Here is a 525,937-nt window from a genome sequence, read left to right as displayed (position 1 = left end):
AAGCCAGAGGGAAGGAAGGCAAAGAAGTCTCCTCCGGAGCTGTTCCACACTTCCAAATCCAACTGAGAAATCTATCCAAGTTTGCTTAGGATACTCTCCCTCTTCAAGATCAAGGTCTCCTCAAGCCAAAGGTCACCAAGAAACCTTGTTCAGCTGACTGTCCCTGTGTGATCCAAGGACTGACAGTCGGCCTGCCTTCGTGGCATGCAAAATAACGATGTCATAACACAACTTGGCCTCCGTGACCACAGCGAAAGGCGAAGCACCAGTGTTTCCTGTCCGTTTCTCAGAGGAGCTGTTTTTCCCAGGGTGGGAGATGCCAGGCAGTGGCATTTGGCCCTCCCCCATCCCTGCCCCCAGTCGTCTTCTCTCCCTGTCACATCTACTGTGGAATGCAGCAGTTAGAACTTAACGATAGAGTAGAATAGATGAAGGCTGCCACTCTAACTGCTCTGTGCCCTTTGACACCACAGTCTAGAATCAGCTATCACGCCACAAATACATAAGACTCGCTTTGGATTGCATAGGTTTTGAGTGTATCCTCCTGGCTTCCTGTGTTGGGAACTTGGCCCCTAGGGTGGACCCTAGGGTGGTGAGGGCCCTCAAAGAGGACTGGTGGGAAGATGTTGGGTCAAAAGGGAAGCTCCCTGGTAAAGGACTAATGTAGCTGTGTGGGTGGGGCCTCAGCTCTCACAAGTGGGTTGTGAGCCCCATCTCTACCTTCCTGTTTGTTGATGCAATGTTTCCCTCACCAACGTTGTATTAGGTATTTTCCATGGCTGGGATGTGTAAGTAGGTGGGGAAACTAAACTGAATGCTGGGAGAAAGAAGGCGGAGTCAGGGAGATGCCATGTAGTCACCCAAGAAACAAGATGCGAGGTAACAAACCACGAGCCTTGTGGTAAAATATAAAATAATAGAAATGGGTTAATTTAAGATATAAGAGCTAGCTAGGAATATGCCTGAGCCATTGGCAAAAGCAGCTTCTTTATTAACCAAGGGTAATAAAACATATTCATAGCATACAGAGGGGAATCCCACAGCAGTGATTTAATACCATAGCTAAGGCTATGAATTTGATAGGGCAAGGATGAGAGACAGGAAAGGGTTGGAAGGAGGAAAAGGAAGGGGGAAAATTATATTGTATTATATCATATTATATGGACAAAATTAGCGTGACCAAGGTGACTTACAGAAGGAAGAGTTTATTTGGGTTTCCAGCCCTAGAAAAGTAAGAGTCCATGAGGCAGGGAGGCCGAAGCAGAAATCTGAGGGCTCACATCTTGAACCCTCAAACAGGAAACAGAATGAACAAACTCAAAACGGCATGAGTCTTCAAACTCTCAAGTCTCCAGTGACATTCCTCCTCCAACAAGGCCATACCTCCTACTCATCTCCAAATAGTACCACCCCCTAGAAACAAAGTATTCAACTGCCCAAGGCTATGGGGAACATTTATCATTTGATCCATCATATATATATATATATATATATATATATATATATATATATATATTTACTTCTGCTGCACATCCTGAGGGCTTCACAAAAGCTGAGCTGAAACCAACACCACACTCTTTGGAACTGTGTGTAGCCCGAGAGCTGGGCCCTGCACTTTCCAAGACCCTTCCCAGCTAGGTAATATCTTCTTCTTTGCCCTTCACTGGTCCTGTAATGGCCACCACCACATCATCCCCGAAGAGGCATAAGTGACCCATGAGAGAAGGCCACAGGTGAGATCACCTGCAGGTGGTACTCAGGTAAATTCAGGAGGAGGAGGAGGTTATTCATGCTAGGTAATAGCAATTAGGTCAGCATTCTCTGAGCATTCGTTCATTCTGGAATTACAAGTTTGGCAAGCTTGTGAAGAATTGTTGCCTGGGGCCTGGTAGAAAAGAAGCCACAGAGAAGAGGTTGGGAGGGAAGCCAGACCTAAGGCAAGATCCCTGGGAAAGAGGTTGCCAGGAACAGATAGACAGTTTGGGTTCAGAAGGTCAGGGCTAACAGGTAGCTATGGTAACAGAACCTGGAGTCCCCATCCCCATTCCTCTAGAATCAGGGCAAGGCAAGCAGACAGGGGAGAGCTTCAGGATAAGGAAATTGTGGGCTAGGCCAGGGTACAGTGTGCTCCTAGGGAGGAGAAGGTGCTGCTAAGAGCAGGAGTCGGTGCCGCTGTCCTTGCTCCTGTCTGGGCCTGGTAGGCCTGAAAGTTTTCACCTGATTCTCCACGTGGTCCCTCACCCTTCCCAGTGGACTTTGCCTCAGAACTATGTCTCAGACAACCTTCTCTGTCCATCTCTCCCCCTCACTCTGCTTGGGTGTTGTTCTCGCCACCAGCTGTTCTGAGCTCACTCATTTGGAATGGATCCTTGGCCTGCCTTAACTGGAGGGAAGCTGCAGGGACGCAGGGACTTTTGTGTGGCGTTCTTCACTGATGTGCCCCCAACCAGGAGACAAATGCCTAGCATGTAGTAAGTACTCAATAAACACGATCAAAGGGTCGGAGATGTAGCTTAGTTGGTAGAGTGATCACTTGGCAAGTAGAAAGCCTTGGGTTCAGTTCTGGCCTCTGTGTAAAGGTAGGCTTCGTAACACACCCCTATGATCTCAACACTCGGGGGGTGAGGCAGGAGGATCATCCTCAGCTACTAATGCATGGTGTTTGAGGTCAGCCTAGGGTATGTGAAATTCTGTCTCAGAGAAAGAGAGAAAGAGAGAGAGAGAGAGAGAGAGAGAGCGCAAAGGATCAGAAGGAAGGCGGTGGGCTGACACTATGCAGACACCACAGGCTCAAATCTCCTGAGGATATATCCACGGGCATGCATACCCACCAACTGAAGCAGACATTCTGAGTTTAAGGGCAAGATGGAAATCCAAAAGGAAGCAATAAGACTTAAACATGATAACAGAGAGCAATTGTAGTGATATTTTATTGATTTAACTAATAAGCTTGCCTAAAGACCAGAGAAGCAGAGCGGCCAGTCACTAGAGAGTTCTTCTTTTAAAGAAAACATAAAGGAATTTTAACATCCAAACAATCAGGATAAAGAATACTGGCTCCATGACCCACCAAGAGCCACTCAGGCTCTATACAGTACCAGAGAGTAAAATTTGAATGCATATTGCAAAGAAGTTCAGTTTAAAAACCTTAATTTCCTAACCTGATACTTACACCAGGATGATGTTTTTAGGTTGAAAATGACTTAAGTGACTGAACACTGAAATTTAAACGACCGCCAGCCATGTCCCTAGAACATCACTAGGAATGCGTCACTACCACCTTCTCAACAGCAAAGCAACGTGCACTTTAAGGTCTGTGCAGTGAGAACATGCTGCTAACAAAAGTCCCCGGTGCTGAGTCAGAAGAAGAGAGAAACTACACTTTGCACAAAATAAATTACTTGTGTCCTGTGCTCTATGAGTTGCAAAGGAAGTAAAATTCTTTAACAGAGAAAAGTACTGAGGGTACTAAAATAGAAACAAAAGGCTGAAGAAAAGAAAAAAAAAACCTAAAAGAGAAAAGAAAAAGAAAAATTAGCCAAAATAGCTTCCTAATGTGTGTGGCTTTTTTTTAATTAAAATGTTTTTTAATATTTTGTTTAAGCTGCTTTTATTGCCTGTCCTGATCTGTAGAAGTTTACAAAGAAATAAATTTTTCAAGCATTTAAAAAATGTATTCATCTTCCATAAAGCAAATTTCAATGTATTAGTACCTAAAAATACACAGTGACTTAATGAGACATCAGCACAACCACTTAGAATTGTGCTCCAGAGAAGCACACATTTCGATCAGTCTTTCTGGGCTCTGCTTTCCAAGAGGACTGGCTTAGAGAACAGGTTAGAGTCAAGTGCTCCTCTCTGGAAGATGCAGGCCCGGACACGCTTCCAATTCCACAGGCCTATGTAAAATGAAGGGAGCTCTCTGCAGGTCTCAAAACCCACAATTCACAGGGGCTCCTTCCTCTTTGATGTCAAGGAGGAGGTATGGTCATCACTGAAACCAAACCAAACCGAGAGACTCTGAAATGAACTAGAAATCCCAAGGCTAGAACATTGCCATCAAAGAGCAAACCTCAAAAATAATGCCAGAGCTCCTGGAGATCAGGGACCAAAGAACCCAGTCAAGCCTGTGCGAGGAGCCTCTTCTTTGACGGCTGTTTAAGGAGGTGGGATTTTAAGGGTTTGTTTGTTTGTTTGTTTGTTCATATTTTGGCCTCTGAATATTTTAAAAATATGTTTTGCCTGGCTGGTCCTTCAGGCTAATCTTGGAGTTCTTCCTGAATCCCAAGCCTGACAGAGGAATAGTCTACAGTTTCACAGCTACCATTTGTACGCATTAGAGTGGATTTACTGCTTAAGTAAATCTAAATAGAAAAATTAATATATTCCTTTAGGGCTGGAGAGATGGCTCAGAGGTTAAGAGCATTGCCTGCTCTTCCAAAGGTCCTGAGTTCAATTCCCAGCAACCACATGGTGGCTCACAACCATCTGTAATGGGGTCTGGTACCCTCTTCTGGCCTGCAGGCATATACACAGACAGAATATTGTATACATAATAAATAAATAAATATAAAAAATATATTCCTTTACATACAAGTTTGTGTCTCAAAATTCTTGAAAAACAAGAACAGATGAGTTTGTATCAAAGACCATCAAAGTTAAGTATGTGATATTCACATGTAAACCCCGTCTTACCTCAACTCTTCATGACACCTTTAGGAAGGGAATGACATACAAAGCTTGCTAACTTGCGGAACTATCTTAGGAAACCACACATGTAAACATGGATGTTGACACATGAGGCTGATGTGGGGAGGACTCAGCACACTGCAGAGTCTCCTTAGTCATGAGTTGTTGTTTTTATAGTTCCTGGTAGATGGCAAGGTTTATCACAGAAGATAAAAATCCCTTTAAACAAATCCATGGGGGCTTCTTGAAGCCCCTTCTCATATAAAAACAAGATGAATGTCATTTCAGTCCATCTGAGAAAAGTTTTCAATCTAAGTGGACATCATTTTTTTTTCATTTAAGAATATTTTACAGAATTTTCATAAGGCAGGACAAATTTGTGAAAAATGCAGATACAAAATGATATAAACTAATAATCTACATCTAAAAATTCCAAAGGGTAACAGTGGAGATGATATAGGTCACATAATGCCTACCCTTTAAAACTAGCACGGACCCGTGCATACACTGAAAGTTCTAAAGAACTTCTAGACTTTGCACAAGTGTGGCTTTTCTTTTTATATCTATATTGCATGTTTTAAATCCTATCAGGAATGCAAACTAAAACTGCACGCTACCTTAGTGGAAAAACTTCAACACTGTGCGATTTTCTGCCTCTTAATTCTTAAAGAGTGGCAGCAATCCCCGCATTTGTCTTTGAAAGTTCCTCAGGGAACTTTATCAAAAAAGACAATGAAGGCAAAAACTGGCAGACATCCACCATCTTGTTCCTTTTGAAAACAACGTGGATGAAAAGTAATTTAGTGATAAAAGACGAAATCTTTTAAATAAATACATTGTTATCTGGCATCTGTACGGACTGATCTGGTAAATCTTTAGGTAAACAGCAGCGTTCCTGCCCTCCCTGTGGCGTCAAGCCCCTGGCTTCCATCCTGTGGTCTGCTTTCCCTGGGTCTCATACCCTGCCACTTGATACCCAGCCAGCTGGTTAGGAAGCAGCCATTCTGTCCTTGAGAATGTCCTTGAGAATTCTGTAGTTGCGTCCCATCCATGGTGCAGAAGACTGGGCCTGAATCCCTGCTGGCCCGCGGCTGGCCATGCATCCCATGGGCAGGTACTTACCATTAGGCGCATACTGGCCAGTCTGTTGCGCATTTCCGTACCACCGGCCCCACTGGCCATATGCTGGTGGATATCCAATTTGATTTTACTGCAGTTGCATGGGATATATCATATCATATCATGGAATTTATCATATCTTTGCCCCAATAGCATTTCACCACATGCCTGTCAATGGTAGCACCATTAGCAGAAACAATTGCATGTACTGCACTTTCATGGGAATTGAACCAAACAAATGAATATCCTTTATCGGGGAAGACTCCAATTTCCACTATTTGTCCAAACGGAGAAAAAGTCCGATGCATTAGCTGCTCTGTCAGTCCCGACGTCACCCCTCCACAGTACACAGCGCAATTGCTGGGGCGAGACTGACTTACAACCTCATCATACGACAGCTGTTTGGTGTTCGACTCATATGAACTCTTTGGAGCTGGAGGCTTTCCGGTTGCCCAGTTAGTTCTGATTTGTCTTCCACCAAGCCACTGGCTACCCATCTGCTGAATGGCATTTTCTGCCTCCCATTGGTTGAAAAAGGAGACAAAGCCATATTGCTTAGACTTCCCTGTAGCCATGTCTTTTACCATGCGGGCATCTGACGTTCTCCCAAATGGTGTGAGAGCTGTTTTGATGTCTTCAGTTGCGATTTCTGGACTGAGATCACCAACAAACACATGGAAGTGATTGCTTGTTTCTTTCTTTTGATCGCTGGGGGTTGTTGCCCGATTCACTTCAACATCCTTTTCAGTTATCTTCCGCCCATCCTTAGCAGCCAGCGCTGCAGCTGCATGCCGATGCTCATGGAACTCCACAAAACAGTATGGGTCGTTTCCACTGTATCCATAATCATTTTGCCGTTTTTACAAGGTCTAATCTGGCTAAAGAGCAGGAGGATGAGAGCTTCAGTCACATCTCCGGAAAGGTTACCGATGTATAGAGTCTTGGGCATCTCGTCCTCCATGGCTGCTCTGGTCGCAGGAGCACCTCAGAGTCCAGCTCCCTGCCCTTCACTACCTCCCAAATCATTGGGGCAGCTATGGTTGAGGAAGAGTGGGCCTCCTTGCTTGGCTGGAGGTTTCCTTCGGCTGCAACTACACCCACTAGAGAGTTCTTTTACCTCTACCAACGCTCAGACTGAAGGGACCATCCTTTCCTCAGACTGCATCTCCAGACTGCATCTGTCTCCACCGAACCTCAGACTGCACTGAGCTCCTGTCTCCTCCCGCCTTATATTCCTCTCTCTGCCCAGCCCTACGCTCCTGTCTCTACCTCCCTAGTGCTGGAATTAGAGGCGTGGGATCCCAAGTGCCGGAATCACCTTTGTGTAAGCTCTGTTTCTCTTTTAGACACATTCAATCTTGTATAGCCCAGGGTGGCCTTGAACTCACAGAGATCCCTCCGTCTCTGTCTTCTGAGTCCTGGGATTAAAGGTGTGTGCCACCACTGCCTGGCCTCTAGTGGCTTAGCTCTGCACTCTGATCTTCAGGCAAACTTTATTTGTTAAAACACAAACAAAATATCACTACAAGCAGTTACTTCTAACCTTTGACCTTACACTGCTAGTAGCCTTGTAATCCAGTTGTCAGGGCCAGGGAATTTCTCAGCCGTCCGGGGAGGGGTGGGGTGGCCCATCTGAAGCTGGGGCGGTGGGCAGCTGCAGGAAGGCTGGGGCTGAGAAGGTTCATGGAGGCCGTCAGGTCCAGGGCATAAGTATCAAGGGCTGTAATGCATTTGGCTGGCTTTTAATTGTGTCATTATTTGACTTATAAAAAAATACATATAATCCAAAACCCACACCATGAAACAGTAAGATGCAAACCAGCAGGGTGAGGCTCCTGATTATCCCAGTGCCGACTGTCTCTAGATTTGGCATCTGCCACACTGCACTGCAGTTGGTCGTAAGTCATCTTTCTGCTGCTTTTGGTGAGTGTATTGTGTGCTCTACACATGGCGTGGTTGGGTGCTTGGTTTCTGAGCTCTGTAAAACTTGCATGCTGTACAATTCGTTTTTCTACTCACCAGGAGTTCCTGAGCTCTTCTGAGTTTCACACACAACAGCCCCCCCCCCCCTTAGGGTGTTGCATGAATCCACGGGACATCGGCAGCTTGATCAAAGCCTCCAGAGCCCAGGGTGGCCTCTGTGAACAAGACTGTTGTTCAGGAAAGATACACCCATGTTGATTTTCAGAGCAGGGTTTTCAAGGATACATGAACATAGCTCGGTGTCCCTTCCCCTTGCAGTATCCTGGGGCCCCTGCCTTTACCCTCCAATTGTCACCCGTGACTTCTGGAGCCCAGAGCCCACCACAGGGACAGACTAGCTGGAAAACTGCTTGGCGACAACACATCAGGTACCAGAGCTGCTGGCCTCCTAAGTCACCATCCGCTGCCCTGTGCCTCGGATAGTTAGGTGAAGGAAGCTGGCTGGTTGCTCAGGGCAGGTCCAAAGTGAGGAAATCAAGCTGGGGGTGCTTTTAGCTTTGAACTCTAGAAACACACTGGATGCTCCAGGGTGCTGTGCCACTAGCAAGGAAACATTTGAACACATCAGCTTCCATCTAAAATGTAGGACACCCTCCAGTTTCTGGCTAGACCAGATCTGAATTTTACCTCTCAGCTTCATTCATGCTAACCTCACACTGAGTGTGGACACCATAGCCATCAGGAGGCTATCTGTTCAAGACTATGGATGGCACATGCCTATGATGCCAACACTCAACAGGCAAAGACTGCAGGATCACAAGTCCATGGCCAGCCTGGGCTGTTCAGTGAGATCCTAGTTTAGAAAAAAAAAAAAAAAAACCCAAGAAAAAGAGATCACCGTGTAACAGCTTTCTGTTCCTGTATCTGGCGCCTCCCTTACCCTCGCTTAGAAGAGTGGAGTGGAAATAAAGTTCACACTTACATGTGTAAATGAACCCAAAGACCAGAAACCACTCAAATACAAGGGAGCCTACACCGCCAGGCTCCTAAGAGGGACACCAGGCTGTTCCATGAGCCTCCTAGCCAATAGGTGCAGGGCTGCTGCTTCCCTACGTGGGGTGGTCTCATTTACATGATGCAGTTGGGGTGATTCAGGCAAATGATGCTGAGAGTGTAGCTCAGTGAAGGTGCAGGTGTGTATGCTCGTGTGCACAGGGCCCTGGCTTCAGTCCCCAGTCGGTGTGTATGTGCAAACACAGATATACACAGATGCCGTTCATTTCACATCCAGACTTTTAAAGGGGAACCAGGAACCAAGGAGACACATCGGTTTTGAAATTTTTACCCTGATCATTTTACCACTAATAGAAGTTAGTGACGAACAGCGAGGTTCACTCACAGAGTGGGTAGAGTGAGAAGTTGAGGCTCGAACCCAAGTTATTAGGAAAGATGACAGTACCAGCAGTCACCCACATCCCGGCAGTCACGCGCCCAGCACCGGAGACCTGCACCCTGACGGGCTAAACGGAATTACTCGACTCCTCAGGATTTTCCCGCTATGGGATCCATTGTTAAAGGATGCTCAGGTTTGCAAACCTGCCTAGGAACTCCACAGTCTGCATTTAGGCAGTTGGACACGTCCAATGGGATGGAGAGGAGAGGCGGCAACAACCAGTGAGAGGCCTTCCTGATGAGGTCATGGATTCCTTCGGCTTTTTCATTGGTAGCTTTTGAGATGCAAGTGCTGAGGGCGGGGACAGCGCCGGAGCCTACAGCGCTTTCTCCGTCTCAGCATGAACTGAGTATTCCTGAGGAGTCTTAGTTGTCCAGAAGAGAAAATGCCCCAGGAAAAGGGGGAGGGGGGGGGAGGCCATTCCCACCAGAGACCGAGTTTCCTTATTTAATTTGGTACAATTGGAGGATTTTTTTTTTTTGCGTTTATTTTGCGTTTTAATCCAGTCACACAGGCTTTAACTGTTTGAAGACACCATGTCTGGTCACTCTGCCCTCCCTGTGGTGACCTCCTCCCCATCTTGAGAACACCCGACACCAGCTTTGTTTTTGTAGTTGTTTGTAGCCAGGACAACAACCCAAATGACCTGGCCCGTCGTGGGGCAGGGCAGACAGCAGACGTGAGGCCCAGGTCTCTGCCTCCCCAGGGAACTCACTCATGACCTTGGGTCAGAGGCTCTGGACTTTCCCCCACAGCAGGACAGCAAAAACCTGGGGCCTCACTGCTTTTAATAAATCATTTTCCTTTCAAAGCACTGCCCAGAATAGCCTGTGGTCACCAGAGGCTGACAGCCCTTTCTATTTTAGGACATGATTTCCTGACGGCAGTGAGAGTGGATGGTGGATCTCCGTGGCTGAAGGGCTCGGCAGGCATTACATGGTTCTCCCCACCAAAATGTCCTTTAAAAAAAGTGTATGCCTTCATTTTATAGGACAACTGATTCACTGTCCTAGAGAATGCAGACAAGGGAAAGATGCACGAGGAGAGCCCCAGCCAGCTCTCTCTCTTGAAATACAGAGAAAATACAACCTAAACACAGGGTGCTGAGAGACTGAGGTAGCCCAGCCACCAGGGCACTTGTGCTGGCCAAGGAAGAAGGGTGTCAGAAGGGGAGAGGCTTTTGTCACGCTTTTAGCCTCCTGGGACCTTGACGACGCTCCCAGGTGGTGAGGAAGACCCCCTCTCTTTAGAAGCTTTAAGTGGCAGGCACCTGCCATGCTGGACAACCTGGTGGCAGCCTCAGGTGCACATTCTGCCCTGGAGACTCCTGGGCCAGAGCTGTTTTGGAAGTCTTATGGGCAGGGCAATGGAGTTCAGCAGAGAGGCAGTGCTCTCTCAGACAGTCCAGCTCCAAGAGATATCCTGGCCACACAACTGCTTAGCCTGGGCTCTTACAGAGCTGGTGGGCCTCCCGTGATTTGTTCCTGCTTATCTGGCTTGGGCTTGAAGGAAGAGGCTTCCTGCAGGAGCAACAGGCCCTCGCTGGGCAAGAAATGGCATCAAGCAAGAGAAGTTTGCAGGGGAATAGAGCAATGGAGGAAGAGTCTCCAAAGTTTTACTTCAGATGAAGTCCTGAGGCTGCAGGGGGGAGTGAGTCAAAGCCAGGTCATGTGGGGGCATCCGGCAGCTCCTCTGGAGAGTCACACAGGGTCATGGGAACAGCAAAGGCTAGGGTGAGAAGTCTTCCTGCCAGTCGGATGTCTTCCCTTTCGCTGCTTTCCTGGTGTTTTAAGATGCATGGGCTGGTCTCCTCAGCGGAAAACGGTCAAGTGTAGGGACAAGTCGGGCAGCTCCTACAGCTGAATCCAGAAGCCTTGCCAGCTATCACCTCAAGCACTATTTCAGCTAGGGTAAAACTCTGTCCACACTGCCAGGTAAGGCTTTAAAATGCCCATCCCTGATCCCACACAGCTTTCCAGGTCGTGCCTTCGACGGGTGCAGCTCCCAGCTCTGCCTTCTGAGACAGCTTGGAGACTCAGGAGGACACTGGTGCCCGAGCACACCCTTCCCATTTGGGAAGCTCTGGGGCTGTACCGCAGTCCCAGGGGCAGGGACACGAGTCTCTTGGAAACAGGGTTTGAGGTATCAACGGGTACGTGGAGATAGAGAAGCTGAAAGAGCCAAGGGAAGGCAAGGGAGGGACAGCCCCAGACGGTCATCCCTGCTCTCCTCTTAGGCCTCCTGTCCGCAGTGCCAAGAGCTAAGAGCCATCACTTTTCTCTGTAGACAAGACAAACCCCCACACTCAGTTTCCTCAGGCTTGCCTGGGGTGGGGAGCGGAAAGGAGATAAATGGCTCTCGGGGTCTGAGCTGCTAGCCAGGCACCATGGCTCTGTGAGAGCCATGGACAAGCTGGGGACATGTGCCCACAGCCAGCATTTAAGAAGCACAATCAGAGAGAAGATCAAGTGAAGCTGAGGCCCTAACTATCCTCAGCTCTTACCAACCTGGGTCCACAACCAGCACCTGTGTCCTCTGTGCCTCTCTATGGCACCTTCTCATTCCCTCAGGCCTGGTAGGCTGGGAACTCCTGGGTACCACTGGCCATGCCCAGCAGCCAGGGACAGACTCTTAGCCTGTACCTGGGAGGCCCAATCAGCCCACTCACTGGGCTTGCCTGTGAGCTACTCATTGGCCTCCGCCCAGGCTTCTCTCCACAAGGAAGGAGAAGTTAGCTTTGCTAGTTTTCCCCTTTCATCCTTTTCCTCAGGTTCCGTGCTTTTATTACAGTAAGTGCCCGCCATCCTCCTGAAGGAAGTGTGTCTGGATACTGAGTCTGGGTCACTTCCTATTTTCCGCACCGCCTGACAAGCGTTTAGCACGCCATCCCGGTTTTGAATAAAGGGGCACTCACTGTGGGGACTGTCATGCCGAGAGGCCACCTACCCCTCACAACATCCAGGTGTGTGTTAGAGTTTTGAAAAAAAGGTTCTCGAAATGTAGGATTCCCAGCACAAGTTCCTGACATAGGTGCACAATTCAACAACTGTTCTTGGTCACAAATCAAGCTCAGAGTGCTTTAGTCGGCCTCAGAAGTCAACCCTATACTCGGTCACTCCCCGTTACTCCCTGGCCCCAAGAGCCTCGGCTTTTCTATCTCTAAGGATTACTTATTCTAACCATGCCACATAAACGGCATCATACACCACATGGGCATTTGAAGCTGCCTGCCTTCACTTAGTGTTCTCAAGGTTCCTTGGCATGGCTGCTGTGCACATTGTGTGCGCTGTCTGACTCCACATTTCCCCTTCACTCTGGCACTCGCTCAAGAGAAGAATTCCAAGGTGCATTTGTTGCTTGGATAAAGTAGCATGTCCAAAAGCAACTGGAGGGAGAAAGGGTTTATTCTGACTTACGGTTCCAGAGGGACAGAGTCCATCATGGGGGAGAACATAGCATGATCACAGAAGCATGACGCTGGCATGACGCTGGCATGATGCTGTCATGACATGGCAATTTCATTGGTGCACAGGGAGCAGAGAAAATTACCAGAAAGTGGGGCAACGTTATAAACCTTCAAAGTCCATGTCCAGTGACAACTTCCTCTTGGAAAGGTTGCACCTTCTAAAGGCCCCATAACTTGGTTTTTAACCTGCTGAAGAATTGCCAGCCTGTCTTCCAAACTGCTGCACCATTTTATATCCTCATCAGCAAGGTGTGAGAGCTGCAGTGTCCTCCTCTGTAAAGAAAACATGAGCTCTTCCCCTCCTACTCTGAAACCCTCAAAATCGACAGGACACTTTTTGACTTGAAAATGGGAACCCTACCAACTAGCAAACAGGCAACTAATTCTGCGGCGCCTCCCAGTGCATCTCAGCTCTGACACCATCTGCCTGATAAAAGGATCAGTCCCCACGCGTTGGAAGTTCAGTTCCCAAGACTGACACCCTTCACCCCAAGCTCCCAACTTCAGATGCCAAACTGAAGGCCCCCAGATTGTTTGGCCTGCACTTCTAGCCAACTGTAAATCAGGGTACCACGACCCCTTTCTTGATTTTGATTAATTTTCTAAGCAGCCCACAGAACTCAAGGAGACATGTCTTCTGGTTTATTAGAAAAAACATTACCCGGAACTCAGATGAGGAGGCGCACCAGGTGAGATGTGTGGGGCTTTCGTGACTTCTTGGGTGGGTTCTCCTTCAGGAACCTTCATGGTCAGCTATCTCAAGGCTCTGGAAACAGCAGCCCTTTGGGAGTGGCAGCTACCAGACCAATTAGTTTACAAAAAGTTATTTATCACTGGGAAGTGTTCAAGAATTTTAGTACTTTGCCAAGAAACTGGAATGAAAATCAAATACGCATTTTCCTAACATTACACTCCTGTCCTCTGTGGCTGTGGTGTTTATTCTAGTTATCCTGTGTATGATGTGGTATTCCACTGAGGCCTGGATTTTCATCTTCTTGGTGATAAGTGAGTGGTATCTAGCCTATCTGTTGGCCATTTGTCTTTGTATACATCTGACTTGGCTTATCTTTTTTTTCTTTAACTGAATTGTGAGCCTCAATGGGAAACATAAAGAACTGCCCCGACCATGGTGGAGTGGAGGGAGGTCAACTTTTCCTGGCCAACAGCTCTCACTTAACTGAAGCTTGAGAGACTCTGGGCTAGTACTAATCCACATAAGTTGCTTGGGGAGGAATTAAAATAATAAATGCTTACTGATTCAGCAAGTTCGGGTGTTATTTGTGCTACAGCAAATCACTAATCTGGCCCATTCCACCAACCTGTGCTGTTTCCCAAATGGTCTAGGTAATGTGTCATTAGTTCTTGAGGGACTGAGAGAAGCTGGCCTGGGGAGGGATGAGGTGGTGAACTCCAGACCACAAAGGTGAAGGCTAAGTGGCTACAGGAGGAGAGGTAGAGGGTGGTTTGAGGAAGACTTGGTGAGGAGGAAGCTTAGGGTCCCAGGGAACCAGCTACTGAAAAGTGCTGAAGAAGACCCAGCTAAGTGTCCCTTAGCAGTCTGCTTGGGGCTTTTCCTTCTAAACCCACTGCCTGCATGATATGAGCAGAAGGGATAGGTGGGTGGATGGATGGATGGATGGATGGATGAGGCCTTTTGAAAGTACAGAGAGGCAGTGTGATTCCGAACTGTCACCCTTTCTCCACAAACAACGCTAGTTCAAACACACAGTAACTCAAGCCTTATTTGATCTAAAAGCACTGCTATGCACCTTGCATTTCTTTAAGAATCTGAATTAAACAGAAAACTAATTACAAAGAGAAGCCCTGTCTCAAAAAAACCAAAGAAGAAAAAAAACCCTAAAACCCCAAAACCATAAACCCCACTTCCCCAAAGAAAATCCTCAAAATCCTCAATATCAGGTGTTTGAACACTGACAGATTTATTGTTTTGTTAAAGCTAGAACAAATACATCTTTATACACACAAAAGCTGGTAAAAACAAACAAACAAAAAGGAAGCCCTTACTGGTGTGTTAAAATGAAACCCGTGTGAGGCTTTCCCACCAGCTCCCCTAAACAAGCACACAGCACATGCCTACAATACATTTAGGCTTTGATTTATATGTTGTTGTTGTTTTTAACTGACTCACCACTAGACCTGAATGGATGAAACCCAGCCTATCTTGACAACAGTGAAAAGTTAGTGACAGAATTCTGAAAATTCTACATGATTAGCTTTGACTATAATATTTCTTAGCTCAGAACGGTTCACCTTTAATCAAAAGCAATATCAATTATCAATATAAGCAAGCATTCAGACAACACTAAACAACTATGCGCACACTGACAGTAACAACGGGAACGTGTTCCATTCAGCCCTCCTCAGTGATCCCACAAGGAAAATGCTCCATAATGCATGGAGCTTCTAGAATCAATCAATTTAAAAAAAAAAACTGCCATAAAATATAGAAAATTCAGGAAAACATGTTAAGAAATGCTGCCGCTTATTAAATGCAGGTGGTGTTAAACAGAAAAGTCTAGTAAAAACAATAGAGGAGGCAAGAATTCACACAACCAAGCTGATCCTTAAGTGGGAATGAGTGACTCTTCTTTCCACGGCAAGGATGTGCTTCTTCCCCAAGCCACAGAAGAGGAGAGAGAGTTGCCTGTGGAGCAACTGATGGTCAAAAGTTGGCCTCTGGACCAGCTTTCGGGGAGTCAAAGACCTGTTCTAGTTACAGTCCAAACTGATTCTTCTGCTGAAACAAGAACAAATAATGTACTCCAAAAGCAAGCCTCACTTACGCCCTTTGCAGATTCCTGTACAGTGTCAGGGTGCTTTTGTTTCTTTTTAAAGCAAAGTGGGGGTAGGGTGAGAGAAGAGGGGAGAGAAAGGCGGGCAGGCAAAGAGCCTTATCATGTCAGGCAGAAAATGGCGAAGATCAGTGAAAGAAAAAAACGCAAAGTGATTCTGTCCACTGCCCAGCAAGGTGAGAGGAGGAGGCTCAGTCTGCCAATTCCTAAACTCCTGTTTAGGAATGATGAATTAGCCCCTGCTTATCAGAAAGCAACAGAGCCAGCAAACAAAAAGGCTAAAGAGACTCCCAGCACCCTCAACACTAGCCCTTTGAAACCCAGGACAGTTTTGGCTTGAGATGAACCTGCATTCACATGGCTGAAAATAAACTTCAAAAAGGCCTACTGAAGAGTACGGGTCTGTGCCTCATAACTATACCCCTCCTGGCTGCAAACGCTTCTGCCTAACAGACCTCCATGGACTGCCAGGTCACTGCAGATCAGACTGTATAGAAAACTGTGTAAAATGGTTTACAGTGGTGACATTCAGATAATTCCTGCTAACGGCTTCATAAAGCACAGTAAATAAGGTGACAATCTGAACGCAGCTCAGACGAAGCACTGCTTCTCTTAGCTGGGAGAGGAAGGAATACCACTGTGTGTGTGTGTGTGTGTGTGTGTGTGTGTGTGTGTGTGTGTAAAACAAAGACAATAGATAGTTAAAGTGATTTACTTGATGCATAACCAACGTTTTATAATTTCTCCCAAATGGAACAGAGTGGACAGCCCATATCTGAGCAAGAGGATTAACACAGAGACTCACAGTATATTAGAAACTGAGTCTCCCCGACTACACTCCTTAGAAGGAAACACCTCCTGAGAACATTTTAATACTGTTGGCCCCGGGAAGGGATCTATCTGGTCCCCTGTGCCCTCTCCAGGCACTAACCAACTCAACTCTGTTTTCTTAGGATCAGCGCCCCTACCTTCAGGTCCTTCTGGCCCTACTTCCTGAATTAACCTGCAACCATCTTGTTGCCCCAGCAGGACACAAGTTGAATGAAGGCTATTAAAAAAAAAAGAGCCGGGCGGTGGTGGCGCAAGCCTTTAATCCCAGCACTCGGGAGGCAGAGGCAGGCGGATCTCAGTGAGTTCGAGACCAGCCTGGTCTACAAGAGCTAGTTCCAGGACAGGCTCCAAAACCACAGAGAAACCCTGTCTCGAAAAAACCAAAAAAAAAAAAAAAAAAAAAAAAGACACCCCAGCTCCTTGCTATTATAAATGGTACACAAAAGAAAAGCCAAAACTAGAAATTATTTTCAAAGAATTAAAGAAACTAAGGGGAAAAAAACTAATCGAAGGAAGAAATCATGGAAAAGGCCTAGAAAACACGGCATGGCTATGCCGTTAAAGGAAGGGGACATTCACTGTTTGCGTCTTTTAAAATAAGATGAATGGGTCCACATTTTAGGATCCTCTGGAGCAAAAGGTATACGTCAGAGTGTGGGAGCAGTTCAACCTTGTCCAAAGATTTTTAGGAAGAGGTCACATGGGCACCTCTCTGTGAGGTCACCAGGGAGAAACCCTGCTTCCTGAAGGAAACTGTACTGGCGCACAGCCAACTGAAATGACAAGCCATTCTACAAATTAGCAGAGCGAGATGATGTATTTAATACTTTAAATTCATGCTCAGACCTACAATACCTACTACAATCTTTACTACTGTATTTGATAACAACAAATATCAAAGACTGGCCGATTTTACTTGTGGCACAAATTCAGACTTGGTGTCAGTGCTAGTCACTATACATCACGTTTCTAAAACTGACCTGCTGTAGAACAAGTCTCCACTTTAAAATCCAGCTCTTTGTTCTGCCCACCTTTGGGGTGAATGCACCTTAGAGATGCCTTTTTCTTCCTGAACTGGTCCTAAGGGAGGATGCTCAGGTACAATTATCTCCATTTTGCAGATGAAGCAATAGAGGCATAAAATAGCTGGGTGATTCAAAGCCACCACGTTTGTCAGTCCGCACAAAACTGTCTCCTTGCATCCTTTCCACAAAACTACATTTTCCTTTAAAAGTGGAAAATTTATCTTAAAAGACTCCTAAAATCAAATCACTAGTTTTCAAAATCAAGAGGGCACAGAAAAGCAGATATTTACATATTAGTCTAATGACAAGAAGCCCACCATGAAGAAAGGCTTCCAAAGTTCTAAGCTCCCCTGAAGAACAGAGGTTGGAGCCAAATGCTGTTGGGACAGTTCATGCCTACAGTGGCAACAGAAGAATGCTGGTCCCCATTGCCACCCGAGAGGTATGCCTGCAACTGTATTTTCTCCATGCTAAAATATTTATTTTTAAGCAAAAACATTTCATGGAGCCTCTGCTGGGAAGAGGCTATGAAGTCTTCAAAGAAGTCACCAAGGAGGGAGATCAAGAACTTGGGCAGAAAGCAGTGAAGACACCTGCCATTTACACAAAGAGCAAGTCCTCTTAGAAGAAATAGAATTTGCTATGGCATTTTGATTGCCCTATCTTCCAACATGAACTTTGAGTGTTGCTTACAAGATAAATCAAACCCTAAAACCTAGCAAGGAGTAGATGAACCCAACAAGAAATTCCCATCAACAATGACGTGATTATGGAAAAAGCAAGCATTTGCGGTGTCTAAATGAAATAATCAAGTAATTCCTTACTTCAGCCTGAAAACATAAAACTCAAACCAAAGTGCTTCCTACTATGTATATTTCATATACTCAACGTTTAATGATGCTGTCCCTCTCAAATCCCGCCTTTGATGCTAAATGTACATAAGCCCGGAGAGTTATCTCCCATTGCAGCCCATGAGGTCTTCAGGAAACCAATGTGCTGTTGCTAGAGTTAACCGTTGGTACCTGTACCTCTCGTGGGAAAGAACGGGGATTTCTCGGGCCTTTTGTGCTCGTCTATCATTTTCACAGACAGTGCTTCTGTAAGAGGGGGTCCCTGGAAGGGTAGATGGCCAGCTGCATGCTGCTAAAGCCCCCCAAATGTGTTTACACACACATGCATGCACACACACACTCACACATGTGCACGTGCATAATACTGATGTATTACTTAACTAGAAAATATTGGTCCTCCAAACAGATGAAGTAATAATGCAGCTGAATTTTAAATAATTACAGTTATTAAAGGAGCCTCATTTAAAGCACGGATTTTGTATTTCACATGTAATTTGAACTATTTCCACTAATGCCACCAGACTGGGAGATAACCATATTTAAAACACAACTTTCTATAACAGCCACTGTACTCTAACACTGAAAAAAAAAACCCAACACAGAAGCATTTTTTTTTAAAAAAGCCTACACAAGGAAGACTGAATATTGTCTATAGTAACCAATGTTCATATTTTAGGTTTCATATCATATATGTTGCACAAATTAAAATTTTTGTTAGAATTATAAAACATTTAAGTTTTTCACTGACTGTATTCATCATTAGACAAAAGTCTTGTGGATTTTTCTGAAGAGTTTGACTATTCTGACTTTAAAAATCAAACATCAGAACTGAACCTGGTGGCAAACACCGAGAACTTGAGGGGTGGAGGTAGGATGATCAAGAGTTTAAGGTCACCTGTGGTTACACTGTGAGTCTGAGACCAAAAAACTATGGAGTCCTTCTGTATATGTGTTGCTTTTATTGGCTAATGAATAAAGCTGTTTCGGCCAGTGGCTTAGCAGAATAGAGCTAGGTGGGAAAACTAAGCTGAATGCTGGGAGAAAGAAGGCGGAGTCAATGAGAAGCCATGTAGCCGCCCACAGGAGACAGGCCTCTGGAAACTTGCCAGTAAGCCACAGCCACGAGGCGATACACAGATAGATGGAGATGGGCTAGTTTAGGATATAAGAGCTAGCTAGAAATGTGCTTAAGCTATTGGCCAAATAGTATGGCAAATACTATGGTTTCTGAGTGATTATTTTGAGTCAGAGTGGTCAGGAAACATACTAGTGGCCTCTGCCAACATTTGGCACCCAATGTGGGGAAAGGAACAAACAGCCTCCCCAACAGATTAGCATGCCAATGTGTGCCAGTTAAATCCACATAAAACCTGAGAAAGCTTGGAAAGGAATTCTAGACACACACAAAAACAAAGTTTAGCTGTGTTTTTTTCTTTTTTGGGGGGAAGGGCTCTGTTTGCTGACAGCGAGCAGAAGCATCACAGTTCCTTTAAGAGAGATCTTCCTGATTCAGCTGCAACAAATAAAAAAAACCACATGGTTCCACAACTACAGCTTTCTGGTTTGTGCTGTCAGCACAAACACTGGCTCTTTCAGGAGGCCACACACTTAAACGGGGTCTGTGAGAAGTGTGTTACAAACTGCTTAATGGTGACACAAACCCACTGTGACCCTGGATCTGAGGTGCAAAGAATGACTCTCAGAGGCAGTGAACATGCCTCGGCCATGTTGGACTGGGTGGAGCAAGCAGGCAGGACTGTGGAGTTGGTTCTAGCCAGGCCCGCTTAGTATTTTTTTAAAAAAGCGCTTCTGGTCAAAAAATAATTACAGATATGCAATAAAGACAGATTCATACAGATATAGACCTTTAAATGGGTCACAGTGTTGGATAAATGTACATAGGTTTGGGAGACAGAAGAAAAAGAATATAGACAATTATAAAAGAAAGTAAATGGTTTTAAAAAATAAAACAAAGTCTTTAAAAAGACAGAGTACAGCCACAGATTAAAGGGGTAAAGAGAGATAAGCTATGTAAAGATGGAATATAGACAGAGAATCTGGATTATGTATATTATTGTGTTTTCTTTGAATTTTTTAAGTACAGAGAGACATTTCATTGTATGGGCTGCTAAGCTTAACTGACATATATATATAAATATATAAACAGTATCTTGACTTCAAAACTTGAGTAAGAATATGTTGCTTTGGAAAACAGGTTCTACTTTTGTTTCTACAGAGGATGAGAACCTGTGGATTCCTTCCAGACTAATGTGGTTTGACCAAACAAGACCCCCTGAAACAATGGCCCAGACAGTCCAACATTCATCACAGCTTCAGGACTGCTGGCTGAGATGGACCTACCACACAGGATATCCCATGATAGGCCTAATTAACAGCGCCCCCAATCAGCAGGAAGTTGTCTAGACAACAAGCACAAATTCCCTACATGACTGTTTATAAATGTTTGTTTATATTTAAATGGGGATATGCTATAAATATGACTACTTTGCATTTATATGGATCTTGGTCTACTGATACAAATTTGAGATCAATTTTGTTATATGTATATTTCTGCTTTTGATTAAGGTATTGTGTTTGTGCAGTCCATTAAAAATGTAATGCATAATTAAGAAACATAGATTAATAGTCATTTATAATAGTCAAACTTGTAGATCAAGTTAGTTAGGTTTTTTAGATATACAGAGATATATTTCAGATGGATAGTTATTCTTCAAACCTTTCCAAGACTAACAGAATATGACATTTAAAATGTTTTAAGAACTTAGGACTTTTCTTAACAATGAGACACATTTGTTTCTGGTAGCACCAATTTGCTTTAAGAGGAAGATGAGCACTGAAGAGGCTCCTCATTGAGTTTGCTAGCCATTCGGGCAAGAAGCTGCTCTTGCCTGAACTGCTCGACTGGACTTGCAGGACCCATAGAAAAATGACTGCTGAAGTTGCCTAAAGAAGGTGAGATGGTTCTTTGGGGTTCCTGCTTCATGAAAGCGTCTGCCAGACATTGTACAGGCCTAGTAACAAAAGTTACTGACAACTGCCAATATCGGTGAAACTGTCTTTGTAATTTCCGGCTTCATGGAAAAATCTTCCAGATACTATGGGCCTGTAGGGTGAAGATGGGTTCACCAATATTGCAGAGGAACTTTGGGTGACTGTCCAGGCAGCAAGATGTCTCTGTCAATTCTAAAGTTTTGGAAGTTGCTTACAATTCACTTCCTGTTTACTTAGGTAATATATCCTTCTGGAGTCTTTGATGGAGTTGAAGAATAGATAATTATAATTATAGTTTCTTTAGTTATGATAAAAGATAAAGTAGATATAAGTGTAATTATTATTTGATACCTGTTTTGTTAAATGCAATTTACTATGTTAAAGTTAAAACCTTCCTTTTTATTTAAATAGAAAAGGGGAAATGGTGTTGGAAGTTCTTGTTTATATGTGTTGCTTCTACTGGTTAATGAATACAGAAGCTGCTTTTGGCCAATGACTTAACAGAATATAGCCAGACTGGAAAAGATATATAAAAGAGAGCAGGCAGAGTCAGTGAGAGGCCATGTATTCGCCTGCAGGAGACAGACGCCTCTGCTGGAGCCCACCAGAACCTTGTTGGTAAGCCACAGTCATGTGGGATACACAGATTAATAAAAATGGGTTAATTTCAGAAATAAGCTTAAGCTATTGGCAAAACAGTATTGCAATTAATACAGATTTCTGTGTTATTTTTTCAGTTGTCTGGGCAGTTGGGAAAGGAACGAATAGCCTTCTCCAACAAGACTGGGCTATACATGATCTTGCCTGAAAATCAAAACAAAAAACCAGGACCAAAATAAGAAACAAACATATAAAAAAATAAGCAAGAGGCCAATATCTGACTCAGAAGTAAGAACACGGACAGTGTTCTAGAATATTCTGACAGGAGACTTAAAGTGGATCGGAGGAAGCTATAAACTGACTTACTAGAAATAAGTTTTTATCACCCGCTCTAGTCTTGTTTTTAAAAAGATAAAGAACTAGATTTTAAGACAGTATAATTATCCATGTTCTTACATTGGGTGTATTTTATTCTAAAAGTATTAAAAAAAACATTTCAATAATTTCTATTGCAAATAATTTCAAAACATTTTTCATTCAAAAATTTAAGAAATTAATTTTACTGTATGACAATATATATTCTTCACATTAAGATTTTTATGAAAAACAATCTGCAGTTTGAAAACAATATATTTTTCTACAAAAAGAATTCTGAAATTTTTAAAGCCTAATTTATTTCTGCAAAACAGTTCATCTTTGCCTCCTCCAGGAACCAAAGTGATGTCTCAATTAGTGATGGGAACACCTCTGAGTCCAGTCTTATATTGATAAAACTTTTAGGATTTGTGAATATAAATTACCCAAGATAAAGACATTTTAGGGCTGGAGGTGTGGTTTTGAAGTAGGAACTTGTCTTAGTCATGAAGACCTGGGTTTGGTCCCTTACCTCCAGCACTGTTTAAAAAAAAAAAAAAGATAAATGGAGTTATGAAGGATGAGATCACAAATGGTTTCATTTATTTTAAAGCTGGGCAGTGGTGGCCCATGCCTTTAATCCCAGCACTTGGGAGGCAGAGGCAGGCGGATCTCTGTGAGTTCGAGGCCAGCCTGGTCTACAATGCATGTTCCAGGACAGTCAGGGCTACACAGAGAAGCCCTGTAGTATTTTGGTTGCTTGGAAGACAATGACTACAAATGGCTTGTGAGGAAGATTGTGACACTTGAACCTGCTTCTGAGAGTATCAGTAAACACAGACTCAGAGAGTTCAGGAAGAACTCACCAAACAGGAAGCGAGCTGAAAGGAGACTCCAGCGCTCCCATCAGAACAATGAGAATGCAGGATTAACCATTAGAGCAGGAAGCTGGACGTGGTCACAGATAAACACAGCACGGTGGCCTGTGAAGCACTGGGGGAAACACCCCACAGGAGCCTCTGCTCCCTCTAGTGAGGCTAGAATGTTGGTGTCATCTGTCCCCAGCTGTAATAGCCATCATGTTAAGGAGGGCTGGGGTGATATTCTTCACTCAGGTGTTTGGGCAATTTCTCAAGTGACTAGAGGGTGGGTTTTGTTGTTGTTTTGCAGAATTTTAAAAATTAAGATGAAAGTTAGACACCTCGAGTTTACAGTTATTTGGGAGGTGGAAGTGGGGGGCTCTCTGGAGCTCAGGCATTAGAGGCCACTCTGGACAACACAGAGAGAAGCCCATCTCCCCCCAACAATTGTTTTAAATGCATCACTCAGGAATTTTAGTGTACTAACAACTATTACAGCTACCCAGTTCCAGATTACCCCGTAACTGCCTATCACTAAGCAGGCTGTCACCCCCACTCCCCACTCCCAGCAGCCCGTGAAAAGCACAGATCTTCCAACATCTATGGTTCTTCTTCTGTGTCTTTAATATAAATGAAACTGTGCAGTATATGGACATTTGTGTTTAGTTTCTTCCACTTTAAATGGTAGTTTCTATCACTTTCAAAGAGCCACCATCCCAAGCACCAAACCCAGGGTGCTCAGGGCTGTTGCTTGGCCCTTGGGATGCATCAATGTAACCCAGTAATAGAATCCTTCTAGCATGTACAAAGACCCAGAACCACACAAAAACTATCTTTTGACTCTGTGTTTGGAGCAAAGATAATATATTTTTAGATGAAGTTGGTTTTTCTTTCCATTTCTCCCCCCCCCCCCCCCCCCCGGGCTTATCTTTCTCTCTCTGTTGTTTGCAACAGGGTCTCATTTATAGCCAGACTTGCCTCAAACTCACTAAGTAGATGAGGAAACTATTATTTAAATTTTTTTTAAAGATTTATTTATGTTTATGAGAATTTTATGCATTATGAATGTGCCAGGTACTCTCCGAGGTCAGAGAGGATTAGAGTCCCTGGACCCAGATTTACAGATGGCTGTGAGCTACCATGTTGGTGCTGGGAATTGAACCTAGGTGCTCTGTTAGAGCAAGAGCTCTGGCCTGCTTAGCTATCTTTCTATCCCCTACAGGAGGGAACCCATCTCATTCCTGCCTTCACCTCCCAGGTGCTCAGATTACAAGTGCAAACACTCCAGAGTGGATGCAGTTCTGAGGAGAGAAAGAATAACAAAGGCCACTAAATACTCCATTGAGTGCAGTATTTAGTAGTGACATATGCCCAGAATGCATTTTCTCTTGAAAATTGACATTGACATTTAAGCTATTCTGGAAGACCGAGAACATCAAATCACTTTTTAGTACCTCAATACATTTAATGAGTGCTTAGTCACCTGTGAAATGTTTTTCAAAAACTGAAGCTAAAAGAGGAAACCACAGTGTATTAATGATCAGATCTCATGTTAACACCTACAAAAAAGGAACTCCTTCCAGAGATTCATTTATTCTCCATCTGTTCCTATGGGTTTTGTTATGTTTTTTCTTGTTTTTAAATAGTGTGTGTGTGTGTGTGTGTGTGTGTGTGTGTGTGTGTGTGCGCGCGCGCGCGCGCGCGCAAGCACACACACACAAGCCTAGGCTAACTGGGCATTTTCCTCTATTGCTCATTCAACCTACTTTGGAGACAGGGTCTGTAAATAAGCCTGAAGCTCACCATTTTGCTCAGTCAGGTCCCAGCATCAGCCTGTCTCCCCCTAACCCCCACCCCAGCTCTGGGATTACAGATGACATCTCTGGGTGCTAGGGATCTGAACTCTGGTTGTCACTTCCTTATGGAGCAGCTTTCCAGCCTCTTGCTTTGCTTTTGATGTAGGTCTCACTGCGCAGCCCAGGGTGGCCTTGAACTCTCAATTACGCTGTCTCAGCATCCAGAATGCTGATCCCAGGTGTGTGTTGTGACACTTTCTAGAATTTTAGCTCAAACTGTTTAATAATTAATCTTCAAAATCAGCTTTTCATGTGTTTATATTGTCTGTTGGAAGTCTCAAATACATGTAATTAAGTGTTTTTCATCTTCAACGGGTAGTTTATGAATCTGATGGACTGGGCTAGTCTTTATGTAATTTTTTTTCAGGCACTGGGAATTGAACCCAGGGTCCCACTAGGCAAACAATCTAGACTAAGATATAACTCCAGCCCATATAATTAAATAATATTAAAATTTTTCACGTAAGATAACAAAGTGTGATCACCACAAAAGTCCCAGGTTCTCCCTGTCACACCTGTTTCAGAACAGTCAGTGATAATTACTACAAGGATCAATTAGCAACAGATGAACAGATAAAGAAAACACACACACACACACACACACACACACACACACAATGGTGCATTGTTCAGATTGGTCAGCCATAAAGAAATTGAGTCATTCACAGGAAAATGAAGGGAACGGGAGAATATCATGTCAAACAAAGTAAGCTGGTCACAGAGGAGAAAGTATTCCATGTTTCCTCTCATATGTGGGGACGATGACCTGAAAGTAGGGAGGGAAGACCACTACTATCAGGGAGGGGATCCAGGAGGGGACAGTAGGGAGGGCGGATATTGACTAAAGCACAAGATACTAGTGTATGGAACCGTCAGTTTACGTAATTAACATACAGAAAGAAAGTCAGAAACCATTGATCCTGTCTACAAAAGGAAGACCAAAAAGACAACTCATCTTTTCTATCACATTGCCAGTATCAAGAACAACAATACCTGATCTGAAGCAGGGCACAAAACCGTTTACTGAAGATCTGTAATGTGAGAGGAACTTGGAGTTCTCTCACAGCTCAGTAATGACTGAAAATGATTACCATTGGCCACAGTTGGAGTAGCTTGTACCTGAAATTGAAAACCATAAAAGATACACACACACACACACACACACACACACACACACACACCATCAATAACAGACAAACACAGGCTTAGCGCACAAGCAACACACGCTGAGGTGGGCACCACTGTCACTCTGGCTCCTAGGAAGGCACTGTAAACAGTTAAAAAGCAGTAATGCACTTAGTTCAAGAGACAAAAGTTGGAGCTTGGGCTAGGATTTGACAGCAAAGTCCCAGAGAGGAGACTACCCCAAGAAAGTAAATAAGGTGTTAATTACTATGGTATCTCCTGGAGGTGTCTGTCAGTTCTAAACTCACATGCACAAGGCCAGGCTCCAGGACACCCAGCAGAGGCAGCAAATAGAAGCTAAGAGGCACACCTTTCAACCCAGCACTTGGGAGGCCTGGACAGGAGGATCTCTGTGAGTACAGGACCAGCCTGGTATACAAAGCGCAAGTCAGGACAGCCAGAACTGTTACACTGTGAGGAGAGAGAGGGGAGAGGGGAGAGGGGACAGGAGACAGGAGGAGAGAGGAGAGAGCCAGAAATTCAGGATCACCATGGTAAAGTGGCCCCAGTAAACACCCCAGATTTTCAGTTGGAAACCCACAGTTGCTAATTGCTAGGAGTAACATCAAAATTTAATATGTAAGCTCCAATTCAGCCTAGCATCAATCTTTGATGCAATCATACTGGTCTGTCTGCATTTCCTATGATACCCAGAAGAAAACATAACCCTCATGGGAGAAGATCACACAACCCTGAGCCCCTATGATCTTTAAAACACAATGTAAGGCATCTGATAAACTCACAAGGCAAGTCAAAAATAAGACAAAGAAAATGGGAACAGAAACAACATGCAGTAATTCACTTTGTTTTTTCAGAGTTCTGAAATAATTTCAATTAATATGCTCAAGAATATAAAAAAGAAGATTGGGAATTCACTAGGGATTTGGATATATGGAAGAGTCAATGAGTATTTTAGAGCTTGACATATAAATGAAATTTCAAATTTAATAGACATGATGTCGTATGCCCTTCAGTATGTTGTGAATGTTTTATTACCATTGGTTAATAAAGAAGCTAGTTTGGCCAATAGTCAGGCAAAATAGAGCTAGGCAGGAAATCCAAGCAAAGATACAGGGAAAAAGGAGGAGGAATCTGGTAGATGCCAGCAGCTGCCGGATAAACAAGATGTGAAGTAAGAAGCCATGAACCTCATGATAAAATATAGAATAGAAATGGATTAGTTAAAGTTGTAAGAGCTAGTTAATAATAAGCCTGAGCTAAAAGACCAAACAGTTTGTTTGTTATTAATATTAAGACTCTGGGTGGTTATTTTAAAAGCCGCTACAGGACCAGGCATGACAATAAAACCTCCAGTTATAGACATAGGAGAAGACAGACCAAGTAAACTAGAGGACAGGTTGTTAAAATTTATATAGGTTCAATTACAGGGAGAAATAAAGATAGAAAACAGAAGAGATGGGGAGATAACAAGGAACATGGTGAAGAGGCTTTGGGGAATCCTATAAAGGAAGATGAGAGAATGGGCATGGAACAATGATTTGAAATATAGCTGAATAGGAGCTTTCAATAAGGAAAGTCACCAATCAACAGATCCTGTATGCTTAGTTTTCTTTTAACAGTAAGACCACACAGACACATCTCCATTCAAGCTTTTGAAAACCAAAGACAGGAAATCTTAAAGGTGATCAAAGAACAGAGGGTGATGGTAATACCTACAATTCCATCACTGGAGTTGCTGAGTCAGAAGGATGTCGAGTTAGAGGCCAGCCTAGTCTACACAGTGTGACCCTGTCTCAACTGCCCCCTCCCGTGTGACTACAGCAAAAGGTATCTTACCTTCAAAGTAAGACTTACAGCTAACTTTGCCACAGAATTTAAGGAATGGAATGGCGTTTCTAAAGTAGCATACTTAGGATTTCATGCGCAGGGGAAGTATCCTTCACAATTAAAGGCAACATTTTAAGTGCTTGATTCATCCTGATAAGCACACATTTTATCCCAACAAAGCTGCTAGAAAAAAATGAAAGCAAAATAAATATTAAAATTCAAAAACCCAGCGAAGTCACTGGTGGCAGATCTGGCATTAAAAGCAGCAGCATGTGTCACAAGGTGAAGCTGTAGCCAAGGACAGACCACAGGTGACAGTGGTCCTGTAAGATGATCTAATGTAGTGACGTCACAGCTGTGTTCTCTGTAAAGGACAGACCACAGGTGATAGTGGTCCTGTAAGATGATGTAATGTAGTGACGTCACAGCCGTCTTCTCCGTAAAAAATGCTGATTCTGCACAATTTAGCTACATTTCACAGATTACAAACTCATTCTTAAATAAATTTTATTTTTATTTTTAATTATGTGTCTCTGCGTAGGTATGTGCACGTAAAAGCAAGTAACACGAGGTAAGATAATCTCAGGTGGAAATAAGGAAGAGTAAAATGGAATGGAAATCATCAGACAGTATAAAATCAAATGTCAATAAAATATATACTTCAAAAATATGTAATGCAAAATCTTGTCTTATTCAAAAGAAGAGGGCAAAAGGTAAATACGAGTCAAGTGGGGAAAGGCCAACTGGAAAACAAACTGTTAGTACAGTATACTTAAAAGCAGAGACCAGTCATCGATTAACTTAACAGTTTATACACACTTCAATTTGGAGCCACTCTTCCACAAAAGAAACAAACAAAAAACAAAACAAAACAAACTCAAAATTCTTTTCATTGAGGTGCATGTTGGGATGCATTACTATATACAAACTCGTAACTTGCAAACGGAAAAACAACGCAATAACAAACACACATACCAAGTGTGGGGACACCAGTGTAAATGGCGATGGAGAGGAATGGGATCCATTTGATCTAAGGCTTGACTGGTCCTTTACTTCTAATATCCACACAGAACATAAGAAACATCACTTTTCCCCCTTCCCTTTCCCCATTTACCTTTTGTTGAGATGGATTCTTAGCCTTTCATAAAGTTGTAGAGAACAGCTTTATGAATCACAGTTTAAATTATTCTCACCGAGTCTTCAGTCCCACCTCTATGGGTGTGCACCACCCCTAAGAGTACTATGCCAACAGCACATGGAATTCCAGCCTTAGAAATTCCTCTATATGTGTCTGTGGTTTCCTCTTCTTTAAAAAACATCATGCCAGTAAGGCTTTTATAGACGTTTCTCCAAACCTTGGTACTAAAGGGTTCATGTTTCATGTGCCACAGCATCATCTGTTTCCCTTCTCACTCACTGTCTTAGGGCTTCTATTGTTTTGAAGAGACACCATGACCACAGCAACTCTTATAATGGGAAACATTTAATTGGGGCTTGCTTACAGTTTCAGAGTTCAATCCATTATCATCATGGGAGCGTGTTGGCGTGCAGACATGGTGCTAGAGAAGTAGCTGAGAGTCCCGCGTCTTGCAGGCAACAGGAAATGATCTCTCACACTGGGTGTAGCTTGAGCATAGGAGACCTCATAGCCCACTCCCACAGTGACACACTTCCTCCAACAAGGCCATTCCTCCTAGCAGTGCCACTCCCTATGAGTTGATGGGGGTCAATCACATTCAAACTACCACACTCACCAAGAGATGAGCATTGGTGTATACCGAATTAGTCCTTTTAGCCAGCAGGACAGGAGGAGAACACAAAGGGCACTGTGAAGAGTGAACAAATGCTCACCGCAGCCAGGGGCATTTATTTAATGAGGACATCTGTCATATTCATTTCAGCGGGCAGATTTCATTTATACAAACATCCTTGTAACAGGAAAAAAAAATCAGTGAAGGTAAGACGTCATGTGCCTTAACTTTATTGGACTGTAAAGCAAAGCAAACAAAATAAGTGATAATTTCCAAATCTGTTTATAAGAAGAAATGTCAGAAAAATAAAGCCACAGTATTCTTTTTAAAAATTTGCTTACATTTCTTTTTTTAAACCATAGGACTTCAAAGATTAAAAAAAAAAACCTATTAATGTAAAAAGGGACAAGAATAAAACTGAATTTTCAAAATAGGCAAGTTTTTATAAGCACATAAAGATGAAAAGTGCCATGCAGTCCAAGAGGATGAAATAAACACCACAATGCCGGGCGCTGCCCCAGATTCCTGTGGGCTGACAATCAGACAACACAAGAAATACCCCTGTGCATCTTCAAAATTGAAAGCCAAATACTCAGCCGAGCAACACTCTAACGAGGAAAATATTACATGCCCTTCCGCCTATCCCAGAAGAAAGGCATGAGGGAAATTAAGCCTGGTGAAACGCTACCAAGAATCCTGTCTTTTAATGTAAGTCTCCTAATACAAAATGCTTGCCGTGGTTAGAAATGATGAAGTCAAGGGTACTCACCCCAAGGGAGTAAAAAGACACACAATGGGGGTTGTGTTAGGTTCTTACTCCTTTTCAGCCCAGTCTTGGGGGAAAACCTGGTACCTGTTTATGTCAGAAATTCACCAAATAGGATGAACAGCAAGCCAGAGGTAGGGGAAGAATCACTCGGAACAGAAATGTGCTAGTCTCTATAGATTAAACAGGGCTACAGGACTGGATGCATAAAAAAAAAAAAAGGCTCAACAGAAATACCTTGAAAGCCCCAAAGCAAGTGACACTGACAATGAGGACAGAAGTGGGGTTCATCACACGTTATGCTACTGTCTCTTTGAAAACACACCCCTTCTCCTCATTGAAACAAGGTCTCACTAAGCAGCCCAGGCAGTCTCCTAACCTTGCCTTGGCCTTGTGAGTGCTGCGATCACAGGTATGTGGCGTCATGCTTGTCAAAAAAGTAACTACTCTTAAGGAAAACATTCTCTCCAAAGACTGTCACAACTGTGGGTGAAGTTACTTACTAAGATGTGAATAAGACTTGTGTTGCAGCTGGGTTCAGTGGCGCACGCCTTTTATCCTAGCACTCAGGAAGCAGAGGCAGGTGGATCGCTGTGATTTTGAGGCCAGCCTGGTCCACAGAGAGAGTTCCAGGACAGCCAAGGCTACACACAGAGAAACCAAAAAGCTACGTAGAAACCCTGTCTCAAAAAATCAAAAAAAAAAAATTAACTTAGTAGACCAAGGAATATTAGAAGTGTTAATCACACAAACACCCCAATTGTGCTGTTCTTGCTGGTCCCTGGGAAAACAACTCAAATATCAAAAGCTCTAAGGCATACAGAGCTAATAATAAGAAATCTCCAACATTTTAAAGCAGCTTGTTCTTAATAAATCTAACAAAAATAGACATCTGAAATAGAATAAAAGTGGCCTAGCGGTAGTGGAACATGTCTTTAATCCCAGCACTCAGGAAACAGAGGCAGGCGGGTCTCTGAGCTAGAGGCTAGCCTGGGTTACATAGTGAGTTCCAGGAGAGCCAGTGCTACACAAAGAAACCTTGTCTCTAAAAACCAAAAAAAAAAAAAAGAAAGAAAGAAAGAAAGAAAAGTGAACAAGTAGACAATAAATTATATGCTTTCATAAAATACTTGAGTTCATATTTAGATAAATGATTTCCTTTATTATAAAAAAAGAACAAATCACTCACTGTTATCCTAGTAGGATTCTTTAAAATAATCACCTTACATTTAAAATACAGCCATTTGCATAATTACTTAATTAGCAATAACCTCAAAAGAAAAAGGCAGTTTTCATGCACAAATGAGCCTGCACCATCAAGACAGATAAATATGCTGGAATTCACTCCAATAGTTTAATGGTTTCTGTAGTGGCCTGGAATAACCGATGGATTTCATGTGAGCTAACTTAGTTCATTCAGCAACAGGATCTGGCATAGTCACCAAAACCTGACCACTTTAGTTTTGTTCCCCATCACATCCCTTTCCTTATCATCCCTGCCTTTCAATGTAGACATATGTGTCACAAAATGTTTGACTCGGGATATGCAGTGGCATAAATTACACACAATGTAACCGATAAAGAAGGGTCAGATGGTTTGGCTCTACCCCCAAGACTATTGTCATAAGGGGAACTTAAAGCAGGCATTTATTTTGTTTGATCTACTTCTATTTTCTCCAACAATGAAGTCATCTCACTTAACGTGTTGTGCCCTGGAGCTAGGGCTCCTGCATGCTGTGGTGAGCTGTCTGACAAGGATGCTGGGAATGGGATTCACATCCTTCTACGAGCAGTGTCTGCTCTTAGCTGCTGAGCCATCTCTCCAGACCTTCACTTAATCGTTTTGCAAGCAGCATTTTTATTGTTTACTTCTGATACGACCAAATGAAAGTTTTATGATTCTCAAAGGACAACTTGCTATCCACTAACAAAGAATCTGCAAGGGATCGTTAGGAGCTGTCTTTCAGGGGCTTATAAATTGGGTGTCGGTGGCAGCATCTTATTGAAGGCCTGGGTTGTGAGTTTCCTGAGGATTTTTTCTAGATGGTTTAGTTAGGCTCAACAGTTTGCAGAGAGCCTTACCCTTTCTTCTTATTCTACCTGACTTTTGCCCATATCAGTGTCTATCAAATCCTCCAGAAGACACAAGGTGATGAGATGAAAAGTCCATCTACTTCCAATATTCACAATAAATTAATCAATCATGAGGAGGGCTGAACCACTTTTCTGGATTACTTTTTGTTGGAAACACAGTCTTCTCAATTTGTACTCTGCAACTCATATTTTCTACCAGGACACATATTTACAAATGACTTCAAGAACTAACTTATACATTTCCAAATACAATCCACATATATCCAGTGTAAAAATAAGTGGACATATTCTTATTAAAAGTCTGTGCCCAAGGGCATCACATTTTGTGAAACAGCTATATTTTATTAACAATTCACAGTTTCCTATCATTACTAGAAATGACTGAAAGCTAGGAGTATAAAATTTTTATTGACTCAATGAGAATTATATAGCCATCTGGCCAGTCAGAGTATCAAAAAATATCCCCAGTAACTAATGTGAACAAAAAGTGAACAGGATAATATAATTTTTGAAAATATTTTAATATTTGCCATTTTGTTGCCTATACTATTAATATATACATTGATTTAGTAATAAATATACTACCATTACACAGAATTCAGTGTTTTCAGTACTCATCACTGGTTGAAATTAATGCTGCTATCACCTTAAGAGAGAAATAGGTATCGTGTCCAAATTCCAAACTAATGCTGATGAGCTCTCACTACAAACTGTAAAGTAGACATGTGGCAGTATCTTTCTAAGCATGATTCTTGTAAACACAGCAAAGATCATTTTTCTCAGTCCTGACATTCCATGTAATGGCTTTAAAGAAAAAAAATACAAATCTTGTAATTTCTTTTTTGCATAGGGAATTAACTAGTTTGTATTAACTGTAAAATGCAGCAGTCTTTCAATGAAATGTCTTCATGACATAGCACTTGGCATCTGTATCAATTCAGAACTTCTGAGCAGTAAAAGTGCTCTGCATAAGTTTATAAAACGCTTTGTGGATCTAAAATTTAACAGAAACATTTCAAAACAAGTATAGGTATGGTTCTAAAATATTATGTACATAATATATGACTACAGGAGAAAATGCCTCACTGTAGCGCAACACAGTGTACAGATGTGAAGCACAGTGTTGAGTATAATTTCCCTTTACTTCTCCTCATGTTGGTGCATAAGTGGCTAATGAGTCATTATACAACAAGTCCCTTTCCACTTGCTGCATAGGAAGCAGAAGAGGGATGTGAGGACAAATTAAAGTAGATAATGAAAAGAATGGCAAAGTACAGTACATATGCTTTAAACAGTGCACCTTATAAGACAGACTGCAATACTCATACTATTTTATAAAGTGCTATATTACATAAAACCAAGAGACATGTACCTTAATTCTGGCAACAGCCATTAAAACAAACTGCCAGGAAAAAGTAGTGCAAAATTAAAAACAAACATAGCTTAGCATGCAGCTCAGATGGTCCCAAGTGCAGAACATAGGACCTTAGGTTCTTAAATATTTTTTCACTTTTTAGAAAAAGATTAATAGTAGCAGGTTATCAGCATATATGACCATAAAATAAAAACAATAAGTTAAAATTCTCTTTTAAGAAACAAGCCACACATAAAATTCATTATAGCATCTTTTTCGAAAACAGACCCTTTCTCTGTTTTCAGAGAAAAATCACTACCCAAAGGGTGCAAGTCTCTTAAAAACCTTGGCCACCAGGCATAGAAGAAGTCATCAAGTCTTCTTGACAGATGTGTGAAAATCTGTGACTTATCTAACCAGTCACTAAAATTACAGAAACCTTTGCTGTTTCAAGAAGAATCTTGAACTGGCATCATGCTAGTCGGCTAAAAAGTATCACGTGTCCTCTATTCACAGTAATGCTGTCTGTCCAGTGCTTTTGGATAAGGATAACCAAACAGGTTTCCCCGGAAAAAAAATTCATCAAGAGGCAAATTCCAATGAGAACAATGGGAGACATCTTTTTAAAGCACAGAACATACCTCAGGCACATGCTGAGGGAACTAAGGTGCAAGGGTCAGTCAGGACAGCCTTCCGTTCCCAGGGCACTCAGTCCGAGAACTGGAAGAGGGTGTCTGGGTTACTGCTGTCTGTGGGGTTGCCGGGCTGCAGCGTCTTGGTGGGTGTTGTTTTGCCATGGGAGGATGATGAGCGGGAGCTCTCACTGGAGCTGCTGCGCGTCTCTGTGCTGGTGCTTGTCCTCTTCATCTTCCTCCTCTTAGCCAAAGGGGCCTTGTCCACATTCTGAAGGCAAAACCCTTCTCTCTTGTATTTGTTAAAGGCCTGGGGAGAAAAGGAGTCATGAGGCTAACAGCACTACAGACTGTCTAGCAGACAGCTTTTCTGGCGACCACAAGCTGCTCTTGGAACAGGAACAGAGCTGGGAAAACTTTTCATCCAGTCCTTAAGACCAGGACAAAGTTCTCCAGAGCTGGGTGTGGAGCAGGGTCTCATCCATGACAGACCGGTAACATGGCACCAGGTAACTGTGTAACCTGTACCAGCTCAGCTGTCCCAGAGTCATGATTACTTCTCACTGTTCCTTGTTATTTAAAATATTTTATTTTATATGACCAGGTGTTTGCCTGCATGTATGTCTGTGCCTGTAGAAACCAGAAGAGGGCACTGGGTCCCCTGGAACTGGAATTACACAATACTATGAGCTGTCATATGAGCGCTGGAAATTTAACCAGGTCTACTGCAAGAGCAGGCAGCGCTATTAATTACTCCTTATTACTGAGTCATCTCTGCAGCCTGTTTATGTTAATTAGAGACAGGCTATCAAGTAGACCAGGCTGTATGAACAGACTTATATGAAGCTGAGGATGACTTGGGGCTGATTCTTCTGTCTCTACCTCCCAGGTACTGTGATTACAGGTGTGTGCCACCACACTCTATCCTGAATTTCCTTAACATTTCCTAAAGAGAAGTGCTACAGTGACACCTGATGACCTCACACCTTACACCGCTGAGAACGGGATTCCTGCAGCCATTCTCTCCATTCATTTATCACCTTTCAAATCCTATTCTGCAGTGACTCTTTCTCCCCAGGTAATCCCTCCAGATTCTTTTACACCTCTTTCAACTCATCTTGCACTAATAACTGAACTTTTCAGTGCATCTGTTTGGGACAAAGTTAGTAATGTACCATCTCAGTCTTTCAAGATTACAATCTATATTCAGCACGTCTCATCTACTTCATGCCCTTCCTAAATTAAGAGTACATAATTATTTTAAATGTATTAGTGGATATTGTTTCCAAAGCTACCCAGTAAGACCACATGATTAGGAGCCCTCTCTAAACTGTCCACGAGCACAGAACAGGGTCTTACATGAAAGGTTGCTTTCACACAGGTGTGCACAGCAGCTCCTGACGATCCCAGGATGTCTGGAGTCATCAGAGGATTGGAGGACAGCTGACTGCCATCCTGAAGCCATTCATTGAATCTCAAGCCAGACATTTTCAGCCTTTTATTTGGATCAACTGTAAGAAGTCCTACAGGAATAAGGCATTTTAATTTTATAATTTTCCACTTTAAACATAGTTTTAACAATCAGTATCATATAAAAGGTCAATTATGTTCTTGTGACACGATGGTTTCAATAAACCTTTACCTCCTACAAATGTATATACCTTTGCCTGCTAGAGGACACTGAATTTTAAGAAAAGGTCACAAGAACCTATGTCTATGAGGCTGTATGTAAGCTACCTGGCTTTCCAACCAGGAGAAAACCACCCCTCAAAAGATTCTACTGTGACTCAGTAAGCCCAATATAAACCAAACACTCCCTAGCCATTTTCTAGGATACAGGATGTGGTATGGCACTGGAGACTTAGGGACAGACACTCAAAAAGGAGAGAGCAAGAGACACAGAGACAAAGACAGCTACTCTAATCTGAGGGGACTAGTGCAGTAGCAATGCATAAGACACGAGCTAAACACAGGGCATGTGTTAGCCTACAGGTTTCTAGGAAATAAGCCCCACATGATGAGAAGGAGGAGCTAGACTGAGAGGGGCTGCAATGATTAAGAAGGCCATGTGTGAAGCTTGACCTATTGGAGGAATTCAAGAATTCAACAATGGCAGAGATAGGGTGATGAGGAAGTAGAGGCAGGCCAAGCCAGGACCTGAAAGTCTAGTTTTGAAGGCCAAGCTAAGGAGTGGATGCAAAGCTAATAGAGAGTCTTCAAATGATCCCTCCACCCTGCCCCAAGGAAAGGTATGATGATTGTGTCTTTCTGTTGGTACAGAAGTGGTGGGAAAGCTATGTGGGCTGGGTTGACAGGATGCTGTACGGCCACTGGCAGAGAAATGATGACAGTAGCCTATGGGCAGAAAGGTGGGAACCAGGCAACATATAGAGTTGTAGCACTAAGTGGCTGGAGGCAGGCAGTCAGGGTAACAACAAGGTTTCTGTTTCTGTTGTCTGGCTCAGGGCAGTGCCATCATTCAAAAGAAAACAGATAGAAGTAGAGTGTGTTTGTGGGGAAAGCACAGAAGAAAAAAGACAAGGTTTGTTTTGACTCTGTTAGGTTGGGATGCCACCGGGAGCCAATTTCTCATACTGGAAACGGGGATGAGCTTATAAAGGGAAAGTTCCAGAAAAGAGAAAACAAGCCACTTGGCAAGATTTTGAAAACACTCGTGGGTTTCTGGAATAATTAACATAGACTTGTGTACTGGGCATGATTCTATGTAGTTACTACATGGGATACAGATACCAGATTTCTTGAGTGTCTTACCTTGAATCAAATCTTTAGCCTCTTGGGACACATTCTTCCATGCTTCTCCTTCAAAGGAGAAGTCTCCCTTTTTAATTTTCTTCATGATTTCTACCGCACTGGTACAGGTTAAACTTCTGTCATGAGACTGGAATGGTACCTGTCCTGACAGCATTGTATACTGCCGTGGAAAAAGAAGGTAAAATATCAGGATGACTGCAAAAAGCACTGTCAAGCCATGCCAATAAGCTAATACAATGAGCTAGCTCCAAGAACATAATTTATCGGATACTCCAATAAGCATTACTGAACCTGAAAGACTGTCTTCTATCGTCAGAATAACCCACACACTTCAAAGACCTGTAAAATGAAGTGGCACGGTTTTTCTGACATCAAAATTGAAAATTATCTTTATAACTACATCAGCCCCCATAAGTGGGAGACGATATCTCATGATTTTTGTTTAACATCTAGTCTTCAAACTTCATTAAGAACAATTTTCTGTCTTAAATTGCAAGCAGTATAGCAAAAACCAAAGATATAACTGTATACATATGTGATTATACACACATATATGTGAGTCTTTTTTCAATGTATATCTTCCATGTGTACGCACACATGAACAGAGAGCATGCACACAGGGGATCATAAAAAGCAAATGCAACAAAATCTTAGACATTCACAGTATTCTCTTATATTCTTTTTTTATAATATTTTTTAGATTTATTTATTTATTATGTATTCAGTGTTCTGAATGCATTTATCTCTGCAGGCCAGAAGAGGGCACTAAGTCTCATTACAGATGGTTGTGAGCCACCATGTGGTTGCTGGGAATTGAACTCAGGACCTTTGGAAGAGCAGGCAAAGCTCTTAACCACTGAGCCATCTCTCCAGCCCTCTCTTATATTCTTTAATTAAAAAATAAGAGTAAAGATTTGGGAGCAAAGAAAAACATCAAACAAGAATAAAACCTTTGGATAAAATGTTTCACATGGAATCATATGCTACTTCATAGGCATGCTATCCACTGGCCCATTGTTTTATGAATACTGTCTTATGGATGGAAAGTTTTATCTCCCCTAAATTTAGACGCTGAATGCCCAACATGACTTTTTTTGAGAAAAAAACTTTTTTGGAGGCAATGAGTATGAAAGAAGTTAAGCGTGAAGGTCCTGATCCTTAGGAGAATGAACACCAGAGAGTTCTGCCTATGTAAGCATGTGCTATGGAAAGGTTAAGGAGGAGAGAGTCAGCAGGGAGCCAGTTGTAACCCAGTGGGAGGGTCCGCATCAGACAATAATCGAAACACTGTGGTCTTGGATTCTCCAGCTTCGAAATGATAAAAAAGTCTCTGTTGTTTCATCCAGCTTGCAGTATTATGAGACAGGAGTACAAACAGATTTACGCTGTGCAAGTTATACTTTAACTAAGGTCCTGTGCATTTCAGACAATGACTGTGTATTCTTGGTGTATACTAGATTATAATAAAATCACATAGGATCCTTTCCTTGGAATAATTTATTTGATTCAATAAAGGTAATATAATTTATTTTCATTTTAAAACATTCCTATTTATTAAATGCAAGATGAAAGAGGGGCATCTAATTCCAAGGTAAACCAGAACTCCAAATAAATTTCGTGCTTGCAAGCTTACTGCAGGATAAGTTAGGAGCTATATGTCTGAGACACATTCATTTATATAAAACATTAGAAAACTTTTTTGAATCATTTAATGCAGCTAGTGATTTTGTTCATTTTCTTCTGTAACTGTTTTTTTTTTGTACCTACAAAAGGCAAGAATTTAACAAACCACAATCTGATACTGTTTGTCACTCCTAAAAAAATTATCAGTCATTCTTTGTAGTATTCAATATCCAATGACATCCATATTTTCCTCATTGTATTATATACATGAGGATATACTGTAACTATAGCTATATCAATTATATTTAGAATGCAAATTTAACGAACAATTTAAATTAGTTTTTTCTGGAATCAGGACTCGAGTAAAACACAAATACTCTTCCTTAAGGGTCTCTAATGTATGGGTTTACACGTTACCTCCTTTTGTTGAGATAGCATTTCACACTGTAGCCTAGGTTGGCCTGGAACCTGAAAGTCCTGCTACCTCAGCCTCCTGAGTGCTGGGATTAGGGCATGAGCCACCACGCCTGGTCTCATAACATTTTTTTCCTTGTAAATTGTTTACTGAAAAACTTGTTACTCTGTACAACAGCAGTGCCCACAGTCTGTATACTATGACTATGCTCTATGACACCATTAACCTGATTTTTATTCTGTTTTTCTTAAACATTTCACCATTCGATCTAACAGGCAAGGGATTTCCGCCCTTGTCTTTCCAGATGGGAAATATATATGAAATAATTAGGAAATATATATGAAATAATTAGGAGCTTGACTACATTTCTTTGCCAGTCTGAGGCTCTGAAAACCTTAAAAGAGCTTGATGGTCACAATAGGCTTAAAGTACCATCTTCTTTATAATGAAAAAGAAAGTATGAAACATAAAGGTTTTTTTTTTTACATTTTTAAGGACATTGCTATTAATGAAAATGTCAACAATGTAAGTCCTTAAAACTCTCCAACCAAAGTTGCTGTTTACTTTTACCAAAATTTCTTATCCCTAAATAAGCAAGTTTAATTTAAAGCGATGAATGATAAACTGCTCAGATGAAAGCCATATAAGGCTTAAAAATAAAGAGCCAGTGTGCTGGGACAAGTGGCTAGCCACTGGGAGAAAACAAACCGATACCAAAATAAATCCCAGATGGAGCACAGACTGAAGCCCAAAACTAAGACAGTGATTCTAGAGGAAGTTTAGAAGAGTATTTTTGTAATCCTGAGTGAGGGCAGGGGTAGTGACAATTGACATCAAAGCCACACACCACGAAGAAAAGACTGACATATTTTACCACATGGAAATTAAAAACAAAACAATTCTCTACTTGAAACTTCCCTAAAAATAAAAACAAAATCCTATTTGCTATAAACAAAAGATATGCCAGAGAAACATTTCCAGTGACTGATGGCAGGCAAGGGTTAAAAAGCTCCATTAGAGTTTTATTTTATTTCTCAGTAACAAAAAGCTGCCTAGCAAAAAACAGGCAAGCTCATACACAGCAACTCATGACATAAAAACATGAATGTCTACTTGTATGAAAAGATGCTCAGACTGGATACTCATCAAAGAAATGCCTGCAAACTTAAGAACAGTGGGGTACAGCTGAAGGTTAAAACAGAGGACATCCAATGTGCTCACAGGCAGCTGATGATGAGTACTGGAAAGCCTGACAGAAGAAAATCTAGGCATCTATGCTAAAATAAAAATATGTATGCTTGCCGGGCGGTGGTGGTGCACATCTTTAATCCCAGCACTCAGGAGGAAGAGGCAAGCGGATCTCTCTGAGTTCGAGGCCAGCCTGGTCTACAAGAGCTAGTTTCAGGACAGCTAGGGCCGTTACATAGAGAAATCCTGTCTCGAAAAAACAAAACAACAACAATAAAATGTATACCCTCCTGGGAATTCTAAGGAAACTGTGAAACAAGTACAATTGTATATATGAAAAAGATTCATTCTTACAGCCTATAATTAGTGAAAAAAAAGAGGAGGAAATACTAATCGTTCATTGCCAAAGAAATGGTTCAATAAATTTCGGAGATTCAAATTACAGATATAACTCATTTGGTTTAAAAATATAAACAGCCACCCTTCATGTATACACATGTGTAGACAAAGGCACATTTAAAAACCCACATCCAGGGCTGGAGAGATGGCTCAGTGGTTAAGAGCACCTCCTGCTCTTCCAAAGGTCCTGAGTTCAATTCCTAGCAACCACATGGTGGCTCACAACCATCTGTATTGAGATCTGGTGCCCTCTTCTGGCCTGCAGGCAGAGCACTGAGAATAATGTATACATAATAAATAAATAAATCTTTAAAAAACAAAAAAACAAACAAAAAAACCCCACATCCATTTAGCAAGGGAAGGGAGAGAAGCTCCCATGGCAACGTCTTTGACTGGCGAGATGTGATTTTCTGCTATATTTTTCTGTAGTGTCTGGAAGTTCCTCCCTAACATGCTCATATGAAGACCAAGTAAAGCTATTTTGAGGTAAACATATGTGGAGGTTTCTCTAGTTTCTCATCATGCACATTTTGTAAAGAGCATGCTCCTCATATTACTATAAGGTATATCTATTAAATTTGGCAATTTATCCTAAACAATTTTGTTTACTTACATTTTTAGTGTAAGAATTTCGAGACTATGTGTTTTTATTAAGGAATCACTATTTTCACATTATATCTAACATAGTATATGTCTATGTAAACACAACACTGCTGCTTTAAAAACAACAATGTATAATTTATATGAACCACAGCAACTGAAATCTTCCAAAATAACTCAATTTTATGCTTTTTTTTCTCTATTATAGGCTTTAAGAAGTTGAAATATACCTCTGTGGGACCTCCACTGGTTATACAGAAAACAAGCCAGCACATTCAGGCTTTTCATGAACTTAAGAAAAACACCAGCGGGGGCTAAGGCCACCAAAGCACTGACTAGGCTTAGTGGCTGTTAGGACAAACTCACCAAGATGACGCCCAAACTCCACAAGTCACAGGATTCATCATAGCCATTGTGCGTCAGGAGCTCTGGTGCCGCATAGTGAAGGGTGAAGCACGGGGTCTTGAGGGGCTGGTTGTCAGGTGGCTTGAGGCGTGCAAACCCAAAGTCAATTACTTTAATTTCTAGATTGTCGTTTTCATCAGTGAACAATAAATTCTGTAAGATGCCAAAACTCTGGTTAGATTCTCATTGAAATGGCAGGAGATCTGCTAATCTATCTATGGAACACTGTCTGACTCAAGTAGTCTCATGGGACTCTGGGAGCTGATGTCACACCACTGACCTCTTCTTTATACTGTTTTGTATCACTTCAGTTTTTAATGTCAGATACTTTTCAACTATATCATTTCAACTATTTGATTATACTGTGAACCCTGAGACCGTGTTAATAAAATCAACCTTGGATGAGGAGGCAGAGCCAGGACTAGGTGACAATAATTAGTCACAGAGAGTACGGAGAAGCCAGGAAGATAGAGAAATTCACAGGAAGGAGTAGGGAGGGACTTGGAGTTTCACGATCTTTTTTTGATTTAGGACAGTTGAAGAGACACTCTCTTGAGTCTTTGGCCAAAATGGAAAGTTAGCAAGTTGCTTCTCAGGCCTCTCTGAGCTAGCAGATTTTCACCCCTACACCTGACTCACAAGTCTTTATTGGTAAACAGAATGATGGACTTGATTAAAAACTACATTAGGCAGGAGCGGTGCTGGCAAGACAGTAAGTTCCACCAGGCTGCAGGCAGCAGGGCACTAACAGAGACGAGCGGGGCCACAGAAGGTAGCTAAAGTATCAGTAGACTTAGTGCAGCAGCTAAGCTGACTGAAAAACAACACACTGTGCTTCTTCTCAAGTCTCCATTGTCTCCCTTGTCTCCACTTCCCGTCTGAGTTTGTCTTCAGTTTCCTCTAGCACCCCGCATTTCACTGCAGTCTGACTCCTGTACACTTACGCAATCCTCACTTACAGATGCTGCCCTAACCATCCTACCAAACTGAAGTTCCAGTTACTCCTATTTTCTCCCATCATGGTTTACTTTTCTTTTATGGTACTTACCATTTCTATATCTTTAGCTGAATGTCTGGTCCCTCTCAGACCATAATTATGTAAAAGCGAGAACTCTGTCTACTTCATTAATGACGCTGTCCCTAGGGCCTGGTATAGGTAAACCCAAGTATAACTCAAAAAATATAAAAAGTATAACTATAAAAATTAGGCTGCCTTTTTAAAACAGTCTGCAGGTTTGGGATGGCCCTATGCTGAGGAAACCTTTCAACACCATTCTCCAACAGGCCGTGTCTGTCAGATCTGGGGACTTCTCACAATATGCTTTTCACCACTATCACATTTATGTGGTGATCTGTGACCATGGTCTTCAGGAATTAAAGATTAAATTTATTTATTCACTTTTTTTATGTAGATCAATGTTTTGCTTACAGGAGTGTCTGTGCCTGCTGCCTTTAGAAGCTACAAAAAGGGGTTAGCTCCTCTGAAACTATAATTACAGAAGGCTGTGAGTCACCATGTGGGTGCTGGGAATTGAACCTGGATGATCGACAAGTGCTCTTAACCACTGAGCCATCTCTCTAGTCCCAGTGACTAGTAATCTTTGCTATTACTATTACTGCTGTCTCTGCTTTGGGGACCATGAATTGCATGCATGATGGTGAATTAATCAATAAACATGTATTGACACTATCACTGGACAGATGTCTCCCATTTTTCTTCCTTCCCCAGGCCAATCTATTCCCTGAGACAGAATATTGAAATTAAGTCAATCACGAGCCCTGTAAAGTGGCAGACAGTGGAGATCAAAGACAAGGTATCTTGTGCTTCTACTGTCTGTCTTTTCTACTTGCCCTCCTCAATGAATTTTATCACTTCTTTTAAAATAAGGGATATGTGACTCTTCCTTTCATTTGGCCACTTGGATGGATCTGCTCTGATTCATCCAAGAATTATGATCTATAATAGCTCTAACCTTCAGTGTATGTCTTAAATAGCATGACTATTTGATATAGGGGCTGCCTAATGGGTACTGTGTTAGCATACATTTGTTTGTTGCAGCTCTTCAGCAGAGCTCCTTGTGACCCACTCATTGTTAACGATCATCAGTATTTTGAAATAGGTCTTTTTTCTGAGCTGTTGGTCTTCACAGTGAACCTAAACCATGTTGTAAGCACAAAGCACTGTCATCCAGACTGTTGGCCCACTTAAGCACCCAGGCAGAGAAGATTTACTTCTATAAACCTTAGGAACGAAATCTGCTAACTAACTTTAAAACTTTCTTTTACAGCTATCTCACCTCTCTCAGTCTTTACGGAATTTATGAGTTAAAGCCTTGCTTCTGGGTTAGCTAAGGAATGCTGTGGTGGGTTTGATCTATTCAGATTTTCTCCATGTGAACAAGAAGGCCTTTTAGCTTTTTATCATTTATGTATTCACTGGAATCATACTAACTTCCTTCAATAATTTTGACTTTGTATTCTGATTATTTTGTTTTTAGACAGTATTATGCTCTTAGTGATTAAAGGATTCCAGTTCTGGAAAATCATTTTCTTTCTTACTTATCTAGCTGAAGTAAAGATGGGATGAAACCGGACTTTCTGAACGTGGCGGACAATGAAGGCTGATGAGAAGCCAAGGACAATGGCACTAGGTTTCGATCCTAATACATGAACTGGCTTTGTGGGAGTCTAGCCTGTTTGGATGCTCACCTTCCTGGTCCTGGATAGAAGTGGGAGGACCTTGGACTTCCCACAGGGCAGGGAAGCTGGTCTGCTCTTCATTCTCGAGAGGGAGGGGGAATGAAGTGGGGGGAAGGGGGAGAGGGGGAGGGGAGTGGGAGAAGGGGGCTATGTGTGCGAGGAGGGGGAGGGAAATGGGAATTTTTTTTTTGCAACAACTAAAAAAATAAAATAAAATAAACAACAACAACAAAAAGAACATTTCATAATGTTTCAATGATTAAAATAAAAAAGATGGTTAGGTAGGTTGAAACCACTGCCTAATCAAGACCTGCAGTGATAGCAACAGTTGATATTCCAGCACAGATGAGGGAACTCTCACAAAGCCCCAGTCCTAGACAAGGAGCTACGGTCAATTAGTGGCTGCTGAGAAAGGGAAAAGCAGTCTTCTCCAGGGATGACACCCCGATAAATTATTCAATCTCGGTCAGAGAGTGAGTGAGGGGGGCATGGCAGCTGGAGTGGGAAGAAGAATGGAAATGATGTAAATACAGTACTCACTTATGAAATTCTAAAAAAAGAAAAAACTTAAAGTTAATATTAAAAAGAGACAATGAAGTAGCAGTGCTGTGGGAGCACATTCTGCTCCTTCACAGCCTTTAAGATACCAGCCTACTCGGGCGTGGTCTCTTAGAGTTTAAAAAGCAGTGGGAACCTTGCGCCCTCTCTCTTGCTTCTGCCTCCTGTTCTAGCTGCTGGACTCTGTTCCTGTTTGTACTCAGAGGACTGTTGTTTACGATGGTGATCTGCAAGTTTTCCCCTTAAATAAATAACCCTTTTATTATCCTAATTCTGAACTGGTGTGAGATTGTTTTACGGCATCATAGAAGGAAAAGTAAAGAAATAAAAAAAAAATTGAACAGTTTTCTTAAATTTTCTATCATACAATACCCATACCTCAATTTTTGACAATGGAAGTCATAGCTCACAGGTGTTTTCTTGGAGATAGGTATCTGTCCTTCAGCAGTCATACCTAGGGTTCTCTGCAGTGCCAGGCAGTGTACTACACATCTTTGGAGAAGCACATTTGGCTTCTCCTCCACAGGGCCTTCCAAGACCCTGGAAATGACAACTTTATTCCACTAAGGCTAGTGAAGAACTTCTTTAGTCTTAATTCTTGGAGGAAATGAGGGGGAGACACATTCACTTTAAGCTGATGACTTCAATCCATTCATCATATTAGAGAACACGTACACTTAGAGCACACTGCTCACTTCCTACCTCTTCTTCTAAGGTAGGAAGTGCAGTGTCACACAGTTCTACATGGGGGGTGTACATGGTCAGGAATGGTAGGGAGTAACAATCGATTCACTCCTATCCACATTTCAATTTCTGCCTGAAAATACTGCCATATAGAGAACTTTTCTTAATCTTTTAAGAAGATCATATGAAGATTACAAAGCAGACTAAGAATGTCAGCCAGCTTCTAAATTTGTCTGATTTACACCTAGAACTTAAGAGATATGTCTATGCAGAAAAAGAATGCCATTTAACCATCTACCAAAAATAGTCAGACCTAAAATGCTGCATAGGAAAGGAATTAAACTTTTAGTTTGGAAATAATATACTCTGCCATTTAAAAGTCAAAGTGAGAGCTATGGTTAGGAAAATGTTAGTTCAAAGGTACATCATCACTTTCCTAAAACCTAGCTTAAGAATAAAATGGTGGTGGAACATGCTGTATAATCCAACAATTTTGCTTCATTTCAAGCTACAGAAGTATCTTTTTTATCAGGAAAGTAGGAAGACAAATTTGAATTCTGCTGCAGAGGACATGTGCCTCATTTGAGACTCATGAGCTGACAGATGGCCAGTTATCAAAGAATAAAACATGTGAAAATGAGTTCTATACAGTCATGGAACAGATCTTTTCCATTAAAAAACTACATGCTTGTTCCTTGTCTATCAGGCAAACATTTAAGTGGTGTGCTTTCACATTTAAAAATAGACAGCTAATCTCCAAGGCACAGAGCACCATGTTTTCAGTGGGTGTTACGTAGGAGAGTGAGAACTATGATGAAGGAGCAGAGGGGGAGCTATCATAGTTGCAAGTTTGTAAGACACAAGTCACTTCTGATTAATTACTAGCAATAGGAATAAAAGTAATATAAAGTACAGAAATTTAACACCTGTAAAGGAATAAACCAATTGTAACCAGCCTTCTGTATCCCTGAGGATCATAACTGTGGGTTTAACCAACTATGGATTAAAAACTGAAAAAACAAACTAACAAACAACCCCTCCAAAACCTGCAAAACAACTGTCTAGAAATACACTTTTTTCTTGTCATACTCCCTAAAATATAGAGTATAACTATTTATATAGCATTTATAGCATATTAGATACTGTAAGTAATATAAAGAGAGGATATAATGTCCAGAAAAGGATACATGTAGGCTATGTGAAAATAATGTACATTTTTATGTAAGATACTGCATCTCTGGATTTCAGAAGCAGTCCTTCACAGACACAGAGGGATAACTGTGTATTTGAATGTATATATTTCCATTCTTAAAACATCTTTTAATAATTTAAGACAAAGTTGCTTTTACAGAACTATTCTGGTTTAATAAAAAAAGAACATCAAACTCTTTAATATTTTAAATAGACTTGAAAATATTTTATAATCACATGGGAACTTTATAATAATGTGATTATAATCTATAATTATGTAAAATAGATTTAAGTACATAATAATGTGAACTTTATAATCACATTATTAAAAATAATGTTCTACTTTAGATCAGAAATTTGTATAATTTCTCATACGGTGAAGGTTGCTTAACTGGCTTTAAAAAGTCAATGGCTTTTGTTTTTCAAGTTTTATACTACTTGTTTTTAAAAAGGGAGAAAATTTCATATTTTTGATACCAAAAAGGGATCATTCTGAGTTAAAACCTTCTTCATTAATTAACCTTCTGAAAGAAATATAAAAAGCTGTTGCTCTTCACTGCTCTTCAGGTCTATAAATACCACAGTATGTGAGTGTACAGAAAGAAGCACATATAGAGAGGACAGCTTTATTAATTCTTGTGTGTAATTATGTAGAATAGATTTACGCACATTATTGTTTAGGAGCTATCAGTTTGATTTAAAAATGTGAAAAATAAGGTTTCAAAATACATCATCAAGCGAACAAACTCCCCAAGATGGAATACATATATAAGGGCTATTATTTTTTGCTACAAAATTTTCCATTGCTATTTTTAGTATACAACTGTTGCATGAAGTATCTTTCCCATAAAAGGCTCTCACACTTACAAATATAACTTCAAGATGATCAGCTGGCAAGAGGGAAAAAAAGAGGACACATTTATTTTAAACTGGCACAGAAGAGAAAGAGGGAAAAAAAAACCCTAAGAAACCTCTTCCAGTGTTTACTTACTGGCACAAGAGAAAGAGAACCATCCGAAAGCCTGACAACTACCTGAGGGCTAGCTAATAATGACTACAGGTCAGATTGTAAGAGAGCACACTGCCACACCTCAGGCTTCAGATCTCTGTGCACTACTCCAACGTCATGCATGTGGCTCACAGCTGAGACAAGCTTCCGCATGATGTAGCTGGCTTCAGTCTCACTGAAGTGCTTCTTCTTCTTGATGCGCTCGAACAGTTCTCCCCCATTCAGAAGTTCCATCACGAGAAATGTATGAAGCTAGAAAGAAGAAAGAATAATATGTAGCCTACTGAAAAGGTGTAGACATGTATTGTCGTATAGAGTATTTACTGATTAGCAAATTTAAATAATCCCTTGCTTAAACAACCAACAATAATCCCTGCATTTAGAAGAAAGAGCTAAAGGATAATGTAGCTTTTTAGAATTCAATTCTGGCAATGAAAAAGTTTCAAGAATTTCAGCAAAATCTTCAAAATCTTTTCCTTTATTTCATTTCCTTTCATTTGAACTCAGTGCTAATATTCTCCCTTGAGTTTTTATATTTTCATTTAAAAATATGAACTGAGCTGACAATAATCTGATAATCTACGGGAAATGATCCAGAGGATTACCAACTAGTGCAACTGCCGACACTCATCTAGCTGAAAGCTTACTTTGTTTGATAATTTGATTAATTACAAGATTCTTGTACTATTCACTGCAAGTATCCATAACTCATTGTGTATATTTCTTTTAAAACAATTGTTTTTGACTCTACTGGCATTATCTTGATTCAATACTTTGTTTCATATTTATTATGCTTTGCATTATTTCTATGAATAAAATGTACAGGGACTATCAAAAACAATCTTCAGGATGTAGTTTTACCTTTATAAACTCTAGGACCTTTCCTTATCAATAAAATGTGGGTAATAAGAAAGCTACAGGTGGTATCTTGAATAATGGCCCTCCAGATAGCCATGTCCTAATCTCCAAACCTGTGTTTTGTTTTTTTTTTTTATCTTAGAGGGCAAAAGGAACTTTGTAGTCATAATTAATAGTCTTTGTGGCTTTTGTTTTATGTTTTTGAGACAGGGTCTCACTATGTAGACTGGGCAGGCCTTGAACTTAAGATCTGTTTGTCTCTGTTTCTGAGTGCTGGGATTGTGTGCCACCAAGCCCAGTCCATGATTAAGATTCATTTTTCTTAAAAGTTTGCATGTACATAAATGAGTGTTTTGTTTGCAAATGTGTCTGCACACCAGAAGAGGGCACTGGATCCCATGGGACTACATGGGTTTTGAGGATTAAACCTAGGGCCTCTGGAAGAGCAGCCACTGTTCTTAGACACTGAGCCATCTCTCCAGTCTCTATGATTAAGATTCCTGAGATGGGATGATTGCCCTGAATTATTCACCAGCATCTAAGGTATGGGATTAATCTATGGAAGCAAGAGATTGGAATACTTCATAGAAGGGCAACAACCCAAAGAAAACAAGTGGCCTCCAGAAACTAGAAGTACACAAGTTGTCTCTCAGAGTCTCCAGAAGGAGCTAGCTCTGTCTACTCTATGACTGCAAATCAGCAAGACTAATTTTGGATTTATTGTCTCCATTCATTGTCTAACCAGTGAATATATTAAGTTTGTGGCAATCTGTTATAACAGCAATTAGGAACACACAGGGTATGTAAAACAGATCATGGCACACAAAATGATCACCATTACTGTAGAGCCAAAGTCTGAAGACCCACCTTTAATCAACATCATTATTAGTTTAAAAATAGGACTGTATAGATATGAGGATCAACTGTGTCATTATCATAGGAAAAACTAAACACATATTTCAAAAAATGCATAGCATAATAATTATTATATTTATACTACTACATGCAACATTATATCTTAAGAAAATTTCTATTTTAGTGTCTCTTGAATTTTTAAAAATTGCCAACAATCAACTTAGAACATAAGTTTAAAAACTAGGAATGTAATTCTTGAGATAAGACATTAATCAGAAGAGTCAAGATCCAATGTTTGGGCTGAGATACAGTGAGGGTCACAGACACAAAACTACAGGTGTGAGCGTCTAACGTCATCCATCAGTTTCTTGATTGAGAGGTTAATATTCTCTGTATTTGCATTAACAGGACACTGTCTTTTACTGTGCACCTTGAATGGACAGGGGACTTAATGTTCCCATGAGAATCTGAGTAGGCAGTGGAGCAGCAAGGAGAGCATTCTCAGAGTTCAAAAGCATCTCTTCTCATGAGAACAAGAGGAAGAAGATCTTACCCATTTAGATGTTTATTTCTTCACATAAAAAGGCTGGGTTTTGCCTCCTCTAAGATAGCAGAGCAAAGTAATTAAAAGTTTGTTGGGCTCTGAAGTTGTAAGGGTGGGGCTCAGATACCAGCTTCACCATCAACACACTGTAAAACTGTCACTGACCTTCTGAGTTTTGTTCTCTGAGTTCACAGTGCTAAGGCAAGGACAAAGATGATACATGTAGAGTTTATGGTACAGTGCTTGGACCACACACTGCATAACTGGCAGCAAAATGGAATTTATGATGTATTCCTGCTTCCACCTGATATCACCATGGTGAGTCACTCTTAGTACTCAGAAACAAGTCCCAGCTATTCTAGTCAACAATGTCCTAGCAACACAATGGTAAGTGCCCAAAACAGGTTCTCCCTACTGGATTTTCACTGATTGTGATCCTGGCATAAGTCTCATGACCTTTATAAATCTCAGATCCTTTGATGTTAAAATTAGAGCAAAACATATTTGGGACTAGTTTTGGCATTTGTGCCTTAATGCTGACCTGAGAAGGCTGGGATGTCTGTCCTGTGTCAGAGAAAAAAATACTGAAACGGAACAATTTCAGGCATGGGAGGTGGCAATGGGGCAACTGAGAGGTGCTCCAGACCATTCACAGTGATCTCCGCCTATGGCCAAGTGACAGGTTTTTGTGTGAGACTTCTGTTGGAAAGCAGAACTAAGGGTAGAAGAGATCATAGAAGGACCTATCCTGGAGGCTGAGCACTTGTTGCCACCTGGAACAAGATGCAAGGGAGCATCTTTGCCTTTCTGTTTCCTTGTGTCCTTTAGCTTACACCAACTGGGCTTAAGAGTCCATTTGATGCTAGACGTGAAAAGAATACTGAAGGCTTACAATCACCAGTGTTGAATATGCACGGGTTAAGTGATGGTGGGTGGCAGCTGCACTCACAATAAGCACACTGCAATCTGTGACAGTGGCACACTGAGCTCTTGCCCCTCTGGCATCCACCATGTCAGTAGGGCAACAATGGTTAGAGGAAAGTTGAAGTGAAAGGAAGAACTGAGGCAGAGGTGAGCAGCGTGTGCTGGTTTCTCTTCCCTTCCTACTGCAGGTCCCTGATCCTCACCCAGCAGCACAAATAAAACTGGTGAGAAACTGAACCGTGTACATGAATTAGTACATGTGCATGGACTGAAATACCTGATCATGAAAAACTTCATGTAGCTTCACGATATTGGGGTGCCCTTCACAGAGTTTCAGAGCTGTTATTTCTTTCTGAGTATTGGCTTCCATCCTGCAAAACCAGACAGTTAACATCTACATGTCTCTCCCAGCAGACTTTGATGCCAGTGGCCCCATCCCTAACTGTTTACAGTGCATACAGACTACCTTTGTCAGAGTAATGAATCATACCACCCACCAGGAAAGTCAAACTTTACTTTTTAAAGAAAAACTTCCCTCTGAGTCAGAAAGAACTAGTTATACAAAGCAATGGATTCTCTTCTTGCCTGACAATTTGGTAACATTATGCAATCATGAAGATTTAATCCATTGCCAGAACAGCTAGCTGACTTGTTCTCTTCTCAAAGCTACCAGGAGGCTAAACAATTTTGGAGAAAATTATTTCAAATATTCAACTAGTCTGTAAGTTTGATTAAATATATCATCACTACAAGAAAATTTTGCCATGAAAACAACAGATTGTGATTTATATCCACAACCGATTGATTACTTGAAAATCCTAATGCTAGAAGTATCAGGGGCCGGCTAGTAAGGTAAATGTTAAGGCTGTGTGTAAAAGGTTTTACAATATACAGCTGACTTCCTTCTCCATAATCTTAACGTACAGAATTCCCTGAGTGGTATAAATACTTTAGAACCACTAGGACTGGTCATACCTTTTGCTGATTATTTTGACAGCAAATGCTTGATTACTTTTTTTGTGTACACACTTTCGACAAATCGAAAAACTTCCTTCTCCCAAAGGTTTGTCCTTCAGATCTAGGTCATAGTGTTGATAGAATGGTGAGTCCTATTAAGAAATCAACACCATTTAATTTAATAAAAGATTAGTACGCAAAGGATATGTAAAGCTGTAAATTAGCATGTAATTATTAACAAACTTTAATGTAATATATTTAATCATTAAAATCCATTTAGTATACTTATATATTCATGTATATATCTGTTGAAGATGCACTGTCCTCTATCGCTGTCAAAAGGAGCTCATACAAGCTGATGTCTATGATCCTCTAGGGAAAACACTGCTAGTTCACTTATCCATCTTCTAAAACTACCCTTTAGTTCAACGATGATCTATTACATTTACTGGACTTAAGAACATCAGTTAGTATTTAAACATTCACACAAACCACAAATACAGAGCCAAGGCAACCACACCTATATACCTTCATCATTGCACTCCTGGCAACGTTTGTTACTCCAGGACGTTCAGCTCCCATATGGAACTGAAGAGGATCTATGACAGCTGCATTACGCTTGAAAAGGATCGATGGAGCAACAAAGGAATAGCCCTAAAAAGAGAAGGAACAATAAAGAACAAAAATTTGTACTTTCACAGTTAGGCATAGTCTAGATTGTGATTTCTTCTTCTCATAAAAAAAATGGTCAGATGAGGATAATTTTACTTTCATTCAAAATACAGCATTAACTCAACAGAAAAATGCTTTTCAGAAGGAGATAATGCCATCTTCTGGTAGAATTAGATCAATTCAAAAATAAAGGTAGAAAGACTTCCTCTCTATTTTACCCCCAAATCTGACGCAAGCCTGTAATTAAAAGTGTATGCTGCTTTTTCAGAGGACCTGAGTTCAGATCCCAGCACCCATGTCAGATAACTTGGAACTTTAGCTCTGGGGATCCAACAATCTCCTATGGCCTCTGTAGGCACTTGCACCCACCCACATACCTAAAAACAAATCTTTAAAACAAAGATGAAAACAACCTGGGGAGAAATGGCTTATTTTAGCACACAGTTATAATCCATCACTGCCGGGAAGCCACAGAGACAAGAGCTACCTACAGACTGCTGGCCACATCGCACTCAAGAGTCAAGAAGCAGAGAACAATGGATGCTTGTGATCAACATCACTTTTTCTTTCTCATCCAGGACAGGACCCATCCCTGGTCTTTCCAAATTCAGGGCTTATCTTCCCATTTCAGTTTACACAATTAAGAAAATCTCTGAGGGAGGGAGGGAAGGAGGGAGGGAGGGAGGGAGGGAGGGAGGGAGGGAGGGAGGGACGAGGAGGGGAGAGGAGAAAACCTCTCATGGGCACGCTCAGACACCAACTTAATCTCACCAATCCCTTCTTTAGACTCCTCAGTGGCCCCAGATTCTGTCAAACTGACTGTAAACATCAGCCGTCACACCTGCTGCTGTACTTTACTCACATTGTTTGCTCCTCCAGACCAGTTATTGGCTTCCCTTAGCCGTCCTCATCTTTCCCTGTTGCTCTATACAAAGAAGCCTCCTACAAACCCAGTCTTTAACAATATGGTTTAATACTAAATATTTTATAAGAATAGAGTAAAAACTAAAATGTCATCATAATTTCCATATAAGTCTCAACAAAAATGAATTCTCAAGTATAAAATGAATATTTACTCTTAAAAAACAAACACAGGCTAGGTTTTGGTATACACATTTGATGGCAGCAATGGGGAGGCAGAAGCAAGTTCAAGCCTGTTCTATATAGTGACCCCCGGAACAGCCAGGGTTACATATCAAGACCCTGTCTCAAAAAACAAACAAACAAACAAAAAATAAAAAATCCCATTAAAACAAATAAAAAACAAAACAGTGAAATTCCACCTTCTCCTGTCTCACAAACAAAACAACCCCCCCCCACAGCAAAGAAGCTCCCAAAATAAACCCAAGAAAACTAATAAATCTGCTATGTAGCAAACTGTAAGCTTCATGGTAGAACCTCAACATATCTCTGCATTTAATTCTGAAACAATCACAGAACCCTGATTGTAAGACACCAACAAAACCCCTTTACTAGGAAAACTGACTTTCTCTGAAGCACACCTGGCACACTGGCACATTACCTGAAACAGCCTCTCTGAGCTCTGAGGCAGGGCTGCAGGAGAATAGGTAGGGTCCATTTCTGTGAACTCTTCAGCAAAGTTACTCACATCTAACTCATCCCGGATCACTGGTTTAAATGGAGCAGGCACTTTTTTGGCAGCTAAGTCATCCCAATTTATTTTCTAAAGCAGAGAAAGAAGATTGTGATAGAGCAGAAATCAAAAAAGTCAAAACACATTATGATCAACAAACATGATTAAGTTTTTTTTTTTTTTTATTGACAGGGTCTTCAGCTCTGGCACACTTGGGACTCTATGTCAGTGGTTCCTACCCTCCCTAATGCTGTGACTCTTTAAGATAGTTCCTCATGTTGTGGTGACCCCAAACCATAAAATTATTTTTGCTACTACTTTACAACTTTAATTTTGCTATTGTTATAAATCGTACTATAAATATTTGTGTTTTCTGATAGTCTTAGGTGACTCAGGTCAAAGGTTAGGGGTCAAGCTGAGACCCGCAGTAGGCCATGTGGACCATGTGTAGACTATGCTGGCCTTGAACTCAGAGACTGACTGCCTCTTTCTCCAAAATTCTGGGATTAAAGGAGTGTGTCACCAAACCTGGCTAAGACTTTAGTTACTAGTAAGTGGGATTAAAAGCAAGAGTGCATATTTCAAACTGAGGGTTAAAATATTATTTTTCCAAGCAGGATCCCATTTTCAGACTGTAGCATCTGAAAGGAGCCTGCTGCTTTCCCACCTCAGGAACCTCAGTGTCCTCTAGAGGGCACCAAGACACTCTGGTTCACCCTGGATCTCCCTCATAGATAAAAGAAAAAAATTACTTTTGTCCTGAGCTTTGAAAGAAAAGTATTAAGCCAAAATGAAAACAAACAAAGAAACAAACCAACAAGTCCCTCAAGCTGTAAACTACTTCTATAAAGGGCTTCGATACTTTCTGTAAAGGTGATACTAACTCCTATTTTCTAGGGGCTCACTGATCTCTCCCCCTTCCACTGGCTTTCCCTTGGGTTACCTGGACAGATTACAAAGTAAGAGTGCTTTGAGTCAATTGTTTGCTTATACTTGAGGTTTAAATAACACTGCCACAGTAGCTCTTTTCTCACTCAACCCCAATCAATATTTAGATACTGCCTCTTGTCTCCCCTCCAAACACACTATCTGAGTAACTGACATGTTTTGTATTATTCAAATTCAACCCTCTGTTGTTTATTTATGCTCCTTCTGTCAACTAAAATATCCTTAGATAGTAGTCACTGAATCAAATCTTAAGGATTAGAATAGTATCTATCCATGTTCCAGCTAGTGCTCATTCCTCTATGTGTCTGTAATGACTTTTTTATGGTTACAATAAACATCTATTTAATGTGAGGCATCTGTAGAGCAAATAATTCTTAAATTGTGATTCAGGTTGAAACAACTTCATAAAAATATGCTGAGATGGGGCACATCCATGGATCTCAACTAAAGATCACTTTTTTGCCCATTCTTCTTTCCCTTTTCTTTCCCGAATGACCTCTTTCAGATAGGGTTTGAGGTAGAATTCGCCTTCCTCATACTTTATCCACTGCTCCTTAGGCAAAGATCAGTCACCTCATGCTCAGGTCCAGGGCTCTCTTAATTCGAAACATCCTGTCATTACAAAGACCCTCAGGAAGCCTTCTATGGCTTCCTCTACATCTTCAGTTTCAGACTGTATCATCTCACATTAAACCCAGTTCGTTGAATCCTGCGGCATTATAATACCATTTTCAAAAACCATCCAGCCATGTGTACAGCAAGTCTGGCCGCTACAATGACCTGAGATTCAATGACTTGTATTATAGGCATACAGTTTGTGCTTTACTTGCTGAACAAACATTAAGGAAAATTCTAGGGCAGGTGAAATGGCTCAGTAAAGTACAGGTGTTTGTTGCCAAACATGACAGTCTGACTTTGAAAGAACTCACTCTCAGGAGTTGTCTTCCCCACCCCCACTAAAACTTTTAAAAGAATCTTTAAAAACAACAAACTTGTAGAATAAAGGGGAAATTTAAAGGAACATGTTGTTACCAAAAGAATATTCAATATGTAGAAAATTGAATGCTATTATTATTCTTCCTACTTCTACACCATTATACAGAAAAGATCATTTAGATCTTTGTAAGTAGATTTCTGACCTACCCCTATCATTTAAAAATGAAAGAAATTACATAAATCAAAATTCTTATTCCAAGCTATCAAGCAAAAAAATACACCCATATTCGAAAGACACACTGCAACATTCACAAGTACAGGGAACAATAAAAAAAAAGGTTTTAGAAAAAGACAATGGAGGTATTCTGTTTCAATTTTACTTGTTAATTTTTTTAAATTAATTATTTATTTATTATGTATACAATATTCTGTCTGTGTGTACGTCTGCAGGCCAGAAGAGGTCACCAGACCTCATTACAGATGGTTGTGAGCCACCATGTGGTTGCTGGGAATTGAACTCAGGACCTTTGGAAGGGCAGGCAATGCTCTTAACCGCTGAGCCATCTCTCCAGCCCCTTACTTGTTAATTTTAAGCCAAAATATGAACAAGATATAACCTTTGTTCAAAAAGTGCTATTTCTCAACCAATGCACATCACTTTTTGATTTTATTCTAAATGTGTTTGTCTCTGTTACTAAACTTAATATATTTTACAGTAATATTTAAAAAAATGGTTGGATAGAATAAAATACTCTGTTTGCAGAAAGAAATAAAGAGATCTTATTTTTTGCAGGGTAGTGGTAGAGCACACCTTTAATCCTAACACTCAGGAGACAGAGGCAGGTGGATCTCTATGAATTCAACGCCAGCCTAGTCTACAGAGTAAGTTGCTGGACTGGCTCCAAAGCTACACACAGAGAAACATTGTCTCCAAAAATCAAAGAATAAAAAAAACCAAAACAACAACAAAAAACACCAGAGCGAGAGACAGAGAGACTGAGATCTCATTTTCAATGATGATATCACCTCCACTCCTTTCACAAAGGACAAAACCTACGCCCTCATGCATGCCAGGCAAGTGTTCTACCACGGAGCTACACCCAGCCTTGCTTATTTTATATTTAAAAAACAATAAATAGCACTGTGAAAGCTTACTTGAAATAATTGTTTCTTCTTTGCTTACTATACTTTATTCATCTGTTCTGGTGATAATAATATAAAAGTTTACAGAATAAAAACACACAATGTGGATGAATCCTCCAGAGCATTAAATGTTAAGGTCAAGCCTGTTGACATGTAACGTCATGTAGAAGGTATATATTCAGAATTTTAGAAATGAGACTATGCCGCCCCAGGTTTCACCATTTAGACTGAAATTACTAAGAAGCACCCCCACCCCATTATTTGTTATTTGGAATAAACTGAGCAAATGAAATTGGCAGGCACCCTAGTGCTCTGTGGAACAGTGTCACTTGGCTTTTTCAGAAGAAAAGCATTTTACAGAGAAAAGAAAGCAAATGGAAACTTATGCCACAGACACTGACTGAGACACCAGCAGGCTCAGAGTATTCTAACATTGTTCCTGGAAACAGAAGAGGCACTGGAATTGGTGAGCGAAAGCTGAACCCGGTATAACAGCTCATGAACTCCTACAAGAGATACACATACCCTCAGTCCATGAGCAAACCCCAGAGTCACCTACAGAAACCATTACCTAGAATTCGACCAGCTGTGTCCAACCCGCAGGCCACACCCAAGCCTCAAAGACCATGAATGCTGCCTAACACAACATTATAAACCTGAGAAAAACATGAGAGTTTAGGGGCAATATTTTTTTTTCCCATTTATTTATTGAGAAAAGGAGAAAAAAAAAAACAAGTTTCCACCTCCTCCCAGCCTCCCATTTCCCTCCCCCTCCTCCCACACTTCTCCCCCTCCTCCCACCCTTCTCCCCCTCCCCCCACTCCTCTCCCCCTCCCTCTCCAGTCCAAAGAGCAGTCAGGGTTCCCTGCCCTGTGGTAAGTCCTAGGTCCTCTAGGGGCAATATTTTTTGGCAACTCAATTGCTCCATTTTCAAGCATGAGTTCTGTTGCTGATAGCATCCTGTCTCAGTGTCAGAGGTTAGACATGGCTATCAAATGTATTGCTATCACGATCATCTTCACTTCTAATGCTTCCCATCTACAGAAGTAGAATTCTGGTCCTTCCTAAATGGTATCTGTTATAAGAATTGGGGGACTAAAGTATAGGTGAAAGAAGGAAGTGACAACAAGAGGGATTAAGTACACTCATCTTCTAAATTTTACCTCAAAGAAGAGATGTTCTTTGATTTCCTCCGCATCCCGGGGGCCACATCCCAATCGCTTCTTGGGATCTTTCATCAAAAGACGCTGAAGCAGGTCTTTAGCTAGAGCACTCATTTCCTGAGGATATGGAGGCTCACTTTTTAAGATTCTCCTGTGGACAGATAAAATTTAGTGTTAGAACAACCAGAGACTGAAGTTACAGCAGTAGATATTTTAGTGAAAACAAGTATGGTGAAACATTTTGAAACTGAACCATATATTAAAGATGAGTGGCCAGGGACATGGCTCAGAAGATAAGAGCACTTGATGCCAGGCCTGAGCACTTGAGTTCAGTCTCTAGATCCACAAACTGTTCCTTAATCTCCATATGCAGGGCAGGGCACATGTGTACCACCTCCCCACCACCTAACAAACAAACAAACAAACAAATCAATCAATCAATCAAATAAAGGGATGAGCAGGAATTAAAAGAAATCACTGGATTATTCTTCAGTATAAGTCAATCTTGATAAGAAACTATTATCTCAAGTATTTCACTAGTGAAAATTCAAAAGAGGGAACTTTGGGCTAGACTACACCTCCCATGTACAATGAGAAGGATCCTTTGACTAAAGTCTTTCAACAACTCTTAATAACTTAAGGTGAATTAACTCAAGAAAGAACTATAGTCTCCCCTCCCCTCACTTCTTCCCAGTGGAGTAGCAATCCAGGACAGAAGAGAGAGCTGCGTGACTATGGGTTCAGTGTCACTGTCTGCAACTACAGCTTGGTTCTCGGGGAGAGCATCCACTTCCCCACATGCTATCACAACACAGACAAGCCCACGAGGAGTGGGGTCACAAACAGTGAAAAATGTGTTTACCATTTTAAACATTGTCATATTAAACAACAACAATCCAAAACAATCCAAGTGCATGATTTCACCTCAGTAATTTAATGATAAAAATAATGAAATCAGTGAAATAGAGAATCTTAACACAGTACACATGGTGATAAGGTTCATTATTTTGGTTTACAACAAGATTTCTGTATTGTACAAGTTAATAACTATTACAGGATTGGGGATATACTTCATTGGAAATCCCTCGACTCGTATGAGTTACTAGGTTTAACATCCAGTACCACAAACCTAAACCTAAATATAACAAACAAAAACAAAACATCAAACAACAATAAAAACAGGGAGAAAAAACCCTAAAACATAAATGTATGAAAACATAGTCAAACCATGGACTTCCAGGCCAGATGGAGAATAAAAGTTGGCTCTTTTCCTTACTGGCTGTTTGACCCTGAGGTAACTAATGAATTCCTTTGTTCCCTGGTTTTCTCACCTATAAAATGCGAGTAACAACAGTATCTACCTAAAATGAGTATCACGAATTAAGACTTGCATAGTTACCAAGGCAGTACATGGTATAGAGCAAATGCTTAATAAGTGTGAACTACTGTTATAGTCTCTCATTTAATGTAACCATAAAGCAGACAGAGAAGCTATATCAGCTAACCACTGAGAATCATGAAATGATACTGGAGCCAGGCGGTGGTGGCGCACGCCTTTAATCCCAGCACTTGGGAGGCAGAGGCAGGCGGATCTCTGTGAGTTCGAGACCAGCCTGGTCTACAAGAGCTAGTTCCAGGACAAGCTCCAAAACCACAGAGAAACCCTGTCTCGGCAAAAAAAAAAAAAAAAAAAAAGATACTGGAACTACAATTTTTGGAAGAAAATTATAGCCATGATGTTAGTATCAAAGCTAATTATATTTCTAAACTCTATTCTGGGAGCCAAAGAGAAGACTGGTACAAGAAGAAAAATAAGCCATTTCGCTCTTGCTATCTAACCGTCTGTTACTGCTCAATGACTACAGGGTTTTCAACTCCAGCAGAAGCAGACAAAGCAGACCACTCCTTAGAGTGGGCCCAGGCATACCTGAGAAACCAGAAACCCTTTCTCAGAGAAAACCAAACACAGCCTTTCCCATTTCTATATGTTTGCTGTACTTTTTGGGGGAAAGAACTACTTGTGTAAAGGACTAGGGTACAAACAAGCATACTGTTGGTGGCATTGCCTACTGTTGCATCCTGATGGAGAAATATGCATATGGCTGATGTCATCTTGGGATCCAACTCCATACCATCCACTACTTAAGCTTTATCATGGTTGCAATATCTGCTGGAAGTCTATCTACTATGTATCCTGCACAGGGAAGACTATCACCTAGTCTAAAAAACACACAGAGCACAAGTACGCACCTTGGTGGGCATGTCAAGAGGAGGAACATCTGAAAACAAGAGATGGCACTATTGTGAAGCTCAGCCTGCAAACAGGCTCACAGACAGTGGCCAAGATTGGACGCTTGTCTCCGGCATGCATGAACTCTCAAGGGTGCGCAGGAGAGCAGGCTCACATACAGAGAACTGACAGGTGCTGGGAAGTAGGGAGAACAACAGGAAGAAACAGCTAAAATCTGAAAAAATTTCTGCTGGAAAATGGTGACAAAGTGTGGAGATGCACAGGAGTAAATCCCAAGTCACAATATGACCAAAATCAGGGGTCAAATCAGCAGATGGAGATACGTACTCCTCTTCGGCTTAGGAGCAGGAGGGAGGAAGCATAAAGGAGCCTGGGAATGAAGGTGGTGAGGTACTACTTCATTTGGTGTGGAGGAGGTACCACTTCATGAGGTGGAGAACGTCAGAAGCCTATTCCTGTGGCAAAGGAGCAGGGCTAGGATGGGTTCTCGGTTGGTGAAGAGTGGTGAGGAAAAGGGTCTATTCAGCCTTTACTCTGCGGGAACATAACTCAGGTTTACCTTTCTCTTACAGTGTCCTTGAGTCTAGTGGGTAAAGTAAAACAATTTAAAAGGAAGGATTTATTTTATCTCAGTTTCAATCTTCAGTTGGCTTGGCTTTGTTACTGTTGACATCAGGTAATGCTAATACATTCATGGTGGTGGGGAACATGGAGTGGAACAAAGATGTCCATTTCATGAGGGCTGGCAAGCAGACAGGAAGAAGAGGTCAGGACAAGATACAAATTTCAAAGGCTACACATCTCTTGGAAGCTGCTAAGTAGATATAGGAAGAAGGTCCAGGACAAGACACAACTTCAATGGCCTACTTCCTCCAACTAGGCCCACTTCCTAATATTTCCAGTCTCCCAAAACAGAACCAACCACCAACAGAGGTCAAGCTTTCAACCCATGAGCTGTGGGGAGACACTTCCTATTAAAACCATGACACATAGATTGTGTTTTCATTCAACCTTACAATTTTTCCATTTCATGACAAATGGTGTTGGCTCTCATGGTCTGGTTTCCTCATGTTGCTAGAATCTCAGAATTACTCATAAGACATCCTGAGTTAAAATGATTTCAATAAATCTCATTCTCATCTTTTCTAATACTAAAAAGGGGTGGGTAAGCTATTATGGGGTATTCACTCAACAGTATATTACAGCTACTGCAAACTTATGCTTACAAAGAGTTGGCGACTGGAGAATGCTTATGACAAAATTTAAGCAAAAACTGTGAAATATAGAATTTCTTGTCTGAATAAAATACCATACCAATGAAAAAGTCTAAAATAGTATCTATGAAAATATTTTGTTTAAGGAAGGGCTCTAAGCTCCCGCCCTTAGCTGAGGAATTACTGACAGTTGATGGCTTCTGGGGAGAAAAAGTCAGTTTCCTGTAAGGGTGTAGCTCTGGTAGGTCACTATGTTCGAGTGGACTGCTCAACACCCATGAGTATTTGGACAGCACAAATGGGACTTCATGGGTCCCATTTGAAAAGTGAGGGGGTCGGGCAGTGGTGGCACACACCTTTAATCCCAGCATTAGGGAGGCAGAGGCAGGCCGATCTTTGTGAATTCGAGACCAGCCTGGTCTACAAGAGCTAGTTCCAGGACAGGCTCCAAAGCTACAGAGAAACCCTGTCTCGAAAAACTTTCTGCACACTGTGAATTCGTATCACTCTCACTGGTTAAGAAAAAGTCAACAGGCTGGTAGCTGAGCAGGAAGTTAAGTGGAAAAGCCAAACTAAGAATGATAGGAAGAAGGGCGGAGTCAGCGGAGTCACCAGATAGACACAGAGGGAGTAGAAATGAATGTGCCATGCTAACAAAGGTACCACCATGTGGGAGAGGGCAAATAAGGAATATGGGTTAACTTAAAATGTAAGAGCTAGTTAGTAATAAGCCTGAACTACTGGCCAAGGATTTACAATTAATATAAGCCTCTGAGTGATAATTTGGAAGTGGCTCCTGTATAGTAGTAGCTCAAGGAGAAATTAGGGGGAAGAATGAGAGGTGAATATGATGAAAACACTTTGTATGAAATTCTCAAAAAATGAAACTATAATATTAAAAAAGAAAAGATAGATAAACAAACAAACAAATTCTACTTGTCCCAGGCAGTGGTGGCACACATGCTTTTAATTCTACCACTTGGGAGGCAGAAGCAGGAGGATCTCTGAGTTTAAGGCCAGCCTGGCCTACAGAGTGAGTTCTAGGATAGCCAGAGCTACACAGAGAAACCTTGGCTCAAAAAAAAAAAAAATCCTGTTTGCCTCTGGGGCAGTATTTGTTTCTGAAACAGGGTCTCATCTCATGTAGCTCATGAGAGTCAAGAACTGGTTATGTAGCTAATGATAACCTTGAGCTCTTGATTCTCCTGTTTCCATGTGTAAAGTATTGAGATTACAGCTGTGTGCACTATGCCTGTTATTACTGACAGTTTCTCTTGTGCATGTTTTAAACTATTATAAACATTACTTTTAGAATAGAAGTAAGATGAACTTCATTTCAGAGTCACCGAGAAGAGAACAGAGTGTGGCAAGGGAATCTTGCAAGGGTGCCACTGCACATAGTTATCACCATCTACAAGGCATTCTCTTTCTCCTCCAATGTAACTCCATTATGACTACTTCCCTGACAACCTGGTCCCCAAAGAACCATACCTCTTCTGTACTTCAGAGTGCCTTACCACTCACACATTTATCAAAAAAATGTGAATTTGGATGTATTTCTCCCATGCCTTCCTACACATAGTTTACTTAGGACATGGACTAGGCCTTTCCTTCTTTTTTTTTTTTTTTTTTGCTTTCTCCTTAGGAAAATTAATTAATTATTTTTCTATTGTTTGTAAGCCATAATTCGACAGTCTTCTATCAGAAAGGAGCATCTACTAGACCAGGAAAGAAAACAGCAGCATGGAAATAAGCATTCTCAGAGAGACAGTGTGAAGTAACTTCCCCATCACCATGTACTTGATCCCAGCCCAATCTCAAAGCAGCTGGGTAGGTCCTTGGGCCAAATAGACCCGTTTTTTTTAAAGTTATTATTTATTTATTTATTTATTTATTTATTTATTATTTATTTATCTGTACACCAGCAGTTGCCATCACCTACTTGTCAGGGTTGAGAGTTTACCCATTATAATGTGGGTAAATTTCCTCTCAGCTTAGATGATCGCATGTAGTGTACCGGGGCTATGGCAACAATTCTATGAGAGTACATTCCTTCCTCTAGACATGGGACTGACTGCAAAGGGGACAGAACATTCCAGGCTATCACTTCACTTTGGGTGTTATGAAGTCCTCACTTGGTCCTTATAGCTTGTTCCTCCTTTAGCCAAAGCAATTTACTCACTGGGAGCAAAGATTCTTTGGCAGCTTTGTCTGCTTTTGAAGAATCTTTGCCTACCCTCAGTTATCCAGTAGTTTCTGCGTGCGTTATAAATACAGTTATGAACTTTAATAATGTTTCATCTTCTAGGAAGCCATCCGAGTACATATATAATCATCCCCAAAGACTACACTGCCTAGTAACAATATAGGCACCTTAGTCAAAGCTCATTCTAGAATGTTCACATGATACACTTTCAGCCCATATTCCCGTCACTAAGTGATGTGCTGCTGTGTACGTCTCCTCTTTCATATAGTTACCTTATTTTCCTCTTGCATGCCATACACTTCCTGTGTCTCTAATCCTATTCCTGGAAAGCCTTTGACACGTGCCCACTCCTGCCACCCCTTCTGGTGGTCAAGGAGAGAATCCTTGTTTCTCACAGGCAGAAGAAACAAAGACATATGCACACCTGACTGAAATATGTTGGAAAAAAAAGGCCCTGCCTACCTCAACTTGTAGAATCTTGTCTAAAAGTGGCAAGTATCACCTAATGTTTACCGCCCTTCCTCTGTGTGCAGGGCTTTGTTAGCACATCAAGATGCTGTGCCTCCTCTCACAGGCAGTCAGATCACTGGTGGGTTTGCCTTATCAGATGTGCTTGAAGGCATCTTCAATTGCATTGGAAAAGCTTTGAGTAAAAACTAGGTTCTCACTGCCTTTCCTATGGCTTTTATTGGCGAAACACTTCTTAAACCTCTTCCTTCCTATACGTTTCGACAGATCAGCCAAAGCTCTTGAAGCTCCTAGTTCCTATCCACTCTTTTACTGCTATCAGAATACCATTTCCTGCACGGGCTACAAGATGGTGATAGTAGAGGGTGCAGAACCCAGGCCCTGGGGTTCTTTGGGACCAAGTGGTATCACATGACAATAAAAACAAAAGTAACATTTGGAGCCCCCAGAAGAATATAATTAAAAGATTTTAAAATGATGGTTAAATGGACAAAATTCAGAGTTCAAATGTAAGACCCTCATTTGAAAGGACAGTTTAGGCGGCTATGGAGAAGCATAAGACCATGAGAAAAAGCAGGTCACACCCAATATCTGGGGAGCATGAATACAGAAGGCTAATTCTTCCCTCTATGAATCTTTCCATAATGTAGGAGGCTGGTTTTTTATACTTCGGAATGATGGCTTATGGTGGTAGTGGAGCGGTAAATGGGGTGACAAAGTGTTGCCACTGGGGTAACATCATGAACATGGCAAAAGGCTATACCTTAGGTGAATGAGAACCTAAGGGGCTCCCTCATCCCCCCCTAGGGGGGACAGAAACAATAACTGGATGGACGGTATTTCTAAGGGACCTCATCCAAAGCTAGTTGGAGTATCCTGAGGCTTTATTCGGAGGTTCAATTGCCCACACCACATACACCGAAGGAATAAGTCAGAGCAATGAATCACAGTGTGATTCATCCTCATTCCTGTATCTGTGTGCTGTGCAGGTGAAGCAACAGTGAGAAGACAAAGAAAGGTAATGGAGGGAGGAAGACAACAGCCCGGACAAAATGTGTGCTAGGAGAAGGGTCATTTTAAATACTCTGCTCCCCTCATTGAACCCTTCTGCTCCTGGGATTTAGTATAAAGCTACTACAACTGTGCCATGCAGAATAATGTACAGACGAAGAACAATGGTGGGAAATGTTAAGATACTTGGGGTAATGAACACCACACTCTGGGAAGCAAAAACACTGAAAATACTTATAATGAAGAAGAAAACACCAATCAAAGAACTTATACAATAAGCTAATAAAGAATTTTATCATAAAGACTTGAGAGCATAGGAAAGCCAAACTCTTCTCTCTCTCTCCCTTCTCCCCTCCCCTCCCTCCCTCCCTCCCTCCCTCTCTCTCTCCCTCTCTTCCTCTCCCTCTCCCTCCCTCCCTCTCTCTCTGATGCTGTATAGCCTGGTTGGCCTGGAACTCACTTTCTAGACTAGGCTACCCTTGAACACAGAGAAATTGGCTTGTCTTTGCCTTCTAAGTGTTGAGACTAAAGGTTTGTACCACCATGTGCAGCTATGTATCTATTCTTAAACAACAAAGACACCCAGTATACAATAATTATATGTAATTATTTTGCACACAATTCCCCCCAAATAAGTTATCTATAACAAACAAACTTTCAAGACTCAAATGAATTCAAGATGATAAATGACAAATCAGTCTGGAGACAATAGAATTACTGGCTTGTTTTTAAGTCAGAAAGATAGAGCAGGTCATACAAAATCACTACATTAAAATGATTCTCTAAAGAAAAAAGTTCCAGGAAGGACAACAATAAATTAATCACTCAAATAGGAGTAGATAATCTTTCTCAAAAAGTACAAAAGAAAGGCTTATTTTTAATGTTGATGGCCCTTAGAGGTCACAGTTTTGTATTCACAGACCCGTAGGTGTGCAGTGGACTAAAGGCCTTTCCTGATGAGCTTGCACATTCTTAGATGGGTTAAGCTGCCATGTTGGGCTAGCCTTCATAATAACGGGATGAAGACAATCCTAAGCCATCAGTAAACAAGGAACTAAGCCTCCACACTAGCAGTCTACAAGGAACTGAATCTTAACACAACCACGTAAGTGTGGATACAGATCTTTCCCTAGTTGAGCCTTGGGACAATTACAGTCCGGCCAAGACTCTTGACTACAGTCTTCAAGTAGAAGATGCAGATAAGATGTGTCCTAATTTTTTGAGCCACAGAAACTATAAAATATGTATTATTTTAGTCCACTTAGTTTTGAGGCAGTTTGTTAGTTAATGGGTAAGGGAATACTAACAGAGACAGACAATAAGTATTTCAAGCTTTGTAATCTATAGGGTCTTATGATCACTAGTCAACTCTGCTGCTACTGCAAAAAGCTGCAAGAGAAAATATACTATAGTACAAGCATGTCTGCTTTAATAAAATTTTACTGATGGACACAAATTTAAATTTTGCATCATGAATTTTACTTTCAAGCAATGCAAAAAAACATTCTTAGTTCCTAATTCCCTACCTCTCCCCAACAAAAACAAACTGTAGAAACAAAACAAATAGGCAAGCAGAATAAACCTTGCCTGCAGAGTGCAGTTGGCTGACTGTTACTAAACAGCACTAACTGGAGCTCTTCTTGTACAGCCATCTCTTGGTTTTAGTTCCAGAACGCAGGGATACAAAAATCTGAAGATGCCAAGTTCTTTATATAAAACGATGTGGACATGGTGCGTGCATAGCACCCATGTACATTCTCCCATATACTTAAAACTGCTCCAAGTTATTTCTGATACCTGATACAATATAAATGGCTGTGTGAACAGCTATTACATTGTATTGTTTAGGGGAAAACTATAAGAAAGATCTGAACTTGTTCACTACTGATGTATCAATTCTAGATCTAACTACACATAAATGAACGAGATCTGGAGTGGGCAATGCTCAAGAAATGAGAACTAGAGACTGAGGACTTGTGAAGGGCCCGAGGCTGAAGCAGAAACTATGTATTACTTGTGTTCATGGAGGTTCAGCATGGTACTCTGTAGCATTAAACTCAATTTTTGCTTTTTGGCACTTCTAAAATACATTTTATTCTATATCTTGATCTACTGTTAGTACAAGAATGTGGAACCTGCAGATATTAAGAACTGCCTAGACTTTTGATAAAACATAGCCCTAGACTTAAAGACCTATAACAATGTAATGTAATATTAATATAGCATACTTTCCTGAGAAAAAAATGAAACAGTAAATAAACATCTCAAAGCAAATGTATTACTCCACTTCAAAGGCAGAGAAAAGTAGACAAAGAAAAGAAAATTGTCAAGAGATGATGGGACAGCAAGAGATAAACATTTACATCTTGGTTCTCAGGTAAGAAGATATTCATTTATCATATTTTTCAAAACTTCAGTACTGTAAGATCAGATAAAAGAACTCTCTTGATGGGACAGTAGCTTCCTGTTCTGCAGTAAAGATATGTTCAAAAAGATAAAGTTCTACACAGAGAGAAAGCTAGTGAGAAGACACATAAGAAAAAAAAGTCCATGATACATACATACATACATATATATATGTATATATACATATACATATATACATGGATAAAGATAAGAAACAGGTGTACAAAAAGCTAAACAGAAATCTTCCAAGTATAAATTAACAAGTTAACATCTGTCTAAAATGGTACCAAGATAAGAGGAATCTGAAGTAATTTCTTATGAATAGTCAACAGAATTGAAATGGTTTACCCTATAAAAAACTGTCTTCAAATACCTGCAGCAATGTTGTTGGCAGTGGTTGGGACTCTGGGCCAGGTGATTCTTAGATTCTAATTCAAAGATTTGAAATAAAGACTCACACAGATCACAAAGGCAGCAAGGAAACCATATTCTAAGCCAAGTTATACAACAGGTCAGAACACAGAACAGGGGAGCAGCAGGCTACAAGAGTGAAGATACACAAGAGCCCTGATTACTGTTTGGGGATTTCTTTTTAAAATAGTTTTGTCTTTATTTTCTATATTGACCACAGTTTCCCTTCCTTTCTCTCCTCTTGCTCCTTCCCCGACTCCCATCTACACCCCCCTCCATCCACTCACTCCTCCTCTGTCTCCATTCACAAAGGAGCAGGCTTCCCATGGGCTTGAACAGAGTATGGCACATCAAATTGAGGTAGGACTGTGCCCCTCCCCTGTACAAAGGCTGGGCAAGGAAATCCAGCAGGGGGAACAGGTTCCCAGCTTAGCACCAGGGACTTACTGTTAGGAGCATTACAAACAGATTTCTGTGATGGTGTTCAAGAGAAGTATGGTTACTAAGGATGCCATTAGTTCTCTGTTTTGGTTGATAGAGTAGGCTGCATAAATAATTCCACTGTGTATGTACTTTCCTATTATGTATCTAATTTTAATGAAATGCACACTCAACTATGTAGACATAAAATAGTAAATAGGGGATTATTTCTAAAAGTTCACCTGAGGACACAATTTTGTTTTATTGAGCATTCACCCCAACTAGTTCAGGCTGGATTGGTGTTGTATCTACTGGAATTACATCTGAAGAGAAATTAAGTTTTAGCAGTCAAGTGGGGGAGAAATGTACTCTATTGTTCAGAGAGGACAAGTAAGGGTCTTAGGTTGTCAAGTGCACTATTAAAAGAGGAGTGTATATCCAAGTCCCAGGTTTCTAAACTATTCCCTATGTTTGCCTGCTTCAATGTTTAGAAAGAGTCAGCAGAATTCCTCTACATTCTTGAGAGCACGGGATCAGAATTAACAGGAAAGATAAGTTTGGCGTGTTTAAGAGGGAAAACAGACATAATTAAACCAGATCAATATGGGATACAGCATCCATGAAAATTCCTACCTACCAGTCCTTTCAATGACAGCATGGGACAAGTAAGAGACTGTACCCACACCCAAGAAGAGAGTTTAACTTCCAGAAGAAAGATGGACTCTTAGGTTTTCTTCTCATTTGAGGTTTTTACTATGAAATTTGATAAATTAACCAAATATTTTTATTGACTATTTATAGACAGCAATAGCAAGCAAATAACATGAATAACACATTATTTGTATCAAATAAAAGTACAGGTAGTAGTAGGGCTAAGTTCTTAAAGATCATAAAAATTAATGAACAGAAGAAGGGCTTGGTGGCATATGCCTTTAACCCTGGCACTCACTAGGCAGAGAGGCAGGTAGATCTCCATGAATTGGAGGCCAGCATGGTCTACGTAGTAAATTCCAGGTTAGCCAAGGCTACATAGTGAGACCCTGATGTGGGTTCCCCTCTGTATGCTGTGAATGCCATTAGTTAATAAAGAAGCTGCTTTGGGCCTATTGCAGCACAGAATAGAGCAAGGCAGAATTCCAAGCAAATAGATGTAGAGAGAGAGAAGACGGAGCCAATGAGATGCCATGGAGCTGCCGCAGGAGACAGACAACCAGGAGCCTCATGGTAAAAATATAAAATAGAAATGAGTTAATTTAAGATGTAAGAGCTAACTAGAAATATACTTAAGCTATTGGGCAAACAGTATTGCAATTAATAGAGTTTCTATGTAATTATTTCGGGTCTGGACGGCTGGGAAACAAAAGAGCAGCTTCAGCTAACAAGACCCTACCTCAAAACAAAATTCTTACATAAAGAATGCAAGAATTCAAGTCAGGCGGTGGAGACCTTTAATCCCAGCACTCAGGAGACAGAGGCAGGTGGATCTCTGAGTTCTAGGCCAGCCTGGTCTACAAGAGCTAGTTCAAGGACAGGCTCTAAAGCTACAAAGAAACCCTGTCTCGAAAAAAAACAACAACAACAAAACAAAAACAAAAAACAAAAAAGAATGCAAGTATTCAAAGAAAAAAGGTCTCTACCAACTAAAACATTCAGAGGTAAGATAATGAATAACACACTTATCTCAATGATACATTTAAAAGAACAAACTATGAGGGATTTATATCAGTAAAGATAATACGAATGATTATCCTAAAAGGAAAAGATGGAGTAGGGCAATTCAGTCATCAAAAGCCACTAAATGAGTACATTAACACCAAGTTTTAAGCAAAATTAATTAACCTGACAAAGATAACTGATTAAAAGGAAGAAATTCTATTTTAATTCTTGAACATTCATTTGTTCTAATTTAAAGTTTTCAGACAGATGATTTCATGACCTCTCACTTGCTAAAACCAAAATGTTAAATGGTTGAAGGTAAGGAAACAAAATCAATTTAAGAGTGAATGCCATTTGAAGAATTTCTGCTATCATAAGCAATATACTTCTCCCTACAGGCAGACAGAACTAGAAAGGGAAAGGAAATCATGACCTAAAATCATCACCTCATGATGATGGCCAAGATTTCCTAGAATTTTGAGGCATTTTTTCCAAAAATTAATCTATTAGTTTTTTTAGATGGGGTATCAAAGTTCTGCCTAGGCTGGCTTCAAAGCTGTAACTATTGAGACTCCATGACCAGCTGGATTATGGATATGGATCACTACACCCCACCTGAGGAATTTTCAAATGGTCAAAAATCCATTTAGAATTAAAATTTAAAAACAGTATTTAGAATTTTTGTAATAGGTATAATTTTAGGTAATTTTTTAAAAAATTCCTTCTCAAAAAAAAATTCCTTCTCATTTAACTTAGGTATTACGTTGGAATACTGAAGTTTTTTACTTCTGAGTCTGTCCTGGAAAAGGTACATCTTATTATTTTACTTTATTGACGTACAATGGATACACAATAAATTCATGCAAAGTTAAGTGGATGAAGCCTGCCTTGTATATGTATCTCTGAAACTGGCAAGATAATTAAGAAACCCATCCCCTTCCTAAATTTCTCATGTTCTTTTGTGAATTTTTCTTTCTCTTCTCCCTTGCCAGTCCCACACCAAGCAACATTCTGCTTTTTGTTAATACAGATGAGCTGACATTTTCCAGAACTGGAATCATACAGTAAAAACTCTATATTGTCTGGCTTCTTTCACTCAATACCATTATTTTTAGATTTATCCAACTTCTTGTTTGAATTAATACAATGTACACTTGTACTGCTAAGTAGCTCTTTATTTGCATGGACACACCATAATTTGTTTAACTGCTTGTTGACAGATACTTGGGTTATTTCCAGTTTGGGATCACTTGCTGCTGTGAAACAACCTTCTTGTACATGGTAAAGATTTACCCCTCGAATTGGTTTAATAAAATGCAGATTGGCCAGCAGCCAGGTAGGATGTATAGGTGGGGAAACCAAACTAAGGATGACAGGAAGGAGATGGGCAGAGTCAGGAGATACTGGTCAGATGCAGAGAGAGCAAAATAGGCATGCCGTAATAAGAAAATATACTGCCATGTGGCGGGGCATAAATAAAGAATATGGGTTAGCTTAATATGTAAGAGCTAGTTTATAATGAGCCTGAGCCATTGGTTGAGCATTTACAAGTAATATTAAGCCTCTGTGTAGTAATTTGAAAAGTGGCTGCCAGGTATTTGGGACTAAGTGGCTCCAAGACAGAAAACATATGCCTACAACTTACTGTACAAATTTTTGTAAGGGTATGTTTCGTTTTCCCTTGTAAACACCTAGGACTAGAATGGATGGCTCATGTAGATGTTTTGCTTTCTAAAGAAACCGCACATTTTCTGACATTGTACTATTGATACTATATTATTAAGTTCCCCTGCTCATACTCCCTTACATTTCCTCCATATTCTTACCAACATCTAGCATGGCCACTGTCTTTATTCATAACCACTTGAGCAACTATGGGAGTATTTCACCGTGGTTTGAACCTGCATGACACTGCTCACCTTTTCACATTTATTTGCCATTCACTGATCATTTTCAGTGAAATGTCTATTCAATATTTTTGCCTATTGTATAATGAGGTTGGTTGATTTCTTAAGTTTTTAGTTTTTTTATATGTTTCTATACCAGACCTTTGTTAGATATAGGATGAAATTTTTATACCAGTGACTTAGTATATTCATTTTCTTAATGTTTTGAAGAACAAAAGTATTTAATCTTGAAACAGTCTAATTTATAAATGACTTCTTTATTGACTGTTCTACTTAAGACATTTTTTAGCTTACCAAAGGCCACAGTGAATTTTAGAAAATTAATTATGTGGAGGGGGACACAAGCTCCACAGCACATATGGAAGTCAGAGATAACTTTATGGAGTATGCTTCTACCTTTATGTGGGTTTGGGGATTGAACTCAGGTCACTAGGCTTGGACAGCAAGCATCTTTATCTGTTGAGACATTTTCCAGTCCCACAGATTTTAAAAAATGTTTTTTTCCAGGAGTTTTATAGTTATAATGTTCTTATTTAGACATACTGTTTCTTCCGAATGGGTTTTTCTATACAGTAGTATTTATTGAAGTCTTTCTCATCTGAGTAGTCAGTGGTTCTAGCATCATTTATTGAAAAGCTCCACGCAAAATGACAGGTCTCTTTGAACCTCTGTCAAAAGTCTGCTACCTGTACATATAGTTTTATTTCTGGGCTCTATTCTGTTTCACTTATCTTCTTTTCTTTTCCCTCCTTCCCTTCCTCCCTTCCTTTCTCTCTCCTTTCTTTTTTCACCTTTTAGAGACTAGGTCTAGCTGTGTAGCTGGAGCTGCTCTAGCACTTGTGAAGTTAACCAGGCTAGCCTTGAATTTTTAGCAATCCTCTTGTTTATACCTTCTGAGTACTGGGATTGCATACATGCAAATTATTCAGGATTCATCTGTTTGTTTTCACACCAAAACCAAAGTGTGCAATAATTACAGCTTATGATATATCTTGAAATCAACTTTGTTCTTCTTCAAAGGTAATCTAACTAGTCTAGGTCCTCTTCATTTCTACCTGAGTTTTAGATCAGACTGCCAATTTCTATGTACTAAAAAAAAACAGCCTATTGGAATTGTAGTTGTATTGAATCCACAGATCCATTTGTAGGAAAATAATTATACTACAAATAAGTAACTATAAAATAATAAATGTGTTATTGTGTACATTTTTGAAAAACAGTAATTCTGCAAGTCTCTGGGTTCCCATCTCGCATTTCAGACACTTCAGTCAGCAAACTAGCTGTCTAGGTTTCCCTAGATTATCAGTTCCATTTCTTCAACGTCACATGGGCTGTCCTTCCCTGTGTTGCACCATCTTCACTGAAGTGGACTCAGTATTTATTTCTGTCAAATCTGTCCTTAATGTTAGAAGATTCAAGGAAAAATAGGACAAAAACATAACACTGCAACTGTGATACTTATTAAGAATGAACAGAGAGTAACACCCAGAAGCCTACAAGAGGCGAATTTTATGACATTTGTTAAGTCTTACCTAGATATCTCAGCCTGGGAATTCTTTTCTCCATCAACAGTGAAAGGAGACGCTCCCGTTAGTAGTTCATACATTAGAACACCTAAACTCCACCAGTCAACTGCCTATAAAACAATAATAATTTCATTTTGTAGAATCAGCAAATAAAATGTGTCACAAGAAAAGAAGACCAAAATAAAGTTACATACTTAAGAATATTTCACCAAAAACATTTTCATAAGAGACATTTGGCAGAAAAAAAAACTATAAATTACTCAGAACTAAAGGTGTTTTAATGATTTCCTAAATCAGTTAGTTTTACCACTGTTAATTTAAAACAATTTAACTTAAAATTTATTTCCTTAAAGTTTAGGTAGGTGGAATACTGAATTTATGGCCTGGGGGAAAAAAGGTGCCAACCAGCATTTTATAAAGCATTCATGCTCAAAGAACAAGATAGAATTCTTTAAACTCAAAGCAAAAATGTAAAATCTTTCACAAGGGTGTTACTTTTTAAACAGTTCCCTAAAAATCAATTTCTCTTACAAAAATCAATGGGATGTTTAAAATAATGGAAAATACAATGTACTCTAAACTCGAAATCCATTTATAAATACAATTATTTGAACAAAAATATTTAAGAGACAATATTTTTGGCTAGTTATATTATGGATCCTAGCCATGCAGAAATTCTATAAAGAAGGTTTTCTTATTTGAAAATTAAAGCTTTAGTACTTATTTTTCAAAATCTAAGTTATAAATTCCGACTGAATTGCACAATAGCTTTAAATTATACCATAAAGCAAACTAAACAAGCATTTCAACTCCTGAATTCATATAAGCAGTTTTAATGCCAGTTGAGTCTGCCCTCAGAATGTTCTGTATTGGGCACGAAACCATGCTCTTTGGCTAATACAACCTGAGATCAGATTCTAGTCACTGGCCAGTAGCCACTGCCATTCAGCCTTGGGGAATGGGATTGCTAGACATCAGACAGGTCATCAGAAAGGAGACCACGCATTCACCCCAGATACTGGATCGTGTATGTGTGGTGTCTTGAAAGAGGATGAAGGAGAGGAGAACAATAAGGACAAGCCAGCCAGAATTCATTTGGAGAATGCTATTGTTAAATCGAAAGTGAGAGGAAAGTATTACCCTTTAATACAGGATAGAAAAATGACTTCTATAGACTTTATAATGACTTAGAACTGACAGCTTCTTTATTATCTTCATTGGCACTTTCTTGTATGGGGAAGAGAAGAAGGGAAAAAATTTAAAAAAAGGAAAAAATCAAGCTCTTTAGAGAGTTAGGAAAACATACTGTATTTTGACTGCAGAATTTTCCTTTTAAGGTTATGTGCTATTTCTGTTGGAGAATAATCAACAAAGTTATCAATATCTTTGTAAAGTTGACAGCAGAAACTGGGAATAAAATATGAGTGGTTTTCTTTTTCAATTGTCTCTCACTATCTCGGTAGAAAGACTTATTAACCAAAGGTGGCAAACACAACCACCATCCATTTCTGTCTGTTTCCTGAGAACTTAACCATGCTAATAAAACTCTGCCAAAATCTTTCTCCATGATGCAGAAAGGAGCCACCTACACAGCTTAGGTATTCAGTCACACTTCTGTGTTACACTTGGTTTTAATGCAGAGAACGAATGAAGGTAATAAGTATCAGAGTGTTTAAAGACTGTACTGGAACTTATTAACTGGGATTCACTCTTACTGTACAATTTACGGAAACACACAAAATAGTATCAAAAGTAGAACATACCTTGTCATGTCCTGAATCACCCCCTCTGACAATATCTGGTGCCATGTATTCAATAGTTCCACAAAAAGAATAGGCTCTTTCAGTCTTGAACAAACAAACAAAAAGGGGATTTGATTTCAAGCTAGCGTGGCAAGTAACGCATGTCACTGGTTGAATTACAGCAGCAGTAGCAGTAGCAGAGGTATAATCCGCCCAACAGACCCTATGTATCACGGCAAACCTCTGCCTACTCAAGAGGGTAGACACCTGAGACAGATTTCTCATGCCTGAAACACCTCTGTCAGGTATCAACCCACTCACAAATGAACCCGTTTAATGTTTCCTTCTATTATTGTTCTTAGTGCATGCATATGACTAGTTTATTTAACTGTTCTTTCTTAGAAATGGAAACAGTCCTAGTAGGGTAACATGAACTAACATTTAGTAAATGAAGGCTTTTATTTCCAAATATGCAAAATTGGGAAAAATACCAGAAAACTTTGAGGAAGGTCAAAGGCCAATGAGTATAGTAACTGAAAACCTCTTCCCCCCAACACTGGCACTGTTAATGGCTTATTTAATGATGAACAAAAAGTGTTTTGGGAAAACAGTGGTCTCTTAATGACAGCTGTTGATTTTCTTAAATAAAACTTTTTAAAAAATTTAAAAATGCTAATATATCAATCTCAAAGTTAGCTTTAAAAACTTTTAAAAAATTCATAATTACCAATAGATCATCCCAATGTAATAAAAGAGAAAGTTAATATTAAGACGCACTAAGGAAAAAAATCTTTATATATATGTATATATATCACACATATATACAGCTATATCTTAAGAGAGCTTTATTTTAATGGTGGCATTAAAATATTTCACAAATGCCAAGTGTGGTGGTACAGACACATATATAATCTCAGCATTTAGGAGGCTGGTTCAGCCTTGTCACCTATGACTTCCAGGCCAGCCAGAGTTATATAGTGAGACACTGTCTTAAAACAAAATAAATCTATTTTTATAAAACTTTCTTAGATGAAAGATCTCTGATTTATATTTTATTTCTCCATCAACAAGGTTTCAAGAAAAATAAGCACTCCTTTTATTTATCAATTTTTAAATGTGACGAATGCATATTATTGTAGCTGTGACACAGAAGTGATAGAAGGCTCCTGTTTTATTGGTTTGAGGTTAAACAAATCCACAGAAACAATGCTTTCAACACCGAATTACACTACTCATCATAATATACATACACAAAAATAAAGTTAATATGGTTTATGATGATTCACTCCATTCCTTCTATATTCTAGGGACATTGAAATACTATTTCCCCTAGGAACTAAAAGAAGTAACTTAGGTAAGGGACAATAAGAAATTTTGTTGTTAGTTGGCAGAACTGTGCTTTTGAATGACAATGTATATCATGTAACACATCTCTCTGCTTCATCATTTCAGGACCAAATTCTAATACAGAGGCAACTACCAAAAAGATTAGCATTAAATAAAATTAATTTCACCTAAATTTGTGAATAATAGGCCATAACTTTAAATATTTCATCATTCAGAAAAATATGCATTAAGATGTATTTATCAGATTATTAAAATGCTTCAAAATTCATTTCTAAAAAGCTCCTTAAAACGAAACTTGTTTTAACTTAATATAATATTTATTATGCTATAACCCTTTTTAAACATAAAGCAAAAAATACTGCATAGCCAACCTCTAGAAATACATAAAAATTAAATTATTTGATAGCTCCTTTAAAAATTTTTATTTTTTGTGTATTAGTCTTTGCTTTCATGTATGTTTATAAACCACATTCATGCCTTGAGCCTCTGGAAACCAGATGAGGGCACTGAGCATCCAACCTAGGTCCTCTACAAGAGCAGCTACTGCTCTGAACCATAGACACATCTCTTCAACTTCATTTGGTATTATTTTAAAAGATAACATTAAGATATCTCTAAAACACTAAATGCCAAATCAAGTTTGAGAAGTACGAAAAAAATTCTCCAAACTTAATGAGTAAAGATTTGATGAGTTTAGAAGTATTGCTTCTCTTGATTTTTGCTTAGAAAACTAGTCTTGTAGGCAAATCTAATAAAACTTTTATCTCCATTTATAGGTGGCTTTGCCTCACATATTTTGAAACTATGCTGATTTCCTTCCCAGTGTGAGACAACAAAAATCAATTTTTAATAAAAAGTTCAATGGGGCTGGTGATTTAGTAAATATGGCAATTGCCAGCAAGCCCGATGACCTGAGTCTGATAACCAGAATCCATACAGTGGAGAGAACTGATTCCTCTAAGCTGTCCCCTGATCTCCAGTTGCATGTCAGTCCAGACATGTATACATGCAAATCAATTTTCAAATTAAAGGTCTTGAAAATCTGTATTTTCTTCTCTAAAACACTAGATACTTGTAACTTTGATTTTTAAAAGTATATGAAATATATATATTGGTTAATACTGGAACGATGTGGTAATCACTAGCAACCATATTTTATTTTTAAAATCTTTTTTACTAGAAATACAATTACAGCACTTTCCATTCTCCTTTTCCTCCTTTCAGCTCCTCCCAGATACCCACTCAAACCGCTCATGTTTCCCTATTTTCAAATTGGAAACTTCTTTATTATCATTTTGTATGTATGTATGTATACAAACATATACAAATACAATCTAGTGAGCCCACTGTTGTTGTTTGTGTGCATACGGTTTCAGAGTTGACCACCTAAATTGGACAAACAATAAAGGGGCTCATTCCTACAAGAGGCTATACTACATTCTAAGTCATGTTTTAGTTTACCTGAAAGCAATAACTATATATTTTTTCTTTATTGTTGAAAAATCAACTTCTAAATAATTCATGCATCACCGAAAGACAAAATGACTATGAGTTTTAAAATAATAACAATTACAGAAATCAGAACTTGAGAGAGTAGCTAACAGTTCTTTCTATAAACTATTATTTGTTATTAAAAAAACCAATTATTAGTGAGATAAATATAAAATTCCAAACTTTGGAAAACACACACACACACACAAACACACTTTAAAGAGAATAAAAGGAACAAAAGAATTAATTAAAGAAGTGGCAAACTTTGGGGACTGCATAGAACATATCTTACAGAAGACTAAGGGCAAACAGGTGGCAAGACAGATTGTAAGTTGTTAATGTTGGTAATTTAAAAGGACACTACAGAAGTATAACAGAAATTAGAAACACACAGAAATTCTATGAACAAATGGAGGCCAAAGAATTTTAGACAATGTTATTTTATATAAAATTACAATTTACCCAAACTAGATCACAAGTAACTAAAGTCTAAATATACCTATGTGTTTATATAAGTCTTTGAGCTGCTTGTCATGAAAATAGGAAACAAAAACATGGGCCAACCTAGTTGTGGAAATGCATTCATTCAAACTTAGAGAAGTTTGTAAATTTCTGTATATAAAAAAATCTGTAAAACTATTGCAAATGCATTTTTTGAATCAAAACCTTGATATAAAAATCAGAAAAATGCAGTATCACTAAAGGAAATTATTCATCAACTTAAATAATAACATTTCTAACAAATATTAATACAAAAAGCCAATGAGTAAAGAAATTCTTGAAACATGAAGTTTGTTCTAGAGTGAAACATGCTCTACCATGGAAAAACAAGCCTTCCAAGAACTAATAATAAAGTCTATCTACCAAAAACATATATATTGGGCCTAAAGAGATGGCGAGAGGTTAACAGCACTGGGCTATTCTTGCAGAGTACCTGGGTTTGGTTCCCAGCACCCACATGGTGGCTCACAACCACCTGGAATTCCCATTCCAAGGGATCTGACTCTGCTGGCTTCTGTGGACATCACACACACACACACACACACACACACACACACACACACACAAACACACACATATTATTCCCAAACACACAGAAACTAAAAGGTATGAAAACAAAAAAAGAAACAAACCATTGCTACTTATAAATTGTGACTCTTTCGTGTATGTGTGTGTTCATGTGGAGGCCACAGGCCAACTTCTGATGTCAATCTCAGTAACTATGGTGACTTTTATATAATTTTTACTTTTTGAGATTATAGCAGAATTATATCATTTCCTGTTCTCTTTCCTCCCTCAATCCCTCTCATGCACACCTCTATTTCAAATTCATGGACTTTTAAAACTGTAGTTATATGTATATATGTTTGTCTCTCCCTCTCTCCTCCTGAATACATAAATACAACCTGCTCAGTCCGTATAGTGATACTTGTATCCATCTGGTATTGGTGTGCTCTTCTCTGGAGAACCCCTCCCCCAGCATTCCTTAGTTCACTGTCTAGAAGGGAGCTGTCCCCCTTTACATTAGCATTTCTACTAGTGGTGTACTTGTTTAGAACATGTTTAGGCTACCACGATTTTTTGATGCAGAGTCTCTCAAGGGGACCCAGAGCTCACCTATTAGGGTAGCCTGGATAGTCGGTGAGTTCCAGGGATCCTCTTATCTCTGCCTCCCCAGCACTGGGATTACAGTACATGCCAGCACACTCATCTTATGTAAATGCTGGGGACTGAACTCAGGTCCTCATGTTAGCACAGTATATATTTTACCATCTGAGCTATCTTTTCAGCTCCAATTTATTCTTTTAATATGGTAATCTACATAAAATACTTCAGTGAATCTATAATGTATGGAATTGTGCAATGTTATGTACAAGATTAATAATGTTCCCATGTTTCAGGCTGATCCCTGAAGCTCATGGCCAGCCAGCCTAGAAGAATTGAAGAGTTCCAGAGTCAGTGACAGGTTCTGTGACAAAAAAGGTAGAGTACTAGAGAAAGACACCTGACATCAACATCTGGCCTCTATACACACATGCATACACATGAACACGTACCTGTATGCACATGTGCACACCTGCACCTCCCCCAACATGTACCCACATACAAATTCAACTCAGAATATACCACTCACGCACATCTTAAAAACATGAGATAATAGTGTGCACTGTTTATGGGCACACACAAAGGAAAGCTAGTTACAAACACAAGCTAAATTCAATCCACCACCACTCTTCACATGAACTTATACAGCTGTAGGCTGCACAAAAATATACATGCAGGTTGATCAATATCATCTGAAATTCATTATCATTAACCTTAACTAGACCTCCAAATGCTGAGCAACAAAGTCAGTTATTTTTCAAATCCACTTATTTTACCAAGTTCAGTATCTCCATTCCTTTCCTTATTCTCAGTGAGAAAATAAAAGCAATCACACAGACCTTCCACAAGCTACCTTTAAGCCTCCACGCCTTCTTATGCCCAATAATTCATCATCTTCCTGAATGACCAACCCTTCTCTGGCTAAGATTCACACTGCCTTGTGCACTTGTTGATATCCATCTCAAAGAGTGTTCTAAGCCCTTTTTTCCTCCCTTTATCATTAGTATATTTATTCCCTCTTTGTTTTCAGGGATATTCTAACTGGCCTATGACATGTGTTATATCTCCTCTCTTGCTCTCTCAGACAGGATCTCATTTTGTAGCCAAGGCTGCCTTCAAACTCACTATATAACTCAGGCTGGCCAAGAACAAATGATTCTCCCTGACTGTACCCTCCACACCCAGTTAATTTCTCCCATCTTAAAGTATGGCACCCCAGTCTCTCTCAAATCTACCTCATCCTCTGCTGTGCTCTCCTCCCTTCCCTACTTTCTTCTCCATAAGTACCTGAGTTGTGCACATGTGTGATTGTAAGTCTATTCCCGTTCTCTCCTAACTAAGATTTTGATTGAGCTAGTGTTCAACCTTCAGTTCTCATCTTACTTGGCTTTAATACAACTGACAGCTAATCATTTCTGTATTGAGACAATTTCTCCCTTGGCTTTAAAGAACTGTCTCTTTTCTTCCCAGTTTCTTTTTCATGCTCTTTTGTTGTTCCCTCTCCTTTGTCTTATTCTCTTAGTATTGAAATAACTGAGTCAGATTTATCTTTTATTCTTTTCAATCTTTACTTACTCTGTTGATGTTCTTATCTGTGTTCAAGATTTGAAAAACATCACTTATATACAAAATTGGAAATTATCAAATTTATGTACATAAAGGAGATTTCTCTCTCAAATCTCAGACTGATAACAGTGAGTAGACACTTGCTTTTATGTCTCATAGATCATTCAAATTCAGCTTACCGAACTGAACTGGTTCAACCAACCCAAGTCCTGTAACCTCACTCTTTCAGCTGCTCCAGCAAAACACCTTAGAGCCATCCTAGATTCTTCAGGTTCTCTCATATCCTACATCTAACTCTTAAAAATTTCCATTAGTCTTATTGTCAAAATATACTCCAAATCTACTTCTGTATATATAGTATATATATATACACACACACTATATATAGCAAATATCTGCAATATACACATATATACACAAACGTATATATTTTCAAAATATACTACAAATCTACTTCTGTATATACATACACACATGTATATACATATGTGTTTATACACACACACACACACACACACACAAATGTATATATTGTCAAAATACACTCCAAATCTACACCACTACCTGTGGCTCAAGGCAACATCATCTTTTGCTAAGACTACTGCAGAGCTTCCTTAACTCAATTCCTGTCCCACTCTGGGTTACTATCCATGCCAAGCAGAATCATATTCTAAAACAGCTCCATTTATGTCGTGCTACTCAGACTCACTAGTGGCTACTGGTCTGTACAGAGAAGCCATGGTACTTACATGCCCTTTCCATGTAACCGTTCCATATACTTACATGTCCTCACCCCACTACTCTAATCATCACTTGTTCCATACAACCCACCTCTTTCCTAGAAAAAACTTCCCAAGCTACCTACAGGGCCGGCTCTCACTTTCTTCACACCTGTCTCCTCACATGTTAATTTCTTGGTAAAGCACCTCCAGGTCAACCTAGTTATTCCCCGATCCGTCCATCCCTTTCCTACTGAATTTGATTCCTTGCAACCTATTAATATACTACATACATATTTGACTTACACATATTACTGTCTGCTGCCCAGTTTAGAGGAGAAACCTTTGTCTCTTTGGCTCACTATCAGATCTCCACATCTTGACTGAACATGGCAGACACTGATTCAGTATGTCCTAAATATGCAGAAAAAAATGGAAGTGTTCTTAACTAAAAATGTGAGTTTTTATGAGCTCATATGGTATTACATTATTTTGCTCTCTGACTTTCATATGCATTCCAAGCCATGGACGTGCATACATATATACACACACAATGTAAAAAAAACCATACTATTATTCTGCTAAATGGACAAAGCAACAAAATGACTCCTAATGACTTGATACTACACTCATCAATGAATCCCTCACTCAACCCTCATCACAGAAACTTCATACAGTAGATGTCAATTCACACATGGACCCACAACTTGTCAACATGCAGAGAATAAGAGCCTTTGGAGTGCTTGACTGTAGTGGGATGTCTATACTACACTTTTCCCCTCAAGGCTCTATGTGAGGGGTGGGGCAGAAAGAATGTAAGAACGTCAGGAGCATGATGGTATACATCTTTAATTTTAGTACTCAGGAGGCAGATGCAGGCAGATCTCTATGAATTCAAGGCTAGCCTGGTATGCAAGTCCCAGGCCAGCCAACCTCCCCTCCTCATGTCCTGGCAAAAAAAAAAAAAATTATAGGAGCCAGAGGGGATAGGAATGGATCATTTCAAAGAAACTGCTTTTTTTTTTCATACACAACAGGGCAGATGCACATTTGAACTCTGACTGTGACAGTATGCATAAGATCTGCAAAAGCTCAAGCCAGATAGAATCCTAGAATGGAGGAGGGAGAAGGGCACAAGGTCTTTCTCTATCAAGGAGCTACTGTATTAACTGATGCTGGAAAAAATATATATTGCCTTTAATGGTGTGACAGCTGGTATATTATCAGAGCAGGTCCCATACCCAGAATTAGTCAGCCAACACCAATTGGACTCCATAAGTTTAAGAGTTGGGGAGAAAAAAAGGATAAAGAAAAAGAGAAAGAGAACATGAAGTTGGGAGATAAGGAAGGATCTGTGTGAAGTTGTGGGAAGGGAAAAACTATGATAAACAGTAAAACTGCCAAAATTTAATAAAAACAATGTTTTAAATCAAAGAAATTTACAAAAAACAAATAGTAATAACCAATTTTCAATCTTATTATCCAAAGGGTAAATTCTCCTAAAGTCCCCTTGTGCAGCAGTTTTCAACTTGTGGGTCTCAACACTTTGGCAAACCTCTAGCTTCAAAAAAGTTTACATTATGATTCATAACCGTAGCAAATTTAGTTATGAAGTAGCAATGAAAATAATTTTATGATTAGGGGTCACCACAATTGAGAAACTGTATTAAAGGGTCACAGCATTGGGAAGGTTGAGCACCACTGCCGTAGTAAGTCCCTGACGCTCAATATAGTTTTAAATAATGTTCCTTTGCTCCTCAGAAAATAAAAGAGACAATTCTACACTTATAGATGCACCTTATTCATTTCTGCTGTGACCAGTGGCTCTCTAGTGTACACATCATAGGAATGCTTCCTGTCATCCCAAGGCAGTGACCAGCCTACTCTCATGGACACCTGCTTGACCTCTAATAGCTATTCATCAGAATAAAAACCAAAATAGGAGAGAAAATAGATAAAACTGACAGTTAAATATTTTTTAAGTTAAAAAAACATGATCTAAACAAATGGAATATTCAATACTTAGACGTTTCTAGGAAAATGCTAATTCAAAAGTTTTCCCTGCTTGCTGTTGTGTTGTTTATATTGAACTGGACTTAAAGAAAAAAGAAAAGACAGAAACACTATCCTTAATAAGCTTCAGAACCAGTAATGTTTGCCATAAGAAAAAGTAAGACGGGCACACCATTAATCCCAGTGCTCAGGAGGCAGAGGCAGGCGGATCTCTAGTTCGAGGCCAGCTTCGTCTACAGAACTAGTTCCAGGACAGTTAGGGCTGTTACACAGAAAAACTTTGGAGAGAGAGACAGAGAGAGAGACAGAGAGAGAGACAGAGAGACAGAGAAAAGGAAAAAAAGGAACTGTCAAACCATCTTGTCCCTGCCTCTAAAGGAGCCCCAAAAATCTGCTCTGATGTCTAGAAAGAGAAACTTCACAAATGACTATAGTTAAATATTATTAACACTATTTTTCTTATATTTATTTGTGTGTGTATATGTGTGTGCAGGTCAGAGGACAATTCTGTTGAGTTAGTTCTCCCCTTCTACTATAGGTAATTCACAAACCAAACTCAAGTGGTCAGGCTTGGCAGCAAGTGCCTTTACTTACTGAACTATCTTGCTGGCCCAATTTTAATGTTTTTTAAGTTAAGGACAAATTGAGACCACAGATGAATACTTTGAATTTTAATCCTCTTCCTTTTCCAGCACCTCCAGCCCAATGCTTACCTAAAGAGTAATTATCCACAGTCACTTATTGTGACAAATGAATGACAGGAGTAATTAAGAGAGCCCCAGTAGGCTTTCCAGGAGCATATGCAAATGAAACCAATCATAAATACATGCCACTACAAACCGATCAAGACAGGAGAGAGATGGAGGTAATCACAAACTACCATAGAGGGTTATTGTATGATTCTTAATGCAAAAATGTTTGCATCAATCCTGACTCTTATACAGTATGGTGGTTTGAATAAGAACGTCTCCCACAGGCTCTTGTATTTTAACATTTGGTCTCCAGTTGGTGATGCTGTTTGAGGGGGTTTAGTAAGAAGGACCTTGTTGGTAGAAGTATGTCACCGGGGGCGAGCTTTGAGCTATTTAAAACCTAGCTCTACTTCCAGTTTGCTTTCCCTGCTTCATGCTTTCAGTTAAGGATTTGAACTCTCAGCTTCCTGCTCCAGCTGCCATGTCTGCTGCGACTATGCCTCTCACCCCGATGGACTCACCTTTTAGGAACTGGAGGTCAAAATAAACCATTTTTCTTATAACTTGCTTTCAATAAGGGTGTTTGATCACAGCGATAGAGAAGTGACTAATGCACCCTAGCTATCTTGAGATATATACATTATAATAGCCAAAACCAGAAAATGTATTCTTAAGGAGGCACTTACTAAAGATGTAATTTTCTTAAGAACATAAAGGAAGAATAACAAGATTCTTGTGTATACTTTAACTTTGCTCATAATAACCTGAGGTTTGAATAGTACACCTCACAAACTAAAATTAATATATACAATGTTTTATATTTCAAAATATACCTGCATGAGAAAGCTTATTATATTGGTATGGCAATCCTATAAGTAGCTAAGATAACTATTATGTTACAGATGAAGAAATTAGGATTCAGAAGGGTTAAGAACTAAGTGGCTTTTTATTATTAACATTATATTGCTAAAAAGATCCCATCTTCAACACAATATAATAAATCACTGCATCTAAACTTATCAAAGGTTCAAATGCTCATTATTTTTAAAAGTCATGCTCTATGGGTCTTTTCCTTTTAAGTATATATACCACAGCAATGAGCTGTAACTTAGATATCTCACTTTTAAGTGTTGAAGACTTATTTTTCTTGATTAAAGCATATAATTTTGTCTACCTTGAAATTCTTGATTGTTATGAAAAAATTTTAAACACAGTATTTATATAGAGAGGAACAACACATGAACATATTTCAACATTACTGTTTATGAATAAAAAGACAATTTTGTCAAAGTAATTCATTATCTTTATTTTACACTATTTTTATTAAGTTTCTTATTCCACATTAAAATTAGATATACAATACATAGCAGACTGTCTGCCTGACTCAACAAACATTTCTTTTTTAAAAGAGATTTATTGGTTTTTAATTTCATATGTATGGGTGCTTTACCTGTTTGTATGTATACACCCTGTGTGGTTCTTGGTGCCCATGGAAGCCACCGGATCCCCAGGGCTGGAGATATGGACACTTGTGAGCTACCATGTGGGTGCTGTAGAAATAAGTCAGATCTTTTGGAAGAGGAGAAAAAGCTCCTGACTCACCTCTCCAGCCCTCAACAAACATTTTTGTTGTTGTTGTTGTTTCCTGCCTCTGTCTCCTGAGTGCTGGGATTAAAGAAATGCGCCATCACTGCTCAGCCCAACAAACATTTCTTTTTTTTTTTTTGTTTTGTTTTGTTTTGTTTTTCGAGACAGGGTTTCTCTGTAGCTTTGGTGCCGGTCCCGGAACTAGCTCTTGTAGACCAGGCTGGCCTCGAACTCACAGAGATCCGCCTGCCTCTGCCTCCCGAGTGCTGGGATTAAAGGCGTGCGCCACCACTGCCCGGCTCAACAAACATTTCTTAACTATCAAAGCTACTTTGTGGAAGACCACATCCTCTTCTGCAGGGACTTTCTTTTGCTTTTGGAATCTCAAGGGATTTACTGATTTTATAGCTGAGAAAAAGAACATACCAATAAAAGTATCAAACTGTACAAAGTATTATCATAGAATATGTTTAAAGTTAATAAAATAAAATAGATTCTGTATATAATTCAGATTAGCAATCTTTACCTAGAAATAATCATGCAGATATTTAACAAATATTTAAATATATGTTCACAATTTGTTATGATCACCATCCTGTTTCTAGGGTTCATTTTAATTTTTATCATTTAGGAGGTACTTGATATAATTTGAAAATAAAGAGACAATTATGCTATGACCAGAACATACCAAATATACAAAAAAAGTAAGTTGCTAAAATTAAATTTGAATATAGGTGACAGTTGTATGGCTGTGGCAGTCTGTGGGCCACTGACATTGGGACGAGGATTTATCCCTACTGCTTGAACTGGCTTTTTGGAGCCTATACTCTTTGGAGGGCCTTGTTCAGCCTCGATATGGGGAGGGCCTTGTTCAGCCTCGATATGGGGAGGGCCTTGGTCTGCCTCAAAGTGATGTGCTATATACTTTGTTGACTCCCCATGGGAAGCCTTATTCTGTCTGAGGAGTGGACGGTGCTGGAAACAAAATGGCCATTAGTTCAAGTTTTAAGAGACTCCAGAAAAGAGAATTCTTATCTGACCCCTGAGAGTAAAAGCTGAAGTCTAGCCTGACAGTATGGCCTTTAAGGCAAAGAGAAAGAATGAGTTAAAAGAACCCAAGAGTGTAATGTTCTGTCAAAATGCAGTTGGCTATAGTTAGTGAAAAAATTAGCTTATCAATGACTTAGTTTTCTGCTTTATCCTGAACTCTAACATTTTTGAACCTAAATAACCAATTGGTGGCATTCTCTTAGGGGGTGGTGTTTGACCTATCCAGCAAAAAAACAGGAACTTTCTTCTCTCATAAGAGAAGAACTGGCTGCTTCAGTCACGCAGGACATCTGTTGATCTATGATTACTCTATCCAAGATTCATTAATTCTTATCAGCTTTGATTTGTGTTGTTTTGGCTTAGTTTGTTTTGGGCCCCAACAGTTCACTATTCTCTAGGGACCTGGTCTGTTTTCTCCTTTTTCTAAATCACCAGCCACAAGTGCCTATTCAGCAAGTGATTCTTTTCAGCTTTGTATTTAGCCTAGTATCGAGCACACTGAAGGCCCTCAACAAGCACAGACCAAATGAATGAGCAAATGGATGTGAGCATCCATGGAGGGGAAAGTAATCAATGGTCTGTTAGGGGACAGCCCACATACTACATACCAGACTGTTTGGCGTCTGGTGAGATACTTTAAACATGTTACTTCAAAAAAACCATTGTATTGAAATATATCAAAATAACCACAAAATTGAGACACTATCAAGCATGCTTCTGTGGCACAGACTGAGCATATCATGTTACAGGTTCCTCTGTAGAGAGAGGTTATCTGTGGAGGTTTACTTTCAACTCCCTCAAATGACAGCATCTGTCAACTTTCTAAAAGGTTTATTTACTTTCTAACATGTGTATGAGTGTTCTACCTGCATATATGTAGGAAAATCACATGTATCCATGTTGGTGCCTGTCTGAGGTCAGAAAAGAGTATCAGATTCCCTAGCACTGGAGTTACAGAAGGTTGTGATGACATTACAACATGACATTACAGAGAGAGTTTAAGTATAATTCTCAGAGATATTTTAAGTAATTTTGTGTAGGAAGTGAAGTTTATACACATGGGCCCACCAGAAAGCCAGAGTTAGCACTCCTTCATCCACCACATGGACAACCTGTGGTTGTTTGACATCACTTCCATACACTCCAGGTTCTAAGTTTACATACAACCACTAAGAAGTCATTCTCTTATACTTATTCACAAGTATGTATTTAGTACTAAATATACAGCATTCCCATAATGCATAAAAAAACCATGCTGTTAACTAAGCTGCACAATGGCCTGTCCAGAACTCTTAGGTTGGTTACTAGGAGGTCCAACAGTTACAAGACACTATTTTACTTAAGATATGGTGAGAAGATATACCATCAACAGTTGATCCATGTCTATACCTCTGTTTGCCATGCTAGCATGCTATTCAAGCAAGCATTTTTCAAATTTACTCTTCATTGATCTAGGATTTTTCTCTGCTCATAAAGCTGAATTTTAAAAAGCTACTTTGGGGAAAAGTATGTGCTATAGCATTGTTTTAGATAAAAACTTCAGGACGATGAACAGAACAGCTGTCAAAGAATCAAAACCAAGAAGTTTCCATCCAGTACAGCTATCCTAAAATACTCATCAGATGCAGGGGGAAAAAATGAACCCAAGAATCAAGAAAGAGGTCTCTGGTGATCCAGCTTTCTTGCTAGTGCAGTAACAGACTGGCAAGAAATTTATCCCCCAAAACAGCAAATACATAACCTTCTCCTACTAGAAGCTTACAATCTGTGCAACATACCACCATCCCAGATTGATTCTGTGTGGGGCAATTTTAATTCCCTTGGGAGCTATATCGTTGGCTGTCTGCACAGTGATTTTCTGGGCAATGTTAAAGGGTTACATTTCATCAGTATTACAGACTTATTCAAGTATCAGCTTTTCCTCAGAGATGATCTTGAAAAATATGAGATAGATTTTTTTCTGCTGCTTTATGATAAGCAGCTATTATATTATCTATCTATCTACCTACCTACCTATCTACCTATCATATACCATCCATCTGTCCACACTATGGATCCATCATAGGTCCTTGCACACATTAAACAAGCACTCTTATTACAGAGCTGTATCTTTAATTCCTTTCAGCATTTACTTTGAAACAAGGCCCAACAGTAAGTTGCCTAGTCTGCTCTTGAAGTCACTTTGTTGTTCAGGCAGGCCTTGAACCCAAGATTCTCTTGCTTCAGCCTCCCAAGGAGATGGGTTTATAAACCTGAGCCACCAGACCTGGCTATAACTATGAATCTTTTAAAACTTAAAACTCTGTCTTCTGACAAGTTCAGAATTCATTGAATGTTCAGACTTATTTTCAATTTTAGTTCATCACAATACAATGCTGTTTGCTTGATTATCACACCATGAAGTGTCTTGAGTCCACTGTGACAGAGCAGAGATACTTGTTCAATATTTTTTATATTTTTATTTATCTTGTGTGTGTATACATATGCACACATGAATGTGGGTGTGCACATGAGTCAGAGGACAACTTAAGGAAATCAATTCCCTCCTTTCACTATGTGAGTCCTGGCGATCAAACTCAGGTGGTCAGGCCTGGTAGCTGGTGCCTTTATTCATAAGGCACTTTGATAGACCATTTTTCTATTTTCTGTTAACTTCTATTTATTACTTTAAATCTTAATAGTTACAGCTGGGTGATGATGGTACATGACTTTAATCCCAGCACTCAGGAGGCAGAGGCAGGTGGCTCTCTGTGAGTTTGAGGCCAGCTTGGTCTACAAGAGCTAGTTCCAGGGCAGGCTCCAAAGCTACAAACAAACAAACAAAAAACTACCCCCCACCACCCAAACACAAAAAGAAAAAGACAAAGAAAAAATCCTAACAGGTCCTCCTTCTGTTTCCTTAGGTTTGATACAATGGTCATTCCTACACAATACTCTTCAATGAGCCATTCACAAGAGCACTGCTGTGCAACTCTCCAGTAGCCTGCATTTTTGTGCTAGAAATAAATATAAATGCTTCCTCTTATTCTTATAGTGTTACCACATGAGGATCTGCAGCTCCTCTGGGATTTCCAATATACCTTTACATCACACAACAGAGAATAAATCAAAATTAAAATAAAATAAAGTGGGCAATGTATACAGGCTTTGGGCTGCACATGGAGAGTGGACCATTGAGAACCTGTTCTTGTGCATCAAGCTGCCATCTGTCTGATCTTACTACCTTCTGTGGGTCAGGGGTCTGTACTGGGGATCTGTGCGTTAATGTAAAAGATGTATCACAACTGACAGTCTCCTGTTCCTTAGGGACAATGAATAAACTATGTTCTGTGTCCGTGTTTTGACTGTGGCACATCACAGGAAGGCAAGTACGGCATTTTCCATTTGTAATATTATGTTGGCACTCAAAATTTTTGGTTAGGGTTGCTTGACCTATACTTAATCTGGAACACAATACTGATGTGTTTTATTCAGTCAAGTCCTATATTACAAAACTCTTTTTTTGTTGTTATTTTTGTTTTTCAAGACAGTGTTTCTCTGTTTAACAGCCTGGCTGTCCTGCAACTTGCTTTGTAGACCACATTGGTCTCAAACTCACAGAGATCAGTCTACCTCTGCCTCCAGAGTGCTGGGATTAAAGGCGAGCACCACCACCAGCCAGCTATAAAACTCTTACTATGACTCTATGTTCTAAATCAATAATTTTCTGGACAGAAACAAAATTGGCCCCCAAACTAACTGTTCTTTTGAATAATTAGTACTTGAAAATACAACTTTATCATAACTTCTACATAAAAATAATACTTGATTATAATTAGTAGACATATAGCTTTAAATGCAATTGGAGGCACCTGTGATATTAAACAATCCCTAACTAACACTGTAACTGTAGGACCTTTTGTTCATATCTACAGTCAGCATAACAATGTCTTAGTTCATTCTGAGCAAAGCCCAGCAAGATTATAAAGCGTTAGATCTGGTAGGTACTGTCACCCTTCCCAGTGAACTCTAAGGGTCTTAAGTTGGTAATTACAATGTAAACTAAATCTGTTTCACTTTGGTTTCTTTTTGTTCATCACTCAAGCCATTCTCCTAATGGGTAAAAAGGGTTATTTTAAATATTAGTTATACCTGACACATTTTATGGAGAAGGGTACAATGTCGAAGTGAAGAAGACTGATATACAGAGAGGTTTACTATAATTTTAATAGGATGGTTCTATGGTAATATTAAAATAAAAATCTCAACAGTCCATCAATTATTACCTTGACCAAATCTGCACAGACTTCTGTAACCCACACAGTACTACTGTTCTATTAAATGTTTATTGGCAAATAACTTTTCATCCTTGTTTTCATTCTGTTATTATTAATTTCAAGTTAAAATATAATACTCACTTCATCAGCCACAAACTCCTTACTCAGACCAAAATCTGTCAGCACCACATGGCCGTTAGAATCAAGTAGAATATTTTCAAGCTTAATATCACGGTATATAATCCCCAACTGTAAAAACAAAACAAAATAATTTTAAGACAATTTCCAAATCAATTAAAACAGCATTTATCTACCTTTGAGGAGATTCCTCTTCAGGATTCTGAGGCTCTTAGAAACTCCTGGGGCTCAAGTGCTAGCTTTCCCAAAACTCTCTGAATGTATCTTAGTTCTGTGTAACAAGGGTCTAGCCCTGGAACCAGCTTCTTTGGGATCTCCCTGTTGACTATTAACTCTTTCTGTCTCTATTCCTTTTTTTTTTTTTGATTTTTTGAAACAGGGTTTCTCTGTAGCTTTGGAGCCTGTCCTCGAACTAGCTCCTGTAGACCAGGCTGGCCTCGAACTCACAGAGATCCGCCTGCCTCTGCCTCCCGAGTGCTAGGATTAAAGGCGTGCGCCACCACCGCCCGGCTGTCTCTATTCTCCTTAATGAACACCAATTCCAAATTATCTTCATGGTCTTTCTTGACCAGTTCTTGCCCACAACTCTGCAATGGCTTCAGCAAACCTTCCTAAGGAGCCATCATATCCTATGTTGATCATTTCTGTTTTCAAACTATGTATTTATCTGCAAATTACTAATGTTTTCTAGGTATTTACCCTTTGCCTTAATATATTTACACTGTTCGCTGTTTTAGATTTTATGCACTTATCTAGTATCCTGTATGATGCAATATGTCAGACAAGCAATTAATAAAGGCTTTTAAAATAACAAGTTTTTAAACATAAAGGTTAAAGAGCACAGGTTAATTTTGATGTTTAGTTCTAATTTAGCAAAGCAAATCATTAAATAACATATGCCATGCATTGATTTACAACAAGGTATGATCTGGAAGTAAGCTGTTAGAATATTTTGACTGTCCAAGCATCATGGAGTGCACATCAAGGGGCATAGTGAAAAATATGTGTATCCTATTCCTCCTGAGGCCACATGAACAAACAGATGTGGGCAAACCAAGTAAAAATGACCAGGGCAAACATGAGACATACGAAGCTGCTGCTTCGTGAAACAGAGTAGAGTGGTTTATAGGAAACCCTCTAAAATGATGATTGGAATAGATATTAAATATTTAAACCAGAAGAATGTTTGGCTTTTGACCATTATCAGGTTTTACTATGTCATACATAATGATATGTGGTCCATTATTACATGAGTGGTAGCTCAGCCAGCTTATTTACACCAGCAACACATGAGCAGGTACAAAGTACAGCATTCTGATAACTACATAACCACCAAGTGACAGGAATTTTTTTTTTAGCTCCATTGCAATCTTATGGGATCACTGTCAAATACAGCCCATCACTGAGTGAACTGTTACACCATTCAAGACTGTATGCCTCTCTATTTTGTTTTTCTTGTAAGCAGTACAGTAAAACATGTCAACTACACACTATAAATCTAAGAGGTGTCTGCCACTTCAATATTTTCAGTTATATCAGCATGGATTAAGAGCTTTGATACTTTAAAAAATTGTTTTCTTCAACATCCAATATAGGAAAAAGCAGATTTCTAGTAATCTCTCAAGACAAAAGTTATATCGCCCTCAAAAACAAAACAAACAGTAGGTAATTCTCCTATGAAAGCTTCAGTGGTTTTCAAGAAAGATAGAAGGAAAACACTTAAGAGCGTGTACCAGAGGTCTGATTTGAAGTATTATGTTTACCTAGCAACCTGCAGCACTCTGCATCTAAACAACCTCCTTGGAAAAGATTTTTAGAGACAAACTGTTTACTATCCAATTTACTTCATTACTTCCAAATAAATCTGTACTTTTATCTCTTCTTACAAGAATTAGTACTAGTGCTGGGTGGTGGTGGCACACACCTTTAATCCCAGCACTCAGGAGGCAGAGGCAGGCACAGCTCTGTGAATCTAAGGCCAACCTGGTAGAACAAAATGAACAGAATTGAATTATTATATAAATTATAGACTGTTTTCTAGCTTACCCATTTGGCTTTGTGTTTTGCTTTTACTTTAGAGTTTATAGTCAATTTTACTGTCATTTTTGTATTTTAAAACATTATATCTAATTATGTTTCAAAGGTCTTGTAGCTTATTCTGAACAGTAACATTTTTGATATAAAGATGTTTAAGCCAAATCTTATCACACAAAAGAAAGCATAGGCATGAAGCTTGTCAGCACAGTGCAGATTCCATCGAAAGCAGCACAAATGGCTGTACACTGGCCCCGCTCTCCCTCCCACTTGCCGGTCTCTTCTCTTCCTGCCTCCCAGACATCTTCATTTACTCTTTGCTTGTGACAGGATCTCACTATGTAAAACCAGGCTGCTCTCTCATCACAACCTGACCCCTACAGCTTACAGGTGCTGGTATTTTCTAAAGATTCTAATGTCACCCCCACCTGTCAATACAGGTGCTTCTGTCAGGACTTGTCTCTGTCCTGGGCTGGACCTGCTGTTTCTTGACTCCTGCCTTATTTTCCTGTATCTTCCAGATTTTTTTCTCAATCTTTCTCATCTACCATCTATATCTTTGACTCAATTTCTTATCAAAACTCTCTGCCCTTTGAAGATGTCTTCCTTGCCATTTTCCTTCAATTCTCCCCTCTTTTTTTCTGTGTTGTATATGTACACTTTAATCTGTTTGTAATAAGTGAAGGGAGGGCTGACAAACATAACAAAGAGTGGCTTCATATCTGAACTTTTGGAATTTAGTGACTCAAATCACTTTTGTTCCTTTATGAGCTTGCATACCTTTGAGATAAATTACTTTAGCATTTTCTACTTCTGAAGAAAACCATACACACTGAGACACAACATAGAAACTGTCCACTTCTCCAATAACTTAAATAAGTTACCCAAAATTTCATGAATCAAGGTTAAGGATATATGTAATAATATAAGTTTAAACTGATTTGTACAGAATTGCAACATGATCATAGATACAATGTTTAGGTAAAGGTTTCAGTATCTGAGTTCATGTCACTTGGAGGCAATGAGCAGGAACAGAGCAGGGCAGGTGCAGAAGAAAGTTAACACAGGAGGGAGGGAAATAACCCTGAACCAATAGCAAAATCAGGAAGTCTGAGGACATGGATGGATTGTGCCATGGAGCAAGTCACAACTAAGAAAACACATTTTTACAACTTAGGGCTTCATTTTAACAACCAACAGCTTTTATTCTCATATTTTATAATAAGCAAAGTACGGGGGTTTCTTCATGAAGACCATCAAAAACAAAAAAGCTCAGGTTAGAATTTATTTTATTTCATTTATTGAGTTGGGGCCCGACCTCACTTTGTAACTCAGTTAGGCCTTCAATTCATGATCTTCCTGCCTCAGCCTCCCAAGAGCTGGGATTATAGGCATGCTGCACTAGGTCCAGCAAAAAGCAAACATTTTCAGAAAGAAGCTATGAAAATGAGAACACAGTAACATTCATAATTCCCAAGACAACCTGTGAAAACATCAACTTGCTTAGCTCCCTCAACACCTCAGTTAACAGACTGTTCAAACAAAAACAAACTCCAAAGATGAAGCACCTTACCTTGTGCAGGTGTTCCAGGGCAAGCACGATTTCTCCAACATAGATCTGCACTTCGTGCTCTGTAAAACGCTCTCTTTGAGAAAGATGAGTAAAAAGTTCTCCACCATTTATATAATCTAAAAATGAAATATATTTTTTTCTTTCTTTGACTTGCATTCATAAATGAAAGGAAATAACTCCTTTTAATCACTTTGGGTTAACCATGAATTTATTTTTGCAGAACTCTCAGAAATGACAGTTTCATAAAAAGCATTATTAGTTTCATATTTTCATACAATTTCCTAACACAATGATCACCCGAAACCAATCAAATTGATGTGCAACGAGTACCACCATTAAAACTATGACACAAAATTCACACAAACTTAAGAATACTTTTCCAAAGACCTCTGCCACCAGTGTGTAACTTATTGTAGAGTATCAAACATCAGCCATATGTTGACCAACAATTTCCAATCCCACACAAACCCCAAACAAAACACACGCAAAATCCTATCTTGCCATATGCAATGGTTGTCAATTGCTAAGAGCTATAAATAGATTCTCTATATTCCAGAATTATCTGGGCACACTTTAAAAGATGTATTGCTAGGCAGCATGTAGCATTCTTATGGCTCCATAAAGCATGGAATAAAAAAGAATATGGAGGAAAAGCAATACAACATGGCTGAAGGAAGTATTCAAAATCCAAAGATCACATTTTTCTTCAATTTGCCCCATTATCACAAGTGAGGTAATGAAAGAGGAGACAAAAAGGCTGAATAAAAAGGGGGACTGACTATTTTGGGGGAAGGAAATACTAATCATATGTATTAAGATATTACTTGAAGACCTAACTATGGATGAATTTAGATAATAAAGATTAAAATCATGAAGTGTTTAAAACTGTACAGACAATAACTTTTTCAAAAAAATTAAACTCTAGTTTCATTGGAGGCTATCCACAAAGAACATTTCCTTTCCGAGGTTTCTGTATTTGCCAAGGGTTTTTAATTTATCTGAACACAAAGCTAATTATTTAAAAGGCATAAAAAAATACAACATTCCTATAAATGAACAATGGATTTTTTGTTTTAAGTAGTTACTGACATATGTCTAAATTTACATAGTCACAGCTCAGAAATACACACCTATATATGAATGGTCAAATTCCCACAGTCTCAAATGTGCAATTCAATCACTTCATCTCTACGTCCAACCTCAGCAGAGCCAACCTCTTCCTCATGTTATCAGCACAGTACCCATATAATTTTCTTGCTGTATTCCTAATGCTAGTTGTACTCCCTTTTCTGCTACACTGCATTTTTAAGCATCAAGACCAATATAGTCATCACACTACACCCACTACAAATGCCTGTATGCAGCACTCAATACATTCTGACATCTTTCTCTGTATCATGAACTTGCCCCATTGTTATCTTGTTGTCTCCTCAATGATGGTTCCCCTCTCCAAAAACAATCATTAAATCCCCAAAGACAGTCTAGCACAAAACAAAAACAAAACGAAAAACCTCCAATCTATTTCTTCTCAGAGACAATGTGACACATCTGGACGAAGGTGAGCTTTGTAACTGAGAGACTCAAACTAGACAATAGTTCTACTGTTGTAAACAACTAAGTTTCTGATCTCCAATTCTTTATCTATTAAACTGAAACAACTATTTGTGAATTACTGTTGCTTGGGATATAAGAAGTGCTTTTCCATTGCTGGAAAGACTCAAGAAAAAGAAAATATAAATCCAAGAAGACAAGGTTAATATATCAAGTTACCTATTTTCCTACTTCTGAGATAAATGGCTTGGACATTAATAACAATCAGTATTTTATAGGTATATGCATGTTACATAGTTTATAGGCAATTCTACCCAGTTGCCCAGGCTTTCACAGTGGTGAAGCAGAAATTGAGGCAGCGCAAGAAATGTAATGGAAGTTACAGTAAGTTCTGTTGTGGATGTTTGGATCACACTCTGACACTGCCGAGACTGCCCAATAAAGTTACACCCTGAATCAGGGGCAAAGCCAGCGACCAGCTGACAAGAAGAAGCTAGCCATTTGAACAGAGAAGTTGCACAGGAAGACAAGGGCAGGGACTAGAGTTTGAGCTCTCTTGGTTCTGGGAGGAGGGAAGAGACTTGTCTCTTGTGGTGTCTCTGGCCAAAAATCTAGGTCAAATAGCTGTTATTCAGCCTCTCTGAACTAGCAGGTTTTCACCCCAGCCTTTGACTTCTGGGTCTTATTTATAAATAGAACAACAGAGACTTAATTTAAACCTACTCATCACATCAGCAGCAGGTGGGGGTGGGGGACACAAGCCTTGCCAGACTGTGGCCTGAGTGGTCAGTGGGGCACTGACTGAGGGGCTGTAGGGCAGAAGCCAATAATTAAAAGTATCAGTAGATACACAGATAGCTGCAAACCTGGCAGAAAAAATCAAAGTGCTGTAATCAAAAGCGGACACAGTAGAAGTTAGTGAGACTCTAGAGGCCAACCAATAGCCATCCTTAGTCTTCATTCTGTCTGGCATGTAGCAGAACATCTCATCATAGTTTTAGTTGTAATTTTCTGGATATGTAGTACTATTTTGCATGTTTAAAAGACTCACTAAACATTTCTACATTTTCTGCTGTGGGGTACACATTAGTTTTCACTCTCACTGCCTGTTATTTGAGATACAATTAATACACCATGAATTCACCCACTTCAATACAAAATTCAATGATTTTGTTTATTCAGATTTGTGAAGTCTCTAATCAATTTAATTCCCCCAAGTACCAGAAATTCCAATTTATTTACCTTTGGTTGCTTGTGCTTTTGATGCCATATGTAAGATATTATTATAGAAGTCAATGCCACAAAAAAAAAAAGCCAATGTTTTTGTCTGAGACTTTTACAGTTTTAGGTCTGACCTTCAGTCTTTGATCCATTTAGTTTAGAGTTAACTTTTGTTTATGTTGTGAGGCATGGCCCAAATTCATATTTTAGCATATAGCTATGCAGTTGTTAGAAAGTCATTAGTTGAAAAACTATTCATTATTGTCACTCTTGCTGAAAAACCAGTTGATTGTAAATGTGATCATTTCTGGACTCTTGGTTCTATTTTATTGACCACATCAATTATACGTCTACACTGAAGTCACATTTTTACAATCAGAATAGTATTGTAGAATTTTTTTATTAAAGTCTTATTATTGACCAGACTGGTTTTCAACTCTTGGGCCAAGCACCCCTTTTCCTGCCTCTCAAGTAGTTGGTGCACATGTGTGAACCTGACTTACAATACATTTTGAAATCAAGAAGTGAGTCTTCGATCTTTATTCTTTTTTCAAAACTATTGCAGTTCTCCCCTTTAAGTTTCCACCTGAATGTTGAGGAGACCTTGCTAATTCTACAGGCATGACTGAAGTTTTGAGAAGGAATGTATACTAAATCTGATATCCAATCTAGGTATATTGCCACCCCTAACATTTCATGAAGATGCTATATTTTTCCATTTCCTCGGGTCACTTTCATCCTTTCAACAATGTGTTGCTTTATACTTCTTTTACTGTCAAACATTTTATTCTTTTTAGTCTAAGCTAAATGGAATTATTTTCTTAATTTACTTTCCAGATGTTCACTGCAAGAACATCAAAACTTAGTTGTATGTTGTTCTTATATCCTGCAATTTTGCTTAACCTGATTATCAATTCTAATAGTGTTTAATGAACTCCTTAGGGCTTTATAAGATCATGTCCTCTTAAAAGTTTTCTTCCTACTTTGCAATCTATAGACCTTTTGTGATCTTTCCCATCCTACAGTGTTAATAAAATTGTAAACATGGATATTCAGTTCATGTTCCTGATTTTAGCATTTTGTCTTTCATTACTAAGTATTATGTTCACTGTGGGGTTCTGTTTTGTTCTTCATATATGCTTTTAACTGGTTGAAAAGTTCACTTCCTTGACTGTTTTAGTGGATGCTTTTCATCACAAATGAATGTTGAGTTTTAGTCAATGCTTTCTCTGTGTTTATTTAGAAGATCACATAATATTTTATTCTACTGGTTCAGTATGTTGATTCTAGGTCTTTAAGACAATCTTGTACTCCTAGGATTAATCCTACTTGGCCATGCTATATAATCCTTCTTACTTATTCCTGGATTCAATTTGGTATAATTTTGTTGAGGAATTTTGCACTTTATTCACAAGAGATGTTAGTTTTAGTTTTCTTATGATGTTTTTGTCTGGTTTGTACACCAAGATAATACTGACCTCAGAGGGCATGTTGGGAAGTGTTTTCTATTTTTTGAACAAATTTGTGAAAATTTTGTTATTAATTCTTCTTTAAAAGTTTGGTTATATTCACCAGCAAAGACACCTGGGCCTTGAGTTCTCTTCAAGTATGCCTCTATTTCCCTGAGATCATCACCAGTAATAACAACAGAAATCTGTTTCTTCTTGAGTCGATTTCAGTACTTCATATCATTCAAGGAATTATTTTCTTCTCGCTCATTTATTTTTTTTTAAACCCACAGGTTGTCATTAAATAGTCTGGGCTAACCTCAACCTTACAATCCCACTGCCTCACAACTTAAGTGCTGGGATTATACCCATGGCCACGATGCCCGGTTATGCGCTTAGGAAATTTTAACACCCAGTTAATAGTATGTTGTTCATAGTATTCTCTTGTGATTCATTTTAATTCAAAAGCCATATCTTCTATATCACTCCAGGTTTTATAGATTTATGCCTTTTTTTAAGGCTTATCGATTTGTTGTTCTTTTCAAAGAGCATTTTTGCTTTCACTGATTTTTCTGTTGTTGGCATGATATTTTTATCATGTTTTCTAATATTTTTTATTTCCCTCTCTTCTATTTGCTTTGAATTAGTTTTCTCTTTTTGCTGCAATGGCTATTTGGGAGAAAGTTTGTGTATGAACTGAACTTGTACACTTTTGTCTTTGTTATTATTCCATAAGCAACACAATATAATACTTTACATTGTGTAAGATATTATGAGCAATATAGTAAAGATTTAACATATTCAGGAGAACATATACAAGTTATATACGGTACTACAAACCACTTGTAAAGGAGACAAGCATTTACTGGCTCTTGTCTGCAGGTAGTGTTTATGTCCTCCAATCCCCTACTCCCATGGATACTGAGGAGCAACTGTATGTTCCACATCTAAAATGTTGCTATGGTTATCGCCTTATATTTCTGTCTCTGAAAGTACATATTTATAGTTTGTTATATCAGTCTTCCTAGTTATTTTTTTTATTTTCTGATTTTGTGAACTGACTTCAACTCCCTGATGTCCACCCTGGCAAGATTTGTTTTGTTTTGTTTAAGAGTCTTACCTGGCAGCTGAGGCTGTCCTCAAACTCATTGTGATTCTCCTGCCTCAGACTCCTAGCTGTTGGAATTTCAGGCATAAGCTACACTTGGCTTTATTTTTTTTATGTTTTGTTTTTCCTTATTTAATCACCTGGCCTGGCTATTAGTCAAGTCTATCTGATTTGTAATATAAGACCTTCAATGTTGCTCCTCAGAGAACAGGGTCCTATAATTTGCACAAATTTCCCTCATTGGCTAGGTTCTCTACCTCTGCTAGTATTACAAACAGTTGCTAGGCTCCACTAATTGCTATCTGATTGCTCAATTGTTTCCAATAATATTCTGGGGCACTAATTGTCCCATAGTCTGATCTAATAAATTCAGGCTCTTAAATGAGTAGTTTGAGGACAGTATTTGAGATCTATTCTTAACCCATGTCTTACTTTGGGGTCCTTATTGCTCTAAAAAGACACTATGACCACAGTAAACTCTTCTAAAGGAAACATTTAATTGTGGTGGCTTGCTTACAGTTCAGAGGTTCAGTCCATGTTGCAGGGAGCATGGCAGCCTGCAGGCCGATGAGATGTGGTGCTGGAGCTGAGAGTGCTTACATCTTGAGTCAGAGGTAACAGGAACTCAGAGGCAACAGGAAGTAAACTTTCACACTAAATGAAGCTTGAGAAAAAAACCTAAAAGCCCATCCCCACAATGACACACTTCCAACAGAAGGTGTGGCCTAGTTTAAAGGTGTGCCTTCCACCTCAAGGTCTGGATTAAAAGTGTGTGTCAGTCAGTCTTCTCTAACAAGGCCACACCTCCTAATAGTGCCACTCCCTATGAGTTTATGGGGGTCAAATACTTTCAAACTACTACTACACCCAGGAGGACTTTTAAGTTGCCTACATCCAAAAATTTGCTTATTTTGCAAATTATTTTGCATACTCCTCACAATCTCTACAGTACCTAAAACTTTCAAATACAGTTAGTTCTGTTGGTGAGTGCTTGAGATTTCTCTATTCTTATGAACTAAACAAAAAGCAAAATTAAAAAACAAAACCAAAAACACCTCAAGTTCCATGTCCTAGAGCTGATAGTGAGGACAGTAGCCAGATTCAATTGAAGTGCCCCTGCTTAGCTGGCAGGGTGCTGAGTAAAGGCAGCAATCTCTGGCTTCTCAGCCTCCCTCTAACAGGATGGAACCCTTATCCTACAAGCAAAGCAGAACCGGGATGACCAGAGCTCTGCACTCAGCCTCCCAAGCCAGCAAGGAGCTTGCATCCTAGCAATAAGAGCTGGGTGGAAGAAAGGAATCCTCAGCTTCTCAGGTACTTTAATGACTTCTTTTTAGAGAAATGGAAGGGGTTTTTGTTGAGATCAGACTGCTCTAAGTTATTCCTTATTGTTAAAACTTTTAAAAGATTGCCTTGTCCTTAGAGACTCCATTTTACAAGTATCACTTGACTACATTCTAAGTGAAAACACAAAAGAAGACTCCGCACCTTACTGGGCACCTAAACAAGGAAATGGCTCAGTTGGCAAATGTAAAAAGACAGGCAAAGCAGTGCATTCCTGTAACTCCATAACTGGGAGTGGGTTGGGACTGTGGAGACAGCCAGTAACCAGCTTAGATAAAAAATAAAGCAGAGAAACAATTGAGGAAAACACCCAAGGTTGAACTTTGGCTTCCACCTGCATACACACTTGAACCTGCATTTAAATGTCCACTAACTTGTACATACACACAGACACACGCAATTTGTTTGTTTGTTTGTTTGTTTGTTTATTTATTGATGCAGAACTTCTCTGTTTAACAGTCCTGGATGTTCTGGAACTCCCTCTTCGACCAAGCTGACCTCAAACTCACAGAGATCTGTCTGTCTCTGCCTCTCAAGTGCTGAGATTACAGACGTGTGCCACTGTAGGCCCAAATTTCTACATGGTTTGACAGTCAAGTTCCCGGGCCATGGTTAGTATCTGGAGCAGTCACGTACCCTTCCAGACAGGCTGTGCAGGATATGCTGCTTCTTTGCTTTGTAATTATGTAGATCGCCTGAGAAAAGGTGTCAATTCCAAGCTAGCAACAGAGCTGCGGACTTGACTGTAGTCCTGCTATCCCACAAACAGAATGTTAATGAACTTCCACCTCAGTTTACCTTGGGGGATAAAAGGTGTTTGGATAATAAACGTGAGTGATCTTCAGGATTTGAATGAACCCTGAGACTCCCTTACGATATTGCTGTGTGAACTGTGTCTCAATTATTCCCGTGCCTCCATGCTGGTTCAGAGAGGGAAAAATAGTTTATGTTGGGGCATCGGACCCTGACACAGGTGTGCCGCCACCACCCAGCTGGCACATGCAAGTTTAAAAAGAAGTATATTATCTCTCTTGTATTACCTTCAAGACACAAAATTAATTTATTCCTAAAAGTTGAACAAGTAAAATCCAATAAACCTATCAAAGTAAAACAGGCCTGTATGAGCACATGGCATATTTTTTTAAAATCACACCAGGAAAACTAGGCCTGAGAGCTTACTGAGCATACCAGACAGTGAAAGGGGTCCCACAATGCTCACAACTGAACCACATAAAGAGGAGCTGTCAATAACCCTCACATCCCGTCATCTGACCAGTCACTATACACATCAAGGGACCGAATTCCCAAGTTTGCCTAGGGAGTTAGCTGGGCTCTGTCCCTACCGCTGACTGGGCCTACTCCAAGGCCTAGTCTAGATCCTGGTTCTAGAACGTCCAGGATCCCATACTTTGCCTGGGCAACTCCTCTTTACCCTGAGGCTCCTCAATAGCTAGACTTTGAAGCTAAGATGCCAATAAATCTCCTGGCGGATTCTTACTATCTTATATACCACCTGTGGTGAGTCTCAGTGCCATCTATATCTGCTTCCCAATTTCTCAGGAAGCCATTCTTCAACTTCGCTACAATTTCTTTAATTGTTATATTATTATTATATGATTGTTATATAGGTTGATTAATTGTGATATGTAATATATGGCCTAAAAGTTAACTTGAGATTCTAATATAAGAACCTGGTTTTGCCTCAGCTTGCTATCTAGGGAAATCAGAGCTTCTAAGCAAACTGCAAAAAAAAACCCAACATAACATGTGAATTTATAGTTATTCAATAAATTCTGACACTGTGGGAAGGTATCAACATGCCCATCTATGCTTCTGACATAGTGGGTGCAGTTTTTCTAGTTTGTTTTGTATTTGTATAGGAACTGTAAAGTCTATTTTTCCATCTCTACAAACACACACACACACACACACACACACACACTGTTTGGGGTTTTGATCCAGACAACTTTGTACCCATAGTTCAATTTGGTAAGAACTATAATTTTAACAATACTAAATTTCCAACCATAAACATGGTATATTTCTGTTATAAATAGCAATGCATTTATAACATTCTAATCCACAGAGTAAATTTATTACCCAAGTATATCATATTTTCAAAAACTATCCTCTGAAAAGTTCACTTTAGAGTTGTTTGGCACTTATAGAAATACAACCACACCTTGTTTTTTATACTTTAAATCAACCATGAGCTCACAGAAGACTTGTAAGTGTAGCAGATAGAACTCTTTCTGCAAAACAGCTATGTCACCACACAACTAAACTGATGCTTCATCATCAACATAATCACTTATGAATAAAAAATTTACCTAAATTTATCATTACCATCTACCCTCAATCCTGAATCTGTTATTTAATTTGTTCCCCAAGTATCTTCTAGATATGTGACTAGATCCAACTTGAAATGTATTTTCTCAAATATGCAAACAAATCCACAATCTTTCCTAGACTTCCATAACCTTGGCACTTTAGGTTACATGCGTGTCAATTTGTAGGCCATGTGACAATGGGAACTGGCCTTACATCATCATACTCAGAAGTGTATCTTTAGGAGAGTCTTTTTTTGTGGCATCTTCTCAGTTGGTGCATTATTTCAACTCATCCTACTATCAATGATTTTTCTTTGATCATTTGAATAAGGTGGTTTTCTTTGAGTTGTCTACCATAAGAAAAAGTGAGCCCACACTGCATCTTTATAATTAAAGATTATAATCTTTTGGAGAGGTAGTTTGAAAGTATGCAGCTATTTAGCCCTCATTAAACATTCAGTTATTTAGCTTTATCTGAATAAATTCAGGGTTTCTTATTTTACCTAAAAGGCAAGAATGTACCATTGTTAGTTACCAAACTGTAGATCCAGAAAGCCATTGTGGGATATTTGTTTACACTGCATTAAAATGTATCTACGTTTTGCCTCACCTGCCTGAGGCACATGATTGGTTTAATAGAGAACTGAAAGGCCAATAGCTAGGCAGGAGAGAATAGGTGGAACTTCTGGACAGAGGAAGGAACAGTTAGAATCTATTACAGCAAGAGACACCAACAAGACACAGTGGGAGTCAGACGTACAGAATGGAGAGATAAAAAAAGCCACATGGCAAAATGTGGATCAATAGAAGCATTAATTTAAATTATAAGAGGCAGTGAGGAACAAAATAAGTGTCTGTGTTCTTTGGGGGCACTGGCGGCCCAAAAGAAACCTTGCTACAGAAAATATAGGACAAGACTAGATCCAGAGAAATACAGGGGAAGGCTTTATAGGAACATCAGCTTGAGTCATATGGGAGACACAGCACTAACCAAGAGCAAGTCAGGCCAGTGGCTGAAAAAGGGTGGTTAATATAGGACAAGTTCTTGGCAAAGTTCCCAGGTATTTCATGCAAAATCCAGGTACTTCATGCAAACAGGGACTGTCCAGTCCTGAATGGTTAGTACTTAAGTTTAGTTTAGATAGTTTATTAGTTACCTTTAACATGGAAGGCCAGTTTTCAGGAGGCTTGCCCTTGTTTGTAGCTGTGTTAGTGGGATAAGTTTTAACTATTCTATTTTTAATTCTAGGGACATTATTGAGTCTTGGGTTTCCATATATGTAACTGTTTGGCTTTGCTGTGAAAACACAAAATAAGTATAAGAACTGTGAAGTCCTTTCTCAACATCTAATAATTTTGCCCTTTTTTGGGTAGCCCTTGAATGCTTTACTGCCATAATTAATTCTGTTTTTTTCTTTTCTTTTCTTTTCTTCTCTCTCTCTCTCTCTCTCTCTCTCTCTCTCTCTCTCTCTCTCTCTCTCTCTTTGAGACAGGGTCTCAATATGTAGCCCTAGCTATCCTGGAATACACTATGTAGATCATGATACCTTTGAACTCATACAGATCTGCCTATGTGCATTCTGAGTGCTGAGATAATAGTCATGAGACACAAAGCCTGACCTATAGTTATGTATATCCTCTACCCCATCTCCCTCCCTCCCTCTCTGTGTGTGGTCTGTGTCTGTGTGTGTACACATTGAGTGCAAGTGCCTATGGAAGCCAGAAGCTCCTCAGGAAGTGAGTTACAGGAGTTGTAATGTACTCAACATGGTTTCTGGAGTAAGATTCAGCACTCGGGAGGCAGAGGCAGGCGGATCTCTGTGAGTTCGAGACCAGCCTGGTCTACAAGAGCTAGTTCCAGGACAGGCTCCAAAACCACAGAGAAACCCTGTCTCGAAAAAACCAAAAAAAAAAAAAAAAAAAAAAAAAAAAAAAGAAGATTCAGGTTCTCTGCAAGAGTAGTACATGCTTGTAACTGTTTAGCAATCTCTCCAGCCATGGATGTAATTAGTACTGCTAAAGCATGCCCCTTCTAGAATTCTGATTAACATTTTGTTGTGTTTACCAAGTCTATTCATCTTGGGAGTAATCAACTCCAAACCCTTTGTCCCCTGAGTCAAGGAGCTACTGGAATCTCCATTCAGTATCTTAGGCTTCCAGGTACTGCTTAAGTAGCTGGGCAACTTACAACTCTCTTCTGCATACTCATTTATTCCTTTGTTTGTAAGATTCTCCTCTTCCATAATCAATAGCCACTCTATTGGCCTCAAATCCCCATTTCTAACTTGTGGTGATATTTTCTTTGTGCTATCAAAAATAAAACTTGCTTGAAGATCAGAGTGCAGAGTAAGCCACACTAGTTAGCCGTAGAGGCCATGCAGTGGTGGCACACACCTTTGAGCCCAGCACTAGGGAGGAGGAGACAGGAGTGATATGGCTGGGTGGAGAGAGGAAGATAAGGCAGGATAAGACATAAACTCAGAGCATTCAGTCTGAGAATTCATGGAGATAGGATCTTGCCTGCTTTGGTCTGAGGATTTTGTTGAGTTAAGAACTACTGGCTGGCTGCTCTCCTTCTCTGATCTTTCAGCTTTTACCCCCTAATATCTGACTCTGATTTTTATTAATAAGACCAACCTCTTGGATTGTGTTTAGAGGGAGATACTTTATTTTTAGAAAGAAAGGATGAATGTAGTAGTAAAAATATATACGTCTTTGATATCATATAATAAAAAATATTAGCTGCAACTTTTATCAATTGTAATCCAAATCCCTTTTTAAAAATCCATTTTTAAAATTTTTTCCTATATATGTATCCACAGCATGCATGTGAGGTGAGAGACAACTCCTGGGTCCGGATACTATATTGTCTCTAACACTCACACAGGACCATGTTTTCTCGAGCATTTGGTCACTCCACTCTAGCTAGCTTCACCAAGTTTGGCAAAGCTATTCCACAGTTTAACTATAATTACAATTGGGCTGGTGGGCTTCAGAACTTAAGAACAGTAATAGGGAACATGGTGTTTTTCTAATTCAGTGAGCTGACTATCAAGGATGTACTGAAACTGAGGTTCTGGGGTCATTACACCTCTTTGTTCATCAGGAGAAAAAATGGCTCAGGTAAAATTAGAGCAAATCCACCAGGCAGCAAACCAATAAACCATATAGAAAAGGGCGTTGGTGATATTTCTATACTAGGTTGAATTGTGTGGTTTTAATTCTCTCAAAGGAGAGCACTGACCTGAGTACAATGTTAAATATCTGTACTTCAGCACTCAGTAGGTAGAGGCAGAAGCAGCTTGAGGTCAAGACCAGACTATATAACTTACTCAAGGTAAGTTTGAGGTATAAAGATATAAAGCCTCATCTCATAACAATAAGAAAAAGAAAGAACATCAGAACCAGGTACTGCAAGCAAATGCTGAGCCAGAGCCACACCACTGGCTTCAAAATAGTCAGTGATATCATGAGTAGTCAAATCCTCACTGACATCAGAGGCTGAGGTTCTCGGCACTTTAGCTCAAGAAAGCCTACCTCGACTCTGGGTAGAGTCCTGCATTTCCTGAGCTGGTATTATTCAATTTCCCACTGAAGAGGCAGTACCAAGCCTGAACTGAGGAGTGCATCTGAGTGAAACTGCTGCTAGAAATACACATGTCCATCTGCCGGGTGGATGCTTACCCAAGCCAGGTCATCTGCCCTGAGTAACTTCCCAATAGATTATGGATCCATCTGATTTTTAGAAATTTCTTCATAAGTCTCTATTGGCTTCTGGCACAAGCTGCAAGCCTGAGTTGTTTATTTTTTGTTTCGTCTGTTTTGTTTAAGCCAAAGCTGGTTTTAGTTTCTTATTAAATGAACACTGTCAGGAATAGCATGTGACTTCTTAGTTTTTATTCACAATTCTTCAGCTTTTACCTCTATGATTATCAATTTATACTATAATCAATAACAAAATAAAATCACAACATGGAATGAGTAGCACTGTCAGTACATACTCTTGGCTACTGATGCCTGCACAAAAGTAGCAACTTACTTCCTAATCCGGGATAGCACTTTTGAAAGGAACTCAGTCAGTCTGGTGTCTAGCTCTGGTGTGTAGTCTCAGTCTAGGCTAGCCTAAACACAACTCACTGCTTCTGAGGCTAGCCTAAGAATAGCAACTACAGACACTGAACACTTATTTTGTACTAGTTCTATTCAGAAAGGAAAAAATCTGATCTGTATGATACTATAAAGTAGGTACTATTAAAATAATACTATAGTATTAGATAAAATATAGTGGTTGTCAGAGATAAGGAAACTTGGAAGTTAAACTGCCCCGAGTCATACATCTGATTAGGTAAAGAATAAGGGTGATGAGGCCGAGCAGCAGGACCCCTCTAGACACACTGTTTTATATGCTTCCTGGGCGAATTTCCTTTCCACCTTCTCTGCTCTGCTATTTCTTCCCTTCTCAGAATGTTGGCCTGGCTAATTACTGTCAGAAAAACCACCTGAAGATCAACTATTCTATCTTCTAATATCTAAATAATTTAGTTCATGTAATCCTACATATCTTGGTCATATAACTTCACTATATTATATGCTTGTCCCAGTTAAATTTTTGAGACTTATCTGAAGTCAAAGATCCCTAGAGCAGGCATTCTATGGGGATTATATGCAGGATTTAAAAAAAGAGCTATAGTAAATACTGAGTTTAAATCTTTTCTATGAAGTCTTGGCTGACCTGGTACTTGCTATGTGGCTCAGGGTACCCGTGAATTCCTAACAGTCACCCTAAGTCAGCTTCCCAAGTGCTAAGACTACAGGTATGTGGGCCACCATTCTCAGTTTAAATCTTTTTTTTCTTTCTAATGCTGTATGAAACTACAATATTCAGTGGCAGACTTTTAGCTTGGATAATTCAAGGGCAGCAACTTGTGTCTTACAACAGTGAAAACAGAGCTGTGTGTTCTTGGAGAAAAAAACAAATAGGACTTGACTTTGCCTGCAAGAATATTTGCAGCCTTGCAAACCTCTTTAACTCTTCCTGAAACTATCATTTTAATCCACCTGCCTGTTCAAACAGAGGTGAAATGGGTAACAGAAAGGTGCTACATTCTCAGTTCTTACCAGAGATTAGAATCTCATATTGTTTAAAAGCAAGTACAATCAAATGTTCAGTTGTGAGAAATATTGTGTAATCCATCAAAATAATATATCATATCTATAATATATACATCTTTCTTGTTATGCTACTGTGACTTCGGGACAAAGTCAGACAGCAGGAAGCTACAAACATGAGAAACATGGTTTTAGAAAATTTGCACCCTATTTACAGGTCTACAGTATGAGGCCTGAGGGGTACTCTCAAACTGTTCCTGTCTTTAGAAGGCTGAGAAAACAATCCATTACTCCATCATAAATAAGAAACTATTAAAGTTTCTCCTAGGATATAATGCCTCAATTATGACCTTATAAAAACAAAATGAATCAAGCAACCAAAAACAAAAGTTCAGATTTCTACAACTTCAAACTTACCAAAACTGTGTAACAGTAACAAGAATCCCATGAACCAACTATGAAAACCCAGCACACATTTTGTTCATTTGCTGTGGAACTCTCTTCTCTGCTCTTACACGTGTGCACATCTTTCCTGAACCAGCTGAAAACACTGTTCTCTACTTCTAAAACTTCCCAGAGGCATTCTCTCACATAACCACATGATAAAAATACCATTACCATATCTGGACTTCCTTACTGTGTCATTTGCCTAATGTTCTTTGTGGTGACTTTATTCCACTCTAAAATCCAGTTCAAGAACACACTGCACTAGAGCTTATGTAACATATATATGGAAGCTTCTGCCTTTGTTTTCTTGTCCCTGACTGTTTAAGAGGAAACATCCTTTGGTGTGGGCCAGTCCTCAATGTGTGATGTTCTGCCATGATCAGACAAAAGTATAAATACCTAGAACAAATATTAGCAGATGATGTTATCTTCCTAGGCCACATGGGAGGATGGATTCGTTTTCCCAACTAATTTTGATCATGTCATTAATTTAGAATCATCAAAGTACTGATTTCCAGGTTTCTCCACTATAAAGTTACTATGTTTTCCCTTGTAATCAACTGGCAAACTATGAAGAAATGAGCTGAGATTATGCAAAACTATACTGCTTCTCACTAAACTATCACCCACTCTCTTTAGTGTGGAGTGTTGATTTTATAACTCCCTCTCTCCTTCTCTTTGTCAGATTATTCCACAAGGGAGAGCTTTGCTTCTGCCCCCATTACACTCTTCTTTATACCACAACAAGATGTTCTTGTTCCATTTTGTACTTTTCTCGACTTTATTTTGATACAGCTACATTGACGATCATTATCTGTCAGGGATGGCACTAAGCATTTTTCAGACATCATTTCATTTAAGTCAAACAACTCCAGGAAAAGTGGGACAGCAGAGGGCTGGGGAAATCAAGTATTGCATCTGGCACACTCAGCTAGGAAATGCTGAAATAGTTTTCAAAGAGAGAAATGTTTAAGCAGGAAATGTATGTTTATAGAGGAGCCAGTGAATAGTTTAGCTCAATTACAGCACAGGTAGCAAAGCAGAACAGAGGAGACTGAGTGGAAGAGGAGAAAGGCTGGACAGATTAGCTGAAAGCCTGACTAAAGAGTTGAGTATGTCATAGTTAATCTTGATTGTCAATTTGATTGGACTGAGAGATGCCTAGATTACACTAAAGCATACCTCTAGGTAAGTCTATGCAGGCATTTCCAAAGTGCACTAGATCATGAGAAATCTAATTATTAATAGTCCAATAATTCACTGATGAATTCAAAGTCTGAAAAAAACTATGGGAAGGCGGTACAAGGTGGAGCCTGGTTAGATGAAATGTATTGCTGTGGTCATGTCTTTGACAGGTGTATCTTGGCTGTGGCCCCTTCTTGTTACTGTTCTCTGCTTCCTGGATACTAAAAGTGAAGAGTACTTTTCTACCACGCCCTTCCACCATGATGTTAAGCCTCACTACAGGCCGAGATGCAATGAAGTTAGAAATAACAGACTGAAAAAAAAAAAAAGAAATAACAGACTGGATGTAGGAGCTGAAACAAAACTGTCCTCCTTATAAACCTAGTTGTCACAGACAAAAACCAAAATCTAATTAATATGTATAACACCCATTTCAAGTAAAGTAAAAGCAATGGAGTGACCCAAACATGACAATATGACAAAAAAACTTATTAAGGAATAAATAAGAATGGTAAACTGGGAAAGATAAAGGAAAGTAACAGGTCGTTTTTCACAGTCAGCTATTAAAATAAAGCTGCCTCTTCTGATACATGAACGTAACAAAGGAGCTGAGCACACAGATGCCACATTATTTCTTCAGATGCCAGCCAGTTAGCTCAAGACACCTTTCTCTATTACAACAATGATACACCAATTCTTTCATGGCTGCTGGCAAAGACTTATGAACTAATATATAAAAATATCCAGCATGGTGCCCAGTGGCAAGTAAATAGTAAAACATCTAGAAGTGAGTATAAAAATATTTGTTATGCCGGCGGTGGTGGTGAATGTCTTTAATCCTAGTACTAGTAGTACTCAGGAGGCAGAGGCAGGCAGATCTCTATGAGTTTGAGGCAGCCTGGTCTACATACTGACTTCCAGAACAGCTAGGGCTGTTACACAGAGAAACCCTGTCTTGAAAAACAAAAACAAAACAAAACAAAAACAACCAACAAAAATATTTGTCACAAGCTGGGCGGTGGTGGTGCATGCCTTTAATCCCAGCACTCGCGAGGCAGAGGCAAGTGGATCTCTGTGAGTTCGAGGCCAGCCTGGTCTACAAGAGCTAGTTCCAGGACAGGCTCCAAAGATACAGAGAAACCCTGTCTCGAAAAAACAAAAACCAAACAAACAAAAATATTAGTCACATTCCTATCAAACCTTTTTCTCCTTTGTGATTCTGGTAAAACAAATCTAAGATTTTCTGGCCTACAGAAAACCTACAATTATATTGACATTCTCATTATTGTAATAGTTAAGAGTAAGAGAATATTGACAAAAATGTCTTCAAGATATATTTTATCCAGTTGGGCAGGTATTATTCAGTAGGTCAGAATCTGAAAAATGGATTGCTGAGTCACAATATATTTACATATTGAATTTGGTAAATACTATCAGTTTTAATTAAAAAAAAGCACAAGCTAGGGTTGATATGATGGTCAGTGGCTAAGAGCACAGCTGCCAAGTTCAGAGTCTAGTTCCCACTTCAGGCATCACGATGTTATCAACTACCTAAAACTCCAGCTCCCAAGGGTCTGAACTCCTCATCTGCACTTTCTGGGTACTGCATCCACATGCACAAATCCACACATACATCGACATAATTAAAAATAAAACCACTTTTTCTTAAAGGTAGAAGCCATTTATATTCAACATCAATGTGTTCTATAAAAGTTGTAATTCCTGCTATTATCAGTATCTTAATTTCTTTTCCTATTGCCATGATAAAAATACTTTGGCAAAATCAACTTTAAGAGGACAGGATTTATTCTGGTTCATAGTTCAACGGTACAGTCTATAGTGGGGAAGTCAAGGTGTGGGAACTTGAAGTACCTGGTTACATGCTGCTGCTCAGCTCACTTTCTACATTTGTGCAGTTTAGGAGTCTGTCCATTAAATGGTGCTACCCACAGTGGGTGTGTCTTCCCATATCAGTATAATCAATATAATTCCCCACAGGCATGTCTGGAGGCCCATCTTCCAAGAGATTCTATCAAGCAGACAATTAACACTAACCATCCCAATCTATATCCTTACTCACAGTCAATCTATGAGGCAGTTCCCAGATACAAATAATCTTAAATAAAGGAGAGTGAAGAAAATTTGAGTTTGTAGCAACTAGATCTGATTTATTTCCAGTGAAGTCAGATAAGCCATTACAGACAGAAAGAAGATGATGAAGCTTTAGGTAGAAGAGATTCTGTGAAGGTTCATAGAAGAGAAATTATCAAGAGTCTTAGCCAAAGATAAACAATCAATCTGGCACGATTGTTGTAATATTGGCCTGAATGTTTTGGGGGAAACACACCATGACCTTCTGGTTGGATTTAAGACCTGCTCCACAGAATGAAGTCTTGACTAGTACTATAAATCCAGCCATGAACCCATGGTATGGATACCACAGGTCCAAGGGAGAACCTACTATTACTATTTTGCTAAGTAAACATTGTACCAAACTGCCTTCTAAATACTTATCTTCGCACTCTTGTTTTTATAGTGGACACAGTTAAAATATTAGGATTCACATTTAGTTCAAGTGCAGAGAAAGTGACTATGGAGTGCTCAGTTGTTGAAAGGACAAGTACGCATACATACAAACATACCCCCAAGATGAAGGGAACATAATAGAAGGGCAAAAAAAGCCATATTGGGGAAGTCTGATGCAAAACCATGTCTTCTGAACATGACAGACCTATGTACTCATGGGTTCACTTTAGCTACAGCTACCTGTACAAGATTAGGATCATCAAAACTTCATCACACATATGGGTAAGAGCTTATGAGGCCACACCCCTCCCCAAGGGATTACTGAGTTAATGGTGGCTGGGAAAATGAGCACCACTCTCTTTGGTCATATAAAGTTGCCTAGTAAATGACCTTCCAACCAGGCTCACGCAGAAGCCCCATTTAAATTCATTGCATCACATACATTAAAAGACACAAAAGTAGGAAGGAGGCTTATTGGGAAAAAGAAAGGTTTCAGTGAAAGAAGCTGGGGAGAATAAGGAAGGTAATATGCGGAGGTGAGAATAATTAAAATTCATTATATACAAGTATGAAAACTGTCAAATTAAAAAACCTTAAAACAAATAAGTAACCATAGTCTACAGGGTAATTCTGAAGAACAGCAAACATAAATCAAACTTTTCAAGTGTGTATTAAACAGATAACAGTCACTGCAAACAAAGTTACTTGCTATAAATAAAAAACATAGTATTTTTTTAGGTTAAAATGACACAATCAAAATTTTGTCTTTGAAGCATAAACTATTTATTAATTTGGTACATTTCAAAACAAAAAGGTCAAATTCAGTTGTATCTGTAACAATTTTTTCTCCTAGCACTCTTTTTAAAAATATGGAATACTTGAAGAATTTGCCTATCATTGTTGCGCAGAGGCCATGCTAATCTCAGTAGCGTTCCAATTTTAGTGTATGTGCTGCCAAATCGAGCACTCTCCTGGCACTCTTAGTATTTCTAGCAAGCCCTTGTATTTGAGCAAAGAGGCTAACTCCCTCGTTGAAAGGGAAAAGGCATGTTCCTTTTGGGGGGAGCACACTTACAGGCTTTCATAACCTTTGTACACACCACTTAATGTTGAACCCAGAAATCTCCCCACCGTTCTCTAATTCATTTGCTCTTATTAGCCAGTGGAGAAATGCAATGGGGTTTAAAGTTCTGCTGAGAACTACAGAATTGCCTCACTGCATCTTCCTACTGAGGATGCAGGGGAAGAACCACAGGTGGAGCCAGAGAGCTGCTTCAGAGATGTCCTGTTCTCAGCTTCCACAAGCCTACTTGACAGCTGACACCAACAACCTCCTGCTTTCAAGGAAAGACTATTCTGCTTTCACTCTCCAGTCACACACACTACCCTTCCTGTTTCAAGTTTCGTGTGTCCCCTCATACAATGTCTTCTTACAGTTCATCAGTCACCACAGAAAGCGTTCTCAGTCTTGAGAATTAGTTGTATTAACTTAAAAGGAGGAACGTCTGGCAGCAGTTCCTGTCTGTTCTGTGACATTAGTGACTACAATGTACAATGAACCATTGTTACCATCATCAATCATCAACACCTTTGCAATTTCTGAGATGAAACTAAAACTCAAAAGTGAACTCTAATGTCTTAAACATCCAACTCCTATTGAAAAGATAACACACGAGGAAAGAACTGCCTACAAGACTGATGTAGCATTTATTAAGAATGTTCCTCGGCATCACCCTTGTAAATACACTTGTAATTTGCTTCTTTAATGTATGATGAGTCCTGATGATTAATCTGACTGATTATTAAAGCCAAAGATCAGCTGACTTTTCAGACACTACTAAAAGAGAAACTGTTTTGTTCAGATTATTTCCCACATAAAATTCCAACTTCTGTTGAAATAATGAGTTCTAAAAAAGAAAAGAATAGATGAAGATGTTTTTATATTTCTTGTATCAACATAGGTAGAGAAAAAGTTATAAAGGAGTAAGCTGTCCATGTTGTAAGATTTGTAAAAGCTGCAAGAAATACAAAGGGGAAAACTCCACCGTGTGTGTGTGTGTGTGTGTGTGTGTGGTTGTGTGTGTGATACAGTTAAGATAAACGAGCTAAAGAGCCATTAATGTTATAGAGTAACATTTTAAACACAAATGTGATTTAATGGGGTTAGAGAGATGACTCAGTCAGTAACTGCCTTGCTATTATGGGAAGACTTGAGTTTAATCCCCAGAACTCACATAAAAAGCCAGATATGGAGGCACATACCTGTAATCCTAGAGCTGGGGAGACCAAGACAAAAGAATCCCCACGGGGCCTTTTGAATCCCTAGTCTTGCCTAATTGATGAAATAGATCCAGGTTCAGTGAAAGACCCTGTCTCAAAATATAAGGTGGAGATAGATTGTGGACAGTACCTAATGTCAACAACCTCTGGCTTCCACATGTGTGTGCAAGTATGTACACGTACACACACACACACACTTTCAAGAGCAAGGGCTATCAAATAATAACTCAGAGGGCAAATCTAGTTCACTACCAATCCTATAAGTAAAATTTTTATTGGAACTGTACTATGCCTATTTGTTTACTACAATCTATGGTCAAAGATACCGAAAATCCTGCAAAGCTTAAAATAGTTACCATCTGGCCCTTTACTGGTCAGAAAAAGTACTGCCTACTGATTTAGAGAATGGCAGATAGAATATAAACAAATGAGAGATAATTATAATTAAAGCTTATTGTGGGAAGCAATCATACACACTCAATTCTGTTAGAAATGCTAGTCTATTTCATAACTAAATACAAACGTCACAGATAGCATCTGGTAAGATACTATCATTATAATGATCTTATTTGGAGAAGCCTGTGCCAACCAAGCAAATTTTATCCCCTTGGAGTAAGCCATGTCAAGCACTCTGCAGTGAGCCATGATTTGATGTTAGCCTAGATTTGAATCTCTAAAACATCCTGAAAAACATCAGGGATGGCTATAAATCTCCTTGAGTTAAATGTTCAGGAAAAGAAGAGAGACAGAAAAGTCACAGACACCAACATGTCTTAGGGCAGGCTGAGAAGGAACAAGGCAGTAAGATCTCAAGGTATAAAATTACTGTAAAAAAGTAGAGTCCTTCAGCTATAAGATACAGCAGGTGCTGTTTACGATAGCAATGATGGCAAGTTCAATATTAATCCAAGACACACAAGTAGAAAGAAAATGTTTAACCACTCTTGAAGATCTTAGATGCAGATTCCTACAGGCAAGGACAGTCCATCTTCTTGAACAGGACTAACCAGTGTCACAAAAATGTCAGTGTGCTCAAAGTTAATTTTTTAATTTAAAGAAATGACAATAAAACCCACTAACAAGACTTTCTTCGCCTAGAACAAAACAATTTTACTATAAAGCTCATGTTGAAAATGACAGGAAATAGCCTTCCATAAAGTTCTAAATATCAGCAATAAAAAGCAAGGGTTATTGGAGAACTGACATTACTGAATACTAGAATGCATTGTACTGCTAAAGGAATTCCAGTATGGTGCTCTGGCATTATTCAATAAGCCAAACAGGAGAGAAGGTTAAGAAACATATCCAAACACATATGAGACAGTCATGGATGAAAAAGGTTGCAGCACAAGTCAGGGAAAAGAATGAGCTTTTCTCTTAGTAATGTAGAAAAACTGAGTGGCCATCTAAAAAAGCTAGACCCTTACTTCTTGTCCTACTCAAACAAAAACTCTACTTGGATCAAAGTTCTCCACACAAAAACAAGAACCATGTAAATACTAAAGAAAAAAGAAACCAGTAAATTCCTTTATATACTTAAGAGAACAGAAAGTCTTTCAATTATGACTCAAAATTGAGGGCCATAAGAATAATTTTAAAAATAAATTCTACTATATATAAAATTTGTTTGATAAAAGTATTGTAAACAAAGTTAAAAAATGAAAAATGTGGAAATACTTATCACAAATGGATAATCTTTCTAAGAGATCCTAGAAACAGAAAAAATGAGCAAAGAGTACAAATAAGCAATTCTCAGAACTATACAAACTGAGAACATGTCATGTGGCTCTTCAAGAATATAAAAAGATGCCAGCCTCAGGAGGGAAAATTTTAAAACGTTTATCCTACAATGACACACTCCTCCTCATTTAAAAGATGTACAAAAATCCAGAAATTTGGTGATGCACTCTGTAAAGAAATACACACAAGCATGCAATGGAAGAACATCTGACACAATCACAGATGGTTAAAATATAGATTCTGCTCAAATGATTTTTCTATGAAACTTGAAAACAATCTATGTATAAGTTCAATCCTGAAAGAGCAACATAAGACAAAACTACAGACAACAACTTGAGAATCCAGTCATAAGGAACTGCAAGAACACAATGCAGACATTTAAAAGACCAAGGAAAATCTTTATGAATTGATATGAAGCTGACGTAACTTTTTTGTTATATTAATGATGTTTCAGTATGCTAATCATATAGTTTCAAAATAACACACAGAACAACTTACTTTTAAGGGGAAAATATCACATTATAATGAAGCACTCATATAGTTATCTACTAATCCAATTCCAGCACTCTGAATTAGTAACAACCAGACAACAGATTTCTCTTAATGCTTTACAATATAAACATTCCTACTATATAGTCCAGCCCCAAATGTCTAACTTCAATCTATTTAGCCTTTCTATCTAACTTCATAAACACTGAAATTCAGTAGAAGTGAAAATAATCTAAAAGACATAGGCAAGGACGCTTTTCTGGACTGGACAAGCCCTTTGTAATTTGTCATGTCTGAACACAGACTTGTTTGTCAGATGACCACACACTCTTTGCAGTATACAAATCTAGGCTGAGCATGTGTTGGCAGAAGACTACCCGAGTTCCTAGATGAGCTCTGCATTCATTCCACTCTCAGCAACATTCATATGCTACTCTCAGGCTGCCAGTACGAAGAAGCTGTCTTGTACTAAAGGTTGGGAAGCCACATTGGAGAGAAACAAGTTGGCCTACTGAACAATGGCACCAATTGTCAGATACGAAACTCTACCATGGATCTTCTGAACAGGCTAGCTCTTCTACTACATACCATGTAAATGAGAACAGCCTAAAACAACAGAGAAATGTCCTTCCCAGCTACCCAAAATCTTAGGAAAATATGTCATTGTTTAGCTACTCTATTCTAGGTGGTTTGTTGGACAGCTATAGATAAATTAAACAACTGAATATTGAGTAAAATGAAAACATATTAGTTAGGAAATGTATTATTCACTGTTCTATTTCTGTGAGGAAACATCATAACCAAGGCAACTTTTACAAAAGAAGAATTTAATTGGGGGCTTGCATACAGTTTTATAAGTTTAGTTCATCATCATCATCAAGGCAGGGAGTATGGAAAGCATATAGGCAGGCACTGGAGCAGTAACTGAGAGTGCTACATCCTGATCCAAAGAGAGAGAGAGAGAAAGACAGAGAAAGAGACAGAGAGACACACACACAGAGAAACAGAGAGACAAGACATAGAGACTGATAGAGAATGGCCTAACTATTGGCTTCCATAGCTATCTCCTACGTTAGCCCAAACCTACATACTCTTGAAAACTAAAGTACAAATCGGAGCCCACTTGGCCATCAAGTTCCTTGCATTTTCTTGGATGCACATCGAATAATAGTGGAGTATGGAATAGAGGTATACAAATTTCTCTACGCCAGGGGTCTCACTTCCAAAGCAAGATGTTAACAGAAATGCCACCACAAAGAGATGAATGAGAGACAAAACAATTTCTTTTAAGTCCATACTATGTTGCCTCAAGACCTAAAGAAAAATGTTCTCATAGAAAGTATGACAATGGACACTTACCTAAGATGAGATGAAGTTTAGTCTCTGTCTGGAAAGCATAGTGCAATGTCACCAAAAATGGTGACTGTCTAATGTGCTCCAGAACTTGCCGTTCTGTCCTTGTGTGCTCTGTAGTTTTAGCCTTTTGAACTATTGTTGCCTTTTTCAAAACTTTCATGGCATACAGCTTTCCAGCATCATGACCGCTTATTTTGCGAACTAGAAATACTTTCCCATAAGCTGAAAAAGAAAAGAAAAAAAATTTCCATAAGCTGGAAAAAAAGAATTAAAATGCTACATTGGCAGAGTGGTAATTTATAAAAATAAAATTAATGTACCCAGCCAACACACACACAAACACTCTTTCAAGGGAAAAGCATGCTCAGTGCTATTTCAAATAGCTCTTTGATAATTTCTTCAGCCTTTTACCAAAGATATTTCTAGGTCTAACTCCCAGTATTTACATATTTAGCCACTGCTGATGAAGTTCTGCTTTGACTCTAAATGTTATTCTCTTCTCAATATTTTTAGGTCTGAGAAACTAACTGTTACTATGGTCAGCTAACCACAGTCTAATTCAGGAACAAGTAGGACATTTTCAACATCAGATAATACCTTGAAGTATATAGTTGCTACTGGATTTCACTCTTCATTTTCTTCCTTCCTTCCTTTTTGATTTATTTGTTTATTTTTAAGACAGGCTCTCAGTACGTGCCCCAGCCTGGCCTTGACCTTATGTCCTTCTATCTCAGTTTCCTAATGTCTGGGATTCCAGATGATTATCATTATTTCCAGTCTCCAAGAGTTGTTTTTCTTTTCCTTTTCCATCTTCATGTGTATGCTTGTTTGCATGTATGTGAACATGCTTGTTCACATGCATATGGAGGTCAGAAATTGATGTCAGGAATCATCTTTGATTGCTCTTCCACCTTAATCATTTAGGTAGTCTCTCAATAAAATTCAGAATTCACCAATACCACTAGTTTTGCTAGCCAGTTTGCTCTTGGAATCCTCTGTCCACCTTTCAATCTTGCTGGAATTACAGGCAGGTCACAAAGCCAAGCAGGCATTTATATGGGTTCTGGAGCTCCAAACTCTGGCCCTCACACTTGTGTTAGAAGCACTTTAACCACACTGAGCCATCTCTCCAGTGCTCCAACGCAGCTCTTAGTAAGAATCTAATACGCACAAATAAATTAAGTACTTCAAGCATTCCACTACATTTATTCTTTTAGAACCAAAGCAACATAAACAGACATTGTATAAAACAAAAGAGATCTTTACAATGAACAAACATTAAAATAAATAGAATATAGACGGAAACCCCTTAAATCTCTAGACCATAATAATTTACGGCTCCCTGGGTCATTCTCATCATGTTTCATAAGTGAAGTTTGTAGGAGGCACAATCCTGTATGTGATGCTGCTCCAAGTTGAAGAATTAGAGCTTTGTGGGAAGAACAGCTTCCCTGAATTTATTTCCCGAAGGAGGATAGGGGGATGGAAGGAAGAGGGGGCAGGAAAAGAGGAGGTGGAGAAGAGGAGGAGGGAGAAAGAAGGAAAGGAGGAAAAAGGGGAGAGAGAGGGCTGTGAAATTCAAATGAGTCTTGGAATGGTAATGCTCAAATCTATTTCGGAATTAAATGCTTTACTCAGATCACTATGAGTTGGGCTCAGTTTTGATCCAGGTCACAGCTACTATTACCTTGCTCACAGCTCCCTATATTTAACCCAGAATTCGATTATCAGTCATCTACTAAAGTAAGAAAGCTTTACGGAAAAAGCTCTCCACTCTGTGATTCAGTTCTGTTCTTTAAGAACTAGATCAGTACCGACACTTGATATGCCACAGACCAATGCTAGATTAGACTAATCCTGAGGGAACTATTCCAACACTTGAGATGGAATAGCCCATGCCAGGCTCTCAGCTAAATACACCCTCTACATATGGATTCACTTTTCACTTAATCCTCACCAGTGAAGTGGGTACTTTCAGTAGTTCTATTTCAGAGATAAGGAAATGATTTCAGAGAAACTAAGGAACTGACCAGAAGACTTGATCTAGAGAAAAGATAAATAAATGAACAAGTGTGTGCTTCAAGCGAGCCCTGTACCCATCTACTGCCTGACTGGCAAAGTAGTCCTCCCTCCTCAGGAACATGGATCATGGGTCCCAGAAAAAAGGGCTCTACTCTATGGCTTCTCCCTTGCTCCCTCACTCCCTTTCCCTTTCTGAGAAGTTCCCAACATAATTATGACATTTTCAAGGGGGGGGGGGGGGGAAGCAGTGGCAGCACCGTCCTGATTCAAATGTAAGTAGTGACTCCCAGGATCACTCCACCTATAAATAAATAAAAAAAACAATTCCTCCTGAATGCTAGAAACCTGATTTTCTAGATTATAATAAGCCAATGGTATAGTGTTTAACATACCTTGGAAGACAGAAAAGCTTCGAAAAAAGTTTGTGTTATATTTAAGTATGTGTGATAATTACAGGTTGAGCTCTCAGAAAGGCTGAAGTGAATCAAGAAAGAAAATTACAACTTTCAGGAGCTAACAAATCAACCTAAAGAATGAAACTGGAACAGCATATTTTGTACAGCAGCAATGAAACCAAGATAGAAACCATTCTAATGATACGTACTTTATCTTCCAACAGAGGAAGCCACTACACAAACTGGGGAGGAAGTAAAGTCCTATTCAGCCAGTCTTGGTGTTTCCATGCTCCTTACAATATACACAGTACCTACCCCAACTTACAGTCTTCCAGATGCCAAGCTCTAGAATGCTATGGTCCTAGAAGTTATGAAATCTACCTAGTATATGAAATGTAAGGATCATTTCTGTATCACCACAACACTGGAAAGAGCTTCTTCCAAGCACACTGTAATCGTCTGTGACAAAAGAGTATGGATCCTGTGACAGGTACATTGTATAAGCAACTAAAATCAGGTACTTTAGACAAATTAACTTTTTCATTTCTTAAAACACCTCCATAAGAGGGGCTGGATGGTCATCTCAAATGACAGAAGAGGAAACTCAATACAGAAAAATTGCTCACTCAGTTATGATCACATTTACCCACTTGGCTCAACTTCTAGGTGCACACTCTTAGCTCTGCTTCTGCTGATCTCCTTAAATGAGTGATCATACAGGAAATAAATAAGAAACCAGCTGTTAAACAGAAGCCACAATACAAGTAAGGCAATCTAACAGTGCAATGAACCCAGTGTAATTACTGCTGAGAAAAAAATTTGCAAGGCAGCCCACTATTTCATTAATGATCAGCTCTAAACGTAGAAAATGTTCTTCATGTTGAGTAGAAACAGCTTTGTTCTAAATATTATTTGCTGAACCTTCTATACCATGTGTGTGTGTGTGTGTGTGTGTGTGTGTGTGTGTTTCTGTCTTGCCTGACCGCAGCTGTTCAGTCCCAAAGAAACAGACAGAGGCAGTGTATAAATTATAAACTGTTAGGCCTAATAGCTCAATAGCTCAATCTTACAACTTAAATTAACCCATAATTCGTATCTATGTTTAGTATGTAGCTTGGCACCTTTGCTTCCTCTGAGTATGGCTGGTCACTGACTCTTCCCAGAATTCTCTTAGTCTGGTTACCCACCTATACTTCCTGCCTGACTACTGGCCAATCAGAATTTTATTAAATCTATGTGAGTGACAAATCTTTACAGTGTACAAGAGCATTACTCTGCAGCATTTCCCCTTTTCTCTTTTCAAAACAAGCTCTCTGAATCTAATCAAAAATTTTTAACTTTTCTTTTCTGACCATTTTCCATAACAACTTGTAACCAACACTCTAAACAAAGACAAACATCCATAATCCAGTTTTTTGGGTATGTGAGCATAGTTTTCTAGGCTACGTCCTGCTGACCAGGGGCACTGATAATCTTATGGGGACCCCAAAAAAATTTAGGATTATGGTCAAGTCCTGACTGGAGTAATCTGTGAGGCCGGGTCATCTGAGCCAGCAGTCTTGAGGCTATTCTGGATGCAGAACTCAGCAGAAACTACGACAGAGGTGCTCTGAAACATTGAATCATCTGGGCCATCCATTCCCACTAAAGATTTTTCAGGAGGGGGTCTTTCTTAATCAAACCTTATTTATTTTAACCCAGAATAAATCCACAGCCTCTCATTTGCTGTGGAATCAAAAGTAAAACCTATTCTCCAAAGTAACATATCTTTTGACTTAAATTTTGAAGTCAAGGAATTTTCAAACTATATAGGTTGGATTAATCCAGCAGCATTTATAATCAAATGTCCTTTAGCTGCTGTTACTCCTTTCTCAGCAGTCAAACAATTCCAAAACACATTAACATATAATATCCAGAATCTCTGTGTATTTTCCATATTTATGTGGCTTTTATTTCTTATTCTATTTCTTTTTTTTAAGACTTTTTCTATCCTTTTTCTTTTCTCTCTCAAGCCTATGCATATTTTTAAGCACACTGTAAACTGTTTAGAGGTTTTTCTTTGTCTTTTTTTTTTTAAGTCTGAATCTATACGGTCTCTCTCTCTCTCTCTCTTCCTCTCTCTCTCTCTCTCTCTTCCTCTCTCTCTCTCTCTCTCTCTCTCTCTCCCTATGTAACCACATGAGTGTTTAATCTGCTAAGCAGCATGGGCTAGGACTAAAGTGGCAGCTTTGGCAGCTGGCTCTGCCCATTCCTTGGCTTCCTGAGAGTCTAGCTTCATGGCAGAAGTATTGGTGGGAACCACATTTATTGCTACAACTCTGTGGAGTTTCTAGGTTCCTGCCACCACAAAGAAGCATGCTGCTGACTGCTCATAAACACCATTTAAGTGTTTGGTGGCAGAGCCTCTTAAAACAGCCACCATGTGGTTTTCGCTGCTAATACTGAGTCAGGAAACCTTTCTTAAAGGAGCTGCACCTACTTCCCACCAGCAAACAGCTGGAGTAAAGATAGTTACCAAGAAGTTGTACTTGATTTTATTCCTGTCTCTATAGAATCCTTTTTATTTTTAAAGCTTCCTCAGGCATTATATGTAAGTTCTTGCCAAATGTGTAGGTTCCATTTGCAAAGGGAATTTTCTGTCTCACCTGGTCCCACAGCCATTCAGTCCCAAAGAAACACACAAAGGTTTATGTTAATTATAAACTCTTTGGCCTATTGCTCAGGCTTATTATTAACTAGCTCTTACAACTTAAATTAACCCATAATTCTTATCTATGTTTAGCCACATGGTTTAGTACTTTTTAATCAGTAAAGCATTCTCACCTTGCTTTCTCTTTGTTTGGCTGGTGACTGACTCCCTGCCTTTCCTCTTCCCAGAATTCTCTTAGTCTGGTTGTCCCGCCTATACTTCCTGCCTTGCTACTGGCCAATCAGCGTTTTATTAAACTAACATGAGTGACAAATCTGTAGAGTGTACAAGAGTATTATTCCAAAGCATATAAAAAAGAATGTTACTCTTTTTTAAGATAGCTTTTCAAAATATTTGAAAGCAAAGCATTCAATCTCCTTACTCTTTAAGCCAAACTTAAAGTAATATGATCTTGAAACCTTACCATTAGAAGTGTTCACTGATGTGTTCTGTTCTTTGTAAATACTGTTTCATTGATCCCTTTCCTGTATCTTTTTTTCAGAGCTGTCTCTTATGAAGACAAGCACAAACTAGCAAAATATGACAATGTATACTGGTCAAATAACATGAAATCATCATCATCGCCACATGTATTTGCTACTTTCCTTGCTGTTGCGAAAAAAAAAAAGCCCAACAAAAGCAACTCCAGTAGGCGCTCACTGTGGCTGGCTCACAAACTGAGTGCACAGTTCCTCGTGATGGTGAAGATATGACAACAAGAGCATGAGGTAGCTGGGACTGGAGCTTATGGAATGGCAACATCACATCTTATAACCCACATTTTAGTTTGAACAAAAATAACAAATGACTTTTCTATTATTGAGATAAAATATCACGGTCAAAACAATTATAAAAGAGTTTATTTGGCTTAGAGTTCCAAAGGGCTGAGTCTGCCATGGTGGGAAAATATGACAGCAGCAAAAAGAGGGCATGAGTTCTGCAGTTTAAGCAGAAGCTGAAGGCTCACTTCATGAACTGTAAACAAGAGGCAGAGTGAACTAGAAATGGTACAGTTCTTAAACTCTCAAAGCCTTCCACCAGTGACACACTTCTTCCAGCAAAGCACACCTATTAAACCTACTCAAATAGTATCACCAACTAGGGACCACATATTTAAATGCCTGAGACTATGGGAAAATTTTATCACTCAAATCACACACCAAGAAAGAAAACACATTCAAAATGTATTTGAAGCATTGGGAAATTTTAAATTTTTGATTATATTACAATTTAATTTATAAAATTTGAATATATTAAAATGTTCAAGTAGGGTCTGGTGAATTGTCTCAGCAGGTAAGAGCATTTGCTGCACAAGCATGAGGACCTGAATTCAAATCCCCAGAACCTATGGCCAGGTACTGTGAGAAGAAGAAACAGAAGAACCACCAGAGACTGGTGTCTTCTGTAATGCAGGTTCACTGAAAGGCCTTATCTCCAAGGAATAAAGCAGAAAGGGATAGAGCAAAATATTCATCATTCTCCTGTAGTTTCTGTAAGCACACAAGGGAAGGGTACATGCACCAAGACACACAGGTGCATACACCACACATAGATACATAAATGTAAAATAGACAAATAAATGTTCAATTAGTCTTTAATTTTAAATTTCAATTAAATTTGTTTAAAAATATTCTTATAATTCACCTATAGATGTATCAATTCTCAAAGCATTATAGTTTAAATATAAAATGCCCTACATAGGTTCACGTGGGCCACTGATGGCTCTACTTGTGGTAGAAACTTTAGGAGGCAGGGAATAGCTGAAGAGGTCTGGAGGTTATATTAGCTCCCTGTTCATTCCTCATTCCTTACTTCAAGTCTGCTATGAGCTAAATGGCCTCTGTCACCTGCTCCCTCAAACATGATGTATTACTGCCCTCACAGTACCCCAAAAAAGCAATGAAGCCAAGGATTAGGGAATCAACAAAACCAAAAAAACCTCTGAAACTGTAAGTCAAATAAACAAGTACTTTCTTTATATGTTCTTAGAGATATTTTAATCGTTAAATAATAATGAAATAATCAAATGTAATTAGAGACATAAACATTTTTGTTCACAAGCATTATTTTGGTTAAAGGTCACCGGTCAGAAAGCGTCTGGCTTATGTCCTTTCTTATGCTGCTGAACCTGAGCATGTTATTCTCATTGGGATTCCAATGCTACACAACCACCCTGAGACCCCTGTTCCTGTCACTCAAAATTTTTCTAATGCTCTTTAAAACTCTACATTATAGAAACATCCTATTATTTAAGTTCAAAACAAACTACTTTTTTTTTTTAAACAACAGAAATTCCGAGTGACTTTCACTAAGAATTCCCAAGCCTGGCATTCTTTTTCTAAGTGGGCCCGCATGATCAACACTTGTGCTTATGCTTCCTTGATACTTCACTCATGTTTCCCACTGTCATGGATACCTGCTGCACTACAGATTTATAGTTTTTGTATATGTTGTTCTGTAGTACACTATCATTAAATAGTACATAAATCACAGAAATTGAATATGAGAAAAATGAGGCTGATTATTCTGAACAGGTTAAAGAAATACATTAAAAAGAAACTTCTAAAATATTAGATGTGCGAAAGGCCAAGAAAAAACTAAATTCAAGATGCCTCATACTTCAAATATGTCTAGTTCTCACTCCACAGAATCTAAAACTGTAACTTTTAACTTTTAGATGAAAGCATTACAAGTGTGACTTTTAGCAGTTCTCAAAATCATGCCTACAGCTAAACTTTGGCAACGAATGTTTATGGATACATTTTAAGTGAAAAAAAAAAGTGTTCCAATAAATATATAAAAAGTATCCTTCTTTTATGATTCCTGCTTTCTTTGACTCACCAAAAGTCTCAGTTGTATCAGACAAGAGATTGTCTACTGACTAAAGGATCACACTATTGCTGAAATGTAATCCTTTCCTCTCCTTGGTTATTATTAGAATCTTTTCAACAGGGTCAGGCACATCAATTTTTTCAAGTTACTTTCATCCATAACCTGATAAACACATCTTTTGTGCTGTCATCTAACTTAAAAAAAAAAAAACCTTTGTATTCAAAACACTTTATTCCTCACTGACATCAAAATTCAGAGCATCTGATGTGAGATGCTGTGAATGTTTTATTACCATTAGTTAATTAAAAAAAAAACCTTATTTGTCCCATATCCAGGCAGAATAGAGCTAGGTGGGGAAATCCAAGCAAAGATACAGGAAAAAAGAAGGCGGAGTTTGAGAGATGACAGTAGCCACAGGAGAAGCAAGATGTGGATAAAAAGCCACGAGCCTCATGGTAAAACTGGAATAATAAAAATGGGTTAATTTAAATTATAATAAGCCTGAGCTAATTGGCCAAACAGTCTGTAATTAATTTTAAGCCTCAGAGTGGTTATTCAGGAACTGGCAGGCAGGAGAGAAACTCGTTATAAATGATGCAAACTTGAGGCATGGACATCCACATAAAGTGTAAAATGCTTTTTTTTTTTTAAAAAAAAAGGGATTCCAGACACACAAAAACAAGAGTCAAAATGGCTTTTTGGTAGCCACATTTGTTCAGATAGTCTCTGTTTGCTGGCATTGAACAGAGGGTAGCTCTTTTAAGAGATAGCTTCCTGATCCGTGCTGGCGACACTGACAAGAGGTCCTGCTACAGAGCACTTGGGGTTTGTGGGTATCATGTTACAAACTGCCTGATGGTGGCATGGACCCACTGCATCCCTAGAGTGGGGATGGTGAACACAGCTCCCAGACCTGGCAGTGAATGTACCTCTGCCATGTTGGAAAGCTGAATGGGGCGGAGTCAACAGCCAAAGTCTTGGCTTTGGTCCATTTAGTATTTAAAAACAAACAAACATATATTGCTTTGGAAAAGAGGTTCTGCTTTTGTTTCCATAGGAGATGGGAAGTTGTGGCTTCCTTCCAAGTTAATATGGTTGGATCAAGCAAGACCCCCTGAGAGGCCTCTGATAGCAGTGATGGCTCAGGTGATCCAACATCCAGAACAGCTTCCAGGCTACTGGCTGAGATGGACCAACCACACAAAATACCCCAGTTAGGACTTGATCATAATTCTAAGTTTTCTCAGGATCCCCATAAGATTACCAGCACCCCTAATCAGCAGAAAGTAGTATAGAAAACTATGCCCAAATTCCCAAAACATTATTTATCAATCTTTATTTTCATTTAAGAGGGGTTGGTTATAAATGCTTAATTGTCATAGTCAATCTCTTTCTAAAGAAGAAAAGGGAATATGTTATAGAAACAACGAGGGAAAAGCTAAATATTTATGATAAAAAGGAGTAGTTTATTAAATCTTTCATATAAAAACTGTTAATCTCAAAATACTTTATATTGGTATGAATTTTGGTTTATTGATACAAATTTAAGGTAAACTTTATTATACTATATGTATATTTCTACTCTTGTTTAAGGTATTATGCTTATGAAGCTCATTCAAATGTATAGTTAAAAAATACAAATCAACAGTCATCTATAATAGTCAAACTTATAGTCATGTTAGATTTTCTAGAAATGCAGATATAGTTCAGATGTATAGGTAATCTTCAAACACTTCAAAGACCTACAGAATATGGCACTTAAAATGTTTCAAGAACTTAGACTTTTCTCAGGAGTAAGACACATCTGCTCCTGACAGCACCAATTACTTCAAGAGGAGGAAGGACATCAAAGAAGCACCATATGGAGTTTGCTTTCAATGTGGCAAGGCTAGCCATTTGGGCAACAACTGCTCTTGCCTGAACTGCTTATTTGTATGCTATATAAACTGGACATTCGGGACCCACAGGAAAATAACCTCTAAACTTTGTCAAAACAAGGTAGAAGGATCATTCAGCATACCTGCTTCACATAAACTTTCAGGCATTCTCAGGACACAGAGGAAAGTGACTGACAAAGTGCCAATATAGACAAGACAGTCTTTCAAATTTCCTGCTTCATTAAAAAAGGCCTGACAGATACTAAGGGCCTGTAGGCTGAAGATGGATACCCAACATTATAGAAAAACTCTGAGTAGTACTCTAATATGTATATATTCCATACGTTCTTCATCCATTCTTCCATTGAAGGGCATCTAGGTTGTTTCCAGGTTCTGGTTATTACAAATAATGTTGCTATGAACATAGTTGAACAAATGCTTTTGTAATATGATAGGGCATCTCTTGGGTATACTCCCAAGAGTGTATTGCTGGGTCCTGGAGTAGGTTGATCCCGAATTTCCTGAGAAACCGACACACTGATTTCCAAAGTGGTTGCACCAGTTTGCATTCCCACCAGCAATGGATGAGTATACCCCTTACTCCACAACCTCTCCAGCAAAGGAGTAAGATGGTATCTCAAAGTTGTTTTGATTTGCATTTCCCTGATTGCTAAGGAGGTTGAGCATGACCTTAAGTGTCTTTTGGCCATTTGAACTTCTTCTGTTGAGAATTCTCTATTCAGATCAATGCCCCATTTTTTAACTGGGTTAATTAGCATTTTAAAGTCTAGTTTATTGAATTCTTTATATATTTTGAAAATCAGACCTTTGTCTGTTGCGAGGTTGGTGAAGATCTTCTCCCAGTCAGTAGGTTTTGATCCTACTGCATGTACTGACTTTGTGGTAGCCTAGCCTTTTGGATGTTCACCTTCCTAGACCTGGATGGAGTGGGGAGGACCTTGGACTTCCCACAGGGCAGGGAACCCTGACTGCTCTTCGGACTGGAGAGGGAGGGGAAGAGGAGTGGGGGGAGGAGAGAGAAGTGGGTGGAGGGGGAGGGAAATAGGAGGCGGGGAGGAGGCAGAAATTTTTTCAATAAAAAATATATCAAAAAATAAAAAGAAAAAAAAACTCTGAGTAACTATCTAGGCAGCCAAATATCTCTGTCATTCCTAGAGTTTTGGAAGGTGCTTACAATGCACTTCCTGGTTACTTAGGTAATATTATATCCTTCTGGGATCATTGATGGAGTTAAAGACTAGACAGTTATAATTATAGCTTTCCTTAGCTATAATAAAAGATAAATTAGACATGAAACTTTAGACTCACAAAGATTAGATAATATTTTCTTTAATTTTGCCAAAGATAAACAGACTAAATATTATAACTATAATTCTAGCTTGATACCTGTTTTATTATATGTAATTTTACAATGTTAAAGTTAAAACCTTCTTTTTTAACTAGACAGAAAAGGGAAGATGATGTGGCATGCCCTTCTGTATACTGTGAATATGTTTTATTAGCATTGGTTAATAAAGAAGCTGATTTGGCCAATAGTCAGACAGAATAGAGCCAGATGGGAAATCCAAGCAAAGATACATGAAAAAAGAAGGTGGAATCAGGGAGACACCAGCAACCACAGAAAAAGAAAGATTTGAGGTAACAAACCATTGAGTCTGGTGGTAAATGCAGAATAAGAGAATTGACTTAATTGAAGTTGTAAGAGCTAGTTAATAATAAGCCTGAGCTAATAGGCAAAACAGTTTGCAATTAATATTAAGTCTCAAAGTGGTTATACAGGAACTGGCAGGCAAAAGAGAAACCTCCAGTTACAAGCATCTTTAACAGAACCTCAGAAGTTTTGTTATATGTAATTTTACAATGTTAAAGTTATCAAATAACTTTATTATTATGTAGCTGTATCAATAAACCAAAATTCATACCAATATAAAGTATTTTGAGATTAACAGTTTTTATATGAAAGTAGATTTAATAAAGCACTCCTTTTTATCATAAATATTTAGCTTTTCCCTCATAATTCTAAGTTTTCTCAGGATCCCCATAAGATTACCAGCTCCCCAATCAGCAAAAAGCTTATCCTCTTGCTTGCCACCTTCCTTGACGCTTGTCTTATTTCTGCAGACCTTGGTTCAGTCATCCTTTTCTGACTTCTTAGAAAAGCATACCTCTTTTTATTTTACACTCTCATAACCTAATGCATTCCTTTCATGAAAAGATCATAAATGTATCTTTACATTTAATTATATGATTATTTCATAGACTTTCCACTATTCAATGATTAAACAAAATCCCAGATGAGGTATAACTTTACTTACTCATTTTTCATTAGCAAATAGCTCTAGAACTCACATATCATAAAAATTCAATGCTAAAATCCCCATCAAAATTCCAACACAATTTTTTAAAGATCTTGAAAGAACAATACTCAACTTCATATGGATAAACAAAAGCCCAGAATAGCTAAAAGCAATCCTATACAATAAAAGAATTTCTGGAGGTATCACCATCATTGATTTCAAGCTGTACTACAAAGCTGTAGTAATAAAAATTCTACGGTATTGACATAAAAAGACATGCTAATTAATGGAATCAATTGGAAGACCCAGAAATAAATACACACACCTATGGATCCTTGATTTTTGATTTAAAAAAAAAAGCCAGAATTATGGAAAAAAAGGAAGCATAACAAATGGTGCTGGGTTAACTGGATATTGGCTTGCAGGAAAATGCAAATAGATACATATCTATCACCTTGAACTCAAGTACAAGTGCATCAAAGACCTCAACATAAAACCAGATATACTGAACCTGATAGAAAGAAAGTGAGGAATAGCCTTCAATACAATGGCATAGGAGATAGCTTCCTGAACAGAACATCAATAGGACAGGCAATAAGATCAACAATTAATAAATAGGACTTTATGAAACTGAAAACTTCTGTAAGACAAAGGTCACTGTCAATAAGACAAAAACACACATCTGACAGAGGGCTAATATTATATTTATATATATAATATAGTACATATATTTTATATATATATATATATCCTCATGAAACTCGACATCAACAAATTTAAATAATCCCACTTAAAAATGGAGTACAGATCTAAATGCAGAATTCTCAATAGGAATCACAAATGGCCAAGAAACACTTAAAGAAATGTTCAACATCCTTAGCCATCAAATAAATGCAAATCAAAATGACTTTGAGATTCCATCTTATACCTGTCAGAATGGCTAAGATCAAAAACACAAGTGACAGTTCATGCTGGTGAGAAATACGGAGCAAGGGGAATACTCTTCCACTGTTGGTGGAAGTGCAAATTTATACAGTCAATTTGGAAATCAATATTGCAATTTCTCAGAAAATAGGAACTTCGTAGACCTTAAGACCCAGCTATTTCACTCCTAGGCATATATCTAAAGGGTGTGCCATCCTACTACAAGGATACTTGCTCAACTATGTTCATAGCAGCTGTATTCATAATAGTCAGAAACTGGAAACAACCTAGAAATGGAGAAAGAAAATATGATAGATTTACATAATGGAATATTACTCAGCTGTTAAAAACAATGACATCATGAAATTTGAAAGTAAATGTTTGGAACTTGAAACAAAAAATCTTTCAGAGTGAGGTAACCCAGACCCAGAAAGATAAACATGGTATGTACTCACTTGTAAGTGGATATTAGCTGTAAAGAAAAAGATAATCACGCTACAGTCTACAGTTCCAGAGAGGCTAAATAACAAGGAGGACTTAAGGGGAATGCAAGGATCTCCCTGGGAGGGAAAAATAAAATATATTTTGTTGGTGGACTGAGGCTGGCTTGAGTTGGAAACAGGAGGGATCAACTGAACAGGATTGAGGAATATTGGGAGAAATACCTGGAATTGGGGGGCATTTTGGGGGCGAGGAGGAAATCCAACGTGATAGAAACTCCATGGAATCAATGATAGTAACCCTAGCAAAGACCCCTAGTAATGGAAACATCGAACCTAAACTGGCCATCTTCTATAGCCAGCCTCAAGTGGACGGATTAAGACACCAATGCAGCCAGCCTTGGACCTAGTTTGTCCTGCCTGCAGTATTCTGGGACCAGAGTCTAGCAGAATCCTCATCAAAGAAACCAGAGTTTCATCCAGCAACCAATGGGAGCAGACGCAGAGCCCCACAGCCAAACATTAGGCAGAGCTTGGGGAGTCCTGTGGAGGAAGGGAAGGAAGGATCCAAGAGACCAGACAGGTCAGAGACATCAAGAGAACATGGCTCATAGAATCAATTGACAGAGATTGGGGGACTGCAGAGATCAGGAAGCCTGTAGGGGTCTGACCAAGTCCTCTGCATATATGTAATGGCTGAGTAGATCGGTGTTCTTGTGAGATTTTTAACAGTGGGAGTGGGGGCAGCCACTGACTCTTTTGCCTGTTTGTGGAACCCTTTTTCCCCAGCCTCGTTGTGATGGTATATGCCTGATCTTATTGTAACATACATATTATGCAGTGTTTGGTTGATATCTCTGGGAGATCTATTCTTTTCTGAGGGGAAGTGGAAGGGCCATGGATCTGGGGAAGAGGAGAAATGGGTGGAGAGACCAGGGGAGAGCAGAGGGAAGGGAAACTGCAGTTAAGATGTAATATATGAGAGGAGAAAAAAAAATCCAAAGCCAAGTACATGAAAAGAAAAAATAAATAAGTAAACAAATAGACAAGAAAACAGCAGGGAAAGGTGTCTAGAGTATTGCTGAAGTGTCTGTTGTTGACTTTGACTTAGTTGAAAGTGAACTTTAATAGAAAATTTTGTGATTTAGAACTAGCATGGAGTAATAGCTGGGCATTTTAGGAAGGACAATGGACTGTCATAAAGCAATCCCTTATAATTCTGGTGTTAAATCTGAGTTTCTGCTACATTATATAGTAAAAGTGACCTCAGGAAACCTCGTTGCTAGCATTTTAGTACAGAAAAATCTTAACATAGTGACATCTATATATAGCTTCTACTTATACTCTGCCACAACTATGTGGCATGCCCAGAGGTCATCTTGCAGCAGAATCTAGATTATCAAGTAGAAAATTGAATCTAGATTATCAAGTAGAAGATTCATGATGATCATCACACCTGCTGAACCTCAATCCCTAGAGACGGTAGCAGACTGGGGCTAAAAAAGAAGAATGATTCTTGAACTCCAACTTTCAAATATAATCCTTAAAAATCAGGATCCTTACTGGGTAGCTTCATCCCTGTTGAATCTGCACAGTAAGTAACACAAGGGCAGCAGCACGTTAGAGCCCTTGTAAAACCACTGCCACTGAAAAGAATTCCTAGAGAAGTGGCTTCACTTCAGTGTGACTGCGGCAAACAATCTGTGCCAAAAAAAAAAAAAAAAAAGCTGAGTTCAACTAAAACAAATTGGAAATAATTTTGTATTTCTAACAACGCACAGGAAAAATCCAGTAAGACCTTAGATCTACAAAAACCCTGACTGTCCATCCTAGAAAACTCTCTTAGTTACTCTGCAGCACCACACCAGTAGCAGTAGTTTTAATAACTAGACACCCACCAAGATGCCCAACACGTAAGGGTATTTTGCCACCAACCCTGTTGACCAGGGTTCAATCCTTTGGGCCCACACGGCAGAAAAGAAAAGTGATTCCTTCAAATTGTCTCTAACTTAGACATTGCATGCCATGGCTTGTGCCATGGTACAAGCACAAGCATGCATGCATGCAACTACCCACCCACCCCAACACACAAATAAAAATAATAAAAATTTAGAGACTTTATTAATATGAGATTTAATCTATAGCTTTATTGTTTTTCTTATATTTATTTTTTGAGAGTTGCATGTGCATGTCTTGAGGTGTGGAGGTCAGGGGATGATTTGCACCAGTCAGTCAGTTCTCCTTCCACCATGTGGGTCCTGAAGACAGAACTCAGGCTTGACTGCAACTGCCTTTATTTACTAGTCATCTTTCCATCACTTCCTGTCACACTTTTATTATAATTATTATTTTTACTTTTATGTATATGCAGGCATGTCTGCACATCATGTATGTGTCTGATGTTCATGGAGGTCAGAAGAGTAGTCAGTGGTCATAATGCTAAACCATCTCTCCAGCCCCTGTTATTTTTTAATATACATAGTATATTAAATAATATATATTAAAATATCTTTCTGCCAAAGATGCCATTCTCATTATTTAATGCACATGATATAGAAGCCATTTGATAATGTCAGTCCTTCTTAAAGTCTGTCCATGTTTTTATAGACTCTGGGCAATGTATCAGTAGTGGGTGAGATATCAGTAAAATAGGTCTTTTAGTATTGAGAAATGAAGTAAGATCAAGCATACTAAAAGCATTTAATGAAACATGCTTCCTCTTCTCATATATATATATATATATATATATATATATATATATATATATATTGAATATAAGTAAGTATCTGAGCACAAGGGAGAAAAGTGGGAAGGAAAGGCAGTGTAGAGTGAGGAACAGACTACATGAGTTTGAAGCCTAGATTTTCAACTTACTGTAATGTTGGAAAAATATTTAACATATATGTCTCAGTTTCCACTAGGGTCAGAAACAATTCTCCTACTATGCAGTCTGGGGATTAACTTAACTAGAAGAAGACCTAGTGGATAAAAACATTGTGTTAAGTATTAGTGAAAAAGTATGCATATCTTTGTGTTTATATGCATATGCCAAAATAATATTGAGCAGTGTTCTGGGATAATCTTTTTGTATACTGTGAAGATGTGTCTGTTTTACTTCATCTGCATAAGGCACCTTCTGTTTGGTTTAATAAGAAGCTGAATGGCTAATAGCTAGCTAGACAGGAGAGGAATGGCAGGACTTCCGGGTAGAAACAGGAACCCTGGGAAGAATCTGAGGCAAGGGATTCTCCAGACAGCCCGAGAAAATAGGACATACAGTACTGAGGAGAGGTGATGATCCACATGGCAGAATGTAGATTAGTATAAACAGGTTAATTTGAGTTTTAAGGGCTAGCTGGGAACAAACCTAAGCTAAGGCCAAGCTTTCATACTTAATAAGAAGTCTCCAAGTCATTATTTGGGAGATGGTGAACCAAAGAAAGTATGGCTACAGAGCTGCAACACAAAAATATACCTACTTTTTTGCTATAAAGTGACAATAATAAAAAAATTGAAAGCCCCTTCAAGTCCCCAAAGCAACACAGAGTATTGCTGTTTAGTTCAGATGGGTGTCCTCCATAACTAAATGCTAAGACCCTCTGCTGAAGACACCATATGCTTTAGTCATAGGACATAAAGAACTCATGCTGGAATTGTACTGGAAGCTTCTTCCCCACTGTCTAGCCCTCTGAAGAGTCAGAGAGTACCATTCTGAGGAGTTATCAACACTATTATTCAGCTGTGGACCCCGCATGCTAACAACACTGATCTTCCAGGAAAGAACAGTGGCAAGTCTGTTACAGAGGGATAGCCAAACACTTTCTGACTGGGTTTGAGGCCTGCTCCACACATCTAGTACTATAAACCTGACCAAAAGCCCAGAGCTGGGGAGGTCACAGGCCCTAATGTAGAAGCTCTTGTTACTGTTTTGCTAAATGGACATCAAACTGTCCTCTAAATATTTATGTTTATGACCATGTGCTGTTTTTTGTTTTTGTTTTTTTTTTGTGGTCAGAGAAGTTTTTAGATTTTTTTAACAGTGGATAGTAAATACTGCACAGACCATGTAAATACTGCACAGCTGATGTGCTGAAAGTAAGTGACTGCTGAATATTCGGTTACAGTAAGTATTGATATTACCCCCTCTTAAGACTCAGGGGCATCATGGAAGAGAACGAACAGAAGAACAGGAGTACTGTTGAATGCAGAATTTCTGGTATCACAGGGCCTTCGCACTCTTGAACTCATGGCAGACGTGAACATCTGAACAGGCCCTGTACAAGACTGAACCAAACAATATAGAGAAGGGAGGTATTCATGAGGATCTATAGGCAGCTAATGGTTACTACAGGAGGTGACATATTTTCTGCAGTTGATGAAGCCATTAATAAGGTGCTATTTCTTGTGCTTTGTACCAAATAACTTGAAAATTCAGAGTATTGGCACAACTGAAAAAAAAAGAGAGAGAAACAGAAAAATCAAAACCCAACATGTTTTATTCTGATTTTTAATAAGATCCTCTGGGAATCAATTCCATGGATAAGCTTTTCCAAGTTTAAGTTAGAAAAAAATTATCCATATATTTGATTCCCAAAGGATCTTATTAAAAGAAAAAGTTCCCAATGAGAAGCAAAAAAAAAAAATCAAGAACAGCATATTTATAAATAATGTTCACATATTCTTAATTGTCAAGATATCTTAATTGCTATAGTTGATGGACATTTATAAAGGATCCAGATATGAACCAAGAGCCCCCCCACCCCTGGCACAGTTGCTGTGATTTCTAATGACTCACTCTAAACATCAGCCACCCCATTGTTTATTACATAACCCCCATTTTCCATTTCACCTCCATCTAATCAGCTTGCAGTTAGCAAATAACATGGGGGAAAAAAGAAAGCCTGCTTCTTCTTTCCTATCCAGAACTACCCATGAGTTATGAAAGTAGTCAACAGATTAGTAACAGACTATAAGAAACTCAAGAAATAAATCAACCCTCTGAATAAAAATTTATAAGTGTTACATAAATTTAAATATAGAATTGTTTTAAGAATGAAAAGGACAGAACTTGGGCAGATCTTATAGAGCAGGCCTACAACAAAGATATTCTGGAGGATTCCAAGTTCAGGGTCAACTTAGGTTAGAAACTAAATTCAAGGTCAGCTTGTAGGATTTAGGAGATCTGTCTCAAAACAGGCAGTTAAAAGAGGGCTGGTGGTGTAGTTCGGGGGTGTAGGTGCCACCTGCATGCTCAAGGCCTGAGGTTCAACCTACAATAAAAGAAGAAAACAGCAGATCTTCCATGTTCACACATTTAACAATGCTACACTTAAGCTATTTGATGAACAGAATTTTTCTATTCAGCACATATAAAGATTAAATTTATATATAAAAATTAATTTATGAGAAAAGAGTTTTCACTTTTACTTTCCCCCCATAAAAACCTTACATGACACACAAAGACATATGATGAAATTCTATTATTCTAAGTGGGGCTGAAAAAATTATCTTTTTAAAAAGGTAATAAAACTGAAAGACTAGTGGTAAAATTCTGAATAAAAATTGAAAAGTGTCCACCCACTCCATTTAGTCATTAAAACTTTGATTTTGAATTCAGAAATGTCTACAGTGACATTTCATAGTTATCCCGTCTTCTCTTTAAAGCTGCACTGTCACCGATAAGAAAGAAAAGCAGCATCTGCGGCTAACAATAGATGCATGAAGGCAGAGTGAGGAGCATGAAATGGAGATGGATAGAGAAGTACAACATGACAATGACACCACTTCCTCACCGGGAGGGCTGTCAGCAGAGCCTGTGAACAAACACACAAAGGCAAGGGAGATGACAAGTCAAAGGATCAGATGTGTTGAAAGAAAGCTCAAAGTTTGGTTTTTCCAATACTACACACAGTTTTCACAGATGTGGAATGGCTTCTGATTTCCCTTCCTTACACTGCCCTGGCATTAGTGTCCTCAGAAAATCAACTGGAGGAAATAACCTTCTTTTGTCTTCCAAGTTTTACAAACCTAGAATTACCTTTAAGATTTGGTAATTACTTGTTCTTAAAACTGTATCAAGCATTTTTGTAGTGGGAAGATTTTTACCTATTGACGCCTTTAATGTTATAGGACGATATTTTTTAGTCTCGTTTTCTTATGTAAGTTTTTGATGCAAGTTTGTTTAAGACAGGTTTAACTATTAGCTCTGGCTATCACGGAACTGACTATGTAGATCAGAGTGGTCTCACGCTCACAGAGACCCACCTGCCTCTGCCTCCAGAGTGCTAGGATTAAAGACATGCGCCACTACACCCAGCAGTTTAGTAATTTATACACTGAAGATTTATGTGCATTTTATAGTATGTACCTCAGAACATGAGTTTCTATCACCTCTGAAATCATATGTAATTTTGTCCAATATTCCAGTTGTCTTAGTTTAATTACACAAATGAGACATAAGTAATGTGGAATGTATTTTGTTAACTTTCAATTATTTTTGTATCTCAGAAACTCTCCTGGCATCATTTTTCTTCCCCCTAATATCTCATTCTTTAAAGTTTTCTATTGAGGAACTATTGGTGGAAAACATGCTCAAGGTTTGTATGTTCAAAATGTCTATTTTGGGCCTAGAAGATAGCTAAGTGTGTAAAGTGTTTGCCATCACAAGCAATGAGGATCCGAGTCTAATCCCCTATGTATGTAAAAAAGCAAAGTGTGGTTACACTCACTCATCACATCAGTGCTGGGAAGGCAAGCAGGAGGACCTCTGGGGCTTGCTAGCCAGCCAGCCCAGCATCATTAGAGAATCCCAGGCCAGTGAGAGATCTCATCTCAAAACACAATGTGGATTCCAGCTAAGGAACTACACCAGGGTTAGCTCTGGTTTCCACATGTAGAAACACACATATACATACATGCTCATGTGCACACATGCATATGTAATCTACTTTGTCCTCACTCCTGGAAAACAGTTTTGCTAGGGATACAACTCTATAATGATAGCCATTTCTCTGTACAATTTACAGAGTACTGTCCTACTCTTTCCATGGTTGCTATTGAAGACAATAATTATGATTGAGTTAAAATAACCATTTATGTTAAACGTATCTCTCTGGCTGCTTTGGGGTATCCGTGTCCTTATGCTCAACCAGCTTCTCTCATTTGTTTCCATAAGACTTCGTTGTCTGCTGATTTGCTATGTTTCCTAATTCTCAGAATTCATGTTTTATCAACCTTCAAAATACTCAGCTGTCATCTCTTTGAAAAGGTTTCTCCTCATTCTGTTATCTCCTTCTGTAACTCATCGTTAGGCAACTGTTACATCTTCTTTGTTGAATCTCACTTTTTATATATGTTAATTTCCCTTATCATGTATTGCATCAGGCTTTCTTTTAGGACACTAACCAGCTCCCAAATTATGACATGGAGACTTACTATTAGTTATGAATGCTTGGTCTCATATTTTACTTGTCCCACTAGCTCTTAATTTAATTAGCTTAATTTCTCTTCATCTACGTTTTGCCTCAGGAATTTTTCCCTTTCTTTCATTCTGTATGCCTACATTTTTGCTTCCTTCATGTTTGTCTGACTGGCTGCTGCCTGCCTGGATGAACCCAAGCATCCCCCTTTTTTTCTCCCTCATTCTTCCTTCCTTCTCGTTGAGCCTAGATTCCTCCTCCTACCTACTTTCTCTGCCCACCAGCCCTGCCTAGGCCTCTACTGCCTTACATTGGGCGTTCACCTTTTTATTAGACCAATCAGGTGCCTTAATCTAGCCTCCTACTCACTAATTTTCTTTATCCCACATACTAGTGAAAATCCATAGTTCTCAGAATTTGAGTAATTATTTTCCCATTTATAATAGGTAGTACTGGTTATTCAATTAGTAGTGTGTTGATCTGTACCATAAGTAGTCCTTTAAATTTTTCTTTTTAACTTTTATTTGCATGTGTACATGTGTATACAGAGACCAGAAAAGCGTATAAATCCCCAGGACCTGGAAGTATATATAGTTGGGAGAAACCTACTCTAAGTGCTAGGAACCAAACTCAAGTCCACTGAAAGAGCAGCAAGAACTCTCTCCAGCCCCATGGAGAGAAGGGGGAGAAAGAAAGAGAAAGAGAGAAAGAAGGAGAGAAAGAAACAAAGAAGGGGAAGGAGAGAAGGGAAGAAGAAAAAAACTGCATAGTAGTTTTTCTTAGCATGTCTTGTTCGTTCACTCATTCATTCATTCTCCTCTATTTTCTCTTTTTGAGACAGTCTAAGCTGACCCTGAAATCATAATCTTCCTCTCTTCACCTCCTAAGATTATAGGCATGTGCCAAACCCAAATAGCATGTTTTGTGAGTTTTTTTTAAGACTTATTTTTGTGTGTGAGTGTTCTGCCTGCACGTACTTAATGTATGTGTACCATATGTATGCCTTGTACCCAAGGAAACCAGAAGAGAGCATCTCTGGAACTGTAAATGAATGGAATGTTGAAAACTGACCCTGGGTCCTCTAAAAGAGTAGCAAGTGTTCTTAACTGCTGAGCCATCTCTCCAACCCTACATCTTGTTCTTAATACTAAGATTAAAGAAAAAAATCCCTGAGGTGTTAATCTAAAGATAAAGTTCCAGATCAACTGAGGAATAAATTTTGTTTTCATTGACTATTTATTTGTTCATTTGTCTTTTGAGACAGGGTACTATCTCTATAGCCCTGGTTGTCCTGGAATTCATTTGTAGACCAGGCTTGCCTCAAACTCAGATTGCCTGATTCTGCTTCCCAAGTGCTAAAATTAAGTGTATACCACCATACCCTGCCTGAAAAAAAAATAAGCTTTAGTATTATACCGTTGTTTTATAGAAACCAGTTAAAGATAATGTACTGTATATTTCAATTTTATTCACATCCTTACTACATAGAAAGTCAGTGAAATGATGAGTATGTTAGACAATTATCTTGAATAAATCTCTGTACAACATATAAATAAGTCAAAACATTAATTCTACTCTATAAATATACACAATTATTTTCTGTAACGACGTAAACAAATGCAGACAGATTGTAAAAATATATATATCTATAGCTTTAATGTAGAAATAGACTTACAGAACCACCTTTCCCGCGGAGACCAGGAAAGCAGAAGCGACCGCTGGGAGCACGCTTGCCAAATTTATAGGTAGACATTAGCCCGAGGCGAACACGCCCCCCAAGGGGCGGAACCTATCCCTACATCTCCCCTTTTTGTCTAAATAAGACAGAACCAAACCAAATGCAACTATATACAATAACAACAAATAATAAATATAACAAACAATATTGAGAACAAAAGCTTTGCTAAACATTCTATCTCAAGGAGTCCAAATAATGTAGAGAGTAACTACAATTATATAATCTTCAACTCCGTCAAAGATCTGAGAAGGGAATAAACACTACTCAACAAACGAGATATATCCAAAATGTTCAACAATTGACAGAGACAACTGACTACCGGGGCAATCACCCAAAGTCTCGTTTGCAATGTTGAGTCAACCAATTTTGGCTAAGGCCTAACATAACTGACATACCATTATTAAAGGCAAGGAACTTTTCAAAACTATCTTACCCTGTCTTGGCAGGATATGACAGTACTGTTTTATCCATTGATGCATGCTCTGTATCTCTGTCAGTGGTTGAGGTATGGGCATTTCTTTGCCCAAAGGCCAGTTCTGCCAAATAGAAAGGCTCCAGATGGAGTGTCTTTGGTGCTCAACATTCTCTCAGGAATAGAGCGGTGTTGCCAGGAGCAATTGTGTCTCACTATCACGAAACTCTGAGTTAGATTAAAGGCCATTTTCTACAGCTCTTTGAAGAGGTCGAAAATTATCTATCTATACTGAGTATAATCTCTATATATCTAAAGAACCTGATTAGTCTAATTATAAATGACAAACTTAGATGACTATTTATCTATATAATTCTCAATATCTATCTAACTTAAAGACTAAGACAATAAACAACTGTGTAACAAATGAGGATAATGACCTCCAAATATAAACACTGTACAAAAATACATTGCAATATGGTAAATATATATCAATACACAAACATTATATAAGTTTCTTAAACAGAGGTAGAAATGTACACTGCAATATGGTAAATATATACAATATATATTTATCAATACAATATATGTCAATACATAAAAATGTTTTAAACAGAGATAGAAACATGCATGCATACAATAGTCAATATAATTTAACTTTGTATCAATATACAAGAATCGATACCAATATATTTGTCTAAAAGCAGTAACTCACAATTATAAATCTATTATCCCATCATTTCCTCTTTTTTTTTCAAAATGATCCCTGAGCTTATAAAATTCCTCCCCCAACCTCCCAACCCCTAAATGATGTCCCTAAACCCAGAGGTAAATTTTACTGGGAGAGGGGACGTCGTCCTCTAGAATTACTTCCAGCTGTCATGGGGGCAATGTTCTTTCTGGGGGATCCTGTGAAAGTAAAATGATGGTTAAATTTCAAGATCAATGTCTTTTAAAATTGCAAATAGTCTCTGAGTATTTTGTAGAGGTCTGGCCAGAATGTTGTATAAGATGTGCACCATTTCAGCTAACCAAGTTGGGATCGTCTTGTGCAGCTGGTATCCAAAACAGGTCTTGTAGTAGCGATATCAGTATCATGATGTCATATCAACCAGGTAGAGTTGTTGTTGTGGGGCCCCATCTTCTTCCTGGAAACTTCAAATGTCACTTCAGGAAAAACTCATTGTTCATTGTGAAAAACTTAAACATTAATCATATAGACATATATAGACATACATATATATATTCAATGAAAGGCATGATAGATATATTCAATGAAAAGTATGATAGATATGAAGAAAAGCAAAGATGCTTTCTAAACTCATATTTCTTTCTGTCCCATATCATGGCTCTTGACATGAGACAGAAACTCCAGAAACTCTGGGTTTTTCTCTTACTAACAGGCTTGGAATTGGAGAGGGACTGAGCCAGAGTCCAACTTCAAAACCAGCTCTATATATTTATAAAGAAATGTTTAATAAGACATATATATATAAATTAATACTTACAAAATGTGTCCATCCATCAGTAATTCAATATTCAGGGTCCCTCAATTTCTTTGAAGATGAGTATTTTCCTGTGGAGATAAGAAAAGAACCCTGCCTCCAACCTATCTGTATTTCTTAACATCAGTATGTTCGCCATCCTTATGAAAGAATTGTTATTTATCTTTTCCAAGTGGCTTCTCTTCTTCAAACCGAACCTTTATTAATTTTGATGGTATCTACAATTTTTCCTCACCTGTGGAGATAAGAGCAAAACCCCTTCCCCAACATAGCACATCTCCTGGCTTCCATTGTGAGGTCAGCACATCCTTGAAATAAACTGGTTGATTTAGTTCAGTAGACTTTTCCATTATCCAATGTCTTTCTGCAGCCGTTGTTCCCTTCTCATTAGCGTTGAGAAAATTCAAGGTTAACAAAGCATTATGTAGCCTATTTCTGGGGGTGTTTTCCACCCCTTTCTGTTTGTTCAAAATATCCTTTATAGTTCGATTTGATCTTTCTATGACTGCTTGACCTGTAGGATTGTATGGTATACCTGTAACATGCTTGATATTGTAATAATCAAAAAACCGTTTCATTTTCCTAGAGACATAAGCAGGACCATTATCCGTCTTTATTTGTGTAGGTATACCCATGATAGCCATGACTTCTAATAAATGAGTGATTACTGAATCAGCTTTTTCTGAACTTAAAGCAGTTGCCCACTGAAAGCCTGAATAAGTGTCAATGGTGTGATGAACATATTTTAATTTGCCAAATTCTGCAAAGTGGAACACATCCATCTGCCAGATTTCATTCCTATGGGTGGCCTTTGGATTAGCCCCTGCAGGCAGTGGCGTTTGGTTATAGAAAGAGCAAGTAGGGCATTTCTTTACAATCTCAGCTTGTTGCCATGTAATTGAAAATTCTTTCTTCAAACCTTTGCTATTAACATGATGTTTGTTATGAAATTCAGAGGCTTGTAGCACACTGCCAAACAATAATTAATCAATTTCTGCATTACCTTGTGCTAGAGGACCTGGCAGACCCGTATGGGATCGGATGTGTGTTATGTACACAGGGCAAAGCCTGTTCCTGATCAAATCTTGAACCTGGAAAAACAATGAGGTTAGTTCTGTATCATCAGGAATAAATTCGGCAGTTTCAATATGTAAAATAACTCTTTCTGCGTATTGTGAATCTGTAACTATATTAATAGGTTCTTTAAAATCCCTTAGCACCATAAGAATGGCATATAATTCCGCCTTCTGGACAGAATTATACGGACTTTGTTCCACCTTACCCAAGTCTTCTGATTTGTAACCTGCCTTCCCTGATTTATTGGCATCAGTATAGAATGTACGGGCTCCAGTTATTGGAGCATCACGGACGATTCGAGGAAGAATCCAAGAAGTTCTCTTTATGAAGTTAAGCCTCTTGCTTTTTGGATAGTTGTTATTAATGTCTCCCAAAAAATTAGCACAAGCTCTTTGCCATGGTTCATTATCTTCCCATAATTTCTTTAGTTCATCAGCAGTGAAAGGCACTATAATTTCTGCTATATATGCCTGCTAGTTGACGAAGTCTCAGCTTGCCTTTTATAATTAACTCAGAGACTTTCTCCACATACGTTTTCAGTTTCTTACTTAGTTTATGTGGTAAAAAGATCCATTCCAAAATAATATCATCTCTCTGCATTAAAATTCCTGTAGGAGAAATTTTTGATGGTAGTATGACGAGAATACAATCAAGCTCTGGATTCACCCTGTCCACATGTGCCTGTTGTAATTTTTCCTCAATCATTGTCAGTTCCTTTTCTGCTTCAGCTGTTAATTCTCTGGGACTGTTTAAATCTTTATCACCATCCAAGGTTTTGTTCAAATGAATTATTAGATCAGGTGTTATTCCAATAGCTGGTCGTAGACTGGAAATGTCTCCTAACAGTCTTTGAAAGTCATTAAGAGTCCGTAGGCGATCTCTCCTAATTTGTGCTTTTTGTGTCTTAATTTTTTGCAAACCTATTTTATAACCTAAATAATTAACAGAATCTCCCTTCTGAATCTTTTCAGGAGCGATTTGCAATCCCCATTTAGGTAAAAGTATCTTTATTTCTTCAAACAGTCTGTTCAAGGTATCCATGTTTGAATTGGGTAACAAGATGTCGTCCATGTAATGGTATACTATAGATTTGGGAAATTTCTTGCGTATTATTTGCAATGGTTGGTTCCAAAATATTGGCACAGGGAGGGGCTATTTAACATACCCTGGGGGAGAACGGTCCAGTTGTACCTCCTCAAAGGTTGAGAATTGTTATAAGTAGGCACTGTGAAGGCAAATTTTTCTCTATCTTCTTTTTGCAAAGGTATAGTGAAAAAACAATCCTTTAAATCAACAACTATGAGAGGCCATCCTTTTGGTAATAAAGAGGGCAAAGGAATTCCAGATTGCAGAGGGCCCATAGGTTGAATAACCTTGTTGATGGCCCTGAGATCTGTCACCATTCTCCATTTACCTGATTTTTTCTTAACCACAAATACAGGAGAATTCCAAGGGCTGGTAGATTCTTCTATATGTCCAGCATCTAATTGTTCTTGTACCAGCTGTTCTAAAGCCTGTAACTTTTCCTCAGCTAAAGGCCATTGCTTTGTCCATATTGGTTTCTTAGTCAACCATTTTAGAGGCAAGGCTGTTGGTATCTCTGAAGGGACATCAATTGCTTGTTCTTGGACAGCCCGAATGGCCGGTTTTCTCCGTTTGTAATATCTTTTAATATTATTCTCAGAAATATAGGCTCTAGAAGTAGCAGGAATGTTAATTTTGGTATTCCATTGTTGTAATAGGTCACGACCCCATAAATTCATTGCGATATTGGCTACATATGGCCTTAATTTTCCTATTTGTCCCTCTGGCCCTATACATTCAACCCATCTCGTGCTCTGCCTTACTCGAGATAGGGTTCCAATTCCCAGGAGCTGAACATTTACATTCTGAAGAGGCCAACACAGATGCCAAGATTCTGGGGTAATGATACTTACATCAGCACCTGTGTCCAGCAGGCCAGTAATAAAAATGCCATTTACACACACTCTCAGTTTAGGTCTTTGATCATTTATAGAAGTTTGCCAAAACACACGTAACTTATCTTTCTGTTCATTATTGCTTGTAACAGTAGGCATGGGGCTTCCTAATTGTCCTGATGAAGCACATTCTCTGCAGAAACTGGAAATGACTGAACCATGTTTGCCATGGCGGCCTGTGAGGCCCCCCCTCTCATGTTTCCCGACTGTATCAGGTTGCCTTGTCTATCTCTTGTAGACCTGCATTCATTCGTCCAATGTCTGCCTTTTCCACATCTTCTACATTAACCTGAAGGCTGAGTCCTCCTATTTTTGTTATTTCTAGAAGATGCATTATTATTATTATTATTATTATTATTATTATTATTATTATTTCTGAAAATCCGTTGTCTACAATTCCTTTTCATATGACCCATTTTGCCACAATTGAAACATTTGGTATTCTGGTGTCTCCTTTTACCATTGGAAATTGCTTCTTCTACCCATGCTTCAGTGCCATAATCAAATGTATCAACACTGAGTGTATGCAAGACCCATTCTTCCAAGGGCGCTGATCTGAGCTTTAAAGGGTCCAAAATCCTTTTGCATTCCACATTTGCATTTTCATAAGCCAAAGACTCAGTCATTATACGTCTTGCTTCTGGGTCAGATATCCCTATTTGTACAGCCTTAGTTAATCTTTGTAAAAAGTCACTAAAGGGTTCTCTCTGACCCTGTTTAACTCTATCAAATGATTCCATTCTCTGTCCTGGGTCTTGTACCCTGTCCCAAGCCCTTAAGGCTGCTGTAGCACACATGGAGAGTGTGTTTTCATCCAAATTAGCTTGTTCCTGAGGGTCAGAAAAGAGCCCTTCACCTAGAATTTTATCTAGGGAAATGTCAATTCCCTTCGCTTTTTCCTGCTGTTCTAAAAGTCTAGCCTCTTGCCTGAATAAGCATTTCCATTTCAATTGCGGTCCACTCTCAAGTACCGCAGAGCTCAGCTGGAGCCAGTCCGAGGGGGTTGCTCTGCTTGTTGTGGCCCAAGGTCTTAGCATCTCTTTAACAAAAGAGACTTGCATCCCAAAAGTCATGACAGCCTGTTTTATTTCCTTGAGATCATTCATACGGACAGGCTCCCATGTATCCTCCTTGATGACCCTAAGGTTTCTGGAACCAATCACCTTCTCTGTTGTTATTACTGGAAAGGCAGGTAGAGCTGTAGGTAGAGCTTTGTGGAAATTGTCCCGGAGAGATTTACCCATAGATGTAGTTAAAATTTGCCTTTCTACCCTTTGCTCTTCTTCATCAGAATTTAGAAATTCCTCAATCTTTTCAATTCTATTCACCATTGCCTTCTGCAATGTCTGAATCTCCTGTCCAGAATTATGTTCCAAAGCCTTCATTGAGGATCCTAAAGTATGAAGTTTGTCCGTTAGAGATAACATCTCATCTTTGGACATAATTTTTATGGCATAAACCGTGCCTTCTTGTATTGACAATCTTTCCGCCAATCTGTCATAAGCTTTAGACAAAATCCGATTGTCACATTCAGCAGTTTTGATTCTCTCAGTTAATGTTTCATTTCCTACAGAAAGGGACTGAATCTTATGGTCCAAATCAGCTGTTCCCTCTTCCATTGTAAAGAATTTCACCTTAATATCAGCCACTAATGTTTCAGTTCCTACAGAAAGGGACTGAAGCTTACGATTCAAATCAGCTGTTCCCTCTTCCATAGTAATGAATTTCTCCTTAATATCAGCCACTAATGTTTCAGTTCCTACAGAAAGGGACTGAAGCTTATGATCCAGATCAGCTGTTCCCTCTTCCATAGTAATGAATTTCTCCTTAACATCAGCCTGGAGAACTTCAAACTGATTCTCAATTGTTTTTAAGCGTTCAATCTCTGCCTTAAGAATCCTGGATTCGTCTCGTAAAGACTTTATCGTATTTCTATTATCAAACCATTTAGTGCCAATGAAAACTACGAATCCCAGAAGGATCCTTAGATGTGGGGTGATAGACACCTCTTGTAAAATCTCCCACATGGTACAGTTAAAAAAACTGTTAAATTCTTGAATACTAATGTGTTCAGACATTTTATTTATAAAAGAAAAATTTTTTACCTGCAATGATCGGTTCCTGCCAGTGGTAGTCTCTGTGTTTTTGGAGCCTGTCCTAGAACTAGCTCTTATAGACCAGGCTGGCCTTGAACTCACAGAGATCCGCCTGTCTCTGCCTCCCAAGTGCTGAGATTAAAGGCGTGCACCACTACCGCCTGGCTGGTCTCGAACTCACAGAGATCTGCCTGCCTTTGCCTCCCAAGTGCTGGTATCAAAGGCTTGCGCCACCACTGCCCGGCCAAGTCACTTTGTATCAGACCAAATCTGCTGCTGTGGCAGCTTTTGTTGCAAAACTGCAGGTATTTGAGCTTCTGCTAATTCAGGCAGTGGGGTTCCGCTGCAAACTTAGCCAAGGCAGGCAGAATGAGCCTGTTTGGCCGAGTATGTCTCGGACTCGGCACTGGGGAGGGTGCTGTGTTAGCTAGCGGGCTAACCGCTTGAGTAGGAGGCAAAATAGCCCACGTTGGACGCCAAAATGTAACGGCATAAACAAATGCAGACAGATTGTAAAAATATATATATCTATAGCTTTAATGTAGAAATAGACTTACAGAACCACCTTTCCTGGGGAGACCAGGAAAGCAGAAGCGACCGCTGGGAGCATGCTCGCCAAATTTATATAGGCAGACATTAACCCGAGGCGAACACGCCCCCCAAGGGGCGGGACCTATCCCTACAATTTTCCAACTGAAATAAGTTACTAAAATAAACATAAGCATTTACATATTTCAAATCTAAAATAAATAATCTGTATCTGTGCTTCTTTGCTGTTTCCATTCTTCCAGACCTACAGCCTTGCTCTTAAATGTTTGCAATGTTTATAATACAGTCTTAACTTGTATAATTGTCTTTAATACTTCCTTTAAAATCTAAGTAAAGGCTTGGGAAGTAACTGTCTGGGCTTTGGAAGTAACTGTTTGAAAAGTGCAAGCAGGTTTCAAAGTCCGAGTTCAAATCCTCAAACAAAATGTAAAATGTAAAATCTGGGTGCAGCAGCACTCATCTGTAACCTCAATGCTGGGAGGCAGAGATGGGGGATGGGGGCTCACGGTGAGAGAGACTAGCTGAACTGTTAAGTTCCCAGGCTTCGTGAGAGACAGACAGACAGAAAGAAAGAGGAAAGAAAAGATGAGAAAGAATGCCCAAGGAAGTCACTGATGCCAACTTCTGGCCTCCACATATAAGCACATATATACCTATTTATTTGTACACACACACAAACACACACACACACACACTGCCCTACACAGGAATAAGTTTATTCCTACTAAGAGGATTAATGTTTGTTTTATCTAGAAACCGCCAGTATAAGCTAAACTTCTGTTTGATATTAATTATTACATAGTACATACCACTGAAGTTGCAAACCTATTGATACCCAGCTAATGGCTGAGCAAGCTTGAAAGACTTGCATTTCTTTTGTGCCCCCCCTCCCCCTTAAGAAAATGCTGAGCCAGAAAGTTTCTTCTCCACCCCTCTGCAGGCTGGATTTTTCTTCTTTTCATGAGCAATCTATACCTCTTCTGTGCTTTACATGTAATCTGCCATACCAAGAATGCAAACTAAAAATTTTAAAACTAGATCACAGGCCAACGGTGGTGGCTTACACCTTTAATCCCAGCACTTGAGAGGCAGAGGCAGGCGGATCTCTGAGAGTTTGAGACTAGCCTGGTTTATAACAGCTAGTTCCAGGACAGCTAGGACTGTTAACAAAGAGAAATCCTGTCTCAAAAAAAAAAAAAACAAAACAAAACAAAAACAAAACCAAAAAACAAAAACAACAACAACAAAAATAAAAACCCAACTCACTTTTACTGTAGACTATCCAGCAAAACTTGTGTCTTTAAGGAGCTTATCTCCTTCTCTACATTCTTGCTCCCATTTACTCTTTTGAAGCTAAGGATTTTCCTTATCCTTGACAGTTAACATATGCAGTCAGTGGCAGACCTAGTTTTTAAACTATATTTTATCTAGCACTTTGGGAATTTAATAATGAAAGGGGTTTTCAGGACATCTCAGCTGTCAATCTAACCTAAAAGAGAAAATAAAGTATCTTTCATTTCTACTCCTGTAACTGGAACATTCTGTCATATAAAACTGCCAGATCAAGGAATGGAACTAGTTTTACAATTCTTGTTACATGCTATATAATGCATATGAAAACTAATTAATATTTCATATTCATAGGATGTTTTAGAAAGTTCAATAGATGTCAGAAGTCATCTCTTACCCAGTGGTAAAAGATGGTAAGATTTAAGTATCATGTAGCTTTATCTATACCTAGACTAAAACATGATCTGAGTATGAAGGTTTTCCTGTAATTTACTTTTTGGAACAACTGGTATATCTCTATTGAAAAGGTAAAATGAATGAAAATTGAATTTATGAAAGCTGAAATGTAAAGACTTTCTTTTGGCCACTTATACTGCTAACTTCTGCTTTTAATAAAGAGCATAATAAAAGCTAACATTTCTAAAACTTTAATATGGAAAATATCTAAATTCGTTGCAAGAACATAATCTCTAAAATACAGACATGGCAAATGTTGTAAGTTTACTAAAAAGTAGTCTGCTTTCAAATATTCAAGGATCACGACAAAGGTTCTGTAATATGAAATGCTTTCAAATATTCAAGGATAACGACAGAAGTCCTGTAATATGAAATAAATACACTCATATTCATTCAATAGGCATTTACTGAGAAGTTACTATGTACACATTACTCTTGATAAATTAACCAGAGAAAATTTCAGAGGTGAATGGGCTGCTATGTGGCCCAGGGGTTCCTTCTTGAACCCAGCAACATTCCTGAGAGGCTACCCAGTTGCCCATGGTGCTCCTGCACCTTCATCAATCCTGATGCAATGATCAAAGTAAACTACAAATGGTCGTCTGCAACAGAGGCAAAGGAAGGTTTATGAAAAGAAATTTTAGCTGGCACTGCCACAGTTCAGTGAATTAAGACAAGTTGAAAACTCACCTTTTTTTTTTTTGCCTTTTTATAGGTGAGTTGAGTCCATTTACATTAAGGAAGATTACTGACCAGTGATTCCTATCTGTTAATTTAGTTTTCATTGTTGGTGATGTTAATTTGTGCGTTTTGCCCTTCTTTGAGATTTGCTGCTATGAGACCATCAACTGTCTGTGTTTTTCTTGGTGCAGCCAACTTCCTTGGGTTGGAGTTTTCCTTCTAGTATTTTGTGTAGGGCTGGGTTTGTGGCTAGGTATTGGTGAAATCTAGTTTTGTCATGGAATATCTTGTTTTTTCCTCCTATGGTAATTGAAAGTTTTGCTGGGTATAGTAGTCTGGCCTGGTATCCATGGTCTCTTAATGTCTGCATATGCTTGAACACGACCTTCTGGCCTTCATTGTCTCCAATGAGAAGTCAGGTGTAATTCTGATAGGTCTACCTTTATATGTTACTTGGCCTTTTTCCTTTGCAGCTCTTAATAGTCTTTCTTTACTCTGTATATTTAGTGTTTTGATTATTATGTGGCAAGAGGACTTTTTTTTTTTGATCCAGTCTATTTGGTGTTCTGTAAGCTTCTTGTATCTTCACAGGCATATCTTTCTTTAGGTTGGGAAAGTTTTCTTCTGTGATTTTGTTGAATATATTTTATGTGCTTTGAGTTCAACTTCTACTTCTTCTATACCTATTATTATTAGATTTGGCCTTTTCATGGTGTCCCATATTTCCTGGATATTTTGGGTTAAGCTTCTGTTAGATTTTATGTTTTCTTTAACTGGTGAGTCTATTTCCTCTATTGTATCTTCAGCACTTGAGATTCTCTCTTCCATCTGGATATCAACATGTAGAAGAATGAAAATAGGTGCATATCTATTGCCACGCACAAAACTCACGTTCAAATGGATCAAACACCTCAACATAAAGCCAACCACACTGAACCTCATAGAAAAAAAGTGGGAAGTACATCTGAACACATTGGCACAGGAGACCACTTCCTAAATATAACCCTAGTAGCACAAACACTGAGAGAAAACATTAACAAATGGGAACTCCTGAAACTGAGAAGCTTCTGTAAATCAAAGGACATGGTCAACAAGACAAAATGGCAGGCTACAGAATGGGAAAAGATCTTCACTAACCCCACATCGGACAGAGGGCTAATCTCCAAAATATACAAAGAACTCAAGAAATTGGTCATCAGAACAATAATTCAGTAAAAAAAAAATGGGGTACACACCTGAACTCTCAACAGAGGAAATCTTAAAAGGCTGAAAGACACTTAAGGAAATGTTCAACATCCCTAGTTGTCAGAGAAATGCAAATCAAAACAACTCTGAGATTCCATCTTACACCTGTAAGAATGGCCAAGATCAAAAACACGAATGACAACTTATGCTGGAGAGGATGTGGGCTAAAGGGAACACTCCTGCATTGCTGGTAGGAATGCAAGCTGGTACAGTCCCTTCGGATAGAAGTATGGCAATTTCTCAGAAAATCAGGAAACAACCTTCCTCAAGACCCAGCAATACCACTTTTGGGTATATACCCAAAGGATGCTCAATGTACAAGGACATGTGCTCAACTATGTTCATAGCAGCATTGTTTATCATAGCCAGAATCTAGAAACAATCTAAATGCTCCTCCACCGAAGAATGGATAAGAAAAATGTGGTACATTTATACAATGGAGTACTACACCACAGAAAAAAATAATGACAACTTGAGATTTGCAGGCAAATGGATGGAGCTAGAAAACATCATTTTGAGTGAGGTAACCCAGACACAGAAAGATAATTATTACATGTAATCACTCATAAGTGGCTTTTAGACATAAAGCAAAGAAAACCAGCCCACAAATCACAACCCCAGAGAACCCAGACAACAAAGAGGATCATAAGAGAGACATACATGGATCTAATCTACATGGGAAGTAGAAAAAGACAAGATCTCCTGAGTAAATTGGGAACATAGGGACCATGGGAGAGGGTAGAAGGGGAGGTAAGAGGAAGGAAGGCGAGCAGAGAAAAATGTATAGCTCAATAAAATCAATAAAAAATTAAAGAAAAAAAAGAATTATTTGCAGATGATGTTTGCTTGTAAACTAGTCTGTTTGAAGTAGTGTTAATGAACTATGAAGTCAACTAAATTTATCTGAAACTGAAATCTGTGTCTGTAAAAGTTATAATGCAGTGTGTCCTGTATCAAGCATGATGTGGAGTACTTTGTTTCATTCTTTAAATTATAGTTTAATTCTTTAAACTTGTAGTTTGCTATAAGTTTAAAAGTTATAAAGAATTAATTATCTTGTAGTTTACATAAGAAAAAATAGTTCTCATTGTATTGTTCTAGTAGTCTTCAAAGCTTTACTTCAGATATTCTCCTTACATTGTTCTAACTGTTCCGTGTGTGTGTTAGCATGTTATTTAGTGTGCTTTGGAGGCTGATCCCTAATCTCTTGGACATCTAAGGCTTATGAATTATGTGTAAGATGCCTGATTAGATGGTACGATGGTATGAATGGGCAATGTCCCCCCATTGGTCCCCGGATGATGATACTGTTTTAGAAGGTTATGGGACCTTTAGGTTGTTAATGCCTAGCTGAAAGAAGTGAGTCCCTGGGGGGATGGATCCTGAGGATTGTAGTCTCACCTAGTATCTGGCAAAGCACTCCTCCCTACTTCCTGATCCACAGAAATGTGAGCAAGCTGCTTCTTGCTTCTGATCCCGTGAATACCATTATGTCTTCACACTACAAAACTATTAGGAAAAATAAACCTTCCTTTCCCAAGAAAGGTCTGCCTGTCAGAGCAACAATGAAAGTATGAATACAAATGGTGAGCAGGGACTGAGACAGCTTTTATGGAACAATGTCATTTTCTTGTGATCAGTTCATTCGGTTCATTCAGCTTGATAATCAAAATACAATACTCAGTTTAAAATCAAATAGCATTCACTTTCATGTTTCCCAAATGGAAATCTACTACTTTAGTTATTAGTTTTAAACATATGAAGTTATGTAAAACTCTTCAACCTTAGAGTACTTATAAAGTTGTAGTTAATGAATGCAAAGAGGTTAGAGAACTAGCAGTGTTAGATCAATGCAGTCTCAGTATTTTAATATGGATATTTTTTTTTCATTTCCAGTAAAGAAGAATAAATTTTTGTTCTTTAAAGATGGGAAATAAGCCAGGTCGTGTACAGCTTTAATCTCAGTTCTAAGGAGGTAAATGGATCGCTATGAATTTGAGGCTAACCTGGTCTACATGGCAAATTCTAGTCCAGCAAAGGCTACATAGCAAAAAAAAAAGAAAAAGAAAAAAGCAAATAATGGTGATGATGATGAGATAGGAAATGATAGTTAAGAGAAAAGTTCTACTTTAAAATCTTTGTATTATGTATTATATAGTGGACTTCATTCATTTATGAACTATCTTAGCTTTTCTGCCAATAAAATAAAGACAATGATGAGGGGGAAGGTATTTATCCAATGGCTATTTTTCTGAAATAGCAATAAATTCTAATCAGAAAAATGTGCCAAGAGTACTGAATTTCTGCAATTTTGTGTTGTCCCAGCATTGGTCTGTGTCTTACATTTAAAGAAGGTCATACTGGGTTTATCCTGGAATGCCAAGAACAACACAATGTAGGGTTCCAAGTGTCAGCAAATGAGCAGATAAACATAAACTACACACATGCAGACAAAGGCCACAGACATCCAAGAGTTAAAACAAGCTTCCCACATGAGGGTCTCCTAGGTTGTGAGTCACACAAGTAGGCGTTAGGCTATGCACCAGGTGCTGCACCGTTCTGTGACAATAATGTTTGGCTTCCGTTCATCCCTGTTTGGGAGTGTTCCTAGCTGCTCTAGTGGTAGAACCTGGTTTAGCTGAGAAGCTCTTAAAAACACCAAGATGCTACAAACTCTCCAAACAGCATGGATGAAAGTGAGATTTTTAGCTGTAGTATTTTTCTGTCTCAGATTTCATACTGACACACAATTGTTAAACCCAACCCATGACAGACAAACAAGACCACTGTCATATCAAAGACAGTTTAGAACTGGAGACAATTTAGGCTAGGATTGATAAAACCTTTATAAAAAACATTTAAAATTATGCACGACTTTTTGTAAACCATCTGAAAATGGAAAATAAATACACCAATACAATTTAATCACTTGGCCAGATAACAGAAACTATTAATGGATTTTGTTCTCAGGAAGTGAAACAGAGTCACTATTCAAACTGGGGATTTGTTCCTAAGGAATATACCCAAGAAATAAAAACTTAGGTTGACATGAAACACCATGTACATCTGTCACAGCACTCAAGTTTACACTTCACAGATGAAAACTGGCAACAACTGCAATGTTCACTGTCCTAGTTTCACTTCATTTGCTTAGACAAAAATACATAACAAAAAGCAACTTGGGGTTTATTTCACTTTACAGTTACAATCTATCACTGTGAAGAAGTCAAGGCAGCAACGACTAACAGCTAGTCCCACCATGTCCACAGTCAAAAGCAGAGAGTATGAATGCATGTTTCTGCTTGCTTGTTTCTATTTCTCCACTTTTACAGCAGTCCAGGAACCCCTGCTAGAGAATGGTGCTATACACACTAGGCCCAGTCTTCCCACAATAACTAACTTAAGACAATCTCCCAAGAGATGTGCCCACCGGTGAACCTGATGCAGATAATACAGTGTTGAAACCCTCCTCCTAAGAGTTTATAGTTACTAAGTGGACAGGTAAACCCTCCTCCTGAGAGTTTATAGTTACTGAGTGGACAGGTAAACCCTCCTCCTAAGAGTTTTAGTTACTAAGTGGACAGGTAAACCCTCCTCCTAAGAGTTTATAGTTACTAAGTGGACAGGTAAACCCTCCTCCTAAGAGTTTATAGTTACTAAGTGGACAGGTAAACCCTTCTCCTAAGAGTTTATAGTTACTAAGTGGACAGGTAAACCCTCCTCCTGAGAGTTTATAGTTACTAAGTGGACAGGTAAACCCTCCTCCTGAGAGTTTATAGTTACTAAGTGGACAGGTAAACCCTCCTCCTGAGAGTTTATAGTTACTAAGTGGACAGGTAAACCCTTCTCCTAAGAGTTTATAGTTACTAAGTGGACAGGTAAACCCTCCTCCTAAGAGTTTATAGTTACTAAGTGGACAGGTAAACCCTCGTAAGAGTTTATAGTTACTAAGTAGACAGGTAAACCCTCCTCCTGAGAGTTTATAGTTACTAAGTGGACAGGTAAACCCTCCTCCTGAGAGTTTATAGTTACTAAGTGGACAGGTAAACCCTTCTCCTGAGAGTTTATAGTTACTAAGTGGACAGGTAAACCCTCCTCCTGAGAGTTTATAGTTACTGAGTGGACAGGTAAACCCTCCTCCTGAGAGTTTATAGTTACTGAGTGGACAGGTAAACCCTCCTCCTGAGAGTTTATAGTTACTGAGTGGACAGGTAAACCCTCCTCCTGAGAGTTTATAGTTACTGAGTGGACAGGTAAACCCTCCTCCTGAGAGTTTATAGTTACTGAGTGGACAGGTAAACCCTCCTCCTGAGAGTTTATAGTTACTGAGTGGACAGGTAAACCCTCCTCCTGAGAGTTTATAGTTACTGAGTGGACAGGTAAACCCTCCTCCTGAGAGTTTATAGTTACTGAGTGGACAGGTAAACCCTCCTCCTGAGAGTTTATGGTTACTGAGTGGACAGGTAAACCCTCCTCCTGAGAGTTTATGGTTACTGAGTGGACAGGTAAACCCTCCTCCTGAGAGTTTATGGTTACTGAGTGGACAGGTAAACCCTCCTCCTGAGAGTTTATGGTTACTGAGTGGACAGGTAAACCCTCCTCCTGAGAGTTTATGGTTACTGAGTGGACAGGTAAACCCTCCTCCTGAGAGTTTATGGTTACTGAGTGGACAGGTAAACCCTCCTCCTGAGAGTTTATGGTTACTGAGTGGACAGGTAAACCCTCCTCCTGAGAGTTTATAGTTACTGAGTGGACAGGTAAACCCTCCTCCTAAGAGTTTATAGTTACTAAGTGGACAGGTAAACCCTCGTAAGAGTTTATAGTTACTAAGTGGACAGGTAAACCCTCCTCCTAAGAGTTTATAGTTACTAAGTGGACAGGTAAACCCTCCTCCTGAGAGTTTATAGTTACTAAGTGGACAGGTAAACCCTCGTAAGAGTTTATAGTTACTAAGTGGACAGGTCAACCCAACTATCACAGTCATCAGTCGTCAACTGATGAATGGATGAACGAAACGCAGTACACGAAGAATTATTTGGTCATAAAGGGAAAGAAGAGCTAATATGTGCTACAACATATTTTAACCCAGAGAACATTATACTATATGAAAGAAGCCAGTCACCAAAATCCACATAATGTCCAGTTAGTGGTTTTTGGGGGCAGAGAGGACTGTAAGCCTGCCAAGTAACAGCAAAAGGATTTCAAGTTTCTTCTTGAGGTTAAAACAAAAAGGTCTAAAGTTGATTGTGGTCATGGCTGCACAACTTTAAATACACTCAAAGCATTGACTGTGTATTTTAAATGGGTAAACTATATGGTACGTGCATTGTATCTCAATTAAGCAGACACTAAAAAGAAAGAAGTTATGTAAATGTAACACATAAAGTGAGGAGAACTTGACCTGAAAAGCTTTTGACAATATTGTTGCAAACCACATCTTTAAGGGAACCACAGATCTGGACTTGTTTTTCCCTTTTAGTAGATAAATACTATCTTTGAAACAGGAAACAAAGGTAGGGATAACCAACATTATTTTTCTATTTTGAAAGCATTCTTTCTTGTGGATTAGGTAAAGTGGGGCTAGTTTAGTACCTTAAAAGTATACTTCTATACATAACCTAAAGGTGGGCAAGCACTGGAAAATATTCAAGTTGACAACCACACTAAGACTCTTTCTGGCATCACAGCCTTAATTGGTAGGAATACACCATCAGGCTTGTTCACTGGTACCTATCAAAGTTGGCTCTACACTGTATGCTAAATAACTCAGGTTGGCTACAAAACAAACCCTCTATGGCATGATCCAGAGCACCAAAACTCACTACTAAATGACCTAAAGATAATTTGTACATGGACACACGTGTGAGGCTAGGGCAAAGGGAGCGATTACAGAAACCCAGATTTCCCTACTGTTGGTAAGCTGGCAATTGCTACGTCCTACCAGATCTGAAAAATCTAAAAAGGCAGATGCTCCTTAAACTGTGAAGCTAAACTTTACTGAGAAAGATGGTCTGTCCTGTGAAACTCCTTCCATGAAAACGCCCATGGCCTGCTAAGGAGAGAAACGAGTTCAGAGCTTCTTCAATAGGACTTGAGATAGGAGAATGAGAACAGCCAGTTCTTGCAGCTGTTGTAACTACAGAGCAGGACATTCCAGGGCCAGGACAGGTACAATAGGACAAGACTAGCTACAAGATTGGCAGGGCCCAATGCAAGCATATGTGGCTTTGTTTGTGAATGACCTTGAGAAGAGTGACAGCAAAGCATACTGTACATAGGCTCTTCTGAGTGTAGGGATCTTAAGAACTGCACAGATGCCCATGCATGTAAGACCAGCCTGATTTCTGAACAACAGGAGTCGAGATAGAGAATTATCAAAGATATAGGAAAGAATAAAGCCAAAAAGAAAAAGAAAAAAAAAGATTACCCAGAGACTATCATGTTACCATTTGGGGATACACCCCAGATGCTTTTTCCATGCTAATACATGTAGACATTTATTAACATAATTGTTTCTATTGTATAATTATGTAGTGTATATGCTCTATACCTTTTTTAAAAAAAATATGACTTGGAAACGCTTTCTAAAATGTTAATGAATACAGATTATTTCAATCTTACATAGATGATAGGACATAAATAGAACTATGCTTCAATTAGCCAGATTCTTAAGTGTTGGGTTAATGACAGATCCTGACTTGTTCATTATTACAGTGATGTGCTTTGAATTACAACAGCCTTAAGAGAAAACTAAATAAATCAATCAATTTAAATCATTTCATAAGGTGCTTGGCATATAACAAGCTCTTTATATGCTAGTAACTTCTAAAAGCCAATACCGTGCCAAAGTAAAGACATACTGATTTACATTCCCAACATTAGATTTAAAAAGGCTTTTGTTATTGGCTTGTTTGTTGGGTAAGGTCTTGCTTTATAGCACAGGCTAGCCTTGAACTTTTGTTCGTGCTGCCCCATCTCAAGTGCTGGGACTGAGACATGATGTAGGAGTGTCTTCTATCTACCTGTTGCTTTCATTGATTAATTAATAAAGAAACTGCTTGGCCTGATAGGTCAGAACATAGGTGGGTGGAGTAGACAGAACAGAATGCTGGGAAGAAGGCAATGAGGCAGACGCTATAGCTCTCCTCTCCAAGATGGACGCAGGTTAAGATCCTTCCTGGTAAGCCACCACCTCGTGGTGCTACACAGATTATTAGAAATGGGTTAATCAAGATGTGAGAATTATCCAGTAAGAGGCTGAAGCTAATGGGCCAGGCAGTGTTTAAATGAATACCGTTTCCATGTAATTATTTCGGGTAAAGCTAGCCAGCGGCCGGGAACCAGGTGGTGAGAAGTGGCCTGCGGCTCCATCAACAAAGACAGACAAAAGAGATTCTTTAGTTTTCTGTCTGTCTGTCTGTCTTTCAGCTGGATTCCTCATGCTGTTAAAACTGTCAATGACTCTGTGAGTTCGAGGCCAGCCTGGTCTACAAGAGATAGTTCCAGGACAGGAACCAAAAGCTACGGAGAAACCCTGTCTCGAAAATAAAAAAAAAAGTAAAAAAACAAACAAACAAAAAAAAAACTGTCAATGACTTCTGCATGAAGGTTATCAATGCTATGTCACAGAATAGCAAGTACTTTTTGTTTAAAGGGGGATTAAACCTGAGATTTACCTCCAGTTCCTAGGACCTTCAGCAGCTCAAAATTTTCAATTCCCACCTTCTCTGCATGTCCTGTTAAGTTGGCTAAAGAGAAAGAAAAAAAGAAAGAAAAAATTAAAGGGGTTGGCAACAGGAGGGCTCTGTGGGGGCTTTGGGGGTATCAGCAAAGTTTTATTTCTTAACCTGGGGTGTTCCTATATAATTATTTGTATAGTTATATTTTTATATCCTAATTATAATAAAGCTTTTCATAAAAATTTAGTGATTAGATAATATTTTTACCAAAGGTTAAATCAACATAAAGTCTAGGAAGAAAACAAAAGTTATAATACACAGGTAGATTTGCAGTAACAAGGGATAGATTTACAAATATTAATTTCTGTAACAAATACAATGTGCCTAACTACCATACTAGATTCGGGGCTGTGCTCTAGTTCCATCTGTGCCACTAAACATGTAGCAAGAGTTAGTGTACACTAGCCATGTGCACACACTGTCTCAGTTCCCCATCAGAGTGAGAGCAAAGATTTAGAGAACTAAGATCCCTGTCAGCTCTAAAATTCTAGGGGTGTGTGTAAATAGACAAATTCTTTGAAACCTATTCTGTCCTAAATCAAAAAAAAAAAAAAAGCATGTTATACTGAGCATTTTCACAGTATTCTCCACTGGGCTCTGGTCCTACCCTATTCCATATGAAAAGGCTGTCTAGAGAAAAGTGAGGAACAGGGAACTCTGGTGGAAAAAACTGAAAATTGATGGCTTTAGCAAAATTAAATGGCTTTTTTCCCCACAGGACCTCACAGATTCTGTACTATAAATCTTCAAGGCTGAGATATTGCATTTTTAAAATTTATTTAACAAATTCCTCTTACTAATAATGCCAATAAATATTATGTGAACTAGCTTTCTATAGAAGCTGTCAAGAAATGTTTGATTCAACTACTAGTTGTACCACTTAAATGCTGTGTACCCTTGAACAAACTACTTCTCTGTGTGTTAGCTCCCAATAATGTAAGATAGTGATAATTAACAATAACTCTACACCCACAATATACTGGTGTCTACAATCTATTGAAAGCATTAGAATGGCAAGATGAACTGATGGCTAAATATAATTAGCTATATAGTAAAACAAATACAGCAACTATAGAATCTAAACAGTAAGTGTAAGAGTGTTCAACATACAAATCTTTCAAAATGTCTGTAAAATAACAAAAGCCTCAAGATTGAAAGAGTTAAATTTTATACAGTAAATTTATACAGCAATTGGTGTAAGCAAGTTAAGTGTTTAAAAATAAATTAAAAGTTTGAGACCATAGTTATAAGAAAATTAGGCTCAAATAAGAAATCTTAGAGCTACAAGTTTGAGGCAGTATTTTGTTGAATATTCTAAATTAAATTTTTAATTATTTTAATCTAAAAAACTTTAAGGGACCAGTAAGTCTTCAGCAGGTAATGGGCCCAACCAGTTCATCATGACTAAGGTTTTTGTTTGGGGTATGTGGTGATTTGAATTAATATGGCCCCCATAGAGTCATACATTTGCATGCTCAGCCCCCAGGTGATGAACTGTTTGGAAAAGATTATAAGGTGCAGACTTGCTGAAGGAAATCTGCAGTTAGGGGTGGGCTCTAAGATTTTAAAAGTCCACACCAGGCCTAAAGCCTCTCTCTCTGCCTGCTGCCTGTGGGATCAGGACATAAAGCTCTCAGCTACTGTTCCAACACCATGCCTACCTGCTTCCTGATATAATGATAATGGACTAACCCTCTAAAACTATAAGTAAGGCTCCATTTAACTACGTTCTTTCATAAGAGTTGCCTTGGCCATGGTGTCTCTTCACAACAATAGAACACTGACTAAGACAAGGAACAGGACTAACAAAAGCAAACAATAAATATTGACTTACATAGATTGTGAAACAAATACATACTCAAACATGGGAGTCTAAATAGTTCTCACTTCTGAGCTATTGTTTTGTCAGTACAATTAAAGCCTTTGAACATGAAGATCTAAAAATAAACTGCATTTTTCTTAATTGTTAGCCTAAACAACAAGAGCTCAAACTTCCAAATCAAAAAAATTACATTATTAGACTAAGACTTAAAATATTTACAGATTTTATTTTACCTTAAAGGTGAAGTAAACATTACCAACTATATAACTGTCTTCTACATTTATGAGACAGTCAGAAGACTAATAAAGTCCAAATCATATTGCTCAGAAGATATGAGCCTCAGGCTTGGGACCAAGGTACTAGAGCGCTAAAGCAGTTAGAACTGTCCATTGTCTTTTTTTCCCAGTATACCACAAAGGAGGTGGTACTTTATTGTGGTTGTGAGAGACAGCAGCCTTTGTTCCTTCTCCAATTCCAATTATGCCTCCACTAGACTCCCTTTCTAGTTCTTCCCACAGGTAAGAAGGCTTAGAAACCCATGCATGAACCCAAAATTCTGAAAGAAAACTCAAAATTACATTTTTTCAAAACATGAATAGGTAGGGGGCACATTAGTAGAAGCTGGTAGAGTTACTACATTCAAATGACCAACTCCTACACAAGACGTTCTTTTAAAAAAATACATTTATTAGTTATTTTTTGTAATATGTGTGTGTTCTGAGACACATGTGACAATCAGAGTACATTTTCTGGCAGTCAGTGTAGGGTAAAAGGGCCAGCCAAAGAAACACCCTAGCCCTGAAACACGAACCACTGAAATAAACTTTAGCCCTAAACCCAGAACAAAAGGAACACACCTTGACCCTGGGACCAGAGCCAAAGAAAGAAATATGTCCTGGCCCCGAAACTAGAGCCAAAAGGTTAAAAAGTGCCAATGAAAGAGATACAAGTTTGGCCCTGAAACCAGAGCTGCCCTTAACCAACTAAACCAACCAATCCCTGAGCAGGAAAACTAACCAATCGCTGTGCAGAAAATCTTCTCCCTGGGAAAACTCTGCCCCTAAGGAGTCCTATATAAGCCCCATTGGCCTGTTCAGTTGTCAGCTGTCCTTTCCCACCCTGGCAGAGGCAGCCACTCTCCTGGACTCCTCCTTCCCAAGTAAATCTCTTTCTTAAAAGTGTTTTGGGTGACGATCTTTTGCTGGCCTGGAACAGAATCTTTGCTGAAAGGTTCCCTTTGTGTGTGTGTGGGGGGGGGGGGGGGGATGAGCTTAAAAGATAACAACTTGAGCAGAACTTCGCTGAGAGGCTCCCTCAAGGGTGCTGAGCAGAAAAAGTAAGAACTCTTCACCTCGAGCCAGAAGAGATTGCTGTATTTCTAAAGGGGGTTCCCTTTTAACAGGGTGAAGCAGAAGTAACATCCTGGGCTGAAGCTTAGGAGAAATGGATACTTCTACTGGTAGCCCCCTTTAAGGGGGGCTGGACAGAGTACAGCTCAGCTGTTAAGAGCTCTCTCTCTCAGAGAGGAGCAGGATTGCCATACCCTGTGGGAGACCATCCCCGACTGCACCCTAGCTGCAGGTATAGCCTTGCTTCCCAACAAGTCAGGATACCTTTCCCCTCAGAGCTGTAACACTCACAGTCAGGTCTCTCCTATCATGTGGGTCCCAGTGACCAAACTCAGATTGGGAGTCTCTGCAGAAAGCACCTTTACTTCTTGATCTATCTCATCTGCACTTTTGAATTTTGGTCTGACTTCTTAGGGAAAACAGAATATTCTCTTGCTCTTCTCCTTCAATGTACACAGTAGTTAACAAAGTAGATGTGGCTATCTTGATGCTGTATTTTGGTCATTTTGTTTGTCTGACAACAGAGGGTAACAGGATGAATATATTCACAATACACTATGTACATCTATAAAATGGTCAAAAATTATATAAAAATTTAATTTAATTTTTAAAAAGAGACAGGAAAGAAACTGTTTCCTTTCTTTCTCTGCTATCTACCATATGGGAGAGCACTCATTGGGGTCTGAAGCTGATGATGTCTGATTCTGGGCATTTCAGCCTCCAGAACAGAGTCAGGACTGTTTACTGAGTTTTCTTTCTTTGAGAGTAGTTTTTGGTTTTAGATAAAGTCTCACTCAGTAGCAGAGGCTGGCCAGAAACTATGTAATTCAGGCTAGCTTCAAATTTGCAGCAGTTCTGCTTGGGCCTCTCAGGTTCTGAGTCTAAGTGTGAGCCACCACTCTCAACTTGTATGTTGGTTTCACCACTCAGATGATGATGGCATTTTTAATACAAGAGTCTGAATAAGACAAGTGGAGTCCACTAACTAATCTGCTCTCCCTTCTAAATTCTAAGTCACAAGCCTAAACACAATGGTCCTTAGATTAAGATTAGATGGAGTTGGTCGGAAAGGAGAAAGCCTCACTTGGGCTGTAAGCCTAAATTTCCTACAGAGATTATATAATAGCTCTGTACTGACATGCTGGAAGTACACATAGCTATTACTAAGGTGGCACTCTGATTCCCAGGAGTTAACTGCTGTTCTGCACAGACAAGTCCTTTGTGGCTCCTGAAAGTTAAAAGAGCAGGCCGGAAGATCAAAGTTTGGGCATTTATGCTTCTAACAGCAAAATAATACCAAACCACAACATGAGCCTAAACCCTGAAAGAGTTAACCCCTTCCCCCACAAAAACCACCTATGAGAACTCTTCACAATTAAAGCAAAACAGCAGTCTGAGCTGTTCAGATGTTCAGAGCTGGCATCTATCTTGGTGCCCACATGAGGTGAGCAGTTAAATGCTAATAATTCTGGATTAAAATACTATCTCATATCTTTCTAAGGTGTCCTATAAGCCTTAGTTTCTATTGCTAATTAACTAAATCAGAGGCAGAAGAATCTATGGGAGTTCAAAACCAGCCTGGTTCACAAAAATGAATTCCAGTCCAGTTGGGGATACTCAATAAGACCCTGTCTAAAAATAAATAGATAATTAAAAATTTTTGTTTAAAATTCCTACAGTATAGCCTGATCACAGTTTCCCCTCTTCCATCTTCCAGATCTCGCCCCCATCAATGTCTGGCTTGAAACTGTGTTGTGTGTCCTGTGCATGCTGCCACAGTCTCTGTGAGTTCCTATGTGTGTCAGTCTTACTGGCTCCATTTCCTTGGTGTCTTCCATCCCCTCTGGTTCTTACATTCTTTCTGCCTCCTCTTCCACATAATTCCCTGCCAGTTACAGATTCTTTCTGCAGCAATACATCGCTAAACTTAATCTAAATTATTATTCAGTAAAAGGCAAGAGTAAACAATTTTAATGCTTGCACAAAATAAGTCTAAGCAAATTCTTTTCTCAATACGATATGCTGAAAACTCCTTCACTTCTTGATTAATGTCATCTTCTTTAATGCATGCTCTTTGGTTTAATGGTCACTTCTGACAGTGAATGTAACTATCTCTTTGTAAGTACATTAAATGTTTTTAATGTTAAAACTCAAATGAATACTAAAATGATCCACTTTAAAAATTTTGATTTATTAACAATTCTTAAAGAAAAAACTTACATTACATAATAAATTTACAAGAATTAGTTCCTGTCAAATGGTGGTTCGAAGCCAGCCTCATCTACAGAGCAAGTTCCAGGACAGGCTCCAAAGCTACAGTACTGAAAACAGCCTGGTACTGGCATAAGAACAGAAGACAGGAGGGCCAATGGAACTGAACTGAAGACCCAGATATTAATCTACACACCTTCGAACACCTGATTTTTGACAAAAAAGCAAAAAATGTCAAATGGAAAGAAGAAAGCATATTTAACAAATGGTACTGGCATAACTAGATATCAACATGTAGAAGAATGAAAATAGACCCATATCTATCACCATGCACAAAACAAGTCCAAATGGATCAAACACCTCAACATAAAGCCAGTCACACTGAACCTTATAAGAAGAGAAAGTGGGAAGTACACTTGAATGCATTGGCGCAAGAGATTACTTCCTAAATATAACCCCAGCAGCACAGACACTGGAGAAACAAATAATAAATGAGACCTCCTGAAACTGAGAAACTTCTGTAAAGCAAAGGACACAGTCAACAAGACAAAACGACAGCCTATAGACTGGGAAAAGATCTTCACTAACCCATATCAGACAGAGAACTGATCTCTAAAATACACAAAAAACTCAAGAAATTGGTAATAAAAGAACAAATAATCCAGTAAAAAAAAATGGAGTACAGACCTAAACAGAGAACTCTCAACAGAGGAATCTATAATGGCTGAAAGACACTTAAGGAAATATTCAACATCCTTAGTTGATTGTAGGAGGGTCATCTGTCTGTATGTTACTTTCATTGGTTAATAAAGAGACTGCCTTGGCCTTTTAATAGAGTAGAAAATTAGGTGGGCGGAGTAGACAGAACAGAATGCTGGGAAAAAGGCAATGAGGCAGACGCCATGATTCTTCAACCCGAGACAGATGTAGGCTAGAATCTTCCCAGTAAGCCACCATTTTGTGGTGGTACACCGATTACTGGAAATGGGTTAATCAAGATGTGAGAGTTAGCCAATAAGAGACTAGAACTAATGGGCCAGGCAGTGTTTAAATGAATACAATTTGTGTGTGGTTATTTCGGGGCATAAGCTAGCCAGGCAGCCAGGAGCTGGGCGGCAGGAACGCAGCCTGCAGCTCCTATCTACACTTAAGTCATCAGAGAACTGCAAATCAAAACAACTCAGATTCCATCTTATACTTGTAAGAATGGCCAATATCAAAAACACTGCTGAAAACTTATCCTGGAGAGGATGTGGGGTAAAAGGAACACTCCTGCATTGCTGGGAGGAATACAAGCTGGTATAGCCCCTTTGGATGTCAGTGTGGCAATTTCTCAGGAAATTAGAAAACAACCTTCCTCAAGACTTGGCAATATCACTTTTTGATATATATCCAAGGGATGCTCAATCATGCCACAAGGACATGTTCTCAACTATGTTCATAGCAGCTTTGTTTGTCATAGACAGAACCTGGAACAAACTAAATGCTCCTCAACTGAAGAATGGATAAGGAAAATGTGGTACATTTACACAGTGGAGTACTACAAAGCAGAAAAAAAAATAACGATATCTGAATTTTTGCAGGCAAATGGATGGAGCTAGAAAACATCATTTTGAGTGAGGTAACTCAGACACAGAAAGATAATTATCACATGCACTCACTCTTAAGTGATTTTTAAACATAAAGCAAAGAAAACCAGTCCACAAATCACAATCTCAGAGAACTTAGACAACAATGAGGACCCTAAGAGAGACATACATAGATCTAATATACATGGGTAGTAGAAAAAGACAAGATCTCCTGAGTAAATTAGGAGCATGGGGACCTTAGGGGAGGGTTGAAGGGGAAGGGAGAGGCAGGGAGGGAAGCAGAGAAAAAATGTAGAGCTCAATAAAAATCAATAAAAAAAAAAAAGAAAAGGAAAGGAAAAAAGATACACAGAGAAACCATGTCTTGAAAAGCAAAAAACAAAAACAAAAACAAAAAAAGTTCCTGAAAAGGGCATAGTATGAGTCTATAGTCCCAAGGACTAGGGAGGTGAGACAGGAGAACTGCACTTTGAAACTGGCTGGCCTACAAACTGAAGTGTGTCTCCAAGGGAGAGAGGGGAAAGAGAAAAAAAATTAGTTTGTTACATCCTCTTAGCCCAGTCTATATTTAATATATTCTAATACAGACACATGCAGTTTGGGAAATATGACTGGCCTGTCTTTTTTATCTTTATTGTGGTAAAATTCATGCAAACAAAAATTAACTTAGTCATTTTAAGTATACTGTTATTAAATGCATTATGTTGTTATACCGTCGTCATCACCCGTGCAACTTCCAACTCGTGAAACTGAAATCCCTATGATCAATAAGTAACTACTCTTCAAACCCTCTTGCTCCTAACAATCAATTTTGGCTACTCCATGTGTCTTTATTTAAGTGGGATCACTCCTTACTGTGGCTACCTCATTTCACTAAGCCATAAAATCCCTAAATTTCATCCATGTTGAAGCATATGGCATGTCTCAAATTTTTCTTCTTTTTAAAAACTGAATAGCATGTCCCTGTATGTATATACTACATTTCCTTATACAGTCATCTGTCAATGTAAGTGGTTTGATCTGTTGGGGAGGGGGGTGTCCCTAACAGTGGGACCAGGACTTATCCTGGGTGTGAGAACTGGCTTTTTGCAGCCCATTCCCTATGGTGGGATACCTTGCTCAGCCTTGTTACATGGGGGAGGGTCTTGGTCCTACCTCAACTTGGTATACCAGACTTTGTTGACTCCCCAAGGGAGGTCTTACCTCCTCTGAGGAGTGGATGGGGGGTGGGATGGGGAAAACTGGAGGTGGGAGACTGGGAGGGAGGGAGAAATGGGGATGGTATGTAAAATGATAAATAAATAAAAATAAAATAATTCAATTCTTTAAAAAATTCTCCCCATATTTAAAAAAAATTTATTGCAAAAATTATCCAGGGTCCCTGTTTAACAAAAAAAAAAAAAAAGATATTCGGTAGATCTAAAATAGACCTTGAAGTTTAAGAGATGGCTCAGCAGTTAAGAACATGTAAATAAGTATAGAAGACTAGAGTTTGGTTCTCAGCACCTACACCCAGTGGTTGGGAGCTCATAATCACCCATTAACTCCAGTTCCAGGAGATCTGACACCCTTCTCTGGTCTCCTCAGGCAGTGACACCCATATGGCACACAAACACCAATAGAAAAAATAAATCTAAAAGTTAAAAAATTAAGTAGATCTTTAAAATATGTCCTAACACTATACCCCCAAAATAACTAACATTGATTTTTACATATTCTTCACAGCATATTTCAGCCAGAAATCTATGACTGATGAATAGTTTCTTAATCCAACTTTCTAGGCAATTCAATTATCAAACATAATTTATAATACATATCACCTATTATCTCGTTAAGTCATAAATGTTTAACTCGAACTTCCCATTCTTGTGGAAAAAAATCAATCAGTAAAAACACATTTTTTATTCTATTGCCATAGTTTCTGTTAAGCACATGTAATCAAATATGCTAAAATCACTTGATTACATCCATTTGATTACATTCACTTATATTAGCTAAGAGGTTTATTTTTTCAAGAGGTTTAATTTTTAATGTGCTTTTGCAAATTCAAATTTTTACAGAAATTTTACTTCTACAGAGTTACTTGCTCAGCCATTTTACCTCTACTGGCTTCTGATATGGGCTGAATATTTGTGTCCCTTTGAAAAACTTAATGTGGAAATCTAATCCCAAATGTGATGATACTAAGTGATGGTTCCATTATGAAGTGATTAGAACTCTACCATCATGAGTAAGATAATCATTCTTGTACAAGCTTGAAAGAAGCTATATGAGGACCCAGCAGGAGAGGCTACCTATGATGGAGAGCTCTTACTAGACACCTATTCTGCCAGTGTTCTGATCTTGAACTTCTTGAACTATGAGAAACAAATTTATATTGTTTATAATATCTAATCAAGCTATTTGTTATAGCCCAAACAGAGTAATGTGGTTCCCCAGCAAAGTACAAGAACTGTAAGATTAGTATTCAAATGGCAGAACAAGGAATAAAAAGAGGAAGTTCTAGAGTTTCAAAATTGATTCTAATATGACAGTAGAACATCCCAAAGGGTTGCTGTGCTTTTTCTAGATGAGGAACTGAAGTTCTATTCAGACATGTGAACAAAGTTGTAAAGAAAGGGCTGTGGCTAAAACTTAAATAAGAAAAAACCTTTAAGAGACCACACACACACACACACACACACACACACACACACACACACGATCATTACTTGGAGCTATGAGGCAAGCAGAAAGAGACAAAAACAAATAAAAGTCAGTTACAAAACTAGCCTCCACCTAAGCAAATGCAGAGAACATCAATAAGAGAGAAGTACTGATGAAGTCAAAAGCAGCAGGATGGTACAGATGAGTGTAGACTAAGTTATCCTAACTCAGGGTGACTATTGTTTTTTTTTGGGGGGGGGGGAGATTTTTTTTTATTTATTCAAAAGATTTTTTTTTCATTTTATATACCAACCACAGTTCTCCCTCATCCACTTCTCAGAGAGGGTAAGGACTCCCATAGGGAGTCAGCAAAGTCTGGCAGATTAAGTTGAGGCAGGACCAAGCCCGATCTCCCCTGTATCTAGGCTGAGGAAGGTATTCCTCCATAAGGAATGGGCTCCAAAAAGCCAGTTCATGCACAGGGGATAAATCTTGGTCCTACTGCAAGTGGACCCACAGACTGCCAAGCCACAGAACTGTTACCCACATTCAGAGGGCCTAATTTGGTCCTATTTTGGTTTTTTTTCTGGGATTCTTATAGAAGAATGCTTGAACAGTCCCTAGACAGAGGTCTTGAACTATTTACAAATGAAGAAATCCACCGAGTAGAAGAGAGCCAGTGAGCTGTGCATGCATGCACTTCTCTCTGCTCTACATTGGATGTGATAGGATTAGCTGTTTGACATTCCTAACTTGACTTCCCCACAATGAGAGACTGTAATTCTGAACTGTACATGGAAATAAACTCCCTTCTCCCTTAAGTGGCTTTCTGTCAACACAATGAAAATGAAAGTGGAATATAGTAAGAACAAATGCAGCCTCTTCCATGATACAAGCAGTTCAATGTTGTCAAACTGCCACTAGATAGTTCCTTATCACTCTGAGCAATGTTGCTATATTAGGTTTCAGTGTTAGTCTCTGCTGTAAGCAGATTGCATACTTGGCATCAGCTGTAGCCAGACTGGCCTCCATGAGTAAAAATCCATGTTACTGAGCCCATATATGATCCCCATCCTTTTTTGCCACAGTCATTTTGTTCATTAGTCCCTTGAGCCATTACAGAGAGACAAGACAGAGAGCTAACTAGTGTCTACAGAATACATTATTGCACTCCTGATTATTATATCCTTTCCTGTTGTAATCAAACTTTTACTGGGCACTGACACATGACACAAATACCATCATGATTTTCTCACTTCATGACTTCTAACCACAAACCTCTTCAGTGGGCTTTCCTAGTCTCCACTTTCTAATAGTATTCCATCTAACCTGACTAACTAGCCAAACTAATGGCTATATAGTACACAAGTTAGTGTAGAATCACCCATCTGTAGACAGAAGTTTCTGTGCTGCCCAGTCCCACAGCCATTCAGTTCCAAATAAACATACAGAGGTTTATATTAATTATAAATTGTTTGACCTATTGCTCAGACTTCTTACTAACTAGCTCTTACAAGTTAAATTTACCCATAATCCTTGTCTACATTTAGCCATGTGGCTTTGTACCTTTGTTTCTTCGGCATCTGGCTGGTGACTGACTCTCTGCCTTTCCTCTTCCCAGAATTCTCTTAGTCTTGTTGCCCAAGCCTATACTTCCTATCTGGCTACTGGCCAATCAGCATTTTATTAAACCAATATGAGTGATAAATCTTTGCAGTGTACAAGAGCATTATCCCACAGCACCCTCTGATCATTACTTCTTCCAAGCAAATAAACATCCATATACACCACACAGAAGTCTCCCACTTACAAGAGTTCCCTTCACAACTGCTCCCAAGCAATGACTAGGAAAGAAGTGGTAAAGCTGTAAATGCCCACTTTGATGTGGTACCTGTATATCATGCAGAAATATTATGAGCCATGCCAAAGTTTTCTATTCCTCTGCCAACTAACCATAAAGGACTCTCCATGTACAGAAAGGGAGCAGGCAGCAGTGTAGCAGCAACGAGAACATGGATGTTTAGACCACTTCAAGTAACTTTACCTTTAGAACCTGTTTGGCTCAATATACCACTTCCATTTTGTGACAGAATGCAGCTTTCTTTTTGTGAAGGGAAATTTGATTTACTTGAAGTCTACCAATTTAAGTATTACTCTCATCTAACAAATCTCAAAGAAAGACCCAAAGTAGTGCTTTACCACTATCTGGGTACCCTAGATCAAAAAAGTAATATAATATTAAATGCAAATGTCTATATATGTATGAATAACAAAAGGATAAACCTAATACAATGTTAAAAACTGGGGAAAGGTCCCTGGATCATTGGGCTACCAGGCGGCCCTGTTTAGGTGCTGAGGAGTTCCATCTGGACAGGTGAGTGTGTGCTATCCAGGGGTGGATTGTCCCGGAAGAGAGCACAAACCCCCCTCCCCCAGCTCCTTCTGCAGGGCTGCCTTTCTTACGCACGACCCAGCCCCCCAGCCCCCCCCCCCCCAACCCTGCCCTGCTGTATGCTAGGATCAGTGCTCAAGAACAGATTTAAGCTCCTACACTAAGGCTACCCACCCAGAGCGGTGAGTGCCTGCCTACCGGGCAGGCCTCAAGGTCCCCTGTAAGGGAGCCCGGGCACCTTCAGCTTGTGCTCCAGGGTCTCCTGTGCTCTCCTGGACCCCACCCTGCCTGCCACATTATTCCTTTTGTCCCCGGATCATTGGGCTACCAGGCGGCCCTGTTTAGGTGCTGAGAAGTTCCATCTGGACGGGTGAGTGTGTGCTATCCAGGGGCGGATTATCCTGGAAGTGAGCACAAACCCCCCTCCCCCAGCTCCTTCTGCAGGGCTGTCTTACTTACACACGACCCCCCCCCCCCCAAGCCTGTGTTTTCTGCAAGGTCCTTTGCTCAGGAACAGTTTTCTGCACCTACACTAAGGCTACCCACCCAGAGCGGTGAGTGCCTACCTACCGGGCAGGCCTCAAGGACCCCCCCCCCGCAAAGGGAGCATGCACACCTTCAGCTTGTGCGGCAGGGTCTCCTGTGTTCTACTCGTCCCCACCCTGCCCCCCAAGTTCCCCCTTTTGTCCGCAGGTCATTGGACTACCAGGTATCCATGTTTTGGTGCTGAGGAGTTCCATCTGGACGGGACGGTTCCTGCTTCTACACTGAAGAAATACACCCAGAGAGTCAGTCACAGCAAGACACCAGGCCTCTCCTGGCTCCATTTGAAGGAAGAGATGGGAAGGCACCAATGCAAGAATACCTCCAACAACCTGAAAGGCAACATGACATCACCAGAATCCAGGGATCCCGAAATAATAAGAATTGTACACCCTACTCCAGAAGAATTAGAAGAAATCGACTCTAAAGTGAATTATATGAAAATAATAGAAGACCTTAAACAGGAGGTGAAAAACTGCGATAAACAATTAGAGATCACCTATCTGGGCGCTGGGTCCGAGTACCCGGGGCTCCCGGGCGGGCAGCAGTTCCTTTGTTACTGTGGCCTGCCTGCACCAAGCGGGGTAGGCGCTTTGTCTGCGAGCTGCCCAACCAGCACGGAGGCCTGATCTTTCGGCGCCAGGAGACCCAGCATTGGGGTGAGTTTCTGGCCCACGGCGCCAGCCTGGGACGGGGAGCTCGGGGGTTTCTTGGCCCCCTGTCCTGCTTGGGCTCTCTGCAGGGCCTCTACTCCCCGGGTGCTGCCTCTTTCTTCCTGGCCCACCCAGCTTCCGTCCAGAGCCCTCCCCACTTCGCCCCCACTGTCCTCTTTTGGCGCAGGGCATCGCCCAGCTTATCTGGGCGCTGAGTCCGAGTAGCCGGGGCTCCCGGGGGGCAGCGGTTCCTTTGTTTCTGTGGCCTGCCTGCACCAAGCGGGGTAGGCGCTTTGTCTGCGAGCTGCCCAACCAGCACGGAGGCCTGATCTTTCGGCGCCAGGAGACCCAGCATTGGGGTGAGTTTCTGGCCCACGGCGCCAGCCTGGGACGGGGAGCTCGGGGGTTTCTTGGCCCCCTGTCCTGCTTGGGCTCTCTGCTGCCTCTTTCTTCCTGGCCCACCCAGCTTCCGTCCAGAGCCCTCCCCACTTCGCCCCCACTGCCCTCTTTAGGCGCGTGGCATCGCCCAGCCCAGCCTATCTGGGCGCAGGGTCCGAGTATCCGGGGCTCCCGGGCGGACAGCAGTTCCTTTGTTTCTGTGGCCTGCCTGCACCAAGCGGGGTAGGCGCTTTGTCTGCGAGCTGCCCAACCAGCACGGAGGCCTGATCTTTCGGTGCCAGGAGACCCAGCATTGGGAGAGCCAACATTGGGGAGAGACAGCGTTTGGTAGGCAAGGAGACCTAATCCGGTAAAAGAAGATCCATAGGGAGCATTTGGAAGAAGAGATGGGCCGACGTCAAGGCAAGAATTCGCCCAACAAGCTGAAAAGCAACATGAAGCTACCAGAAACAAGCGACCTCACAACGGGAGGACAAGAACCCCTTAATCAAGAGGAAGGAGAAAAGATTGACTTCATGAAAGTGATTGACACCCTTAAACAGCATGTAAAAAACGCCCTTATAGAAATGGATGAGAAATATAATAGAAAGTTTGAAGAATTGAATAAATCAGTGAATGATACCCTAGAAAACCAAGGAAAAACAATCAAACAGATAATGGAAACAGTTCAAGACCTGAAAACTGAAATGGAGGCAAAGAAGAAAACACAAACAGAGGGCCGTCTGGACATGGAAAATCTAGGTAAACGAATAGAGACTACAGAAACAAGCATAACCAGCAGAATACAAGAGATAGAAGAAAGACTCTCCGATTCTGAAGATACCATAGAGAAAATAAACACACTGATCAAAGAAAACAGCAAGTCCAACAAACTCTCATCACAAAACATTCAGGAAATATGGGACACGATAAAAAGACCAAACCTAAGAATAATAGGAGTAGAAGAAGGAGAAGAAGGGCAGCTCAATGGTCCAGAAAATCTATTTAATAAAATTATAGAAGAAAACTTTCCCAACCTAAGGAAAGATTTTCTTATGAAGGTGCAAGAAGCATACAGAACACCGAATAGGCTGGATCAAAAAAAAACATCCCCTCGCCATATAATTATCAAAACACAAAGCATACAGAATAAGGAAAGAATATTAAGAGCTGCAAAGGAAAAAGGCCAAATTACTTATAAAGGTAAACCTATCAGACTTACACCTGACTTCTCCATGGAAACCATGAAAGCCAGAAGGTCCTGGATAGATGTACTGCAGAAACTGAGAGACCATGGGTGCAAGCCCAGATTACTATACCCAGCCAAGCTTTCATTCACTATAAATGGAGAAAATAAAATTTTCCAGGATAAAAACAAATTTAAACAATACGCAGTCACAAATCCAGCCTTACAGAAAGTAATTGAAGGAAAATCACTAACCAAGGAGTCCAACAATGACCACAATACCTCAGACATCTAGAGACCCTTCACCAACACAAAACAAAGAAGGGAAACACACAAACTCTACGACTAAAAAAAAATGACCGGAGTTAACAACCACTGGTCATTAATATCACTTAATGTCAATGGACTCAACTCACCTATAAAAAGGCACAGGCTAAGAGATTGGATAAGAAAACAGGATCCAACATTCTGCTGTTTACAAGAAACACACCTCAACCACAAAGACAGGCACCTACTCAGAGTAAAGGGCTGGGAAAAGGCCTATCAAGCAAATGGTCCTAAGAAACAGGCAGGTGTGGCCATACTAATCTCTAACAAAGTTGACTTTAAACTTAAATCAATCAGAAGAGATGGAGAGGGGCATTTTATACTCATAACAGGAACAGTTCATCAGGATGAAGTCTCAATCCTGAACATCTATGCCCCTAATATAAAAGCACCCACGTACATAAAAGAAACATTGCTAAAATTCAAGGCAGACATCAAACCGCACACACTAATAGTAGGAGACTTCAACACTCCTCTCTCACCAATGGACAGGTCAATCAGACAGGAACCTAACAGAGAAATAAGAGAATTAGTGGAGGTAATGAATCAAATGGACTTAACAGACATCTATAGAACATTCCATCCAAATAGGAAAGAATATACCTTCTTCTCTGCAGCTCATGGAACCTTCTCGAAAATCGACCACATAGTCGGTAACAAAGCAAACATCCACAGTTACAAAAAAATATTAGTAACCACCTGTGTCTTATCAGATCACCATGGATTAAAGTTAGAATTCAACAATAATGCTACCCCCAGAAAGCATACAAAGTCATGGAAACTGAACAGTCAACTATTGAACCATAGCTGGATTAAGGAAGAAATAAAGAAAGAAATTAAAGTCTTCCTGGAATTCAATGAAAATAAAGAAACAACATACTCAAACTTATGGGACACTATGAAAGCAGTCCTAAGAGGAAAGTTCATAGCACTAAGTGCCCACTTAAAGAAAACAGAGAAAGCTCACATTGGAGACTTAACAGCCCACCTGAAAGCTCTAGAAAAAAAAGAAGCAGACTCACCTAGGAGGAGTAGAAGACTGGAAATAATCAAACTGAGGGCGGAAATCAACAAAATAGAAACACAGAAAACAATACAAAAAATCAATGAAACAAAAAGCTGGTTCCTGGAGAAAATCAACAAGATTAACAAACCACTATCCAAGCTAATCAAACGGCAGAGAGAGAATTTGCAAATTAATAAGATCAGAAATGAAAAGGGGGACATAACCACAGACACAGAGGAAATTCAGAGAATCATTAGATCTTACTACAAAAGCCTATATGCCACAAAATTGGAAAATGTAAAGGAAATGGATACTTTTTTAGATAAATATCATATACCAAAGTTAAATCAGGACCTGGTGAACAATCTAAATAGACCTGTTAGTCGCGAAGAATTAGAAGAGGTTATCAAAAACCTCCCTACCAAAAAAAGCCCAGGACCAGATGGTTTCAATGCGGAATTCTACCAGATCTTCCAAGAAGATCTAATACCTATACTCCTTAATGTATTCCACAAGATAGAAACAGAAGGGTCATTACCAAACTCCTTTTATGAAGCCACAATTACTCTGATACCAAAACCACTCAAAGACTCAACCAGGAAAGAGAACTACAGGCCAATCTCACTCATGAATATCGACGCAAAAATCCTCAACAAAATACTGGCAAATCGAATCCAAGAACACATCCGAAAAATTATCCATTATGATCAAGTAGGCTTCATTCCTGAGATGCAGGGCTGGTTCAACATACGAAAATCTATCAATGTAATCCAGCATATAAATAAACTGAAAGAAAAAAACCATATGATCATTTCATTAGATGCTGAAAAAGCATTTGACAAAATTCAACATCCATTTATGTTAAAAGTCTTGGAGAGATTAGGGATACAAGGGTCATACCTAAATATAATAAAAGCTATATACAGCAAGCCGACAGCTAACATCAAATTAAACGGAGAGAAACTCAAAGCCATCCCACTTAACTCAGGAACACGACAAGGCTGTCCACTCTCCCCATACCTCTTCAATATAGTGCTTGAAGTTCTAGCAATAGCAATAAGACAACATAATGGGATCAAGGGGATTCGAATTGGAAAGGAAGAAGTTAAACTTTCGTTATTTGCAGATGATATGATAGTGTACATAAGCGACCCCAAAAACTCCACCAAAGAACTCCTACAGCTGATAAACAGCTTTAGTAATGTGGCAGGATACAAGATCAACTCCAAAAAATCAGTCGCCCTCTTATACACAAAGGATATGGAAGCAGAGAGGGAAATCAGAGAAGCTTCACCATTCACAATAGCCAAAAACAGCATAAAATATCTTGGGGTACATCTAACCAAGGAAGTGAAAGATCTATTTGACAAGAACTTTAAGGCATTGAAGAAAGAAATTGAAGAGGATACCAAAAAATGGATGGACCTCCCTTGCTCTTGGATTGGGAGGATCAACATAGTAAAAATGGCAATTCTACCAAAGGCTATTTATAGATTCAATGCAATCCCCATCAAGATCCCATCAAAATTCTTCACAGATCTGGAGAGAACAATAATCAACTTTATATGGAAAAACAAAAAACCCAGGATAGCCAAAACAATCCTATACAATAAAGGATCTTCTGGAGGCATTACCATCCCTGACTTCAAACTCTATTACAGAGTTACAGTAATGAAAACAGTGTGGTACTGGCATAAAAACAGAGAAGTCGACCAATGGAATCGTATAGAAGACCCGGATTTTATCCCACAAACCTATGAACACCTGATTTTCGATAAAGGAGCTAAAAGTATAAAATGGAAGAAAGAAAGCATCTTCAACAAATGGTGCTGGCACAACTGGAAGTCATCTTGTAGAAGAATGAAAATAGACCCTTATCTATCACCGTGCACAAAACTCAAGTCCAAATGGATTAAAGACCTCAATATCAGCCCGAACACACTGAACCTGATAGAAGAGAAAGTGGGAAGTACCCTACAGGAGCTGGGCACAGGAGATCGCTTCCTATGTATAACCCCAGAAGCACAGACATTAAGGGCAACATTGAATAAATGGGACCTACTTAAACTGAGAAGCTTCTGTAAAGCAAAGGACATAGTCAATAAGACACAAAGGCAACCTACTGATTGGGAGAAGATCTTCACCAACCCCACAACAGACAAAGGTCTGATCTCCAAAATATATAGAGAACTCAAGAAACTAGACTTTAAAATGCTAATTAACCCAATTAAAAAATGGGGCACTGAATTGAACAGAGAATTCTCAGCAGAGGAAGTTCAAATGGCCAAAAGACACTTAAAGTCGTGCTCAACTTCCTTAGCAATCAGGGAAATGCAAATCAAAACAACTTTGAGATATCATCTTACACCTGTCAGAATGGCTAAAGTCAAAAACACCAAGGATAACCTTTGTTGGAGAGGCTGTGGAGGAACGGGTACCCTCATCCATTGCTGGTGGGAATGCCATCTTGTGCAACCACTGTGGAAGTCAGTGTTTCGGTTTCTCAGGAAATTCGGGATCAACTTACCCCTGGACCCAGCAATACCACTCCTGGGAATATACCCAAGAGATGCTCTATCATATGACAAAAGCATTTGTTCAACTATGTTCATAGCAGTATTATTTGTAATAGCCAGAACCTGGAAACAACCTAGATGCCCTTCAATGGAAGAATGGATGAAGAAAGTATGGAATATATACACGCTAGAGTACTACGCTGCGGTAAAAAACAATGACTTCTCGAATTTTGCAGGCAAATGGATGGAAATAGAAAACACTATCCTGAGTGAGGTGTCCCAGACCCAAAAAGATGAACATGGGATGTACTCGCTCATAATTGGTTTCTAGCCATAAATTAGGGCCACGGAGTCTACAATAGGTGAACCTAAAGAAGCTAAGTAAGAAGGTGAACCCAAGGAAAAACATATAGTTATCCTCTTGGCTAAGGGAAGTAGACCCAATTGCCGGGGAGAAAATTAGGATCTTGGGGGTGGGGTGGGATGGGGGTAAGGGGAGATGGGGAGAGAAAAGGTAGAAGGGAAGGAGGGGGGACTTGGGGAATCAGGAGAATTGGGATAAAGGAAAGGTGGATAGGGGAGCACGGAACCACAATTCTTAGTTAAGGGAACCACTTTAGGGTGAGCAAGAGATTTGACCCTAGAGGGGCTCCCAAGTGCCCAACATGAGGTTCCCAGTTAGTTCCTTGGGTAGCTGAGGATTGGGAACCTGAAATGACCCTATCCTAGAGCAATACTGACGAATATCTTGCATATCATCATAGAACCTTCATCTGGTGATGGATGGAGACAGAGACAGAGACCCACACTGGAGCACTGGACTGAGCTCCCAAGGTCCCAATGAGGAGCAGAAGGAGGGAGAACATGAGCAAAGAAGTCGGGACCACGAGGCGTGCACCCACCCACTGAGACAGTGGAGCTGATCTACTGGGAGCTCACCAAGGCCAGCTGGACTGTGACCGAAAAAGCATGGGATAAAACCGGACTCTCTGAACATGGCGAACAATGAGGGCTGATGAGACGCCAAGGACAATGGCACGGGGTTTTGATCCTACTTAATGTGCTGGCTTTGTGGAAGCCTAGCCAGTTTGGATGTTCACCTTCCTAGATATGGACGGAGGGGGGAGGACCTAGGACTTACCACAGGGCAGGGAACCTGGACTGCTCTGTGGACTGGAGAGGGAGGGGGAGAGGAGTGGGGGGAGGGGTAGAAGGGTGGGAGGAGGGGGAGAAGGGTGGGAGGAGGGGGAGGGAAATGGGAGGCTGGGAGGAGGTGGAAACTTGTTTTTTGTTTATGTTTTTTTTCTTCTTTTCTTAATAAAAAAATTATTAAAAAAAAAAAAATAAAAAAATAAAAAAAAAAAACAATTAGAGATCACAAACAAAAAGGTAGAGGAAATGAATAAATCGTTCAAAGATCTGCAAGAAAACCAAGAGAAACAAGAAAAAGCAATCAAACAGATAAGGGAAGCAGTTCAAGACTTGAAGAATGAAATGGAAGTAATGAAGAAAACACAAACCGACGGAAGGATGGAGATGGAAAATCTGGCTAAACGAACAGGAACTACAGAGTGAAACAAGGCAGATAGGAAATGCTTTACTGGCCGGGAGGCAGGGCGCACACTTGGAATCCCAGCAGAGGCAAGTGGATCTCTGAGTTCAAGCTAAACCTGGTCTATGGCGAGAGTTCTCAGGACAGCCAGGGCTACACAGAGAAACTCTGTCTCAAAAAACCACGATATCCCCAGTTAGTTCCTGGGGCAGCTGAGGATAGGGAACCTGAAATGACCCTATCCTATAGCTATACTGATGAATATCTTGCATATCACCATAGAACCTTCATCTGGCGATGGATGGAGATAGAGACAGAGACCCACACTGGAGCACCGGACTGAGCTCCCAATGTCCCAATGAGAACCAGAAGGAGGGAGAACATGAGCAAAGAAGTCAGGACCACAAGGGGTGCACCCACCCACTGAAACAGTGGGGCTGATCTATTGGGAGCTCACCAAGGCCAGCTGGACTGTGACTGAAAAAGCATGGGATAAAACCGAACTCTCTGAATATGGCAGACAATGAGGGCTGCTGAGAAGCCAAGGACAATGGCACTGGGTTTTGATCCTACTTCATGTTCTGGCTTTGTGGGAGCCTAGCCAGTTTGGATGTTCACCTTCCTAGACCAGGATGGAGCGGGGAGGACTTTGGACTTTCCACAGGGCAGGGAACCCTGACTGCTCTTCAGACTGGAGAGGAGTGGGGGGAGGGGGAGAGGAGTGGGAGGAGTGGGAGGGAAATGGGAGGCTGGGAGGAGGCAGAAATTTTTTTTTTCAATAAAAAAAAACTGGGGAAACAGTTGGACATAGTTGTGCATGCTTGTAATTCCAGCACTTGGAAAACATAAGCAAGAGAACTCAGAGCTCAAAGCCAGCGTCAGCTATAAAAACAGTCTGGACTATTTGAGACACTGTCTCAAAATACCAACAAACAAATAAATAAGGGTAAATAAATACATAATAAATTAATCAAAGTTTATAAATGTGCAAGTTATCTAGTTACTTCTGCATCTTTGGAATTTAGTTCTTTTAAGATCACTTTTTTCACTGACCAGTGTATACTATACCTGTATTTAGAAATACAAAAACCTATAACATTCTGCAGGGTAGCATTGTGCTAACACCTTGTAAGAAAATTACAAGCACTGCTTAAGTGATTTTGGAGTTCATACTAAGTCTGAAACGAGAAACGTGGATGTGCCTATGCCTATAGCTCTTTACCAATTCTAAGTTCCTCCTTGTACTGCTTGACTTTTTTCTTTGAAGTTAGAAGTGGACTTGGTTGACAGCAAAACTGAGGTTAAAGGAGAGTACATATAATACATCTAGCTTCTTTGGTCCCGGTTTTCACAGCATTAGGTTATATAATTTGCTGTGAGTTAAAATTAACATCTTAAAGTAGGATTATTGTTAATAAATGAGCTGTCAGTAGCCCTTTCAAAGTTTTAGAGCTCTAAGCACAAATTATTCCAAACTAGCATGCGACTCAAGGTTGCTACATTTAGTGCCAATAGAAATCAAACTGGCACTATTACCAGCATGTGGTCTGAAAAACAGCAAAAGGGAAGGGTGTTGATAAAGTATTTTCTCACAAAAGAATTGAGTGCAGAGGTGACAACAAAATTGGAATGGAAACATGATGTTATAACTCAGAAGAAACACTGAGCTGCTACACTTTCATATATCAAACTAAAATCTGATCCTTGGGAACATTACTTGGGACTGTTCATAAACTAACATCTTGCATGAAAGAATTCAAAATTTATCATAAAATAAAAATATTTTTGGTAGTACTTCAGAAACTGGAATATATGCCCTATTTTAATGAATTTATCATTTGTAAAAAAGCTATTTTTACTTACCAAAATACTGAAGTCTAACTTTTTTTTGCTTTGCTTTTTTTATTTTTTATTTATTTATTTATTTATTTATTTATTTAGGATTTGTCTCCTCCCCGCACCCACTTCCCATTTCCCTCCCCCTCCCCCGATCAAGTCCCCCTCCCTCATCTGCTCAAAGAGCAATCAGGGTTCCCTGACCTGTGGGAAGCCCAAGGACTGCCCACCTCTATCCAGGTCTCGTAAGGTAAGCATCCAAACTGCCTAGGCTCCCACAAAGCCAGTACGTGCAGTAGGACCAAGAACCCCACTGCGATTGTTCTTGAGCTCTCATTATTCCTCATTGTCCGCTATGTTCAGCTAGTCTGGATTTATCCCATGCTTTTTTAGACCTAGGCCAGCTGGCCTTGGTGAGTTCCCGATAGAACATCCCCATTGTCTTGAAGAAATGAGTAATGAAGTCTAACTTTTAATGTAAATGAAATTCTGAATTTAAGAAGAAATGTTGTGTTGAGTGTAAATAGAGCAGATCTATTCTCTATCTATTCTAGATTAAGATTTGAGGCATGACTGTCTATAATCCTCATATCAAATGGTTAATAATTTATGAACTAACAAAAGGAGAAGGCAGTTTTAAAAATAAGGTTCTACAAAATATCTACACCTCCTTTTGATTCGCTGTATTGTTCCCTAAATTATCTTTATAAAAATAATTTTGTAAGTATTAAAGTTCAGCCATATTACATGGCCAAAAAATTCAGTAACTAAATGTACAGTTCTCTAAAAGTTGTGTCTTAAAATAGGTACAGCATATCAAATAATTCCATCACAGTAAAAGATTGTTGCTGATGGTCTATCTTCATTTTTAAATACTATACACATTTCATATCTTTCTAAGTTCATCAAGTTTATGTTCACTGAATCTAAACATAGGCATTATTGCAAATAAGGGATATGCTATTAAATCATACTACTAAAGCAAAGCCATGAAAAACTACAACATGAAAGTATTTTAATAAATGAAGTATTTTTATCCTAGTATTTTACAGGATCCCAAGGGTTATCATTGACACCCTTAATGAACTGAATGTAGTGCAGCTAGCCAGTAACATTAGTAATTCCCAGTGTTTTCTTTGTGTGCAGAATTGGTAAATAACACAGTTAAGGAATTTACTTTTCTTTTCTTTTCCTTCTTTCAGAAGCTTGATGTAGCCTGGTCATTTAAGCATTGATTATTGTACTGATCAGTACACGGTGTGCTGTCTTATTCTTTCCAGCTGATCCTCCACACTGCAGCTGTTTTCTAAGGTACAACAATCTTACTCTTCTACTTAAAGCCTTCCAGACTCACACACATTCTCTCCCAAGCTGGTTCCTTCCTGGTGTTGTTCTGTGTATGCTTGTTCCTTGCACCCCATTACCCAAGTCTGCACTTAGCATACATTCTCAGTCTTTCCATTTTCTCTGTTGTCCTAGTGATTTACGGTGTCTCTCTTGACTTTTGGGTTTTTTTTCCCTACCCTGATGCCCACACCCCCAACCCCCTGTTCCTCAGCTGTCGACATCACCAAACCTCCAGGTACTTTTTTGTACTCATGAGTACTCTATTTACTTGAGACTTTCCTAATGTTTGCAATTTAGACCTGATCACTTGCCCAAGTGTCTCCTCTGGACCCAGTAGTGCCTGGGTTCAGGAGGGATCTGTTCTGGTTCTGTGTGCTTAGTACAACACCAGATACAAGTAAACATTCAAGATGTCTGCTCAACTGCCTGTGTTAATTATATGCAGATAATGACTACAGGAAACCCAAGACACAGGCAGGAAATGAAAACATGACAGCAGAAGACACTAGAATTCCTTATATAGAGGAAACTGCACTGGGAGTATTGCCTTAATGCCATGCTCCTTTCCAATGGCAGGGACATTCGCTGGGGCTGAAATCTGAAGCAGTGAAGGGAAACAAAATCACAGATTTGCTGGGTTTGACTAACAGCAAAGTGGAGAGGAAAGGAGAAAAGTGAAAAAAAAAACCAAAAGAACAAAACAAAACAAACAGAAGAAAGGTGAGATAAACATCCCCTTCCCTCCAGCTAGATGATGCAGACGATGCAACTGCTGTTCCTCTCTTCCTCCCTTGCCAGAACAGTTGTTACTGCCTGCTACCCTACACCTCTGCCTTTGCTCAGACATCTTCCCTCATTTCTGCTTTACCCAGAGGATGATTTTTTTTCCTACTGCAAAGGTTAAACAGTCTGGGCAGTGCAGAAAAGAAATGGTGGGAAATGGCTCCAAGAGTTCAGAGAAACTTAGGGAAACCCTGGCAGACATTGAAGGCCCTGTGGTTTCAGTCTCCAGCACTAAGAAAATTGAGTCTACTTGTTCAGTATAAAGGGGGGAAGGGCTGGCAAGTCCCATCTAACTAGGGCACAACAGAAAAGACAAAATGAACACACAAGTGTAAGAATAGCTGGCATGAGGAAGGTGGGGTTATTATCATAGTTTTTAGGTGGACACTATCCCTGTTATAATTCATGATAAAAGGAAAGCTTTTATGAGGGCAATATCTACACTACGTTGGTGCTTCCTGACTTGCATCATGCTTATGTTCTTAATAAACCTGTCTCTTTTTTTTGTTTGTTTGTTTTTTTTTCGAGACAGGGTTAAACCTGTCTAACGCTGAAAATATCAAGAGTCAAAAGATGCCCTGAACACACACTCTGCTTTACACCCAACCTTAACAACACAGCACATGGCAGAAAACCAAAGGATTCCCCTCATGGACACGGGACTGACTGGGATCCTGGTAGGAGTTAAGACTCTCAGCTGCTACCAGGAATCTCAAAATGAGAAAGAATGAGACTGTGTGTGAGAGCTATCTCCTTGCATTTTATATTCCTCTCTAGTGCTGGGATTAAAGGCATGCACCACTATCTCCTGGTTTCTATGGCAAACTAGTGTGGCTACTGGGATTAAAGGTGTGTGTCACCACTGCCTGGTCTTTAAGGCTAGTCAGTGGGGTTTTACTCTCTGATCTTCAGGAAAACTCTATTAAAATACAAATGAAATATCACTACACTTGTCTAAAGTTTTCTGTCTGACATTTTCTCATGATTGGGGTTACAAGTGTCTGGTACTTAAGTAGCATGCTTCTCCGTGCATCACAGTCAGCAGCATGTGATGTCAAGCTATCTGATACTAGAGCTGATCTCCTAGGCCAGATGCTATCCAGGTTCTCCACTATGTTGGTACTTATTTTCCAGATTTAATAAGCAACCTGTGTGGAGACCCTTAAGACTATTAAAATACTCTGTTCATCACCAAAACTCACTGACCTAGATTTGGCATTCATTCATGATTCTCACCCAAGCCAATCTTTAGCCTAATGAGTAGAAAACAATGGTATTCCAAGTCTTCCACTGTAGGGCCCTGGTCTCCCTTATTCCTGTGGTGCATTTATGGGGACAGTTTATGATCAACTAACTAAGCTTCCTGTGTGTTTCTGTGCTATGCCTGCCCCACCTGGTGGTTAGCTGCAGGGCATTTACTCCATTGTTAATATGGTAATTTCCCACCTGCCTGGGCGGAGATCCTTGTGCTGCAGTCAGGTAGATAAGGACTCCACCAATGCTGAATAAAGTGGCATTCGGCTGATCTCCTTTCGAATGACCCTGGTCTCTCTGTGTCTTCTTTTCAATCTCCAGGCCCTTGCCCGACTCGCGTTTGGTACAGTGGCGCACAAACTGTACCGAGGGTGTAACACCAAATCGGGTGTTACATTCCACTCCTTCCAAGCTTAGTGTAGTAATAAGGAGTGCAGGTCTGCTTTTTGTTCCACCCAACTCCCGCACAGCTAGCTTTACACCCAAAATAACAACACACAAATTGTATTCTTTTAAACACTGCTTGGCCCATTAACTCCAGCTTCTTATTGGCTAACTCTCACATCTTGATTAACCCATTTTTAATAATCTGTGTAGCAATACGAGGTGGTGGCTTACGGGGAAGGATCTTAACCTGCATTCATCTTGGAGAGGAGAGCTATAGTGTCTAACTCACTTCCTTCTTCTTCCCAGCATTCTGTTCGGTCTACTCCACCTATCTAAATTCTGCCCTATCAAAGGGCCAAGGCAGTTTCTTTATTAACCAATGAAAGTAACACACAGACAGATGACCCTCCTCCATCAGCCTAGCAACCAATACTCTTCTATGGAGAATTTGCTTACAATTTCCTCATACAGGAAACTACTTGGGTATAAAATTATCTGACATTAAACTATACAGTGTCTTACATCATCTCCAGTGAATAAATAAGCAAATGGCCTACTTTCCAGAACAAAGAAGAATGTGATGAGTACAAGAGTCATGATCTAACTCAATGATGAAACCCAATATTATGCTGAAGCAACAGAATGTGAAGTATACCAATAATTCTCATGTTTCCATGTTACAAAAGCCTAGCTTGTCATGGCATCACCAGACCATTCTGCATCACATGAGCTGTCTTTCCACGAGTCACCAGTAACTACAGGTCACAGGTGGGGGTGTAAGAAGAAAAGGCGTTAAGCACTTGAAGACTCGTGTTCTGTACTCTTTCCTACAACGAAGTCTTCTTCAATTACTGGGATTATTTCCTTTGATAATTTACTTTTTTTCTTCCTGCTGTATTTATGTTTTAATGTTTTTTTTAAAAAAAAAAACGCTTTAATTTTATCCATTTCAATTGTTTTTTTCTCTGAAAAAACATTTCTTTTTTAAATTTTTAAACATTTTATAAAAAACGTTTCTTTACTCTTTCAATGTCTGTATTAAAAACTATATTGAAATCTATTATCTGTTCTTCCTTAGAAATCATATAAACATGGTCATCATTGTCTTTTCCTTTATCTTTTTCCAGAATTCAGCTTACTTTCTCTGTATTTTCTCTTTTTTGTAAAGACATTTCTTTCTTACCTTGTTTGTTTTTTCTAAAACATCGCTTAATCCTTGCCTGGGGATATTTATTCAGTTTATTCAGAATACTAAATGTCCCTGTTTTTTATGCACAGTGTAGAAACATGTTTTGAGTTTGATTTTATTTTCTGTTTTATTATTATAATAGCATATATATATATTTCTTCTATTTCTAGTCACTCAGGGCCCCAGGGTAGAAACATAAAAAGGGTTTCTATCAGTTCAGAGGGGTGAGATGGGTCAGTGAGTAACTTGCAACTAAGGCTGACAACATGAGTTTGATTCTCAGGACCTAAATGGCAAAAGGAAAGAACCAACTCTTCCAAGTTGTGCTCTGACTGCCATGTGGACACACACACACACACACACACACACGTTGAAGAAAACATTCTTAAAGGTCTCTACCTCTATCAGTTAAGACACATTTACTTGGCTTAAAAGATGAGGAAGAAAGACTGGTGTGTATCTTTTATTTCTACAAGATCTAAGAATTTCATCTTTTTTTCTAGTCAAATCCCCAACATGTCCACCCACTGCTATTTATCTGGTTCTTAGCTGGAAACTGTATTTTCTTGAACTGCTACTGCTGCACTCCTTATTTTCACGCCCCTTTTCTTATCTAATTTTGTAAGCCAACAAGTTCCAAACTGGAATTCAGGATCGTGGCACACAGTTAACATTATCTAAGGTGGTTTTTTGGTTATTCTTTTACCTCGATCTTCTTTTTCACAATGTTACTTATAATTCCCTTCTTCTACTTTACCCCCATAGGAATTTGGGGTTCAGAGCCTATGAAATTTATGCTATTTTCCTTTACCTAATTAGCCTTAATTTGGTCTTAGCTCTCAACATGTAGATGAATGCAAATAGATCCATATCTATCCCCATGCACAAAACTTAAGTCCAAATGGACCAAAGACCTCAACATGACTCAGGCCACACTGAACCTCATTGAAGAGAAAGTGGGAAGTGGCTTTGAACTCATGGGCACAGACATTGAGAGCAACAACAAATAAATAGGACCTCCTGAGATTGAGAGGCTTCTGTAAGGCAAAGGACACAGTCACTAAGATAAAACGGCAGCCCACATCTGACAGAGGGCTGATTTCCAAAATATATAAAGAACTAAAGAAACTAGACATCAAATTACCAAATAATCAAATTAAAAAATGGAATATAGATCTAAACAAAGAAGTCTCAACAGAAGAATTGCAAATGGCCAAAAGAGATTTAAGGAATTGTTCAACATCCTTAGCCATCAGGGAAATGCAAATCAAAACAATCCTGAGATACCATCTTATACTAGTAAAAATGGCTATGATCAAAAACACTGATAACAGCTTATGCTGGAGAGGATGTGGAGTAAGAGGAACACTCCTCCATTGCTGGTAGGAGTGCAAACTTGTACAGTCAAATCAGAAATCAGTGTGGCTATTTCTCAGAAAATTGGGAATCAATCTACCTCAATACCCAGAAATACCACTCTTGGGCACATACCCAAAGGATGCTCAACCATACCACAAGAATATTTGTTCAACTATGTTCATAGCAGCATTATTTGTAATAGTCAGAACCTGGAAACAACCTAGGTGCCCGTCAACTAAAGAATGGATAAAGAAAGTGTGGTACATTAACATAATGGAGTAATAATCAGTGAGGAAGGGAAAAAAAAAACAATAACATCTTGAAATTTGTGTACCAATGGATGGAACTAGAAAAAAAAATATCCTGAATGAGGTATCCCAACCCAGATAGAGAAACATGGTATGTACTCATTCCTAAGTGGGTATTAGACATAAAGCAACGGATAACCAATCTATAGTCCACGACCCCAGAGAAGTGAGGTAACAAAGAGAACCCTAAGAAAGACAAACATGGATCCCCACATTTTCTTAAGCATAAACTGTTAGTAGTACTTTTTAATCTTGGTCATTTTTACAAGGATAAGATAAAATCTCAGAGTTTTGATTTACATTTCTCTGAAGGCTAAAGGATATTATGTTTGAGTATTTTTTAAGTGTCTCTCAGTCATTTTTAAGTTTGTCTGTTGAGAGTTTTCAGTTTAGGTCTGTAACAAATATTTTTATTGGATTAATTTTTGACAACTAATTTTCTGAGTTCTTCATATATTTTTGAAATGGGTTTATGATAAGTAAACATCTTTTCCCACTCTATAGTCTTGTTATACAAAAGCTTCTCAGTTCAGGAGATCTTGTTTCTCCCAATGTTTGTGCCACTGAGGCTGTGTTTGAGATGTGGCAAAGTGTACTTCTAAATTTTTTCTCTGTGAGATTCAATGTAATTTTTATATGCTGAGGCCTTTGACTCATTTAAACTTGAGTTTTGTACATGGAGATGGATGTAGATCTATTTTTATTCTTCTACATGTTGATGTCTAATGAGGCCCAGATCATTAGTTAAAATGCTTCCTTTTTCCATTTTCCTATCTGCAAGGCAGACTTGCAACTTAAGAGGAGGATAGCTTATAAACTTTTAATTAGATATTCAATGGTTAAAGCCCTAATTATAATATTCTTATGGGAGACCTTGAGCCGGTAGGTAAAATTCTTACAAGAAACAATGAGCCAAGCCAGGCGGTGGTGGAGCATGCCTTTAATCCCAGCACTCAGAGGCAGGAGGATCTCTGTGAGTTTGAGACCAGCCTGGTCTACAAGAGCTAGTTCCAGGACAAGCTCCAAAACCACAGAGAAACCCTGTCTCGAAAAACCAAAAAAAAAAAAAAAAAAAAAAAAAAACAATGAGCCAATTTCCAATAGAGAGCTTAAAGAAGCTGCCTAACAGGTACTCAAGCAGATAAAGTATAAATCAACAGGTAAAGTATACAATAATCAACAAGTACAGTATATTAATTATAATTCAGCTATGACAAATGTATGTATTAAATATAAAACTTATTCTACAACAGTTTTATAAAAAGACAAAATGCTGTTTATGGCTAAACCTTCCCAGTTTTGCCAGTTAAGATATTAAACTCTTAATTTAAAACAGTAGCCTGTCTGGTACAAAAGGATAGGATAAAATCTAAAAGATGGTTTGAAAGAATATTGACTATGATCAATGTTTCTTATATTGAACAATAGATTAATAGATAATTTTAAGATTAATTCCTGGACAATTGTGTTTGCTCAATTCAAAGGCAAAAAAAAAATAATCTTTTCCCAGATAATCATTGCTATAATTTACACAACTGTATTTTGCTAATGTTATAGCTAAAAAAAATCCCTTAAAGGATTTTATACTAAATTTTGAAAATGGCTCTTACATGAAAGAACTACATATATGGTTAATAATAAAAAATGTGGAGCGTACCAAGGCTCCTTGAAAGCAACTTATAAAAGTTACAAACAGATCTTGATACAAACAGATCTGACATGATGACACCAAGCTAACCTTTACTAAGGCAAGGTAAAAAAGCCCTTGCAATGCATTATAAAGAAAAAAAAAAAGACTCGACCTATATATATTTGGGGTCGAGGATATGTTTATGCTTTTTCACAGAAAGAAAATAAAAGCTGGACCTGATGATATCATAGCTGTAAACACCCCATAAAGGAGTTCGAGGAAAAATGAGTTGGAAAAAAATCCTTGATCTAGTCTTCCCTGCCCCCATGGAAAGGAGTGCCTGATAGCAGGACCTGCTATACCGCTCTGCAGGGTGGGTGTCATCCTGCCTCCAGAGAGGCCACACAAAGAGACACAGCTAAGATAATTGCCAAGATGTGCTTCAGGTAGCTGAATCCATCTCACCTCACCCAGGAATCCCACCTGCCCTAAAGCACAGATGCTAAGCTGCTTCTGCAGTTTAAATTCTGTTTGCTTTGGAGCTAAGATGCAGACTAAACATCTGACTGTTTTAATCTTTGGAACACAGAACTCATTTTTTTTTTTTTTTTTTTTTTTTTGGTTTTTCGAGACAGGGTTTCTCTGTGGTTTTGGAGCCTGTCCTGGAACTAGCTCTTGTAGACCAGGCTGGTCTCGAACTCACAGAAATCCACCTGTCTCTGCCTCCCGAGTGCTGGAATTAAAGGCGTGAGCCACTACCGCCCGGCCACAGAACTCATTTTGATTAAAATACTAACCCCTCTTCACTTAAGAAGGGGAAAGATTGGGGTTTTGACTGTTGCTCAGAGACTGGAACTGGTGGTATTTAATAACAACAATGTATGTCATTGTACTCTTACTGGAATTGACCTAATGATATTTGTAACTGCTTATAAATGTTGGGAAAGGTTTGACACACGCTGTAAAGTGTTTCGGTTTAATGCATGTTAAAAATTTTAGATTTTGATCCCTTTACACTGCCCTAATTTTTGGCAGGCAGCACTCGTAATCTTATGTTGGAGTAGGCATTTAGGAAGGAGGATATACCTTAGGCCAGACTAAAAGGTGTATACTGGGTTTGGAAGGTGCCCTTTCTTCTTGTCCGGAGATGGAGTCATTGGTACCCAAATCATATCTTTACTCAACCTATACAAGGTATCTTTTATTTGAGGAGCTCCTCGCAGTCTTTTCATTAATGATTCACGCAGAGGCCCAACGACGGGGATATTGTGGAACCCTCCCCTGAACAGCACATCATACAGAGGCCGTACAGGCCGGCTCAACATGGCATGATGTCAGGAGACAAGGATAGCCCTCCACATAGCCTAAGACAGGGCCTTGGGAACCCTAGGATGGGTAAGGGGGAAAAGACCTGGTCTCCACTCGACCTAAGACAGGGGTCCTCATCACAGGCCATCATTAAGACGAAAATCAAAAATATAAATAAAAAATAATAACTATGCTACTCATAAGGCACCCCTGTTCCCAGGAGAGGAAAAGCACTCCACCACCTGAGAGAAGGTCCCTCCTTGTCTCAGTCCCTTCTCCTTTAGATCTGACAACATGGTTAGACTCTGACCTGGTGCCTTCCACTTGATAGCTGCCTGCTCTTATAAAAGGAAGGGGGATATGTCAGGAGCCATTTTCCCAAAAAGTACAGCAGGGACTATTGTCCTAAGGATGATTGCGGGGAGCCCCACACCCAACTATCTTGAGAGCTCTGTTAGCAGAACCCGCCCCACATTCCAACTATCTAGAGAATTGTTTGTGGTCGGAATCACAAAAGGAACGATTCCGCTTGCATAGAGAACACTAGGTGTGTTGACTTGTGACCACTGTTGCCCCGGCAAGATCCCTTCCTGCCCTTGCCATGCCCCTGCCCCCATCCCAAGCCAAATTCCTCATCCAAGGGCTATAGAAGCCACAACCATTTCGCTAATAAAGTGAGACCTTGACAAATCGAGAACAGAACCTTATCTGGCTCTTGCTTGGTCTCCTTCCTGTCTCTCGCCTGTGTCTTTTTCAGATAGCGCCTCTTGGGGACCTTGGAATAACTGACCCGCTGAGCGGGTTTACAACCCTGATACTAAAATGGCAACCAAGAAAAAGAATTACAGACTAATCTCAAAAAGACTCAACCAAGAAAGAGAATTACAGACTAATCTCACTCATGAATACGAATACAAAAAATCTCAATAAAATACTGGCAAACAAAATCCAAGAACACATAAAAAAAATCATACATCATGATCAAGTAGGCTTCATCCCAGAGATGCAGGGCTGGTTCAACATACGAAAATCTATCAATGTAATCCATCATATAAATAAACTGAAAGAAAAAGCCATATGATCATTTCATTAGATGCAGAAAAAGCATTTGACAAAATTCAACATCCCTTCATGATAAAGGTTCTGGAGAGATTAGGGATACAAGGGTCATACCTAAATATAATAAAAGCAATATACAGCAAGCTGACAGTTAACATCAAATTAAATGGAGAGAAACTCAAAGTGATTCCACTAAAATCAGGAAGAAGACAAGGCTGTCTACTATCTCCATATCTCTTCAACACAGTTCTTGAAGTTTTAACAACAGCAGTAAGACAACATAAGGAGATCAAGGGGATTCAAATTGGAAAGGAAGAAGTCAAACTTTTGTTATTTGCAGATGATATGATAGTGTACATAAGTGACCCCAAAAACTCTACCAGAGAACTCCTACAGCTGATAAATACTGTCAGTGATGTGGCAGGATACAAGATTAACTATAACAAAATCAGTAGCCGGGGCTGGAGAGATGGCTCAGAGGTTAAGAACACTGATTGTTCTTCCAGAGGTCCTGAGTTCAAGTCCCAGCAACCACATGGTGGCTCACAACCACCTGTAATGAAATCTGGTGCCCTCTTCTGGCCTGCAGGCATACATGCAGACAGGACACTGTAAACAAAAACAAATAAATAAATAAATCTTAAAAAAAACAAAAACAAAAAACAAACAAAAAAAAAACAAAATCAGTAGCCCTCTTACACACAAAGGATAAAGACGCTGAGAGGGAAATCAGAGAAATATCACCTTTCACAATAGCCACAAATAATATAAAATATCGGGTAACACTAACCAAGGAAGTAAAAGACCTATTTGACAAGAACTTTAAGTCTTTGAAGAAAGAAATTGAAGAAGATACCAGAAAATGGAATGATCTCCCATGGTATTGGATAAGAAGGATCAACACAGTACAAATGGCAATTCTACCAAAGGCAATCTACAGAATCAGTGCAATCACCATCAAAATCCCAATACAATTCTTCACAGACCTCGAAAGAACAATAATCAACTTCATATGGAAAAACAAAAAACCCAGGATAGCCAAAACAATCCTGTACAATAAAGGAACTTCCAGAGGCATTACCATCCCTGACATCAAGCTCTATTACAGAGCTACAGTAAAGAAAACAGCTTGGTATTGGCATAAAAGCAGAGACGTTGACCAATGGAATCTAATTGAAGACCTGGATATTAATCCACACACCTATGAACACCTGATTTTTGACAAAGAAGCTAAAATTATAGAATAAATAAAAGAAAGCATCTTCAACAAATGGTGCTGGCATAACTGGATGTCAACCTGTAGAAGAATGAAAACAAATCTTTATCTATCGCCATGCACAAAACTCAAGTCCAAATGGATTAAAGACCTCAATATACATCCGACCACATTGAACCACAAGGAGAAAGTGGGAAGTTGCCTTCAATGCATAAGCACAGAAGACCACTTCCTAAATATAACCCCAGTATCACAGACAATAAGAGCAACAATAAATAAATGTGACCTCCTGAAACTGAGAAGCTTCTGTAAAGCAAAGGACACAGTCAATAATACAAAAAGTCAGTCTACTGAATGGGAAAAACATCTTCACCAACCCCACATCAGACAAAGGACTGATCTCCAAAATATATAAAGAACTCACGAAATTAAACATTAAAATTCTAAATAACCCAATTAAAAAATGGTGTACTGAACTAAACAGAGAATTCACAAGAGAAGAATTTCAAATGGCCAAAAGATACTTAAGGACATGTTCAACTTCTTTAGCTATCAGGGAAATGCAAATCAAAACAACTCTGAGATTACAATCTTACAACCTGTCAGAATGGCTAAGATCAAAAACACTAATGATAACCTATGCTGGAGAGGATATGGAGTAAGGGGAACATTCAACCAATGCTGGTGGGAATGCAAACTCGTGCAACCACTTTGAAAATCAGTTTTCTCTGAAAACTGGAAATCAACTTACCTCAGGATCCAACAATACCACTCTTGGGAATATACCTAAAAGATGCTCAATCATACTACAAAAGCATTTGTTCAACTATGTTCATAGCAGCATTATTTGCAATAGCCAGAACCTGGAAACAACCTAGATGCCCCTCAACTGAAGAATGGATAAAGAAAGTGTGGCACATCTAGAATTAGAGTACTACTCAGCGGTAAAAAAAAACAATGACATCTTGAATTTTGCATGCAAATGGATGGAATTAGAAAACACTATCTTGAATGAGGTAACGTAGATCCCCAAAAAACAAGTATGGTATGTACTCACTCATAAGTGGATATTAGGCATAAACAAAGGACACTGAGCATGAACAAAGTTCATGATCCTAGAGAAGCTAAGTAATAAGGTGAACCCAAAGAAAAACATATATAGACCCACCTGGAAATTGGAAACAGATAAGATCATCTGGCAAAATTTGGGATCATAGGGGCAGGGAGTTGAAGGAAGCGGAGAAGGGAAGGGTTGAAGAGAACTTGAGAGAATGGGATAGTCGAGATGGAAGCAGGACAGATATGAGAGCAAGGAAAGAGATATCTTGATTGAGGGAGTGATTATGGGGTTAGCAAGAAACATGGCTCTAGAAAAATGCCCAGGAATCCACAAGGATGACTCCCGCTAAGTCATTAATGCTAAGACCCTAAGCATTAGAGAAGGTGTCTGAACTGGCCTTGCCCTGTAGTCAGACTGATGATTATCTTAAATATCACCATAGAGCCTTCGTCCAAAAACAGATGGAAACAGAGGCAAAGACCCACTTCGGAGCACTGGACTGAGCTCCCAAGATCCAGTTGAAGAGTGGAAGGAGTGAGAGTATGAACAAGGAGTCAAGATCATGAGGGGTTCATCCACTGAGACAGTTTGCCTGAGCTAACGGGAGCTCACCAACTCCAACTGGACTGGAAGTGAACGAGCATGGGAACAAACTAGTCCCTCTGAAGGTGGTTGACAGTCGGCGCAGACTGAGATTTGTCTCTACTGCATGTACTGGCTTTTTGGGATCCTATTCTCTTTGGATGTATACCTTGCTCAATCTAGATGTAGTAGGGAGGGCTTTGGACTTTCCACAGGGCTGGGTGCATTGCCCTCTCTTAGGATTGGAGGGGGTGGGGTGAGAGGGTATATGGAGGGAATGGGAGGGGAGTTAGAGGAGGGGAGGGGGTGGGGATTTGAATTGGTATTTTTTAGAGTAATAAAATAAAAATACAAAAAAGGCATGTAAAACATTATTTTGCACTATAGTTGACACACACATACCAATGTGTCCAAAAATAAAAATGCAAATTGGAATAACAAAATCTAAATTCAAGATAATAATTACCTCTGGAAAAGAGGAGAAAGAAATAGAATCAAGGTGTTGTAGTTGTTTTTCAAGACAAGGTTTCTCTGTAGCTTTGGAACCTGTCCAGTAACTAGCTCTTGTAGATCAGGCTGGCCTCAAACTCACAGAGATCTACCTGCCTCTGCCTCCCGAGTGCTGGGATTAAAGGCATGCACCACCACCACCACCACCACCCAACTATAGTTTGAATATTAATGGTCCCCAAAAGCTCATCTGTTCAAAACTTGATCAGCAGTCTGTGGTCAAACTTACAGAAGGTGGGGCTAGTAGAAGGGAGTTAAGGGCGTTAATAGGAGGCATGCCCTCGAAGGGATATGAAGACTCCAGCCCTTCCTTACAACCATACGTTAAATAATGACTTTCTTTGCATATGCTCCCATCATAATGCATTATATTGCTTCAGACCCAAAACAACAGGGCCAACAAGAACCAGATTAAGGATCCTAAAATCTTGAGCCAAAATAAACCTTTCCACCTGTGCTAGTTGCTTTTTGTTAAGTTGATAAAAACTAGAGTCATTTGGGAAGAGACACTGAATTGAGAAAATGCCTCCATTAAAACTGGTCTTGGGGGCTGGAGAGATGGTTCTGTGGTTAAGAACACTGACTGTTCTTCCAGAGGACCCGGGTTCAATTCCCAGCATCCACATGGCAGCTCACAACTGTCTGAACATCCAGTTGCAGGGGATCTGACACCTTCACACCAATGCACATAAAATAAAGTTAAATAAATCATAAAAATAAAAAAATAATAAAAAAAACTGGTCTGTAGGCAAGTATGTTGAGCATTTTCTTGATTAATGATTAATGTGGGAGGGCCCAGCCCACTGTGGGCAATACCAACCCTGTGCAGGTGGTCCTGAGTTGTATAAGAAAGCAGACTGAGCAAGCCAATAAGGAGGACTCCTCTATGGTTTCTACTTCAGTTCCTGCCTCTTGGTTCCAGCCCTGATTTCCCTTCAAGATGAACTGTGACCTAGTCATGTAACTTGAACAGACCATTTCCTCCCCAACTTGCTTTGGTTATGGTATTTTATCATAACAAAGAAAACCCTAACTATACTGACATTGTACCAGAGAATAGACTATTGGCTATGACAGACCTGACCATGTTGTCAGGAATGTGGAAGAATTATGGAACTTTAGGCTGGAAAAGCTTGTCAGAGTTCAGAGCTTAATGAGCTGTTCTGTGGAAGCTTGGAAGAGAATGTTGAGAGTCATGTAGATGATGAAGGTCTGGCTTATTAATCGTCAGAGGGAAGTTTGAGACAATTTCACATACTCTTGTCAGGACTGTTCATGTGATATTTAGAATGGAGTATATTTGACTCTCGTCAGTTAGGGCTCAGAAATCAGCTGTGATTTAGAAGAAGCCAGCAGTACTGAGGTGAAATTTTCTGGGAGTATTTCTTCAGGGTAGCAGAGAAGCTGTGGTTCAAAGAAAGCCCAGGCTGCATCTCATGCTGGCAGATGAAGTTGGTCATGTGTAAGAGTCTTTCATGTGGTGGTGGTTTGAAAGGCATGAAGGGGTCATGGAGAACAGCTGAGGCTTGGCACTGTGAGAGGCCAGGAGAGGTCACTGGTGAAGATGCATCTTCAGCTGCAGTAGAAGCCCCAGAATTCAAGAAGTCATTGAGAGACGTTGAGGCTTGGCATCATGTAGCATGGTTAGAATCCCTCTAAAGAAACACCTGTGGAGTGAAGCCAGACTGAGCCTCTGAGACTCGCTGTGTGTAGAGCCATTGGCAGGGCTGGGGAAACTCAGCCCTTTAAGTCCAGAGGATCATCATGAGTAGGTCGCAGGAATAAGCACTGAACTTTTACACTGTTTAATATTGGTTTTGATTTGATTTGTGACTATGTCCTGATTCTTCCTCTTGGAGTAAGGAAGTATGTAACTTTATTTTTTATCTTATGGAATCCCATAGTTATAAGACCTTGGATATTTTAGAAAAACTTTGCAGTTTTAGAGACTTCGGATATTTCAGAAAGGATATTTTACAGAGTGTGGGACCTTTAAAAGTTGGAATGTTTTATATTGTGATGCTGATATTAGTAAGAGATCTTGGAGATAAACAAGAAAGGAAAGTTATAGTTGGACAGTGATGAGATTGTATGTCAAGTAGACAAGAAGTCAATTTTGTTGGCTTTTTTTTTCTTCTTTCTGTCAATTAGACACAAACTAAAGTCATGTGGGAAGAGACTCTCAACTGAGAAAATGCCTCCATAAAACTGGCCTATGGCAACCCTGTGGGACATTTTCTTGATTAATAATTAATGTATGAGGACCCAGCCCACTTTTTGCAGTGCCAACCCCTGGCAGATGGTCCACAGCTGTATGAAGATAGCAGATGGAACAAGCCATAAAGAGCAAGCCAAGAAGCAGCAGTACTCTGTGGTGTCTGTTTCAGTTCCTGTCTCCAGGTTCCTACCCTGAATTCCTACCCTGACTTCCCTTTATAATGGACTGTGATTGGAACATGTAAACTAAAATATCTCCTGCCCCAAGTTGCTCTGGACATAGTGTTTTATTACAGCAGTAGAAACTCTATGACACCACCATAAGTGACTATATCGCTACAACAAAAAGCTGATGAACTGAGGGATACATGTGTAACCTTCAACTAAATTAGCAATGCTAAGATTAGATAACAATAAGTTTGTAATTTTATGAATATATATATATACTGTAGTCATCAGAAAAGATCAACACTTTTCAAATGATCTCATAAAACAAAAAAATAAAAAATAAAAACTAGAGATAGTCCAGCAGAGTTAAAGAGCATTTACTGTTCTTACAGAAGACCTAGTGTTCAGTACCTAGCACCTATGTGGCAGTTGATAATTGCCTGTAATTCCAGTACCAGGGGATCTGAGGCCCTCTTCTGACCTCAACAGGTACCTGCACACATGTAGTATATATACATACACTCAAGCACACACAAACACACACTCAATGCACACACACACACACACACACATAAATTTTTAAAAAATTAGCAACAATTTGAACCAGTGTCCCCAGATGCCACCATTTCTCAGTTCTGCTCCTGAAGCCTCCATAGGTGCACAGCTAGTTTACCTGGAACTCTGTCTCACCTTTCCTCTGAGACCTTCATAATGCAAAAGTTTCTACAAAGAATACAGTGTTTATTTTACTGTCAAAAATTTGTCTTAATGGATCTGGAACCTCACTAGCATCTGATGATCACCTCTCAGAGATTTCTTTGATTACAACCAAAATAGCCTCTGTTGAATCGAAAAGATAAAGTAACAATCCCCCAAAATAAATGTGTTTCCTTGGCTTGCCTCTCTCATTCTCATCACCACTGTCCACAGACTACTACTATCTGAAAATGAACAAACATGAGAAACAGGCAGATAAAAAACAAATTATGTTCTTCTCAGGCAGGAGAAAAAAATCAGTCATGGAAAAACACAAGAACATGATTTCTTCAAGACCATGATTTCTGAAGTTCAGACTTCTGGATTCACACCCCCCTTTAGCCATTCACAAGATGTGTGAACAGCCCTTATGCTCAGTTTCATCTTCTGAAACACAGGGATAATAAGAGTATTTACCAAGATTTCCATGAGACTACATAGGCAAAGCCTGAATAACATACTACCAACAGAAATTAAAGCCAAGTGATACTAAAGACTCACAATTTAGAATGACTTGACAGTGCTAAACACAGCAGGGTCAATCAGAGATAATGTCGAACTAGAACTAAAATATTTCTGTAGAAATTGCTTCATGAGTATAATTTCATATGGCTTACTTTTTCTGAAGAGGGTAAATGCAGAAATTCACATACAATGGTACAGTTAAAGTTATATAAACAGAAAAAAACTATCAGTGAAAAGAAAAAAATGTATGAATGTATCTTAGGACAAATATTCATCCTTCTTCCTTCCTTTTTACTTAATTTCAGAATATAGAAAACTAAGAAATTTATTTGTGAACCAGTTCATGTTAGAGCCATTCGCCTGATTTATACATTAGCAGCCCATAGAGGTCCACCACTAACTACTGCTATATAGAACAATATTTTTCTATAGGGATTTCTGAATGAAGTCAGTTCTTTTGCGCACTCTGGGAACTATCAGAGTTATACACAGACCTTTACTTAAGCTCCCAAAATCTTATCTGATTTTTGTGTCTAATACTCACGGCAACAATACAAAACAGATGTTAAAGGAGACTGCATGTTGGTTTCCCAGCTGCCCAGACCAGAATAATCACACAAAAACTGTGTTAATTACAATACTGTTTGGCCAATGACTCAAGCATATTCCTGGCTAACTCTTATATCTTAAATTAACCCATTTCTATTAAACTGTGTATCACTACAAGGTTGTGGCCTACTGGTAAGGTTCCAGTGTCTGTCTCCTTTGGCAGTTACATGGTGTGCCCGACTCTGCCTATTGCCTACTCTCTATATATAGATCTCTGTTCGGATTTCCTGCCTGGCTTTATTCTGCCCTGCCATAGGCCGAAGTAGCTTCTTTATTAACCAATGGTAATAAAACATATTCACAGCATACAGAGGGGAATCACACATCAAATAGAATGTTATAAATAACAAATGGATTAAAGAGGATCTGTTGATCTGAAAAAAAGAGTAAAGTTTTTTAAATGCCATGAAAAGTTGAACTAAAAACCAATTTTATTTTTTAATATTTTTTAAAATTCATATTTTTAAAAACAATCTTTTTCATTTTACATACCTATCCCAGTTCTTACTCCATCTCTCCTCCCTCTCCCCCCACTTTCCCCTCACCCTAACCCCCATCCTTTCTTCAGAGAGGGTAAGGTTTCCCAAGTAGAGTCAATAAAGTCTAACACATCACTTTGAGGCAGAACCAAGGCCATACCCCTATATCAAGGCTGAGCAAGACATACCTCCAAAAAGAATGGGTACCAAAATGCCAGTTCAAGTACTAAGAATAAATCCTAGACCCACTGCCAATGGCCCCACAGACTGCCCAAGCCACACAATTGTCACTCACATTCAGCAGTCCTAGTTTGGTTCTATGCAGGTTCTCCCGCCATCAGTCCAGAGTTAGTGAGCTCTCACTAGCTCTGTTTCTGGGGATATCCCCATTATGGTCATGATCCCTTTATCATATTCTCACTCCTTCCATTCTTGGACTGGTCTCTGGAAGCTCGTTCCAGTGCTTCCATCTGCTTCCATCAGTTGTTGGATGAGGTTAAATGATGAAAATTAAGGAACTCATCAATCTGATTACAGGGTAAGGCCAGTTTAGGCATCCTCTCCACTGCTGCTTAGAGTCTTAGCTGGGGTGATTCTTTCGGATTCCTAAGAATTTCCCTAGTACCAGGTTTCTCGCTAGCCCCATAATGGCAATCAAGATATCTCTTTCCTTGCTCTCCCTCTCTGTCCTTCCCCCATTTCAGCCATCCCGTTCCCTCATGTTCTCCTCTCTCCTCTCCTGCTCCCCTTTGGTCCTTCATTCTCCCTGCATCACACACACACACACACACACACACACACACACACTCCAATTTTCTCAGGAGATCTTGTCTAATTCCCCTTCCCAGGGGGATCTATGTATGTCTCTCTTCAGGTTCTCCTTGTTACCTAGCTTCTCTGGGGTCGTAGACCATAGGCTGGTTATTCTTTGTTTTATGTCTAATATCCATTTATGAGTGAATATATATCACATTTGTCTTTCTGGGTCTGGGTTACCTCACTCAGGATGGTAAAAGAACAAATTTCTATCACTAGAAACATTAACATGCAAAGGATCTGAATTTTCCTATACTCGGTTTTCTAAAGATACATAAACATATCATTGAACCTTTCATTTCAAAACCAATTACCAAAAAAAAAAACACCCCAAATCATAGACCATATTTCTCTAGACCCTAAAAAGAACATTTACTAAGCAAATAACGGTATTCTGCCATACCCACGTCCAAAGTCAATTTGGAAAACCAAGTGCTGGATATTTAAGAACCCATGTTTGGCACAGGAGCAGTAGGTCAGTAAGAGGGAGCTTTTCCAGCTTGTTTAAGGCCCTGAGTTCAACAGCCAGTACAAAGAAAAGAACAACAACAACAAAAAGAACCCAAATTAGTTCTTTTTCACAAGGTTCTAAGATTTTTTTAGCCATTTGACAGGATACATTTCAGATAACAAAAGATACTAGATCAGTTATAGATTGAAATGATTTATTTTAAAAAACAGTATTTTGCAGAAGCTTTTTCACAGATACTGTATAAGAAAAGAAAATTATTTCAGATTCCAGATTACTGTATAAAAAAAGAAAATTATTTCAGATTCCAGATTAATTATATAACAGTGTTAGAGAAAGGATGAAAGACATGTAAAATTTTAAAAATTAACATTACAAACTATGTAGAAGAAAGTGGTGATCTTAGTGCCTTAGACTAGTAGTTCTCAACTGTAGGTCATGACCTCTTTGGGACTGAATGACCCTTTCATAACACTAGCAAATTAGAGTTATGATGAAGTAGCAATGAAAAAAGTTTTATGGTTGGGGTGTCCCCACAATATGAGGAACTAACTGTATTAAAGGGTCATAGCATTAGACCACTGCCTTAGACCTTAGTGTTACGATGATAATAAAACCTGATTATTATTCAGCTCTTCTACCTACACTTCTTTTAAAATTGAAGATCAATTTGATCCAAAATATTCACATTATTCATGGCTGATGGAGGTGACATTCATCAGTCTTCTCTATTCTGTTCTAAGTCATTTAGCAGGTAAGGTTTCAAAGAAGACAACATAGGACTTTAACCAAAGCCTTAAAAGTACAAAGGCGTTTCTAAGTTTCAGGGTCAACTAATACTGCCTGAATCTAAATTTCCTTATCTATCCTTAAAAAAAAAAAAGAAAGAAAGAAAGAAGGGAGAGAAAAAGAGAGAGAACAAAAAAGCAAATAAAATTATGCATGCCCCATACCTTTAGCAGTACAGAGAATAACACAACCTCCAAATTGTTTGTCATGGAAAACCCAGCCAAATTCCAGCAGAGTTCCCTTCCACAGGAAGTCTGGTTTGGGAACAGGAAGAAAACGGCTTATGCAACACTGAGAATGAATAGAGGGGCACCAAATACTTAGATGAAACAAGACAAAAATTATGCCCACAACAGTATAACGGTATACCAACACACTGAAAACAAGTCAGAGTTGGTGACTTAAACACCAAATAGGAAAGGGGGTCAGTCTTGGAGAAGCACAGTTTCTGACAGTAAATCAGAGAAGAGTACATACCCTTGGCTACACAGTAACAAAGAGAAAATACAGAAAAGAAATCAAGGATCCCACAGAAATCAAAGAGAAATAAGACATAACAATCCCACCAGTCTGTCAGGAATCCCTCCCTTCGCAACAACAAAGAAATCCACACAGCTAAAGAAAACAGGAATGTAACACTCAGAACTGAATTTAAATTCTTCAACCAACCAGTTAAGATATGAAAAACAATCCTGAGAAAAAAATATAAAAACCTAGAATAGAAAGAGGCAAACAACCAAAAAGGAACAAATAAAACAATAGTTGACTGAACTCAGAAATGAAACAAGAAGTACACAGACATGTTCCAAAAAGGACGGTGGGGGTGCACCCCCACAATGAAGCAAAGGGAAACGACAGAAGTGATTAGTTAGAAAAGCCACGAGCATGTGACTAGCACAGTTTAGATTGGTGAACTATAAACAGCCAGCCCAACCCACAGGCAACAGGACAAGGGCACTGAGAACTTTCAACAAGCTCACTAAAGCTTACCAATTTCATCTTCAAAGATGAGGAAGAGGTTTAATCAAGGAGAACATGTTTTGGTTCAAATGAATTCAATTCAAAACTCATGCTCTGTCACTTATTAAAGCTATGTATGATAACTATGTTTACCATTCTAAGTTCTTTATTTATAATCTGTTATTAGATGGATAGATGTATGGATGACAAGCAGACAAAGCACACATATATACACAATACAATTGTACATGTATACATAGAGGTTCCCCCTTCCAAAAAAAAAAAAAAGAATATCAGAACACTGTATTGGAGGTAATTTAATTGGAAGAAGTAAAAGACCAAGGAGGGGTAAAACCAAAATAAGTCAATTCAAGGGTCCTTGCTGCCATGGTCACTACTATGGATACTGGAGCTTAACCTTGCTGGCACCCTCTGGAGAATGACTAGATTGCTAATAGAACTATGTGTGCAAAGATGGAGAGAAACATTTTTCCAATGGATTCTGCCCCTACAAGATAAAAGTTGTTAAAGGAGTGATAGTTCCTACACTATCAGCACTTCAAGCTTACAGACCATCCCAGCTGCATCTCCTGCCAGTAGACACTGAAAAAATCCTGGAGCAGAAAAGATACAGAAGGAGCATGCTTGAGACCAGACACTGCTGGGGAAGACAAAGTCAAAGCCTGCAATAGAGGAATGTGAAGATAATGTAAGAGGTAATGCTTAAGAGACAAAGAACAGAAAATCCTTCCCTGCCTTTTGTTCCTCAGGTTACAAGGGGTTATAGTTAGTACTACATAATGGTGACAAGGAAGTTACTTAGCCCTCAAGGGATACACTGAGATGTTTCTTGTTACTTTCATGATTGTTGCATAATGATGAACAAGGTTTGAAGCAACCATAACCCAATAAGTGAAAGCTAACTGAAGGTTCAATTCCTCAGAGATAAAAATCAGATTCACACGAGTCAAACAATACCCATCTTTCCATGACTTAGCCATTCCCTACATATCTATAATGAAATCCTGAATGCCACTTCAGCCTGTAAGAATAGCTATATTACTCTGCTTCAAATGGTAAGCACTGCATGATGTTTTTGTCTCTCCCACTGAAGAATACTGTCATTTCTATGGATATTATTGAATCCTAGGAAAATCTAATTCCAAAACGGTATTTCTTAGCAATTCCAGAAAGGTTAAACTAGAACCCTGAGAACAAGCTAGAACCCACAAGGACAAGCAGAAGCATATATCTGTAGGTATCTTCAGCTCTAAGCTCAATGATGTCAGTGACCTACAAAGAAGCTACACACACTAGTCCTAGATTCCCAGGAGCTAATGAAGGTAATTCAAGAGATCTGGGAAAACTGCAGGGCTAGCAGATGTTCCATGCCAACAATATGATACAGCAGATTAGCAGCAACAGCATGTGGGGGCTAGAACATCACGTCACACCATCAGTGCTTCTGCCCCTCTATCTCACCCTAAATGTTTATTATGATCAGTGTTAGCCCAAAATCCAGAAGAAGTTCTGAGAAACAATTCCAATTATGCCCAACTCATAATACAGACTTAACCACAAAAGGTACAAAGCTCTCCTACCCTTATGATCAAATCCTGGGTCCAATATTTTGCCATAATTTTTATATGGTCATGGGCTTTGAGAGTCTTTCAAAGGCTTCCATGAAAATGCTCCTATGTTTCTTAGGTTCCAAAAACTGAATCAGCCAAGTCAAAGGTCTTAATAGTACCACTGTCCCAAATACTCAGAACTATCACATATGTGCAACTCTTCTATTCCATGCTAGTCTTGATCCTATCACATATGACAGGTTTATCAGCACCCACTGCTACCAACAATAGGATCTTTATTATGGTTTCACTATGGAGTAACCCTCAGCAACACCCCAAACAAGAGTATGCTTTTTAAGTCACTTTATAGACACTAACAGTCTAATCCTAAACTGCTGTGCAAGAGGTTTATTTGGAAGGTAATCCCAAAAAGATGAAATAAGGAGAAACTAGCAAGAGTAAAAGAGAGAAAAGAGGGTACATTATCAACTCAATCTAATCTAGCTTTTTTGAAGAACAGATGGAATGCCTCTGAGAATTTTCCACTCTAGAATCAATTCAGAGAAGTACATATATTATCAGCTCCCACACCCTATTAGTTAAGGTTGCCCCAGTGGACTATGAATGGCTTTCCCTTTGGAAGCAAACATTTACACTTGCTGAGCCAGCTCTCACCAGGATCCTAAACCTCAAGCAAGAATCAGTGTTCTTGAACTAAAAGTACAAAATGTATATATAGCACGTGTGCATCAAGATAAATACCATCAACCTGAAGTGGATTGCTGCTGACCTAGAACTGATAATCACAACTACACTTGGACTTCAAAGTGAGACACAAATGTCGGGATAATATGCATCAAGAGGTATGAGATACAATATCCAGGGGTGACACTGCCACCCTCAAGCCTTGGCAGGATGAAAATGTCAATGTCACAAAATAAAACATGGAAAGTTGGAAGAAGAAACACTGTTTAGCTTGGGAAACTAAGATATTTGTGGGCAATCTGAATGTTTGATGTGCATTGGGATGATGGAAATGAATGATAAGAAATACAAGAGATCTAAACTAAAAACACAAACTTGTCCAATAGTTCAAGCACTGATAACATCTTGATCTCCCAGTAAAAGTAGGTACAAGTAAAGAGGTCTGGAACATAGAGAATCAGAGAGAAAGCACTGGAAGAAGATGGCGCACGTTGGTGGGAGAAAAAGCAGGCAGGAGAGCATTCTACTGTTATGCAAGGAGACCAGTACCAATACTCAAGCACCAGGTGCTCCAAGGAAGTGAAGGTAGAGTCAAACCGAGGCATCCCATCAGACCAGCAAAAGGGGATAGGTTAAGGAACTTTGGAGGTTCCTACAGTCTCCATGGAGCTGTTAAGATGGAGGTCTGATACTAAAGCACATCAGAGTGAATAGATAAAAACACAGAAACAAGTGGAATAAACAGTCCATCCAAAATCCTTGTAAAGAGGAATGATAAGAGTTAACTAGAGGACTTTAGATGGTTGGTTGGTTGGCTGGCTGGCTGGCTCATATTATAAGAAAGCACAAGTATCTTTGTGGAAAGGAGAACATGGGGTTAGGGGAGTGAGATCTGAAGTAGCCAATTTTTTAGTATGTGTAGAACACAATCTGACTTGATCCTCTCTATTTAATATGCTTAAAATCTGCTTTTATTATACCAACTAGAAAATGTGTATTTTACAATCTCATTTTCTGGGAATAATCAAGTAAGATTATAAAACATCTTCCCATAAAATCTTATCTTTTCTTATTCAGCATTATGAAACATAATATTCTTGGGTTAATTTCAGTCCAAAGGTGACAATGGTATGCAGTGAGGAAAAAAAAAAGCCTGCTGTTGCTAATTGAAGGTTTTGTTTTTTCCCCCTTTCTGTCATGGGAGAAAATATTTATAAAGCAACTTATCAAGTAATCTACAGTTAGGAAGTGTCCAGAATAATCCTAACAGCACATACTTAATTGAATGCTAAAGCCTTGATTCCTATCTACAAAGTCCAAATAACTCAATTCTAGAAAATGCATGAGAGCTTGAAAAAACAGCAAAATCACTAGCACATTAGGTTCCTTTTAACTGCCAGGTGGTTAAGTTGCTCTGAGGCTGTTTAGATTTGTGGTTGGGCCTCAAACCATGTCTCTGGAGAGCATTCCACTGGCAGCCGAACAATGTTATATTTAATATCTGTTCACTTTAAAACAATGCTGCCTACTTTTCTCTTATTGCTGTGATCACTTATCTTAAAAACTTACTGTACTCTGGGTTATAAAACAATGTTTTATCATTTATCCACGTGATTCTGGAATTACGTGACAGAACACATACAAAAACTGAATCAAAACCAAAACATGTATAAAGCAGTAACTAACTGCTTCTCTCTCCCCAATACATGTGCCAAGTAAGTATAATTTAGAACCAAACTAAACACAGAACACTTGAAAAAGAAGAAACAGAAAATTAATCTAAGAATCTGGCATGAGCCATAGAAGGCAGAGAAACTGCCTTCAGATTGGTCCTGAAAACCTCTTCAGTGCAGTGTTCTGCAACTCTCTAAGTTTCACTGGTGCAGCCTACAAGTAAAAATACTTAGGATATTTTTCTGTATCTAGGATTTTTTCCAAAGACTAGAACAACAATTTTTTAAACAATGAAGCTGTTTCTTTTGAATAAAGAATTGCCTTTTCTCCACAATTCACAGAGGGACAAAACAATCATGCCCTCAAAACTTATCTTCCTGTCACCAAATCTACAAATGCACCTGTATCCTTTCCTCATTCCTTTAAAACAGAAGCTGTCTCTTTCTCACCAGTCTGCCCTCCAGCCCCAGGTAAACTAAATTCTACCCCTTCTCAGGGTTCTTGACACCATCACTCATTGTCTAGTGCAGTGTCAGCCTCTGTGACACACACTAGTGGTACTTTAGCATGATCTAGCATCAGTCATCTTGAAACAAGGAAACGGGGGGAAAAGCCCTCCCTGACACCCTATTTCAACCCCCTCCAGAACAAAGTCTCCCAAAGGTTACTTCACTTGCAATTTATTCTTCAACCCTTAACAAAGCTACTTGTGGTGAACAGAATCCACAACCCACGCACCCCATCCTCTTCAGTAGGCATCCACAACACCATAAACCTCTAGGTTTCTTCAAGCTCTTCCTCTGAATTCAATCTTTGATGATTCTTCACTTTTTTAAGTTTTTTCAGGACTTAGTTCTGAGTCCTCTTTCTATAGCATCTCCTAAAGAGATCTCTACTAATTTGGCTTTAGGGATATTAGTTCTGAGTTCTCTTTCTATAGCATCTCCTAAAGTGATCTTCTGTGCTAATTTGGCCTTAGGGATATTTACATTTTTGTGACATCAGGTTTCTTATTTGAGCCCAAACCTGCTTGAGCTTTCAAAAAAAATTCTTCTACTTACTTCCTGGGTATGGAAGTAAAATAGAGGTATACTTGAAGGAATTCTATAGGCAAAAATTCTTGAGACTGTACACAGGGCTGTCCTTTTATCAGTCACTTTTCTACATAAATGGGAAGTCCCATCATTAAATAGTCAGTTGAAGCACTCTGTCTTCTTACTATAGAATTCCTTCAGGTATGCCTCTATTTTACTGACTTACCATTTTGTCGATGACAAAAAAACAAAAACTCTACTAATAAGAGAATTCACTTTCTTTTCTTTGAGATAAAGTAAAATATAAAAACAGAATGGTCAAGATTTTATTTAAGTAAAACATTAGAAAGTTGACTGTCTTCCCACATTTTCCATATTATTTGTATTATGAACATATGTATTTAAATACAAGGGTACCTATTTATATCTTTTAAACCATGCTTTGGTACAGAAAATATAAAAGGACTATTATTAGGATTAAATAGAGTCGAAAGAAGAAAAATAAGAACAGTACAACTGACACCAGGAGAAAACTAAGGCCACGATCACAGTCAGATGTTGTGTACCACCCACCTAATAATACAAGTCTCCGAGGGTCTGGAGTCCTGCGCATGCCCATAATCTCAGCTTTGGGAAACTAAAGCAGGAGGCATACTGCAAGTTTGATGCTAGCTTGGGTTACAGCAAGAACCTTTAAGGAAAAAAAAAAAATCTACTCAGGCACCCACTCAGAGCATTCCTATGAATAACAAAGCAGCTAGTTCAAGGCAACACAGCTAGCTTTAGGGTAAGATAAAAAGGAATGTTACATCTGGAGACCTGAGAAAGGACAATATTCTACCTCTACAAAATGACACTATTTTCAACCTTAAATGGTTTGATTTACTGTTATCTGGATAATTTCTGTTAATACAACACTTGGGCAAAACTGTCTCTTGCAGCAAACTGATCGATGGTTCAACCCATTTTCAAGTAATGTGCTGGTTTACTACTTCTGCTGGGAAGATTATCATAAACTTGATGATTTATTATTAACATTAATTTCTTTTCTTACAGTTTTGGAAATCAGAAGTCTAAAACTGAGGTGAATCAAGGTGACTACGGAGCTGTGTTTCTCTTAGACATTCTAGAGAAAAATCAGTAACCCAACATCTAGAAGCTGTAGGTCTTGACCCTTTGCAGCAGTGGCATCATGCTGGCCTGCCTCCTCTGACTTCGGCTCTCCAACTGTCCTACCAGTGTGGTTAGATAACCTAGGACAACCTCCCAACCCAGGATGCTTATCACACATGCAAAGTTTCTTTTGCCATATGTAGCATACTCCCAGGATTCCTGGGGTAGAATCTAGATATATTTAGAAAGAGGAAAAGAGGTCATTATTCAGCCAACCACATAAGACTTCATTATGAGCTAATGAGCTGGTTCAATTAGTAATGTGCTTGTGACCTATTTGGTCACCAGAACTTGTGTAAGGAAAAAAAAATCTGGGTCTCATAATTGAAATACATACTCCTCCATATTCCAAATAATTTGGTATTAAAAATATTATTTACACAATTTTCAGGTCAGAAACACATAAATTACAAATGGTCCATACTCATTAGGCAGAAAGAGGCAGATCCCTGAGGCTCACTAGGCAGCTAGCATAAGCCTTCTTGGCAAGTCTAAAAAAAAGAGACAGATGGTGTCTGAGTTTGTTCACTAGCATCCACAGGCACAAACACACATGTGAATGTAAATCTGCACACTTGCAAGCACACACATTTTCACATGTACCTACAAAAACTCATTAACATTACCAAAATTATAAAATAGCATGTTAGAAAAATCTACACAACAGTATGAATCAGAAATGAAAACCCAATCAAAAACATGTTAAGTAAGCTAGGCAGTGATGGCACACACCTTTAATCCCAGCATTCGGGAGGCAGAGGCAGGTGGATCTCTGTGAGTTCGAGGCCAGCCTGGTCTACAGAGTGAGTTCCAGAGCTGGCTCCATAGCTACTAAGAAACCCTGTCTCGAAAAACCAAAAACATTAAAAAAAAAATTTAAAAACTTAAATAAAAGAGCTAAGATAGAATCCTTTTACGTACCAAGTTTACTTTCTCCATTCCAAATAATCCGATATTAAGAATATCATGTATATGACTTTTCAGAGGTCAAGAACGTGAAGATTATTTAAGAAGAGGCCCACATAGACAAAACTTGAATGTGATAAAATAACTATAATATCAAGTTCTATACTAAAACCTGGGAACTTGAGGATTTTGTGGGTAAAATGCTTGCAATGTGAACTTGTGCTCAGATTCTTAGCACCCAGACAAGCTGGGTATGGTAGTTGTAATCGCAGTCCCCCCCTCATCCATTTTTGCAAGCTCCCCTCCCGAGAGATGCCTCAGTCCAAACCTTGACACACCCCCCCCCCCAGAGCCAAGGAAGCCTGCCAAATCTTGACCCCTCCCCAGGAAAGGTCAAGACCACTCCCACAGGCTATCTAAACTGCTCCCCAGAAAATAAACACGTGGTCTTCCCTCTTTTCCTTCAGTGGTCTGGTCTGTGATCCTGTTGGCTTTCCATTCCCTCAGGGCCACCAGAGAGCGCAGACGTCCAAATAAACCTAGATATCTTTAATTTTGTCTGATTTGGTTTGATTGGAACTATTTGCATAGGCAGAGAGGCTCATTTAAGAAATATTTCTAACAAAAGTGCTTTCAAAGGCTAGAAGTCGATCTCTGTGAATCCAAGGCCAGTCCGGTCCACACAGAAAGTTCCAGGACAGCCAAGGCTATGGTCGTGTCTCCAAAAACAAACAAACAATGAAAACAAAAGGAAAGAAAAGCTGGGCTTGGAGGCATTAGACTGTGTCCTCTACTGGGAGGCAAAAACAGATCCTTTGGGCTTTATGGACAGCCAATCCAGAAAAAGTGAGCTCCAGGCACGCACACTCAAAACCTATTCTCCCTGCAGTCACGGGGACAACGTCTAATGGATGACTGAAAAAAGAGGAAAAAGTGATGGAGTCCACTTACAACATTAGGTATATATGAAGTCCAGAGAACTCACCTGATTTGGGAGGGACAACTACATTTGAACAAGAGGGACACACTGCTAGAAAAAAAACACAGTGAGGTTAAGATTCTATTTTAGAACCTATCCATGATCCCTGACAAAAAAAGAAAGAAAAAAAGTAGGAATTATTACACCTTAGAGGTGAATACAAAGATCTGTAAATCATTCAGAGAATTCAAAGGTTATGCCTGTGGCAGCCTCTTCCCTCCCCTCCCACTGCATTTGAGGACTGACATCTCTCAACCCGAAAATAACTGTGAAATTCAACCAACACAAAAAGGTGTCAGATTTTCCTTAGAGGAGCTCTCACAACTCTCTTGTTCACATGAAAGAATCCAATCCTGCCAATCAAAACACTTCTATCTGCAGCTTCAGGATGCTGCCTCGCTTTAAAGCTGAGGTTAATGTTGGGAAAAACACATTGCATCACCTGAGGCTTTTCCCCAGACAGAAAACATAAAATACACTTCAATTCCCTTTGACACGGAGTTGAGATGCCAATATATTTGCATAAATAGATTATTTTCGCAAGTTCTGACATTCACAAGAGAAATTTTAAAAGGGATTTTTTTTTTTTTTTTAGACTCCCAAGAATCTAGTTGTAGGGCATGGGATTGTGGGACAACAAACAGCAAGACAGCTTGGTAGGTAAAACTGAAGCCTAGTGCCCTGGATTCAATCTCTAGAACCTACATAAATGTGGAAGGAGAGAACCAACTCCCTACACATCAGGGACTGTTCGTTTTTAGTGGGATACTACATGAATCATCTGGTAAAATTAATAATTTTTAAAAGGAAATAACAATTCTTGACCTTTGTCTACTCCACAGAAATACCATAAAACACCAGCTCAATTCTGGTAAGCAGTCTGGATGTCATTATGAGTAAGAAAATTCAGTCTCAGAAAGGCAATTTATTCTAGGAGCAAATTAAAACTACGGTCTATACTCTGACCTTTGTTAAATCTTTACTTAAAAGACTTCAAATATGAATACCAGTACTCAAACTTTATAGGAAAACGCCATAGCTGGTAGCTAATAAAAGTAAAGAAGATGTTTTGAGAGGCATCACAAAATAAGAAAACAGATACCTCCAATGAACAATAAACACAAAACCTTCAAGGAATAATAGTAAACTGACTCTAGTAGCATGTAAAAAAGATCATGATCACAAAGGGTTTATCCTAGAATATGAGGCCATCTTAATACCTAATAATCAATGTAATAAACCTGATCAATAAAACAAAGCTATATCATCACTTTAATAAATGAAGAAAAGCATCTGACAAAGTCCAGCACTCTGTAACAATTAAACAAGGGAAAAGAAGACTTTCTCAGTTTGTACAAGGCATCCATGGGAAACCATAGTCGGCCCTGTAATTAGTGACGGTTGATTAATGCTTTCCGGTAAGATAAGACACTAGACAGGGATGTCTACTCGTGCCGATTCTACTTGAAGAGTGAACATCTCTAGCCAGGGCAATTAAACGAGAAAATAACACAAAAAGCATTCATATTAGGAAGGAGGAAGTAAAACTGACTTTCTCTCTCTTTCTCTCTCTCTCTCCCTATCTCTATCTCAAACACACAATATACTCATGTATGTATATAAAGATAATCATGATATAATCTAGCAAATAAAAATACTAAGACATACACTAAGGTACTATTAGAACTAAATAAACTAGTCTAGCAAGACTGCGAGACACAACAGCTCTCTAGATACTTACAATTAACATTCCAAAAATAAAATAATTTTATTACTATTATATTATTTTACATCAAAAATGAAATACTTAAACACAATAGATCTCTGGACACTTAAAATTAACATTCCAAAAATAAAATAATTTCATTATATTATTATACATCAAAAATGAAATACTTAGGAATAAATTTAACAAAAGAAAGAGAAACTTAAACTCTAAAAGCAAGAAAACATTGTCCAAAAAACGAAAGAAGAGCTATACAAATGGAGCAATATCCCATGTTCATGGACCAAATTTAACACTGCTAAGATGGAAAAACTCTGAAAACTAATTCATTGCAATGAATTATGTGTAATCTATATCTATGAATTCAGTGTAATACATATCAGAACATCACCCAAATAGTTTCTTTGAAGAAATGGACAGGCTGATGCTAAATTCATATGTAAAAACCAAATAACCAAGATAATCTTGAAAAAGAGAAAGTTGCAAGATTTGTACTTTCCAACTTCAAACTAAGTTTGCAACTTGCAGTTTTTATAGTATTAGCGTAAAAGGAAGCAATGGAACAGAATTTAATCTAAAATAAACCTATATGTCTTTGCTTAGTTGATTTTTTTTCAAAGAAGGTGCCAAGACAAAAAGGGAAAGAGCAATCTTTTCAAAAGTGGTACAAGAACAAGAGAATATCTACACATAAAAAAAAACTGAATCTGAATCACTACCCCATATAATACATAAAATCTTGTCCTAGCAGCTAAAGGTCATAAAACTCTTAGAAGAAAACAGAACCAGAGAAAACAGGAGGTGAGGGGAGGCAAATTAAAACCTTTCATGATTCTCAAAACACTATCCCTCAAAAGATAAAAAGACTATTTTTAATGAAAAAATTTGCAATAGTGTACCTGATAATAGCTATGTATCTAAAATAAAGAATTTTCAATAATACAAAAAAACTAGGATGTCTAAGAGCTCCAGGCCAGCCTGGTTTACACAGTGAGACTGTATCTCAAACAGAGGGGGGAGAAAGTAGCCAACTGCAAAATAGGTCAAAGACAGAAGTAAACATCTCTCCAAAAATATACAAGATATACGTGTTTATCTTAAGTGCTAAAAAGCAACTGCGACATCATTAGGGAAATATAAGTCAAAGCCATAATGCAAGCTGCCACTTCACCCACTGAAGGATGGCTGAAAGTGTAAGGCGGCAGATAATAAAAACTGGCTAGGCTATGGTAAAACTTAATCTCTCATACACTGCTCGTGGAAAAGTTCAGTTTGAAAAAGTTTGGCTCCATAAAATCCAACAATTTTACTGTTGGCTAATACCCAAAAGAAATGAAAACAGATATATAAAAATTTTTATTTACAAATGTGCATGGAATAAAAAGTACAAACAACCCCAATGTCAATAAACTGAATGGATAACTAAAATGTGATCTATCTAATACTAGAAAATACAATTTGTTCACAAAAAAAATTGATACATGATACAATGTGGATGAATCTTAACACCATGTTCGCTGAAATAATAGTTACAAAAGTGTACAATTATATTGTAATAAAATAATGGACAAATATATAAACAAAAAATAGATGGGTGGTTGGTTAGTCCTGGATAGTGGTAATGTAGGATGACTAATGTAAATGAGCATGAAGTTTCTTTATAGGCGATAAAAATGTTTCAAATTAGATTTCAGTGACAGTTATATATCTCAGTAACTATGCTACAATTTGTTGTATACTTCAGAGAGGACTGTATGGTATATTGCTGTATACCTTAGACAAAGCTATTTAACAAACGCAACAAGCAGCTTTCACTGTGTTCTCCTGGACCACTTGTTTGAGGAGAAGCCAGCTTCTGTGTCCTTCCAACACTCAAGCATCCTTATGGGAAGGGCCACACAGAAAAGAACTGATACAGCCTCCCCAATACATATGAGTGAGCAGTCTTTGAAGGGAAGCCACTAGCCCCAGACAAGTTCAGCTGACTGTAGTTCTGGTTAACATCTTAATCATTTCAGGATTTTTAATTTATTTTTTAATTTCACATATGTATGCTGCATTTACATCCTTTTTCCCTTGTCCCTTTTCTCTTTCAACCTTTCCCATACCTCTCCCCTTGCTCCCTTCCAAATCTGGGACCCCTTTTCCTTTAACTACTATTGTTACATATATAAAACAATAGTAATTATATTATATTATAAATAAATATAAATGCAACCTGCTGAGTCCATTTGGTGTTGCTTACAGGAATATAATTTTAGGGTTAACCACTGGTATTGGATTAGCGGGCCCACTTCTGGGGAAGGTTGATTCTCCCTCTCTGAACTATCATTAATTTCCTAGCTCTTCATCTGGGAATAGGGCCTAGTGAGACTTCCCACTGATGAGGGTCTGGGCAGAACTACTGACTCACAAATCCCTAACAAACAGAAACCATGTTCTATAAGCCAACGGAGTTTCCATTGTTACTACATAATAGATAACCTTCGGCAACACTCTCCTTAATATTAGGCACTATCCCAAAGACAGGAATCAAAGAAATTATGTGCCCAGCAACCCTTCTTCCTCTAAGAGTTTAGTTTATTCTTATCCATAGGTTTGCTGTAGTTGCTGGCATTTTAGGACATGACACCATCGCACAATGAGTCAAAAACAGATACCTGACCAAAACTAAGCCAATAAAGTCCTTCTTTCAGAATTTAACTGAAACTGGCAAATGGACACTGTCCTTCAACAGCTGAAGTCATAAAATGTAGAACTTCAGTGCTGTCCATTTTCTACCTCCTGGGAAGAAATTAGACAATGGATGAAGAAGAATTAAGACTTGATACATGGACTAGAAGAGATTTAAGACACAGCAGAGGCGATGTATGTCTCTGATTCTAGTGGTTCCTTAGACCTCTCTTTCCACGGAGAAGCCACTTTCTTAACCTCAGCATGTAAAACAGCACTGAACACGTAAGAGATGACAAAGTATTTGTTGAATAAATGAGTGAGTAAAATAATCTCCATTGCCGGGCGGCGGTAGCATGCGCCTTTAATCCCAGCACTCGGGAGGCAGAAGCAGGCGGATCTCTGTGAGTTTGAGGCCAGCCTGTTCTACAAGAGCTAGTTCCAGGACAGGAACCAAAAGCTACGGAGAAACCCTGTCTTGAAAATCAAAAAAAAAAAAAAAAAAAAAAAAATCTCCATTTTCCAACTAGTTTTCAACCAAGTTACATTTGACTATGTAACTTTTAAACTTTCTTTTGTTGCATTTATATATTTTGTATCTTTCTACTATTATACTTAAATAATATAGAGCTGGGCATGGTGGTGAATGCCTTTAATGTCAGCACTAGAGGCAGGCAGATCTCTGTGAGTTTGAGGCCAGCTTGGTCTACAAAGTGAGTTCCAGGACATCCAAAGTAGTTAGCAGACAGAGAAACCCTGTCTTGAATAACCAAGAAAGAAAAAGAGAAAGAAGGACAATATCCTGATTGCTGGTTCATATGGACTCTTTCTTTACAGCTAGACAGCACAACACTTTTCTTAGTCATCTTTGGTATCAGCAATACCATGTAGGCTAGAAAACAGAAAATGTTCAAGAATTTATGATTTGCTTGATCCTGAATTCTGTAATTTTCAGCTTTTATAGTTACTATCATCAATTTATCAAGACCTAACATCTACAAACTTTGTCCTTATTTTTCATCCAATTGAATTCACCCCACAAATATTTGAACACATACCACAGGCTACAGGTGGACAGAAAAAAATGGGTTTCTGCCCTCAAGGACTTTACTATCTGATACAGACAACTCAGCATGTGTGTAAGAGAGTGTGCACACCTACATGTATGTGAGTATGGATTTGTACATACCACTGTATCCATCCTTACCTTCCATCTTATTTAAACCAAGGCCCTTTTGTTCTTCACAACTGTGTGTACCAGGTTAGCTGGCCTACAAGCTTCCAGAGACTCTTCTATTTCCAGCTCCCTCATGGTGCTATACAACAAGCACTAGAATTACAGATACACACTATGTCTTGGGCTTTCTATTATTGTGAAGAGACACCATGACCATCACAACTCTTATAAAGGAAAGACATTTAATTGAGATGGTAGCTTACAGTTTCAGAGATTTTGTCCATTATCATCATGGTGGGGAGCATGACATTGGGCAGGAAGACATGGTGCTAGAGCAGAGCAAGAGCTACGAGTTCTTACATCTTTACTTACAGGCAACAAGAAGTGGTCTGTCTCACTGAGAGTAGCTTGAGCACAGAAGACCTCAAAGCCCACCCCCCACAGTGACACACTTACTCCAACAAGGCTACACCTACTTCAACAATGCTACACCTTCTAATAGTGCCACTCTCTTTGGGGGTCATTTTCTTTCAAGCCACCACACACTATCATACCTAGCTTTATTGTGGGTCCTAAGAATTCAAACTCAGGTCTTCAGATTTAGATGTCAAGTGCTCTACCCCAAAGAGCCATCTCCTCAACCCCAGGTAAACATATTATTATAGAACTGTGTGTTGTGATGGGCAAGACATGCACAAACTGCTCAATAGCAGAAAAACTACAAGGAGTTTACACTCTGCTTGGGAAGGCAAGACAACTATGGAAAAAGATAATAGCCAGGTCATGTGGTAATGGCTAACCACCCAGTGACTTGTTTGTTTTCCAGGTACACTAGATGGATTCATACATTTTTCAATAAGACCCGATTGTGAAGTAACTTTAACCAACATTTCCCACTGCCTACTATGTGCCAGGTACCTCATTAACATTTCTATACTGAATGTTAGTTAACAGTGCCTCATTCAGTTCTCACATTTGACAGATGAAAGAAGTAAGCCTGAAAGAGTGCAGTGACTTCTAAGTCTACAGAGCCAACAAAGTGACAGAGCTAGTGTTCATCACTATGTCTGTAAGTCTACGTCCAAGTATGCCACAGTCTACACCCTGGAGCCATTCCCATGTCCTTAGACTGAGTTTCGAATTGCATTTTCATTCATCCTATGGCACACAATACAATCACCAACTACTAGCCTGGTACGCTAGGGAAGGGACCACATCAGATCACATTACTGGAGTCTAGCACCTATTATATAAAGCACCAAGTGTTAAGAGGAACATGGATGAGTGACTCAAGTTATATTGTGTTTTTGACCATTACATGTAATCAGTTGTCCAAGTATTTAGCAATAAATTGATTGTTCCTTTCCTTTGACATTAGCAATGAGCTCAGCACAATCTCTTCATCCATCAGAAAAAATTCTAAATGCAAACTTAAAGCTGATGATTCACAAAGTTAGCAGAGTAGGGGAAATAAAACAGTGCTTATTGTTTTCTACAGAGCTAGCAATGTTTGCAAAATTCAGAAACTGAGCAGTTGGTGTTTGCCCCTTGATCCTTGAGCAAGATTGCTGCTGCACCAAGATCAATGGCTGAGGCGTGTAAGACATCAAGCAGCGTTTGCAATACTGTGTGATTCCACACACACACAGAGCAAGGAAGGAATCATTATGTAAGATAGGGAAAAATCCTCCCTCTAGAAAGCTCGTGGCACTGCACCTGGTGTAAAGTCGGTATTGATACCCGATAAATGTATACAGAGAAGATGACTGAGAAGCCTGTTGAGAACATCAGCTGTTGATTAAATTTGGAGGGAAATGTTCAGCCACGGAAGTCTACACAGGTTATGTTAGGAACTAAAAATACTATGGAATAAGTGGCGCGGGATATGGTATAGAGTCAGAACGATCAAAAATGACAATACTTAAAACTGTTGAATTAAGAAAGCATGAATTTGGCATCTTATACCTTAGTATAAGACTAGCACCCAAAGGAATGCTAATTAGCAATCTCATCAGAAATAACAAAAACTAACTCTGAAGCAGAGCTAACTTTGCAATCTGTCCCAAATAAATGCAAGCTGGAACCTACCACTTACCCTCTCTATCCAATTAATAAAGAGTCTTTTGGGCTGTAGAGGGGGCTCAGTCGTTAAAGGCTAGGCTCACAACCAAAAATGAGTCCTTCAGTGTGCCAAAGACATTGTGTTAAAAATCTTAAGCCACTAGCGCTAATAACAAATAAGTTATTAAAATGCATTCTCCGTTCAAAAACAAAAATGAAGTGTAAGGGGAGACCCGACTCCATGACAGTAGTGGAGACCCTAACTGTACCACTGGTACAGGTAAGGATTTTCCGAAATAAGCCCCGGTCTTACACAACGGAAAAGCAATTTGATAAGTAAAAGGCTTAGGACACACAGCTTTATTCATCTCCATCACCGAGGATGTAAGCGCTGAAGTCTTTTACCTAGAACTTTACATTTATAATACAGGCTGCTTCCCAAAAGACACTGGCAAGAAATTCAAGGCAAGTATAGTACTTCAGGATAACTCTAGGAGAAAGGACTACGCGAAGCTTCTTTACCTCACTAGATACTATCCAGGGGCCAACTACCCTCCGCGTCTCGGCCGCAGGATCGCTATCCCTTAACGGTGGTACAGGTACACACACACACACACACACACACGCACACACACACACAAACACTCCCCACCCCACCCCCCGCAGTTGGACCCCCCGTAGCAGAGGTGCAGGTTGAAGTGAGTTCACGCTCCACGACACCGCGCGGCTCAGCTCACGCCAAGGCAAAAAGCAGCTTTCGCTCGAGACAGCGCGGAGTGACAGATGTGTCACCTGTGCAGGAAGGGGGGCGCGAAGGCATCTTCCCAGGCCAGTACCCAGCACTGGGGTCCCGGCACAGGCAAACTTTCGGGCCCCTGCCCAGAGCCTCCCGGGACCCCCTGACTCTTCTCTGTCCACCAAGCCCCGCCCCCGGCCGGTCTCCCCCAGCCCGCGCCCCCCTTGGCCTGCGCGCGCCTCAGAGGGCTCTAAGGCGCGCCTCCGCGGCTGGCCCGGCCGGCAGAGGGCGGGGTCGCTCACCGGTCCGCAGCTCGTGCTTGACAGTGAGGAGCTGCTCGCAGCCGTCCCCGCCGTCCCCGCTGGTGCCCGCGCCGCCGCCACCGCCGCCGCCCTCCCCCTCCATCTTCACCCTCTTCCCGATCGCGCGGGTCGCACGGAGGGGGACCTGATGGGACAGCAGACGCCCCGTCTCGTCGCAGCCCCGGGAGCCGAGCTACGGCAGCGCCACAACTCCGTCGCCGAGACGAGTCTCTTTCCCGCTCTGGCCGTGCAGCTCCTCCGCCTCCTCCCCTCAGCGGGCACCGCTAGTACGCCGCAACCCCGCGCCCTGCGCCTCCACCTCCTCCGCCAGGCCGCTCCGCCCACAGCCAGCCGCGGAGACAGCCCCGAGCCGCCAGCGCTATTGGGCGCAGTGCGCGCGCGTCTGCCAGCGCCCGTTCCCATTGGGCGGCCCACGCTGACGTTTCACGAGTCGCCCCGCCCCGCTGCTCGAATTGTTGTTGCTTGGCGGGGAGGCAGGAGAGGGAGGAGCGCGGACGCTCCGATTGGCAAGACCCAAGATTCGGCCCCACCCACTGCCTTTGGTGCGCACGCGCAGGAAGACCTTCCCTCTCCTGACCTCCCCAGAATGGTCACACCCCTTATTCCCCAGCTTCTATCTGTTAGTAAACAGAGTCTAGTAGTCAGGAGGCGCTTCGGACCTCTGATTGGCTACTACAGAAAGAGGCGTGGAAAGATGATTGGACCGGTTGGTCCGCCAATCACGGTGGACAAAGGAGGATCCAGGAGAGAAGCACTTGTCACCCACGTGCTGGCGCGCGCGCGTCTAAGGGTCCAAGGCAACGATCTACAAATGGGTGACCACCTAGAAGATGTCATGTATGATGTATGCCCTCGTATGATGTTATTCGCTGTAGTTAGCAGTGAATACGTGGATTTTTTGTTAAATTCTGTTCTGTGGGTAACAGTACTTGCAGACAGCCGGAGTTCAATTTCCATGTAGCAGAAGGAAGAGAACGAACACGTTGCCCTCCGACCTCGACACAGCTCTGTGACACACATCACCCACAAGCGCGCGTGCGCGCGCGCACACACACACACACACACACACAAATGAGTTTTAAAAAAAATGAGTATAGGTAGTTCCTACACAAAAGGTTCTGGCTCACAACAAAAATGGAAAAAAAAATTTCATTTTTGTCGCTCTGTACAATCTTGACCTCCCTCACCGGTCCTTCTGCCACTACCTCTCAAGTGCTGAAATTAGCGGCCTGTGCCACTGATACAGTCCTGGGGATTGAACCCTGGGCTTTATGAATGCTAAGAAGCATTCTCCCAATTAAGCTACCTCTGCATTCCAAATTTTATGTTTACCACGTTCTTCCCAGGCACCCAAGGGTGTGGCGAATCATAAAATAGGATACAATTCCTGCTCTTGAAGAGCTTTTAATGGAACTTGAGAAATGGGCAACTTGCATATATACACAGAAAACTATAAATAATTTAAACATCTGTGGAGCAGTATAAAGCCTTAGAGATCGTGCAGATGGCAACAATTATTCTCAAGGTTTTGGGGCAAGGAGGAAATCTGGATAGCCAATTTAGGGGACAAGTAAGACAAAAAAAAAATACCACTGCGGACGTTTCACACAGGTAGCTGGGAGCCTAGGTCTAGAGGATATCAAGTACTGGTAAGTGAAGTGATTGGCAGTCTAAACGGAAGTGTAAATAGACAAGGTGTGCCTTACTTTTCTTCTTGCTGTTAAAAAAAAAAAATACCAGACAAAAGCAGCCTGAAGAAAGAAGGGGGGTTTTCAGTGCCCGTTTTGAGGATAGTGTTTCATGGAGGAGGGAGGCATAGTGGTAGGAACAGGAGACCGCTGGTCACATCGTGTCTATTATCAGAAGCAGACAGGGATGAACATGGTACACAGCTTTCTCCTTTTTATTGAGTCCAGGACCCCAGCACAGGAGATAGTGGTGCCCACAGCTAGGGTGGATCTTCCCCGTTAAGCCTCCCTTAAAGAGACTCCCCCAGGTTTGTTGCCTAAGTGATTCTAAATCCAGCCAAACTGAAAATGAAAATGAACCGTGTCAGTAAGACAATGGATTCTCTTAAGTGCTGTGTTGAACTACAGATTTTATTAAGTACATGAGAAATTCCATAGACTAGCTAGAACAGCAAAGTCATTCTGTAACTCGTCATTTTACATGAGACTGGAGGGAAGCGAGAGCTCACAGGGAGAGAATCTAACTGCAAGTCTGGCACTCACGGATTAATTTCTGGGAACAGAAACAAATGGTAATGAGAAAAGACTTGAGCACAAATAATATAATAATGATCTTCTAAATTGAGCATGGATTAAATGAGGGACCGGCAAATTATTTTCCTGTTAGAGACCGGATAGCAACTTCAAGGCTTTGGGAGCCATATGCTCTCACTTATAACTATCAACTCCGCTGGAAAGCCATCAAAAATAACAGCAAATGGCTGTGCTCCCATAAGATGTTTAAATGAATATTGGAATTTGAATTTCACATGTCAGAGCTCAGTATTGTCTTAATATCCTTTCAATTGTTAAAAATAGAAAACCCATACTTAGCTCATGGGCCTTTAAAAAATAGACAGTGGTCTCTATTTGGTCTCCATAGTTGACAGATTCCCGCATCAGGTTATCATGAGAGAGAAAGCAGAAACATCTATGGCACCCCGTTAGACCACGGCCGCAGCTCCCTGGATTAACCTGCCTGGATGCCTGTTCTACCATGCTGCGGCTTCCTACTTAGCTGTGCTATTTGGAGCCAAGCAATGGCTTTTTGCTGTTGTTCATTTGTTCATTCAACAACTTTCACACCGATTATGTACCAATTAGTGTGGTAGGTGTCAGGGACAGAGTGTACACAAACAGATGCCATCCATGCTCTCTAGAGAGCTTACAGTTAAAGAATGGAAATAAACTCTAGCTAATCACATAAGGAAATGGCAACCTCTCCATTACAATCACACCACGAGGGAAAAACAAGGTACTACAGTGGGACACATCAGGAGTCCCTAGTTCACTCTAGAGTTGCTGGAAGAACTCGGTATGAAAGTATTCTTTTTTTTATTCCGAATCTTTAAAGATGAATACAGTTTTAGCCAGAACTTTGAAGAAACTGACCTAACGCTTACCAATCTCATTTCCTCTTCTTGGTCAGACAGGAAGAACTTTTCATTTTTTTTTTCGAGACAGGGTTTCTCAGTGTAACCCTAGCTGTCCTGGAACTCGCTTTGTAGACCAGGCTGGCCTTGAACTCTCAGAGATCCGCCTGCCTCTGCCTCCCAAGTGCTGGAAATAAAGGTGTGTGCCGCCACTGCTCATCTAAGAACTTTTTTTCTTTTCTCTGTCCTTTTGCAGCTAGGTTTTTATGAAAGTTACCTGGCCAGTGGGCAGACACGGTGCGTGAACATTTCCAAAACCAGCAAATAACCCCGTGCATAACTACAATCACTCACCCCGGCTTTGTTTCTACAGCAGTCGTGCTAATCATCTTTCTCGGGGGGGGGGGGGGGGGGCGAGTTTGGGTTTGGTGTTCTGTTGTTGTTGAGACAGTCTCTCACTGTGTGGCTCTGGCTGTCCTAGAACTCACTATGTAGACCAGGCTGCTCTCAACCTCACAGACATTGGCCCACCTCTGCCTCCCAAGTGCTGGGATCAAAGGAATGCACCACCACACCTAACAAGCCACATTTTAAATACGGGGGTGCCACATTTTAGAAGACTCCTGAGCTGAGTTCTAACTGGAAAAGTAACCGGCTGGCCTGCAGGAAGTCTTTGAAGTATAAACTACTGAGGCGGAGGGGTGGTTTACTGTAAAAGCACAAGGTTCCATACACTATTTCACAGGGGCATTGTTCAGGGCAAGAAGGTTTTAGGAGGATGTCATGAGACAGATAAAGAACTGTTGCACTTGAGAGACTCAGAGAAAGCCAGTGGAGCCTTTATTACTGTAAGCAAGAGCATGCTGGAAGATGTATAGGCAAAGGCCCAGTTGTGGACTGTATGGCTGATCTTATTAATATTTAGAGATTTGTTGATGGAAGGCATTTAGACTGGAGAATGATATAATTGGGATAGTATTCTTAAATTTTTGTTTATGCATTTTTTATGTATGCGTGCTCAGCATGTAAACTTGCATACCTGAAGGGGGCATCAGATACTATTACAGATGGTTTGTGAGCCACCATGTGGTTGCTGGGAATTGAACTCAGGACCTTTGGAAGAGCAGTCAACTTTCTTAACCATTGAGCCTTCTCACCAGCTCCTGGGATAGGATTTTTTAAAGTTCTCTCTCCTCTCTCTCTCTCTCTCTCTCTCTCTCTCTCTCTCTCTGTGTGTGTGTGTGTGTGTGTGTGTGTGTGTGTTTTTGTGTGTGTGTGTGTGTGTGCATGCACCACACATAGAGATTGGAGGACAGTTTCAGATTTGGTCCTCACTTTCCACCTTTTTGGAGGCAGGGTATCTTTGCTGCTGTGACAGATGCCCAGCCTTGCCAGCCCATGAGCTTCCAGAGCTTTTCTCGTCTCTGCCTCCCATCTGGTCATAGGAACACTGGGAATACAAATGTGAGCCTGGCTTTGTGTAGACTCTGGGGATTCTAGCTCATGCCTTCATGCTTGTGCAACAGGTGCTTTGCCCACTGAGCCATATCCCCAGATCTGCCTAGCTCACTCATTTCTGGGTAATTTTTAAGTTGCAGAAGAGTTGCAAAATTTACCAAGCTTAGAAATAAGGGTGAGTTCCGGCTTTCAAACCCAATGCTGCAGTGAATGATAGGAGACGAGGGAGGCAGCAATTGCAAACAAATTGGAAAAGCTGCTGATAGATAAATACAGTAAGGCGGCGTTGATAATTGTTGACTAGCACTCGGGTCTCAAATGGAGTTACGGATCCTGAATCAAGATCGCTAAGTGTTTTTTCTCTAACCATTTTACCTTTCCCTTGGGGTTAGAGGTCAGCAATTGGGCAACAACCTGGCTAAAATGGATGAGCCTGGGGTCTAAGTAAGAAACAAAGCTGGGCAGTGGTGGCTCACGCCTTTAATCCCAGCACTCGGGAGGCAGAGGCAGGCGGATCTCTGTGAGTTTGAGGCCAGCCTGGTCTACAAGAGCTAGTTCAGGACAGGAACCAAAAGCTACAGAGAAACCCTGTCTCGAAAAAACTCAAAAAAAAAAAATAGATGACTGAAGATGAGAGGGACTGGGTCACCTGCGGGCACAGCATGGGTGGAGTTCAGGAGCTGGGGCTAACCGGGGTGCACAGGTGAGCCTCTGAATCCAGCTGCGCCCTGGGATCCCCACTTGAAACACTTTAAGAAGGGAAAATATATTAGCCTTAGGTGAGGCCTGAACTTTGGGGTTTTCCTACAGCCCCCACCCAAAAAAAAAAATGTACAACCAGGTTATAAGGCCTTCACATGAGAGGAAATAAGAACCAGAGGAAATCCGGGAAAACTAGCAGCTTTCCAGAGGTGCTGTCACTGTTCAATTGTATAAGAAAAGACATCATAAACCCAGGATGAAAACACTAGATATAATGGATGGAAGTTTAGCTGACTAGATAGTGATAAGATGATGACCAGAAGTCAAGAGAGGAGATTATTGAAAAGTGGAGCTAATAAATGCACGATGGTCTGAATGTAGCAACTGGAATTGAGGAAGCCATCACTGCCCTAAGAGACAGAGAGTGCAGAATCTGTCTATTAGCAAGGGTGGAGAGAAAAGTTGTTGGGGGAAGTCAGATCTCTGCAAAGGCTGGGAAGAATAATCGAGAAGAAAGCTTGGAAATGTGTGTCTTCTCTTAAAGTTGACTTTTTTCTGCTGTTCGGAGATGGAGGTCTCTACTCAACCCCTGAGTGATGAGCAGATGCCTATGATACCATTCCCTGTAGCCTCATGGATTCTCACTGCATCCCTTTCATTGGCATGGAGGCTGAAGCATAGGAGAGGCCGGACCCGCTGTGAGCCACTCCAGTGTGATGAATCTCATTTCTCATGTAGTAAAAGGGAGAATCTTCTCACTATGTGGTGTACAAATGGTAAATTCCAAGACTCATCACATCAAGCTATTGTAGATTAGCTCTGAAATGTTCCCAAGGGCCCATGTTTTAATTGCCTGTTCCCCAGCTGGTAGCAATCTTTTGGGGGAGGCCCTAGAACCTTTAGGAAACAGGACCCAGCTGGTGTAAAAAAACACTGCATGGTGGACCTTTGAAAGTAACACCCACCCTTGGTTCCTGCCCTATTCTCTACTTCCTGGTCTGCTGTAATGTGAACAGTCTTCAAGACACATTCCCTCTGCCATGCATCAAGCTGTTCCGCCATGCTTTCTCTGCCATAATGGACTGGAATTGTGAACCCAAATAAATCTTTACTCCTATAAAGTGTTTCTCTCAGGCATTTGGGTCACAACAATGCAACAATCGATCCTTCACTCTACCAAAACAGCCTGATAATGTGCTCAGATGATAATAAATGTCTTCCAAAAAATCAAAACTAGCTATGTGTGGTGGTGCACACCTTTAATCTCTGCACTCAAGAGTGGCTTCATCTACATACTGCTGAGGCTGCATCACGAGACCCTGAAGAAAGCAAAAAACTACATGATCAGATCTTGATACTTTTTTGAGCCTATCAGAATTTTTATTGTGTGATATAGATCCAGTCAGTTTAGGGAGCTAACTACAGGATACAGAGAGCAGCTCAGTTAATAGGTATCAAATTCAGACTGAAGATCCCCCATTTGCCACTGAAATTCCCATGCTGCCTCTGTTCTGAAGTCAGAGCGCTGGGAGGTAGGGTCATAGATGTGAAGGACTCTCCACTAGGGGATACTAGCCAGGGAATCGTTTTTCTCCCTCTACCATCTGGTACCCAAGAGAGAACTTAGAGGTACTGAGTCACAGACTATATCAGAAGACTCAAGTCTGACAGCTGGCTCCACCCCTCTGTGAGTTGGCACCCGGCTGTAAAAGGCCAGACATGATACACATCTGCCGTCACCTGTACGAAAGGTACAGAAGATGTTTTACTCTCTACCCTTTCCCTCTCCCTGTTCCAAAAACAACAGAGGAACAAAGCAAAGCAAAAAATGTAGGGCAGGGGGAGCCACCCTATTCTTAGTGAAATCTCAAACCACACACCTTGAAGCATGCCTGCCAGATACTTCAAAGTCAATAAAACGTTGAGCACTGACATACGCTGCCTCCAGCCTTCATGGGAAATATGGCTCCATGGATGTTAGTGTCACAGGCCTAAGTGACAAAATCTTTGGTCCTTGGTTTAGAGTGGTATGTCTCAAAAGAGAGAAGGGACTTATATGCTGAGGAAAGATGAGATAAGGGTCGATGAAGCTTAGGACAGTCATCTAGCTATGTTAAGTAACAATTTTTGGAAGGGGTTCAATTTTGTTATCTTTCAGTTGATTATATCAAGAACATCCTAATGTGGTGTCAGTAGCCTTTAGTGTTCATGTAATTCATGCTAATCTCCCATCCTAACAAAGGAAAGATTTAGCTCCCAGCAGGAAATATATCGAGCCAAAGTCTTTTTATCTTCCTTGCTTTTGTTTTAAAAGGCAGGTAGATCTCTGAGTTCAAGGCCAGCCTGGTCTACACAGCAAGCTCCAGGACAGCCAGGGCTATAGAGTGAGACCCAGAGAACAAGAGAGAGGAGAGGAGAGAAGGGAAGGAGGGAGGGAGAGAGGGAGGGAGGGAGGGAGGAAAAGGAAAGGGGGAGGAAGGGAGAAAGAAAGGGAGGGAGGGAGGGGAAGGAGGGAAGGAAGGAGGGAGTGAGAAAGGAAGGACTTTATTCCTATTTAAGGAACATTCTACAAGTTTTCCATTTATGATAGTGGTATGACTCTAACAGAAACCAACTCATAAAAGGATATTGATTTTAATAGGAGTGACAATAGATGTGGGACTGAAATTGAGATTTGACCCCTCTATGACTCCTCAGGAAAATAGCAGTGTGTCTATACAGCAACAGCATGACAAAGAAAATCTGCCAGAGCACACTGTAAAAAGACATGTTTGTATCTTTCCACATGTCAGACTTTAATTAATGAACAATAAATCCACAAACTTTGTCAGTTTCATTGTCTGCTATTGATTTCCCTGATAGCATGTCCTTTGGCAATCACAAGCTCTCTTATTTTTCAGGTTTTGTTTTTTACTGGGTTTTTTGTTTGTTTGGTTTTTTTTTGTTTTTTGTTGGTTTTTTTTGTTGTTGTTGTTATTGTTGTTGTTTTTGAGACAGGGTTTCTCTGTAGCTTTGGAGCCTGTCCTGGAACTAGCTCTGTAGACTGGGTTGGCCTCGAACTCAAAGAGATCCGCCTGCTTCTGCCTCTGCCTCCTGAGTGCTGGGATTAAAGGTGTGTGCCACCACCTCCTGGCAGTTTTCACTGTTTAATTGCATATATGAATGTGCACTCGCACATGAGTGCAAGTACCGGAGGAGGCCAAAGGAAGCATTGCCTCCTCTAGAACTAGAGTGACAGGCAGTTGTTAAGACACCAAATGTGGGGGCCTGTTAAGAGCACTGACTGCTCTTCTAGAGGACCCAGGTTCGATTCCCAGCACCCATATGGCAGCTCACAACTGTCTATAACTCCAGGATCCAGGACCCTCACACATTTATACATATAGGCTAAAACACCAATAAAATAATAATAATAATAAGTAAAGAACTGACTCCTAGAAGTTGTTGCATGATCTCACACTCACATAAAAAAAGAGACACCAAATGTGGTGCTGGGACTGAACTCAGGTCCTCTGTAAGAGAAGTATGCCCTGAACTGCTGAACCATCTCTCCAGTCCTATCACAAACACTTTTATTCCAATCTTAATTATTAATATTAACTCTCAGATCACACATTATATTTCACAAATCAATGAATGTGCTCACACACACATAAATACAGAATGTTTACAAAAATGTTGAAGTAGCCTTTCCGGAGACAAAGTCAGAGAACTGATACAGATGCCAAAAGAATCATGGCAGGTGGTTAGATGATGTAATTAGCCCAGTTGGAAAGCTCCAGGGGCGAAGGAAATGTAGAGGGGAGGCCCAGGACTGGGTCAAGACAAAGGATGGATGGATGGATGGATGGATGGATGGATGGATGGATGGATGAGTGGATGGATGACTGGATGGATAGATGGATGGGTGGGTGGATGGATGAATAGATGGATGGATGGATGGATGGGTGGATGGATGAATAGATGGATGGATGGATGGATGGATGGACGGATGGATAGATAACAATTTGTATGACTCACCTCAGGCAGTGGAACTGTGCTGAGCTGAAGCCCTGGAGACAGTCAGTTTTCTGCCTGTTGGTCCCTTGATAACCGTACCAGGTGCCAGTGACAGCACTGTCACTGCAGTGTTAGGTATTTCTCATTTCATGGGGTCCAGGTGATTTTGCTGCAGCCTTCATTGACCTAGTACATTCCATAAGTTCATAGACCTAGTTTTTCTGATATGTTTCCAGTCTACTTTAAAAAATCATAGATGGACTTTTTTTTACTTGTATGAATAATTATCATTCTGTGCCTTGTGATTCATGCTGGGCAGGTGGTGGTGTCTATGTATACAAACAAGATGCCGAGTCATTCTGCTTCTGTATTCAATCTCAGAATGGAGTCAGTTACTGATTATTAAATGGAGTGTCTTAGGGTTTCTATTGCTGTGGAGAGAAACCATGACCACAGCAACTCTTTTAAAGGAAAACATTTAATTGGGGTGGCTCACTTACAGTTCAGAGGTTCAGTCCATTACCATTATGGCAAGGAGCAAGGCAGCATGCAGGCAGACATGGTACTGGAGAAAGAGCTGGGAGGTCTTACATCTTGACTCACAGGCAACAGGAGGTAGTCTGTCTCACTGGGTGTAGCTTGAGCAAAAGAGACCTCAAAGCCCACCCCCACAGTGACACACTTCCTCCACAAGGCCATGCCTCCTAATTGTGCCACTCCATTTCATTCAAACCATTTCATGGAGCCACCTCAGAGTCCTTCATGGTGGCACATGCCTTTAATCTCAGGGATCTTGGGAGGCAGAGATGCGTAGTGCTCTCTGAGTTTGAGGCTACCCTGTTCTACATGCAGAGTTCCAGGTAACCAGGGCTACATTGTGAGGTCATCTTACAAGCAAACCAACAAAGGGGGAAAAAAATTACCCAAGACAAGGCATATGAGGAAAGTCACTGTTTCACACAATATGGAGTAACTTAAATCAGGGCACAGTTCTTTTCCACACTCAAAATCAAGGAGACACCAGACTGTAATTACCTATTTTTGTGGTCTGTGGCCTCCAAGTCAAGCATCTCCTAGAAATGAAAGAATGAAAGGGTGGGGAGGCAATGGGTGGGATATAACCACGAGGCCCAGGGCTTTGTTAGGGACTTCAGTAGCCTCCCACAAAACATCTGAGCATCTCAGAGACATGTTTCAAGGAAAAGAGCACTTCAGAATCACTCCAAAGTGAAGTTGTCAACTGGCTCAAAATCCTTCTTCCCCCTTTGACCATACTACTTAACTTTCCATTGTGTTGGAGAACATTACAAAGCTTCTTCTCTCTGAAGTTAGGAAAAATAAAAACAACTCAAGCAGGAGTTTTGAGGCTACAAACAAGAAATTCTAGAACAACAAAAGAAGGGGGGAATTGAACTACAAAACTCAAAAAAAGAAAAAGAAAAGAAAAGAAAGAAGAAGCTCTTTCAACTCAATCAAAACCAGAATGAGCACAAGTGAAAACACAATGGAACTCTGAGGAAAATACAAAGAAATAAAAGTTGATAGTTAAGGAAAAGAGACCATAGAGTTCTAACATGTAATTGGCATTCCTGAAGCACTGAGAATAAGTGGAACAATAGAACAAGAGAAGAAACAACCGATATGAAGACTTAAATATGCAGGTAAATAGCACACACTGTGTGTGTCTTAGTTTGGGTTCCTGTTTCTGTGAAGAAACACCATGACCAAAACTCTTATAAAAAAAAAAAAACATTCTATTGGGGTGGCTTACTTATAGTTCAGAGGTTCAGTCTATTATTGCCATGGTGAGACATGCTGGCGCGTAAGCAGACGTGATGCTGGAGAGGTAGGTGAGAACTCTACATCTTGTGCAGGCAACAAGAAGTGGTCTGTCTTACTGGGTGTGGTTTAGGAGAAGTGGTCTGTCTTACTGGGTGTGGTTTAAGTACGTGTATGAGACCTCAAAGCCTGACTCCACAGTGATACACTTCTTCTAACAAGACCACACCTACTACAACAAGGTCACACCTCCAAATAGTGCCACTCCCTTTGGGGGTCATTTCTTTCAAACCACCAATGGTTGCAGAGTATTCAGAAATAAAATATACATGATAAAAGCAGTCAAGAGAAGGGACTGGGGTGGAGTTCACATGGTCCCCAGCAATAATAACAATAACAATGATGATGACCAATTAATACTTAAAGTTAAATGACAATAAAGCCACACAAAACTTAAAAAGATAACAATGATTAGTGACTCATTCTGCTAAGTTGTCCCTTTGTTATAAAAGCTACTGACAATCATTCATGAGAATGTATAAATTCAGGGTTCCCATATCATTGGAGAAACTATTCTTTATGGAGGAAATTCACTCAACCAAGAAATGAACCAAAAGAAAAGATGTAGCCTAGCTTTCTTTGTTTTATCTTTCAAATGATGACACAGAGACTTTTTATTCATTGTGGAAGCTTGGCCTTCACTTAGGTTTGTCCCCAGTGATCTCTTAAAGCTTAAATTAACCCACTTATATTAATCTATGTTCTGCCATGTGACTTGTTACCGCTCCTCGGCACCGTACATCTGACTTCCTCTGTGTCTGACTGGAGAATCTCCCACCTCAGATTCTTTCCCAAAGTTCCTGTCCTTTTCTGGAAATCCCACCTATCCTCTCCTGCCTAGCTATTGGCCATTCAGCTCTTTATTAAACCAATCAGAAGCTGTCTTAGGCAGGTGAGATAAAACAGAGACACATCTTCACACAGTGTGCAAAAAGATTGTCCCAATAAAAGGAGTCATGAATTGAAGGAGAATTGATACTGAAAATGAGTTTTGGTTTTACCTATGGCATTAGGACTAAAGTGCTATGAAATCTGTGATTAAATTTTTAAAAATGAAAATTAAAAACATTTATAGTATAAGAATATTTATATGACCAGCAAAAATGTAAAAATTAGGAGAAAGGTCTATGAAATTTCTCTTAAACATGTAACCTTACTCATTCTTGATGGCAGGGAAATAATTCACACAAAAAATGGAATTCACTGGACTTGATGCATACATTTAATCTGGCATTTGAGAGGGAGAAACAGGTAGGTTTCATGTGAGTTCAAGACCAGCCTGGACTACATAGAGAGCTGGAGTCCAGCCAATGTGATAATGAGAGCCTGATGACAATTTCTTGATGATATTTGTAGTAGTTTTCTTATCTTTTAAGGTCATGATATAAGAATTTCTGTGGTAGGTATGAGAGGATGTCTTAGTGAATATAGTGCTTGCCAAGCAAGAGTGCCTGCCTTCAAATTCCCAGAATTGACAGACAATTCTTAGAAGTTTATGGGCCAGCAAGCCTGAACAAGAGAGAGAGAGAGAGAGAGAGAGAGAGAGAGAGAGAGAGATCCTGTCTCAAGCAAGGTGAAAGGTGAGGACTGGTACCCAGAACTGTCCGCTGATCTCAAATTATGATAAGGGTGCACCCAAATTCATACATACACACACAAAGAAAAATAGTGACTTTGTGTGCTGTAAATATGTTTAGCTGACATTCAGCAATTCCTTCTAATTTCATTCAGTTTCTTTTCTCTGTACAATTAAATTTTACTTGAAATTAATTTGCAAGTAAAATCCCACCATTGTCAATTGTTCTTTCTGCTTTGTTTCTGCAAAAAGACCCGTTCAGACAGTGAATTCTAAACATTGATGGCCTGTTCTGGGAAGTAAAATTTAGTGCACTTAGAACCAAACCAAACAAGACAAAACAAAGCAAAATGTTTGATCAACTAAAGTTCCTCTCTCTCCTTCCCCTCTACCCCACCCCTCAGAATCTCCTGAACCCCAGGATTCTTTCCAATTCACTTTGAGATTATGAACCAGTTTATATAGTATTTAGGATTGGACCTAGGACCTCATGCTCTACCAACTGAGCCTGCCCTGAGAAGTAGTTCCTGATTCTTTATTTTCTAAGATGAAAGCAACATCATCATCAGGGTCTCTCTCTTGTCCATCTCCCAGTGTCTTCTGTGTATTACAATTTGAAGGATTAATTCTATTATTAACCATAATTAACTACAGATTTAGCCTCAGAAAAAGAAAATCACTTAACTAGCATCCATGTTGCTATGATCTGCATATTGTTCTCTGTCGAGACAAAATGTCTGGGAGGGTTGCTGGTCATTTCTTTGAACGTTTTCCCTCTGGGATTTCTATTTCCATTTCTTTTATCTTGTTGCCATTTTCTTTATTGTAGCCCATCTTATTGGTGCTTCTTCATCTGGTCAATTTTCTTTTTTTTTAATTGTCTTTATTGAGCTATATACCTATTGAGGCCCACTATCTGAATGTTGCAGACTGACAACATGGATCAACTCCATGATCTGCCAAGATCACCTCTCCCTACGCTTTAAGTTAAACTTTTGTTTTACCTCAACAAGTTTTCAGATAACTTCCTAAGAACTGGTGTGTCACAGGCCACTTTTCAAGCCCAGCTCGTCCCAGAAAATCTTTATCCTATGTTCACCCTTGGCTGATATTTTGACTAACTAAAATATTCTAGACCAAAGGTTATTTTCCCTTGAAATACTACCTGCATCGCACTATTGCCTATGTAAGAGTCTGGAATTGTCAGCAAGAAGTCTGATGTCTGTTTTGCTTCCATTTTTCTATATCCAGCCTTTTCTTTATATTGTAAAATTTTCAATTGCTTTATTTTCATTTTTTTTTCAGTTTGGTTTGGTTTGTTGTTGTTGTTGTTTTCAAAGGTTTCTCTGCATAGCCCTGGCCATCCTGTAACTCACTCTGTAGACCAGGCTGGCCTCGAACTCACAGAGATCTGCCTGCCTCTGCCTCCCGAGTGCTGGGATTAAAAGTATGTGCCACCACCTCCTAGCCTTCTTTGTCTTTGATGGTCTACAAGAAAATCAGATTATGTGGCAAATTTGATTATTTTTCCATCTCTGTGCCTAAAATAGTCAAGATCTATGGGCATCAGTGTTGGAGAGTCTCTTCCTCCTCTCCTTCTTCCCCTCCTGCTCCTCCTCCCTTCCTCATCTACTTTGTTTTCCTATACAATTAAACTTAATTTTACTTGATAGTAATCTTCACCAGGATCAACTCAGATGATATATTCCAAATACTAATGGCTAATTTCCAGGAAATGAAATCTCATTCACTGAAAACAAACAAACCCCACTTTGTGACGTTCGTATACTCACACCTTTATTTCTTGTTCCATCAACTGAGGAGAGCCTCTGTCTCTCTGACCACCTCCTCCTGCATTCCTCCTTTTCTGCTTCTTCCTTTTCTTCCTCCACCCCTTTCTCATTTCCTCTCTCTGTTGGCCATGGTGTTGTTGTTATTCTTGGTTTGTTAGCTTGGGTTTGGGTTTGGTTTTGTTGAGATAGAATCCTGCTGTGAAGCCCAGGCTGGCCTGGAACGTGAGGCCATCTTTCCTGCCTCAGCATCTCAAATACTGGGGTTAAACAAGTACGAAGCCACCACATCTCATGCCGCCTTGATTTTGTATGGCTTTTGTATCTGAATCTACTAAGGACTGTTGGACTGCCTGTGTTTTTTTCTAATTCTGTTTTGTTTTGTTACCTTTTTTTAAAAAAATAAAAAAATCTTAACTTTTAGTTCTGCTTTCTGGAAGAGCAGCACAGTTTAAATATTCCAAAGTTCCGGTGGTTCTTTTGCAATTTAACGGTCATGTTTTTAATCAATACAAGCTCTTTTGTGTGTCTTCTGTCACGTGTCCTATTTCTTCTTTTGTAGACAAAACATCTTCATTACGAGTCATTCTGGAAACAGTAATGGTTCTGTTTGCTGGTTTGGGTTCTTTTTTTTTCCTTTTCATTGTAATCTTTCTATTTCATAACAAAGTCTTTTTTTCTGATTACGCCTTGATATTCTTTATTGTTCACTTGTATTCGAAGATGAAACCTCCCACCCTTAAAAGAAAAGCTGACTATGGCAGGGCCTGTTTCTCTTCTTTTATTGAAAATAGATCTTTCTTCCTCATACAGTATATTCTGATTATGGTTCCCCTCTCCTTACTCCTCCCAGTTCCTCCCCACCTCCATTCCCATCTAGATCCACACCCTTTCTGTCTCTTGTTAGAAAACAAACAGGCATTAGGGGAATAATAATCAAATAAAATAAGATAAATCAAAACAAACAAATCAGAAAAGGGCAAAGCAATTTAACAAACAAACAAAAGAAGCAAAGAAAAAGCAGAAGAAACTCATATAGATTCAAAGACACACATTCACACACGCAGAAATCTCTAAAACCCAAAACTAGAAGCCATACTACATATGTAAATGACCTGTAAGGTGAAAAAAAATGATCTGACTTAATATTATGAGACAAAGAACCTCCAAAGATTCTGTTGGGTTCGCTTTGTGTTGGTCATCTACTGCTGGGCATGGGGCCTACCCTTAAGAGTGGTTGGTTTAGGCACTAGAGAAATTCCCAGGGATCCACAAGGATGACTCCAGTTAAGACCCTAAGCAATAGAGCAGAGGGTGCCTGAACTGGCCTTGCCCTGTAGTCAGATCAATGACTGTCTTAAATGTCACCATAGAACCATCATCCAGCAACTGATGGAAGCAGATGCAGAGATCCAAGCAGAGCAATGAGTTGAGCTCCCGAAGTCCAGTCAAAGAGTGGAATGAATGAGAATATGAACAAAGAGGTCAAAACCATGATTGGTTCACCCACTGAAACAGTTTACCTGAGCTAATGGGAGCTCACCAACTCCTGCCTGACAAGAAAGAAACCAGCACAGGATCAAATTAGGCCCTCTGAATGTGGGTGACAGCTGCATGGCTGGGGCAGACTGTGCAGACACTGGCAGTGAGACCAGGATTTATCCCTACTTCTGTACTGGCTTTTTGGAACCCATTCTCTTTGGAGGGATGCCTTGCTCAGTCTAGGTACAGAGCGGCTTGGTCCTGCCCAAAGCACTGTGCTAGACTTTGTTGACTCCCCATGGGAAGCCTCACCCTCTCTGAGGAGTGGATGGGGAGGGGGTGAGGAGAGGAGGTGAAGGGAGTAGGAGGAGGGGAGGGAGTGGGAACTGGGATTGGCATGTAAAATGAGAAAAGATAGTTTTTAAAAAATAAAAAATAAAAATAAATTAAAAAAAAAAGAGTAGTTGGTTTCCACAGTGAAACTTCCTTGGAGAAAACTAATTTCTCACAAGTGGCTATCAATTGGAGACTGCTTCTGGCTTAGGCATGGGGGCATGTTTCCACTCCTCCTTTCAGCTCCAGGGCTCCATGGTCCTGTGCTTGCTGCCACAGTCTCTGGGAGTCTTTGTGTGCCTACCCCGCTGTGGAGAGAAGGCCTTGATTCTTTAGTGTCCCCTCCCCTCCGATTCTTGTTCTTCCACTTCCTCTTTGAGGACTTCCCTGAGCCTAGACGGGAAGTATTTGCTGGAGCCATCTATTTCAGGAATGAGTATCCCAAGCTCTCTCACTCTGCATATTGTGTGACTGTGGGTCTCTGTATTTGTGTCCACCTGCTGCAGGAGGAAGCATCTCTGACGGTGGCTGAGCAAGGCATAGATCTATAATAGAAAATCATTAGGAGTCATTGTATTGCTGCTACACTACTTTAGCATTTGGTTTTCCCCTAGGTCCCTAGTCTATTTTCAGATTCTTGGCCACCTAAGCAGCGCTGTGTATGGGTTCCACCTTGTGGAGTGGGTTTTAACTCAAAGCAGGTATTGCTTGGTTACTCCAACAATCTTTGTGCCACTATTGTACCGGCGTATCTTACAGGCAGGTCATTTTTGACAAAGGGCTTGCAGCTAGGCTGGTGTTTACCTTCCACCTTTGGCATTGTGCAGAGAACCTTCCAGTTAGATAGGGCTCAGAAGTACCGAATATCAGAATATGCTGATTTCCTCCCTCTGGAGATAGCAACAGAAATCAACACTGAAATCTGATCGTATCTCTAACTCATCTAGAAGAGCCAGGAAGCTTCTCTTCTTTTCAGCTCTTGAGTCACTTTGTTCAAAGAAAGTACCCCCACCCCAACACTCGCGCTATTGAACTGAGAGAGCCATTGGCACATTTTGTGAGTTCCACACTGGTGTAGCAGAAAGTGGGGAAGTGGGCCAAGGTCAGGGCCCCTGAGAGGTGGTCCAGTGCCTGTGGATGTTCTGCTGTTTGCTCGCTCGGTGGACAGGGGTCTGCCCCTTGCTGGGTGGAGCTGGGGGAGGTTGCAAGGAGGAGGCAGGCTCCATGAGCACTGAGAGCTGCATCTCAGCCATTAACCACAGCCTGCCTGGAAACTGGGAAACAGACCAGAAATCGTTTTATATCATCGAGCCCAAGCTTCTGCAGCCATAAAACTGGGACAATAAAAATAGCTGTTTGTACTTCGGAGGATTGTTCCGAGAATCAGGCGAGACAATGTACAAGGTGGAGGCACCGATGATGCGAATAACCCGTCGCCTCTGCTGGAGAAATTAAGAATGCATTTGGATTGCGCAAGGTTGGGAGAAGAAAACAAAAACTGAAAAACACCCCAAGGTTATTCCGTGACGAAATTTCCAGTCATTTCAGGGCTGATGTCATTTCATCTGATGCAATAAACTGTAGTTTATTTTATATAATCAAGCCCATTTCAATATTAAATGCTTAAAATAACAGGATACATCCGAAAAGCTGGAGGCTCGTCATCAGAAGTCCTTGGAGTTTTTTGATTCCTGCATCTAAATAATACAGTGAGAGGAGCCATTCTGAAAACAAAAGTTCTTAGTTTTCAGGGACTTGGTGTGTATGCTGGTCTGCTCCAAAGAATCCGTTTACATTTCACGATCTTTCAGGAACTGCCAGAACGATAGGGTCAAGGCTGCCGAGCTCCAGCTCAGCTCAGCGATCAAGAGCAGGCCCTTGTGAAATTCCTTTGCTTGAGAAAGTCTGACTTCGTCCTCCTATGTTGATGGTGTCTGCTTCATCGTTATGTCCCACCATGACTGTGCATTTCGTATCTAAAAGCAGGGATTCACAGACAAACACGGGAGAAATTTTTGTAACAGCAGACGATTTGAAAATGACATGTGCTGAAAATAGAGGAAGGCGCAAACAACTCTCGCGTATACGATGAAGGGTTTTGCACTTTAGAAAGGTTCCCCACACAGGAGCATGGCTTTAAATAATGGCCCAGCTGTGTCAATATGGTGAGCCGCTAGGACCCATGGGCAGGCGAGGCTTGTGACGGTCAGAGGTAAGGCTCTTCACATCAGAAGGACATATCTGTTAACCTACAAGGTGACATAAAGGCACACTTGAACCTGGGAAAATCCTCAGCAGTGAGCATTTCCTGAAAGGGCTGCACATACAATACCACCCCATCAGCAGTGTTACCCTAAGAAGAGCCAGGCCAGAATTGGAAACCCAGGAGAGACACACATGTCAAAAGAAACTCTGTGTGTTTACCCTGAAGCTACAAATAACACAAAAGAAAGTTTAAACTCAGACCTTCTAGAACATGCAGTGGTTGACTCTGTGTGTGTGTGTGTGTGTGTGTGTGTGTGTGTGTGTTTGTGTGTGTGTGCGTGTGTGTGTGTGTGTGCGCGCGCGCGCGTAGAATGTTTCTCTTTTAATCCAGAGGATGGGGATTAGTTGGAGAAGACTGTGTTCAAAGGGCTTTGCAAGTCTTCTGGGATGAACAACCCAGAAGCAGCAACATCTCAGTAAAACATGGAGAGATTTTCCTGATTAAAAACAAAATTCATGGTCATAAAAGCTATAGTACAGTTCTTTTTTATTGTATTTATTGAGCTATATATTTTTCTCTGCTCCCCTCCCTTCCACTCCCCTCCCCTTCTATCCTCTCCCTTGGTCCCCATGCTCCCAATTTACTCAGGAGATCTTGTCTTTTTCGACTTCCCGTGTAGATCAGATCTATGTATGTCTACTTAGGGTCCTCTCTGTTATCTAGGTTCTCTGAGTTTGTGAACTTTAGGCTGGTTTTTCTTTATTTTATGTCTAAAAGCCACTTATGAGTGAGTATATATAATATTTGTCTTTCTGGGTCTGGGTTACCTACTCAATATGATGTTTTCTAGATCCTTCCATTTGCCTGCAAATTTCAAGATATCATTATTTTTTCTGCTGTGTAGTACTCCATTGTGTAAATGTACCACATTTTCCTTATCTATTCTTCAGTCGAGGGGCATTTAGGTTGTTTCCAGGTTCTGGCTATGACAAACAATGCTGCTATGAACATATTTGAGCACATGTCCTTGTGGTATGGTTGAGCATCCTTTGGGTATATACCCAAAAGTAGTATTCCTGGGCCTTGCGGAAGGTTGTTTCCTAATTTTACGAGAAATAGCCATACTGACATTCAAAGGGCTATACCATCTTGCACTCCCACCAGCAATGCAGGAATATTCCCTTTACCCCACATCCTCTCCAGCATAAGTTGTCATCAGTGTTTTTTGATCTTGGCTATTCTTACAGGTATAAGATAGAATCTCAGAGGGTTTTTTTTTGATTTGCATTTTTCTGATGACTAAGGATGTTGAGCATTTCCTTAAGTATCTTTCAGCCATTTTAGATTCCTCTGTTGAGAGTTATCTGTTTAGGTCTGTACCCCATTTTTTACTGGATCATTTGTTCTTTTGATGATCAATTTCTTGAGTTCTTTGCATATTTTGGAGATCAGCCTTCTGTCCGATGTGGGGTTGGTGAAGATCTTTTTCCATTCTGTAGGCTGCTGTTTTGTCTTATTGACCATGTCTTTTGTTTTACAGAAGCTTTTCAGTTTCAGAATGTCCCATTTATTAATTGTTTCTCTCAGTGTCTGTGCTACTGGGTTTATATTTAGGAAGTGGTCTCCTGTGCCAATGCATTCAAGTGTACTCCCACTTTCTCTTCTATAAGGTTCAGTGTGGTTGGTTTTATGTTGAGATCTTTGATCCACTTGAACTTGAATTTTGTGCATGGCAATAGATATGGATCTATTTTCATTCTTCTACATGCTGATATCCAGTTATATCAGCACCATTTGTTGAATATGCTTTCTTTCTTCCATTTGATATTTTGTACTTCTTTATCAAAAATCAGGTGTTCGTAGGTGTGTGGATTGATATCTGGGTCTTTGATTCTGTTCCATTGGTTCTCCTGTCTGTTTTTATGCTAATGCCAGGTTGTTTTCAGTATTGTAGCTCTGTAGTAGAGTTTGAAGTCAGGGATTGTGATGTCTCCAGAAGTTCCTTTATTGTACAGGATTGTTTTGACTATCCTGGGTTTTTTGTTTTTCCATATGAAGTTGAGTATTGTTCTGAGTATTGTTCTTTTGAGGTCTGTGAAGAATTTTTCTGGGATTTTGATGGGCATTGCAGTGAATCTGTAGATTGCTTTTGGTAAGATTGCCATTTTTATTATGCTAATAATACCTACCAAAGAGCATGAGAGATCGTTTCCTTTTCTGGTGTCTTCTTCAATTTCTTTCTTCAAAGAGTTAAGGTTTTTTTCATACAGGTCTTCTACTTGTTTGCTTAGAGTTACTCCAAGATATTTTATGCTATTTGTGGCTATTGTGAAGGGTGATGTTTCTATGATTTCTTTCTCAGCCCAGTTATCATCTGTGTAAAGGAGGGATACTGGTTTGTTTTTTTTAGTTAATCTTGTATCCTGCTACATTGCTGAAAGTGTTTATGAGTTGTAGAAGTTCCTTGATAGAATTTTTGGAATCGCTTATGTAAACTATCATATCATCAACAAATAGTGAGAGTTTGACTTCTTCTCTTTCCAATTTGTATCCCCTTGATCTCCTTTTGTTGTCTTATTGCTCTAGCTAAAACCTCAAGAACTATATTGGATAGCTATATAGAGAGTGGACAACCTTGTATTGTTCCTGATTTCAGTGAGATTGTATAGCACAGTTCTAATAGTCTCCCGACTGAAACTTGGAGGGCTCTGGTGGCTCAGGCCACAGTGATCACCACTATGGATTCTGTCAGGGCAGGGCTGCCATAAGGATTATATGTGGGACCTTAGAAAATACTGCTCCATGAATGGGACAGGTGGCCACTCTGATCCATTTAAGATTACCAAAAACACCAGGATCTGTACACAAAACTTCAGTGATGATACCTGATTGTAGGCGGAAGGCTGTTAGTTCGTTCCCAGTTGCTCAGCCCTGAAATAATCACACACACACACACACACACACACACACACACACACACACCTGATGAAGACACAGAAGCACCAGCAGAGTCTATGGTCCCTGGTTCAACAATGGCAGTACCCAGCAGGTGTAGGTTAAAGCAGATATGTAGGTGGAGTGCCTAGAAGTAGCTGAGAAAGGTATTGATAGGAACTAAAAGGTCCTATATGAGAAGGCAGAGCTAAGTAGTGGAGAAACTGGTGGCTGGCTGCATTTTTGTCCACAAGATTACAAACCAGGTTATACATGAATGGGGGAAACTAAGGTAAGGAGAAGAGTTTTTTTAAAAAAAAATAATAGTTTGCCCAAACTTGCATATCCAAGATTCTGACCAGCTCTTCTTAACCAGCCCTTCTTCTTAATCTGCTGTACCATGAGGTACAGGGTGAGTTCCAGGACAGTCAGGGCTATACATATAAACCCTGTTTTGAAAAAGAACAGCAAAAAGAAATTATTCTATATAAGAAAGAGTTCCATTTTTTTGTTTTTTTTAAATTTATTTATTTATTATGGACACACTATTCTGTTTGCATATATGTCTGTAGGCCAGAAGAGGACACCAGACCTCATTATAGATGGTTGTGAGTCACCATGTGGTTGCTGGGAATCAAACTCGGGTCCTTTGGAAGAGCACGCAATGCTCTTAACCACTGAGCCATCTCTCCAACCCAAGAGTTCCATTTTTAATAGTAGAAGAAAATGTTATATTCAACTTTATGAGAAGTGTCCAAGGAGTATAAGAAATCCTCCAGGTAAAAATAAAAACACACTGGGGAAAACAGTAAGAGCCAAGTGAGGAAGATATTTTGAACTGCATTTTGCAGGAATTGGCACTAATTTTGGCAAGAGAGAAATGGCCTGGAGCCTGACAAACTACAGCCTGCAGGCCAGCTCTGCTCACTGTCTGTGATCAATGAGTTAAGATAGTGTTATAGGTGAACAGCCAATCAATCTGGTGATCAGGGCTGTCGACTTAAACCTCACTTGAATAAATAATCACTCCAGGCTGGGTGGGTGCATATGCCTTTAATTCTAGTTCTCAGGAGGTAGAGGCAAGTGGATCTCTGAGTTTAAGGCCACCCTGGCCTACAGAGTGAGTTCCAGGACAGTCAGGGTTACACAGAGAAACCCTGTCTTGAAAAAGAACAGCAAAAAAGGAATTATTCCATATAAGAAAGAGTTCCATTTTAATAGTAGATGTATATAAGAAAATATTATATTCAACTATTATTATATATTTACTATTTGGCCCATCACAAAAAAAAAATGTTGCTGCTGGAAGTCAGTGATGGAAATAAGTTACCACACACACACACACACACACACACACACACACACTATACATTAGATATAAACTGATTGGCCCATTAGCTCAGGCTTTGTATTAGCTCTTATAACTTATATTAGCCCATTATTCTAGTATATGTTAGCCACATGGCTAGGTACCTTTTCCAGTGGGGCAGGCCACATCTTCCTTCTTCCGTGGTCTGGGTAAGACTGGGGAAGGCTTCCTCCTTCACAGAATACTCCTGTTCTCCTTGCTCTGCCTCTACTTCCTGTCTGGTTGTCCCACCTATACTTCCTGCCTGGCTACTGACCAATCAGCATTTATTTAAAACATGATTGACAGAATGCAGACAATTCTCCCTCACCAAGACTGCTTGTGATCAACATGACTTTGTTAGGAGGCAGCAGCAGGCAGATCTCTCTGAGTTCGAGGCCAGCCTGGTTTATAGAGCAAGTTCCAGGACAGGCTCCAAAGCTACAGAGAAACCCTATTACAATAAACAAAAAGAAAAAGGGAGAGAAAGAGAGAGAAAAGGAGAGAGAGAAAGAGAAAGAAAAGGAGAGAGAAAAAGAGAGAAAGAGAGACAGAGAGAGAGAGACTCATGACCAGGCAACAGGAGGCATGAAAACCAGTGTATACAGCAGTCTCTTGGGTATTCTAGAGGAGCATGCTTAGGAACTAGGGGAGCTAGAAAGAGGCAAAAGAATGGAGCCATCGTGGCCATGATGATACCTGGGTGAAAGGCTGAAGGCTGAGTGGGGACAGGTAACACATAGAGTCAGCATTTCACTCAGAGCAGTCAGAACAAAACTGCCAAATACTGAAATGTCAAAACTCAAAACTCCAAAGCAATGAGGCCAGGAGGGAGGGCACTGAGGGCTAGACCACATCTAAGAGCCACATCTCCATGACAGGTGACTTTCAGGAACTAAGAACTACTGAAGGCTTTGAAACAGAGTGGTACCAAGGGGAGATTTTTGCCTCAGAAAGATTGTATTCTGAAATAAGTTTGTTTTTGTTTTTTTAATAACACAAGCCAGATCCTCCATGTAGACCCTGATTACAGTCTTCCTGCTGTAATTAATATTGGCAGGATTTTAAGAAACTAACTTTCTTGTTTTAATGATTTTTTTAAAATTTTATTTTTAAAATTGAGTCAGAGTCAATAAAATCCACTTTGAATAGCTAATGATCGATTTAACTGAATTCCCCTCAAAGCCAAATTTAATAACCTTGAACTCTATTTGTTGGTAAGTGACTTGGAGGTCCGCTTTTGTCCTGAAACTGAAAGCTGGTGGTTTGGGAACTTAAACCTTTTGGCAAGGCGGCTGTGTGAAGGAAAATGAAAGTGTTTTCCTCACAGTGGGGCTCAGCCTTGGAGTTAATTCTTCCTCAACCCTCTCATGGCATGGCTTCATTCACTGAATTGGACAGTCTGTCTTTCTGTGACGAATATGCTTTACTTTGAGGACATTAGAGTGACCTCTACAACTAAGCTTAAATAAACAGTTGTCAAAAAAAGAAGCTAGCAGGCTGGAAACTTCCATTGGTAGAGTGCTCTCTTTACACAACAAAGCCCTGGGTTCCATCCCCAACATCACGTGGAACTAGGTGTGGTAGGGTCCAGGGAGGTGGAGGCAAGAGGATCAGGAATTCAAAGCTCAATTTCACTATGTAGTCAGTTAGAAGCCAGTCTACACTGTGGGAGACCTGTTAATTAACCAATGAACTTCTAACCCAAATAAGCAAGAACTATGGCACTCTGAACTTTGGGAGTTGTTATGAATACTACAGTGAACACTGATGTTAAGTTTCTGCTTGAGTCCTTGCTCTTGATGCTTGTGTTTATCTACCTAGAGTAGAATTATTGAATTATGTCACAACCCTATGTTTAAGTTTTTGAGTAAACTCACACTATTATCTCGGGATCAGAATATGAAATTATAGATGAAATTTGGATGGTACATATACAAAAATCTAAGAAGGATTCCTATCTGTAGACATGTATTCAAATTCCATGGTTGCCCAACAAAAGATGAGCCAATAAGAGGCTCGGGGAATGGCTCCAGTTACTGCCCTTTTCTTATTTCTTATTTCCGTGGGTACTAGGTATGCACTTGGTCGTGGGATTTCCTGAACCTGGAGTTACAGACGAATGTGAGTTACCATGTGGATGTGGAGAACTGAACCTGGGTCCTTGCCATCTCTCCAGTCCCTGATTACGTGTTTTTATGTTCTAAGTTAAAATTAATGCTTAGAGAATATCACTTTTTAACAATTTATCCATTTTAACCAATGTCTTGTTAAAGGATCGTTCCTAAAACAAACTTCAGGCATCAACATGGGACCGGTATGCAAAAGTGGAATCCTAGAGGAAATATTTTAGATTTGAGGGAAATTTTCAGCAAACATATGCATGTCTTTGCATGTATTGTGTTCAGTTCTTCTGAGATACAAAAGAAATACAGGAAAACAGTTCTCGTTCTCTTTTCGCTCCTCTCTTCAAAAGAATTTATTAAGGAAGTTCCAGCCAGGCATGGTGGCAATATCTGTGATCCCAACGCTTACCAGGTTGAGGCAAGGTGATTAGGAGGTCACGGGCATCTTTAGTACATACTAAGTTTGAGGCACAGTCTCTGCTACATGAGATCCTGTCTCAAAAAAGAGGGGGAGCTATCTTTATTCTGTGTAATTGAATGAATGTCCTGTACCAAAAGAAGTACTTAGAAGAAATCAGGAGGCCCGTCCTGTGTGTGCTCACTAGTTTTCTGCCAACATGACACACCCTCGAGTCATCAGAGAGGAGGACACCTCAGCTGAGAAAATGACTCTGCAAGCTCAGGCTATAGGCAAGCCTGCAGGGCATTTTCTTAATTAGTGGGAGGGCCCAGTGCATGGTGGGTGATGACATCCGTGGGACGGTGGTCCTGGGTTCTATAAGAAAACAGGCTGAGCGAGCTTTGGAGAGCAAACCAGTAAGCAGTACCATCCATGGCCTCTGCTTCCAGGTTCCCACCCTGCTTGAGTTCCTGCCCTCACTACTTTTGATGATGAACTGTGATATGGAAGTGCAAGCCAAATCTTTCCTCCCCAAGGTGCTTTTGGTCATGCTGTTTTATCATAGCAGTAGTAACACTAACTAAGGCACCTCAGCAGCCCAGGTCTAACTTTCTAATGGCTCCATAGTAATTAAAAGGCAATCATAAGATATTCGTGGCTAAAGTCTACATGTACTTTCTGAAGACCGGCGGACTTGAGCTGGAAGATCGACTCCATTCTACTAGTGTAGAAAACCACCACAATATATAAGTAACTTTATATAGTGGCTTAAAACAGCACAGCTTCCTTCTGTTTCTGGGAACCAGTAGTCTACACTATGTCTTTCCGTTGAAGATCACCTTTCCACGAGGGCTGTGATCTGTGTGGTGTCTCTAGGGGAGGAACTCTGTCTTTGTCCTCTGGAGTCTAAAGAGCACTTGCGTTCCTTGGCTCATGGCCCTTTCTCCTTCTTCAGAGACCATTTTTCTCGTCTCCGTATATTGTCCCATCCCCTTCCTCTCTGGCTGTCCTTGAAATGACATTAGACACACCCAGAAAATTCGCCATTGCCTCCCCTCTTCAGACCCCTCAATCACCCCTCCACAGTGCCTTTCCCCACATCAAGAGCCATAATCTCAGATCACAGGGACTGGGGTGCGGACGCCTTGGGAAAGGAGGAATTACTTGACCTACCACTGCTGGGTAAGATTTGGGAAGTGGAGAAAAAGAAATCGTGATGGAAAGAGCATGGAGAGGATGTTTGTCTATTTGACCACAAATATGCAAACATCCTGTCTTTGGAGTAAAGCCAAGACAAAACATGCCCCTTCTTTGCCTTTGAGAGAGGTACAGGGCCCAAGGGTGGTAATGTGTAGTCCCCAATCTTCCTTTGGACTGGATTGCTTTATTCTATTCCTCTTGCCCTTGCACTTCACAACCTTAAAAATGGTCACGTGAAGCTTGTTATGATGATTACATCAGGACACCATTGAGAAGAAACTCTTCCTACCTCCCCTCACCCCTCAGGAGAGGAAGTTTCTCTTAGGTCAAAATGTTAGGAATATCTCGGGGTCTTGGAAACATGTGACTTGCTTTTGATGTGTGGAGGCATTGATCAGATATTTCCCGGTCTTTCCTGTGCTCAATAAGGTTGGGGCCAGTGCTAAGAGGTCAGTCACCTTCCTACCTTTCAAGCCTGGAAAAGGATGAAAGGCCTGAGAGTCCAGGGAAGTTTGTGTTCAGAATTGACTGTATCATCCCAAACCCATGCTCTGGTGAACTTGATGGACATGTAGGTTGTGCATCTTTAGCTCAGGAAGAATCTACAGGCATTGTAAGCCCCGACCACACTTGCAGACACGTCTGGGGACCTGCCGTAAACAGATCTCCTCCCCATCAGAGAGTGTGATTTAGCTCACAGATAAAACACAGAGAGCAATACTGAAAAAAGTGTGTCTCCAGGTGCTGACCGAATGTCTTATTGTCAGCAAGGAGCAAAAGAATACACGTCTTGGCATTCCTTCCTGAATAATGGAGACCTCCATCACTTTTATGCCAACTTTGACAGGAGAGATGCTGCCAATGTGTCTCGTTTTCATTTTTCTAAGACAGAAACTTGGGACTGAAGACATGAATCAGTACCTGGCACACAAGCATGAGGAGCTGAGTTTATAGCCCATGACCCCATGTTTGTTAAAAACTGGACAAGAAAGGCTGATCCTGGGAGCTCATTGGCCGGCCAGCCGCCACAAAAATGGTGAGTAGGCAGAAGGTGACAGAGCAGAGCACGCCCGACAGCCCTCTGCAGGTGTTTTCATGGATGCATGCACACGAAAATGCAGGTGTACTTACGTGGTCCCCCAAAATTATAAATTAAACATCTAATTATTTTAATTAAAAAATGTTTTTTTTTTACCTCGGTGCCTTAAATACTCTACCACAATACCTTCTCATGGCTCACTGCTAAAATATCATTCAGAATTCATCTTCTCTGCCCCCTGACAAGGTCACTTCCAGGATCCCTCCCAATGTAATAGAACTTCTTCTACTCATCTCGCCCCTTCTCATGACTCTATTGTCTTCATAGCTTGGACCATTTTCTGAAATGATCTTCTTCATGTATCTACTTGTTTGTCAGCCATTCTCTTTCCCCTTCTAGAATATGGAAATACGCAGGTTCCGCAGAGGACAGACGTTTCTCTTATTGTCCTTTATTATCTCCACAGCACTCAGCGTAATATCGGCACCCACGAGAGCCAACCATTCTTACTGGTGAATGAACAAGGGGTATTTCCTGAGCTTCCAGGTACCCCACATCTATTAAATCCAAGTGTTAACAGTGCTCCCCTCTGCTATCCACCCCTTACCTATCTCTTTTTAAAAGATTTGTGGGCTTGTGCATGCATGTGCATGCGTGCATGCATGCGTGTGTGTGTGTGTGTGTGTGTGTGTGTATGTGTATTTGTGTGTACTGTGTACATTTGATTCTGTGCATCACAGGCACGCAGGTACCCCCAGAAACGAGAGGTGTCATCAGATCCCAGGAAACTGAGATTATAGACAGTTGTGAACCTCCTGATGTAAGTTCTGGCAACTAAACCCAGGTCCTCGGCATGAACACTGAGTGCACTTACCTGCTGAGCAATTTCTCCAGCCCCGCTTACCCATCTCTTTTTCTACATTATCTTTGCCTTCAGTGGAGTCCCTAAGTGCTGTGTCTGAAGCTCTGGTGGGCCAATAGTTTGCACTTATCCAAACCATCCTGTTAGGTAGCCTTGTGGAAATGACATTCAACAAATAATTTTAAACAAATAATTTTTAAAACCTCAACTGCCCTAGATAAGACAGGACTGATCCCAAGCTCTAAACTGGGGCAGCAGATCATGAGACTCACCTGGGAAAGTTAGGGGTTCACAGCGAGTCTCAGAATCTGTAATAACGTTCAGGACCTGCAGCAGTTTTGGATGCTACCGACTGTTTTTCTGTCTCACTCTGTCCCGCCCTGCCAATGGGCGTCCCTCCTAGGCCTTGCATACTACTTCCCTCTAAGTAAGCCCTCACTCCACCAAACCCATAGATGGTGAAAGGAAGGAACCTGCTGGAACTGGAACAGAGCAGGGACACAGACAGAAAGAACAATGCTGCCGCCTCCCCATTCCTCAGCTCCTGCTGTACTCTCAATATTTAATTCTCTGTGTACCAAAGGCTGTTAAGGGAAATTTGAGGTTTTGTGTTTATCAAGGGGACTAGGGTGTGGCTTATATGAAACTAGGTGAGTTGTCAGTTGTTCTCTCTCCTAAACAGGCGCTGAAGGTCCACCCCTTGGTGCCTTCAGCCATAGGATGCTCAAGGACCACATGAAGGTCTCCCCTGGGCAGCCCTACTGTGTTTTCCTCTTCCCCAGCAGAGTCACCTCCCGACTCCATAGGCCCTCCATGCTGCTGTGGCAGCTCTCGTGGGTCACTATTTTGTCCCTATCCAGATGCCTTGTCAGCTACTGAGTAGCCTCAAGGACAAGACACCCATAGATGTCTTTTAAAGAATAAAAAAATAAAAATAAATAAAAAATTTTTAAAAAGCTTGGGTTTTCAAAATTCCCCCTGAACAACACAGGACTGATCCCACAGTCTAAACCAGAGCAGCACCTAAAAGTGGCTGCAGATCATGGGTCCCACTTAGGAATGTCAGAGGCTCAAAGAAATCTAAAAGTTTGCTACAGTATTGGTGGAAGCTGGCCTCATCTTTATGGACTGAAAGAGTTAAGCCTCAAAAATGTTCAAGTTACTAGACCACTATCTTTTTCATCTTATCTGTTCCTAGACTCAGACATTATTCACAAAACCATCTTTACCCCATTCAGCAAATACTAACAATCTACTGGGTGCCGCGACCTGTGTCGTTCCTCAGAAGCCCCTCAGTTTAGTGGAAGAGACACCCCTGTAACCAGACACCAGGAGCTGATCCGCAGAAGAAACATCTAACCCAGTTGGAATTGGGTGAGGGGGCTCAGGTCAGAGGAGGTGTCCTGGAGAGGTGACGGGCGAGTGGAACGTCTAAGGAGGGGTGAGGCCGGCAAAGGGCCAAAGGAAGATGTTCCAGGCAGAGAAGGAGATCTGGAAGAGGAGAGAACAGGGCCCTGTTGGGAATTGAAAGTAATTACTAAGAATTCAGCCTGTGTGCCAAATACTCTTGCCAGCTCCGGGGTTACACAAAGTAAAAAACAGGGGCCGTGCCTTCAAGGAATTTACAGTAAAAGATAAATGAAAAGAATCATTTAGAACATTGTGTTCCGCTTCACTTGACTGGGAATATAGTTCGAGCACCCACCTTTCTTCTCTTCAGAAGACACCTCGCTCTTCTGGGGTAAGTCCCACATCTCAGTACCCTGGAACGGGGTTAGTAACTACCTCAGGGAGAGAAAATTAAAAAATGGAGAGATGGGTGGCCCCGGGGGTATGTCATCTCCCGTCATTGCCAGCAGGACCTGCGCTGAAACCTGGATCTTGAGGGAGAGGCTGTCCAAGGGAGAAAAGTCTTCCTGGTAAAGATGGCAGCTGTGGTCACCCTCAGTAGGTAGGAGTTGTTGCCAGCTGCTTTGACCTCTGCTCCCAGAGTCTTAGCATACTGACCTTATCAGGTACTGTGAGCATAGACATATATACGAATGTGTAATGTAGAGGTAAACAGTCACCCACCTAAAGCCACATACATTCCGGGGAGCCGCATCTTCCCTCAGGAAAGCAAATCCTTGGCCTTCCTGTTCCAAAGCCAGCCCTGTCTCTGTCATGATTTGTTTTTCTTGTCAACTTAACACACCTGGAAAGAAGGACCCTCAACTGAGAAGTTGTTCCAATTCGATCCACCTGTGATCCTGTCTGTGGGGCACTGTCTTGATTGGTAATTGATGTAGTAGGGACCAGCTCACTGTGGGCAGCGCCATCCCTAGGCAGGCTCCGTAAGAAAGTTAACTGAGCTGAAGGCAGAGAAGAAACGCACAAGCAGTGTTTCTGCATCGGGTGCTGTTTGAGTTCCTGCCCTGACTTCCCTCAAAGAGAGACTGTGGCCGGAATGTAGGTCAAACATTTTCCTTTACAAGTTGCTTTTGGTTATGGTATTTATCACAGTAAGAGAAGAGCAAAGCAAACGAAAACAAGCTTCAGGGTGGATGGCATGTCTCCGTGTGGAGTGAGAGGGAAATAGGACTCTTCCTTGGATCATAAAATAATAACCAGACTGTTAAATGTGGATAGATGCCAGGAAGTGGACCCAATAAACATGGGGTACGTATTGTACCCTTATTTGAACCCTGAAGGAAATGCACCCCTCTACCTCTTTTAAAAACTTCACTTTCCTCCAATATTCCCAGGATCCCCTTAGCTGCAAGGCTGTGATGCCAACCTCCCCCCTCCCTTGTTCTCAGGTTCCTCCTGTTTTCTCCTAGGGGTTAGCAACTAAGAAACTCCTGGGCTCTGAGCAACTAACAAACTTGTCAAATGCACCACTCAGGGCTCGTGGAAACTCTGTCATGAAGGAAAGAGTTACCAGGCAGAGAAAAAAAAAAGGCAACAATTAAAGTCACATAGAGAAAAGGAAAAGGAGGCCCAGTGCAGGTTTTTATGGGCTGGATCCTTGGTTCTCATCCTGTCTGACTTGCTTGTGCTTGGTGCAGTAAAATCCTCCCCCTGCGTAAGCTGCGTTCATACCTTATGTAAGTCTGTCTCTATAACTAGGCTGGCACGACAGCGCCTGGGATGGTCCCAGATAAAGCAAGACTTCTGTCCAAACCGTCTCATAACCCACTCATTAAGAAGATGGAGACAATTCATTCTGTGTCAAGGTGCAGTAATAATTTCCCTATAATTCAAGAAATATCTGGTTGTATAAGCGTTAGCTGGAAGATGTAGAAAAGTGCCTAATAACCCATCCCCTCTTCCTTCTGTCTCATCATGTTTCCACTATGTCACCATAGTGAGGAATGTGCCTTGTTCCAAACTGGTCCCAAAATAATTGCCTCTCAAATGATTTAAAACTAAAAAACAAAACAAAATTACATCAGGTTCTTGTGGAGTGCTATAGTTTACATCTGTAGTGTGTTCTTTTCTTTATTCGTTCTGTTTTTTGCTTCGTTTTGTTTTCTTGTTTGTTTGTTTTTGAGACAAGGTTTCTCTGGTGTAGCCCTGGCCATCCTGGAACTTGCTCTGTAGACCAGGTTGGTCTCGAACTCAGAAATTCACCTGCATCTACCTCCTGAGTGCTTGGATTAAAGGTGCACCACCACTCCAGCTACTCTGGAGTGTTTTCTACAGATCCATGATTAAAGGCTTAGCAGGAGTGTGCCGCTATTGAAGGCAGTAGGTCCTTGAGGATGTGGAACCTAGTGAAAAGTCATTGGCTTATTGGTGCCTGGCCTGAAAGGAAATTTTGAGACTCTGTCCTTTCCTCTTGCTTTGGCTTCCTGGCCTTGAGGTAAGTCGTTTTATCCATCACATTCTCTGTCGTTGCCATCTAGCAGAGGCCAAAGCAATGAATTTACCCAATCTTGAACTGAATCCTCTAGAACCGTAAACTAAGTAAGGCTTTTCCCATATAAATTGTCTCTGGAATTTGTTGTTGTTTTACAGTGATGGGAAGCTAATAGAGAACTGGTACCAAGAGTAGTGGCGCTGATAGTAGCTACTTGATGGTGCCGAGATGTACTTCTTTATCACGGAGGGGCTTAGAAGACTTTGAAGGCGAGAGAGAAATCTTAAAATGTTTTCAGTGGTAGAGCTGGGATATAGCTCAGTGGTAAAGCACTCGCCTACCATACCAAAGAAGAAAGGGCTTTTTACAATTTTGGAATTTTAACAGGCAATTTTAGTGAATGTTCAGAAGACAGAAATATAGGCAGTTTAGAGTCAGGCTGATGAGGTTTCAAATGTAAATGAGGAGTCTGTTAGACTAGAGGCCATTCTTGTTACACATTGGAATCTTTTGTCTGTATTTTGTCCTTGTCTTGATGTTTTGGAGGTCAAACTTAAAGATTATAGTTAACGTGATGGGAGAAATTCAACACAATGAAATATTCAGACCGAAGCAAGGATTTTCCTGCCTGTTTTCAGCCAAGTTTAGTGAGAGTGAGGAGCAGCAAAAGGGAGAAAAACAAAAGGAGTAGGCTTGGCAGAGAAAGGAGCCCTTGTGAGGACTGCCAAGGGGATTAGCACCCATAAAGAGAAGCCAAGTGCTTTGCATGAAGAACAATGGGAAAGATGCCTGGAGGACATCTCAGCAATCTGCAGAGGTGCCCCACCCGTCACAGTCTCTGATGCAGAAACACAAATTAACTTTCCAGGACGGAGTAAATTGAAAAGAATCATATAGTGTCCTGCATGCCCAGCAAGGCCCCATGATCCGCCACCTCCCCCCTCCACAAACACATATACACTTTACATACTCAGCTGGCAAAATGTTCTGTGCCTGCAAAAGCCATAGTGGAAGCAGGTTCAAGTACAGCTTGCACTGGCAGCAGACTTTGGCTCTATCCATATGATTCTGGTTTTCCTGGCCTGCAGAGTGTAAGAGTTATAGGGTCATGGCAGCTTCCACCAGCTTCCCAAGGAGAGTGTAGGGCAAGGCAGTTTGTGGTAGAGTCCAAAGCCTTACAAGCAACCCCCTAAAAGAGTAATGTATAGAGTGAAGAACGTGAATCTAAATTGCAATGGAGACTCCCAGGAAGGTAGAGGCGCCAGCAATGTGCAGTGTCTGCTAAGGGAAGCTATAGGCAATAAGAAGAGCCAGCCTGTAAGAGTAAGCCATTTAGGGCCAGCAAGACATGTCAGCCAGTAAAAGTGCCTGCCATGGAGCCTGACAAGTTGAATTCATTCCCTGGGATCCACATAAGAAGAGGATCAACTCCCTAAACTGTCCTTTGGCTCTACAAATGTGCTGTGGCAGGCACACAGAAAAAAATAAACATAATAAAAAAAATAAAACTATGACCATTTAGACTGCAGCTAGCAAACTCACAGAAGCAGGGTCAGCCAAGCTCTTGAAAGCCCACATTTGCTTCACTATACCCCAGATGCTGGACATGAAGCTTGGAGGGTGATTTGGTCTTGCTTTAACAAATCTCTCTCACTATTTCCCATTCCTCCCTTCTGAAATAGGAGTGCTCACCCTGTGACTAGCCTACCATTGCGTCGTGGGAGTATGCAACTTTCTTTTTATTTTTTTTTGCAGGGGCTCACTTATTGAGTTGGCCTTGTATCTCAGGGGATTTAGACTTTTGAGCAATGCTGAAACATTGATGAGACTCTTGGTGATGGAACAGAGGTCTTTTGCGGTCTGAGAAGGAAATGAACCTTTGGGTCCCAGGGGTTGGATGCTGTAGTTTCCATCTGGAATGTGGCAAGAGTGATGGTACTGGTGAATGGTAGAGATGTTAGGGGGTGGAGCTTAGAGGAATGCTCTTAAATTAGTAGGGGAATGCTCTTGAGTGGGCCTTGGCCTCTTCCTCTTGCTTTTGCTTCCTGGCCATGAGGTAAGTGATTTGTTCGGCCATTCATTCCCTCTCTTGCCATCTGACACCCATGAGAGGTCCATAGCCACAGGCCACCATGGGTCCGCCTAATTTTGGACCTAGACCTCCATGAGTATGAACTAAATAAACCTTTCTTAAATCAGTAAATTCTTGGGAATTTAATCACACTAATGGAAAACTTACACATGGGGGGATCAAGTTTAGGAACTTAAGTGGTTCTCATCCTAGCTATGGGTCTCGGCAAGGGCCACTTTGTTGTGAAGGTGCTTTTAGGAACACAGATGTGTATTTCCGCAATGTCCGAATTTATTGGCTGCCAATAAATTCACAAGTGACACTGGCTTCTTTGGCAGCAGTTTGCTAAGTCACCTCAACCTTGATAGCTGGCCATTAGCATACTTGGGTTCTTTTATCCCAATCCTAATTAATAACAGTAATTATCAGATTACATATTACACAGTAATTATAGCTAAATAGAGAAAGAGGGAGATGTTACAGAATGGCTACTAAAGGGTTAACAAGGCCATAACAGTTTCAAGGGATTCAAAGAGGCAGAGACAGAGAGCTGATTTAGGTGCAAAGAGAAAGAGTTTAGATAAGACATTAATAGTCACAGCCGGGGAGTGGCCAGCAGTCCTGAGCTGAGCTGCAGAGGGGAGAAACAAGATGAAAGAAGCCATATAGGCAAGTGGAAGACTGTAAGACCACGGAGGAGGTGCAGGCCCAGGTCAAGATGGACGAACTATGGGCAGACAGCCGGCAATTCGAGCAGGTCATGTTAGCAGTGAGAGCTGAGCTGAGATCCTGAGACAATGGACCTCTCTGCCTGTTGATACCTTGACACATGCAGGAGGGGTAGTCACCATCACCATATTAGGTGTCCTTTTCTTTATGGAGACCAGGTCAGGGTGTTGTGTCCTTTCTTTGTCTGGCATGTTCGATAAGTCCTCAGGTCTGCTCCTTCTGATATAATTTTAATATTGTAATATGCTCATGTGGTCTTCATCGACTTTGATAAGTTTATAGAGCTGAGCCTATTTATAGCTGTGAATCAGTTTGGGCCTCATGGGTGGTGCTGGGCAGGTGTGGTGTCTACATTCTCAGCAAGATTCATAAACACCCTGCTTTTACATCTGCGCTCATAATAGAGTCAAATATTGCTTATAAATTGGAATCGCCCAGTGCAAGGTACAGTCTGATAGTCCACTGTTTGCTCCAGTATAGAACAGTCTATTCGAAACGTATGACTTCAGTTTCTAAAGCCGAAGAAGGAAGGGAAGAGCAATGGTGATACTCGCCATAGTCTTCCCTCGCCGCAGGGGCCACCGCTTCCTGTGCCACATCCTCCCAGTGGCTTTTTCATTTGTTCATTTTGTTTTGTCCAAGACAGAGTCTCACTATATGCTCCTGGCAGTCCTGAAACTCCTTGTGTAGACCAGGCTGGCCTCAAACTCACAGACATCTTCCTGCCTCTACCTTCCAAGTGCTAGGATTAAAGGTGGGCGCCTCTGACCTGGCTTTTCTCCATACCTTTTAAACAGACTTTGCTACTCTTTACTTTGTGAATGGCATTCCTCCTCTGTGCTAAAGGGACAAGGACTATCTGCAGATTACACATTGTCTGGTTGTGAGGGTCAAGAAGGATGCTCTAGCTCCTGCCCGGGCTCTGGGGATGCCTGTGCGAAGTAGAAAATAAAGAGCCACACACATGCAGGTTTCTGGAAGCTAAGGAAGTATCTACTAGTGCCTTCTAGGAGTGGGATGTGAGCTTCTGACCCCATCTGGTTCCGTTTGAGGAACCACACTGGTGAGCTTCAAGCACATATGAGAAGATTTGGAGGGGATGATCGTACCTTCCACAGCCACAGTGTCTCTTTAACCCTGTCCCTTTCAGAAGCCCAGAAATGTGAATACGAGAATAAGTGTGATTTCCCCTGGGGGAAATTGGGGTGACTTAGCAGAGTGTTACCAAGATGCTGCATTCTCAGGGGTAAATCAAGTGATGATGTGGGCCTCTGCAAACAGACCAGTCTCTCAATAATCCGCCCTTTGCTCTCTACAAAACAGGAACACGACCAGGCTGGACTTCAGCACGTGAAAGCCATTGCCTTAAAGAGTATTGAGAAGACATCTATAAAGCCAACCTGGGAAGCTTTTGATCCATTTGTCTACTCCCAGAGGGCCTACGCCCTTTCCAGAACCTGGAACTAATGCAGGAGTTTCTGGCAACGGGGCCAAGGTCCATCGCCCGTCTGAGCAATGCAAATGTGCATGTCTGTGTCAGAAGACGCAGGGCAAAGACACCATGTCATAAGAGGCAGTGTTACAGGCAGGGCCTGTTCCCTGGTGGAGTTCCTGTAATGACAGCAACATGAAATGGAACTGTCTTTGCCCCCTACACTCATTCGTAGTACTAGTCTCCTGCTCCACCTAGGCCGAGTTTCCTGTTACAGGCTTCATTCAGCCTCTTCTATTGAGCAGCCCAGCGGATTTTGCCTTCCCATTGAGCCCCTTCGGGCATTATCTGTTTTTTGACCTACTGGCTGTGGAAATTGCATTCCAAATCAGACACTGTACTTCAGGCCAACCAACTCATTCTTCATTTCAGTCTCTGCCTTACCTAGAGCCCCAGGCCCTTTTCCAACCTAGTTTATCCCTCCAGATTCTTCCCTGAAGATGACTCCGGCTTGTGTTGATTTCATTTATTCTCTACAGGATGGAGTTAGCAGTGGGTCTTACACTGACACATTGTTCACCAACACACTGACCCATGCCTGGTCTTCCACGCTACATAGTGTGTGGGCTAAAAGTCACCTGTTGCTTATCCAAGACCCCGTTGCCTCACCTAGAACTTGGGTTGGTACCAAATTCACAATAGATTCACTAAACTCCTACTAATGGGCCCATTTCCACCTGTGCTGACTGGTTTGGGTTTCTTACCGTGGTGCTGTACGCTAGTGGCTGCTCATCTTCTCCGATATGAAGGCCTACAAATGAGAGAAATGGCATTCAGAGTATTAGATTGAGAAGTCATACAAATAAGAGGCTTTTACACCAGCTATCTTTTTTCTTTTTAAAAAATACTTATTTATTTGTACATCTGAGTGTTCTATCTGCATGTATGCCAGCATGACAGAAGAGAGCATCAGATAGAAGAGGGCATCAGATCCCATTCCAGATGGTTGTGAGCCACCACGTGGTTGCTGGGAATTGAACTCAGGACCTCCGAAGGAGTAGTCAGTGCTATTAACCACTGAGCAATCTCTCCAGCCCAGTATCAGGTATCTTTTATTAGTCTTTATACCGACAGTACACATTTGGAAAACAGTCACACCTGCATATGAGAAAAAGGAAAGCCACTGGGCACCAGATTGTTTCCTGAAGATGTAGACCAGGAACCCCCTTCTGTAGCAGTATATTGGGAACCATGGCTTTTTAGGGCCCACGTGATGGGGAACCAATGGGGAGGATGAAGTTCAACATTGTTCTGAAAGGTTTAGTCATCTTCTCTCTGGGGCTGTCAAGTCCTGGCTACATGTAAGGTATGTTGTAAAGCAAATAAGGTAATAGAACAGAAAAGGAGAGGTCATAAGGAATTCATATGATCGCAACATTGTTGAGCACTGTTGCTGAGTGCTTTAGGTGGCTTTACAGGGTGTAAATCATTTCACCTTCGTAGCATACTGTAAACTCTTGCTCACATGAGGAAGTAGAAATCATGGTAGAAATAGAGAAAGGGGACCGAGCATAATGGATATAATGGACAAAAAGGAAGCAGAAGATAACCGAAATGTGATGGACCCACACAATGAAATTATTCAGATACAAAAGAGAATAAAAGACCAAGGTACGCTATGACACAATGGCTCAGTGGATGAAAGTCTTGGCTGGACAGGCCTGATGACCTACGTTTGACCCCCCAAGACCCTGCATTTGATCTCCCAGAAAGAGAAAATCCGACTGTCAGATGTTGTCCTCTGGTCTTCACACATGCTGTGGCACATGGACATTGATACACACACACACACACACAAACACACACACAAACACGCCAGCTTGATACTATGGAAAGAAGTTGGTCATGAGAGGTCCCATACTGTACTATGATTCCATTTACATACAATGTCCAGAATAGGCAAATCCATAGGATAGAATACAGATAAGCAGGGGTCCCAAGGACTGGGAAAGTAGGGAGCCACGGAGTTGCTTAGCAGACATATAGTTTCCATTAGGAGTGATGAAAATTCCTGAACTAGATAGTGGTGAGGGCCACATAACATCGCCCATATATTTAATGCCCCTGAGCTCAATACTTTGAAAGTGAAAAAAAAATTATTTTTGTTTCTATTTTACCACAAAACAAAATCAAAACCAGCAACAACAGCCCAAACAGAAACAGGATCCTAGAGGCAGGGGTGGCCATGGGGCTGGGAGCCCTCTGGGAGCGTGTGACTCGCTGGAGCAGTTTCGAATCTCCCCAGGCCTGTAGTAATATGTCACACCATGGCTGCACTAGACGAGTCATGCTGCCATTTGGCCATCTGGGTGTCACCATGAAGGACAAGAAATGCTGGTGTTTTCTATGTTCTAAGGACTGACACCTGCTCCTGTAGACACTTCAGGGTGGTCTAAATCCCTGTCAGTTGACTCTAGTGGCCAGTTGAGAGAAACCAGCCATTTTCCCCCTCATGAGCCAACATCCATGAGAAATCCGCCTCCAGCTCCTTTGGCCCTGAAAGGAGACCATATGTACTGCTTGCTTTTCTCCTCAGCATCTTCTCAGAGCAGATGTCACTCCTCGGCAGTTCTGCCTTCTAGAACTGCTTCCCATAATGCCATGAAAACAGTGATTATTGCTAAGAAACTAGTCCACCCATGCCTGAAGCTCTTCCAAGAGATATGGCTGGGAAATGCTGCTTCCTGGGGCCCGCAGAGGGAAGAAGAGGAAGAGAACATCATTCTACCTCTGGCCTATCTTGCTCCTCTCACTCTGCCACAGTGCAGGCAGTGACAGGGAAGAGCCACTCTAACCGTGTGCCCATCAGCGCATCTGCACATATGGGGATAAAAGGCTATTAGATAGATTCCATGTTATTTATTCTGCAATCGATGGAGTTGAGCCACTTTAAAAACACGCACACAGCTCAATCAATTTCTTTTGTAGATTCCAAGAGAAGCTTTATTCAGTTCAGGAACACAGCAACAGCTGGGGAAGCTATTCCCAAGGCAAGGAACAAAGACTTGTAATTATTTATAGTGTGGGAGAAAGAGAAAGAAACGTGGGGAGGATGGAGATAATGGAGGGGGGAAACAGCGGCTGGAATAGCCTGATCAGCGCTGACACTCGAGATTTTTGTTCTTGTTGTTCCTTCACTATGGAAGATTCTTTCAACTTTGCTTCAGTGGTCTGCTCCGCTGGTCTATCCCTTCCCGAAGCTCACCATGGCCTCACTTTTCCCCAAAGCCCATCTTCTGTTTGTAGAATCAAGAGCCCCCACTACTACCCGCTACCCCAATCCCACACTCCCATCTCCGTGTCCACCATACAGGAGCTTCACCCTGCTTTGCAAGGAAACAACTTTGGCATCTGAGGTCCCCCCAACAAAGCCTATCCCAAAAATCTCACTTGTGACCTCTGGGGATAATGACATAGCTCACAGAAATAACGGGGACCTCGGATGCTGATGCAGGCAGGTAATGGAATGCGCTGAGACAGGTGGGCTTTTTTGTCCTCTGGCGTTGCAGTGCACAAGCGGCCGGTTGAATCATGACCAAAATGCATTGTTGAGAACCGTGGACTAGGGGCTGTTTCACAGTAGGAGAAGGCTCAGTGGGTAAAGAGCTTGTTTGTAAGCATGAGGAGTTTGTATTTCAGCACCAATGTAATTGGGGTGAATGTGGCACCCCTCCTGTACCCCCACCCCACTCCAGGCTTTGGAGGCTGAGACAGGGATTCCCTGTGGTAAACTGGCTAATCAGACTACCCAAATGAGTGGGTTCTAGAAGAGATCTTGTCACAACAAGTAAAAAGTTGAGAGACCTCTGCCCCCCAACACATGCATACACATTACATTTAAACATGCAAACACACATGAATGCTTACACACACACATACACACACACACAAAAGAAAATAATTGGAAAAGGGTAAGTTGTGTCTATGACCACTGTTTTTAATATAATTTATTTTTATGTAACTTAATTTCTAATATTGGTTCTATTAATCACCAGTTTAAAAAAGACTCCCACCCCACTCCCCACCCCGGCCACCTCGTCAGTGATTGACTTCTACAGGTTTGTGTGGGCCAATGCTTCTACCAGTTCCCATATCCTGACCCCTGCTGCAGGTGCTTGTATCTACCCAGAAACCAGTCATTTCTCAGAATCGAGCCTGGACCCCACTAAGGGCAAGGCCCAGAGGCCTGCAGAACACAGTCCTCAGAGCGTGGGCACCCCGAGCATGCGTGCTGAAAGGAGCTGTCTGTAAGCTTGGAAGCACAGGAGTGTTTCCTGAGTGCCTGGCAGTTGTTGGCTTCCATAAACACTGGGTAACTGAATAGCAGAGAGAAAAAACAAAAGCAAGGAATAAACATAGACTTGCCTTTAGCCTATTTATCCGAACAGTTAGAGCCACAGATGTGCACTCTGGCCCGGGCCCAGCGCAAGCTCTTTCCGACTTGGGGATAAAGTGTTAGAGGAGAGGAAAAGAAGTCAGAGAGGAAAAGGAAGGGGCCAGCCTGAAGCAGGAAGTGTACAGAAGAATTGGGGCAAAGAAACTGGCCAGGTTTCTGACCCACCAGAAAGAAAAACAAACTAAGAAGGGAAGTGACATGGTATGGGGCCATTGTTTTTATGAATACCCTTCACTGTGAAAACAACTAACTCCTTCAGAGCTGGAGGGTATCGCTCAGGTTTTAGTGTGTGAACCATGAGCTTAGTGTGTGCTGGACCTAGGAGCCTATCTACAGCACCCACCCCCGCCATCCCGAAAATCCCTTATATTTGGAGATCCTGATGTTGATCTGTTCTTCTACGGAAATAGACTCATTGCCTGAATTTGAGAATCCGGCGTACTCAGAAGTTCTGGAGCTTCTCACAGACCCAGGTGTCTGGTTAGGGTTTCTATTGCTCTGAGAAAACACCATGACCAAAAGTAACGTGGAGAAGACAACTTTCCTTTGGCTTAACACTTCCTTATCGTAGCCCTTCATTGGAGGAAGTCGGGCCAGGAACTCAAGCAGAGCAGAATCCAGGAGGCAGGGGCTGAGACAGAGTCCATGGAGGGGTGCTGCTTACTGGTTTGCTCCCCATGGCTTGCTCAGCCTACTCTCTTATGGAACCCAGGACCAGCAGTCAAAGGATGACCCCACCACAATGGGCTGGGCTCTCCCCCGTCAATCGCTAATGAAGAAAATGTCCTACAGTACCATGGGATAATGCTCTTGTACACTGTAAAGATTTGTCACTTGTATTAGTTTAATAAAACACTGATTGGCCAATAGTCAGGTAGGAAGTATAGCAGGGCAATCGGACCAGGAGAATTCTGGGAAGAGGAAAGGCAGAGATGCAGTCACCAGCCAGACGCAGGGAAAGCAAGATGAGACTGCCTCACTGAGTAAGGTACCAAGCCATGTGGCTAAACATAGACAAGAATTATGGATTAATTTAAGTTGTAAGTGGTAGTTAGTAATAAGCCTGAGCAATAGGTCAAGCAGTTCATAATTAATATGAGCCTCTGTGTATTTCTTTGGGACTGAACACCTGCGGGACCAGGCAGGACAGAAACTTTTGCTAACACTACAGGCTTGCCTACAGCCAGATCTTATGGAGACATCTTCTCAATTGGGGCTCCCTTCCCTCGGTGGAGGTTAGCCTGTGTCATGTTGAACTGAAAACTCACCAGTGCACTAGTGCTGGAAAGCAGCTCACCTGTCTTCCTGTCAGCATTCCGTGCTATCAGAACCACGCTTGTCATTTAACTTGCTGTGCCTCCTTCTGCAAGTTGCTGCCCCTCTCTGGGCCTCTGCTTCCTTACTTTGATGAGAAAATTAGATGGTTTTAAAGCTTCCTTCCAGAGGTAACATCCTATGAACACAAGTTCATTTTTCATCCTGACCCAGATTTTAAAGATCATGTACTTAAAATAATATCAAATTTGAAAGTGATCAGCTCTCTCCTACGCTTAGAAATGTCATCACCGGCCGTGTCTTGGTAGGTGTTGAGTCCTATTTCAGGGCCTGGAGGTTCAGAAGAGGAGGAAGAGAGTGTGGGAAGGTAACCGATTCTGTAACCTCCTCAGGACTCCTGAGGCCAACTTGATGCTTGTCTTGAATCCAAGCAGTCATGAGCTATGGATGTGCTTTAGGATGGGGGCAAGAGCCGCAGCCCTGCTTTCTGTCACAGGATGCCTGCCCAAGGTCTTGGGCATGAAGGGCTTTCTCTCTGACTTTCAAAACTTCTTGTCAAGGTGTACAGTATGGCAGTCCCTCAGGCATAAACGAGAAGGGGCTGAACCTGCCAATTTAACCTAGCTCAAGGGGCCCGGGTTCAAACTGGACTGGGGCACTTCTCACGTGCTGCCTTTGCCAAAGGGCACTTGGTTAAGGAGGATGGCGTCAGGCCAGCATCACCAACAGGAGCCGGAACTAAGAAATACAGATGTGGGTCTTTGCCTAGGTCTACTGAGTCAGGTCAGGGTGGGGACCAGGGAGCTGGGAGAGCATGAGGGGTTTCTGTTTTCTCTCTCTCCCTTCTTGCCTCCCTTCTCCTCCCTTCGTCCGCCCATGGTCAGTTGGCCCTGTGACTTTTGACCCTGTGATGAGCCAGCAAAGCATAGTGGGGACCTGTGGAAGAGCAAAGCCATTTGCTTTGTGGCAGAGACATAAGACAGGGTTCCCATGGAAGGCATCAGGGACCCCACAGTCCTTGGAGGGCACATGCCCAGTGGTCTAAAGACCCCTCCCCCAGATCCACCATTTAAGGCTCTATCATCTTCTACCACTGTCAGTCTGGGATCAAATCTTCAACACACTGGCTTCGGAGGACATTGAAAATTCCAGTTCTAGCACTGCCATTGGGTGGGAGGCAGGTTTGACTTGCAGAGGAGCAGAGGAGTCCAACCGTAGAAAGTCAACAGTCTCCAGTTCCATCTTAGTGGGGTATATCACGAGTCACCACCTCTACAGAGAGTAGGTGGTGAGGATTCAGGGTACCTGGCAGATTTTTTCTCTGGTCCTAGGGATGATAAGATGCTATGGGCTCCTGCTTCTTTACCTAACAAGTGCTCAGGTATCATTTCGGCCAAAGCAGACCCACTTAGTGTTGGAGACCTACTTCAGGTTGCCAGGGGACTTCGACCATGTGCCGTTCCCCCTGAGCAGACAAAGATGTTCGAGAAAATCCTTACACAGCACAGGCTGGCCTCATCTTAAATTTCCAGCTCCAGACTGCAAGTGGCTATAAGCACCACCTAGCCATCTCGCCCTTCTCCTCTTGGCTTCTCTTGCTGTGCCCCCCCTTTCCTCCCTGCCTCCTTCTTCCTCCTCCCCAGCCTCCAGCCCAGCTCTGGGGATGACCGTGCCACACGCTTGGCTTGGAAAATAGAAGCCAACAGATGGGAACTCTCTCAACTTGCCACCGCCAAATATGCACACCCTCCTACGTCTTCCACCTCAGGCCTCTCTCGTTGGTCCCTGGAGTAGGAGTAGCTACTGGTTTCAAAGCCTAAGCTCTGAATTTGTGGTCAGGATCCCAGTTCATGTTATCTATTCCAGGAATTCACAGTCTGTTGTCTGTCTGTCTGTTTTGTCTGTCTCTCTCCATCCATTTATATCTCCTTTCCTTCCTGCATCTGTGAACTCTCACTGTCTCCCATATCCTTTCGTCTGTCCTAGGCCATAATCTCAGATACTTGAGAAATACACGAAAGTTTTAAGACAGCAATTGTCTCCTTTGGTGGCACTTCCCCTCCAGTTCCTACCATGTTTTTCTGCTCATCTGTCCAAGCCTTCTGTTTTTCTTTCCCTCTTCTCTCATTCCCTCACCTGGTTTCAACCCACCACACTGTGAATCAGGAATGTTCAGCCCATCCAGAGCACTGTTATTCCCCAAGGGATATTTAACAATATCCGAACATGTGTGTGTGTGTGTGTGTGTGTGTGTGTGTGTTTGTGTGTCTGTGTCTGTGTGTGTGATGGAGGCAGAGTTTCAGAGCCCAAGCCAGCCTCGAAAGTCCTCCTACCTCAGCTTCCCCAGTGCTGGCATTACAAGTGGTCACAGTGATACCCCACTGATGGGCAGTTTTACTTGTCATAACCAGGGGAAGGATGCTCCTGACATCTAGTGGGCAGAGCTAGGGACACTGCTGGGCATCCTACCACATAGAATGACCTGGGTGCATGGTCAGGATGGTGCCACTGTTGAGGAAGCCTGATGGAGACTCTCCTGCTAAGCGTAGCTGGGCCTTCCTGGAGGCCAAGTCTAAGGAATAATTTTCTGTGTTTATCAAATGCGTCCCTTCTCTCCATCACCCTCTCTCTGCCGCTCCTCTATTTCTTCCCTCAACTCTCTCTTAGCCCTGTACTTTGGTCATTCCTTTACACTTTTCTCCTCTCTCTGGCTCGGGCATAGGCTGCCTATCTTCTTGAGTTCTTCCTCTTCCTAATGGCTCCTTCCCATGACTTCCTATCATTTTTCTGCTGGATGGGAAGGCAGGCTCTCTGGCTCGAGTCCCAGCTCTCAGCTTCCCAGCTGTGTGTTCATAGTAACAATTTCTTCGTGGTTTTTTGGCAGCCCCGGTTTCTTCTTCAATAAGAAGGGAATATTACTGCAAACACCTGAAATAACTAAATGACAAGACGCCAAGTGTGTGTGTGTGTGTGTGTGTGTGTGTGTGTGTCTGTGTATCGCTTGGCATATAGTTTACTCCACGTTCTGTTATGTTTATGACACAAAGTTATCTTTTTCCTTTTTACCTGAGAAGTGAAAGAAACCACAAGTCTCTCACAAATGTGAAAGATTATTTTGTGCTGAAGACAAGATGCGGGGAGCAGGGGCTGTGGGGAGAGCTTCTGTTTGTCCAAGGCAGGACAGAGGTTGGAAAAGATGTGATACTTGCCCCTTCTTCCCACTCAAAGGCAGGTTGTAACTCCCTACTTGTGGCCAGCCCTTTCCCCACCCAGAGACAGCCAGAGGAAGCTGGGGACTGACGTGCTCTGTTGGCATCATCCCTGAGCATTTTCCTCAGTTTCCCTCTTTATATGCCTGGGAGTGCTTGGCTTTGTCTTGCTACTTCTTTAAGATCTCTCTCTCTCTCTCTGTCTCTCTCTCTGTCTCTCTCTCTGTCTCTCTGTGTGTGTGTGTGTGTGTGTGTGTGTGTGTGTGTGGTGTGGTGTGTGTGTGTGTGTGTGTGTTTAGAGGTCAGAGGTCAACATTGGAGAGCTTCCCTGATCCTTCTTAACCTTATTTTTTGAGGCAAGGTCTTCTAGAACCTGAAGTTCACTGACTGCCTAGTCTGGCTGAACAGAAATTCCCATTTCTGCTTCTCTGCACTGTGTTAACAAGGGCACATCTCTGCCCCAGGTTGCTGTTCTTTTTTTTTTTTCTTTTTTTCTTTCTTCCTTTTTATATGATTTCTGGGCATCTAAACCCAGTCTTTACACCTACGCAGCAGATACTTTACCCAACCAACCAAGCCATTGCCCCATCCCCTGAATTTGCATTTTCTTTGGCTACATAGACTAAAGAAAATTTTGGTTCAGCCCAGATCGACAGTTGCAAGTTGTAACTGTGAAAACCCCCAAGCCGTCAATGTGTGAACTGTATGGTGTAAGAGTTATATTTCAACAGAGCTATTGGGAGAAAAAAAAACAAAATAAGGGGCTGGGAAGATGGTTTGATGGGTAGAGTACTTACTAGGCAAGCAGGGACGCCTGAGTTTGGATCTCCAGCACCCACATACAGAGCTGGGTGTGGCATGTGCCTGTAACCCCAGCCCTGGGGAGGCAGAGGCAGAACTGACTGATCCCTGAGCTCGTTGCACAGTCAGTCTTGCCTAACTGGTGGGCTCTAAGCCAGTGAGAGACCCTGTCTTTCCTTTGCTCTTGTTTTTTGAGACTGGGTCTCACTGTATAACCCTCACTGGTCTAGAACTCAAAAGTCTAGAACTCACTATGTGGACTAGGCTGACCTTGAACTCACGGAGATCCACTTGCCTCTGTTCCCCAAGTGCTGGGATTACAAATGATTCACCACAGTCAGCTGAGAGACCTTGTCTTCCTGAATTAGGTGAATGGCACCTGAGGAATAGCACTCCAGGGGTTATCCTCCGTACCCCCTACCCCAAATAGGAACACACACACACGGAAGAAAAAAAAACAAAAATTCAAAGTGAACAGTTACACTTAACTGGCCACAAGTGTCTACAGCATCAGTTTTCATATATTTACACCTAACCAAACCCAAATGAGGCTGGATGTGGTGGCACACATCTTTAATAGCAACACTCATGAAATAGGAGCAAGATGATCTCTGGGATTTCAAGGTCAGCCTGCTCTACATAGTGAAGAAAGACAAGTCAACAGCTACATAGTGAGACCTTGTCTCAAACTATAACACAAACAAAGCTTCTTCCTTTGACAGCCTAAGTAATGGCATACATTTACACACAGAAATCATTTGATGCTCACCAGGAACTTTATTTTCAAACTAGTTTAATTACACTTGATTATTTATTGTGCATATTTGTGTGTGTGCACAGGTGCTGGGGGCCTTGTAGAGGTCAGATTCCCCCCTTCCACCATGTAAAATCCTGGGATTGAACTCTGATGTGGGATTTCCCTATGTGTGCTGTGATTACCACTAATGAATAAAGAAACTGCTTTGGACCTATGGCAGGGCAGAACTTAGCTAGGCGGGAAAAACTAAACTGAATGCTGGGAGAAAGAAGGGCGGAGTCAGAGAGAAGCCATGGAGCCACTGCCAGAGACAGATGCTGGACACTTTACCCGGTAAATCAAAGCCATGTGGTGATACACAGATTAATATATAAGAGTTAGCCAATAAGAAGCTAGAGCTAATGGGCCAAGCAGTAATGTAATTAATATGGTTTCTGTGTGATTAAGCTAACAGGAAGCCGGGAACCAACAAGCAACCTCTCTCCTTACAGAACTCAAGTTACCAATCTTGGTGGCAGCACCATGGCCTGCTGAGCTACCTCACCAGCCCTCCGTTGCCTTTCCTAGATGGAGACTGAACCTAAGAACTGGAGTGAAGAAATTCAACTTGACAACAGTTTTCCTGAGTCTGTGTCACACCCCGGGCTCTGTCGTAGACTCTGGAATGAGGCCTGGAACACACGGACGAAAAGCCACTGTCTCCTGAAGCTCAGATCCCAGTCGGAGAGATGGACGGCAGCTAGAAAGGAATCAGAATGCACATCTGATGGTGGTGAGGGCTGTCCGGAACTGAAGCAGGGCAAGAGAGGTCTCCTTGTGGTCAGGGAGACAGAGCCCAGGGAGTGACTTCACACAGGGAGGCCGGGACAAGCCTGGCTCAGGGCGCATGCATCAGGTATTGTTTGTTGTTTTGAGATAAAACTCTGGAGAGCCCTTACAGGCCACAAGCTCACCAGGTAGCAAAGGATGACCTTGAATTTGTGCTCCTCCTGCCTCTACCTCCCCAGTGCTTGGATTGCACGTGTGCACCACCAGACACGGGTCTACGCATAGTGAGAATTAAATCCCAGGCATGGTGCGCTCACACCAGCCCTGACATATGCTATTTCTAGCAATTCTTTCTTTCTCTTTCTCTTCCTTCCTTTTCTCCCTTCCTCCCTCCCTCTCTCCCTCACTCCTTCCTTCCTTCCTTTCTTTCTTTCTTTCTTTCTTTTGGTTTTTCAAGACAGGGTTTCTCTGTAGTTTTTGGTGCCTGTCCTGGAACTAGCTCTTGTAGACCAGACTAGCCTCGAACTCACAGAGATCCGCCTGACTCTGCCTCCCAAGTGCTGGGATTAAAGGCATGTGCCACCACCACCTGGCCTTGGCCTCTTTCTTCCTTCCTTTCTTTCTTTCTTTCTTTCTCTCTTCTTCCTTGCTGTGAAGGGAATCAAGGCGAGGGCTTCCAGCAGACTAATCATCTAGTCTGCTACTGCTACACCCCACCCCCTCTTCTACTTCTAAAAGTATATGAAAACCCTCAAATGACAACGTGAACTAGAAACTCAGAGAGGAGAGAATGGCAAGAAGGTTTATAAAATGAATGGAGCCAAGAGACAGTAAGGTCTGTATGAGCAGAGGCACAGGACGGGGGAGGTCTGAGAAGAGTTTGTACCATCTGAGAAGGAAGTCCAGGCTAGCCCAGGCAGGAGGTCAGTGGAGGAAACAGACACGCAATGCAGAGACACCTCTGTCCATAGTTAAAATTTTGTTTTAGAGTCACCGTGGAGCATTTTGTATGAGCTTTGACTTTTTAAAACTTAATCATATAATATGTGGTTACTGAACAGTTTGGTACCCGCTTCAGTTCACCCTAACCTGGCCCCGCCAGGCGAGTCTGAGCAGGCGTGGCCAGAGTCCCTGGAGGAAGGGCTGGCTGAGTCTTTAGACTTTACTCTGTGGCACAAAGGCCACTGAAGGATCTTGAGCAAATAAGTGATATAATGAAACAACATTTGGGGATGACTGCCATGGAAGCGGTGGAGAGCTAGGAAAGAGAGAGGGCAGAGAGCAAAGGGCGCGCAGGAAACAGGCTGAGCAGACTGAGCCTGAGGCGCCGGGCCAGAAGAGGGTACAGTAGGAAGCTGGCACCCCGTGCCTTCTTTGGGCCTCTGCTGCCCTCCACCATGCAGAACTCAGCATTCTCCCGCAGCCAGACTCGGTAACTGCCAGCCTCTTGCTTCCTTCTGTTTTTACTATGACTAATTTGTGAAAAACAGGAAGTGCTACTGTGACAGTGGCATTATTTGTGGCTAAGAAATGAACTTTTTAAAATGGCAAACTCTGGGTCCCTTACACACAAGCTCTCTTGTACAAATACATATTCTTCCATTGGGGCAGGAAGGACCCTGTTCCAGCAAGAACCATTATCTCCTTGGCTCTGACATCAGAAAGGACTCAAGAGCTGCTGTGTTCCCAGGACTGAGGACAGGCTGCTTAGCCATCCTATAAGTCCCAAAGGGAAGTGAAGAGGGGCTGGCAGGTGCTACCAGGCACTGGGAAAGCAGGAAGGTTTACAGGGTGGGTACAGGAAGCCCTGCCCTGCCCTCAGCTTTGGCCCTAGGGTAGCACTGTCACTGGAGGAATTGACTGCTGGTTGGGAAAGCCTGGAGACAGAGGAAAATCACAGTATACAGTGGGCACAGTGTATAGTGGACTGAGATTGGTGGTGGTGGTGGCGGTGGTGGGTGTATGGTGCTCATATGGCAAAGAAGGGAAGCTCTCTGGTATTTCCTCTTATAACGGCACTAACACCATCAGAGAAGGGCCCCGCCCTCATGACCTCATCTAATCCTAAATACTACCCCCAAATTCCATTGCATTGAAGATTAGTGAAGATTTCCACACAGGAATTTGGAGGGAAGCAAACTTCCAGCCCAGAACCCCATAGGCAGAGATCATTGTTCTAGAAGTTTCCTTCTAATTAGGTTGGGGAAACACCTTTGGGGGGGGGAGTCTTGAATTCCACCACCCCCTGAGTCCTTCTAACCTGACCTTTAGATAGTGAGGATACAACTGTTACCAGATTTCCATGCGCTGCTATCTTTCACAGGAAGACTTGGGGCAAACTCAACGGTGCCTCTAAGTTCTTTGACATAGGCAATTGCTTCTCTTGCAGAGTGCATTCTGACACTGAGTGTTGAGCTATTTCTCTCTCTTGGCACTTTCGCCTACATCACATCCACCGAAGAATCCAACTGTAAATGTTTGGCATTCTTTGCATCTCTGGTCAGCCACACAGTTTTGCTTTTTGGGGTCTGAATCGCATCTTTAAGCCTCTTTAAAAAAAATGAAAAGGGCATGCCTCAGGCTTTGGAAGTTTGCTTATTTGCAAACTGTCTTCTCCTGAGGGCTACAGGTTAGGAGTGTTCTGACAGTTTAGATATCTAACGAAGTGTCTTCCTGGGATGGTAACTTAACTGCTTCAGATGCACAGTTTAGTGGCATTGGTGCATCCAGAGTATCTCCCAACCATCCCCACTGTCCACCTCCAGAACCCTTCCAGCAGCCCCGACTGAAGAAGCTCTGTGCCCATTAAATGGTAACCTTTCCTCAGCCTCCCCTTGCTTTCTACTGGTTTGCTCTGTCCCAGTGGCTTTGCCTGATCCAGGTTCTTCGTTATAGGTAGCATTATAGATCCTGTCTCCTTATTTCACTGGCTAATTTCACTCAGCACAATGCCCTTGTCTTTGTTTATTCAGGTTGCTATAACAAAATACCACAAGCTGGATGGCTTGTGAACAGCAGAAATGTATTCCTCACAGTCCTAGAGACTGGGAAGGCTAAGATCAGGTGCCAGTCAATTCAATGCCCAGTGAGAGTCTGTTTGCAGGGTACAGATGGTGCCTTCTCACTGCCTTAACAGAGCAAAGGGTGGGGCACACCTGTGCCAACCTCCCCAGGAGGGAGAGAAGCTAACCAGCCAGAGAAAAAGAATTGGAAAAGTGGCCCAGGAAAAGAAATACCACGCCTGGCACCAAAAGGACTTGTAATGTGCTTTAGTGTGTGGTTTGTGCTGGGGCAGGGTATAAGGCTCATGAGAAACAGGGAAGCTGAAGCCGCAGGGGCAGGCTGGGACCATCTGCTGAAGAACCTTGCATGGTTGGGATTAGTGCTGGGTCTGCAGGGAAGTCCTCATCGCTTTGGAGCAAGGGAGCAGAACCTGTTCCTCTCTCACAGGAGGCATCCAGAAAAAAAAAATCGCAGGCCCTGCCAGTGTCCTTCCAGCATTTTCCGAGTGCTGAAGACTGACCTGGCATTGTATTCCTGTTACCTCAGCTAAACCTCCGATGAGTGAGGAGGACCCTGAATGCTGGAGAGCAGCTTACCTGGGCTTTGCACAGCTCCCTGCCTAGCCCAGCACAGCCCCAGGGCCAGCAGCTAGGATCCCAGGAGCCTGACTCCCAGATCAGGACCTACATTGTCACCTGTACCCTAAATGACCCAGTGCCCTCTGATCTTCAGACGGCACAGATGGCAATCCCAGAGTCTGGATTCACGCTGGAATCACCAGGGTGGTTGTGAAACTCCTCGGTGCACAGTGTGTGCCCCGAGGTCCGTGCATTAGGTTCTCTGGAACCGCTACCCCGCTGCATCAGGATTTTTCATTCTCATGGGGGATGGTGGCCATGTCCCTGTTTTATGCATCCCTGCTGCCCAGGGAAGGCAAGAAACTCACGCAAAAGGAACTGGCCTTCGAGGGTTCTTCCAGCCACCAGCCACTCTGTAGCTTTAAGAAGCCCGACTGGCATCCTGCCATGGAAGCCACCACCCCAGTACAGGCCTTGCAAGCATTGGCTGCAGGAGCGAAGCTGTAGCAGGCAGCGGTGCCTGGGGCCGGCCCAGGCATGTAGACCGAGCCTGAGCTGGGCAGAACAAGCCAGTGGCAGTGGTGGCGGCAGCAGCCAGCCCCCAGATGCTCCCGTGAGCTGAAGCAAAGAGATCTTCATGCCTTTCAGAAGGAAGCTCATTCTGCAAGGCTGAGGAAACAAAGGGACGAACTGTGTGTCAGTCTAGTCCAGACGTCTCAAACCAACAGTAAGTCAGCAGGGAACAAGACACAGTTCTCTGCCCTAGGCAACTTCCACACACCCCTCCCAACCCTCCCCAAGGAGCCCAAGGGTTTAAGGATGCTGCTCCAGGGGACTGCAGGCCAAAACCAATTAATGAACTCCCTGCTGGAATTCAGTTGGGCCTCCCCTTGAAAAGTCAAGTCTCAGCTCCTGACACCCGGGACCCTAAGTTGTGGGAATGCTTCAAGGTCTTCCTGCCCTTGAGAACCCCAGGAGTTCGTGAGGGCAAAGAAGGGGAAAAAGAAATCTCCAGCTTTGGGTGTCTGTCAACTTTGGGCCTGAGCCTGCTAGGGAGGCGGGAACGAAGCTCATGGCAGTGACTTGAGGGGTGACCTGAGGGGAGGACAGTCCTGGCTAATACAGACTGAGGATTGTTGGCCCTATAACCACAGAACTAGGCGGTCCCTTTTTCTCTGCCTTTGAGAAATGAAAGATACAGGTGAGATAAACTCACTCCGAGAGTCAGCTTGCTTCTGTCTCTGTCGGGGGAGCCAACGCTGACTTGGCACAGGTGACTGTGGCAGTATGCTACAGACCCGCGTGTAGCCCAGGACAGGAGGCAGAGCTGCGGGTCTGGGGAATCTCTTCTCTGAAGTGCCCATGCCTGTCTGCTGTCTTCCTCCTTTCTGTGCGACTAACCTAGAGGTGACTGTCATCTACCGGGCTTCATGAGCATGTGTGGAAAAGCCACCCATGTGTGAGGGAGGGCAGCAAGGGGAGAGTACATTAGCAGGAAGCAGTATGCTGGTATTGATTGGCACAGAAGGGAGGGGCGGAGCACTGTACCTTCAAAGTAGCTAAGCCCTGTCAAAGGAAGGGGAATTGAAGCCCGGAGCAAAAAACAGAAGGACAGCAGGCTCCGCTAGAAGGATGGAGGGAAACTGAGGCAGAAAGACAAGCAGGGTAGAAGTAACTGAAAGCTACACTGGGATTGTAGATACTTATAATGAAGAATGTTTGTGTTAGCTTTCCGTTGTTGCGACAAAATTCTTGAGATTAATGACTTTAAGGAGGTTTACTTGGGCGTATGATTTCAAAGGTTTCGTTTTCTCCATAGTCCTTTGACCTGATTGTTTTCAGGATAAGGCGAGGCCTTTCAGCATGGCTGAAGCCTGGTAGGAGGAAAGCAGCTTAGTTCATAGCAGCCAGGAAGCAAAGAAAGGAAGGGAAGAAGGGGCTAAAGACAAAACTGCCCCTCTTGGGAACCCCTCACCTACCAACTTCCTCCAAAGCGACCCCACTTTCTGTGGTTCCTACCACCTCCCAAAAGCCCACCGATGAGGTCAGAGCCCACATGATGCCATATCCTCCCAAAGGCCCATCCCTGCTGCGCTGGGAACCAAGCCTTCAATGGTGGCCCACATCATCACAGCCTTAAAGAATCAGCTGCTCTTTCTGGCTTGGGGACTGAATTCCAGGAGGTCAATGGGTGACTCTTGACCTGGCATGAAGCATCCATGTGAGCAAACAAGGAAATTCGGAGAATTTCACAAGCGTATCTGAAAGCTCTGCCAACGCAGGCCTCCTGCATCGGCAGAGCAGCTGAAGGCCCCAGCTCGCTTGATTCGGGAGCCTTCAAATTCCTTGGGCCACACCTGTTTCCGCGCCTGCCAAGTTCCCATGGCTATGGCAGACTTCTGTTGTTGCTAGGCTTTCTAACAAGGATTCCTTTCTATTGAGCACCTCTGTGTGTGTGTGTGTGTGTGTGTGTGTGTGTGTGTGTGTGTGTACGCACACACGCAAGCACACACTAAGCACATAGGTCTGAACCCTTTCAGTTAATATCAGTTCCATCTCCCTCTTCAGTTAAGGATGACAGATGCACAAAACCAAATGTACCCCTTTCCTTGACAGATTTCACAGCCTTCCTAGGATATCTGCCAAATTGCTAGATGGTATTTGCATTTTTTAAAAAATAGACTGCATTTCGTTATTTGGGCCTTAAGGGTTTTACAGTCCCGCCTTAAAGCAGTTAATCGCTCGTGTCTCACTTTACAGCTTCCAAAGCTTTTCTTCAACATTCGTAAACCCATGTTATCCTTCCACGAGGCCAGTAGTTTGGTTCTTCTCACACGATCTGTTGGTGAAAACTGCCTTGTAGAAACACTAAATAGCTTGCAATGATTAGCATCCAGGCATAGGTCTCTGGAAAATTAACCCTATCTTTTAAAAAAAAAATTTTAATTGAAATCATTGCATGTGTGCAGGCATGTGTCACAGTGTCCTGTGCAGGTCAGAGGACAACTTTGTGGAGTTGGTTCTCTCCTTCCTCCTTTGTGTATATTCTTGGAATTGAGCCAAGTTGTAGGGCTTGGTTGGCAAGGGCCTTTACCTGCAAGACCATCTTGCTGACTCTGAACCTCGTCTTTCTGACTGCCCGGACCTGTACAGAGAGATGCTCTGAAACACAGGAAATGGGGATACCATCTCATTCCGGGATACAAGGCTTAGGCTTCAGGTTGGGCCGCCCAGTAACAGGAACATCCGTTGTAGTATGGCATCTCCCTGTGCACATCTCTGTTTCTATAAAATGGAACAAAGCCCCATCTAGGAGGTAGATGTGGATTACATGAAATAGCATGTGTAAAGTATTTAGAAGAATGTCTGGCATGTGGTAGGCTTTCAGTAAATACCACTCAGCCCCAACTTCATCTGGACTTTGGTGAGTCTATCTCGGCGGCGGCCCCTTGGCATCTCTCTGACCCTGCCTTCTTCCTCCCAGCATTTCATTCCCATAGACATGTCCCTTGGAATTGAATTTGAAACTGTTGTCCCACCTGGGTTCTGCTTTGTACCTGATGAGGGCCTGTTTTACCTCCAGGTTTTCCTCTAGAAAATCTAGGGCTAGCTCTTGGCTCCAGGATTTGAGGCGAATACCCGTAGCAGCAGTGAGACTGCCTCCTACTGGCGGGTCAGGCTGTCCACAGTGGTTCAGCCTGTGTCCTCTGTGCCGGGACACCCCAGCAACAGCGGCAATGCGCTCTGTTGGAAGTATGCTTGTTTTTCCGAATCTACTAGCAACTTCCCTTGTCTTGAGAGAGACACTGTTTTTTGTGGTCTTGGACCTTTGGTGGCTGGTGAAGAAAGGTTATCTATCCTTCTGTTGCCTTGGGGGTCCATCTTTGTTTCTGTTGTAGAGGAAACGGCTCCACATCTCACCAGGGGTTCTCTACAAGGTTTAAGAAGTGAGGTGTTCTGGTTACATAAGTGTCCCCCAGTGGTCCATGTGTCAAAGGCCTGGTCACAGGCCTGTGGTGCTGGGGAGGTGTGGAAGTTTGAAGAGGTCAGGCCTGGTGGGAGGCGGTTAGGTCACTGCAGGCATTCCTCTGGAGGGAATATTTGGCTCTGATCACTCTGCTTGTTCTTTGTTTCCTGTCCTCTCTGAGGGGAGTGCTTTTCCTGTCGTATACTCCTGACATGATATTCTGCCCCTACTCAGGCCGAGGAGAACCCCTCTGAAACGTTTGAAACTGCCAGCCAAGATAAACCTTTCCTCTGTTTAAATTCATTTATCCGGGGTATTTGTTAAAGTAACAGAAAGCTGGCGCATACCAGCTCACTCGTGTGGTAGTGGGAAGGGCAGTAATGAGGGCCCGATCCTCTGTCATTCTAGAGCTCACTCTATACTTACCTGAAGTCAGTAAGTCAAGAAATAGCTTAAGTTGGCTCAGTGCGACACGAAGGGATGAAGAGATCAGTGTTCTGTTCTCGTTGTCCAGAACTAAGACTGGAAATGAACACAAACACCTCAGGAGAGCGTAGCTCAGGGCCGGAGAAGCGCTTTGATGAATAGTGTTAGCGTCAAACCAAGGGAGCACATGTACTGAGTGCCACCTAGGCACTGGACACCTACCAAATGCGTAAGTTAAGGTACTGAATCGTGAGCTTGGACCTAGCAGAGTTCCACAGAGGCTCATCTTCAGTCTTCTCCTTTCACCCCGAAATGCTCTACAGAGCATGGAGTTTTTATATTTTGTAGACAAAAAAAAAAAAAAAGTCATCTCAGAAAGAAAACCAGTGGGGCTGATTTGAACCTTGTCTGCCTGACCCTTCACATTGCAGCTCTTCCCATCATCACCTCATCTGCAGCTTGTCACCTTTGAGGAAGATGGAATCTGTTGTTGCATATACTGCTCGGCAAAGCACCTGAACTAGTGATATCTGTTGAATGAAGGGCAGGGTTCCATGTGACTGTGGTGGTCACTTTTCTTCTCTCTCCTGAAGCCCCCTCTGCTCACTTTTGTCTCCTTACCCTTCCATCCAAACTCATCCAGGTAGGCCCCACATCTGGACTGCCTCTGCCCTGCCCCTTCTCCAAGGGTGCTAACGATGCTGGAGGAACTTGGTTAACCATGTGTTTCTTGAACTGTTAACAGCCTGGTCCCTAAGGCTGCCTAGAAAGCCTTCTTAGACATCACCATCACCTCCTGACTGTTCTTTTCCCTCACTCCTTTCTCAAACCTCATGGTCAATGGCACAGAATAGATCAGGTATTAACATACCTGAACAGCACTGACGATGAAGAAAATTTGAGGTACCAAGGCCCACCTTGACAATCACCCCAACTTCTTTCCTCCTTTTATCTTTCTCATGCTAGGGAAAGGTGTGATCCTACCCGGGGCTGCCTCATCTCTCCTGGAACCCCCTCTACCCATCATCCTCTCTCTCATGGTCGTGCCTTTCCCTTTTCAGCCTAGGTTTTTCTTTCCCCATTGGCTCCTTCCTTGGGTCAGCTGTGTCCCAGGGTCACAGGGTGATAGAAGTGACCACAGGTGGCCCCTGCTTACGTGGTCTTTGCAGATACCAATTTCAAAGACACGGAATATTATTTCCCTGCCATTACACAGAGTGACCCCAGGAGTCACGTGACCATCCCTTCTACTGTAATTCTGGGGCTGTGTATATAGCTAGAGGCAGCATGCTCAGCATGCAGGAAACCCTGGGCTCAATCCTGGCCGTGGGACACATTGTATTCATGAGGAAGGGTCATTTTGATTGATCATCCAGGTCTGAAATACATACTGAAATAACAGCCCCACCAGGGATGGGGAAAGACAGTCTTAAACCTTTTGGGTAAGGTTGGTAAGATGTCTCAGAGGGCAAAGGTGCCAGCCACCAAGCCTAAAAACCTGCGTTTGATCCCTAGGACCTCCGTGGCGGAAGGAGTTGTCCTCTGACTTCCGCACACGCGCTGTGGCAAATACACATATGTGCCAGCATGTACACATGCACACACACAAATAAAAACCTTAGACAGTGATTTTTAGAACTTTCTGACATGTAACATCTTCTTTGGGGTGCCATGGGTCACATGCTATACCACAAACACCAGCAGTGTGTCAGCCAGACGTTCTGGAAGGCAGGAGCTCCAAACCTGAGAGTCGGCAAAACCACATACCCTCTGCGGTCTTCTGGAACAGTCCTTCTGACCTGTCCTGACTTTGGTGGCTCCAGAATGTCCTTGCTGTCCTGGCTTAGGCCCTCACCCCCACTTCTTCCCCCCTCACAGGCTAGCCCTTTTGTGTTTCTCCTGCTCTTCATCAACTCTTTCTTCATAGACGTTGCCACTAGACTTCGGGCCACTCGGTTGCCCACGGGAATCTCATTGCAAGGATCTTCACGTAATTATATCAACAGACACCCTTTTTTTTCCATAGAAGGTCATGCTCACAGGGACCAGGAACTCAGGCTCGGTTGTTTCCTTGGGGAAATCGGCCCACTACGATACAGGAAGAAATAGGTGGTTCCCAAGCACCACTCCTTGACTGCCCAGCACCCACCTTTTCTGGGCAAACAACTTTGGAACTGTGCTGTCCAACCTGGTCCAGGTTACAAAGTTAGCTGGCAGGTATTCTTCTTGGTCAGGTATGACTGTCATTCTTAATCATTCCATTAGTTACTAATGACAAATGCTGGGCAGTGGTGGTGCACGCTTTTAATCCCAGCACTCGGGAGGCAGAGGCAGGTGGATCTCTGTGAGTTCGAGGCCAGCCTGGTCTAGAGTGAGTTCCAGGATAGGCTTCAAAGCTACAGAGAAACCCTGTCTTGAAAAAACAAACAAACAAACAAAAAAAACCCAAAAAGACAAATGCAAATACATGGAGCATTTAACATAGAAAAGAACAGGAGACTGCGATGAAATCCAGTTGGATTTGGTGGTGGAGGGCGGAGGAAAGGACACGCTGCTGTCACTCACAGACTGGTCTAATGCAGAGGCCTGACAAGGAACCTGTTAGTATCTGCTGAAGAATAAGAGTTCCTTTGGGCTGAGGAGGGAGGGGGACTTGATTGGGGGAGGGGGAGGGAAATGGGAGGCGGTGGCAGGGAAGAGACAGAAATCTTTAATAAATAAATAAATAATAAAATAAATAAAATGTCTTAAAATAAAAAAAGAGTTCCTTCATTAACCAGAGGATGCCGGATAGTGCTCTCCAAGAGACTTCCCTTATCATTGCTCTCAGGGGGGGCATCAGTGAGAGTGTCCCCTCCAGAGACTATCAGCCCTAGCCTCTGTTCTCAGGCAGAAGTAGAGAAATCTGAGGTTGGCCTCTGGTAGTTGAACTATCATTTACCGTAGGTGGCTTAGCTGAGGTCGCTCAGGCAAGATGACTCTCTGATACTCTTATGCAGTGGCAGAAGGGTTCACTTTCTGAAAACTCCAAGGGCTGTCAAGCAGAGCCACAAGCCTCGGCAAGTCACACCCCGGAATCTGGACTCTGTCCTTGCCGTGTCTCTTGGCTCATTTCCTACACTCTGCCCTCCCCTAGCTTCGCTGTGCAGATTCTTGGCCTCTGCCCTGGACATGGGGAGCTGAGGGTGGGGCGGGGCTGATCCATCTGGCCCTCTGCTGTCTCCAGTGGGCTGTTGTTTGAGGGCAGGGCAGGCACTGCTGGGGGTGGGGGGAGCTGGGGAGGAAGGCCTCCTGGTTTCTGTGTTGTCCCCGGCTATTCTGTCCTTCTCCCTGCCTTTGCTTGCACTGGGAGCCTAGGACAGGGAATTAGGCTTTTGCATGCCTGAAATGTGATTTCTGGTTCTTGGTTCAGTTTGTTAACTGGCTCCAGGCAGAACGATGAGCTCCTGGCTGTGGACCCTTTTCCCCACCTTCCTGAAGGCAGCTAGGACTGAGGAGACTGAGGAGCATCTTTTTTTCTTTTTTAATTTAATTTTATTTGTGTGTGTACAAGTGTTTCCACAGGTGTGTGTGTGTGTGTGTGTGTGTGTGTGTGTGTGTGTGTGTGCAGGTGTTTGTGGAAGCCAGGTCCACCTCAGGTAGTCCACATCGTGTTTTGAGGCAGGGTCTCTCAATGGGACCTGAGACCCACCAATGGCTGGCCAGCGAATCCCAGGAATCCTCCTGTCTCAGCCTCCCCTCTCTGAGATTGCTAACACGCTGCCATGCTCAGCTTTTTACACGGGTGTTGGGGATCTTGCTCAGGCAAGTAGTTAACCAGCTGAGTCATCTCCCCAGCCCCAAGAATGCTATTTTCTTGTAGAACAGGCTGCAGACGTGGTCCGCACATACTATCGAGCTATCTCTTCCTCCTCTTTCGAAGTCTTTTCCATTTATAGCCTGTCTGCACATGAGTATTTGAGTATTGACACCAGATTTCATAACAGAGATTCCAGCTACTTTGTAACCTGGCAGTTACTGACCGTACAATTCAACACGCTAACAATTTTCAGTGTGAAGTTCAGAGGCATTGAGTTATCCATATTATTTTGCAGCCAACACCATCATCCTCGTCCCTTATCACTGTCCCTTTACCAGCCACTAGGAATGACCATTCTCATGCCCTTACTATCTTTGTGAATTTTATTTCTTTTGTTTTTTGAAGATAAGGTTTCTCTGTAGCTTTTTAAAAGCCTGACCTGGAACTAGCTCTTGTAGACCAGGCTGTCCTTGAATTCACAGAGATCTGCCTGCCTCTGCCTCCCTAAGTGCTGGGATTAAAGGTGTGTCCCACCACTGCCCGGTTATCTTTGTGAATTTAACTCGTCTTCACATAAATGAAATCATAAAGTATTTGTCTAATATCTGGCCTCATTTGCAGTGGCTTTCATGATGTCTTCACATCTGTATAACAGCATGCGCAAGAATTTCGCTCCTTTTTGGATGGTATCACGTTAGGAGTATACATGTGATTTATTTGTCATCCATCAGGATTATTTGGGTTGCTTCTGTATCTGGGCCATAGTGAATGATGCTGCCAAGAACCTGGGCAAATGAAAATGCAGTGAGTTTCCTGCCACCCACCCTTTGGGCACATTCCTGACATGGGCTTGCTGGACACACGGCCACTCGCCGTCTAGTTTGTTTGAGGAAGAGCCATTTGATCTTCAAAGAGGTCCACCATTTCACATTCATGGCAGGAATGTTCAGGGTTTACCTTTCTCGAAATCTCAGCCAACCCGTATCTCTGCTTTTGCCTTTGTTTCTCTCAATAGACTCCCGATTATATCCTTGCGGTTTGATTTGGACTCTGTGATGGTTCGGAGTGCCAGCCTCTTACAATAGCTAATTGATTTGTCCATTTCTTTTGGAGAAAGGTTTATTTAAACTCCTTGCTCATGGCTTAATTGGGTTATTCATTTGTCATAGCTGAGTGGTGGGAGTTTATATTGCTCATTCTTAAGCACTGTGGTTCCATGAATCTTGAGATCTAATAGAGGATCTGTCTCCTAAAACACATGTCTGAGGTTTTGTTGTTGTTGTTGTTTATAAATGATATGATATTTCCTGGCCTTTACTCTTCCATATGCATTTTGGAATCAGAGCCAGGCATAGTGGCACACACCTGTAGTCTCATCAACTCAAGAGACAGAAGAAAGAGAATCACCCGAGTCCGTGAGTTTAAGGCCAGCCTGGCAACATAGAAGGACCCCATCTCAAAAATAAATTTGAATTGGTTTGTTGGGTTCTTTTAAAATAAAATCATAAAATATTTCTAAGCTGGCGAGATTGCTTTGTTGGTAGAGTGTTTCTGCACAACCATGAGTACCTGAGTTCAAGCCCCAACCCGTAGGGAAAATATGGATGCATATAATCGCACTCCCGAGAAGGCGTAGACAGCTGGATCTCTGGAGCCCAGTGGCCAGCCAGCTTGGCTATTGGGTGAGTGCCAGACGGGGCTGAGAGATGTTACTCAACATTGTCCTCTGGCCTTCGTGTTCACATGTGCCTGTATACATATGTGAATAAACACAAAAGCACACATATACAGCACACACACACACACACGTGCATGCATGCACACTTGCTAGGACTTTGGTTGAAAACACCCAGAATGCTTGTGCCAATTTAGAGAAAAGTGACATGTTCATGATACCAAGTCTTTCTGTCATGAACAGAATTTTGTCTCCATTTGTTCTTCTTTAAGGACTTTTAGTAAAGGTCTCCATAATGGGATTTCATGTGTTTTCTTAGGTTTATGTCTGTGTATACTGTCTGTGCTTTGGTGGCCTCAGGTTGTCCTGGCTTAGGGCTCACTCTCTTCACAGGCCCAGACCTTTGTGTTTCTTCTATTCCCTGTCTTTTCTGTCTGCACAGAAAATGAATATTTGTTGATTGATATAATGACATGAAGACTCTTGAGATGAAATCACTGTGGATCAACTGAGTGACCTGAAGTCCAAATGGCAATGCCTAGGAAGGTTTTAAGACTGTCCTTTTCCCATCGCTAGTGTGGCTGTCAGTCTATTTCAGATCTAGGTGGTCAACCAAAATAACCCGTCCCCCTGCTCATGAGCATGAAGTGCCCCACCCCTGCCCAGTGCTGGGGATTGAACCCAGAGCTTCCCAAATGCTAAGCAAGAGTTCTACCACTGAGCTGCACCCTCAGCCACAGGACTATGGGTTTTTTGGTCAAGGGATGGTCACATGACCCATGGAATCACTCTATGTGTGGCTGCAGGGAAATCATAGTCCATGTCTTTGAAATTGTTATCTGCAAAGACCATGTAAGCAGAGGCCACCAATAGTCATTTCTGTCACCCCATAGAAGAAACCATGATTGCAGAGAATACCCAATATTATCTATAACCAAATTATCCAAGTTCATAATAGATTTCAGAAAAATTTTAGACATGAAATCAACCCAAACAAGTCAATTTCGCTTTCATTTACCACTAATCGCTAGAAAATAGAATTTTACAAGATACCAAAGCTGGAACAGGTCAGAAAGGAATGTCCCAGAAGCCTGCAGAGGGTGTGCGGTTCTGCTGACTCAGATTTAGAGCTCCCGCCTCCAGAACTTCTAGCTAACACATTTCTGGTGTTTGCGATGTGGCGTGTGATGTGTGGTAGTCCAGAGGGGCTGTTACATGCCGAGAAGGATTTTTATTACGTTTCTGATGTATTTGTTTGTGTGTACACATGTCACAGCATGCGTGTGGAAGTCAGAGGACAACTTTCAGGAGTTGGTTCTCTCTTCTCAACACGTGGACGGACCCCAGGGATCAAACTCAGGTTGTCAAGCTTGGTGGCAGGGACCTTTGTTTGCTGTGCTATCTAGCCAACCCCACCCAGAGATTTGTGACAGGGTCTCTCACTGGGACCTGGGACCCTGACTGGATGGCCAGCAAGTCCCGGAATATAGAGAGGCTGAGAAAGTAAACCATCCTACCAGGAGTGCAGGGATTTTTGAAGAGGTACTACTGACTGTTAGACAATGAACCCCAAGGAACTGGGGTTTCTCTAGGAGTCTCTCATTGGAGAAGGAAAAGGCCGGGCCCTGATGCCAGCTGCAGGGGAGCATGTGTCCCAGGAAGAGATTTTTCACAGTGCTAACTCCACCTTACAGGACAGACACCAAACTTTGTGCCAGGAGCCTAGACAGCACCTCGTCAGAACTACTTACTTATTCACGCCTCTTATTGCCCCGTTTAAACTTAAACATCATGTCCGGACCCAAAGATGGACTTGGAGGGTCACTGATCCCCTTTATACGGTCTTCTTCCCAGTGAGGCTGTGATGAGCAAACCCCTTCTCTGCTTCTATCACTTTCCTCCTCAGTGGCGGACCAAGGCAGGTCGTCAAGCCTTGCTTTTTTTTTAGGGCTTCCTTGGTCCAGGCTTTGACTCTTAAGGACTCTAGTAACCAGGAAACTAAAAGCAGCCACAGTACTTGACTGGGCTGTGCTGGAGCAAGAGAGCCAGGAACGAATGCTAAGTTTCTCCAGGTGGCCAGATAAGGAGCTAGGAACTCAGGTTCAGGGCTGTCTGGAATGCCTACCCCATGACAGGTGGTTTCTGAAGTGAAGCATTAAGCTGGGAAATCATTGCTGGGTGTCAGCCTGGACTTGGGGTCACAGGTTTATCACCTGGTGATCTTGTGATGTACGCGCCAAGAGGTCTGATGACTCACTGGTGTGTGCCTTGGTGAGGTGTCCTTCCCGCTAGACGTTTCAGGTGTGTAGATTGCACCATTCACTAATTGGGGTGTAGCTCATGAGTATGTGTGTGTGTGTGTGTGTGTGTGTGTATGTGTTTGTGTGTGGATGGATGGATGTTCGTGTGTGTATCCTTATTGTGTGTTTGTGTGTATGTATCTTTGTGTGTGTGCTTGTTTGTGTGTATATGTGTGTGTATGTTTGTTTGTGTGTATGAATGTGTGTGTATGAATGTTTGTGTGTATGGATGTTTGTGTGTATGAATGTTTGTGTGTATTGTTTGTGTGTGTATGCATGTCTGCGTGTGTATACTTTTTTGTGTATATATGTGTATATTTGTATGTTTGTGTATATATGCTTGTTGTGTGTGCATGTGTATTCATGTATGTTGTGTGTGTGTACATGGAGGTGAAAGCCAGGGAACAATCTCAAGTGTCATTCCTCTGGCACTGTACACTTTTTTCTTTTTTTGAGGTAAGATTTGTCACTGGACTGAAACTCTCCAAATAGGCTAGGGTAGCCCGCAGGTGAGCCCCAGGAAATCCTCCTGTCTCTACCTTCCCAGCGCTGGGATTACAAGCACGTGCCAGCACACCCAGCTTTGTGTGGGGGTCTTGGGGATCGACCTCAGGTCTTGTGCTTGCCAGGAGGCACATTACAGCCACATTATCTCCCGAGCCCTCCCCACTGTTATGGTTTTCATAAGCCTGTGCTCTCCTAATCGAATTCAGTAAGTTCAAAGGTCATACATTTTTATTAGTACAAATAGATTATTTATCATCTTGCACCCCATGGCTGTGCTGGACAGGTGAGGAGTCCTTCTGCCTTAGTGCCTACATGCGGTGGGGGGGGCGGGGAGCTCAGAGGAGATTGCGGCTTTACACACAATGGGGTGACTAAAGGCAAAGACAGCCAGCCAGAATGGCACTGTTCTATAGCAAGTGGGAAAGAGCGCAGCCTGCTCCTCACAGCCACTTGGGTGCCCTTTACCCAGGTGATAACGTTGAGGTCCAAAGAGGTTAATATCTGCCCAAGGTCCATAAGGGTAAGAGCAGATCTGCAGCTTGTAGTTTAGTCCACATTCATCTTATCTAAATGTGTGCGGGTTTCTAAACCAAGAAAGAGGACGTATGTGTGTGTGTGTCTGTATATCCATTCTTGTGTGTGAGTGTGTGTGTGTGGTATCCATTCGTGTGTGTGTGTGTGTGTGTATGGTGTCCATTCTTGTGTAAGAGTGTGTGTGTGGTGTCCATTCTTGTGTGTGAGTGTGTGTGTGTGTGGTGTCCATGCTTGTGTGTGTGTGTGTGTGTGTGTGTGTGTGGTGTCCATTCTTGTGTGTGAGTATGTGTCTGTATATCTATTGTGTGTGATTTTGTGTGTGTGGTGCCCATTCTTGTGTGTGAGTGTGTGTGAGTCTGTTTATATGCATTCTTGTGTGTGAGTGTGTGTGTGGTGTCCATTCTTGTGTGAGAGTGTGTGTGTGCATCCATTCTTGTGTGTGTGTCCATTTGTTGGAGATTATGAATAAAGTAATCCCACACCAGCTCAGAATTGAGTACAATAAAGGGGTTCTTTATTTAGGGGGAACTCATAGATCACAGTTCTCTACATGGGGAACAGGAACCGAATCCAGCAGCCATATGAGAGGGGAGAGGGAGAGAGGGCGTGCTAGTGTGCACCTTTTTGGTATCCAAGGCCATGCCCAACCTGGTCCAGTTTCTCAAAGGACATTAGCTGAAGGAGGTTCCCAAGCATCCGTTCTTGTGTGTGAGTGTGTGAGTGTGTGTGTGAGTCTGTGTATATCCATTCTTGTGTGTGAGTGTGTGTATATCCATTCTTGTGTGTGAGTGTGTGTATATCCATTCTTGTGTGTGAGTGTGTGTGTATATCCATCTTGTGTGTGAGTGTGTGTATATCCATCTTGTGTGTGAGTGTGTATGTATATCCATCTTGTGTGTGAGTGTGTGTGTGAGTCTGTGTATATCCATTCTTGTGTGTGAGTCTGTGTATATCCATTCTTGTGTGTGAGTGTGTGTATATCCATTCTTGTGTGTGAGTGTGTGTATATCCATTCTTGGGTGTGAGTGTGTGTGTATATCCATCTTGTGTGTGAGTGTGTATATCCATCTTGTGTGTGAGTGTGTGTGTATATCCATCTTGTGTGTGAGTGTGTGTATATCCATCTTGTGTGTGAGTGTGTGTATATCCATCTTGTGTGTGAGTGTGTGTATATCCATCTTGTGTGTGAGTGTGTGCATTCCTGTGTGTGAGTGTGTGTATATCCATCTTGTGTGTGAGTGTGTGTGTATGTACCCATCTTGTGTGTGAGTGTGTGTGTATGGTGTCCATTCTTGTGTGAGAGTGTGTGTGGTGTGCATTCTTGTGTGAGAGTGTGTGTGGTGTGCATTCTTGTGTGAGAGTGTGTGTGGCGTGCATTCTTGTGTGTGAGTGTGTGTGTGCATTCTTGTGTGTGAGTGTGTGTGTGTGCATTCTTGTATGTGAGTGTGTGTGTGCATTCTTGTGTGAGTACTTAAGGACAACCTCAGGTGTTGGTCCCCATTTCTACCTTGATTGAGTCAGGGTCTCTCTTTTGTAGTTCGCCATGGCATATATCAGGCTATCTGGCTTTCAGGGATTCTCCCATCTTCATCCTCCATCTCCAGCTACAGCAGAGGTTCTCAACCTGTGGGTCTCGACCCCATTGGGATCAAACGACCCTTTTATAGGAGTTATAAGACCATCAGAAAACATAGATGTTTTCATTACAATTGATAACAGTAACAAAATTACAGTTATGAAGTAGCAACAAAAATAATATTATGGTTGAGAATCACCACAGCATGAGGAACTGTATTAAAGTGTCACAGCACTAGGAAGGCTGAGAACCACTGGCACCATAGGAACATGGGAATTATAAACACACTCTGTAGTAATAAGGGGCGGCGGGGCTGCGTCCCCTGCACCCCAGCCGCCCACATGGCTAGCTTATGCCCGAAATAACAACACACAAACTCTATTCATTTAAACACTGCTTGGCCCATTCTCTTCTAGGCTAATTCTCACATATTAATTTAGCCCATTTCTAATCATCTGTGTTGCGCCCCTATGTGCGCTTACCGGGAAGATTCTAGCCTATGTCCATCCTGGGTCGGAGCTTCATAGCGTGCGTCTGCCCAGGAGCCAGGAGCATGGTGTCTCTGCTCTGGCATCTGCTCCAGAGAGAGAGCTGTCAAGACTGAGCTCACTTCCTCTTCCTCCCAGCGTTCTGTTCTGTTTACTCCTCCCACCTATCCTCTAACCAATAAAATGGGCCAAGGCAGTTCCTTTATTAGCCAATGACCTTCCTCCATCAACACTCTACTGTGTCCAGGTTTACAAGTAAAAAACTGGGGATTCAAACTCAGGCCATCACGCTTTTGCAGCCACCCCTTTGCCCACTGAGCCGTCTCTGCAGCCCCTAAACATGCTGTTAAATGCTATGCATTTCTCCGTGATTCACGCTGCAAAAATGGCATGCATCCAGAAATGTACACGTTTAGCAGCTGCTCCAGGATTCCGATTCCGGCAGACACACACTTTGAAAACAGTGCTTCTCGTAAAGAGAAGCTGAAACGCTTCTCGCAGAGAGATGGGAGTACTCAACCACAGAAACCCTCTGGGCTGGAAGCCAGGCATGACGGTGCACAGCCAATATGCCAGCACTCCAAAGGCTGGTGGCAGAAGGAGCATGAGTTTGAGGTTAGCCTGGGCTACAGCGGAGTAAACCTTGCCGCAAAACATACACACACAAATATACTTTTAAAAAGATCTAAGCTTTGTTCTTTGTATTTAAGGCTAAAGGGACTATGAAATGGAAACATACCTCATTTCTTTCTTTCTTTCCCTTAGGGCTAGGTATCTCCACCTAAACCCCAGACGAGTACAGGTCATTCAGCTTGCCTAAAGAGGTGTAGCTTTTCCCCTTGCTAACAAAGACCCTGGAGCAAACACATGTTGATACTTTGATTTTGTTTGCGTGTGTGTGTGTGTGTGTGTGTGTGTGTGTGTGTGTGTGTTCATATGTGTGCAGGTGAGTAAGATAACAACTTTAGCAAGATCACTTCTCTGCTCCCTTTGCTTGGGTTTCTTGAAAAAACTCAAGTCTCGGCTTGCAGAGCAAGCATCTTTACCAGCTGAGCCATCTTGCCAGGCCACGGTTTTGGATGTCTTTGGAACAGGGTTTTATGTGTTTCACTCTGGCCTCAAATGGAGCTCGCTGTGTTCACGGATGACCCTGAATTCCTAACCCTCCCGCATCTTCCTCCTGGATGCTGGGTTTCTATTGCCCTCAAGACGCTAGCGAATGTTCCAAGGAACCATTTCCTACCTCTACTGAAAATACACACTGGGCTCCTGGCAAATCCCTTTCTGTTTTTTTAGTAAGTCAAACCTGATGCTCCAGCTGTCAGATCTTGAAGTGTCCGCGACTGGCCAGGCAGAGACCAAAGGAAAAAGGCTTAGCTGCCATCTAAACACAGTGAACTTGGATGGGAAACAAAGTGGCTCCAGCGGCAAACACTTGCAGGACCGCCATGAATTTTCAGGAGCGAACCCGTGCTTGGCAAGGAATGAGATGAAAACTTCTCCCCACCCGGTGGCCCACATTCTCTTGAGCTTCCGTAGTTTAGGTTGGCTCCTGGGAAAGGCTGGCCATCTCCCATGCGTCAGGGAAGACACATGCATGTGAGGGCCAGGCACTGGCCTGTGCTCAACACAAGACATCTGACGGGATAAGAGCATGCCTGGCATTGCTTCTGGGCTGTCTGGCTTTGATAATTTAATCTCCTGACAGCCCAGGGAGGTGTTGGGATTATACATTTATTTGATAAATGATGAGATGGAGACACAGATATGCAGAGTGAAGGAGGAGGGTGTGGTGGTGATGGTACAGAAAGCAATCGAGGAAGACATCAGAAGTGACCTCTGGTGTGCACCCCCCACATATATGCAAATACACATACAACACACATTTAGCAAAAGAAGCCTACAAGTCACAAGGGCTACTTTTTAAATCTGACCTTAACAAACTTTAAATGCGTAGTTGTAAAGGAAATGTTTCAGTTCGTTTGGGGCTTCAGAGTCCTCAGAAGACAACTGGAGGCACTGCTAGTCTCCATCCTCACTGAGGGGTGTGTATGTGTGTGTGTGTGTGTACTCGTGTGTCCATGTGGTCAGGAGGTCGTGCACACACGCACAAGCGCATGGAGCCCGAAGGCATTGTCAAGTGTCTTCCTCTACTTCCCTCCACCTTGTTTCCTGAGACAAGGTCTCTCGCTGTATCTGGTGCCTGTTCATTTGGATAGACTGGCTAACCAGCACACCACTGAGACCTGCGTCCCAGCTCCAGTACCACAATCGTGTGCCACCATGCCTGGCTTTTTACTTAGGTGCTGGGGATCTGAACTCAGGTCCTCGTGCTTGTGTTGCCAATATTTTACCCACCAGTCATCTCCCAGCTCCTCGGTGAATTTTATTGTTAGGATCAAGTACTTGGAAGGCACTTCCTAATGACACACTGAGGTTATGGAATGAGGAAGGAAATGAGATTGAGTAAAGTAGTAGAATTGATGTTGGAGTTGGGTTCTAATGTCGTGAGGAGCCTGGACCTGTAGGAAGGAAGCGGTGTCCCATTTGCATCATGACATTACAGAAAAGCTTGAATTGCATTAAACATTGAACACGCACACTCAGACACAGAACTAGTCGATTCAGTGGTAGGGCTATCTGGGTATTCACAATAATGTCACGGCTCTAGCTGCAGCTCTTTTCAAGGTTTTCCTCTCGAGGCTATTTTTTACTTAGCATGTAAAGTGTAGCATGGTAAATTGGCTGGACCGGATCCATGCCTTGAACCCACAGCCCAAACTCATTTTTTTTTAACATGGGGCGTCCTGAGAGTCGTTCATTCTAATTCAGTGGTTCTCGGCCTTCTTAATGCTGTTACCCTTTAATATAGTTCCTCATATTGTGGTGACCCCAACCACAAAATTATCTTTGTTGCTACATCATAACTGTAATTTTGCTACTGTTATAAATCGTAATGTAAATATTTTTGGAGATAGGGATTTGTTGGAGGAAGGGTTCGCAATCCATAGGTTGAGAACCTCTGTTCTAATTGGACCAGTCTAGATTACATTCACCAACTCCTGCGTGCAAGTTGATAGCCTAAATCACATGTTCTTTCCTTAGAGTCTTAACTAGAGTCTGGTTCCTTAGAAGCATGTGGATCCCCTACGTGTTGAGAAGAGCGGCTGGCTGCGTTCCTGCCGCCCCGGCTCACGGCCGCCTGGCTAGCTTATACCCTGAAATAATTACACGGAAACTGTATTCTTTTGAAAACTGCCTGGCCCAATAGTTCCAGCCTCTTATTGGCTAGCTCTTACATATTGATCTAACCCATTTCTAATAATCTGTGTAGCCCGTGAGCTGGCTTACCAGGGAAGATCTTAACCTGCGGCTGTCTGGAGTGGGAGAATCATGGCGACTCTCTTAGAAATGGGTTAGATCAATATGTAAGAGCTGGCCAATAAGAGGCTGGAACTAATGGGCCAGGCAGTGTTTAAAAGAATACAGTTTCCGTGTAATTATTTCAGGGCATAAGCTAGCCATGCGGGCGGCCGGGTGCCGGGGACGCAGCCCCGCCGCTCTAATTACAACACCTACATGGAAATCCAGGCTTCTTACAGAATTGACCAGAGTGATCACAATATGGGAAGCTGTTTTTAAGATTTATTTATTAGTTTATGCATGTGTATTGCCCACATGAGTTTATGTGCCCCACATGTATATATACAGGAACCCACAGATATCAGAAGAGGGCATCAGATCCTTTGGATCTACAATGATAGATGATTGTGATCCACCATGTGGGTGCTGGAAACTGCAGTACTGACTGCTGAGTTGTCTCCCCAGCCCCGGGAGTTGCCTTTATAAAATCAAAAGGACAGGAAGAAGGAAGCTGCATATGAGAGCAGCTGCAGGCTGTGTGGCTGCTGCAGACTGTTCTTTGTTCTCGAGAGTAAGTTGTGAAGTGCGTAGCCTGGGAGAGAGGATAGGCATTGGCAGTGCCTGGTGTGAGCTGGGAGTTTCACTGGAGAGTTCACCGGCACACTCAGGAAACAGGCCTCTCTCCTCACGTCATAAAGGCCTAGCTAGGCCTTACTCACTTCTTGCAATGTTTACCCTGCCTTAAACTTTTCGGTGCAGAGATAAAGAGAAGGGCGCTCACAGTCACAGAGAGTCAACTGGATACTGACTCGGAGCAAGAGGCCTTTTCTAATTGTACTTTCTACTTCCTCTTGGTATAGACCGCATGTCCCTGAGACACAACTGTGACCCCACTTCATAGACTGGGAGATGAGGAAGGACTGGGAAATAACTGACAGAATCGCTTAGTCCATAAATGGGAATGGGTTGAGATCCCTCATGACTGCTGACTATACAATCCACATGCAGGGAGCCAGGGTGGGATCTGGACCAGCCCCTGAGGATTACCTTGTACTGTGTATCAGGCAACCAGGCGTTGTCACCTACTCTGAAGCTTGAGTGTGTCCTGTGATGCATGACGTGTCCCGTGCACAGAGGCGCTGACAAGGGTAGGGTCTAAACTGGGGCCTCATTTGTACCTGCTCCAGGGGACTAAGGATGGAAGTCAAACCTGGGAGAGGTAGACAGGCAGCCACTGAGCATCCTGTAACAGCAATGCTTTATTTCTCATACCCTCGTCCCTAACAGGTATCGTCATCGGCCATACACGAGAGCTCTTTCCTCCCGGAACTGCCGCAAAGCCCCTTTGAGACAGGTGTTATTATTCTCCCCATTTTATAGATGAGAAAGCCAAGGACCATGGAAGCTGAGGTCGCAGCAGGCAGCTTGTCCCTGTGTGGTATACTCTTTCATCTCTCTGAAAAGTTGCCCATCCATCTTGAATGACTAGCCAATGGATGAGTCGGGGTTTGAACTCTCTTTCTGTCTGACTCCAGACTGTGAGCTAAGTACTTTGTTTCAAAGCCAACTTGAGGAGAATCATCCAGTGAGTGATTTGGCCTTGAGTCTCTTTCCCTGAAGAGAAGTCCTGTTCCCAGGAAAGCTTGTGGTCCTCTTATTGGAATAAGCACTTAAGGTCCTTCCTTGCACACCTGTGCATACTGGCATCACGGCTCCTCTTCCTCACTTCCCACTTCCTCCCTGAACAAGCCGCTTCGCTTGAGTTCCTCTAGGGAGTGGGAGTCTTCTGGACCTCTGCCACATCAGCCATGGGCTGATGCAGAGGGTGTGAGCCTCTCCGCGCTTAAGAACACAGCCAGCAAAGCCCGAACCTTGAACTGGAAAGGCCCGTGAGAGCAATCACAGGTATGACAGCTGCGGCAGGAGAAGGTGGCTGTGGGGAAGTGGATTGCCCCCCCCCCTTTTTATGTTCCGTTTTTAGCTGTGTTTTTTCAGAGCAAGTAGGTGCCATGGTGATGGGAGCCATAGAAATAGATGGAGTGCACCTCCCAGCACGGGGCTGCTGAGCTGTTCCCATGGAGATGCACCAGGGAAAGCCGGGGACTTGCCCCTGCAGCTGCCAGCTGCACCCTGGGATTAGGCCCTGGAGGCTTCTTACTGACTTTCTGGAGTCGTCCCAGGGCCCGAGAGTGCTCCATCCCTCCCAGAGAGAGCATCCTTGAGTCTTCCCAGGGAACCCATTTAAGGAACCTGACTTTTCTTTAGCACGGCCATCTTGCTCGATAGTCACCTTAAAACAAATCTTACGAGACCTCCTCTTCCCACAGTTGTGACCGCGCGTCTAGGTCCTGCCTGGATATAGAACTGGCACTGGGTTCACGCTGGATAATAACAAATTTAGGGTGGGGACTGAGTACTGAACATTTGGTGCTCAGGGATACTCATAAAATGTAATGTCAGAAGATCCAAGCCAGGAAGCCAGGCGGGGCGGGAGTGATCCTACTTGAGACTGGAGCTTAAGTCTGTGAAGCCTCACTGGAGCACAGGGAGGCCTAGACTCGACTATTTTTGGACACAGCTTTAGTGGACTTGGAGAGCCTTTGGAACAATAGCCGGAGCCATGGCTTTGCTCTTATGTAACCGAATCTGCAAGGCTGTGGATGTGTGCACAGACGAACCTGGTCAGAGCGCTGCTCTCCTCTGTCTGGATTCTGCATACTCTTCCAAATGTAACCCATGGGTAAATACATCAATCGAACCTAACTGCCTTAGATTGACTGGATCGAGCATAAGAGGATTAAAGCGTGTTATTGTTGCTGTTCTATAATATCTATTTCTGTTAGAAGACACTACTATCTGTATATTCTGAACATTTTCTTTCATATGTCAGTGCTCTTGGGTGGCACACTTCTTCAGGGGCAGTGCTAAAGCCGTCCTGGACTAAGGTATGGTTCTAAGACTAAGTGCTAACCAGGTGAAATTCATTTTACTTTCAGTTAAAGAAGCATGTACATGCCCCTAACAAAAGAGGTGGTTTTTTTTTAATTAGTAACATAGTCAATTTCATGAGCAGTTGCATAAATAGTTAGAAACTGTGAAAATTATAGTACTGGGAGATGCTAAGGGAACATCTGTCCTGGCACGCATGGCATCTCGCTGCTTGTCACTGAAGCCCTGTCCTAGCAATGGGGGTGTTTGAAGCTTCCAACCCCTCCAGTCTAGGAGTGATGTGTATGGTAGCCTTGGCTTGTAGGTCATGCCATTAAAGTAGGCAGTGCAAAGCTAACTAGACATCATTAAAGTAACCAACCGTCTGGCTTAACTTAGGACTCACCTAAGGGACCATGTGACTTGGCACTGACCACTGGCAGCATCTGCACTCAGACACCATGCAGATTCCTGGGTCTTATTTCGTGGTTACAGGAATGTGTTCTGATGGAGCCATTACAGAAACTCCATATTAAATAAGTAAACACGCGTGCTCTAGTTTCACAGGCCAAGCCAGCTCTGAAGCAGAAGGATGCTTTTCTTGCCCAGAGCAGTCCTGCCTTGGAGCTTTGCCCCTTGGTCAGGTTACTCTACTTGGCTAGGCGGCTCACGGCCCATCCACTGTGAAGGACCTGCTCCCTGATGTCCTGGGACTCTCAGCACGGGCATTCACGGTCATGTTGGCAGACAGTTACGACCAGGTTTTCAGAGTCATACAGTGAAGGTCTGGCTACACGAAACCTCCACACAAGAAAGGTTTGGGAGAGGAACCCCACGGCTGATCAAGGCCCATAGGAGTCTGAAGAAATTCTCTACGGAACTTTTACATGAATGTCCAATATTAGCTGTCACAATTACCATTTTTAAAAATGCATTTTTAAATTTTAAGTTTTAACTTCCTTAGTAAAATATTTCTTGCATGAAATTGTACTGTTGTTTGACATTTTTATGTGCATAGAGCAGTGTCATTAAGTTATCACCACCATCTTTTCCCGAAACAATTTCCGTCTTCTCAACCTGACACTCCAAACACTAACTGCCCGCCGTCTCCACTGCCAGCCCCTGGCAGCTCCCACTCTCTGCTGTGTCTGTGAACTCGACTGATCAGGGTCCCTCGTGTGAGTGGACTCTCACAACGTCTGTCTTTCCGTGTCTGGCTTGCTTCAGTTAAGATAATGCCTTCAGGCGTAGTCTGCTAGAGTGTGTGCCATGGTGGATGAGAGCTACCCCACTGTTTACATACTCCACGTTTTGTTTACCCACAATTTAATTTTACCATGGTTTATTTTTTCTCATTTTGTTAAGATTTTGAAAGAGTCACAAAATGACGAAAAGTCTAAGAACGGCAACCTCAGAATCCCTGGGTTATTTCACAGCATTCCCCAATCTTCAATGAATTATTTAATATCTTTATGATCTACAGTTTCCTCTGTTAGTGAGTTATAAACTGATCCTATCATTATTTCTATTTTTATTACATTTGATTGATTGATTGATTGATTGCTCGATTGATAGATTGATTTGTGTGCACGGTGTATGTGCAGAGGTCAGAGTTGGTGCTCTTATTCTACTGCGTCAGTCCTGGGGTTCAAGATCGGATTGTCAGGCTTGGAGGAAAGTGTCCTTGCCTGCTGAGCCATATCTCTAGCCCACACTCCCATCATTATTTTAAACGTTTATTTATTATATGTGTGTGGGTGTTTTATGTCTGTGCACCACAAGTGGACCTGGTGCCTGTGGAAGTCAAAAAGAGTGGGACAGGTCACCTGGGAAGTGGAGTGACAGACAGCTCTAAGTGTGAGCTGGAAATCGAACCCAGGTCCTCAGAAAGAGCAGCCAGGGCTCTGGAGTGCAGAGCCATCTCTCCAGGCCCACTATTCACTGTTTTAAGGCTCCCCCTTCCCTCAATGTGACCAGTGAGAGTTCACCCTGTGTTCCTTCTGAAGGTCTCATTATTCTTTGAACACACTTTTGCTTTCTGGAAAGAAATATTTCAGGATCATGCTACAATTTCCTTGCCCCCAGCAATCACAACGACAGATTGCATTTCTTAAACTTTCATTTCAATGATTTTAGTATGATTTCCTGGGTTTCTTTTCCCATTGTGGGATAAATAGCTTGACAAAAGTCACGGAAGGGAGGAAGGGTTTATATCAGTCCATGACAGTGGCGACTCAAGGAGCTTGAAGCATCCGGTCACATCACATCTGCAGACAGCAACAGAGCACAGTGAACCCAAGGGTTCAACTGCTTTCTCTGTGTTATACAGTCCAAGACCCACTGACCAGAGAATGGTCCTGCCCACAATTAAAATGAGTCTTTCTACATCAGTTACACAATCAAGAGACAGACATTCTTAGGGGCTATCCTTAACCTAGATAGCCCTGACAGGTGTGCCCAGAGGCTTGTCTCATGGATAATTCTAGATTCTATCAAGCTGACAACACCAACCATTATAAATAAAACATACATTGAATAAACTTTCTCATTTTGCCGTGTTTATGTGTATAGAGCTGTGTCATTAAAAACCTCTACTTGGGGGCTGGAGAGATGGCTCAGAGGTTAAGAGCATTGCCTCCTCTTCCAAAGGTCCTGAGTTCAATTCCCAGCAACCACATGGTGGCTCACAGCCATCTGTAATGGGGTCTGGGGCCCTCTTCTGGCCTGTAGGCATACACACAGACAGAATATTGTATACATAATAAATAAATAAATTTAAAAAAAAAAAACCTCTACTTGGTTTTGTGCCACGTGTGGACCTGGTGCCTAGAGAAACCAGAAAAGGATGTCAAATCCTCTGGGAATTGGAGTTATAGACTGTTGTGACCACCATGTGGGTGCTGGACATTCAACCTGAATTCTCTAGAAGAGGCCATCCTTTCTCAGCATGGATTTCCCCCAAGGAATCTCAATTCATTTTAACAGTAAAAGGTGTCCTCAGTCCAACAATCCGTGCATCATCAGACGGACTCATTCCTCCTGCGAGGTACTGCCTGCTCCCAGGCAGAGTTAAGAGATACGCACTCCACACACACAGACCTACATTCTTGAAAAATCTAGTTCTGCCAAGCACTAAACTAATTCCAGCATTTGAGAGGCAGAGGCAGGCAGATCTCTGTGAGTTTGAGGCCAGCCTGATCTACATATTGAGTTCTAAGCTAGCCAGGGCTATAGAAATGAGTTCCGGTCATAAAGTAAACATTCAATTCTAGGCAGCGATGCCCACTATGCCTAGGAATGAGTATCTCCTGATGCAATTCAGAAGTTCCAGAATTTGTTAGTGTTTTCCTTGCCATGTTGTACCTCCCCGGAGAGAAACAAAGTCCTTAGGATTCTAACCTGTTGAATTTTTAGATATAACCAAAATCTCCCCTTCGACACAGAGCTGCCCTTTCAGGCTGTTTGGACTCTCCCCCTTGCAGGCCAGGTCTGGGCAGCACTCATCACCACCATAGGAGCACATTCTCACTCCCATGGAGCTGAGACACGGCAGCCTAGGGGCTCTGACACCCTGCTTTGGGCCACTATGACTTTCTGTGCCCTGCTCTGACTTGTGGCTCCTACCTCTCTTTGCTCCACCCAAAGGCTTTAGGACTGAATCCTTTATCAAAGGGAAGGTGAAGGAACCACTGTTCCTCTTGATGGGAAATATTCATTTGTTAACAATTCTTTTCATATTGGGAGTACTTGAAGCTGACCTAGCTTTGACAATAAACAAATGCTAATTCTGACTGCCAGCATTTACCCCCTCTTTTGTCTCTATTATTGCCATGACAAATGTAATGAAATGTTTGTACAGTTAGGATGCCTTCTTCCTTACAGCAACATTTATTTTGCAAATTTGCAGTTGTATTTAGGCTACCACCAGCAACTCTCTTGGCAAACACTGAGCAACTCCCACCACAGAAATTAATGAGTAGAGACAAGGTCTGAACACCTACTCATTCTGTTCTCTCACTATCACGTGGAGGGACTCTGGGGAACTGGTCCAGAGGACAGCTATGGAAACCAGAAATGGCGTTTTATAACACTGCAAACTCTGAGTTCTTGTAAACAAGTCTTCTAGGTTAGCTTGAGCATCCAGGAAACGGACTGTATGTTCCAGTTTTTGTGTGGGACCCTCGAGGTCCCAGTCCTCTGTGTTTGTTGCTGACAGAGCAGAATGAGGTGGTATGGGAGAAGAGCATGCTATGTCCCAGTGAAGCCTTGCTGTACTATGTAGTTCTTGAACCACGGTTTCTCTGTGTAACACGTGCTGCCGTGAGTTGCTCAGCCCCATGGTGTATCACCTGCCTCTCTGGCTGCCTCCTCTCAGGGGTCCTAGTGAATGATGCTTTCGGTACCCATCCCCCTTGTAAGTGCTACCTGTGTGCTGGGTACTGTTGCTGGTGCCCCTGCTCTTACCACCCCCTCCCTGTGTCACATACGAATGCACAGAAAATTGGGTCCCTCCCTGAGTTTCCCTACTACTGTCCCTTCTGTCCAGACTGAAAAGGTCTTTCATTTTTACTCAAGCAAGCCCCTCTCCTCAGTTTGGACTCCGCTTCTTTTCCAGCTCCCATCCATGTAGCCTAGGAATGCTAAGCACATTATATTGCAGCTAACTGTTTACTTTTTTCCTCTCCACAGGAGACAGGCATGATGGTAATTATGTGTTTAATGTCTGTCTCCTGGGATGGTGAATCCCTAAGGGCGTAGGTTGTGGCTGTCGTATTACCACAGTGTCTCCAGCACACAGAGTAAGAAATGGAGACAATGCTTCTACAAGGCTAAATGGGAACCAGGCCAGGAAGTGACCCAAGAAGTACACATGCGCTAACTCATTAGGTCTGAGCTCAGCTATGAGGATCATACTATTGGTAGTCTGTGACCTGAAGGTAAAACAGACATGGAGAGGTCAGTGATTCCCCCATAAGTGTGCAGCTAGGTTGAGAATCCAACTTGCTCTCACTTGGATGATGGATGGATGGATGGATGGATGGATGGATGACAATGGATGGATGATAGAAGGATGATGGATGGATGGATGGATGGATGGATGACGATGGATGGATGATAGACGGATGATGGATGGATAGATGGATAGATGGATGATGATGGATAGATGGATGGATGGATGATGATGGATGGATAGTTGATGGATAGATGGATACATGGATGGATGATGACGATGAATGGATGGATGATGATGGATGATGGATGGACAGATTATGGATGGATGGATAGATGGATGATAGATACATGGATACATGAATGGATGGGTGACGATGGATGGGTGGATGATGGATGGATGGATGGATGGATGGATGGATGGACGATGGATGATGGATGGATGAATGAGTGGGTGGGTGAATGGATGAATAGATGGGCGAGTGTTTGAACAGATGGGTGAATAAGCAGGTGGATGATAGATGTATTGATGAATGAATGGGTAGATGTATGGATAGATGGGTAGATGTGAATTTCAGAATTCCAGGACTGCCAGGACTGTTACACAGAGAAACCCTGCCGAGAGAGAGAGAGAGAGAGAGAGAGAGAGAGAGAGAGAGAGAGAGAGAGGAATGTGAGACTTTTAGATGAGAAGAAAAGGCTCTCTTGAGAGTCTCTGGCTCCCTGGAGTTGGCTGAGGAGGGGGGCTTAAGAGTGGATGGAGGCCAGGACAGACATAAGGATGCATGGAAACACGTTACCCTCTCCACATGTAGGACTCCTGCTTTAAGCTCCTTTCCCTGTCACCTCCGTGTCCACCCTCCCAGAGCTGGTCTGTATGGATTTGAATAGAGGTGGTGTGCTTGAACATAGAGAATCACCAGCCTTGTTTCCTTCATATGTTGGAAAAGTTGTCTCAGATGAGGCACAAAGAGATGCCTCGTTTTAGAACTCTCCAGACAGCTCAGAAGCTAAGGATGTTTGCTGTCATATCTAACAATGAGTCCAATCCATGTGTATGTACATGCATGCACAAATAAATAACAAATAAACGTAAAAAATTTTAAAGAGCTAGCTCATTTAAAAAACTAGTTAAGTAATCTAGATTTCCTTGTCTGGATCTGGTTTGAATATGTGTCCTATGCTATTTAGTTGTGTGTTTGTTTGTTCTTTAAAGTTATTGGATTTTTTTAATGTTTTTTTTTTTTTGAGACAGGGTTCCTCTGTGTAGCCATGGCTTTCTTGTAACTTACTCTGTAGATCAGGCTGGCATCGAACTCATAAATCCATCTGCTTCTGCCTCCCAGTGTTGGGATTAAAGGCATGCGTTGCCATGACTAGCTGCTAGTTAGTTTTTTTTCTTTTTTTTTAATTTATTTATTTATTAAGGATTTCTGCCTCCTCCCCGCCACCGCCTCCCATTTCCCTCCCCCTCCCCCGATCAAGTCCCCCTCCCTCATCAGCTCGAAGAGCAATCAGGGTTCCCTGACCTGTGGGAAGTCCAAGGACCGCCCACCTCCATCCAGGTCTAGTAAGGTGAGCGTCCAAACTCCCCACATTGGAGCACAGGACAGAAATCTCAAGGTCCAAATCAGGAGCAGAAGGAGAGGGAGCATGAGCAAGGAACTCAGGACCGCGAGGGGTACACCCACACGCTGAGACAATGGGAATGTTCTATCGGGAACACACCAAGGCCAGCTGGCCTGGGTCTGAAAAAGCATGGGATAAAACCGGATTTGCTGAACATAGCGGACAATGAGGACTACTGAGAACTCAAGAACAATGGCAATGGGTTTTTGATCCTACTGCACGTACTGGCTTTGGAGGAGCTGCTAGTTAGTTTTAAATGCCAATTTGTCTACAATCAACTGGAAAGAGTCCCAGTTGGAGAGTTATTTAGATCAGACTGGTGTGTGGGCATGTCTGTGGGGGTTACCTTGATCTTTAATTGACCGAGTTCACTGTGGATGGAACCATTCCCTAAGCTAGAACACAAACTGTATGAATGAAGAAAGCTATCTTAACAGCAAGTAGGCAACATAAGTGTATTCATATCTCTTGGCTCTTGACTGTGGATATGGTTGACCAGACGTCTCAAGCTCCCGCCTCTGTGGTTTACCAGCAATAATGGACTATAACCTGAAATTATAAGCCCTTTTCTCTCCCTAAATTGCCTCTTGTCAGAGAATTTTATCACAGCAACAAAATAAAACTACATTACCCAGAGTTGACAAACTGAGCATTTACTCTCCCAGATTATGTGTTAATGGTATTTGAAGATAGGACCTTTCTGAAGTAATTAGGCACTAGTGGCTTCACAAGAAAAGAGAGACTTGAGCTAGCACACTTTCTCTGTCTCACCACATCTCTGCCCCACCACGTATGTGACTGATACCCTCTGTCCTGTCCGAGGGCATCAGAAAAGTCCTCAGTAGATGCCAATGCAAGGTCCTAGGATTCCAGTCAAACAAACTCAGATTGTATTTACTTTGCTTTTTTTTTGAGAGAGAGAGAGAAAGAAAGAGAATATCTGACTTGCCTCAAACTTATTGTGTAGCCCAATCTAGCCTTGGCAACCCTCCTGTCTCAGGCTCCTAAATGCTGAGACCAACGATGCGTGCCAACATGCCTGACTACTAAACTTCTAAACTCTATTTCTTTAATTTATTTATTCAAAGTTTTAGGTATTTTGCTATAACAACGGAAAAAAAGACAAGGACAAATGTACACATTATCTCCAACATAATCAGCCCTGGGTGTGTTCTATTAACTTAGTGGTCTCTAAATTATCTATAGGACAAACACCACTGCCATATACTCTGGGATTTTACTCGCTATCTGAAAATATTTTAGGATGCATCCCTAGAATTGAATTGCTTAAATTAAGCAAAGGACTAGCTCTGTGAAGGTGGAATTTCAGCCATGCACCATAGGGGTGGACCGGATATTTTTACTCTGGACTTTGGGTGTGTCAGACCCTGATGAGAGGACATTTGTCATTGGGGCCCATTATTGGCATCATTGATGCCAGGGAATAATAGTACTTATGATTTGATGGTTTGTTCTTCTCTAAAGGGAAAAGGAGAGCTCTTGATAGGAAAGTGGCTTCTTGGAACTCAGCCCAGACTCACTGTTTTAATCTTGTCTCCTCTCACTTCTAGAGGAAGATACCGAGGAAGGAGATACCTTCCTCAGCAGTGGCACCCAGCTGTGAGTTCACCAAGGGTCATGGTGGAAAGCCAAAGGAGTTTTGTATTCAGTTCTCGAAGAAACATATAGACTCTGGCCCTGCAATCACATTATGGTTAATAAGGGAATGGTTTGTGTTGTTGCTAAGATGCACAGATTCTTAGTACTATGAATGGATGGATGATGGATGGATGGATGGATGGATGGATGGATGATGGATGGATAGATGATTATACAGATTATACCCAATACATAAATTGGGTAGGTAGATGCCATTAACTCATTAACTTAATCTGGTTTGGATTATATTATGTCTGTATCCATTAATTATGGGACTTTATGTAACTTCTTGGACCTCCCTTAGCCTCTGCTTCCTTGTCTACACTGAGTTTAACCTTTAGTGCCTTTCTTGGAAGGTTATTACAATTAACCAATAGATGGGGCCTGGCACACCATGGGTGCCCAGAAATGGTGGCAGCTGCTATCATTTGTTGTGAGTAGACTTTTTAAACTCTATTTAGGGAATAACCCAGAAGATAGGAAGTTAGATGCCAGATAGGACACTGTTTTTGTCCTTCCAACTGAGCATGCACACACGGCACACACACGGCTTGCTTTTCACGGGACAGGTTTCTACCTACCCATATTTATTTCTGTGTTGGGAGGTCAGTTGAGGATCTTCTTATCTTTCTATTTACATAATCGATGAATAAGGAGAAGGAAGGCAGCATCCCTCAGGAGCCGGGCGAAGGCCTATCAGCTTCCACTGCCAGGTCTCATGGGGGTCTCACTTCAGTGGGGTTTGGTTCACAGTCTTTCATCCTCCAGCTTCTCGTGGACCTGAGACCAGAGACTGGCTACCGTCTCCCACGCCATTGCAGAATACTTCTGCCTTTGGCCTTTACTCAGAACCAGATGGAGGTGCTAAGTCCCCTGCAGGGCCTCTGGGAAGCTCAGACATCTAGGACTTCAGCTGCTGACTGGCGGCATGAGCCCATGTCTGACCTGCTGGCCCAGGAGACAAGTGCTGGTTCAACCTGCCAGAGCCTCAGCTTTGCCTTCCACTGGGGCCCAGAATCCAACCTCACCTGACCCTGTGGGCTCCCAACCCCAGCCGGGACTGGCTGTTCTCTCCTCTGTGCTCTCTTTGTTTGCAGCTATTAAATCCAAGCACTCCGGTCGGTTTTAAGTGCACCTCTCTTCTTCCTAGCACGATCTTCTTCTTTTGTTTGTTTGGGATTCTATACAAGCGCAAATCTTTCCTAAATTAGACCTGAAGCTTACTTACATGGTTTTCTACCTAGGAGATTGGCTAGAGCTGAAAACACAAATTGGTGGTTTTGAATCCCACTGAGTGTATCTCTTTCGATAGAAATAGTTGTAGAAAATCAGTCTTGTCTAAACTCCTCACTCTAACACTGCCCTCAAACCACGCGTTCTTCCCTTCTGCAACCAGCCAGTCATACAGTAAACGCTTGCTTTTGTGTTTTTATGCCAGGTACTTGGCCTATCTGAATAAAAAGAACGTGGGCCAGAGGTGGGTGCTGCTAGCTAACCCAGCTGAACACTCAGGACCACGTAAGAAATCAACTTATAAGGTTTCTTCTAGGCATAGTTTCCTACAGCTTTGAGGCCGTTTCTATTTTTAAAAATAATCTTTAAACTTCGTATGCAGTGTCTGTGTCCATATGTATTCACACATGCTTGGGGGCTGTGTATGCACAAGGGTTCATCGAGGTTAGAGGCTGGGCATCTTCCTCAATCACTGGACCTGGAGCTCACTGATTGGTTAGACTGACTTGAGCCCCAGGGTTCCTCCTCTCTCTACCTCCTGAGTGCTACACACACTTTCAAGCCCACTCTGGTGTGCACGGATCTTTGCGTGGGTGCTGGAGAGCCAAACTCAGGTCCTCTTATTACACAACAAAGCACTTTACCAACTGAGTAATTGCTCAAGTCCCAAGTTGTTTTCTGTTTGTTTTGTTTGTTTGTTTGTTTGGTTGGTTTTTCGAGACAGGGTTTCTCTGTGGTTTTGGTTCCTGTCCTAGAACTAGCTCTTGTAGACCAGGCTGGTCTCGAACTCACAGAGATCCACCTGCCTCTGCCTCCCGAGTGCTGGGATTAAAGGCATGTGCCACCACTGCCCAGCTTCAAGTCCCAAGTTTTAAACTTTTCATTGTAATTTTAAAACATATTCTGTATTTAAATTTTACAACATATATTCTTTTACCAAAGCCCAAATAAATCACTGTAGAAGGAGGTATAAACAACAAAACACCAAGTCCCTACCTTCTAAGACCCCCGGTCTGAACATCAAAAGTCACAGCGACAGCTAGTGAATCTGGGGTTTCATTTGAGACTGTAAATGCCACTCCCGCATTTATTCTGTCCAGGGAGAGAATTTGGGGATGTACTGCATACTTGGGTTGTCCTGTCGCCTGTGGAAGGAGTCTAAAAAGTATCTCTGTCTGCCAGGTACTAGGGAGAAAATGGTATTCAAAGTCAAGTAGAACATTAGGCTGCCATGGGTTCCGCCCCACAAGAGTAGTTCAAAGAATGTTCTGAGAGCGAGGAGGCCTGTCCCAGCCTATTGGCTGCTCTGCAGAGACCAGGTTGTGGGCTGCTGCTGTGGAAGATGAGGCCCTGGGGGTGAGATAGGGTCGAGAGATGAGCATGCAGAAGTCATAGGCATTAGAAAGCTCACTGGACACTGAGACCTGACAGGGAAGAACTTATCCTCAGCAGTGCCTGTCCATAGACAGCCCAGGGCAGAGCATCCTGCACCAACTCTGCACCTATCGGGAAACTACCTCTAACCTCTTCCTTCCTCCATTGTGCAGGTTCCCTGCAGCTCTTTGGAGAGAGCATGGTGCCCTTCTCACTTCTCCTGAGGTCCCGTCTTCCCTCTGCCATAAGGCGTCTACCAAAGGCAGCACACATCAGAAACACAGCCATCATGACTGAAGGTAAGCGGGACTAGACATTTGGCCGAGTGTTGGTTTGGTTTTATTAAAACAGGATATCATGTCACTAGCCCAGGCTGGATTCAGACCCATTACACAGTTGAGGATAACCTTGAAATTTTGATCCTCCTGACACCACTTCCTGAGTGCTGAGATTACAGGTGTACTACAGTGCCTGAGTATGTGTGTATATGTGTGTGCACTCATGTGTGTGTGCATATGTATGTAAATTGTGTGTGTGTGTGCACATGCATAAGCACGCACATCCTGTCAGTCAGAAAAAAAGAGTAAACATGCTATTAGGTTAGGTATACTCACTAACTTCCCAGAATGTTCTGACAGTTTGGACTAGTTTTGAGGTGTAGAAACCTCATGGGAGGGTCTAGCGCTATCCGGTTCAGCTTGCTTACCAAACTCCATATGGAGAACTGCCCACAGACTCAGACCATAAAAACAATGTTCTTATGCTAGCATGGTAGCTCATGCATATAATTCCAGCATCTTGGACACTAAGTGGGAAGATTGCTGAGAATTTGAGGCTAGCCTTGGCTACATACTGAGACCCTAAATCAAAAAAATAAAACTAAAAAAAAAAAAAGAAGAAGAAAACTGTTTTTCCCTCTGGGAAAAGAGGCCCAGGCCATGGTGTCTTTTAACTGCCCTTGTTCCAGATCAAATTTCCCTACCCTATGATGGCCTTTACTCTGTGTGGCACCTAGTCTTCCACTGTCTCCTAGGCATGACAGCCAGTGCTCCCAAAGTCCCGAAACACACATGCACATGCATGCAGACGTGTGATATGTCACTGATCTAAGTCCCACCAATATTTCACAGTACAAACCTTCAAGGCTTTAAGATATAGCTCAGTATGGTAGAGGACTTGCCTACTCTTCTCAAGGCCCTGGATTCTATCCCTTGCACCAAAAGAAAAGAGAACAAAAAGGTAGTCTATAGACTTCTCTGGTTATGGTGCAAACACCAAAGAAAAAGCCAGTAGTGTGCTTAATGTACTTAAAACAAGAGTTCTTATTTAACAGATTGCTATGACAGGCCTCGATTGTTATTTGTGGGTTAATCAGTACCTATCATTGCATAGCAAAACACCCTAAGAGTAATGGCTTAGAGCTATAAATTTCACAAGTCACAAGCAGACGCTGGGCTTGGTGAAGCAGTTTCTCTGCCTGTACCATCTGGCTGGACCATCCAAGATGCCTTCTCCCTCACTCCGATGACCGATGAGGTGACCAGACCAGAAAGCCTAAAATTTCTTTCTGTGGAGCCCCTGTCCGCTGGCTAGCTTCCATTGTTACCTTGAGAAGCCGAGAGTCACCTGGGAAGGGGGAAACCTTAACTGAGTAATTTTCTCAATCAGATTTCCTGTGGCTGCATCTATGGAGTATTTTCATGATGGCTAACTGTTTCAAGAGCCCCCAGCCCACGGTGAGCAGCTCCTTCCCTAGGTAGGTGGGTCTGGACTATAGGAGAAAACCAGCTGAGCACAAGGCCGGTGAGCGGCCTTTCTCCACAGCTTGTTTCTGTTCGTGTGTTCCTGCCCTGACTTTCCCCAAACAATGAATTGTAGCCTGGAAGTGTAAGCAAGTTAAACCCTTTCCTTCTCAAGCTGCTTTTGGTCATGGCGTTCGTCACAAGAGAAAGGCAAACTCGGACACTCTCCAACATGGTGGCCAGTCTTCTTTTGTTGGTAGCTCAGGACTCCAAGAGAAAGCAGTCGGCTAAGATATATATGCAAGCCATGACCCAAGACTGTCCACACCACAGACTAATGTCCTCTCAGCCAAAACAAGTCACATGGCCAAGGCCTAAGCCATTGAAGATGGTCTGTTGGTACATGAACGGCAGGAAGCAGAATTTATACAAAAGACTCCCAAGGTCTAGCAAAGCCATTGTACACCTTCAGCAAACAGGAGTCTCACCCCAGACAGTGACCGCATCCTGGACCCTCAAGGGGGCAGTGGGTCTGAACCCCCAGGGTGGACAGTGAGAGTGTGGGTCCCAGATTTGCTCCTCACTAGAGCCACTCTGTGAGCAACCAATGTGACCTTCCCAGGCTTGTTTCCAAAAAAAAAAAAAAAAAATGGGGACAGTCTCCTCCACAGGAGCCTTCTGGAGGGCTATGTGGGCTGCTAAGCTCCTTCCAAGCCAACTGCCGTCTGTAGGATGATCCATCAGGAGGTGCACGCTCCAAAAGCTGGAGGACTCCAGCCTAGGGCTCAGTGTTACAGGCTTCTAATCTGATTAACAGCACTGAAGGTTTGCTTCCCCCTCTTTCTTGCTAAAATATCGATTTTTGGTTAAAAGACTCAGAATTAATCACTGAGTTTCTCTCCACAAAGAGAAAGTGTCATGACCTTAAATGGAACCTGAGAGCCCCAGGGATGTGTGAATCACACTGGGCTATGAGGCACCTTCACCTAGAAGTGTGGTCTGCCCACCGCCCTCTAAAGAGGGGCCGCGTGGCCTCTATTCCATATTGTACTGCTAATGGGGACAACTCAGGACTTTCCTATTCATCTCCCTCAGCTCCCGAAGTGCATTTAATTAAAAAGGAAACAAAGAGGCTTTGTGTCCCTAATGCCTCCCTGATTTATTGCATTAAAAATCCAATTTGTCCTCACAATAGGCTTCGGAGGGAAGAGGCCGTGGAGATACAGGAGGCCTTTAAGCTGGCTGCTTTGCCGCCACCTCCCCACAAGCCAAGCGCGGCCTGCTTGAAAAGTGCATGGGCACCCTATCCTTCTGGGCTACTGGGGTGCCCTCGGAAAGCCTGTTGGTGACTCAGGCAGACACTTTTGAGGTAATGAGTAGCTGCACTGCCTCACCACTTGCTGGTCCTTGGTCCTGGGGTTTTCCCAGGAGATGGTCATGTCTACTTCACCCCTCTTCTCTGAGGAAGTCTTGAACCCATCACACAAGGGTCCAGAGCCTGTGCTCCAGTGGACACAGCGCCATGATGAAGAGTTCACAAATCGCTTAGCACACGTAAGCACACGGTAAATGTCTGTCGATAGTGTCCCAGTGTTCTTGTAGAGAAGAAATGTCCACAGGTTGACAGAGCGCATCTGGCCATTAGGAAAACTGTTCCCAAAGTTCTTTCTCTCGTAGAGCACAGCTCTGACTGTAGCGTGGTCTCTATCTTAATTGTTGTAGCAAAACATCTAATACAGGGTGTGTTGGTTACCTGTTTCACAGCTGTAACAAAATACGTAACAGAAGCAACGACCTATGGAAGGAAGGTTGTGCTCTGGCTCACGGACCCAGGTGACAGGACCATAAGGCACATGGTCACGTGGCATCAGCAGTCAGGAAGTAGAGACTGATGGATGCCACTGCTCAGCCCACTTTTTTTCAGTACAGAACCCCAGCCCGTGGAATGGTGCCATCCTCGTTTAGGGTGAGTCTTCCCACCTCAGTTATTACCCGGTCGATACAGGCCAGATGATTGTTTCCATGGTGATTCTAAGTCCCATCAAGGTGATGCTCAAGGTTATTCAGCATAGTGGGTGGTTTATAAAAGAAAGGTTTTATAAAAGAAAGGTTTCTGTTAGCTCATGGTTTGGGAAGCTGGAGAGTCTAAGAGCCTGGTTCTAGAATCGAGCAGGGGCCACATCCAGCTTTAACTCATGGTGGAAAGCAGAAGGCAAGTTGCTGTGTGTCGAAGGGCAAGCAGGAATGGCGGGGGCACCTTGCAACAACTGTTTCTGTGGGACTGAGTCAGTTCCATGAGAATACAAACTCATGAGAAGGCATTGACTCTTCCAAGAAGGTTGCAGCCATGACCCAAAAATGTCCCAGTAGGCTCCACCTCCCACTAACACACAGGACAGTGGTTCTTCACCTGTGAGTTACAACTCCTTTGGGCATATGCTGGATATCCTGCATATCAGACATTTACATCACAGTTCGTAGGAGTTAGCAAGATTATAGTTAGGAAGCAGCGATGGAATAATTTTATGGTTGGGGTCACCCCAACATGAGGAATTGTATTAAAGAGTGAAGAATTAGAGAGGTTGAGAACCATTGACGAGGAACCAAAGTTCCAACTCATGGACTTTTGGGGACCTGCCCAACCACAACCTTAGTTTTATAACTCTGAGAACGGTGTCTCCAGAGAAGAGCATTGAAGTCATTCAGTCTTATCACCTGTAGATAGCCATGATTGTGCAGATATATTCCCTTTGAGTTCTTTCGTCAATTTTATAAAAAAGAGGCTATGTCAAGCATGCTATTTTAGCTGCCATTGTTCCTTTAACAACGATTTGATGTTAACAGATCACAACTGACGGAGGTCTCTTTGAGGTAGACATTGTTAGTGGCAGCTTCCAGGTGCGAAAACTGAGGCCAAGAGATGAAAAGTCACTTCACAGGGGTGACAGAGCTGGGGAGAAAGTCAAGACTCAAGATGAGTGTCGTCTGCGTCCAAAATCAGAGAGCTTTCCCATGCCCAGGACGGTCGTTTGCTTCAGAGGGGCTCATGGTACGCAAACAGACTTTCCTCCACGTCCCCATTGAGACCATGAGTCCACTCTTCAGGAATCAATCTGCACAGACAGTCAACATCTGCCGAAGGTTAGCCAAAAGACGGCAACACGGATGAGAGGCACTAGGTCATGTCAGTCACCAGGGCAAGGCACATATGATGGTAAATCCTGGCTGTCAACTTGATGTATTTAGAATTACCATGGAAACCGAGCAGGTTTATGGAAGGTTCTCTAGATTAGCTCACTGAGATAGGAAGATATTAGGGTGTCATTCCATGGACCCAGGACTGAGGAAAAATGGGAAAACTAGCTGAATACTAGAATCCTTTACTCTCCACCTCCTGAGTGTGGACACCACGTGACCAGCTGCCTCCTGGTACCACGCCCTCCCCATGCAATGGTCGTATGCCCTGAAACTGAACAAAATATTCCCTTTCTCCCTTTTTGTCACGCAATGAGACAAGTAACCAACAGAGCACATGGCAGCCGCAGTGTGACCGCCTAGACACAGCCACCGGGACTACAAAACTGAAAAAGATGGGCAGCTCCAAGTGCCAGAGATGCCCACCAAGGGTGGCTGTACCACTCAGAAGAGCCACAGTGGGAAGTTGCTGGGTAGTATCCAGTAAAGCTGACTGGGTTTTTCTACCGTAAGCCCAGGTGAATGTCAAATAGGAGAGCACATGTATCCTCTATCATGTTCAGGGAGGTGCCATCTGTGATATCCCGTTAAAAGTCCTTCCCCTTCTCGTTGTGTGAATTACCACACACCATACATAACACATGAACAGACTACCATGACATGCAATATGGGTCAATCCCTAGATATTAGAGAAAGAATTAGAACTTAAAATATGTATGGTATACGGTTCCGTCATGTGGGTCATGGGTTAGAAGTCAGGAGAGTGGCACCGTGGATGGAGCAGCCAGGATGTGGACTCTGAGGAGCTGATCATGCTGTCTCTCAATCTGGATGCTTGCTAGGTGGGTGTGTTTATCGTGCAAAAATATACTTTCTGTTTGTTTGTTTGTTTTTGTTTGTTGAGACAGGCTCTCACCATGTAGCCCAGGCAGACATCAAACCTGTGATCTCCTGCCTCAGCCTCCTGAGCGCTATGACTATAGGTGTGCTCCTCCACCATACACAACTGTGTTACACACTTAAATACACTTTGCTGTGCATCTCAAACAAGAGTTTGCAAGCATCAACCAGGTGTGTCTTTGTCCCATCTCTCACCCAACCCAGGACTCCAGCCAGCTAGTGTGGTGGTCCTACCCAGATCCCTAGCACCAGCCTTTGAAAGCTTCTGCCAGGCCAATTGTGGTCCTCTGCCCCTGCTGAGGCAGAGTGAGCCGGAGAAGGTGCTGCCCTGCCTGAGTGCTGTTCCAGACAGAAGGTAAGAAGCCTATGCTACAGTCGATCTAAGTGTGGCAAGATGGTGCGGTTTGAGTCCTTTGTTAGAAGGTACACTGATCCAGCCTTAGGGACCACACAGGTTCTGGCATGTGCATCACATGACCACTGCTCAGGTACAAGTTGCCCTCTCCACCTTTCCTGCTCCAAACCCTGTCTGCCAACCCCACACCTGCCCCTATCCCAGGCCTGGAGAAACCCTGTGGGCAGTGTCTTGTTCCATTTCCTATTGTCGTGATAAAATATGCTGACGAAAACAACTAAGAGTGGGGAAGGTTTGTTTTAGCTCATAGCTACCTGAGAAGCTGGGTGGCAGGGGCGTGAAGCAGTCAATTACATTATATCCAGAGTCAAGAGAAGAGAGCAAAACTTTTTTTTTTTTTTGAGATAAGGTCTCACTACCTTGACTGGCTTAGAACTGGCTGTGTGGACCAGGTTGGCCTTGAACTCCTAGAGGTCCGCCAGCGTCTGCACACCCCATCCCACATGCTGGGACTAAAGGTGTGTCCCACCAATCCTGGCCCAGGAGCAATAAACTAATGCACGCATGACTGTGCTTAGCTTTCTTCCTCTCTCCACTCTTGTGCGGCTCAGGATCCCCTTACCTAGGGAATGATGCCACCCACAGGAGACGGATCCTCCCACTTCAATCTCCCAGTGACATCCTTACAGGCCAACCTGAGACTCTCTTCCCACGTGATTCTAGATCGTGTCAAATTGACAATTAAAATTAACCATGACAGGCCCTGCCACCTGTCACTTTGTCATTCCCACCAGAAAGCCCTTGCACAGGAACTGGAAGAAAAGAACAATGCTTGCATCACTAACCCCCAGAGGAAAATACCATTTGTCTTGCCCAGACTCTTAAACAGCAGATGTCCCTCTTAGCTCCTGGCTGCTTATTCTCCACAGGTTCAGTTACCCACGGGTGACCCGTGTCTAAAAATACGGCATGGAAAATTTCAGGAATAAATAACTCGACGTTTTAAATAACTTTTATGACAGTATATCATTCCAATCACTGTGAATCTGATTTATAATGCAAACATCAGGTGCGGAAATACAAGGGAAAGAACACATAGAGGCTTAGCATCTATGGGCCTAGCTAGTGCCAGGTATTCACTAAGGATACTAGATGTATTTCCACACATAAGAGCATGGCAGAACAAGCCTCATAGGTGACCCTGGCAAGCTTGTCTCTATGTCTCTCCACCATGCCCTAGCTTCATTAGCAAGGCTAGCTGTGGCTCCACTTTCTCTGACCTAGACTGTTAGACCCTGTACCTGCTCTCCTGATCTTCCTCCCGCTCTCTCCTCCCCCCCATGCCCCTTTTCTGCTCACCCACAAAAGTGGCCTTTTCTAAGTCTGCATCTGATCATGTGATTATTTCAAAGTCTCCAAGGCCTGCACTGCACCTCAGTGCCATCTCAAGACCAGTGGTGACCTGGCCCCAGCTCAGTTTCCCCTGGTACTCAGGACACCCCCAGCTTTCTCCCCAGACAGAAGGCTTGCCATTACATTCCATAGACTAGAGGATGAGACGGCCCCTCGAAAATGCTGCTAGGGCCTGAACTGGTACTTCCTGTTTACCAGCTTGGAGCATCCTAGTACAGACCTGGTACACTCAGTGCCTCCACACTTTGCACATTCTGCAACCTCTGCCTAGGTGCGCTTTCGTTCCTATCCCGCTTATAGACCCCTACTTACGCCTCAAGACCCAACACCTCCCCCTTGGTGAGTTGTGTGCTTTCCAACACTATGAGAAAACATCCAAGACAAACATCGTGAAGGCAGAGCGGCTTGTTTCGGGCAGCTATTTGAGAGGCTTCAGTTCATGGTCGACCTATTGGACCTGTGCAAGGCAGCATGACATAGTGATGGAGCAAAGCAGCTGGCGAAGGCAGTGGGAAAGTAGCGTCCTGTTCCTCAAGGGGATGTCCCCAATGACCGAACTTCCCCTCACTAGTCCTCACCTTCTAAGGGTCCAGACCTGCCACTACTACTGCAGGCTGGGTCATGCATCAGCCCGTGGGCTTCTGGGGGACACTCGAGATCCAGACTAGCATAGTAGAAGAGGAAGCCTTCTCATCGTCCTGCGTCTCTCCACTGTCTAGACACTTGCTGCTCTGTGTAGCAGGTATCTGAAGGTAGAGTCACACCCTGGCCATCCCACAACCCCACCCCCGGCACATGAGTGATCTGGGGTGAGCAGAGGTGAGGCTTGTACCGCACCGGGCTTTCAACCTCATGGAGAGGTCTCTATGGAGAGAGGAGGCCTGATCCTGTGAATGCTGACCTGTGAGCTCTGAGAGGTTTCCTGAAGCCACCATGCTCTGTCTGGGTCTGCCAGTATTCTCTCCAGGGCAGAAAGGCCAGGATTTTATTCTTGTGGGTCTGACTGATCTCATCTTGTGATTCGAGAAATTGAATGAGGTGGGAGCCACGTCATTCAGTAAAAGGTCTGGTCATGCTTCAGGAATACCAGTCAAGCCCAAGGTGGAAACCAAGTCCCCTAGACATGTTAGCCTCGGACATCCCCTCCACTGCCCTTTTAAAAAGTGCATCATTGGGGGACCAAAATAAAAGCCAGGGGCCTATGAGCATCACTTTGTGTCCCCAGGACCATCTGCCCACAGTTTCAGAAATACGAGTTTGGCGTCCACACAGGCATTCTGGCCTCACTGGAAGAGTTCTCAGAGCAGCTGAAGGACATGGTCACCTTCACCCTGGACTGTAGCTTCTCCATAGATGAGGCCTTGGAGCAGGCAGGGATTCCCAGAAGAGACCCAGCAGGACCCAGCCACGCAGGAGCATACAAGGTAAGGCCGCACCTCGGGCAGAACGGCTTGAAAATGTGGATGGAGTTGTATTTCCCTGTGGTGGAGAGAACATTGGCACAGGATGACCAGCCCCCAGTGCCCTGTGCAATGGCCAGCTTCCAGACCCCTTGTACAATGACCAGTCTCCAGACCCCCTGTGTGATGACCAGCCTCCAGACCCCTTGTACAATGACCAGTCTCCAGACCCCCTGTGTGATGACCAGCCTCCGGGGCCCTGTGCAATGACCAGCCTCCAGGTCCCTGTGCAATGGCCAGCCTCCAGAACCCCTGAGCAATGACCAGCCTCCAGGACTCCTGTGCAATGGCCAGCCTCCAGGTCCCTGTGCAATGACCAGCCTCCAGAGCCCTCCCCACACCGTGCAATGGCCAGCCTCCAGGTCCCTCTGCAATGACCAGCCTCCAGGCCTCCCTGCTCTCAGTGACTGGACATCTCATCTTGAGCACTGCTTAGTACAATGCCCCCCTCTGGCTCCTGTCAGAGAGGTCTGGATTGCATCAGGTCAGAAGCAAGATTGTCCACAATCTGCTCTGCCCTTCAAGGAGCACTGGTGAAGGATGAGGAGAGAGTCCCAGCCACTGGCACGTTATTTATTTGTAGCAGGTTCGAACTGGGATAGCCTCAAACTCATCAGCACAGCCCCTCACTTGAAATGAAGAAAACATGGCCTAGAGGGTGAGAGACAGGGACTTGTCCAAGTCCTAGAGCCAAGTGAAACCACGCTCGTGACTGGTATGACTGCTTTAGCTTTGCACAGATGTCCACAGATGTTAACCACAGTCTGTCATTTATCCACACCTCGCTGTTCCCTCTCCCATGGTTACCATACAGCTTTCAGTATGGTAGCGACCCCACTGCCCTTAGATCCCGAGAGGGAGTGCTGTACAGCCATCTTGAATTCTACTGATGGTCCGGATAGAACCAGACAGGGGCATCTCAGCCCCTAGGAGCACTGCCTGGCTTTGCAAGTAGCCTGCATGTGCCCTCGCTCTGTCCCAGGCGCTGTCACACGGACACCAGGTTGGCAGCACACCAGAATTCCATCCTAATGTTGCCAGGGTGGTAACAGCAAGTCAGTAAGTGGCAGCCAAGGTTGTCCAGGGGATCATGATCCTGGCTCTGTCCTGAACCTGTCCTAAACCCCACTGCAGGGAAAGAAGAAATGTATCACAAGCGAAAGTCATGCAAGTCGCCCTGTGCAGACTCCTCAAAGGGAGGACTGGGGCATCCAGGGACAGGCGCCTCCCCTGTGGAATCTAGTGGACCAGACAGGGACTCCGCCTGGGGTTATCTGTTCCCTTCTGCCTCTGATTCTGTCAGAATTTCACAGGCTTCTTGAGGTCTATGAAAAAAACCCAGAGGCCCGTGAGACTGGATGGGAAGATGTGTGTGCGTGCATGTGTGTATGCGTGTGTATGCATGCGTGTGTCTGCACATGCATGCATGTGTGTGCATGTGTGTATGCGTGTGTGTACGCATGCATGTGTCTGCACCTGCATGCATGTGTGTGTGCGTGTGTGTGTGTGTGTGTGCATTTTAGAAACCTCAGCTGAAATCTAGCATTTCCTTCAGTTCCCAATGTCGGTGACAAAGGGCTGTTGGATGGACAGATCCTGCAGCGTTGTGGCCGGTAAGGTATTCCACAGATAGCTTCACAGCACAGTGCAGTTCTCAGACTCTCAAAGGCACCCTATCTACTGAGAGTCCGAAATGACAGCCGTAGTGGACCTGCCATCCTGTCCTCTTAGCTGTTCACGGGAGAGCTCGGTTTTCCCTGTGGAATGCGCTGGGAACTGCTTTTGCGCATTTGAAATAGTACTGATTTCCTTTGGGATGTTTAATTTTCTTCTCCTCCCTTCACCTCTTTGCCCCCCACCATGGGTTTCTGTTTTAAGGCAGAATCTCACTGTGTAACCCACGCTAACCTTAAAACTCTCCATTCTCCTCCCGTAGCCCTCAATTGTGGGGACTACAGACACATGCCACCCATGAATTTTCTCTTATGTGGTTGAAATATTACTCTGTCCAACTTAGAAGATGTGTCAAATGTTGACAGATTAAAAAAAAAATCACACACACACACACACACACACACACGTCTTGGGGTACTCATTATGGACCAAGCGCCCCATCTGTGTGACTCCTGAAATTAGAAGGTGTGTATCTGTAGCAGCTGCTGGAAACTCTTGCTTCCTGCAGCCTCTCGGGCTGTGAGTGCTGGGGCTCAAATCTCTGTTAATTCCTTTTCTTTTCCTTCCCCTTACATTTTCCCTTGATTTGTCAGACAACAGTGCCGTGTGCCACCACTGCTGGCTTCTGCTGCCCTCTGGTGGTCACAATGAGACCCATTCCCAAGGGCAAGCTGGAAAGGCTGTTGCAGGCTGCTCACTCCATAGGAGGACAGAAAGGACAGCCGATCCACATCGGCGACCCAGGTCAGTGTCCACCCAAGCTGTGATTCCAGTGTGGGCCTGAGAAGTATCTAGTAGCTCATCCTTTTCTTAGGGGAGTCTCAGGGGTGAGAGCCTGGGGCAAGGCTCAGAGGTCCATGCCAGGCGACCTCTGGTTTAAGACGGCACCACCTTGCCAGACCAATGAGCTTCATCTTGAGGATTTGTGATGCACACAAAACGTGAGCTTCACATGATCCCTGGATCATGTCGCAGGGGACGCTTTGTTTCAAGTTGTCCTCTGATCTCACATGCATGCCATGGCACATGTGTTGCTCATAATCATGCACATATCACACACACATATACATACATACATACATACAATACTAATAAATAAAACTCAAGCTTACATTTGAACTGAAAGCCATGAATATTAACTTAGCCTGAGAGTAGATAAACAGATCCAAGCTCAAAAGTCTGGATGCTTTTCAGGCTTCTTTGAGCTCCCAGAGGGCCGGAGGGGAGCTTGGGGTTGGCCCGGGAGAGAGTCAGGGTCTGTGTACTTGAACTTGCCCAGCTTTGTAACCAACAGAATCGATCCTCTCAGCACGACTGGCCTTCCTCACCTAGAACAGTCTCGGGACCACCCAGGGGACGCCTACTGACTTTTCTTACGAATGTGGGTTAACTGGGCCTGACACCTCCGTCTTTACTGTCTTCATCAGCACCGTGGGCAGCATGTCAATGACTGCTAGCCAGGCTAGGGCTGCTGGTAGCGAGAACAGAGGTTACAGCCGTGTAACTTAATCAGTCTGTATCAAGATGACACACAATGCTGGCTTTGTTAGGAATCTGTGCTACAAGACCAGTACTGAGCTATAGACTCCCTCCAGAAACCACATCCGGCAGTTGGCGAGGGCAGGCCTGACTGTCCCAGTCAACATGAGCCCTAAGTTACAGAACATCTTTATCTGTTAAAACTTCAGCCACTAACCATTATGATCTCCTCCTCTTCCTCCTGTCCCTCCTCTCCTTCCTCATTTTCTAACTAAGATAATGCTACAACTAGCGTTTCTTTGGGAGAAACATCCATGGGGAACTCAGTGCACCCATGTGTTACCCACCAGAGGAATCCTGTTTTCTTTCTCCACCTGCAGAACTTTTGGGAATCAAGGAACTTTCCAAGCCTGACTATGGGAATTACATGGAGTGTCGGCCTGAGGACATCCCAGTGTTCTGGCCCTCACAGCTGACCAGCCTGGAAGCAGTCATCAGTTGCAGTATGTTGGGGTACAAGGGTACAACTGCCTTGATCTCAGATGCAACCTGGTGGGTCTGGAGATCTTGAAAGCACAGGTTTACAGATTAATAACTTAAACTCAGAAAACACAGGCCTACCGTGGGGGATGTAGCTCAGTGTTAGAGCCCTTTCCCCGCATGCCTAAGGTCCTGAGCTTGACCCCGCCTCCAGCACCAGCAAACAAACATGAACATAGGCCAAGTGTCTATGGTGTCTCTCCCACTCTCTCCGCTTAATCTCAGGGCTGAGTCGCTTCACCATAGCAGCTGGTCTTTAGCGCAAGAACCTTCTGATTAAATACTTCTCTGTCTGCTGAAGTTTCACAGCTTGATCTAATGGAAGATCCGGTCTTCAGCTTGACCTTTTGAGACTGGTAGAGCCTTGAAAGCAAAAGGATGAAGTCAAGAAACACAGCTGAATTTTACAACGAAGCCAGTTTCCAGTATCTGCTGAGGACCAGTCCCTACACCCCTCAGTACTGAAATCTAGCTTCTCCCAGAAGAAGGCAGTGTTCGTCATTTCCCACCCTCCTGGGCACTCCAACTCAGGCTAGACTGTATGGGATTCCAAATGCAGTGTAAATGCCAATAGATGTTCTGTTACAGTTTTAAAGGGTTACTTATGTTATGTGTGTGAATGTTTCACCTGCACGTATGTATGTGCAGCGAACGGAGGCTAGGAGAGGGTATCAGATCCCCTGGAACTGATGTTCCAGGCGGTTGTGAACTGCCATGTAGCTGCTGGGAACCGTAACCAAGTCCTCTGCAAGAGCAGCAAATACTTTTAACTGCTGAGCCATCTCTCTGTGTCCATTATCCTGTGTTTTTAAGGGTAAATGACAAGAAGAAAATAAACCTACTTGTCTTCACCCCAGGCACAAATAATCTTCTTTTGAATATTTTCAACCAATAGTTGGATGGATATTAAGAACTAAAAGAAATTATCATCAGCACCTCCCGCCCTGCAACACACAAAAGGGCTGACCTAGAGTTACAATGAACAGATGGAAGAGGGCGCCCCCTGGTGTCCAGAAACAGGAATGTTATGGAAATACTGATACCAAGTGTTTTAACCATTACAGCCTGTTGTCAAAGACACTGGAAAATTCTGGTCAGGTCAGCCATTCCACTATGAAGAGTCAAGCTTAATGTTGTTTTGTTTTAAACTATCAGAATATCTTACTGATGTGGTGACAAGACATAGCACGATCCACGGGTTCTACTGTTATTTAAAAGTTCATGCACCAAGTTCTTACCATATGCCAGCCATGCAATGCTGTGTCCTCGGGGAGCTAGTGGTCATTTCTAGGTATGGGACAGGAAAGGGGGACAGGTATGCACACGTCCATACACAGGCAGCATCTTAGTTGTGGTTTTTATTGCTATGGAGAGACACCATGACCACAGCAACTCTTATAAAGGGAAACCTTTAATTGGGTGACTTGCAGTTCAGAGGTTCAATCTGTTGTCACCATGGTGGACACGGCAGCATGCAGGCAGACACGGTGCTGGAAGAGGAGCTGACAGTCCTGCATCTGTTGTCACCATGGTGGACACGGCAGCATGCAGGCAGACACGGTGCTGGAAGAGGAGCTGACAGTCCTGCATTTTGTGCAGGCAACAGGAAGTGGTCTGAGACACTGGGTGTGGCTTGAGCATAGATGAGACCACAAAGCCCGCCTCCACAGTGACACACTTCCTCCAACAAGGCCACCCCTCCTAATAGTGCTACTGCCTTTGGGGGCCGTTTCCTCCCAAACCACCGCAGACAGTAAATATACCCTAGCATAGCAGGCTTTCCTGCCATCCACCAGGGATGGTGCCTCTAAGCAGATGTCACAGCTGGGAGCATCCTTAGATCTGATGTGTACGGGTGGTGGGTGAGAAGAGACAAGAGACGCCATCACCAGTCAGAAACAACAACGAACCATGCTCATACCTCAGTGTGTCGAGTTTTCTTAGCAATGGAGTCACTGCCGCACAGCCTACACAACTGACAGGAGCAAAGCCTGTGCCACATCCTCAGCCCACTGCTCTTGTGTGTACCTGGTTTTCAGTGATCACTTTAGGTGCTGTCTAACACACCACACACACACACACACAGGTAACCATTCCTCAGAGTCGATGGTTGTACCTTCCATAGGTCATATGCAAAGCTCATGTGTCTATCAGTAGATGCTCCTTTTGGATGCTGGCTGACTCTGGCTTTCTAGTGAATCTAAGAAATGTTACAATGTCTATGAAATCTAATATATCATCCACCCATCTCACACTGATATTTATTGAACACCTACTATGTGCAAGGCATTGTGTGGGAATCCGAGGCAAAGAAACAACGGTGCCCCATCTTGAGGAGCACACAGCCGGGCGGAGGTAAAGTATGCCAAGAGAACGGTGATGCCAAGGAAGGCAGCAGGGAGAAAGTCGACACACTGAGTAAGCACCTAGAAGCTAGGCACAAGGGCTAAGAGATGGCTCAGTGCCTGTCTCACTGATACAAACCGTTACTGAGGCTCACTCAGTTCCCAGCACTTTGCTGAGTCCTGAGGATGAGCAGACAAGGGATGGCCATTGTTTTATAACGTAACGGATGTGTGCAGGAAGGGCGGAGTCACACCTGACACTTGAACGCATTGCCACGCTGCAGTCACTGCTGAGGATGATGCTAGTGTACGCTTAGGGCCGTCATCTAGCAGGGGAGGGCTGCGTTGCTGCTTTAAGAGAAATAGAAATGCCATGAGAAAACAGACTCTGCATACACAGAGAGGTCCCAGTTTAACATCTAATACAAGGTAAAGTGAGGGGCTTCACGCACTGATCTCAGTCTGTGTCTACTGATATTCACAGCTGTGATGGACAGAATCTCCGAAGCCCCTGCTCCAGCTGTGGCAGCACCTCGCTTTTCCACTGTATCCACCTCCATTTTCCTACAAAGTAGAGGCAATTGTTCACATAGAACTTGCTCTAGCCATAAGTCAGCTCCTTCCGATGCTGGCGCCAGCATATGCAGAGCGAATCCTGTTGACAGGGTTGGGGCTGGGGCCATCTTCCCCAGCCACTGTGGATGGCGCTTGGTGAGGTGACGTCACAGCCCCACCTGTTGTGTGTTTCAGAGGCTCCACTGGCTTTCACCAGTACTCCAGGGTGCACGGTGAAGATCCTGACGGACACTGTGTCCCCAGCCAATTATCCGACTCCTGAGGAGGTTCCAGAAGTCCACGCCGTTTCCAAAGACCCTTTGCATTACAGCATAGTGTCAGCCACTGCGGTTCAAAAGATCAGAGGGCTGGAGTCCACGATCGCCATAGACCCAGGTAAGAACAAAGTATTCAAGGCTGGGGAGACAGCCCCATGGGGAAAGTGGTTGCTGCTCAAACAGGAGGGCCTGAGTTCAGAACCTGAGAACCCATGTGAAAATTCCAGGATGGTAATACATATCTGTAATTCCAGTATAGGGTGTGTGTGCACACATGCATGTGAGTGAGTCTGTATGTGTGTGTGATTTTATATGTATGTGTGAGTGTATGTGTGTGCATGTGAGTGTGTGAGTCTGTGTGTGTGTGTGTGTGTGTGTGTGTGTGTGTGTGTGTGCTGGAGGTTGAAGAAACAGGCAGATCCCTGGCACTACTGGCCACCCAGGCTAGCCAAATCAATGAGCTCCAGATTCAGTGAAAAGCTTGTCTCAAAAAATAAGGAGTGAGTGATTAAGAAAGAGACTCAGCATTGACCTCTGGCCTCCATGCACACATTGCACGCATGTACCTACATGCACATCTACGTATAGCACACACACACACACACACAATATATATAATGAATAAATAGATAAATAATTAAAACATTTACACCCAGTGACTGAAGCCTTCCATGAAAAAGGCAAACTGTCTAAGCTTTCCACAGTATAGTTCCTTAAAATGCTGACACTGGCCTACAAGGTAGCTCAGCTGGTTAAGGCTCTCGCAGTCAAGACTGACAACCTGAGGACCCACATACTGGAAGGCGAGAACATTTCCACAAGATGTCCCCTGACCTCCATATGCACAGCATGACGTGTGTGAGCACACATGCATGCATGCACACACACATAAATTTTTAAACTTAATCAAAGAGGTTTTAAAAGCGTATGCCATGTATGATTCCCCAAAAGACCAGAAGAATAGTCACCAAGACACTGAGACTGAGTTCTATTGCTATGAAGAGACATCATAACTAGAACAACACTTATAAAAGAAAGCATTTAACTGGGGGCTCACTTACAGTTTCAGAGTTCTAGTCCAGTATCACCATGGTGGGGAGCATGGCTGTAGACATGGCGGGTGTGGTGTTGGAGAAGTAGTAGGGAGGAGGGGGCTGACATGGGCTCTGAAACCTCAAAACCCACCTCCAGTGCCACACCTCCTCTATCAAGACCACACCTCTAATCCTTCTAATCCTTTCTAACAGTTCCACTCCCTGATGTGGAAGCATTCAAATACAAGAGCCTACAGGGGCCATTCTTATTCAAACGACCACAGGGTCTGTAGGGAGGGACTTTATGAGGGACTTTTGTTGTCTTTATGGCTGTGCGCTTTCAAATTCCAATGCTAAGCAAGGGAGTGAGTTTATATGCATGTCTTAAACACTGGGCAAGGGAGTGAGTTTATATGCATGTCTTAAACACTGGGCAAGGGAGTGAGTTTATATGCATGTCTTAAACACTGGGCATCAGGGCTGGGGGCATAAGATTGCCTTCTTCTTCTTCTTCTTCTTCTTCTTCTTCTTCTTCTTCTCCTTCTCCTTCTCCTTCTCCTTCTCCTTCTTCCTCTTCTTCCTCCTCCTCCTTCTCGTTTTTTGGTTTTTCAAGACAGGGTTTCTCTGTATAGCTTTGGTGCTTGCCCTGGAACTATCTCTTGTAGACCAAGCTGGCCGCGAACTCACAGAGGTCCTCCTTTCTCTGCATCCCAAGTGGTGGGATTAAAGGTGTAATTTTCATTTGGGGATCCCAGTGGCAGGGCCAGGCAGCTAATCTACAGCCTGGTGCAGCGGGACTGTATACTGTATTCTGTATCTCAGGGAAATAACTGCCATTCTTCAGCTTGTAAATCACTAGCTTTCTTTCTTTTTTGTTTGTTTTGTGTTTTTTGTTGTTGTTGTTGGGTTTTTTTTGTTGTTGTTGTTGTTTTTGTTTTTTTTTTTTGTTTTGTTTTGGTTTTTCGAGACAGGATTTCTCTGTGGTTTTGGAGCCTGTCCTGGAACTAGCTCATGTAGACCAGGCTGGTCTCGAACTCACAAAGATCCGCCTGCCTCTGCCTCCCAAGTGCTGGGATTAAAGGCGTGCGCCACCTGTTTTTGTTTTTGTTTCAAGATGATTTTCTCTGTGTAACAGCCAAACCCAGTTGTCCTGGAACTCACTTCCAGGCCAACCTTGAACTCACAGAGCTTCGCCTGCCTCTGTCTCCTGAATGCTGGGATTACAGTCATGCACCACCTGATTTAGCTGCCAGCTTTCTAAGCATGGGACAAGGCTGCTGGGAACTTCTAGGGAGCCTGCTGGCAGGAGGTCTACGGAGAATTGGTTGAAAACTTTTCTCCTCTGGATGGGTCTGCATCTGGGAGATGAAGTTCTAATCCCAGGTAGCCAGCAGAGGGCGCTGTGTCACCGACTGTTACACATAGTACAGTTAGTCCAATGCCTGCCTTCACAAGACAATTGCTGCCTCAGTTTCCTCATCAGTGTAACAAGACTACAGACAATTACACCTCCCTGCCAGGGTTGCGCTAAATAGCAAACATTAGTTGTGCTATAGTTACCTCTGGGCGTCAGCAAACACATGTTCCATCTTAGTAAATGTTCTAGTGTCTCTAAGAGACAGGGTTTTTTTATTATTATTAATATGAACTTCAGTTAGTAAAAGAAACCAAAGCACTTAAGGTTAAGAATTACCCAGTCCACATTCACAGTAGGTGGTTGGGGTAGATATTGAACCCTTGTCGTCCATGGTTTGTATATGTTGTGTAAATTAGAATCTGAAATATAAATTGTGTGTCATTTTTTTGCCTGGACAGTTAAGAAGTTCTCTTAGCATTCCTTAGAATATCCCATTCCTCCTGTACCTTCTCAGGAGTGGTGTTCTGAGAACTGGAGGGTAGCCACAAATATCTGGCGATGTCTGGGACTTATATGGCCTCTTCCGGAGTCTCATGGATTCCCATTTCCCAATCAGATGCTGGGATCAGTAAGTGTGAACCCAGAGAGCACAGAGGGATGAGCCAGCATGCAGAGGAGACTCCCTGGGCCAGACTCCCAGGAACCACAGAGCTGCCTCAGAAGACCGTCTAAAGAGAGCAGTGCCCCTGCCCCCCCACTTACCCCCACCCCACAGTGCTATGAAGCAGACCTCCCCAGAAGTCTGACCCCTGCTGGCCAAACCGAGGACTCAAGGTAGCAGACCATCTTAGAGATGGTTGCTTCTGTCCACCAGGAATGATGATCATTGCTGAGCTTCCTGATAAACTCTTGAACATATTTGGTATTTATTTATTTATTTTGCTTGTTTTTTTTTCATTTTTTAGAGATTGTTATTTACATATAAATACATAGTAAGTTCATCATATACGCCTACCACAAAACCACCACTAAGGGCATGCTCATGGTGCACATAGAGTTCTATATGTTCTTGCCTGAACAATTAAAAGGAGTGTTTTGGGCTAGTGAGATGGCTCGGTGGCTAAGACACTTGCTAGCAAGCTGACGACTGAATTTTATCCCCAGGCTCCATGTGTTAGGAAAGAATCACCTCCTGCCAGTTGTCCTCTGACCTCCACACGCAGGCTATAGCACACACATGGGCATGCACACGCGCACGGAGTCACACATGAATACATGTAGGTTTTTTTTTAAGAGTACCCCCGCACTCTCCTGGGTAGATCTTTTAATTTTTTTTCCATAATAATTTCTTCCTCCCGGGCAGTCTTACCCAAGCTGATGGCACCCCTACTTAACGCAGCGTCATGAGGGAGATGAATTATTAACTCTGAAATTAGCTCTGAGTTTAAAAGAAGGGGCTGACAGTAGATTTACTGCCACCTCCGTTCACCCATCGCATAGTAAGGGCGAGCAGAAAGGTCAGACACAATGTCTCCCGTAGGCGCTCCTGCAGACGGGGGCAAGGCTTGAGGCGTGAGCCCCAGAGGAGGCAGATTTATGACTGTCTGATGTGCTGATTTCATCTGTGAAAAACTATCTTTAATCTGCAAGAACAATAGATGATTTCAATTCCCACTCGAATAAGCAGATGTAAGATTAACGGCAGTGTGCTGTGAGCTGGGCATTACTCACTGGGCTTATTAATAGAGCCACTCAGTCATTTTTAAGAGGACATTGACTTGCGTCTGAGGTGTCTGGAGGATATAGAGGGTGCAAGATTTATAGCAATGGTTTTTGCGCTGGTAATGAAATCATCATATATATTTAAATATATGTGTGTGTGTGTGATGAACACAGCTTTCAGTTGCTCAGACGCTCCTCTTGCTCTCTCTTCAGTACCCATCATAAGCCAAGTTACACCCAGTTTTGTTTTATAAAATACTGTTATTCTTCTCTATCTTGTTATCAAGATTTCATGCTCACCGTAGGACCATCAGAAAATACATGAAAATAGCCTCAGCCTGCTAAATACAGGGGTCACTAATTCAATATTGGAGCTTGACCCAGCCTCAAAAATCTAATTAAGTAATAAAATGAAGTTATAGAAAGAAAATTCATGAAAGTAAAGAATCAATAAAAATGACCAGAATCCTGGAGCCCGAGGAGATGGCTCAGTTGGTTAAGTGCCTGTCATGTCCCCAGCGGGAGGAGCTGGGTTTAGTCCCAAGCTCATACAGGAAGTAGGGACAGAAGAGCAGTGTGTGCCCGGAATGCCAAAGCTTAGGAGGCAGACAGGTAGATCCTGGAGGCTCACTGGCCAGTCAGCCTAGCCAAATCAGTGAACTCCGGGTTCAGTGAGAGGCCCTGCCTCAAAAAAAGAAAGGAAGGAAGGAAGGAAGGAAGGAAGGAAGGAAAGGAAGGAAAAGGAAAAGGAAAAGAAAAAAAGAAAGAAAAGAAAAGAAAGGAAGGGGGGAGGAAGAAAGAAATTAAATGGAATGGAATAAGCAATCAAAGAAGACACGTGATATCAATCTTGGGTCTCCATATGCACATGCATACACACACACACATACATGCACAAGAACACATACAAATGCACACACACTTTTTGAAATAACAGAATCCATCACAACCAATAAATTATTAATAGGCTTGTATTTGCCGCTAAAGTCATTCCCTTTGGTCCCAGATCTATGCATGCAGGACTATAAGTAATGGAACCTTACCATGATAAGCTTTTTAATAAACTGTAATGACTTTCCATATCATGAAATGATCTCTATAACACCTACATACTGTCTGTCTGTCTGAGACAAGTCTCTCTGTCTTGCTCAGGCTAGCCTTGCACTCTCGGCAATCCACCTGCCTCAGGCTGGGATCACAGGAAAGAGTCAGCACAGCCAGTTCCCGACATCCTTTTTAATGTTTGCATAACATTCCATTGTGTGAGAATACCGCCATTTGACTAGCAGACCACAAACAAGGCCATAGTAGGCGCCCTTTTCACTAAATTTCACACATGCCTGTGACTATTTTTTTAGGGATGCCGGAGACAGATGAGAGAATTGTAAAACACTGAAGAAAAATCACCTTCCAGGCTCCAGCTTTCAGATCCCCCCCCAACAACCCAGTAGTTGGGAGTTTCTGTCTCACAGACTCCCTCTATCTTGTTACCCGCCTCATTTTTCATGTAGGAAAACCCAGATACAGGACCAAGGACCCATAGCTCTCATGTGCCAGGTCCTGCATTTGAGTTGTTCCTGTCTCAGTTTGGAATGGTACCTCCATATGGGGGTCCAAACCCAGCATCCTAGCATCCCTAATTCTCTCTGTGAAGCTCAGCGCCTCTCCACATCCCTCTGGCCTGTTCTGAGGCAGCCCAGCTGGGGTGGAAGTTCTGAGTCACACTCTTGCCTCCATGTGGCACTTGTAGGAAAGACGTGAGGGTAGACTGAGGCATGACAGTATGGACAAGAGTCAGGAAGTGGTGTTGCTTAGCCGGGCCTGGCGCTAGCAGTTGTCCCCTGGGTCTAATGGGGCTCTTCTACAGAGACAGTGGGTGGTTCCCTGTTTGCTCAACTCTTCCACTAGAAGACAGTCTATATCTGTCTCTATTATAAGAGGCACAGTCCACAGAGTACAAGGAAATTGACCCCCTCGTGAGCAACCTTTCCCCCAAATGGGAACAGAAGTCAATGAACAACTGGGTAGCCTCTGGTCCTCTGGTAGGGCAGTTCTAGGCTGCATCCTCCATGGCTTCTTGGTGACTCTCAAGCAAGACAGAGTTCTGGTTGCCCTCAGGATTAACTGGCTCACTCTCGATCTTTTCTTCTGCTGTGTTCTCTGGTATTACTGTCTCCTAGAATACCTGCACCCCAGACCTCGTCTTGGGCTGGTGGGGAGGACTTCCCAGTGAATGTAGGCCATTTTCTTTCCTCTTTATATATTCTACTTACTAGGCTTCACTAAACTATTCTAACAAATAAACTTCAACAGGCCACACTCAAATGCCACAGAAGGCTGTGCTATGTCCATGTAACAGCGCACAGTAGGTCTTCAGGGAATTCTGGGTCAGCAGGGAGGGATTCTGCTCTCCCCAGCTACTTGGGGTCCCAGTGGCTCTGCTATCATATCGGGCTGTAGCTATCAACATTTCAAATAAGAAGAGCATAGGCGTGCTTGGAGAAACACACGGAAGTACAAGGCCATGCACCTACTGTCTCCTCATGCTCCCTGAGACTAAGCCAGTCTCGTGGCCCCCCTAGCTAAGAGAGAGGGAAGAGGCAGAAGACCAGAGATGGAAGTGCATCCCTACGAATAGTTTAGCCTGACATAGCCCTCCATATGACTTCTGAACCCAAAACAGTCCACACTATCAGTGTTTCTACCTTAAGCTCAGTAATCTAGATAGTTCTGCTTTATTTTTGTGATTTTAGGGAACCGGGGGATCAGGCACCTGCTACACAAAGATGAGCTGCTGCGGGCTGCGCTGTCACTGTCTCACGCCCGCTCGATACTAGTCACCACTGGGTTCCCCACACATGTCAACCACGAGCCCCCAGAGGAGACAGACGGCCCGCCGGGAGCCATTGCTTTAGCCGCCTTCCTTCAGGCTCTGGGGAAGGAGACCTCCATGGTGGTAGATCAGAGAGCCCTGAGCTTGCATACGAAGCTTGTTGAAGAAGCTGTTAAGCAAGGTGAGTAGTGACCTGAGTTCAAGCCATTTCCCCAAACAGGATTCTGAGAAAATCAATGTTTTGGCCTCCACCAGCCACTACCCAGCCCTAGGATGTGTCCTCGAGATTGGGCATTTTATCTCCAAGCTCAGAACAACTTTGTTAAAGCAATGGGGTCTCATTTTATAGAGAAAGACCCTGAGGTTCCTGGAAGTCCACGTGATCAACCAATCACTGTTGTCCACACGGTGGCCAGTTCCCACCACCAATCAGTGCCCTGAGGGATCAAAGCTATGTGAATCCATGCCACCCAGAACAGCGAGGGTGACCCTCAGCCTAGCAGGGACAGGATCTGGAGGCTAAGTCTCCTGTCTCCTTGGTGATGCACATATCTTAGCAAACATGAGGTGCCAATTTTTAAAACAGTCATCTTGAAAATGCACTTTCCCCTTCTCACATCCCCTGTCCCTCCCCTCGGCATCTTGGCACTGTCTCCCAGGAAACCACATGCATCTCAGGTATGGGTTGCAGGGCAACCAGAACGCTGTAAGAGGAGAGGCAGGTTGTTTGGTTTATGACGCTGGAAGCTGAGACCAGTTACATGGTGGAATCTACAATGAAAGCTCTCAGGGACACCACTGTGGGGATAAACGGGGGCAAAGGAGCCAGGATTGCTCCCTGTGGCCTCCCATCCAGAGGACAAGAGGAAAGGAGACATTAAGAAATACTAGACGGATCAGCAAGTGAAACCAGGAAACCAAGGGTTCAGGTGACCGACCGTGTCAACTCTGCTCCAGGACTGACAGCAGGTGCCACATGACACCGTGCCATGGCTATGTTTAACATTTATTTTCCAGAGAGAGGGAGGGAGGGAGGGAGAGAGAGAGAGAGAGAGAGAGAGAGAGAGAGAAACAGAGAGAGACAGAGAGAGACAGAGAGAGCCCTGTTCCTTTCCTGAGAGCTCGGCTGGGTGGCTCTTGGGGTCTCAGGGCTGTCTGGGCTGCACGATGCCATGGGAGGTACCATTGCTTTATGGGATTCTGCAGAACTTTTGTTACATTTGGATGAAGTAAATGAAGCAACTGGACCTGTTTGTGAAAATTATTTCAGTCTGTTTTTGAGGCCTAGCAAATGATCTGGGGGGGGGGGGACAGCGTGGTCCTTTCCCCCCTCTCTTGGGCACAAGCTCAGCAAGGATTGTACCCTAGCTCAGAGGAGGGAGCCGCATCTCCTGACCCGCCTTGACAGAGGTCTTGTGTGTTCTTTCTCAGACATGTGGCTCAGTTGTCTGCCTGGGCTTCCTGGTATCCACACCCCAACACCAGTGCAGCCAGCGGAGTGAGGGGGACCTTGAGTCAGTACCCACTTTTTACTAGCTCCCAGCCAGGTAACTGACAGGTATCAAGGCCATCATGGGTCCACCCCAGCGAACTGAGTGGGTGGGCATAACTTTACAGAAACAGTACTCAGGAAGTTCATGTGGCCTAGCCAAAGTCGCATGCCTCTAAGTCCCGGGACCAGGGGCACTGCCTAGCAATCTCTGTTGGCCATCTTTCCTTCTGCTTGGAGATTTGCCCTGGGCCTGTGAAAAAGCTAGGATTCATCCCCAAACTGCTGGGAGATAGATAAATGAAAATTTCAAATTTCAAATGAATTTCACTTGTGGGGGAGGGATACATGTATGTCTTCCACATAATCTACAACAATGTGTTTTATTTGTGTAATCGCTGACACAGTTTCTGCACAGCTTATCCTAGGGAAGAAAAGAAAGCCACCAGCCCAGGAAAGTGTCATATTTTTTTAAGAATCAATTTCACTCTGTTGATACAAGTTCACCACTGCCGTACAAGTACAGATCCCAAGTCTCTGGGCCTCTGCTTCAGTTGGTATTGGTCCCCTCTGAAGGAGTGCTTAGGTGGAGAGGGAACTTATAAGATCTGGGGGTATGGATTTAATGGCTGGTTTTAATGTCTCCTTGTCACCTGACAAAGGAGTCTCAGTTGAGGAATTCTCTAGATCAAGTTGGCCTGTGGATTAGTATTGCCAGCTGAACTAACTCTTTCTTTACTAAATTGCCTTGGGTAAGGGTGTTTTAGCTCAGTAACAGAAATTAAACTAAGACAAAACTGGAGTTGTGCTACCAACATACACACACACACATATATACATGCACACATACATACTATATCTGACATACAACCTCCTTGGTGTCACTGAGCATCAATTTTCCCCTTCAATAATATAGAAATAATAATCACTTTATGGAAGAGGATTATGAAAATTAAATGATAGCATGCAGTAAAAATCCTGGCACTCTGTCCTGTGGGCATCTAAACGAGTACATGGGACTCTTGCTGGCAGTGGGTTGGAATAGACCTTCTGTTGACACAGCATCATGGGGCATCTTACAAACTTCACATCCCCAGGTCGGTACTGCTCCAGGTCAACCCTCCAGCTCCTGTCAACTCCGGAGTTTAGTTAGGACTAGAAATAAACCTACTATCCTCTGAGTTCTAACAAAATGTTCTGGGAAGGACACCACTCAATAACGGTTACGCTACTGCCCAAAGATGCTTTTCAACAGCGCGGTGCCATCCCAGCACTGACGAGACCGTCCTTTGTGTTTATCCTCAAGGTGTTCTGACGACACCAGTCCCCATATTAACCTACCAAGGTGGATCAGTGGAAGATGCTCAGGCATTCTTGTGCAAAGATGGGGACCCTAAGTCTCCTAGGTACGTATACGGAACCCAAGATCGGGTGTGTGGGGGCGGGGGAGATCACATCCTGTCACCTCGCTGACACAGTTTCTGCACAGCTTATCCTAGGGAGGAAAAGAAAGCCACCAGCCCAGGAAGTCAGAGTTCTGATGAGCTATATTAGCCATGAAGTTGGGGCTAGCAGGATCTACTTAGGGCTCCATAGAGCATGTCCGGAAATAGATCCATGCCAGCAGGGGAGAGATGGAGCTCATCCCTGACAAAATAAGAAACGAAGTTAGCAGTCACTCAACAATGGGGTCACGACAGTAGTCAAACTATTTCAACTGGGGGTAGCCAGCACTTTTAGGAAACAAAACAGAAACAGCATTGTAGAGTGATAGAAACTGCTCTTTGGAAACCCTCCCCCCAAACCCTGTGTGTGTGTGTGTGTGTGTGTGTGTGTGTGTGTGTGTGGTGTGTGTGTAAGAGTGTGTGTGTGAGTGTATGTATATGTTTTGTGGTTAAACATTTTGAAAACCCCTTTTTTGTAGTATGTTTCAGATTTTATAACTTATACAAAGCTTTGTAAATCAGTACATGTGTGTAACTGAAATAGACATTTATGAAACAATACTGACTCTCGAGACTACAGTACTCAGATAGGCTCCATGTGCAATGCACTCTGTGCTTTCGCTTCCAGCTTGTTCTGCTGCATCTGTGGCCTTATTCATCTGTCTCTGTCTCCTAAGGAGCTCATGCTATGTTCCATTCATTTTTTCCCTCTTTGAAAGTCAGTCCTAGTTGTTTAATGTCTGTGATGGGAATGAGACGTTGAAACAGCATGAAACAGGCCTATAGCAGCCAACACTCAGTCCCCCTCCCACTGGTCACTCTACTGGATGTGGGGCACTGGGGAATTAGCAACCCCCAGGGCACCCTGTTACCCTGACCATCAGTCTCCTGGCCTATCAGCTTCTGACACTATTAAACTGAAGAAGATCCAAGTGGGTGTTTGTTAGAAGGCTGTTGGGGTAGGACAGGAAGATGGATGAAATCCAGGGGCATAGGAAAGGAAAGCAGCCTTCATTCCAGAGTCTTCCAGGGAGGAACGAAAACAACTGATAAAGCCCAAACTGCTCCCATGTGGGACTGAAGAGATGGTTCAGTGGTTAAGGCTTTTACTGCTCTTGCAGAGAATCCAAGTTTGGTACCCAGCACCCACATGGGGCAGTTCACAGCTACCTATCACTTTACATCTGGGGGACTCTATGAGCTCTTACACTCACTTACACACACACACACACAGACCCAGATACACATTGATAATAATAAAGATGTAACTTTAAGTAGTTCAGGGGCCTGCAAGATGGCTCAACAGGTAAAGGTGTTTGACACCAAGCCTGATGGCCTGAACTGGATCCCCGTGGTCCACATAAGGTGGAAGGAAGTTGTGTTCCGACCGCCACATCATTTGCTGTAGCACGCGTGTATCCACGCTCCATCCATACACAGTAACGGTAGTAATGCGTTTAAAAACATAGTCACGAAAGTACAAAGTCATCCTTAGCTGCAGAGGCTATGAGAGACCTTGTCTCAAGGAAGAAACACAAAACCCAAACAAACAAAAAGGCTACGCTTTCTCAGGGTCAAGACGTTTGCGAACTTGAGTTTATCCTAGCAATCCTTCCCCCAGCTCATCCAAGCAGTGTGTCTTATAGAACTGACAGTTTTCACTTACCAAAGAAACTCAAAAAGAAATTAGTAAACAAACTCACATCTTTTACTTCACTTTCAAATGTTGCTGAATCTCTAAGCCTTGTTGTAAATTGCACCCTTTGAGTTCTATAATTTGGCCAAAACATCATATATATCATATGTATTGTCAATAAAAAATAAAAAACACCTGAGTATTGCTTTAGCTCTTGAGAAGCCTACATCCATGTCTGGATGTGTACTGTCCTATTTGCGTGTGTGTGGTATGACTGTGTGTGGTGTGTATGAGGTCTGGATATGTGTGTGTGGTCTATATGTGTGGATGTGTGTGTACGGTGTGGTATGTATGTGTGTGTGCGGTGTGGTATGTTTGTGAATGAGAGAGAGAGAGAGTTAATGGTGATCCTACCTAAATCTGAAATCTGCACCATCTCCTATCCCTGAATAGACTTGCTAACTTGTCTTAACTTTGACTTGTTCTGAAATTCTTTCTGGTGCAGTCAATGTAGTAGAGGACCCAGCTGTACCCGTGTGGGGTCCTGAGAACCCCTCAGGCTTCTGGCAGCTTCACTGGGCTCGTCTCTCCACCAGCAGCAATGTAGTGAGTAAGTTCCGCTGATGGCCCCCATTCCTGCACGAAGTAGGCCTCAGTCAGGCATAGGATTAAAGGAGCCAAGAAACCAAGGGACATTCCCGACGCACGGTTAGAGCCAGCGAAGCTGCCATTGTCCCCTTAAAGACTCACCACCATTGCTTCCGGGCAGATTTGACCACCTGGTGGCCATAGAGCGTGCGGGGAGGGCTGCTGATGGCAGTTACTACAACGCCAGGAAGATGAACATCAAGCACTTAGTTGACCCCATCGATGACCTTTTCCTTGCCGCACAAAAGATTCCTGGAATCTCATCCACTGGTGAGTGGGGGCACTAAGATTTCAACACGAACACATCAGTGCTAAGCACATTTTTTCAACCATCGAGCGCAGGCCAGGCAAGGATGACATGCACAACTATTGCTTTTCACCCCCCAAACTGGGCTTTGTTTATTTCAGCCAGTCTAGACGCTAGTGACACCATGATTAAGAAACGCAACAGTCCCTTAGGAGAAAGGGAAGTGACACACAGAGCATTCTCCATTTGCCCGATTCCGAAGTAATTAAACTCATTGTGAAATATTAACAACAGTGAAATCGAGGCATGCTGTATCATTTCGATCATACAGGCTGGATCTTGTCACGTGTCATCTGAAGAAGCGCTTCCCTTTTTAAGTATATTAAATGTGAGATGAGGAAACTATTACTGTTACTAATACACTGCTTGGGTTCTGAACTTTGTACTTTTCTAAGAACTTTCACAACCGTTTTTGTTTTGTTTTTTATTTTTTATTTTCTATCCTGCTCAAAAACCCATGTGGTAGGAAGGAAGTCAATGAGAAAACGAGGCTCAATGAGATTGAAATTGCCTGGCTTATTAGCATTGCCAGCAGGATTTGGGGCAAAGTGCAGCCCCCCAGCCCCTACTATCAAAGAATCACCTTGCTGTTAGGACTGAGCCAGTCCCCAAAGGATGCTAGCTAGCTCTCCCTCCTCCCTCAGGAGGCCTGGGGTAATAAAAGCCTGTCATCCTGAGCTTTCCACTCCAAACCTCTGAGTGTTTCCCAGATCCATTAGTCCCCTCTGACTTCTGAGGTTTTGAGGAGTGAATGAAACCTTCTGGGTTGACTAGAAAGTTTCTGCAAATCCCCACGTTTTCCCAGAAGAGGCTGTGGGTGGGACACACGCAGTGTGGTCGGCTGGGTTGGTTTCTCACTTCCTGTCCCTCTGGGTTGGGCAGATAAAGGACCCAAGGCCTGCAGGGAGGTGTGGGCAAGAGGAAAGAGTCCAAAGGAGCAATTAGCAGGCGGAGCCTGGGCAGCTGTAGGAGCGCCCCTCCCCCACCACACGTGTCCTGGCCCTCCCTGGTATCTCACTGCCCTGACACTTCCAGGGTGGGGTAGCTTTTGTCATTCTAACATGCTGTCACTAAGGCAGAAACCATTCTGAGAAAAACAGCCAGGATAGAAACAGAAAATATCCTCAGGGTGTTAGTGGAAGGTGTTCAGTCACTCACACCCGTCCTGGTCTTTTGGTTCAGTCTGGAGAATGCCTGAGATGATCTAGCTCCCCATCTCCATCAGTTCACTGGGGGTGCTAGCCTCTAACATAGTGGTTCTCAACCTCCCTAATGCTGAGGCTCTTTATACAGTTCCTCATGTTATGGTGACCCCCCCCAACCATAAAATTATTTTGTTGCTACTTCATAACTGTAATTTTGTTGTTGCCGTGAATCATAATGTAAACATCTGATATGCAGGATATCTGCTGTGTAACCCCTGTGAAAGGGTTGTGCAACCCCAGAGGGGTCAGTTCACAGGTTGAGATGCACAGCCCTAGCAGAATTAGTCTATGTATCATAAGCCCTCATGGAAGAAACTCAAACACAATAATACCCAGTTCTGTCCTCGAGGCTCTGGGACACGCCCTTGCATAAAGAAGTCAAGGCCATCCTTACTATGCTGTGCAACATGGGTCCCAACTCCTGGGCTAGGGCAGTCTTCACAGCTAGCTCTCCAGAGCAGCTGTGACTGGATCCCTTGCAGCTAAGCTCACTCCCAGACTGTCCAGTCTGCAGCAGTGTGCCTTCCAGCGAGGATGTTTCAGACATTGGCCAGATGTCCCCTTGGTTTTGTTTAAAATGAATCACATGCATGAGTTTCCCATTCCGTAAGCAGAAGCCTATCGGTTGCAACCCCTTTGGGGGTTGAGTGACCCTTTCACAGGCGATGCCTAAGACATGTTATGATTCATAACAGCAGCAAAATCACAGTTCTGAAGAAGTAACAATGGTAATTTATGGTTGAGGTCATCACACTGTGAGGAACTGTATTAAAGGGTTGAAGCATTAGGAAGACTGAGAACTACTGGGCTAGAGTAAGACACAGTTCACCTCGGCCAATGGGATGTTGGCCAGTCACATGGTACAACTCAGTGAGGAGAGCCACTGTGTGGGGGCTACTGAGTGTCACTGTACCCTTGTTTCCAGTACCCCCGTGACATGTCAGAACATAAGGCACCCCACCTGTAACTGGATGTGGGGGCCTTATAGAAGACAGAATCCCACTCCTGTGAGCTCCAAAATCAGACCTACTCTCCCAACTATCGAGGTTTCTAGAAGACATGAAGAAGAATCAATGTCTGGTTGTCAGAAATATGTTCAGAGCCAACCACTGACGTGTGGGGGAGGGGCTGTCTTGTCCTCCCCCCTCCCGCTCACTTTGCCCCCAGCCTGTACACTGACTGTTTCTCTTCCCTTCAGGAGTGGGTGATGGAGGCAATGAGCTTGGGATGGGCAAGGTCAAGGAGGCCGTGAAGAAGAACATAAGAAACGGAGATGTCATAGCCTGTGATGTGGAAGCCGACTTCGCTGTCATTGCTGGTGAGTACCTGGCTGCCCAGGGTAAGTCACCTGACTTGAAGCCTGACCACGTGTGTTAGACAGTTCCTCATTACTGTGACATCTACCTGAAAGAAACAACCTCAAAGAAGGATGGATGGTTTGGGTGCATGGTCTCAAAGGGTTCAGAAAACAGTTACTGGCTTTATTACTCCTGGGTCTGTAGCCAGGCAGCCTTTCGCGGTGGAAAGGCTGCCTATTCTACAGTGACCGGGAAACAGAGCAAGAGACCTTGTGTTTGCCTGACAGGCTACTTCTTCTTTTGTCCTATCTGGGTTTGGACCCTATTGGACAGTTCTGCTCACACTCAGGAAGGGCCTTTATCACTCAGTTGTTGTCCAACACGTCAGTCTTTTCTGGAAACACCCTCTAGACCACCTGTGCTTGACTGCTTTCCCAGACACCTTTCAACGCAGTCAGATTAACAAGTGAGATAACCGTTACACCGGAGCAGCTTTCCTTCTCTCCAAGGGGCTCTAGGGGGCACCAGGGGAGGGCGGGGTCCTGGATGGGAATTCAGCCATTCGGTTAACATTCACAGTGTGCCCAGGCTTTGTTCTGGGTTCTGGGCACCAACAGAGACGATGTGTGCTGAAGAACCTCTTTCCTGAGCTGGTGACGAGAGGTGTGAGGGCAACAGGGCAGGTGACAGATAAGACTGACAGGAAGGCCATCTGATCAGTGCCTATAACGTGGTGGACAAGAGAAGGCTTCCCGCAGCTCCTTTTGCCAACTTCTGCCTCAGACTCTCTGTTTGTTCTGTTGCTGCCCTTCGTCATGGAACCTCAGAGCCAGCCTTTCTTGTATGTCCAGGTGTTTCAAAGCCTGGCTTTCCCTTAGTCTCACCAGAAGTTTCTGGAAATACAGACACCTGGAAAAGGCTCTCTCCCCTTCATGGTCAGAATCAGCCTGGAAAGGAGCAAACACCATCTAGGATGGAAGATCTGCTGGTGAGTTTCTGGTGGCTCACTGCATAAACCTGGAAGTCCTGCTCCAGGGAGCTGGGTGCACACCTTTAGCCCAGCACTTGTGGGGGTGCAGGTAGTCCAGTCTCTGTGTTTGAAGCTGGTCTATACAGTGAGTTCTAGGGTTCCTAGCCAGCCAAGGTTACATAGCAAGACCTTGTCTCAAAAACCCAAAACTCAAAACAAGCAAAAGCAATGCCAGGAGAATATGAAATATCACCTTGATTTGGGGGGACTTACTTCTGGACACTCAGCTAGGTTCTCATAGTGAATATCGGGAAAATCTCTCCTGTTTGTGGTGAACCTAGGAAAAAGGAAACAGTTCAGAAATATTACCATCTTGCTCTATTCTGAATAAGATCTGGCCTCAAAAGAAACTTCAGCCTGCTGTGGTGTGAGGAAAGCCATACTTGCCTGGGAGAAGGGAAATACCCAGGTTCGGCCCATGGCCACCTTCCAGTGAGGGAGAGGAGACACTTAGCTCTGGTTCTACAGAGTGAAAGGAAAGATGCTGGGGACTGCAGACCACCAGACCCTGAATTTCCTGTAAACATCTTGTTTTTCTCTGCTCTGAGCCGCCTGACAGGCAGGGGAGTGGGTTCTGATGAGTCTGCAGCTGAAAGATCTCGAGAGCTGGGGCGTGGCCAGAGCACTATATAAGCTGCCCCTGAGCACAATAAAGTGGGTATTTTTGGCATCCTTGTCTCAAGGATGTCCCTGTGATCCTGTCTATCTGTGTATGCTTTTAAATTTTCAGCCTAGTTCCCATAGTGCATAGCAAGTAAAGTGCAGAACTAAACCGGTGTAGTTTTACAGAAAGAGATAAAGAAAGCTATGCAACACTAATCAACAGAAAGCAGACTTCAGAACAAAGGAAGTTACCAGGAACAAAAGAGCACATTCAGAATATAAAAGGGTCAATAAACAAGGAAGATATCACAATCTTTTGTGTATATGTATCTAACACCGGAGTGGATACACAACACACACACACACAAGGGGAAAAGATCTGCAGAAAAAAAAAAATAGACGAGCCAACTATTATAGCTGGATATTTTACCATTTCTCTATCAGAAATAGACAGATAATAGCAGGCATAAAATCTGTAAGGACACAACATAAAATCAGTAAGAACAGAAAATCGAGAGCTCAGGTCCTGAACCACACGCATAAAGTAGAGAGAGCAACCTCTAAGCAGGCCAGGCTTCTTACTCTCAAAGGCCACCCCCAGTGATGTACTTCCTCCAACAAGGACACACCTTCTGCCCCTCCCTCAAAAGGCCAGGCTTCTTACTCTCAAAGGCCACCCCCAGTGATGTACTTCCTCCAACAAGGACACACCTTCTGCCCCTCCCTCAAACTGCACCACCAACGAGGACCAAGCAGTCATATGCCAATGACTATGAGGGACGACTCATTCAAGCCACCACAGAGTGCGTAGATTAGAAAATAAGAAAGGACTGACTTCAGTGATCCTAGCTTTTCCACCTTAAGGAAGTAGAAAGAAGAACAAATTACGACCAATGTTGCAGAAGAAAGTGAAGAGTAAAATTATCAGAAATTGAAAAATAGAAAAATCAATAGATAAAATCAACAAAACCAAAGGTAAGTCTTTGAAAAGATCAATAAAACTGATAATCTAGCCAGGCTAAGACTAACAGGAGTAAAAGCGTGAATTACTATAGAAATGAAAGAAGGGATGTCTCTGTAGATTCTATGAACACACAGAAAAGATAAGGAAGGACTATTAGAAACAACAGTATGCCCACAGATTTGATAATATAGATAAAATGGATCCACTTCTTGAAAGACAAACACATACAGAAAGAAATTGAAATAGTCCTTAAGGAAATTGAACCAATAAAGTAATACTTTTCAAAAACAGAAAGCACAAGGCCTGGATGGGTCTATTGGTGAATTCTAAAACATTTACAGAAGAAATTGTAAGTTTTCTACAGTGTCTTCCAGAAGATTGAGCCAAAGGGAAAACTTTCTATTCACTATGCGAGTCTAATCATCCTAAGTCAATGCAAGGGCACTACATAAAGAAAGCTGTAGCTCAATATCCTTCATGAACATGAATATAAAAATGATCTAGTTTGATTCTAGAGACCCATATTGTGTGTGTGCGCGCACACACACACACAAGTGCACAAATATATACTTGCATACATGCATGCACTCATACATAAAGAACAAATAAATGTAATTTTTTAAAAAGCCAAAAAACATTCATCAAAATGTTAACAACAGACCCCAACAATATATTAAAGAAACATATCACTAACAAGTTAGGATTTATTTCAAATAAGAAGGAAGATCCAATAATCAAAAATTAATTCATATAACTTTCGATTCTGACAAACTAAAGAAGAAAAATTACATGCTAAGGCAAGAAATATAGAAAAATATTTTTAAGAGCCCAGCCAGGAATGGCATGGTAGGACTGTCTTTTCTCACCAGTTTTTCAGCATCCTATTAGAAATCCTAGTTAGTGCAATAAGACAAAAAGAAGAAGAAACAAAAAGCATATGGATTGGGAAGAAAGAAAATAAATATCTTTGCAGATGGCATGTTCATCCATATGGAAAATCTGAAAGAAAAAAGCAAACAAAAAAACTCCTGGAACTAATTAATAGATTACAGCCGTCCTTCAGGAGACAGCGCCTCCTTCCAATAGGCAACCAGTTTGCAAGAGGATTTGAAATTAAAAACACGTTGCTATTTACGTTAGCACTTCCCAAAATGCAGCACTTAAATATAAGGCTAGCAACATGTAATTATTATTGATATAAGGAAACGTATAAAATCTTGGTAGAGGGTAGCAAGTAAGAACTAAATAAATGCAGAGCTATCCCATGTTCATGGATTCGAAGACTCAACAGTTCTCCCAGCATGACCAAAAGTCAGTGCAAAATGAATGAGCACCCCTGGAAGCTATTTCACAGGTGCTGTAGTGACTGCCTTTCCACTGCTGCTACAAAATCCCTGACGGAGGGAATTTAGGGGGGAAAGTTGCTTCGGCCGCAGCTGGAGGGGCTATGGATTGTGGCGCAGAAGGCATGGCAGTGGGACTGCGAGGCCGTGGGTCACACTGTACAGGCCGTCAGGACATGGTAGGAAGAGATGCATGCCAATGGTTAACGCACTTTCTCCTTTTTTCTTTCCTTCCTTCCCTTCATTCATTCACGAATGTAGTATAGATCCTCTGACCTCCACCTCCAAACCACAAAGGACACAGAGAACTTTAAGAGCGTATTATTAAATGAGTGAGCCAGTTTAAAAAGGCTGTGGGATCTGAACCCAGCTATATGATGTGCTGGAAAACGTAAAATTATGGAGACAGTGAAAAGATCAGTGGTTTCTAGGGACTAGGAGATCAGCGTTTACAGTATGCTCACCTCACACGGGGCCCCCCAGCGCAGGGGCTTAAATTAGCTGCCTTTCACAGTCCCCAGCTCATCTCTCCCAGCCCCTACCATGTACCCTATGATCCAGGGACGATGGCGACCGCCGTTGCTTAAATATAGCATGGGTTTTACATTTCATTACTTGGAAAGATGATGTCATAGTAAGACCGAAGGCACTCTTAAGAAGGAGGTGGTGCAGGGTGACGGATACAGGCAAAAATGTGCTGTGTCACCCACTGTAACAGTCAGCACTTTCAGCTTGCATGTCAACTTCATCCTCAGTGCATAACCAGCCTATATCATTTTAAACCAGTGAACAAAGATCTTAAATTCGCCTTTTCCTTTGTTACAGCTTCTGAAACATGTTTTTATTTTCCACATTTGCGCAGAGACTGGGGATGAGCTTTGGAATTGTACCATGAGAATATGTTCAACTCTGCTCATCTGTATTCTCACAAATGATGATAATTTGGATAAATAGATCGATAGATACTTAAAGATGGTTACGTTGGTGAACACAATTCTTAGATATCTTTTGTCTCCCCACCTAACGAAGGTCTTACTGTGTAGCCTTGACTGGTCTGAAACACGCTACATAGATATTTTAGATAGACATAATAGACAGATGAAAGAGAGATAGGAATATTTTTAACACTATTACTATATTCTTAAAGATGGCTAAAGTGGTGAATTCTAGTGTGATATTTTTAGATGATACACAGACAGACAGACAGAAAAGTAGATAGGAAGTTAGATAGAAAGGGAGGTCGATAGATGATAGACAAACAGATGAATGGACAGACTGACGGACAGAGAGACAGATAGGTAATTTGCTTGTTTTCATCCATGGATCTGGGTTCAGATAACTCCCTCTCCAAGGCAGATCAGAGAAACAAGAATTTCTCCTCCCTCAAGTGAGAATCTTCTCCCACTTTTAGTCAGCCATAAAGAAATTCTCCAATCAGCCCTTGTCTGATAGGTCATAGGACCAGATTCAATTCAGAGGAATCCTCCTCCCTACCCAGGAAGAAGGATGTTGTACAGAGAGGTCAAGAAGAGCCCAAAGAAGCCAGCCTTGCTGGGTTCCCACCCTCTCTGTTAATATAGACCTTCACCAAAGTCAAAAAGGACAGAGTTCAGAGCGCTCCCAAGTAGACAGACAGATGCTGTTTCTGGTGGGCTGAGTATCCAGGGTGAGCTCCAGGCCTCTTGCTGGGTGCCTTGCCCGTTTAGCTCTTCATCTGGATCTTTCATAGCATCCTCTGTAATAAAACAGTGTGTTTTCCCCTGTGGCTGTTGAAGCAAATTAATTCCATCCAGCGAGAGCTTTCGGGAACCCTGGTGTGTGTGTGTATACACACACACACACACATACACGTATAGTACAGTCAGTCAGAGGCTAAGGTAAGTCATCTGGGGGCTAAGTCACTGCCATCAAGTGGGGAAGAGGCAGTCTAGGAGATGAGAGCCCAGGCCAGTCCATGGAACCTGGCATAGTCATGGTCCGTAGCATCAAAACTGAATTAGATTGAACACCTCGGGTGAGGTATCTGCTACAGAAGAACTGTTAGAGTCCTGGCAGAGAAAGGCACCCATGCCCTCGGCGGTCACATGACTCTCCGTGTCTGATATAAGAATGTGAAGGAGTCGTTCACTTTTTTCACATGCATGTCATGCAGATTTGTTGGTTTTTGTGTTTCGAGACAGGGTTTCTCTGTAGCTTTGAGCCTGTCCTAGAACTAGCTCTTGTAGACCAAGCTGGCTTCAAACTCACAGAGATCCTCCTGCCTCTGCCTCCCAAGTGCTGGGATTAAACGTGTGCGCCACCACTGCCCGGCTATATCATGCAGATTTTAGCACAATTAAACACTTAAAAATAATTTTTAAAAGAAAAGGAATGTGGGCTCTGGAGGGAACAGCCTGTTCCATCACAGTCCCCAGCTTACTTGCTGTGTGACATTTACCCCTCTGTGTCTAAGTAGCTGTGTTTCTACGTTGCTCACATAATGATAATGACACTATGTCTCATCAGGGCTTGTTTTAAGGACTCTCGGAGCTATGTCACACAATATGCAAAAGGACAGCAGACTGAAATATTTAACCAAAGCAGGATATTCTTTTCCCTTGAGAGTACCATTGATGATTCAAGTCACCACTGTTTTGTGTAGCACTAAAGAGCTTGCCAATGATAACTGTCAGCTATGACCACAGGCATGTGCTAATTTCAGATATGCATATGTAGCAAAAAGCTATCTTAGGATCATTGACATACAATCTCATAGTTATCGTCTAGTCTTTGTTGGTCGGGGTGGCTGTGTCCCTTCGTGCTCACTGGGTGAGCTTCTCCCACCCCATAGCTCCACTGTCTCCAGCTAAATTCTACCATAGTATCCACATTGTATGACTCTTTTCTGTGAATCTTTGCCGAACCAATCAGAATAGCTGGTTTCTCTTCCATGCTCCCATAATCCTTTGGAAGTATCTCATTGATTGATTATCTTCCCCTGAGGCTGGCTATGTGCACACTTCTCCCTTCAATTTGATGATCCTCTTTCTTTAAAAGAAATAATCATTTAGTGTGCTGTGTTGTATGCATGCACACGCATGTGTGTGTGCATAAAAGTCAGAGGACAACTTGCAGGAGTCACTTCTCTCCTTCCTCCACATAGGTAGTCCTGGGACTGGAGTCAGGTCATCGAGCTTGGCAGCCAGTTTCCATCCCCTGAGCTGCCTTACCACCCCCTCTTCCTTAATGATGGCACAGCATCTAGAGTTAAGCGGACCTCCATCAGTCTTTGACAGGATGGAGAACTCAAGAAGGTGTCAGAGCAGAGTGAATGAAATCATCTCTAGCCCAGGGAATGAGCCCTGGGGCCTGGCTGACAGACTAGGAAAGGAAGTCTGAGGATGACTTAGGAATGGTCTTCAAGACATAAAGGAGTGACCAAACCTCACGTGATGGACTGTCCGCTAATCCCCCAGGGGACAGGCTTCTGTGTACCCTAAGGGATGGAATCAGTCCTTGGGACAGTTCTTTACTGTGGGGAATTCTGGAACGGCTTTCTAGGTACAGTGCCTCTAACAGTCATTAGCAGGTTATAACTTCAAGCAATAGCCCCCAAACTCCAGCGTAAACCAAACTTACTTATGGGGCTCACTAAAACTCACCTGCTCCCCAACAATCCCACATAAATCATATTCAGAAGGTTTGAACTGGAGCCCAAGAATGTGTAGCAAGTCCTCAGGTGACTCCAGTGTCTCCTGTCCATGCCGATGACTTGAGATGGCTTCTGTTGCTTGGAGGCAGCCGGTGGACCACAGGATCTCTACAGTTCTATGATGGTTTCTTTTCTTTTGCATTCTAGGTGTTTCTAACTGGGGAGGCTATGCCCTGGCCTGTGCACTATACATTCTAAACTCATGTGATGTCCATGAGCGTTACCTGAGGAGGGCGATTCGGTCTTCCAGGGTAGCTGGGGAGCAGAGCTGGACTCGGGCCCTGCCATCTGTTGCTAAGGTAATAGATACATTGTATACACTGTAGCAGGCCACTGGCCCAGAGGCAGCTTTCTTGTTTGATGCGAATTAAGTAGGTCTGAGTTCCAAACCATATGACCACATCAACCACCATGCTACCCATGAAGTCAAAGGCAAAACTATGTTTGAGGGACTGTCTCCCTGCTGGATCAGTCTGGAAGACAAAATAACACAACCCTTTGATCTCCTTCTGGTCCTGGGTCCTACGAAAGGAAGGGTGTTTGGAGCACCCCTTCCTTCCTAGTTTGACTTTCAGCAAGTTTCTTTCCCCTTCAGAGATGAGGTTTTGTCTGCAAAGTGGGTCCATTCAGTACTGAATGGAAGCCATCATCTGGGTTGTGGTCAAGAGTGGGGGTGGGGATCCTTTCTGTTCTCTTCACAGAACTGACAGCTCAGTGAAGCCACTGAAGCATCTTGGGTAGCACACATGCTGGGGGGGGGGGGGGGCGGATCAGGTGGGGAAAGAGTCCTGTAGGTGGATGTAGACAGGAAGGAATCCACTGGATGGGGGTGGGGCAATTCCAGGGGGGAAGGGCATGACCCTGGTTCAGTTGGACCCTGGCTGTGTAAGATTGCTCCTGGAGGGAGGACTGTAGGCTCAGGTGTGATGGATGTTAGAGGAGGGCTTCTGAGTCCGAGATCCACAGGGAGAAACCCAAAACAGCTTTCAAAATCAACTCTGTAAATAGTTTCTCTGAGCAAGGAGCTCAGGGCCTACCATAGGCTTGTCTAAGGGCCTCAGGGTAGGCAAACCAAACCCCACATGCAGTGCAACAGACCCCGCACGCTGATCTAGACACATCTTGTGGGCCAGGATGAAGGAAGGTCAGCAACCCTTAAATGTCTTAAGGAAACTTGGGTATGTCATGGGGCAACCTGGGAAGTGGCCAGCCCTGAACTCTGTGCTGAGCCTGACTAGTAACGAGGCAGCCTGATGGGCCGTCCCTCCCTCAGCCCTCAGTCTCTATAACTATCCTGGAGCCATCCTGCTCACTAACCCTGATTCTAAACCCAGATCTCTCCACTGTGGGCACTTCTTGAAGGGGTGGGACCAGGTTCCAGGGTACAGATGAAGTATCAGCTTCTTGCTGGGTAGCCCCATACGGAATCTGAGACACAGGAAGTTGGTCTGAGGCCCTGGCGAGTGTCCTACTTTTTGGTTGCTGTGAGTAAACACCATGATCGGGGCAACTTACAGAGGAAAGTATTTGCTTTGATTTAAAGTTCCAGGGGAATAAGAGTCCATCGCTGGTGGTGGCCGGTGGAGGGAGTGGAAGAGGCTACATGCTACATCATGCTACAGGCATAAGGACTACAGCAGGAAGTTGAGATCTCACATCCTCCACCACAAGCAGGAAGCAGAGAGAGCAACCTGGAAGTGGCTAAGCCTGTCTTCCTGGTTCCTCATGGCGGTGGCCAGATGAGTGAGATTCCAGACCAGTTCTCTGAGGTGTTTACACCTTGAGACCTATTGGTCACTAGCTCGGTTTCTAGGTCCGTGTGTCCGTTTAAGACAGGACAGACAACTGTAATGTCTCCCAGCTGGTGCTCCTGAACCCCAGTTCCCGACAAACCTCCATGTCTAGAGGTTCTTTTCCTGTAGTCCCTTTTCTTTTTCTCACGTTGTCTTGTGTATTTTCTGTTCTCTTGTTCTCTGTCTCTTCCTCCCACTGTTGAATTCAGTATCTCCCTGGGTTGGATTATTACTTCTGCAGAACAGGGAGCTGGTGAGCTCTGGTAGGTAGTACCAAGACCACTCAATAAGAGGCAGAGCTGAAGTGGGAACTGGGGTCTCTCTGATCCTGACTCTGGGCTTTCTGCGGGTGGCCCAGAAGTTTCTCGGCCCCTTAGGATGCTGAGGCATGGGGTGGGGAGAGGTGGGAGTGAGACTCAAGTGACATTTTCATGGGGGCAACGGTCTTCCTGGGGGACCCAGAGGGCCTTCTGTTCTTTCTTGATACTTCCTGCGTCTGGACTGGAAATCATGGGGGGCAGCCTCCCACATGATTTCTGAGTCACACAAACACAAAGTGTGAACCCCACCCGGCCAACCCCCACAGCCTCACACCCTCTGGGGATGGAAAATTCTCCTCTTGGCACGGATGCCCAGTTCTTCAGAGGTTATTAACAATGCCTCGTTCTCAAGGAGGAAATGGAACGGCGTGTTTTTAAGGCGCAAGCAGAAGTGCATTTGCTGAGCAGCTCCTGGGGGCCAGGCTCAGGCTCCTTCTGGGAAACAAGGACAACTCAGACATGGCCCCTGGGGAAGAAACTTGGGGAACACAGCAGAGTGACATGGGCACCCAGATGGATCTCTCTCTCTCTCTCTCTCTCTCTCTCTGTTTGGTCTGAAATCCTGACTCAAGCAATCCTTGTCTCGACTGCCTGAGTACTTAGAACTCTAAGTATGCTCGACTTTGCAACTCATTTTTATTTAATTTTTTTTTAACCCAACTTGTTTAAAAACGACATCTTTCCCCATGCATATCAGCCCACCATGCTTTAGAATCATTAGCAGGTCACCACCTGCCTCTAAGCCCACTGGGACCTCTATCTCCATCCACCTTGACTCCATCGGCGCAGCGATCCTATAGGCGCGCCTGCTACAGTCCTCCGTCCCCCTCCCCCGCTTCACTGTCGCCTCAGCCTGGACAGCTCTGCAGCTTCCAGCTCTGCTCCCGCCGCCGCCGCCGCCGCCGGGAGGAGCTGCCCCCTCCACTTAGCCTCTTAGATCTTGTGGTCCTTTCCCGGAAATCTGCTGGGAGTGGCAATTGGCTCAGTTCTTAGGGACCAGGCAATCGGTCCCTGTGGCTCTTAGCAGCTGGGTGCCAGCCAGTTCCTAACCTGTTGGCTCCTCACACTCACCCTGAGGACACCGCAGCCCGCAGCCCTTTCCGTGTCCCAGGAGGATGAGAACCATGAGGGCAGGCAGTGTGCTGGGAGGAAAAGGCCCCATGGCGTTGCCCCATAAAGAGAGGATATGAGTAATGAGTGAGAAAAGGGGGAGAATGGAGCCCAAACAAAGGGTGGGAAATGCCTGTGGGGGCTTAGTAGCCCCAGCCAGGGCTCTTGACAAAGTAGTGGAAATGTGCTTGGACCTCCCTCTCACAGGGGGAGCATCTGCCTTCACCCACGGGTAGAACAGAAAGGCCACTGCAGGAACAAGGAGACAGTTTCCAGAAAACACTTGCCAACAATTTCCCCAGTATGAGCGTGTGTATTTGTGTGTGTGCGTGCGCGCACGCGCGTATATACATATTCATGTGTGTACATGTCTGTGGTATACTTGCATGTGTACTCACATATATGCGGAGGCAGGAGGCTACCATCAAATGTCCTCCTCAATCATTCCACCCCTTATTTTTGAGGCAGGGTTTCTTGCTAAATCAGGAGCTCACCAATTAGGCCAGAATGGGTGGGGAGCAAGTCCCAGGGATTTCCTGTCTCTGCCTTCCGGCTCTTCCGTGAGTGCTGAGGACGGGAGTCTCATGTTTATATGGCAAGCACTGTACTGCCTGGGCCGTCTCCCCGGCTCCCTGTCACAAGTATTTGAAGTTTGGGGTGCCTGTCCGCAAGGCTGTTGGCGCGGCTCACCTCTCTAATTTCCTCGAATGTCAGTCAGTTGCCCTGTGTCTCAGTCAGTGCAGGTTGCTAGAACAAAACACCATAAATTGGGAGACCTCACCAGCTAGCTCTTAGTTTCACGGTTCTAGAAGCAGGGAAGTCCAACACTAAGATGCCAGTTATTAAAAATACTGCAAGATCCCCGCGCACGCCCACAGGGGACAGTGAGAGATCTAAGATGGCGGGAGGAGGGCAGGGGTCGCCGGGAGTGGGCGTGGCTTGTCTCTTAAAGAGACGAAAACCAGAACACCAGTGGAGTCGGTGCCTTGGTGGAGATGCTCTTCCTGGCGTATAGATGGCTGGCCTCTCACTGTATCCTCATGTGGTAGAGACAGGAAGCATGTGGTCCCTCGTCTTTTTATAAAGGTGCTAGTCTTATCATGAGAGCTCCACCCTCATGACCTTATTACCCCCACAAGACTCCATCTTCAAATATTATTTGAAGTATTGGGAGCTGTGAATTTGAAGGGTTACAAAGCTTCAGTCTATAGTAGTAATTTCCCAGAAAGCATTCCCTGGGGCCCCTTAGTAAACCGAGTTCAGTGTTCTCTGTGCTGTGATTCTATATACTGTGAGTCCCTGCTCACTCATCTAACTTGGGACCACCTTGGGGGCTCGAACCTGTCAACTTACCGGTGAATCCCTGGGTCAGAGACTGTCACAGCAGGTGCTCAGGAAAACTGATGGAGAGGGGATGGCCCCCGCCTCACCAGGAAGGTGGCAGCCTTTGATGTCTGCATTTCTGCTCTCCGTCTCTTCAGTTCCTTCTTGTTGGTGGAGGAAGGAGAGAGAAGGTGTTTGATTTGACCCCTCCTGCCTGTGGCCTTCATCAAGGACAGCCACGTTCGTGACTTAGACAGTTAGTTCTTGGGGACCTTATTTTTGGAGGGAAAGGAAAAGAGGTGGACCAACCCCTGACCCCTTAACCAGCAAGTGAGTTAAGGAGAGCAAGCTCTGGGCTTTCTGCACTGTAGTTTGGCAACCAGATCATCCTTACTGTGTGCTGAGGGCCACATTGGGTGCTTTACCACCAATATCTCATTTGGATCCTCACAACAGCTTCTGAGGGCATGCTGCCACCAGTATCAACTGATGGGGGAGAGTCTTCTGGCTTGTGTTAATTTCATTGGTTAAAGAGACTGCCTTGGCCCTTTAATAGGACATAAAATTAGGTAGGCGGAGTAAACAGAACAGAATGCTGGGAGAAAGAAGCTGAGTCAAGGAGTCGCCATGATTCTCCTTCTGGACACAGACGCAGGTTAAGATCTTCCCTGGTAAGACACCTCGTGGTGTTACAGGGATATTAGAAATGGGTTAGATCGATATGTAAGAGCTAACCAATAAGAGGCTGGAACTAATGGGCCAGGCAGTGTTTAAAAGAATACAGTTTCCGTGTAATTATTTTGGGTATAAAGCTAGCCGTGCGGGCGGCTGGGTGGCGGGACACAGCCCCGCTGCTCCTATTTCAACAATCAACAACGCCCCCATCTTACAGAAGAGATTTCCAAGACACAGAGCGGTTAGACACTGCCATATCAGATCTCTGTGACCTCAAAGTCTTCTTGGGGACCAGCTGCATTTTCTCCATGGCTCTTCTCCCTCTAACTGCTCCCATGCCCATGGTGGAAAATGGGGGTGGCAGCAGCAGAATTGAGTGTTGTGCTTGTTAGATTGTTTCCTGAGGGTGGTCAACATGACACAAGCTAGGGTCATCTTGGAAGGGGAAACCTCAACTGAGAAAATGTTTCCATAAAACTGGCCTGTAGGAAAGCCTGTGGGACATTTTTTTCATTGATGATTGATGTGCGAGGGCCTGGCCAATATGGTGGTACCATCTCTGGACAGGTGGTCCTGAGTTGTATAAGAAAGCAGGCTGAGCAAGCCATAGGGAGCAAACTGCTAAGCAGCACTCCTCCAAGGCCTCTGCCTCAGTTCCAGCCTCCAGGTTCCTGCCTTGAGTTCCTGTCCTGAGACTCCCCTCAGTGATGGAGCGTGACCTGAGAGCTGTAAGCAGAAACAAACCCTTTCCTCCACTACATTGCTCTTAGTCATGGTGTTTATCACAGCAATAGAAAGCAGACCAGGACACACACACACCCCTCAGGAGGATAACAGTAGCGTGTCAGGAGAGCCTTCTGCCGCAAGCAGACCCATGGAGCTCACCCACGGCATGCCTAGGGACTGGGTTGGTGGGAGGATTGCACCTCGGGTATGTGTTAGGACCACGCAGGCCTCGGCCAGGGTGTGAAATGCAGTCACGTGATGATAAGAGCCCAAAGAAACAGCTGACCCGTTTAAATCCTTTGCTTTTGTTTGAGACAGGGTCTCACTCTGTAACCCAGGCTGGCCTGGAGCTCAGTGCTTAATCCAGGCTGGCCTTAAACGCACTGTAATCCTCCTGCCTCAGCCCTGCCAGAATTAGGATGACAGGTGTGAGCCATCACATCAAGCTTTCGATTTGGATTTTCATAAGGAGCTTTCCAGTAAGTTAATATTTTCACCCCAAATTTTACTTTTTAAAAAGAGGCACAGTCCTGGGTGTGATGTCTCATGCCTTTAACGCCAGCACTTGGAAGGCAGAGGCAGATGGCTCTCTATGAGTTTGAGGCCAGCCTGGTCTGTGTAGTAAGTTCCAGGACAGCCACGGTTACAGAGACCCTGTTTTAAAAAAAGAGGAGGAAGAAGAAAAAAAAGAAAGAAAAAGGAGAGAGAAAGAGACAGAGGCAGGGAGAGAGACAGAGAGAAATACAGAGAGACAGAGACAGAGAAAGATGGAGAGATCTCAATCCAAAGCTCTTTCTCTACTTAGAGATTCATGCAATCCTTTCTTCCTTCTCCCACATGACTTTTATCTCTTCTTTATCTCCCTTTTTCCCCTCCCAGGAAGAAAAAATGTTGAGCATCCTGGTGCAGAACCAAGTCCGGAGTGGAATCTCAGGCATTGTGGGCATGAAAGTAGACGGGCTGCCTTTCTCCGGTGTTCATGATGAGATGATCCAGAAGCTGGTGGATGCCACCACAGAGCACAAGTGACCAGCGTGCTGTCTGTGTGCCAGCTTCCTACCCAGCGGTCAGCCTGTGTCTAGGCAGGATACCAGAGCCATTGCTCTAACCACCCCTCATCCTGGCTTCTTCAAGCCACCCTTGTGTCTGCTCTGAGAATCTTTCTGCCTGCTACTTAAGAAATAACTCGTCAACAGTTAACTGCAGGGCAGAGCATAAGAACAGGCATTGCCGTGACCTGGGCTAATAAAGAGAGGCTGGAGTGCCTACACCCACACATGGGGTGTTGGGTTAAAACACTGGGACTTTGTCCTCACCATGACTAACAAAATGTGTATACCTTTGAAATGCGTTCTTTTTCTAACAGTATTCCATTTACTGTTTGAAGGGGATCTCCCACAAGGTCCCTGCGGGCATCGCACCCATTGTCCCTCAGTTCTATTCACTCCTTCTTACACAACCCTAGCCAGAGTCTATGCCTTCTTTGTGTGGGAAGAAATCCATATTTGCCAGTAGAGCTCAAAGACGAGCCAGACCTGCTCAGGGCTCAGGCAAACCTCAGAGCTCATCCTGATCTTTCACAACCTCCAGCCCGACACTTCTCAGCAAAAGCAGAAACTGAGCCACTGACCATACCCCATTATATGCTTCATCCTGACATCAGGATGACAACTTGTGTGGGATCTGAGCCTACTAAATGTTGTTTTGTTTCTTTAAACATGTCTGGTATGGTTCTTTAGGGGCATTCATTGTAAAGAAGGAACACATAGTATAGATGTTACACTCCAATAAAGCATAAATGTAAAGAGAGAAGCAACTTCAGTGTGAACTTTAGTGTCTGCTCTCCATTTGCTATTCTAGCCAGGGTTCTTGCCTGCAGGGTTCATATCTTCATGGTCCAAACCTGTGCGTATGGGAGACACTCAAAATGAAGGCCAGTTCTCCACCTGAGACCTCACAGCCCAGTGAACACACCTTGGCTCTGCAGCCTTGCTGCCCAGGTCTCTTTGAGTTATCATTTTTGTTCACAACAAATTCTACACCACAAGGGACTCTGATCAAGAGGGTACCTAACAATTAAAATCAAAGACAGCTACAAGAGAAACTGCCATCACCATGGAAAGGCTGCCAACAACCTTAGGATTCGTGTTTTGGGGAATATGTTCTTGGATTTGACTTTTACAATAGTAATACCAGAATTCTACTCCAGCACTGAGCAAGCTGAAGAACAGACTCGTTATTAGTTATGCTTGCTGTGGAAGAATTGTATGGGAAGGTGATTGAGCTATTTGAGAAAAAGGCTAAGACCCAATTAAGTGCAGAGAAGGTAAAGAGGGCTCGTAGACTAGGAGTGGGGAACTCAAATGCCATCCCCTGCAGGCAGATGCACCTACAGCTGAGGTGAGGTTCAAAGGAGGGCAGGGGAGACCCCTTCACAACCAAGGACTTTTGGTGCTCGGCTTCCCAGGACCTTGCTTTAAAGTTATTCCATCCCACACCGTAATTTCCCACTCAGACCTTGTCCTAATCATGTCTGCTCTTAGGAGGAAGGTCTGTGTTCATGTCTGTGATGGCTACCACTTGAAAAATCAGTGACAGGAGAACAAGAGATGACCTGAAGGGAACTGTGGTGTCACCCAGGGTGGGATACAGACCTGGATCCAGCCATTACTAGGCAAACAGAATCTGTGGGCTTTCCAGGATGCTGTGGAGAGGGATTCTGAGAAACAGGACACACTCACAAGCAAGCTGGTGGGTCTGGCTCGCTGAGGTAGCACGCTCTATCCAAGTGGGTCAGCTCCTTAGTCCCTGATGTCCTGTGCACAGCTGACACCCTGTTGCTTAGCTAGGAAAGGCATTCCCCTGAGTTCATTTCTTGTCTCCCCTTGCATGCCAACCCCAAGTTGGCCCAGCCCCTTGCATCTACTACTTCCTGCCTGTTACACATGACTTCCACTGGCCTCTCCATGCAGTTCATTGCTCTCTCGACAGGATGGAGAATGTGTGGCCTCTTACCAACTTGTGTATTCTCTACATCAGAGATGTGATGCGCTTGCCAGAAGTACAGAAACAGAGGAATATGGTCCTTGGGGCAAGGTAGATGACATCATGTAGCTTCTGATGCAGACAGCACATTTGAAGAAGTAGATTTTGTTCAGATGAGATTGGCTCACTCTCAACTCTCCTCTGCTTGTCACTTAGAAAAACTACATTTCCCAGCCTCCCATGCAGCTGGGACTCATGTGACCAGGATCAGGCTAATGGAATATGAGTAATAGGGCTATCGAACACTTCCATACGTGGCCATAATTGCATGTGGGGTTCTCTCTACATTTCGTCTCTTACTTGAGTAGATGGGTAGGGGAAATCCCACAACTATGGAACTGCTTCTGGAAAATTCTGGGGTGTCCCACAGACTCAAATGGGAACTTGAGGATGATATTATTGGAGCTTAAAAAGGAAACTCCATGGTAGGAAAACTGTACATCTCAGCAGGTACCTGGGGGGTTGGGGGATGGGAAAGATGAGAGGGGAAGAAGTCATTTAAGTTAAGCTGGCATGGAGGTCATCCACATGGTGGCAGGCAGACACTAGAAGGTAGCAGGGAAAGTGGGGGTTTAGAGACAGAGTAAGGAAGCCTGCAGGGACAACAAAAGAACGTGTAGGCTCTACTCAGCACCTGAAAGAGAGAAAGGAAAGGGAAAAGGGGGAGCTGTATCTTTCTGAGTCAGGACTCAGGGTGTGCGGAGCCAGCTGGACCTCAGGGTTGCTCCCTGGGACTAGGAGACAGGGATTCTAGGAAGGAAAAAATACAGTATCTCATTAAAGGGATAATTGCTCCTCTTCCTCCTTTAGCATGGGTTAAGATGGGCACATCTTTCTAGGAGTGGTCCCAACTTCCTGAACTTCCCAGCTGGGTTAACTTGTCAGGGAAAAGCCAGCGACATCTCTCTACCAATCTTTACAGTAACAGAGTCCATTCATGGACGGATTTGAATCTGTCATCACTTGGGAAGAGGCTTGCCAGAAAGCAACCGCCTACTAAATTTTAAGAATACTCTGTGTGTGTGTGTGTGTGTGTGTGTGTGTGTGTGTGTACATGTGTAGGCGTGTGCACATGCGCATGAATGTGGACACCAGAGGTTGGCCTTGGATGCTTTCCCCAATGGTTTCCCACTTCCTTTCTGAGCCAAGGTCTTTCCCTGAGAAGAATGGAGCTCACTGATCATCTTAGTTAGGGTTCTATTGCTGTGAAGAGGCACTGTAACCATGGCAACTCTTAGAAAGGGAAACATTTAATTGGATGGCTTACAGTTCAAAGATTCTGTCCATTATCGTCATGGTGGAACACGGCGGCGTATAGGCAGACTTGGTGTTGGAGAGGTAGCTGAGAGTTCTATATTTTGTGCAGGCGACAGAGTGGTCTGAGACTCTGGGTGTGGCTTGAGCATATATGAGACCTCAAAGCCCGCCTCCACAGTGACACACTTCCTCCAACAAGGTCACACCTACTCCAACAAGGCTACCCCTCCTAATAATGCCACTCCCTTGGGGGGGCATGTTCTTCCAAACCACTGCACTGATCTGGCTAGACTGTCTGGCCAGCAAACCCCTAGCACCTGTCTCTACCACTCCAGACTTGGCATCAGAGCCTGGCTGAGTTTTGTTGTTTTGTTTTTTTTTTGTTTTTTGAGGGTTTTTTGTTTTGTCTTGTTTCATTTTGTTGAGACAGGATCTCACTGTGTAGCTGCCCTGGCTGCCCTGGAATTCACTTTGTAGACCAGGCTGGTTTTGAACTTACAGAGATCAGCCTGCCTCTGCCTCCCAAGTGCTGGGAAAAGGTGTGTGCCACCATGCCTGGCTATTTTTTTTTTAAATGTGGATCCTAGAGACTGAACTCAATCTCCATGCTTGCATAGGAGACATTCTCCTGAGGAAGCCGTCTCTTCAGGCCCTTCTCCCTGGACATCTTATGAACATAAAATAAATTTGTACTGGTCATTTATGTTTGTTACTTTTATTTTTGTTATTTGGGGCCAAGGGTTGAATCCAGGGCTAACTATGAGATAAGCTCTTGCCCTTGTTTTATGGCACTGTGATTTGGATAGGGGTTACTTATTGCTCCAATTCAATCTAGTTTTGACTGAGTTATAAGGTTCATCACTGAGGAGTGTCTTCAAACACCTGCACCTTAATAGTTACAGCTACAGCCAGAGCCAGTAATAAGTGATTCTGTGTTAGGGTCCTTAGGAGTTACGGTGCCCCCGAATTGGCTTGTCTGCATAGTAGTGAGTTAGCTGCCACTGCTGGTGTCTGTGGAGGGTGGACTGAGGAACCCAGAAGAGGTACTTAGCAGTGAGGATGCTGGGTATTGTGACCTCTCTGCTCCAGCACAGATAATGTCTCCTATAGCAGTATTCCTTTGAGAGCTGCTAACTGAAAGAGAATAGAACTGAAATCTCACCATTTCCCCCAGAGCCCTGGACCCGGAGACCAGAGCAGTTCCAGGAATGGAAACTCCCTCCCCAGATGCCTAAAGCAGTTGGGTCAGATTTGACTCTCTCTAGAATGCACGAGCCGACGGCAAGCAGCAGATGGGGTTGGAGCTTTCTCCCACTCTTCTCTGGCCAACCCACAGGCCAGTGTGTGTAAACAGGAAGATGAGCCCTTGTCTTACTAAGCAACACTGGTAAGTAGGAAAGGAATTTTAATGGCTTCTGTCACCTTCGGTCCAAACCAGATGGACTTTCCCTCCCAGCCCTTTTCTTAGGAGAGAAAGCAGTATTAATCCTTAATAGTGTTCTTGCTTAGTCTGTTTGGAAGAGAGATCTATTCCTTCCATAACACTCCAGAACTCCAGGAGCCTGCCCCACAGAGGGATTAAGTGGTCAAAATCAAATGTATGTTTCAGTAGGATGTGGGCAATCCTTCGGGATAAACATTGAGTCGGCCGCTGTCGAGAGGATGCCCCACCTGAAAGCGGTTGCCAGCCAACAAGGTGGGCGGCTCCAAACAAGGCCTGATGACGACTCTTGGAAAATGCCAGAGAGATGAGCGCAAGAAGCCCTTCTTCTGGTCTGGTGGGGGCTCACCCTCACTGTGGGTCCCCAAACCACAGGGGTGGATTTGCAACGACGCCCTGCACAGATGCCTCCAGGGTGCGTTTGGACAGCGTGCTGCAGTGGAGCACGACCCCTGCCTCAAGGCAGAAGAGAAGACCCTCCTGCACTCGGGGGGCTCCGACTTGACCACTTGATGGGTGCTCAAGGGTAGCCCCCAAGCTGTCCTGAGTTTTCTGCAAGGTCAACCCCTGGATCTTCCTATTTGGGGTCTTCCAAGGACACTTTGGATCTCCCTGGTGTGGGCGGGGCCCCTGCCCAGGACTGCACAAACTCTGCTGTGATTGGTTATTTTGCTTTATTTCCAGACTGAAGTTACTACATAAATCCACCTCACAGTCCAACACAGGAATACTCGGCAGAAGAGAGGAGACGATACAAAAATACAGCTCTCGATAATAAGGGGGCTAGGCTCAGCTCATTCCAGTCCAAGCCAGTCAGAATTCACAATTTCAGGTCAAAATGGGGTTGGGGGATACTACGGAATGAAGAGGTGCAGACCACTCAGCTTTTAGCCCTGCCCCAGAAGGTCCTAGGCTTGGGTAGGTGTGGGTTGTTCTGGCATGCAGCCCCCTCTGGCAACTCTCCTACAAGATTTATACTAGAGTGGAGCTTGAGCCCAAACCTGTGGTCAAGAGACACGACAATGGGTGTGTGTTGTTAGTTTAGTTATACCTAGGAACTCTGGGAAACTGGCACACTCCTCTCAAAGGTTGCTGGATGCTCTTTGTGTGGGGCAAAGGGTAGGAGTTCCTGGCAGCAGTCACATGACCCTGGTATCAGGGTCTTGGCACACAGTTGCCATGGACACCTTGCAATTTTTATATTCTTTCCTCTCTTCCCTTAGGCTCTCGGGTCTAGCACTCTGGTGGGATGGAAACAGAAAGCTAATTAAGAAAAAACCCTGTTGAGAACTCAGCTAGGGATTCAGCCTCAGGCCCGAGTCCTCTTCCTTGAGGTTCGGGATGACATTTTGAAGGGCCCTCGGCATCTCCCCAGGGAGCCCTGGGGTTTCACTGTCATCAGATATTGGGGTTGGGGGATTTATTCAACCAGCCCTGTAAGAGTGAGATGTGTCTGGTCCTGGATCTTCTCCAGGATGGCCACTCTGCTGTTGCTCCTGCCCCATCCACACCAGAACTCCAACCCTTACCCCCACGCTTCACCTTAACCAGTCTTCCGGTCTAGGCTTGCTAGAGAGCTGAGCTCAAGCATTAATAGTGACAATACAGCTTCCTGTGTCACACAAGACCACAGCACGTTTGGACTGGTGTCCCGTGACGACAGTGGTACTGTAAGGCTCGCCAGGCGAACACCCAGGTTCCTGCTCTCCTCCTGCATGCCCCAGCCCTGCTCCTTGCAAACTTCCTGGAGTGACAATTCTGACTCTGTCCCACCTGCAGCCCAGGTGGCAGCAGACATAGGAGAAGACAGGGCTCATTCACACGCTCAGCAGTGCCCCGGCTTCCAGGAGCCAGGGGGACCTTCCTGAGGGGAGAGGCACCTGTACATGGCAATGTGGGAGACAACCACCACGCAAGCTCCAGACCACAAGGCCTGTTGGTGAAAGCTCAGGCCTAACCTAGCCTCACAGAAGGATAACTAGGCCAACCCAACTGTGGGGGACCCTCCCGCTCCCAGTGAGTTAGGGGTCTGGAAGGCTGAGTGGAGCTTGGTTAACAATTCAGGTTCCTCGCCTTGGGCCCCACTTTTCCCAGAGGCCTCAGGGGCACCCAGAGGGTAGGCCTCCCTGGTCCTGCTTGTCCTGGAGCAGGTAAGGAAGGCTAGGCAGGTTCCTCGGAGGCGGGCGAGGTCCCTGTGAGTGGTCTCACTGACGAAGCAGTACAGCACCGGATCAGCTATGCAGTTGAAGCTGGTGAGGAGGAGGGAGAAGTGGTAGACGTTGAAGATGCTCTTGGCGAAGTCACAGCTAGCCTCCCAGAGGCTGCGGACCAGCAGCAGCACGTGGTAGGGCAGGAAACAAGCCAGGAAGATGACCACGGTGCTGAGCACCAGCCGCTGAATCTGGTCCTTGCGGCTCTTCTGTGTGCCGTGGCTGCGGCGCACAGCCCGCAGGATGCCCCGGTAGGAGGCCAGCAGCAGGCAGATGGGGAAGAGGAAACCCACGAGGAAGCGGTAGTAGTTGATGCCACGCTGCCAGGCCTGGATGGGGTAATGCTCAAAGCAGACTCGGTGCCGGTCCTCGTCCTCGATGACTTCCTTGTGCTTGAGGAAGTAGACGCTGGTCAGCAGCTCCTTGACCCAGATGAGCACGCTAACCCCCACGGCTGCCTTCAGGGTTCGGAACTGGTGGAAGCGGAAGGGGTGGGCCACGGCCAGGTAGCGGTCGATGGAGATGCAGCAGAGGAAGCCCACGCTGATGTAGATGTTCTCATAGAGGAGGATGCCGCACACCTGGCAGGAGAAGTCGCCATAGGACCAGTTGTCGTGCTGGAGCACGTACTGCAGCCAGAAGGGGAGCGAGCAGATGTAGAAGAGGTCTGCAATGGTCAGGTTACACAGGTACACTCCCAGCTCATTCCGCGCCTTGATCTGCAGGTAGCCGAAGTAGAGGGACAGGCAGTTGGCTGGGAAGCCCACCACCAGCACGGTCACGTAGACCACCGGGGCCAGTGTCTGGTGGATGGTGTGGTCGATGGGGCAGGGTAGTGAGACGTTCTCTGTGGTGATGTTCCCCATCTTTGGGCCAGAAGGGGCCTTACCCCTCATAGACTTTGAGATGGGGTCAATCTCTCTGTTGCCATCTTGTTTATACGCGACTCAAGTGTGTCAAATCTGTTCGTCACTGGCGGTAGGTGAACCCCTACAAGTGAAGGCAGAAAAGGCTTTAAATAATCACAGCTATGTAACACCTGTATGCCAGGCATCGTTCTACTTGCTGTGCTCATTTAGAAGCTCTGCCACCCAAGCAACTCCAGTGCAACTGAACGAGATATACCAAAACGCCGAGGTGTGGCTTATGGCTCCCCATCTCTGGCTTCCCTATTTATCCCCTGTCCCTTATTTATTTTTATGGTCCCCTGGTGCAAGCAAAGGGGGTAAAGAGGAGATTCTAGGAGCATAACTAAGCCTGGCTCTCCAAAGGAGAGTATCCAGGGCTCCATCACCTTACACAATAACAGTCTGAACGTTACAGGACTGTAGCAACGAGGCCCAACACGGAAACCACAGCCACTCCATAGACCTCTCCATATGAAGAGACACACCCTAGTCCATAGCCTTCTGTGCTTTGGCAAGAAACAAAGGCCAGTTTCTCATCACAGCGCCCTACTCGAGTTCTTGCTACCCCTCAGCAAGTGTCTCCTCTCTCATCTCCCCAGGGGATCTTGGGCAAGGTTCTAGACTAGGGACCAAAATAAGCAAAGGTCAAGCCAGAGCCAGTCCCTTGTCTAAGTTTGTTAGTCTCTCTGAGCCTCGATTTCTTCATTTGGAATTTAGGGACTAAAAACACCTTCCCCTTTCGGTCGGGACCATGTCAGATGGCAGATGCTCACTCCTTCACTGCATTAGTGTGACAACTGTGTCGAGACTGTTTGTTTGTTTGTTTGTTTTTTGAGACAGGGTCTCACTGTGTAGCCTAGGGCTGTCCTGGAACTGTCTCTGTTGACCAAGCTGGCCTCAAACTCACAGAGATGCACCTGCCTCTGCCTCCCGAACGCCATGAGTTGAGAATTTAACAAATGGAACTCCAGAACACAATGATGTCTAAGGGTAGAATGTGATGTTTTGTCTCCAGTGTACTTGATAAATTAACACATCAAAACAGTAAAGGCTTGAACTGCTCTATTGATTCAACTCTTCTCTCCCAGCTAGAAAAATCTCACTGGGGCTACGTCATATTTTTCTTTTCTTCCTCTTTTTATTTGTTGGATTGTTTTTGGAACAGCTTTGTCCGTGTGTGTAGTCTCCTCAGTGCCGGGGTGATAGTGTCTGCTCAACTGGCGTTTTTCAGCCTTTTTTTGCATTTATTTCCCTCTGCTCAACTGGCGTTTTTGAGCCTTTTTTTTTTTTTTTTGCATTTATTTCCCTCTGCTCAACTGGCGTTTTTGAGCCTTTTTTTTGCATTTATTTCCCTCTGCTCAACTGGCATTTTTGAGCCTTTTTTTTTTGCATTTATTTCCTTGAAGAATTCGTTTTAGGTACAGTATTTGCTGTCTCGTGATGAAACTTACTGCCACAGGTCTCCTGTGTGTTCATGCTGAGGTCGTCTGGAAGGAGACATGACACTGTGGTCTCTCAGATTTCTTCCCATTCTACCCCTAGCCAAGAACTGACTTTCCTTCCCCTTGAGAATCTACAGTCTACCTGACTTAAGATTCTAAATTACTCTGCTTTGTGATTTCTGCAGATCAATACTGGCCTTTGTGCACTCTTCAGAAAGCTGAGGGTTAGCTGGGCTCCTGAGGGGAATCCTCTTAGAGACCCTGACCAAGTCTCAGCAGACCCCAAGTCTCTCCAGAGCCACGCCTCCCCTTCCACCTCTGCCCTTCTCTCCACTACTACCTCCCATCTTTCCTTGGCTGGGACCACCAGAGCAGAGATGGCTAAAGGAGCTAGAGACTCCTGGGAAGTGGTGCAGAGAAATCTGGACCCTGCAGCTCCAGTGCCAGGGTCCCTGAGGACTAACACAGGCATTTCTCTGAAGTCACACTCAGTCTTGCAGCTAACTATGCAGTCACCTGCTCTGACCTGTGGTTTCTGTAACCTTGACCTCAGTTACCAAGGTTAACAGTGGTAGAGAGAAAAAGACAGGTGAGTGCATCACGTTAATGTATTCTGAACTTGAGAAGCTAAAGTAGGGGATTTCGATGACACCTTGAGTCACCTTAAACAACTTAAACAACAATAAACAAACATCATTGCCACATATATTATATACACATATGTGGGGATGGTGGTACGTATCCACATACCTGTAATATGTCTCTTCCCCCCCCCCTCTAGTTTTGTGAGACAGGGTTTCTCTGCGTAACGGCCCTAACTGTCCTGGAACTAGCTCTTGTAAACCAGGCTGGCCTCGAACTTACAGAGATCTGCTTACCTCTGCCTCCCGAGTGCTGAGATTAAAGGCCACATATCTACAATCTCAACAATTATGTCGGGGTCCGGTGCTAGCCTGGACCATAAATTATTTCTCTCGACCAGACCCCAACATAAACTCTCTCTGGATCGTCATGGAGACGCAGGAATAAAGAGACAACTCACATGGCTTTATCGGGAGGGAGATTCTCAGTGATCCCTCATGAAGTCCTGCATTCACATCCTGAAGAATTCTTCTCATTTATTCTCCAAACAGCTTTTATACCAACACATAAACTGAGCAGGGAAATACACCAGCATTCTGTCTCCTAGGTAACCAGGTGAATGGCATTTTGTCACGTCTGCATCTACCTGTCTGCTGTGTATGCTAACTGTCACGTAGGCTTGAATCAGCATCTCTATCAGGTATCTTCCAAATTACAAAGAAAGGAGCAACAACATCCTGACACTTTGTTGGGGCAGTGACAGCCTGTCTGCAGGGCCACATGACTACCTCAGGTTGGGCCCATGGCTTCAGAGCCTGGCTGCCACACCATATAGAAATATGGGCCTACACAATAATGAGGCAGAGGCAAGAGAATCACTGTGAATTCAAGACCAGCCTGGGCTAATCGCTTAGTAAAATTTTGTCTAAAAACAATATTTTGAAAGAGAGAAACCATATTCACATAAATTTATTACAGTATACTATTGTAATTATTCTTTTTATTACTAGTTATTGCTCACATCTTCCTATGTCTAATATACAAATTAAACTACATCAAGGGTAAAATACGTACATGTTTGATAACTCATAGTGTAAACAGAGGTCAGTGCTCCCCACCTGTAAATTTAGGCATCTCCTGGAGGTGTTGGATGTGTGCCTTTGGGACAAGGTAGACCACTGTGTGTTCAGTTCTCCTGGATAAAGGGGCCAGAATCCTCATGCATGTTTAAACGAGCAGGACATGGGTCTGGTCCAAAGCCACCTTTTCTCTCATCTGGATTCCAACTCCCCCTAGCAGGGTCAAAGCCCAGTCCCTCCTCTACCCTAGCTCGCCCCTCTCCTCTCCCCACTCATATTCTTTCCTCAAGTCCTTCCAGGCCCGCTCACTCTCTATCCTGCTCTCCTCTCCACCTGACCTCTTCTGCCACCCAGCACCACCCCCGCCCTCCCGCTCAGGCTCTGTGTCAGCCACAGCCCTTCTCCTTGATTTACACAGCTTCTCCCACACCTAGACTAAAAACCAAGCACCCTTGTCAACCCAGCAGACCCCCCTGATTCTAGCTCCCCTAACCTTGCCTGCCACCCCACCTGACAGCCACACGGCAGCCTTCTGTGCCTCGGTTCCTCTACCTGGATCTTGCCTGGCCACTCCTTCCTAGAGTTCTCTTCCTTTAGCACCGCCCCACACAGCACCGGCTTCTGCTCTGCCAGAGACCTCTGGACTGTCGCTTCCTGGGAAGGCTTCTCCTGGCGCCCACCTCAAATACACACACACACAGCACGCACACACACTCTCACACACACGTGTGCACTCACATTGCACACACGTGTATACACACACACACCTGTCTCCATCTCGTCATCCTGACTGATTCCTTCATAAGCTTTTCCAATTTATGTCTTATTTATTTAACTTGTGTGACTGTTGATGGCCAGACTCCGCAGGGATGCAAATTCCAACACAGCAGAGGTTTTTTTTCCACCTCTCACTGATGTCCCCCCAGCAGTGTGAACTATTTAGGGACTTCTTGAATGACTAAGTAAGAGTCATTGCTCATTCTTTCCAGGTGAGGAAAGTGGGCTCCGAAGGGGAGACTTGGACCAGCGACGTGGCTCAGCTGATAAAGGCTCTTGCCACCAAGCCTCACAACCTGAGTTCAAATCCCACATCCCACAAGTTGTCCTCTGGCCTTCACATATGTGCCATGCAAGTGTGAGTATCGAAGTTCAGACCCCCAGAACACAGGTAAATCCCAGGTGGGCATGGCAAACCATCTGTAACTCTAGGCTTGCGCAGCAGAGATGGGGGTTTCTAGAAGATGCTGGCCAGCTACTGCAGGGAATCCTGGTTTCGGTTGAGAGACCTTGCCTCAGTGAATAAAGGGGACCTGAAATGGAAAATAAAAGGGCAGAGGAGCACAGGCCCCAGGCTTCCCCAGATCAGAGCAGACGAAGCCTCCTTGAGGCATGCCCTGTCAGGTCTTGGAAATTCCCTGATAGTCACCGGGCTCCAAGTCTGTTGTTTACTAGTGGTGAGTGTATGGACGTGTGGGGTGGGGTAGGGCCGGGTGACGTTTGTAGCTTCCTCTTTCCTAAGCCAGCAGCAAGCTACTTCTGGCAACCAAAGGCAGAAATATACAAGTCTACAGAGCTAAAAAGCAGCACTAGTGCAGCCAGGTTTAGGCACCTCCCATGTTCACTGTGGAGCAAAAAGAACAGCAGTTCTTAAACTGGCTGCATCCACTGGAAGTTTAGGAAACCACAGCCTCTCACACTCACGAGTTTCCAAACTGGCTAGGTCTGAGAAAGGAGCTCTCAAAGTTTTACATCTCAAATGAGCTGCTAGGCGATGCAGAAGATGTGGGCTTGCTGGACCATGGATCACACTTTTTGAATAGCAAGGTCCCAGAAGAGTCTCGAAGGTCATAGGCTCAGGTTCTAAGCATGTTCCCCTCCCATTATGAGTTCCTGAGGCAGGGAGCAGATGCTGCTAGAAGGAGATTAAAACCCAGCAGGAACTTTGAGCAGAACAGGGGCGCAGGCCCTGGGCATTTCCAGACGCTATCTGGAGGGAGTAGCTCCAGCGGTCCTCATGGCGTGGTGACTGCAGGTATTCCTGAAGGTGTCTCTTTAGCTTGCAAATGGTTTGTACTTTATTAGGGTTTCCTATCTGGACTCTGCTTCCACCTTCACAACCCTGTTTTTGTTTCTCTTTAAGACAAAGCTACTTGTCCAACAGTCCAGTACTTCTAAGTTTCATGGAACAGGTATTTGAGGAACATGTACAGTGTTCAAGTGTGGCCAGGATACACACATGGGGAACTTAAGAGATAAAACAAGAAAGAGCTCCCACCCCCAGGGGACCTCCAAACCCAGAGGTCCCACCCCCCAGGGAACCTCTAAGCCCAGAGCTCTCACCCCCATGGAACCTCTAAGCCAGAGCTCCCACCCCCGGGAACCTCCAAGCTTAGAAGCCAGGAAGACACATGCAATGATTGCTGCCATGAGAAGTAGCATCTGGTGGATGCATGGGCATCTCTTACACATACATTCAGTGTTGGTTCAGTCTTGTGAGCCCATGCACACTTTCCATGATTCCAATCCCATTACAGCCTGATGGCTCCCAGAACTCCCCCTAGGCTGAAGGCTACATTTAAACCACCCCTGCCACCTCACAGGACAAGCCCAGTGGGGTCCACACTAGGTCCCACATTTTCTCCATTAATCTGTTCTTAGAAAAGATGTCCCCACTTGCCCAGTTACTCACCTTGAATGGATGCCCTTTAGCTTCCTCCCTCCTCTCCTTCATGGCCTTAAGAAAATTGCCAACTTCTAGAATTTTCAACTCCTAAGTTTTTGAAAGCATTGCTCCTTTCTCCCTTTCTCTCACCAGCACCTAAAGTTGGCTTGATCAAGACTTCCTGAAGTCAGTGTAACTGCCTTAAGTTAGGTTCATGTCTGTGACTCACCACCGAAACGCCATCTTTCAAAACACACATCTAACCAAGTCATACACTGGCTGTCCAAACATTCACCCATATCTACCCATCCACCTATTCACTTACTCATCCATCCCTTCCCTATCCACCCATCATCCATCATCTAGCCATCCATCCATCCATCATCTACCCCTCTATCCATACATCATCCTTTCATCTACCCATCCATCCAACCATCATCCATCATCTACCCCTCTATCCATCCATCATCCATCATCTACCCCTCTATCCATCCATCCACTCAGCCACCCACCCATATTCATCTATCCAAACGATCTTCCGAGAACAGTCACTGAATGACCATTGTGTGGAAGGCATTACACTATAACCTGGCTCTAACAGCCAGCTTCATTTTATTCCCATGAAGAAGAACAGGTCAATGAAGTAAACTAGGAAGAGCACAGGATTTTGTGGGAGTTCTTCGGAGGTAGCCAAATGCAGAAAGGGAAGCCTTTCTGAGCAGTGACAGCCAGACTGAGGCTAAAAGAAAGAGGAAGGGCTGCCCAAACGGCGGGGAGTTTTTGCCTGTGGAAAATGTGTGCATGCCGTCAAATGCAAGAGGGAGAGAATGAGTACCTTTGGGGAACTGAAAGTAGTTTGACATGAGAGCAGGTAAGTACGAGGCAGGCATGGCCAGAGAGGAGACAAGAAACTCTGTAGAATGCCAACAAAATAGAAAGGAATTGCTCTGGGCTAACCTCCTGCTCCTGGAGGCTGTCTCACCAGCTTACCTATGCACCCAGTCCTTGGTCTCCTGTGGTGGAGAAAAAAAGAGAAACAGCTCTCTACCATCTAAGTACACACAAAGTGACTCACAGTTGGGGCAGACCCTTATATACATGTGAGCCAGGGTAGAAGCCGCCAAGGATTTAAACCAGGAGAGATGAAGCCCTGACAGGGAGGAGGCACCTCTAGGAGAAGCTCTCCTGGAGCCTGAATAACTATCTCCCCCAGCACTCATTCTTCTGCACCCTGTACTCAGAGCTGGAAGTTTCTGGTATGCCTGCTTCCCTTTCCTCGGCTGACCAAGCATCCAGACATTTACACGGGCTGTTTCCAGAGGGATGAGGGCACCCAACTGTCCTATGGAGGCTGGCTTTAGAGGAAGTTTCCCCGGGGAAGGGATAGAAATAAAATGTTCTTTCTTTCTGTTGTCACCTTTCCCCTGAATAGTCTCACTCCCGCGATGACAAAGATAACCAAGTCCCATTTCTAATGTCCAAGAAGAGTTCCAAAGTCAGCCCAATTGAAGCTTACCAAATCCCTGTAAACTGGGTGGGGCTGGCATTGCTAACCCATTTCACAGAACCTGAAGCCTGGGGAGGCTGAACTAGTTCCCAAAGCTTACACAGTAAGTCAGGATGATTCTGAATCAGAACAAAAGCCTGACAGTGGTGACATGCACCTTTAATACCAGCACTAGAGAAGCAGAGACAGGTGGATCTCTGTGAGTTCGAGGCAAGCCTGGTCTACAAGGGTTAGTTCCAGGACAGCCAGGGCTGTTACACAGAGAAACCCTGTCTCAAAAAACAAACAAACAAACAAACAAACAATCCAAAAACAAAAAACAAAAAAACCAACAATAAAAATAGACCCCAAACAATAGCAAGCAATAGCAAACAATACACTTGACTGTGTGGCCCTGTACACACACACATACACATACACACACATGGACTGAGAAATAAACTCCCCCAGACAATGCTTACCTTGATGCTTGTCATGCATGCTGGTATTTTCTATTTCATTTTCTTTATACACAGGTCTTGGGCTATTAGACTGATTTCTGTCCCACAAGCAGGCCACTTTGGAAACTATCCAGTCCCATACCCACACTGCCTGGCTTTTCTGGAGCCTCTGGAAACACAAAGGAAGGCAGCAGGGTGTCTACAGCCAGGGCTGATGGGAAACAAGCAGTGAGGTCCAACCTCAGCAGCCCGAGTCTCTGCAGAAGAACCCGCAAGAGCGGGCTCTGACTCAGCCCGTCTAGGGAGCTCTACCCTCAAACCTCAACTAGCTGTACTCCTACAGCTCAGCTTGGCAGTACACGGACAACCCTGCCCCCGGACAAGCTCTCCCTCTCTCAATTCCTGCAGAAAACCTTCCCGGTTCATCTAGAAAATCCCCAGCTGGAGGCTGCCCATTCCCGAGCTGAGGCAGAATCATGTGAACTCCAATCTGGTGTCAGGCTGGGCCGTTGCTGAGGAACCGCCTGCCAGCAGGAGGATGAGGGTGGTAGGGATCCCTCCACACACCCTCTATCCCTTCGGCTTTCCTTGTGCTGCAGGTGGAGTCGGGGAGCAGCCTCGCCGCAGACACTCGGACTTGAATTAATACTGATGCCTGGGGGTGGGGGCTTAGAAAGAATCGGGCACCCCACTTCTAGCTATCACCACCTCGGGTACATGCTAGGCACCAGGAGGCACCGAACATTGAACCTCTTTCCTGTGGTTTTCATTGGAGTCCCTCAGGTCTGCACTGCAGTTCTGACTTAGGGCCATCAGAGGCAAGGACAAACTGACAAGGGACTGCACTCCTAGCCTCAAATCCTTCTTCCCGGCATCTAATATCTGGGTTAGTGGGTCTCGGCCCTGGCCACACTTGTCAGAAAACACTTCAGAGCCTATTAATACATAATACATACATACATACATACATACATACATACATACGGATATAGATATACCCTATCCAGAATTGTCCAGGCATCAGTGTTATGCAAAGTTCCCTGGTTAATACTAAAATAGATGAGCAAATGGAACCTGCTCCACAGACCCACAGAGCTGGGGGATTAGGGGTCAAAGCCTGGGCAGGATAGGATGTGTGACCCCAATTGTCAACCAAGCGCTGGACCATACCCGTGAACTCCTTCTACTCCTGGGAGCGCTCATGAAACCTTGCTGTGTTCATTTACACACTATACTACACATGCCAAGCTGTAGGATGTTCTCCAGTCCAGCCCCTCAGTTACAAGTGGGGAAACTTGGGGCCCCGAGGCCCAGAGGCTGTGGACAGAACCTAACCACTAAAGAATGACTGGGCTATGAGTGAGTGTGATGCTGATGTCAGGGGCTGCGACAGAGTCCTCCAAAGCAGAGCCCTTGGAAGTCCATCACAAACGTGACCCAAGGGACACGACCTCACTGTGATGTAGGGGACCTGTCTTCTCCAGAGAACAAGCTGCTCTAGGACAGTGTTAGCCTAGGATCCTTCCAAGAAATGCCAGCACGTAATGGGCCGTTTTCAGCTGTCTCCTGCATCAGCGGCTAGCTGGAGGTCTTATGTTACAGGAAGACGGCCACTTGTTCTGGGGCCGCCATCTGCCAGCACTGGATGTCACGCCTGGGGTCTAGAGTGTACTTGTCTTTCCATGATGTCACACGGGGGAGGGGAGAGTATAAGACTACCTGACCACCTCCAGGTTGCAGAGAGCACCTCCCTTCCAGGGTGGCCCAGCTTAACAGGCCACACAGACACTGCGCCTGCACCATTGCCTTGCACACCTTCAGGAACCAGTGAAGGCATTGTGAACTCCCTCCAGGATACCAGGGACCAGAAAACGGTCCTAGACCTCTGCTAGCCAAAGCACAAATCTCCACCTGGAATAGGCACCCAGCAAACCCACCAAGCCTCAGACACATTGGTAGAAGGATTCCTTAGTGCACGTCCTCTGTTAAGCCCATGTAGTAAGAGAAAATAGAGCCATTGCTAGGTCTTTGGTGCTGGGACTTTTTTCCTTTAGCAGTGACACTATACAGTGGTCTCAGGAATCCTAGAAGCCTCATAATCCCCTGATCTTTACAAACTTCAATAAAACCTACAGTTCTATAAAAACACGAGCCTGTCACACACTGCTGTAACGTCAAGAAAAGCATTGCCCTGTATCTACCTGCAGGATTCTGCCCTTTTGCCAAAGAGAACCAGCTACTGCCCAGGGCAGGGTGGGATAAGGAGGATGGAACTGAATGGGACCAGGTCCTTCCACCCCACCCCACTTAGGTTTAAAGACACAGTCTCCTATGTAACTCAACCTGAAACTATGTAAGCCCAAACTGGCCCTGGACTCATGATCCTGCTGCCCAAATGTCGAAACGCTGGGATTACAGACAAGCATCGCCACATGGCTGCATTATACCAGCCCGGTCACAATGACTGCAGTCCATGGACCCCACTGGACTGAGCCCTGACTGTCCCTATCCTGTCATAGCATAGACACCTGCTTCTGGGATTGCCCCTGAAGAGTTGTGAGCCTTCCTCGGCTGCTTTGGAAGCTACTGGCTGCCATTTGCTTTGATGCAGAAGTCTGCTCCGAGACAGAGTCCTAGGTCACAAGACCTTGAGTTACCCACCATCTCCCCAGGAACCCAGGCAGCTGGGAAGCAGGATAAATAGCCCATGGGGTCTACACGTAAGGTCTCCAGCACACAGGAATAACGAATGCCAAGGCCACTCGGAGGCCAGCTCAAGATGGAGGGTAGGAAGAGCACAGGCTCTGACCCAGACCTGGAGGTCAAAGTGAGTACTTCCACTTCCTAACCTTGAGAATCATATAGTCTACAACTTCGTGAAGCTTGGAGACGATGAGACCCAGTAAAATACCTGGCACTTAGTAGGTCCTGAAAAAGAGCCAGTGAGGAGATGATAATGATGATGATGATGATGATGATGATGATGATGGACTGATAGATTGATGATACTAAGCCTGGAGTTAGAACTTCCCATCCCGCCATCTGATGACGCAAGTCAAGGCAGAAACTGGGCAGATTGACTTGGGAAATGGTGATGGAGCACTGTGTATTACCATCGGGGTTTGGAGGAACTCAAATTACTCCCTAATTTGAAGCTAACCAGGATGGAGGATCTGAGGGGCTCCCCGGGGGTCCTGGCAATGTAAGCAATGCCTGTAATTAGCCATCTGCAGTTTGGCTGCAGGGAGCCTTTCCTGGATTGTGTCTTCAGTAGCTGTGTGTTAACTAGCTCCTGCTTGTAGCCAAGGAGACTCTGCGAAGGTCACATAGATTCCTCGTGGTGCCGTGGGCTCAATAGGCGCCAGGTGTGGATTGACGATGGCTCCAAAGAGTAAGACTCTTCAGTTCCCAATGTGTCCAGCACCAACACCTCCTTGAGGGTTCTGGAAGAACCTGGAGGACCTCAATATCTACACTAGCCACCAATAATGTGGCTATCCACCAATGCATGCTCTGGTTTTAAGTTTAAGAAAAAACACTGTGTGCATGCATGGGCACATGTACCATGGTGCATGTGTGGAGGTCAGAAGATCACTCCGTGGTGGTGATTTTCTTCTTTCATCTTCACATCTATTCCAGTGACTGAACTCTGTCACCAGATTCGCCCAGCAAGTACCTTTCCCGCTGAGACAGCTTGCATGCTCTATTTCTTCTTCTTTTTTCTTTCTTTTTTGAGACAGGGACAGGGTCTACATAAAGCTAACTGTTCTGGAACTCACCATGAAGATTAGACTGGCCTTGAACTCATATATCTGCATGCCTGCCTCTGCCTCCTAAGTGCTGAGGTTAATGGTAGGCACTACAATGCCTGATTCCATTCTTATATCAACCCTATGCTACGGGGTCATCCCAGCTTTATAGATGAGGGAAATGAGACTCAGACAGAAACCAGTCTGCTCAGGGCTACATAACTGGTGAGCACATTAGCTAGGATTTGAACACGGGTGTTTGACTCCACATAAAGCTTTAGACCAGGGCTTTCCTGGTCCCATTGCTCCTGAAGCAGATTGCCAGGGAGTTGCTTTAAAACAAATCCTCATCTTACAGTTCTGACTGTCTGAGTCTGATATGCATTTTAGTGGATTAAAATCAATCTGTTCCCCAGGTTGTATTTCTTCTGAGGGGGAGTTCAAAAAGATCACCTCATTTTTCAGCTTCTAGAAGCTTCCAACATCGCTAGGCTGTGGGCAACTTTCCATTCCCAGAACTTGCCATGGAACCGAACGCTCTTTGCTTTGTTTTTTTGTTTGTTCCTGTCAGCATGGCTTCTCTCTCCTCCCTTCTTTTCCACTTTCAGGGACCCTTATGACAAACTGGGTCCACTCAACTGGCCCAAAAGAGTCTCTTTATTTTAAGGTCAGTTTAGCAGCAACCTTAGTTCCTTAATTTTCTTAATTGGTGCCTATGAACTTAATTCTCTGCAAAGGCAATACTGTTGCAGGCCCCAGGGTGAGGAACTAGACATCCTGGGTTGGGGAAAAGAAGACAAGAGACCTAGATGTTTCCCTCTATTCCCACCCCAATCAGGACAAGGTCTAAAGCTGTAAAACAAGGCCACAATGTAAGTGTAGGATGGGGCCTCTGGGTGGAGGCAAGCTTGAGCTGTGCCCTGAGGCAGCAGCAGAGTTCTGGAGAGGGAAGGGGAGGAGACTCTTCAGTCTCTCAACATCCTGTGCTAGGTGACCCAACTTGTAAGTCACCCCTTCCCCAACTTCTGTTCCTCTTCCCCCAATACTCCTTACCGCCTATCTCTATACTCTTCTCCCCAGTCTTGAAGGCCACCCTGTTTCCCAGGTATGCAAAAGCACTACTGTTGACCTTGAGGACACCTGTATCAGCAACCCCTGGATGCCCTGACCTGGACTCAGACTCAGAATCTCTTAAGGGTCTGGAGAGATGCCCAGTAGTTGGGAGTACCTGCTGTGCAATCGTAAGGAGCAGAGTTTGAATCCCAGAACCCACGCAACAAGGCAAGCATCTTGCTGGGCATGACAGTGCATGCCTTTAATCCCAGAATTTGGGAGGCACATACACATGGATCTCTGTGAGTGTGAGGCCACTGGTCTAACAGTGAGTTTCAGGAAGCCTGAACTACATAGTGAGACCTTGTCTCAAATAACAAACAAAGAAATGAACAAATGAACCGAAACAACCCTGGGCCCTCAGCACTTAAAGCAATGACTGCTCTTCCAGATGACCCAGATTCAATTCCTACAACCATCTGCAACTCCAGTTCCAGGGGACCTGACACCCTTTTCTGGCCTCTAAAGGGCACCAAGCATACAACTGGTGTAACCACATACAATCAAGCAAAACAACCATACACATAAAATAAAAATAAATATTTTTAAATGAAAAAAACAATAACAGAAACAGAAAAGGCTGGATATCCATAAATAGCTGTGCAAGAAAAATAATAGTATCAATTTTCAAAACCAAAGTATCCTGAGGCCCAGAAACATATACACAGAAAGCTTGGCTCCCTGCTAATGGTGGCAAGTCTCACTCCCCCAACCCGAACTAGACATTTAGAGTAGAAAATTACCAACAGCAGGGCTTTCCTCATGACCTACAGAGGCCACATCCCTGAAAAGCTGAAAAATAAACAAACAAACAAACAAATCAAGCAAGCAGGCTGTGAAATATGCTAAACCCACTCAGGCCTTCACTGAGAAACAGACAAGGATAAGTGACAGGTGACATGTTAGTCTGTACCCGCCCCATTGCTCAGCCACTGAGGACAAGAAGGAAAGCAGCCCTGTTCAGGTTATTAAACCTCTTCTCTATCCTCGACTGGCGCACTGGTCACTTACTTCTTTGGGTTGGTGCCCAGCTTTGCAAGGCTGTAATATAACTGGCCTCTCTTTCAATCCTCTGGTCAGTAGGCTTTATTATTATGACTGGGGAATGTATGTTCCTTCCTCACAACCTGTAGCTCCAGCTCCAGAGTTCTGATATCCTATCCAGGCCTCTGAACACACCACACACACACACGCCCACACACACACACGCTCACACACGCACTCTTTAAGGGATGGAATCTGGGAGGCTGTTTCTCAGCAGTTCCCCTGGGTGGGTATGCCATATACCTAAGCTTCCTGGTGGAACTTCAATACCAGCTTCTCCATGCAGCCCTTCCCGAGCCCAGAGGCCAAACCAATTTCCCGTCCACTCCTATACCGTCCACTCCACCCTTCTCTGGGACTGCTTTGTCCTTTCTGACTGAGCTGTGACTCTAGAGGTGAGCCTGTTCTCTCATTGTGACTGTGAGAGCCAGGCCAGGGTACCTCACACAGAAAAAGGTGTGGCAGGGAGTTCCAATGACAGGTGAGTGCAAGTTATGGGTACATGGGATGGGTGCTGGCGTGCCTTGAGCTACAAGCAGGTGCAAGGTGCCGCACCTTTCACAGGCTGCGACCCTGTGGGGAAGACACGCTCATCCCAGCTGTGTCACCTAAGTGAGTCGCAGGGTCACACAGCTGAGAAGCGACAGTGCTGGATTCATGATGAAGCCCAACTTCAATATGTTTCAGTGACTGTCAGTGTCATTCCTGGGACTGTACGGGGTGACTTCTGGGTGCCCACATCCTCCTTCGTTTCCTGTGTACTGCTGGTCCCTGACACCACGACCCTTTGCACGCTAGGCCTCTGACCTCTACCTCTGAGCTCTACCCACAGCCTCCCACCTCCCTCTTGAAGAAGGAGGACCTGGGTCCATTTCGGAGGAAAACATACACCAACTCCATCAAGAGTTTGCATGAATAAGCGACTGTGGGCCTTTCTTCTGCAGCCTGCCTGCAGTCCGGTGTGGCCAAAACTGAAGTTAGAAGCTAACAAATGGGGGCGGGGGGCGGGGGAGACAGACAGGATGTGGATGAGGGAATAGGAAGAGCGTGAGTCTATTCTAAAGGTGTGGAGGGTTGGATCTTGGTGACTATGAACCACAGCAGAAGCCTGTCACCCAACCCGACTTCGAGCCAGGAGGGTCTGTGGTTTGAGGAGTTGAAATCTGTCTGAGCATCCTTCTAGCTTCTGGCCAGAGGAACCCCAGGCCTTTAGGTTGCCATGGTAACCCAAGTCTGCTGCACCCTCCCCCTACACTTCCTGCCTACCCACCCTGAGAGCTCTAGGCCATCAATTAATGAGCCAATAATGTCTGACAACAGTCATCCAAGCCCAGCTGCAGCCTCCTGAAATCAGCGAGACTTCTTCCAGGGACTGGGAGCCATAAAGATGTTCATTGCACTTGACCCAGAGCCACCTGCTAAAGTCTCTTTTCCCAAATCTGGGTTACTCTTTGTCTTCTTCCACCTGATTTTGAAAGCACGAGGTTGCCAGAGGTTGGGACTGATGCCCTAGAGACTTCTGGAGAAACAGATGCTGGAAAACAACACACAGGAAGCTTACCCCCCCTCAGTCCTGACTCAAGACCAGAGACACTGATTCCTATGGTGTCTTGGACATGCGCTTTTGTGACACTGCTGGTCCTTCACCTTTGCACAAGATGATCAACTCACAGCACCCAGAAGGGAGAGAGGGAGGGAGCTGGAGATCTGACTCAGTAGGTAGAAAGATCAGTTAGCAATCCACACCCTGGGTTCGGTCCTTAGCCCTGAATAAAACCAAGCACGGCTCCTACACCTGTAACCCCAGTGCTGGGAAGGCATAGACCAGAGAGGGTCAGAAGGCCAAGGTTATCACACAGCTAGTTTGAGACCTGTTGTGGAGTATTATTTTGACTAGGCAAAGATGTGTTCCACTTGTTTATGCCACAGAATATTGCTTCAACTATGTGAACGTGTGTTCCATTTGTTTCTGCTGCCTTTGTTAACGATGGAAAGATGTGTTTTATTTATTTGTTTGTGCTAAATTTGTTTAATGGTGTAAAGATGTGTTGCATTTGTTTCACCTTGCCTAAGGCACTGGCTAGTTTAATAAAAAAAAAAAAAACTGACTGGCCAATAGCTAGGCAGGAGAGGGATAGGCAGGGTTGTTGGGCAGAGGAAAAAAGAGAGAGAGAGAAAAAAGAGAACGAGGAGAAAGAAGGACATGCCCAAGGCCAGAAGTCAGACAGTCACCAGCCAGACACAGAGATAGCAGGAAAGAAAGGAAGAAAGCCCTGAGGCAAAACATAGATAAAGAGAAACATTAAAATAAGAGCTAAGATAAGGCCGAACATTCATAATTAATATTAAGTCTCCGTGTTATAATCTAGGAGCTGGGTGGTGGCCCAAAAAGAAAAAAACCTGGTACAAAGACCAGCCTGGGCTACATCAGACCCTGGAAAGACAGAGGGGAGTGGGGGTGGGGAAGAGGGGAAGGAGAAGGGAAGGAAAGAGGAGAGGAGAGAGACAACCATGTTGTGGTGACTCTAAGGTGGCTGCAATTTAACCCTCAGCTGGCCAGGAGTAGGAGCGCCTCTGGATCCTGCTGGGCTCTGTGATAGCCTGGCCAAGAGAGCTAAGTGGTAGCAATACTATTCCAGCTTCTGAGTCCAGTCTAAGGGAACAGACAGTTCCCACTCCCTTATCTCTGGAGATAGCGGTTAATTGAAATTTAAGTACTACACAGGAGGGAGCTCACCAACCAAGACCAGAGCTGACAGCCCCAGATGAACCTCCAGTTGACAGCTGGGTCCAGACTCCTGCTACACAAGTTGGCGACTCCATTGCAGAGGGGCCTCTGAGCCTTTCCTTAATCACAGTCTTTTGAGCAACATAAACAAATGTTCTGAGTATCTTCTTTTGTTTTCTTATTTCTTTAAAAATACATAACGAAATTCTTTGAGAATTTCATCCACCGTATTTTGGTCGCATTCGCTTCTACTCTTCCCCCCTCCCCCAACTCCTCCTGGATCCACCCCGATCTACCTAACCCCCCCCCACACACACACACACTTCCTATCCTATCCGCTGCCCATATTCTCCTAGATGTGGGGCCACCCACTGGAGTGTAGCTGACCTACTAAGGTCACAGCCTGACTGACCGACTCTTCCTCCCATTCTCAGTTCCTAGCTGAGTTTGCCATTTGCTCTGCTCCAGTGACTAGCGGGAATGTTAGTATCACTGTCTCCCAAATCTCCTTAGGGTCTACCATGGACTGGGCTCCGTGCATGGCTATTTAATTTTAATATTTGTATGGACTCTGTCGCAAGGGTATTATCATCTCTATTTTCCCTGCAAAACACTAGGGTTCGGAAAGAAAAAGAACATCCATTGAGGCCAGCAGCTGAAATAGGAGTTTCAGTGCTGAGAGTCCCAGAGAGCTCTAATTGTCCTTCTGACTTAATTGTTCTTCTGACTCTAGTGCCTAGAAAGTGCAGCAGGGGAGGGGACTAGGTATCAGCGTTGGTCTCTACACCTTGTAGGTCAGAGCTTGTGTGGTTCCATCACCACACTAGAAAGAACTCCAGTGGCAGGTCCTTTCTCGGAGGGGCCCACTGAAACTTAAAATGAGGGTGTTTTGGACTGGAGATGCGCATTGCAAGCATGCAGCCCTCTGGGGAGCAGGTAGGGGAGAAAGGGTGAAGAGGAAGAATAAGAAAGAGGAGGAGGAGCCCAGAACTCTAACGAATAGAAGAGGTGGCTCAGAACGAAGCGGTGAAGTTCCGGAACTGGGCAGAAAACTCAAGGAGTCCATATTTTGGCCGCTCGGCATTGCCCGCTGGGCTCGGGAATTTCCCCTCTCTCTCTTGGACACTCACCTCTGTATTGAGAGGTGGAGATGGAGGTGGGGGCGGGAGGAATGAAGCAAGTCATAGCTTTGTCTGTTGTCTCAGATTTATGTCGTTTCCATCGTCAGATGGGAGGGCAATCGACTGCCGCATGTCACCTCACTAACCTCTAGGGTTGATTCATCCACCCACAGGTATCCCACCCCCCTTCACAGCGAGACATGCCCACAGCCATTTGGGCACATTGGCACCAAGACAGTGTCTTTTTAAACCAGTGCTGAGCCCCAGAAAGCTTGCTTCCCTTGGCGTTTGCTTCGCTTTTGTCCACCCATCCCTTCATCCAGACATAGGACCTGGGACACAGTTTTCTCTCTGTATTATTTGATTCCCTGAGGGGATTTGGGGGTTCAGACCAGCAAGCGCTGGTACTGCTCCTGCTGACTGGCGGTGGGCCAGCTTCCCCCTTCCTTGAGTGGAAGGTGAGGACATGGTAACTGTTTGGGTCTCAGTATAAGAAGTAACCAGAATCTGCCGGAAGAAGGGACAAAGATTCTGGGAAAGGACCCCAGTGCAATTTCTGGATCACCAGAGCTGGGGAAATAAGGGTTAAGGGTCTCACACTCTTTTTGCGGGTAAAGAAATTACCAGGTGGCCACGGAGCCAGCCGCGGGGGCGGCTGCTAAACCCAGCGGCGACCGCATAAGGAGACACCGACCTAGGAGAGGACCGGGAGGCGCCAGCACTCCGGAGCAGACACCATCCGGTCACAGTTCTGCGGGTCCACCGCACGACTGTACTGTTTGGGGGTGTGCCCGCCTCTGCCGTGTACAAGCGTCTGCGCGTGGTCGCACCCGCATCTGTCGCCGGGCAGCGGTTACACGCTCGACCCCGCGGTGTGCGCTCCGTGCAGGTCCCAAAACCCAGCCACAGACCCCCCACGCGCTTCTCTCGGCCCTGGCGCGCAAGCCACCCGGGACCGTGGCAAAAAAGAAGGAGCTTGGCTCGCCGGGGATACGTACCTGTGCGGCGACAGTCTGGGACCCGGGCCTGCTGTCTTCCGGCGCCCTACACTCGCCGCCTGGAGAGGTCGGGGACTCCTGCAGGAACACAGGTCTCTTACTCCTAGCCAGCCTGGGCCACGTTGTGCGAGATTCCTCCAGCTCCCAACCCCCTTCAGGCATAGCCAGACCTGCCGGCCCACGCCCTGCAGTTCACACTGACCGCAGGCCACAGGCGAGGCGCCTGCTAGAAGGGCCGAGGTGGCCAGAGCGCGCGCCGGTCCCGGAGTTGCAGCATCCCCCACCCTCCTCCCGCCAGCATCCTGATCTAGAGACTCACTCTGCCAAGGAAGCCTAGCTAGTGATGGGCTAGGAGACTTCTTTGGCTACAGGCACAGCCAGGCGCGCTTGAAATCCAACATGGGAAGCCGGGAGAAAGGTGAAGAGCGCAGTAGCCATTCTGTGTTCACCTTCTGTCTCCAACATCAGTGGCATATTAGTGGCCACTCAGTAAATGTGGTGGGTGTCACATATTTGAGCCTTTCTCTATGCGCCCTAAATCTGGCCTCCTGGATCCCAGAGCTGGTGCTCCCAGAGCCAGCAGGGGTGGCCAGGGACTTCATGAATGACCTTCTCTGGTTTTATGGAGACATCAAGGAAAACTTAAATGTCCTTGGCCCTACATGCTCCCAAATAATACTAATAACAATAGCCACAGCTTGCATTGCTATAAGCAGCTAAACATGTTGATTTGATTAACTCTAAACAAACGCTACTATTTTTCTCGTTTATGTGAGGAGGTATTGAAGCACCGAGAGGTCAAATAGCTTGCCCAAGGCCACACAGCTATTTAATGAAGACTGATTAAATCCGCCTCCCATCCTATGGTCTAGCTTTCGCACTAGTGCACACCTGGGCTCCTGCCGACCACCTCCCCTTGAAAGCCTCCCTGCCTCTCATTTTCTGAACTTTCCCAGTTTGGCCTCTGGCGCCCCCACTGCGCTCTTCCCGACAGCCTTTGCAAGGCCTGATGGGATCGTTGGCACAGAGCTGCCTGTCCGCGTGGCCCTTGCTCTGGACCCACATTCCCATCTATGGAGTGAATGTCTGCGAGTGGTTGGTGGGGAGTCTACAGAGTCCTTGTCTGAGACAGAAAGGCCGTTAGGGTACAGTGTAAACCAAGGCGCAGCATGGCGAGGGGACAGACAGGAGCTATCTCCGCGGCTACCAAGGCCTCTGGGTAGCCCTGAGTCATAGGATCATTGATTCTCAACCTTCCTAATGCTTTGACCCTTTAATACAGTTCTTCATGTTATGGTGACCCCCCTTCCCCATCATAAAATTATTTCATTGCTACTTCCTAACTCTAATTTTGCTGTTATGAACTGTAAACAACCAGAATGGGTCTCTGTTGGTGTTAGAGGCTGGGTCTCTGGTCTGCTGACTGGTCCCCATTGTGAAATCCCACTTTTTTTGTTTGCACAAGTGGAATTTTCCAGATAAACTGTCTGTGCCTGAGAATGCTCCTCTGATCTTCTCTTTATTTATGTGTGTGAGTGTAGTGTGTGGTATAAATCTGTGTGTGCTGGTGTACGGGGGGGTTGGAGGCTGACATCGGTGTCTGTGTCTATTACCTTCTCCACCTTGTTTTTCTGAAACTCCAAAGACCACTGACTTCTAGACTGGTTGGCCAGAGAGCCCTGGGGATTATCTGCCTGTCTGTGGTGTGTCCCCAGCCCCCAACAGTGCTGGGTTACAGATACATGTGACCATACCTGGCTTTTTGCACGAGTGCTAGCATCCAAATTCAGGTCCTCATGCAGGCACAGCGGGCACTTTACTGACCGCCTCCCCAACCCCTGCTTTGCTTTTTGTTTGTTTTGTTTTAAATTGCCACTCTGAATGTAGTTAAGAGCTTGGGTTTGAAAGCCAGAGCATCTGAGTTTAAATTCCAGCCCTTCTTTCTTACTGGCAGGGTGACTTTTGATCAGTCTCTTAGTCACCTTGTGACCATTTTCCCATCTATAAAATGGGGGCACTACCTAAGTGTGGGACTGACATGTTGCATGAGTTAACCAAGTGATGTCTTCTCCACTCAGCACATGGTCAGAGATGTCCAACAGATGTCGGCTGCTGTGATGTTTTGGAGGCTCACTGCATCCTCAGAGCTCAACCCTGAGTTTTCTTTGTAATTAGGTTTTATTCTCTCCCTCTCACAGATCAAAACACTGAGGTGCTGTGAACGACCAAGTCCACCCCATTTCCAAGTGACCCAGCCAGGACTCAAAGGGAGTTCAGACCCTAAAATTGCTTCCCTCAGTAACTATGCTCCACCCCTCTCTCTCTCCCTCCCAACCTCCCTCCAGGAAAGAAGAGAGAAACAGCCCACTGTCGCTGCACTTAGGACTCTCGAAGTCCAGTCAGGCTGTGGTAATAGTTTACTGTAAAGTGAACCCCATGTTGCTCTCCTGCCCCACAGTTCCTGTGGTGCTATGGATGACCTATGTCATAATCTCTGGTTGGAAGCTCCTAGTTCAGGCTAGCTCTACTGAGTGGTCCTGTCTCCCTATTTCTATCCCATAATCTCTGTTTGCAGATGGCCAGCCAATATCTTGTGCCTCTTGCTGCCTGAATATTCTGTAGCGCTGGGAATTGAACCCAGAGCCTCAGACACACGCTAAGCAAACACTCTACCCCTCAGCTACACCCTAGCTCCTAAACGTCCTTGAATTAAGCTTCCTATTGATTTGTACCTCACCTTGTGAGACAGGAGGATGGCTCTCACCCCCAGTTTCTCAGAGCAGCAGAACTGGTGGGAGAGGTACAGACAGGGCAATTCTGGCCTTCTCTTCCATAAGAAAATTCTAGATTTGAAAAGGTGAGCTAGGCACAGTGGCACATGGGCACACCTTTAATCCCAGCACTTGGAAGCAGAGGCAGGAGGATCTTTTGTGAGTTCAAGGCCAGCCTGATCTACAAAGGGAGTTCCAGGGCAGCCAGGACTGTTACACAGAGAAACCCTGTATTGATCGCCCCTACCCATGGCCCTGCCCACTCTGCTGTCTTTTGGCCAGGTTTTTCCGGGGCTCTTGGGGTCAAGGTGACTGACTCTTTGGCAGGGGCAGTGGAGTTTGTTGTACTGCAGATGAAACCTGGCGACAACCTTATAAACAACGCACAGCTCGCTAAGTTGAAAGGAAGTACGAGTCATCTTCCAGGAGCTTCCTAGGGCTGGAATGGGAACTGCTCCAGGAATCCTGATTTGGAATACTCTGCTAACCACTATCTTTCATGCTTACTGAAGTCTCTCCCCACATGGGCAGGGTTCCAGAGACAAGGCCAGAAGTTCTCTGTCCCCAGTAGGTAAGGTTTGCTCCAGGCCTTCTTTTCCAGTCTCCTGTGGTTTGGGGTTTTCTTATCTGTATGTTTTGTCTTGGCATTGTTCCTGAAGGCAGTCTCCATGCTGAGGGCAATGGTAATGGGTTCACTGTAGTTTTTGGTATCAAACTTGGGATGATGCTCTGCCAAGGTCCAGAAAATGGCAGACATCAGCCCGTGTGCACAACACCTTTGCCCAGACGGGGTTTTTTGTGTTCTCCTCTGCCTGTCCACACCCACTCTTCACCCATTTCGTGGAGGACTGAGTCCTGGCTCCCTGCCTTGCTTCCTGTGTTTAGCCAATAGGAGGAGAATGGGGACCCATGGGACCTAGTCCCTTTGCCAGGGTGGCTTTAAGATGGCTGCTTCCTCTTGTTGAAGGTGTCAGTCCCAATAAGCTGCCCCTTCTCTACTTTCTTCTCATTGGCCTTGGGGGAGCCCCTGGTTCCACATGACCACCCCTTAGGCCAGTCTTCTGGACTCTGCCCCTCAGGTCTCCACTTCCCACTGGGACTGGGACTAACACAGAGGCAGTGGATACACACACAGAGGACTAAGAACGAGCAAAGATGAACTACTTGTGGAAATAGTTGTCTTCCCTGGCTTGTTCTTCCAATGTGCACAGCTGGCCAGCCTCAGAGCAAATCCCTCTTCATCCTCCAGCCTGAAGAACGGGCAGTTACTCCCTCCCCAGCCTCCAGCACCAGGTCATTTCTGTGCCTGCCCTGCCCCATCACTGACTGCCCTGCCCAGTGCTCCCTATCACGGGAACATGTCCTAGGCAGAGCTAATCAGGCAAGTGGATGCAGATAGACAACTCTCCTCCTCAGAAATACCCGCCTGTGCTGAGTCAGGTACCTTTTAGTATAGTCTGGGCAGCAGGAAGCTGGTCGCTCTGTGGATCATCGTTTCTGGCATCAACCACACACCAGCAGGCTGGGGCCTGAGCTGATTCATCATGGCCTGGGCAAGCAGAGGGCCACATGGCTGGTTTTGCTCCTCCCTAGGTAATCTGAAGGTTCTCGGGAGACTGTGACTAATGGGGACACCTGAAGAAAGGAAATGCTGAGTCTGGTGTGTGCATGCGTGTGTGTGTGTGTGTGTGTGTGTGCGCGCGCGCGCAGGGGGGGGTCAGCTCAAGTCCATGTGGAGTACAAACATACGCATTGAGGGCAGCGTGTCTCAATCTGTGGTTCATGACCCCTTTGGAGGGGTCACAGAGCAGAATCCAGCATATCAGATATTTACATTATGATTCATAACAGTAGCAGAATTACAGTTATGAAGTAGCAATGAAAATAATTTTGTGGGCAGGAGTCACCACAACTTGAGTAACTGTATTAAAGGGTCAGAGCAGCCAGGCAGTGGTGGCGCATGCCTTTAATCCCAGCACTCGGGAGGCAGAGGCAGGCGGATCTCTGTGAGTTCGAGGCCAGCCTGGTCTACAAGAGCTAGTTCCAGGACATGCTCCAAAGCTACAGAGAAACCCTGTCTCGAAAAACCAAAAATAAATAAATAAATAAATAAATAAATAAATAAATAGATTTAATATAAAGATCAACACCTACCAACTGAATACAAGGGAACCGTGACTTCTGATTGACCTTAGAAACCAGTAGCCTATGAGTATGCTGGTGTAGGCCTGTGACGCCAGCTACTCTGGAGGATAAGGAGGCAGGGGTACCAGTTTGAGGCCCTTTTAGCAATTTCAAAGCCAGCCTAAGTAACATAGTGAGGCTATATCTCAACAAAAGCAAGAGTTGGGGATGATGTAGCTCGGTGGTACTTGACGAGTATGACCAGTGTGCATGACATTCTGGGTTCTGTTCCCAGTTCAGGAAGAAAGGAAGGGACTGGATTTACAAGGAGCGTAGAGAAAGCAAGTGAGGCAGAGAAGGCACACAAGGGGCTTTCCTTGCAGCTGCAGTTTTGGGAGCCAGGATGGAGTGCTCAGCTGGCATAAGCGGCATCTGCCTTGGTTCTTATGTGTCATGCATCACACCTTGACTTCTCCATTGATGCTTGGACCTTAAGCATCCCTCTAAGTCTCCATTTTCTTTTCTTTTCTTTCTTTCTTTCTTTCTTTCTTTCTTTCTTTCTGACAGGGTTTCTCCCTTCCTTCCTTCCTTCCTTCCTTCCTTCCTTCCTTCCTTTTTGACAGGGTTTCTCTGTAGCTTTGGAGCCTGTCCTGGAAGTAGGTCTTGTAGACCAGGCTAGCCTTGAATTCACAGAGATCCATCCACCTGCCTCTGCCTCCCGAGAGCTGGGATTAAAGGCATGTGCCTCCACTGCCCGACCTCCATTTTCTTATTTGTAAAATGGCACCACTAACAGTACCTCACAGGGTTGCGGCAAATGAGTTAATGGGTCTAAAATTCTTAGAACTGTGCCTGGCTCTAGCGAGTGCTCCATGAACGTTAGGCTATCCCTCCTTAGCCCAGCACCCATGGAAAGCGCTGAGCTCTGCTCTGCCTCAAGAGTGCCAGGCTTGAAGTTGGGTAGATGGAGACTGGTTTGTTCGCTCGACCCTCTTGGGTCGGGTCGTATCATTTTGGAGTGTGTGAAGGAAGGAGGATGACAAAGAGCCCCTAGAGAGAGCCACTGGGAGTAGGCACAGCGATACACACGTCATCACAACACTCAAAGTTTGAGGCAAGAGAACCCAGCTGAAAGTCAGGCTGCATAGTGAGGCCCCGTCTCAATAAACAAACAGACACAGTAGTAGAGTACTGACCCAGTTTGCATAAGGAGGCCCTGGGTCAAAAGTACCCCAAGGAAACCAACCAACCAATAATCAATCAACCAAACAATAAAAACATCTCCCGGAAATTTCCCTTAAGTCTTCAGGGACCACAGTTCAGGTGCCTCTTCTGGGGTGTGGGAAAGAGAAGATGGAGGAGGACTAACAACAGACATAACCTAGACCAGGACCTGATCAGGGAAATTCCAGTGAGAACTCTCTCCCCAATCTCTCCCCCAGTCAGCTTTAGACCTTGCTTGGTCTGAGCCCAGGGTATAGGAGCAGCAATGGTACCAGAGAGGTGGTGTCACCTCAAGGTCAGAAAGGGGGTGCTGTAGAGTCCAGCTCTGCTACCCGCTGAGTTCTAAAAGCCCGAGTGCAGCATACGTACAATGAAGATGTACCATGTACCATGTATGATGGTGCCACCTGCCCAGGGTGCCATTCTGTAACCATTCAACATCAGCCACTGCTAACACAACCCTACCACAGGGGTTCCCGGGACATCCCCCCACAGATGTCGATGTCCTAGTCCCTGGAGCCTGTGGATATGTCATCTCACAGGCAAAGAGGACACGGTCAGTGTATTAAATTAGAGATCTTGAGATTGGGTGGTTATCTGGATTAACTTAGGGGGAGCTCACAGAACAGCAAGAGCGAGAGAGGGATGCGGGAGACCCACCAGCCATTGTCCATTTTGAGGGAGGGAAGGGGAATAAGGAAAAAAAAAAAGCAGGCAGCTTCTAGATGAAAAAGGCTACCAAATGAAGATCCTCCTGGAAGATCCTTCACAAAGGACCCCTCCCGGGAGCTCTTGGCCCTGACCTTCAAAATTCTGAGATTATAAATCTGTGCTGTCCTGAGACAACACATTTGTGGTCATTTGTCATGACAGGAAATGAGTACAGCCACAGAGTCCCTGCACGGTAGTCTCCTTGATGGATGGGCAGACTAAGGAGACGACACCACAGCATCATTGAGCCCTTGTGGCATTCACACACACACACACACACACACCCATCTCCTCTGCGTAGTTCCGCAACCCATGTCATGGAAGCAATTGTCCGTGCTTGGGCACAATCCAGGGACAGAGACTTCCGGGATAGGCGAGCTTGGTTTCTAGAGAAACGGGGCTCTCATTGGGTTTGCTGAAGGTCTCCTGAAGGATGGATGTGTGTGGGTTTGGATGAGTAGGAGGAGGGCAGACAGAAAGACAGAAGGACATCATTGGAATGGGACCAAGATTCCAGTTTTTCATTCACTCGTGTCTTCCATACTTCAGGGCGGGGCACCTGGTTAGTGACGGGAACTTTTCATAATATACAGAGTAGCCAACAACACACCACAAGGATAGCGGGGTTACATAGGGAGGTGGGGTCGCTGTGGGTGACGTCAGGTGGCTTCCTGGAAGAGGCGTCCCTCCAGCCACTGCAACAGGATGAGGTACTTTCCCTTAGCCCTGGGACGTCCAGGTACCCACTGGAAGCATTTAGCGATTTTTGTTGTTATTCTCTATCCAGTTCTCTTTTAATTTGTCCAATTACTCGGAGGAAGTCTCTGCTGGGTGCAAGCGTGCCTTGCATGCCCTTAGGGTTCTCTGTTGTATGGAAGGGCCAGCCCCAGGCTGGTCTGCAGGCAGTGAGGACTCCGGCTTAAGAGCTCTGCTCGGCTTTCTTTTGTTTCACCTTTTGTCTAACTACTTTCCTTTTGTGTTAGGATACCGATTTTCCTTTTCTGGGTATGGAATACAATTTCTCTTTATAGCAAGGACCTCTCTTGATTCCTGCCTGCAGGTTAGTTGACAGGGACAAGCTCCCTTCACCTTGGGACAGAGCTAAGCTCAGCAGTGGGTTGGCCTGTGCGAATTAATGAATGGGAGCAGGAAGGGAAGGATAAACAAACAAAATAAATAATCCTGTGTCTCTCCCTTTTCCTTCCTCTCCCTGGGCCAGGGCCCACCCTGCCTTCCCCTCCATCTGCAATGCCACTGGTGGTCCCTGGTCTCTTGCCGTACACATTATAAGCAGGACGGTCAGGACATGTCCCAGTTACTGGGCAGGGTTGGATTAGGCTCCCTCAGGAAGCCTAGGCAGGTGACCTCTTGGATCTACTGATCCTTACACAGTCTGGCAGGTCCCATCAAAGTGGATGACTGCTATCTCCCAGCCCTTCTCCTCTACATCCCCACCCCTCCGCTTTTATCCCTGAGCCTGGAATTTAAATTTTCCTTGAGGGGCCCAGAGCACTGCTGAAGGTCAGAGTCTTCCGGGTCTTAGTGTCTGCAGTCCTGAGTTCCTCAAAGGTGTTATCTCCTGGCTGTACTCACCGGAAGCCGGGGAGCCACTCACCTACCTCGTTAGCATGGATGGTACACAGGCATGGCACGGGCCCAATGGAGGCTTGGCACCCATCTGCACCTACTCAACCCCAATGAGAGCAAGTCCCAGGCTGACACAGGGAGGCGCTGGCCAGCTCTCCCTACCAACTGCCCAGCAGTGGCCTGGGGAGGGTGCAGTCTCTACAGTCACTAGAAATAGAGGGACCCAAATCCCTGCCCATCCTGCGGCAAGGGGATGAAGAACAGGTTGATGGTTTCAGAAGGCCAGGCAGCCTGACTGATAAGGCTCACTGGTATGGGTCACCTCTCCTTCCCCAGGCACTAGGTGATCACAGTGGAGATCCTTGTCCCCCAGCTCTGGCTGACTTCAGGCTGCTGCTAGGCAGAGCCTCGCTGCCAAGCTGGCTTCCTGCTGTGCTGTGTAGAGAAGGGAAGGGGTGTAGGTGGGGATGGACTCAGGGCAGCTGAGTTTGGGATGACCTGCGGTGGCCAGTGTGTCACCTGTATCCCCTTTGCTGCTCCCCTGCTTCCAGGCCAGTCTTAGGGCTGGAAGGACAAGGAAACCACTAAGGGAAGAGGTGCTGCGGGCACACCTAGTCATCTCTATTTCAGGTTAGGACCAGCCTCATTTCCCTTCTGTTCTTTTGTTTTTGGCCATTTCTTCTTGATCTTATGTCCATCCCCTCTACTGGTGAAGAGTTGGTCCACTCCGACTCCTGACAACAGAACAGTGAATTGTGCAAACCAGCTGTTAAAGGTGGCCATTACCAGGAGAGGAGGGAGGGGAAACTGAGGTCGGGTTGTAAAATAAATGAATAAATTTTAATTAATAAACACGGTGACCATTACTGAAGATGAACTTACGTCAAGCTATGATCAAACAATGTAATAAAAACAAAGATCATAAAAACTCAGAATTCACCCTCTTCTGTATTACTTTGCTAGTTCTGTGCCTTCACAGTTTACATGCATTTTAACTGTACAGTGGGTTTTACAGTGGGGGGGGGAGGGCTACTGCACATCTTCCTTCTTCACCCATGCTCTATCACCCCATGCAGGTAGCTTGAAATCAGCTAAGTATTTACACCACAGGAATGGGCATGCTGTACTCACGGCTGGATTTGTGGCTGGTTTGGGGGTTTTATTGAGATAAGGTTTCACTAAACAGTTCAAGGTTCTCTCTCGTCTCAGCTTCTTGAATGCTGGGATTAACCGGCATGGTCTGTGCCACCATGCCAGGTCAACGTTTTTCCAGTCTGACTTGAGAAAGCGATGGAGACAGTAGGCTAGCACTATAAAAGCATGTCGTGGGCGAACACTGTGGTCCTGCCTTTAAGGACAGCTAGCCATACTGGAGGCGCCATACTGGAGGCTGTTACCTCCTGAATAGCACACACACGGAGGAACTCTCAGTGCTGCAACCAGAAAGCACTACCTGACTTAGCAGGTCCCTCCCAAGTCAATGAAATCTGACTCAGTCTTTGCCTTGCTGACCAAGTGCCAACCCACATTCACTTTGGACTGCAAGCACCCACCAGCCAGGCTGACGTCAATACGTGAGCACGGCAGCCATGAGCGAGAACATCCTTTGACAATCACTTGGCTGACGGACTTTGATAAACTTTTATTTGTAAATATTTCATATCCTTTGCATCAATGAACTTAGATGTATGCATTCATCTCTCTCAGACACAGGTATTTGCCAGAATGATCTCCAATGTCTGCTCTATCCCAAATGTTCTCTAGAGCCCCTTGTCCCAAATCTCTCGAAGACATCACCTCACGCTGTGAACATGAAGACTCGTCTGTCACTTGGGTACTTTCCAGATACCTAAAGTTAGTGTAGAAGGTGGGATATGGGACCTAGGAGGGGTTAGTATTAGAACACACTTCTTAACCACTGGCCCAGGGTGTTGCTAAAGGACCATCATCACTTGGGACTGGGTGCGGACTCAAGGCTTGAGTTGAAACCGTCTGAGGGAAGGGGCAAGGGGGAAGACAATTCAAACACCTAGGCATGAATCATCATGTTTAGTGGAAAGGGGAAACGGACAGCCAGTCTTGGTGCTTGGGGCAGATGTGAGTTACATTCCAGGCAGCTCAGCGACATCCCAGTCATGTATGTGCAGATCTAGAATTTCCAAGAAGCTGGGGGCTGAGGATGGCAGCTCCGTGCCTCCTGGGAATGGCCTGTAATTAGAATTGTGGATCTGGAGGAGCTTGTCAGGACGTGAGGGGTGATGAGAAGCCTAGGTGTGCCTCAGGTGGACAGGACTCAGTCCGCTGAGTGCAGGGTGTGGCTACAACAGAGCCCCAGAGAGGGGAGTGTCAAAGGGAAGGTCACCTGGGGTGAACGCACCAGTGCCCAGACTGCCTGGGCATTTAGTGCCTTTGGTGACCTGAAGAGCAGTCTTTATGTTGGGAAGAGCTGGACAAAGTGAGGCAGAGAGACCAGAACTAGGGCCCTAGGGCTGGATGCCTGCGATGAAAGAGCTAACCAAGGGCAGGACAAAAGCCTGGCATGATCTCTAAATATAGCTGAGAGGGTCAAGACCAAATGCGGGCCTCTGTAATGGCACAACAGATGGTGTCCATTCAAGAGCTTGGGGAGATGAGCCAAGAAGCTGAAGGCGGACTTCATGCCTAAAGCTTCTAGGTCTGCGTTTGTGAGCACAGGGGAGGTGTGTGGAGGGAAGGGAAGTGGTGGAGGGAACCCAGGGCAGCCCACAGGCTCTGTGTGGGTGTGTGAGTGTGGGAAGGCTGTCCCAGAAGGGACACGGTCGTGAGATAAAGGCTGCCAACAACAAGGCATGACTGGCCAGGTGTCAAATCCTACAAAGGTCACACAGAGTGAAGTCTGCCAAGTGAGTACTCCACGGAGAGCAGCTCCCAGCACGCAGCCAGCTCCAACAGACTGCAGCGCATGGGGAAGGAGGGCAGGGCCACCACGCAGCCAGCTCCAACAGACTGCAGATCCTCGGGAAGGAAGGGCAGGGCCAGGAGGCAAGAGCAGCTCACACAGGACGTCTGGTGAGGGAGGAAAGGAACTTGAAATACCAGGTGGACCAGGAAACAGGACACGATTCGGTCACCTGGGGAGATTAATATACTTTTCCCAGTCCCATTCATCCACCTAACTAATTTAAATCCATCCAAATCCAAGATTAGCACTTGGGAGCTGTGTAAGGGGATCTTATCCTGGCTGCAGAGTCCTATGCCTAACTGCAGCTCCTCCGAGGCTGGCTACATGTGACATGGACCATGGGGGATGCTGTCACTTCCAGGTCAGCTCTGTTCTTTACCTTCGTCTTGCTGGCTGTGCAGCTCTGCATATCCAATGACTCGGCCAACTATGGACCCCCAGAGCCGAGGAGCCTGGGGTATCGGAGGAAGCCCTAGTTTGTGGTAGCTCACTGCATGCAGCCATGGTGTTCACTGAAGAAAGCCAGGACTCACTCAGGTTCCATTCTGTTTTATTATGGCCCTGCCCTTGTCTTCCAAAAAGAAAGGCTATTTAACACACAACCCAAACACCCTTACCATGGATCTTGTTAACATACAGAGATCTCCCCTGTTTCCTCCTTAGCACGTTACACCAAAACAGAAAATAAATCGTTCAGTCCATTCCAGGAAAAAGCACCATTACAACAGGAAACGTAACATATTAGGAATTGGACCGAATATAAAAACAGCAGGTCAGACCCTGAAAGAATGACTTCCAACATAATAGGAACATAAATAAGCCCCCGAAAGTATATCTATATATATATTCATGTGTGCACATATATATTAAAGAAATTTGGTTTCTACCCCCAAAGTTATTCAGAAATAACAACATTCCATCTGAGCTAAGGCAGGCCAGGTGCAACAGCCACATCACAAAGGAGCATGGCTTGGCCTTCCCTCTGTACTAACCATGCCGGCCAGTCAGTCCATCGCTGGGACACTTCACACCCTAGGCCTAGCAGATCCAGTGTTTGTAAAGGCTGGTCCCTGGGCAGCCTCAAAATCCAGTAACAGAGCCCAGAGCCTGGGGCTGATCCTGGAGCTTGGTTCTGCTGTAGGGACAAGCCTGGAGCCTAGAAATGGGATGGCCACCACCCTGGGTTTAACAGCCAGCCCTGCCCTGGGCTTTTCCCAACACCCTGCAGATCTTTGCAGTTTGCCCAGCCCAGGCCTTTCCCTAGGATCAATGGCTTTTAGATGGGAGACCTAGAGTTGGGACTTGGCTCTGTGAGCCCGGCGCACATGAATGTATTCACATGTGCACACACATGCTTTAGCGGAGGTCAACAGGTTGCAAGTGAGTGTTCCTACTCAAGTAGTGTCTCTTCCTATGTAAACTGGTTTTGCCACTGAATTCTAAGCAGTCCCCCTGCTAAAGAGATCTGTCCATTAGACACCAGCTACTGGAAGCCGTAGACATAGAAGATAAGTTACAGACCCTGGAGAGCAATCCTCTTAGGGCTTGGCACAGTGTTTCCATCAACCAATAGGATGACTGTGTGGGAACCCCATTCCCCTTTCCACACCCTTTCCTGGCACCCCGGGCAAACAGGAGAAAAGGCCATTGTAATCAGAAGGCGCACAGACAGTTTGGGGTTTGCAAGCCGCAGATCCAATGACAAGAGTCACACACAACCATACTCATACCACACTGTTTGTGGGTCCCCACCTGGCTCTGGGGACGCTGGTGTGCTCTTTGAGCTGTTCCCTTGACTGAAGTCATCAGGGCCCCGGCTGACATGAGGAGCCAACTCGGGAGACCGACCAGGACTTTTGGTCAGGAGCCCCTCGCTGTAGCAATGCCCCGCGCCCCCATCTCCTTCTGAGGTGCTGAGCCCTGATCGTACAGGAGCAACGGTGGCTATCTCCCCGGAGTGTGGTGACACTTTGGGTTTTGTCCTGGCAGCAGGAGCCACAATGGGAGAAAAGTGCTGGATCAGGGGGTTGCTACCGCTGCTACACGCAGTGGCCAGGGCTGGGGCAGTGGCAGACTGCTGTAGGGGGGCCAGCCTCTCCTCCTTTGGGGGAGCCAGAGAGAAGCGCCTTGTGTCCAATGGCCGGCCACGAGAACCCGGGCTTGGAGAGGAGCTGTCAGCTTTTCCTGCCAGTGGAGTCCGCTCCCGGGCCAGACTGTGGGAACCCTGCAAGCTGTGACTGCCTGTGTCTCTGGTTCCTGCAGCCTCAAGACACCCAGACTTCTGAGGAGACTCTGGCCTGCAGGCTTCTGGCCCACTGGCCCGGAGGAGGTCAGCCGAAGCCAGGCTGAAGGTTCTGCTCAGAGACGCACTTCGGCTAGCAGGCATGTGGCAAGTCGGGGGCATCGTGGCTTGCCTGGGTCTACCCAGAGACAGGCTCTGGGGAGGCTGGACCTGTCTCGAAGGAACCCCAGCCAAGGCTTCCGCCTCAGACTGTCTCAAGTTGGGCTTTACATAATGCCCTGGTTTCAGCCGCTGCCCCTCAGAGGTGTTGACTGACATTTTGATGGTGGGAGCCACAAAGTTGGTGGGCATCTTGGCTCCGTCTTTCCTAGTTGGTCTTAGCTGGCCCCCTGTGGCTGGAGGATCATGGGCCTTTCGGAAGTTGTCACTAAGAAGGTCATCACGGCAGCTGGGAGTGTCCTGGGGAGGGGAGAGAACAGAAGTGGAAAATTAGGCCTGAGGGTCCTCGGGAGTCCAGACTGACATTTCTTTTTCTTATGGGCTTCTAGGCATGCCCGGGAAGCAGTCTCGGATGTGGGGCCAGGAGTGCAGGAGACACTGGGTAAAGAACCCCAGACATCACCCAGGCAGCCCACTGCCTAGGCAGACACAGAGAGAAGTGACTTCTCATAAAGCCACAGTTTTAATGCCCACAATGAGACCTGGGAAGAGCCGGCTGTTTCAGTCCATTTCCTCCCTATGGCACAGAGCAGGAGTGAGAAGTTTTGGGGGTGAATCAACCCTTCTTTCTCCATCCATCCCACAGGCTTGGGCACTCACGAGGACAGAAGAGAAACAAGACACACACCACAACTGGCACCGCCACCCACATCTTCCTCTCAAGAACAGGAGGGGAGGAGGTGGAAGCCAGAGATGTGGAGGGCCCGGAGTGGAGATGGCCCATCCCGGGCTCCAGGAAGCTGCTTCCCTAGGGCTCTGCTTCTATCCGGGAGAAGGTATCCTTTGCCACCACCCTGGAAACAGTAAAGCTTTGGGAAGCAAAGGTCTGTGACACCAGTAGGGTCTGTAGTCTGTAGCATCTCATAGGCTGACAGAGGCAGCCGTCAAGGTGAGGTGTTCTTTCCAAGGCTGACAGGAGGGCTGGTAAGTCAGGCCCGGGGGTAAAAATGCTTGCCACCAAGGCTGACAACCCGAGTCAGCTCTCCGGGACCCATTGGTGGAAGCGAAAAACCAACTCCCACAGCTGTCCTCTGATGTCCACATGTGCCACTGTGCATGTGTACACACACACACACACACACACACACACACACACACACACACACGGACACATAAATTCAACGGGAATAGGAAGAGATGGGAGCGCAGACAGGACGTGAAGGTCAGGGGCCGCCAGTTCCTGCTGTGACCTGCAGTGAGGCTCTCTGATGTGGCCTGTGTGCTGTGGACATCTAGGAAAGCTATGAGCGCTAATGTCCACAGACGTCATTTATCGCCTCTGCCACCAGGCCCCGCTCCAGGCTTCATCTACTAAAAAAAAAAAAAAAAAACCCACAAAGAGCAGAAGCCACCTCACCTGTTGTGGAATACCCCCTTACACTGTGTGAAGATGTGTCACTGTGACGGGTTTAATAAGAGAAACGGCCAATAGCTAGGCAGGAGGTACAGCAGGGACTTCTGGACAGAGAAAGCTCTGGGAAAGAAGAAAGGCAGAGTCTCCAGCCAGATGGAGGAGTCTCCAGCAAGAGTGCACAGTAACGGTAACAGAGCCACATAAAACAATATAGATTTAAAAATATGGGTTGATCTAAGTTATAAGAACTAGCTAGGAACAGGCCTAAGCTAAGGCCAAGCTTTTATAATTAATGTTTCTATCATCATTTTTGTGAGCTGGAAGTCCAAGGAAAAATTTGTCTATATTCACCCAATTCCTAAAGCAGCTTGGCAGGGGTTGGTTCAAGCTGTGGAAAAGTACTTAGACAGATTGAAGAAATGAGGTCAAGCAGGTCACAGGCTGGAGGTTAGGCCAGGGCTGTGTGACCCTGGGCCCCTTTCCACACAGCCTCTCCTCTCTGCACGCTGCTTCTGTTTTCATCCGGTCATTTGCTTCTGCCTGTGTGCAGGCCAGGGAGTCGGATCTCACCCCCCACCTGCTGTGGCAGGGCCTCTCACTTCTGCTGCTGTCCCTAAGCTTCTGCGGATGCTGTCTCCTGTGTCTCCTATCTACCTCCTACCTCACTGGGGGAGCACTGGGATGACCAGTGTATGCCACCATACATCCAACTCTGTGTGGGTTCCAGGAACTGAACTCAGGCTGTCAGGCTTGCATGGCAAGCTTTTTTTTTTTAAAAAAAAAAAAAAACCTGACAAGCCCCACCCCCCTCTGGCCCCTCTTGTCTTCTGCTGAACTGACTTATAACGGCCATTTAAAAGACAGTACTTGGCCTTCTACACATGCCTAAGCATCCTACAGCAGGCGTAAGTTCTTCGTGTTTGGAATCTCCAAATGCTTCTCTTCCAGTTCTTCCACCACGGGCATTCATTAATTCTCTATCAGTTTCTTTAAGCTTCTAGGTGAGGAAATGTGTGGCGTCTGTCTTTGTGTAAGAAAATTTCCAAGTCTCGAACACGCACCTTCCAAAGATCAGCCTTCCTGGCTACCCCAGAAACCCACCTTATGCCCTTTCCCAGGCATCAAAGGCTTGGGTGGGGACCCCACTGTGGAAGGCTCTATGGTGGTTCAAACAACCTAGCGGTCCTAGGCACTCAAGGGAGGTGCGAGAGGCTACGGCTGCCCACATCAGATTTCACTGGAAGCAGCTACAAAAGGCCTCGTATAAGCTGAGAAGAGGTGGGCGACAACAGGTCTGAGCAGAGGAACCTGGAAGCGGAGGGGCCACAACTGCTGTGGACACCACACCAGGACAAGAAGGAAGGCTCAGTTGCAGCCCGATTCCTGGACTGTGCCTCGTGCCAGCGGTTTATACGGTGCCCACTGAAATGATCTGAGCACTGCCTCGGACCCACGCAGTCAGAAACACCAGTGTGCCTTGTGCTCTGACAAGCCTATTAGGCAACTGGACCTACAGAAGGTTCAGGAACCATGAACTCAGAAGCATCAACTTGCCAGGGGACTCCATCCTCCTCAGCTGGAGATCTCAGGCATCTGGCTTGAAGCCAGCACTCGACAGACAGAAACAGTGCAAGTTTCTCTCCTGTGCCAACCATGAAGCCAGGCACTGAGCAAACTTCTAGAGGAGTTGGTTGGCTTCACTGTGGAAAACAGGCACCATGCCCACTGTCCAACAGATAGCAGGTACTCAATGAACACTCACAAGCAAGCATTTTATATACCCTGTGCCTTTGGGCTCTCTCAGTATACTCCATAGATACTGCTACACGGATGAAATCTGTTTACTTAGGGGGAGTGTGTGTGTGGGGGGAGACAGAAGCATTAACTCAACAGTTCTCAAGGTCAAGATGGTATATTTCACTCAAACACCCAAGACTCCCATTACTAATTTCAGACAGCATACTGCAGCCTATGCGCGGCCTAAGACACTGAAGCCCTAAAGAGCACAGAGGAGGGTCCATCAACAGGCAGTCATGGGGAGGGGGGTGAGAAGCTACTGAGCAAGTCAGCAGGCTGAAGCCATGAACCCAATCTAGCTAGCTTCTCAAAGATGCGGTAAGAGACAGGGAGAGAGAGAAAGAGGGAGGGGGAAGGGGAGGGGAAGGGGAAGAGGGAGAGAGGGAGAGAGAGAGATATGCTGGAGATGGAACCCAGGGTAATGTCAAAGCCACCCAAGGACTCTACCAACTATGTCCCAGCCCCTATTGCAGCCTATTCTCACAATGGGTGAGCACACAAGTCTCTGATGGGTGGCTGGGCAACACAGGTGTAGGTGTGTGTGTGTGTGTGTGTGTGTGTGTGTGTGTGTGTGTATGTGTGTGCGTGCATGCGTGTCTGTCTGTCTGTCTGTCTGAATGCAATGTGAAGACATGTATGTGGCAGCCAAAGGAAAAACCTCTTCCAATACTGTCTAACTTAATTTTTTTTATTTTTTGGAGACAAGATTTTTCTGGCCTGAAGCTCACCAATTAGCACAGCAGGATGGCCAACGAGCCTCAAGGATCTGCGAGTCTCTGCCCTTTCAATGCTAGAATTACAAGGGGAGAACTACAATGCCCTGCTCCAAGCAAGTTTTCATGCTTCTAAACATTTGAGCAAACAAAAACAAAAAAACCAAAAAAAACCACAGGAGTAGGAATGGCACAAAGCCCTGGGTTCAATCCCTAGTAAAACATACACACACACACACACACCCTGTTACATCATGGCATGTGAAAATCATTCAAATGTCACTGCGTGTAAGCATAGCTGTGCCAGACACGGTCAAAGTCTGCATTCTCTACAGGAGCAGAGCTAGACAGCTCTAATGAAACTACTCAAGGGTCTAGGGACCTGAGATGTTTACTCTGTGGTCCTCAGGAAGCCTGTCCAAGCTGCCAATGGCTGCTGGAGATGACACAGGCTAAGAGGCACTCAGCTCTGCCACAAATGCTGCCAGTGAGCGCTGGTCACAGGCTCTACCCATTTGGTTTCCCAGGGGAAAGCAGCTGCTGTCTGGGACCTGAGTCCCTGCTGTCCCTCCCTGCACCACTGGCTCTGCTGGGCCAGAGAACTCACCTGGGTGGGAGAGCCGCGGTTACTCTCCTCTAGAAATTCCTCCAAGGTGACCATCTCACTGCTGGGTGAGGCCGAGCGGGGCCGTCCCCCGGAGTGGGCTGGAGCTGCACTTCTCTTCTGGACAGTCTCCTGAGGGACAGGCCCATTCCGGAGTGGAGGGTACTCGTGGCGGCTGAGAACAGCACGTCCTGGGGTGCTGGGGTCCCTGCTGGGGATCAGGTCTGAGCTGCTGAAGCTCTCGCAGTGGCTGTGCAGACGGTCAGAGGACCCTGGAGGGCAACGCAGGGCACACGTCAATCTCACTGTCCCCTCTGCTCCCTGCGGCTCACCTGAAACCATCCCAACTGGGAAAACCTGTGCCCAGCTGTGATTCATTCTTCAGTCACTAACACTACACCTCAACTCTTAACAAACTGGTGAAAAGGAAAAGAAACTTCCAGTAAAATTTAAAAATGTATTTAAAATTTTCCCATCTCCTAGGCAGCATTTCTCCATGTTTTATTATTTATTTATTTAGTTAGTTTTTAAAACTCCATGTCTCGTGTTGCACAGGCTGGCTGGTGACCTTGGACCTCTGACCCTCCTTTACCTCCCAAGCGCTGGGATTATAGGCCTACAGCAGGTTTATGCTGTACTGGGGACTCAACTCAGGGCTTCATGCATGCTAAGCCAACACTCTATCAACTGAGCTATATCCCCAGTCCTATTTTTCTATTCTTTGCTTGTGGGGGAGGGGGGGGTTGAGACAGGGTTTCTCTGTAGCTTTGGAGCCCGTCCTGGCCTATTTTTCTATTCTTAAAACAAAATAAAACAAAACCCCTCACAAGAGACAGACACTCCAATTGGTGGCAAGTGTGAGTGCTGAGGTATAAGGTTTACACTGGAGAAAGAAGCCCGGTGCAGACGGATGGATGGATGGATGGATGGGTGGGTGGGTGGGTGGGTGGGGCGTCTCTTGGCTCCACCAGTTTGCACATCCTCCTTGCTCAGCAACAGTGCCCATCTCTTCTACACTGCTCCAACGTCAGTATGTGTGACGCCGCAGCGAGCAGTGACATCGAAATAACTAACCCTGGCACCCTCATCAGCTCTCGTCCACTCACATACTAAAAGTTCACTGAGTGCACATACATGCAAGGCCACTCTTGCAACGGTCAGTCATGTAGAAAGTTAAGAAGAAAAAAATCCTGGTAAGTCTCACACGATAAAGTCATGAGACAGCATATGCCCTCTTCAAATGTGGAGGCAGGACGGGCGGTGTGGCACAGGCCTTTAATACCAGCACTCAGGAGGCAGAGGCAGGCAGATCTGAGTTCGAGGCCAGCCTGATCTACAGAGCTAGTGCCAGGACAAGCGCAAAACAAAAACAAAAACAAAACAAAAAAAACACAACAACAACAACAAAAAATAGAACATCTAAAACTTAAAATTTCTTTAAATCAAATTCAGGCTGGGGATGTACCTCAGTTGGCAGAGTGTTTGGCTAATACGCACAGAGCATCACACATTCTGGCCTTGGCTCTAAAGTGAGCTGGAGAGCTGCCTGGGATACAAAACTCATCTTCTAAGAGGAATCACACTTGTTCTCGGTTCTGCGTGGGAAAGAGCACTGGTCCCTCTCTCTAATCCATGTAGCTTGGGCCCAGAGGAGCTGTGACTTACCCATGTCCTCGGGGTAGGCAGGGGAAGAGGGGACCGGAGCCCTAATCTCCTTGGCCTGTGCTTGGAACCTTGCTGTAGCCTATGGCTGCGCCGGAATGTGTCTCCAGCCCCGCTAGGCAGATCTGAACTCTAAGATAGTGCGAGCCCAGGGCTGACTGTCCTAATAAATGTTTGCCTTACCCTTGAGGCTCAGGGGTGAGCTGTTGCTGGACGTGTTCCTGCTGCTCTCCAAGCTGTTTGGCCGGGACACTGAGAAGAAACGACTGTGTTTAATACAAAGGGCCAATGACCAGGTAGATCCAGGTTAATATCCCTACTTGAGGAAGAAAACATAACAAAGCAACTCTACGCCAGTTCAGGCCAGTGCTCTCAGACAGGGAGGTCTGCATATACTCTTCTGAGGCAACTGGCTTCAGCAACAGGGAGGTAGACATAGCACACAGCAGGCAGCCATAACTGGTTGAGCTAGGTCTCTATCACCAGGTCTAGGCATCTAGTTTAAAACATTAATAAAACAGGCCACATCACAGAATTCTAGCACAAAAAGTACATAGGAGCTCCTCTGGGCAAACCCAGGACTGGGGCTTAGAGACCACCTCTTACTGCACAGAACATTCCGGAACACATGCCCACTGTCCTGTCAGCAGTGAGGTACTGTCCAACGCAGAAGGTGCACGCACGTATATGCGAGCAGTAGTGTGTATCTGAGTGTGTTCTGTACGTATCACAGGAGGTGATGCCAGGATGTGTCTATATGCTGTCTGCATTTCTTCAGCTGCTTTCAGTTACCTGCCTCAAACATTCATCTGCTCTAAATCGAAAACTCAAGGCTCCTAGTAACAAGGGCAGAGGGACCCAGCCTTCATGACTGTGAGGATCAGCCTGAGTCAGTCTGCAGTAATCACCCTGCTTCAGGTGCAGAGGGCAGCACCTCACTCCTTGCCCTGGCTGGACCATCCCTTCTAGGGTCCACAAACCTCTCCTGGTCCACCTGCAGCAGCCTGTACCAGTGTCAGGTGAGAAAACACCTCTGCTGCTGGGCTCTGAGCCCCGAGGGAAAGGGGTAATGTTCCAACATCTCTGTAGCTCTGGAGTCAAGTGCAGTGTGTAACAGCACTGGGCAAGCCTTCAGAAACTCTAGAAGGCCTCTGGCTTGCTGTCCTCAAGGGGCGTCAGTTCGGGTGTCTACACAGGCCTAAGTACCAAGTGTGGTAGGTCCTGGCACAGAGCAGGCATCCGGAACACATCTATTGGCTAAGTGTTTAGGGATAAGCCAAAGAAGACTTGGAGCTTGGGAGCAGTACTGAACCAAGACCCCTGGTAGAGAGGCAGTCGGAACAAACGCAGGCTGTTCTGTATCAGGTACAGGGTTGCTAAATGGAAGCATCTATGTTTATTATTTAATTCTGGTTTTGAGTTAGTGCCTTATTAGGTAGTTTAGGGTAGCCTTGAACACACAACCCTCTCATCTGAGTCTCCCGAGAGCTGGGATCATAGGCCTGAACCATCATGACCACTCACCTGTGTTCATTAAACAATTCTTTTTGTTCCATATTCCAAACAAAGACACTGGAGGGGTTGGGAGGTGTATGAAGAACCTCATGGCCAGGCAACCAGTCAACTGGATATACAGTGAGCTGGTGCACTTGGAAGGGCCCCCCACTCCGGGTAAAGACAGAAGGGCTCTTGGACCAAGAGGCCTCATTAAAGAACCTGTCCTTACCCACAGAATCATAAATAACTAACACCAACACTGTCACACTCTCTAAAGAACGGGTAGAAGACAGGGCTGGCTTCCTCGACGACTTCAAGCACATCAGAAACAAACTAAACTCATGTAAACCTCCAAGGTTTCCCTTCTGAGCAATTTCTTCCTACCCTTCTAGGGTTTATGTTTTTTTAAACATATTTATTTAGCGTGTGTTATGTGTGTGAGAGGGCATGTGAGGAGATCGGAGGACAAAATGGCAGGAGTTGGTTCCCTTCCACCATGTGTGTCCTGGGATAGAATTCAGGCCATCAAGCTTGGTAGCAAGTGCCCTAACCCACTGAGACACCCCACTAGCCCACTGCTTTTTATTTTTAAAACATTCATTACTTTTAAACATTTATTCGCCTGCATGCATGCATGAGTGTGTGTGTGTATACACATGTGTATGGAGGTCAGAGGACAAATGCAGTAGCTGGTACTCTCCTCTGACCACATGGGTTATGTGATCAAACCCAAGTTGCCACATCTGCACTTGGCAAGTGCCCTTACACCCTGAGCCGTTTTGTCAGCCCCCTAGAATTCCTTTTTAAAAACTGAGAACTAGAGACCACTGGGAGAAGCGTGAGCAGCAGCATGGCAGGCCACAATGGAAACAGCAACACCAGCAGTAGCCTCCACAAATTACCTGACCACGGGAGCCTCAGCCCTGCCAACACCAGGAGGAACGACCATCTGAGCCTTGGGCCCGTAGGCACCCGGAAGAACAATCACCAAGGCTCTCTACACCTGAAGAAGCGATTAAGGAAGCCACAGCCCCTAACTACACCAACTGGAGGAAAACGGAGCCCCCTGAAACACAGGCTCCACCTGTTCTGATTGGAGAAAAGAGATGGGTAGACAACAACCTAATGAGCAATACAGCACCATCAGGAACTAGTGGTTCTACAATAGCAAGACCTGAATATCCCAACACAGATGAAGCAGAAGAAAACAGCCTTAAAAATAACTTTATAAAGATGATAGAGGACCTTAAAGAGGAAATGAAAAAGTCACTTAAAGAAAGGAAGGGAAATGAATAGATAACCAAAAAATTGCAAGAAATCAACAAATACTTTAAAGAAAACCAAGAAAAAGCAATCAAACATGGGAAAGAAACGGTTCAAGACTTGAAAACTGAAATAGAGGTAGTAAAAAAGAACAAAAACAAAAACACACAAACCAAGGGAAATCTGGAAACAGAAAACCTGGGTAAACAATCAGGGATTATAGATGCAAGCATAAACAACAGAACACAAGAGATGAGAGAGAATCTCAGGCATTGAAGATACAATAGAGGAAATAGATTCACTTGTCAAAGAAAATGTTAAATCCAACAAATTCTTAACACAAAATATCCAGGAAATATGAGATATCATGAAAAGACTGAACCTAAGAATATGAATTGAAGAAGTCCGGCTCAAAGGCACAGAAAATATACTCAACAAAATCATCGAAGAAAAAATCCCAACCTAAAGAAGTATATGCCTATAAAAGTACAATAAGCTTACAGAGCACCAAATACACTAAACCAAAAAAGCAAGTCCCCTTGTCAAACAATAATCAAAATACTTAACATATAGAATAGAGAAAGAATATTAAGAGCTGCAGAGAAAAAGGCCAAGTGACTTATAAAGGCAGACCTGTCAGAATCACACCAAACTCAACAGAAACAATGAAAGCCAGAAGTCCTGATTGGGTGGCATTATACAGACACTAGGAGACCATGATACCATCCCATACTACTATATCCAGCAAAATTTTCAATCAACATAGACGGAAAAAAAACCCCAAGATATTCCATGACAAAACCAGATTTAATCAAATTCCAACCCAAAGAAGTTAGCTACACCTACAAAAACACAGGCAATTATCTACACCTAAAAAAACACAGGCAATAATCTCACACCAACAAAACCCAAAAAAAGAGAAACACACACACCACCACCAACAACAAAAATAACAGGAATTAGCAATCACTGGTCATTAATACCTTTTAATATCAATACCCTTTAATATCAATGAACTCAATTCACCTATAAAAAGACACAGGCTAACAGACTGGAAACAAAAACAGAATCCATCCTTCTGCTGCATACACGTAACACACCTCAACTACAAAGACAGACATTACCTCAGATGGACCTAAGAAACAAGCTGGTGTAGCTATCCAAAATGGACTTCAAACCAAAATTAGTCAAAAGAGATGAAGGTCATTTACATATTCATCACAGGAAAAATGCACCAAGACGAAGTCTCAGTTCTGAACATCTATGCCCCAAATACAAGGGCACCCACATCTGTAAAAGAAACATCACTAAAGCTTAAATCACACATCAAGCCACACACACTAACAGTGGGAGACTTCAACACCCCACTCTCGCCACTAGATAGGTCTGCCAGACAGAAACTTAACAGAGAAAGGAACTTACAGATGTTATGACTCAAATGGACTTATAACAGACACCTACAGAACACTTCACGCAAAGACAAAAGAATATCTTCTTCTCAGCACCTCATGGATCCTTCTCCACACACTCGGTAACAAAGCAAACCTCAACAGATACGAAACAATTAGAATAACCCTGTGTCTTATCGGATCACCATGGCTTAAAATTAGAATTCAATAACACTAATCTCAAAAACTCATGGAAATTGAACAACGCTCAACTGAATCATCTCACTGGGCCAAGGAAGAAATTAAAGACTTCCCAAAATTCAGTGAAAATGAATCCACAATATACCCAAATTTATGAGACACAATAAAAGCAGTGCTAGGAGGAAAGTTCATAGCACTAAGTGCCTAAAGAAGCTGAAAAAAAAAATCCCACACTAGTGAGTTAACAGAACACCTGAAAGCCCTAGAACAAAAAGAAACAAACTCACCCAGAAGGACTAGATGACAGGAAATAATCAGAGAGTTGAAATCAACAAAATAGGAACAAAAAAGAACAATACAAAGAATCAATGAAACAAAGAGTTAGTTCTTCCAGAAAAATATCAACAAAATAGACAAACAAACCTTTATCCAAACTAACCAAAAGGAAGAGAAGGGAATATCTAAATTAACAAAATCAGAAATGAAATGGGGGACTTAACAATGGACACAGAGGAAATCCAGAGACTATTCAGGTCATACTTCAAAAGCCTGCACTCCACAAAATTGCAAAATTTAAAGGAAATAGACAACTTTCTGAATAAGTATCACTTACCAAAATTAAATCAAGACCAAATAAGCAAATTAAACAGACCTATAACTGCTAACGAAATAGAACAGTCATCAACAGTCTCCCAACCAAAAAAAAAAGGCCAGAGCCAGATGGTTTTGATGCAGAATTTCACCAGAACATCAAAGAAGAATTAATACCAACACTCCTCAAATTGTTCCAAACAACAGAAACAAAAAGAGCTTTGCCAAACTCTTTTTACAAGGGTACAGGCTACCCTGATACCCCAACCACACATACATACAACTAAGAAAGAGAATTTCAGACCAATCTCCTTCATGAACATTCATGCAAGAATACTGGCAAACCGAATCCAAGAACACATCAGAAAAATCATCCACTATGACCAAGTAGGCTCTATCTCAGAGATCCAGGGATGGCTCAACATATTGGTCAATGTAATCCATCACATAAACAAACTGAAAAGGAAAAAAACCACACATGATCATCTCATTAGATGCTGAAAAGCCTTGGACAAAATTTAATACCCCTCATGATAAAGGTCTTGGAGAGAGCAAGGATACAAGGACCATAAATGGACAGAAACTCCCAACAATCCCACTGAAATCAGGAACAAGACAAGACTGTCCACTCTCTCCGTATCTATTCAATATAGTACTTGAAGTTCTCAGTAGAGCAGTAAGAAAATTAGAGAAGAAGTCAAACTTTCACTATTTGCAGATGATATGATACTATGCATAAGTGACTGCAAAAATTCCACCAGGGAATTCCTACAACTGATAAACACCCTCAGTAATGTAGCAGGATACAAGAGCTCTCCTATACACAGATGATAAACAGGCTGTTAAAAAAAATATTCAGAGAAACAACACCCATTGCAATAGCCACAAATAGCATAAAATACCTTGGGGTAACTCTAATCAAACAACTGGAAGACCTGTATGACAAGAACTTAAAATCTTTGAAGAAATCCAAAAAGTTATCAGAAAATGGAAAGATCTCCCATGCTCTTGGACAGGTAGGATAGTGAAAATAGCAATCTTACCAAAATCTGTATTGCAATCTACAGATTCAATGAAATACTCGTGAAAATTCCAGCAAAATTCTTCACAAACCTCGAAAGAACAATACTCAACTTCAAATGGAAAAACAAAAAACCCAGGATAGTCAAATCAATCCTGTACAATAAAGGAACTTCTGGAGGCATCACAATCCTTGACTTCAAACCCTACTATAGAGCTACATTAATGAAAACAGCCTGGTATTGACATAAAAACAGATACATGGATCAATGGAACGGAATTGAAGACCTGGATATCAACCCACACACCTATAAATACCTAATTTTGGACAAAGAAGCCAAAATTGTAAAAGGGAAAAACGAAAGCATCTTCAACAAATGCTGCTGGCATAACTGAATATCAACATGCAGAAGAATGCAAATAGATCCATACCTATCACCATGCACAAAACTCAAGTCCAAATGGATCAAAGACCTCAACATAAAACCCACCACTCTGAACCTCATAGAAGAGAAAGTGGGAAGTAGCCTTGAACGCATTGGCACAGGAGACCACTTCCTAAATATAACTCCAGTAGCACAGACACTGAGAGAAACAATTAATAAATGGGACCTCCCGAAACCAAGAAGCTTCTGTAAAGCAAAGGACATGGTCAACAAGACAAAATGGCAGCCTACAGAATGGGAAAAGATCTTCACTAACCTACATCAGACAGAGGTCTGATCTCCAAAATATACAAAGAACTCAAGAAACTAGACATTAAAAGAACAAATAATCCAATTAAAAAAAATGGGTACAGACCTAAACAGATACTCTCAACAGAAGAATTTCAAATGGCTAAAAGATCCATAAGGAAATATTCAACATCCTTAGCTATCAGGGAAATGCAAATCAAAACAACTCTGAGATACCAGCTTACACCTGTCAGAATGGCTAAGATCAAAAACACTAATGATAGCTTATGCTGGAGAGGATGTGGAGTAAGGGAGAACCTAGACAACAAAGAAGACCCTAAGAGAGACATACATGGATCTACTTTGGAAGGAGAAAAAGACAAGATCTCCTGAATAAATTAGAAGCATGTGGGATAGGGTGGAAGGTGGAAGGGTTGTGAATTGTAGGCTGATTGTTCTTTGCTTTATGTCTAAAATCCAATTATGAGTGAGTTTATATTATATTTGTCTTTCTGGGTCTGAGTTACCTCACTCAGTATGGTTTTGTCTAGTTCTGTTCATTTGCCTGCAAATTTCAAGATGTCATTATTTTTTTTACTGCTGAGTAGTACTCCATTGTATAAATGTACCACTTTTTCCTTATCCGTTCTTCAACTGAAGGGCATGTTCTACTTATTACGAATAATGCTACTATGAACATGGTTGAGCAGATGTCCTTATGGTATGATCGAACACCATTTGGGTATATGCCCAAGAGTGGTATTGCTGGGTTTTGAGATAGATTGATTCCTAAAATTAGGAGAAATCTGAGAAATTGCCGTAATGATTTCCAAAGCAGCACCCTCCAGGTGTGCCTGGGAGTCCTAGTGACTAATGTAGGGAAGTTAAGAAGATGTTTTAGGAAGCCCTGCAGCTTGCCCATGTTGTTTTCAGAACCCGGGGCTTCTAGGGGGACAGTAAATTCCCTACCTGGAGAGGCTGCCAAGTAGAACTGTGTGGAAAGTTCCTGGCAGGGCGGAGAGGCAGGCTCAGAGACGCCCCAGTCCCTGCATCTCCATGTCTACCAGAACAATTCCACCCTCACCTCTCTCGTGTGTTAATATCCATGACGCCCGTGCCACGTGGCTCAAACTCAAGAGTGCAACCAACAAAAACCACCTAACCACACAGGCTGCTCACCTGGCTGCCGGTGGTAGGGCCCCTCAGGCTCCATGGAAGGCTCACAGAGATTGTCTTCTGAATTACAATCTAAGGAGAGAATAAAGTTAATGTGTTGGGGTTTCTAGAATGCCTACAACCCACAAGGAAAACCCTGGGGTCCCGGGCTACATGGCCAACTCAGGCCTTTGTTCAGCCCCTCAATCAAGCAAGCAAGAGAAGGTCCAAGGGGTGAGGGAGGGGTGTGGATGGTGCCTCTGCTCATCTGTCTACCTGGGAAGAGAAGATGGGCTAACGCACTGGACTGACCCCATCCAACTCAAGTCACACTGTGCTGTGCATGAAGGGCAGGTGAGCTCTGGCCTTGGGGCCAGGGAAAGCAGCCAAGAGTCTAGTGCCCCGGGAACTTTCCAACCCCCAAAGCTGGCAGCACCAAAGGCAGAGGGCGTGTGATCATCTTTAAGGGCCACAATGTCATCAAGTGGGGGGAGGAAGGAAAGAAAAAGAGCAGACAACTGGGACCCACCATCTAAGCGGGGAGGGTGAGCAAGCCTAGAGCCCTCAGCCCCTAACAAGATATTAGTCAGCAAGAGGCCTCTCCAAGATTGCCTGTTTCTATCTGAACACTAAATGTGGGGTCATATCTGAAAAGATCTCCATACTAAAATCAGTTACCTACCCGCTGGCAACAAGTATCCAGACTGTGAACTCAGGGACCCCATGAGTGTTGCTTGTGTTTTATAGCACCAAGGCTGTGCATGCTTCCTTCCAAGGCTGAGTGTATAGGCATAGCCCCGGAGAGGCCATCATATTCAGCTGTTTCTTTTTTCCTTTATTTTATTTTCGTATTTTCATCTTCCTTCAATCATATGGAGGGCGGTTCCCTTCTGTTTGCGTATTCTAGACTTTCAAATGCCTCTCTCTGGCCATCACTTCTTTCATAGCATCCTGTTCTTGTTTTGCGGCCATAGTAACTTTTCTGACCACCATCAGGCAATTTAACACTTCCGTCTCAATGCTTCCAAACACCCCAGTTTAGGCCAGTGATTTCTGCATTGGCTTTTCCTCTGTTAGGGGCTGCAGGCTCTCGTGTGCCTACAGAATCCTTGAGCCTCTGTGGGCTTTATGTGACAGCTGAACAAGCCATTTGGCTGGGATCTCTTCAGCTAGTGAGACTCAGACTACTGATTTTGCACCTGAGGTGTGTACAGCCACTGGAGTGCAAGGATATAGCTATCTGCAAACCCTTCACTGATGTTGTTGTTTTCGGTATGGGACATTTGCCCTCGGTTCTGTCAACAGACTTCTGGGTTAGAGACCCTCTCATTCATCCTTTCTAGAGAAAATATCTTCTGACTCCAGGGAGCTGCCTGGTATCAGCCCAGCCCTGGTGACACCAATGCCTGAATGCTCTTGTTGATGGGTCCTGAGGCTTTTCTCGTGGTACTTAGGCCTACTGGATGGTTGAATTATTTATCCAAACTCACTTGGCTGGTAAGTAGAGACAAGGCTTGCACCAACTTGTGACTTAGAAGTCTTCATCAGCTTTTCCCCTCTGAGAATATCTCTGGTCTTAAGAAGGCCCCAGGCCCAGAGCTCATCATCTAGAGAGGTCATACTCACCTTTGCGGCCTGGGTGCTTGGGGACTGAGGTGGAGCTGGAAGGGGCTGCCGTGATGGCTGAGCTTGAAAAAGTCCGGGAGCCAGGCTCTGAGGGCCAGGACTTCACAGCTGGGTCTGTGGAGGCATCTGTGCGATCAACACTGCCTCCTCGTGGGGACCCTCGCTTTGGTTTTAGATCCCCGGAGCCTGGGGCAGAAGACATTGAGAAATGAGGTTGTGAGCCCGAGTCAAGGCTGGGCAAGCACATGGAGGCCCAAAGCAGGTGCAGCAGGGCACAGAGACTACAGAGACACAAGCTGGGTGGTCCCCCAGCTAGGACTGAGAGTAGGAGGCTACCAAAGGCTAGCTCAGACTCCAGTGTGGGCCACATGGTTATCACTGGGGGACTAGTGGGAAAGAAGGACACAAGCGGAGAAATAAAATGTTGGGGATGATCCAAAAGTCAACTATGGGGTACGCTTTCTGTGATCCTCTACAAATCCTGTCTCAACAGCCCGAACAAGTACCTGCAGCTGTCTCCAACCCTGCCACTGAGGTGCTAAGGGCCCTGCCAACTGGGTTCTTTGGGGTGTCAAAAGGAAGTTCACTGACAAGCTCACCACAGTTTGTTCTCAGAAACAAAACAAAAATAAAACAAAAACCCAAAAAGCTTTAATCTCTGCAAGGCGGTTTTCACCTTGTATCTTAGGATTTTATGCAGTGCTAAATTTTCTGCTACAATCTCATTTCTCATTGTCTTCTGCCCCAGGCCCCGGGGATATACCTGCTGAAATTAAGCAATATTGCTGAAAAGCACTACCTCCAAATACAAACAAACCAACACCCCCCGCCCCAAAACACCTAACCAAAAGTGAGTGTGGGATCTCCAGATAGAAAATATAAATGAGCAGGGAGGGCTGAGGGCACAATGAGATGGCATCATATGGAAGACCCAGGGTTCGAGCCCAGCATCTCAAAAGAAAATAACCCCGAATAAACAAAAGAAAACATGGGAGCATTCCCAGCAGCTGGCTAGGCTGAGGTGGAGGTTGCTCTCGCATAAACTGGCTCCTCGGCCCTTCCACTCCAGAGTTCTTCTCCGTGTGGTCTCAAGGCTCAGATCTTAGGATCTGAACCGAGGAGGAGATTAGATTTTGGATGCTAACCCTGATGAGAAGCAAGACTCGAGTCTGGTAGAATGGATAGTGACGAGGCCTTCCTGTGGGTTATGAAAATGAAGTTCCAGAGGGGAGGTGGAGATGGGCACACAGCATGAGCACCAGACAGACAAGCACAATTCCAGCAGCATGCGAGGAAGACAGACTCTGGGGTCAGGCACCACGATGGCTGGGTGTTCTTAAAGACAGGGTCACAAGCTGAAGTCAGCGGCAATGGTAACCAACCTTAACGCTGTCATAGCTGCAGGTTTATATGGTCACCTGGTTTCTAGGGTGACACTTTTTTTCCCTGTGCAGCACAGCACTGACAATAACCTTTCCTTTTCAAGATAAACTGAAGTGCAAGCACTGAGTCACTTTAAGGGAGAACATGTAATAACCATACAGGAGACAGGGCCACGGCCCAAATCACAGAGCTGTGGTGTGAGGCAGACAATGACGGTGCTGGTGACCTCTCTGGTCAGCATCTTCCCCTGCTCTGGCTGTAACTTAGGTCTTGATATATGTTCTGTCCACTATGGCTTTAATGTCACCACGCACGATGTCAAAGAATCACAACACAGCCTTAAAACTCCACTCTGGCTGGGCGGAATCAGTTCAATTATTCAAAATGCTAAAAAAGTGCAGGGCCACCCTTCAAAACACAGACTGGGGGCTTAGGAGCGGAAGGCAGCAGCTGTGTTCTGACCAAGAGAGGGGAGCAAAGTTGAGCTGCTTAAGAATAAATCTCTAGAAAGGCAGCTCCCAGTCTGGCGGGACTTCAGGAAGCGCAGCGACATCTAACCACGCCTGCTTTGCACGCGCACAACAGAAGCTTGCAGACGCGGGAGGGGGAGGAACATGAGGCCTCTTCACTTACTTAGCACCGGTCTCCTGGCCCAAGGGCAAGTAAATGCACGTACATCCTGAGGGTCCCCTAAAACTGTGCTGTGCTGAAGAATGGTCCAGGGAGCATGAGAACTCATCTTCTATTTTGCAATCAGAATCCACGATGGCTACTTTGTAACTGGGGTGAGGAACAGTGGTTCCACTAGGGACTAACTTCCTTTGGCTGGCAGTTTGAATTTTAGAAATGAAGGAGGGATACATGATGCAGACACATGGTAAAGGAGGGGTCAGAAGTCCCCAATGTCTGAGAAAGAGACAGACTCGCTGGGAGAGGATGGGATGTCAGAGGAAGACCAGAACCGCAGGCGTTTAGAGAGAGCTGGGTGGGCCGACGGAGACTTGTCTTTATCCTTGCTTTGGCTTCTCAAAAAGGGACTCTTTTTGCGCTGGGATGCTAAATTGTTATCATTGTGATAACCCAGAAGAGGAAAAACAAGAAAACAAACAAATGAAATGAACAATAATCACAATGAATCTAGGCTAGCAAAAAGTACTTAGGAAAGCGGAGTCCTGTCCAGCCAGTACCCAATACCTGGGGCCAGAACTGTTTATGCTCTGACTCAATTTAATTTAGTGGCACACCGGTGCCAACCATTACTCCTGAGGTGCATCAGGAGAACGATACGCTGCCCCAGGAGCTGCCGGTTCAGATGACTTTTCAATTTCAGTGTGTTAAATTATTAAATACGAATGCTTATTAACATGGAAGCCAGCTTTCTTACTCATTCATTTTAATGACAGGTTCCCTGACAACTCATTGGACACACCTAATGACATGCTGGCCCACTGTCAGGGTACAGTCTGCCTGAAGCACTCACAAAAGGCTGTAATTCTAGAACCTCCTCCTTTGGCAACATGAGTTTAAAAGCACTCAAATGTCTTTTTCATCCCCCTCCACCCGAGACCAGGGGGAATGATTTCCTTTCAGATCCCCCACGTCCTCCATTCCTTGAAGTGGAGTTCCTGACGGTACCTGCCAGGGTATTCACTGCTCCAACAGATGTCTGGTTTAGGATTAAAGTGGAGACCAGATGCTCTGCTTTTCTTTTGCCACAGCACCACCTAGTGGCCAAATCCCGCATTACAGACTAAGGGTTCCAGGTTAGTGACCACAGCTGAGGGAGGCACCAAACAACTCCACAGCTGCTGTCACTCCAGACAGTGCCAACTCAGGAGTCTGAGGCTGAGACACCGGGCTTGGATCTCTATTACTATATCGGCTTTGCCTCCTCAGTGCTACCTTTGTGAGACCATCTTCTAGAAAATAAATAAATAGCATAAAAAATGGACAGTAATAATGCCCACATTGTGGGTTAGGAATCAGAGGAGATAGAGACCTTGTGAAATGGCTTAAAGGGTACTCTCAGCTCAGCTCCCAGCGGCAGACACTTTCTCTGAAAGTCTGCTTGCTTGCCTTCTGGATTTTCGGGTTTTTCTTTTTTTTCTGAGACAGGGTTTCTCTGTGTAGCCCTGGATGTCCTGGAACTCGCTTTGCAGAACAGGCTAGCTTCAAACTCAGCGGTCCATCTGCCTCTGCCTCCCAAGTGTGAGGACTAAGGGGATGTGCTACCATGCCAGGGCTTCTGAAAGCTTTCTCAACTCAGTTAAACTAAGCACAACTAACTCATTTATTCAACTTAAACAACAATATAAGCAGAAATGGAAAATATTCAAAAACTGCCGATATGGAAACTGGAAGACCCTCGCTGGCTATCAGAAATGTTAATGTTTAGAGCTAGTTAAGGGCTGAGGCGTGGCAGCTCTCACCTGTCATCCCAGGACTCAGGAGGCTGAGGCAGGAGGAATGCCATGAGTTCACAGCCTGTCTGGGTTATGTGAGTTTAGACTGAGCTGCAGCATTGGACCCTGTTCGCTCTGACTCACCTTTCACCTACTCCCGTCTGCATAAAGGACAGACACAGCTGACGGGAGCACACACACGTCATGAAGTGACATGAGCACTTGCAGTGGTGAACATGCCGCAACCCACAAGAGAGGGCACCTGTGACTCCTCCTTATGTGTTCTGTCAGCCCGACAGCCCGGGCTTCCCTGAGATACATTCAGAAAGTTCCAGTGTCTTTAATAAAACTTTAAGGTACTTAGAATGAAGGTCTGGCATAAATAACCCAGTACTCCCTCCTTCCACGCCCCCATTAGTGAAAAGTAAATTTGAACTTCTTGACATGTTTAAGGTAACTTGTATTTCAGATTCGATGTTAGTCATTTTCGATTTAACATTGGAAATTTGGACCTAGCTTCAAAACTGTTCAGTCACTACAGTGGTGACCGTGATAACAATGTCTGTATCATACCGGCCTTGCCAACCTCTTCTTATTGTATGTTGTGTGCACAACCATCTGTATTGTTTTTAAAAAAAAAAAAAAGAGCTGGGCACAGTGGTGCACATCTTTAATCCTACTTGGGAGGGAGACTCAGGTGGATCCCTGAGTTCCAAGCCAGCCTGGTCTACAGAATGAATCTCAGGACAGCCTGGGCTGCACAGGGAAAAAAATTAATAGATTTTTTTAAAATTTTATGTGTACGAGTGCTTACTTGTGTGTGCATTGTGTGTGTGCAGTGTCTGTGGAAACCAGAGAGGGGCATCAGATTCCTGGAGCTGGAGTTACAGACAGTTGTGAGCTGCCATGCAGGTGCTGAGAATCAAAGCCATGTCCTCTGCAAGAGAAGCCAGCGCTCGTCTCTGCTGAGCCGTCTCTCTAGCCCCAACAATCTATCTCTTAGATGAGCTTTTTATTGCACAGGAGCATGGTAAAACACCTCAGCGGTGAAGTGCTGCCAAGACCAAAGGCATGCACCAGCACACCCACGTGCAGCTCGTCCGGTCTGAGACGCTTAATGAACTACAACACGAACGACTAGTGTTCCTGTCTTCAGAATTCCTGGCCAACCCCAAACGCCAACCTTCAGGGGAGATACACCCAGTGTCCCAGGACTACAGTGCTCAGGTCCACGTGGAAGGTGTGGTAAATACGTGTGTACAGAAACGAGCTAACCATAACCTTTGACACACCTGAGGGAACTCCAGATGCGTAGCCCATGTAATAAATGGTGCTTCCCATTCTAAAGTAACAACCTAGCCATAGCAGAGACGGGCTTGGTGACATGCCCAGGTAGGGGACATGCATACTGCCACATTCCCACGGAGACACGGCACACCCGATCAGTGGGTGGAGCTGTCAGAGCTTCTACCATTGCTCTATAACATCTGGCAGAAGCACCTACCTTTCCCTACAGGCCCGTTGTGGGTGTCACGTTCTTCTGTACAGTTTGAACCGGATGTGGGGTTGTCAGGGCTCTCTGTCTGTGATCTGACAGTCTGGGAGGCAGATGGTGAGGCAGGGTCTGAGGGCTCCAGCTGCCAGGAGGAGTTATCTGTGGTGGATTTTAATCGTTCTCTGGAGCCTTCTTTCTTTGGTTTGATAAGTTTGACTAGGGCTTTAGCTCCAATCCAGTGGTTCTTCCTAGTGAGAAGAATTTTAGGAGTTACAACCCATGCTCACACGAGGCAAGCAATGGCACTGGGTTGGAGGTGTGGCTCTGTGGAAGGGTTCTTGCCTCGTATTCACAAGGTCCCGAGTTGGATCCCAATAACCTCAAGAAAAGAGGGCGGTGTTCATGAACATCGCCATGATCTTATTTACACGGCTGAGGCCTGGAACTGAGAAGCCTCGCTGTTGGGTGCAGGCTCTGCAGTTAGCAGAGGGTATGCGGCATCAGACCATGCTGGTCTCCTAGAAGGTGACACTTAGCTGCACTGTTACTCATCTCTCCTGTGCAAGAACGGGGCTGTGCTGTCTAGCTGCTTTTTGTTTTGTTTTCCCCGTGAAAGTCATCTTCAGGCGTAGCTGCTGAAGTCAACCAGTGACGGCTGGTGCTCACTGACTGGCATTCAGGAGGCGCACCAGGGGCAGAGGTGTCTGGGTTAAAGGGAACCGAGGGCATTCTCGGGTACCTGGAGGAGCGCCCCGCTACACACCTCCGGCTCTTGTTCACCTGTCACTCCTACTCCTCGCTGCAGCCTCAGTTTCCTCACCACATACAAGATGGAGACTGGGCGTCGCAATGCAGCTTCCGTGAAGGACTGGTGGTAATTTCAACTCCACAGCCTAGCCCAGGCAGTCTAAAGGGACCGCTCTCAAGGCTTCAGGCCAGCGACCAGGTGGAATACTACAAGAGATGATGGGTAATCTACAGGCACTGAGCTAGCCCCATAACCCTGCTCATGGGGGTAGATTCACTGTCCATGCTTATAAAGTCATCCCTTGTAGACAGTGTGTCTACACAGGGAATAAGGCCATTGTATATACCACATGTGATAAGTGTGGGGCCCAGGCAGGGGTTCCGCTCACGATCCCTTTCCTTCCCGGGACCCTGGCTGTGCTGCCGACATCATGTTAAACTCCGACAAGCCAACTACGTCATTCAACTTTAATGACTGACTCACAACTTTCTGACTCGGATCAAGGTTCACCCCAGTGTCTCATCAGGGCTGGCTGGCACTTGCCACCCCCTCACAGGACCAGCTGGGGTATACAGGGCAGGGCTGAGAGCTCTTACTTCTTTGCCCTAGGCCTGTGGTTCTCCATCTGTGGTCGTGATCCCTTTGGACAACATATCAGATATTTACATTACGGTACTGTACAAGGACTGTGCACCGATAAGATCTACTCACTTCTTTGGAGCAGGGTCATAGAACTTGTACTGATCCATAATTTTTTCTTCCAGTTTTTCCTTGTGTCTCCGTAAAGCATTTAATTTGTCTCTGTGAACAGAGGGACAGGAAACTGATCGATTCAGTTTAAATAAACAAGTGAGAGTACTCAACATCCCAATCTAGATCAGAAATCGGTGTCTGGATTCGGACCTCAGGGGGTTCGATCCTACACTGCTCACTGAATTGGGAATTTAGGGTCAGCAGTACCAGCTATGCATCCAGCCGGCCTTGTTGGCCTACTCCTTTACTCCCAGCACTTGGGAGGTAGAGGTGGGTGGATCTCTTTTGAGTTTGAGGCCAGCCTGGTCTACACAGTGAGTTCCAGTCTAGCCAAAGCTTCAAAGTGAGTTCCTATCTCAAAAAATCAAAACAAAAACCCAGCTATTCATCTCTTGGAACACCTGTGGTCAGCTAAGTGGGCTTAAGGAAGCAAATCTCTGACCACCTGAGAACTCACGCTCTGAACTCCCATGATTTCCCAGCCAGGCCAAACTGTGCAGGACTCGGTACCACTGGCCTGAGGCAGACACCCTAATGCAGCAATGTCACCAGGCACGTTGGCACTTGAACACTGAGACTGAATGCCAGTGTAGCAAAGGCACCCTGGGGCCTGGTAATAGCTTGTGAGGCTCACTGCTTTCAGAGGACAAGCAAGAAGGCAACAGGCTGAAGGCCACAGACTGGGGCCCGAGGCAAGCTGAGCACGCCCTGGGCAGCCAGCCCCGGCAGAGCAGCCATGCAGGAAGAAAGCATCTGGGTATGGTGACCCCTTGAAAATCCAGAAGCTCAGGGGCCAAAGCAAATCTCTGCTTCTAAATGGCGGAAACCGGCTTACGCCAGTTTCAACATCACAGTAGCAACTGGCAGTCCCAGTGCCTCTGCTTCCTGTCTGCCATGCTTGCCGAACTCTGCGGGCCTTCTGTGTGGTCAGCTGGCTCCAAGCCCCTAGCTTCCTCATGGGAAAGTGAGGCCCTAGGCAGTAACTGCTCAGGTTACTTCATTGCTGAAGCAGAGAAGATCACATCTATGCGGAACACTTTCCCAAGAGCCCCATGAAGGCTGCACTCTGGGAAAAGGCAATGAGGTGCACGCTGCTTGGAACAAGCTGAGACGGTGTGCCAATCCACCGGCCTGACACAGACACTCTCTAATACAGAAAACATTACCAATAATCTCCCTAGGACCAGTCTTCTACGCTGTTTCGTTAGTATCTGCCCAACCTCGGCTGGGGACTCTACCACATGGATTACAGAGGGTAAACTTCAAGCAACTGCCACTTAGATCCCAAATTACAGTGTGGGCTGGCACATGAACCATCCTGAAGGTGGCAAGCAGATGCATCAGGCAAAGAGGAGGCAGAGTTACATCAGAGAGAACTGGGAAAACACCAGGGATTCAGTGACCACACCTCTCCATAAACACGCCACTTCCTGCCTTTGTTTTGAGACAGGGTCTCTCCACGTAGCCTCGGCTCTCTTGGAATATGATATGTAAACCAGGCTGGTCTCAAACTTACCAGAAATCCACCTGTCTTTGCCTCCTGAGTGCTGGGATTGAAGCCACGCACCAACATGGCTCACTCTTCTTGTCTCAAGCACACTGAGCCCAGCAGCACAGGGCTTGCTCAAGATGCTGGCCATCGGGAAGGACAGGCATGATATACACAAGCATGGTACGCTCGGATTATCCAACTGTGGGTTTCCAGCATCACTGTTCTTCCTCGCATTCACCACCGCTGACAAGTGACAAGACACGCATCCCTTCGGATGTCCCAGTAGAGCAATGTCTAGCGGGGCAATGTCTAGAGGGGTCTCACCTACATTCCTGATCACCTGCCACACCCGCCCCTCCCTATCCAACCTGGCCTCTCTCATCTCAGCACCACAAACGGACCCCTCCACGTGCCCTTCTGTGCCTCTCTAATCCCTATGGGAGGGGACACAACTCTGTTCAGACCTGTCGCCCCAGGGTTCCAGGCTCCCATGGAGGAGGCTGGGGGGGAGGGAGGCGTTAAGCAAGGCACGGGACAAACTTACTTACTTGCTACAGTCACGTGAGATAGAAACTGATTCCCAGTTTTTAATCTGAACTCGATCCCTGAGCTACATCTGGTGCTAGCTGCCTGTTTCTACAAATGAACTCAAGTCCAGAAGTAGAGAGAGACACCCCCGCCCCCAGTGGCAGATAATGCTACAGAAAAAGAAAATGAAGGCAGAGGATATAGCTCAGTTGGTGGAATAACTGCTATGGATGCATGTGAAGACCTGAGTTCGATCCTCAGAACCATCTAAAAAGCCAGACCGAGTGGAGTGCCCTTGTAATCCCAGCAGGGAAGAGAGGAGACAGGAGGACCCAAGGGGTTCACTGGCCAGCCAACCTGGCCTAATCAGGAAGGTACAGGCCAATGAGAGGCCTTATCCCAAATGACACTCCAGGTGGAACTCTGGCCTACACACCACACACACACACACACACACACACACACACACACACACACATGTACCCCTTTCCACACATGTGTTTTCACAGAGAAAGGGCACCTGGGAGCAGAAAACCTCACATGTGCACAAGTTAACCTCTACCTCTTTCAGAAATCAAGAGCATTCCATAAAATGGTACAGTTCCATCTCCAACCCTCCAACCCTAATGGCTAGGGGCTGCTCTTTGTCTCGAAAGCAACAGGTGTATTGGGGGAGGAGAAGACAGGACGTCAGGGGACTGAGCAAAGGCTGCGTACTGTAGGGGTGGAGGACAGTGGCAGTGGGGGGGGGGCCTCATGGACACGCCTACCGTGGCACTTACATGTACTGTTTCTGCTCCTCGTGGTACTGCTCCTTGTTCTCCATGTTCTGCTCCAGCAGCATCTGGTTCTGCTGGCTCAGCAGCTGGATCTGGCTCAGCAGGTGATGGTTCTCCTCCTCTAAGTTCCCCTTGAGACGGGAGAGCAGCTGAAACACAGACCAAGGCTGTGATGCTATGCTGGGAACCCAGCCTCTCGAGGGAAAGGAACACTGGCACAGGGCGTCCACCTTGGTGCTGTCTGCACCTGGGAAGGATCGACAAGTCTGGAGCCTGCATTTCCTACGTACACACCTGGCCCAGCAGCCAGCTGCAGCTCGCGGCTGTTGGGAGCACAGGTGAGCCACTCTAATGGAGGTGTGAAGCCAGACACACAAGTGGGTGCTGAAAACTCAATGTGAAAAAGGGGAGTACAAGATTACATTATGAAATGATATTTTTGATCTATTGGTTCAATAAAATGTTACTGCAATTAATTTTCTGGGGCCAGGGATGTGGTTCAGTGGTAGAGGGCTGCCTGACATCCCAGCACCGAAAAAAGAAAAATTTATTAATCTTGAAAAGAACTGTTTTGAAGGCGGCTACTACACCGTGCTAAGTCACACATGTAGTTTCCATGGATTTCAACTGGAAACTCTGCTGTGAAAGACAGCCTTTCCTGCCAACCCAGAGACTAAAGACTGTGGCCCTTCCAAGACAACACAAAAGCAACCTAAGAGTGGCTATGCCCCAACAAAACTACACTCTCACACATACTGACAACAATCTCATATCCTTTCCCCTAGCCACAAACATCACTGTTTGTTTGATTTTTACCTTCAACCATTAAAAATGTCAAGAGCCATTCTTAATCCGTGGGCTGTGTAACTGCAGGTGATAGGGAGACTCTGGTCTGTGCACTGAAGTTCAGACTTTCGTTTTAGAACAGCACTGTGGTGTAGCAGGAAGGCCCAGAAGCGTGGGAAGCAGAGACCGGGCTCCTGTCCGTCATGTACCTCACTGAGGATGGAATGAGCTAATGGGTAAGCCACAGTGAAACTCCCAGCATGCCACAGGAGGGAAACCCCATAAGACCAACTTCACTAATCAAAGGATCAAAGTCTACCTTTTAATTTTCAATTATTTTTTACAACTAATATGTATATAATGAACAGAACTGGAAGGACAATAGAGGTTAGACCATTTTCTTTGCTAGAACACTTCTTTGAGGTCCAAAGAAATGGCTCAGTTCATAAAAGCACTAGCCATGCAAACCAGCAAGCATGTGCATGAACGCACACGCTCAAAAAGAATCCTCCTGCAATGGCAGTCTCCAGTGGATATGGGTTCCCTGAGCAGTGAGAGCCCTCCCCAAGAGGGCACTGGGCCAGGGTCTCACTCTCTCATCCTCCATGGGCAGCTCATATTTGGCTGGGTGATTGGATACTAGCGCCTGGGACTTGTCTCCCAGGGGTGTCTCAGAAATCAGGAGAGAAATCACTTGCTTTCCTCAGTCTCTCTCTATACAGTGGGGTCTATCTGATATTCTATTTGAAGAAGGTCTTTGCTTCCCACAATGGCCATTTCTGACCCAGCTCTATGCCACCAGCAGCTAAATCACCCAGGGGAACGAAGCCAGGCAGCCACACTCAACTCCAGGCCATTTTGCTTGAATAGCTGTCTACCGAAATGAAGAGGTAAAGAAGATGGTGCTGCCATGTCCTGAAGGACTGACAGGAGCCACTGCCAACCTCAGGGAGCAAATGTCAGACAAAGTGGCCTCTGAGATGTCCCTAGCCCTGGTGGCGTTCGGGTCTCACCTTGGGTCCAAAGTGAGGGCTGTCACTGCTCAGGGAACCCATATCCACTGGAGACTGCCATTGCAGGAGGATTCTTTTGTGTGTCTGTGTGTGAGTGTGTGCGTGCATGCACATGCTTGGCTCCAGCCCCTCACCAGACCTGCCCAAAGCCACACCTCACCTCACAGTGGTTGTCCAGCTTGGTCAGTGAGATGTCCATGCTCTGGTGCTGCTCCTTAAGCTCGTCAAAGCGCGCCTGCCAGCGGTTCAGCTCCAGCTGGGAGTTGTTCAGGGATGTTTTCAGCTCCTTGGTGTGGGCATGCAGCTCTTCGTATTCCCCTTTCAGCTGGTGGTGCAGGAAACTGACCCTACGGGGAGGAGAGCCACAAGCAAAGGGGCTGAAAAGCATTTCAAAGACAGAAAGGCCTGCAGCAGCTACGGTTTCTGTACCCGTTCTGACAGTGGCAGGCTGTGCGAGCTGTTAACTCCTATGTGTAGCATAAGAATTCTGAACAAGGGGCTGGAGAGATGGCTCAGAGGTTAAGAGCATTGCCTGCTCTTCCAAAGGTCCTGAGTTCAATTCCCAGCAACCACATGGTGGTTCACAACCATCTGTAATGAGGTCTGGTGCCCTCTCCTGGCCTGCATGCATACACACAGACAGAATATTGTATACATAATAAATAAATAAATATTAAAAAAAAAAAGAATTCTGAACAAAACCGTTGCTTTTCAGCCGTGTTCTCTGGGGCTCTAGGAGGGCACCTCTGATGCCATGCTGGCCTGGGTGGGGGGAGAGAGGACAACACGCATGCAGGCTAAGATACTGGCCTAAATGGGACATCAAGGTCAGTAGCCTTCTACATTACAGTTTAGGCGTTCTGGTGTAAGTGGAAAAAAGAGCTACGGGAGAAAAAACATTGGGGAATATTTTTACTCTAAAACACAGCACTCACTCTTCCAAAGGAGAAAGGAAACCAACAGTCCCACTCAGCCAGGACACCTAAGAACCACGTTAACCACCAGCATGGCACAGTAACGCTACAGGTGCAATACTGGTACCTACTTGACAGTAACCAACAGCTCAGCTCTCTAACTGGACTTAAGAGCCACTCAACAAGAGGGAGATCATGCCTGGTACTGGAAACCTAGCTAAGTAATCAGAGCTAGAGAAATCATGGCTACTGGAGGAGAATCTACAACCAGTAACTTACTAAACCAGCATAATCCCTAATAGCCACCTATAAACAGTTGACCTTAGACCTACAGGTAAGTGTAGTTTCACCCCTCATCAAGGAAACTTCTCTTTGCAACAGAAGCTACGACAGACAACTACAACCAATCAATATGTAGAGACGTAGAGCCTAGTTCCAACATACTTCTACAGACATTCCTACATGGAAGGCTCAGGGAACACTGCAGAAGGGGGGGAAAAGATTCTCAGAGGGGCTAGAGGTGGCCCAGGGGTTAACAGCACTTGACCGCTCTTCCAGAGGTTCTGAGTTCAATTCCCAGCAACCACACGGTGGTTCACAACCATCTATAATAGGATCTGACTGCCTCTTCTTGTGTGCATGAAGGTAGATGACACAAATACATGAATAAATTAAAAAAAAAGATTCTTAGAGCAGAGGATCGGGGACTTTACTGTGTGAGATTATCCCCTAGAGTATCATCAGAAACTACACCCATGCAGTCTTACAAACACGACTGCCCAAACATGAGCTGAACAAGGAGGACACCAAAGAACATGCCACCCAGCATGAGGACCTCAGGAGACCTCAACCCTACCCAAAGAACTCCAGGCAACTGAGTAGAGCTGGGAGCTGGCCCTCCCAGGAAGAGAGCACACCAACTGGTTGTCCAGTGCCAAACATCAGTCCTGAAAACACACATACAAGCCTGTGACTCTAGGCAGGCGGGGCTTATCTTATCTAACACAGGTGTTTTCTCTGCTAGGTACACGGCTGCCACTCTGCACTCTGGACACCGACTGCATTTCAGCACTGTGCCTGGGTCTGTTTAACACAGCAAGATGAGGACTCACGCCACCGGCAATTCGGTCCTGAGAGGACTCTGGTCCACAGTGGGAAAGATGTTAGAAGGGAGCTGGTGAACCTGACAACTGGGATATTTTGTGAACGCTGTATGTACCAACAAAAGATCCATGAACAGGAGGGAGATGCTGGTTCCAGATGCGTACTAGTGACTGGGTGAATCTGCTGAATAAGGAGGACCACTATGGCTCCGGTGGGCTGGGCTGACATCTGAAGACGGCTATGCTATCCAGATACATGACCCTCCCTTCCCTGTACTGGCTGGGCACCACCATCCATGCCACCCCCACTAGCACAGCCCTCAGCTCCTCGCCTGGCCAGCATCACGCAGTCCGTGACAAGGAGTTCACAAGCCTTCCACTAGCAGGTTTTAGTGAGGACTGGTCTGAACAGACTTTTGGGTAGCTGCCACTCCCCCAGGCCCAGGTGGGCGAGCCTGGGTGCTCACCTGTCCAGCTCTACTCGCAGCCTTTGGTTCTCGCTTGTGGCAACGGCGTTGGTCCTCTGTTCCCGCTGCAGAGCCTCCCGCTCGGTGCTCAGCACTTTTTCCAGCTCCTCCAGCTCAGCTTTCTGCTTCTGTAAGTCACCGTGCCTGGTGGAGGAACAGTCATTGGAAGCGCGGCCAGGTTTTACCTTCCACAAGCAACTTACACCCCAGGAGATGAGAACAAACCCTCTCAGAAAAACGGGGACTCCTCTGAGACCTTCTCTCTGTGGAGTGAGAAGCCGGACGGCAGGGGAGCAAGATGAATGCTGTCAGAGTGGGGTCTGTCAGTCTCCCAGGGCCCAGAGTCCTCTTCCATTCTCTGGTCCCTTCTATAGGTCACCTGAGAGCATAAGGCCCGCACTCTACACCCTTTTAGAGACTCACGTTACAAAGCAGTTCACTAACAACCAGTAGATCTAAAGGAAACCACAAAATAAACAGCTAAATTCCACTGCATGAAACAGCTAATCCCTGCTCACACCCTCCCACCCTATGGGAGCCCACATCTCTGTTCCCACTGGCATAGGGGGGGGGTTATTGTTGAGGTATCCCTCCCCCCTTCGGCTTGAACTTTCTTTCTCAATCCTTGCAGGCTTCACAGCTGTCGCTGGGGGGCAGCAGAGCACAAGGAGGATCAACAAGCCTTGACTTTTGTCCCTCCCTGCTGATAACCCAGGATCTCCAAGTCCATGAAAGGAGTGGTCTAAGGCACACTGTTCAACCACCTGGCTCAGAAAACCTGGACGCCCCCAACACACACACCCGTCTCTTCAGAGTATGTAACATTCTGTTGGTGTCCTTATGTTGGGGTCTCCAGTCTCCTCTCTAACTTCTACCCCCACATCAGCTGAGCCTGGGCCATCTCACTGGAGCCCCAGGTAAGGGATCTGGTTAGGAGACTCAAAGACAAATGTTTTTAAGGCCATTAGCCAAAGCACAGAGGCGGCCCTACCACACAGCAGGGCACAGAGATAGGATGTGGGGATCTGTCTGGCTTCCAGAGCCAAGTTAGCGACTGTGGAAGAATCACCCAAGGTTGACAAGTAAAGGCCACAAACTGACCACCAAGGCTTTCCAGTTCCTGCTCTCGTGTGACTTCAGCAAAGCATACAGATCAAGCCCGCCGTGGCCCGCAAGCCTATGGAGTCTTGCTTACCAGTGAGCCCTTGACACGACACAGCAAGTATCTGGCAGGAGGCCAATTAAACATCAAATGAAAAGAATCCAGACTTCTGTTACTCTGAAGACTGTGCCTCCAGCCATGTGTCCAACTAGCCAAAGACTTAAGTAGCTGACATGCTACACCAAGCCAGAACCTTGACCTTCAGGGTCAGTCTCAACTACAAAAACCTTCCTCCTCTGAATGGGCATTAAGACTCTAAGAAGAGATCTCTGTGAGCTCAAGGCCAGCCTGGTCTACAAGAGCTAGTTCCAGGACAGGCTCCAAAGCCACAGAGAAACCCTGTCTTGGAGAAAAAAAAAAAAAAAAAAGACTCAAAGAAGAGGGGAGAGATGGCTCAGTGATTGAGAGCATTGGCTGTTCTTCCAGAGGTCCTGAGTTCAATTCCCAACACTTACATGGTGGCTCACAACCATCTGTTAACTGTACTCCTTGGGATACAATGCCCTCTCCTGGTGTGCAAATGTACGTGCAGACAAAACACCTATACACATAAAATACGTAAGTAAACCTCATGGTGGCACACGCCTTTAATCACAGCACTCAGGAGGCAGAGACAGGTGAATCGCTGAGTTCAAGGCCAGCTTGGTCTACAGAGTGAATTCCAGGACAGCCAGAGATACACAGGAAAACTCTGTCTTAAAAAAACAAAACAGGGGGCTGGAGAGATCAGTGGTTAAGAGCATCGCCTGCTCTTCCAAAGGTCCTGAGTTCAATTCCCAGCAACCACATGGTGGCTCACAACCATCTGTAATGAGGTCTGGTGCTCTCTTCTGGCCTGCAGGCATACACACAGAAAGAATATTGTATACATAATAAATAAATAAATATTTTAAAAACAAAACAAAACAGAGGGCTGGAGAGATGGCTCAGCAGTTAAGAGCAGAGACTGTTCTTCCAGAGGACCTGAGTTCAATTCCCAGCAACCACATGGTGGCTCACAACCATCTGTAATGAGATCTGGTGCCCTCTTCTAGCCTGCAGGCATACATGGAGGCAGAATGTTGTATACATAATAAATAAATAAAATATTTTAAAAAACAGACAAAAAAATCTTTAAAAGACTCTAAAAAGACAGTGTTTTATGATGCTTGAGAGCAGAGATCAGGCCCGTATTAGTGCCAGTGCTGTGTCCCACTGCATTAGTGTGCCAGGGTTCCGGGACTAGACACAGCACCATATGCACAGTATAGGTCTAATAAATGCTGCAGATAGTACGGGCAGCAGGGGGAGCACCAGGGGATAAAGATGCCCAGAGGCAGAAGCTGCACCATCCAGTAGGAAGGAAAAGTCATACTGAAGCCAACATCTTGGCAGACCTGAAGGACAGAGATGGGAGGGAGACTCTAGATGAAGGCAAAGAGGCCATAGTTGATGGGAAAATCCACTGCCGCCACATTCTACCCACAAGTACCATCAGCAGCACCCCCACAAGGCTTTTCTGGCTCGATAACATTTGCAGATCCCTACAATGGAGATTTCTTACACGTCAGCCACTCCTACCAGACATAACCAATATACTCGGTGCCTAGCTGTTCTGCTGAGGACTGGGCAGAAACGCTGTCAGCGGGGGCACTTTGCTAGTCCAGAAAGGGGGCGCTGGTTCTCTCCTGTCCCACTCCTGTGGGTTCCTTCTTTGGACAAACCTCCTTCTGATGCATGGCTCAATGATTCTCCAGGCTCTGGAGATAAACCTCCAGACGGGACTTTAGATACACCTGCTAGGGATTGGGAACCCGTAGTACATTAGCAGGAGTTCAGTCAACAGTGGGTGACCTTAATGACACACACCCCAGGACCTGGGACTGCCAATGGTGAAAAATGAACATTTATGTATTTCAACATAGCTACAATTTACCTTAAAAAATAAAAAAGTGACAAATGCAGACGAAAGGATAATTGCAGTGTGGGTGACCATGGGAGGGGGGCTAGAGCAGTCTCTCTTCCACTCCCTCCCTCCTGCTTCTACCTCCCAACTGTGCTAAGATGATAGGAGTGGGATTCCTTTGTGCTCTGTTGTATGCATTCAATATTTAACACAATGGGAGGGTGTGTGTGTGTGTGTGTGTGTATTTGGTTCTTCGAAACAGGGTTTCTCTGTAGCTTGAGTCTGTCCTGGGACTCACTCTGTAGATCAGGCCTGCCTCTGCCTCCCGAGTGCTGGGATTAGAGGCGTGTGCCACCACTGCCCGGCAGATCTGGGTTTTTTTAAGCAAGCCCTCTAGACTTAGACTTGGAATAGGCAGTCTAAAGTGTGAATGTGCACAACCCTGCACAGAGGCAGCAGGAGAATTTTCTCAGGGCTATGGGTCAGGAGAGGAGAAAAGGCGGGGAGGAAGAAGAAAGAATTCTTAGTGAGCAGATCTCCAAGTGTCCACACTGGGTCACCCAGAGTCACCCCTTTGCTCCAAAGTGCCCTGCCACAATTCCCAGCTGGACAGACAAAAATCACATAAAAATTGCTAAAGGTTCTATTTCCTTCCCTTTGGGAAAGCTCAGGTGCACCAACAATGGGAAGCAGCCCGCCAAGAGGAAATGCGGGGGAGAAGGAGGTGCGTAGAGGCCTCAGGAAAGTCCCAGAAGCTCTGGGACAGCCTAAGGGGCTCAGCACAATAGCTGCCTCCGCCACAGGCTGCATCCCTGCCCCCAGGCTCTACCCCTTCCCTCCCCTGCCCCCAGGCTCTACCCCTGCCCCCCCCCACCCCCAGGCTCTACCCCTGCCCTCTCCTGCCCCCAGGCTCTACCCCTGCCCTCCCCTGCCCCCTAGGCTCTACCCCTGCCCTCCCCTTCCCACAGGCTCTACCCCTGCCCTCCCCTTCCCACAGGCTCTACCCCTGCCCTCCCCTGCCCCACAGGCTCTACCCTGCCCACAGACTCTACCCCTACAGTCCCCTGCCCCATGGGCTTCACTCTTCCCCTCCAGGGCCCACCTCTCCCCAAGCTCCTTATGCTCCAGCTCCAGGTTCCGATGCAGTGTCTTCAGGCAGCTGTGCTGTCGGATGAGGGCCTCATACTCCGAGGACTGGCGCTCGTACAGGGCACCCAGGTGTTCATGATCCTGCAGCAGGGCCTCATAGGCCGTTGCCAGTTGCTCCTGCTGCTTCTGCAGACCCTCGTGTTCAGCCTCCTTGGCTGCGTGCTGGCTCTGCAGCACTGTGTACTGCGCACCGAGTGCTGCGTTCTGGGAGCTTAGTGTAGAATTCTCCACCTGCAGGAGAGCAGAGCCCTGTGTGTGGTGAGCAGGCCAAGGACTACCGGCCGCAGACGGCACCAGAGGGACCACAAGGCAGACCAGGCATGGGCAATGCTTCTAGAACGTGAGGACTTGGCTCTGGAAAGGGTAGGGGTCAGGGAGGGGCAACATGGCAAACACTGGCCATGAAAAGGTTGTCATCCTGAACTAGCTCCAGAAATTGTCCGCCTAGGTAAGCCCATTACAAGTCATTACTGATTATTTTTAAAGCCTGTTTTCTAGACAAGCCAACAGAAAATCTGTAAGGATAGACTATCAGATCACAAGGTCTGTTATTTTTGTTCTGCTAGGGTCCGCACTGAGGACTTTAAACATGCTAAGCATTTTTACTAGTGGTCCGTATCTGAACCCCTGGTGTTTTAGAACATTCTAACACAATCCCAAAACAGAAAACTGAACAGGGGCCAGAATTCCTCTGATATTAAAGGCAGACAAAGGCTTTTTCTAAGACAAAACAAAGTAACAAATCAGCATCCTATTTTGTGATTTTAACAAAACAAACCCAACCTCTTTGCCAAATACATTTCCTGTTTATTGTCTCTGTCCCATACGTAACTTTCCAACTTTTCCCAGAAATTACATTAATGAGCAATTTTTCATTTTCCCACCACCTAATAGCCACAAATAAAACCACGTGATACGTGGGCTGCAATGCTGGCTCTACTGGCTGCTTCCAGCAGACGGAAGCCAGATCACAGCCCCACTTCCCTCTATCAACTTAATACAGCTCTGCCAGGTTGTACAATACAGAAACTGTTTAACCGAGCTTACTTCTTTCCAAATCTCTCTTTTGGTGTGTATGTATGTGCGTATGGGTGCGTGCGCATACGTGTGCACATCATGTTCACTTGTATAAACTGAAAAGCAAAGAAATGAAGTTTTAGCCAGACAGCCCTAGGCCCAGCTACAGGAAATGTCTCATGAACCACCCTACTACCTTCAAAGACTCCTGTCTACAACAAGCCTCGAAACAACCACCCAGTCCCCACTGCCCCACGCTTGGCAAGGAACCGCCCTGGGTCCCGCTACCTGCAGCTTTGCGGTCTGGGTCTGCAGTGCGGTGGTGTGTTCCTGCAGGAAGGCGCTCTGCTTCTGTAGGGTCAGGATCTGGCTGCTGAAGGCCACATTCTGAGTCTCCAGGTGCTGCAGCTGATCCTTCAGCAGCTGCTTCTCAGCCTGAAGAGCTGCGTTCTAGAGGAGAATCATGCGCCAGTTACCCATGACTGGCATGAGCCCTGGGGTTCCTGAACCCTCAGAGCTGGGGTTCCTCAGGCATGGGAAGTTAACAGCTTTCCTCTTGGAAACAGACAACTAACAGAATTTTCAAAATAGGACACAAGATTACAGGAGTTATTGCTCAGGACCTGAGGCACGTGGGCATGCGAGCCACTTTCAGGATTCCATTTGTTTCCTCTGGAATGGAATACCTGAAGAGTCCTTTTCTGTGAGCTCAAGCCCTCAGCAATGGCTGTCTTTACATCTGAGACAGCAAATGGAACAGGGTACTTAAGAGTGGGAGACTAAGGTTGGAGGGAGAGTTCACTGGCTAAGAGCACTGGCTGCTCTTCCAGAGGTCCCAGTTCAATACCCAGCAACCACATGGCAGCTCAAAACCATCTCTAACTCCAGTTCCAGGGGATCTGACACCCTCACACAGACACAGGTGAAAGTTAGACACCAATGCACACAAAGATAAACTACTTTTAAAAAAGGGTAGGAGACTAACAAAGATCATATGTATAATGTTACCAACCAGGTTAGGAGCCAGGACATGGGCTGCAGGCTGGTGCTACCCCTTATTAGCATATGACTTTGAGAGAACCTCTAATGTTCTGTCTCAGCTTGTTTGTCTATTGAAAAGCATCACAGTGAACTTCAGAATGTCACTGTTGTAAATCAGGGGGACAAGGGGGGCAAGCACGCACTGGAGAGCTTTCTCTGGTAAGGGCCAAGGGTAAATAAATGCAGGTGCGGTGGTTGTCTCATCTCGATCCCAACAATGAAGGCTGCCGACACCGTGGGAAAGCAGCACAGACCACATGGCAGTATAAAAGGTGACTGTGTGTCAATAAAGCTTTGTTCAGACACAGCTTGGGCCGTGGTACTGGGAGGTAGCTCTGGAAAACACATTACTGTGGGGATAAGGCTGGTGCACAGATTCTAGGTTTGTTACCGCAGCCAGAGAGGTCAGCCCAGGAGACTGGATGCGCCCCCTTGTATATGAAAGGTACCCAACGGAACAGCCAGGACACCTGAGGAAGTGTCCTACTAAATCCAATAGCCTCTGTGGCCTCTGCCATGCATATTCTTTGCAGTGGTGATATACTCTCGGGGCTGCTGCTAATAAGACGTTCAGCTCAAGGGTGACCCACTCACGCTGCGCTCTAGTTCGATGGCCCGGTCCTTTACACGGAGAAGCTCCATGGTGGCCTCTTTGTGGCTGGGCTCCCAGGCCTCTTTTTCTTGGGGACTGGTGACCACCTTGCCCGTAGGGAGCTTCAGCACATCCTGTGCCTGTGTTCTGTCCTCCTGGGTCTGCCTGAGCTGCTCACGTTCGTCCTTTACCTGCAAGCAGCATTGGAAAGCATACTCAGGCAGGAAGCAGCCAGCGAGAGCCCCACTAGTAGGTAGGGAGGGACCCCTCACCAAAGCCTCAGACAACCCACCCACTCATTACACGAGGAGGGACAGGCCAGATGCTCTCCTTTGCCATGTGTTTCCAACCAGAGAGGACATGAAAGGTGGGGACGTGAACCTATGCCTGTCTTAGCCCCACCTTAGCTACATGATTGGCAGGTTCTGTTGCTTGCCTGAGCCTCCAGTCTACACCACACAACAAAACCGGGCATAGATAGTCACACATCTCACAAGGGCCTTGCCAGCTCTGCGTCTGCCTGACTTCAAATCCCAAGTCAGCTCTGTAACCGGGGAATGTGCCACATGTCTAAAAAGGGAAACGGTAACACGTGGCGCCCGCCCACCCATACACAGATGGAGACAGAACACACAAGTGTGTGTGTGTGTGGAGCTCCTTATTGGCATGTGTGGAAGATGTGAATGAGGGAAGCATATTTATATGCATGTAGACTGTGCACATGTCGCCTGTATGTATGGGAATGTGTTCTTGTATGCATCCAAGAGTTGACACACATATTCATACAAGGTCCTGTCCCATCTAAGGGGCCTTTGAGTCTGCAGGGCTCTGCTTGGTGCTCTGGCCTGTTTCATGTTTCCACACCTTACCAGGAGGTGTGGAACTGCCCTGAGCCACAGCCTCCTCCCTACCATGCATCTGGCTGTCGTGCTAGCTCCTATACCCTGAGGTGGGCACCCTCAGGAGCCTACTGCTCATCCTCATCTGTCCCAGGACACTGCCCCGGTTGTCGCAGAGGCCTGACAGGTAGGACCTCAGCCTGGTCCTTACCAGCTGCAGTTCAATCTGCAGTTGACGATTCAAGCTTTCTTTCTCTTCCACCTGGGCCTCCAAAAACACAATCTTTTCTTCTTTCATGGCCAGTGTTGTCTTCAAGGCCGATTCACTTTTGCTTTCCAAAATCTTGCATTTTCTGAAAATACAAAGATACAATAGTACAGTTTTCATGCTACTTCACCCCAATCTCATCTCCCTGTGGCCTGCACACACCATTCCCATTTATATGCCACTTGTAGGTGTCACAGGGACCTAGAGCCCTGCCCGGGGTTCCCGGCTGACATGTCCACACCGCTACACTTTGCGGCTACTCCTTGAAGAGGTATGCTATCACAGGCACTTTACAGATGCCTTTCTACCCATCTCAGCAAACACCAGCAACCGGTCCAAGGTCACAAAGCTAGGGCATGGCAGCTCTGCGGCCTCCTGCTGCACCAGACATGTCAAAGCAGGCATGTGAGTCTTGGTGCTTACAAATCCAGAAAAGTCAAGTTATTCAGGAAGGCATCGCTAGGAGAAAAGCTGTAGTCATCCATTAAGAGTTGTGGCTCTCCCCAGCTGCCGTCAGTGCAGAGCCTGTCAAACATGCAAGAGGCCCCGGGGTTCACTTCCAGCACCACAGCTGTTTATCACACACAACAATCTCCTTCCATGCCTCCTTGAGACTCTCTAGGGACAAGACCTGAACTAAGGACAGACACAAGGGTCATGTGATACAGTGACTTCAGCAGTGAAGAATAGATCTCGGCTCAGGCTGAGATCCGGGAGCTCAGAGTCATCGGAGAGCACAGTGCTAGCATGCAGGGGACTGTCCTTACGTGTCACTGTGACGATTCTCCTCCTGCAGCAGCAGCTCCTTGCTGAGGCCAACCTTCTCCAGCTCTTGGCTCAATTTGTCCAGTTCGCTGGTCAGCTGCTGGCTCTTCAATTTTTCCAGCACCAGGTCCTACGAGACAGGATAATACCACTGTGGACAGGAGTCTGGCAGAGGCCTGGCAGGGAGGCAGGGCTTCATGACGGTGTCACCTCTTCCCCAAACCTGGCTGTTTCAGATGTTACAGGCAAGCAAGCGAGGTGACAAGGTGGTCAACTCCAGGATGCTCCATCAAAAGAAAAGGAACAAACACCCTTTCCCAGCTTTCTTGGTGCTAGAAACAACAGACCACACAGCAACATAGGATGGATCCAAAATGTTCTCCTTCTCCAAAACAGGTCAGAAATATTCCACTGTGCTGACTTTTAGTAGCGAGAATGATTTCTACTAATATGATTGACTTTTTAAATTACAAATTTAGCAAGTAATTAAACACTCAATAGTGACAGTGAAAAATAAGCAAGGAGAGAAAGATGGTTTGTTACCATAACTCAGGATGGTCTTGCTGTGTAGCTGAGGCTGATCCTGAACTTCTGATCTTGTCTCTCCAAGTACTAGGTGTACACCACTATGCCTGATTTTACACTGTGGTAAAACCTAGGGCTCCGTGCATGCTAGGTGAGCAGGCACCCAACCAAGCCACCTGTCTCCACACCCAAATGAGTTTATTTTAAACCTTGGCTTTGGTTAACTTTTCAGAATGTGGGCGATGAGCCCAAGGTTCATATCCTCAATCCATTTTGCTTTCATCCCCACATGTATCTCTGAGAGTAGCTATTGCCTCCGGCCAGGTGCCACAGTGCCACAGCTAACCCTCCTATCAAATCATAGGCAGGATGGTATCCCCACCACCAAATTTCCCGGCCATGCTAGCAGCTGATACCAGGCAAGCAGCTCTGGTCATGAGTTGTGGGTTAGAGCAACATGGATCAGCTCCTGGATGAAGCAGAGACGAGCTGGCATGTGTTTTCCGGCAGCCTTCTAACCTACCACGGTCACTGCCAAAGCCCAGTGCTGATATGGTGGAGCTCTAGGTCAAAGCTGCAGCTGGGCCCTTGGGAGGCTGAGACAGGAGGATCAAGATTTCAAGGCTAGCCTGGGCTATACAAGGATCTAAGACTAGCCTGAGCTATATAGCAAGATTCTGTATTCAAAAATAAAAACAAAAGCAGAACAGCATCCGGGATGGCTAAGTCCCAGGTCAGATGTCCGACTGCTTTAGGACTGTCCTGTGGTGGTGAGAGGGACGTGCATCTGTGTGACAAGCCCTGGGAAGTTGGTAACACCATTACAGCCCGCATTGCCTGCACTGTACAGACATGGGCTGTGGGAGGCATGCAGGGCTTGTGTTCCTCCCTGGCTCAACCTACATTATCAAGGCTCTGGGCTCACTTTGAAGTCACTTTCCTTCTCACTAGGCACACAACACCCTGCAGCCGCGCCTCCAGCTGAGCTCCACAGAGTGTCGGGCTTTCTCCCTTGATCTCTTCCTTGTCTACCTGGCACACACTGATGAGCCAGAAAGACAGTCCACTAGGGGATGGTTTAGTTCTAAGCTAGAAGGAGCCAGGCACCCAATCAGTGAACTGCAGCTACCTGGAACTGAGCTGAGCTGAAGCCTGTGGGTTGGACCACTCTCTACTAGAGCACACCATGATGAACATACCAACAGCCCAAGAAAAGGTATCAAGGACAGCAGAACAGATGCCCAGGAAGCAGAAGGTACAAGAGGCTAACACGCTCACACACTTTGAGCCCATCACTCTACTTCTAGAAACATATCCTTTAAAAAAGTGTCCGATATGTTCGTGAAGTGACAGGAACGTCTAGCACCATGGAAGCAGTAAGAACATGTGGAAACCAGAAGACATCTTGAGAGAGTCCGTTCTGTCCTTCCATTATTTGGGTTTTGGGAATCAAATTCAGATCATCAGGCTTGTCGGCAAGCAAGTGACACACATATGCCTACATGCACACCAAATGAATGAATGAATAAATGAATGAATGTAAGAAAACCATCACCTAAAACCTGAAACTTATTTCATGTGGAAAAACATAATTAAAAAAAAAAAGCTTAGCCATATGTAGTCTGGCATGGAGCAGCCCTATGATACATGACTGATTCATGATTCTCTTTAATTTATGGTCAATTTTGGGGAATCCTGGTTTTATCCCAGGCTAGCAGTATACACAGTTTAATACTGTCTCTCAATGCTGGGCAAAGGCAGTGAGCTAGAGCTCTGAATTGCAGGCCCTCCAGAATTCCGTGTGCCTAAGCTTATGTGCAGAAGATGCGGTGTGTTAAGTGCATCTTCCACTTACAGAATCCGATCTATAGTGAGTGACAGGGACACAACCCACGGTGAGTGAAGGAGCGCACAGGCACGGGGGCACAGAGTAAGAGGAAAACATTCCCAGGGTGTTGTTAATGAGCTTCCCCCAGGCTGACTGAGCCACCTTTAACCTCACACACCAAGGTCCCCCTTCATTCCAGAACCTCCCATCCTGGAAACAGGCCGAGACTCACCTCTCTCAGGGTGGTCAGCGTCTTCGTGTGCACAGTGACCTGCTTGGTGAGGTCCCTGTTGTCCTTCTCCAGCTCCTTCAGCTTGCTGGCCGCATCCCGGCAGCGTGCCAGCTCTTTGTCCAGCGCACTCTTCTCCTTCTCGGCTGCTGACAGTTTGGCGGCACTGTCATCCAGGACAGCATCCTTGAGCTCCACCTGCTGCCACAGCCGCCTGGTCTCCTTCTCCAGCAGTTTCTTGTCCTTCTCCAGTTGGGCCACCTCCTGCTCCAGGGCCTTCCTGTCCTTCTCCGCCCCCTCAAGCTGCTTGTTGGTAAGCTGCAGAGTCTCCAAGTCTCGCTTCAGAGACTGGCGCTCGGCCTCCAGCTCGCCCAGCTCCCTCTCGAGGGCCTGGGACTTGTGGCTGCTGCTTTCTAGGCTGTGCTGCAGCCGCAGGTTCTCGGCGCTCACGCTCTGGTAGCTGAGTTCCAGGCGCTCTGAATTCTTGCTTAAAGTCTTCAGCAGCTCCACACTCCTGCGCAGCTCCTCCTTCTCCTGCTCCAGCTGCTGGTTCTCCGTCTCGATCTGTGCCATCTTGGCGCTGGTGAAGCGCATGGCCTCCACCATCTTTCGCAGCTCCAGGTTCTCCTGATCCAGCTGCTTGTTGTCCCGCTCCAGGCCCTCGAGCTGCACAGACACATTCTGCAGAGTGTCTAAGGACTTTCTCAGCGTTCGGTTCTCCAGCTCCAGACCCTCGACCTTCTCAGTGACTGTCTTCAGGGAGGTCACGTTCTTGGCCAGCTGCTCATTCTCCTTCTTTAGACGGTACAATTCCTTCTCCAGCACCTCTGCCCGCTCTCCCTTCTCCTTGGCCTCCTCCAGGTCTCTGTGCAGCTGCTTCTTCTCTAGCTCCAGTTGGCTGACCTTGCTGCCAGCCTCAGTCACAGCCTGGTGGAGGGCTCTGTTTTCCTTCTCCACATCCTTCATGCCGCTGACCTGTGGCCTCTCCCGTAGTGACCACACAGCCTGGTGGAGGTGGCCCTTCTCCTGCTCCAGGTCCTTGATCTATAAGCAAACACATTAGGCATGACCCAGGCTGCTGCAGGAACCCACACCAGTGATCTGGGTTCACACAGGAACTGCCAAGTAGAAGTCTTCAATAGCACTCTATGGTGCACCCAAACACATCCATGGCTCATCAAAACACACTCAACACAGTGAGCATGGCCTTAAACCTAAATGACATGTCTCTTTCTTAAAAGTGTTAGTGATTCCCTTGGTCATGGTCAGCAGAACCCAGTAGATAGCCTAGCTGCCTCTATGGCGTTCTCTTGGGCAACACCCTTCTGTTGTCCAGTTTCTTCCTACCATGGATACACTGGACAGGCTGCTGCTTCCTGTGCCTTGGTCCCTTCCCTGTGTCTTCTCTTCACTGACCTCAGTGCCCCAAGGAACCTTGCACAATGGCTCTAAAGAGCCACTGTACTTGCTTGGCTGTGAGTGAGTTTCCTGGAAGTGTGCTGTGTGGGGTACCAAGCCTTCAAGATCCAGTTTCCCTGACCTCCCTTAATGATGGGATGTACCTGTAAACTGTAATGAACCATTTCTTCTTCTACACGACTTTAGGTCATGGTGTCTGTCACAGCCACAGAAACAAACGAGAACGTTTGTGTCGGGAACGCTAGTCTTTTCCTTCCCAGAGTCCAAACAAACAACTGTCGGAAGACACTGCCAAGTGCCCATCCCAGACGGGGGAGGGTGGAGACACGGCCGTATCCCTCAGCGCCTCTCCTGCTAGCACGAGCACGTGAGGGGGTGATGACGACGACGATGCCTACCTGCCTGGCCTTGTCAGCCTTCAGGGCCTCCATGTCACTCTGCAGCTGCTCCTTCTCTCGGATCAGCTCCTCGCTCAGAGTCTCCAGGTCTTGGCTGCTCTGCTTTTCTCTCTCCAGCTGTGTTTGCAACTTTTCAATCTGCAGATTAAAAGATCCAGCCTGTGACAGTCAGCCTAACTCAAGCGAGCTGTGTTTGGACAGACAGACAGAGCCTTCTCTGCCCAGGCTATCCCCATAGGCCCTTGAGAAAAAAAGGTACCAGTGTTACTTTGCAGCAAAGTCCTGCCCCCCCCCAGTCATGGACTTGACATGACCTGCACTTCCTGCTCGGGATAAGAGAAGTTACTTGGCAGAGCCCTGCCCTTGTCTGTCCCAGGTTACCCATGTGGCTTTGTGTCTAATCTACCCCATATCTTGGTTTTTTTTTCTTGACCTCATCTACTTCCACTGTGTCAGATCACATCTCCCAAACACCCAGTGCCAGATTCCCCACAAGTACCGTATGGTTCCCCTTCCCCTCTTTATGCTTGGTGAAAGCTCCTGGACGCTTAGGTTTTATCTTCCTAGGTAAACCTATCATCAAACCCTGCCCCTTCTGCCCACGCTACTCCCCCCCCCCACACACACACACATTTCATGGCTGCTGCCCCAGACCAAACTGCACTGTTCTGCCTAGACATTATCTTCCTATTACTTCCTGCCAACACCAGGCTCTGACAGAGGCACCCACCGGTACCCAAGCTCCCGAGAGCACGAGTTATCTGGATAAGAGTTCTCCACATCTTCCAGCATCTGGGTGCCCGTGAGGACTCAGGACCTGACTCAGCAGGGCTGGCAATCCTGTTCTCTGGAGATACTCAAGCTAGTCTACTCTGCTGAGGCTTCAAGCCCAGGCTGTCTCTTCTTGCTGTCACCAACTATATTCAGCATGGGACACAGATGGGACTCAGAGGGGCAAAGCAAACCTGTCCCCCCTACTGATGATGTGACTTCGAGTGAGTGCCTGACCATTCATCAGGGCCAGACACACTCATGATGCTCAGTTACCACATCTGCCACATCACAGGTAGCTGACCCTCCCTGGAGACGGCAGGGCCCATGTCCAGTTTCTGACTCTACGGGTCTGGGGATCTGCATCTTATGTCATCTTAGTGTGCCTCAGGCTGCTGGTTGGGGGCCACTGCTCTAAAAGCGATGCTGAGAAGCATCGGAAGCTCAGGCCACCATTCAATCTGAACCTTGAAGGTAGAACCAGGGAAGCCCAGTGACCCGGGGAGCCCAGGGGCTGAGTTGCGGCTCTCCCTTAGCTTGTGGTGTTGTACGGACAAAGGTTCAAGATCCCGCAGCTGTGAGAATCCTTGTCTATAAGAACTCTGCAATCTCTCTCCTTCTTGAGGTGCCATCCAGCCTTCTGACCTCATAGTTTGGGGTACCATGATAACTTCCTTAGGAGAAACTGGGGTCCACCAGCAAGAAAGGCAGGGTCAGTGGTGTGTGCATGCGTCATGGTTGTTAAGAGTCCCAGCATGGGTCCCTAGGGCAGGTGACTCATCCAGCCATGTAGGTCACAGCTTTCAGAGGATGCTACAATGTGCCACATACGGGACTTTTCCAAAATCAAGACCCCCTATCTCACCCGAGACCTGACACGCAGAAGGGAGGCCGAGCTGGCTCAACACAGAACATGCTATGGGGCCAGATATGAGAAGAAGTGGGGTCTGTTATGGAAGAGTACTGGCCCACGGGGGTCAGTGTGGCCTAACACCGTTAAGAAGGGCTGGACACATGTCCCTCTATGCAAACTTCCAAGCCTGTGGGATAAGGCCCCCAGCTCTATCCTGAGCTATGATGAATACCATACCTTCTGGCCCTCACCATGCCCCCCCCCCCGAAATATGCTCGACCCCACTCCTAGAGAGCTATGCCAGTCTTTGAGTCCGATGCTGCCACTGCTATCTAAACATGGGATTTTCCTGGGTCCTGCTTAGCTGCTCTGGGGTCACCTCCATCTTTTTCCTTCTTGGTTCACTGTCCCACATTCTATTGCTCACTGAAGACAGCAAACCCCTCCACCCCCCAGCAAGCTGGCTAGGCTGGGTTGAGAGCTAACTACAGGCTTGTGAGCTTGAGAAAGCTTCTGTCCTTACTGTTGGGGCTCAGACACTTCAGACAGCGGCTCCTGACTTCTCCTAATGGCCCCAAAGCAAGCGTGGCCCTCTTCCTCTGATAATACGGAATCTTTTCCTATTTGGCTATAGGAACTGCACCTCCGTGACACTGGTATAAAGTTGTACAAAGACTGGAGGGAGACAGTGTCTCAAGGACCCAGCAGGGAAACTGCAAGGACTCTAGTGAGCCCTGCCACACAGAGAATGACTGGGGGGGGGGGGGGGGGAGGCTGAGCTGGTTGAGTGTGACCGCCTACTGGTGCTCAAGTGCTTACTCACCAAACACAGGGAACCAGGACCAAATGATGGTCAGAGCTGTATAAAAGGACGGAAACAGCTCCTCTACTGGCTGGGCTGACTACTGTCAGACACACTCTATAGGCAGGACACAGGACAACTCTGGTCTGGGAGAAGCAACCCCCCTTCTAGTGTCCCATTAGTCCCTAACTACTAGGAACTCTGTGGGACGTCACGGCTTTCCTGGGACCACACAGGACAGGACTGGTAAGAGTCAAAGGGCTCAGGGAAAGTAGAAGCTAGGACTGGACATGGGCAGGAGCTGGTGGCAGTGTCCACTGCTTGTGTTTATATACAAAGGATAGTCTATAGAACAGAGGTTACCCACACTGTCCCTAGCCCAGTAAGAAGATAGCCCGGGCTTTCCTGAGAATCCACAGAGTGGGAAGGTCTCATCTTCTTTTATGTCAGCTCTTTTTCATTCTATTCAACATTGAATGCCCATTTATAAGGACATTCCCTACCTTGGGACCACAAACACCCAAGAGACCAAACCATGTGCTCACTTCTCCCCTTTTCTTTGCACCACAAGACAAGGCATGAGAGAGGGGTGTCTCCTGTTCTCTAAAGTAAAAACAAACCACTTGGCAGCTAAAATGTCACATGACAATCGTACTTCAAAGGACCATGAGGGTAAATGCAGCTAGATGGTTCCCTGAAGGTCCTTTTCACAGCAGGAGGGTTTGGGCCAAGCCCTGTGTGCAGAGGAGAGAAGCAGGATTCCTGGGGACTGGTTTCCTGCCAGTGACCTTGATCCCCTCCCTCCACCACACCAGGACCTTATATGGGACTAAGGAGCAAATCAAGAGAACACAGACATGAGAAACCGTTCCTAGGAGAGCCACCAGTAAGGGAATGATCGCTGTCTCCCTGGAGCCTGGCATTGGGTGTGTTAAAGGCCCAGAGGCACGCCATCTCCTGCATCGCACACTGGGTGCCCCATGCCCGCCCAGGGAGGTCACCTTCTTGCTAAGCTGCTGGTTCTCCTTCTCCAGCTCCCCACATTTGAGGCTGCTCTCCTCCAGCGCCAGCGATGTGTCCCGCAGCCCCTGGATGGTACTCTGGAGGCTCTGGTTCTCCTTCTCCAGCTTCAGGATGCGACTCGAGGCACACTCGTTCAGCTCGAACACGAAGGACTTCCTGGAGGCTGAAGTGCCGAGTCAGTCAGGGTCTAGCATTTCGGGAACCCCTGCTTCCACCCTCTGACACAAGCCGAGCCCCAAGAACAAGGCATTCCTCTTGTTCTCCGTTCTCATCCAATTGGGAATGCTGCTTCAGCATCCAAGAGTGAGGCCTCTCCACTCCATCTAGAGCTTGAGGAGAAACTGGATTACACTGGAGGCGCCAATCGTGGAACTGATGGGAAGCTGGGTCACCACACTGCTCACTCAACTGACTCAAAGGCTAAAGGCATTTTAGGTGCCCACTCCAGGAGCAGTGGGCATCTTGGCTGCTCAGCAGGGAGGGCAGAGTGACCAGCTGACTGTGAGTGAAGCAAAGTGGTGCCTGTGTATATATGCCTGGAGCTGCCAGCCCGGGGCTAGAACCTGGGCAGCCTGTGTATATATGCCTGGAGCTGCCAGCCCGGGGCTAGAACCTGGGCAGCCTGTGTATATATGCCTGTAGCTGCCAGCCCGGGGCTAGAACCTGGGCAGCCTGTGTATATATGCCTGGAGCTGCCAGCCCGGGGCTAGAACCTGGGCAGCCTGTGTATATATGCCTGGAGCTGCCAGCCCGGGGCTAGAACCTGGGCAGCCTGTGTATATATGCCTGGAGCTGCCAGCCCGGGGCGAGAACCTGGGCAGCCTGTGTATATATGCCTGGAGCTGCCAGCCCGGGGCTAGAACCTGGGCAGCCTGTGTATATATGCCTGGAGCTGCCAGCCCGGGGCTAGAACCTGGGCAGCCTGTGTATATTTGCCTGTAGCTACCAGCCCGGGGCTAGAACCTGGGCAGCCTGTGTATATATGCCTGGAGCTGCCAGCCCGGGGCTAGAACCTGGGCAGCCTGTGTATATATGCCTGTAGCTGCCAGCCCGGGGCGAGAACCTGGGCAGCCTGTGTATATATGCCTGGAGCTGCCAGCCAGGGGCTAGAACCTGGGCAGCCTGTGTATATATGCCTGGAGCTGCCAGCCCGGGGCTAGAACCTGGGCAGCCTGTGTATATATGCCTGTAGCTGCCAGCCCGGGGCGAGAACCTGGGCAGCCTGTGTATATATGCCTGGAGCTGCCAGCCCGGGGCTAGAACCTGGGCAGCCTGTGTATATATGCCTGTAGCTGCCAGCCCGGGGCTAGAACCTGGGCAGCCTGTGTATATATGCCTGTAGCTGCCAGCCCGGGGCTAGAACCTGGGCAGCCTGTGTATATATGCCTGTAGCTGCCAGCCCGGGGCGAGAACCTGGGCAGCCTGTGTATATATGCCTGGAGCTGCCAGCCCGGGGCTAGAACCTGGGCAGCCTGTGTATATATGCCTGGAGCTGCCAGCCCGGGGCTAGAACCTGGGCAGCCTGTGTATATATGCCTGTAGCTGCCAGCCCGGGGCGAGAACCTGGGCAGCCTGTGTATATATGCCTGGAGCTGCCAGCCCGGGGCTAGAACCTGGGCAGCCTGTGTATATATGCCTGGAGCTGCCAGCCCGGGGCTAGAACCTGGGCAGCCTGTGTATATATGCCTGGAGCTGCCAGCCCAGGGCTAGAACCTGGGCAGCCTGTGTATATATGCCTGTGGCTGCCAGCCCGGGGCTAGAACCTGGGCAGCCTGTGTATATATGCCTGGAGCTGCCAGCCTGGGGCTAGAACCTGGGCAGCCTGTGTATATATGCCTGGAGCTGCCAGCCCGGGGCTAGAACCTGGGCAGCCTGTGTATATATGCCTGGAGCTGCCAGCCCGGGGCTAGAACCTGGGCAGCCTGTGTATATATGCCTGGAGCTGCCAGCCCGGGGCGAGAACCTGGGCAGCCTGTGTATATATGCCTGGAGCTGCCAGCCCGGGGCTAGAACCTGGGCAGCCTGTGTATATATGCCTGGAGCTGCCAGCCCGGGGCTAGAACCTGGGCAGCCTGTGTATATATGCCTGGAGCTGCCAGCCCGGGGCTAGAACCTGGGCAGCCTGTGTATATATGCCTGTGGCTGCCAGCCCGGGGCTAGAACCTGGGCAGCCTGTGTATATATGCCTGGAGCTGCCAGCCTGGGGCTAGAACCTGAGCAGCCTGTGTATATATGCCTGGAGCTGCCAGCCCGGGGCTAGAACCTGGGCAGCCTGTGTATATATGCCTGGAGCTGCCAGCCTGGGCGAGAACTGAGCAGCCTGTGTATATATGCCTGTGGCTGCCAGCCCGGGGCGAGAACCTGGGCAGCCTGTGTATATATGCCTGTAGCTGCCAGCCCGGGGCGAGAACCTGGGCAGCCTGTGTATATATGCCTGGAGCTGCCAGCCCGGGGCTAGAACCTGGGCAGCCTGTGTATATATGCCTATAGCTGCCAGCCCGGGGCTAGAACCTGAGCAGCCTGTGTATATATGCCTGGAGCTGCCAGCCCGGGGCTAGAACCTGGGCAGCCTGTGTATATATGCCTGTAGCTGCCAGCCTGGGTGAGAACTGAGCAGCCTGTGTATATATACCTGTAGTTGCCAGACTGGGCTAGAACCTGGACAGATTTCTTCCAACCTCACAGTTACGTTGAAGAAAAGTCAGACAATACACTGCTTTAGATGTCTCAGTGAGATGAGGTAAATGTCTCTGCATTTACACACCCCAGGTATGCAAGTAGTACAGAGATATGCACGCAGGCAAAAACACCCATGCACACAAAATCGTGTGGTCAGTGAGATGGCTCAAGGAGTAAAGGTGCCTGATGACCTGGGTTTGGGGGTCCTCACGTGGTAGCCAATCCCCACAAACTGTCCTCGCTTCCAGGTATGCACACGTGTATAAATAAATCTAATTTTTAAAATTTAAAAAAAAGAAAAGAAAAAAATCTATCATGGCCATTGACTTAAAGGGTTCATAAACTATACCAAGCAGTATGAACTGACCAGGCCTTTGAAGCTGGCCCTGAAAGTCTGCACTGCTTCTCCAATCCACCAGGGGGCAGAAGTTCTTCTTGGTGGACTTGAACTTCTGAGCCATAAACAATGCCTTCTCCCCACCCACCCTGTGTGGCTCCCAGGCACCTCAGCTTGGTATACAGGCACCAAAGCAGACACAGTTCAGTGTCCACAGAAACAAGCTAATGCAAGGCTTTCATGTTCAGAGCTGGTAGGGGCACTGGAAGAAATTACCTCGGTCGTATTCTCAGGGAATTTTTATTGCTATCTTTCAAACCTAAAACAAGCCAAATGCCCAAGCCTGCTCTGTCAAGTGCTCAGTCAATACTAACTTGTTAAGTCGGGTGCATGGGAAAGGTGAACGTGGCTATTTTCAAACACAGGAATTGGCTTATTGTTTGCTGGGCGCTGGAGCTTCCTGCTGCAGTGCTGACTGGGGTCCCCCACCCTTCCCATAACGAACAGCTTATCTCAGGGTACCGGCAGAGGGCAGCAGTGCAAGCCAGGAAGAATGACTCTCCTCCCTCCCCTTGCCCCAAGATCATAAGGATCATAAGAGCCGGAGACTAGAGAGAAGAGGCCACTTAGCATCCCCACCAGGGAGACAGGAGAGGCTGCATCCATCCTGCCCAATTATGCAAATGAACATGGCAAATAATATCCAGGGTCCATTTATAATAAGGATTAGTGACCACTGGGGACACTTCTGGTGTCAGGGCTTTCTGTCATCAGCAAAGAGCTGTGATCTGGAAGCTTCAGAGTGTCCATATGGAAAACCCAGAAATCCCAGCACTTCATTTAGAGTTTACTTCTGGGCATCGGGGCTGCCAGGCCACTCATGTTTCCCCTGGGGATGACCATAATGAAACAGCTCCAAACGGCACTTGAGGAAATCACATTTACTCGTGGAGAATGGATGGGCTGTTAGAAGCCACAGAGGCAGTCACAGGCTCAGCTCCTGGATGAGCAGCGGCTCTGTGGGGTCCCAGCACCGGGTGCTACGTACCATCGGACAGGTCTGCGTGCTTGGACAGCTGCTCCAGCTCCCAGCCCAGGTGGGCCGACTCGTTCATGCTCTGCTTCTGGGCGATCTCCAGAACCATATTTTCTTCCAGCAGTTCCTCGATTCGTTTCTTATCTGTGTCCCGATCCTGGGGTAGAAAGAGGCAACGTGGGAGAGAGGGCCGACTGGTCTCAGAAGCGAAGTACCAACTACCATCCACTCAGGACACAATGCTTCCTTCCAGACAGAGAGCTGCACACAAACACCCCCACTCAGGGCCCCATGGCAACAGGGTGCACTACTAGAGAGTCCCTTGACCTGGCCACTTAGGTCAAGAAGGAAATTCTAAGGTCCCAGTGAACGCTCTGAACGTAGGAACACAAGGAACAGTGCTTTGCCACGTGACACTTGGTGACAGGACACTTGTCAGCCCTAAGGTAGGTCTCTGCACCCTCAAGTGCTGTGACGAGATGACATGCCAGTGCTCAACCCATTCAAGAGCCATTGAGGACCCTTGGAAAAGACAATATGTGTTCACTCTTGCAGAAGCAACACATTAAGTCAGGTCCTAGCTGTTTTGAGGGCACTAAGTGCTCACTCAAGGCACTGAGTGCTGCAAGCTCTTCTCTTAACTCACAAGCTGCTGGGAGGCAGCAAACTCAGAAGCTGGCACACCAGAGGAGCTCGCCCCTCCTACACCCCCACCACGGCTTCTGCACACGGCACCTGCTTCATTCATACCAATTCCAAGTCATGCAGTTTGGATTTTAGCTGCAGGTTCTCTTTCTCTAGCTCGTGGACTTTGTCACTGCGAGCCCGGGAGGTGGTCAGTTGCTCCTCCAACATGGCCTTGGTCTCGATTAAGATAATGTTGTCCTCTCTCAGTTCCTGAAGAGCAAACACCAACAGGAGAGCCATCAGATAAGGCCAGGGTCATGACCCTAGGACTTCCAAATAAAGTGCTTTCAGGCCTCTGAAGCCAGGCAACCAGGTGAGGGATACACATGGTGGGAAGCTCTGCACCCAGTCCTTGTCAGCCTCACCCATTCCCTTGAAGCCAGGCACATAGACTCTCAAAGAAAAAAGTTCAAGAATGAAGAAAATATTTAATAGTGCTGGGGTGCAGATCAGCGTGGAGCGAGTGCCTAGCTCGCCCAAGGCCCTGGGTTTGCTCCCCGGCACAGCAGATAATGAGAACTCTGGGAAAGCAGCCCTTCCTCAAGGTCTTCCAGTCAGTCAGATGATCCTCAACTTGGATCCCACTGGAAAGTGGACTCTAACGACAGTGTGGGTCACCTCTGACCTGGTTTCCTTTAACAAAGGGAAGTGAAGGGGGTGGCTGAGACTGCCGAGGGGAGGGAGCCCAGGACGAAGTCAGGGCCAGTCAAGTCGTAGCAGAGGAAATACAAATCCCACAGACAGGTGCAGGCAGAAACTGGCCTCTGCGGGCATCATAGGAAGAGGCCAGTCTATGAGCCATGTCTGTCAGACCTTGCTGTCCTGAGCATCTCATGTCCCATGAGCCCTCCTCAGCAATGCTTGGTGTCCTGAGTGGGAGTGGGAATGGAGCAGCTTGCATGTCTCTCACACCTTCACGGTTTGTTAACAGTACACACCGGGAACTGTCACCTTCCTCGGTGGGGAAGGTTCTCAAGGCTTGTCCCACTCACAGACTGCAACAAGGACCAAGGGTGGAGCTTGCCCTTACCCACCGTGTGTTCATTCTCCTACACAGGCCTGAATCCAAGCTTCCCAGGAGAGGAAAACACTCATGGACATGGGTGTGATCAAAGCTGGCCCTGGGGACGCAGCTCATTGATTCTAGAGTCTCCATGCCAACAAAGATCGCATCACTGGGGCTGGTTCTCTCTCATAGCACCCCTCAGAGGGCAGGCAGGGCCAGTGTCTTCCCACAGAGGGAAAAACAACCCAGTACATGAAAGAAGGTGCCCAAGTCACAGGCCTGCTGTGGGCTGAGGCTGAAGTTCCCATTTAAGCTGTGGGCTCGGACTTTTCTGCATGACCCTCAGCTTCTCAGGGGCTTCTGGTGAGTAAGAGGCCAACGTTGCCACCAACGACATAAGACAGAGAACACGGAGGATCTGGAATCAGAGAAAGTCCAGCATGGTCTTTGCGGTCACTGTCCATCCTGTGTCTAATAAGGTCTACCCAGCAGCCCCAATTTCAGCCTCACTATTCAGATTTGGTAAACAACCACAAGACAGGCTGTACGTCTATTCACACCGTCAACTCCTACTTAGACTTCAAGATCCATCCTGAACGACTCCCTCTGAGGACTTGGAGAAGACATTATCTTGTTCACTAAGTCAAGTCCTCTTCCCCAACTCGGGAAGTCTTGGAAAGGAACTGTTTCACTTCTGCTCACTGAGTCTCGTAGCAAGAGGAGATGGAGGTAGCCTATGTGGAGGCCCTTGAAGGACTCAGATACTAAGACAGGCAGGGACAGCACCTAAACACCTTTCAAACTGCCTCTGCTTTGGGCTCCATGTCCCCAGTATTAGGTAATGACATTCTACCCTGCCTTACACATCTACCACTTCACAGGACAGCAACCAGCCAGGAAAGACGCTGTACTTAAGCTCCTGACGGCCAAGAACTTCACTAGCAGTCTGCAGGGCTGAGAAGCTGACTCCATGGTTCTGTGCAGCTGTCTGGCACACCTATCTGTCCCAACCAGGAGGCTGTTATCAAGTCCAACCCTGCCCTGCCCGCAGCTGGGGAGGTTATACAGCCATAGGTTAGACTAAAGGTCCTGTCTAACTAAAGGTTAGACTTGAAAGAGTAACTGAGGGGGCAGCGAGCCAACCCCATTTCTGCCACAAATTCTGGCTGTAGGAACTCTCAGACTGGATAACTGCCTACGTGAAAATGTGGGTTAATAATGTATACACAACTCTGATTACACAATGCCTGGACTCACGAGCTCTCCAGTCACAGGCACTTCACACCTGGGAAGGACAAAGTTCAATCCAGCACTCGCCCACGAAGCAGCTCCTTGTTAACACATAAAAATTGTTTGGCAAGGGCTTAGGGGTGTTGCTGAACAGTGGAGGACTTGCCTCGCATACATGAAGCCCTGGGCTCTGTCCCTAACACTGGAAAACAAACGCATACAACAAAAATTAACTGGTTTCCCAGAGTGCCTCACGACCCCCCACGAACACTGAAAGGGATATGGAGTCAAAGAAAGTCTCCTTTCCAGTGAGCTTGGGATTGCAACACACAGGGCTCCTGGCGTCCGCTGCAACAGAAAGCCCAGGGATGCCGAGGGAAGCAAGAGTGGGGCCACCGAACCCATGGCAACAGGCCTCTTGCTCCTTCCTGCCCTGTCTCTATCCCTCTTAGCCCCACTGCCATGGAGAGTCAAGGGCAGGGTATGTTCTACCCTGACCCCGAAGGCCTGCACACCTGAAGCAAGGCCTGACCTGAAGAAATGTAGGGACCAGAGCAGAAGCCAAAGGTCCCCTCTGTCCTGTTCAACTTGACAGGTCTCATCATAGTGCCCAGAAGTCAACAGAGACAAAGGAAACCCCAAGGCAGAAAGAACAGAAGACTGCCCAGCCAGCATATGAGTTCCCCTCAGCCAGCTCCCTGGAATTTAACGCTCCTCACTTGGGACATGATTGCTTAGTTGGGCACGAACTGTCGGAGGCTGGGGTCCCCCATAAGCACCTCTAGTTCTCCTGCACCACCCTTACCCGCTTTTCTTCTTCTTAATGGCCAAGGCTCCCCCTCTGGCAGCCACTCAGGGCTCTGGAGACTGCCAGCCACATTCCGATCCCAGACCACTTGCTTAGCAACTGTGTCGCCTTTTATTGTCTGGAGAAAGGAGGTTGCTACACCTCACAGGGTCATTGTGGGCCTTAAACGGTACGGTGGAACTAGAGCTAAAGGCAGTTCGTGTTCTACAGTCCCTACCGCTCACCTAAAGGCCACACTGCACGTCTTCTCCGTAAAGGACCAGAAAGCAATACTCTGTTGGGGCCAGAGGATGGGGCATTGTGTGCCAATAAAACTGTACCCACAAAAGCCAACGGTGGGCTGGGTTTAATCTACAGACTACAGTTTGCTGCTTGTGAGCCGAGAATGTCACTGGGGCAGAGGCCTCACTATCAGAGAGGCACATACTATCTGCCTGGGCATACAGTCTGGTCAGGAGACACAGAAACATGTATCACAGTAATACCTACTTCACACACCAACCAGAGCGGCAGGGTGGGGGGAAGGGGTCTTATCAAAGAAACGGGAAGTACAGGATTTGCTGAGCTCACAGACCCAGCCCTGCACTCTGGCCCTAAACTTCTGAATGAATGAGCACAGGAGAGGCAGACATCCTGGGAAGTCAGCTGCAGGGGCCCAGGGTGGTGGCTGCAGTGGGGGATCAGGGGCAGCACTGAGTGCTGGACAAAGGGAGAGCATGGAGTCATTCCAGTGATATGAAATTTTACACACACACACACACACACACACACACACACACAGTATATCGTGGACCATTGGAGAGGGCATCCCAGGAGTAGGCCAGGGGACTGAGCAGCATAGCTAGTTTAGATTCAGGGAGGGCTTCTGTGTACAGCTGCCGGAACAACCAGAGCAAGCCAAGAGAGGTCAACTAGAGACATGCACAGACTTCAGATACCTACTGAGGACACAACATGCTGAGAGATGGGAATGCAGGTTTAAGGGATGATGGGCCCCTGGGCCTGATCCTGGTGGGGTGAGGTGAGGAGAAAAAGAGGATGTGAACTCCGTACGAGTGCAAGGAAAATGACTGAACTCCACAGACAGCACAGGCGGGCATGGAGGGCAGGCAGTGATTCTGGGCACATTAACTGAGGCTCCTATGGGACGGAGATCTGAAAGCAGGAAAGGGTCCAGCCCAAAGCTCAAGGCACTGGGAGCATCTCCCACTGAAGGTGACAGACACATCTAGAAGAGCTAGGAACCTCAGGGTACCTCAGGGTACAGGGGAGTAAGTCAGCCTGGAGTCAGGGCAGGAAAGACCAAACTCTGTCCCTTCCTGACCCTGGGCCCCCCTTACTGTCATCTTAGGGGTGTGATCTCAGAATGGGGGTTATAGGAAAGAAACACGTTGGAACTGGTCATTAACTCAGCTCCTAAGGACCAGGGCCTTGCCAGTGACCCACCCATCTCTCTGGCAGCCGCTTCCCTGCAAGACCTGTTCCAGGGCTTTTATCTCCACTCAGGATTCTCTGCAAGGAAGGGATGGCTAGAATAAGCTTGCTGCAGGCATGCTTCTGTGCCTGGGAGGCCAGGACAGGACACACTCCTCCTTCCGTAACAGGACAAGACTTGCCCAGCACTTGGCAGAACAGTGTACGGCTGGGTCTCTGCCCCCTCTGATTAGTTCGAAACTAGCACTTCCTAGAGAGCTGTGCATCTACACAGCACAGGGAAGACCACAGCCACTGTGCTCAAGATGCACACAGCATCTGATCGGCTGCCTTCTGCTTTATGCAGAATTTAAGAAAAAAAAATTATTGTTATGTATATAGTATTCTGCCTTCATATACGCCTGCACATCATTATAGATGGTTGTGAATCACCATGTGGGTGCTGGGAATTGAACTCAGGATCTCTGAGTTAACAGCCAGTGCTCTTAACCACTTAAACCATCTCTCCAGCCCCTTAGGCAGAAACTCTAAGCCAATCAGGAAATACTGAAAAACCTCCCAGGCTGTATCACTACCCTACAACCCTGACTGAGACACTCTTGCCCCAGGCAGCGGCCCTGAGGACCACTGTTTTCAAAGGGAAGCCACAGGGGCCAGCTATGTACCCATTCCACACCTTTTCCCTTCTCCAGGGTGGTTACACTGCTCCCTGTATGCAGTTTCCATCCTTCTGAGAACTAGATCAGGAACCACAGAAACGCTGTTGCAGTTTAAGAACAAACTGTAAATCTGTGATCCAGATTTTACTCATGAAATCCAATTTGCTATGGCCCTCGGACCCGAGCTCTTCCTCACCTCCCCTCCTCCTTCTCCTCCTCCACTGGCACCGACACGTTCTTCCTCTGGGCATCTGCACTGGTGTGCCCTTCATCATCATCCATCAGAAAGGATGGCTCAGTAAGACCCCACCGTTACCGAGAAGGGTCACAAATGGGGACAGCTGGTGTGAATGTGACAGCTAAGCAAGCCAGACTCTCACTTAGAGGAGCTTGCTCACCTGCCCATCATAACTAACTTGATCCATTCCAGTCCCAAGGAGAGTGACCCTCAGGCTTCTCCCTGCATTCTCCCTACAGCAAAAAAATCTCTACACAGCAATGGTTTCTTTCACTGGGTGCAGGGGTTCCCAAAGATCTTATGCCTGTTGCTATGTAAGGTAGAATCCGCACCCAGGGTTGGAAGCCCGCAGGAACAGAGCAGACCACAGACAGGTATTAAGTTCTGTAATTCTCGCCTATGGAAGTGAGCACCCCGCAGCCGAGAGCCTCTGTACCAAAGTATTATGGTAGCACACGCCTGTAATTTGTGCATGTTGGAGAGTGGAAATCCACAGGTCAAGCAGGCCAGAGGTTGGAGCTAAGCGTCTCCTCAGTGACTTTTTTACTTTATTTTAAAAACATACTAAAACAGGGACCCTCCTATACCTGCCTCCCCAGTGCTGGGATCACAGGAGCAGTCCAAACTCAGGCCCTCCTACTGTGGAGCTGCATGTTACCAACTGAGCCATCACTAATCCTCACCTTTGAAGATGAATGTGTATGTTTATTTTATATGAGTGTTTTGCCTGTATTAATATTGGGGCACCACATACCAGAGAGGCCAGAAGAAACCATTGAATACCCTGGAACTAGGGTTAGACAGGGTTAGCTGCCATGTAGATGCTGGGAATTGAACCTGGGGCCTCTGAAGATCAGCCAGTGCTCTTAATCACTGTTTAGCTGTCTCTCCAGTCTGAAATGTGTGTTCTTTAACAGGTCCCTCAGCTGATTCAGGCCACAGCTTGAGAAGAAGAGCTAAGATGCAGGGAAGGAAGGTGTTTCATAGCTTCAAACTAGCATTTCTGTTTCATAATTAGGTTGATGTGGCCGACCAGGTATGCACCTATTCAAAGGGCTAATGGCCCCTTTCTCCATTGAGTTAAAGTGTGTGTGTGTGTGTGTGTGTGTGTGAGAGAGAGAGAGAGAGAGAGAGAGAGAGCGAGCGCGAGCATGCTGGCTGTCCTGTTTTTCTCTGCATTCACTTCAGACAGTCTCTCACTGAACCTGGAGCTCATTATTTCTTTGGATGACAAACCCTACTATTCCTTCTTCCATCAGAGGTGCTCAATCCCTGAAGGCCCAGACAACACCAGGACCTTCAGGGAAAGCAAACTACCCAAAGTCTCCAAGCCACACTTGACCTTAGGGCCAAAGCACACTGGTGCACAGGCCAGTGGGGGCCGGGAACAGCCTACGTCTACAGAAAGTACAGTGGTTACCAGGTCTGCAAATGTATCACCACCCAAGAAAGATTCTAGTAAGTATGATTCTTCAGCTCCTGGTGTGTGTCAGGACTGTTCCAGATGCTGAGAATATGTATCCATCAGCAGCACGAAACCAAGCTCCTTTCCAGAAAGGCCTTTCTGGTGGGACTCAGGAAAGCAAAGAGAGGCTTAAGTGTCAGCCCAAAGGAGCTTCTGAGATAGACACCAGCATTCCACCCGCTAGACTGCTGGGGAATAATCCTTTCGTACAATGTGAAAATGGGTGGCTCCCACTGTTAATAAAAAGTTAACAGGCTAAGCAGAACTTTCAAGGCAGAGAGATTGTTGGAAAGAAGGGAAAAGTCTGAGGAGTCTCAAGCCAGAAGCACCATGGGAAGTTCATAGATGAAGCAAACCAGCCTCGGGGCAGCATACAGATTAATAGAAATGGGTTAGTCTAAGTTGTAAGAGCTGGCTGGAGACAAGCCTAAGCTAGTGACCCACCATCTATAATTAATAGCAAGTCTCTGTGTGGTTATTTGGGAGTGACGCTGGGAAAGGAAACTCAGCCTATACTAGACATTGAACAAGGATGGTACACTCTGCATACCTTGTCTGGCTGGGCCGCCAAAAGCCTCCAAGTTCCCTTTGCATTGTCCACCATGGACACACCAGGACTGCATAAAACCCTGACCTCATCCCAGGTAATGATTGCCCTGCTGGTTGCTTTCTCAGGCTTCTCAAAATTTGACTCCTCTGCATGGTACCCCCAACTTGGAACTGCTCCCCATCATCTCAGGCTCTTCTTTTTCCTGTGGCCTCCCAGGAAAGCATTTCTGATCTTGGCCCGTGTCCTGAGGGGGGCTCTCTGTACAGCACCTGCATAGCACTCGGACACCACAACCTGACTGCAGGCTTACTTACCTGCTTCTCACCAGACATGGAGCTTTAGGAGGGGACTGGCAGTGTCCCTGTCATTCCCATGGCTGTCTCCATATTGTTCAATGTCACCACAGGGCAAAGTCAAACTCACACCAAAGTGTGTCAAGTGTGGAAAAGACAAGGTATCACAACTGTTTTTCACATTCTCCAAGGGTAAAGGCAGCTCACACTTGCTGCTGGGAATTCTCCAATCCAAGGAGCATCCAAATGCTGTGTGTTCCACCATTACCTGAGTTCTGAGGCCATGTTGCACAGATGAAAAAACTTCTCTGAGGCACAATTCACCAGGAAGCTCTGACCCCATTTTCTACAACCCATGCACACCTGCCCTGCAAGGTCTCACGTAGACAAATGCATTCCTTCTTACTATTAACAAAACTACTTCATAACTTATGGAATTAATAATATAGAAAGTGTTACTGTATTCAATTGAGTCAGGTGGTGAGAACATGGGTGGAAAGAGACTCCCTGCAAACCTCATTCAATGTCTAGATTCTCCCTGCTGCAGAGAGCAGGACTCCTGCATCATCATCAGCATCATCAGCACCATCAGCAGCAGCAGGAGCAGCTCCTAACACAGCAGCTTATCTGCATGTTCACGGGAGAACACTGGGACAATGCAGAAATGAATGTGGAGTCTGGATCTGGGATCTGCCCACCTCTGGTATCTGCGTGAGTCCTGCCCATCACATCGTACTCCTGACCCTGTCTGGGGACCTTTTAAAGTCCCAACTTCAGGAGTAGTTGCACAGACGGCAGTTTGGGAAACCTGTACAAGACTGTGCCTGTGGCATCAGAACAAGCAACAAAGCCCAACTGGGACACACTCTCCACCTGGAGCCCCAGGCCCGAGTGTACACCTCTCAACATGGGCTGAGGCAGTAAGCCATGTTCCCAGGACAAAGGAAGGCCAGGGCCCCTGCTCTAGCTCCTTGCCCAGCATCTAAGGTGTCTTCTTAGCAGGGAGGAGGGTGAGTCATCCAGCTACTGACATCCCTCAAGGGGACACTCCCTGAGTGGGTCTGGGAAGCAGTGCTCAGCCACATCCTTTAGGGCTCACCTCAGCAACCCTGGCTGCAGCAGAAGGGAAGTCCCACAGCAGGGATGACAGAGGGCTGCTAGACCTGTGCTCAGTGACCCCAGAAGCTATCCAAGCTGAGGCAGGACAGATGGAGCCAGTGTGAGCAGGGAGGCAAAACCCATTCTCAAGTTGGAGGGAGGAGGGAGATAGCCCAGTGGTAAAGGCATTTGCTATGTAAGGTTGACAAATCAAGCGCAATCCCTGGAACCTACATCAAATCTAGACACAAGGGAGCGGAAGGGCAGCTCAGTGGTTAACATTTAGTCCCCAGCACCTGTCTCTATAGAGCAGCTCATAACTACTGCTAAACCTCTGACCTCTGTGGACACCTGCACATACATGTACACAGCCCCCCCCCCCCATACACCATTAAAAGTAAGGTTACTCTTTCAAAAAAATTTCAAAAGGCTAGACATGGTGGCACACATTGGTTGTTACGAGACTCCTACAGTGGGAAGCAGAAATGAGAGAACAGGATGGAGGCTCACAGACCAGCCTGCCTGGGGAGATGCAGGGGCAGGGGCACCCGGGCAGCCTGGAGAATACAGCAGCATAACCACAGGAAGGACTCTCTACCTCAACAAGGTAGGAGAGGCAGATGCCGGCAGGTCATCCTGATCTCCACACTTACGCTGTGTGTGCCCGCACTTACAAAGGCAATGAGTAAAGTAATGCTAACAGCTGGCAGGGCTTCCACTGCCTCGGGGTGGACGAGGGGACCTGCATTCCACATGGCTCGTTTTTAAAACTTCATTAGAAGCAGTATTTTTATTTTATGGATGGTGGACACTGAGGCCTAGCAAACAGCCCGGAAATTGCAAGCCTTAAGAAACAAACCAAACAAACAAAACCCAAAACAAAACCACAGACAGAAGTCATCATCATGTTATTACGACGATTGGTTTGATGTCAACTTGACACAAGCGAGAGGCATTTGGGAAAATGGAATCTCAACAAAAAAAAAAAAAAAGCCTCCAAAAATGGCTTAAAGCTGAGTTTACGGTTCATTTTCTTAATTAGAGATTGATCTAAGAGGGCTGTTGTGGGTGGTGCCTGAGCTGAGGAAGCCATGGCTTCTCCATCAGCTCCTGCTTCAGGTTCCTGTCCTGACTTCCATCAACGATGAACTGTAAGCCGCAATATAACATAAACCCTTTCCTCCCCAAGTTCCTTTTGGTTACAGTGTCTACCACAGTAATAAAAAACCCCAGGACAGTCATAAAGTGGAGAAAGAAAACTCTACAAAGCACGGCTGTTTATCAGTCAACCCCATTCCCCTCACCCACCCAACATTTGGAGATGAGAGAAGGGCTCAAGGGAGACCCAGGAAGGACTCAGGCAGGTGGGCTGTGCAGAAAGCGGCCGCTGCTCTCTCCTCAGATCCTCCAAGGACACATGCTTGGTGGCTGTGCCCAACAGCAGTGGACGGAAGCCTGTCTGGCCACCTCACTCTGTCTTGAGGGTGACCACTCACCTCCATGCGAGCCTTGTAGAAGTCCACATCGTGCAGCTTCTCCTTGCAGCGTATCAGTTCCATCTCAAGCCTCTCCACACGGTTCGCCTTTTCCCTCAGCGAGTCAAGCTCATCCCGATAGGCCCGGGCTGAGCGGGCATCAGCAGCGAGCTGAATATTCTGTAGGCGCAAGAAGGTGAAACCCCAGCTTAAGACACTCATTTGAGGATCCAATCCCTACAGCCCGGGATCTCCTGATGGCCAAGGAGCTCCATGTCCATGCACCCTGCATGGTCTCCCACGCTTTCACGAACACACACGGTTAGCATCCTGAGAAAGTTCTCAGGACAACAACTGTGAACGCTTTGCTGGACAAATCCCGTGCTACATTCGTGACCCCCTGGGACCGGTTACTGGGGAACCCCAGCCTCAGCCCAGGCCTTGTGCTTACATCTTGCTTGGCCTTCTGAAGCTCCAGGACCAGCTGGTCCACCTCGTGTCTGGTATCTGCAAGCTGCTCCGTCTTCTCCTCCCTGCACGGGTGATTAGGAGAGAGTGAAGGGGAGGATGTTTCTTGGCAGGCTCAGGGGAACAGGCTGCTACTTCTAGGACCACAGAGGGAAAGGAGGGCACACAGGCTTCTAGGAGCCTGTGAAAATATTCCTGACATGTATTCTGTATGTAGTACACACACGTGCACACCCACATGTGTGTACATTCACTTGTGCAAGCGCATGTAGTATTTATAGATTTGATAGTCCATGTCTTTCTCTATGCCCTCCATATCATTTTCTTGAGACAGAGTCTCTCATTAAAACAGGAACTTGTGTTTCAGCTAGACTAGCTAGCCAACAAGCCCTGGGGACCCTTCTGTCCTCACTCCCAGTATAGGGTTACAGATGTGCTGTTATGTGGGTGCTGGGATCCCAAACTTTGCAGGCACTGTACCCACTAGGCCACCTCTCAAGATCTAAACTCTTGGGTTTCTAAAAAGCACCCTTAAACTGGGCCTAATAACCAACCACCTACTACCCCCTAAGTGAACAAGACAGACAGAGCCTAGCCACAGCTCTGTGAGTCCACAGGTAGCTCTGAGGCCAGACATGGAGAGGTAAGGATGAGCAACTCCCCAGATGGAAAAGCGACATTCATAACTTCAAGAAAACGGGAAAGAACCAAGAAAGCCAAGAAAACAATCTGTTCATCCCGGCCCTAAACTGAGTCTGCATGAGCGGCAGTCTACTTTGATAGGCAGCCTGGCTGAATCCTAAGCACCAGGAAGCCCTCCCTACAAGTGCAGGCCTGTAGAAGGCTGGTGATGAGCCTTCAGCCACAAGAAGCTCAGAGCAGCCCCGCCAGCTGAGCTATCCCATAACACCACACATGCAAGCAAAGTACCTGAGAAGAACCATGCTAGGTTCATACCACAGAAGAGGGGAAAACGGCAGGACTCACAGTTCCTGCCTGACGCGCCGCAGCCTGGCCTTAGTATCCGCCAGCTCAACAGCCAGGTGCTGCTTGTCTTCACTAGACAGGCTACTGGTGGGGCTTGGTGTGGAGTCTGGACTGGAGAACTTGCCGGGGCTGGGAGGGTGCTGCGCCTGGAGGTAGTCCCTCTCTTGTGTCAGGTCCACAATCAGCTGCACAAGGACAGGGAGAAGACAGACATATGCGGGGTCACTGCTGCTCCCCGGACTGGCCCAGTGTCCAAGCCCAGATTCAGTGAAGAACCACTGAGACAAAAGACTGAGAATCAGGAGGGAGAAGATGCTACATGTTTACAGAGCAGGAGCAGAACCCACCCGTGTTAGGAACCCTGGTCAGCCTCTGTCTTCCTGTGGGCATCTCTGCTGAGGCTATTCACCACAGGGGCTATACCCTGGGGGAATACTGACATCCCACCCTAGAGACCCTGACCAGCAGGCCGGGAGGAATTCGGACCAGAGACAGAGAGGGAAGCAGAAGGAGAAAGGCTGCCTCAGGGACCCATGCTGCCAGTCACAGCTGTCCCACAAGCACACCTCGGTGCACTCGTCCCGTTCATCGATGAGTCTGCGGAGGTGGAACACCATGTTTCTGGAGAGGGCCTCCAGCTCCTCGGGGGCCACATCTGGCAACTCCAGCCACTGCAGGTCAAACACATTCTCCTGGTTGTGGGTCACCTGTGGGAACACGGCCTAGGATTGCAGAGGCTGCTATGCGTGGTCCTGGTATTCCTGAATGCCCAGGGCCATGTGGGGTATGACCCAGGCAGAGCCCAGGGCCCAGTCTACACCTCATTCCCACATCAGGAACAGCAATTTACTCCCCAGACGTGATTAAGCCCTCACTGATAAATTTCCCATGCCCAACAGAGGGGGCTCCTTAAGTCCTGTCCTTGGATGACAAGATACTCATTCTCTGGGATGCTGTAAGCTGCACGAACTCACAACACCAAGAAGGTGAGTTTTCAGTGCGTGGATGAGGAACAGCTCTTAGCTTATTTCTTAAAATCTAATGCAAATAGAACAAAAATGTTAAGCCTCTTAGTTCAGAATCGTGCGTACATAGCAATCTTGGTTTCTTCGGGGGAGCTATTTACAGTCTTAGGCGATCTTGAGGTCCGAGCCTCATTCCCACAGACCACAGAGGGCAGCCTGGCTTTACCACTCTCCTGCGCAGAGAGCTGAGGATCTGCTGAGCTGCTATCCTCTCATTGTTGGGAGAGAGATAGCATAACGGACGGGTCTCAAGGGGATGGCAAAACCAGGAAAAGAGGTGTCTACTGCAGAAGCACTCAGATGTCCGAACGAGGAGAAATCTTACCCCATGGTATCTTGCAGTCAGGATCTGAAGCAAGTCCCCAACCTGATCTAGGCCGGGGCTGGGAAAACCCTGAGTCTCAATGTCACTGTCGATGGCTGCAGGGTCTCCAAGCCCGTGGCACGTGGTCACCTGAGTTTTTTAACTTCAGGCCCATTCTCCCCCTCCCTTGAGTCTAACAAGCAGTTCCATAGCAGATCCTGAGCATGGGAGCTTTTAGGAGGCACCCAGTGAATTCCTATGCTAGCTGTCAAATTTGCTAGTTTACACAGGCATCTTTGGTTGTATATTTCTTTTTCTTTTTTAATATCCTGTAGTCTGGGCAGGAAGGGCAGTGAGTGGCAAAGAACTCACAAATTTCAATGACCTAAGTCTGTCCCTAGACACACATATTTGCAAAACACAATACCCACAAGGAAACTGAAAGGCAGACTACTTCTTAAACTCAAAGGAGCATAGTAATGGGTGAGAATATTTATTAAACACTTTCTCCTATGTCAGCTTTGCTGGGCCTCCTCCTACTGCATGCCACAAGTGGCTTCTACCTCATACTTCAAACCCTGAACCCTGCAGTGCCCCAGCCACCGTGGGAGCCAGGTATCCCAGCCACAGACATGTCACCAGCACCTACCAGGAAAGCCCTGTGCCTGGTGTCTCTTTTAATTGCACAACGGCTCTTGCATGTTCCCAGTTCTGCATTTATCTACCTTGTCTAATTAAAGCGTGTGCTGAGCCCAAACAAGGCACTGAGCACCAGGACATCCCCGGTGAACATCTGCCACACATGAAGCCAACTTTTTGGCTGACACTATCTCAGTCAACCTTAGACAGAGGAAAAGGAAGGTCTGCCTTGTCCTTCCCCATGGCAGTGACCGCACAGAGGCCTCCTGAGGCAGTGTTCTCAGGGTCTGCTGGCTCTGACATCTTACTTGGTGGCAGCTTGTTTCCTTGTGTATCGCTGACAGCAGTGGAGACTCTCTATAAAGATCAACTGTTCAGTGTGGGATGACATTTGCCAGAATACATTTTCAGGGCCAATAAATCAAATTCTGAGCCTAAACCATTTGACAGCTCTTAAAAATAGTCTGAGTCCATATAAGGCAAGAAGAAGCAGGCAGAAGATGACTTGATTGAAGTGTTGATTTTTTTTTTAAACCTCTATTTTATTTTAGCTTGCTGGTGGCTACCTTTCCAAACAGAATCAATGTGTCTGTGGTGTTATGAAACCTAAAATTAGCAGCACCATTCACGGTGATGCAGTCCTCAAACTTTTCCACTATGGAGATGTCACCTCTTGCTATAACCCCAGATCCACAACCACCCCACCCCCATGCTTACCTCCTGGATGTGAGCCACAATGCCAGCCTGGGTCTCGATGTCCAGCTGTTTGATTCTCTCAATGAACTCCTCTTTTCTCTCACACTGTGAAGGGTTTACACAAGTTGATGGAAGCATTTGTCCAGGTACAGAAAACCTGGGTAATCAACACACCCACAGGAGCCTGGGGACCTTGTACGCCCCTCAGACTAAGACTACATAGAGCTCCTCTGACCACATACAGGAGACTAGTTTCTGAAACTTGCCTTTGATCCCTCCCAGGTGAGAACTTAGGTGGGACACAGAATTGCTTGCTTCATACAAGGTCTTCACAAGTAAAGGGAACACCCCTGACTCAGGGCAAGGGCAAGCACACTCCAACCATAAAGGGCCAGAGGGCAACTATGTTTGCTTGGTGGCACCAGGGACAGAACCCAGGCTTTTATACAGGCTAGGCAAGTGCCTTGTTAGTAAACTTGCACCAGTCCTCTTCACTGTTTGAGACAAGGTCTCTGTCCTCTAGGTTACCCTCAAATTCACAGTTCTCCTGCCTCAGCCCCCAAGTGCTAAGATCACGGGTGTGTGTCACTTCATCCAACCAGATGCTGACAGTTTTCAATTTCCTGGCCTCTGTCACAGTTCCTCAACCCTGCCACCGCAGCTGGACAGTGTGAGCGACAACTGTGAAGAACAGAGCGTGAAAGCAGCTCAGTAAAACCTAGTTAGGAAAACAGGTGCCTGAGATCTTGCCTACAAGTTGTAGCGAGCACACAGAATGCTATCCTGGCCTGAGGAGGTCTGTACCTCAAGATGCCTGGCACTACAGACGGTGCCACATTGTTTCCTAGCAACTCCCGCAATGACAGACTGGCCACTTGGAACCCTCCCCAGCCACCGAGCGGCCCTACCTGAACAGCACAGCCCAGCACCAACAGCAGCACCTTCTTAATCTCCTCCATGCTCTTCCCTGTGTCAAAACAGCAACAGATGTCATTAAATTCAACTGCTTAAGCAAGTCCTGGGAGACGTGTTTTTCTTAAAGGAGGCGCAGGGGGGAGGGAAGAATCAGAGAAAAGACAAAAATAAAATAAAACAAAATCCCAGTAGCCACTTACACATGCACACTACATAAGAGTTCATTTATTTTATTTATTTTAACTATGAGAATTCTGTGCGGAACCATTTGAGCCCTTTACCATAAAATAAAATACCTCATAAAATCTCTCTCCATGATAATCAACACACCTTCCCATCTGCAAAAACTGTTAGCGTGTACTATAAGCAAACTACAGGAGCCTCCTATGCACGGCTTTGCCTGTTATGTGGCATCTCCAATAGAGCAGGCGCGACAGCATAGCAAACGCGCTGTCTTCAACTTCACGCTGCCAATGCTTATGTATCTCACATCCCCTCCCCTCTTTGTTGGTGTCGGACTGGAGTGCTCTAATATAAACCACAGAAAACATAGAAGACATCTTTTTTTTTTTTTTTTGAGACAAAGGCTTCCTATGCACCCTTGGTTGGCCTGGTTCTTGTGACTGCCCCCTTCTTCAGCACCCCAAGCTGCGGGCATTACAATCAAGCACCCACACTGGATCCACATTAGTTTTTGATGGTACCACTTCCAGGGGTCAGGTTTTGAGAAGAGCATCTTGTGGTTAGTTCTCTAGCCTTACTCACTTTTACACTTGCCATGTGGCCAAACTGTCCTACAGACGACAGGCTTTTCCACATGTAAGTAACAGTTTCTACTTTCCAAATCTTGATCAATACAGGCGGCTACTCTCTTAACTCTGCCACTAGGACAGGCCCCTAACTGTCCTTCATTCAGATTTAGATGTCTTTGACTGTGCTTGAGGCTGAATGAATGTCTCAATTACCTAACCAATACCCGAGGACCTGGGCTCTCTCCTGCTTCTGTGAGATGGAGGCAGTTGGCCAGGGTTGGGAATAGGGTTTCCATTCAAGCTTGCTTTTTTTTTTTTTTTTAAAAAAAAAATGTGTTTCTGCTTTTATCCATCACATCCTGTCATACAACAGAGAATAGTGTTTGCCAAAAACATGGCATCATTTTCTTAAGACTTCTGACTCCCTATCATACTGCACCAAAACGGACCCGAATACCAACTGGAGACACTTGTGATGTCAACCATCACTGTCAATTTGACTAGATTTGGAAGCACCTAGGACACTTCTGTATGTGTCTTTGAGGCCAATTCCAGAGAGGCTAACTGAGGACAGAAAACCAACACTTTTACGGGTGGCACCATTCCATGGTGCCTGAACTGAAGAAAAGGGAGAAAAGAAGAAGCCCCGTAAGTGCCAACATCTCCATCCTCTCCTGACAGAAGCAGAATATGAGGTGACGGGACCAGCTCTACACTCACACCATGAACTCCACATCTTTTCCCACCATGATGGATCCTCTTAGTGCATGAGCCAAAACAAACGTATCTTCCCTTAAGCTGGTCTGTCAGGTATTTTATAATGAAGAGAAAAGTAACTGATACAAGTGAAAAGACCAAACCACACCTAGGAACTGGGATACAGACACAGGGGCATAGGCAGTTAATATAGGATTTCCCTCTATATGCGGTGACTATGTTTTATTACCATTGGTTAATAAAGAAGCAGCTTTGGCCTATGGAAAGGCAGAATATAGCCAGGCTGGAAGAGATAGAGACAAAGAGAATAGGCGGAGTCAGAGAGGTGCTATGTAGCTGTTGAAGAAGAAAGCCACCAGCTGCCAGCCAGAACCTTACCAGTAGGCCACCGCCTCGTGGTGATGGCCAATGGCTCAGATAGTCCGACATCTATGATAGCTTCAGGACTGCTGGCTAAGATGGACCTAGCACAGAGGATACCCCATGAAAGGCCTGATTAACAGCACCCCAATTAGCAAAAGGTAGTCTAGACAACAATGCCCAAATTCCCCAAATGATTGTTTATAAATGTTTATTTACCTTTAAAGGGTGATATGCTATAGAGATGAATACTTAGCATTGGTATGGGTCTCGGTTTATATGCATATTTCTGCTCTTGATTAAAGTATTGTATTTGTGCAGCTGATTTAAAAATGTAATGTATAAATAAGAAATACGGGTTAATAGATAGTCATCTATAATAGTCAAGCTTGTAGTCACGTTAGTTAGGTTTTCTAAATTTATAGAGATATATTTCAGATGAATAGGTATTCTTCAAACCTTTCAAAGACTAGCAGAATGTTTTAAGAACTTAGGACTTGGCCGGGCGGTGGTGGCGCACGCCTTTAATCCCAGCACTCGGGAGGCAGAGGCAGGTGGATCTCTGTGAGTTCGAGGCCAGCCTGGTCTACAGAGCTAGTTCCAGGATAGGCTCCAAAGCCACAGAGAAACCCTGTCTCGAAAAAACTAAAAAAAAAAAAAAAAAAAAAAAAAAAAAAAAAAAAAGAACTTAGGACTTCACATGACAATGAGACACATCTGCTCCTGGCAACACCAATTTACTTCAAGAGGATGATGGGCATCAAAGATGCTCCTCATGGAGTTTTTTAGCCATTTGGGCAAGAAACTGCTCTTGCCTGGACTGCTTGATGGTATGCTGTATGAACTGGACATGCAGGACCCACAGAAAAATGCCTGAAGTTGCCTAAAGGTGAAACAGTCCTTTAGGGTTCCTATTTCATGAAAGAGTCCACCATACATTCATTCTGCAGGACACAGAAGAAAGAAACTGCCAATAGAGGTGAAACAGTCTTTCAAATTTCCTGCTCCATGGAAAAGTCTGTTGGATACTATGGACCTGTAGGCTGAAGTGAGTGCCCAAATGTTACAGAAGATCTTTGGGTGACTTTCCAGGCAGTGAGATGTCTCTGTCAATTCTAAAGTTTTGGAAGTTGCTTATAATATACTTCCTGTTTCCTTAGGTAATATTATATCCTTCTGGAGTCTTTGATGGAGTTGAAGAATAGATAGTTATAATTTTTCTTAGCTATGATAAAATATAAAGTAGATATAAATATTGTAACTGTAATTCTTGCATGATACCAGTTTTGTTATGTGTAATTTTACTATCTTAAAATTAAAACCTTCCTTTTTATTTAGATAGAAAAGGGGAGATGATGTAGGATTCCCCTATGTACACTGTGAATATGTTTTATTACCACTGGTTAACAAAGAAGCTTCTTTGATCTATAGCAGGGCAGAATATAGCCAGGCTGGAAGAGACAGAGAAGAGACAGGCAGAGAGATGCTATATAGCTGACGAAGGAGAAAGATGTCAGTCACCAGCTATAACCTTATCAGTAGGCCACAGCCAGGCAGTAATTCACAGATTAATAGAAATGGGTTAATTTAAGATGTAAGAGTTAGCTAGAAATATGCAAAAGCAATAGGCCAAACAGTGTTGTAATAAATATAGTTTCTGTGTGACTATTCAGGTCTAAGTGGCCAGGAAATGAAAAAGCAGCCTCCGCTTACAGGTAGTAACCTGTGAACGCGTGCTAATTCCTGGCCAAGACTTCACTGAACTCAATTTTGTGGCATTAGCATGGTTGTCAAGCCTCAGAACAGGGAGCTAGGATATCACTCCTCTACACCGGCGAAGCACCTCCCAGCCTCGGGTGGGGCCCGAGGCCATCTCCTTGTTCTCAGTGATACATCAGAAGATGAGGTTCAGTGTTGTGGATCCATATATGATGGCCTTCTTTTTGCCCAAAGACTCTAATCCACACATTACCATGTTCCCTTCTTATCATTGAGAAAAAAAATAAAAATCAAGCCTTCCACATCGGTTCTAATTAGAGAAAAAGGGGAATTCCATGTCCAAGAGCTAACAGTTTCAAGTCAGGCCAATGAGATGCTCTGGGCATCCCAGGCACCAAGTACCTCCTTCCCCTCTGAGTTTCACAGATTACTGGCAGGCAGAGGGCCTTACGTGCCCTTGGGCAGACACAAAAGCGCTGGCTCCTAGCCCTACAGTGAGAGATACATGGCCCCTCCTTCCATGCTGACCTTCCCCTATCACTGGACCTGAGACAAGGGAAGAAAATGCTTGTGGAGCTCGAGCTCATGCAGAAAAGCTTTATTCACGCCCAGGACCAAAGGATCTAATTGTAGCGTCCTTTAGAATGACTGAGACAGCTCCAGTGATGCACTGGAACAGCAGACTGAAACAACAGGGAGAGGTGGCCTGGAGGAGTGCCGGCCCACCAGATGGGAGGAGCAAGCTCTGTGCCCTACAGACAGTGGTGACAGCTCCTGGTACTGTACATACACTCCAAAGAGGTTATAGGGAGGACCTGGGTGGTCTCACCAGGGTTCAGTGTTTGAGTGATAGGCAACCTAAGGGGCCTAGGTTGATCAACACACACTATGAATGGACCAGGATGTCACAGTGAGGTGCATCTAGTCTGTAATTGTCAATGAGAACAAATCTAAGTGTGGAGGGAGTGCTGGGTAGGCCTGATGCTAGTGCCAAGAACACAAGCAAGTGTTCTGACAACAAAGGGTTTAGAACCCTGCATAAACGTGAGGGCTCAAAACTACACCGAGGGGCTGCAGAAATGGATCAGCAGCTAAGAGCACAGGCTGCTCTTCCACAGAACCCAGATTAGATTCCCATAGCATTTCACATAGCATTTCACAACTGTCTGTAACCCCACTTCCAGGAGATCTAGTGCCCTCTTCTGGTATCCGTGGGTACCAACACATGAGTGGTGCACAGACATATATGCAGACAATATGTCCATATACACAAAAAAGAATTCAAATAAACAACAGTAAAACACAATGAGGTCAGCAAAAGAGCAAGTGTGGCACTCCCTCGGCACCCTGCCATCACCCATGTACTACCCCAAGCCACTCATTAACTCAAGAAGTCACCAGAATTAGGGAAAAGCAAAGGAAGAGCTAGGCATGGGGGCACGCACCTAAGGCAGCACTGAAGGGACTGAAGCAAGGAGGATCATGGGTTCAAAAGGCTAGCCTGGGATACATGGTAAGACCTGTTTCAAAATAAGACAAGACAGCGTCAGCAGATGGCTTAGCAGGCAAAGTCACCTGCCACCAAGCCTGATGGCCCAAGTTTGAAGGAAAGGACTGGCTCCTCCAAGTTATCCTTACCTTCCACACTCATGCTGTGTGTGGCAGCTTCCTCACATGAAGGTACACACAGAGACAAATAAATAGAAATGTAATATAAAAATTTAAAAGACAAAAAGGCTAAATGTTCTCTCTGTAGAGCATTGTTTGAAAAATAGGGTTTATTTTTTTCTTGCAGAAGGGAACAAAGGCTAAAAAACAGAGGATTAAGCTTAGGAAAAAAAAATTCCTAAATGAAACAATGGAAATAAAGCCCACTGGAGACAAGCAGGGTCCCAACCCTGAGTCACACCCGTGGCCCCCTAGGTGCTCAACACTGGCAGGCTGCGTGCTTTTACCTGGGATTCCTTCCTAAGGAAAGCCTGGAATTCATGGTGGAGTCCACTCCTCCCTACGGCCATTGAAAAGCAGATGCCTGTTTCTTTCAAGATTCCACTAGGAAAGAAAAGCAACTCTTTTCGTAAGTCTCCCAGGCTACAGGCTGAACTAGTTTTAACACACAGCAGAAGACTCTCCGGAGTCCCTGCAGGCAAGCGGGCTGGGTGACTCAATCGGCACCCGAGGACAACCTGCTCCCTGCCAGCTCCTACTGTGCGCTGGAAGCATAATAGACAAGTCTTCTGAATGCTGACGACGTGGACACAGATGAGCAAGCCGTCAGTTTCAAAGATCTAATGGGCTGGAGAGATGGCTCAGCAGTTAGGAGCACTGGCTGCTCTCCTGGACCCAGATTTACAGATTTGGTTCTCGGCACCCACATGGCAGCTAACCACTGCCCCTAATTCCAGTTTCTGAGGATCTGACACTCTCTTCTGGCCTCCATGTGCATACACATGTGGTGGATAGACAGGCATACCTCGCGCACGCACACACACACACACACTCTGGGGACCCAGAAAAAGAACTTCTAGTTTGCAGTGCCAGGCACAGGAAACACCATCTGCAAAGGTCCAGAGGAAAGAAAGCATGTTTCTCAAATTTTGAATGTTTTGTGGTTAAGCTTACTGGAGCTGGTTTCCACAGAGACGGTGCTAGGAGTAAAACAACATCATTTTCTAGGCCAGATGATTCACAAGCAACCCCAGGTAGTGAAGTCAGACACCCACTCTAACCTTAAGTTTTGTCAAGGGAACCCCAGAGAGTCTGAGTCAGTGGTGGAGTCTAAGAAAATCCCACTAGCTTGCTTAGAGTCACCCAGTTTGTCCCAGGTAGCGTGGAAAGCAGCAGACATGCTGATCAACAAACGCACAAACCCGAAAGATGCACACAGCACCTGGCTCCAGGAACAAGAGGAAAGCATCTGCTCTCATGCATGGTGTGAGGGTGGAGGGGCAGTGGCAGCAGTTATACCGTGGAGCTGGGCTCGCTCAGAGGGCTAGCTCAGGAGTGGACAGTAGCAGTGCAGTTATTCTGTGGAGCTGGGCTAGCTCAGAGGTGTGAGGGTGGGGTGGAGAGTGGCAGCCTCGAGGAAGGTAGGAAGGAAGCACTGGGGATCTGGACAGGGTCAAAGAAGAGCAAGGCATCTCAGCCCTGCATGGCTAACTTAGCAAGCAGAGGACCTGCAAATTAGCCAGGTTTGCGGGGAGGGAGCTTAGACCCAAGAGTACCGGCCTGAGCCTGTGGAGATAAGCTACAGCCACGATCACTGTACCTCAGTATCATGTACTATGGCTACCATTGTGTTAACCCCAAAACAGCCCCGGAAGGACAACTTTATCTCCTCCATCTTACAGACAAGAAGGAGGAGGCTGAGTCAGAGCTTCAGGCTGCCCCCAGCCTGCCTACCTCCTCCCTAGCAGCCCAGCACTTACTGATCAAGTGTATCCCCACAGCTCACTCACTGATCTTATCTGTTGCAGGAGATCAGCTAAGATAACAGTGTTGGTTTCCATAGATAGATGCCTGTCTTAGTAATTCTACCTTCTGTTCTCCCCTGACTTTACATGCTAGGGTGGACCACTAACTCTGCTTCCCCTGGCTTGCTGTTTAAGAACCGGTCGTTTCATAAGCACGATTACAGGGCTGTCCCGTTCGTGAAAACAACAGTTTGAACATGATTATCAACGGTCCTCATGTATATCCAGGGGCTCACCCAAGAAGTTGGCTCTGGGACCTTCCTGGAAGTTCTGCCTAACATGAAGGCAGTGATTTGCTATTATTTAGACAGTCAGAATAGCCTTCCAGGGTACCACCGTGGAATCATGCGCAAAACTGCTCATGTGTGGGAACATGGACAACCTGTACCATTCATGCCCCACTCAAGGGGTAGGAAGCAGGCTCACGTTCTGGGGTGGGGGTGGGGTTTGGTTAGATTTCTTAGCCACTGAATGTGATCACACATGACACCCACCTGACACCAAAGAAACCATGCAATCCCCTATTTGTTTAGTCACTCAACAAACATTATCAACTAGAGACTTTGGTAGGCACACAGCTACACTTCTGTGTAGAATGGTGCAGAGCTGCCCCAAGTGCCCCTGACCAACCACACACCCCCATCCCAGTGTCTTCCATATTAAATCTGTCCTATGCCTCTGAGTGCCCTGGTAAAACCACACAGGACAGAAGATAGGTGTCCCCAGGTTATGCAGAGTCATTTGTAACCACAGGAGCCCTCAGGACACCCTCCCCATCCCAGCCTGTTCCTACCAGCCTGGGGCCACAGAAGTTGACAGAAAATTCACCAAGCAAAGAATAGGAGAGGAAAACACATCCACACAGTTTGCCCAGGAGGAGACGAGGGGCTGTGCAGCAGGAACACATTAGAGTCGAGGGACCTCCCGGCACCAGATGGAGAACTCTAGGCCCAGACATCAGGGAAAGACAGAGACCTTTGACAAACAACATCTCGTCCTTCAGTCTCCTCTTCCGACTTGGTCGGCTGCAGCCACAGAGAGCAGAACTTCTAGAAGCCATGGCGGTGGTGGTTGAGGCTCTCTCTGGGCTCCACTACTCCAGGAAGTTTACTAAACAAAGCTTGGTTTCCAAGCAGGCCCTGCTGGCCAGAGGGCTGGCCCTGGGCTACTGTGCTGGTATGGGCATGCGGAAACCAAGCTCCATCTGTTCCTAGAAGGCATGGCATGGGCTTCTACTGTCCAGGCCACCAAGCCAGCACTGCAGCCTGGCAAAGGGACACAGGGAAGTCAGGAGGACGCTAACAGACCCTGAGAACATCAGGATGCGATCCTGAACAAACAGGAGACACCAGAGTGATTAAAATTCCAGAAAGAGGAAAAATTTTTAAAAATTTTATAGCTATTTTTCTCACTGCTGTGACAAAGGGTGCACTCGGGCTCACGGCTTGAAGGAATACGCCCCTCACGGCAGGGCAGGTGTGGCCGCAGAGTGAGGCGGCTCTCATGTAGCAGACTTGATTCAGTCCTGGACTTTATTCCACAGCATGGCGCTGCCCCTACTCTCTCTGGAAACCCTGCTCACAGACACACTCAGGTTCCCAATCTAATCAAGTTAAGGAAGATTAGCCATTAATTCTTACGTTTTCTCCCTCCTTGTTCAAACAACTTAAGGTTTTCACGATCTACAGTCAGCCAGGCCTTTGTGGGTAAAGGTGCCTGTGACCAAGAGACTACCAAGTTGAGTTTAAACCCTGGACCCCTACATGAGGGGAGGAGAGAACCAACCCCTAAAACGTCGACATCTGCAGAGCTAAACATGTACACTGTGGCACATGTGCACACAAAGTAAGTGTAATAAGTAAACAAACAGGGTTAGCAGTAAAGGCCTGGATAAATGAAATAAATGAAATAAAAACAAGGGCAGGCTGGGGAAAGGACACAAGAACGGCTCAGCAGCCCCATGGAGACTCTTAGCAGCTTCACCACCCCACAGCAGTCAGTTCTGAGGAAAGCAACCTAGGTAAGAAGGCCAATCATGACAAGCAGAGCCTGGGCCATTGCAGGAAGCAGCCAGTGAAACAAGCACCCTGCCTTGGTACCTGCAGTTGGCTGTGCAGAGAGAGGTTGCTATGGGATCCAGGAACTTCAGGGCCAGCCCTGAGAGGGGTAAGGCGGTAAGGCTGCCTCAGAGCCTTCCTCCGAGCTCCTCCCACCCCTTACACCCCTCTTCACCTCTATAGTCTGAATGGCCTGTGTGTAGAAGGGGTGATCGCAGAGTGGGACTGGTAAGAGACCGAAGAGATGGGGACTAATGGGAGGTCTAAAGTTAGGTCACTGGGGCATGCCTTGATGATGGAGGAAGGTCATTGGTTAATAAAGAAATGGGCCAAGGCAGTTTCTTTATTAACCAATGACCTTCCTCCATCACCTTGACCCTGGACATTTCTTCCTCTGCTTCCTGGCCCTCATGTGGGCAGTTTTGCTCCAACATATGCTTCAAGGTCCCAAAGCAACTGAATTAAGGGCTGATCATCCAACATGATCCAAAGTAGACCAGCCCCTGTATAAGGCGATCGCTCATCTCAAGTATTAGTTCCATGACAGAAAACAAGCACAGCTTAACTTCTCCATTAAGTGTTCATCAAAGCTCTGCCCACACACCACCTCCTCCATGAAGCCCTTCTGACTTGCTCGGCTAAGATTAATTATACCCCCCTGTACACAGCAGCATGCTGTCATGCCGGGATACCCATCATTATGGATTTTCCTCTTTCACCTCCCTGCTCAATACACACTGAGGGCTTTTCTATGGCTCCAGGGCCCCTGGATCCAGTACAGGGAGCATCTGAACAGCAAAGGCTGAAGAGCAGGTTTGGGCTGAGCTCCTTCTGCAAGGCTCCAGCCGAGGCAGCCAGCCAGGATGAAAAAAAGACACAAGGGCATTTGGGTCTCCTTGGGAGGGTCAGAAACCAGGCCTCTGCTTCCTTAACCGGGGCAGAGACATCACAGGATCCCACACTTGGCCAAGGAGGAAAGATATACACAGAACACTCTGAGCCCTCCACAGGCCCCGCCTGCTGCTGGAGACCTTTCTCAACCGCCACGCCAGGAACACTTGGGACCAATGGCCGATCCACTGACAGCTGGTTTCAAGAGCTGCAGCTTGTATTCACAGACAGGTCCCTACGGGGCACACATACAGGGTTGCAACCCCTCCACAGCACCCCCACCCCCACCCCCGAATCTGAATTGACATTCAGAATAAGCATAGCAATGGTAGTGGCTTGTCCTGCTTGGGAGCTATGGTCAAAAACCCTTAAACATAACCATCTGCATGATGTATGGCTTAAACATGGTTACCTAGGAGACCTCTGTGCTGCATGCATGTCTCCCTCTCTCAACAGGGTCTCTGCACCGTCATGGCTCCTTCTCTTCTATTCGTGCTAATGCAGATGAGATCAGCAATTTATGAGTATGTAAACCACCACTGTGCTTGGATACAAGCCCTGGATGAAGAAACAAAGTTCTCTTCCAGACCGTTCTTTGCAGCATCACAGAAATTAATTTGCTAACCCTCTGGCTTCTTGTCAGACAATCCGTCTTTCTGTGTGGGGAGGGGCACAGTGGCAGGCCTAGGGGCTGAGAAACCAGAAGTGTCGTATGCACCACCCCACCTCATTCTACAGTCAGAGCTGACGTGGGCCGTCGATCTTCCTAAGGCTTCGACAGAGCACTCTCACCAGCAAACCAAATAAATGGGCTTGATGGTTATGCAGCTGGCAAGCTGGTGTGGCTCTCTCTGTGGGCCATCTTGGGCCTAAGGAAGAGACAGCTGTTACAGAGCAGAGATTAACCACCACCGGAATGACCTTTTATGTATCCAAGTCTGTGGTTAAACAACTGAAGGAAGCCGTAGGAAGCTGTTAAAAGGAGTAGCATATGGAGAGACAGGAAGAGATGGGGGCATGCCTCCAGCACATAGGCCGTGGCTCTGCGTGTTTGCCGAGCAGTTATTTCACACCAGACCCTGATCTAGGCACAGACTATCCACTCAAAGGAGCTAGGGAAGAAGGGAAAACAGGACAGGAAGAATGGGACAGGCTGGTGAGGGACAAGGAGGCCAGGAGGGCCTTGCTGAGGAAGCTCAACAAGCAAGGACTTGAAATGGGCTGCCCCCATGGGTGCCTGAGAGAGGAGGTAGCAAGCAAGAGAAGAGCAGTCGGTGGCACCAGGAGGGTATGTCACAGTGGATTCCATGGTGGTACGTGTGCCAACAACACAAAAGTAACCTCAAACAGCAGAAAGCTATGATTAACAGCATGGTGTGAGCCTCTGCCAAAAAAAAAAAAAAAGGTTCAAATGCACCTCCTATTAGATGCAGGAGACGGGAGTGAAAAAGCCAATTCTCTCTACCCCAGGGCAGCTACACAATTCCTTTAAAATGCTAACCCTGTTCTTTGTTTAAAAGGAAACACAAAATACTTCACACATCTATTTTTAAAACTTAAAACTGAAAATACGATTCCATAAATACCGCCTGGGATTTGTGTTTGCATCTTCTTGCTGGCAGATGACTCCTGCCATCCCCTCCCCTGACTCTCAGAACCCCTCAGGAGCCCTGTCAAACCTACCCATCCGTGTGTCGTGGGGAGGCCACCTCTGCCCTCAAAGGCAGCCTGCTGAGGCCCCTGTCTAGCATGTCATTCAGGCCCGCCTAGGTCTCTGAACTTAGGCGTGAGTGCCAATTTTTGTTTTAATATGCAATGCTCCAGGCGTCTCCTCACCACTTCTCCTTAGAGCTAGACCCAGGGTCTCTGGAACGGGTGAGCATTGGTTCTTTATCACAGAGGAGCCCTGGGACCAATCACCTCACCTGCTGACAAACACCGAATAGCAGCTACCCCATGGACTGAGGTGAGGGTTATACAATTCTGTGCACTTGTGGGGAAAAGCACTAGCGTGAACGATACACTTAAAACTGGGGGGAATCTGAGAAATGAAATATGCAAATAAAGCTAGGTTTTGGTTTTGGTTTCAAATCGGGCTGACAAAATGGCTCGGCAGGTAAATTCATTTATCACCAAGCCTGATGACCCAAGTTTGAACCCTGGACTCTACATGGTGGAAGGAGTACCAACTCCTGCAAACTGTCCTTTGATACCCACATGCAGCCAGGGCCCATCGGCCTGTGCCCCCCACCCTTAAAATAAATAAACAATATAACTTAAAAAGAATCTACTTTTCTCTGGGTATTCTGGGTTGGTGCCACACAGGAACAAGGACTTGTTTTCCCTAACATGGTCACTCTGGTAGAGGTAAGGGACCCTGAGGAAGAGAGACAAAAGGCGTCCCGATCTGGAAGCAACAGGAAGATGAAGTGGCACAGATGCCAGGGTGGTCAGGCAGGGCAAGGAGAATACGTTTATTACGTTGAACCGTTCACCACAGACACTTTTCTCGGCAATTGCCGAGCTGGGGTGTGTACTACAGACAGGAACTCAGGCCCCAGAGAGCCTGAGCTGCCAATCAGCTGTTCTGCTTATCAGCTAGTGACAAGGGTGTGTGCACACATAAATTCCACACCTATATAAATGGGAATGACATTGACACACCCCAGGAGCACACTGTCATTTCCACACTTTGAGGCTGTTCAAAGGCTGGTACAGGAGCAGCTGTTCTGTTCTCTGGCTCCTCCAGTGCCCTCAAAGCAGACAGAATGGCAGCCCTTGCTGGCACAGCCAACCTTACAAGGTATACCCCTATCTGCTGGTTAACATCAGCCCCTCATCAACCTGGAAGGCAACAGTTCCCCATCATCACCATTCGAGTCTCACAGGACCCAACTGTCCCTGAGGTTCAGGGGTGCTGGACAGACCACAGCTGGCATTCTCCACCTCTTTTTGGAGGGCCATAAGCTGAATCCAGAGTCGGGGAACCAAATGCTCCCGTTCCTGATGCGATGGGATAGAATGGGGAGGGTCCTCACAGGCAGGAGCCACCAAGCAACCTGGTGGACATGGAAGGGCCACCACGTCAAGCTGCTGCTGAACGCTTATGCGCCAGTGCCAAGGATGTCTTTGAGTGTACAGAAAAAAAAAAGAGGTGGACATATTGCCAGCTGGAGCCCAAAAGGAGTGTCCTACCTACTTAAGCTGTACAAAGATATCTCTGCCAACTCCAAGGTTGTGCCACCAAACCAACTGCTGTTTTAGAAGTCATGTCCTTGGTTGGTCACTGGGTTTATTTTTCCTCCAGTATCATGGCAACTTAGGGACTGTCCCAGTCAGAAGAAAGATCAGGCAGACCCCGGGAGGCCAAGGAGCAGCCCACAGAAGGAAGCTCCTTCCATGAAAACTGCTGACTCTCAGGACCCCTGGCCTCAGCCCATCCTGCAGGCCTAGGTTCCCTTGCTTGTCCTAACATCTCATGGACTTCAGAGTTCTAAGCAACCAAGGAACAAGGAGGAACCAGCAGGAGGAGCTCGGACCCCAGGGCGCACACTGGGTGCCGCAGTGCGACAGTGTGTAAGGGAGGCCATCCACCACCTTTTCACCTGGAAATTACCTGCACATGGAATGAGCTGTGCTGTGACACCTAGGAGGTGTCAGGAGGATTTGCCACTTTACAGACTTACTGAGTCCAAGACCAGAGGGGCTCAGAACCTTCGCCCACCAGGTGCTCTCAGTCCAGCGAGGGACATGGGACAAGGGAGGGACACTGGCTCCCAAAAGGGTGCTTGCTTCCAATCTAGGGACACATCCATCACACTGGAATCCGGTGCCGTGTTTACAAGAGTCGAGTCTGCAGAGCCCATCACAATTCAGACTCCCAAAGTCAGACCCACATTCTCAGAAGGAACACAGCAAAGGCCCGTCTGTCTCCGCCTTGCATCTTAAGGGTGGAGGGATTCACTCTCCAAGGTAAGAAATGCATGCCTGGCCTAAAGTCTCACCAAGACCATCATGTGTTTCACTGTGCTGGCTCTAAGCTGGCAGCCAGAGCTGTGGCTAACAGCTGTCCAAACCGATGGCATTGCCCAGGCACTACAGAAGGTGGGGGTGGGGTGCTTGCACTCACCAGACAGTGGATCTTTGCCAATCATCAAAACATTGGGCAAATTCATTACGATCAGCTGCTGGAGAACTTCCTATAGAGACAAAGAGAGAACGACACCGTTAAAGAAGACAAGGGTAAAGAGCCATCAGGTAAATCACAGCTAATCAAGTCACTAGAGAAGCGTGCAGCCATGAAGGCCCTAAATGATAGGATGAACCATTCAACACAGAGTGTAATCATTCTGTCTTGCTCATCAAATAAAAATGGAGGCTGCATATGTAGAAACTTGCTAGGTCTAAACTTCTTTTCAGAAGCTATACAGAATTGTTTTTGTTCCTATAGTAGGTGCAGTTAAAACATAATAGGGAATAAATAATGGAGATGCTACTGAGCCTTTACAAGCTGAGGGCGGAGGATCTAAGCATGGGATGAGGCTTTGGGGCAAGTTCTAGAAGAGAATTTGTTTTTCCACACGGAGTGACCTTCAGCCTGGTCAGAAAAGGTGGCCTTGGGGACAGTTGCCTCCTGACCTGCATACAAAGGCCCCTGAAAGAAGGTGGGACAAGGCCTCCTATCTGTGGGTCTTTTAGGAGCTGTGCTCTGGCCAGCGGAGGCAGCACTGCCACACACAGCCCTGGTCATTCCCCAGGGTTGGGCAGATTCAAGTCTTCCTCCCTGCTTAGAACTGCTTTTCAGGGATCCAGAAAAGAAAAACCCAAGTCCTGAGCTCCAATACTCAAATGAAAATTGAGGCATGGCCAGGGTGGGGAGTGGCAGCAACAACAGGCGGATCTTCAGAGATCACCGGCTAGCCTAGTAGTGAGCTCCAGATAAAGTCAGAGTCTTTATAATGATGATGATGATGATGATGATGATGATGATGATGATGATGAAGAAGAAGATGAAGATGATGATAAGTGGAGTGATAGAAGAAGACATCCAACATCACCTCTGGCTCCATGTGCATGTATGGGGAGACACACATGCACACATCAAAAGAAAACTCCGGTTTTATGGAAGACTGGTGGAAAAGAGGGAGTGCCTTTGAAAAGGGTTTCTCCTGAGAGGCAGCCCGAGTCTGACTTCTCTGCTGCACGGAGGGGGAGGCAGCGGTTGTGTTCAGCAGGCTTCCCACTGGCATTTGAGAAACAAACTCACTACCTAGTGGGCTAGTCTCACAGCTGAGCACCTCAAAACCATCTCAGAAGCATGAGGTGAGACACTTGACAGTGAGGACTATCTAGTACCTGGGCTCACATGTCACCTTGCCGACCATAGCTGTCATCTCAAACATACCTCGGTGGCAACACACAAAACTCTCCCAGCACAGGTCCAAAGAGCACATCTGGAGAATGGGGCTTTTAGGACACCGTGCCCATTCTTTTAGGCAGCTCCCTCCGTGGGGTCCTAGCATCAGGCTACTCTGGGAGATCAAGACCATTCCGAGTCCTGGCGGCTTTCCCGCCACCTTGTCCAAATCTCAAACCTTCATACACCCTTCTATAAATGACGTGAGTATAGTAATAAACAATGCTTTCTTCACCATTTTCAAGGTAATCCGTCAAATCTCCAAGCTTTACTTTTGTGCTAAAACAAGCAAATATTACAAAGCACCATTAGGAAAACTGTCTTTCAAAACAGGAGGCTTAGATTCATTTAGTCAGTACTTCCTCATTTCTCTTAAGAAAGATGTTAGTTATGCAATAGAGAAAAAAACGGTTTATGTCATGGTGGTGTATGCCAATAATTTCAGCATTCAAAAGGGTGTGGCATGAGAATTGCCGGGAGTTCCAGACCACCCTGGGCTACACGACAAGACCCTGTCTCAAGAAAACAGTAGTAAAGAAACAATATTTATAAACAGGATTTTTAAAAGTGTTCCTTGTAAAACACCAGGAGTCTCCTAAGACCTAATTCAATGAAAAAACAAAACAAAACAACAACAATAAAAATGCTAAAAGGCCATTAACCACCAGTTCCCTTAATGAAGCATCCATAACATTCCAGCAAAAGCAGGCTCAAAGGTTAGCATTGCCAATAACAAGAAACTTAAGATACATAGTTAATTTCAATTTCTCCAGAAGCCCACTTTAAAAAGATAAATAAAAGTGGAAGTATTTTCATAATAATACTTTTAAGACAGTGTATCTAAATGTAATCATAAAACAAGATAAAAATTACTGAGTCATTTTATATTCTTTCTCACAGGATCTTTGATATTCACAGTATATTTTACACTTAGATCACCCAATTTATATGCAATTTGGAAAAACGTGAAGTGTACATAGATTTAATAAATTTATAGCTGAACAAGTAGATTTCAATTCCCTAGTTGTTCCAAATACACTTAGGAATATCTTTTTTTTTAAAAAAAAAATTAGGACAAACTAAAATAGTAATTTGTATTCCCAGATGTACCAGTCACATCCCAAAGTTCCGACAGCCACAGACAGCTACAGGGTCCCCAAGAGTAACAAGGTACTCTGTGGCCCATGAGTTCCCTTGCACCTTTGACCTCCCCCAACAAAGTCCAGCAAAGTGTTGGGGCTCCCGCAGGGCTGGAGCCTCCCTCCAGGATGGGCCTCAGCCTACTGGGGACGTGAGCAGGGTGCTGACGAGAGGCCCCTCTGCCTGGCACTCAGAACAGAAAGCCACTGTGAAGCAGCTGACACAGTCTGCTTGGGACACCTGGTCCCACCCAGGCTGGCTGTGAGGAGCAAGGCTGGCTATGCTGGAATGCAGCCCAGTGTTGAGCTCTCCACAGTCCCCCAGATCCAACCACCCCAAAAGACCACAGCGACATCCTGACATGGGGATGAGGGAGCCTTAACCAAGGCTTGGGTTTAACAAGCCGTCCTTCCAGAGGGCACCCCTGCCCTACTACCCCTGAGTAGGGTGGGTAAGAGTCTGCACCCTCCACCCTGGACTTAAAATCCCCTGTCGCAGCCGCACATAGGAGGCCGGGGAAACCCCAGATTTTCCTAAATGAAAGTGGACTAAATCCAATCCTGGAATGGCCCACTGGCAGTTAGTTGCTTGAAACAATCCCCCAAATCTGGGTCAGAGGAGGGTGTGTGCATCCTGCAGAGGCAGCCTGAGCCCCAGGGAGGAGCCAGGCAGGAGAGTACTTAATATTATAATAGGCACCCTTTCTGCCATACTAATCGGGGCTTCAAAAGCAAATGCAGGATCTCATCAATTGCTACAACAATACAAGGGGAGCAGCTACAACCCTGTCAAGGAGGGTCTGCCATACCAGCTTTGATAGGCCTCAGGACAGTCCCTGCGTCTGCACTATGAACAAGCCAGAACCACAAACTGAGCCTCCCTCCATTTTGACCCTGACCGGCAGGATAGCATAAGGTGGCTACTGTCAAGGTCTGTGGTTTTCAGCATGCCCCAGAAGAGTTAAGAATATACTAGGCGTGCCGGCTTAGGTCTAAAACCCCAGGACAAGGCAGGGGCCTGTGGCTGGGGAGACCCAGAAGGGCACTACACAGAGCACTACACATCAGCAAAGGCAGAGCTGGAGCCTCACTGTAAGGTTCAAACAGCCAGTCAAGCCTATCAGCCTTTGCCATACATTTGAACAGAAGATTCTTTCTCTGTAAAGGTGGGAGAAATGTAAGGTACTAGAAGGGTCAGGAGAACACCAGGCGGGCATGGTGGCACTTGCCAGAAACCCCAGAAAACAGAGGAAAACAGAGACAAAAGATTACCACAAATTCAAGGCCAGCCTGGGAGAGAGAGAGAAAAATCACGTCTCAAGACACCAAAATCCAAGCCAGGTGTGGTGTTGCACACCTACAAGACCAGCATTTGGGAAGTGTACACCTATAATCCTAGCATTTCGGAGGTTGAGGCAGGAGGATCACCATGAGTTTTAAAGCAAGCTTAGAATTCAGAAGGGAGTTTCAGGCCAGCCTAGGCTATAAATAAGACTGTCTCCAAGAAACAAAATGAGGAGCGGGATTGGGATAAAACTACTCTTGTATGTATGTGTGGGGGAGGTTAGTGTGGGACTTCCAGATCAAGAACAGGGATTTCAACCAACCAGGCAGGGGTGGCGCACATCTTTAATCCCAGCACTCTAATCCCAGGTAGAGGCAGGTGGCGTCTGTGAGTCTGAGGTGAGCCTGGTCTACATAGCAAGCTCCAGGCCAACCAAGACTACACATAGTGAGACTGTCTCCAAAGTCAATCAATCAATCAAGCAAGCAAGCAAGCAAGCAAAAAATAACAACGATTCCATGAGAAATGGAAAGAACAACCCACAACCACCACCACCTGAGTGAAACTTTTTTTTTAAAAATGTGTCTAAGTATTTTGCCCGCATAAATGTATGGGCACCACATGCACACCTGGTACCCGTGGAGGCCAAAATCGGGTATCAAGTCCCCTGGAATTGGAGTTAGAGGTGGCTGTGAGTCACCATATACAGGGTACTCACAAAGAACTTGGGGTCCCCTGAAAGAGTTAATGCTCTTAATGGCCGAGCCATCTCTCTAGCACCCTGAAACTGCATCTTATAGGTTGACAGTTTGTCCAGAAGGGAAAATAGGAGCTGCTGAAGCTAAGCGCTTAATCTTTGTAAGAGGCGCCACAGCAGCTGTTAATCCTGAATCAAGGGAAATCCCAAGAAGTTAAACACCCTGCACAGGCAGCAGGAGGAAAGTGATGCTCTCGGTTGCCAAGGAGATGGGGATGGTCCATATGGCAAAACTGCAAAGAATGTTCATGCTGACCTACCCAGACTCTCAGAGTCAAGACTAAAAGGCAGAAACATGCATGACATCAGCTTTGTATGAGCTACTCACACACACACTTCAGGTCTAGTCTGAGTTCAGATATTCACAGGACACAGACCTCACTGTGCCTGAGAATGGCAAGTAGGCCGACAGCCACAGCACAGCAAAAGGAACACTGTCAAGGGCTTCCCAGCGGCAGGGGCCTTCTGGCCTGGGCTGTGGAGGATGCTTAGGAGCCTGAGAGATCAAGGACCAGGCTGACCAACTGTTCCAGGTGAGCAGCAGATCAAGCCCCAGGTTAGTGAACAGCACACTGAAGGATGCACAATCAGCTCTTCCACAGAAAGTCCTGCAACACCAGCCAGGGCCCTCTCAGCTCCCAAACCTCAGGCAAAACACCAGTGCCCACGATCACATGCAACCTTCTCTCTCTCTAAATTTATTCAGCTGCCACTTCGACATTTTACTTGTCAATCAGCTCCCCACTCAGCCATCAAAAAGCCTCCAATGGCGGCAGTTGGGAAAACTGAATCAGAAAACATTCCTAAAAGATTTGCATTAAGACTTCCTTACAAAGCCTCTTTTATGTGGGTGTCTTCTCTCTCCCATACTGATGAGACACCAAACCCCCAAAAACCAAATGCTTCCCTCCGCAGAGTTATCTCCCATGCTTTCAACCCTGGCACTCTCTCCCACGATTTCCTTAAGATTCACAGCTTGTAGCTGTTAGCAGAAGATGAACTCTTTCAAAGTGGGAGGAAAAAAGGAATAGTTCGGAACGTTTTATAATTTTCCATGAAAACGTCCATAAGTGGAATACTGAATATAAATGTAAAAAACACATTCCGAGGTGAATCTATGATGCGGGCTTGAACGTGCTGTGCCCTTCTAAACTGTAAAGTCCCAAGGGTGGTCATCTGAGGAGCAAACTAAGCAAAACAAGGATCATTCCTCAATTCCCAAACTGTGTGTGATAGCCCACAGGAAAGGCCCACTGGTGTCAGATGCCTACAAACGCCATCAGGGCTCCACTGGGAGCTTTCCCTAGGAACTGCACCACACCGGCTCCACCCAGCGTAGCAGGAACTGAGCCCCACAGAGACCCTGAACCTGGGAGGAGCATAACACGGGTCATTTGCGCCGTGACATCGATGTGCGTTCCTCCACATGTAACATCTCAAAAATCTTTGACCTGTATTTGGCCAAGATAGTTCTCAGAACAACACTTCAACACTGTCCGGAACAAAAGCTGCCGTTCCAACACGGCTCCTGGGCCTTACTGATCTCTTCACGATTCTTACTAGAAGTACCCAGTCATCGGGAGGTTTCTGTCCCTCTCTTCTCCTATCACTCCTAAGTGGTGTCCAGGACAGAATTGCCAGTATGCAGCGTCTGCAGACCTGCTGTGTAGAGCTGCTCAGGGATTTCATGGGAGGAACCAGAGTGAGGGGCAGGGCTGAGCGAGCTTATTATCCCCCACCAGTTTCTCCGCGGTCCAAACCAGGGCATCTCCTGCAGCTGACACTTGCTTCATACCTTCACTATGGCCTCATGACATTTCCAGCCTGCCGCTTGAGGCCAGGCCAGCATGCCTCCCACATTGCCACCCCTGAGAGGGCAACAGGGATTTAACCCCAAAATCGTAAGCCACAGAGAGCTTTGGGGGCCTGTTACGCCAGGACCACAGTTTTCTAATTTAACTGCCGTGAAGAAACATAAAATGCTGATTTATCCATGACACCTGCTCAAAGCACGACCCAGAGGACCAGGAGCTTGTAATTCCATCTGTACTAGGGCCTCCAGTCCTAACAGCCCCCGCTGACTGGGGCAGGAGTCCTGCTACAATCAGTGGGTAATGAAGTGCGTTAGTGTGAAGAGGCTGCCATGGAGCGCTGCTGATAGACCCAATCCATCTGTTCCGCCTCGTTTCAATTAATCCAGGGTCCCCAGGGCCTGAAACCAGCCCGGTCTGAACAAGCATGGCAGCACAGGTTTCTCTAATTAGGCCAAGCTGTGTTCTAGGATAAGGCAATTTTAAGGCCTGTCTGAGGTTAGTTACCAAGTCACCAGAAACCCTCTTCCAACAAAACAGAAACAAACACCAGCTGACTGAAGAGAACTGGGGTGGGGGAGCCCCCAGAAAAGCCAGCGGCACCAGAAAGGGCAAAATCAGCCCCTCTCTGAATCACAATCTCCTGTAGCAGAACAGACTCCCTCAGCTTTTGGTGGGGAGGGGCACCGGATGGATACAACAACCCAGTGAGCATCTTCCTGCACCAGGAGCCCAGAGCTGCCAGCTCTGAGAGCAAGCCAGTGCACACCCACCAGGAAGAGCCCAAGGAGCTCAAGACGGGTGGGCCCAGAGGACATTTCAAAAGTAACCCCAAGAAATGCCCACCCTGCTCTTTAAAGGCTGTGGATGCTCCTTATGGCTATGTGGATAGCTGTCTGTCCAATGCAGGGAAACAGACAGGGTGGAAGTGCTTGGGGAATCCTGTATGAGGTGAACACACGCCTGGTCGTGAGAACCCAGAGGGAGGCTTTGGGGACCATGTCTCTCATGATGTCATCAGTAACCACATGTGTTGGGTGGCAGGTCTCAACTATACACAAAGTCCAAGAACGTCAGGAGATATGGAGAATTTGCTATTTTTTTTTGAAGTCTTATTTTAAATTATGTGTATGCGTGCCTGCGTGTGGCTGGGTGCCTATGGAACCTGGAGGTATTAGATCCCCTGGACTGAAGTGATATGAAGTTATTCGCCACTCAATGCGTGTGCTGCGAACGGGACTTGGGTCCTCTACAAGGGCAGTCTCCATTCTGAACTGCTGAGCCGTTTCTCAAAATCCATAACCAAACCAGCACAGCCTTATGTATTTCCTATAGAGCCAGAAAACAAGCCCAGAGGAGAAAAAAATGGGAGGCCTAGCACCACATTTGGGTCTTGAAGCAGGACCCACTGGGCCCTGCGTTGGCTCTTTGTACCACACCACAGAGCTTTCGCTGCAGAGAGAGCTGTCCTGTCCTCTGCCCACTTCTACTGTCAGCTTACAGGACAGCACGGCAGCCCTGGAGCGGGGACTAACAGAAGGAGCCTGCTCTCAGAAGCAGGAGGAGACTGCTATCAATCAGCTCCTAAAACTCCTTTCTTCGGGTTTCCAGGAAAGGCCTGGTTTCCCTGGTAAGCAAGCAACAGAGGAGAAGAGAAGGCAAGGCTTCCTGGAGACTCGATTGTTGTGAGTGAGCCTGGCCTGTCAGGGGGAGATGTAACCTACAGCAGTTCCTGAAGAACAAGGCACTTCTCCAGACCTCTGGTCATGCGGGAGGCTCTACGCTGCCTTCCCGGCAGAACCTTCTGCCCCGAGCGTCCCACTAGCCAGAGCTCAGTGACCGAGGCATAGCCTTCCCTCCACCTAGCAAGTGGCACCTCCTCAGCTACTACATCCCACCATACCTGGCACACTATCCTTACCCACTGCCCTTAGTTCCTTCATTTTGGGGGTACAGGCAGAGCAAGAGCAGCAGAAAATGCCCATGAGTCTCCATCTGCAGATGGCAGCCCACATCATATAGCCGGACATGAGGGCCCCAAAGAGAACTGGGGTGGGGGCAGCACACGAGTCTACCATTGCACACACCGGGACAAGCTTAGGCCTTGTCACATGAGTACCCTGGGACGAAGGCCACCAATACTCTGTGGTTAGCAGTCCCCTGACTCCATCACCCCAAGGCAAACATCTAGAAGACCAGAAATGTGACATATGTGGTTGTGTTTAATGCCCGCCTCTGATTTCTGCGTACCTGCTGGGTGTCACATGCTGCACCTGTTTGGAGATTATGGACTGAAACAGAAACCACAAAACCTGCAGGGAGAAGGGAGGATTGCCTGAGTATGGGTGGGCCTGCTCTCAGAGCCCACAGCTGGGAGGAGGCAGCTCCGTCAGCAAGCCCAGCACCCTAACAAAGACAGCTGGCTGCTGAGCTGGGGATCCCACCAGGCTCTGGATATGGTGTGCGATCCCCAAGATTCATGAAACGAAGCTTAATCCCCAGAGTGGAAATGTTAGAAGACGGTGAGACCTTTAAAAGGCAGGGCTGAATTGGAAGCGATTAAGTAGTTCTCAAAGGACCCCCAAATCTCGCTTGTTTTCTGTTTTGTCATGTGATCTCTTCTGCACCCACTCCTTTGTGAGGACCCCCGCCTCCAAAACAGCTGCCTGATCTTGAGCTTTCAGTCCCATAATAAACCACTTCATAAAATACACCGCCTCAGACGTATCACTGCATAACAGCTCAATTACAAGCTCCTGAAGCAAAACGACAAAGAACAAGGAGCAGGTACCAACCAAGATCTACAGGTATGTGTGCTGCCTGGGTCTCAGCAGGGCAGGTGGCAACAGAGCCCAAACTACCTTCTGTTCTCCAACCCCAAGGTCATTCTCCTCCAGATTCGCAGCGTGACAACTGAGAACAGAACTGAGCCACTGCTCAGGGCGAGTGCCCATCTATGACTTTAAGAGTCTCTGCCAGCTTCAGAACGCCTGCCAGACAAGCAAGTCTCCAGCCCACAGGCCACCAAGCTCTACACCTGGCGTGCAATCCAGTCCCCAGCCCCGTGCTGGCTACACCCAAAGCCATGCTGGTGCCCTTGGGTTTTGCTAGGTGTCATTCCCAACATAGTTAGGGGCTATGGATGTTCCCTCCCTTCTACACTGACTTAGAAAAGCCCAGCTGTAAAGAAGACTCAAGGCCATAGCCCAAGAAGGTGGATCCTTTGGAGACATACAGACCACTGGTACTTTTGCATAGGGAGAGGAGGTGTCAATTCCACTCTAGAAGCTTCGAAAACGTTTCTCTCAAAGCCCTCTCCATCCCTCTGGGTCAGGCCTAGACGGAAGGAGAGCTGAGCAGGGTCATCTATCTACTAGAACTTTCTTCTCTCTCCTTTCTCCAACTGAGGAAATATGCACGCATGCACGCACGCACACACATGCACGCACGCCCACCCTGCCTATAATATCAAGGGTAGTTTTGACTCCCCAGGGCTAATGGGAACACCCACTGAGAACTGAGGAACCTGGCTGGTCTGGGCTCAGTGGGGGAGGGTGCAGCAGTGGATGGGCAATGCAGTCTGTGCCAGGGAGAATGAATGACAAAGGCTGCAGAGAGAGAGAGAGGCAGAGTGGATGAATGAGCAGGGTATGTGTTGGCCTTCTTAACAGCCCCCTCACTGTCCCCCACCCTGTGGGCAGATCTCTATAAATCAGCTCCTTTCCAAGATGTAGGAGTCTTTAGCAAGAGATGACACTTCACCTAGTCACCAAGAATATACTCTCAGGAAACTGAGGGAAGACAGCCTGGGACATGGCTGACAACAGGGTAGTGAAGCGGTGTGCACATGTGTGTGTAAGGGGGAACAAATTTCACCAGTAATATCTTGGCAGGAAGTGAAATCTCAACAGATATTATCAGCTTTAGAGCTGCCATCCCGGGTGGGGATGGGGGGAGGGCTGGTGGCTCCACCCATCACGTGATACAACGTGCTATATCCTGTGACACCCACCTACCATGCCTAACCTCATCCCAAGCCTTCCTAATTCCTCTGCTGACTGTGTGTCCTCTCCACAGGTAACCAAGAAAGTCATTCTCAAGTGTTACTCCCTGGAAGACGCCTACCAAGTGCTGGTTAATCGGGGCTGGCTGGAAGGAAGGTTGTGCTCCTGTGAACAGAGGTTACAAGACCTCAACACACACTGCCCATCTCCAATGCAAAGGATACTTTATTTTGAACAATCACAAATCAAAAGGCCTCATAAGCCAGATATTGCATTATCTCATTTAGTCCTAAATTAGGCAGGTGGGACCAGAGTGAGGTCACTAGGTACTAGACCCCACCCCTTTAATCCCAGCACTCTGTGGGCAGACACAGGTGTCATAACTGTGCGTTTGAGGCCACTGAGGTCTACAAAGTGAGTTCCACATCAACCAGCACCATATAGTTAATGTCTCAAAATATAGATAATGTCTCAAAAAAGGGAAAAAAAATCCACTCTACACACAGTTCCCCCTGACAGCTCAGGGCTGCGGGGGAGGGGGGAGGCTGTGAACAAGGAGGGGGGTAATACATCCTGGGTATCAGGGCCATGGATGACAGGAGGACTGAGCAGGACAATGTGGGGTGCGAGCCAGGCCGAGACATGGAATGAGAGCTCCAGGCAAAGGGAAGAGCAAATGGGAAGGGCTCAGACAGATGTTTCTGGAAGCCCAACTACATCTGCCTTGAGCTACTGTGGTCAGATATCCCAAGTTGAAAAGCAAAGACCCTTCTCAGGTGAGCAAGGATTTCCCAGCGGTTTTCTGTCTGGTTTGGGGGCTCAGGTGTCTGGTGATGACTATCTGGAGTGCATTCATTCAGGCTGATGATCCTGACTGGGGCTGGAGAGGCGGCTCAGCAGTATTGGCTGAGTTCAATACTCTTGTAAAGGACCTGGGTTTGATTCCCAACCCCCCAAGGGCAGCTCACAACTGCCTGTAACTCCTCTCCCAAGGAAGCCAGCACCCTTTTCTACAAACATGCAGGCAAAATGCCCATACACATAGAATAAAAAATTTAAATCTTAAAAAAAAAAAAAGGATTCAAAAGACAGATCTGAACTCAGAAGCAGATGCCTGATACAGGAGTTCAGATGTCTGAACCAGGAGTTAAGGTATGCTGTCGCTCCGCTGTGTGATCAAATGTGACAGGTGACTGTAACCGTGTTGAGTACTGACGGCTAAGGGAGTATGGGCAAGGGAGAACTTCACTGTTACAAAGCGGTGCACTAGCCTCCCTGGCTCAACCAGACGTACTTTTACAGTCTCCTTCCCAACTTGTGGGCTCCTAAATGTGGCAATGGGGACTATTACTTCCCAGGGTCCAGCACTCAAGAGAGTCAATGCCATTTGCCAAATGATCTAATACAGGGACCATACTCCCCAGGAAGCATGTTCACCCTCTATGTGAACAGCCTGGCAGTGGATCTTACCGATGGGGACGAACACTGCTCCTCAGTCAGGCACACCAAGTCAGCCGCTATTTGAAGACAGAGCCTTTCCCCTCCCTTTCTGTCCCCAAACAGGGACGCTGTCTCAGAAAATCAGACCAGTGTTTCTGCTTCCCGGCAGCCAAACCTACTGGGCAGGAGGAGGCAGTCTGCACACACACACACACACACACACACACACACACCCGCTATGGCAGCAAGTGGACTCCTTCCTCCGGCTGTAGCCCAAAGATGCCATGAGCAGACCCAACACCACAATAACTGAGTGCCTGTGAGGCACAGGAGTGGATGGCCAACTCTCTCCAGCTACACAGTCTACCGGAAGCATGGAGGAATAGATGAAGATGCAAGCTATGAGCTCCGGGGCGCGACTAGTAGCTCCCAATGACCTTCCAACCTTAAGACCATGATAAGCTTGGTGACACAGTGAAGTCCCTGTGTGTCTTCCCAAGGATCCAGAGGGGTTGGCAGGTGAAGAGGTGGCCAACCAGTCCATACGAATGATACAAATCTGGGTAGCCAAGGAAAGGCAGGTGGACAAACATACCTGTCTTCCCTGGGCAGTTGCACCCATGTTCCCAGACCCTCCCAAGCCTCAGCTTTCTCTCCAGGTTTCTGTACACTGGGCTCTTTAAGCCACCTGCCCCCTGCCCACAGTCTCAGTTTTCTGCTTTGCATACTCAGCTGCTGCTTCCCTCTTAGATTGCTCCCAGTCTTCATTCACTCCAGAGCATCACAATCTTTTCACAGCAGGGCACTAGAAACCAGGATGGGAATGTGAACTCATATATAGTCTTCCTGCCCTCCAGGCAATGATTAGCCCTCCCCACTGTGAGCTCAGCCAGGAACGCTGCCTGCTGGGCACAGACCTGCTTGTAAAGAGAGTGTGTTGCAAAGTCAGTAAGAGTCATCCTAAATCACCACCCCCTCAGAGGGTGGAGGGGGAGGCATGGCCTACTCCACCTACAGGGCAGTGCTCTCCCACATCAGCCACCACTGGGTAAGCCGAGCTGGCTCAGCCTCCAGCTGGCCACTCACTGGAGCCCCAGGCCTACTGAGATGGCTAAGGGCTTTCTCCTCACAGACTGCAGAGACTGGCCATGCCCGGAGGTTAGCATTCCAGAATTGTGACTGCTGCCCAGTCACCGAATCAGAGGGTGAGGCTGTTGCTGGGCTCCACATTGGACTGCCCTAGGTGAAAACCCTACATCTACCCAGTGAAGTCACCCCCACTCCCTCTCCAAGCATAGCTATCATCCCGCCTCTATTTCCAAGCTACATAGTGAGGCCCTGTCTCAAAACAGCCAACCCACCGAAATTAACCAATTAAAAAAAGACTGAAATTACAATAAAATGCTACACTCCTGGTCCCACAGTCCATGCTGGTTTTCCTCTAGAGAGGAGACAAGAATGGTGGCCCAGGGCTGGCAGGATCAGGTAGGAGAGCCACCTTTAACAGGGGTGACTGTCAAGATCAGTCATTCCAGGGCAGAGATGCTGGGTCTGGGTCCGTGGAGCTGAGTGCACTCCCTTGCGGCGCACCCCCCCCCCAATGCTGTGCATGCAATTGTGATGCCTGGGCACAGACCCAATGGTGGCAAACTGCCTCACTGACAGCAGGTACCTTATTAACTCAGAGAAGTAACGGGGTTTGATGTCCGGATCAACCAAGAGTGATCAGAAAGGACCAGAGTCCCTGGGGATTCAGGCCTGTGGGTAAATGCAAATGATCCTGGAGTCTGGAAGTCAACAGATACCATACTTTTAAGTCTTTGGGTTCATGGTATACTCATCCTGTACCTTGTAATGCTAAGAACAGGTGGAGGGCTATCGGACATACCACAGAAAATTATGCTCAACTGTGTTGATAAAGCCTCGAAAAGTAGCAACTCAGAGACGTAAATTTATGAGAAGCCAGGTGAGCGCCAGCATAGGGTATCATGACCCTGGATGCTTTTGATCTCACTGCCCTTTGGGAGGCCATTTCCCTGTTCTGTAGGAAGAAAAGAAAGAAGGAAGGCAGGAGGCCACCTCCACTTTCCAGAGGGACAGCAACCACGCTACACATGGCCAAATGGCCTACCTGGCCATGTAGCCACAAGAGGACTTGAGTTCTGCTATCTCCGAGGAAGGGGCAAGCAGGCCCAGAACTAGGGAGCTATCCACCACAGAAGAGGAGATAAAGCCTGACCTCTGCCCTGTGGAGATTACATCTCATCAGAGACCCGCATGAACACATGTGGGAACGATTACCCGGAGAGGTCACACACAACAAGGCATTAATTGTGCGGCGCAGATAGGAAACAAGCAGTTAAGGAAGGGGAAGAGTCGCAAGCTGGCTGAAGTCAGCAGCCCGCAGGCATCCCAGAGAAGAGAGACCTGAACTGGATGGACAGGTGGTGCAGAGATAGAAGCAGGGGGAGGGTAACTATGAAAACACAGGCTCCACCCCAACCCTCAGCAAATGCTGGGTCACATCAGCCTTAGCTAAAACCAACTCCAGCTGCAGGATTGTTGGCCTGACATGCACGGAACGGGGATAATTAGTGAACTTAATCCTTGGCCCCTGATGTTCACATGGGGTCACACATTAGCTTCACTCCACAATGCAATAACCACCTGCAAGACCTCCACCAAAAACAAAGGCCAGGACCCTGAAAGAACCGACAATTAACCAGACACCCTACTTCCAGATTTCAGAACCTAAAAATTCCAGCTAGCTTTCTTAAATACTCCGACTGTCTATAAATAGTCCTAGTGAGTATGCCAGTTTGGTTGCCTTTCACCTTACAACAAAAGAACAGGCTGCGTGTGGTGTCTGGGAACACGCTATTTTTACCTAATATTTATGTATTGCTAGAATTCATCTTCAGCGCCGCATGCCACTGTACTTAATTTGTTTAGACAGCTGGGTAATATTCCATTGTGCAATTGTGTCTTAGTGTATCCAACCGTCCTCCCATTGATGGGCATCTGGGCTGTTTCCCGTTTTTTGTTATTGTGCATGAGGGTACAGTGGGCATTCCCGTTCGAGCTTCCTAACGTCCGTGTGCTAGCTTCTCTCGGGTGTATGCCTAGGAAGGAAGCCAAGGTGGGCTGTGGTGTGTGGACTCCAGACAATGCCAGCTACATTTGCAAAGCAACTGTGACAATTCACGCTCCCAACAGAAGCAGACGAGAAACAGAACAGTGATCGTTGTCTCAGGAGTCCACCAAGGGTCTGATCCATCCTAGGTTTGCGACAGCCCCTTCACAGAAGCAAGCAAATCCACCATAACCCGGCACTACAGACGACTGTATCCAAGAACTGGGTCCTGATAGGGAGCCAACCTGACTCTGAAACCCTGTGTTCCTACCCATGCCTCCCACCAACAAGTAAAAAAAACCAAACAAACAAAACAAACAAACAAAAAAAACAGGTATCTCTTGCCCAAAGCAGTAGCTCAGACAAAGTCAGAGGACACTAACACCTACAGAAGGCTCGAGTATTAAACACAGATAAGACACTTCCAGACCAGTCTGCGGGATCAGGTCATGGCCATACAGGATGGCTTGGGAATGGGCTGGCCACTTCAGGAGGTCTAACTGGCTTTCTATGTCCGGCGTTTCTCACTCCTTCATTAAGTCCCCTGATGCACACGCCTCCTCTCAGTCAGCCCCCATGTGTCCATAAAGAATGGACACCAGGAAAACCCTGTCTCCCTCCATGGCAGCCTGGCACCTGCTCTCCTTGACAGCTGTCAGCACGTAGATCTGAACAGCTGGCAGCCATGGCCTACCTCAGCAGGCCCTTGCGCCCCCCCCCCCCCATCAGAGTTCTTTATGCATTCGGCCTTCCCTGTGGCGGGCCTGCTGGAAAACATTAACTGTCTGCCCTCAAGAGGTTTAGCTACTGTGAAAGGAGCCAACCCCGAAAACAGGACGAGAAGGAGTCAAGGCAGAGACTGTGGCTGAGTCCAGACACCACCCGGCTCTAACAGCTGATAGGGGTTCAGATCCAGCAAAATTGTTGCAGCCTGGCCACACCCACTGTGAAGAAGCCTCTCCATACTGTGAGATAGGACCCTACGAGGACCCTTCCTTCTCCTGGGACCTTGGCTTCAGTGAGATCCCAGGAAAATCAGGGGCTCAAACTACTCACTTACTTCCTGCTAGTGTTTGTTCAATAAAAACAAAACTCATATTACTATTTATACAAGGGCACTATGAATAACCTCTGCAGACTTACCAATGATGAGGTTCCCGTCACTTGAGGGAGCTCTGGATATATTACAACTTTTCAATAAGACATTAACTACATAAAGGAGGAGGAGCAAAAACACAAGCGCAGAGCAAACAGAGCGCTCTGCAGCAGCTTCTCTAGACACGTCAGTTTGACAGCGAGGCCCCAAAAGAACGCTACACACATTTTGCAATCTTCCTTCCTTTCAATTACATTTAGAGGTTGGAGAGATGGTTTAGTGGTTAAGAGCAAGAACTGCTCTTGCAGAGAGCCTGAGTTTGGTTCCCAGCACCCACATGAGGGCAGTTCACAATACCCGTAACTCCAACTCCAAGGGTTCCAACACCCTCTTCTGGCTTCCATGGAAACCAAAATGCACACGCACGAGTGAATGCACACATATACACAAATAAATAATAAAACAAATATTTTTTAAAATTACATTTATTTATTATTTATGAGTAAAAGAGGCCAGAGGACACCACGCGGGTCTTAAGGATCAAACTCACGTCAGACTCAGCAACAATCACCTTTACCTGCTACACCATCACAGGAGTCTTTCTGCAAGCCTCACTGTGAATCATCACAAATACAAACACAAAGGGACACACAGTCAGCCACGTACGCCCACCCCTCATCAAGGAGCAAGGGAAGTTTCACCCATCTTTGGTCCCTTTGCTGAAACACAGGAAGAATTTTAAAGCAAACTCCAGCATGATACTCCAGTATCCATCAAAAACACACTTCCAAAGAATGCTGGAACTTCCTTTCAGACCACAATCGCACAGGCCACATGTCTCTCTTGCCACATGCTTCACCTGTCACTGTAGAGGGGTAGGGAGAATGAGAAAGGGCTGGCCAGCATGGTTACAGCATTTGTGATGCTGAGAGCTGCAGTCTCGGGAGGGCAGCAATCCACACGCCCGGGCAGGTTTGCTTTCTTCCTTTCAGGACTATGATTGCCAACCACTAGCCTCAAAGAACGTCGGTCAGAGGGTGACTATGTGGCCCATCAACCCCATGCAAGGAGGATGCAGCAACATTGCCAGCGGGAAAAGATTAGGCGACTCTTAACACCTGCCAAACTAGCTCCTCTTCCTGTAAGAAAGATGAGCTACTAGCTGGAGCCATGTGTTCCTGGGTCCACTCTTGGCTGAAACTGCTGGGTGCTGAGGCTCCTGTATGGGACCTGTCACACACTACTCATGGCTCCGAGAAGCTCCTGAGTAAGTGGAAGAGAAGGGTGCAGGGGCTTCTCCTGTGGGAATGCCAGTCTCTTGTCCATGAATGATGTGTAACAGAGACTAAGACCACCAGATCCATGTCACATGTGGGACACAAATGAAGTCTCAACCAGAACACGGAGTACTATAGAAACAACAGGTGGGCCCAACCAGCCAGCAAGCACACAAGAATTGTTCTGGGGTCAGAATACTCCTCTTCACTGTACAACAAAATTTCAAAGAGTACCCCATTTCCCTCCGCTGCAAAGCAGCTCCAAAGAACACCAGCACTTCGACCACACTCACACACTTCAAATACCTTCTCCCCACGTGCACCATAAATAAAGGCTTTGCATGCATTTGGAGGCAGATCCAGAAGTGGATGAGTGGGTGGGGCTCCTAACACCACGTTCTCCCTGCTGCTGAAGGAAAAATGCTTTAAAACCTAGCACCAAGGGCCCAGGCAGCAGCTTCACCCTTTCTGCCCCATCACTGAAGGGGATAGAAAATTTACTTTCTACACCAGTCAGGCTTCTCTTACAAGAGTCACCCCTCTCCCCGTCTTCTCAACAGCCTGTTGCTATTCTGCCCTAGTCATTTAGCACTGTCTTCTCTTTAGCTAGGATGATTCCTTAATGCCAAAGCAACAGAAAGAGTACAGGAATGAGCGTCAGCAGCACTGGGTTCTAACTCTAAGTCCACAGCACAATTTCCCTGGGCCTCAACTTTCTCATGATACTACACTTCATGCGTGGAGTGATTCCAATCCCCCCTCCTACCGTCACAGCTAACAGACTGAACACTTTCCCCCACGATCATGGTGGAAGATTCAAAACCCAGCCAAAGCTAATCAACCTGCACACAGGAGTAAACCGTCTGCCGCTCCCAGGCCTAGAAGGTCTCTAGGGACACTGTAACCACGGTGGGGCCACAACACGGCACTCGGTAGAAGAATGCGAAAGGTAGGCACATAATGAGTCCTGCCCTAACTGAGCTGCATTCCAAGCTGGCCTCCTCTGTCAGAAATGGCAGTCTGAAGAACTCTTCAAGAGAGGCCCCCAGGAGCTGTCTGTTCAGTGTGGTCCCTAGAGTTCTGAGCCACCTATATAGCACAAGGCACACTCGTTCACCTTAGGGCCCTAAGCTGAGCCAGGGCCATGGTGGGTCCCACAGAACCAGTCAGCAGTAAGAAACAAGACTTACCAAGGCAGAACCATAGCTCACCTGCTCCCTACTGGGATGGAACCCAGGGCTTCATGCTGGTCAGGCAAGCACTCTACATCCGGGCACACCCCTAGCGCTCTTTTTACATTTTATTCTACCTTATTTCTGTTTGTGATACTGAGAATTGAACCCAAAGCTTCCCACAGCGTGGGCAAGTGTGCATGGGGGTGGGGGTGAGTGGGTATGTTGTATGTGCGTGCATGCGTGTGTGTATGTGTGTGTGTGTGACTGGCCTCCTATGTGCATGCAGAGGTCAGAGGAAAGGTCAGGCATCCGGCCTATCACCCCTTCTCTTATTCCCTTGAGATAGAGTTTGATTCAACCTGGAGGTAGCTCGCAGCCAGCAAGCTCCAACAACCTTTCTGTCTTTCCCCAATGCACTCAAATTACAGGTATGCATGTGCCCATCAGACTTTTCATGTGGCTGCTGGGGATTGAAACTCAGGTCTTCAAGCTTTCTCAGCAAGCTCTTACTTGTAAGCTGAGCTCTCTCTCCAGCCTGTTCTTGTGTTTGTCTGAGATAGGTCTTGAACTCCCGCTTCTGTCTCCTGAGCACTGGGATAATACGCCCAAGCTACCGTGCCTGGCTTCCATATGTATTTCTGTATTACAGAGGATTGAACCAGGGCCCTGTGCATGCTAATAAACACTCTACACTGAGCCAGGCTGGCCTTGACTAGAGCCCAGGACCTACACTGTACCCCTTCTCAGTACCCTCCAGCTCTGGCCTCTGCCTCTCTGCTTGTAGACTTGGGGGGACTGTTCCTCACAAATGAGTCATCCCTCCAGCCCCAGCTCTGGTGCCTGTCCCTGAGGCCAGTCATCTCCTAGGCTGGCATTATTTCAGTCGGAAGTCCAGCTAGGAACTCAGGGGGCCAAGGTCTGATCTGCCAGGCATGACTGGCTTGGTTTCGACCCGAGAATGTAGCCTTTGATCTAGGCTTCCACCCTACTGCCCAGGACAGGAAGGCTCCTCCCTCACTCTGCTTGAATGTGGGAGTGCAGAGCACCCAGGAGAGGCTGTCTGAGAAATCTAGGAGCCTAGGAGTGTCTGGCCTCTGCCAAGGTTGGCCATAACTTACTAGCAGCTCGTCTTCCTAGCAAGGAGATTGGGCTGAGCTGTCACTTTACGAAACCAGTTCTCCCAGATCACGAACAGTGTGGGACTTAGTGAATGGCTGGTGGGAAACCAGACACCCCTGGGAACAGCTTCATTCTTGATGAAAGGAGGTGCTGGGGGAAAAAAAAGGCATTAGCACTCCTGCAGGTTATAACCCATTTTATTGTTAGCCACACGCTGGGACACAGAACCCAACTCTCCAAGGGAGAGGACACAGCACAGTAACACAATAGCTTCAAAAAGATGAGGCAGGTTTTCCCACCGTGAGACACACAGATGCATCTGTGTGTAAACGTCTTCAGAAGTGGGGTGACTGTTACAAAGCTGGCAGAAAGGCAGCCTCTCTCTGTGCTCTTGACAAAGGCCAATTCTGCACCCAGCATGACGAGGGGGACAGCTTGCCTGAGCACCTCACTATACACTGGTACCACAGCACACCAAGTCCTGGGGAGGCAGAATGAAGGCGCCACATCTGGATGCCAAAAGGACTAGTACATACCAGTAAGAATGAAGTAAAGGCTGGGTGGGCGGTGGTGGCGCACGCCTTCAGTCCCAGCATGTGGGACGCAGAGGCAGGTGGATCTCTGGGACTTCGAGGCCAGCCTGGTCTACAGAAAAAGTTCCAGGAGACAGTCTCAAGAGCGCCTCACACCTTCTAACACCCCAACCCCAAACTCCTGCCTTGCAGCTATTTCACAGCATAGGGCTAGCTGGCAAACTGGGCATGTCACAGTGGGGCTGAGTCACATGCTAGATTCCAGTCTTGAAGCCCTCACTTCCTTCCCTCCTTAGGCAGACAGACCCACGGTATACCAGAGAAACCCAAAGGAGGGCGTAGGAGTGCTTATGTGATACTTAAATCACCACCTGCTGCCCTTGATGATATCTAAAATCAAGTCCCTGGTAGGATGTGGCTCTTGGGTCCCCAGCCACCCAGCATCAAAGCATAACACAATTCCTATCCTCTTAAATGGACAAATGCTATCCTTTCTTGTTATTCAAAGCAACATCCTCCCATGAGGCAACGCACCATGGCCTCTTAGATTACCAGGCACCTCTTAATGCACCCCACCGAGGACCAGCATTAATACTCTTTTTCACCAATGACAGCACCCCAGACTGGTTTTGGTTTGAGGTCTGGGTCCTAAAGCTGCAGGACTCAAACCATTAGAAGTGCAGGTGGGATAAAGTATACTCCACATGACAGCAGCCTCCCTCAGGAGTTAACCAAGGAATGCCAGCAACCAGAGTCAAGGCCCCAGTGAGCCTTTTCATGTCCTCCAGATTCACAGTTCTCCTGACCCTTGAGTGACTTCAACAAAAACTCTTGTGGCTATCCTCCCCGCCTCCCTCCACTGCATCAGGGCCATGATCCACGCTACTGCCCGTTTCAACAGAGTGGCAGTTTGGCACTGATCCCAGCTGGAAGACTGAGAATTCCAGGCCAGCCTAGGCTATGTAGTAAGACCCCGTTCCCTTTCTCCCTGAGGCTGCTATGGTTCCCTAGCTTCCTGGGTCTTACTACATAACCTGGGCTGGCTTGGAATTCTCAATCTTGCAGTTGCCCGAGTGCCAGGATTGCAAACACGCCCTTCCACACTCTGTTCTGAGCAGGATCCACTCCCTACAGCACATCTCCACCTCTAACAGAGGTAACTGCACAAATTTTATTTCAGAAGCCAATGGCGCAGAGAAAAATGATGGGCAGAGAGCAGAGACCATGGTTCTGAACTCAACACAGACACGCAGGCCAAACACAGTGGCTCACACCTTTAATTCCAGCACTAGGGAGGCAGAAGCAGATGTATCTCTGTGAGTTCCAGGCCAGACAGGGTATACAGTGAGACCCTGTCTCAAAACACACACACACACACACACACACACACACACACACACTAGCTGGGTATGGCCCAGGGCAAGCCATTCCACACTCCAGGGCCTCATTTTCTCATCTGTGAAATGAGGACAATAATTCCCAAGCCATCTGCTTTGTAATCTTTAGTAGGCTCTTTGATGACTGGGTTTCCTCTTTTTCTTTATCCTATGACTAAGCTACAATTAAAAAGTGAATCCATGTCAGAACTGATAATACAACCACAGGTGTGCATGCACAAGTGCACGCACGCACACACACAGGCTTTGAGGTACACATAGCTCAACCACCATCCTCTAAAGGCTGACCAAAAGTCACTCAGAAAAAAGGAGATGGGGCCAAACTCACTCTGCGTGTGTGTGTGTGTGTGTGTGTGTGTGTGTTAGTTAATTAACTACTCTTCCAGGGGATAAGAGGTCACCATGGAAAGGAGGAAGCATGGCAGAAAGCAGTAGGTGTGGAGGCTGGAGCTAAGCATGAAACAGAGACAGCCAACTAGAAATGGACAGTGACATACTTCCTCCAGCAAGGACAAGCCTCCTAAACCTACCTAAACAGTGCCACCAATTGAGAGCCAAGTATTCAAATGCCTGAGACTGAGTGACATTTATCATTCAAACCACCACGTTATGTGTGTGTGTGTGTGTGTGTGTGTGTGTGTGTGGTTTTGCTACTAGCACATTTGAGAATTTCCCACAACTGTTCAAATGAGAGGGAAGCCTCACCCCTTCTCTACGGGCCAGTACACTTCCTCTTCGTGCCTGGGACGACCCCAGGGCTCTGCCGGCATCAGCTGTGAACCTGTCCAAACCCATCTCTTTAAGCCACGAGGCAGCCAGAACTGAGTGTATGAGCCACTACTGAGCGTTCCGAATGTACTCAGATCAAGGGCAGCAGGTGGTGACTGAGAGACAGACATTGTTCTAACTAGGCTGGCCTACGCACCCTTAGCCCAATCTACTGTAAGTCTCACTTTGTAAATAGAAAAACCGAGGTACAAGGATGTAGAATGACTAGCCCATGCCGAGGTGATCTGGCCAAAGAAAACGCACAGCCTCAGACACTAACACAGTGCCGAAGAGAGAATGTGAACAGCTGGGTTTTGAACACCCAGTGTGGCAAAGCTAAGTCCGGTCCTCTGTGGACTGTGCAGCTGGGCAGCATCGACTCCACAGCTGCTGCTGGTGTTTGACTGGCTGAGTTATGTTAGTATCAGCTTAGGTCCTGACTCTTTGGCACCTGTGGACTGGCCATCGAGCTGTCTGGGTACATAACAAGTGCTCTATAGAGAGAGGGAGACCCTGAGAAGCAGCCGGCAGAGGTGAGTGGTGGGGGGCAGAGTAGGGGCATCCAGGGTGCTTTGAAAATGCCTAACACACAAAAGACCAGCAGACCCTGACCTCTGACACTCTGAAACCGCGTCTGTCGGTTAATGCTTAGACTAGAGCATGTTTATACCGGATGGCATCTCAGCCAGGAGCATGCTCACCTAAGATAAATCCCCAGAGATTTATCTTACCTGTCACCCACCTGAAGCCACCAGGTTCCAAGGTGCCCAACTGCAGCTGTAATGCCTCCACATGCCCCTGGATGCGGGAGCTGCAGCCAGGGTACAGCCCATGCAAGTCTAATGGACTGGCTCAGAGGAAGCCTGGAGCTGCAGCACCTTCCCCCAGGGCCTAGCTCTGGCCAGATTTCTACACAACAATCCGAACCATATAATCAGAGTTGACTGAACCCAGGAGAGCACTGACGGCTATAGCCCCTAAAGCCCTTCCTAGATCCCTGTGTTTCCAGTCAGATACAAACTGTAGAGGCTCCCTTGGTAGAGGTAGCAAAGCCACACGGGCCTTCCTTGGTCTAAAGGTCCACAGAAGCCAACAAGAAGTGGCAGCTGCCTGGGCACTTTCCACAGCTATTTATGCAGCTTCAGGAAGATGCCAGGCTGATGCCCGACATGGAAACAAGGCAAGGAGTGAAGGAAGCAACCCGAGGAACTGGAGTTGATACAGGAAGTCTGGACTCAGCCGCTGTTGTCTTCAGATTGCTAAGAGGAATGGAGCAAAACCACTTGGGGCCCATTGCTCTGCTGTCCCCGATGCTAGACAGGAAGCGGCTTAGAGGGATCCATGTTCCAGGCTCTCACTGCATGTCAAAATCCTCTGAGATTTGAGAGAGCTATCATATACAACTTTCAAGCAATACTAATTCCCTAGGTCATCAGGTCAGCTAACTAACGGTCTCTCACTGAGGAAGGGGTCCCCATGCATTCTTCAGGGAAGCTGGAATTGACAGCTACCCCACTGGGTGACCCAAGCCCCTTTCACAAGCTCCTGTCTTTCTTTTGTTGGTGTTTTTGTTTCTGTTTTTTTGAGACCGGGTTAAGTGTAGTCCAGGGTGACTTTGAACTCCTGGTGCTCCAGCCCCATCCCACCCCCCAACGATGGGATCACTAGTGTGTGAGCCACCTTGCCTTGCTAACATCTGTCCTATCTGACTGACGGTGCTGGAGACAGAACCGTCATACCCAACACTAAGCTACACACCTACTACCCTTTCCAGCCACTACAGTCTCACAAACACCAAGGAACAATGGTCAAGCCCCGGGGTTATCCCAACTGTTTCAGTCAGGAAGTGAGTGAGAAATGGAGTATTCAAGCGAGTTCTAGCCAGTGTATGAGTTTATGTACAGCCAGGCTTCTGACAACTCCATTATGTGGGGTCCTGGATAAGTTCTGCTAGTGTGTGTGTGTGTGTATGTGTGTGTGTGTGTGTGTGTGTGTGTGTGTGTTGCTGGGAATACAACCCAGACCTTCAAACATGTGAGGTAAGCCCTCTACCACTGAACTACATCCCTCTCCCTGGTCCGACGATTAACTTATTTATGTGGTCTCAACCAAGACCTCACCTATGTATGGTAAGAGGGCTGGGCTGGGACCTGCAGCTCTGGGAGGCCACAACCCACTCTTGAAAGCCCTTGACACTGACCCTGACCTCTGAGCTCAGGTACCCTGCTGCATTTGCTTAGGAAAGGGTTAGGCTGTGGACCGGGATTGTGGCTGGCTACAGAGGCTCTGGATGCTGGCTGAGCCACTCTCTTTCTATGTAATGTGGATGAGAGGCACGGCAATCTCAAAGATCAGACCAGAGAGTAACGATGCCTGCTGCTCGAGTTCACAGTAGGAGCTCAAACCGATATATAAACAAGAAACACACATGGCAAGCTGTCAGCCTGTGTGAAACACTAAAAATGACTAAAAAAGGATCGAGACACTCAAACACATGCCGCTTCCACCAAATAAAGACAGAGCTGTTCCAACAGTAGGCCGTGACTCAGAAGCACACTTAGGGAACAAGCTGTTAGCTCCTCCCTCGGGGATCCATCAAAAGGAGTTCCCCGGGTATTAATAACCCTCAGCTGTAAAGGAAGCAAAGAAGACAAAGATTCCCTTCCCAGGGACCGGCCGCAGCCTCAGCAAGACAGTGAACGGTGAACCGCTGTAACGTGCTGAGGCTGCGGCAGGATGAGTGGCGGGTATGTGTCTTCTCTTCTTTCATGATGACTGAGGTGATAAAAATAGAAGGCCAGAAATAAAGCATCTGAATCCCCGACTCTGCTCAGGCCAAGACATGATACCGGTCCTGACCTCACAGCAGCACTAGGGCCAAGCAAAGCCCATGTTCCCAGGACACACACCCGGCACTGAGATCCAACCTGCTCCTATTTAAAGAAGGCCACTCAGAGTCCCTCTGGCTCACCAAGAGAATCTGGAAGAGAGAAAACACGCCCGACCCCCACTCCTTTCATTCTCCCATGTTCCTAACCTCTGTGCCACCCTTCCTCTTGGCCCTCCAAACCCCACCCTCCCCTAGTGAATGCCACTCATTTCTTCCTCTAGAAATAAGTCCAAGTTCAGATCCAAGGCTCAAAAGGCCTCAAGTGGGGGGGGGGGGGATATCTGATTGTCTGCCAGGTTAATTCTGGATTGATTCAAACATGAACTTCTAAAAAGTCAGCAAGACAGCTCAGTGATTAAAGGCCCTTGCTTGGCAACCTGTTTACAGCTGAAACTCGTGTAAGGAGGAAGGAGGGAGAGACTCCACAAAGCTGGAGAGACGGCTCAGCGGTTAAGAGCACTGGCTGTTCTTCCAAAGGACCCAGATTCAATTCCCAGCACCCATATGGCAGCTCACAACTGTCTGCAACTCCAGTTCTAGGAGATCCAACACCCTCACACAGAATACATACAGACAGACAATACACCAGTGTGCATTAAATGAATAAATAAATCTTTAAAAAAAAAAAAAAGCTCTCCTCCAACCACCAGAGAAACCCCTCCCCCAAGACACACACATTCCCAATAATAATAAAATACAAATTCTTCCATCCTAGGACTACCTACCCACCAGCCACAGAGACATCTCAGCTGCTAGGATTTCTTAAACTAATTGTCTCTTAATTAATTAATTGTCTCAATGCAGAAAAAGCCTTAAACTGACAAAGAGAAAAGGAAGGGAGGAAAGGAGGGAGGGAGAGGTGGGCTGAATGGCCTAACCTGTGTGGTGGTGTGGATGAGAACCGTCCACCACAGGCTCATGCATAGGAACATCTGGTCCCTGGCTGAAGGCATTGTTTGGGGAGATTATGGCTCCCTTAGGAGGTAGAGCCTTGCAGGAGGAAATACTTCCCTGGGATTTGGACCGTTTACAGCCTTAACCTACTTCCAGTTTGCTCTCTCTGCTTCCTGCATGCGGGTGAAGATGTGATCGCTCCCCCAACCAGCCCATCCCCAGAACTATAAGACAGAGTATTAAGTTGCTCTGCTCATGGTGTTTATCACGGTAACAAAAATGAACTAATACAACCAACTCTGGTTACTTAGCCTCTCTTAAGTCCACACGCCTTATGATTAACACCACATATATTTTCATTTTATGCCTTCAAAAAACTATCCGACACACAGTCACAAGTTCCACATCAACCTAGCCTCCTAAGGTATGCCTGCGGCATCCTCCTCAGTTACCGACAGGGCGCTGCAGTGTAACACCTACAGCCGCCACAAGGAAATGAGGAGCATGCCAGACGGCCTCAGGGGCTGTCACACTCCTTCAAGAGGCTTCAGGCAGGAAAGCCCTAGGACAGTACAGTGCTGCTGCAGGTCTGAACAGGGACCTCTGAAGTTCACTGTGGAAACCTGACCCCCAAGGCAACAGCTAGGAGGTGATTAGGGCCTCGGGGCCCTGCTCTCAAGAACGGATAAAGGCCCTTCTAGCAGGTCTCCCTCCTATCTACAAGTGAGCCCTTCCCTGGCCCCTCCTTCTTCTTCTGCCACATTAGAGCACAAAATGAAAGCCCTGACCAGGAGATGCCCTTGGACTTCAGACTTGCTAGCCTACAGAACTGGGAGTAGAAGATCCGTTGATTATATATAGATAACCTTGTCCGTAGCCCCTGCTGTTAGTGCTATAGAACTACTAACAGAGAGGTTGTGCAGGGTTTACCAACTGGCTACTCCAAACCAGCACTGCTGGACAAAAGACAAAGCCACGGCTAGCCTGCCACACCCTCCTGACGTGGAACTCAGTCACCTGGCAAGTGCCATTCACTCTTTATCCGGGCTGCAAGGCCAGAGAGTGGAATGGGAGTAGTCTAATTCCTTCAGCACAGGGGAGCACAGGGTTCAGGGTCCCAGAGGGAAGGAGCTGTCTTCCGGCATAGCCACCTAATGCTTTCTATCCTAGACCTCACAACTACCAGGATCCTTGGTTTCTCTACGCTTCCATTTTCATCTTTGAGATAAGAACACGTGTCTTGGGAGGCGGAGGCAGGCATGTCTCCGTGAATTCTAGGCCAGCCTTGTCTACATTAGGATGGTCCAGAGGAGTCAAGGCTATATAGAGAGACCCTGCCTCAAACAAAACACTTTCATGTCATAACAACCAAGAACAAGGTATGTACACAAAGATTCCACACCACAGACCCAAAGCTCTCCACTGTCAACACAAACACCCAACACAACAGATGGCACGATTTAGAAGATTCTAGAAGCCTCAGAAATCAACCTGCCCCTTCTCTAGCAGCCTGTGTGTCAGACTTCTGAGACCCTGAGGCACAGAACACTCAGATCTAGTTTCACATCCTTATGGTGCAACTGTCGTACTGCCTACCCTTCCTCTAAGGGAAAAAACGGTGTGTGCAGGGGTTCTGTGCTGAATTTCTGAATTGCAGTAAGATACATAACATCACACAGCACTTGGCTCTTCCGGGCTGCTGCACTGCCAGCCTGCCTTCCGTCTCCACAAGACTTTCCATCTTGCAGAGCTAAACAGTAACTCCCTGGGCTCCATGCTTAAGAACTAAGGACTTCTAAAGCCAGGCAGCCTTCTACAAGACCAGCGCTGAATTTTCTGGAAAACTACATTTCTTTCTCTTTGCCTTTTAAAGGCTTGGCTCTACTGAGAACTTAAAAACCTCATTACTCCTCACACCCTCTGAACTCTTCAACCCTGAACACATACCAGGGTTTCAAACCATATCATTACTTCATCCTCTCACTCCTGACCCTGAGCTGTGGAAGGAACCTCTTAAGGTTCCCAGCAACCTAGTGCCTGGTGCTTCAGCTCTTGCCTTCCAGACGCTGGACCCAGAAGTTCAAACAGACCCCGGGGTTTAAAAGACCTATAAACCCTGGTAACAGATTGCCTCTTCCTCCCATGGCCACACGAACCCCAACCACTAACCCTGGAAGCAGGGAAGGTTGTGAACAGAAGACAGAGGTCCTGACCTGGACCTCCCATCGCAGGATGGAGCCGGGCAGGCACCTCAATCATCACAACAGAAAGAGAAGTGGAAGCTTCACTGATCACATTTCTAATTAGGTTCAGTTAAAAACAGCAAGTTTAGAAGGAGATCAAAAGGCCCGTCACGTGACTCTGCCTTGAGAAATCACCGTAGCCCACTCTTTGAACCTCTGTTGATAATAAGGCCCCGAGTTTCAATACAGACAAAAGCCAAATCATCTTGGTCCGCCCCCACCTGCCTGTGGACCTCTCCGGTGGCTGTGGACTCCCGAGCTAGGGCGGAAAACTGCTGGAGCAGCTGGGCTGCTTTTAGGAAAGCATCAGTCATATTCAAGCAATGCCACGCAAGTATGAGGGCGGCAGCTGGCACCAGAGTTCCTGCCCTTGGGACACGGAGACAGTGAGTGGGAGCAGGGACATCCAATGACGGTGATAACGAAAACCATTAGCTGGTTCAGGAGTATGTGTGGGCCTTCCAGAGGAGGCCAAGGGAAGCAACCATGGGCAGGAGGGAGCTGGTCATAAAAGCAGTCCTGCTCACCAGACCCCAGCTGGGCAGCAGGATACAGAAGTAGCCCGCTGTCTCTGAACTGGCCAAACCTAGGGAGCTGAGGCCATAAGTAACCCCCAAACGACAGAAAGGGAAAATGCTTGGAATCTGGCAGGGATTTCTGGTTGGTTGCCATGGCAATAGGACCCTACAGAGACTGAGCAAAGAGGGCAGGCAAATCCAGTTGTTACCCTCCTCCAGGACAGATGAGGGGAGGCTTTTCCTGAGGCCCGCCCCCTCAAGGTGCTGCCCAGGCCAGAGGCAACCTCCCCAAGTGAGAACCAAAGGTAAGGGCAGGAGAGAAAGGGAGAAAACTGCAGATTGGAGCAGTGACCCCTTTGAGTGACCCGCACCTCACCCAGGCAGGTCTTCTGCGAAGGTGTGGACATTCTATCACATATGGTCAGCAGAGCAGGCCGGAATCACCAGAAACCATCAGCCCTCTGACACCTCATGCTTGGGACTCCCACGTCCATGACTCAGTCCATGTCCATCTGAACAACGCAACTCTTCAGGCTCCATTCATAAAACTCACATCACATATCATCCTCCAAAGACATGGGGCTACAAGGCCAGCTTAGACAGGCACTGCCAAAGTGGCCTCAGCTCTGGGCAGCATTCTGCACCTCAATGGATGCAGGTGTTGACCCGAAGCAAGAAGAGAGATGAGCCTGTAGGCTGCAGGTTTGAAAGGAGGCTTTTTTTCTTTTTAAGCTTAAAGTCATTCATTAGGCTTAAACCTTAGAAAGCTCAGGGGAGCCAAGCTGGCTAGACCAAGTTGAAAACAATCAATTTAATTTTTACCTCCCAGGGCTTGAGGCTCTTAGTACATATGACATGTGGCATTTCCATCAAAGCAAACAGAACATAAAAAGCCCACAGGCTAGTGAGAAAACAGCAGGGGACCTGGAGTGGGATTCAGACTCTAGGGCCTCAGTCAGTTACCTCAATGCAGTCAGGGCCTGAGCCCCTGCCCTGTATCAGGCTCCTGTTCACCAACTATTCAACTATCCAGCAAGGGCAAGAGGTCAGGGGCTTTGTAGGGTCGTGGCCTAGAGCTAGGATCCCTGTGCAGACCCAGAGCGGGCCGCCCACTAGTTCCATGAATGAAATGATTGTATCTGAAGTATTTACTTTATCAAGCAGCAGCTTATATTGCTCAGGTCATTAACACACACACACACACACACACACACACACAGAGAGAGAGAGAAAGAGAGAGAGAGAGAGAGAGAAAGAGAGAGAGAGAGAGAGAGAGAGAGAAAGCAGCTGTGTCTCCATGTGGTGAGGTGAGAGAAACACAAAAGGACCGAGTGCCTAGTTTTAGAGTTTCGTTGCTGGTGTCAGCCAAACCTGGGCAGCTCCCTTCAATGTGAAAGTGTGAAGCCACTCCGCACTCTGCATACCCAGAAAGCATAAGGCAGAAAGATCAGAGAGGAAAGGGGCCAGCAGGGCAAGAGACAGGCACACACATGCACACATACTGCCGATCCATGAGTCAGAACAGGCTGCCCTTGGAAGGTCTTTGGATCCACTCCATAAGGCTGCCTGCCCACTACACCTACCAGACCAGAGGGCAGCCCAACCACCCACCGATCAGACCCATGGTGTAGCATAGCGCTAAGTCCCTTTTTACCCTCCTTGGCAGGCACTGCCTCAGGGAGAAGAGGTGAACAGCTCGGACTTGGCGCCTGCGGAAGTTGGCGATTACTTTTCTTACTCTTCAGTATGCATTTGTAGCTCCTGACTCCTACATTCTCCATCTGCATATCCCCCATCCCCTACAGAGTCAGCCCTGTAAGGCTGTTGTGATTCACAGATCCCACATATCCAGACCATTTTGTTAAGCCTCCCCATAGCTCATGCTACACCTTACAGATGAAGCTAAAGTTGCTTCATCTGTGGCTAGGAAAGGGGTCACAGGAGTTCCCGGTCCCAAATACGAGTTAAATGACCCAAGCGGATCCTGTAGAAGAACTCTCTCCCTCATGGCCGCCCTCCCACTTTTCATCTTGTCCCTCAGCTACTAGTTTCACTTTCCCAGCCAGGGAGAAGCCAGCTGACTCTTCCAAGCCAAGAATAGCAGATCATGACAGCAGCAAGGGATTACTCCCTGCAGACCTCTGCTTTCAGAGTACCCTGACATCCAGAGAGACACCCATCAATCTGTGATCTACTGAAAGCTCAAGCCATCAGACCCCTGCAGTGTGCACACTATCACAGCCTCTACGTGCTTCTTGGAATATCTACAGCTCAAACTATTACCAATAAACTCAGAATCCGGGGTAGGGTGTGTGGCCTGCCCATTCCCTCTATAACCCTGGCTGCTCTGATGGTTACTAGAAACAACAGAATGAAATTATCTGGGAAAGGCCAGGGTTCTGAATGCCTTGGCAAAGCCATGGGGGGAGGGGGGACCTGTCTTTCTTAAGCCAACAGTTCAACGACAAAAACTGTTATTACCTTGGCCGTGAACCAGGTAGCCAGCTTTAGGGAGCAACCAAAGCTTGCCTGGGCAAATCCTTGTCAGATTCCATGTGATAAACCAGTTACAATCAAATATGCTGGCCTTGGCACTGACACCCACCTCACGGAGATAAGGAGAATCCCCTCCCCCCATCTCACTTTAAAATTGAGAACTCCATTTCCTGAATCTGGTCACAAGAGAAGGGGTACTTCTTCCCACCTCCTACCGGATACCACCATTGAACAAACTGTTACACTGTCATTCGTTCCAGCATGGCTCGAGTCGCCCGACACCACTCACTCAGTGTACAGTGACCACTGCGGACCAAGAGGCCCAGGGACTCTAGGTGTTTGAAGTACAGTGTAGCATGTGTGGTTTTAGCTGTAATTTTGCGGGCAGCATGAATTCAGACTTCTTCCTCAGCAACTGAGGGTGACCATGGCTTCCATGACAACAGCCTTCCCACTCATGTCTGTGCACCCACCACCACAAATGAGGGGCTCACACACACAAGTCTTCCTAAGACCGAGCCGCGGTGGGAAAATGACACCTTGATACAGTCAGACAATGCACTGGAGATTCTGGACAGGCTTAAGGGAACAGAGCAGCACAGGAGCCACCACATCACTGGGAGGCATTCTCCACACCTGGGAACAGAGGACCAGGGGCACAGGCCAGCACACAGCCCCAGGTATCCCTGAAAGAAATCCTGGCAATTCAAATCTGGACTCAAGACCAGGAGGAGGAGCCCACAGGAAGAGCCCAGACTAATGCATGTCTGCACACACACACACACACACACACACACACACACACACACGGTATTCATGTATGTGCATGCAAACAGACACATGCATACTCATTCACATTAGCACATATAATGTGCCCATGCTCACTCAGGCGTGCTCGCTCTGTGATAAGCCTCCAATACCTCTGGCAGAATCCCAACTCTGCTAATTACATCAGACCCACCTTTCACCCCTCCCACCAGCTGCAATTAGCCCTGTATCTTGACTTCCTGCTGCTCTGGGGGTGAGGGGGAAAGCCAGCTGCTCCCTCTGCCCAACCCCGGAAATGCTGGTTTCAGAGGTGCCTCAAGCAACCCAGTCCCTGCTTCTTGGGGCTCCAGGCTGATAGGAAATCAGGGGCAACCCTTTCAGGATGCTCTGAGAAGCAACGCCCCCAGCCTAGCACCGGGCTGCACCCACACTGATCTACCCAAGGCAAGCCACCTCCCTACGGAGGCTCCAGAAACTTGACTTTGAAGAAAGAAGTTGCTCTAGGCAGCCAACAACTTAGGAGAAACATGCTGCTCTCTGGGGCTGAGGTTTCCTCCTTCTCATACGTCTCAGTTTCTTTTTTTTTTTTTTTTTTTTTTTTGGTTTTTCGAGACAGGGTTTCTCTGTGGCTTTGGAGCCTGTCCTGGAACTAGCTCTGTAGACCAGGCTGGTCTCGAACTCACAGAGATCCGCCTGCCTCTGCCTCCCGAGTGCTGGGATTAAAGGCGTGCGCCACCACCGCCCGGCTACATCTCAGTTTCTTAACCTGTAAAATGGGCCCCACAACTTCTTCCTCTTGAGGATGCGGCTGCAATGAAGAATAAGGGAAGGCTAAGCTCCCTCCTGCTTGGTCTCTGCCTTTTGATCCCACTTTGAGCTCCATCCCCCACATTCCTGTTGCTATTCAATATGCCTTGACAGCATTTGAGCTGACAACAAAAAGGTGAGGTGAAAAGGAGACGGGGGAGGGGAGAGAAAGAATGGAAATCAAATTTCCAGGTAGCCTCACATCCAGCCTCCCCAGGAATGCCGCAAGTCCCCAGGGCCAGGGCCCCTTAACCTCCTCCACAGTCAACACCAGAGCTCAGAAGGTAAGCTGCAGGGAACAGCCGGCCAGGGAGAGGGAAGACCAGAGAGGAAGTCCAAGGGAGAAAATGACTTCTGTGACCTTGAATGTTTGAGCAGTTAGCTCCCCAGCTCCAGCCTTGGCCTCAAAGCCAATGAACGGACCCGCCCTGCGGAATACAGCTTTCTTAGGCGGGAATCCCAGTGGAGCTGGGTCCACAGACCACCTGCCCGAGTCTCAAACCCAGGTTCCTCAGCTCACACAGCCACAGACCCTAGGTGACCACCAACCACAAAGACCCTCACTTCCCCTCGGTCTGGTGGGCCTTCAATCCCAGCAGTAACCTTGTCTTCTGTTCTGGCGTTAGGTCACACCCAGCCCCACCCCTGCTCCCTGCCAGTGTCAACTCAGGGTTCATTCTCCACATAGGTACCTGAGCATCAACTCAGCCCTTTTCCTTTCTAAAATAAGGAGAAAAACAGCTCCATCCTTTCCCTTTCACAGCTCCGGGTGTGTGGGCTGGAGGGGTACAACCCAGTGGTAGAGTGCTTGATGAGCCTACGTGGTCCTGGGTTTGATCTCTAGTAAAACTACGTGATCCTGGGTTTGATCTCTAGTAAAATAGGTAAGCAGAAAACACCTACGACACCAAATGCATCAGGACGAGGTTCACATCCACTAGCACAGCACCCCAAGTGTTTCATCTCCAGGGGCCTCACCCTTACCCCTGGCCCAAATCCCGTCACATCCATCCTTCAGGTGCCTCCCAGGACACCCCTCCACCAGCCTGGTGCCCTCAAGGCACAGGCAAAGTGCCACCCCCTAGAGAAGCTGTCAGTCAGGGTCCTCATCCTTCCTGGCCTGTGTTTGAGACGCTACCTCGTCCCCTGACAAGCTGCAGCAGTGCCATCTGATTTCCTTCCCACAGTATCACAGGTATGAACAACAATAGCCTTTAGACCCAGGAGAAACGCACAGCAAAGATCAGTCCCACAGGACCCCAGCCACACCCACCGCTGGGCCACCAGGGCTTCCTGTCTCTCATTTCATCACTCTGCACACACCCGTGGGGGAACAGGGGGCAGGAAGAGGAAAGGAGGGGCCCAGGCAGACTGCTGTCCTCCACTCGGCATTCACACCGTGGCCCACAGGGAAACAGAGGTTCCACTGACCCCGAGACAGAGCCCAGTCTGCTGCCTGGAACCCTATGATCTCTCCCCTCCTCCTCTATCCCCAGACTGCCTTCAGTGGGTTCCATGTTAGAGAGGGAGTCCACCCAGAGAGACTGGCAGAGACCATCTCAGGCACAGTCTGCCTTACATGAGCGAGGTACCAGCTTTTGCAAAGCGAGCAAACAACCCCCCACCCCAGAACTCTGGCCAGTGTTCAGCAGCAGCACGGAATGCGGTCTTTCAAACAGGGCAGTAGGCACAACCGTGAAAGGCACAAAAAAGCAATTCACCAGAAAAAAAAGGACAAGGCCTATAAACAGGGTACTTGTAGCAATAAGGAGCAAACACCCCTAAAGTATTCATGCCCTCTGACCCAGCAACTCCCTGACAGGAACTTACCCTGAGGAAACCAAAGACAAATTTGCTGAAACATTTATGTTCAGGGTGGTACTGCTCATAATTCAGAAAGAGGGATATCGGAAATGTCAATGACAGCACAGTCACACAAAACATCACACAGGCGCTGACATTCATACAAATGAATGTTTAATGGCAAGGGGAAACACTCCTCCATAAACGAAAAAGAATACACTTCACACAGACATTGGGAATTACAAACCACACAAAGAAAGCAAAGGCAAGGACCAAAATGGTGACGGTGGGCACCCCCAGGTAGGGAGATGATGGGCAAACTGGATTCCTTTGACATTTCCCAACCTGGAAGAAGGAACCCAAGATCAAAACATGATCTGTAATTTCCTCAGCTGTAGACGCGAGCTGGCCAATCAAGAGGACAAGCCTCCTCCTTAGGCTTTCAAGGCAGCAGCGTGAAAGGTAATTTCTCTGCAAAGCCAATGCAATGTGTTATTCATGAAGCAAGTTCTGTGTGTGGCTGGATTTCTCGACCACTCAACCAGCTAAGGAAACACGGCTTCGCACTCCCCAAGCCACACAACACAGAGCTGAGTGAGATTAATATGCTTCTGCCACCAACAATGCCGAAGATCTATCGCCTTCTTTTCTATTTTCTTTTGTTCTGTTTCGAGACTGGGTTTCTCTGTGTGTAGCCCTGGCTGTCCTGGAATTCACTCTATAGACCAAGCTGGCCTGGAACTCACAGATCCACCTGCCTCTGTCTCCCGAGTGCTGGGATTAAAGGCGTGTGCCACCACAGCCTGGCCTTTTTGTATTTTTTAAAACCAGGTCTTATATAGTCCAGGCTGGCCCTGAACTGTCTATGTAGCCAAGGATGTTTCAATGCTTGCTCTCCCTGTGTTCCGTCCCCTAACTACTGAGATTACAGATGTGTAACACCCTGCCCTATTCTGGGTTGACTTCTGACAGTGTCTCATTCCAGCCAGTGAGTAATGGTGGCACTTGCTATACCCAAAGCAGGTGGAGAGAAGTGGTTTTCATCAGCTGTCCTCTGACCTTCCCACAGACACTGTGGTACACAGGCACACACACTAACTTGAGAGAAACTGTCCCCTTTGTCAAGCCGCTTCTCATTCTCAGCAGCTGCCATAAGCTTATCGACACAACTGCCAAAGAGCTGGCCAGGGTGGAGTTGGAGCTGCATCTTGGCATCTACCTATCACTGAGGCTAAAGGTCAACAATGTAGCTCAGGCAGGACAATTGCCTCGCATGGTCAAGGCCTTGCACTTCAGGAAAATGGAGCTTGGGGGCTGCAGACAGCACAGCCACTGGGAACACTTGTTGCTCTTGCGGAGGAACCAAGTGAGATTCCCAGTGACCAGACAGCCGCTCACAGCACACCTGGAACTCCACTCCCAGGGATCCATTGCCCTCTTTTGGTCTCCATGGCACTAGGCACACATGCGATGCACTGTATACATGCAGGCAAAACACCCATACATGTAAATAATAATTTTAAAAGTTATCTTCCAAAAAGCACCCCTCTCACACCCACGGGGATGATCCCCCTCCCTCCTGGCCATCCCAGACCGAGGAAGGAGTAACAGTTGCTCTTGGTTGGTTGGCTTTGTTAAACAGTCTCACTGTGCAACCTATGCTGCCTGTAAACTCGCTATACAGCGCGGGCTGGCCTCAAGCTCTCCACCCCCCTTTCCTGCCTCCCTAGGGCTGAGATCACAGGCAGGCGTGTACCACTGAGCCTAGCTGGGATGGCATGTGGGCCATTTCATACCACTCTGGGCTACTTTCCAACAGGGAAACCGGGCAGTGGTTCCTTGAGAAAATGCCCATTGAATACCCTCTTCACATAAATAAGCTATAGTGCTGCCCTGGAAGGGAAAAGGGCAGGACGTGCAGTTAAACTTATAGCATGCCCACACGGCACAAAACAAAACCCATTCACCCGACTGCGGGGAGGAAACACTAAACGCGATCGGTGATTGTCTCTGGTAGAAGGCTGACGTGTTGGCCGCCTTCACGGTACTTGTTTCTCAAGCTGTTTATACAGACTGAAAATGCTTCTAACACGAGAACAGAATTTCTGCTCCCCATAAACCAGAAGGAAAGTACACACAAAACACTGTGCCCAGGTAACGTGCCAGTCACAAATGCACACATCTCACGAGCTCTTTCTAGGCTGGCAGAATGAGGAGACAGTGAGTGGCCCTTTGCTGCTTCCAGCAAGTGCTTATGTACACTTTGCTTAGCTGGAGCTAGACAGTCACCCAATGCCTTCCCCACTCTCAAAGAGCTAAGAGACGACAAGAACACAGGGCCCTCTTCCCCACCTCCATTCTGGTTGCCCAGCTGTTCCTTTGTGTGAGTTTCTGGAACCCTAAGCAGCAACCACCTCTCAGTGGCACACTGTCTTCAGGCCTTTCACCTGGCCTCTCACAGCTACTAATCACTGGCAGCAAGGAGCCCACTGGGCAGGATGCTGCTGCACCTCTGCCTTGTGACAGCACCCTGAATACTGTCGTTTACAGGTGGGGTGCACATGTGCCACAACCACATCTCTACTGTGTACGTGGTACAGCTCACATCCACCGACAGGACAGGTACACTCAGGACAGAATACCCAAGGCACTGCCCACTTCTTCCCTCTCCAAGCCCATTTCAAATCCATAATGAAGAGAAGCCAAGGATCCTGCCACACACGGACAGTCCTTGGTAGGACCTGGGCCCAGGGCAAGCCCAAGACTGCACCTCTGCCACTGGTCTAAAGTCAGCAATCAAGGCAGAGGGAAGCCTCAGCTTCCAGGGAGTCCTCGGGTCGGCAGAGACCTCACCACAACTACGAAGACCGCTGATTTCAAGCACCAGGACTCAGCTACAGACCAGGGAACTGAAGGGGCAGAATCCGACCATAGATCTGTAAGACCCTGGCACCAACAATGGTTCTCGAGCCATGGCATTGAGAGTGACTGTGGTTCTGCCGGAGTGTCAAGAGGTATCACATGGCAGAAGGCAGTTTCACTGCTATCAGAGACTCAGAAGCCAGGGATCTGAGGTCCCCAGCTGCAGCTCGTTCCCCACCAGTGCTGGCCATGCAGAAGAGCTCGCAAGCCTGACCGACCCACCAGCACATCTGATCAAACACAGCAAGCAGTGTACAGTGGATTCTTCACACCATAAGCCCAAGTTCCTGCTGGCCTAGAGGCACAATAGTTCCATTATTGGTCCCTATAGCCCTTGTGGTTCCTCCTCCCTCTGCTCGAGTGATTCCAGCAGAGAGCTACCGAGCCAGAGGCATGGACCATGCACCCCTTCCAGAGTCCCCAAGTGACACATAGAGAACAGGCTCTTATGGCATTCAGAACGAGCCAGTCTGAAATGCAAGAGTCCCCACACCCAAACTGACACCCCCACAGCAGGGCTAACACAAAAGTACCAAGGGTCAGCAGCCAGCCACCACTTACTCTGGCTTCTTTGGGGAATCCATACAAGGGACCCCACTGCAAGCACATGGGAACTCACTCAAGGGGCCTCTGTCCACCTACTGGAGGGGCCCCACCCCAGACTCTCAGGAACCCCTGGGCCAGCAGAGCGGCCTCACCTGGTAGTAGGTCTTGATGTTTCTCACCAGGATGCTCAGGTTCTGGATACGCAGGTTCACGTCGTTGTTGACGTGCTTGTTGATACGCTGATTGTTGGGCCTGGGGTCTCTAGAGTAAGAAACGGAGCAGAAGTCACACCTCCGGACATTCACTGTCCCTCCTTCCCCAGCAGAGGACCAGTGCTCAGGTTCATGAGCCTTTGGTGGTCATGAGGCTGTGAGGCCGGAGCACAAGTCAGATCCTAAGTCTGCTCACAGCTGTGCTAGAACCCTACATAACCCATCATCTCTGCTGCCTCACTCAGGCCCCTGCCTGAACACAGACAGACCTTTTCAATACCATTCCTGTTTCTACTGCTGGGAGCACCACAAGGGACATCCAAGTGTCAATACTGTGAAAATCAACATACAGATATATAAGAACCAATAACCTATCCCAAATTGCATTTTAGCATTAAAAAGACAAGCAAAGGCCAGGCGGTGGTGGCTCATGCCTTTAATCCGAGCACTTGGGAGGCAAAAACAGGCAGATGTCTGTGAGTTCAAGGCCAGCCTGGTCTACAGAGTAAGTTCCAGAACAGGCTCCAAAGCTACAGAGAAACCCTATCTCAAAAAACAAGAAAGAAAAATACATGAAACATCAAGAAAAACGGGCTGGAGAGATGGCTCAGTGGTTAAGAGCACTGGCTACTCCTCCAGAGGTACTGAGTTCCATCCCTAACACCCACATGGTGGTTCACAGCCGTCTATAACTGTAGTCCAATGGGATACCCTTTCCTAGCATGCAAACATACATGTAGATAAAACACACATATACATAAAATAAACAAATAGATCTTTTAAAAAAAGAAACAAAAACACAAAATGGGGGACGGGGTGCTGGTATGTTTTATGACCTTAAGAATCACGTTCCAAGCCGGGCGGTGGTGGCGCACGCCTTTAATCCCAGCACTCGGGAGGCAGAGGCAGGTGGATCTCTGTGAGTTCGAGGCCAGCCTGGTCTACAAGAGCTAGTTCCAGGACAGGTACCAAAAACTACAGAGAAACCCTGTCTCGAAAAACCAAAAAAAAAAAAAGAATCCCGTTCCACTCAGCACTGGTCTCCCTGTCATCTGGACTTAGGTTAGTCCTGCTCACGATTTACACTCCAGGGAAACAATGGTGTCTTGACAACCTGACGTCTAGGAGTCTAGGATATGACTGGTGTTCCAGCACACCCCACAAGAATCGCCAAGTGCGGGAAACCCCAAGCATCACTCACTTTCCAACCACAGGCGAAACTTGGGTCTGGCTGTAAAGACATCAGCTAAGAGATTTACAGTTTGGCTCATCGACATGCGGGACAGTGTGGGAAATGTCTGCCCAGAAGAGTGAAGTGAAAAGGGGAGCCTGCTTTCCATAGCAAAGGCCTCCCTTCCATCGCTGTCCTGAGGCACGACCAAGGATAAAGGGCAGGGAACTCAGAGGCCCGTCTTCCCATTTCAAGTGAGCCAAGCCCTGTGATAAAGGTGCAGAGCCTCCTCAGGGCTGGTGCGGAGCTACAGAACTACTCCTGGGGCTATCTGGTTCATTCAAGAAGATGGAGAATAATAGAAGGAAAATCTTCAACCATTTCGAATGTCATTGGAAGCACAACCTCTGAATCAATACTGGACATATACTCTGTCTCCACACCATGTCCTAAGCATGCGAACCTTCCCACAAGCTCTCAGCAGCCCCTGACTTCACAAACTCCTTCCACAGCCCCTCAAACTGCCACGTGGGTCCCCTAAGGGGAACCAAGGAAACTGTTTTCAGCTGTCAAGTGACAACATTCCTCAGTGTCCCCACACCATGAAGGAGTCTGGAGAAACCATCTGCCTATTAGGCTTCTTCTAGGGTCCTTAATTAACAAGGAAACAGAGGCCTAGAGCCCCACTGACGTTAACTTAGGAAAGAGGCAGCATTCTGTATTTCAACTGTAAAGGCATTTTAGCCACAGAAGCCTTCCGAATGTGACAGTAAGGGGCTCTCTTAAGGGATGAGCAGCAGTTTCATGGGATCATACACGAATCTCTGAGAAGCTGCAGGCTTTGCTAATTCCTGGTTTGAGGAAAGTTAGGGAGTGAAGCGGAGGCTGCACACGTGTTTAGCAAACACTCATCACCAATCCCTAACTTTTTTTTTAAACTCCTGAGACAGATTCTCATTACGTGGCCCAGGCCGACCTTCAACCTATAATCCTCCTGCCTCAAGCTTTGAAATAACCGGGGCTGCAGGTGTTAGGATATGCACTGTTTCATTATTTCAATCCTGAATTTTTCTTTGAAACAGGGTTTTACATAGCCCAGGCTGCCTTAAATTTCTGATCCTCCTTCTGCTCTTCCTACCATGATTCCAAGACTGCATCACCACACTTTCTATGTGTAATGCCAGGGATTGAACTCAGGGCTTTGAGAATACCAAGCAACCGTTTTACCAAGGGAGCCACATCTACAGCCTCCAGAGTCCATCTACATCAGAGGGGCCGCGTCTCAAGTACCAGGTATCGAAAGTGTCAATGTGCACCACTGACAGCCACTCGCAGAGGCTCCGCACACACCCAGGACCTGGGATGCGCAGCCATATCTGTTTTTGTTCTCCCCAGGCATGGGAAGAAACGGCTAATTGATGGAACACTAGAAAAGAACCCTGACATTAGTTATGTGACTAATTAGACTAATTATCATCATCATTAGCATTCCCTCAGTTAACCGAGTCTCTCAGGGTAAAGAGCACTTATTAAGAGTTAAACCAAAAGTTTCAGCATTGCTACGGAAGGCAAATCCCCTTTCTACCCACTCAGTGTTCCACACCGGGTGCTAGAAATGGGGGTCAGAGGCCCCGGGGTCACAAGAATTTGAACAAGCAATAGGCTGTGGTGAATTTGCCACCATCCTAGCAAAGGCGGAAAGAAGTCAGCAGGCAGAGCTCCTAGTCCAACTGAGGCTCCTTCACGAGCACAGATAAACATCACTGTGAGCAACACACACACACACACACACGACCCATCCCTACTTCACTCATACCCCATTAATGACATCTGGATATTAATACACACTATCGTGCTTAACCCTCCCCACATCTACAAAATTCTACCCCCTCATCCCAGAAGAAGAAACTGAGGCCAGGGGTGGCGTGGAGCAATCTGCCCAGTGTAGCAGAACTAGTCAGCAGTGGAAGCTAGCTCTGCCTGAAGCTAGCACGCCGCCACCCCAGTTTCCCAGTAGTCCTCACAGACAAGAGAAACACAGCCTGTGCTCTGGACCACCTGGTGGACTCTCATTCAAGAATTCTAGCCCTGGGCCTCTCCTGAAAGCTGAGCCTGCAGGGCTTTCCTGCTTCCAGGTGGGCCTGTGTCAGGGAGGCCAGGGCCAAGAGACTACCCCAGCCTTCTAGAGTTGCCATAGACAATGGCCAGGTGCGGTCACGTGACCACAGCCAGCCTCCAGATGGCACTGAAGTATTAGGTAACAGGCTCTTATCTCAGCCCACCCCAACCCAGTCAGCCACGCTGCTCTGCCATTTTCAAAGGCCACTGCCTCCCAACTGGGGAGAATTTATCAAAAATAGCATGGCAGTGGCCTCCAGGTACCCAGCACAGTAGGTTACACCCACCCACCGATCACGATAAGGACCTGATCCTTAGGCAGACACTGCTCCAACTGGGCAGAAGGGGAGGCGAAGGCTCAGCCTATATATCACCAGAGAAAGACCAATGCTGAGAACTGTGTGGTTGTTTAGAGACTGAACACAGAGGGAAGGAGACTTGCAGAGGGGGTAGTGAGATGCTCAGCAAGTCAAGGCACTGGTAGCTAGGTCTGAGTTCAATTCAGGAACTACTCGTGGAAGGAGAGAACCAACTCTGCAAGCTGTCCTGACTCCACCTACACGTACACAAGTAGACTGAAGAAACCAAGCACTCTGTGTATGTGACTGACCCGCAATGCCATTCCCAGTACCGAGCTAGGCTCTAGCGTATCATCTCATTACTCTCCTTAGGGCAGAACTTTAATTCCTGCTTTTCAGATGAGAAAACCAAGGCACCTAGTGTTGTTCTCTTGCAACACTACAACTCCCAGCGTTCCCCTGGACTCCAGCACACACAAGCGCGGGACACATTTCCCAGAAGCTTTTGCATTCCCCGTTAAAAAGCGGGGGCCGCCACGAGCCCCTCTCTCTCTCTCTCTCTCTCTTCCCTTTTTCCTCCCCGCCTTTCCTACCATGTCTGCACGCCCCCTACCTGTTTGTTATCCCTTCCCCATTAAAGTGCACCCACGTGGGACGGCCGCATGTCTGTTTTCTTCCTCGCATAACGTCTCTACCGTCTAACCCGCGGAATTAAGAACAACACCTAGCAACAATCCCAGTACCGCACTGCTCATAGGAAGACGACCCTGGGCTCAAACCTAGCCTGACCACTTAGGATGCCCAATACTCGGTCAGGGTTCTTTTTGTTTTTCTTTGTTCTTTATTTCCTTTTATTTTATGTGCACATTTGTCCATGTGAGGATGTTGGGTTCCCTGGACCTGGTGTTAAAGACAGTTGTGAACTCCCATGTAGGTGCTGGGAATTGATACCAGGTCCTCTGGAAGAGCGGCCAGTGCTCTTAACCACTGAACCATCTCTGCAGTCCTGTTTGTTTTTTGAGATAAGGTCTCATATATAGCCCAGGCTGGCCTTGGTAGCTGAGACTGGCTTCGATCTCCTGACCCACTGTTAGGATTACAGCTGTGCACCACCACATCTGGCAGAAGAACTCATCCAAGGTTCTTTTAGTTACGCACATTTTGAGGTGGCAGGTATGGAGCCCAGGACCCTAGACACTTGCTGTAAACATCAGAAAACTGCAGATGCCCTGTTTGTATTTTTATAGAGGTTACTTTGTTGTTGTTCATGTTTGTTGTTTTTCGAGACAGGGTTTCTCTATAGCTTTGGTTCCTGTCCTGGAACTAGCTCTAGTAGACCAGGCTGGCCTTGAACTCACAGAGATCCAAGTGCCTCTGCCTCCCAACTGCTGAGATTAAAGCAAGCATCACAATCCTGCCATAGCCTGGCTAGAGGTTACTTTTAAAGGAGTAAAAGGTGGTGCGCATCTTAAATCACAGCCTGGAGCTTGGGAAAACACATTGCGGGGAGCCATTCCACAGGCCCCCTGGCAGTCAAGCCCCACCCACTTCCGGAGGCAAACACATTCTAAGGCCTGTTACCTGGTGCCAAGTTATGATTCCCTAGAAGCAGAAAATGATGATAGGCAGGTCCGGTGCCCACCCACTCCTGCCTGTCCTTCCTGGTACAGGAAAGTCACTCATTGCCTCCGCGGCTGTCCCAGGGCTGCTGCATACCGGCCAGTCCTTCTTCCAGAATGATCACATTAGCACACGAAAACTACCCGGGAGAGGAGCGCCGACCCTTCCGCAGAATTTAGCCAGGGCCAAACGCAAACAAATGATGAATCGGCCTTTCTCAGAAAGATCCAACAGGCTCCCCTGATTTACAGGCAAGTAGTAAAGGCTTCAGGAATTCCAAAGGTCGGGAAAGAAAGAGAACCGGGCCCTGGGCTTTTGTTCTCCCCAGTGCCTCGGTGTAGCTCGGTATAAGCCTGGAGGACACTGCTGCGTTCCCTAATTAAACAGCCTCGAGCTCTATGGGGATAGGCTGAAGTTCCAATGCAACCCAGTCTGACAGAATGGAGAGAGAGTGCCAGAACCCAAGCCTGCCATGAGGCAACCCCAGAAAAAAACATTTTCATCAGAGTCTAAGACACACCACCAAAGCCAAGAACAAATATATTTCTTTAGAATCTGGTCAAATGCTGAAGGATCATGATTGGATTTTTTTTTTTTTTTTTTGGAGACAGGGTTTCTCTGTGTAGCCCTGGCTGTTCTGGAACTTGCTCTGTAGACCAGGCTAGTCTCGAACTCACAAAGATGCCTCCTGAGTGCTGGGATTAAAGGCATGTGCCACCACTACCCGGCGGAAGAAATTTTTTAAAAAAAGAAAGAAAAAAAAAGGAAAAAAAGATGGGTGGTGGTGGTGGCGCACGCCTTTAATCCCAGCACTCGGGAGGCAGAGGCAGGCGGATCTCCAAGTTCAAGGCCAGCCTGGTCTACAAGAGCTAATTCCAGGACAGGCTTCAAAACTACAGAGAAACTCTATCTCAAAAAAAAAAAAGAAAAAGAAAAAGAAAAAGAAAAAAGAAAAAGAAAGAAAGAAAAAGGAAAAAGAAAAAAGAAATTAAAGAAAAAAGATGACAGTTCCACCACAGTGCCATCAAATGTCGAGCCCTCTAATTGGGAAGGCACCCTATACCTACCCCCAGCTACAAACAGAGACTGTTTTTAATTAGCTAACGAACAACTGAGTGTGGCACCTCCATCAGCCCTAGGTGAGTGGGTTAATAGAAAGGCGGCTTCACAGAACATACTGAGGTGTTTCTACTTCGCCCCAAGTGCCAGTGACTCATACTGACACTCACTTCCAATACTATCCCTGAAGCTTCTAAGTTAAACACAGAATGTAAGAGCCAACACCTACAGGGCGATAAGATGTCAGACAGACAGGCTCTGCAGAACTCTGCAACGGATGTGGTCAGAGGCAAGTAATATCTACAGAGACCCCATTTAAGGCCAAACGGTCCGGCACGGCACGGCTGCCTATGTGCCTTCTGAAGCAGACTTCTGAAATGACTGCATCTGCCCCAGCAATTGGCAAGAGAAGGGAGGCTCAGAAACTCGGTTACCAAGCCACAGCGAAACTTCAACCACCACATTGCGACGCTCCAGACCCACCGGACATTTCCTGTAATCAGACCCTCGTTACAGTTCTGGGTCTCCCCCAAAAGAAAAGGGACTTTTAATGTCAAGGCTTAGACCACTATCAAGTCCTTGAGTTTGCAGACCAGAAGAGTCAGTTCCAAATTCCTTAATTGAGTAAGCAGCCAGGGAGAGTCCAGCGGCCCACCTGCAGGCACCCCCCACCTCCTTGACCACCCGGCATTCACACAGCAATCTCAGGCTTCCGAAAGCATCCTCTCTGAAAAGGCAACTTACATTTGCAACATGATTTGGTTCAAAAAGATGCCATCCACTAAATCCATGTACAGAGTCAAGTTGTCCTGGTGGCCACTTCCAAACGTGCCAAAAGTTTTCACCTGCGGGGAAGCAAAGGCACGTTGGTCTGACGCTGGGGGACAGGCGGGCCAGGGATGTCACCCACCACCGCGGCACCCTTCGCAGGCAACAAGCCCACCCTTCCCGAGCGCTGTCCCCTTCACGCTCCAGGCAACAGACACAGGACAGGAGGAAAACTTCTGGCTTTACTTTTCTCCAGCGTCCCGGAGCGCCAGGGGAAAAAAAAAAAACAACAATCAAACAAAAACAAATAAAAGGGACTTTTTCAACGCATTTCTCACGTCTCAGGTTCACTGGAAAGCAGCGCGCCCAGCCCGTGGCTCCGCGTCCCCACTCGGAGCCCCCAGCGCGGGACGCCGAGCTTCAGGAGCGCCCTTCTCCCCCCCCCCCCCCCAAACACCCCGAGCGGGAACAGGTGCGCGCTCCCGAATGGGAAGGCCACCCGCCACGGAGCCTCCCGGTCCCCGGCACCGCCGCACGGAGTGGAGGAAGGCCAGGACGCGCTCACCCAGGTCACCAGCGGGCTCTGCAGGAACAGCTCCACGAGCTGCGACACCGTCACGTCCATGCTGAGCCGCGGCCACGCCGCACAAAGCGGCTCCGGCAGCCGGCGGCGGGCGCGGGAGACAAAGGCGGGGCGCGAGCCCACGGTGCGCGGCTGCAGCCCCGCCCGCCCGGGGAGAGCGAGAGGATGGGGGGGGGGGAGGGAGGGGCGACGCGGTCCCTTCCTCGGCCGCCGCCGGGCGCCCAGCGCAGCCTAGTGGAGCGGAGCCCAACGGGGCGGGGCGGGGAGCGCGTGGGGAGCGGGGACGCGAGCGGGGAGGGGCGGGGCCACAGCACGTGGCGGCCCGAGTGCGCGGGCAGGTGCAGCCTGCGCGCGCAGACCTGGGCGCGGTGTTGACCCGGGAGGCAGAGGGGCTCGGTGTTATCCTCAGGCTGCAGGATCGCGCACCGGTGCAGACGCTCAGCCGTCTCCCGGGCTTCCCTCCCTTGCAGAAGTCCCTATAGGATGCAAGCGGTGTAGCAGTCTCACAAGAGTGCACCCCCTGTTGTGGCTCTGCCCTCCCTCTACCATTGCACCCAGGGGTGGAGAGCCTGTCCCGGGCGCAGTGCACCACAGCACCTTTGAGGCAGGGCCCCCTGCACGACGGTCGCCGTGCCCCCTGCTGGCAGGGCTGTGTGCGTGGAGGCCTCGCAGCCCCACTCCCTCACCACTTCCTGGAAATAACTTCGCTCCCCCAGCTGGGCCGTTGTTCGATGAACGCTGTATGACGGATTTAATTCTCACTGAGTTGTGGGAGTGTTAACCCGAAGCCCCTGGCACGCTGCGCAGCGAGCTACTCAATGGCTGCCCTTTGGCTAGCAATTTTACAGCGTGGCTTTGTCACATATTAGGGGTGCGACATCTACTGATGACATGTAGTATTACAGTTCCGCCTGACGGGAAAGCATGTTCATTGACTGTAGCCGCTCGTAGACTGTAAAGGTCTAAGAATTGTAGAAGTCAGGATAATTAAAAAAAAAAGGCGAGGAAGGGGATGTCGGAGATTAAGAGCACTGAAGCGCTTCCCCAGAGGACCCAGATTTGATTCCCAGCACCCACAGGGTGATTCACAACCATCTGTAAATCCACTTCCAGGGTCTGATGCCTTCTGGCCTCCTGTGGGCACCAAACACATACATGATGTACAGACATTTATGAAGACAGAACACTTAAACTCAAAAAGAGTAAAATAAATTTATCTTTAAAAAAAGGCGGGTGGGGGGCTGGAGAGATGGCTCAGTGGTTAAGAGCATTGCCTGCTCTTCCAGAAGGTCCTGAGTTCAATTCCCAGCAACCACATGGTGGCTCACAACCATCTGTAATGAGGTCTGGTGCTCTCTTCTGGCCTGCAGACATATACACAGACAGAATATTGTATACATAATAAATAAATAAATAAATAAATATTTTTAAAAAAAGGCGGGTGGGAATAATGGTTCAAGCCTGTAATACCAGTTCTACGGAGATGGCGGCAAAAGGATAAGGAGTTCATGTTATCCTTGGCTACAAAATGACTTCAGGGCTAGCCTGGGCTCAGTGACGTCCTGTCCCAAAAGAAAAAGACAATGGCAGTCAGTCTTAGTTCCTGTAATCACAGAACTTGGTGGAACTGAACCAAGAGGATCTTGCATTCCAAGCTAGCCTGGGCTACATAATGAGCTTTAGAACTACAGGGGTGGGGGCAGCATAGACCACCCTCTTTGGAAAAGTAAGGGCTGTTTTGAGGGGTTTTGTTATTTTTTTCTGTACCCATCTAATTTTTTTTAGAGAAATCCTTCCAGCTGTTTAATAAACAAGTATATTATTTCAAACTAAGAGAAATTCATTGAACAAATGCCTGTTACTGTTCATGAGACATTTCATTCTAGTGTGGAAATAATTTCTCCACTAGAGATATTGGCAGTGTCTGCACAACCACACCAGGGAATTGTCACTTTGGGTCAGTTATATACACACATAACAATGTCAATGAAACAGTATGTATGGCTAATGTACCATAAAAACCACTCCACTTTTTAGCTGCACACACAAGTTAAGCTCCTACCAGGTGACACAGAAATGATCTTAGTTATTATGTAGCCGAGGTGGCTCATGGTCACGGACATCCGGGCTGACTACCACCATTGCTTGGCTAGACCTCTTCATCCAGACTAGGATTTACCCCAGCCTGCCGAGGACAGCTGTGCAGTGAACCCCAGGGGTGGCCTAGTTCTAGGTAGAAAGGCTTCAAACGTTGGGGTGGCCTGGGATATAAAACACAACCGTCTGTTCTGCACTCTTAGGTCTGCGCTACGAACCAGGCTGGAGAGTTAAAAACACATGCACACAGACAGAGACACAGAGATACAGGTCATCCTTGATACAAGAATAACATCTTTATTGTGCTCAGGGGAAGCTTCTATAGGGCTCTGGCCATGCCCCAGCTCCTGAGATCTTTTAGTTGCAGGCCCACCAGAAACCCATCCCCTCTTGTGCTCAGAGCAGCTGCAAACACAAGAAAACAAGTTTTTTTTTTTTTTTTGATTTTTTTTGCTCAGAGCAGCGGCAAACAACTTGTTTACAGGAAATTCAGGGTCTAGGGGTCCACAGTCCCCAACACTGGGGAAAGGAAGTCTGAGAATTTTCCCTATTCAAGGATTTTTACAAGGTAAGTTGGAATTTCAAAGTGAGGCATGTAAAATCTTTGCCGTGATATGTAACCATGATGTCTTCTTCCTCTTGTCCCAGTAGGCTGCCGCTGCTCTTATGAGAATTGTTCACTCGAAGCTCCATCACGCTGGGGCTGAGCTTCGGGGAAAACTGAACTGCCTAGTGTCCCTCCACCCACCTCTTCCATTTTAAAATGCCTCAGTTCATTTCTGGATAGAAATGTGTTTGCTGCTTTTACAATTTTCGAATGGAAGAAGGAAGAAGAATTTCTTCTCCAGACAGTCTCACTGGGTACCCATGGCTTATTTAACTTGCTGTGTAGACCAGGCTGGCCTGTCTGGTCTGTTCCTGCTTCCCAAGTGATGGGATTAAAAGGCATGGGTCGCCTTTTTCTGAGGCGTCGTGGTGTGCGCCGCGTAGCTCTGCTCGGCCTGCTCCCGTCCTGACTCACCGCTGTTCGCTCCCCGCCGAGGAACAAGTCGGTCAGGAAGCCCACACGGCAGCCATGGCTTTCAAAGACACCGGGAAGACGCCCGTGGAGCCCGAGGTGGCGATCCATCGCATCCGGATCACGCTCACCAGCCGCAACGTGAAGTCGCTGGAGAAGGTGTGTGCCGACCTGATCAGAGGCGCCAAGGAGAAGAACCTGAAAGTGAAGGGGCCCGTGCGCATGCCCACCAAGACCCTGAGGATCACTACGAGAAAAACACCTTGTGGGGAAGGCTCCAAGACGTGGGATCGTTTCCAAATGAGAATCCACAAGCGCCTCATTGACTTGCACAGCCCCTCCGAGATAGTTAAACAGATTACGTCCATCAGTATTGAGCCGGGCGTGGAGGTTGAAGTCACCATTGCAGATGCCTAAGTCAACTGTTTTAATAAATTGGTTTAAATCGGTTAAAAAAAAAAAAAAAAAATAAAAGGCATGGGTCATCATGCCTAGCAAGAACCAGGTTTTCTTTTTTTTTTTCTTTTGTTTTTTTCTGTTAAATAATGCAGAAAAACCTTTATTGTCTCACCAGTAACTAACCTCCAACAAGGCAGAAACCTGATATTCTAGTTCCAGCAGTTGTCAGATTACAGTGTCTGTGATGGCTACATACTTTTAGTGTCTTCATTCAGAAATCAATCCAATGTCAAAAGTGAAAAATTAGTTTCCATTGGGATACAAGTTTAAAACATAGAATTAATTGTAATTATATAAACTCTATCAGAAACTAACAACATGATCTTCATAATTGGGTTAATTTCTGGAAATGTTGTTTTCCTTCTACTTGTAGGTCCTACTCTGTGAGTTACAATTCTTTTGGCAATAATTTTGAAAAAAAATCACTTTCTTCAGAGAAAATGGAGATTGACCTCTTGTGAAGAATGTATAATGAACTGAAATATTCCTTCCTTGTTTGTAATTTAAGTATGTTTCAGTCTCATAGTTCTTTATTGACAATATTACATATATTTTCAAGATTTATGTCAAGTCTGAGAAAACTTCTCTTAAGTATTCTTTATATGTGAATTATACAATTTGAAAGAATTTAATCTGTTCCAATTTGAAGGTTTTGCTCTCTGTTGTAGACCTTAGAAACTCAGATATTGGTTGAGCATCTGTCTCAAGTCATGGCATTAGCTGCATTAATTGTTATAATTAGGTAAAAAGTCTTTATTATCATACTAAGATGGCTACCAATGACTCAGCTCATAGTAATGACTGAAATATGAAATATATTTCATTAACTCTCAACAAACTATGCCCTCATCGTAGCATATGTGAATTGATTCCTCAAATCCTCAGGCACGAGAGTTATATCTGGAGTGGAACAGTTAAGAAACTTTGGAAAAACATTTTCTGTATCCAAGTACAAAAATTACTTTTGTCTATGTGAACACACAGTTAGGAATCCTAATTCCAGTACCACCCAAGGGCTGTGGGAGAGCCTAAGCAGATAAACAGTACAATATAGGTCTCTATTGTCTTCTGATATACTTCCCTCTGTGTTTATCATAGGTATTTTATATAAAGCAGAATACTTATTAAATATTGTTGATAAATATTCAATATGTATTGGATATTATTCTTTTAATAGTAATGTAGAAGGTTAGCATTTTGATGTGACAGTCAGTTTCATTTTTTTTTAATTTTTTTATTGAGAAAAAAAATTCCACCTCCTCCCAGCCTCCCACTCCTTCCCCCCTCCCCCCACTCCTCTCCCCGTCCCCCCACTCCTCTCCACGTCCCCCCACTCCTCTCCCCCTCCCTCTCAAGTCTGAAGAGCAGTCAGGGTTCCCTGCCCTGTGGAAAGTCCAAAGTCCTCCCCCCTCCGTCCTGGTCTAGGAAGGTGAACATCCAAACTGCCTAGGCTCCCACAAAGCCAGAACATGTAGTAGGATCAAAACCCAGTGCCATTGTCCTTGGCTTGTCAGCAGCCCTCATTGTCCGCCATATTCAGAGAGTCCTGTTTTATCCCCTGCTTTTTCAGTCACAGTCCAGCTGGCCTTGGTGAGCTCCCAATAGATCAGCCCCACTGTCTCCGTGGGTGGGTGCACCCCTCTTGGTCCTGACTTCCTTGCTCATCTTCTCCCTCCTTCTGTTCCTCATTGGGACTTTGGGAGCTCAGTCCAGTGCTCCAGTGTGGGTCTCTGTCTCTATCTCCATCCATCGCCAGATGAAGGTTCTATGGTGATAAGCAAAATAGTCATCAGTATGGCTATAGGATAGGATCATTTCAGGTTCCCTATCTTCAGCTGCCCCAGGAACTAACTGGGGACCTCACCTTGGGCACCTGGAAGCCCCTCTAGGTCCAAGTCTCTTGCCAACCCTAAGATGGCTCCCTTAATTAAGATATGTGCTTCCCTGCTCCCCTATCCAACCTTCCTTTATCCCAATCATCCCGTTGCCCCAAGTTCTCCCCATCCTACCCTTCTCACTTTTCTCTCCCCATCTCCCCTTACCCCCCTCCCACCCCACCCTTAAGATCCCGATTTTTTGCCTGGCAATCTTGTCTACTTCCCCTACCCAGGAGGATAGCTATATGTTTTTCTTTGGGTTCACCTTCTTATTTAGCTTCTTTAGGATATCAAATTATAGACTCACTGACCTTTATTTATGGCTAGAAACCAATTATGAGTGAGTACATCCCATGTTCATCTTTTTGGGTCTGGGTTACCTCACTCAAGATAGTATTTTCTATTTCCATCCATTTGCATGCAAAATCTGAGAAGTCATAGTTTTTTACCATTGAGTAGTACTCTAATATGTATATATTCCACACTTTCTTCGTCCATTCTTCCATTGAAGGACATCTAGGTTGTTTCCAGGTTCTGGCTATTACAAATAATGCTGCTATGAACATAGTTGAACAAATGCCCTTGTCATATGATCGGGCATCTCTTGGGTATATTCCCAAGAGTGGTATTGCTGGGTCCAGGGGTAGGTTGATCCCGAATTTCCTGAGAAACCGAAACACTGCTTTCCAAAGTGGTTGCACAAGTTTGCATTCCCACCAGCAATGGATGAGGGGAACCCCTTCCTCCACAACCTCTCCAGCAGAGGCTATCATTGGTGTTTTTGATTTTAGCCAATCTGACAGGTGTAAGATGATATCTCAAAGTTGTTTTGATTTGCATTTCCCTGATCGCTAAGGAGGTTGAGCATGACCTTAAGTGTCTTTTGGCCATTTGAACTTCTTCTGTTGAGAATTCTCTGTTCAGATCAGTGCCCCATTTTTTAATTGGGTTAATTAGCATTTTAAAGTCTAGTTTCTTGAGTTCTTTATATATTTTGGAGATCAGACCTTTGTCTGTGGCAGGGTTGGTGAAGATCTTCTCCCAGTCAGTGGGTTGCCTTTTTGTCTTAGTGACAGTGTCCTTTGCTTTACAGAAGCTTCTCAGTTTAAGTAGGTCCCATTTATTCAATGTTGCCCTTAATGTCTGTGCTGCTGGGGTTATACATAGGAAGCGATTGCCTGTGCCCATCTGTTGTAGGGTACCTCCCAATTTCTCTTCTATCAGGTTCAGTGTGCTCGGACTGATATTGAGATCTTTGATCCATTTGGACTTGAGTTTTGTGCATGGTGATAGATATGGGTCAATTTTCATTCTTCTACAGGTTGACATCCAGTTGTGCCAGCACCATTTGTTGAAGATGCTTTCTTTCTTCCATTGTATACTTTTAACTCCTTTATCGAAAATGAGGTGATCATAGGTTTGTGGGTTAGAATCTGGGTCTTCTATACGATTCCATTGGTCGACTTCTCTGTTTTTATACCAATACCAAGCTGTTTTCAATACTGTAGCTCTGTAGTAGAGTTTGAAGTCAGGGATGGTAATGCCTCCAGAAGTTCCTTTACTATATAAGACTGTTTTGGCTATCCTGGGTTTTCTGTTTCTCCATATAAAGTTGATTATTGTCCTCTCAAGATCTGTGAAGAATTTTGATGGGACCTTGATGGGGATTGCATTGAATCTATAAATTGCCTTTGGTAGAATTGCCATTTTTACTATGTTGATCCTCCCAATCCAAGAGCAAGGGAGATCTTTCCACTTTCTGGTATCCTCTTCAATTTCTTTCTTCAATGCCTTAAAGTTCTTGTCAAATAGATCTTTCACTTCCTTGGTTAGAGTTACCCCAAGATATTTTATGCTATTTGTGGCTATCATGAAAGGTGATGCTTCTCTGATTTCCCTCTCTGCTTCCATATCCTTTGTGTATAGGAGGGTGACTTATTTTTTGGAGTTGATCTTGTATCCTGCCACATTACTAAAGGTGTTTATCAGCTTTAGGAGTTCTTTGGTGGAGTTTTTGGGGTCGCTTATGTACACTATCATATCATCTGCAAATAATGAAAGTTTAACCTCTTCCTTCCCAATTCGAATCCCCTTGATCCCCTTATGTTGTCTTATTGCTATTGCTAGAACTTCAAGCACTATATTGAAGAGGTATGGCGAGAGTGGACAGCCTTGTCGTGTTCCTGAGTTAAGCGGGATGGCTTTGTGTTTCTCTCCATTTAGTTTGATGTTAGCTGTCGGTTTGCTGTAAATAGCTTTTATTATATTTAGGTATGACCCTTGTATCCCTAATCTCTCCAAGACTTTTTTTTTTTCTTTCTTTTTGGTTTTTCGAGACAGGGTTTCTCTGTGGTTTTGGAGCCTGTCCTGGAACTAGCTCTTGTAGACCAGGCTGGTCTCGAACTCACAGAGATCCGCCTGCCTCTGCCTCCCGAGTGCTGGGATTAAAGGCGTGCGCCACCACCGCCCGGCTCTCCAAGACTTTTATCATAAAGGGATGTTGAATTTTGTCAAAAGCTTTTTCAGCATCTAATGAAATGATCATATGATTTTTTTCTTTCAGTTTATTTATATGATGGATTACATTGATAGATTTTCGTGTGTTGAACCAGCCCTGCATCTCTGGGATGAAGCCTACTTGATCATAATGGATAATTTTTCTAATGTGTTCTTGGATACGGTTTGCCAGTATTTTGTTGAGTATTTTTGCGTCGATGTTCATGAGTGAGATTGGCCTGTAATTCTCTTTCTTGGTTGAGTCTTTGTGTGGTTTTGGTATCAGGGTAACTGTAGCTTCATAAAAGGAATTTGGCAATGACTCTTCTGTTTCTATATTGTGAAACACATTAAGGAGTATAGGTATAAGCTCTTCTTGGAAATTCTGGTAGAATTCCGCATTGAAACCATCTGGTCCTGGGCTTTTTTTGGTAGGGAGGTTTTTGATGACAGCTTCTAATCCTTCG

At 44.5% G+C, this 525,937-nt stretch overlaps 5 protein-coding genes, 1 non-coding gene and 1 pseudogene across 11 annotated transcripts; 2 read left to right on the top strand and 5 right to left on the bottom strand.

Annotated features, from left to right (window-relative positions):
- Nucleotides 1-5,601: 5,601 nt before the first annotated feature.
- Nucleotides 5,602-6,769, bottom strand: LOC121434297 (annotated as a pseudogene).
- Nucleotides 6,770-32,938: 26,169 nt separating this feature from the next.
- Nucleotides 32,939-222,445, bottom strand: Rps6ka5 (ribosomal protein S6 kinase A5). Of its 2 annotated transcripts, XM_041633200.1 has the most exons (17): nt 222,109-222,445; nt 161,603-161,674; nt 119,987-120,205; nt 95,850-95,965; nt 92,246-92,353; nt 75,800-75,883; nt 74,043-74,146; nt 58,561-58,711; nt 54,299-54,460; nt 52,633-52,758; nt 52,123-52,256; nt 51,425-51,518; nt 48,048-48,218; nt 41,786-41,977; nt 37,195-37,354; nt 35,782-35,945; nt 32,939-34,732 (listed from the first exon to the last, which is right to left on the bottom strand). In XM_041633200.1, the coding sequence occupies exons 1-17, from the start codon at nt 222,209-222,211 to the stop codon at nt 34,499-34,501; spliced, it is 2,394 nt and encodes a 797-aa protein (XP_041489134.1). In that variant the 5' UTR covers nt 222,212-222,445; the 3' UTR covers nt 32,939-34,498. The 2 variants fall into 2 exon arrangements, with proteins under 2 accessions (XP_041489134.1, XP_041489136.1); XM_041633202.1 differs by lacking the exon at nt 161,603-161,674.
- LOC121434510 lies at nt 114,982-115,085 on the bottom strand. The gene has a single exon (XR_005972446.1). It is a non-coding gene; the product is annotated as a U6 spliceosomal RNA (small nuclear RNA).
- A 51,533-nt stretch (nt 222,446-273,978) lies between the features above and the next one.
- Nucleotides 273,979-352,145, top strand: Dglucy (D-glutamate cyclase). Of its 3 annotated transcripts, none has more exons than XM_041633256.1 (13): nt 273,979-274,170; nt 306,025-306,150; nt 311,893-312,043; nt 314,682-314,880; nt 317,184-317,334; nt 318,450-318,572; nt 321,705-321,905; nt 328,654-328,914; nt 331,529-331,628; nt 334,073-334,221; nt 336,662-336,781; nt 344,540-344,691; nt 351,219-352,145. In XM_041633256.1, the coding sequence occupies exons 2-13, from the start codon at nt 306,051-306,053 to the stop codon at nt 351,366-351,368; spliced, it is 1,857 nt and encodes a 618-aa protein (XP_041489190.1). In that variant the 5' UTR covers nt 273,979-274,170; nt 306,025-306,050; the 3' UTR covers nt 351,369-352,145. The 3 variants fall into 3 exon arrangements, with proteins under 3 accessions (XP_041489190.1, XP_041489191.1, XP_041489192.1); XM_041633257.1 differs by lacking the exon at nt 273,979-274,170 and adding an exon at nt 293,894-293,983; XM_041633258.1 differs by lacking the exons at nt 273,979-274,170; nt 306,025-306,150 and adding an exon at nt 309,460-309,559.
- A 4,609-nt stretch (nt 352,146-356,754) lies between these two features.
- Gpr68 (G protein-coupled receptor 68) lies at nt 356,755-377,869 on the bottom strand. Of its 2 annotated transcripts, none has more exons than XM_041633295.1 (2): nt 377,666-377,869; nt 356,755-359,282 (listed from the first exon to the last, which is right to left on the bottom strand). In XM_041633295.1, exon 2 carries the CDS (start codon nt 359,186-359,188, stop codon nt 358,061-358,063), a length of 1,128 nt encoding a protein of 375 aa, XP_041489229.1. In that variant the 5' UTR covers nt 359,189-359,282; nt 377,666-377,869; the 3' UTR covers nt 356,755-358,060. The 2 variants fall into 2 exon arrangements, with proteins under 2 accessions (XP_041489229.1, XP_041489230.1); XM_041633296.1 differs by lacking the exon at nt 377,666-377,869 and adding an exon at nt 366,934-367,303.
- Nucleotides 377,870-389,556: 11,687 nt separating this feature from the next.
- On the bottom strand, nt 389,557-517,614 carry Ccdc88c (coiled-coil domain containing 88C). 2 transcript variants are annotated; one of them, XM_041633394.1, is made up of 30 exons: nt 517,506-517,614; nt 516,917-517,017; nt 509,846-509,954; nt 471,586-471,655; nt 457,481-457,539; nt 456,594-456,677; nt 454,475-454,615; nt 453,909-454,093; nt 452,905-452,986; nt 452,475-452,633; nt 442,261-442,407; nt 441,523-441,667; nt 437,437-437,621; nt 434,010-434,147; nt 432,196-433,236; nt 429,613-429,740; nt 428,789-428,930; nt 427,741-427,929; nt 426,394-426,555; nt 425,042-425,319; nt 420,893-421,036; nt 418,569-418,755; nt 416,613-416,758; nt 413,769-413,858; nt 412,319-412,557; nt 407,030-407,215; nt 405,428-405,496; nt 397,798-397,866; nt 395,956-396,224; nt 389,557-391,724 (listed from the first exon to the last, which is right to left on the bottom strand). In XM_041633394.1, exons 1-30 carry the CDS (start codon nt 517,563-517,565, stop codon nt 390,732-390,734), a joined length of 5,997 nt encoding a protein of 1,998 aa, XP_041489328.1. In that variant the 5' UTR covers nt 517,566-517,614; the 3' UTR covers nt 389,557-390,731. The 2 variants fall into 2 exon arrangements, with proteins under 2 accessions (XP_041489328.1, XP_041489329.1); XM_041633395.1 differs by lacking the exon at nt 517,506-517,614 and adding an exon at nt 517,279-517,330.
- A 2,966-nt stretch (nt 517,615-520,580) lies between these two features.
- Nucleotides 520,581-521,112, top strand: LOC121434409 (40S ribosomal protein S20). Its single transcript, XM_041633330.1, has one exon. It carries the CDS (start codon nt 520,696-520,698, stop codon nt 521,053-521,055), a length of 360 nt encoding a protein of 119 aa, XP_041489264.1. The 5' UTR covers nt 520,581-520,695; the 3' UTR covers nt 521,056-521,112.
- Nucleotides 521,113-525,937: the final 4,825 nt, after the last annotated feature.

The sequence above is a fragment of the Microtus oregoni genome, unplaced genomic scaffold (genome assembly GCF_018167655.1).
Source record: "Microtus oregoni isolate MIOR12 unplaced genomic scaffold, Mior012 000043F_ref0000047, whole genome shotgun sequence".
NCBI classification, from domain to species: domain Eukaryota; kingdom Metazoa; phylum Chordata; class Mammalia; order Rodentia; family Cricetidae; genus Microtus; species Microtus oregoni.
The sequence above is the reverse complement of the archived record's forward strand: the minus strand, read 5'-3'. Positions and strand labels throughout refer to the sequence as shown.

What these genes read in the sequence shown, in the direction of transcription:
- Ccdc88c (XM_041633394.1), bottom strand. Translation starts at nt 517,565, where the DNA reads ATGGACGTGACGGTGTCGCAGCTCGTGGAGCTGTTCCTGCAGAGCCCG. An exon ending in GAGGAGCAGAAACAGTACAT is followed by an intron (nt 413,859 to 416,612) that starts GTAAGTGCCACG and finishes CTCTGTTCACAG; the next exon opens with AGACAAATTAAATGCTTTAC. An exon ending in CAACGGGCCTGTAGGGAAAG is followed by an intron (nt 407,216 to 412,318) that starts GTAGGTGCTTCT and finishes CTTCTGCCCCAG; the next exon opens with GCTCCGGGGATCTAAAACCA.
- Rps6ka5 (XM_041633200.1), bottom strand. Translation starts at nt 222,211, where the DNA reads ATGGAGGGGGAGGGCGGCGGCGGTGGCGGCGGCGCGGGCACCAGCGGG. An exon ending in ACAGAGATCTGAAGCCTGAG is followed by an intron (nt 41,978 to 48,047) that starts GTGTGGCAGTGT and finishes GGCATCTTACAG; the next exon opens with AATTTATTGTTCACTGATGA. An exon ending in GGCTAAAGATTTGATTCAAG is followed by an intron (nt 35,946 to 37,194) that starts GTAAGACACTCA and finishes TTATTCCTGTAG; the next exon opens with GACTTCTTACAGTTGATCCA.
- Dglucy (XM_041633256.1), top strand. Translation starts at nt 306,051, where the DNA reads ATGGTGCCCTTCTCACTTCTCCTGAGGTCCCGTCTTCCCTCTGCCATA. An exon ending in GGGGACCCTAAGTCTCCTAG is followed by an intron (nt 331,629 to 334,072) that starts GTACGTATACGG and finishes GCTTCCGGGCAG; the next exon opens with ATTTGACCACCTGGTGGCCA. An exon ending in TCCTGGAATCTCATCCACTG is followed by an intron (nt 334,222 to 336,661) that starts GTGAGTGGGGGC and finishes TCTTCCCTTCAG; the next exon opens with GAGTGGGTGATGGAGGCAAT.
- Gpr68 (XM_041633295.1), bottom strand. Translation starts at nt 359,188, where the DNA reads ATGAGGGGTAAGGCCCCTTCTGGCCCAAAGATGGGGAACATCACCACA.
- LOC121434409 (XM_041633330.1), top strand. Translation starts at nt 520,696, where the DNA reads ATGGCTTTCAAAGACACCGGGAAGACGCCCGTGGAGCCCGAGGTGGCG.